At 42.6% G+C, this 575,328-nt stretch overlaps 1 protein-coding gene, 6 long non-coding RNA genes and 1 pseudogene across 11 annotated transcripts; 4 read left to right on the top strand and 4 right to left on the bottom strand.

Annotated features, from left to right (window-relative positions):
- The first annotated feature begins 20,653 nt into the window (after positions 1–20,653).
- LOC145511690 (uncharacterized) lies at positions 20,654–30,386 on the top strand. Its single transcript, XR_014058057.1, has 6 exons — positions 20,654–20,755; positions 20,953–21,165; positions 21,244–21,378; positions 22,907–23,056; positions 26,474–26,649; positions 29,536–30,386. It is a non-coding gene; the product is annotated as an uncharacterized LOC145511690 (long non-coding RNA).
- A 54,609-nt stretch (positions 30,387–84,995) lies between these two features.
- On the bottom strand, positions 84,996–92,756 carry LOC145511688 (uncharacterized). Its single transcript, XR_014058054.1, has 4 exons — positions 92,630–92,756; positions 86,873–86,981; positions 86,201–86,350; positions 84,996–85,258 (listed from the first exon to the last, which is right to left on the bottom strand). It is a non-coding gene; the product is annotated as an uncharacterized LOC145511688 (long non-coding RNA).
- An 18,565-nt stretch (positions 92,757–111,321) lies between these two features.
- On the top strand, positions 111,322–152,175 carry LOC145511689 (uncharacterized). Its single transcript, XR_014058056.1, has 4 exons — positions 111,322–111,420; positions 115,420–115,538; positions 137,059–137,156; positions 151,950–152,175. It is a non-coding gene; the product is annotated as an uncharacterized LOC145511689 (long non-coding RNA).
- LOC145509420 (high mobility group protein B1-like) lies at positions 130,436–136,232 on the bottom strand (annotated as a pseudogene).
- Positions 152,176–163,294: 11,119 nt separating the features above from the next.
- Positions 163,295–452,188, top strand: EFNA5 (ephrin A5). 5 transcript variants are annotated; one of them, XM_081505335.1, is made up of 8 exons: positions 224,803–225,120; positions 268,466–268,519; positions 275,845–275,893; positions 277,846–277,971; positions 403,189–403,481; positions 445,820–445,885; positions 446,290–446,370; positions 451,773–452,188. In XM_081505335.1, the coding sequence occupies exons 4-8, from the start codon at positions 277,952–277,954 to the stop codon at positions 451,892–451,894; spliced, it is 582 nt and encodes a 193-aa protein (XP_081361461.1). In that variant the 5' UTR covers positions 224,803–225,120; positions 268,466–268,519; positions 275,845–275,893; positions 277,846–277,951; the 3' UTR covers positions 451,895–452,188. The 5 variants fall into 5 exon arrangements, with proteins under 5 accessions (XP_081361458.1, XP_081361459.1, XP_081361461.1 ...); XM_081505336.1 differs by having other exon boundaries at positions 268,447–268,519; XM_081505334.1 differs by lacking the exon at positions 268,466–268,519.
- LOC145511691 (uncharacterized) lies at positions 196,298–199,905 on the bottom strand. Its single transcript, XR_014058058.1, has 2 exons — positions 199,847–199,905; positions 196,298–198,294 (listed from the first exon to the last, which is right to left on the bottom strand). It is a non-coding gene; the product is annotated as an uncharacterized LOC145511691 (long non-coding RNA).
- LOC145511686 (uncharacterized) lies at positions 220,005–223,733 on the bottom strand. Its single transcript, XR_014058052.1, has 2 exons — positions 223,246–223,733; positions 220,005–223,007 (listed from the first exon to the last, which is right to left on the bottom strand). It is a non-coding gene; the product is annotated as an uncharacterized LOC145511686 (long non-coding RNA).
- An 83,907-nt stretch (positions 452,189–536,095) lies between the features above and the next one.
- On the top strand, positions 536,096–538,351 carry LOC145511732 (uncharacterized). Its single transcript, XR_014058114.1, has 3 exons — positions 536,096–536,138; positions 536,329–536,375; positions 536,470–538,351. It is a non-coding gene; the product is annotated as an uncharacterized LOC145511732 (long non-coding RNA).
- Positions 538,352–575,328: the final 36,977 nt, after the last annotated feature.

The raw sequence follows: 575,328 nt of genomic DNA, 5'->3' as shown, positions 1-575,328 counted from the left end.
TTGTGGCTTGGGGCTTAGAGACCCTGTAGTATAGGAAGTGGGTCTTTCAAAGTCAAGAATCACAATCCGGAAAGACGCTCCCACCACGAGAGCCCAGAACTGAGACCAACGCATGGATCAAAGAGTCCTCACTGAGGCGACCAGCAATCTCCGAGCATTCTGTGAGCTCTCACCTCTGTGGTACTAGGCCCTGTGAATTCCTGCCTCTCAGAATTCCGAATGCCGTCTCCTCCACTTAGCAAGGCTGTGGGGTCTTTCTCCGGCCTGGGCGGGAACCGGCCTCTCTCCAGGCAGTTGACTGTAGCAACCACAGGTTCACCTTGTTGGTTTCCTTCCTCTCAGCGCTCACTGTCGTATTAGTCAGGGTTCTCCAGCAAGAAAGAAAACTAACAGAGTATGGATAAGAGGTTTATTGTAAGAAATTGGTTCATGCAATTATGGAGGCTGACAGGTCCCAAGACCTTTAGTCAACAAGCTAGAGACCCAGGAGAGCTGATGGTGTCGCTTTGGTTTAAGACCAAAGGCCTGAGAACCAGGATGGTATAGTTCTGGTCTGAAGGCTGGCAGACTTGAGACCCAGGAAGAGCCAATGTTTCAGTTTGTGTCTGAAAACAGGCAAAAAACAAACAAACCAACAGAACCAAACCAGTGTTATAGCTGGAAGGCAGTCAGTAAGGAGGAATTCCCTCGTACTCACAGTGGGGTCAGCCTTTTGGCTCTTCTCAGACCTTCAACAGATAGGATGAGGCCCACCCACACTAGGGAGTGAACTCTGCCTGGTTCAGTTTATCAAGTTAAATGTTAATCTCACCCAGAAACATCTTCACAGGCACACCCAGAATAATGGTTGGCCAAATATTTGAGCACCATGTGGCCCAGTCAAGTTGACATGTAAAATTAGCCATCAAAAGTATCCTGTGCCGCTTGTGGTCCAAGGTCTAAGAACTTTTGCTTCAAATGTTTCTTCCTTTCTCTTGCTGTTGCTGTTTGAAATGAGAGAGAAAATTTGGTTTTTCTTACTCTATCATGGCTGGAAGCGGAAGTCTGGCAGCTGGATTGTTTTTCTGAAGGTTACTGACAGATTCTCTACCTCCGACTTTGCCATTTTGCGCTCTGACCGGCAGCGAATGAGAGTTCCTCTTTTCCTGCCTCACCAACAGAGTGTTTTGTCTGCTTTTGGACTTTTGTCAGTCTCAGAGGGAAGGATCGCACCTCTGTGTCGTTTCAGTTTGCTTTTCTCTTGTGATGAGCGACACTGATAATCCTGACGTATGTTTGCCTTTGTGTTTCTTTTTCTAGAAACTGTTAGCTCATGTCATTTGTTCATTTTTCTATTTTGGGTTTGTTAGCCTCTTTTTCTTTCCTAGGAGCTCTTTATTTAGAGAAATTATCACTTTGCCTATATATGAGTTGCAATTATTTTTTCTCTTTGACGATTCTACTTTTGCATGAAGAAAGCTTTGTTGTTTTTTTTTGTAGCTGAATTTATCAATCTCTTTTTTTATGGATTCTAAATTTTTAGTCGTAGTTAAAAAGGCCTTTTCCATACCAAATTATAAAAGAATTCTTCCATGTTTCCTTCTAGTACTTGTATGGTTTCATTTTGCACATTTATATCATTAATTTTGCTGTACAGTGTAAAGTATGGATCCAATTTTCTCCTATAGCATATGATACTCAGTTGTCCCAACACCCGGCAGAAAAAGTCCATTTTTATCACATACTAAATTCTATTTGTATTTTATTCTCCTGTAATTTCTATTCTCTTCCAAGGGTCTGTCTTTTTATGCGGCAGTGTCACAGCTTTTAAATATTGAGGCTTTTCATTATGTTCTAATGTCTTCTAGAGCTGGTTTCCAGCACCCCTGCCCTCTAAAAACAGCTTGTTTAGGCACAGAAAAGAACTGTTAGTACTTCTACTGAGGTCATGTCAAATTCATAACTTAGGAAGAATTGGGATACTCATGATGAAAAGACTTTCTGATCAAGAACACTTTGGGTCCATCATTTGTGAAAGGCCCAAGGGGATTTTGATGGCTTCTGAACGCTGCCTTGCAGGCACTGCAGTGAGCTCCCCTGGGTAGGTATTAGACGTATATTTTGCTCGGAGGCTGCGTAACCCAGAAGGCCAGAGCTGGAGAAGGCCAAGTGTCTGTAGGATGCTCCAGTGGGAGTTCTACCTACATCCATGTTAATAACGTGGAACACATAAGATCTCGCAACTGCTAGATTCTTCTAAATGACACTTCCACGTGGCTCAGCAAAGCCATTTCATTGCTTCTAAATAAGACAGGCCGTCTGGAAAATTATGAAGGGATCAGCTGCTGGCAACCTCACCTTTCCCGTTTTTTCATCATTTCCCCCAATGCAGTATTTCCTCCCTCCCCCAAGGCACTCCTCCAGGCATCAATAATAGCTCCCTGTTCCTTCTTAGTTTCCTCTTATCAAAACCCATCCTTGGGAAAGAATATGCTATCAGTCATTTACACCTTACTGTGAAATTCTTTCTATCTAACAGTGGCAAGAAAGGCTGCATTTATCTAGGAGAGTTCTGAGCAGCTGGCAGCAATTGGAGGAGGCAGGCAAGGGGCCCTCCAGGTGTCACTGAAATATTAGCAGGGAGATCGGCATCTTCTAGGGCCCCGCTCTCAGGCTTAAGAGGACCCCGCCGACTCCAGGAGATGCTCCTGTCATCTTTCTCCACACACTCCGGAGAGGAATCCCGAGACAGCGCGAGTGATTTCACCGGGACCACAGACTGCAGGGAGGCGGCCCACATGGAATCCGTTTTCCTTATCTGGCAGGCCTGGCAGTGTGCATCTGGCCCAGCGCTCAGCCCTGTTCGCCGGAAAGGGTGTGATTAGCAGCAAAAATATGAAGTGCCTCTCCGTGCAACTTCTCCCGTAGCACATGCGAAGGAATCAATCTCCACCTCTGGCAGCCACACCAGGGAGCCTGTCTTTCCCCTTTTTTATTTATTGACTTGCCCTTGGCCAGCACCCTTAACGTATTTGTTTTTGTCGTTCCAAGGTTTTTTTGCTTAAAATTCAGCCAGTCCTGTTTCCTTCCTGGGATAGGGATGTTCATCATTCAGCTTCCTCCAGCTCCAGTGACCGACACCCACGCCTTCGTGTAGTAGAGCCCGCGTTATCGGGACTTAGTGACCTGGAGTCTTTTTGGTTTTGCTGTTGAATGTTTCAATGAGCACAGCCTCATCTTTGGACCCAGGCTGCCCCTGGCTCTGGTCGGAGAGTCTGAGCCCGCAGCCCCTGGGAGGATGCCTCGTGGAGGCGCAGACCTCGCTTGGGACCTGGCAGGCGAGGCTGGCCCAGCCTGGGGCTCCATCCTCCACCGCTGCTGCCTTGGAAGGGAAACGGTGCCCATCTCAAACAAGGGCATTTGAACAGTTGAAACAAAACCCGCGCTTCAGGTGTGAGGGGAGCCTTTGGAACAAATGAGAGAGGAACGTGAGCTTACCGAAGCTCCTGAACGTGTGGGAACTGCACTCCATTTCTAAACGCTTTGCCAGAGTGGCTCTGCTTTAAGAGCTGACCGCAGCACCCGGTATGAAGGGCCTCCGACCCCTCTGCCGGGCCTTCTCGTCTCTCAGCCTCAACCCTGAGACAGAGGAGACAGGAAGGAGCCCGAGGATGCTCCTCCGACCGGTGCATCCTGCCCCTTCTTCTGCTGGCTTGTCTGTCTCAGCAGCTAAGCTAGTCTCACCTCAGGACTGTTTGTTTTTAAATTAGGTTTCCATGAGGCTGCTCATCACAGATCAGGTATACAGGAGTTGTCAGCGTTTATTTTTCTGTGACAGTTTAGTCGCTCAGTCGTGTCCGACTCTAGCCTCCTCCATCCATGGGATTTCCCAGGCAAGAGTGCTGGACTGGGTTGCCATTCCCTCCTCCAGGGGATCTTCCCAACCCAGGGACCGAACCCGCGTCTCCCACATTGCAGGCTTTACCCTCTGAGCCACCAGGGAAGCCCCTGTTATCTTTCTGTAACTCTGGTTAATTTTGCATCAAGTCCTGGCTCTGCCGAAGTGGAGGAAAACCGCCCTCTGTCCATCCAGGCTCCTAGCTGCCTTGCTCTCTGGGGCCGGGACCTGAAGGCCCAGTGGGGCCGCGCGGAGGCACAGTGACCGGGGATGCTTCTGGACCTCGCCGCCTCTTCCGCCCTGGTTTCCGCTCAGCGGTCCACGCGCCGGCCGCTCCTGTGCAGCTGGACCCCGAGGCCGGCCCCTCTCCGCCTCTTGGGGCTGAGCTTCTCATGCCCCGAGCCGGGCCGAGGCCCGGAAGTCTCTGCCAGACTGTCGGTAGTCCTGCCCTGCGGCCCGGAGTCACCCACCGCAGCCCCTTCAACCCTGGGGAACGGGCTCAGCTGCCCTCCCGTTTCAGGATTTAGGAAGGGCCTCGGGTTTTCCTGCTTCCACAGCGTTCAGCCCAGGAGATGCGGACAAAGGGCCTGTTTGTCCAGGAGCTGCCAGCATCCGTATCCTCGAGGAATCCTCCCTGTATCTCTTGTCTTCTCCAGCCCAGGGAGTTTCCTCGTCTGAGGACTCGGAGGTGGACAAGACAGCATTTCCACATTTTCCCTCTCGCTTCCTCAGCGCTCAAGCTTCCGCTCACTTCCTCTCCTCAGGACACCCTGGGGCTCTGGCTCTTGGATGACAAAGGCCAGGAATGCAATTTTCATTTTGATCCTATTACAGCAGCCTCACCTTGAAGCAGGGACCCTAAAGGTGGCCCAGCTGCTTGAAAGGGTTGATTAAAATGGATTGATTAAAATTTCAAGGATCTTCTGCCACAAGGATAAAAGAGCTTAGTAAACAATAATTTCTCCGGAGAGGGTCCCTCTGATGCAGCTCTTGACGCCTGCTTGCTAAAGGTTGAAGCGTGGTACATCAGGATGGAGGCCCTGGGCAAACCAAATTGTGCCACTAGGTTTTCAAATACGGCTGCTTTGCAGGGCGCCGTCTCTGCTTTCTGAAACACTTGTGTTCTGAGGTCCCGGGGTAAACAAAGGACTGCAGACACTTCCTAGGGCCATATTACCAGGAGCCTTTCTGGCCTGGTCTGCCTTGTTCCCTTCCTGCCGGGAAAAAATTCGGAGGGCAAAATTCCTATGAAAATGGAGCCTGTGGCCCTCAGTCATATTTTTCTCTTTCTTTCCTCTACCATCTCTTCTAGTATTTCACTTTAAATTCATCCCATTTGGAAGTCAATATTTTCTTTAGTATGTGAGTAAATCTATAATAGATACCCTTTCTACATTTTTCAGTGTATTGTCAGATAATCTTCAAGTAAATAGAACTCATTTAGACTTGCTGTTTTAATTACAAGTCCGTTTTACATACGTTGGTGTCAGAAATCCCATTTTCAAAAGGAGTATTTCTTTTAATTGATTGTACCAGTTAGAAATGAAAATAGCTATTAAAAATTTTAAAGCACCTGTATTGAATCATATAGAAAGGAACTTACTTTGAAATTCCTAAAGGTAATGTGGGGGAAAAGAATCACTGTCGGGCTCAATATTCAAAGGTATTAATATAAAGGCATGAATCCATACATATGCATGAACACCTATAAATGTACAGATATACTCAAGAGTGTGATAATATGGAGATGAGAAGCGGGTGACTCATGAAGCAAAAAAGGAAAATGGTGCCTACCAGGGGAAGAAAAAGAGTAAATTGACTTATAGGCGGTACCTGCTTTGTGCCCAGGACTTCTCAAGCCTGCGATGCAGACATCGTCACCTCCATTTTACAGAGAAGGAAACCAAGGCTCAGAAGGGTTAGGAAGCTTGCCCCCAGGCGTCTTGTCTGCTTAGCAACAGAGCTCGGCTTTGAATCTAGGTCTGTGAGACTCCAAAACCTCCTCTTTTCACAGAGTGCCAATATTAATGCTTAGATACTTACCTGGTGTTTTTTATACTTGTAAAAATCCATTCCAAAGGGTTAGCTCCAAGGAGTACAATGGAAAGAGATAGCCAACTCTGTGTTCTTAAGCATACTGTATCCATTTCACACATTGAAACGAGATTGGCTACAACAGATTTTGCTGAAGGTATTGATTTGATCAGTGCAATCTTTCAAGATATGATCCAGGTCTTTAGCAAGAGCTACACTATTTTTCCAATCCATTGAGTGGTGACAGGAGTTCACTTCACACCATCACAAATTTCCCACGAGAGCTCACACAAGCTTGCAGCTTGGCCACACGTGGAAAAGTGTAATATTCTACTCACAGAGTAAAGGAATAAGTCACCATCGCAGGGCACAGTAGTCAACTACGTGTGTATTCTATGCAAAATGGAGTTGGACGGAGGGAGCGAGGGCAGGTCTTCACACAGGAGACGGATTGTGGACTCAAAAATAGCAGGCGATACCGCATTTCTCACTACAGATTTGCTTCTGACACTCAACCTAGCAGTACGTGGTCTAACAGCTTCGTTCCCTTGTCTTCCGCACGGGACTGAAATTCAGACATTCTAATTTTAAAGTCAGCTTTTCCAAGTGTCATTTTGTGGCACTTTGGGTGCCCGTAAGTAGAAAAGCTACTTAGGTCTGATTTTCTTGAAGAATCTATCTTTTGCATAAGATGCTTGATAAAATGTGCATTCTTTGTACAGCTAATGCCTTGATAACTGACTTGACATTTCTTTTTAATTCCTTCATTTACAAAATAAATAAAAATTAAGGCGACTCATGTCCAGAGACCTAACCATCTTTACAAACCTTTCCTGTTTATTTTAGCAGCAGCTCCTTTCCTTCTTTTCTAATAAATCAGTGTGTTGATTTCCAAACCTAAAAAATTAAGGGGAACATTTTTTTAAAATATTGTCATTATCTAGAAATGGAACCCAAAACTAACTAGTAAGCCAAGTAAACTGTGGCTAACCACTTGTTCATCCTCTGCCAGAAAATGGCTTCAGGATAAATTTATTTTTCCCTCTTCCCCAAGGTATATTTACTCCCCAGAGTCACAAGAAGGAATCAAATGGACCAGGAGTACTGGGAGTTCTATGTGAATATTTTATTTCTAACCTTAAATACAGTTCAGCGTCTTGGTGCAACAGCTTGTGTGACCCCAGAGGTCTCCAAAGACAGTCTCAGCCAGAATATTGAACACCGGCTCTCAAATCAGGAAGCTCTCAGTGCTGGGACCACCACTTAGAGGTAACCAGGTGATCCTTAGAACGTTCCTTGGCCCCACCGAGCCTGGTTTCCTAATTTATAGTGACTGAGATCACTAAGCCTCTGATCTCATGGGGTCAAGCGAGGTAATATTTGAAAGTAGTTTCTAGGCTCTGAAAGTTAGTACAGACTCTCTTAAAACTAGGAAACTCATATCTGAAATGGTCCACATTTACAGCAGCACAGTTTCCTTTCATTGCACTTTTCTTTGTCATCGAAGGGAATTTCAACCACACTAAGAGTTAAACTGTTGGAGAAGACTCTTGAGAGTCCCTTGGACTGCAAGGAGATCCGACCAGTCCATCCTAAAGGAGATCAGTCCTGGGTATTCATTGGAAGGACTGATGCTGAAGCTGAAACTCCAATACTTGGGTCACCTGATGCGAAGAGCTGACTCATTTGAAAAGACCCTGATGCTGGGAAAGATTGAGGGCAGGAGGAGAAGGGAACGACAGAGGATGAGATGGTTGGATGGCATCACTGAGTTTGAATGAACTCCGGGAGTTGGTGATGGACAGGGAGGCCTGGCGTGCTGCGGTTCATGGGGTCACAAAGAGTCGGACATGACTGAGCAACTGAACTGAACTGAAGAGTTAAACAAGCGTCCACACACCTAGCCATGTAACCTCTGCCACTGTCATGAATATTCTTTTTTCATAGAAAAACATGTGGTTTGATTTCCAGTCAAAAAATGAGCACTGTCCCCCCACCCTTTTTTTTAAAAAAAAGAAAGCCTACTTGTTAGTTTCGGGATTCACTTATTTTATTCTGCTCCATGCTGCCTGGAATTCAGGGCCCTTCTATGAAGGACTTTAAGGGACTCACCGCTCCATAAATTTGTTGAGAGTAGGGGACATTTTTGCATCTCTAGTGCATAGCACAGTGCTTGGCACAGAGAAGATTGAGTAAGTGTAGGTTGAACTCAGCTGTTGAACTGAATGAAACTGACATGACAGATGCATACGACAGCGTAGTAAAGCCCGAAGCTGACGGGCGTTGAATAGAAACTCGCCCATTGGAAGGAAGGGAGGCCAGCGGTGGAGGTGTGTTTGTTACTTGTGTGTGAAGGCAGAGTGCAGTTCTGCTTCCTCTGGGAGGCTGTGTATGCTTTCTTGTGTCTGTGTATATGGATAGATGATGGTAAATGAAAAGAATACAGGTCAGAATTGCCATGGCTTGCTACGCGTGCAAATCCATTTAAGCAACATTTGAGTAAAATCTGTTCTTTAAAAACAATCAAGAACCTCTTCCTTCCTCTAATTGTAAAAGATTATCTACCTTGTCTATTTTTTTCTGACTTTCCAATTTGGCTTTCCAACCAACAAGTAATTTTACTTAAAATTTTATCGTCTAACATGACTTCTAAATATATATAAAAAAGGAACAAGTTATGGATGAAGAAAAAATAAGTCTATTTATAAATATATTAATGTGTTTTATTCCACTGAAGATGCCTGCATGGTCTGAATTAGGCTGTAATGGGGCCAAACACTGAGCTGAGCGCTGGTTTCATGGGGAGAAGCCAAGTAGTCAATTTTAATTACTTGTTGCCATATCCTTAAACAATGCACCAAGCGTGGAAATGTTCAAAATATCTTTCCTTCTGTCTGATTTCACTTTAGTCAATCCAAATTTGGCATCACTGCTTTCTGAAATATTTTTGATTGTAGAGCAGTTGGTGATTTTAATAATTTAGTATAAAGGAGAGAATGAAGAGAAAGAAATTGGAATTTAAAGCACAATGGCAAAAAAGTTAATTTAAAGTGATGTTTGGTTTTTTTTAAAAAAGGTTCCCTTTGAGATGCTGTTGTGTAATTGAATGGATTAAGGGAGCTGACGGGAACTTCACGGGTGTCTCAGTGGAGGGCTCTGGGGTCAGCCCTTGGCTCTTGCGCCTCACGTTAAACAAGTTTGTCAATTTTCCGTGAGATTGATTTTTCTCACAGGTCTAAAGGCCTTGTCTTATTTCGCCTTATTTCCACAGGGGTTCTTAGCATTGCAAACTTCCATTTACCTTTTGTTTCAAATCATGAAGAGTGATTTTTCTCTCCGAGAGATGACCTAAGAAGACGCCTCTGGATCTGGAGTGCTCTGTTTAATATGGAGACCATGTTGAGTGGCGACCATTTTCCTTCATTCTTTTTTTTTTCCCTGTTGGAATGAATCACTCTTTAAGGATAACCATGTTCATCTAGTTTACCAAGAGCCATAGTTTGCATTTGATGTTTTAAACTTTCTATTTACAACAGTTTTGAAGGAGATCAGGTAGGTTGGCACTTTCAAGATAAGTAACCACGAGAAAATTCCAAATAGACCCCCCCCTCCCCACCGAGAAACACAGAGACCTTAATATTTAGGAACTGACCTACTTGACCCAGTGACTTCTGTGAGAACTCAAGCACTGCGTAAAGAAGCTAGTTCCTGGCTCTTAATATTGAGTTCCTTTGTGTTGAATATTGGATCCCTCAGAGTTCTTTTTGAAAGTCGTTGTTAGTTCCAAAAAAGAAAAATCACTTTTACTCCAATTAAAAAAAAAAAAAAGTTCCTTAAAATGACTTTTAGTCTTATGACTTCCTTTGAGTTTTTTGGAAAGCATGTAAGAAAAACACCGCATTTACATAAGCAGAATCAATTATGTTTCCTATTGCTGTCCTTACATGTGCTTGACTATTTCTTATTTAAAAGGAAACCACAGAAATATACACAGCGTGCATTTCTGTTTTCTTAAACTTTCAAATATTGTCTTCCCATACATGATCCCATTTGCTCCTCCCTCCTGTGACTTCCTGAGAATGTACAGATGGCATGAGCGTGTCCTGCCCTGAGTAAAAGATAGACAGTGAAAGTGAAGTTGCTCAGTTGTGTCCAACTCTTTGCGACGCCATAGACTGTAGCCTATAGGCTTCTCCATCCATGGGATTTTCCAGGCAAGAGTACCAGAGTGGGTTGCCATTTCCTTCTCCAGGGGATCTTCCCAACCCAGGGATCAAACCCGGGTCTCCCACATTACAGGCAGACACTTTACCCTCTGAACCACCAGAGAAGCCCCTGAGACACACCAGTAAATGCAGAGTTGAACCAGGTCCTCAGACTCCTCAGCCTCGGCCATTTCTACTGTCTCCTGCTGCTTGAAAGAGCTTGTCAAAGACCAGGGGCTTCTCAAATTGATTCCCTGGCAATTTTTCTTTCAAAAAAGGAAATGGTTTCTTCATCTTAAAAAGCTATAATCACTTTGTCACATTAATAGGGAATATCTTCTCATTTCCAGACTCTTGACAAATAGGTCCCAGTGAATAAATGAACCCTGCTCTTTCTGCTACCTGCTAATTTATTAGCTGTTTTCATATTAATATCCAGGGCCAACCTTAGGAGGAGGCAAACCAGGTGTCCAATGCCTGAAATTCTACCATTGTAACATCTATGTCTTTGCCAACCTTTGTCCCCATTGGAAGTGCAAAGGGTTTTCAAAGAATCGTGAGGCATGAATTGAAATTTTCCTTTGGGCTAGTCTCCATGGCTAGAGAGGCAAATAATAACCACATGAATTGAACTCTTATAACCATGAGGCACTATGCTCAGCACATTTCACTATCTCACTTAACTATGAAAGTGAAAATATTAGTCACTCAGTCATGTCTGACTCTTTGTGACCCCACGGACTGTAGCCCACCAGGCTCCTCTGACCATGGGATTCTCCAGGCCAGAATACTGGAGTGGGTTGCCATTTCCTTCTCCAGGGGATCTTCTGGACGCAGGGATCGAACCCAGGTCTTTCGCATTGCAGGCAGATTCCATAAAACAACCCAGTACACAGGTCCCATTATTATCCTCATTTTACAGATTAGGATATTGAGATTTAGGTCAGAAAATTTGCCCAAGGCTTGCAGCTAAGTAAAGAGAGAGGGTCAGGATTTTGCACCCAGTCAGTCTGGCTCCCAATGCTTTGCTTTTAAAGGTCATTCTCTATGAAACACGTTTGCTACCTGTGAGAAGCCCACGCCGTGGTCAGAGAGAGAGGGGTAATGAGAGCTGAGCGCATGGAAGCAGAGAAGGGGGGGTGGGCTTTGCCTGAAGCAGAGAGCACTTTGCAGAGAAGGAGACTGGGGCCCGAGGCTTGAGGACGGGTAGGAATTCCCCAGGAGGGCGAGGGGTGAGGTGGGGAGGGAGCACCAGGCAGAGGGCACAGCCAGGACAGAACAGAGGGGCATGACAACATACAATGCGCTTGGGAATTGCAAAGGATTTGGTGTAGTTGGAGCAGAGACATCTTGGAGTTGGATCACTGATAGAAAACAGGTTGAGAAGCTGCAGGTAAATGCCAGATTACAAAGGACCCAGGGTGTTCTATGCCGGATTTTTAGAAGTTTTCTTTTGGAGCAACAACAGCCCTTAAAACATGTTTAGTGAGATGACTATGATTGGATTTAGGTGGAAAAAAAGTGAAGTGTGGAGCAAGAATGCCCTTTATCACACTGTTAGAATACCTGAGAAAACACAGAAGTGACTGTGTGTTATCCATACAGTGTAACAGATTACCCCAGAACGTAGCAGTGTAAGGGCTTCCCTGGTGGCTCAGAGGGTAAAGCTTCTGCCTGCAATGCGGGAGACTGGGGTTCAATCCCTGGGTCAGGAAGATCCCCTGGAGAAGGGAATGGCAACCCACTCTGGTACTCTTGCCTGGAGCATCCCATGGAGAGAGGAGCCTGGTGGGCTACAGTCCATGGGGTCGCAAAGAGTCAGACACGACTGAGCGACTTCACCTTCCCTCTAGCCGTGTAAGACAATAAGCATTTATTATCTTACAGATTTTACGGGTCAGGAATCTAGGCACGGCTTAGCTTGGTGTCCCTGACTCAGGGCCTCTCACAAGGCTGCAGGCCTCTCAAGGTCTGACTGAAGGAGGCTCCACGTCTAAACTCCCTCAAGGTCTCCACCGTCCCGCTCCCAAGCTTCTTTATGTGGCGGCCATGGCAGGCTGCAGGTCCTTGTTGGTTCTTGGCCAAAAACTCACGTCCTTGCCCCATGGGCCTTTCCACAGGGCTTCTCACAACAGAGCAGCTTGCTTTCCCCAAAGCTCTCCACGGGCTCTGAGAGAGCGTGAACCACTGAGAGATGGAGAGGTTCAGGGGGTCAGAGAGGGTAAGCAAGACAAATGCCGGAGTCTTTGAGGAAGCGAAACTCACAATCAATATCCCAGAATTTTGGTTACATTCTGTCTGTTAGAAGCGAGTCACCAAGTTCAGCCCATTCAAGGGAGGGTATTACACAAGGCCACGAACGCCAGGGGAGCCAGTGGGAGCCAGTTTAAGTGCTGCCTACCAATGCCCGATACAAACCGACTCATGGGAAGACACCCTGATGCTGGGAAGGATTGGGGGCAGGAGGAGAAGGGGACGACAGAGGATGAGATGGTTGGATGGCATCACTGACTCGATGGACATGGGTTTGAGTGGACTCTGGGAGTTGGTGATGGACAGGGAGCCCTGGCGTGCTGCAGTCCATGGGGTCGCCAAGAGTCGGATGTGACTGAGCAACTGAACTGAACTGAACCAATGCCAACCTTTTGGAATGTTGGTTTTGAGCTTCTGTGGGGCCTTAAGGTACTGATGTCAATTGACTAGTTGAAAATACAGATTTGAAGTTGAAAGGGAAAGTTGGATAGTGTGTAAAGCAGCTTTTTACATAGCTCTTTGGCAGCTGTGTTTTAATAGGGGGAACGCCATGTTCTCGCTTACTTAGGAAACACTCATGCCTCCTCTGTACAGAAGACACCGCGCTGGGCCTTCAGCCACTGCTCTGGTAGGCTGCTCTTCCATTTCTGAGTGGGTTCCATCTTGTGGCTTTGTAGCACTTAAACCCTTTATAATGGTGTTAAAATGCAGTTACAAAACCTATCACACTCCTGTTCAGTTCAGTCGTGTCTGACTCTTTGTGACCCCATGGACTGCAGCATACCAGGCCTCCCTGTCCATCACCAACTCCCAGAGTTTGCTCAAACTCATGCCCATGGAGCCAGTAATGCCACCCAACCATTTCATCCTCTGTCGTCCCCTTCTCCTCCCGCCTTCAATGTTTCCCAGCATCAGGGTCTTTTCCAGGGTCAGTTCTTCGCATCAGATGGCCAAAGTATTGGAGCTTCAGCTTCAGCATCAGTCCTTCCAATGAATATTCAGGACTATTTCCTTTAGGATGGACTGGTTGGATCTCCTTGCAGTCCAAGGGACTCTCAAGAGTCTTCTCCAACACCACAGTTCAAAAGCATCAATTCTTGGGCACTCAGCCTTCTTTATGGTCCAACTCTATATGGAGCTGGAAATGACTCCTGGAAAAACCATATCTTTGACTAGACAGACTTTTGTTGGCAAACTAGTGTCTCTGCTTTTTAATATGCTGTCTAGTTTGGTCATAGCATTTCTTCCAAGGAGCAATCATCTTTTAATTTCATGGCTGCAGTCACCATCTGCAATGATTTTGGAGCCCAAGAAAATGAAGTCTGTCATTTTTTCCATTGTTTCCCCACCTATTTGCCATGAAGAGATGGGACCGGATGCCATGATCTTCGTTTTTCGAATGTTGAGTATTACCTAAACCCGGCCGGGGAGTGATGACCTTGGCAAGTGAAACAGCTCACACAACTAGCCCATGTGAATGACCAGACTAAGGAATGACAATATCCAGAAACAACTGAGCTAAACCACGTGCAAGCTGATCTTCAGAAGTAGCCTGGGATGCAAAACTGAATAGGACAATGAGCCTAAGGCCACCGCTGCCTTTCTTCTAGTGAACTCAGAATAAATTGTGTTGTAAGAACTATGATTTGACTGTGGCGGAGTTCATGGTCTGCAAATCCAAGTACATTACTGATAAGGGTATTTTCTGCTTGTCTCTACTCAAGGTGAATTACATACTTTTACAAAAATGAAGTGATAATTTAAGGCCATTTTCTAGATAATTCAAGCGGGTTAAATCTAATTATTCCAGACATCATTACAGTGATAACAGCCTATATAACAGAGATCTAATGCCCAAATGATGAGTCACTTCTGGTAAATAGTATTCAACATTCAAAGTAATTAGGACAGTGCCTTAAAGTTTGTTGAAATCGGATTCTCCTTGTATCCAGATAATTAAGATGAGTCGGTGATTTTCCTGAAATCTCCAGATAATTGCTGCACTCACCCTCTTGGGCACCTGTGAGGAGCTGAGTCCCTGCACGACTTCAGGCAGAGTCCCTGGTGTTTCCGAGAAGCTGTAAGTACCTCACACTTTGGTACAGAATCCAGTTCATTACTCACAAAGCAAAGAAAGTACAGCAACCCCCCCAGATAATTCAATGCCCATCCTGTCAACACTCAGTGTGATATATTAACACGTGAGAAACTACAGTGCATCACAACTTTCTGGAGAGAGGCATGACTAAAGCTATATATAGCCAAGCTTCGGGGAAAAAATATTGCTAAAACCAGGGAAATAACATCACCGTTCTACCCAGATATGACTCAGAGCCTTCCATGAGGCTAATGTATGTCTTGTTAAATTATCCTGTTTCCTCACTCAAGACTGCTGAGTTTGTGGACTGTGATGGGCCTGTAACAAAATGTGGTCCACTGGAAAAGGGCATGGCAAACCACTTCAGTATTCTTGCCTTGAGAACCCCATGAACAGTATGAAAAGTCAAAAAGATAGGACACTGAAAGAGGAACTCTCCAGGTCGGTAGGTGCCCAGTATGCAACTGGAGATCAGTGGAGAAATAACTCCAGAAAGAATGAAGAGACGAAGCCAAAGCAAAAACAACACCCAGTTGTGAACATGACTGGTGATAGAAGCAAAATCTGATGCTGTAAAGAGCAATATTGCACAGGAACCTGGAATGTTAGGTCCATGAATCAAGGCAAATTGGAAGTGGACAAACAGGAGATGGCAAGAGTGAACGTTGACATTCTAGGAATCAGCGAACTAAGATGGACTGGAATGGGTGAATTTAACTCAACTGACCATTATATCTACTACTGTGGGCAGGAATCCCTTGAAAGAAATGGAGTAGCCATCACAGTCAACAAAAGAGTCCGAAATGCAGTACTTGGATGCAATCTCAAAAACGACAGAATAATCCCTGTTCATTTCCAAGGCAAACCATTCAATATCACAGTAATCCAAGTCTATGCACTGACCAGTAACACCGAAGAAACTGAAGTTGAATGGTTCTATGAAGACTTACAAGATCTTCTAGAATTAACACCCAAAAAGGATGTCCTTTACATTATAGGGGACTGGAATGCAAAAGTAGGAAGTCAAGAAACACCTAGAGTAACAGGCAAATTTGGCCTTGGAGTACAGAATGAAGCCGGGCAAAGGCTACTAGAATTGTGCCAAGAGAATACACTGGTCATAGCAAACACCTTCTTCCAACAACACAGGGGAAGACTCGACACGTGGACATCACCAGATGGTCAACACCGAAATCAGATTGATTATATTCTTTGCAGCCAAAGATGGAGAAGCTCTATACAGTCAGCAAAAACAAGACCAGGAGCAGACTGTGACTCAGATCATGAACTCCTTATTGCCAAATTCAGACTGAAATTGAAGAAAGTAGGCAAAACCACTAGTCCATTCAGGTATGACCTAAATCAAATCCCTAACGATTATACAGTGGAAGTGAGAAATAGATTTAAGGGACTAGACTTGATAGGCAGAGTGCCTGATGAACTATGGACAGAGGTTCGTGACACTGTACAGGAGGCAGGGAGGAAGACCATCCCCAAGAGAAAGAAATGCAAAAAAGCAAAATGGCTGTCTGAGGAGGCCTTAACAAATACCTGTGAAAAGAAGGGAAGCAAAAAGCAAAGGAAAAAAGAAAAGATATACCCATCTGAATGCAGAGTTTCAGAGAGTAGCAAGGAGAGATAAAAAGCCTTCCTCAGTGATCAGTGCAAAGAAATAAAGGAAAACAACAGAATGGGAAAGACTAGAGATCTCTTCAAGAAAATTAGAGATACCAAGGGAAGATTTCATGCAAAGATGGGCTCAATAAAGGACAGAAATGGTAGGGACCTGACAGAAGCAGAAGATATTAAGAAAAGGTGGCAAGACTACACAGAAAAACTGTACAAAAAAGATCTTCATGACCCAGATAATCATGATGGTGTGTTCACTCACACTCAGCTAGAGCCAGACATCCTGGAATGTGAAGTCAAGTAGGCCTTAGGAAGCATCACTACTAACAAAGCCTGTGGAGGTGATGGAATTCCAGTTGAACTATTTCAAATCCTAAAAGATGATGCTGTGAAAGTGCTGCACTCAATGTGCCAGCAAATCTGGAAAACTCAGCAGTGGCCACAGGACTGGAAAAGGTCAGTTTTCATTCCAATCCCAAAGAAAGGCAATGCCAAAGAATGCTCAAACTACCGCACAAATGCACTCATCTCACACACTAGTAAAGTAATGCTCAAAATTCTCCAAGCCAGGCTTCAACAATACATGAACCGTGAACTTCCAGATGTTCAAGCTGGTTTTAGAAAAGGCAGAGGAACCAGAGATCAAATTGCCAATATCCACTGGATCATCAAAAAAGCAAGAGAGTTCCAGAAAAACATCTATTTCTGCTTTATTGACTATGCCAAAGCCTTTGACTGTGTGGATCACAATAAACTGTGGAAAATTCTGAAAGAGATGGGAATACCAGACCACCTGACCTGCCTCTTGAGAAACCTGTATGCAGGTTAGGAAGCAACAGTTAGAACTGGACATGGAACAACAGACTGGTTCCAAATAGGAAAAGGAGTACGTCAAGGCTGTATATTGTCACCCTGCTTATTTAACTTCTATGCAGAGTACATCATGAGAAATGCTGGGCTGGAAGAAACACAAGCCGGAATCAAGATTGCCGGGAGAAATATCAATAACCTCAGATATGCGGATGACACCACCCTTATGGCAGAAAGTGAAGAAGAACTAAAGAGCCTCTTGATGAAGGTGAAAGAGGAGAGTGAAAAAGTTGCCTTAAAACTCAACATTCAGAAAACTAAGATCATGGCATCTGGTCCCATCACTTCATGGTAAGTAGTTGGGGAAACAGTAGAAACAGTGTCAGACTTTATTTTTTTGGGCTCCAAAATCACTGCAGATGGTGATTGCAGCCATGAAATAAAAAGACACTTACTCCTTGGAAGAAAAGTATTGACCAACCTAGATAGTATATTAAAAAGCAAAGACATTTCTTTGCCAACGAAAGTCCGTCTAGTCAAGGCTATGGTTTTTCCAGTGGTCATGTATGGATGTGTGAGTTGGACGGTGAAGAAAGCTGAGCACCAAAGAATTGATGCTTTCGAACTGTGGTGTTGGAGAAGACTCTTGAGAGTCCCTTGGACTGCAAGGAGATCCATCCAGTCCATCTTAAAGGAGATCAACCCTGGGTGTTCATTGGAGGGACTGATGCTGAAGCTGAAGCTCCAATCCTTTGGCCACCTGATGCGAAGAGCTGACTCATTTGAAAAGATCCTGATGCTGGGAAGGATTGGGGGCAGGAGGAGAAGGGGACGACAGAGGATGAGATGGCTGGATGGCATCACCGACTTGATGTATATGGGTTTGGGTGGACTCCGGGAGTTGGTGATGGACAGGGAGGCCTGGTGTGCTGCGATTCACGGGGTCAAAAGAGTCGGACACGACTGAGCGATGAACTGAATGGAATGTATGTCTTGTTAAGTTGTCCTCTGTTTCCTCACTCAAGGCTGCTGAATCTGTGGCCTGTGATGGAGCTGTGTCTCTAGTGAAAGTGAAGTAACTCCGTCATGTCCGACTCTTGCGACCCCAGGGACTGCATCCCACCGGGCTCCTCCGTCCATGGATTTTCCAGGCAAGAATTCTGGAGTGAGTGGCTCCAGTAGGGCTGTGGAAGCCATGTCTATGCAGTGCTTTCCTCCATCACCCCTGTTCTTTGGCTTCATGGGACCATCCAGATATCTGGCCTTGCTTCTATCCCCTAGTCTCCTCTGTTCTTTTGTCATGTACCTCTTCGTCCAGCTTGACTTGTAACATGCCAGCGGTTGAGGTTGTTGTCACAACCAATGCTCTAGATCACTTGTGTTTCACAAAAATCCATCAGGTAGTTGAAGCTGGTATCCCACCAGCTTCCCACCGGTGTCTATTTATTTACTAGTGTATTTGGAATGAGAAGGAAATGGCAACCCACTCCACTACCCTTGCCTGGAAAATCCCACAGACAGAGGAGCCTGGCAGGCTACAGTCCATGGGGTCGCAAAGAGTCGGACACGACTGAGCGACTTCAGTTTCTTTGGAATATTTGAACCGAGAATCCAGTCTGACTTCATGGGGATCTTAATCACTACCTTATATTTTTGAAATGTGTTTCACTTTTCCAAGCCTCCAAATATTTATATAAATTTAATTTTTCATTGATACATAAAGCAAGTATTATTGAGTTTATATTCTCAATGAAGAGAAGGACTCGGAAAGTTGGGTAGCTCATCTAACTTCATACAAATGGGCCTGGGATGATATTATATTATATATTTTTTATATATATGCTATTATAGCATCCTGCTGAACTGCTTCATCACCTGTTTTCTTCCTAGCCCCTGACCCAGTCCTCAACATAACGTGGCCATGCTTCCACCTTGCTGTCTAGAGTTGCCATAATCCAGGAAACCCGGTCTATAACCTTTCAGCAGAGTGCTCTCTTTAACTCAGTGCCTGAATTGAAACTTGTGTCTTTCCCCCATATTCTGCAGCCCCGAAGCTCTTTCATGTTGTAACTCTCAAACCTTTCCCATCCACCAAACCTCAAGGCTGCAGGAGGGTTCAGGGTCAGTCCTCTCTGCTTCTTGCTGTTACCGCTTACTGTATAACTCCCTGACCTTCTTCCCCTGCAAGCCAGTTCCACTGAATTGTAACATCCAGCTGTATCACCCTGACCCCTCTCCTGCAGCTTTCACCCACTGACCTATGCGTTCCTCCAGTTTACCTTCCTTCAATTTATTTATTTTTTTTATCTAGCTTAGACTCCTTGACACATCTTTTTAAAACTACATTCTTTCAGGTACGCTCACCTCTCTAATACCTCGGTGTTTTCCCTCACAAGGACCTTCCTGATTCTCTGAGCCCATAGACGCTGTTTTTTCCTGAGTTTCCCCATCAGCTGCCATCATTACTATTATGACTATCGCCGCCACCTCTTCCAGGAGCACTACTGCTATTACAAAGCTACTGCTTGTATTATCGCCATCACTTACTGAGCGGATACCCTGCACCAGACTTGGTCTAAGTGCCTCATGTGAGTTCTCTCTTCTGGTCTCCACAATAACCTTGCAAAGTAGGTAGTTTTATTATCCCTATATTACACTTGGGATTGGGGACTTAGCAAGACTGACGGCCTGCAGCCCTTGGTATGTACCTATATGAATTTTTAATACAATGGCTCACTCAATAGCTCAATTAGTTGTCATCAATAGTGACTTCAGTATAATTCAACACATTTCTAGGAGGATCAGCTATACACCAGGTTTATTCCAAACACTGGGGTTACAATGATAAACAAAACAATTAGTAGCCCTTTCAAACTTTATGGCAACACGGTGAAGACAGCTAGTGAGACATGCAATTGCAGCCCAGCAGGCTTATATTCGGGGGGCCAGACGAGAGTACAAATAGAGGCCCACATACCATATGGCTAAATATTTAAAGCTAATAAACTGTTAAACAAAATATGTTCTATTTTCCTTCCTTGAAAAACATATTTCATAGAGACAAAACTGAAAAACATGAGTATAATTTTAGCCTTTGTATGACATAAAGTTGGCAAAATGTCAAAACTGACTGCATTAATTATTATTGCATATGTCTTGAGTGTTATGTTGATGAGCTAGAGATATTTGAATGAATAAAAAATAAGATGTACCTAATTCATAAAAATCATAATTTATTCCATAAAATGTGTTATTTGCCTTCATTTCACCAAATCACTAATTAAATGTTACAGTCAAGATTTTTCATATAATTTGTGTTCTCTTGTAAGTAATGTCTAAAGAATTAAAATATTAAGATATAATTTAATTAAAATGCATACACTTTGAATGTATTTTTATAAAAGTATAAGTGAAAGTAAAGCTTAAAAATGAAAAAGTTCAAATTATATTTCCAAATAAAATTTTCTCCAGCAGAAAGGTGAATGGTAGTTGCCAGGGGCTGGGGACAGGGAAAAGGGGACTGTCACTGTCTAGTGGGTATAGAGGTTCAGTTTTGCAAGATGAAACACTTCTAGAGATTGTCGTGCAACAAGATGCACGTAGCTAGCTCTACTGTGCTGTTTTTCAGTCGTGTCCCACTCTTTTGCGACCCCATGGACTGTAGCCCACCAGGCTCCTCTGTCCATGGAATTTCCTAGGCAAGAACACTGGAGTGGGTTGCCATGTCCTTCTCCAGAGGATCTTCCTGACCCAGGGTTCGAACCCACATCTCCTGCATTGGCCAGCAGATTGTTTACCATGGAGCCACCAGGGAAAGCCAGCACTATTATATTGTACACTTATAAGTGGGTAAGATGGTAAATTTTGTTATGTATTTTTGTTTGTTTTAAAATAAAATCTGTTTAAAATAAAATTTGTTTCTTTTAAAATATCCAAACTTTATTTAAAGTTTTAAAATTTTAAATGTACATTGTTTGAAGGCTATATTTTTATTTACCTTTTTAAATATGTCTTGTCACATATTTTTGCTAACAAACTATTCACAGCTCCATTGTTAAACGTCCGTCAGCTGTCAGTGTAAAGAAGCAGTATCATGCTGCACCCACGTGAACAGAGACTCATGGAGACAAACTCCAGGGCGGTGCCCACGAGCAGCCGTGTGTGACTGTCCTGAACGCCACCCTGGTGACCTCCAGCCGGAAAGAGGAGAGAACAAGTAAATGGGAACTTGGCGCTGCTGGGACACGGTGCCTCGTTATGTAAGAATCGATTGCATCTGAACTTTCTGAAGCGAAGAATTTGACAAGTGAATTAATTTGTCGTCTCTCTTACCTAAGAGCTTCGACTGATGAAATCCTCCTGTATTCCGAGGTGGAGTCCCACCCCTCCAGGTCCCTGCTTAGCTGCTGACCGCTGTGGCATTTGGATGTGGTTGCCGTTTGCATTGAGGATCTAGGACAAGAAAACTGAATGTGAGTTTCCCTGGGCCTCACAGGAGGTGCTCAGGAGGACCGGCGTTTGGGATCACAGGTACCAGGGGCGAGCCCTGAATTCAGGATCGCAAATGAGGAAAGGGTCCACAGAGTTGCTAACTAACTGAAACGTAGCCTCTCCTGGCTTCCCTGCCTCTGGAGCTGTTCCTGCAGCACTGTGGGCTCCACCGCCACCGTGGACCCTCTCTTTCAGGGGCCCCATGTTCTCCCCTTTGCTTTCCTCTCAACTTTCCTTGTACTTCTTCTCTAGCAAGTGCTGTAAAAACCCACTTTTCCTGAAAGGAGATGACTTAGGCAGGTTCCCTCCCAGAGGACACTCTTTGAGTTTGGTGATTCCTGGATCCCGTGCCTTTTGCCCCTGAAGATCATTTTCAATTTTCTGAATTTGGGTCACTGGGTCCTGAAATCGGGGGACATATTTGAGGAAAGGTGGATGGGATTTAACATCTCCAAAACATTCCTTATTAAAATGTGACAATTTTGATTTATTTCCCAATTCAAATATTTTAAACAACGTCAACTAATTCCATCACCTTTAACCACTTTTCCCATATTGTTGGGCTTACTTTAATTTTTAAAGTTCAGATTGATACTGTTTTTAACACCTCACAAGGAAGTTCCCTGTGTTTGGGGTCCCTTCCTGCTTAACAGTTGACCCTTCAGAGACATAAAGGAAGCCAAGAAAATGATTCGATCTTTAATTCACTCCCACATTCTGACTCATAAATTTGATAAATTATATTTGGACAAGCTCAGGTCATCATATGTCTCATGTTCTTTAAAGTTAGACTTTGTAAGACACTCTACCTTATATGCTACTGACCTTGCATGACAGCAATAGCAACATTAGTGACTATTGAAAATGCCATTTAACAACAGCAAAAAAACTAAAAATCTTTATGAAAGGTAATAAAAGTTAATTTTCACAGACACTTTTCAAAATTAAACAGTTGAGACACCTTACATTTTCCTCATAATTCTAAAAATAATTAGATCACAATGTGGATTAATTTCTTGTCACATTTAATTTCTTAGACAAAAGCTGTTTTAAAAAAAAAAATCCCTAAATGAAACCATTCAGTGTTGCCCATCCCCCTCTCTTTTCCCCTTGCATTTTTCTCTGTGAAGATAGAGATTGGGCTAGAATTAGGACTGCGGACCAAGATGGGATTTTTTTCATCTGGTAGCTCATTTTCTTAAGAGAAAAGGCCATTAAACAATCAAACTTTTGATTAAGAAAGAAATCCTCATATTGACTCCTTATGATATTCTGGGTAATAGGTTTGACTGCTCAAAAATCTTATTTTCAAGAGCCCGAAGTGGAATAAAATTATAGTATCCTGGCAGCCATGATGGGCTCTTAAACCATCGTACCCTAGTGGTCATTTAGAAAGACCCAGCTTCTGAGCCAGCTCCACCATCCCCTCCCTGGTGACTAAATGCCCTCATCCCTCTGAGCCTTGGTTTCTGCGCCTATAAATGTGAGACACTAACACCTCCTTGTCAGGTGCCGTGAGGATGAAATGAGACGATCCGTGTAAAGCACGTAGCACAGGCCAGTGTCCAGTTTATTTAAGAAAACCACCCTGAGGAGGCCAGCTTGACTTTCAGGACAGGACGAAATGTTGTCCACTTGGCATCAAATGAAGACTTCGAGGTAATGAAATGGCTTTGAAACAGAGGAGGACTCAGATTTCAGGGGACCCTCTGAACCCCGGGCTCAGGGTGGGTTACGGGACACTTGAGATTCAAGCAGGTGGTGGCGGTTTATGAGCCGCCTCCTGTATTTCCTGGGAACCGTTTGACCCTTGAACTCTCACCTTGGCCTCTCGCCTGTGTGGAGATGCTCCTCCCAACAGGGCCTGGGTCAGAGGCGAGAGTGAGGAGCCTGTGTGGGGACCTGGAGGGGCCCGATGCTGAGGGTCACTGAGGAAACCCTCAGCAGCTTGAAGTGGGCAGCGCGGGGCTGGGGAGGGTGATTGGGAGGCGGGCAGCACCTTGGAGGACGTCCAGCCTCGTCACGGACCGAAGTCGGGAGCTGTGGGTAAAGCCGGAGACCTGGGTCCCTTGAGCCTAACAGAAAGAAAGGATTTCATGCCCCCCTCACTCCTTGTCCACCACCTTCCCAGCCTCCCCTTCTCGGGCCACCGCGCCTTCCTTTTTGGCCAGCAGGCCCCACGCAGGCTGGTGCAGCCTGGCCTAGAGCCAGGTGCCAAAGTCCGGACCCCCGCTCTGCCTCTGGTCCGTGCTCACAGATCACGAATCCTTCCATTCTCCATTCTCCATTTACCCATCTGTAAGAGGGGATGAATGCCTACCACTGATTTTACAGACGGCTGCAGAAGATTCAACACAAAATTCTCAGGAAGCATTAGCTCTTTTACAACTTTGAGAAACAGTTATTTCCTGATGTACAGGGTGTGCCAGGCAGGCATGGAAGTAGGAGGCTCAGCTGGGAGGAAAGCCACCCCACTGTCCTCCAGGAGAAAGGACCGTTCAGTTCAGTTCAGTCGCTCAGTTGTGTCCTACTCTTTGCGACCCCATGGACTGCAGCATGCCAGGCCTCCCTGTCCATCACCAACTCCCGGAGTTTACTCAAACTCACGTCCATTGAGTCAGTGAACTCTCCTTACCAAAAGCAGAATTGGCCACTCGATGGTCTGCCTCCTCTGCCAGCCCTCCCCTTGTCTGGCTGTCTCACCAGGCCGGGGTGGTGGAGGCCAGGAGACACCTCCTCGCATTCCCTGTGCGCGGGAATTTAGTGGCACTCAATTAATTTCTGCCAAGTGACTTGACTCTCTCTGACCATTCCTGCATCTCTGATACTGTGTAAAGCAAAGCCCAAGTTTTCATTTTTTTAAAAAAAGGTGATTTTTAGGAAGAAAATACCTTCTGTTATATCACCTCCTTATGATAAGAGTGAAGTGAAGTCACTCAGTCGTGTCTGATTCTGTGCAACCCCATGGACTGTAGCCCACCAGGCTCCTCTGTCCATGGGATTTTCCAGGCAAGAATCCTGGAGTGGGTTGCCATTTCCTTCTCCAGGGGATCTTCCCAGCCCAAGGATTGAACCCAGTTCTCCCCTCATTGTAGGCAGACGCTTTACTGTCTGAGCCACCAAGGAAGTCCATATTATTCTTATGATGAGTGGCTTCTAAATCTTTAATTCGGTAACATATTTTCCTTATCCTAAACCCTCCCCTCATCTGAACTCTGAAGGCCTTCTTGGCACTTTGTAGAAGTCAATAATGCCCTGCCCCCAAACTCTTCCCGTCTATGTACATGTATGGGTGGAGGCGTAGAAGAGCCCCACAGATCTTCAGAACAGTTTGACTCACTTCGGAATCATTTGTGAGATTTTGTGCCAGGTCAGCCATCTGGCCCCCTGCCAGGTACCATGGGCAGTCTGGTGTCTCCCAGCCTCCGGCCCCCTTGCTTAGCTGGGTGACTGCTTGCTCCTGCGGGCACGTCCAGCCCCCAGCCCCTCGAGCCCACTTCCCCTCTAGCCCACCTCTGGATGGTTACAGTGGACGGAGCGGAGGTGTCGGGTGTGCAGGATGGAGAAGGAGGGGGCTCCCAGCGGCGGGGCCGGCGGGGCTTCTGGGGGCGCTGCTGGAGTCAGGAGGTGAGAGCCCGACAGCTGCTCGGCGGCTATTTCTGACGTCCCCACAGCCAGATGGGGCCGCGTGTCTGGCCGGCAGAAGCCAAGGGGCGGCCCGCCGAGCGGGCTCCCTATTTAGCTCCGTGACACGCACGCAGCCCACTCCGCTTGGGGACACCTGGTCACGTCTGCCTCCGCCAGACGGCGGGGGAGAACGCTGACATTTCTCAATGGGAGTGAAAAATGGCAGCGCGCTTGAGGTTTCAGCTGGAGCAATGAACTGTTTTCTCCCCTCTTCTCCTCCTTTGCTCAACCTCCGGGCCTCCCATCAGAGCAGCTGGTGTCACCCTGCCCCAGCCCTGCATGCTGTGTCCAGGCCTGATCGTCGCGCGGCCTTACAGGGAAGAACAACACAGAGACGGACTCTTCTCCCAGCCCGGCAGCAGCAAAGACTGGAGATTCTTTTCTTGTTTTTAAACTGAGGGTGAGAAAGCAAACTGGTACAGCCACTATGGAGAACAGTGTGGACATTCCTTAAAAAACTGCAAGTAGGACTGCCATGGGACCCAGCAATCCCACTGCTGGGCATATACACCAAGGAAACCAGAGTGGAAAGACTGGAGAGTTCTTCTTTTCTTTTTTTTAACTGAGGGTGGGAATGCAAACTGATACAGCCACTATGGAGAACTGCATGGAGATTCCTCAAAAAACTGGAAATAGAACTGCCTTGTGACCCAGCAATCCCACTGCTGGGCATACACCCCGAGGAAACCAGAATGGAAAGATTGGAGCTTCTTACAAGACCCGCTAAGCAGCAGGAAACAGCGCCTGCCAGTCTCTGGGAGGGGAGGGAGGTTAATAGTGTGGTGTCTTTAGGGGTCCATTTGGGGACCACTGTTATTTAATGTGTTTATTATTGATTCGGAGGAGCGAGTGGATAGTAAGTTAGTGAAGGCTGAGGAGGGCACCAAGTTATTTCGCTTAGTAAACACTGCGGAGACTTGTGGAGAATTCAGGAAGGATTTTCCTTGGAGTTAAAAGAAATTAGAAACGAATACGTCTTGTTAGATGATGTACTCCATCCCAGTGGGCCAGCATGGATTGGTTGCCAACAATACAAAATATTTCCCAGAGTTTAATTCAGCCTCAATTTTCAAATGCCTTGTGTGTTCACCTCCCCCCCCCCCCCCCCCGGAACATGGAAATTCGGTCTCTTCTCTAATGCCTGTCTCAAATTTCTTTTTTAAAAATTCTATTACACCTCACAGCTCTACCAGGGGGGTGGGTGTGCCTTGTTGGATTCTCAGCATTTCACCTCCTACTCAGCATGATAAAAGCGGACCCTTAACATTCCTCCTAGCCATTTCTGCTCCAGAGTACTTCTTTTATCTTTTCTTAAGCCATTTTGCCGTTACTCACTTTTCCTGGTCCCCAAATCTTGGAAGCTACTTCATCTCCTAATTTCTCTTTCAGGCCCGCAAAGTAGTCTGGTTCCAGGCCTGGCAGGCTGTCCTGATGGCCCCATTTCCTCCAGCTCCAGAGGAAGAAATTATGGGAATTTTATACAAATATGAAGTTATGCAAATACCCGTTTATATATCTGTCCAGTACAATGGCTTGTGGTTGAAGCTCAAAGTCCTAGAAGCCAAGTGAGTATATGGGAAATTCATTTCCAACTTGCATCTGGGTTCTCAAGCCCCAGGTATCTTTCTAGCTCTCTTTGTGTGTTGGCCCCAGTGAACCCCCAGTGAACCGGCTTACAGTTTTCAATTCCCAGAGCAGGGGTCTCTAGGCCCTAGCGAAGCTGCACGGAGCATTTCTCGTTATTTAAACATGAACATTTCTTGTTCTTGAACATGCTGAGAGAGCAGCTTTGATGAGACATGGTTCTTAAAAGTAATTTTTTAAAATTTGATACAGCAGATTGTTTGACTACATTCGGAACATGGGTAAACATGGTTTAAGGAAGGGGATGAAGTGTAATGGACAATGCCAGCCGAGACAATGAAGGAGACTCTAACGTTTTACCCCATTTTCGATCAATTGTTTCCCATTTCATAGAATCTTCCTATTTGCCCCCCTCCTGTCCTTGTGTGTAATCACTTATTGAATTGCTTGCTCCTCAGTGTAGACAAGGAAGAGACAGCGCTGGAGAAGCTGCATGGGAGAAAATCTTCCAACTATGTTATTAGTTAGAGACTTTTTATAAAGGTTTAATTCTAGCAAAACAGGCTTCTACTTGGAGGTCTCCTTGTATTGCTTGCTCTTGTCTGAGAGGAAATTTGGTCTTCCCAGCCCAGGATAAATACTTGGATCATCAGAGAATGTTAGAGCCAGAGAAATCTTAAAGGTCATTTTATTTTTTTTTTAATCTTTTAAAATCATTTATTAATTTTCATATTACAATTATTTTCCCCAAGCACAAGTTGGTACACATACGATTTGAAGAAAATCTAACCCAGATTTCAGTTTAAGAAATTATAGATGGTTTCCAATTTACGATGGTTCAATGTAACAGTTTTTTGATTTTGTGATGGTGTACATTCAATATGCATCCATTAAAGACAACATCACATTTTGAATTTTGCTTTTTTCCATGGTGTCTGAGGACAGAGGGAACAAAACTTGCCCACTGCACTGAGAAGGTATCTTGAGACTGAAGAATGAGCCAGGCAGCTCCCTGTAATCAGTGGATCCACTTATCCCCTGGTAACTTACAGAGTAGAACCAGGTGGATGGCGACCCAGAGCTGTACTTCACGTCTCCACGGGGCCATCGTGACAACTGTATAGTTAACCTAGGGTGTGGGGGAATGTGCTTGCAGACAGCAGGTGCATTCCTAGGTCAAAATTTATGGTGGAGACTCCTCTCACAGGTGCCAGGAATATACCAGTGAAGGTCTTAAAGGTCATTTTAATTAACCCTTTGGTTTCTCAGTGTTTGAATAGAGAAGCACAGGTTTAAACTCTCTGCTTGAATGGGTGAAACAAGTCCAGCAACTCATTCTTGAGTAGGGGAATCAGGAAAAAATTTGACACATGTGAATTAAAAAATGACCACCTTTTAAATACTTGCAGTAGTACAACTGTAAGCGGAACTTGCAAGCTTATTTAAAGTGTGCAGCAAGAGACCTCAGTTCATTTATGTCTCTTACCAAGTCAGTTCTGTTCTCCCTGGAAGCATACCTTCTCTCCCTCTTTTTAATTTTATTTTATATTGGAGTATAGTTGATTAACAGTGTTGTGTTCATTTCAAGTGCACAGCAAAGTGATTGCTATGCATACACATTTATCTATTCTTTTTGAATTCTTTTCCCATTTAGGTTATTACAGAATATTGAGCAGAGGTCCCTGTGCTATACAGTAGGTCCTTGTTGAGTATCTCTTTTAAATATAGTAGTGTGTACATGTCAATTCCAAACTTTCAATCTATCCCTCCTCCCCTCCCTTCCCCTCAGTAACCATAAGTTCATTCTATAAGACTGTGAGTCTATTTCTGTTTTGTAAATAAGTTCATTTGTATCATTTTTAAAATATTCCACATATAAGTAATATCATATGATATTTATCTTTCTCTGACTTACTTCACTCAGTATGATAATCTCTAGGTCCATCCATGTTGCTGCAAATGGCATTATTTCATTATTTTTAATGGCTGAGCAATATTCCCTTGTATATATGCACCACGTCTTTTTATCCGTTCATCTGTTGATGGCCATTTAGGTCGCTTCTATGTCTTGGCTATTGTAAATATTGCTGCAGCGAACATTGGGGTGCATTTGTCTTTTCAAATTATGGTTTTCTTAGGTAGATGCCTAAGAGTGGGGTTGCTGGGTCATATGGTAGTTCTATTTTTAGTTTTTTTAAGGAACTTCCATACTGTTCTCTGTTGTGACTGCACCAGTTGACATTCTCACCAACAGGCAGGAGGGTTCCCTTTCCTCCACACTCTCTCCAACATTTATTATTTGTAGACTTTTTGATGATGGCCACTTGGACTGGTGTGAGGTGATATTGCATTTTGATTTTGATTTGCGTTTCTCTAATAATTAGTAATGTTGAACGTCTTTTCAAGTGCCGTTTGGCATCTGCATGTCTTCCTTGGAGAAGTGTCTGTTTAGGTCTTCTGCTCATTTTTTGATTGAATTTGCTTTTTACAAACAGGCACTTGAGCCGTTTGTAAATTCTGAAGATTAATCCCTTATTGGTCACATTGTTTGCAAATGTTTTCTCCCATTCTGTGGGTTGTCTTTTCCTTTTGTTTCCTTCTCGATCTGAGTGTGCAGGTTTAGGAGGGGACATATGAGGAGATTTGGGGGAAGAATGGGGGACTAGCCCAGCCAGCCGGCTCAGCCTAATCAACAAGGGTAATTATGGGGTAACATGTCACAGTCAGGTCATTCTCACATCAAAAGTGGATAAAATTAAAAAGCCATTGTCCAGAGTAAATTTGGTGATGGGTTAATAGTAGGAAATGAGTCTCTTCTTATCTCCTGATGCACTTCCCTGTTTCCATCTCAATATCTGTTTCTGTAGGAAACATCCACACTGCTCCGGGCTGGACATGCCTCTCCCATCCTCCTCCAGGACCGAGGCCCTCACTCCTCCGGCTAGTGGGAGCACAGGCCGAGGTGGTGGCTGACTGCTGTCAGCTGCCTCGAGCCAGGAGCGAGCCCTGGGCTGGAGAGAGCTGCCTTGCCCCAGGCCACATCCCCAAATGATTGATCCTGAGAGCGCTCCCCAATCAACTCCCTCCATGCTGCTTCAGAGTCTGCTTCCCGGGCACCTGACCAGGGCAGACATTTAGGACGAATACTATTATCCCCACTGCAAAAGCAGAGGACTGGAGGCTCAGATCAGTCAAGCACTCATCATATTTGTTGTTTAGTTGTATATCTCTGCCAGTCCAACCAACAACCATCAGAATCACTGAAACACTTTTAAAAAATTCATATGCCAGGGTCATACCCAGCTCCATCGACTCTGGGCTGTAGTTCTCAGTGAATATGCTTTGAAAAGCTTCTCGGGTGACTCTGAGGGATGTCCTTGTTTGCGAAGACCTGGGAAGAAAGATCCAGTGTTTCTTACGCATTATTCCCAGCCCCACCTACCCCCAGCACCTAAGACAATGCCTGCCATCTGACAGCACTCCATAAATGCTAAGCTAATCAATGAATTCCCCAAAGTCACAGAGTGGCTCTTCACAACGCCCTGGGACTCGTGACCCGTTGCTTCCACCACTGGAAGGTTTTCTTTTTTGTTTTTTGTTTTTTTTTAACCACACTGTCTTAGCAATATCTTAATCATAACTCCTTTGGCAATTGTTTGTTGAACTTAAAATTCCTCTTGGCAACGGCAACAAAAATAAAACCACACAGAAAGCTGCATACTAATGGGCTCTGTTAATAATTTGACCATCAAATTATATCATACCCTCTCCACTGCCATCCCCCACTTCAGAGTCAACCATGCTGGAAAGATGATGGATACGCATATTAGTCTCTGGTTGTAATGAACACATCCATTATAACAGCAACAGTAACTGCTACGGGGATTATGTGCTTGGTGAAAACATCTCCAGCGCCTTGTAAACACCTCAACCTTCTGGAAGCCCCCCTGTGGGCTTATTTACTGCCTCTACGATGCAAGGTAGCTACTGTCTAATTATACACAACTGGCTTGGTTAATCCTGTATAATAATAATTAAAAACAATTCATATTTTTTTTCTTTTTCTCTCTTTATTAACTTTAAACTTTTAAAAGCCTCCGAGGTCCCTGTAGAATCAAAAGCTTATTAAAATATCAAGACATGCGAGCCTTTTCAAGTGCATATTATTACATTTGTTTTTGTTAACATGACAAAGCCCAAAAGAAACTCAGCAGACTTTTGTAGATCAAAACAAAGGCAGTTGTGAGAGAAACTGGAGCGCCTGTGCAATGTCACCCAGAGTCCAAAAGAAAATAGCAGGCCCCAGGAGCCTGCCTCCGCAGCGGGCCAGGTGGCCAGGGCCCATCAGGGGACAGGACCGGCAGCTGGGAGAGCATCCCTCCTCACTGCCAGGAGCCCACAGCCCGAGGGGACCATCCCGGGGGAGGCCTCCTGGGCTCCTGGGGCTTCCGGTCACCTTGACTACCTGACCCGTGCAGCCCTGGCATCAGATCCAGCCCGTAGAGGAAAGGCTGCTGCAAAATCCCAGTAAACAGGGAAGGAGGCAGCTGCTTGGCCCATGGGAAAAGGAAAAGATGGCTTGCATACATAAGCCCGCATGCACATCCTGGGGCCATCAGCGGCGAGATGAACGTGCTCCAGCCTCCCATGGGCCTGCTCTCCAGGCCACAGGCTCCCCTTCCTTGATTCTCTTCCCCTTTGGAAACTGCCCTTTGCCTTATTTCACCTCCGTGGAGGCTTGGGAGGTGGGGGGTGGGGCTAAGTCGTCGTGTGACTGATTGGTCCGCTGGCCTCCCTGGGGTGGCCTGGGGCCCCAGAGACTCTTGGCTTAGCCCAGGTAAGACCAATTACTAATTCCCGAAGCGGCCCCTTCTTATTCCCCAACAAGAAAGAAGCGCGTATGTTCTGTGGAGCACCGGAGCATCAGAGGCAGAGGGTGGGAGCTGTGGGGAAGGGCGAGATCCCCTTGCTTATCCAATCTCACTAATTAGCACTAAGTAATTTTAATTGGTCTCAAGAAGCAAAGGAGAGTGTGAATCCACACAGGCCATACATAGGCAATTGCTATTCTTACCCGAGCAGAGATGTTATCTGTCTGCGCACCTTCTGGAGTCAGGCCCTGCAGAGGGTGTTTTACAAATGGGTAACCCCCCGCTCGAGGCAGGGAATGGTGCGTAGCTCAAATCCACGTCCCCAGTACAGCGGTTACGCTTAGTACATATTTATTAAATGGATGAACTCACAATCCTCACAGTAACTTCAAGGAGGCATTAAAAGTCCCATTTAGCAGATGCAGAAAGTGAGGCTTGGCCGTTTGCCCGAGGCCCCGCTTCAGTGGCTTTCTTCCCTTGGGTCTCACCTCACCATCCTCTCTGGGTTGCTGGCCGCCCCTCCTTTACCCGTCCCTCCTCTCCTGCCTGACCTCTTCATTTCGGAGTGCCTTCTTTTCTCAATGTGCTCCATGGGAAATCTCACTGAACCCCGTGGCTTGAAATACTGACAACTCCTTCCTTTCTATTTCCAGCCCAGACATCTCTCCCACACTCCAGACTTGGATCTCCAACTGCTGTATAGCATCTCTCATCTCCATTTGGAGGTCTTTGAGATATTTCAATCTCAGTGTGTTGAAAATTAAAGTCCTGATTCTCCTCCACCAAGTTTACTTTGCGTGATGCCCTCCCCAACCCAGGGATGGCAGCTCCAACCCCTCCTGTGACTCAGGCCAGAAACAGAGGCATCTTCCCTGGCTTCTCCCCTTCTCTTGTACCCTGTCCACCTTCTGTCGTCAGCTCCTTAATGTTGACCCTCTGGTCTGAGGCTTCAGTATCTCTTCCCTGAATTATTATAACAGCTACTGCTCTCCCTGCATCTAGCTTTGCCCCGCCACTCCCCAATACTGCAGCTCGATCACGCCAGTCCTTTGCTCACAATCCTACAACACACACCATTTAATCCAGAGTAAAAAAAAAAAAAAAATTCAAAATCTTTCAAAAACCTACAGTGCCCAACATGACCTACTACCCTCCCTTAGCTGCTAGATCATTTTTAAGTTCTCCCCTGATGCCTTCAACTCTAGCCATCCTGTCCCCCACCTTTGTTCTGGCTGTTCCATCTGCCTAAAATACGCTTCATCCAGAAGTTCCCAAGGCTAACCCATACGCCTTAATTCCTTGTGCAGATCCCACTTTCTCAGCGATGCTGCCAGGACAGTGCAGCTTAGTCCTTGAGGTAAGTACGGAAGTTGGGAGTGTATAGGAATTTTTTTATAGCAGCTTGTCATTTTTGCGACGTCCACGTATGGGGTCTCTTGAGAGAATGTCGGGCAGCCCAGGAACTGTTGCTCTTGGGGGTGAGTCACGTGTGTGCCGGCTTGCTCCCTAGTTCTGCACCGTAGACCAAGCACCTGCCCACCGCACATTGGAATATCAAAAGCTGCTTCCCTGTCACGGTAAATTTGGGAAGAACTGACTGTTCTAGAGAGTACGTGAGGGTCAGGGAGACCATTCAGTGTTACGGTGGGACTTCAGGCCGGGAAAGAATGCTCTCTGTTGTCTCCAGATGACCTGACAAGGTGACTTTCAAGCACCTACAGGCTTCTCCTTCTTTCACTTTACCCAAGATTTTTTTATTCTCATTTTCCCCTGGAAGGTTGTATGTGATCCACTCAGTTAACTTGGAGAGAGAAAGGGGAGAGATAGAGAGAGCTAGGGAGACAAAGAACACAGCTGCTGAGCTTGACAGCTGCTGCCTGTTACTGAAACTGGGAATTAACCGAATTGGAGAGATTGGATGGAATTAGCAAGCTGTTGGATCTCCTGGGAGCTGCCTCCCTTTGAGCTGGTGGGGGTGGGGTTCGGGGGGAGGAGGACCGGGGTAGAAAGCTCCCTGAAGACCCCGTGGGTGAGCGCTCAGCCCGGTTCAGTCTGAGCTGCAATCAGCCCCCCGCCAGTGAACTCAGGGGGCCCGGTCTCCCCAGCTCTGCCCCCTTCTCAGACTCCGCAGCTCCCTTCCCCCACCGCGGGCGTTTTCTCCCTTGCCTTTCTATCACCTGTGGTAAAGCAGTTATCTTGATCAGGGAAGCATGAAGGGCTCTGACATTTTAATTATCGTCTGTCTCCTTGAACAACATGGATAAGAGGGGAAACAAATCCCCTCCGAGCCACCTGCTGGAGGGCTTTGCCGGGTCTCGTTTCACCCCACCCCTCGTTGCATGTAGCTAAGTAGGGTCCAGGCCAAGAGTCACAGGAAGAAAGAGGGTGAGGGGAACGCCAGGCCCTGAGGGGCCTGCGGAGCGGAGCTGAGATGGCCCGGGAGGCTGGGCGCGCTGCTGTGACGAGTGAGCACCTATAACTATAGCACTGACTAGTCCCGTTGGCTAGTCAGTCACCAAGGGTCATCAAAAGTGGAAGAGGGAGGCAGGAGAGAAGGCCAGAGGGACACAGTGCCAGGATTCAACCCCCCAGGCTGGCTTTGAAAACGGTAGAGAGAAGTCACGGGGTGGCAAGGCATACAGGCAATCTCAAGAAACCAGAAAAAGCCAGGAAAGAATTGTTTGTTTGTTGTTTGTTTTTTTCAGGATTCTTTCCCACAACTTCTAGCAGGCATGTCCTGCCAACACCTTGGTTTCAGCCCCAGGAAGCCCATGTCAAACTTCTGGACTCCATACTGTAAGCTGATAAATTTGTGTTGTTTCAAGTCGCTGGGTTTGTGGTCATATGTCACAGCAGCAATAGGAAGCTGAAACACATCTCACCCTGTCTGGTGCTTAAAGAGCTGCGTGAAGGCCAGGCTCTTATTTAATTGTCACTGGACGTTCAGCACATGCTCGCTGAGCTCCTGTTATGCATATAGCATTGTTCCAGGGCCTTGGGAAGAGTGGGAGGAGTGCAGGACTCTGTCCGCTGGGGCTTACCATTTCATTGGAGAAAATAGACACATACGTATGAAATTCATGACGCAAAGTGGATGACGAGCTACAGGAAAGAATAGGGCGTTCGCTATGGGGATACGGGTTTGAAGGGCTGGCTAGGACTTGGATATTTCACAGACTTGACATTCATATGAAAGAATTATGCATGTTTCATGATGTGCAGTTGAAAGAGTGCAGGTGGTTTGACTTTCTGCCTTTCTGACCGGCAGAGAAAGACAATGAGTAGAACTGAGACTGTTTTCTAACTCTGTTGCTTAGCTGTCAACTCTAGGATACATCACTTTATGCCCTTCATCTATAAAGTGTGGAATATACCCAGGCTTTATATGGATTAAGTAAGACATGACCTATGAAAGCACTTTGTAAACTATCAAAATACATAAAAATAAGCTTTTCCACCTCTGATCTCTTTTGTAAAAGTTGGTAGCTTATATTACTATCTTCAATAGTTAGGCATAAAAACAGATGCCAGCAACTTTGGGCTTTATCCAGGGGCTGTCAGATAAAGACTTAGGGGTGCTTTGGGGAAATTGTTACCTACAAACGAATAGCTCCTCTCCTAAACGCAAGGCATCTCTGAAAACAGCAGAACGGTAGCTTCTGGAAGAGAACTTTGGGGAAGTAAGAACTATATTCACTATCCTGTAACAAACCATAATGGAAAAGAATGTCTGTATATGTATAACTGCAACACTTTGCTGCACAGCAGAAATGAACACAACATTCTTAATCAACTATACTTCAATACCATATCCCTAAAAATGAAAGAAACCATTTCCTTAGGATCACAGGGTAAGTGATGTACGGCACAAAGCAGGAAAAGGTAAGGTTCATGATTCTGTCTAGTTGTAAGAGACCCACTTCCTGAGTTCTGGGACTTCAGGACAACATCCACTGTACATAAAAGCTCTCTGGGAGGTGCATGCATATATCCACTATTAGAAGATTAGCGTGGGTTTTGACAAGGAGGTACATAGGAATCCCCAGGGACTCAACTCCAAGACAGTGTCTGGTCTGACATTTATGTCTAGTTTTCCCTGGTCTGAGACCATCAAGCTCCACAGACCAGCAGTCATCCTCTGACCTTCCCAGGGTCCCAGTCCACCCCACAGGTCATCATCAGGAGCAAATGAGCTGGGGCTGCAGAAAAGCTTTGCAAACTGGAAAGCAGGGCCTCTCGAAGTGTGATTCCAAACCAACAGCAGCAGTGTGACCAGTTAGAAATGCAGGTCCTCTGTTTCCACCCCACAGCCCTGAGTCGGAAACCCGGGGGTGAGATCTAGCGCTCTGTGCTTCAGTAAGGCCCCAGGGCATGCTGGTGCCTGCGGGTGGTGTTAGAACCACCGCGGCCCACTTGCAGGGCCTCCCTGGTTGTTCAGACAGTAAAGACTCTGCCTCCAGTGAGGGAGACAGGTTCGATCCCTGGGTCAGGAAGATTCCCTGGAGGAGGGCATGACAGTCCACTCCAGTATCTTTGCCTGGAGAATCCCATGGACAGAGGAGCCTTGTGGACCACAGTCCATGGGATCGCAAAGAGTCAGACACAACTGAGCAATTGACACTCACTCACTGCCCGCTTACAGCGCTGCTTCTTTTCCTGTGTGTTTCCTGGGACTTCTAGCTTGGAATATGTGCCTCTTCCCTCTTAGGAGGGAAGTAATTTCCCTTCTTAGGAGAAGTAACAGTCCTGTTTTGCCTGGGACTGTCCCACTTTTACCACTGGAAGTTTCTAGTTCCTAAAAAGCCCCTTACTTCCAGGAAAATCAGGGTATTTGGTCTCCCTAGAAGTGATTTCTCTAATGCTGCCTGGAGCTCACTGTCTCCTCTCCAGCTGACTCCTCCATCCACTCTCAGCACCACAGCCCATCTTCCAATCTTCACTGAGCCTGTTCTTGCCTATGGAATAGCATCCAGCCGGCAGAAGGCAAGAAATGAGTTTAGTACGAGGCAGTACTGATTCAGTATCAACTTGAGCCAGCCAGCCATTTGTTTGCTCATTCATTTGTTTATTTTTGTCTACACCCATACAACAAACACTGGGCAAGATGTTAAGAGTACAGAGATTGAGAGCTCGGCAATTTACTTAACCAGCTGTGTCTAAGCTTTCCCCTCTGAAATTACAACTAAAAGTCCTAGCAGCCTGTTCATCGGACTGTGAGGATAAAATGAAACCGTAGATAAAAAGCGTGTACTTTGGTCTGGCACGCTCGACAAACGAGTGCTCCTTTTCACACCGTGTCTCTCCTCTCCGGCTCCTCCTGCTGGGTCACCACAGTCCAGCACTGGCTGTGTCCCTCTGCAGCCCAGAGGGCTCTTGGTGTTTATGCATCTCAGTGCCCACCCCTTGACCCTACTCTCCAGTCCTCCCTGTGGCCTCAGACACACCCTATAAACTCACCGACCCCTAAACGCTCATCCAGTTTCGATCTCTTCCTTTTGGGATCATATCCTCTGCTTTATTTGTCCTGCGAAAACCTTCACAAAGTACTTTTGATGTCAGTTGCTCCAAGAAGCCCTTCTTGATCTCCTTAAGTGATCAAGAAATATGGCCTTTAATCTATTTCATCGTCTGTCTTTTCATGTCTTTGGGGGAATATGTGATACTTATAGGACCTGGCAGAGCATAGGGCGAGAATCACACTAATCTGTCATTGTAAGGTAACATGAAAAGTGCAGTGGCAGAGAAAGGGGCAGGCCCCCGTGAGCAGAGAGGGGACCCTGGGATCGTCTTCAGAGGAGATGCTGAAGCTCCTCATCCAGGCGCTCCTGGATGAGGGCGCCTAGCGCCAGGTAGAATTTTACCAGGTGAAATGCATTGCATCATGTGTTCTGAAAAGCCAGAAAGTGAAGTGAAAGTGAACTCATTCCGTCGTGTCTGACTCTTTGCAACCCCATGGACTGTAGCCCACCAGGCTCCTCCGTCCATGGGATTTCCCAGGTAAGAGTACTGGAGTGGGTGGCCATTCTCTTCTCCAGGGGATCTTTCTGACCCAGGAATCAAGCCCAGGTCTCCTGCATTGCAAGCAGACGCTTTACCATCTGAGCCACCAGGGAAGCCAGAACCAACTCAAATGCCTACAGGTGTGAGGAAGGTAATGTGTGAGGGAGACAGGCAACGTATGAGCAGCCCTGCAGACAGAATGAGCGCTGTCTAAAAGCCTAAAGGGGGCAGGGCTCCAGCCCAGCATTTCCTGGTGGGCGTGCATGCCCAGCGATGTCAGCTTGTCTGCTTTTGCAAGAGGAGCCACAACTTCTGATTAGTTTCCCTCAAAGATGTTCTTCCCCACCCACACTTGGGCCTCCGTGGCTCCATTGCCTGCTTCCTTGGTGCTGGTTATGAGGATTGATGTGGCTCTCCACAGAGTTTCTAGAAGGATTTGCCCTGAAGTCACAAGGAATTGTAGAAATACAGCAGATTCCATCGCCAAGGGATGGCGAGTATGTCTGTTCTCCTTATTACTTGTGATAATGATAGATTTACTTCTTGCTTGTGGCAAGTGATGGGATGGTTTTAGTGATCCTGGTAGATGTACAAGGAATACACATGTTTAATTTAAATGTATGAATATTAAGATGAAGACCAGGCTAGAGGAATTCTTTTTTGAGCAACATTGTGCATTAAAAGGTAGTACTATCTTCAGGACATTCCATGCAAATGCAGAAGAATACACCTTCTTCTCAAGTGCACATGGAACATTCTCCAGGATAGACCATGTCTTGGGTCACAAATCAAACCTCAGTAAATTTAAGAAAATTGAAATTGTATCAAGCATCTTCTCCGACCACAATGCTGTGAGACTAAATATCAATTACAAGAAAAAAACTGTAAGAAACACAAACACATGGAGATTAAACAACACATTTCTAAATAACCAACAGGTTACTGAAGAAATCAAAAGGGAAATCAAAAAATTTCTAGAAACAAATGACAATGAAAACACAACAACTCAAAACCTACAGGATGCAGCAAAAGCAGTTCTCTAAGAGGGAAGTTTATAGCAACACAGTCCCACCTCAAGAAACAAGAAAAACATTGAATAGACAACCTAACTTTACACTTAAAGCAACTGGAAAAAGAAGAAGAAAAAAAACCCCAAAATTAGTAGAAGGAAAGAAATCATAAAGATCCAAGCAAAAATAAATGAAAAAGAAGTGAAAGAAACAATATTAAAGATTAATAAAACTAAAAGCTGGTTCTTTGAGAAGCTAAACAAAATTGACAAACCCTTAGCCAGACTCATTAAGAAAAAAAGAGGGAAGAATCAGATCAACAAAATTAGAAATGAAAAAGGAGAAGTTACAACAGACAATGCAGAAATACAAAGGATTATGAGACTATTATAAACAACTATATGGCAATAAAATAGATAACCTGGAAGAAATGGACAGATTCTTAGAAAATTTCAATCTTCCAAGACTGAATCAGGAAGAAATAGAAATTATGAACAACCCAATTACAAGCACTGAAACTGTAGCTCTGATCAAAAATCTCCCAAAAAACAAAAGCCAAGGACCAGATGGCTTCACAGGAGAATTCTATCAAACATTTAGAGAAGAGCTAATGCCTATCCTGCTAAAACTCTTTCAAAAAATTGCAGAGGAAGGAACACTTCCAAACTCATTCTATGAGGCCACCATCATCCTGATACCAAAACCAGACAAAGACAACACAAAAAAGGAAACTACAGGCCAATATCACTGATGAACATAGATGCAAAATCCTCAACAAAATTTTAGCAAACAGAATTCAGCAACACATCTCAAAGCTCATACACCATGATCAAGTTGGGTTTATTCCAGGGATGCAAGGATTCTTCAACATACAGAAATCAATCAATGTGATATACCATATAACAAATTGAAAGATAAAAACCATATGATCATCTCAATAGATGCAAAAAAAGCCTTTGACAAAATTCAGCACATATTTATGATTAAAACTCTTCAAATATGGGCATAGAAGGAACCTACCTCAACATAGTAAAGCCATATATGATAAGCTTATAGCAAAGATTATTTTCAATGGTGAAAAACTGAAAGCATTCCCCCTAAGATCAGGAACAAGACAAGGGTGTCCACTTTCACCACTATTATTTGACGTAGTTCTGGAAGTCCTATCTACAGCAATCAGAGAAGAAAAAGAAATAAAAGAAATCCAGATCAGAAAAGAAGAAGTAAAGGTCTCACTGTTTGCAGATGACATGATACTGTCCATAGAAAACCCTAAAGATAGTATCAGAAAATTACTAGAGCTAATCAGTGACTTTAGCAAAGTTGCAGGATACAAAATCAATACACAGAAATCACTTGCATTTCTATATGCTAACAATGAAAAATCAGAAAGAGCAATTAAGGAATCAATCTCATTCACCATTGCAACAAAAAGAATTAAGTATCTAGGAATAAACTTACCTAAGGAGACAGAAGCACTGTACACAGAAAATTATAAGACACTAATGAAATAAATCAAAGATGACATAAACAGATGGAGAGATATTCCATGTTCCTAGGTAGGAAGAATCAATATTGTGAAAATGACTGTACTATCAAATGCAACCTACAGATTTAATGCAATCCCTATCAAATTACCAATGACATTTTTCAAATAACTAGAAAAAAATTTCACAATTCATATGGAGACACAAAAGACCCTGAATAGCCAAAGCAGTCTTGAGAAAGAAGAATGGAGCTGGAGGAATCAAGCTTCCTGACTTCAGGTTATACTACAAAGCTACAGTCATCAAGACAGTATGGTACTGTCACAAAATCAGAAATATAGACCAATGGAGTAAGATAGAAAGCCCAGAAATAAACCTATGCACCTATGGGTACCTTATTTTTGACAAAGGAGGCAAGAATATACAACGGGGCAAAGACAGCCTCTTCAGTAAATGGTGCTGAGAAAACTGGACAGCTACATGTAAAAGAATGAAATTAGAACACTTTCTAACACCATACACAAAGATAAACTCAAAATGAATTAAAGACCTAAATGTGAGACCAGAAACTATAAAACTCTTAGAGGAAGACATAGGCAGAACACTCTATGACATAAATCAAAGTAAGATCCTCTATGACCCATATCCTAGAGTAACGGAAATAAAAACAAGAGTAAACAAGTGGGACCTGATTAAACTTCGAAGCTTTTGCACAGCAAAGGAAACTATAAGCAAGGTGAAAAGGCAGCCCTCAGAATGGGAGAAAATAATAGCCAATGAAACAACTGACAAAGGATTAATTTCCAAAATATACAAGTAGCTCAGACAACTCAATGCCAGAAAAACAAACAACCCAATCAAAAAGTGGGAAAAAGACCTAAACATTTCTCCAAAGAAGACATACAGATGGCTAACAAACACCTGAAAAGATGCTCAACATCATTCATTATTAGAGAAATGCAAATCAAAACTACAATGAGATATTACCTCACACTGGTCAGAATAGCCTTTATCAAAAAGTCTACAAACAATAAATGCTGAAAAGGGTGTGGAGAAAAGGGAACACTGTTGCACTGTTGGTGGGAATGTAAATTGATACAGTCACAATGGAAGATGGTGTGGAGGTTCCTTAAAAATCTAGGAATAAAACCACCATGTGATCCAGCAATCCCACTCCTAGGCATATACTCTCAGGAAACCAAAACTGAAAAAGACACACTTATCCCATTGTTCATTGCAGCACTATTTACAATAGAACATGGAAGCAACCTAGATGTCCATCAACAGATGAATGGATAAAGAAGATGTGGTACATATACACAATGGAATATTACTCAGCCATGAAAAGGAACACATTTGAGTCAGTTCTAATGAGGTGGATGAACCTAAAATCTATTATACAGAATGAAGTGAGTCAGAAAGAGAAAGATAAATACTGTATTCTAACACATATATACAGAATCTAGAAAAATGGTACTGAAGAATTTATTTACAGGACAGCAATGGAGAAAGAGACCTAGAGAATAGACTTATGGACATGGGGAGAGGGGAGGAGAGGGTGAGATGTATGGAAAGAGTAACATGGAAACTTACATTACCATTTGTAAATAGATAGTGGGAATTTGCTGTATGTCTCAAGAAACTCAAACAGGGGCTCTGTATTAGCCTAGAGGGGTGGGATGGGGAGGGAGATGGGAAGGAGGTTCAAAAGGGAGGGGATATATGTATACCTATGGCTGATTCATGTTGAGGTTTGACAGAAAACAACAAAATGCTGTAAAGCAATTATCCTTCAATAAAAAAAAAATTTTTTTAAAGGTGGTACTATTACTAACTAAAAAGAGCTATTGCTAAGATTGAATTTCTCAAAATTTCACCTTTAATCTTGCTTTGCTTCAAAAGGGAAATTTTGGGAGAATTAAAACTTACTCTAAAATGTACCTTGCATGTACAAACACACATTCACAAACTTAATCATGTGTATGAAGAAGCCATGGCTTCTGTTTGCCTGAGATTATTTTCACCCTGTTATTTTGATTGGCTTGTCTTGCTTTCCAAGGTAACAATCAACACTCTGTTTATTAAGTGATTAAAATGACTTCATAATAGAACCAGTACAATTTTCACCTTGATAGCTATGAATATTAATTAATGTAATTTTTGAAAAGTAGTATGAAAATTTTTGTTCAAAAAATAGTACAAAAGGGTATTTATCCCCATGAAAATTTTAGGCTATGTTGATTGAAATATCAGAAACCATGTAAGGTGTATAAAAATACAAGTTACTTTAAATTCTGGTCTGTTTATTGTTCTCAGCTAAATTGCTTCTCTACAGAGAATGCTACTGACAAAAAGGTGAAAATAGGCCAAGAAGCACTATGGAAATTAATAAAAATCCAGAGTGCTCTTCTTAATACAAAGTATCTTCTATGTGTCCAGGATGTTCAAAAGTGAATGAATCCAGTGTTGCATAAAATGTTCCTATGCAGTCTTTAGCTTCATGAGAATTTCTGCATAGCAAATATTTTCTGATATTTTAGTGAAATCATCACTCATGTATCGACTTTGAACTAGTTAACTCCTGAGTAAAAAAAAAAAATGCAGATTTATTTTGAAGGACAGGAAAAAAGCCAGACCAGTTCCAAGCCACAATTACTTCTCTTCAGTTCTGAAAGATTTTTCAGCTTTTTAAGAAAAGAGAATTAGCATAAAGTATTTCCTGGGCAAATCGTAAGGCTGAAAACTGAAGAAAATTGAAATAATGGCCCCCGTGTTTGGCTTCCTTCCTCCATGGCTGAAAACTCTTCCATATGTTTGCTGTCTCAGCCCTCCTCACCCTGTACTCAGTCTCTCTTTGATTTCTGGAATGGCTGGTCTTGTTTTCCTGTCTCTCTGTTTCGGCGCTATTATTTGAGAGCAGCAGGACATGCAGGGGAATCGCTCTCTGGTGCAGCAGAATCTTTCTCCTTGTTGGCACGTTGTGTCCTTGTGTCAGTGATGGGAACACTGGAATCTCAGGGGTTCCAGCTATTTACAAGGGTACAATGTGCGTTTTGTCATTCGCATTCTGAGGTCTAAATCCCTCTTCAGATTTCAAACGAGAGGAAAAAAAAAAAAAAAGAGCCAGTTCTTTGGCTGCGGGCAGCAACAAATGTGGCTCCACGCAGGAGACAGCACCAGACCCACGCAGGGCCAGAGCTCGGCAGGGCCGCTAATTACCGTTAGCAACAGTGCGTTGACCGTGGCTTCTTCGGGCTTAGAAATGTGGACATGCCATCCGGGCAAGTTGAGTACAGGGAGGGGCCCGTGCCTGAGCAGCTGGCTCCAATTAGAGTTTGTGAAGGGGCATCTGGGAGCCACATTGAATGGACTTGCCTCATCCCAAGGATGATTTAACGCTGAGACCCATTTGAACTCTTTATTTCACCCCGAATCAGGACACGCATTAGCATTTAAAGCCCTATCAGACTCACCGCGTCAACCCCTTTATGAGAGCAAAGACCACCCCTGCAACGTCGCATCCCCATAGCACTGCAGACTCAGGCGTCATTCCTCATTTGAAAACAAACTGTTTAAAGGCTGCACTCGGCCTTTCTGTGTGCTTACTCCCTGCGACTCTTCTAGTTAGCGGATTCTCTCTGCTCCGCTGCGTTCACCTCTGCTCTTAGGTTTGGAGCTCTCTTTCCTCTCTGAAACTGGGCTCTTCAGGAACGATGTTGAGTCTGCCGTTTCTACCTTAGTGAAAATGAGAGTGTGCGTCTGTGTATGTGCATGTGTATTGATGAATAGATGCATACAGAAATGCGTGGGTACATATTGTCACTCTTCCTAGGTGTTTCTGCTTATCTCTAATAATAAGTTAAGCATACAAAGGTAAACTCTAATAATAAGAAGGTCTAACATTCGAACAAGACTGGAGTGAACTTAGATGAATCATAAATACTTTGTCCATAGTTGTCTCTCCACAGCCATTCTCAGTAAGGGGCCTGACACCTTCTTCTCTTGGTAGAATAGCCTTGAGTGGCCAGTCATTACTGTGAAGGCTCTCCTGCTATTTCCGGCTCACCATTTAGAAGTTCTGTTTCTTATATCCTCCACAGGAATCTTCTCCCCTGAAATGTACAAGGTAGGTAACTTACGCTGTTCAAAAGCACAGAATAAGACTTAAACAGACCTGAAGGTCAAGGAGCTAAGATAAGATTCACGCATCTCTTCAGCTGCCTTTGTAGCATGTGGGTTGCCATGGTGATAAAGGGGGGAATTAGGAAAAGATGAGGACAAACTGTAAAACTTTTGTAAAGTCTTCCTTCTCTGAGTCTAGCCTAGACCAACATATTGCTTGATTCTCATGATGATGAAGGGTGAACGCTCCTGAATTCTACCTCTTATCACGTCTGCGTTCTCCATGCTTCCCTAAGACCTTAATAGGACCAGTGCTACCCGGGGCTGGTGTTTCTACAGCTTGCACTTTGAGCCTTATTTTTAATTGTGGAGTGAGAGACTGTTGGAATTTCAAGCCTCATCACGGGCATGGGTGATTTTGTAAGGGTCTTGGAGGAGAGTGTGTGCTTGAGGTTGTTTTGCAAAATGGGTAAGGTGGTCCTTCTGGCACTATTCTCAGGATCCATGGCACAAAGAAGGCCTTTTGAAATATTTCTCTTTGACTAAACACTCTCAGTTGAGGGCCGCACAGCTCTTATGTAGAAAGAGATAGTCAGAGCCCCCAGTCACCACGTCTTGACCATTTATTTATAGACATTCCAGGTTTACAAGGGAAACTCTAAACAAATACACATTTGTGATTGGAGAAATTTGGCCCAGAGGCCTCCCTGGAGAGCTGGGGCAGTGGGCCCAAAGCCGGTGGCTCAAGTCTGTCACCTGGAACTTCTTCCTAGTGTCGGCCCTCCGGGGCTTCCCCGTCAGAAGGTGAGAAAAGGCAGAAAAGGGTAGTCAGAAAAGCAAGAGAGCGCAGTCTTCCCCCTGAAGCCTAGGTCACATGGCCTCTGCCTCCCACTCCACTGTCCTGGGTGCTGGAAGCCCACCTGGGACCCACCACAGGAGAGACGCCGACTTCCTCACGAGCTGGAGGGGGCCTGGAGTCCTTCAGCAGACCACTGCGGGAGAGAGGACAGAGCGACTGAGGGAGGGAGACAGACGCGCCATAGAGAAACTGCGAGCAGGGGAGTCACTTAGACAAAAGAGCTTTCAACTCGTTTGTCTGCGTGAGCACCCGAGTCGGAGGGTGGCCGAGTGGGATAGTCTATGTGGTCTGGACCCACAGTGCGGTTCCTCTCCCCCGCCGAGAGCTCCCCCTGGACTAGGGCCGCTTCTTAAACCCTAATGCGGGTGTGGTCTAGGGAAATAGTGTCAACATAGGAACGAGGCCATCGGGGGCTGGGGGGAGCCAATATCTACTCACAATAGAGGACACAATATCTACTTACTTCCAGCTGACGGTTACCATGAGAAAATGTATTGCCAACTTTCTGATTTTTTTTTTTAAGTGAGGCTAACTAGGAATTCAGATTTTTATGTGCATCTCTTGTTCTTAGAATGCTAGTTCAGTTTTTACAAAAAAAAGCTTTATACCAGATATAGCCTGTGGAGGCTAAGTTACCCATCTTTGCCCGGAGGCTTAGACATTAAAACTACATTTTCCAAGATTCATCATAACGCGAGTTCTATGAAAAAGCACGTTTGGGAAATTCGAGATAGCATGAGTCACTCACGCGTGGTGAAGGCCATGCAGCAGCTCACACTGGAGGACACTCAGATATAACTAAAGAGGAGGGCGGTCTCAGAAGAACATGGCTAGAGTCTGCTGGCTGCTTCTGACCTTCCCCTGTGGTCCAGGCCACCATCATCTCTCCCTTGCGTCACTGCAGGCACCTCCTAAGCCCTCTGCCTGTGTCTATAGCTGCCTTTTATCTCAACACTGCAATCAGAGGGAGCGCTTCAAAATACGTCAGATCATGTCCCTTCTCCACTCAGAACGCCGCCGTGGTTCCATTTCACTTGAGCTCAAAGTCAAAGCCCTTACAAGGCTCTCTAAGATCCTCGGTGTCCTGGCCCTGTTCTTCTCTGACCTCATTTCCTACTGTTCCTCCTTTGCTCATTCTGCTATGAACCTCCCAGCGCTTGACTTTTACACTGACTGTCCCCACTGCCTTAAATGCCCTGCCCCCTGATATCTATGTATGCCCTTTAACGATGCAGACTTCCGTGACTCCTCCATTTAAAATTGTCACTCGCATCCAGCCCCGGCACTCCCCTTCACTCTGTGTTCCTTCTTCTTTTCATCCAGAGCACACATTCCTTCCGTGTATATTTTATTTGTCATGACAATTGTTTATGGATTATCTTCTCCCCCTGGAAGGTAAGCTCCATGAGGGCAGGAATGTTTGTTTTGATCACTGATACATTTCCTGTAGGTAGCCTTGGGCTTGCACAAAGTACAGTGGGAGGGAGCACCACTGTATCAATTTTTAATGATTATTACTACCCAAAACTGATTGTGGCCAGGCTGTTTGGCATGTGGGATCTTACTTCCCTGACCAGGAATGGACCCTGCACCCCCGCAGTGGAAGCCACCACTGGACCGCCGAGAAGGTCCCCTCACTGTTTCCTCGTTGTAACAATGAATGAGCAGGATGATGCTCGGAAACCCATCTCTGTAGAAGCCTCAGCGCCCTCACGGGTCCTCGGGTTGTGAAGAATAGCCAGCACAGCCCGAGGCTTGCTTCGAAACTGGATTGAATCTGGACTTGGGCTTGAGCCAAGTTAGGAGCCACGGAAGGCTCATAATGTGTCAGGGACCGCACGGCGTGAGGCCGAGAGGAAAGCGCAGGCTCCTCAAGTTTGGCTTTCCTGAAGATGCCCCAGGTGCTTGCAAGCCTGGAAGGGGTGGGTCTGAAGCCGCAGGTAAGGGGCAGAGCCCACCCTTGCCCTGCCTCTCTGAAATCTGCTCTGGGACATCTCCTTGGCACAAGCCTGCTCCCCACAGCCCTGACTGATGTTCCATTAAGACCTCGAGGTAGCGAGCCCGTTTCCCCCTGGAGCTCAAATGGAGCGCTGGCAGAGACACAGGCTGTCCGTCCCTGAGTGCTGGCAGCCGGTCTCCCCAACATCTGTTCCTTCCATTCCTCCTGTTACCACACGCGCGCCGGTTAATTTTTGACTCTGTTCACACGTACTTCCTGCCACACCACCCACCATCCTTGCCCTCTTCGCGGTGACCTTCCCTCCACACCCGCTCTCAAGGGAAGGACTATTCTCAAGACATGATCCCTAGCGAACCTGACAGAGCTGATGTATCAGCAGGATATTATTTCAGCCTTAGCCCCCGCCCAACACACACATGTTTTAAATGAACGCTGCACACAGCGCAAGACACCACATAGCTTACTGTCGGGATTTTTAACTCAAAAACGTGAATTGCTTACCAGGCAGGGAGGTCCTCATCTTGGCTAAAATTCCCTTCCCATCACTGACAGCCTAGTTCTACCTAGAGAAGGCCTGGGATGGATGGCCACTTGGGGACGGGCTGAAAGCCAGCCAGAGGCTCCAGAGCTCAGGAAAGAAGCTTGCAAGGAGCTGGCCTATGAGAACTATGGACAGTCCTCAATTACCCTGACAGAGGAGACCTGAGAGGCAGCTTTCAGCCTCTGAAGCTCCCGAGAGCTGGGAAAGGAAGCAGATCAAATCACTTTAGTGGCCCAGTGGGAGAAAGGTCAAGAGCTTCAAGGCTGGCCTGGGTTGGGTCCTCCAGCTGGGCTGGTCCTACATTCTCCCTGGTTTTGATCACATTTAATCCTCCCTCCAGGCCTTTACTCACTTTATGCTTCCACCTCCCAACCCAGTTCCATCCATCTTAGAAGCCAGCCGCATTCTCCCTCTTCTGTGGACCCTTCCTAGTCCAGTAAGTCCATTGTCTTATTGCCTTGATCCCTAACCCCCTTGACACACAGCTTAGCATTCCATTGCTTTGGACTATATCCTACATGTTGATTCTTTCTCCTGCTATCTTTTCAAATAATAACTCTTTACAATTCAATGCTGTTGCCATTATATTAAAGTGAGGACCTCAGAGAGGTCCAGGCTGACCAGGCCAGTGTGACGTAAAGGAATCAGGGTGTGGTTCTGATGTGGAGAATAAAGATATCCACATGGGAGGCATGTACCCCAAGGGTTTCACAAGATGATCCGCTCAAGTAAGAGAAGAAAGACAGTATTAGAGCTTCTAGTTGCACTTACTTTTCAGTTTCATCTTCTTGAGATTTCTGTTGAATATATGTAAGCTATGATACATGTATCATATTATTACAGCAGTATCAGTTCAGTTCAGTTGCTCAGTCATGTACAACTCTATGTGACCCCACGGACTGCAGCACGCCAGGCCTCCCTGTCCATCACCAACTCCTGGAGTTTACTCAAACTCATGTCCATCAAGTCGGTGATGCCATCCAACCATCTCATCCTCTGTCGTCCCCTTCTCCTCCCGCCTTCAATCTTCCCAGCATCAGGGTCTTTTCAAATGAGTCAGCTCTTTGCATCAGGTGGCCAAAGTATTGGAGTTTCAGCTTCGACATCAGTCCTTCCAATGAATATTCAGGACTGATTTCTTTGAGGATGGACTGGTTGGATCTCCTTGCAGTCCAAGGGACTCTCAGGAGTCTTCTCCAACACCACAGTTCAAAAGTATCAATTCTTCGGCACTCAGCTTTCTTTATAGTCCAACTCTCACATCCATACATGACTACTGGAAAAACCATAGCCTTGACTAGACAGATCTTTGTTGGCAAAGTAATGTCTCTGCTTTTTAATATGCTGTCTAGGTTGGTCACAACTTTCCTTCCAAGGAGTAAGCGTCTTTTAATTTCATGGCTGCAATCACCATCAGCAGTGATTTTGGAGCCCCAAAAAATAAAGTCTGACACTGTTTCCACTGTTTCCCCATCTATTTCCCATGAAGTGATGGGACCAGATGCCATGATCTTAGTTTTCTGAATGTTGAGCTTTAAGCCAACTTTTTCACTCTCCTCTTTCACTTTCATCAAGAGGCTCTTTAGTTCTTCTATTGCAGTATAGGTGCATGCAATTTATGATTAAAACACACAAATTGGAGGAGATGGGTCAAAGTTATTTTAGAAGTAGGTGTGCAATGAACAAATCTTTGAGATACTGGCATAGAACTACAAATGGAAAAATAACTATCTTGATTTGTCTACATATTTCTGAATAAAATGAAAAGAGATAATCTGATTTTAAAAGGAACTAGTCTGATGTGTTGTCTTAAAGTCTAATCCCAAACCATTGGCATTTCTTACTATGATAACTGCTGTGACTTTTGAGGAATCTTCCCTTATAAAAGTGTTTGTTTCTGAGATTTCAAAATATAGCAGTTTATTGATGTCTATGAGTTGTGGGACCAGGGACAGTGAGTATTAATCTCTGAGTATCAATGAGTTGAAACTGGATAGATTCTCTTAAGTCTTTGATTGCTAAATGCCACTTTGTGGCTGTGAAGATGGGGGTAAAAAGGAGAGAACTGAGTGACTGCCATGAGACAATTGTTGCAGATTACATATTACAAACTTAATGTAATCTGGTTATACAGTAAAGGGTTAACTAGCAGCCCTGGGTTGTTCAAACCTTCCATCTCCAAAGAAAGGATTGGCTCTTCTCTGGCTTCTGGGAAGTAATGTCTAAATCCTCAGAATATCCTGCTAGATAAGAGTGACTTTCCATAGCTGGGGCCTTCCCCAGATAACTTATGTCAATAATGGGACTGACAGTGGAAGCCTTGAGCCACCCTCCATCAGTTTGTGCTTGGTAGGAGTTGGAGCCTGAGTGGCTACGGTCAGGCACGGGGGTATGCCATGCCTGTGTTACCAACCGCCAGCAGCAGCCCTGGACACCAGGACTGAGCTGAGCTCCCAGGTTGGCAATGCTCAGCGCATATAGCTCCACAGCATCGCTGGGAGGATGAAGCGTTGTCTGTAGACTCCGACTGAGGGAGGATATTGGAAGCTTATATCTGCACTATACTCTTTTCTGATTTTAATGTTCATCTGTTCATCACAATAAACTATAACTGTAAGTAAAACAGCTTTTCTAAGTCCCGAGTCCTTTCAGTGGAGAATCACAGGGTGGTCTTGGGGAGCTCTAGGAGAAAAATGAGTGTATCCATGATGTTGGTCATACTGTCATCTGTTCTCGTTGCATAGAGGAGGAACATGAAGCTTGAAGAGGTGGAAGTGAGTTGCTCAAGGTCACACAGCTGGAAAATAACAGCCAGGCATCCACATCCAGGACTCAGTTCAGTTCGGTTCAGTCGCTCAGTCATGTCCGACTCTTTGCGACCCCATGGACTGGAGCACGCCAGGCCTCCCTGTCCATCACCAACTCCCAGAGTTTACCCAAACTCATATCTATCACGATGATGATGCCATCCAACCATCTCATCCTCTGTCATCCCCTTCTCCTCCCACCTTCAATCTTTCCCAGCATCAGCATCCAGGACTGTTTGAAAATAAAACTTGTACTTAAAGTGCAAGTCGCTCAGTCGTGTCTGACTCTTTGTGACCCCATGGACTATACAGTCCATGGAATTCTCCAGGCCAGAATACTGGAATGGGGAGCCTTTCCCTTCTCCAGCGGGTCTTCACAACCCAGGGATTGAACCCAGGTCTCCCTCATTGCAGGCGGATTGTTTACCAGCTGAGCCACAAGGGCAGCTCAAGAATACTGGACCGGGGTCTCCTGCATTGCAGGTGGATTCTTTTCCTGCAATCAAATATCAGCTCTGCCACTTACTAGCTATGAAACTTTATCCAAGTTACTTAACATTTCTCTGCCTTCAGTTGCTTCCTCTGTAAAGCAGGGATGATGAAAACAGCCTCAAAGGGCCGTTATAGTGAGGATTTAATGAGATAGCTCATGTACAGATATTTAGAAGAATGCCTGGCACATGGTAGACACTTAGCAGTTATCAGTTTATGTAACTATGATGATGAAAGTTGTACTGGAGACTGTATTTATTCTAAACTGAAGAAATAGGCCACTAGTTACACAGATGTGTATGCATGCACATGTATGTAGTGTGTGTGAACATGTATGTACATACCAGCTCTTCCCAAATCTCGTCCCTGCTGCTCCTCCACACAGCTATTGGTCCAGGTTGACCCTATCAAACCAAAGAGAAGCCTGGGGTTCTGCGCGCTTTCCCTCTCCTCTTAGATGTAGCTTCCTCTGCCGGGGGCAGCCGTCTTTGCCCTAGGCTGAAGTTGATGCTGATGGCAGGGTGGAGAGGCAGGAAGAATCTCATTTCATGGTGATGTTCTTGAGCTGCTGAATTCTTGGGTGCTGCCCTACTTTTAGATTTCTTGCTAGAAGAGGTCATACATGTCATTATCATTTGGTCACTCTGAGTTTGGGGTTTTTTAGTTTGTTCGGAACTTATAGCCAAAAGCGTCTTAACTAATACAAGCAACCCCTTTTATTTTCAACTTCTGTGTGTGTGCGTCAGTCGCTCAGTCGTGTCTGACTCCTTGAGATCCCATGGACTGTAGCACACCAGGCTCTTCAGTCCATGGGCTTCTCCAGGCAAGAATACTAGAGTGGGTTGCCATTCTCTTCTCTAGGGGATCTTCCCAAGTCAGGGATCGAACCCTGGTCTCCTGCACTTCAGGCAGATTCTTTACAGCCTGAGCCCCCAGGGAAGCCCAAGTAGTTCAACTTGAGGAAGTCTAAAGAACAGTGGGCCTCTCCTCCTTCAGTTAACTGGAATTCTTCAGATGCAAGAATAAGAAAACCGATGAAAACTTACAAGACTGCAAAAGGGTTGCGTCGGTTCACGTGCGGGAAAATTCCCGAGGCGCAGAGCGAGCACTGCGGGTCTGCTGGGGCTCCAGCTCCGGGTCTGTGTTTCCCAGCTCTGTCTTTCTGTCTGTGTCGGCTGCTTCCTCAGGCCGGCCTTGTAGGATAACTGAGTGCTGGTTCTGGCTGTTGCCCCTCTGGGTGCCGTGTCCCACCTCTTGGGACCACCCCACCAGGCGAAGCTCTACTTTTGCTTTGGTGTAATAGAGATTTCCTGATCTCAGGGAAGGGGGTCCGGGGTCTCGTTTAGACGTTGGTGTGTAACCCAGTCGTGGTTCTGAGGGGTCTGAGAGTGATGCGCATCCCCAGCGGGCAGAGGGCAGGAGGGCACGTGAGGAGACCAGTGCCCCATGCCCTGTGCTCTTCCACCCTTGCTGCTGAGTGTGGCTGCGTGAGGATGGAGCTGCTGCAGTCAGGAGGCCCAGAGATGCACGGAGACGATGTTCACGCAAAACCGTCCAGCGCAGGCCAGCCACCTTGCATCTCTGACCCTCCTCTTCTGTAACCCTAACAAACTACTTCAATGGGGGTGTTTTGCATAGTTTTTGCTGAAACCTTTCTTGACTAACCCAGCCACCACCCGGGTTACGTGCTTCCTTGTTCATATTCAAGGAGAGAGGACCTACTACAAACCCTACCCACTGAATCAGAGGCCTACAGTTCATTCTGACCGAGCCATCCGTGCACCACTGGGACCTTGGACGACCTATCCCGGGCGGCCTTAGTCCAAAATGGAAGCAATCTTGCCCAAGCCTAGAATCGTGGGTGTGATAATTTGAAGAAAATAACCACCACACACAGTGTTCACCGCACACCTCAAATCATACATGGGCACGTATCGTAAGCACGCTCAGACGTCTCTTCAGAACTTTCCGTGAGGCGTGTGTTCAGCGGACAGCCTCCAGCATCGGCAGCCGTGGGCCCCCCGGGATGTCCGTGCCGAGGTGGGGGTGTTATATTCGGGCTCTACCGTCAGGCTTGCTCTTGGCTCCACTTGGGCCACTGCTCCGCACTAAAGGCTCCCCTGACAGGTCTCCCGTCCCTCTCTCCTGTCACAGGGGTCAGACCTGCACGTTGGTCTGAAGACTCCCCTCCCCAACACAGACCTCCTCCTGCTGCTGCTTCCTCCTTCGTTTCACAGGCCTTTCCCCCAGCAGATCTCTGGCACGTCCAGCTCTTCCACTGCCTGTTTCTCACAGGCCCAAACTCACACAGGCACCTCCTGGACAGGACAGTGTTGCCCCAACCAGGAGCACCCCTCTCTCCCGAGAGTGCATCCTGGGGGCCTGTTTGCCTCTCTAGTCCTAGCCTGGTGACAGAGGGAATATTTTAGGCTTTGCAAGCTATCCAGTCTCTGTCTGAACTACTCAGCTCTGCCATAGAGCAAAGCTGCCACAGACGATATATAAACAAGTCGGCATGATCGTGTTCCAATAAGACTTTATTGACAAAAACAGGCAACATCCCAACACTGACTCCTGATACAGAAGATTGATGGGAGGTAGAGAGAAAGAAAAGAGTCAGCCAAAATAGAGAGATAATGATGGGCTGACAATAGTAGAGAAAATGAAATGAAGGAGAAACTTCATATTATGAACTTAGTACATGTTAATATCTAAAAAGTAAACTTCATAGAAAACTTCAAGGAAAAAAAAATAAGCCATAAAACCATGGCCACTTTTTCCCTCTGTGTTTATTTCCTTTCAGTAATTTTCTACTCATTATCTGGTGATTTTCAGTAACTTTCAACCACTTTCAGTGATATTGCCAAATTCTCTATAGTTACATATTATTTTTACTAAATATTATTATATCATTAGCATGTCCCCATACCATTAAAATATTTTAAAGAATTATTTCTAATGGCTCTATAACACTCTACATTGTATTTCGTAATTTCTTTCTTTATTCTTTAATTAGTTTAAGATTGACTTCAGTATCTTGACAGAAAAGGAATTTGGACATTTACCTGAAACAACCTGTTTTCATTTTTAAAAAATACATTGAAAAATTTCATGGTTTCCAATATTTGAGAAAAGTTTTACAGTTCATAGCATTTTCAGAAAGTCACAGTACATACCAGCATTTCAAAATCCTTGAGAATTCTATAGTAAAGAGGTAGAAACACCTTCCCTTATCTTAACTCAGAATTTCCCAAATATACTTGCTAATTAAATCCTTCAGTTCAGTTCAGTTGCTCAGTCGTGTCTGACTCTCTGTAACCCCACAGACTGCAGCACAGCAGGCCTCCCTGTCCATCACCAGCTCCCGGAGTTTACTCAAACTCATGTCCATTGCGTCGGTGATGCCATCCAACCATCTCATCCTCTGTCGTCCCCTTCTCCTCCCGCCTTCAGTCTTTCTCAGCATCAGGGTCTTTTCAAATGAGTCATTTCTTCGCATCATGTGGCCAGAGTATTGGAGTTTCAGCTTCAGCATTACTCCTTCCAATGCATATTCAGGACTGATTTCCTTTAGGATGGACTGGTTGGATCTCCTTGCAGTGCAATTAAATTCTGCTTCACTTTATTTTGGCTCAAGACCTACAGTATCCTGCAAGACTCAGATACTTTATGAAATACACTTTGGAAAAAGCTGCTACAGGGTTTTCCCGTCGCAAAATGAACTGGAAGGAAAGCACTGTCAGCAGAACACAGTTCCATTAAAAGTGCAAACGATGTGGTGGCTTTGATAGGTGGGCCTTACAGAATGTAGTCAGTGAACGCGGATACAACACACTGATTTTGTTCTTATTGTTTCTAAAGAAACTTTTTATTGAAATTAGGGAGGGGATTAACATATGTCAAGTAGAGATTATAGATGGTCACTGAACTGAGGCAAGAAGTGAATTTATTAATCCTGCTAGAACCACAGTCTCAAAGTAAATGAAAGAGTTAGAACTTGTCAGTTTAAGAGTTATAGATTTCTTTAGTTAGAAAAGAATGATAAATGATAAGAACTGGTAGGATAATTTCACCATGGAACATAACAGCTGAATATTATTTATATTTTATTATATATCAAGAGTATTGCAGGGTTAAAATTTCATCTCGAAATATAGATCTAAAGGCATAGTAATCTGCACCTGTGTTTCTGAAGCAGTGACGTCCTCGAATGAAACTGGCCCTCCGCTCATTTGTCAGTTCATTAATGCTCTTGCCATTTTGTGGAAACAGAGAGAGAGAACACTTTCTATTTTCCAAGGAGCTCTGCTTCTTTTTTTTCATGAATTTACTTTAGCAAGAACCAGCTGAATATTCTTTCATTAGGTACAGTGATTTCAGCAGCCATTTGTGAAGGGAAATTACTGTCATAGCTAATGACAATACTTAACATTCACCTTTCTAAACACAGTGAAGCCACAAAGCATCTTCAGAGCCATTTCAAGAGGGCAAGTTCGAGACTGTATCCTATTTAAACAACTTTTCAGACTGTCGTATTAGAAAGGCGAGTACAGTTTTATAAAGAGTATGAGTTAAATGTCATAAGTTTTATAAGCAGGACCAAAAAGCTCATATAACATCTCAATTTCTTAAACTAGTCACTATTACCATAGAAAGTTCGAAAGGAAATATAAATAGAATTTGACAATTACTTAGTTGTAACTCATATAGACGTTGTCATTGCCCTAGATTATTAGATAGGAAATGATGAATAGGAAAACCATGTGCTTATTTTACAAATAATATACATTCATATTTATAAACAGCATGTAGATACACATTTGGTTGATACCTCACCAAAAATGTCTATGCAAAAGGCTTCCTCCAGCAATGCTGCCCTACTGTGGTGTCACGGGAGTAAACACTCTCATCATCACAACTAAGTCTAGGATACTCAGCAATAGTTAAACCCACTGTTATACCCCTTCCTTCTACTCTCCTTACTAACTCATCACCTAACCTCTTGCAACACTGATATTCTGAGCCCATTCACATTTTACTAGTGGTAAGTGGGGCTCAACAACAACGTATTTGCATTTATGAGTTGAGTATCAGTTCAGTTCAGTCGCTCAGTCGTGTCTGACTCTTTGCCACCCCATGGACTGCAGCACACCAGGCCTCCCTGTCCATCACCAACTCCCGGAGTTTACCCAAACCCACGTCCATCGAGTCAGTGATGCCATCCAACCATCTAATCCTCTGTTGTCCCCTTCTCCTCCTGCCTTCAATCTTTCCCAGCATCAGGGTCTTTTCAAATGAGTTGGCTCTTCGCATCAGGTGGCCCAAGTATTGGAGCATCAGCTTCAGTATCAGCCCTTCCAATGAATATTCAGGACTGATCTCCTTTAGGATGGACTGGTTGGATCTCCTTGCTGTCCAAGGGACTGTCAAGTCTTCTCCAACACCACAGTTCAAAAGCATCAATTCTTCGGCGCTCAGCTTTCTTTATAGTCCAACTCGCACATCCATACATGACTACTGGAGTTAAGTATACAAATCTGACTTAAGATTATGTTAACCAAATATTTCTTTTCTTTGCAAAGAGCATGTAGTTCTCATTCCTTAAGCTGGCCCAAACCAGCATTTGCAAAAGTTCTCAGGGCTGTGGGAGGGAGTTTTAAGTTTATTATAGAAACAGGAATTACAGATTTTCTAAATATTATTTTAAGAAAAAATAAAGAAGCACTTGGATTGAAAAAATGTGTCATGGTCTCATTTGTCCTATTTCTCCCATTGTTGCTCCTTTACTCAAACACTGGCTGACAGTATCTGCGTGGAGCACCGGGTCCCCGTCTCCCCACTCCCCTCCTCAAAAGCACATGTAGTCAATCTCCTCCTCCTCGGGAGTGTGGTGTTCTTTCAATATCATCTACTTAGCTTTTCTGGGGCTGGTACTGCAGCCTCCTGGAATAAAGTTTACTTTTAAATGAGCTAGAAATCCATGCCTTTTGGTAATGGAACAGATTCCAAGTATATAAAATTAATGGGATATTGGGATTGGTTTTCTAAATTCAAATTACATTGGTGTAGACTCCTGGTATGACCAGAGCAGCACAGGTCAGCATTGTCTCCCCTTTGCTCTGCACAACAAAAGCAAAAGAAAATGAAGAAATTTTTGTAAATAGCATTTTCAGTGAGAAGATAGGAGACAGATATAATCAACAAATTCTAAAATACATATAAGGGGCATAAAACTCCTAGAGAAAACAGAATATCTTTATGACACCAGGGATGGGAAAATCTTCTTAGCACATAGATAGTAGTAACCATAAAAGAAGCAAATAATGAATTTTACTGCTTCAGAGTTGAAACTTCTGCTCGTTGAAAGTTACTGTTGAAGAAGTAAATAGGCACTCCACACACAAGGAGAAAATATTTGCCTTATGTATATTTGGCAAAGTGCTTGTATTCACATTATGTAAAGAATATCTGTAATTCAATAACAAAGAAAGTTCAGTAAAAGGGGACATACCCAGTATTTGCTAAATTACAGGGCCTAAGGGCACAATTCTCCAAAGACCACCCTCACTTCTGACACCAAGTTCAAGGTCAAGCAGGGGTTTTCAAAACTACCTGCAGATTCAGTAATTCTCTGCAAGTACTCACAGAACGCGCTGAAAGCTATTATATTCAGGGCTACAGTTTAGTAGAAAAAATTCAGAAAATCAGCCAGAGGAAGAGATTTCTAGGACAGAGTCTGCAAGGGTTCCAAACGTGAAGTTTCTGCTTTACCTCCCAATACTTGTGTGTAGCCGTCCACACAGGGTATTGCCAACCTGTGTGTTCAGTTCATGTCTGACTGTTTGCACCCCCATTGACTGTAGCCCACCAGGATCCTCTGTCCATGGATTTTTCCAGGCAAGAATACCAGAGGGGGTTGCCATTTCCTACTCCAGGGGATCTTCCTAACCCAGGATCAACCAGTGTCTCTTGCGTCTCCCGCATTGACAGGCAGATGCTTTACCACTGCACCACCCAAAGCCCATTGCCAGCTTAGGAAGCTCATCTAAACTTTGTGGTCCATGGTGTTTATTGGGGCCTCACTACATTGGCATGATTGATTGATTGCCCGTTAGATTAATCTCAGCCTCTAGGTCATCCTCATAGACCAGAGGGCAGACAGAATGAAAACCACAGTCACAGAAAACTAACCAAAGAGATTACATGGGCCACAGCCTTGCCCAACTCAATGACACTATGAGCCATGCCATGTGGGGCCACCCAAGACGGATGGGTCATGGTGGAGAGGTCTGACAGAATGTGGTCCACTGGAGAAGGGAATGGCAAACCACTTCAGTATTCTTGCCTTGAGAACCCCATGAACAGGATGAAAAGGCAAAAAGATAGGACACTGAAAGATGAACCCCCCAGGTCGGTAGGTTTCCAAATGCTACTGGAGAAGAGCAGAAAAATAGCTAAAGAAGGAATGAAGAGGCTGAGCCTGAGTCAAAGCGAAAACAACACCCAGTTGTGGATGTGACTGGTGAAGGAAGTAAAGTGTGATGCTATAAAGAACAGTATTGCATAGGAACCTAAAATGTTAGGTCCATGAATCAAGGTAAACTGGAAGTGGTCAAATAGGAGATGGCAAGAGTGAACATGGACATTTTAGGAATCAGTGAACTAAAATGGATGGACATGGGAGAATTTAATTCAGATGACCGTAATATTTACTACTGTGGGCAGGAATCCCTTAGAAGAAATGGAATAGCAAGAGTCCAAAATGCAGTACTGGGGTGTGATCTAAAAAATGACAAAATTGCTTTGGTTTGTTTCCAAGGCAAACCATTCAACACCACAGTAATCCAAGTCTAGGCTTCCCTGGTGGATCAGATGGTAAAGAATCTGCCTACAACGCGAAGGACCTGGGTTCAATCCCTGGATTGGTGAGATCACCTTGAGAAGGGCATGGCAATCCACTCCAGTATTCTTGCCCGGAGAATCCCCATGGACAGAGGTGCCTGGGGGGCTGCAGTCCTTGGGGCTACAAAGAGTCTCACATGACTGAGTGCCTGAGCACACACCCCAGCCACTGCTGCCGAAGAAGCTGAAGTTGAACAGGTCTATGAAGACCTATAAGACCTTCTAGAACTAACACCAAAAAAAAAAAAGAAGATGTCCTTTTCATCATAGGGGACTGGAATGCAAAAGTAGGAAGTTAAGAAGCACCTGGAGTAACAGGCAAGTTTGGCCTTGGAGTACAAAATGAAGCAGGGCAAAGGCTAACCGAGTTTTACCAAGAGAACGCACTGGTCATAGCAAACACCCTCTTCCAACAACACAAGAGAAGACTCTACACATGGACATCACCAGATGGTCAATATTGAAATCAGATTGATTATATTCTTTGCAGCCAAAGATGGAGAAGCTATAGAGAATCAGCAAAATCAAGCCCAGACGCTGACTGTAGCTCAGACCGTAAACTCCTTATTGCCAAATTCAGACTTAAATTGAAGAAAGTAGGCAAAACCACTAGACCATTCAGGTATGACCTAAATCAAATCCCTTGTGATTATACAGTGAAAGTGAGAAATAGATTCAAGGGATTAGATCTGATAGACAGAGTGCTTGAAGAACTATGGACGGTGGTTCATAACATTGTATAGGAGGCAGGGATCAAAACCATCCCCAAGAAAAAGAAATGCAAAAAGGCAAAATGGTTGTCTGAGGAAGCCCTGCAAATATTGAAAAAAGGAAAGAAATGAAAGACAAAAGAGAAAAAGAAAGATATACCCATCTGAATGTAGAGTAAGAAAGCCTTTTAAAGTGAACAATACAAAGAAATAGAGGAAAACAATAGAATGGGAAAGACGAGATCTCTTCAAGAAAATTAGAGATACCAAGAGACTATTCATGCAAAGACAGGCACAATAAAGGACAGAGATGGTATGGACTTAAGAGAAGTAGAAGATGTTAAGAAGAGGTGGCAAGAATACACAGAACTATCAAAAAAGATCTTAATGACCCAGGTGACAATGAGGGTGTAATCACTCACCTAGATCCAGACATCCTGGACTGTGCAATCAAGTGGGCCTTAGGAAGCATCACTATGAACAAAGCTAGTGGAGGTGATGGATTTCCAGCTGAAAGAAAGTGAAAGTGAAAATTGCTCAGCCATTCCGACTCTTTGCGACCACTGGACTATACAGTCCGTGTAATTATCCAGGCCAGAATACTGGAGTGGGTAGCCGTTCCCTTCTCCAGGGGACCTTCCCAACCCAGGAATTGAACCAGGGTCTTCTGCATTGCAGGCAGATTCTTTACCAGCTGAGCTACCAGGGAAGCAATTCCAGCTGAGCTACTTCAAATCCTAAAAGATGATGCTATTAAAGTACTGAACTCAATATGCCAGCAAATTTGGAAAACTCAGTGGTTGCCACAAGACTGGAAAAGGTCAGTTTTCATTCCAATCCCGAAGAAGGGCAATGCCAAAGAATGTTCAAACTATTGCAAAATTGCACTCATTTGACATGCTAGCAAAATAAAGCTCAAAATCCTTCAAGCTAGGCTTCAACAGTATGTGAATCAAGAACTTCCAGATGTACAAGCTGGATTTATACAAGGGAGAGGAACCAGAGATCAAATTGCCAATATCCCTTGGGTCATAGAAAAAGTTAGAGAATTCCAGAAAACATCTACTTCTGCTTCACTGACTATGCTAAAGCCTTTGACTATGTAAATTTTACAACTAACTGGGAAATTAAAAGATGGGAATATCAGACCTCCTTATCTATCTCCTGTGAAACCTGTATGCAGCACAAGAAGGAACAGTTGGAAGTAGACATGGAACAATTGACTGGTGCAAAATTGGAAAAAGAGTACATCAAGGCTGTATATGGTCACCTTGTTTATTTAACTTATATGCAGAATACATCTTGTGAAATTATGGGCTGGATGAAGCAAGTCCAAGCTATAATCAAGATTGTGGAGAGAAATATCAACAACCTCAGATATGTATATAATACCACCCTTATGGCAGACAGCAAAGAGGAATTAAAGAGCCTCTTGATAAAGGTGAAAGAGGAGATTGAAAAAGTTGTTTTTAAACTCAACATTCAAAAAACAAAGATCATGGCATCTGGTCCCATCACTTCATGGCAAATAGATGGGAAAACAATGGGAACAGTGAGAGACTTTTATTTTCTTGGGTTCCAAATCTCTGTGGACAGTGACTGCAGCCATGATAATTAAAACATGCTTGCTCTTGGAAGAAAGCAATGACAAACCTAGACAGTGTATTAAAAAGTAGAGACATTACTTTGCCTACAAAGGTCAGTATAGTCAAAGCTTTGGTTTTTCCAATAGTCATGTATAGATGTGAGAGCTGGACAATAAAAAATGCTGGGCACCAAAGAATTGAAGCCTTCGAACTGTGGTGTTGGAGAAGACTCTTGAGAGTCCCTTGGACTGCAAGGAGATCAAAGCAGTCAATCCTAAAGGAAACCAACCCTGAATATTCATTGGAAGGACTGATGCTGAAGCTGAAACTCCAGTACTTTGGCCAGCTGATGCAAAGAGCCAGCTCACTGGAAAAGACCCTGATGCTGGGAAAGATTGAAGGCAGGAGGAGAAGGGGACAACAGAGGATGAGATGGTTGGATGGCATCACTGATGCGATGGGCATGAGTTTGAGCAAACTCCGGGAGATGATGAAGGACTAGGATGCCTGGTGTGCTGCAGTCCATGGGGTGGCAAAGAGTCGGACACGACTGAGCGACAGAACAGCAACAACAACAAGGTAAATTGACTCCCTGTGACCTAAAGCACCTGCCCTCGATTCATATGGTTAATCTTCTGGTGGCCAGCCTCTGACCTAAATAGAGACACTCCAAGGAGATATGATATAGATTACCTTTCAGAAGACACAAGCAAAGGCTAGAACTTCTCTTTGGTAGGAGTAACTTTTTTTTTTTTTTTTTACTACAAAGGGCAAAGGAACCTCTGTAATGGAAGATATATGATTGATCAAAGTGTTCACAAAATGTACAGCATACTACAGCCTGAGAAAATGGATGAAGTTAAAATGACTTAATAAGATGAAGTATTGATGAGAATGTGGAATTCTCATGTATTTCCAGTGTAGATATAAAATTGTACAACTTTGATTGATGTATAAAGTTAAAAACACATCTATCGATGATGCAGCATTCCACTCCCAGGTATTTCCCAAAGATTAATACATTTCTCTATTAAAATACATGCACAAGAATTTTCATACCAGTTTTAGGCATAACAATCAAGACTAGGAAGAACTCAAACGTCCTCCAACAAGAGAATAGGTAGACAACTTGTGGTATAATCTTACACAGAAACCCTTTTCATCAATAAAAAAGAATGAACTACTGTTTCACCCAACAACATGAATTAAGCTAAATTTATTCAGAGTGAAAGAAGCTATGTACAAAAGAGCACATAATATGTGATTCCATTTATATGAAATCATAGGCCTGGCAAAACTATAGTGATAAAAATCAGAGTAGCGTTTGACATGCAAGATAATGAAGGTGGGAAGATGTAGTGATTGACAGGTAAGAAACTTTACTGTGTGATGAAATATCCTATAACTTGAAACGGCTGGGGGTTACAAGGTACGAGCAGTTGTCAACTCATCAATCTGAACACTTAAGATTAGTGCATTTCACTGTATATAAATTATACTTCAATTTTAAATACATTTCCTAAAGGTGAGAGGCATTCGGAAATAGACAAGCCATATATACTTCGTTTGGAATGATGGTTGGCAGCTTTGTGTAGCCTTCTGCTGGGCCAATTTTGATTTGGAGAAAAAGAGGAAGCTATAAAATTAAATAGTTGGTATGGGAAAATTCAACTCATTTAGTGATAAGAAATAAGGAATAGGCCCAGCGTCAATACAGAGATTTCATTTCTTTTTTAATGGCAGAAGATGAAAACAAAAGTTATTGACCATTATGGACTGAACTATAGCCTCCCCAGAGTTCATATGTTGAAACCCCAAGCCTCCAAGTGACTTTACTTGGAGATATGTCTTTAAAGAAGTAGTTAAGTTTAAATGAGATCATAAGGAAGGGATCCTTACCCAATAGGACTGCTGTCCTTTTAAAGGTGGAAGAGACACCAAGGGTGTATACAGAGGAGAGTCCATGTAAGAACACCATGAGAAGGTCAAGGTCATTGGCAAAGCTTGAAGGGAAGCTTTAAGAAAACTGAATCTGCCAAAACCCTGATCTTGAAATTCCAGGCTCCGAACTGTGAGAAATACATTTCTGTTGTGGAAGCCACCTAGTTTATGGTATTTTGTTATGATAGTAGCAACAAACAAACCACAGATAAATAACACTCTCACCCACAAAACATATTTCCATAGAGAAAATGAATATAGTTATAAAATATTTCTCCATTATTTTTTGAATTAAAAAATTACCTCCAGGGACATCACAATATAGAATTATGAAAATAATAGAAAGAGATGAGCCAGCAGGAGAGATGAAACATGGACCAGGAAACCCTGTACCATGAAATGGACCCAAGGAAAGAACTGGAAGAGGACAAAGTTATCACAGAAATAAAGATAGAGCTGGAAGGTTCTAAGGCAGAAAAGCCAGTGGGGGAATATGAGTTAGTAATGTGGGGGAAAGGAAATAGAAAGCTTAAGAATTAAACATATTTGGAAAGAAAAATTGTAGGCACAGACAGACACTGGCAAAGGAGATGTAATGTTCACATAATTAGAGCTCACAAAATTATGAAGTCAAAATAAGGGGAAAATATTTAATGATATAATTTAATAAAATTTTTTATCATTTAAAAAGTGTATTTAATACTACAAATTGAACAGACATACTGTGTATCAGAGAAAACTGAGACCAAAATGTGGACTTACTGTTAAAAATATATTTATCTTTAAAATTAAAGAAACTTCTGCAAAGAAACAAAGCCTTCAAATACATGAAGCAAAAAAATCACAAAAGTGAGGGGAGATATAGAAAGTTCAACCATAATTGGGGACTAAAATGCTTCATGTTAAATAAAAGAACACCTAAGCATAAGATGGACGACTTGAGGAAAATAGAAGACTTGACAATACTATATGTTAAACCATAAAATAAGACTTGAAATTTTTTTAAAAGTTTAAATCATATAAAATATGTACTTTAACCACAATGGAATTAGATTAGAAATCAACATCAAGGAAATTCTGGAAATTCCCAAATATATGGAAATAAAACAACAACCACCCCCAGCCCAAAGCAAAGTGTCAAATAAAAATTTCAGAAGCGAAATCAGAAAATACTTTGAGATGAAAAATGAATATACAGCCTATCAAAAATTATGATATTACATGAATATATAGCCTATCAAAAAAGTTAAAGTAGTGCTTAGATGGAAGTTATAAATGTGTCTATATTAAAAAGGAAAAAAAAGATCTCAAATTTATGATCTAACCTTGCATTTTAAGAAACTAGAAAATGAGGAGCAAATCAATCCCAAACTTACAAGAAGGAAGGCAGAAATAAATGAGATAAGAGAACAGGAAAACGATGGAAATAACGCAGTGGAATCAAAAGTCATCTCCTTGAAATAATTTTTTAAAAATTGACAAAACTTTAGCTAGAATGGACAAAAAAAAGGTGGGAAACCTCAAACTATTAAAATTAGAAATCAGAGAAAAGACATCCTTCACAGCCTACAGAAATACAAAGCATTGTAAGGGATACTATGAACAATTGTATACTGACAGACTAGATAAACCAGTCCAGATACTAAAAGGCACATTCTACCAGAACTGACTCAAGAAGAAATGGAAAATCTGAAAAGGACTCTAAACAAGTAAAAAAAAAAAAAAAGAATTAGTAATTAAAATTTTCCAAAAGTCCAGCAAAACGTGGCTTCACTGGTAAAACATTACCAAATGCTCAAACAAGAGTTAATATGAAATCTTTCCCCTCAAAAAAATGAAGAGGAGGGAAAACTTTCCAACTCATTCTGTGAGGCCAGAATTACCCTGATACCAAGATCAGACAAAGGCATCACAAAAAAAGATAACCACAATCAATACTCTATAAATATAGAGAAAAAATCCTCAATAAATTCATAGCAAACAAAATCCAGCAACATATATGAAGAGGATTATGTATCATGACTAAATGGAATTTATTTCAGAAGTATAATGTTGGTTTAAAATCTGAAAATCAGCAACACAATATTAATAGAGTTAAAGGACAAAAACTATGTATCATCTGAATAGATGCAGAAAAAAAATATTTGGCAAAATCTATCACAATTTCATGAAAAAATGCTACCAAAAACAGCTAGGAATGGAAGACACTTTTCTCAGCCTGAACAAGGTCACCTATGAAAAACCACATCTAACATCTTAATTGTAAAAGATGAAATGCTTTTTACCTAAAATCAAGAAGAAGACAAGGAGTTATGCTTTTGCCATTTCTGTTCAGCATTGTACAAGAGATTCTAATCAGGGCAATTGTTGTTGTTGTTCAATCACAAAGTCGTGTCCAACTCTTTGTGACACTTGAGCTGCAACACTCCCGGCTTCCCTATCCTTCACTGTCTCCTGGCGTTTGCTCAAACTCATGTCCATTGAGTCAATGATGCAATCTAACCATCTCATCCTCTGCTGTCCCCTTTTCTTCTTGCCCTCAGTCTTTCCCAGCATCAGGGTCTTTTCTAATGAGTTGACTCTTCACATCAGGTGGCCAAAATTTGGAGCTTCAGCTTCAGCACCAGTCCTTCCAATGAATACTCAGGATTGATTTCCTTTAGGATTGACTGGTTTGATCTGCTTGCAGTCCAAGGGACTCTCAAGAGTCTTCTCCAGCACCATGGCTCAAAAGCATCCTTCTTTATGGTCCAACTCTCACATCCAATCCATACATGACTACTGGAAAAATCATAGCTTTGACTATACAGACCCTTGTTGGCAAAGTGATGTCTCTGCTTTTTAATATGCTATCTAGGTTTGTCATAGCTTTTCTTCCAAGGAGCAAGCATCTTTTAAGTTCATGCTTGCAGTCACCATCCACAGTGATTTTGAAGCCCAAGAAAATAAAATCTGTCACTGATTCCACTTCTTCCCCATCGATTTGCCATGAAGTGATAGAACCGGATGCCACTATCTTTGTTTTTTGAATGATGAGTTTTAAGCCAGATTTTTCACTCTCTTCTTTCACCCTCAGAAAGAAAGAGAAATAAAAGGCATCCAGATTGGAAAATGAAAAGTAAAATGGTCTCTATTTGCAGATGATATGATCTTGTATATAGAAAATCCTAAGGAATACAAACATATACCCCCCCCACACAACACTGTTAGAACTACTAAATGACATCAGCAAAGTTGTAGGATATAAAATTCGACTGTATTTTTTACATACTAGCAATGACCAATTGAAATTACATTTAAAAAAATAAGTCTGTCTACAGTAGCACCTGAAAGAAAAAAGTAGCAGTAAATGAAACAAAAGAAGAGCAAGCTCTTTGGACACTGAAAACTGCAAAACATTGTTGAATAAAACTAAAGACCTAAATCAATGGAATGATGCCTCATGTTTATGAATCAGGAAACCTAATATAGTAGTAAAATGGCAATAAGCCCCAAATTCACCTACATATTCAATATGGTTCTTATAAACATTTCAGATGTCTTTATTGAAGAAATTGGGAAGCCAGTCCTAAAATTTATATGGAAGTGCGAGTTACCCAGAGTAGCCAACATAATTTTGAATAAGAAAACGTTTAGGACATTCACATCATAATTTCAAAATTTACTGTAGTGCCATAGTAATGAAGACAGTGTGATAACGGCATAAGGATAGGCATATAAACTCATGGAATACAACTGAGACCCAAAACACACTCTTCTCTTTACTGTCAGAATATTTTTCAGAAGGGTGTCATGAATGTTGAATGGGTAAAAGAATAATCCTTTGAACAAACAATACTGAGACAATGCAAAAGAATAAAGTTGGACTCCTTCTTTACACCGTATACAAAATTAAGTTAAAATGGGTCAGAGATCTAAATACAAGAGCTAAAACTATAAAATGTGGAACAAAGCATTGGAGTAAATCTTCATGACCTTGGGTTAGGCAGTGGATTCTCATACATGACATAGAGACAAGCAACAAAAGAAAAATATATAGATAAGTTAGATAAATTGGACTTCATTAAAATTAAAAACTTTTGTGCTTGAAAAGATACTATTAATAACGTGAAAATATAGCCACAACGTAGGAAAAGTATTTGTAAATCTTATATGTGATAAAAGACTTGAACATATAAAAGTTATCACAATTCAACAGTAAAAAGACAAATAACCTAATATTTTAAGTGGGCAAAGGATTTGAGTAGACATTTTTCCAAAGGAGATATACAAATGGCACCTTTTCATGCGTTCCACATCATTAATCATGAGAAAAATGCATATCAAAACCACAAGGATATATAAGGAAAAATAGATTGAAGTCCTAGACATGGAAGATTTTAATTCTCTTGAGTTTGCAACAGATCAAGTAGGTCAAAACCTCAAAAAAGAGATAGACCTAACAAACGTAATTAGTATAGTTGATCTGACTGATAAGCAGTTTCACTTATCAATTAAGGGACCCTGGGGCTCTGTAATTTAAAGGACTCTGAATTTTGCGAACACATAAAATTGATTAAATAATACACAGGAGCCTCCTTCTTTCTGAATCTGATGCTCAGCATTGGCACAGAGTGACTAGAATCCCTGAACTTCCATCTTTTCATTAACACCACTCAGGCCCCACAGAACGCTTTCCCGCATCTCTTGCCCTCTGTCTTTGGGACAGAAGGGAACTATGTCCAAAGGACCTGAAACTCTGGGGCTGGTGCTTCCCTCTGCATCACAGAGGGAGACTGCTGCTGAGCGTGGGGTCACTGAACGGAGGACGCTTGGGCATAAGAAAAGACGAATTAAGTCACTTCTCAAGTTCTGATCTCAGATAGCGTAAATGTTACAAATTCTGCCTAACCAAGTATCATCTCCCAAGGTGACAAGCAGTGGTGTCCTGAAAGGTGTTCTGAGCAGGCGCTCATACCAGCTCCCAAGAACCAATGGTTTAAGAGGCAGGAATTGTTGCAAGCCAGGTTTTAAGTCGCTGGCAGCCTTAAATGAAACTGGGAAACACTACTAATCGGGACCCATCCCCTGACTCCTCAAGCTGGCTCAGCAGCACAACATGGCACCACATTTCCTTTTTTTTTTTTCAAGTCATGCCCTTTTTCCCTGTTCTGGCAGTACCCACACCTTAGCATGGCATTTGCAACACTTTCATGCAGTGGCTGAGGAATCCTTTGCACTATAAAATAATATTAATTTTAAATTTGTATATATGTTGCTATCATACTGTAAATGAACACTGAACATTAAAATTGTTTATTTTTGCAAAAAATAGTACAACTTTTGAAAAGCTCATTTAAAAGTAAATTTTAGTTGTGAAAACTTACGAAAAATTTATATATTCAGTAATTGTAATTTATTCTATTTTGCTTTAAAATTGTAGTGTGTAATTTTCATGTCATAGAAGACAAATAACTTTTTGGAGAAATAGATTATACAGTTTTGTTTGATTTTGGTCATTTTTGTTTGTTTGCCCTGTGTTTGTTCTGGCGATATCCAGCTACAAAGCATCGTTCGCGCCCACTGTTCCAAGCACCGAGCCTAGACACAGCCACGTCCTGTCTGCCCCCAAGGTCACAGGTGCAGCAGGCCAGGGTGCCCCCAGCACCCGCCACTACAGCATCTGCAGGGCAGTGCGCCGTCCCTCCCACCCAAGGGCTTGAGCTTTTGATGAAAATGCATTTGAGTTTCATATATTTGGTGACTAGTACCTTTCATATTTGGGCTTCCCTGGTGGCTCAGATGGTAAAGAATCTTCCCGCCGTGTGGGAGACTCGGGTTCGATCCCTGGGTCGGGAAGATCCCCTGGAGGAGGGCCTGGCAACCCACTCCAGTACTCTTGCCTGGAGAATCCCGTGGACAGGGGAGCCTGGCAGGCTGCAGTCCATGAGGTCACAGAGTCAGACACGGCTGAGCAACTAACACACCACACACACACACACACACCTTTCATATTTAATGCTTCCAATGATTTTTGGCAGTAGAACAAAAATTTATGAAAAAAAAAGATCTTAAGCATTACAATATAATTTTATTCATGATTGCCGGGGTTGTGGGAGTGGGAAATGGAGAGCAAGTACTTAAGGGGTATGGGGTTTCCTTTTGAGGTCATGAAAGTGGGAAGTAGATTCCATAATATTGTGACTATAGTAAGTGCCGCTGATTGTTCACTTTAAAGTGGTAAAATTTTATGTGAATTTCACCTAAATAAAAATTTTAAGAGCAAATAAACATAATTTGCTAAACATAATTTCGCTAAAAGGAAGGCAAGAAAAAAACTTAGGGGATAAATATATAATAACGTATGAATTATATATGTGTTATTTTATTATTCATCCAAACATCAGCTGCCCATCAACAAAACATCCAGATATGTGCAAAAGTAACCGAATTCTGTCATCTTTTATGTTCTGGTGACTTTCAATCATATAAAAATTCTGCTTTTTTTAATGCATTGCTCAGTTTCGTTATTATGAACATATATTTATCAAGGTAGAAGAATAAACATACTGCGTGCCAGGTTTTTTATATCTTATTTATTTATCTGGCTGCAGCAGCTCTCGGTGGTGACACACGGAGTCCTCGTTGCAGCCTGCAGGCTCTTAGTCGCAGCGTCTGATCTGGTTCCCTGGCCAGCGATCGAACCTGGGCCCCCTGCCTTAGGAGTGCAGAATCTTAGCCACTGGACCATCAGCGAAGTCCCAAACGCTAGTTTAAATGTGTAACATATTATTTTTAGACGTCGTGTATAAGTTTTAAATATTCAGACATGATATATGGGCCTGTATTTGTGCTTCTGTCTCAGACTCCACCTACCAGTGGTACATCTAGGGCCATCCTATAGCACATGAGTATCAAAAGTCAGTGAAAAGGGCAACTCTGCACAGGTCTGGAAGCAGTTTATCCAGTGATGCGAGGGAGCATGTTAGATGACATGCGATACTTACAAGTGCTGTATGGGGGAAAATGATGAGATTTTCAATTGCAGATTAATTTTCTATCTGATTTCATATGTTTAATGTGCATGGTTCATTCAGTGATATTTCAGTAGATAATTTACATAGAGAATGAAATTTTAGGAATGTATTCCATCAGCAGTGTCATTCCAAAGGATGTTGCCATTCTCTTGAAAACATGTATTCTGAAATACAGAATATCTGAATATCAGTACTTAAAATAGATAATTGTTTATCCATCAGTAGAGGTTTACCTATTTACTGATCTCTTAAGTGTATCCAATAAGATACCAGTTGGAGAAAATACAAGAAAAGCAGAAAAGAGGATTTCACTTGCAAGCGTGTGTGTACCTTCTGTTAACGGGCATAGCAGGACAAAGGCTTAAATATTACATGGCTGCCACAGATGAGCTAAATGCTCACTTGGTAAGTTTTGCCTAGAGTTGTAGGTGCTATTAAGAATGATATTTTCAAATGACATTAACCAACATAACTCCCCCTCCAACTTTACCCTCAGTTTTGCCATCATGAAATACCCTTAAACACACGGCAAATATCCTCCGTTAGCACCAACTCAAAATAATTGTTATGCTCAGTCCCTAACAAAAAGTTAGCGACTGCAAACATTTTGAAAGTCAGGGACATGACCTCTATTTCTTTTGTAGCTAACTTTCAGCGCTCATGACTCTGGCTGTACTGAGGGCGAATGGCCCATTGCAGTCCTAGGAGGGTTTGATTGACAATACTGCATGATAGCCCATCCAAAAAATTAATCTGTGTTGGAAACAGTGAGATGCCCTCAAGACACTCAGTCCGTTGGTTCTTTTTCACTTTTTTCTTAGAGATAGTAAGGATTACAGTGATTCTCCTCTGTCCTTGAGAAAAGGTCCCACGCAGACATCAGAGCAGCATCTTATGTCTGTATTTTCAGCAGGTCAGCCAACTGATCTGGGAGCTTTAGTCTTCTTCACAATCATACTGAAATGTCAGTTTTGTCAAAAGATAGCATCATATCCGTGCCAAATGTCTGGGTGGTGGGGCCACGTTGGGCCATGGCAGCACTATCTATGATGAGGGGAGAGCTTAAAAGGTGATCACAGAGGTATTGTTGCTGTGTCCAAAGCATCTTCCTTTGTCAGCGCTTCAGAAACTCCTTCGTAACCATGGAGTTCGAAATAATCTTTCATGTGAAACATTTCAAAATGTCACATTACAACTGTCATCCTTCCAGTAAGGGTTGAGTTTTCGTGGAGCAAAAAGAGCAAAGAGGAGAAGTGCTTTTGAACATCAGCCCTGAGAAGGCAGGGGCCAGTCCCTCTTCATGATCTGATGGCTATTTTAGTTCTCAGAGATGCCTAGGAAGATCCAAGCTTCGGCATGAAATAACTCTGTAGTTCCCATACCCCAAAAGACGGCAAGGGCCTTGAAGGTGAGATCTCACCTCCCACTCTCGTGTCTCCTGTTTATTTCCTCTGTCCTTGTCACCCTGCAGCTACAGTCCACACTCTTTGACTTAATGATTTTCGTCATTGAACTGGGTTTTACGTGAAACCAGAGTCCTAACTCAGTCATTCTATTGCTACTTCTCCTGACTCTGAGACTTCTGAGAAAGGCAGGCTCACCTTGTCTCTTGCAAAACACAATGGAAAATAGCTTTAAGAGTAGAAATCTATACATATATATATATATAAAACCTATATATGTAATCTATATGTAAATGTGTGCGTGTGTATACATATATATGTGTGTGTGTATATGTATGTATGTATATACCATGCCTGGCGGCTCATACGGTAAAGCGTCTGCCTACAATGAGGGAGACCCGGGTTCGATCCCTGGGTCTAGATCTCCTGGAGAAGGAAATGGAAACCCACTCCAGTACTCTTGCCTGGAAAATCCCATGGACGGGGGAACCTGGTCGGCTACAGTCCATGGGGTTGCAAAGAGTCGGACACGACTGAGCGACTTCACTCACTCACGTGTGCATATATATGTGTGTGTGTGTATATATATAGCAAACAGAGTGTGTATATATATGTATATATTACTCAATTGCTCAGTCACTTTAGTCGTGTCCGACTCTCTGTGACCCAATGGACCATGGCCTGCCAGGCTCCTCAGTTCGTGGGATTCTCCAGGCAAGAATACTGGAGTTGGTTGCCAGTTCCTTCTCCAGTGATAAAGTATGAAGTGAGTGAAGTGAGTGGAGTGAAGTCGCTCAGTCGTGTCCGACTCTTTGCGACCTCATGGGCTGTAGCCTACCAGCCTCCTCCAACCATGGGATTTTCCAGGCAAGAGGACTGGAGTGGCTTGCCATTGCCTTCTCCGTATGTATGTGTGTATATATGTATATATACACACACACACACATATATATATATAGCGTATAGCAAATAGAGTGTTAAAAAGGGCAAATGACCGAAGAGTTTCGTTCACTTCCCCCCTGACTATCAGAGAACAGACCCCGAACACAATCCCTTTAGGCTGCAAGGCAGACCGTCCACTCTGCCATCAGAGCTGCGCCCTGTCTCGCAGGGAAAGATCCGGCTCTTTTACTCAGCAAGAGACAGAAGCACCCTGTGGGGGAGAGCGAGGCCAGAGAGCTGTCGCTTCCCCTCTGACTTCTGCTCGCTGCCGTCCGCTTAAAGATGTCATGGCTGACCGACCCTCAAAAATAGACGCTCTGATGGTGATGTATTGTGGCCCTTGAAGAATTTAATTGTCAGATTGACATTTATCCAAAGCTTTCGTGCATTTGAAAGATAAATGGTGCAAGCTTGGTTGAGATCAAAGAGCCCCCGTCTGTCCCCATTCACAGCACCGGCTGGCTTCAGCGGGCAAGTCATGTGTGAACGATGATGTCCTTCCACTCACAGACCCTGTAAGCACCGCCCTGGTGACAGACAATCACACATTTAAACATTAGCCTCCTCTTCGGAAAGTTCTGAAAATAATGGAGAACCCATTGAGACCATTTGTATTTGAAAGGAATGCTAAATAATTTAGAGTTCCAGTGCAGGATGCGCTGTGCTGGGCAGAAAAATGATGAAACCCCAGAACAGACCCTCTTCAGCGGTTGCCGCACTAATTACAGATCAATTACTTCCCAGTTGTTTGCAACCTTATCAAAGAATGGTAAATTTACTGAGAGCAAAGTGTGATAAGATGACTTTTCATTATTACAGTAGATTTGTTGAAACAGCTCTGACACTGAGATTAATAACAGCTCTCCCAGAGGTAATAGGATCCCTGCGCATATAGGGAAAATTTAAGAGCTGAAAATCGGATGCTAGACGCTGTCATCAAAACCCTTCCCCTCATTAATTGTTATCATGCGTGTGTTCGCAATGCCGAAGTAAGGCAGCCAGGTGACCCATTCACTGAAATTTGCCTCAAACAATGTAGCTGTTCGCTCCCAAAAAGGCAGGCTGAAAATCAAAGAAAACCAAACGCAGTTGGGTTTGCAAACAAGAGAATTTGTGTATGTGGAGAGGGGAGGGCATTGTATGTGTGTGTGGGTGTGTGTATTCCAGCTGAATTCCATTTTCATTAAGACAATCACAAAGAGACGGTCCGTCCAACGTCTCTATAAAAGGAAGCGTCCAAGTTTTTGAGGTGGATGTCCGTGGAATCACTCGGGACCTGAAACCAATAAAGATTTGGGGTGGCTGTTAGTGTCACCCTAGCAGGGTTCCTCCTGGGGGCGGAGGCCTAGGAGGAAAAACCAAGGGTTCATAGAGGCCCGGAGCTGTTCAGATTGGAATAAACAATGCGTGATGTTCTTAACACACAGCCCCGCAGCTGGGCTCTGCTTTTATTTTTTAAATTGAGAAATAGCTCATGGAGGAACTCATACTTTGGCTAATTCTAACACACTGTGCCAATCTCCCAACCTTTCAGAGGCCATCTCCACCTCTCCTGATAAGTCTGTGCAGGCACAGAAACATGTGTGGAGTTGTTCATTCAATTTGCAAGCTATCGCTATTTTAAATACATGCTCCGCTCAGGAGAACCCGTGAGGAATAAAGAGAAGTGTCCTCTTGATTCAGGGAATGAGAGTCATGTTTCAGATCCCCGAGGAGATGGACAAAGAGAAAAACTGAGAGGCAAGAGCCAGCTTTTGAGGAATGGATGGTCTTTTATATCTCATTTTAATAAATTCATGTTTCTTTTCCTGACTTTTAAAGCTTTTGAGGAATGGATGGTCTTTTATATCTCATTTTAATAAACTCATGTTTCTTTTCCTGACTTTTAAAGGAAATAAGAAGCCATAGGGTAAAGGTCAGATCTCCTTGTGAATCAAAAAACAGTTAGGAGAGGGAAGGACTCGCTGGATTAGCGAGGTAGCATCTAGCGGTAGGACACCCATCCTCACGTCCTCATGGACCGTTGCTGATGGGATCTTGACCGAATATGGTCTGCCACAAACGATGTTTAACGTAACATCTCAGGAAATGCATTGTTACACTCTGTACCATTAACCTTGTTTTGTGAACAGACTCAGATTAGTAAACTAATGCTCAAAGACAAAAGGTGATTCTGCCCAATTACTTTCAGAACCAAACTCGGAGCCTTGTTGGAGAAGCCCAGTGCCGGCCATTCTGTTCCTTTGAGGATAAGCCATAGCAAATTGGAAGACTTTTCAGATACAACCAAGCAAATTAGGAAAGAGGCCCGGGGAAAGCATGTAGTATTTAATTTGTACAAATGAAAGGAAAGATGATAACGACTAGGGAAAGCTAATGTAAACTTTGTCTACTTCAAACTTAATCCTTAAACATACAAACTTAATTCATACACATCCCTGTGGACCGGTCTTAGGAATAATTGTCAGCCAATCAGCACATCGCTTCTAGCAACCTGAGCCACACACACCAAGAAAAGATGAAAAAGTAACTCAATGTGGCGTCAGGAGTAATGTTTGTTTTCACCTGTTCACTTGTGTCTTTATCCTCACTTCAAATAAATAAAACAAAAACTATCCAAGAGGAATACAATCTCCTCTTTAACATTTTTCTCCATCTTCTAGAAGAAGGTAGCAAGAAGGCCACAACAAATATCTGCACCCTCTTCGGCTCAACAGGCTATTTGTAAGGTGATAATAGAAAAGAGAAAGCTCAGAAAAGCCTTTGAAAACCACACGACGGAATTTCAGCCTAAATTTCTCTCCTCCCCCTCCTCTCCGTTTCCGAACTCTCCTCTCACTGGCTGAATTTGATGTATTTCTCTCTTGATGCTTATTTGGACAAAGCAACATAGCGCTTTTCGGATTCCGGTAACAAATTTGTTTCCCTGCATTTTAAGAATCAGGCTAGGAAAGCTTTCGGGTGTGTCTGTGTGTCTGTGCGCTGCTGTTACATGAAAGGGAGACAAGGGGAAGGGGGCTGGCGCGGAGTATGGCTTACACATGCTGAGGATATTTGGCGTGGACTGTCTGAAGCAGATGTGTTTGATGTATTCAAACATGTGCATATTCAAAACTCACAAGAGGTGTTAGGAGAGCGGATCAGTTCCCTCCATACTTCCTGCCCAGACTGTCGGAACAAAGGCTCGCTTGATGAAATTGAAGGGCAGAGATTTATGAGGGGAGGGGGTACAAAATGAAAGGAAATTCCACTTCACGTTGCCTTCATTCCGCCCTCTGAATCGGCTTCCATGGAAATCCCTCACATCATACTGCGGTTGGATTTTAATACGGTTAATCTTTCTCACTGATTGTAGCGCCGTGTCCAGGGTTTTGTTGAGATGATGATAAACGTAAGAAAATCTCCTGCTTCGGGTTGTAAAGTGTCCTTGGAATGATGAACTTGATTCTGCGCACAGCGCTGGCAGAGTTATCCGAGGAAAGGCCTGAGCTTGTTTCCCCGCTCAGAAGCAGTGCCTTTGGACCATTATAGCACGGGATGAACCTTTCTCAGCTGCTTGTGAGAACCCGAGATCCACTTTGGGAAGAGGCTGCTTCGCTTGGGTGTTAGCTGTCATCTTCCAAAGCGTTAGGGCTAAGCCCCATTTCTAAATGTATACTTTTTTCATTATACAAGTAATATGTACTCACTTAAGAAAATGCAGAAAATTATGGAAAGAAGAGAAAAACTGATATCACCCCAGACAGTGCTACTGTTAACTTTTCAGTGATTTCCCCCCAATTCTGTATTTCCTGTACAAAGGGTTTTGTTGTTGTTTTGCTCTCTAGTTGACTGGTTTATGTAATATATAATCATGCTTGTTTAGAAGTTTGCATCTCGCCTTTCTGACAACATCTTAGCAGAAGTTTTTTCGATGTTATTGCATAGTCTTTATAATCATTGTAGTGGTTATGTAACATTTCACTGCAATCATAAACTGGTTTACTTAGCCATTCCCCTATTATTGAATATTTAACTTGTTTTCTATTTTTTGCTATTGTTTAGAATTGTTTCCTTGGAATAAATTCCTGCAAGTGGTGTTACCAAGTCAAAGAGCATGAATAGTTTAAAAGACCTCACTAATTTCAAATGTAAATAACTGGGAGAAATAGATTGATAGGTTTGTTTGATTCCATGTTTCAGTATTCAAATAATGAGCCGCTGCTTTCGGTAGGAGAACAGCAAAGGCATCCGCTGTGAGCCGTTTTGAGTGAACTGATGGCTGCCTCATGGTAAAGCTGGGACCTGGCGTCCCCGCTGTCTGCCAGTGCCCGTGATGGCACCCATACTGTGCCAAGTAGCCATCATTTTTATGGGACATCAGCTTCCAAACTGGCTTGTTGACGCTGTTAACAAACTTTTGTCATTTTTACAAAGCATGTCTCAAATTCCTCTGGTGCAAACATCTACCAGTGCTGCCCTGAAGCTTCAGTTTTGCTTATGGAAAATTGAATTTGCTTTCTTTTGCCTCTTAGGTGACAGAGTAAACTCATCCAGAGCAAATACACTAACACAAACAAAAGCAGTTGGGCTGGGTTTCAGAAAGAGAATTTGAGAATGGAGGAGAAGCTTTTAGGCCATCTTCAGTGGGTTTATTAAGAAGGATCTCTTACCATCTTGCCCTGGCTACCCCCGCAAGAAGGGGCATTCCAGCAGAAAGAGCAGGCCCATTCTGGGGCAGTGGGTACCATCCGAGCCCACAGCCCTGGTTGTCCCATTACTTTATCATGGTACCATAACCAGGAGGTCAAACTGCCACTTTCTGTCTGTGGCAAGAATGGCAGCGTCCTCAGCCCATGCCAGCTCCAAGGCCCTGCCTGTCTCCTGCCCTGGGGGTGCTTACCTTTGTGCTGTGATGTCATGTCAGCATCTGTGCCCACCAGCTGCGTCACACGGGCTTCCTGCTGGCAAAGAGGTGGGCAGGGGAAGCCGCGGCTTGCAGGTAAAGCTAAGACGACGATTGTCTTCTGCAAGGGAGCTTTTACAGAAGAAAAAAAAGGCTGCACTCTAAGGCAGCCAATCAGCAAGGTTAGTTAGTCCCGTGCGGTTATTATTATTATTATTAAACAAATTGCCAATCATAAAAATTGGGCAAATTCATATGAACATTTAGGTTTCTTATTTCTCATTAAAAAATCAAAAGGGTCGCCCGAGGCCGCCTTTCCATAAAGCCGCATTTTGAGTGGCAGTCCCCTCTGCACCCTGAGCCATTTCTCCAGTTCACCATGGTCCCCATCTTTCCCTGTTCGTTCTTCACACCTTCCCACTTGAGCCACCCAGTTTCTTCTCCTGGCCAAGTGCACAGCTGAATTTGCAACTTTAGGAGGGCGAGAGGGTGCCGGGGAAGAATCGCGGGGCGCAGTGTCCTGTTCCTTGCCTTTCTCATGGATGCCACATGAGAGTGTGGCGTCTCTCGTGCCAAACTCTCCCTCCTTTGACCAGAATAAGACTCCCCAGGGCGCTCTGCATTTACCTGTGCAAGTCCTCGGTTGCTCACCTGCACCATCACGTAAATAATTCAGTTGACATTAACAGTGGAATTAACTTCACATCATCTTCGAAGAACAACATGGGAACTTGCCATTTTTCATTGATTAACATTCTGTGGTGTGTTTCGTCCAATGCCTTAGTGTGATGCTAATTTAGAAAGACAGAGTAGCCCAGCCCCCAAAAGCTGATGTCTATGAGAAACTGCTGACCATGCTTACCTAACCCTAGGAAGTAAGACTGAGGTCTGTAATGAGGAAGCATGTTCCTCTCCGTCATCACATTTGGCAGTGTAATTTTTTTCTTCACCATATGAAGGTGTAATTTTCATTTAAATAACACATGGGAGAAGGGATTTAACCTGAACAAAAAGTCAAAGTATGATATTATATATGCAGCAGGATCCAGATTTTATAAAAATATCATTTTATGTCCATACAAAGAGTTTGAAAGGGAATGGTTGACAATGTTATTTGCGATTGTCTCTAGGTGGTGAGATACAAGTAAATTTTCCTCCTTCAACTAAATAGTTTTATTCCTTTTGAGTCAGGTATGTTTTGTAGAAGAACATTATCTGGAAACTCTTACTGTGAAATAATTGGAAGTAGCATTCTGAAATCTTTCTTTACAAAGATATCAGCTGTTAGTACATGAGACTATACTCTTTATCAGTGGAATTCAATGTTCATGGGAAATAATGAAATAAATCTATTTCTTTCTCCCTTTATTAAAGGAATCGTATACTTCCTTTCATAACTACAGCTCTGATGTGGGACCAGCCCATTTCACAGACAACACAACCTAGGAAATCCCAGGAAATAGGGACAAGAGGGGGTGACAATATATCTGGTGCCTGTTAGCCTGTGATACTTTTCAGTTAAATGGTAATTCTACCTCACTCTCTCCCTTCTGGGTTTCAGGGAAGTGGGGTGCATAAAAATGGCCAAAGGAGCGGAATGTGCATAGATCACTCATTGCTACAGAAGCCAGGCTGTGTCTCTGCTCTTTATTGCTTGTGTCATGTGACTAAACCTTCCTAACAATGTAGTGAGAAACGGGCATGCAGTTTCTCACTACATCTCAAAGTGTGGCCAGTCTTACATAGAACACTTCTAGATTTCGTTTTATGAGAAAAGATAAGCATTGCACTAACAAAGTTTTCCACTTTGAACTCTATTAATAGACAAAAGTGAAAGATGCTCACTCATGTCTGACACTTTGAGACCCCATGGATTGTAACCCATCAGGCTCCTCTCTCCATGGGATTCTCCAGGAAAGAATACTGGAGTGGGTTGCCATTCCCTTCTCCAGAGGATCTTCCAGACCCAGGGAATGAACCCATATCTCCTGTAGGAGATTCTCTACCGTCTAAGCCACCAGGGAATAGGTAGTTAATATTATTTATTGGGCTTCCCACGTGGCACAGAGGTAAAGAATACACCTACCAATGCAGGAGACACAGGAGACTTGGGTTTGATCCCCCGGTCGGAGGAAATGACAACCCACTCCAGGATTCTTGCCTGGGAAATCCCATGCACACAGAAGCCTGGTGGGCTACAGTCCACGAGGTCGCAAAGAATCGGACACGACTGAACAACTGATCATGCATGCACGCATGGTATTTTTTTTTATTAACAGGAAAACCAGATTGGAGATTTAAAAAGAAAAAAACATCAAATTTAACAATATGCATTGAAAGAATTCGGCTTGATATTAATGGCAGGGGTCTCCAAGGGGAGAGTATTCCAGAACCTTTCACTGATTTATTTATTTTACCAAGAAAAAGCACTGCATTGGATCAAAGTTAAACTAATTACCAGAATATATTTAGACATCCCTAAACAGAGGCTAGGATCTTTATAAACACCTCTTGCACTCTTGTCTGGAGATGAAACAGGACTATACCATTTAGAAGACCATGTAAATGATTCTCGCCGAATCGCCGAGCGAGTCTGAAATGACTTTACAGGCAAGTTCCTCCCTCGGGTACCAATTGCGTCCCGGTGCCCACAGCGCTCTGTTCGCAGGATCAGCCCTCTGGGTCCTCTCCCTGGCTTCATCTCTTTCTCAACCCCTACTTCAAAAAGCAGATGATAAAGGCCATTCTCCCAGGCATATTTTCTAGCTGCAACTATTAGCATTTTCTTCTCATTTTCTTTTTTTTTTCAATTAAAAAAAAATAGGTAGAGCTCTTTTCCAAATCGTTGCCTTCCTCTTGGCTTCAGATGGGGCCACCTGCAAGTCATTCTGCTCTCCGTCTCCACAGAGCGGGAGAGAGAGGCGGGCGCTGTGTTTTCTGCCCCTGCCTCCCGTTTCTTATCCTTGTGTCTCTCAAAGGACGCCCCAGAAACACGATTGTCACATTTCAAGCAAGTGAGTGGAAAGTGAGAATTAGCAATTTCCAATCTTTTTTTTTTCTTTTTTCCTCTAAGCAAGGAGCATTTGGTTTTGGCAGCTCCTCTCTGGTGGAAAAGGCATTTGGGGGCTGAGCAGTGTCTGTCTATGGCAGGGAGGCCCAGCATGACGTGGAGACAGACAGAGGTGGACCAGGGCTGGCTTGTTCTTTCCTTAATTCAATGACTATGAAAAGTAAACTTTTCCTGACACAGTTTTGCGGTTCACTGCTTTTATTCCCCTGTCCTCTCCGGGCACAGAACAACTTTTAACTTTACCTCAGTAATTAGCCCGCCTCAGACAGCTGAAATTTAAGCCCCTCTGAGAGGTGGTAAAGCATTTTTAAAGAGCTGTGACTGAAAACCATTAGCCTACATCGCATTTTTAGAAGCTTCTGAGACCTCTTCATTTTCTTTCAATATTCTTCATCTTCGAATCTGAAGAAACTGGACCTTGGGCAGCGTAATAAATACTTAATTCTCGATAGATGGCTCCTAATTTGCCCAGGCCCATCTGCACGTAATCCAGCCAGCGAAGAAAAATGAACCCCCCGATCCATTTACTGTGCCTGTTAACAGTCTAATTCCTAGAAACATTGGAGTTTCAATACTTTACCTTAAGAATCTATTGCTCTTGGGCGAAACGCCAGTCACCCTATTATAAATCCTGAAAAACAGACCAGTGATTAAGACACAAACCACGTCCTACATTCGGAACCAGCGTCTGACTTTCAACTTCTGCCGTCCCCCGCCTCCACACACACAGAGCTGAAGACTGGCTCCATGCCGTCCAGCACGCTTGCCTTACGTGAACTGGCCGAACACTGGGGCATTTCAGAATCACCAGCAAAGCCAGCTTTGGAAAGGACTTCTGAAGTGGGCAGTCCCCATGGATTTCACCATGACTCCATTCTTCTTTCTCAAAAGCTCATCTCCTGGGTCTCTTTCCCTAAGTCCGCACCCAGCACCCCAGGGCTCCCTGTCCATCCTGACCCCTGCCCCAGACCTGACTGCTTCTCCCTTCTGATTGCTGGTGAGCTCTCAGCCTCCCTGCCCCCTCTTGAAGCAAATCCAGGTTTCCTGCCACTCTCTTAATACAAACTACAAATCTAAGATGCCAACCCTAATTCACGTTCTAGGAGAGCGTCTGACAGAATCTGCTGATCTCCTCTGTCTTCAAGAGTCTCCTAGAGACAATACCCTGTCTTTACCTAAATCCTAGAAATGAGTCTAATAGTAGAGATTCCTTACCAGCCCAATCACAAGAAGAAGGTGGCTGCCAATTTCTCCCATGTAGTGGGCTGGCCCTGGTCATAAATACATGTGCGGGAAACTGAATTGAAGTGAGTAGACCTAGTATTTACCCTGACCTAAAATTATTTACTTGGAGGTCTTGTTGATGCTTCTTTTCCATCATGCTTTATAAACACAATTCTCTAAACTTATTTATGCTTTTCCTTTTTCAGCTTCAAAGCTATTCTCAACTGCACTCTCACTTCACACAGGTGTGTCATGATCAGTTGTGAAATGTCACAAGAAATTTGTTACCGGTAATAGTTTTTCTGAAGCCTGCAAAGTATTTGCTTTCTTTTTCTGAGAAGAGAGTTTTCCAGGCTATAGCAACCATCTCACAGTCTCGTTACAGCTACAATAACCCTGACAGCACCCTTGAGAGTGTGTTGTACATGTGAAAGTCATCTACCATGGATGATAAGGAAGAAGAAAAAAAGTTGACAAACCCCAAGCTACAGCATTGCATCTGGTAACTGAATATAAGGAAGACTATTGGATCATTATTCCAATGGACTTCTATTCAATTAAACCATATGCCTAGAAGAGCAAGGCAGGTAATTCACAGGCAGGAAAAAGGCACCATGGTGACCCAGACCTAGATAACAGGCCGGATCCAAAAGCATGGCAGCTCCTCTGCTCCGGCCGAATGCTGTCATGAGATAAAGCAAACCCAGTGATGCCAGGACGCCCAGCTTTTCCAAAGAAACCAGAAATGCAGATTTTAATGTGAAATCTCTCAGTTTGTGAATGTAAGCATGTAGGTAAAACATAAAACCTAGTTTATGACTTGCTAAACTTTGTATCAGGGCTTCCCTGGTGGCTCAGTGGTGAAGAATCCATCTGCCAGTGCAGGAGACCTGGGTTCGATCCCTGGGTCAGGAAGATCCCTTGGAGAGGGGAATGGCAACCCACTCCAGTGTTCTTGCCTGGAAAATCCCATGCACAGAGGAGCCTGGTGGGCTAAGATCCATAGGGTTGCAAGAGTTGGACATGATTTAGTGACTAAACAGCAACAAACTTTGTGTTAAATGATACACAAGTAACCAGGCTGGTGTACAGGCCCCAGCTTGCAATTTCTGGATTAAACAAAATATTAACTGAAGAGACTCAGTTCAGCTCAGTCGCTCAGTCGTATCCGACTCCTTGCGACCCCATGGACTGCAGCACGCCAGGCTTCCCTGTCGTTGGGTTCTATTTATAGCATCCAAAGATAAGTGAGACATAGTTCCTGATGGCAAGGGATGAATAAGGGAGAGAAGGAAGCACAGGACTTGGATACCATTAGGCTAACACGGTCACCTTCCTTGGGAAAAGCACAAAGTACCATCCAGCCAGGAAGCAGGGCCACCAGAGTTGGGAGATTTTTCAGTCTTATCCCAGTGCTGGTCCACATCCCAGGCAGCCTTTTCACAGGGGGTGTGGAAAGTCTGGACCCAAGCCCCCCCACCACAAAGAGCCAGTCTCCAACAGCCTCATCTGCACCAAGCGGTGGAGAGCAGACACAGGACTTCTTAACGGGGCCCCGAGTGCCTGTGGGGTGACTCGTGAGACACGGCCCCCCACGCACAGGTGGGTGGCATACATACACGGAGAGGGAAGGAAAGGCCTCTTTACTAGGCTGACAGTCAGCATGGCCAGCAGGTCCCAGGATGGATCTCATCCCCCAGGTGTGCCTTTGGCTGGGCTTCCCTTCAGTTCAGTTCAGTTCAGTCGCTCAGTTGTGTCTGACTCTTTGCGACCCCACGAAACCCAGCATGCCAGGCCTCTCTGTCCATCACGAACTCCCGGAGTCCACCCAAACCCATGTCCATTGAGTCAGTGATGCCATCCAACCATCTCATCCTCTGTCATCCCCTTCTCCTCCTGCCCTCAATCTTTCCCAGCATTAGGGTCTTTTCCAATGAGTCAGCTCTTCGCATCAGGTGGCCAAAGTATTGAAGTTTCAGCTTCAACATCAGTCCTTCCAATGAACACCCTGATCAAAGGACTGATCTCCTTTAGGATGGACTGGTTGGATCTCCTTGCAGTCCAAGGGACTCTCAAGAGTCTTCTCCAACAACACAGTTCAAAAGCATCAATTCTTCAGTGCTTAGTTTTCTTTATAGTCCAACTCTCACATCCATACATGACCACTGGAAAAACCAGAGCCTTGACTGGACGGACGTTGTTAACAAAGTAATGTCTTTGCTTTTTAATATGCTGTCTAGGTTGGTCAATACTTTTTTTCCAAGGAGTGAGTGTCTTTTTATTTCATGGCTGCAATCACCATCTGCAGTGATTTTGGAGCCTGAAAAAATAAAGTCTGTCACTGTTTCTACTGTTTCCCCATCTACTTACCATGAAGTGATGGGACCAGATGCCATGATCTTAGTTTTCTGAATGTTGAGTTTTAAGGCAACTTTTTCACTCTCCTCTTTCACTTTCATCAAGAGGCTCTTTAGTTCTTCTTCACTTTCTGCCATAAGGGTGGTGTCATCTGCATATCTGAGGTTATTGATATTTCTCTTGGCAATTTTGGTTCCAGCTTGTGTTTCTTCCAGCCCAGCATTTCTCATGATGTACTCTGCATATAAGTTAAATAAGCAGGGTGACAATATACAGCCTTGACGTACTCCTTTTCCTATTTGGAACCAGTCTGTTGTTCCATGTCCAGTTCTAACTGTTGCTTCCTGACCTGCATACAGGTTTCTCAAGAGGCAGGTCAGGTGGTCTGGTATTCCCATCTCTTTCAGAATTTTCCACAGTTTCTTGTGATCCACACAGTCAAAGGCTTTGGCATAGTCAATACAGCAGAAATAGATGTTTTTCTGGAACTCTCTTGCTTTTGATGTTGGCAATTTGATCTCTGGTTCCTCTTGACCAGCTTGAACATCTGGAAGTTCACGGTTCATGTATTGCTAAAGCCTGGCTTGGAGAATTTTAAGCATTACTTTACTAGCATGTGAGATGAGTGCAATTGTGTGGTAGTTTGAGCATTCTTTGGCATTGCCTTTCTTTGGGATTGGAATGAAAACTGACTTTTTCCAGTCCTGTGGCCACTGCTGAGTTTTCCAAATTTGCTGACATGTTGAGTGCAGCACTTTCACAGCAACATCTTTTAGGATTTGAAATAGCTCAACTGGAATTCCATCACCTCCACTAGCTTTGTTCGTAGTGATGCTTCCTAAGGCCCACTTGACTTCACATTCCAGGAAGTCTGGCTCTAGGTGAGTGATCACACCATCATGATTATCTGGGTTGTGAAGATCTTTTTTGTACTGTTCTTCTGTGTATTCTTGCCACCTCTTCTTAATATCTTCTGCTTCTGTTAAGTCCATACCATTTCTGTCCTTTATTGAGCCCATCTTTGCATGAAATGTTCCCTTGGTATCTCTAATTTTCTTGAAGAGATCTCTAGTCTTTCCCATTCTATTGTTTTCCTCTATTTCTTTGCATTGATCACTGAGGAAGGCTTTCTTATTTCTCCTTGCTATTCTTTGGAACTCTGCATTCAGATGGGTATATCTTTCCTTTTCTCCTTTGCTTTTCGCTTCTCTTCTTTTTACCCTTTGTAGGACCCAAAATACAGGGCATGATTACCAAGCAGCCCAGTTCTTTACCAACTTAGGAGTGTGTCTCCAGACGTGCCTTTCTGGAACCTGGTAACATGCAGACCATGTTGAAAATTATTTTCCTGCAACCTTTTTATCTGCCGTGTGGATGGAAATCAGGAGCCCTTGGGACGTGGAGCTATTTAAAAATAAATGTGGCGTATGTAACCATAGCAAGCGATTATATCAATTCTAAATGGACTTTGCCCTAAGAAAAATAAAAAAAGCTAAGCTTTGGGGTTTTATTTCATTTACCAGAACCAAGTGAATCCAGCAGGACTGAAGTGCCTGTGTTTGGCTGGGCTCCTCTGTGTGATGCTGGCTTGTTGGGCGGGTTTGAGTGGACCCAGCTGTAAAACTAAGAAGCCCCTCTGGACACAATCTCTTCCCAGATGCCAAAAATACCTCCTCTTTGAGAAGCTAGAGGAATAACTCTCCCCCAACAATAGGACATTCTTCCTTCTTGAAGGTTTTATTTTTGCAGGGGGTAGCAATGGAGCAGGAGGTTACTCTCTGCCACAGGGCAATGCCCAAAGCAGGGACCAAGTCCTAACTTAGTTAGGAGACTGGGAATTTGATCCAGCATCCCAAGGAGAAAAGTGTTCTATGTTTCTCTTTAGACACAGCACTCTTGTCCTAGCATGTGTGTGTGTGTGCACACTCACACGTGCACATTTGTCAGTGTTGTCAGCTGGGACAAGAGTCACTAAAGCTTTTTGGAGCCCGACTTTGTTTTTATGTCTGAAGGCATCTCAGTCACAAGAGTTCTTTCAAAAGCCCCAGCACTGAAATATTTCACCAAGCCATCGTATAGCAACTTCGATTGTGCTGCGGGAAGTATGTGCATGCTCTTCCTGCACACTGCTTTGCGGACTGTGGTGCGGCCATAACCTCTTATGGAAACCTTGCCCCCTGCTTTATTTTTCTCTCAGGGTGTACTCAGCACTCCTCCCAGACAACCTTGTAGAATGAATGTCTCCCCGTTTCATTTCAGCTCACCACTTAGTTTGAAATTCTTGCTTCTTGATTCAATTTGAACAACTGTGAGAGTTTGGATTGAAACAAAACGAAAAAGCATTACCTCTCTGTCTGATGTTGACTTTCAAATTGGAGAGAAGACTCCTGGGATTAAACAGACCATGTGTGGCGTCTTCTTGGAAGGAGCATGTTTTTCGCTCTCTCTTTCTTTTTAATAGAAAATTTCTGACTCAGACAAAGAGTCCAGGAGAGTCTGTTGGAAAAATCAGAACATCTCATGTGGCTATTCCAATGGAAAGTTAAAAAAAAAAAAAGAAATACAAATCATGTACAACACCTCAGTCCCTATGTGGAAACCATGAACTGACGGAGTTAGGGGTGGTAATATACCTCACTGGGGATCCAAAGTAATTAAACAGTGTTGCAAACCCAAACTCTTGAGTGTTTTAAGCCCTTGCTAGGGAAGTACAGTCCCTTCTTTGGGAAGAAAGTGAAACTAGGCATTCTGATGGCAAACAAGAAAGCTTTCCATTTGATTCTGTCCTTCTTTAGAGCATCTGCTTTATAGCGACTTCTTGCTGCCTGTCACCTTTGAGCTTATCTTCCTTATTCCAACAATAAGGAAGCAATGTTATAGCTTGTTACGTCAAAGCGGCGAGGGAAGCATGGACTTAGCCGAAGAGAGCACGTCGTTATTTTTCTTAATTATTTCAGAAATGTCATCTCCGATACCATTCAGCCTTTTGTAACTATAAGGAGAAAATTGAATAACCACCCGTTTTCCCTAGAACTGCTTTAAAAAGTTTGCAGTCAATCTTTTCGGAAGGCCAGGAAACAATCCGATGATACGGGTAAGCTTTGCAGGATGATAGGAGGGCCATTACCTGTAATCAGGAAAAAAAAAAATATATTATGGTGTATACAGGCAGACTGTTTCACATCCTTCAGTTAGTTTAGGTTAAGAAATGTTTTCTCTCAGGAAATGCCTTTAAACCAGGGCTACGTTTTATTTAATGATGTGGAAAAATCTCACAAAATATCCTTATGAGAAATGTATTTAATTTTCTCTTTTTAAGCCAGTCAGCAAGTAAAGTGGGCTGTGAATTGCTCACATGACTAACACCGCCGGGCAGAGCGTGCTGAAATATGGCTGGTCATGCACATTCGGAGGTGCTGTTAGTTGGGGGCAGTTGGTACGATTGCTTAGCACTTTCCAGAACCTGATTGACTTCAGCTGCTGAAAGTTCCTGCCAGGATGTTAACAGATGTTGGAACCCAGGGCAAGCTCCCCTTGCCTATTTCTGCCCTTAAGTAAGAAGGAATCAACAGAAGTGCAACTTGGCATCTCTAAAGGAGATCCTCACCTTCTACCAGCTTTAATGACTACCCTGAGGGAGGAGCATTTATGCCCTGCTCTGAAAGAACAGTTAGCAACCTTGGCGTCATCCGGGTGTGCAGGGCAAGGGAGCTGAAAAAGCTGGGGAAATGTGTCTGAGCCCCATGGTGCATCTTCCTTGGCTCTAACTCTGCCGACTCTCCTAACTCAGTTGAACTTGTTCAGCGTTTAATCACAAATAGGTCACACTCTGTCCTTCCCCGGGTCATTCGGATTCTCTCTCTGACCTTTGGTGGAAACGGGCTTGTTCCCCTCTGCTCTCCACACACGGTAAGGTAGTCATGACATTCTCAGAGTATGTGAGATTTAGTTATGAAAACCACTGGGCTGGCAGTGATAAAACCGTGTGCTAAAATTATCTTTCCCCCCTATATTTACAATTTGCAAACTCTAATTTTGACTCCAGGTAAAAAGTAAGCTGGAAAGATAGGCTGGTTTTTTTGATAGAGGTAAATGTGATAGAAAATTCTTGTGCAAAATGAAATGTATCTGATTCATTTCAGATTTTCTCCCTTGTTTGACCTTCAGTCTAGCTTCCAGCTCAAGGCTACTTGCTTCAGCACTATAAAGAGAAAATGTGTTTTTCAGAAGTCAGATATGCAAAGGAAGAATTGGATCGGCAGGGCTGCTTAGGCATTTTAATTCTATGAAAGGTGTCACAGGATAGTGTTTTTTGGAGGATCAACTTCTACACATTTTAAACATGTACACTGAGACTGAAGTCCATACCTGATTGGCAAATTAATAGAAAATCTATGTGCTAACAAGGGTATGAGCACAATGAAATGATAGTCTTCGACCCTGGTAAAGACATTAATTGTAATTATTTTCCCGCCAAGGTTAATTGGTGGGAGTTTTCAGTGTGCTAATTGCTCTTAAGGAGGATGTCAGCTATCAGTTAAAATGAAGGATTGTTGCCACATAGGAAGAGTTTCTGCCCTCCAGACTGGGACTGACATCAGGCCACGGGGAAACTTTGGGGTATGAGACTGGTGCAGACAGTCACTTGAAGCCAAGTGTCTGACTTTATCTTAATCTCAAAGGAGCCAGTGTCCTGAAACACAGTATATCATCTCTTTGACCCGGAGACAGATGGTATCTCATGCATAATAGAGGTTATTTTACACAGAGCTTTCAGTTTCCTGGAAATAAACTAGTCTTCCTAAGACCAAGAGCTTCCAGTAAAAAAAACCTTGTGAGAGAAATAAAGATCTACCCTAAATGATCAATTGTTTGCTCCACCCCCTCACCAGGTATCCTGTTGACCACATAATATGATAACTGATGGGTATGTGTGAGATTGCTGAGCACAGGAAATAAATATAACCTCTTTTGTAGGTAATCAACTGATGTCTTATTGCTTTTAATAGCTCCACATTACCTACAAGAAAGATTGATAGAATACTATTTTTATACTTGTGGAGACAAATATAATTGATGATCGTAAAATATACACCTCCACTATATAAGCCACTATATAAATCAGGTATAAATATATACCTCCACTATATAATCTCCATGATTTCCCCACTAACATCTTCAACACAATATTCTATGTTTTAGCTGTATAAAGTAAAAAATTAATTCATGTTTTTACTAATTTTTCTGTTTATGAATTTCATATAATGTCCCTCTTCTTCCCTTAGCTGCTGCTGCTGCTAAGTCGCTTCAGTCGTGTCCGACTCTGTGCGACCCCACAGACGGCAGCCCACCAGGCTCCGCCCCCCCCGGGATTCTCCAGGCAAGAGTACTGGAGTGGGGTGCCATTGCCTTCTCCGTCTTCCCTTAGCATCTGGGTGAAAATGTGGAGTTGCTTAGATTTCATTGAGTGTTTAAATAGCTCAAAAAAGTCTCTAATATTTTTTCTCTGTTCTAGAATGAAGTAATGTTAGACTGTTCAATTTCATACCATGTACTGGACCAACCATCTTGCATTCTCCATTGGAGTCTTAATCCAGAGTGGTCGCCTTAACTCTTATTATGCTTGGCTTTGGCTGTCCTAAATCTTTTTGAGTAGAGCTACCACAATTTAAGAAATGTTTTAATATTACTATATTATAGTTCTTTGTTTCAACCATCTTTCCTGATTATGGACGTGATACATATTCATGAGACAAAATTTAGGGCAAAAAACCCCAGAAAAATATAAATCACTTTTAGAAAGTAATGTTGGATTATTTTTCTCCCCATTCTGTTGTCCTTCCCCAGAAAGAATTTAAATTGAATATTGATTTTATTTTTTACTTCAGAATATATCACGATTATAAGGGCATATTGATTCAATTAATCTTTGGAGAAAGTGTTTTAGAATTCAAGAGGCTCAGGGTTTTTAAATTTCTTGTATCTCCTGAGGATAAGACACCTTTCTAATTTCCAGAAATAATTCCTCTGCAGTAATAGATGATGGGACCCAATTCTCAAACCTTTATTCAAGAAAAAAACTCCCAGTGGAGCCTGATGTTTAGGTAAGAACATAGCATTGAGGCTGTATTTTATGGCCTGACCAATACGTTGGCCATTCACATGTGGGTCCTCCTGGGACCCCCACAATGAATACCATCTGGCTTTGGAGAGTTGGAACACTTACATGTCTTAAGTGCTACGTAATGACTTCCTGGAAGACTAGTCTCCATCAACATTTTACTAAAAATGATTTCAGGAGAAATTTTTGTTTTACCTTAAACTTCTTTTGTTGAAATTGTTTCTCTTAGATTCTCCATTCTTTGTTAAATTTATCTTCAGCAACAGGTTTTTTATCCAGCTTCTAAACTACAATATATAGTTTTCATAAAGATTCTTGACAATCTATCTTTTGTACCATCTGTTTATCTACCCCATCCAATCAGAATTTAATGCATGCATTTAACACCTCAATGGCTATTATCCTTGCCAGGTAGATTTTTATCTTTTAGATTATATTTTACTTTAAAGACTTTCTGTTTTCTTTCTGAAGATGTCATTTCTCTGCTTCATCACGCAGGGATTGCTCTTTCTTGCCCTCATGCTTTACTTCTCAAAAGCAAAGTGACCCTCAGGACCTTCAACTCAACATGTTATACAAACTCAGGCTGATTCTAGGCTGCTGGAGAGGGGAGGTGTTGTTCTTTGGGATTTCTTCAGTTTTGATTTTGTCTGTTCTCTGTACTAAATTTATCCACAGGACTGTTGCTACTGCTACTTACCAAGCCAAGATTTGCAAAATTGTAGATTCTCACTCAGTATTGAAAGACTTCTCTTAGGTTTATTTCACAGAATGGTTCTTAACCTTTTGTATCTTATTTCTGGCCAATGTGACTAATCATAAACTCCTTGAAGGCCAGGTACTGTAGCTTATGAACACTAATATAAACATCGCCAGTGCCTGATGTATGACTGACTCAACAAGCGCTGAATGAAAGGATGGATGTGTCCCTGCGTCTCACCTAATTCAAAATGCTCACTTTTTCTCAGGATTGACTTTTATTTATATGTGAAAACATGTGCATCATCTATAGACAGTTTGAAAGATATTAAAATTGTGGAGTATCGATGGCAGTGAGCTTCCGTCTTTCACTAAAACAAGAGCAACATTTAGAATCGAGTAGTCATGGTGCTGTTGTGAGCGGATATAGAGACTGTGGAGAATTAACCTTTTGTAGTTTTCCTGAAATCCTCTGTCCGCCTAGAGCTGAAAACATCAACCTGTGTCACGGCCCTCCAGCCACTGATTCCTCTGTCCCTGAGTTCCCGCCTACCTGCACATCTCAGCTCAGACAACCGCTCAGAGGGGACACATCACCCCTCAAAGCCATTTTTCTGTCGATACCTCTGTCGGTAACAAGAATGAAAGGGAAAAGTGAAGTCACTCAGTCATGTCCGACTCTTTGCGACCCCATGGACTGTAGCCCACCAGGCTCCTCCGTCCATGGAATTTTCCAGGCAAGAGTACTGGAGTGGTTTGCCATTTCTTCTCCAGGGGATCTTCAACAACTATAACCCTTGGGATGTGCCAGACAATGTCTAAGCATTTTAGACCTATTGGCTCATTAATCTCACTGCAATACTATTCGCAGATATTATTCTTAAAGTCACTTTGCTGAGAACTGAGAGAGCTGAGGCACCCGGAAGGTGACTCATTTGTCAGGTTACCTCAGGACCTTCAGACCTAAGCAGCTTTGCTCCGAACTCCAGGCTCCTAAGTCCTCAGGCTCTTCTCCTTTCTAGAAAGTTCCTTATTATATGTCCAGCTCGAAAATCTTTTTCCTGTAACAGCTCCCCATCCACGCAAGCTTCCTCATCTTTCCATGCTTGCTTATTCTACCTTCTGGGAATACCTGGGCTGGCTTCTCGGGAGGGTAAATGATTCACTGATGTAAAACAGCTCCACAAGGCAGCCGAGACTGTGGAGAGAGGCACAGCAGTGGTTTTTCATTTTCGTGTGTCAGCAGGGTGTGTGGACAAAGGCAGCCCTGGGACTCGGGTGAGTCGGAGTTTGCTTTCTTGAAAAGGACCCAGCCTTGAAATTTTCCAAAATTTGTTCAGGTTGAAGAATAAACAGAAAGGATCTGTCTAGCAAGAAAGGGAGAAGGATGGGGAGATTGCGTGATGGAAACAGTCCTTCATTCCCAGTGTCCTTCACTCCCCCCTGACAAGCGAGGCCTGCCCAAGAAGCTGATTTGGGGGGCTGGAGGGGGGAGGGCTAGTGCGGTGCCTGTTCTTCTCCGCCTTCTCAGTGGCCCTCAAACTGTGGTCCCTGAAACGGCAGCACTGGCATCACCTGGGATCTGATTAGAAATTCAAATCACCAGGCCCACCCATGCCTATTGTATCAGAAACTCTGGAGGTGGGGCTCAGCAATCTGTTTTAACAAGCTGTCCGGTGAAAGCTAGCGGTTTATATCAGGTAGAAATACAGAAATCGTCCTTCCCTAACCCAACTCTATATTTCCAACAGGCTGATATTTGGTGAAAAAGCCAAACCGTAATCCCCAACCTGCGGTTAAAAATACATGGCCTGATAGTCCCTGAACGCTTCTTGAAGCTTCTGGCCTTCCTTTTGTCCCTCCTGCCTTTGTTTCATCTCCTTTATTTGCATGGGAAAATGCCTCTTCACCCTTCAGAGTCTTGTTTCATTGACATTTCCATTGTGAAAACTTGCCTGCCTTCTCTTCTTCTCATCCCCGAAGCCGGAACAGTTATTTGTTTTCTTCTCTGTATGAAGTTTGCTCTCAGTGCTTCTGAGACCTACAAGCATTGCTCTACGTTGTTCCTCCTTGGCCATCTCCGCTTGCTCCACTTTCTTGAAACGTGAAAGTGACGTCGCTCAGTCGTGTCTGACCCTTTGTGACCCCGTGGGCTGTAGCCGCCAGGCTCCCCTGTCCACGGGGAGTCTCCAGGCAAGGGTACTGGAGGGGCCGCCATGCCCTCCTCCAGGGGGTCTTCCCGACCCAGGGATGGAGCCCAGGTCTCCTGCATTGCCGGCGGATTCTTTACCATCCGAGCCACCAGGGAAGCACCTCAGGGCTCGTCCACTTATGTTCTGCCCCCGGACCTTCTCATCCATTGGCGCAACGTCAACTGTCATCATTTAGCTGATGATATCACAATCCACATCTCCAACCTAGACGTCTCCTCTGAGCCCTTGACCCTCATGACTAGCGCCACCCGGACACCTTTACCTCGGAGAACCATAGGGAACCTCAAAGCCAGCATGTGTGATTGGAATGAAGCGTCTTTTCTCACCCACTGCTTCCACCCCTCACTGGCTTCATCTCCGTTTCCTCCAAGACTGTCGGCCGTTCCCTCTATGAATAACGCGGGACCCCTGGGCGCCGTCTTGGACTCCTTCCGGCCCCCTCCCCCGCTAGCTGACCGTCGCCCGCTGCAGTTCTACAGACCTTACCCCGGCTTCCCTGGTGGCTCAGCTGGTAAAGAACCCGCCTGCAATGCGGGAGACCTGGGTTCGATTCCCTGGGCTGGGAAGATCACCTGGAGAAGGGAACGGCTACCCACTCCAGTATTCAGGCCTGGAGAACTCCATGGACAGTCCATGGGGTCGCAAAGAGTTGGACGTGACTGAGAGACCTTCACTTTCACTTTACCCTGTCAAACATTTCAGGTGTGCAACTGGAATAGTTTTCTCACTGGCCTCCTAGACTGAAGTTAGTTCCTCTCCTTCTGCCTGTGATTCACCCTGTACACAAGGGGTCCCCAACACCCAGGCCTCCAGCCTGTGGCCTGTTAGGGACTGGGCTGCACAGCAGGAGGTAAGGGGTGGGCGAGTGAGCCAAGCGTCATCTGTATTCACAGCCGCTCCCCACCGCTTGTATTACCACCTGAGCCCCACCTCCTGTCAGGTCAGCGGCAGAATTTTCATAGGAGAGCAAACTCTACTGTGACCTGCACACGCAAGGGGTCTCTGTTGCACACTCCTTGCGAGAATCTAATGCCTGATGATCTGAGGTGGAGCTGACGCAGTGATGCTCAGTAAATGTCATGTGCTAGCAGCATCCTCAAACCATCTCTGCCCCCATCTCAGTCCATGAAGAAATTGTCTTCCATGAAGCCAGTCCCTGGTGCCAAAAAGGCTGGGGACTGCTCCTGTACACCTCAGGCAGAGGAATGATTCTAAAGTGTAAATCTGATCATAGAAGTACCCTGCTGAAAACCTTCCTTGCTCTTCTGTTCTGCCCACTACAGGAGATGACCAGACTCACTTGTCTGGGTCTTGGCTACCTATTCAGCCTTAACTTTTTTCCTAATATTTTATTATAAAAAATGTTCAAACACCAAGAAAAGTTGAAAGAATTCTAAGGTGAACACCCACATACACACCTGGACTGTGCCGTTAGCATTTTACTGCACCTACTTTAGCTCATTAACAATCCATCTATCCATCCGTCAATATATCTATCAAGCCATCTTGTTTTTTGATGTATTTCAAAGCCAGTTCAAACATCAGTACATTTTCCCCCAGCATGCATATTGTTAACTAGAGTTCAATATTTGTTTGTGGTGGTGTTTTTATTTGAAATAAAATTTATATATAATGAAATGCACAAACCTTAAAGAAACATTTCAGAGTTTTGACACTTGTATAACCCAAACCCCTATTCAAATACAGAATATCACCCACACTCCAGAAAGTTCCCACGTATCCCTTCCCAGACAATTATTGTCCCCTCAGGCACTCACTGTTCTGACATTTTCCACCATAAATTATTTTTGCCTCTCCTAAGATTTCTGTAAGTAGAATCTTTGTCTAAGGATTCTTTCCTCAGCATTGTTTTTGAGATTTGTTCATATTGTTGTCTGTAATCAGTATGGCTTTCCCCCTTTGTATTGCGGTATTCCATTGTATAAATAGAGCAGAGTTTATTTCTACATTACCCTGTTGATGGGCTTTTTCTAGTTTTTTAGCTATTATGAATAAATCTGCTATGAACATTACTGTATAAGCCTTTTTAGACACATGTTTTTAATTTATCTTGGGTAAATACCACCAGGGGATCTTTAAGATCCCCTGGAGAAAGGAAAGGATACCCACTCCAGTGTTCTGGCCTGAAGAATTCCACGGGCTGTATAGTCCATGGGATTGCAAAGAGTCGGACACGACTGAGCGACTTTCCCTCACTCAGATACCTAGGAGCAGAGTTTCTGGCTCATAAAGTAGGTGGTACCTGCTTTAAGCTGTACTGCTTTTTCACTCCTACCAATAATGTTTTCAAGTTCTAATCACTCTACACCCCTGTCAGATTTTGAGGTCGTCAGTCTTTCTTTTAGCCTTCCTCATGGATACATGTGACTGGTATTTCATTGTAGCTTTGCTTTGCATGTCCCTGATGATTATTGTTAAGCATCTTCTTGTGGACTTATTGCCCATTCATAAATCTTCTTTTGGACAGCATCTTCAAGTCTTTTGCCCCCTTTACTTTTGAATTATTTGACTTTATATTACTGAGTTGTAAAAGTTCTTCAGATCCTGGATACCAGTCTTTTGTCAGATATATATTTTACAAACATTTTCTCCCCATCTTCAGTGTGCTTATTTATTTTCTTAGAAGTGTCTTTGATGACAGAAGAACTTTTCATTTAATGAAGTCTAATTTATAAAACAAAACTTGATGGTTAGTGTTTCTTTGTCCTATCACATAAGAAGAAACCCTTAGCCTACCCCAAATCATGAAGATAGTCTCTTATGTTTTCTTCTAAAAGTTTATGCTGTGAGCTTTCTTGTTTAGGTCTATTAAAGATGTGCATAATGTGAGGTGGAGGTCAAGGTTCACTTTTTTTTCCTTACAGATATCCAGGTTATTGGTACTTACTTTCTTTTATTTATTGTACCATTTATTGTTAAGAATTTGCTTTTCCTATTGGATTACTTTGGCCCCTTTGCCAAAAATCAGACGACCGCCCGAGGGGTATCTCCTGCTCTGTCCCATTGCTCTGTGAATCCTCACGGCACTATCACACTGCCTTGATTATCACAGCTTTCCAGAATATTGAAACCAGGTAATGTAAATCCTCCAACCTTGCTATTCCTGTTCAAGATTGCTCCAAATATTTGAAGTCCTTTTCATTTTCATATAAATATTAGGATCAGCTTATCAGTTTCAAGAACTCCCGCTCATCGCATCTTGACTTTTGATGTGCTACACGCCATCCCCACTGTCCCTGAAGACTAGGAAGAGAGAAGAAATTGCTGTTTCATAAACTCTTAGCTATATAGGGATTTGGCCAAAGGACAGAATTTTTAACAGCCTGTTTAAGGTTTGTTCTTAATTCTAGGTGAAAAAAATTCGTCTTTCCATCTGACAAAAGTCATACAACCCCATTTCAATTTTACAATGAATATTCTCCTACAAGGACAGATAAAGGATTGCACCTAAATGCTTCACAAAAATATAATTTGCCCTTAGAAGGAGAGGATTCTCACCCTTCATCATCAGACAATTGCTTCCTCTTGGGAGTCTCTTTTAACAAGGATTTACAGATAGAGAATCTGGCTGATTTCCTTCTTCATGTTCTTCCTCCTCTTCTTCATTATTTTCACCTCATCATTATCAACACTATAGCTGACAATTTACTGAGTCCTTCCTCTCCCTGACTCTATGCTAAGAACTTTATTCATATCTCACTTAAACTTCACATCAGCCCTGTTTGGTCCACCTTCACAGACGAGGAAGCTAAAACTCAGTGAAGGTGAAGGACTTTCTCCAGGACCAACGGAGAGTAAGTGATGATGCTGGGGCTCGAACTTGAGTGGTTCTTACTCCAGAGGCTGATGTTTTAGGTCATCTGCTATAAACAGATATTTTATTAAACCTGTGCAATAGTATTTCCTTTGGCCATCCTAGGATCATTTAAAACTTTTATCATTGTTATTGTTGTTTCTGTAACAAAGTATCAGGCATACCCTGAAATCATCTTCCTATACTCCTCCAACTTCTGCAATAATGCAGTGCTGAAGACATCTGGAAAACAAAGTTGGTTCAGTTGGTTTTTGCATTACATGGAGTTTTATAGCCAAAGTAATTTAACCTTCCCCTTTTCTCTTCACAGTGGTGAACTATTTTCATAGTGTCTAAGGATTCCTTTATACATCATGCATGCCTCATTCCAGTCCTAAGCTATCTTTATGTATAACTCAAAGTAAAGATTGCCATGCCCCACTGATTTCCATCATCCAAACATGTTGCCGAATTCCAATTATGATGACTCTTTCTGACTCAGCCATATAAATTCAACTGTGCAGTTTGGATTTTTAGATTTCACTATTAACATAGAGATAGTCATTAATATAATTTTGCATGGAGCTATATATAAAACACTTTGTACTGAACTCTTTGTTTTGTTCCTGAGAATCCAAGTGAAAGTGTGAAAGTGTACACACACACACACAATCTAATATAACTACATAGGTAACTTCAGCATTCTGTGCTTTTGAACTGACTCTCAGATGGGGAATTGAAACCTTACCAGGTGCCTATATTGATATACAATAACTACTGTCAAGATCAGAATGTTGATCTCTTCCCTTGATATAAACAGAGAAGAGTTAAAGGATTCACACCCGGGGAACCTTGAGAAAATTGGCTTTTTCTGAAGCTAAATGGCAGAGGAAGAAAGAAGCAATGACCCAGAGGGAAATATGCTTTGTGTATTAACCACTGGCTACAAACAAACCTTCTATCACAAGTTGATCAAATGCTGAGAAATCCATTATAGCTCAAATCAAACATGAATACATTAGTTAGTATAAATACTATTTTGAACATGTGAAATTAAATACAGGAATTTTCTTTCTTGCATCCATTCATTTTATTAAGCAGACACCATATTTGTAAGTTTGATGGCTTTGGTAGAAAGCATGGAGAAAAAAAGTTGGTGCACTCTCAATTTAATTTTATAAAGATCACATACTAATGGTGACAGGTGGAAGCACGTAGGGGTAAAGGCAAATTGGTCTTCTGTCCCAGATGTCAAAGATGTGCTGCAGACATCAGGGAAATGTCTCGTGATTGGGAAAGGTAAGGAAGCTCAGCAGGCTGGTCTTTGATACCTAGGGCTTTCATTTTTAATTAAAGAACATAACTCTGGTGAAAAGTCATCATATCATCTCTTTCATATAGGGCTTGGATGATTGCTCTGTAAAGCAGATAATGACTGGGAACATGCCTAACATCATGCCTAGAAGGGGCCACATATCTAATAAAATAATACAAATTTAGCATTTCTTGAGCAACCCTTCAGAGACTACTCACACCTCTGTGACGGAGGAGAAGCCATTATCTCCACTTTGTGGATGAGAAAACTGATTCTCAGAGCAGTTGAGTAACTTTTCCAGGGTCACGGTGCTAGGAAGTGGGTGACCCAGGAAAAGCAAAGGTCACTTCTGTGATGGCATCCACCCACAATGTCACATTCTCAGAATGTTTTTTCCTTCCTTGAGTTTAGATCGCTATTCCTAACTTACTTTTTCTGAAAGGGCTTTCTCATATACGGTGTGATAAAGAACCATTTCTCTCTGTGGATGACTTCCTCGGGATAAAACCCCTTAATAGCCTTATCTCCAGTATATTTTCTTTCAGCCAAGGCCTCACCTTGCCCCCCAGTGTGGAATGAGGTCTCTCCTCCCTTTTTTTGACATGTTATCACACCCCACAGTTTTATCAACTTTATAGTCCAGAGACTCCTCCCCCTGCCTCTGTGTAATCTCTCACAGAGATTGTGCAACAATAGCCCAAGGCGTTTGTCCTCCTCTGAGTAGGAACGTGGAACAGCTGCTCACTGTCTCTCATGTAATAGCTTCTTTAGACACTCAGAGACTAATAACTAACATTTCCTGCCCCTACCTTTTCTGAGTCAAGTAATGCACCCTCCTTCTCCTCCTGCTCCTCCTTCCTCTTCTTCGTATATAAATTACTTCCACCTAGGGCCTATTTCGAAAATTGCTGATCATTTTAGTTCCCATCCACCAGACTCTTTCAACATCTGGATGGATGCTCAGTGGGTGTCATGAAGACATTGCCAAATAGGACCGAGATTATGGCATCTGGGAAAAATTTGAAACATGTCTACGGGAATATTTTCTGTTGTGTTACAAATTATAGGCAAAATATTAAAGAAAATTATGGTTTTCCCAGTTCTCATGTGGTGTGTCTTGTCTAAACTAAAGCAAGACAAGAAAGATAGAGTAGTTTGTATTGTTTTCCTTGTGTAAGAAAGATGCAGCCATTTTGGAAAGACGTGATGCTCTCTAAATTTAGTAATTATGCACATTTGTGTATTGGAATGTATAGCATAAGGGATGCTGAAAGGCTATATAGAAGTTTAGAGGAGAAAGAAGTCACTCATTTAATAGAATTGGGCTACTTCTTCACAGAAGAAGTAGCATTTGTGAAACGTTTTAGAGAACAAGGAGCACTGCGACATAAAGAACTAGGAAGGAAGAGAAGTTCAAAGTGGAAAAACATCACAATCAAAGGCTTGAAGAAATGAACACATCTTGTTTGGAGAAGAGGGAAATAGTTCCATTTTGTGTCATCCACTTTGGTTGTTGGTGTGTCAAGAAACAGGCAACCAGGCTGGAAATGGGTGTTGGGGCTAGATTATTTAAGATATTTAAGCAAAGTTGAAGTTTCCCCTTTTTTAAAAAAGGTCATCCTGGCAGTAGAATATACAATTAATAGATTTTCAGTAGAGAGATCAGTTTGGAAGCTGATGCCAGTATGACAAGACTAATCTATATTGAGGACTTATGTGCCCAGCAGAGAGTCAAGAGTACAGAATATAACATGAAAAGTCTGTGATTCCAAGAAGAAGAAAAATGAGAAAAAGCTTGTGAATTTGATGGATAAGAGATCACTGATCAACTTTGGAAAGTTATCAGGAGAACGGAGAAGAGCGAGCTGAGATGGCTCGACAGGAGTGAAGCAAAGGAAAATGACGTGACGGCAGTTTGAGGGTCTAGGGATGCTTTCTTGTTGATTGGTTTGTAGGATATGAGACTAAACCTTTTTTTTTTTGGCTAATGAAAGGGGACTAGCGGAGAGAAACTTATTAAGGAGGCGAAAGGAATGAAAGTCCCAAAGAGGACAAGAACAGATGGCAAAGATGGAGGCATGGTCTTAGCAAGCACAAGAGGTACGTTTTCTGAGATAATAACAGGGAGAATGTAAAAGAATGAAATTATGGGAGATTTTGCAATCAAGAGGGGGGAAGTTGGAGCTCATATTGAATGACATTAATTCTTTAGTTAAATGGATGAGAAGTCATCTATGAGTAATAATGGGAATAAATGGTGCCCAGATTTTAAGGGGTAAAAAAGAGTTGGCATAAGCTCCATGGAGAAGCAATCAAGAGCAGTTAGTGAGGGGCCAACTAGGAAAATGAGTAGTTCATACACAGAATGAGTATCTGTAGGATATTCAGTGTAATGACAGCAGGACCTCTGAAAAGTTCTTCATTCGTTTTGTTGACGATTTCATCTCTCAGATGTAGAGGACTTGATCAGAAAATTAGTAATTGATTCTTATTTCTGATCAACAAGAAGGAAAAATTCTAGGAGTAATGGCATCAGTGACAATTTAATCTAAGAGTATGTAGCATAGTTGGACAGATCGTCTAGATATTAGGCCAGTGAATGTCTGGAAAGTCCCATGAGCTCAGCAATGTATGAATACAAGAAGTTAGGAGTGCCACATGTCCATGGTAAATACGAAGAGAAGCCTAAGTCAGCTTTAAAACTGACACAAGGACCCAACTAAGAATAAATTTGGGAAGACGTGACTTAGGAGCATGAGGGAAAATCACTTAAGGAAGTTGACAATATATCCATTATATATCATGCTGGGATGTGGCCAGTGTGAACTTGGATTGCATTGCTAAAAACAGCATGCAGAACAAAGGACAATCACTCAGCAGGATTGAGTTTTGGTTGCCTTGTCCAAAAAGACGTTAAATATAACTCTACTGTTGTCTTGGGTTTCTGCAGTAGACTCCAAAGGACACGAATAGCAGTGCAAGAGTGATCAGAGTCCTCCCATGTCCAACAGGGTGTGCTGGGTCACTTTCGTGGAACATGTTAACAGATCACAACTCCAGTTTGGTCAGCATGAGCTCATCACCCACCTCAAAGGAGGTTAAGGAGAGGGGCATAGACTGTTCCTGAAGCCGAGAGGGGGAGGCTTCAAGAGAACACCTTACTAGCTTGGCTCTTATTCCCTGAAGTTTGGGACACAGAGACATCCCATCTACATGTTCCTGGAAATCTAAGACAGGCAATCTCTGTGCAGGGATCCCTGAGGGATATAACAGTGAGAAGACAATGTTGGAAGGGACGTGTGCTGCCTTTAGCTGCAGAGAAAGGGTAGTTTCCGGGGGTTTATTGGTGGACTCAGCTCAACAGGAGAGCACAGATGTGCAGACACGATGTGGCCCGACACCCGGAGCAGGGAAAAGGTTGTCAGTGACCAACGAAGAAGAGGAACTGTTGTTTAGATCAGCATTGCTCCAACTGTAGCCTTCATCAGAAACACCTAGAGCACTTGTTAAAACAGACCACTGGGCCATACTCCTAGAGACTCTGATTCCTTAGGAAAGAAGGGCCCCCAGACGTGTACTTCCGACAAGCTCCCAGGTGATGATAATGTCATCAATTTGCGGACCACAGTTTGAGAAGCAGCGATTTAGAGGTCACCAGCTGAGCATCTCAGAGGAACAGGCGAAGGTGGCCCATAAGAGGAAGAATCGATGCTGAGGGTCTCTTAGGCCTAGAGGACACCAACAGGTCTAACGGGATGGCCAGGTTCTCCTGGTCTCCTCTCCCCCAGCCCAGCCTGCGGGTGCTTAGAAACAGCAGCCGGCGAGGGGAAAAGCTCTGAAACAGGCAACCACACTGTTCCCAGCTCCAGGCTTCAAAGACTGGGGCAGATCTGAGCAGGGGCGGGGGATAAGCCCTCAACTGGACATGTATTTGGAATGTGGGCTAAACTAGGGTGAGTTGGACTGGAGTTAGTGAGTTATTAGATTTTTTTGTGCCTAAACAAAGGGACTAATGATCTCTCTCATGGTGGAAAAGCTATGGGGGTCTGTTTCAAATTTTGCACGCAGACGGAAAAAGAACTGCTTGGAAAAGAATGGATACAAGAATAAAGCTGATTGAGCCCAGCTTGTTCAACCAGCCAATCACACATCTCAAGAGGAGTATTTTTCAAACTCTTGTTTAGTTCAGAGAAGCACAGCCAGGACAACAGGTCCCATGCAAGGAAACAGGGAGCTTTAGCATGGAGAGGATGGAGGAGACCCTTAAAGTACTAAAGGGCTGCCTTGTCGAGGACGGATTTCCCTTCTACGTGGTGGCAGGGGCCAGCGTTAGTTTAAGTTAGTGGAAGTGTTGGGAGAAGTCTGCTTAGACTCCACGTAAGGAAGATATACGGAGAAGGCACTGGCGACCCACTCCAGTACTCTTGCCTGGAGAATCCCATGGACGGAGGAGCCTGGTGGGCTGCAGTCCATGGGGTCACTAAGAGTCGGACATGACTGACGCGACTTAGCAGCAGCAGCAGCAGCAAGGAAGATATAATGATCAAAGCCACATTACCAACACCAAGCGATGGCCGCTTGCCCTTGAAGCGAGTTTTTCACGTGGTGCAGGGTAGGTTTTGGATGCTCCCTAAGCACAGTAGCTCGACAGCAGCATTTCACAGCAGGTGTGGTGAAAGGTAGGTTCTCCAGGCTGGGGTCATCAGGACCTGTCTGGCTCCCTGTCCTCCAGGAACTTCAGCAGGCTCCCCCAGCCCCACACTGCGGCTCACCCCTCCTCGGGGTCCTGGGCTGCTCCCGTGTCTACCTAGGGGCAGCACAGGGTTCTGGGGAGGGTACTTTGCACACTCATGGTTTTAGCTGAAACGGACATGAGTTTGAGCAAACTCCGGGAGTTGGTGATGGACAGGGAGGCCTGGAGTGCTGCAGTCCATGGGGTCACAAAGAGTCGGACAGGACTGAGCGACTGAACTGAACAGTTGAAATTTGGGAAGCGGGCTTTTGCAATCGGGCCTTTCTGCAATAAAGTTGCAAAACAGGATGCCTGCAACCCGCCTGGTACCCAAGGGGACGCCTTGTCTTGCCCGTCGTCTCCCTGCTGTCCTCAATCACACGTCTCAGCAACGGGACCGCTGGAACGACTCTCTGGGGAGCCAGAGATAGTGTGAGCCACATGGCGAGTCAAAACGCAGAAGAGCGGCCGGAAAGGTGATGGGCGTCTACAAGGACAGAGGCAGACCCAGGAGGAGGGTAATGCGACCTTGTGCCTGACTGTAAGACGCAGAAGTTTGTTTGTGAGGCCTTGTTTGTGCAATCACAGGCAAGCACGGTGATTAGTTATGCCCATCAAAACTCTGCACAGACAGAAAGGCGTTGTGTCTCTAGCCCAAACGTTGACATAATTGGGTAGTAATCTGGGATCAAGGAATTCTTAAGCCTCCACCTCAAATAGCTTCCAAATGTCCACAGGGATGCTGAAAAATATGAGTGGGGTCAGGTGACCACAGGAAAGTCGTGTGACAGCTGCAAGCCTTAGCATTTACTTCGTGAAACAATGGTTCTTAGACAACTGTCTTTCCAATTTGTTTTCAACACCGCAGCCAGAGTGTTCTTTTCAAAACACACATCTGATCGTGTCAGCAACCTGCTTAAAACCCTTGAATGGCTTCCCACTGCTCTCAGAATAAAGACCAAATCCTTAACTAGGAGCTGCACCACCAGGCCCCTCTAGGGGTTGTGCGTGGGGGTGGGGGGGTCCACCTTTGCTCGGGCTTTCTCTGGGTGTCAGCGGCTCCCTCCCCCCTGGCCCCCCAGTCCCCTGGTTAGCTTTAACTCAACCTGGTCCTTTAGATCTCAGCTCAAACAGACCTTTCTCAGGGAAGACTTTCCAGTTTCCCCCTCACCACTGCCCCCACCCCACCCAGTTCTTTGTTCTTTGCTCCTCCGAGGGCTCCATTCTTGTCTTCGAAGGCACTTATCTCAGTTTGTAATTACACATTCATCAGCATTGTTTCCTGCCCTCCCCCTCCCCCGCCAGCCTCTCAGCTCCAGGAGTGAGAAAGGTCTTTTTTGTTCACCATCTTGTCCTGAAGCCTGACATTGTGCCGCGTTCAGGGGATGCCCTCAATATCTTTTTTTTGCTGTTGTTGAATGGGTGAAGGGACGGCTGAGACTGGGCTTTCCTTCCTAAACTTTCAGTTGTCTAAAGAGTGGAAAGTGTTAACCAGCCATCAGAACAAAATTCTTAGTCATATTTCCTGTGCCTTCATGCTGTGATTTATTTTAAAATGCAGAACCCTACGAGCTCTAATCTTCCTTCACATTATATAGAAATCAGTTCATCAAAATAACCCTCTAACTCTACCTGGTATTCTCATTTATTCTCCATTTTCTCTGGAATGAATTGAAGGAGTCCTTCTTAGGATTCATCTTCTTCTGGGAGCTCATATAGAGAACATTTTACTTTAGGTTAATTCAGTTGAGATTTTATTTAAAGGCACCCTAAGTTACAGACACTGACAGGTAAATGTTTATGAGAAGATAATATATATGCACTCTGTCTGTGTGTATGTCTATCAATCCATCTAAAAATATGTGTTTTCATGACTTGAATTAGAAAAGATTGCATTTAGGCAAGGAAATCATTACAGTGTCGAAGTTTGCACCCCCAGATTCTTACCCGCTGCAGCTACATTCTGCAGGATTTGGTGGAATAAGCAGACAGTCGTGATTTCCTCGTGACTGGCTGAAGGACATGTGCTTTCCCTCCTAATGAAATCCTTCAATGGTGAGTCATAATGCCGGAGGCACTGTTCTTCTCCAAGACTCCATCTCTGCCTATTTCTGATCCAAATTCTGAAAAAGAGCACGAATCTAGATCCAGCCCTTCAGATCTCTGTGGGACTGAAATGTACATTTCCTTTCTAACTTATTGCTCTCTTTCTTGCACCTTCTGCAGTGAACTGTCAGGCACCGGGCAGGAGTGGTCGACTTTAGTGCCCATGATGACAACAGAGAATAAAGAGCCCGCTGTCACTCGCTGACTGGGCCACGGTGTGAATGACTCTTTCAGAAAGCCACAGAGATGGACATTTAATCATTTGCTGAGACACGGTAGAGCTTAAGCCAAATCATCTAGGCAAACAAATTCCTCTATGACTATCTACAAATGACAAAATGTTATAAAAATCTGTTGATTTCCTCAAACAGTATCCATCTGATACTTCTGCCCCTCAGAATACCCAAAGAAGAAACAATTCTTCCATTGATTCTGTAACACCCTCTAGTTATTGTCCAATTTCTTTTTTTTCCTCCTTATTTTTTTATTGGAGTATAGTTGCTTTACAATGCTATGCTTGTTTCTCCTGTGCTGCAAAGTAAATCAGGTATTTGTATACATACACCCCTTCTTTTTGGGGATTTCCTTCCCATTTAGGTCACCACAGAGCAATGAGTGGAGTTGCTTGTGCTGTGCAGTAGGTTCTCATTAGTTATGTGTTTTATACATAGTAGGGCACATATGTTAATCCCAATATCCCAGTCCATCCCACCCCGCTTCCCCCTTTACGGTCCATACATGTGTTCTCTGTGTCTCTATTTATGCTTTGCAAATAGGCTCAGCTGTAGCGTTTCTCTAGATCCCACATATACCTGTTACTATACGATATTTCTTTCTCTCTCTTTCTTACTTCACTCTCTGTCACAGTCTCTAGGTCCATCCATGTCTCTGCAAGTGGCACAAATTTGTTCCTTTTATGCCTGAGTATTATTCCATTGTGTATATGTACCACAGCTTCTTTATTCATGCCTCTGTTGGTGGACATTTACATTGCTTCCATGTCCTGGCTATTGTATATAGTGCTGCAGTGAACATTGGTGTGCATGTATCTTTTCAAATTATGGCTTTCTCCAGGTATATGCCAAGGTGGGGGATTGCTGGATCATATGGTAGTTCTATTTTTGGTTTTTTAAGGGTCCTCCATACTGTTCTTCATAGTGCCTGTATCAATTTACATTCCCACCAAAGATGTAAGAGGGATCCCTTTTCTTCAGACCCTCTCTAGAATTCATTGTTTGTAAATTTTTTGATGATGGCCACCATGTAGTTTTGATTTGCATTTTTCTAACAACTGCTGATGTTGAGCATTTTTTCACGTGCCTCTTAGCCATCTGTATGTCTTCTTTGGAGAAATGTATATTTAGGTCTTCTGACTACTTTTTGATTGGATTTCTTTCTTTCTTTCTTTCTTTTTTTAGCTGCATGAGCTCTTTGTATATTTTGGAGATAAATCCCTTGTCAATTGCTTTGTTTGCACATATTTCTCCCATTCTGAGGGTTACCTTTTGTTTTGTTTATGGTTTCCTTTGCTGTGCAGAAGCTTTGAAGTTTAATTAGATCCCATTTGCTTATTTTTGTTTTTATTTTCATTGCTCTGGGAGGTGGGTCAAAAAAGATCTTGCTGTGATTTATGTCAAAGAGTGTTCTGCCTGTGTTTCCCTCTAAAAGTTTTAGAGTGTCTAGCCTTACATTTGTCTTTAACCCATTTTGAGTTTATTTTTGTGTATGATGTAGGGAGTGTTCTGATTTCCTCCTATTTCTCACCATAGTCCCACAGCCAAACTTCTTAAAGAAAATGGGTCTGTAACCCCTGTGTCCTTTTTTTTCACCACCTAGTTTTTCCTGAACTCCTTGTTTATCTTCCCACTAAATAACGAAGTCTTTTCTCACAAGAATGCTAGAAACCTACTCCAATAACTTTTAAAAATTTATTTATTTTTAATTGGAGGATAATTTCCAATATCGTTTAACATTAGTTTTCTAGCTTAATCTAAAGGACGTGGCCATTCGTCCTGTCCTTCCTCAGACTTCTAGTTTTCACTGACCCTGACGAGACACCGAGCCCTCAGGGACAGAGCTCCGAAGAGAGCGTCTTCCTTTTCATGAGACAAGTTTTTCTGGATCCTAGCTGCCCGTGCCAAACCCCGGGAAGCTCCGGGCCCCGCCTTGTCTTGGCGTCCTCTCTCCTTCTCTTTCAGAGTTCTCATTCCTCTTCAGATTTTCAACTATCACCGTTTTCAAGTGAGCCCCCCATTTGCTTCCCCAGCCCCTACCCCTTTTCCGGAATTTCAACCCCTCAACTCAGTCATCTAGTTGAATATCTCACATCGCTGCCTGTCTTGGCAACACTTTCACATCATCATGTTCCCTGTCTCCCCTTCCTTATCCCTCCATGTCAATATTTTCCACTCCCTAAGACTTGAAAGCTCACAGTTGTCTTTGACTCCTCCTTCTCATATAATTTCTGTATCTAGTCAGTGATAAAAGCCTTCTCGATAGACCTCTAATGTCTGTCCTGCGTCCCGGGTCCACCGCCACCACTAAGGTCCAGGGTCTTTCACATCAGGTCTGGGTTTTGGCAGTATGCTTCTAGCTGGTTTCCCAATCGTGTGTTCCATCCTCCATCCATCCTTCACCCTGCTCTCAGAAGATTCATTTCACCACTTAAAGCGTCATTGTCTGTAAGAAAAATTCCAAATACCCAGGTGTGGCAGGAAAGCAGTGTGAAATATTAATTCCTCAGAGATGTCCTCATCTGTTTTTCCCTGCCCCATTCCATAAGGCAGCCCAGCTTTTTGGCGCTGTTCTTCCTTGGAAGAAAATTTGTATTAACTGATACCCTGCAAGGCACTTTCTTGAAACCTGAGTTTCCTGAAGACTTTGAGGTTAGCCATAGAGAGAGAGGGATTTCTTCAGATTCAGAAACAGGCTTCGAGTTCGCTGTCATAGAGAACTGACGATGTTCTTTACGGCAGTGCCTCCCACCACCCCACCCTGCCACCCAAAAGCACAACTTCACAAGCCTTGGCTTTAGGGTCTACCCAGGGGGTGAGACCATGTTCAGAGCCTTAGCAAAGATTCCTTCATGCTACTGTGTCTCAAAACAGCAGAGTCACAAGACTTCAGAGGGCCATCCTGGACTCAGTAAATGAGAACAGTCAGCATCTTCAGACTGGAATAGTTAGATCCTGTTTTGCTGAGATCCACGTAAGCTCCTAGATTCTGGTATGATCCTGGAATGCCTGTGTGCATGGGCTTGTCGTGTCCGACTCTTTGCAGCCCTATGGACTGTATCTTGTCAGGCTCTTCTGACTCTGGGATTCTATGGGGGACAGCAAAATAAGGCCTGGGTTACCCTCCTGTTTGGGGTCAGCTGGTTAGAGATCATCTGCAAGTTGCCTGATCTCATTGGCCATCCTCTGAGCAGCACTCTACTGAGATCTCCATAAAAATACATGCTCAGTTCCAGAAAACACAGCTTTTTAACTTACCAAGAGCATTCCCCATTGGATTTCTTCATGTAAAACTCCAACAGCACATCTCAGTTGGGAGAATGTTCTAGTGATACCATAGGTGAGTGCATGCCAAAGCCCAAAGATGACCTTGTCCTTTTCTTTACACTTTAGTTCAAAGATTAACTTCACCCACTTAGCGTCTCTGCGTGTAGCTTGGTAAGTACTATCATCGCACATTGACCCTGACTATTTAGCTCGTGTGTATGTGCTTTGAGTAAGTCGGAGAGGACGTGTACCTGGAATTGTGTCTTCTATACCTTTCCTAGCTCTGGCTCTCATTACACCTTTGTACGTTAGTGCTCAGTGGAAAACTTTGGAGCCAAAATGAATGGAACTGAATTCTTGACAATGACACAGCTCGGTGACTCCGCGTAGCTCTGACGCAGATGAACATCTCAGCGCCCTCTTCCTTCCAGAACTCTGTTCTCTCCACTTCTCCCTAGAAGCACAGAGAATGCTGATAGCCTCAAAGGGTTCAGAAAGCAGCAGGAGCAGAAGCCATGCAGCCAACCCTGTTTTTTTTTTTTTTTAATCCTTAGTGGGCGCTATTGATTGTTTGACCCCACATAAAATGTAGATGTTAAGGCAGTTCCCTGCAAGCTTTTTATTTGTGCCAAATAAGTGCCAAATAAGCTTTCCAAGAGTGTCCATTTAGAATCCAGGAAGTTTTATTAGATATGTATGTGTCACCATCAGAAAAATTAAATTCCAAAGAAAATCATTTATTATGTAATATGGAAAAAGAATAACTCTAAAGACAAAAGTCAACTGTATTTGAATGAATTATCCATTCATGTTGGGCTCTGTCTCCCTATTCTTCATTAAGAATTTATCGATTTCTTAGAAGGAAAACCTACTATACACTGACTCCATATCAATATTTAATGCAATAGTGCCTGGAGCACTGGATTTCTTATTGTGAAAATGGGGAAGGAAATTAAGATTCTGCCCTATTTTCTAACGGTGAGACCCTCAGATACATTACAATTTTGTTGTTCTTTACATCCTAGGAGTGATAATGATCAGGTTCTTTGTGTTCGTTGATATGGTCTTGCTAGTTTCATCTTGTCAGACTTAACTGCAGCATTTAATGTTATTGATCAGTCTGGAAAGTGCTAGGATTCCCCAAAACTCCTACAGTTACAAGGTTGGCTCTAATTGTCAAAAAATGGGACTTATTTGTCTTCTTTATTAGGTCTCTAAGATGTCCGCTGTTTCCCTACATTTTCTGAGGGCGGTCCCCTCGTCCTAATATGCACAGCATAGCAGCAAAATTCCCAACAGACTTTTGCTTTCAGTCTTAAATCTACTACCTTCAGGAAAAGCTTAATATATTCCAGACAATTGACAAGCCTCTTCTTATTTCTCTGCTGCCAGCCTATCTATCGTTCAGTGTAAGAAAGGTATGGTGATTCTACTGCTGCCTAGATATTGACTCTGATGACATCAAGTTCGTCTAACACAAAAGACAGGACATTTGTGAAACATGAACAGGAAAGAAGCAGACACTACCCAAAATGTATAGAGGTTTATAGTCCTGGCCAGGGCCTTGTATTGTTTGGGTGGTCAAGTGGGGGGCGGTGGGTGGGGACCGGTGGGATCTTGCCTTTATTGCTGTCAGTTTTCCTTCTAGGATTCCTAACAGCATAGAAGTGAGAAAGCTATTCTTATCAGGCAGTCAGACCTGAGATGTCCTTATTTAGTCTTTGAGTCTGGTTATAAATGACTCTAGAACAACTCCATGAAATAAAAGTTACCAAGATTATCCCCGGCAAGAGCATCCCCTTAAAGTGTTCCCTCAGAGCATTTTCTCCACTTCTCACCTCTGGACTCTTATTAGCAGATTTGCACAAGTGAGTGAGACTTCTCCATGGACTTGAATGCAGTTGGAACAAATAAAATTAAGTACACAGAAAAGTACCTTGGTGACAAAACCAATTAGATCATTAAGTGCCTTCAGAGAATCCATCTCCAAAAAAGCCATTCAGTCCTGAATTGTAATAGATATATTAAAGCCAAAATAGAGTTTCTTCTTCCTATAGTTTTCACCCCTGTTATTTCCTGTTGCTTAAAGACCACTGTATTTTGGATCATATGCTACTGTTGCCATCCAAATGAATCAGCACCAAGAAACGAGCTCATCATTTCAAGACAGCTCACCACAAATACACGATACCTTCACCCCTCATCTGTAGATCACTCCCTTGCCCAGATTTCTGTGGTGGCTGGGTTTGAAGTCAGTCAGCCAGCTGCAGAATGGAGAGCACTCATTAGATGTCCCTATGGAAATAGACTTCTAATGATACTCTGTTTATCCAAATAGGGTATTGCTTCCAACTGTGTAACAGTTGGATATATATATGCATAGTTGGCTATATATATATATTCCATGTATGTCTGTGAATATATGTGTAAAATAATTGATTATATAAATGTAGGTATAATGTGAGTAATCCTTGAGTTGTGAGGCTCCTGAGAAGATACTTTGGAGCTACACTGAGGGCCAAGATAGTTTTATCGGGTATAGAAAATATCTATTCATTCTTCTTCCTTCGATAGCATTCTCTTTTTTACGTTTATTTTTCCGTTGGAGTATAATTGTCCTACAATGCTGTGTCCGTTTCTGCAATAACACGGTCAGTTGTAAGTATACACATAGCACCCCCCTCTTACGCCTCCCTCCCACCCCCCACATCCCACTCCGCTCGGTCTTCTCAGAGCTGATGGTACTGTTATCTTTGACATTTTCTCAGGTTCTGTAATTTGGGTGAAACAGAGTCCAGGTCCAGCTTCAAGAGTAGGTGTGTGACCCAGGCTGGCTACTCAGATCTTTCCATCTCTTTGGGTTTGTCTTAGAGGTGGGCTCATGATCCTGTCAGAGACGCTGAGACTCACTTCCGGGACGTTGCAGTAACTGTTGGGGGAAAGCCCCGAGTTCCTGGCAGCCATCTTGATTCCAGGAGTGCGGAGACAACGTAGGAACGGAGCTAACCCTGTGGGTGGCAGAGCCAAGGGGCCGAGGGAACCAGTGCTCTCGTGTATACAAGATAGGTGAATTGATAAATGATCTCTTTTGCTTATTCTAGCTTAAATTGAAATTTTGTCATTTGAAATCAGAGTGGAACTGAATAATTCATGGGTTTACTAATCCTGTAGGTCAAGGAAACGCTGTGCACACAGTGTGTTAGCATTTCAGCAAGGAATCTGACAGCGTTTTTCACGAAAACCTTGTGTGCAATGTGCAGAAATATGGAGTAGATACAAGTGCAGTCAGGTGACTTCATCAATAATTGAAGAGTCATGTCCAAGAATGCTAATTCCATGTCAACCTGAAGGAAATTTTATGGTGGTGTGCCTCAGGGTTCTTCCCTGGCCCTGTCCTTTTTGACATGTTTATCAAAGGTTTGGATGAGCACACCGATGGCCTTCCTATCAAATTCCGCAGATGACATGATGATTGGAGCCATAGATGGTATGTTGGGTAACAGAAATCAATTTCTAAAAATCTTCATAAGCTAGAGTGACAAAATAGAATTTTAGGAACAAATGTAAAATCTTTGAATTAGATCCAAAAGCTGATTATACAAATAACTGGGTAACACTAGAAGCTAAGTGAACTGTAATTTCAAAATGAATCAGCAGTGTGATGGAGCTGCCTACATACATAAATAAAGCCATATTATGTTGCATAAATTGGTCACAATGGTGATGGAAGCAGATGTGGTTAGAATTATAGGGCATAGAAATAGAGAGCCAAAGGAACTAAACTTTCCAAATATTTCTACCTGAGGATCCAATGATCTGTCTCAATGTGGCAAGTCATGTAAGCAGAAAGAATAAAAGTCAGCAATGAGAATATTCACAGCCCTCTTTCTGCGTCTATTTGCCATTTGGATAGTCTATATTATCCTCTTTCTAAAGAGAAAAAGTTATGTTTTCTCCAGGGAAAAAAATTTAAGCCACATAATAAAGTGGGAAAGGAGGCCCTCTAACAGGAAAAGACGGAAAAGCTAGTGAACGAATATCAAGAAAGAGTATGGGGTGCTTAAAGACAGAGGGGCTCCAGAGCACTTTAAGGCGTGAGAGAACAGAGAGAAAATAAAGAAAGGGGATGTATTTTGGATTATAGTAATCACTGAAGTATAAACTTCAAATGCATCTTTACCATAATTACCCAGCCTTTGGAATAATGAGTCCCTGGCTTTATAAGTGTTATCTAAGACTTTCATATATTTCCTTTTTAGCCAGGCTCTGCCCCATCCCCTTCCCCACCCCAGCAAGATAAGAGCCTTACAGAAAAGCCTACACATTTTTCTAACCAAGAAAGTATGCCTGTGGGTTTCATAACCACAGTATGATTGGGTCAGGAAGCAGACATGGCTAATTTCTTTGAATGCTACTAATCAACATAGTACTATAGGTTTTGGCCAATGCAATCAGACAATCAATTGAAATAAGTGGGATAAAATTGGAAGGGAGAAGACAGAATTGCCCTTGTTTGTAGACTATATAATAATTTATATAAAAATACAAGAGAACTAGTAAACTATGAAAAGTAATAAAGGAATTTGAGGTCAACAATATTGAAAAATAAAATATTAAGCAAAGATAAATAAATTCTCTTATACCAGCAGTAACCAATTAGAAAATACAGTAGAAAATAGAACATCATTTATAATAACACAAAAGCTAAAAACTATCTAGGAACTGATCTAATGAACATCTTTATAGAGAAATTTTAAAATTCTATTAAAAGAGGAACAAAGACTTGAATAAATGGAAAGTCACATCATGTAAATGGATTGATATCTGTACAATTCAAAGATATAGATTTCTACAAATTGATCTATAAATTTAATACAATTTCAATAAAAATTCCAGCAGAATATTTTGGGAGAACTAGATAAAGTGCTTCTAAGAATAAAATGGAAACAATACAAGCCCATGAGCAGCTAAGACTATTTCGAAAAGGAACCAATAAAGAGCTTGACCTAAAAGATATTAAGAAATATCGTGGATATTAATTAAGTAAAACTATAATAATTGAACAAGATGTCACTGGGGAAAGAACAAATGAGAAGTAAAAAATAGAGTTGTGAAACAGACCCTGCTGGAGAACCTTTGGGATCTCAGGGCAGAAAAGGATGTTGTGAAATAGACCCTCAAAGTAAAATCCCTAAAAGAGTAAGGATGGAATTTGACTATATCAGAATAATTTAAGGTTTCTATTGAACAAAGAACACTATGCACAATATTAAAAAGTAACTCATGGACTGGAAGATCTTCACAACGTCTATAACAGGCAAACATTAACTTCCAGAATACATAAGGAATTCTCAAAAATCTTCAAGGAAAGACAGAAGCCCAACAGAAAAATGGGCAAAGGGTATGAACAGTCAATCCACTAAAAACTTAACGATGAAAAACCATTTAAAGAGATAACCAGTCTCATTGACATCAGAGAAGTGTCGATTAAGACAATCAGGAAACATGAAAGTAAAAGTGTTAGTCACTCAGTCGTGTCCAACTCTTTGCAACCCCATGGCCTATAGCCAACCAGGCTCCTCTGTCCGTGGAATTTTCTAGCAAGAATACTGGAGTGGGTAGCCATTCCCTTCTCCAGGGGATCTTCCTGACACAGGGATTGAACCCTGGTGTCCTTCACTGCAAGCAGATTCTTTACCATCTGAGCCACCAGGAAAGCCCATCAGGAAATATAACTTGATACTGTTCATATTGGCAAAGTTCAAGGCACTGTTCACCTGCTAGCAAGAATATGGGGACATACGAACTCTCTTGCAAACCACGTTGGAGCAGAATCTGGTGTGATTGTTTTGGATTGCATTTTGCTGGGATTTTGTGACATTAAGTACTTGTAAATCATGTGATTCAGGGACTCCACTCCTGGCACAATGATGTGTGAGTGGACACACAGGAGGAACAGTGTGCCATTATTTTGGGTGGTGGGAGTTGGGGGCAATGTGTATCCCTCTCTAGCAGAGAGGGGGATTCTCTAGCAGAATAGGTAAGTACGGTAGAGTACTTGCCTAAGATGGAATGATACACAGCAGTCAAAATAAATGAATTAGATCCTCATATGTTAGCACAGCCAGTCTCACAATGACATATACATACAATTCAGCCCTTAACAAGGAGTAAATTCTGCAATATGTGACAGCATGGATGACCCTTGAGGATGTTACACTAAGTGAAATAAGTCAGTCATAGAAAAACAACAGCTGCATGGTTCCAATACTATGAGGTATCTCAAATTTATAGAATCAAGGAGTAGAATGGTGGTTTCCAGGGACTGAAGGAAGAGACAAGTAGGGAGCTATTAATCAACAGGCATAACTTTTAGATAAGCAAGATGAACACGTTCTGGAGATCTGCTATACAACACACTGTACCTATAATCAACAGTAATGTATTGTACACTGAATTTGTTAAGAAGGTAGATCTCATGCAAGTATTCTTACCACATGAAATAAAATAAAAACATACTGCTAAGTGAAACAAATTTATAGCATAATAACAATTGTGTAAATGTCAAAAATGTCATGCACACTAAACACCATTTTCCCAGATACACATATACACACATGTACAGAAGGGAGACTGGAAGAATCCACATTGCAAACACAAGTATAGGGACTATGTGAGGACGGGAAATGGGACCAGGGATGGAGATGAAGGAGGAGAATAAATTAAAAGGAGGGGCTTCATATGGATCAGTGAAATGCTATGAACTGAAGAGGAGAATTAATTCTGTATAGGCAAAGACTCTGAAAAAGGTGACAATAGGCAGAGGCAGGAAAAGTGAAAAAAAGACTACTCATAGGATACCAACTTAGGATTTCCTTCTCCCTAAATCATTTAAATGAGGTTTAATTACCTAGATGTCAGGCGATAGATGCTTTGAAATGATCTGTAGAGGGAGTATCCTTTTGTTTGTAAGGTCCTAAAGTTCAAACTGTTTACAGAGAATAGAAATCATCTTAATTTATAAATTATACATTCTTTCTTTCTTTCATATGTCTATCCATTTAGGTACATCCTAAGGCATAACCATTTATATGATGCCATAGTATATAAAGCATTTTCATGTGAACTATACATGAAATATATATATTTGATCTTCACAAAAATATGTAAAAGTATTATTAAAGGTGAGTCAGGTTTATTTTTTTTGTTATTGCTGTTCTTATTGTTGGATCCCCCTTTTATAGATTGTGAAGGCTTACATTTGCCCAAGCTATATCAGTAAAAAGGATCAGAGCCAGGGACTGAATTCAGATCACATGTAAACTCTCATCATCTATCTACCGAATTAATTCTGCAGAGGTGAATGCACTCAATACACTATTTTCCTTAATAATAGAAAATATCTCTGGGAGGAAGAATTATTACAAAATGAGGAAACTGTTTGTTTTTTTTCTTTACCCCACATCAGGCAATAGCAGTTGCAGGAGCCAGGGTTCAAACTCTGCTTCTGTGTACTTTAATCAACAAAAGCCCATCACTGCAACAGCATCAGACCAACAGAAAGTGAAAGTGAAAGTGAAGTCGCTCAGTCGTGTCCGACTGTTTGCGACCCCATGGACTGTATGTAAGCTACCACACTTCTCCGTCCCATCCATGGGATTTTCCAAGCAAGAGTACTGGAGTGGGTTGCCAGACCAACAGAGGCAAAGGTTTAAATATGTAACTAGCAGCTCTGAGTCCTTCTGGGGGCCCATTGAACCTTAGAGGCTCTTGAAGTCTCTAAAACTGAGCTCCAGTTTGCAGGGAAATGCTGCAGGCGGTGGAGCCAGGCTCACTATGAGATCCGCCTCCAGGTCCATCTGATAAAGGCCACTCGGCTCTCTGCTCTGAGAGCCAGAAATCAGAGATGAGGTTTTTCCTTTATTGTGACTGACCACATTTACTGGACAAGCAGGAGTTTAGACAGAAAGTGTGTGCTCGTTCCTTTGTATTAATGCTTACCACATCCCTGCCAGGGTCAGTGAAAGCTGAAAAGGTCTTAACTCCTAAAACAGTCTTGGAAGATCTGTGATCAGACTCTGGAACTGTGGTTCTCAGCCCCAGGTGGGCATTAGAATTGCTTGAGGAGCACGGATAAACATTGATGTCTTTACCTAGTAAACCAGTTAAATCAGAATCCCTGAAAGTAGAACCCACATATCAGAACTTTGTTTAAAAATCTCTGTAGATATTGATGTAAATGTTCTAGACTTTGATACTAATGATGGTTTTACAACTTTGTAAGTAAATAAGAACCATTGACTTGTCCACTTTGAAGGGGTTGTTTTTATAGCATGTCAACTACAGTTCAATTTTAAAAAACACTACCCCAACGGCTTCCCTGATAGCTCAGTTGGTGAAGAATCCTCCTGCAATGCAGGAGACCCCGGTTCAATTCCTGGGTCAACAAGATATGCTGGAGAAGAGATAGGCTACCCATTCCAACGTTCTTGGGCTTCCCTTGTGGCTCAGCTGGTAAAGAATCCGCCCGCAATGCGGGAGACCTAGGTTCGATCCTTGGTTGGGAAGATCCCCTGGAGAAGGGAATGGCTACTCATTCCAGTATTCTGGCCTGGAGAATTCCATGGACTGTATAGTCCATGGGGTCACAAAGAGTCAGACACGACTGAGCAACTTCCACTTTCACTTTTCATCCCAAGTTACTCTAACGTACAGCCTGGACTCAGCATCACTGTGAAGCTGGACAGTGTTTCCCAATTCGAGCTGTACGTTGGAATTTACTAGGGAGCTTTAAAAAATACTGAAGCCTAGTCACAACCCCAATAGATTCTGATGTTACTGGTCTGGTTAATAACCTGGGCACCAAGAACTTTAAAACAAAACAAAACAAAACTCCCCAGGTGATTGTCATGTGCAACCTGGTTGAAACCACTGGTCTAGAACAATAGCCCTCAAACTCTGCTCCCCAGATGAGCACCAGGGAACTTGTCAGCAGGCTCTTCATTCCCATCCTAGACTTGCGGATCAAAAACTCCAGAGGTGGGTCCAGCAAACTGTTTTAACAGGTCCTCCAGGTGGCGCACTCTCCAATTTGAGAACCACGGCTCTAGCACTCAAGGAAATTACGTCCCAATCCAGTCGTCATCCTTAAATATCCCTGATGCCTAAATATTTGTGGAGGGCATGTTCCAGGGGCAGGAAACCTTTTGGTACCCAGCACCATGCTCGACAAGAACAACTGAGGGTCCAGCTGGAGAGTGAGGCACCTGGAACCAATTAAGGAGGAGGAAGCTATGCAGGATGCCGGGTTATAATGTTTCTCTTACATAAAGGGGTGTTCATTTTAGTTCTCACACCAAACCTTTGAAATTAGAATTACAAAATACTACCTATGCGATCTCTTATTTCTTTACTTCCTGTATTTTGAAACTCAAATACATTTGGTAACCTCAAATCTTTCTTTAACCTTGGCCTTTTGAGTCAGTGATTCTCTCTTTTTCTTTTTGGCTTTGATCAATACGTGATTCTTATTTCCCCCTTCTGCTGTGAACTTCTGTGGCCATTTGAGAACGTTACTGGGATGGCTTTGACATTTTAGAGAAGATGTGGCTTAGAATTTTGCTTTCTGAAAGTTTGTGATGAAAAACCTAGATTGAAATCTGTATTGAAGATACTGAGGTTTGTTTGTTTTTTTTTTTTTCTACATGCCAGCCCACAGCTGTGAAGTGGTTACTGCATCATTAATTATTGCCTCTTAAGGAAGCAGCTTTCCCCTGATGGTCAGCGTTTGTGGGGACATTTCTGAACAGCAGAGATCTAATATCAGCCAGTGAAGAAATGGCCGGATTATTTGTCCTATGTTGGGGCACTTTGATGTAACAAGGTTGCTGATAATTATTTCCCCTAACACTATTTACACCCAAACCACCTCTACAAACAGAAGACTCTGAACCTAATGTTTAGCTTAGCTTATCCAAGAGAACTATAGTATCACACTGGGGCGTCCCTGGTAGCTCAGTCGGTAAAGAATCTGACTACAGTGCAGGAGACCTGGTTCAATCCCTGGGTTGGGAAGGTCCCCTGGAGAAGGAAACAGCAACCCACTGCAGTATTCCTGGCTGGAACATCCGATGGACAGAGGAGCCTGGCGGGCTACCGTCCATGGGATCACAAGAGTCGGACACGACTCAACGACTGAACCACCACAGTATCACACAGACACTCGCACGCTCACACAGAACACGCTGACACCCACACCCTTTCAAGCTCGTTACCACAGAGATGACAGTAACATTTTGGGGCCTGACTTTGGACTGCCCTTGCATTTGCAAAGAGAGACAAGTTGCTAAATCAAGATGAAGTTCCTTGGAATAGTGAATTGGGTTTCCAAGGCCTGTGAGCATCAGAATATAGCTTTATGTACCTCTGTCTACCTCTTGTTCTCTCCCAACTGAGAGAACTTAGAGTCACTCTCCCAGACATAGGCCTCAGCTCTTGAGCCCCATCCCATTCCCAGGAGGCCTGGCGTGGTACCCGATCACCACGGTGACGCTCCGACATCTCTCAAGAGGCCTGAGCAGGTGAGTCAAAGCATGGAGTTCATTATCCCCCAGAGTCAGAAAAGAGAATAACGCATAGAAGAGTAGCTGGAAATCATGGAAAAAAGTAAAACATAGCTATTTAGGTCCATTTATAGGAATTCTTCAGAGAGTGGATGATTAAGTAAAATCAGAGAAGAATGAGGTTGGACATAAATGGAAGTAAGGTCAGTAAATTTGGTAGGGAAGGAAATACTCTCCAGGAGAGAATGACGTCTTAAAACATCAGATGGCCATTTCTATAAATATTTGGGAAGTTACTCTAATATGTAATGTGTGAAAAAAATTCTCAGTGAGTCTGTAGACACTTTCTGCCTTCGAGACCCTGGGAGGTCTATTTAATATGTTCCCCACTGGTTCTCAGGACTCCCCAAGTCTTGAGAATTGATTTCTACTCATTTTTCAAGGAGTTCATCATCCAAATATTATTGGTAACATTCTTTAAAAAGTTATAATCACACATAGCGATTAATCCATTATCTTTCATTCATAACTTACCAATAATCTCCCAAAGTAAATAATTATATCATTATATGAAACGATCTCTGAATGAAACATGAATATAGCACAGACTAGATGACAGCAAAATGTCTGCTCAGGGATGAACACTTTTTAAAAAACTGCCTAGCTCTTCATCACATTACCACCCGAAAATAATCAGAAAATATGCCCAATAGCCTATATTTGGCTCCATTCTTCTTCTAGTATGTAAATGACCTCCTCTGTAATAAAACAATCACATTGAAAACCATTTTTTCAATATATAACCAATCTAAACATGATATATTATGTATTAGAGTTAAAGTGAAATTACATATGTGTTCATATTCATGCTAACCTAAATAAGAGCTTAATAAAGTAATTATTAGCATATTTGTAGATCCTCCGCAGAAACACCAACAAGCTATTTTTAAGAGAGCTAATGAACTATTTTTCTCTATAAAATTCCAAAAATCATAAAGAATTATATAAAAATATGAAATGGAGATCTTTTATAGTATACTCTCAAGTAGTATGGGAAAAGGAGAATTTCTCTTTATTTCTGCCATGAAAAGAAGCCTTGCCTCAAGGCTCAAAAAATAAAAGATCTAAGTGGTGTCAATGATTCTAAAAGCAATTGAGTAAAATCATCTCTAGTTTTCACAGTTCCATGTGAAAGGAAATTCTAAATATGCATGAGAAAATTGGCCTAAGTCTTCTGAACCTACTTTTTTAAAAATTAGCAACCTTTACCTTTTAGAGCAGCTTTGTGTTCACAGCAAACCTGAGCATCAGATAAAGAGTTCCAACTGGGCCCTTGCCCCTGTGAATCACAACCTCTGCAGATATGGACACACATCCTGTCCGAGGGTAGAACGTTTGTTACAACTGGTAAAGCTACATCAACACGTCATTATCACCTGAAGTCCATAACTTACACTGGAATTCACTCTTGGAGTTGTATGTTTTATGGGTTTGGACAAATGTACAAGGACAAGCGTTCATTATAGAGTCACGCAGAGAAGTTTCTCTGCCCTAAAAATGGCTCGACGCTTGCCCTATTCATTCCTGCTTCCTTCCTAACCTCTATAACCACTGATCTTTTGGTCTCTTTACTTCCAGGAAAGTTTTGCCTTTTCCAGAATGTCAGTCATGTAATTGGAATCATACAGTATGTAACCTTTTCAGATTGGTTTCCTTTGCACAGTAATAGACTTTTACGTTTCCTCCATGTCTTTTTACGGCGTGATAGCCCATTTCATTTTAGTGCAGAATGATAGTTGATCGTCTGGGTGTACCACCGTTTATATATCTATTCACCTCCTGAAGGACACCATGGAGGCTTCTAGGTTTTAATAATTTTAAATAAAGCTGCTACAAATGTCCATGTGCAGGTTTTTGTGTGAATATAAGGTTTCAGTTCGTTTGGGTAAACACTAAGGAGACCAATTGCCTTCCTTCGCAAAGGAGATATTATGGTAAAATGTGTTTAGTTTTGTAAGAAACCACCAAATTGTCTTCCGAAGTTCCCGAACCATTTTGCATTCCCACCAGCAATGGATAAGAGTTCCTATTGCTTCGCACCCTTGATGTTGTCAGTGTCCCAGATTCTGCCCATTCTGATAGGCAGGTAGTACTATCTCCTTGTTTTATTTTGAATTGTTCCTGATCTTAGTCAAAAAGCTTTCAGTTTCTCACCATTAAGTATGACGTTAGCTGTAGGGGGTTTTTGTAGATATTCTTTACCAAGTTGAGGAAAGTCCCCCTCCATTCCTGATTTACCAAAAGTTTTGTCATTTGTGTTGGGTTTTGTCAAATGCTTTTTCTGCATCTACTAACATGATCATGTGACTTTCTTTAGCCTGTGTATTTGATGGATTACCTCAATTGATTTTCAAATATTGATCCTCCCTTGCATCCTGGTATAAATCCCGCTTCATCGTGGTGTATAATTTTTTTAAATACATTGTTGGATTTGATTTGCTGATGTTTTGTTGAGGATTTTTGCATCTATATGCATGGAAGATATTGATCTATAGCTTTCTTATAATGTCTTTGGCTGATTTTATCAGGCTAATGCTGGTCTCTTAGAATAGTTAGGAAGTATTTTTTCTGCTTCTATCTTTTGGAAGAAATTGTAGAGAAGTAGTGTACATTCTTTCTTAAATATCTGGTATTAGTGGAAGTCGCTCAGCCGTGCCTGACTCTTTACGACCGCATGGACTGTAGCCTGCCAAGCTCCTCTGTCCATGGAGTCTCCAGGCCAGAATACTAGAGTGGGTAGCCGTTCCCTTCTCCAGGGGATCGTCCAGACCCAGGAATTGAACCCAGGTCTCCTGCATTGCAGGGGATTCTTTATTCTCTGAGCCACCAGGGAAGCCCAAGAATACTGGAGTGGGCAGCCTAATCCATTCTGCAGTGGATCTTCCTGACCTAGGAATCAAATCAGGGTCTCTGGTATTGCAGGTGGATTCTTTACCAGCTGAACTATCAGGGAAGCCCAACTATCTGGTATAATGCAACAGTAAATTCATCCAGTTCTGATGATTTCTATTTTGGAAGGTTAATTATTGATTCAGTTTCTTTAATAGATATAGGCCAATTCAGATTGTCTATTTATCCTTATGTAGGCTTTGGCAGATTGTGTATTTCAAACAAAGGGATCATTTCATCGAGGTTATCAAGTTTGTAGGGTAGAGTTGTTCATAGTATTTCTTTATTATCCTTTTAATATGTGATCCATAGTGGTGTCCCCACTTTCATTTCTAACATCATCTGATATCAATCATGTCTTCTCTCTCTCTCCCTCTTTTTTTTTTTTAGTTAGCATAAATAGTAGAAGCTTACTAATTTTTGCTTGTCTCTTTTGAAGAACTAGCTTTTGGTTTTATTGATTTTATCTATTGATCTCCTGTTTTCAATTTCATTAACTATTGCTCTAATTTTTATTATTTGTTTTCTTCTGCTTACTTTGGATTATTTTGCTCTTTGTTTTCTAGTCCCCTCAGATTGAAGCTTAGATTATAGGTTATAAATCTTCCTAGTTTTCTAATACCTGCGTTCAATGCTATAGATTTCCTTTTTAGCACTGCTTTTGCTGCGTCCCACAAATACTGATGGGTTGCATTTTTGTTTCATTCAAAATATTTTTTAACTTATCTTGAGGCTTCTTCTTTGAACTCAATCTTATTTAGGTGTATGTTGTTTAATCTTCAAATACTTTGGGATTTTCCAGTTACCTTTTGGTTAATGATTTCTAGTTTGATTCCACCGTAGTTGAGAGAAGACAGTATATGATTCTATTCTTTTAAATGTGTTAAAGTGTGTTCTTTGGCTTCCCTAGTGGCTCAGACAGTAAAGAATCTGCCGGCAATGTGGGAGACCTGGGTTCGATCCCTGGGTTGGGAAGGTCCCCTGGAGGAGGGCATGGCAACCCGCTGCAGTGTTCTTGCCTGGAGAGTCCCATGGACAGAGGAGCCTGGGGGGCTACAGTCCATGGGGTTGCAGAGTCAGACACGACTGAGGGACAAAGCACAGCACACAAAGTGTGTTGTATGGCCCAGAATGTGTTGTGTTTTGGTGGCTGTTCCATGTGAGCTTGAGAAGAGTGTGCCAACGTTAGTTGTTGGATGCGTTAATCTACAGTTGTCAATGATGCTGTTGAGTCCAGTTTTATCCTTACTGATCTTCTGCCTGTTGGATCTATTTCTGACAAAAGTGTGTTGCAGTCTCCAACTATAATAGTGGATTCACCTATTTCTCCTTGTGGATCTTTCAGTTTTGCCTCAGGTATTTTAAAGCTTTGTTACTAGGCATATATATATTAGAACTGCTCTGTCTTCTTTGCAGTATCATTTTGCAGTGTCCCTTTTTATCCCCAATCTTGTTTGATATCTGTTCTATCTGAAATTTGAAACATACTCCCACTTTCTTTTGATCTTTCTCCATTCCTTTAGTTTTGGTATGTACATGCCTTTATATTTAAAGCAGATATTCTGAGAAATGTTTTTCACCCATCTTGACAATCTCTGTCTTTTAGTTGGTGTATTTAGACTACTGATGTTCAATTATTGATAAGGTAGATCCATAGCTACTATTTTTCTTACTGTTTCTTTTTGTTGCCTTTGTTCTTTGTTCCTATTTTTGTTTTCCAGGCTTTTCTTGCCTTTTGTGGTTTTAATTGAGCACTTTAATTCCATTTTCTCTCCATTCTTAGCATATGAGTTATACATTTTAAAAGCTTTATCCAGTGGTTACCCTAGAATTCACAATATATATTTACAACTAACCCAAATATACTTTCAAATAACACTACACTACTCCATGCATACTGTGCATGCCTTATAATAAAAAATATTCCTAATATCTCCTTGTCCATTGTCCCCTGTCCCTTGTTTTAAGCACACAGTGTCATATATGTACATAAATATAATTATGGATCACTATGGTTATATATAATTATGTATTATTATGTATATATAAGTACATTCTTGTTATTATTATTTTTAATAAACTATTATCTATTAGATCAATTAAGAATGAGAAAATTTATTTTATTTTATTTTATTTTCACTTATTTTTTCTTTATATAGATCCAGATTTCTGATCTATATAATTTTTGTTCTTTTAGAAGAAAAATTCTAAAGCTTTCAAAGAGCTTCTTTTAACATTTCTCATAATGCAGATCTACTGGCAAAAATTTTCTTTAACTTTTGTTTGTCAGAGAATGTCTTTCTTTCTTCTTCAGTTTGAAAGATAATTTAGCAGGGTATGGAATTCTGCGGTGGTGGACTTTTTTCTCTCAACCTTAAATATTTTGCTTAAATATTCTTCTTGCCTGCATGGTTTTGAGAAGTTGGATGTAATTATTATATTTGCTTCTCTATCAATTAGGCATATTCCCCCCTCTGGCTTCTTTCAAGATTCTTTCTTCACCTTTAGTTTTCTGAAGCTCCAACGTGACGTGCGTAGATGTAGGGTGTTTAGTATCTACCCTTCTTAGTACTCTCTGAATTCCTTGGATCTGTGGTTTGGTGTCGTGGTCGCATCTTCTTTCCCTTTTGCCTTTTCTTCTCCCTCTGATAATCTTGTGTATCTTGTACATTTTTTAGTTTTCCTAGAATTCTTGGATATTTTATTCCAATTCTTTCAGGGTTTTTTTTTCTCTTTGATTTTCAGTGTTAGAAGTTTCTACTGTCATATCATCAAGCTCAGAGATTCTTTCCTCAGCCACGCCTAGCCTACTAATGAGCCGATCAAAAGCATTCTTCATTTCTGTTGTAGTATTTTTAATCTCTAGCATTTAAAAATTCTTCCTTAGAATTTCCCTTTGATCACATTACCTATGTGTTCTTCCATGTCGTCTACTCTTCCCATTAAGCCCCTTAGCATATTAATCATAATTTTTACAAATCCTGTCTGATAATTCTAACATTCTCACCATATTGGACTCCGGTTCCAATGCTTGTTCAGTGTCTTCCAGTTGATTGATTTTGTCTTTTAGTATGCCTTGTCATTTTTTGTTGAATGGTGTCCAAGATGTCCTGGGAAGAGGAACTGTGGTAGTTAAGCCTTTAATCCTGCAGTGGCGAGGCAAGGGTGGGGGAGAGCATTTCATGGTTTTATGATTAGATCTTAGCCTTTGGTGAGCCTGTGTTTCTGGACTGTGTACTTCACCAGTGCACCTCTCTTTCCCTCCTTCCCTCCCTCCCTCCCTCCCTCTCTTCCTTTCTTTGATGAATCTGAATGGGTACAGGAGGCTGCAGTTAGGTATGTCACTCCCCCCAGGGAGGCTATGCTCTGAGAACAACCTAGCAGGTTAGGCTCAGGTAAAATAGTTTCTACTCGGGGAAGGCCGTATTAAGCAGAACAGAATTTTCTGGTGTATTTCAAAATGATTTTCTTTCCTCTCCCCTTGCAGCTGTTAAATTAAAAGATGCTTGCTCCTTGGAAGAAAAGCTATGACCAACCTAGACAGCATATTAAAAAGGCAGAGACATTACTTTGTCCGGCAAAGGTCCGTCTAGTCAAAGCTATGGTTTTTCCAGTGGTCGTGTGTGGATGTGAGAGTTGGACCATAAAGAAAGCTGAGCACAGAAGAATTGATGCTTTTGAAGTGTAGTGTTGGAGAAGACTCTTGAGAGTCCCTTGGACTGCAAGGAGATCCAACCAGTCCATCCTAAAGGAGATCAGTCCTGAATATTCATTGGAAGGACGACGTTGAAGCTGAAACTCCAATACTTTGGCCACCTGATGTGAAGAGCTGACTCATTTGAAAAGACCCTGATGCTGGGGAAGATTGAGGGCAGGAGGAGAAGGGGACGACAGAGGATGAGCTGGTCGGATGGTATCACCGACTTGATAGACATGAGTTTGAGTAAACTCTGGGAGTTAGTGATGGACAGGGAGGCCTGGCATACTGCAGTCCATGGGGTCACAAAGAGTCAGACATGACTGAGCTACTGAACTGAACTGGCAGAAGCTCAAGGAGAGATTTTTCTCTAATAGTCAGTATGAGGACCTGGTAGGTACAACCAATGAAAATATTGAACCTTCTATGACTGGGCCCACTTGGAGTCATTAACTCTCAGACTTGTCCACACTGAGCCTCCAACAATTCTTCAATTAGGTTTTCTTACCCTGGTGCTGGTTCTTCTGAAGTTCCGCCTTCAGCTAGTTGGGAGTCTCTGAACTTGCCTGTCTCTCTCTCCATTTTGGAGGGCAAGAGTTTGCCATTGACTTCATTTCTCTGACAGATCTAGGAAGAGTTGTTAATTTCTCAGTTTTGTTCACCTTTGTACTTGATATTAGGATGAAATGGCATCTTCTAAGCTCCTTACATTAATGAGAAACACAAATTCCCTGAACCTAGGTAAAGCTAGAATTGTCTCTAGATGATGTTAAAGACATATTCATCTTTATCAAACTCTTGTCGGTCGTTGTGGGTCTGATATGAAATATGTACTTTCAAAGCTGCCAAATTTTTTCAGTCTGTTGAATGTGATAGTTGACAGCCCAAAAGCCTAATCATTTCTTTCATTTGCAAATATGTATTTGCTTTTAAGGACGACACTACAACAAAGAAATTTTTTAATTTATCTTTTTTTTTCTTCCTATGTGATGCTCAATTGAATGCATTTCATTAACATGCAAATCATATAGCATTTCGGTGCATTTGTGCTACAATTTCATAATTTATGTAAAAATCTTAATCATAGTTTAACATACACAGAAACAAAAGTGCACAGATCATAACTGCACAAGCTGGATGAATTTTCACAGAGTAAATATATCAATTTATGTGTATTTGTATGCTCAGTTGCTTGGTCATGTCTGACTCTGTGTGACCACATGGACTGTAGCCTGCAAGGCTCCTGTCCATGGAATTTTTCAGGCAAGAATACTGGAGCAGGTTGCCATTTCCTACTCCAGGGGATCTTTCTGACCCAGGGATCGAACTCGCATCTCTTACATCTCCTGCTTTGGCATGTGGATCCTTTACCACTATGCCACCTGGGAAGCTCAAATATATCAATTTAACTAGCCCCCAAGTCAAGAAACAAAACACTAACAGAAACCCAGAAGTCCCCCTGTGTCTCCTCCAGTCATTAGCCTTTCCACCCTGCAGTGGGTCATCTTTGGCTACTTTCGTTTCCATGGATGTGAGGAATAACTGCTCACCAACTCCCGTCAACTGTTCCTCCTAATGAGCTCAAAAGTGTGCCTACTCATCTTCATCCTCACAGCCATTATGAAGTCACACAAAAATGACTACAACATCTCTTTAACTAGTCATCAACCTTCCAGACTTGCATACTGAAGCTTGTGGAATCTTGAAAAATACTGTGAAGTTGATTGTTTGCCTCACCCCCTTGCTTAAACCCTTCAGTAGTGCCTCCTTGCCATAATGATACCTTCCAAAGCTCCTCCATATAAGGCATTTCCTGATCCGGTCCCGTCTGTCTTCACTTCTCCCCCCTCCCCCTTTGTCATCTTCCCTCTATTCTAGAAAATGGAAGGATGTCTTGCTAAGGGATGTTTAAGAGTTTGGGGGCCAGGGTAGTATGTATTTTGAAAGCTTGTAACTTTCTGATACATATTTCTTCATGTCTCTCTACCCCTCTGTGTAGAAGTCACCAATCTAAGTCATAAGTTTCTTGGGAGCAAAAATTATGTCAGTCATCAGGACATCATGCTTATCACACTGCTTGGCATAATCAGCAAAATAACAAATGAATAAATGACTGCTGACTGATTGGATGAATGTATCTGCTCTAGTTGTGAAAGACAAACTACCGAGTATCTCAGAAATGTGTTTGAATAAGAGCAATTAGGCACTCAGTGAGAACCTGAGGTATTTGCCAATAAGTAGAATGAATTACTGTTAGTGCATGAATTTTTGTGATACATAGTTTGGCTGCTAAGAGTTCTAATTCGCTTCCTCTCTGACGGTTGTCTATATAAGGTTAAACACATGGATGAGCGGAAAACATGGTTTTGAAAACACTTTTTATTTTTAAGCAGTTAAATTCACTGACAGTTGCAAAATCCATGCACAGAGTTCCATGAACCCTTCACGCAGTTTTCTCCAAAGGTGACATCTGACAGAGCCGTGGCACAAGAGCAAAACCAAGAGACTGACCCGAGTATGTTAGTTCAGCAACTGCAGATTTTGTTCAGTTTCCACCAGGTTTTACACGTACTTATCTGTCTGTGAGTGTGTATTGCTCTTGCAGTTTTGTCCTGTGTATGGATTTCTGTAACTTCTACCACAATCAAGATATGGAGCTGTTCTAGCACAAAGAAACTCCCTTATGCTATCCCTTTATTAGCCACACCCACCGCCACCCATCCCTTGACAACCCCTAATCTCTTCTCCAGGCCTTATGGTTTGTCATTTCAAGGATGTTGCATAAACAGCATCATAAAGTATATAACTTTTGAGATTGACTTTTTTCACTCAGCATAACACCCTTGAGATTCGTCTGAACAGTTGCTTGCAACACTGTTTTTTAAACCATAAAATGTGAAAAAGACATAATGAAACTTATTTTATCTGAAATACATTGACTTGGATCTTTTAAAAGACATTGTGTTTATTGATCCTAGTTAGTGATTAAAATTGCACCTTAAAATTCAGGTGAGATTAGTTTTTATATTGTTGGAGAAATATTAACTAAAGTCTCAAGTATCATTTGGAAAGAAATATAAATTCAGATTGTGTCATTTTGCAATTACGCTCTGCAACTTGATACAAACTTTGCAATATAAAAATTCACAAGGTAAACCCAACTTGCCATTGCTATAGACTACCAAGGGCCAATAAGTATTTTATTGACTGTTAGGTTTGGTGGGAATATAAGTCTGGTGAGACTGATTTGGGAGCTTATTTAATTTGAAGAAAGTTTTCTTGATTTCCTTATTCCTGAGACTTTTTCGTGTCTGCCACAACCTCTTATTATCGTCACCTCTCTATGAAATGCTATTATAGTTCCCACATTCAGATTCATTTTCAATTTTATTCATATTTTTGAGCTACTGACAAATATCAGTCTTGTGACAAGTAGCATTTATGATAATATACTAACAAATTGTTTGAAAGAAAAGTGAGTGATTTGTGTCTTGGGTTTAGGAGGTTAAATTTGATTTTATTGTAATAAGATACTTTGAGACAGAGTTAGTTTGGCTGCTGTGGGCCTACTGGAGTTATTACACCATATTGAGCAAAAGCTTTTATCTACGTCTAGCCAAAAGACTTATTCATTCTGCAAAAGAAAGATTTCTATCATCCAAAGAATTGACTCCCAGTAGATTTTTGAGAGAGCCTTTATCCTGCTAATCCTCCCCTAATGTAATACAAATAATATGGAAAAGTCCTGAAAATACATCTTATCCATGACAACCACTTTCTTCTGACCTTCTTTTCCTTCTGGACTTACTACTGCTGTTTTCGACTCTGTCCACACTTAAGACAGCATGAACCCTCGATTCCTCTGACCCTTGTCCTTCTACTTACAGTCCCATAACACATGTTCCTTCATATAGATGTGCATAATTTGCCAAACAAAAACAACAGCAAAAGAGAAAAAAAGCATTTGAAAATTATTGGTCTTAGCCTTAATTTATTAAAGCTCTTAGGGCTTCCCAGGTGGCTCAGTGGAAAAGAATCCACCTGCCAAGCGGGAGACCTGGGTTCGATCCCTGGGTCGGGAAGATCCCCTGGAGAAGGAAATGGCAACACATTCCAGTGTTCTTGCCTAGGAAATCCCATGAACTGAGGAGCCTGGCGGGCAACAGTCTATGGGATCACAAAAAGTTGGACATGACTTAGTGACTAACCAGCAGCAACAGCATTACGGCTCTTACACTTTAATAAGAAAAAAGAAGAAAAACACAATCAAAACTTGGGGGGTAAAAAGGAAGTTAGAATGCCAGCAATCATATGAAGAAATGTTCAACAATATTAAAAACATTGACATTCAGGTTTAAAAAGCAGTGTTACCTTTTTTTTTTTTTTTCCTATTTGAATGTTGAGGATTTTATAAAAATGAAAATTTCTGGATTTGGCTTGAGCTCAGTGAACCAGGCACTTTTTGCTGTGTCTGGTGTAAATGTAAATTTATGTAACATTTCTCAGGGCATTTTGGCAATAAGAATTAGATTCCTTTAAAATGTACAAATATTTTATATCATCATTATGATTTGTATCACTTGTGATATTTTAAAACTGAAACAAAGTAAATGACAATACGATAATGGTAAATAAACCATGGGCCATCATATTGTGAAATATCATTAATTAAAAGTGATTATATATTTAGGAAAATGTCCACATGATTATTTTTTAATAAAAGTAGTATTTACTTAGAAGCATTCAGAATGTCAGCAAAACAGCTGCAACTTTTTTCTTTCTTTCAATTACAGAATGGTATTTAATTAACAGAAGAAAAATTATTCACATAAGCTTCATCAGAGACAACTGAGATGAAAAAACTACCATCCCCTTATGTAACTAATTCATACTGCACCCCAAGAACCTGCTCTAAATTTCCATGTACACTGTACCGGGCAAGGTTACTGGCTGTGGAAAATACCACAAGGACAGGGCTATCTCAAGACACATCTGGTGGTGTGTTAACTGTACAAAAAAAGACACTGTATAGTCTAAAAACAAATCTTAACACAGCCTTACATTTCAGTTGTTTTTTTAAAGGTGTGAGTTGATTATGGGGGGTTAAATGCTTTATAGACAAGGAAAAAAACAATTGTGCAAGAACCAACATATTTGCCGTCATCTTCTTTCTCTGTCTTTTCCCTCCCCTTGTCCTCCTCTCCCTGGCTTTTTTCAGCCCTGAGGACTCTCCTCCACCCCCCCGCGCCTTTCCTTTTTGCTGTATCAGGTTTCCCTTTAGCCCGGTTCACAGCAATATCCTTTTTGTACTTCCCCTTCAGCTTTGCAGCCTTCTTCTCACGAGGCTGCTTGTCATCTGTCAGTATCAGCATCAGTTCAGTCGCTCAGTCGTGTCTGACTCTGTGCGACCCCATGGACTGCGGCACGCCAGGCCTCCCTGTCCATCACCAGCTCCCGGAGCTTGCTCAGACTCATGTCCATTGAGTCGGTGATGCCATCCAACCATCTCATCCTCTGTCGTCCCCTTCTCCTCCTGCCCTCAATCTTTCCCAGCATCAGGGTCTTTTCCAATGAGTCAGCTCTTTGCATCAGGTGGCCAAAGGATTGGAGTTTCAGCTTTAGCATCTGCACCAGTGTTATTCCACATTTCTCCCAGTTTCTTTGCAACATCACCAATGGCTTAGGCCAGGATGTTCTCCTTTGCTTTTTGGATGATACTCAGAACAAAAGAAAAAGGCTGAAGGAGGCCTCTTGGGTGCACTGGGATCCTTGAACTTCTTTTCTCTTCCCCCTTTAGGAGGGGTATACATTTTCGTTTCTCTTTAGTAACCGGCCTGGTCTGCCTTTGCCATGTCTTTGAATTTTCCCTTCTCTTCAGCAGACATTGTCTTCCACCTCTCTGAGCACTTCTCAGAAGACTCCAGGAGGCTGACTGAAGCATCTGGATGCTTCTTGTGCTCCTGCAGCACGTTTGCACAAAGAATGCATATGATGGCATTTTGCCTCCAGGCTTCTTAGCGCGTGTTTCTTTTTCCTCTGCGAGGTACAGAGCTGCCCGGTGCCCGGGGGCCCTCTCTCGCCCCGCTGCTGGAGCTGTGGAGCTCAATGTGCTGCTGCTGCTGCTGCTGCTAAGTCGCTTCAGTTGTGCCCGACTCTGTGCGACCCCATAGATGGCAGCCCACCAGGCTCCCCCGTCCCTGGGATTCTCCAGGCAAGAATGCTGGAGTGGGTTGCCATTTCCTTCTCCAATGCAGGAAAGTGAAAAGGGAAAGTGAAGTCGCTCAGTCGTGTCCGACTCTTAGCGAGCCCATGGACTAAAGCCTTCCAGGCTCCTCTGTCCATGGGATCTTCCAGACGAGAACACTGGAGTGGGTGCCATCGCCTTCTCTGCAATGTGCTGCAGTGCGCCAAAAAGTATTATTTTGTTTACAAATAGTCCAGTCTTGTTTGTATGACAAATCTGCATTTTATAACCCCAATATATATAGGGGCCATCTTTGCTGGGCGGGGGAAAGGGGGTGCAGGGATGCTGCTTTGGAAGAGATTTTTAAATTTCTAAGTGTTCTGAGGTTTGGAAAGTCTCTGTTTTCAGGATTTTACTTCAGATAACACAAGATAATCCTACAGCATATCCTTGTAGAGGGTGACCAAGCCTGGAGAATTGGCTGGGCTGGTCCCCCATAGTAAGAGAGAAGAAACACAACAACGATTTTAAACTAAGTCTCAGTCGATAGTGATTATCTGTATGCGGAAGAGTCCTTGTTGATTTTTCTGTGTCTTCACTGTATTATTCACATTTTCTAGAATGTGCATTATTTAAGAGAAGAGAAAAGCAGAAATGATTTTGAAATGGTAACATACACCACTCTAACATGGATAGATACACAGGGTTGACTGATACTGGGATATATCAAAAGGCCAGTGTTCGACTATTCCCACCTCTCTTGGCATTTTGTTGCAGTTGGGACCATATTTGTTATTCTCCCCCTCTTAGATAGACCTATTGTTTTGAAATGTTTCCTCTCCCGAACAGATTGAAGTAAAGATTAATGAATGTGCTTCCTCAGTTGTCTTCGAAACGTTGTATTTGCCAATCACAGCTGAGAAAATGGTTGTGACCACGCCGAGTTAATATAATTTCACAAAAAATCAAAAATACTCTGTTGAAGTCACCGGGCAGCTTGTTGCAGGAAAATGTTTCCAGGCTGTCCCAAGGTCAGACTGAAATCAAGAAGGGCGGGGACCACCAGGTCCTGAGACGAGCATTTTTGCCTGGAGTAACTAAATTGTTTAAAAACCTGGTGACTTCTATTGACTATCTCCCAATATTTTATTCTGCTTTCTAGATAATTTCTTCCACTTTATTTTCTATGGAATTTTTACATTTTATCCACCCCCCACAATAAACCTATTTCTTTTTTTCTGTTTTTTGTTTTATGGTTTTAACTCCTGCTTTCTATTTCATGAATGTATGTAAATCCCTTTGACTTTCTGGAAAAAAATGATAGCTTTGTTTCATTTTTTTTTGAAAATCTTTCAGTTGTGTCTGACTCTTTGTGACCCCACTGACTATACAGTCCATGGAATTCTCCAGGGCAGAATACTGGAGTGGGTAGCCTTTCCCTTCTCCAGGGGATCTTCCCAACCCAGGGATCAAACCGAGGTCTCCTGCGTTGTAGGCGGATTCTTTACCAGCTGAGCCACCAGGGAAGCCCAAAGTTCTGTTTTAAAGGTTTCTTCACATATGATGCTAGCTGACCTTGTAAGCCTTTTAAAATTGTTCCTTGAGAATAGCGTATATTCAGTAATGTGCACGATAGTAAATATATATGATGAATTTTTATACATGGATGAACTCAAGTAACCAACAGATGGTCAAGATAATATCATAAGCATTGCAGATAAGACCCCCAGAGAGGTGATCACTATTCTGACTTTAATACTGTAGATGTATGTGTGGCCTGTACTTAAACTTCATATAAATTGAATTACGTAGTATATATGTTTTTACACCTGCCTTTCACTAAAATATTGCCTGGCAGATTTATCCATGTTGTTGCATACAGTAGTAGTTCATTCTTTTTTAAAACTTAAAAAAAATAAATGTTTGCTATTCCATCATGTAAATATACTACAATTTCTTTATCCATTTTCCCACTGATGGATATCTTGATTATTTCCAATTTGAAGCTATTCTATATAAAGTTACTGTTAATATTTTTTACATATGTTTTGGTATACATATGAACTCATTTCTCTTGAGTATACATCTAGGACTAGAATTGCTGACTTGTACAATAGTTATGTATTTAGACTTAGTAGATACTGCCAAGCAGTTTTCCCAAGTGGTTACATCAATTTGTACTCACATCAACTAGCAATATATGAGTTTAAATTGCTCATAAGTCTCACCCAAATTTAATATAGTCACTCTTCTTAATTTTAGCCATTCTGGAAGTTTACCAGTGATATCCCATTGTCATTTTAAATTATATATCCCTGATGTCTAGTGATGTTGAGTAATTTTTTTTTCTCCTATGATTATTGGACATTTGGGGGTTCCCTGGTGGCTCAGACAGTAAAGAGTCTGCCCGCAGTGCAGGAGACCCGGGTTTGATCCCTGGGTAGGGAACATCCTCTGGAGAAGGGAATGGCTACACACTCCAGTATTCTTGCCTGGAGAATTTCAGGGACAGCAGAGCCTGGTGGGCTACAGTCTGCGGGGTCACAAAGAGTCAGACATGATTGGACATGAGGATATTCTCTTTTGCGTTGCTTGTTTTCAAGTATTTCAGTTAATTTTTACGAGTTGCGTTGTCTTGTCTCTTGTTTATTTGAAGGAATGCTTTGCATATTCTCATAAGTATTTTGTCATACATCTGTAGTACAGATTTACATTGCATTTTCTGTTTGTATCTTTATCTTTCAGTTTCTTAATGTTGTGTTTTGTGAACCAAGTTCCTTAATTTTGATGAAATCTGGTATATCAGTTTGCTCTTTGATGACAGAAACTTTTGCGCCCTTTAAGAAATCTCTGCTACTTTAAGGTCATGCATATATTTTCCTGTGATTTCTTCTAAAAGCTTAATCATCTTATATTTGGGTCTATGATCCATATTTAATTAATTTTGTGTATGGGGTAAGGTAGAAGTCAAGGTTCTTTTTTAAAATATGGATATTCAGATGAAATTTTCAACAGTCTCCATTGGCCTTCTGCACACACTGGCATTCAGTGAAAAATGAGACACAGAACAAGCAAGGGAAAGGCAACCTATCGGTAAGAGAGAAAGCAGTCAATAGAAACAGACATCAAGAAAGAGGCAGTAAAATCTGATTTTAAGTGCTTTGCTTACGTGGGTAACTTGTTAGCAGGCATCACCGTGTGGGGATTTGTTGGCTCTCTGGCTTTTTTATGGGAACCCATAAGGTCAGGTATTGTGAATATTTTTCAAGGAAACTCATTTTCCACCACAAAGCCTCCTCCAGTCTTCTGATCCACTTGGATGTTTAGCATCTCCTTTCGTTTGATGTGACAGAGGGGAGCTGGTGGCCTAAGGATTTTCTCCACGATCTCTCACCCATCATTCAGGCCTCCTGCTCACTCCTTCTCCCACTGAGCTTCTGAGGGGGTTGTGTGGTGCGGTTTGCCTTGCCTGTCACTGGTATTCCCCCTCTCACAGCTGCGGAAGTGCGATTCTCCAGGTTGACATAGCGGTTTCTGTCATTTTACAGCTCTCTAACTAACCTATCACATCATCAGCATCACCTATTAAGTGGAGATAGTAATACTGCTTAACTTTATAGCATTGTTGTGAGAATTTCCTGAATTAAACTATGTGGAACTTTTATGATGATACTTAACACATAATAAATGCTCAAAAATCATTAGCTATTGTTAGCTTCCTCCATTCAAATCATTCAGTTACCACTATATTTTCTCTCATCTTCAAAAGAATCTGCAAAGCCAAGAAATGTCTCCTTGGCTACTCTCTTCTCTTACATTCTCTGTTCTTTTAAACTTCTTTCTTGTAATTTTCACAAGATTTATGGAGGTATTTGACATAACAACACATTCAATCCACATAGTTAAAAATCACCCAACTGACATTCAGAAGTTTGATTTGCTGCATAGACTCTCTTTATAATTTTTCTAGACCATGACTGTATAATCGCTGAGCTAGCTGATTCTAGCTCAAAGATTCCTAGCTCTAAGACTCTTTTCAGCTCAAAATTTCATGAACTGATGACATCAAAAATCGTGCCCACAGAAATGGTAGATTCCATCTCTTTAAAGAAAGCTCAAGTTATTTTTTTTCTGGTTTTCCCAGGGTACTCATTTTCCTACCTGATTGGATATTGGTTGGTTGATTGACAGGTGTGAACAATACTTTAGGGCAGCTCTTTGGAAAGGACATGGAAAGCTATATAAAATCCTTGATCAAATTTAAATACCCTTAAGCAACCTCCATTAACCTTGAACACCCCAAGCTGTTCCCCTAGGCTCTACAACTTACTCAAAGCTCAAACCAAATTTAGTGTTGAAATGAGCCCATCTACAAAGTAAGTATGAGTCCCCTATTGTTTGAATGGGTGAAAAAAAGTTTGAATAAAATGATTTCTAGAAACTTACTTATGGCATTAGCACCATATTGCATATCTGTATTCTTCATACTGAATAAGCTATAGTAAGCACTATATTAAAAGATTGTATCATTTTACTCATGTACAATAAATACAATATTCACAAAGTGAACTAGCATTTAGGTTTATAGTTTGTTGCCACTCTGTCAGTTGAAAAGCAGTAGGTTATTGAGTTTTTACATTGTTTTATCAATGAATGACATAAAACTTAAGGATCTTTATTAATTGTTTCCCATAAATACACTGTGGCTGTGTCATATTTTCTAACTGTATATGTGAGTACATGTGTGATGTGTGTGTGTGTGTGTGTGTGTACTTGTGTGTATCTGTGTGAGAGAGAGAGTTAGCCTATCCAGACTCAGCTGGATTTAATCATTTAAATGTAGGTTGTACCCATTTAAAATTAAATTCAAATAGTTTTAAGGTGGATTGGGGAAGTACAAAACAGAATAATGGAAAAAGGATATATGTATATATGGGGGCTTCCCTAGCTGTTAGCTATTTCAGACTGTGAAGGGATATCCCAAGAGAAGGCAAGGAGGCTCCATCACTTGAATCATTTAAAATTGGACTGGACTAAGCTCGGGAGAATATACCATGGGGAGTAATCATGCTTTGACAGAGAAAGACTGAGAGATCTTTTCCAATTCTAATTGCCATGATCCTGTGTAATTCAATTTGAAGTGGCCTTGCTATTCTAATTCACAAAGATCCTATTTTTACTAACTCTTTCTTTTTCATAATCCTGCTTCTGATATTACTACTCCTTTAAACGGAAAAAGAAACCCTCAAGCTCGGTTCCCAAGTATTCATTGAATTACACTCCTTATTTCCTTTTCTTTTTTTTCCCCCCAGACAGACTGTGTTGCAGACGCAGGCAATGCACTCAGGGCTGGGCAGACAGCGATTATCATCACCCTCTGCTTTCATCCATTAGAGCTGGGCGTTAGCAGGTAAGGGTGAGGGGCTGACAAAGAGGTTTTCAAAACTGGTCAGCATAAATGCTTCCAGGAGGCCAATTCAGGATAATCTATGGAAATATGGATCAGAAATATTGCCAGCCAAGGCTGAATACCTCTATCTGTTTCATTTAAGCCAAAGCAATAGAAGGCTTTCATGGGAGAAAAATAACAAAAGGCATAATTACATGTGGAGAATTGTCTGTTCATATCATTTGGGGGTTAATTTTGTGAAATGGTTGCCATTCTGTCTGGGTCCAGCATCTGTCTCAGTCATTTTATTTGTTTTGAGATGCTTCAGGGGTAAGATCCCTGGAGACTTGAGTCCAGGAGGCCTTCTGGTTTCCAGCAGCCAATTGTGACAAGATCAAAGGGGTCCATGGTCCCAAGAGCCCAAGTTACATTTTGGAATTTACAGGTGTACCTCATTTTACAGAGCACTTCTACGCTGGAAACACATTGGAAAGTAACTTTTAGTGAATTGAATTTTATTAACCCACTAATCCTTTCAGTTGGTAGTGGCCCCTGATCAGTTAATGATCAAAATTGAAGTGGAGCCATAAAATAAATCTTGTTAAAAGTTAAGAATGCTTTTCTGATGTAACTATCAGTGTTTTATGGCAGGTTTTTTCCCCCCATGTAATTTTTATTTGACAATTTGGGAAGTGGAGAAGTAAAACAAACAAAAAAATCATTTTGAAAGCTTGAAGTAAAATTTCCAAACACTTACAAAACAGTAATTACAATGCCTTAAAATTCAAATAGTTATACACAGATAATGCTTAAGTTATGAGTGATAAAAATTGTCCTCCTGTGCTTTATTTGGGGATAGTTCAAGCATACAGACAAATATAAAGAGTAACACAGTAAACATTCATTACCAGTACTCAGAATTTTAAGATACTAACAGTTTTCTTTATTGTTCAAAAATAAATGTAGGTACCTACACTCAGAGAATTTTTAAACCACTGTCTGGTGTTATTTCCCTCCCTTTCTCTCTGAGATAGCTTCTATCCCAAAGTAGGAATATACCCTGCCCATCCGTTGTCTGTATTTTTTATCAAGTGTATATTTCACCAATTTTTATGTACTTATTTTTGTAAGTTCTTAAAATGTTCATAATTGATATCACACATCAGTCTTGCTTCTTTCACTCAGTATTTTGTTTTTGGATTCTTTCTGTATATGTAGATCAAGGTTTAAATAAATTTAATAGGTATGGGTCGTACCATAACTATTTACTTGTTCATTTTTTTATTGATATGCATCTAGGTTGCTTCCCATATCTCACTTGTATAGACTCTGCAGAATGTCTCTTTTTATATAAATGTTCATGTTTCTTTCAAGTCTATTATGCAACTGGAGTTTCTGAGTCTAGAATACATGCATCTTCAGGAAAACTACCAGGTTGCTCTCCAAGTCCGTATTCTCACCAATAATTTATATTCTCACTATAATAATGCAGTCAAATTCATCAACCTTTTTCTTTACAAATTTTACTTGCTGAGCTTGGTTTAAGAATTTCTTCCCTCTTTGCATTATAAAAGGCATAATTTATTGTGTGTTCACATTTGTGTCTTTAATTCATTTTCTTTTTTGAAGTATGATGTAAGCTAGGGTTCTAATTATATTGTCTTCCATATAGACAGGGAAGCTACTTACAATGCCCGCTGGTTTTTAAGGTCACCTCTGCTTACACCGAGGTCTTATGTGAGATTAGGTATTTCCATTAAGTGATAGGTCTGGCTTCTTTTCCACTCGCTGCTATGTTGACCTTCCCCTAACACCACATTATTTTAGTTGATATAGTGTACACTGTAGTAATTCATGACATCTAATGAGGCAAATCTTTCCTTCATATTTCCTTCTTCAAATTTGTCTTGGTTATCCTTGGAACTTTATGCTCTTATATGAATTTTATAGTCGGTTTTTAGGAAATCTTTAATATGATAAAGTGGTAATTAAAATGTGTAATATAATCCATTCTACTTATATCAAATCACTAAATCTAATTTATTGCTCATTAGTCAATATTAAAGATCTCCTGCCATGTCTTGACACTTAACTTCTTTGAAAAATTAGCTTATCGTGTTCCCTTTCTTCTACAAATAATTACTTTCCCTCACTTTCAGTAATTTTCATGTTATTCTCATTGTCCCAACTCATGAGCCTCTTAATATTCATTCCTGCACCAAGTTAACTGATGTAATTCCCTTCCCGTCGTCCTGTTGTGACAGTATTTTGTAAACATAACTCTTTCTCTGACTTGATCCTCCTCTATGTCCCTCTCCAGTAAATTCTACAAAGAGCTTGTAGAGCACCTGTTTCCCTGCTTTAATCATGCCTCTTGTATGCCAAAGGACTTAGACTCTTATTTGACACCATCTTGAGCGACCCTCGGAGCCTATGGATCCATTTCACAGGTGAACAACTTAAGTCCCAAAGAGGCTTTGTCCTGCCCAGAGTCACTCCGTTAGTTAGCAGAGGAATTGGGACTCTAAAGGTAAAACCTAACTTAGAGCCCAGGTTCGCTGACTCCTGAACCAACAGTCTTTCTGTCATTTGCTCTCCTCCCCCCAAACCTTCAGATATTAATCCCTAAATGATATTAACACAGCATTAATTTTCTTCATATACATCTCCCAAGGGATCTTCCCTGTCTTAGTCAAAATGTGACTCGTTCTTTCCCACCACTTTGGAAACACGAACTTTCACCTTGAAACCCAGTCTCCCTGCTTTTCACTAAGGTATCTCACCTTCTTGGAAACAAGTCTCTTTTTCAGAATGTATAACTACTGCTACTACTAAGCGAAAGTGTTAGCCACTCAGTCGTGTCCGACTCTTTGTGAACCAATGAACTGCAGCCCACCAGGCTCCTCTGTCTGTGGGATTCTCCAGGCAAGAATACTGGAGTGGGTTGCCATTCCCCTTCTCCAGGGGATCTTTCTGACCCAGGAATCAAACCCAGGTCTCATACACGGCAAGCGGCTTCTTTACCGTCTGAGTCACCAGGGAAGCCCTGCTACTGCTGTTGCTATTCCTGCTGTTAATGGCAGTGATGAAACCATGACTTATTGCACTCTTACCATGAATCTAGCTCTTGAACGAGGTGACTTCTCTTTGCTTCACTCCACAGATGCAAGATTGGAAACCCAGAGAGGTGAAGCAACTTGTCTGGGCTTCTACAGTCTGGAGTGGAACCCAAGTCTCTAGGACTCCAGAGCCCATGGGTTTTGCACTTTGTTCTGTCCGTCCCAACTCTAAGTATTTGGCACTTTTCAGCACTGTTGTTGTTCAGTAGTTAAGTCATGCCTGACTCTTTCTAACCCTGTGGACTGCATGCAGCACGCCAGGCTTCCTCGTCCTTCACCATCTCCTGGAGTTTGCTCAAAGTCAATGCATGTCCATTGAGTCGGTGATGCCGTCCAACCATCTCATCCTCTGTCATCCCCTTCTCATCCTGCCCTCAATCTTTCCCAGCATCAAGGTCTTTTCCAGTAAGTTGGCTCTTCGAATCAGGTGGCCAGAGTACCGGAGCTTCAGCTTCAGTATCAGTCCTTCCAATGAATATTCAGGGTTGATTTCCTTTCGGATTGACTGGTTTAATCTCCCTGCTGTCCAAGGGACTCTCAGGAATCTCATCCAGCACTAGCTTTCTCTTACATCCAATTCCACTTACTCTTAGCTGCACTGAGTATTTTTAATGTGGTCATAAATGTAGGTTCTATCCTTTCAACCACATGTGTATCCACTGAATAAAGGATCATTTGAGACTTTCTTTAGATTGCTCTTCCTCCTCAAAGCCTCGAGTGTGAAGTTCTGCTCTGAGCCTTCCCATGACAGATGACAGTCTAATTAGCCTGGAGAATCTCTGACAACCATCCAAGAAGCTTCTGTGTTGAAAAACGTCCCACTGTTGCAGAGATTAAAACTGGGACCAATAGTCTTTATGACAGGGTGAATAGAATGCCAATGAGAAAACAGATTCACTATATTTCAACACAACAGCTTGTTTGCTGTTGCATAGATAAAGTCCAGCAAAAAGCTCTTTGATTCATCATAACTTACTGCTTTTCTAGCAAGTACTATATGTCATTAACTAGAAATAAATTTGGCCTGTCATGGAGAATGTATTATAAACAATTGTGAGTGAATTTTACTTCAAAAGTTATTTCGTGAGGGAAAAATGTAAAGGCATGTGAAATCGCTGACAAGAAGAAAATGCATAAATATAATGCAATTTGAGGTCCACTGTTCACAGCACTCAGATAGTACTTCCCAGGAGTTTGGATGACAGTGGTCAGTGGCCATGCTCAAACAAGGAAGGAAGTCCTTTCTCTTCCCTACTTCATCCTGAGCAATCATCTTCCAGCAGTAAAAAAGCAGGTAGCAGAACGATACCCAGAAGTCCTATTTAAAAGACATTTAAAGAATTTTAACGGTCTTGGGGCTTTTACTATAAAATTTACGAAACAGATTTTCAAGTTTAATAAACCTTGTTTTTAGAGCAGTTTAAAGTTTACAGGGACAGTTTGCAGAAAATAGAGTTCCCTCACACCCCCTCTGCCCACATGCCTCCACTCCATCCTATTATTAACATCTTGCATTAGTGTGACATATATGATAACACCGATGAGTCAATATCAATACACTATTGTTAACTAAACCATCCTTTTCATTGGTGTTCATTCCTTGCATTGTACATTCCACAGGTTTTGACAAATGCAGAGTGATAGGTATCCACCAGTACAGTATCATCCATATTTTAAGGTAACAAAGTATGAAAAGACTAGAGGACACCATTTTGAAACATCTAACTGTGGTGAAACAAACTGCATGAACTAAAACTCAACCAAAAACTTAGTGAACTTATTCTTTATAGTTCTTCCCAGACAGAAAAGCAATATAGTAAAAATTAAGTAGTCTTGCCTTTGAAAATTGTTAGTTATTTTGACAAACAGTGCTGTCAAAAACAGCAAATGCAAACCCCACGTTCTCTAGCTCATTCTCTTTCATGTACTGTGCTCAAGGCTTGGTGTGAATACTTCATGGTTAAAGTATGTCTTCCCTTGAGGCTCACAGAGCCATTTAATTTCTGTTCTGGCATTTGGCCTATTGTGTTTATGAGGTTCTATTGAGAAATGGAATTGATGATTTCTTCCATAACCACAAAGAAAAAAAATTGAGAGTTACTGATTTCAAACCACTATTACAACCTTTCATGTTTTTCTGGAAAAATGTTTTCTCTCCAAAATGGAAAAAAAAGAAAAAGAAAGGATTTCCTATTAAATGTCTAACTGGTTGGTATCATCCCGTTCTTCAAGATGTTGAAAATTTGGCTCACTTGGCCAGATGAAGGCTGGAGCTCCCCAGTGTAGTTTGGGACCTACCAGATATCGCAGCCTGTCCTGATAGATCTCTGTTGACTCCTGCTTGTCACGGCATTGTTGTCAAGAAGAGCGGATTTCACAGCCAGGGTTGACCCCTTTTTCCCCCGCCCCCAGAAACTTCCTTGTCAGTGTACGTTCACTGCTCTTGCCTCAAAGACCTCTCTCCCCAAGCCCCATTGAAGTGCCCAGAGGACTTAAATGAAGTCAGTGGTGATGCTTTTTCCAGTATTTTCCCCTTTGTGCGAAATGCCATTTTAAGATTTTCAGAGAATCAGAATCCAGGTTGTGATGTACAACATTTCCTCTTGAGCAATGGTTCTTAACTGGGGACAAATTTGGCAGTGTCTGGAAATACTTTTTGTTTTTTATGAACTGGGGCGGGTACTGCTGGCATCTAGTGGGTAGAGGTCACGGGTGCTGCTAAACAGACCACAGTGCACAGGACAACCCCCTATACACACGCACACACACACACGGGCACATTGAAAGATAATTGGACTCAAAATGTCAGTTGCATATACTGAGATTGAGAAACCCCCCTCTAGCATTTTACTCAGTTGAATCATTTTTGCCATCCCATGTTGAAATACTTTGCATTTCAAAGTATTGCATTTGTTGAAGTATTAAAGCATGACATCCTGATTTTTTAAAAAAAGATAATGTCCAGTAATAGTGGAAAATAATATGCTTTCCTCTCACCTTGCTCAAAAATAAATCTACAGTATTTGCAAAGTAGATAACCTTAGTTGTCACTCAAAATGTAAACTGTCATAAGGGATAAGCAATTAACTGATGTCCCTGCTAACTTTCATAGTGCTTTTATTTTCCCCTCTACCTCCCTCCTCAGTATCTTCGCTGACAAAGATATTTTAAAATGGAAGACAATTAGAGGCTTTTTGTTTATGAAAAATGAAGTGTTCAGGCACAAAAGCATGCACAGTGGACCTCTTATAGAAAGCTTAAAATCTCCTTTCGGTAAAAGATTTTCTTAAGTGGCTATCTGTCACTTACTAGGAATTTCTGTTGTTGCTACTGTCATTTTTAGGCATAAACAGCAGCATCTGTAGATTTCCAGGGTATCCTTTAGCATTTCACACCCCTTGATGTTGGGTTGCCTCAGAGGATTTTTCAATCTGGAAATCATGTTTAAAATTACGTAAAAATTTGTCTGAAAATACACTAGAAAAGCCATTGCCAACTGGCAGCCAGAAAACCAGATCCAACTCACATCGAGTCTTGTCTAAGGATGAAATTTAAATGTTTTAAAATCAGGCATTAATATTTCAAAAAAAAAAAAAAAAGTAGATTTTTCATAAGAATCCGGGTATCTCTGCTTTTCTGGAAAGCTGGAAAGGTCTAGCATTTGGAGCCGGCATTCCTTCCTGGCATCAGCGCACTGAGAAAGGACAGCCGCTAGACCCTTTGTCCAGGGCAGGGGCCCACCAGATGCTCTGGTTCCCACCCAGCTGGCTTCACCCAGTCACCCTGTGTTCTGCCCCCTGGGGTCATTTGGATCTGCACCACCTGCCCTTATGGGACAACTCAGTTCTGTAACTGTCAGTTTTGGTAGTTGGCTTATGAACCAAAAATTGATTCATCAACTAATTTAGCAACTCATATCCAAAGTAAGATGGAGAGCTGAAGCATCTTAGGAGGGTGGTAGGAAATATGATGAGACTTCCCTGTAGCTCAGACAGTGAAGAATCTGCCTGCAAGGCAGGAGACCAGGGTTCGATCCCTGGGCCAGGAAGATCCTCTGGAGAAGAAATGGCAACCCACTCCTGCTTCTTGCCTGGAGAATCCCACGGACAGAGGAGCCTGGTGGGCTACAGGCTGTGGGGTGGCAAAGAGTTGGACACGACTGAGCGACTAACACAGTCCATGCAGGGAATACAGTGAGGAAGGCAGAGAGCCTGGGATGGGACTGGATTGTGTGGGGGGGCATGAAGAGAATCACGCTGCAACATGGACACGGATTCCAGGGCTCCGTCTGCTGTGTAGTGTCTGTGCAGAAATCTCCTCGGTTTTGGAGAGAAGGCAGTAAACACGCCCATGTCATTTAGGACCATGTCAGGCTCTCCACCACTGACGTGGCCTGTGTGTCATCTCCGAGATAGCTCCTAGTCCTGGCCTGGGTTTTTGGAGAAGCATAAGAATGGGAAGCCGAATCCAGGAAGAGCTCCCGTAAGCTGAGCACCAGCCAAAGATGAGCGGGGTGGAGGGGATTATAACGTCCTGGAATCAGGGGATGAACAAAAGTGGAGGAAAAAGCAACCTGAGTACCAGAGCAAAAGCAGTGTCAGATACGGGAACCAGGACCCTGAGCTCAGGGCCTGCCTGGGAGAGATGTCAGAGCATCATATTTGGGAACCAGGACCCTGAGTTCAGGGCCTACCCAGGAGAGAGGCCAGAGCATCGGATTCGGGAACCAGGACCCTGAGCTCAGGGCCTACCCAGGAGAGAGGCCGGAGCATCAGATTCGGGAATTAGGACCCTGAGTTCAGGGCCTACCCGGGAGAGAAGCCAGAGCATCAGATTCGGGAACCAGGACCCTGAGCTCAGAGCCTACCCAGGAGAGAGGCCAGAGGATCAGATTCGGGAATTAGGACCCTGAGCTCAGGGCCTAACCAGGAGAGATGTCAGAGCATCAGATGCCGGATAAGAAAGACGCAGAGGCCAGCGCCTTCCTCTGTGGGAAGTCCGTGGTGTGGGTGAATCCTCCTTCTGTCTGTAGGAGCCCGGGGCCCACACTTGGGAGACGGCGTCCATGTCCCTCGTCTGCTGCAGGAGGTCCTCGGGGGGACGCTGTGCTCCATAGACGTTTCTTTCCAGTGACCCAAGGTCCACAAGAAAGCCAGCGCCCGTCTGGCTAACACGGGGCTTCAGGCTACTTGCCTGCCTGTTGGTGCTCAAACGGGAACCAGCAGGATCCAGTCTTTCCCCTGCAGCGTCCTCCTGGACTCTCCAAAAGTGGGGGTGGGGGGAATCTCCCAGGGGTGTGGTGGGGGGGTGAGGAGTGAGAGAGTGGGCTGTCTGGGGGCTGTTCAAGCCTTATCTGATGAAAAAGAAGGCAGGAAGGACTGGAAAGAAAGACGTCTGAGGAAGGAAGAGAGAAAAGGAATATTAAAACTGCTGCTGGAAAGAATCCCAGGAAAATACTATGCTAGGCGAGGCTGGGTTTTCCCTGTTTGATATGTGTGGAGGGACCATATAATTTATCATCCAAACTTGGAGCTCTTTTAAGAGAGAAAGAGGAGCTGTTAGTAATTTCTCCAAGATGCCAGCCCGACCCAGGACAGGCCCAGCCAGCCAAGGCATCGGGTCTCAACCGTCGGGGACGAAGGAAGGAACGGCCCTTCAGAGTCACATCGGGGCTACTGAGCGGGCTGTCGGGGCCTGCAGGCCTCGCCTGCGACCTCTGGGATCGCGATGTAGGAAGTGAAGACTCGGACTTGAGCTGGGCGAGGAGGAAAGGGAGAGGGCCTCTCATCTCTTAACCTCATGTCCGAATGACCCAGGGATTTAAAAAAAATTACAGAGGCCCAGGAATTCAGTTTTGATTATCCTGGACCGGGCCCAAACAAGATTCTGGTTGAGTCTGTTGTGCCGCTCGCCCGGAACTCTGTGGCTCCTCCTGGGTTGCCAGACAACCTACCCTGTCTGCCCTCCCGGGGACTGCGCTGTGCTGACCGTGCTGACTGTGAGACGGGGGATGACCCTGCAGCTAGGGAGTCTGTGGTAGGAGGCAGCGGCAGCTGTGGTTAAGGGACCCGTGTATTTAAACTGAGAAGGTGTGTTTCTTGCCACGAGCAGCTGACTATTAAGACGGCCAAACCAAACAAACAGGAAACCAGGAAACCAGGCCTGTCCTAGCTCTTGGCCTCATGCACACAAAGGATGAACAGTCGTGCTTGGGGCCGTACGTGATACCTTCCTCCAACCACGCAGTCAGGTTTGTTCAGTCGGTTGCCATACCTTTTCTGTTTAAGCCGTGTCTCTGGAGCATCTGCTGGTGAGGGCGCTCGAGATGGCCGCAGTGGTTGCTGTGCGTGCACAGAGGCTCAGGACAGCCTCCACTTCCCAGATGGAGCTCTGACCAGGAACCCAGAGAGAGCCGGGCAGCTCTGCGACCCCGTGGACCACACAGTCCATGGAATTCTCCAGGCCAGAATATTGGAGTGAGTAGCCATTTCTTTCTCCAGGGGATCTTCCCAATTCAGGGATCGAACCCAGGTCTCCTGCACTGCAGGCTGATTCTTTACCAGCTGAGCCACCAGGGAAGCCCAAGAATACTGGAGTGAGTAGCCTATCCCTTCTCCAGCGGATCTTTCCAACCCAGGAATTGAACCCAGGTCTCCCGCATTGCAGGCAGATTCTTCACCAGCTGAGCCACAGGGGAAGCTGTTAAAAGATAAACTGCAGCATAATAAAAAGTTCTAACAGGTTGAACAAAAATAGATCTGGAATAGGGCAGCACCAAACCGGAAACGATAGGAGCCCTGGACCACAGGAGCTCAGGAAAGACCCAGGTAAAGAAAGCCAAGAAAGGAAATTATTTGTGGTTTAAAGCCGAGTTGGCTGTTTGTGATCTTTGTCTTCTACATTCTGATTCCTAACTTGGAGGTATTTACGGGCTTAGATTTAGGTTTGCCTACTGGCCGCCAAAGCATTAGAGCCCCATCCACTCTAACAGCCTCGTTGTTTAATTAACTTAACCCAGCTGCTCTCACCAGCGTCAATGGTTGCAAAGCCAGTGGAAACACCAGTCAGATAGGCAGGAATTAATGAACGTATTTTAAATCCTCATAGCCGCCTCCCAGAAAATCACCAAGGGATTGCCTAGCCTTCAGCAAGCCTTCCTGGGGTCTTCTTGCCTCTTCTCATTCTGCCTTCATTTCTCTTCTCTGAGAACCTCGTCCCTTATCAGTAGCTCAGCATTTCAATTTCATCTCAAGTCTCAGTATCTTGCACGGCTCGCCATGGTAACTGTCTCCTTTCTCTTTCTCTCTCTCTCTCTCCCCCCTCACTCGCCCTAACTCCGCTTCCCAACTCTGACTCCTGGAAGCGTTTCCTTTTCTCTCCTCCTCCTTCTGGGATCGGTTTCTGGGGCCAGGGTTCTGTTTCCTTGAACATGTAAATCCTGCAGCTCAGCTCAGTTCTGATCAGCAGAACAAAAGGCCTGGAGGGCTAGAGCTGCGGGCTCCTTCCTCTTGGAGCCTGGAGTGGGGATGGCAAGGGGCTGGTGAAACTATGATTGCTCCAGAATGAATGTCTTTGCTCTGCATATTTGCATTGAAACGGGTTTGTATATGCATGTATACAAGCATGACTACATAGGTGGTCTGAAATACTGTGGAAGGATCCAGAAATGATTTTGCGTGAGAATGATATGTATGATCCAACCAGTCCATCCTAAAGGAAATCAGTCCTGAATATTCATTGGAAGGACTGAGGCTGAAGCTGAAACTCCAAAACTTTGGCCACATGATGCGAAGAACTGACTCATTTGAAAAGACCCTGATGTTGGGAAAGATTGAAGGCAGGAGGAGAAGGGGACGACAGAGGATGAGATGGTTGGATGGCATCACCGACTCAATGGGCATGAATTTGAGTAAACTCCGGGAGTTGGTGATGGACAGGGAGGCCTGGCGTGCTGCAGTCCATGGGATCGCAAACAGTCAGACATGACTGAGTGACTGAACTGAACTAACTGAACTGATATGTATATAGAAATATATGCTAGATGAGTGCTTCTAAATTGATATGTTACTGAGCAACTTTGCAATATATTAGTCAATGACATTTTTGACAAAGGAACTAAAACTGCCTTTCAATATCCCATTGCTGTTCATTCTCACGAGGACAAAACAGAAATCATGAAAATAAAGGTCAGATTTGGAGAGGCGTGTCCACACTCTTTGAAAGAAAATTAGAACATAGTATCTTTAAGGTCAACAATATGAAAGACAAAACGTAAAAGCTTGCAAAATTTTTTCTTGTTCTTAATTCTCATTAGACTGAGTACTCCAGGATAGAATGATTGTTTTGTCCATCACTGTAACTGTAGCACCTCGTATGGAGCCTGAAACAGCAGAGGTGATCATGAAGCAAACAGTGCTGAGGCAGGAGCTAGGGGGACCCCAGTTTGGAGGGCTGGTTTCCCCACCATGAAGACAGGGAGCCAGAGGGGAGCTGCGCCCTGCCCACATAAAGATGGAAACCACAGCTTTCTCTTTGAAGTGAAAGACCTTCCCTACTATACTTGTGCAGAAAGGCTGTCTGAGTTCAAAAGGGAGGGGGTGTTGCCTCACAGTAAGAGATGCCGGCTCACCCTGAGGCCCCTTCGCTAGAATCCATCTTGTCGAAGAGATGTGTGCGCACGCCTGGACCCTGAGATACAGCAAATGTGAACTCAGGACCAGGCAAAGCAAGACAACTGGCTAAAGGAAACCTGGAAGAAACACTCCATTAAAGTGATTCAGACCTCCACCAGGGCATGCCTCTCTGCAAGCCTGTCCGTGTGTCTACCCACACATACTCTTTTCCTTCCTGCTTCACACGTCCCTTGCTTCACTACCTTCTATCTTTGCTGGAGTTCATTTCCTCAAAGCCGGGTGGACCAGGGCCTTGCCACTGGCCCCTGGCCCCTGCGGCTCTCGTGGCTAGGATGCAACACTCCCATGCCTCAGCCCGACTTTCATCTCTGGCCGGAAACCAAAACCTTGCTTCAAGGGATGCAACACTCCCATGCCTCAGCCCGACTTTCGTCTCTGGCCGGAAACCAAAACCTTGCTTCAAGGCACCGCAGGCGGAGGCCATTGAGATCAGTACACACTGGCATTTGCTAAGTAGCTGGCATGACGCTGTAAGCACAGAATCTCAGGCTCCCAGATTTTTTTTGTTATTGGTGTTATGTGGAGGAAGGAGCGTCCCACTCCGAGACCTTGTAAGGCTTGTATCTTTCAGTTCTTGAAGATCCTTTTTATTTCCTTCCTTCCCCCTTGCCTCCCTTCCTCTCCCCAACTCTTGTCCTCCTTTCTTACTATATTTAAATATTTAGATAAGCACTGCCCAATGCAAACATAACTGTAGCCACAAATGTGAGCAACGAAATTTAAAATTCCCCCATAGCCATATATCCAAAAAAGTAAAAAGAAACATAAAATTCATTTTAATAATTTAATATTTTATACAATATAAATTATAAATATAAATGAAGTTATAAAATAGTATCATTTGACATGTGGGCAAAATGAAAAAATTGTAATGAGATATTTTGCAGACTTTTTCTTTATCCTGAGTTTTCAAAATCTGGAGTATATTTTATGTATTCAGTATGTCTCAATTTAAAACAGTCACATTGCAAGCACTCAAGAGTCACGTCTGGCTATTGGCTATTGCGTGGATGACACAGTTGTAGACCATCTGAGTTAGAGTTCGAAATTGCTAACCATTTTATGAATAATCTATCCTTTCTTTACTTATTGACACATCCAAAATGACTCATTACTTATACACTGATATCTTGTAAGTATGCCCGGCACTCAATACACATTGGTAGCATGAGTGGATGATGGAATGACATTGCGATTTATTTTTGATGGATAAGATGTTAAAGAGCTTCAAGGAGGGGGAGGATTTAACATGAATGATACCTGCAGTATTGAACATGTGTTGAATCCCTGACAGGAGACCAGATACTTGATAAACATTATCTCCTGTACTGCTCACAGCATATTTTATGAGATTGACGTGATTACACTCTCTTGTACACAGCAATTGAAGCTTAGCAGCGTTTAGTAAGTTGCTCAAGGTTAGCATCAGAGTAAATTGCTGAACAAGATTTGAAGCTATGTTTGTCTGACTCCAGACAGAACCCTTCCCCACACCACACTGCCTTTGTAAGATAAGACCATCAGGTTAAAGAAATAGCCGAGAGAGGATGTACTCATTCTATCATGTCAGGAGAAAAACTACTATTGCTTACTATAGTTGCTGAAATGTTCTTTCTTATTTTAATAGAAAGAATAACTTAGTAGAGAGGAGCAAATATTCTTTCATTTTCACAAGTTTTACAATGAATTTCCAGAACATTTATTGGAAAGGTGTTTAGGAGCTTATTTTATATTCATTTAAAAAGAGAGAATATGACATATTCTATGGTTTTAAACATAGCAACTAAATAGTTTCACCAGGATAGCAGGCAAACCAAGAAGTCACCATTATTACAGTCCTTTTCTGAACCTCCTCTAATTACCAAAAAAATGTCCTCTTTAGATTGAGGTTAAAATTAGGATGCTAAATTAGATAAGTCTTTTCCTTACCTTTTCTGTAGGGTTGGCTGCCTGTTGAAAGCAGAAAATAATGCATTTTGTGCATATGTAATTATACAGATAATTGCCTCTATCATTTAAAAATATCATTTGCCAAAATGGTGTCTATGATTAATTATGTACATTTATCACTGAGTCGACTGGGGTACATTATAAAACCCTTTCCCTAAGCTCATGCATCTTTCCTCTCTTCTTATTTTTTTCAAGGTAGGTTGTTTAGTAATTCAAATTTTTTTGTGATTCCTTCAGCTATAATTCATGTACACAGGAGCCAGCAACTAATTTGCCCTCTGGCTGCAGAGGAATTGCTTTTTGACTTGGGACATCAAGGAACAAGGGTGATGATATCTAAGATCTCCCCTCTTGTATCATATCGCTTCTGAAACGGATATCCTGGGGTTGGGATCAGTATTTCCAGTACCACTTCTTCAGCCCCAAACTGTACATTGTTGGGCTTCCATGTCAAATCCTACCAAGGCAAGAAAAAATATAGCTAAAAATATAAAAATATATAATTATTCTGAAATCCTGACCTGTAGAACTTACCTAGTGTGAATATAAGGTAATTAATGACAGTAGCAGCTCACCGAGAACAGACTGTCTTTGATGTAAGTCCTCCTGAGGGCCTCCCAGCTTCTCTGTTCCGCTCTGGATTCCGGGAACATCCAGACACCTTGTCCTCTGACACCTGAGCCGAAATCCCCCCAGAGGCCAGAAATCGCCCTCCTCAGTCCCCGCATTACCTTCTACTTGGTCTGTATCACTCTTCAGTGTACCAGGTGCTGTGCTCAGTCGCTTCAGTCATGTCTGACTCTTCGTGACCCCATGGACTGTAGCCCCCCAGGCTCCTCTGTCCATGGACCCCCAGGCAAGAACACTGGAGTGGGGTGCCATTCCCTCCTGCAGGGGATCAGCCTTTGTGAGGCTCTGAACTGTCCCTCCCTCTCACCCCCGCTGCCTTTTTGCAACCCTGAGATCTGGCTCCTCCTGGAAAGCACAGGGGAAAACACAGCATAAAGTACCAGGGCAGTATTTTCCTTCCCTCACTGAGTGTATGTTCGTAGAAGACCTGCTGTGTGCAACGCTAAACTCTGGAGAGGGGTGAAGAGTGAGAAACCGAGAAAGGACCACACAAACACAGCGTCTCAATCAGAGGACAGGCAGTATGAAGACAGACCCGGTATCTGGGGTGAGTGGGCGGAGTCCTGCTCTGTTTTGTGGAGTCAGAAGAGGCTTCCCCTAGAAACCGGCATCAGAGCTGAGCCTTGAAGGATGAGGTCAGTCCAACAGGTGAGACTCTAAATGTTTCAGGGAGAGGGGCTGCATAAGCGAAGACCCAGAGACAGAGTGACGCAGGGCTTCTCTGAGGACAGAAGAGACAGTCAGTGTGGCTGGAGTTAGTGCGTTGGGGGGGATTCTGTAAGGTAAGGTCAAAGAGGAAGGCAAGACTCAGTCCATGCGGGGCTTGGTGGCCATGTTGAGAATTTTATCTTTGTTGCTTTTGAACTGTGGTGTTGGAGAAGACTCTTGAGAGTCCCTTGGACTGCAAGGAGATCCAACCAGTCCATCCTAAAGGAGATCAGTCCTGAATATTCATTGGAAGGACTGAGGCTGAAGCTGAAACTCTGATACTTTGGCCACCTGGTGTGAAGAACCGACTCACTGGAAAAGACCCTGATGCTGGGAAAGATTGAAGGTGAGAGGAGAAGGGGATGACAGAGGATGAGATGGTTGGATGGCATCACCGACTCGATGGGCATGAGTTTGAGTAAACTCCAGGAGTTGGTGATGGACAGGGAGGCCTGGTGTGCTGCGGTCCATGGGGTCACAGAGAGTTGAACAAGACTGAGCGACTGAACGAAACTGAACTGACGGGAATGCGTGGACTGGTGGAATGTGATGCTTCCCTCTGGAATAGATCACCCAGCTGCAGAATGGAGTGAATACTGGATGGAGGTAAGCATGTACGGCTGAGATTGGTTAGGAGGCAACCTGATGGAGAAGTTGAGAACCAGCTTTTTACTTCCCTTGACAGAATGGTGCATCCCTTGCCTTATCAAATTTGTCAGTGAGAAGTTCTCCTTTGGGAGATGATGGGGGTCTTTACCCCAATCCACAAAAGGAGATAAGCTGTGACTATGAACGTGTTTGTTAAAGATCCTGTCAGTAAAGGAAGAGAAGAGGGCTAGAGAAAAACACCTGTATTTCAGGGGTGGACGTCCATTGCACACACACTCTGTGCCTGCCACCAGGCTGTGAATCACTGTCAAGCAGGCAGAAGAAAGTGGTAAGAGGAAAGAAGAGGGACTCTGGAATGTGGAGAAATAAACATCAAAGTGGACAGCCTCGAGAAGGAAGGCTGGCCACCGGTTCAGAGTCTGCAGTGGGGGAAAGTGAGATGGATGCTGAGGAGGACCACTCTGAGTCCGTGGATTCGCCCCAGCCAGGGCGGCGCACGCTAGACCCTCGGGCCAAGAACCAGACTTGGAGGCATGGCCCGGGAGAGGCGCGGACAGAACCTCCTCCACCGGGAGAGCGTTTACCTCACAGGAATCTAAGGCTCGCGATGTAAAATTCCACTTTGTATCTCTTTAAACTCCACTTTGTATCCACTTCCTTGAAACAGATCTATTCCATCTAGGAAAGAGAGCTGTTTATTGTGAGTCCCGCCACGGCTGTCGGCCAAGAGCGGAGACGTCCTCATTTGAGTTTGACCCTTCTGGGCTCACGGCAGCTGCTGTCCTGCGCCAGCCCCTCCTGCTGAAAGATGGAGGTGCCCTGATGTTAAATCAATGTGGTGAGTGATGCGGAGGTTTGAGACGAAGCTAAACATAGCTTCCTTTGATTTTTCACCTTTTTCTTTTTTTTCTGGCTGGACACCACTTTAGAAGAAGAATCACCTCTGGATAAAGCACCTCTTCAGGTTTCCCAGTCTAACCAAATGACATTGTCCTAAGAGGATCAGAAGGGCCTGAAAGTTGATTGTGTTCATTGAGGGTTCCATGTAAAGTTTTTATTGAAGGAGAAAAAGACTCCCTGTGAAAAGCTGTAAAGCAGCAAAAGCAAACACTTGCGGTAGAGATATTCACAAAACCGTGGCGCCAATTACAGACTTAGCAGTAAGTAACTCAGTAAGGGAAATCAAAGTTGTGAAAGAATAACCTTTATTTGAGCTGAATGATCGCCACAATTTTATTTCTGATAATTTAAGAAGTGGATGTATCTGTTGTCTACTGCTGTGTAACAAACCACCCCAAAATTTAGTGGCTCAGAACGAGGACCATTGATTGAGAACAGGATTTTGGAGGGTGGGCAGTTCAGGCTGGGCTCAGCTGTGAAGCTCTTCTAGTCTCCGATGAAAATTTTTAATACCTGTTGGCCACTGCCAGTCAGCTGATTGGCACTGCATCTGGGGATCGCCAGGGCCAATGGGGTGAATGAGCGACCTGTCCCCCATCAACCAGAAGGCTAGCTTCACCTGGTCCAGATGGCCATCGGGCAGGGTTCCTAGAGGGGAAACTTGAGTGCCTCTTGAGATGTGTCTCAGAATTGGCACAACAGCCTTTCAGCCAAAGGATGTCCCAGGTCACCTCAGATTCAAGGGGTGAAAAAATGAGTCTTTATTGATGCGAGGAGTTATCTGCAAAGTTAAACTGTGAGGGAGACAGAATTTGGGACATTTTGCTATCTATCACAGATTCTGCATCATCTTTATCCTGTCTGAGTCACATATTGGAAGATAAAATGTGTAATATTTGAACAATACTTTTGGAAAAGGAAATGTCTTTATTTTTAGCTTTGATGGCAGTTTCCAACTAGGAGCTCCCTCACAGCAACCGGTTAGGATGAGATTGTATTGACAGGATATTTTAAACTTCTTTCTTGTTTCTGTAACCATAAACAAAATCCTCATGTTTTCCACAGTTGTTGGTCTAGGTGTGTGTGACGTAACCGGTCACAGACAAAGCAGGATTTCTTAATGGCAAGGAACACTACCTAGCTGCTGGCCTGGAAATCCTTTATAAAGAGTTCAGAATTGCCATTGGGAAAAGGGCATTTACTTGACAAATGGTGCTATTTCCATTTTTGTCTGCCCGATTTTAAATTTCCTCTTACTAAAATGGCAAATTCAGGCCTCAGAATGAATTGAACAAATGAAATACATAACTGGGAGACACACACTTCACCACTTCACTCTGTAATATGTAGACATCTTATGGATGCAAGGACATTTCATGGAAAGGGAGTTTTTAAATTACTTTGTATGCGTATAGAGAAAATAAAACTTTTTGATGTCTTGGCTCAACTGAATAGGATCTCACTTAATAGCCCATGTAGTACTTTAAGATGATTTATTATTATGCTAATATTGTAATGTAATATTTATTAAGCATTAGAAGTGTGCAGGATACTAGCTAGCCCACATAAAAGATCCTGATGGATTTCAAGGAAAAGGGTTAAGAAAGGCATTCTCCTAATCCATAAGGAAGGAGAGTAATTCAGAATCTAGCAGAACCAATAAATCCTATTTAATTAGCATTCATCATACGCCCCCCCCACACACACACACACAAGGTAGGCTAATGGAAATGGAGAGTGATAATCTCTGGTTAAAAGGTAGTCATTTTAACGGCACATTTTCCTCCCAGACTTGAGTTTAGAAAGAGTCAGTTCAGTAAAATATTTCTCATTTTAAAAGTTTTGGCCAATATTCTTCTGCATTATTATCTGATGTTCTAAAATCACAAGTTACAGTGGTTTCTATAGAGACCAGCTTTATAACTATTATTCCAAACTACAAAATGAAATGCCTTTAAAAAATTATACTCTAACTGTAACTTTACGACATCACAGTAAAATTTACAATGTTGGCATAAGATTTTTGGAAGTCTCAACTAGAGTTATAAATCTGCAGTAAGACGACAATTTTCCTAAAAAAATAAATAATATACTTTAAAAGACCATCTCTACCATGGCCAAGAAAAATGAAAAAAAAAATTTGAGACAGTTATGTAAATGAGTACTGAAAAAAAAAATCCACACTCCAAAATATCCCCTAACTGAGCCTTTTTATGTAAGAAAAAAAAAAAATGCTCATAGTTGAGGAAAGAGTTTCTTACTTTGCCACAATTCTATTTTGCTTAGCCAGTTTAGATCTGAGGAGAAAAAGTAAAGCCAGTGTCAAAAGGGGGCTTAGAAACAGCATTTCCTATTTCATGAAATCATGCCCACTGATTGAAAAATAAGTTCTGTCTCTTCCTATCCATATACATGCTCATAAACATGCTACACGTGTATAAATGTATATGTACATAATGGCATCAATTAAATTTTTTTAAAAAGATGTTCTTGCCTTTGGGGAGTCTCTAAACAAGTAAAAAAAAATGCAAAAGCACACAACTTACATGCTTTTTGGGTGACATTAGATGTAGCTAGTGGAGAAAAGTATCCTAATTATTAGTTTGCATACATTTGAGAAAAAAGCACAGGTTAACTTTATTTCTGAAAAAGCCACATATGTTCTTTTTATTTAAATAAGGGTATGCTGTAGGTATCTATGTTGCCATTGTCATAGAACAGATATATTATACATTTATTTACTTATTTAGTAAGTAATATGCATTCATGGTAATCTGAATTCTTTTAAGCAAGGAGTATAATGCTATTTAATCACTCACAAAGACCATTTTAAGATAGTTCACTTATGTCAGTTGATTGATTAGAGTTTCAGAACGCAGATAGATTTTATTTGGTGATTTTTATTTAAATATTTGAAGAGGGGAACTACAGAGCAATGAAAGTACATACATGTTCAAATAGTAAAGGACAACACAAATATTTCTTATGGGAATAATATCACCTACCAATTTCAGCTTTATAGTTGAATATTGGCCACATAGTTACATGGTATATATATACCGAAGACTGCTGCTGCTGCTGCTAAGTCGCTTCAGTCGTGTCCGACTCTATGTGACCCCATAGATGGCAGCCCACCAGGCTCCACCGTCCCTGGGATTCTCCAGGCAAGAACACTGGAGTGGGTTGCCATTTCCTTCTCCAGTTCATGAAAGGGAAAAGTGAAAGTGAAGTCGCTCAGTCGTGTCCGACTCTTAGCGACCCCATGGACTGCAGCCCACCAGGCTCCTCCATCCATGGGATTTTCCAGGCAAGAGTACTGGAGTGGGGTGCCATTACTGAAGACTAGGTAGTGAAAAATGATGTGGAAATTGGTTGAATCAACCAGTTCTTGTTTGCTTCTTTCAAAATTATATGTAAGCAATACACATTTGTAATACACAGAAACGTAATGTATATTTACATATGTGCCTAATCACTTGGTTTGGCTTTTTATCACAATGACTGCTCAAAGCTCGATATGTTTAAAAAGTTTGCTATGCAGGTCTTAAACTAAGTTTCAAAATGAACAACGCAACACATAGTCAATACATAAGAAATTCTACAAATGTCTCTTTAAGAGTAGTTCAGTAACTTGTAAAATTGCTTCTACTTATCCACAGGCTTCAAGAGAAGGGATCCTAGAAAATTCAAGATGGAAGTTGAAGGTCACAAGTTGAAGGTAGAGGCTTGGTACCTTATTTAGTAGAGGCTGTTCCTCTTCCCTGTTTTAGACTACACCCAGGAAAGGCGACTCCATCAGAAATAGAAAAGGAGCATTTCCTAAGGTCTGCAAAGAAAGCAAAGCTAGTGAAGAGTTCTTTCTAAAGATTCTGAGAAAGCTGTTAGAAAAGGAGGTAAAGAAGGGAGAAGACTTCATGAAAAAACTGCAAACAGTCTGCGCACAGCATAGCAGGGTGACAGGTTGGTGATGGAACCTGTGTTTCTTTGGAACGAATTCTGAAGTTCTAGGAAGACAGCAGGGTTAGCATAAATCACATTATGTGAGTCACCTGCTAGAAAGTTTTTTGTCTAGTTACTACTTTCTTCATCTTTGCTCTTGAGTTTATTTCCTTTACTATTTCTTCGGGGTATTAGTTCTAATTTAACTGCTATCTTCGACAAGAGTTGCTCAGTCTGTGAACCGTGGGGCTTGATTCACCAGCTTGTTTCATTTATTTGTCCGGACATTTGACTCGGTAGATTTCCACTTCTATCTGGCGGCAGCGAATACAGAAAGGAAGTCCAAACTAGTCTAAAAATGAAGACTAATCCGTATTTCAAAATAAGCTTTGCCCTGCAGTCACATCTAGGAGATGGTATTCTGTTTTGTGCCATGTGACAGTTATTTTTAAAGTATCACTTCATTTTGATAGTATCCTGAAATTCAGTTCTTGGAAGTATCAATGTTCTTGCCTTGATGGTTAGCTAGGACATTTCTTCTAAGTATGGAGCTTTTTTTTCTTGCCTGAAATGTTGAAATAGTTAAGGTAAAAATAAATTACCTAGATCAGTGATGCTCAATTTTCTATGTTGATTAAAATTCCCTGGGGAGCTTTTTAAAAATTATAGAAACCAAATCCCCACCCCCAACCAACTAAAACAGGGAGTGGAGGCTTGACGTGGATCTTTAAAAAAAAACCACAAAACTCCCAAGGTAATTCTAATTTGTAGCCAAGGTCAGAACACCCATCTAGATACTTCCTGGCCAAACAATAATAAATCAATGAATAAAGAGATTAATCCCTATTTGTATTTTAATTTGACGAATTGCTTCAGTGTCATTTGTTTTCAAAACACCAGTGCGCTTGTTTACCTGTAGCTTTAAATCCAAATATACTTAGAATATAGATAAACTTCCACAGTCCATTCTGAACCAACGTTTCAGGCGTCAGCTCCCTACAACCCTGTTTCAATCTTGTAGAACTCAGAGCATTCAAACATTCTTTGCACTTTTATTCTGTATGTTTTAGTTTCTTGCTGTTTTCTCTGACACACCAGCACCTTCTTCTATACTTGGCAAAAGGTGACTTATCTTGTAAACACCAACTTTTGGAGTCATTGCCTCTGTGACACTGAGCTAATCATAATTATTTTATGTAATGCTGATTTGTATAAATTCAAATCACTTGAATATTTTCCCGAGGAGACAAAGCCACATTATCTAATGATAAGTATACTTCACAATATCTCTCTTCAAACTTCATCTATGTATGTATCCATCATATTACTACTTACTTAGTTCAATATCAGTAATTACTTAGGTATATAATCCCAGAAGGAGGCATTTAAGTTTATGAATTATTTCCCATAGACATTTGAATTGTGTTCTGAACAGTTGCAAATTCCGATGGCTTTTGTTCCTACTCCTTGAATCATTTTAAGGAAAACCATAATGTAGGATTTCTTTTTCTGCTTAAAATAGGACTATACAGACTTAAACAAATTGGAAATATTTAAAATATCAGGACATCCATATTCTTTTGATATGTTGATTTTTCATATTTGCTTACAGTGTGTGTTTCAAATAGGAAATAAGTGGATAGAATTCCCTTTTCTTTACTCCTTTTGGCTTTACTGCCACAGGAAGCCAGCTTGCTAACTCCTGATACCTGATATTTCCCTGACTAAAAAGTCTCTCTGATGAGATTCAGCATTTTCCCCAAGATAGGAGTCGTGAATTCTCATCTTCCTAAAGATACATATGTCCCTTAAAAGGGTCCAGAATATTTCGTGCAAAACTGCCTCAGTCATAGGAACACCTATTAGAGCTCTTATCTGAAAGACTGTGGGTAAAATGCATCCTTCTTGCAACAGAAAAAAAAAGAAATAAGCTCATTGTAAAATAGGCCAAGAACTTGAACATCAGCAGAACTGGTGGGGGGGGGGAGGTTGAGTAGTAGAAGTGGGGAGATAACGTTTCAAATGAAAATTCGATCAAAAAAATTTAAAGCTTATCCTTTAGTTCCCTAGCTTAAGTTTTCTGACTTCTCACTGCTGGAATTCTGTGAAACATACAGATGGTCGAAAAGAATTTCTGTTGATGGTTTTGGATACACATATCTTAATGTGGGAAGGCGCTTGGTTTGTTAGGGTGGTCTGCAGCGCAATCTACAATTACAGGTTGCATTTCGTGTCTAGTCACAAGGGGACGAGTTACTTTTCCAGGACAATTTCAGGGCCTCTCTAGATGGGAAAAAATTCTGTAACTGAGAAACGACTCAGCTTTCAGGCAAGAGCCGGGGGCATCCGGGTAACCCCGTGTAGAGGGGGACTGTCCCTTCCCTCTCCAGCCTGTATGCTTGGTGGCCCCGGCGTCTCGGTCCCCCTCAGCCCGGCCGGGCCGCGGGCAGTAGCCCCACTGGGTGCAGATCGCAGGCCCGCCACCGGAGGGCGCGGGGACGCTTCCAAAGAGCTCGGAAGCGCCTGCAAATCCAGGGCGCGGGGACCGGAGCGCGCCGCAGGAAAGACGCGATTTTTCCCTTCCTTGGGCTCTTATGCACCAGGGAGAGCCGGCAGGTTCGGGAGCAGAACCAAGCCGCTTTCTTTCCTGGGATCAGCCCTTCCCACTAAGGCAGCGAATCCCCCGGAGCGTCAGAGAGACGGGACCCCAGCGGCCCCCCGGCCCCGCGAGGCCGAGTCTCCAGGGGCCGCAGCGCCGCGCGCCCCGCGCGCCTCCCCGGCGCTGCCCGCGTCCTGGGGCTGGAGGCCCGGGGGACGGCCGCGCATCGCTGGCGGCCGGGGTGGGGGCGGTGGGGGGCTCGAGGCGCTGCAGCCTTACTCGGGGAGCCTGGGGACGCAAGACGCGCTGCGATAATAAGAGAACTCCTTCCCTGCCCTCCATTTCTCTTCCTGCACCGGGTTCGTACAAAGCCTTTCTCCTCTGGGCAGTGGGCACTGAACCTACCTCGGAGCTGAACTAGGAAGGGTGTTTCGGGTGGGGGGGTGCTCCCTTGCCCCATTCAATGTCCTCCCCGCCGAGCGTTCGCACTGAATTGTAATCACTGATTTTCTCGACTTAAAAAAAGAGAAGTGTTTTCAAAGCATCACTTTCAAGAAAAGTCGCCCTTGCTGCCCACGAACCTTGAAATCTCTGGTAGGCAGAGGGGAATTCAAAGGCACCTGAGAGATGCTCGGGTCGCCAGATAAGCCCGGCAGCGCGCGTGGTGAAGACCCGGGCGGAGATTTACGAGAACACGTGGTCACTGTGGTCCCCCAGCCCTTCGGCTGCTGGGACTTTGTTATTATCACTCGAGGGGCTCGGAGACCGATTTCGGCTTTCCGGCTGCAGGGTGGGAAAACCCGTTCCTTTGTCATGGAAGAACCCCCTCGTCTCAGGTAAAGAGACGTCAGGACCATTCCGCAGCCCAGACGGGGGAAAAAAAAATGTCAGCATCCAAAGGGTTACGGGCGGCACAGCTGGGTTCGCGCGGAGGAGAGGGCGCCCGCGCACTCCTAGTAATTCAATTAGTCAGGTTTCTAGAAGGTGGGGCCCGGGATGGGGAGGGAGGGGGGGGGTAGGAGGCGTGGGGAAGGGAGATTAGGAAAACGCCTCTTTTCTCGTGGAGCAGACCAATCGGGTTGGATAGAGAGGGGAAAAAAAAAAAACCAAAACCCGATCTGTACGCAAACAGCAGGCCGGGGCCAGACTGGCTGCTCCAGCCGCTCCCCACCCCTTCCCAAGTAAACTGCAAGGGGTGGGGGGGTGGGGGCGAAGAAAAAAAAATCAGCCCACATGACCCGGGCGGCGGCGGCGCAGGCTGCAGGCGCCTCCCCCTGTCGGGCTGGGCTCCGCGCCGCACGCCCGCCCCGCGCCCCGGCCCCCGCGCCCCCGTCCACGTCCACGCGCGCGGCCCCGAGCTCCCGCGCGGCGGCGGCGGCGGCGGCGGCTGTCGGCTTTACACGCAGGTCATTAACGAGGGGGCGTGCCCGAGGAGATTTTTTTTTTCCCATAAAGCATTTTCGCTCTCTTTCCCCCCCACCGCCCGTCTTTTGCAAAACTGACTTTTGCCCCTTCCCGCTCCTCGCCAGTCTCTGCAATCCCTCCCGGGCTGTCCGTGCCGCCGCTGCCGCTGCCGCACTCAAGTTTCTTTTCCCGCCTGGCGAAGGTCTGGGATTCTCTGGGTGGTTCTCACACCCTCGCTGCTGCTGCGCCCGAGGAGGGAAAGAGGAGCCGCTGCTGGAGGAACTGGAAGGTTTTTCTGATGTAGTCATCGGGGAGGTGCCACGCGCTCGTGCGCTCTCTCTTTTCTTTCTTTTTTTTTTTTCCCCCTCCTCCTTTGGCGTTTCCAACTGATTGATGCATCTCTACAAGTTGCAGGGCTTGGGGTGGAACCAGTCGGAGTCGCAGGGACACTTCTGAGAGCTCCCCCCAGCGCTCTCGGCCCCGCAGCTGGGGGCTCGGTCTGGCTCCCGGAAGGCGATCGGAGACTTGACGTCGGCCGTTCGGGAGTTGGAGAGGTTCATCTGCGAGGGGTCGTTTGCCCTCCCGCCCCCGAGCCCCACCGCTGGGTTGGCATCGCCCCGCGGGTCTCGGCATCCCAGCTCCGCCCGGCTGGCTGGTGCGTAACCTCTGCTCTCCGCGCGCCCTGGTGCACCCGCTCCCGGCCGAGGAAGGCACGCGCGAGGGGTCCCTGGGACTCAGCCCGCGGCCGGGTGTCGCCTCCCGCCGCCGCCGCAGACGGACTCCGCCGGAGGGGGGTGGGGGACCCTCCCGAAGACGCGGGGAGCCAAACTTTTCTTGGAGGTTTGCGAGGCAAGACGGCTCCTCCAGAGCTCCGCGGCCGCTCCCCCAGCTCCAGGACGCCGGCGGCGCTGGCCGCTCCGTGACTCCAGATCCCCGCCCTTGGCGTACCGCCCCGCGCCCGCCGCGCCTGGGACTCCTCCGAGATTTCCAGGGCTCACCCGGCTCCGAAGCACCGAGGAGGCGGGGGAAACGGGGGGTCCTACGACTCCCCGGGACCGCAGGCGCAAAGCCCCCCGTCCCGCCCCCGCGCCATCCGCACCGAGCTCCCCTTCTGCAGTTGCCGCCCCCCGTCCCCCCAAAGGCCGCCAAAGTAACTTGGAGCGAAGCGGGGCGCGGTGCCCAGGGCCCCGGGCGGCGGCGGAGCCGTGCGCAGCCCGCGCCGCCGCCGCTGAGCCGGGCCCGGCGGGCCGGTGTATGTCTCCCCGCGGCCGCGGCGCGCCCCTCGCGGTGACTGCGCAGCGTGCCGCCGCCCGGCCGGGCGCGCACCGCCCTCTGCCCGGGTGACCGGCCCGCCGCCGCCGCCCGAGACCCAGCTTGGCACCCCTTCCTCCGCCCCCGCCGCCACCGCACACACACACGCAAGCTTCTCTCCATCTTGCGATTCCCTTTTTCCTCCCGATTCCTCCAGCGGGGCTGCGAGTTTGCCTTGATCACCACCCCCTACTCCGCCGCCTGCTTTTCTTCTCGCTCGCCTCCCCCCGCTCTCAGCTCGGCGCGCGCCTCTCTGCTCTCGCCCCTCTGCATTTCTATTTATTCGTATTTATTTGGCCCCCGCTCGCTCGCTCTCCCCCCCGCCCTCCCTGCGTCCGGATCCCTGCTCTCTCCCCGGAGTGGCGCGTCGGGGGCTCCGCCGCTGGCCAGGCGTGATGCTGCACGTGGAGATGTTGACGCTGCTGTTTCTCGTGCTGTGGATGTGTGTGTTCAGCCAGGACCCGGGCTCCAAGGCCGTCGCCGACCGCTACGCCGTCTACTGGAACAGCAGCAACCCCAGGTAGGGCGGCGGGGGGTAGGGGGGGTGGATCGGAGAACCGGGGCTCCCCGGGCCTCGGGGCCCTGCGGACGGAGCGGTGGCGCCTGCCGGGGACCCGCGCGCCCTGGCCGGCCGCGGCGCGCGCGCTGAGTCTGCGTGGGCTCGGGCGCGGATCGCTTGGCAGGCGCTCGCGGGAAACGCGCCTCTCGTGGGCCCCCTCTTTGTTGGGGTGCGGCGGGGGAGCCTGGGTGCCCCCTGGGCGTCCCCGGGGCTGCCCGGACCCGCGGCTTCTGCGCAGCGCCGGGGAAACGCTCGGAAAAGGCGGGAGCTTGGGAGTCGAGACTTCGCTCTTGCACCCGGGCCGACTGGCCGGCGTCCGGATCCAGGCGCGCGGGGCTTGGGCGCGGAGAGCCTCGGGCGCAGCGCCGCCAGGAGCTCCCTCGTGAAGCCTGGCTGCGCAAAGATTGCGGGGGAGAACCCGCCAGAGATTCCCAAAGTGTGTGTGTGTGTGTGTGTGAATTTTTCCTTCCCTTTTCCCCCGATGCGCTCGGAAGGCGCACTGGCTGGGGGCAGGAAGGGGGCCTGGGAGGCGGAAGCTGGAGGTTTTTATTTTCCTCTTTTAACTGCGAGGAGAGCAGGCGGCCCCCCAGTCCGTCTGGTCTTGGCGCTCTTGGCGGTAGGGAGGACGCTCCCCCCTCCTCCGCCTCCCGGTGGGCGCAGGGGGCCAGAAAGTTTGATGGAAGGCCGGGTCACCGCAGCCTTGCGGAAGCTGCCCGAGTTGTCCGCACCCGCAGGTGGGAGCCCTGGGTCCGGAGGCTGGCGGCGCCGCCGGAGGCACGCGCGCGGTCACCTGGAGCCGGTTCTCGGGCGCTGCCCGAGCCCGCCGGGTACGCGGGCAAGCCGGAGACGCGCGCCCCGGGCCGCCCGAGCGGTCGCGCCGGCCCGCGGTCGCGCCGGCCCCCGGCCGCTCGCGGACGGTCCTGGCTCACAGCTCCGGGAAGTGGGGCGCGGGGGGACTTGTCCGTAGGGCCGGGAGGCCCCCTCCGGGTCCAGGGCAGGTCGCAGCTCTCCTTTCGCCCGGGCAGCGGTCGGCCCAGCTGGGCCCACTTTGCTCTGCGTCTCCGGGACCGAGGTCAGCTTCCAGCGGTGGGCGGTGGTCTCCGCGCCCGCCTTGGAGCAGGGAAACAGCCTTGATTATACCTACAACCCCAGCTTTTTTTTTCCCGCTCCCCTGGGTTGGAGTGGAAGTTGGGAGGCCAAGGAAAGAGTTGGCGGTCGCCGCGCGCGTGGGGAGAGGCGCTGGCTGGCGCCTTAGTTTTTCCTCGCTCCTCCGGCCTTTGTTACTTTGGCACCGGAGGGCTTTCCCCGCCTGGAGGAAGGTCCTTTTCGCTGCAGACAGGGAGATCTCCCAACTAGCGGTCCACAGGCTGCCAAACGGGGAGAGAGCCCCCACCCCCACCCCACCCCACCCCACCCCTGCTGTCCCAGGAAAGACAGTCACACCCAGGTAGCCCCAGACCTGATTGCAGCGCCTGGCCCAAGTGGAGACATCCCTCACAGTTTGGCTTAAAAAAAAAACATCTCTTGGAGGTGGGTGATGGGATGGGAAACTCATTTCTTCTCTGACATGCCACTTACCACTATTAGGAAAAAGAGAGAAGCCATCCTGCCAGAGGAGATGCCTTTTATTAAAGCTGACAAGAGAAATAGGGCGAGCTTTCCAGTTGTGATGGTGTTAAAAGCAAGTCTCATTATGTTGGTTGGTTTTATTCCCCTTTGGGCTTTATTAGACAGCATATTCGAAAGAGAGGAATTTATATTTTAAACTTTAGTGCCTTATTAAATAAAACAGCAGTGAAATTGGTTCGTTGAATTTGGGACATTTTGCTCTTGCTTGTCTTCTCTTTTCCCCAAACCAAACTTCACAGTGTAATCTTTTTTTCTTATGGTATTCATTTATTTGGATACGTGGACGTTCCAGTCGTCCTGGGTTAAAACAGAAAGCAATCAGCAACGTCCCCAGTCTACCCCTCCTTCTTAACCTGTCAAGCTAGTCTGAGTTAGTTTGAGGACATTTTATCTTAGGTTATCTCTGTTTTATGCTTTTGATACTGTTGTTTAGTTTGAGATTAGCACATTGATTTTTGTCACAGGTCATGTTTTTTAATAGATCTGCCCTGCCTGCGGAAAACTCTCTTGTTCAGGATGCCATGATGTCTTTGAAGCTGCCCAAAGTTAATCTGTAGAATTTTTAAATACCAAGAGTATTCTCCAGTCAGTGTTCTAATTTGAAGCTTGTGGAAATACTGTTTATTTGATCATTATCAATTTGATAATGTTTAAAAGGAAGAATGATGTACCCCCACCCAAGAGATTCAACTGTAACTTTAGTATTCTTAGGGATTTGTGACCGTGTTTGTCTATATGTGTTGCCGCAGTAAAACTTACTTTAAAAAGTAATATTTAAAAGCTAGGTACCGGTAGGCAGATTTATCTTAGAAATGTTGGTGCTTTTTTGATGAATGAAGAAAAGTCAGCTTGGATGTAATTTAAAAGTAGCCAAATGCAAAATAAGTAATTTAGAAATAAACAGCTTATCACAAAAGATAGTGAAAAAATAGTTTAGAAAATTTGAACAAGTCTACCAATTTAAAATTTTTAATGTTTTGCATTGTCTTTTTATCTATTGTTCTTATGTAAAGTAAGCTAGCCATGCCTTTTGATTGTACATGAATCCCATCTTTTAAGATTTTGCTAAATTAATAATATTATCAGAAGACTTCAGTCTTGTGGAAAAAAAGTAGAGAACTTTAATTGCAACTTAAACAGACTTAAGAGATTTTTCTCCTGGGAGAAAAGTTCAGTGGGCACATTAAGATGATAACAAGTGGATATTATGGCAAAATGAAGTCAATGAAGTATTTTAGCTTATACCTACGTACTTCAGTTTGAAATTAAGTTTAGAATGAAATTAAAATTAAGTATTATATCTTGATCACAAGGTTTAAATATCTTATTTGTAACTTGTGCAGTCATAGGAGTTTATGTGCTGTGTTGGGTTTCATTATTGAGAACTTTGATAACAGAAGTAGATCCATAGATTTAAGTTCACAGAGGAAAAAAAAATGGACAATTTATTTGCTGTTGGATAGTTTTGCTCTTAGAATCTGTCTTCCCAGGTATTCAATTCTGGGAAATAGAGGTTCACTTTTTAAATGCTAATAACTTTTTAATTTCCAGTGTTTATTGGGTGGTGGGCAACACTGATTTTATGTGTAGACATGCTACAAATCTCTAAAATAGCAACTGAGACCTATCAATCTGTATAGAAATATATGGTAAGATTTTTGTAAGTGCATATTTTAAACATTTGAAAGGTTGTATGAGTTTCACCTAAATAGTGAGAGTGATATTAAGATCCATTTAATGTTATGCTCTATTCTGAACTGGCCTGTTACTGAGTTTGAGTAATTAAGAACCAAGTCAAGGAGAATATAGCTATTTGTCCTTAATTTAATAATGTAAAATGCTTTTAAGTAACTTTTAAAAAGATTTTCAATAATAGAACTTTCTTTACATTCTCCCTTAGTAGCTATGCTAATAACGGTAGAGATGGCTCAGTATTAAGAATATGCCTCTTAATCTGAAACATGATATAAACAGTTTGATGCTTTCAAAGAAAATACTCAAACTGTGTCTACTGAAAAATTCTTGGATTCATTTGATCATTTATCAAAATGATGCTGGGACAATTAAATCTATCTCCTACTGGTTTGCATTAATGGATGGAATGGTAAAATAATACAATGTGAAATATAACCATACTTCAAAAGTACTGATTCTCTTCTCTTAGTTCTTTGCTTCTGTTAAAGTTTGAGAATCACCAATTTAAAATGTTATTCTCTTATGGGAAAAGATATCTCTGTAGTTCATCTGGGATTTTCTAAATTTCAGCCTAATAGTATGTTTTCTTTGGACTTGTAAATTAAACATTTCATGTTAGAGTAGCAGGTAATTGACACCATTTAGTTTTGCTAACATGTAATCTTGAGTTGTGAAAGTGATACGAATTCTAGATCAACACTCCAGAATCTTTCAGGCAGTATCGATCAGATGTACGTGACTAAGCTGAGAGATGTAGTAACATTTTCCCCTAATCATAGCCCTTGCATATTATTTTCTCCTTCAGAATTCCCTTGTTTCATTTTAAAAAGTCTGAGCTGACAGTATCATATATATATACCATTATACCAGTACTGTGCCTTTTTCACTGACAAATATCAGTATGGTCTAAATCTAAGAATCTGTTTTGAGGAAATATGGAAAATTGATCTTGGTTTTGAAAGAGCCTATCACCAACCTTGATAACTTTAGTTTTAGAATTTTAAATCTTTTAAATAGTGTTTCATATATTAGAAACAAAAGTTCTTCAAGTAAAAGACATCACTTAAGAGTCTTTTAACTTGATTAACTCTGAACCTCAGTGTAATATTTTATTAGATACGGTGGGGTAACTTTGTTATTTTGGTGTTTATATCAGAGTTTTATAACCATCTGCTTTAAAACTAAAGCCCTGTGTGATGGAAATTTATATCCTGCATTTTCACCCTTATCCATTTGTAGGAAACGTGAAGTGACTTTTCCCCCTCCTACCCTTTCTTTATCTAGAATTTTGTCGAAGAAAAGTATGCTGCTTATTTTGGCCAGTGTTCCAGAGAATTTTGAAAGCAAAATAAGCCATTGGGCTGTTAGGTTCCACTGATTTTATGCATTATGTTCTGTGTTCATAGTAAGCCATCAGAAACAGTCAACTGTCTTTTCCTTAAGAGACTGGAACATCAGTGCTGTTTGAGGCACACTTGATGTACAGTCTAGTTTGGCGTTTCCAGTGCGAGACGGAGGTCAATAAACTCTCCATGATGAAAAGCATCAGAGAGCCTTCAGTAAGTCATTACTCCCTGTTAGTTGATTTCAGCGGTGTTAGCTAAGCCATTGGCTCACCAAACCAGCATCTCGTGTGTTCTGGCTGATAATCAAGAGTTGTAGAGGCCTCCCCATTAGAAGGCTGAGGATCACGTTTGGAGGGAACATTTAGTTATCTGGGGGCAAATTAACCTTGTGAATTTCTTGCCATTTACTCTTGTGAGACGCCTTCTGCCCGCTGGCCTGATTTCCTGTGGGACGGGACAGATAAAGATGAGGGCCCCCTTTCCCTCCCCTTTTGCTATGAACCAAGCAAGCTACCAGCTTCATGCTGGGCCAGAAAATGAATGGATACAATTAGTCCTTCAGGAGTCCTGGCCTTTGCAAGCTTACAAGTATACGCCCAAAGAGTGTACCTTTGAGAAAGAGAAAACATTAAAATGGAAAATGAACAAAACATAGGAAGATGTTAAGAGAATTTCATGTGAGCATTTGGTTCAGTGTTTAATGTTTTTTTTTTTTGTCCAAAATAAATAATTTGATTAATAATTTTTTTAAAAAGATGCACCTTAGCCCTCTTCATTTTGTTTGTGTGTGTTGGTTTTGAATAACTTCAGGCAGTAATGAGAACTTAAAAAGCTGTGATAAAATTATTTTAGATAATGAATCCGTCTTATGTTCACTGAGGCCATATAATCCATTTTCTTTTCAGAAACAGTATGCAAACTGTTAAAATGGCAGCTCTGATTAGAATGTCCGTGCTGAAAAGGAAACGTGTGTGTCATCAGTCCAGTGAGGAAGGCCTGGCCTCCTACCAGAGTGTGCCCAGTCACGACTAGTCCTCCAAACCGAGAAAAAATTGCCTTCTGATCATTTGTGACAGATAACACCTTCATATTCAGGGGTAAAACCTCAAAGAGGAGTATGAGAAATGAGATATTAATATTCACTTTAGTAATCTGTCTTACGATGATGGTCCTTAGACAGCTAAACATCAATAAGTTGCTGTCTCTTTTAAGGGCCTGATTTATATTATTAAATTTATGTTTTAGTCTGCTTCTCAGCCTGTATCCTGAGCTGTTTGGTAGAAAAGTTTCCTGTGATTAATTTGAACTTCCAGTGTTTCTGAATGGAATATTACTCACTACCAGGAGATCGGTTTCCCCTGAAATTTGCCTGCATTCATGTTTTCAGAGTCGTCAGTTACAAACAAGGCAGCACAATGACATAGAAGCACTCAGTTTACAATTAAGAAGTAACGCTGCAGGGTTTTCTGTATTACAACTATTATGCCTAGTTTTCAGCATAAATAAAAAAGTTCCTTATATTTTACTGTTCTTGATAATCTATACTCCTGACTGTACTCGGAGAGATTTATTTCAGTGAACTACTGACATCTTTATACTATTTCCTACTCTGAAATCCATGTACCTACACGGATCTAAAATCTAAACTTGATTTTGAAGTTTTTGAATATAGTATTCAAACAGGGAGTCACAGATTTCACTAAAACCATTATTTTGTTTATTTTTTAAAATTTGTTTATTTTAATTGGGGGCTAATTACTTTACAGTATTGCAGTGGTATTGCCATACATGGACATGAATCTGCCACGGGTGGACATGTGTTCCCCATCCTGAACCCCCTCCCACCTCCCTCCCCATCCCATCCCTCTGGGCCATCCCAGTGCACCAGCCCTGAGCACCCTGTCTCATGCATCGAACCTAGACTGGTGATTCATTTCACATATGATAATATACATAAAACCATTATTTTAAAACAGTGAAAACTTCTGCTTGAGTTAGCCAGTTGCTGAGAGACCGTAGTCTACCGCAGTGAAGGTTAGCTCAGCTTCCATTCGGGTAGAATTCTATCATTTTCAATAAGGAAAAATAAACCTTTCTCATCTTGAGAAACATCCTTCATGCAATTGACAGTTGACAGGTTGAAGAAAATGTTACTGTCAGGTCTTATTTTCCCCTCAAGTGAGAAATAAAAATAGTTTTGAGTGATTTTTTTGAAAAAAAAAATCTATTTAAAATTATTTCAAAATGGAGGGGAAATGTTTTCAGCTTTTACATATATGTCATAGAATTAATCTGCCATTTGCTTCAGGGAAGGTCATCAAAGTGCAGTTCCCGGAGAGGTTATCTCACAGCTTAGTTCCCAGGGTATTAACTTTAAAAAGCCAAGTTCAGCTGATTTGTTTGTGACAGGGTATCACCGGGCATTTTCTGATGAGTTCTGTAAAAGATGTAAGATACCGATATTATTCCTGTTACTACTTGTCAAGTGACCTGGTTCTCAGAACTGGTGATGGCGGTTCTGGTGCGAAGGACTGGTGGGAATTTGGGTTTTGTCGTAGCTGTGTATGTGCGTTGGACCATCAGGTTATTAGCACTCTAAGATCAGACCTTTTTAAAAAAGATGGCTTTGCTATTAATACTTTTCAGTCACTGCCCAGCCTACTCCGTAAGTTTCCGTGTGGAAGTGCTTGAATATATGCCTGGAGATGAGAAAAAACATATACCGAAGTTCTTGTTTCTCGATTTAAAAAAGCTAGGTTTTTGGCTTTCAGTTAAATCAGCGTTTCTTTTCTTTCTCCCAGAAGCAGCCATCTTGTTTTAAGACCGATTTTATTTCTTTCATGAAAATGGTCCGGAAATGAATATGGACGACAGGAAAGGGCTAAACCACTCTATAGTCCTCTTGAGCAGGGCTCTCCATTGAAAGCTCCGTCTTATCTGTGAGCTCACTAAAAATGCTATCTTCTAGTATTTAGTTGTCAAAAATGGATATTTTAACTTGGTAATGGTATATTTTAAACCCAGGCATATTATATTTTCATGTTAAGTATTGGGCTGTACCATGTTTACATATGTATTTTTCTCTTGAAACTTATAATTTCTTGGTCATATATTAATATCTCCCATTATCACCCCCCTCAAATCCTGATGTCCTTTTTCTTACTGTACTAAGTAGTCTTTTAAATTTGTTGGTTGATATATTTTTTTTTTCTCCAAATTGCTCAGCGGTCCTAAGAATCTTTCTCTAGTAAGTGGTACTAATAAAAATGTAGGTACCTCCAAAAAGAAGCATTTGGGGTGCTTTAAGAAGCATTATACGAAACCAGAGCTTTTCTGCTCCCTGCAATATAGGCTTTCACAGTCTCATTACTAAACCGTTCCTGTGGGTTCTTAAAGACAATTATTTTGGAAGTAAATTCATATTTGTTATTAAAAATAATGTGAGTACACTAATTGAGACTGTTGTATTTTCCACCATGTTTTAAATTTCTGGATACATTTGGAGGAACATGTGGCCTAGTAAACTTTACCAAAAATTTATACTACGCTTCTTGCTACTGCATCTGTTTGATGATGTCTGGGAACATTATTCCCATGCACTGCAGTAAAAACAGAAATTCTTAAGAATAATTTCAAAGTAACCTGCTTCAGTCAATCTGATTAAACTGGGCACAGATTGAATACTACTGATGTCACAGATTGTTTTAGTTCATTAGAAGTAGGATTTTTGGTGGTTGCAGAGGAAGTGTGAAGGCAATACAGAAAATACATGTTTTGGGATAAGACATACATCTCATGGACTTCTTATTAAAGTCCAGGTATGAGCTAACAGCTTTTGTTACCAAAACCTTTTCCTCCACTGTCCATCATCTGTTGTTCTTTGGCTGATGGAGAAGGCTAAAATAACTAAGTTGTTCAAAGTGACCTTTGTTTTAAATGAACTAGTAAACTACTTTTGTTTTTTCTTCCTGCCTCTAAGGTGTCAGAATGTCCATTCTGGTTTTATTAGTGATTTATTTATGTATGTAGAAACTGTAATTAACAATTAGCTCTTGCCTCTGAACTATGAAAGCACATGTTATAAAAGTAAATGGAAGTATCCTCTCCTATTAAAACCGCCATTTTGTGGTTTTGAGGCAGTCATGGCTTATTTTGTTGGATAATTGTAGTGCTGATCATTGTCTAGAGTTTGATGGTGGTGAGCACGATATGAAGTTTTCTGGTACCCAGGTGCCAGCGGAATATATGGCTTTGTCACATTCCCCCAACTTTAATCATAGATAGGGGACTTGGCCTTTTGGTGAGGTTTTCTTTAATGGTATTTCATTTTATGGAGTCAAATGGGATTAGGGAGGAAAGGAAAAATAATTCTAGATGTGGGAAAGTTATCTTTTGTGCTCAACAATTAGGTTAAACAAAGTGGGGGCAAATGAGCCTGGTTCCCCTGCTGCTGTTTCGGGGCAGGAAAATAGAGACAGCTGTTGGCATGTGGACGCTGTGACCTCTGACCCACACAGCGCGACCACTGCCCTGGCGCACAAGCGTCCCCAGCCAGCATCCCACCGCCGCAGCAGCCCTCTTTTGAAGTGACTGACACTTGTGATGGAGAACCTGAAAGTGATTCTGTAGCTATTTGCAGCTCTCCAAAACCTCGGCCTTTTCGCTTCAGTTCTAACTTCCTCGCCTTACCTCTTGTGAGCCCTGTTTCTTTGTTGGGCGTAGAGAGCGCTTCTGTGACTTCCAGAAGGGGCCTGTGTCCCCGCAGCCAACCATCCGTCTTTCCCTCCCAATAAATGTATTCATCGGGCTGGGATAACGGAGGAGGCTCAGGTGTACGGCACCAAGCGTTTGTCTGCTTTATTTAGCTAATATGTTTCTTATTGTCTTTCTCTGAGACAGGCGAAAGCAGTGATTTTGTTGCAGGCCTTTTCTTGTAGCCTCTGCTCTGCAGTCTCGCCCATAACCCCTGGGTTCAGACAGACCATTAATGTTGCAGGTACTGTGGCATTCAGAGTTTGCTTCATATATTTGTTTACTGTTACTGCTTCAGTAAACTTTTATGCCTGTTTCAGGAGTTTCCTGGCAGGGACTCCATTTATTAAAATGTACTGACCCAGCACTAAGAGGGGTACAGTTCAAATAGTGGGGCTCCTGACAGGGCTTGTGTCAAACCAGAGGAAATAATAGGGGAATGAAAGCTGCCAAAATGTGTCTCCCAATTACTAATGAATCAGGCGAGAAAGGACCTCAGTGACGGAGCTGGTATCTGCCATGACAGCAACGAAAGGGATGCCTGAATTTAAGCACTGTGTAAAGCAGATTGAAGTAAGCCTCAGGGGACACAGCACCCAGATAGATAATATCACAAGTGTTAATTTTTTACGTCCATGTGAAAACCAAAATTGAAACTGAATCATTGTACTTCTTCACTGGTAGTATCAAGACAGGAAGCTATTCTTTATGTATTTTGCTTATTAATAAGCAATGTCTTTATTCTTATAAATATTTTAGTATGGATATAATAGTATTCTTGGTTTTAGTATTGATGTAGCATTGTATACATACTTTATCCTTGATAGAGACTCGGGGGGAAATTAAAAATTTCTTTTTTTATCATATGCCTGTTATCAATATTTTAAGCATTACTGTAATTGAAGAACAAAATTCTCCCCTCCCCTGGAAATATATGTGTTTACTGTCTCAGAGTTTCTAGTCTCCTCTACCGGTGTTCCCACTATGGTTGCTGGAACCATAATTAAATGCCTGTTATTAGTGTATTTTTTTCCATAGCATTTACAACCTAAAAAGAAAAGGGTCTTGTATGGAACTATAGCTGTCAGGGGAACAATGAAACTAATTACACACTCTGCTATCACCATTGTCAACTATACTCCAGGGAAAACAGCAGCATGCTAGAGTATGTGTGTGTATGGACACAGGATATCCCATATGAGTATATACACATGGGGCCAAACATACCTGATGGCTTAACCTAAAACTCTGGGATCCCTGAGGCAAAAAAAGAAAAGAAAAGTATAAAGACAGTCTAATTCAGTTAATTAAATAGAAACAAAGCCATTCTTTATTGGGAAGAGGGCTCCCGCTTTAGTATTTGTTCTTTAAATCTGACCTAGGAGAGTCAGCAATACTTATTGCTCTGAATATCTCCTTATTTTGAGTATCATTTTGGAATGGTCCTGTTATCCATACATCTGTGCCAATTATTTACCATGTAACTATCTCTTTCACACATTGTTATTTCTTAGCTCTAGAGTTTGGTGTTGGTGTCTGGTTGGTTGAGGGCTGATCGCTTTGTTTATTACGTATATCTCTCTGTTTCTGTATTTCTCATTTGATGGCTTTGCCATTTCACTCTTCAGTAGGTGGATTTGGGAAAGAAACTTTTTAAAAAAATGATGCTTCTGAGATGTAGAGGAGCTCTGATGTGAGATTTGGTAAGAAGAGACTTTGAGGCTATTGAATAACTTGAGGTTTGGAATCAGTTTTGAATTTCAATCATCCATGCCATTCCTGTTCTGTGGTACCACGTAGAATCAGGACTTGGCCCTAAATAATATTTTCCATTACTACTTTGATTTCTTGGGTGAGTTCTCCTTACTGTATTTAAAACCAGAGCCAGATGGGTAAATTCAGGAATTATATGTTGATTTAAACTGTTTTCCGAAGTTTTCACATTAAAGGAATATTATAAAGATCAATATCTAATGGTAGTAATATATTTCTGTATTGAATATCTAAAGGTTACAATTAGTAAAACATTGAGTGATGCCTGCAGATGGTGGGAGGCACGCAGTGGATTCAGAGGTGGATAAGATGGCATCTGTGCCCTTAAGGAACTTGCAATTTTGTGTACATTTAAGAATTGTATACCCATGATCACAGTGCAGAGTGGGAGATACTGTGGTCTTCACATCTGTAATCTTCACCTGTGGATTTATTCAGCAAGTACTTATTGAGTGCCCACTGTGGGCTGGGTGTAGCTCTTGGTGCTGGAGATAGTGCAGGAAACAATATCGAAACAGCATCCGTGCCATCCTGAAGCAGTCAGTTTCCAATTTCTAGATCACTGCTTTTCACACTCTGATGGGCACACAAGTCCTCTGAGAATTTTCTTGAAATACAGAATTTAATTCTGTAGATCTGGGGTGGGGCCTGTCTGCATCTGTCTGCATCTGAGCTCTCTGGTACTGATGCTGCTGACCCAGGAACCACAGTTTGAGCAGCCAGCTTCTGGATAAATCAGCAGGGAGAGAGATTACTTCTGGTTCCTCATCAAAGGCTCCTGGTTGTTCTTGCCCTGAACTTTCTGTGTGGTTCTACAATTTCTCAAGTGGCTTAGTATTTGCATGACTGCAAGTTACTTGTCTTAAGACCTGGTGGTAGTCTCTATTTCTTGCAACTTTACCTCCATATCTCAGACAAACAAAATAGATTTTTACATTGAGGTTTATGCATCATTAAAATGCACCGCTAACAAAAGTAACCGGCCAGGGATTTTGATGTAAGTCTTGCTCTCTATAGACAAATCTACTGGAGTGAAAAAATTGTCTTGGTCCAAAAAGTTTAAGGAGGATCCTGTCATAAATGTCTCAATATATTTGCAGACCCTCCCCAGAGATATTTTCTGTGGCAGTGCCAGAAGTACACCTCAGAAACAGATATTTAAGACTTCCCAAGTGAAATCCATATGGTTAAAAGAACCGCAAATGTTCATTTTACATTCAGCCCAGAAGACGACTAACAACTTTTGTGCTTCCTCTGACAGGGTTTCTTGTGGGTGACATTATGGAGATTTGGGGAAAATACCTCTCTGCTCTAAAATGCCATAATTTTAGTGTCTTTAGTGGAAAATCTTTGTTTCTATAGAGTCTCAGTGGTATAAATATGCTTGTATTTTTTTCACAGCCTGTATATCATTTGCTTTTGCAAAACAATTGTGTGCTGCTTGTTTTCACAAATAAAGGGTGAAACTAATTAAATTCAGATTACTCTGCCTGCTTATTTATTGTCACTCCCTCTCTGGGTGTATAAATACAATAGTCCCACTCTCCTAAGTGAACGTGAAAGTCTTTGAAAGCATAAGTAGACTTACTTAACTGATATACCTCTATGCAACAATTATTAAAAGAAAGATGAAATTGTTTGTCTTCATATCAGCTATATTTGTATGAAAATAAGCCAAAAGAAGGGAAGGATGGTGAGCACTCTTAATTCAAGCATACTCTCGTTTTTTAATAAAAATTTTGCTGATGCCTTTTTATAGTTAATTAGCAAGCAGAAGGGAATCTTTTCATTTTCAAATCCTTGGCAAAAATGGACTTAATTATTTTGTAACTTTTGTAAGAATTATGGATATTATTAAGAATAGTAAATCAAGATGTGTCTCTTTTGCTTGGCTTTTTGTAGATTAATGTTTATGCTCATTAGGGTGTAAATAAGCATCTGAGACAATGACTTTGAGGTGATACCCACTTAAGTGTTCCCAGTCTTATGATTCTCACAGATAAAGACATTTGAGAATCTTCTGTGACTTTGTGTGAACTTAAGGGTGTCCTAAAAGAGACGTATGCTTGGAAGATTATTAAATTTAGAAATAGGATATCTTCATTGATTAATGAAGTCATTTGCATATCTCTAAAGGAGTGGCTTTGTTCAAAATGGGAGTTGACACACCTAAGGTCTGTGGTCATCGCCATGTTTAGATAAAGCAGAAGATGCTCAATAATCCTCATTATGGTTTTGCCCCTCCGTTTTTTTAAAAAGGGAAAATAAATACATTGAATAGCGTTTACTTAACTCATGGCTGTTAATGGTGCTTTGTCCTCATTCACCAAACAGTTTTTATTTAACTCCAGACTATTAACAGTGACTTCTCAGATTAATAGGTTGTAACCAAGTTCTTTGACACATTGATGTTTGTAAATTTACAGACTGCCTTGATGGTATAAGTAAGAGCATTGAATTGATGTACCTTTTTGTTTTGAGTTTTATAATAGCAGCTGTTATGTATAAAACTTCAAGTGGGTTTACGTGTTGACTAGGCAAGGCTCAGAGAGGAAGATGTTAAAAATCCTATAACCGATTAGATTTTTAATTGTCTTTGTTAACATTTTTGTTACATTTCAGATCTAGTTAAATTTCAGCCCTGGGTCTAAATACGCTATTCCTTTCAGAGTGGTGAATTTGAACCTCAGTTTTTTCACCCAAACAAATAAATGGGTGTGAGAAAATTGTCTCCCCCAGATCTGTGAAAATTTGAAGGAAAATACAGTAGGGCTTTAAAAAAGGTTATAAAAATTCAAATGGAGTTTGAGGGGGTAACCTCCATTTGCACTGATGCAACTCTGTAACTCCATATGTTCTTCTAAGTTGCATAGAAATATATTCTTACAAATAATTTATTGTCAAATCATCATGGAAGATTAGACCTTTTAAAAAATCAAGTCGTCTTATTTTGTAATACATATCGTCCCTGCTAGCTATGAGGTATGTATTTACATCAGATTTTCTCTTAAAGGAATTCACATTTTAGGCTTATCTTGTAATTTCTCTGAGAGTAATAAAGTGTGAAGAGTGACCCTTGAGAGGCCGGTTGGCTGGGGCCTCCTTGCAGAAGGGAATTTCGGATCTCCTGGGTAAAGTTGGTGTTCCCAGCTTATCTCTGCTGCATTGTTTCTCCTTTGACTTCTGAAACCCTAATATTCTGCTTTGGACCTCACAGGTGTAATGAGGTATCTCCATCTCAAAGGAGAATTTAATGAATACCGACACCCTTTTGGAGAATGCTTGTATTTCCAATGAGGAGCTTGTTGAAACAAATCAATTCCTGTCTGGGGCTGTTCCTTACGGGCAGCGTGGCTGTCTCTGGGATCCTTGGATTCTTCTGCCTGCTACTGCCAGAAGAGCAGGGTTGAGCCTCTTGACGCCTCTGTGCTTAAAAATCTCCTGTTATTGACTGCTTTTAAACTTAGTGCATGCTAATTATACAGGCATTGATGTTAGGAGCATAAATAGATCATAACAACATCTAGCTAGAAAAGGAAACAGAATTTGTCAAGGCACACATATTGTGATGCGCTGAAACCTGACTTTCTTTAACGCATTACTGCCAAAGGGCCACTTTGCTCTAGAGTTGTCTGGTGGTGACTCAAAGCAGGTTTTACTTCATATGTTTATAGTTAGGAGAATAGCAAGTGTTCCTGGTACTTGTTTTAGAGTAGCAATCATGTATGATTATTTTATGACAGTTTTCTCCTGATGATATAAACCTCACTTAAGCTCCTCCCCCACAATGTAATTCATAAGGGAAATTGTCAATGATCCTTATGTGCTGTAACTCAGAGATTTCATGACAACCAAGGGCAGCGCTTGGCCAGTAGCAATAAAATAGTGACGTTAATATTAGCAATAGCATAATTATTTCAGAGAGCCCTGATGACTCTGCATAACTGATTTCCCTTCAAAGTTCAGTGTTTCAATATTTGGAACTGCTATGCTCACCAGAATATCAGTCTGATTTTTGTTGCGTTTGTATTGTGTCGTACAGAAGTGGGTTTCTTTGGTCCTGCTAAATTGGAAGTTAAGATTTGTCAAGAGAATGAGCTTGCTATGAGTTTATTTCAAGTTTTAAAATTTGTAATCTTAGATTACCTGGATTCAGTGTCTGATGAATGATTAATGGTTCCAATCTCTCCCACGGTCCAGGCGTCCTTTCTTGGTGATGGAGTAGTCAGGAAGTTTAAATTTTGATGACTTACTTATTGACATTCTGTATTATTAAGAAAAATAATTCCTTACAACTCATATATCAGTTTAAACATATCAGCTAGAGGCTTCATTTCAGCTAGGCTGACTCAGTATTTTCTTTCCATGAGAGCATGTTGATTGATCAAATTGAGTGTATAGCAATCCAGTAATTCCTTAAGATGTTGAAATGATTGGATTGAGTTGCATTTTAATTATTTAGCTTTTATTAATATGGTAAGTAATGTAGTAAAGATTAGAGCTGAACATATTTCAGTGCATCTGATGAATTTAAATAAACATGATGGAACAAGCCTATCCTGATATACCTAACCTTTTACCTCATATATTTTGAGGAGAAGTATTTTGAATTCTCTTCATTCTCTTTGTGAAATGCCAAATTATGTCAATGTATTTTACATGTTTAAAATAGAGACAATGGTGAACTGCCTTTTATTACTAGGGTGTCGTTAACTTGAATTTTAACGTTTGGACAGTTGCAAATTATCTTCAATTTCTCTCCTGTTGAACTTTTCAGATCATCCAACTGTCCTTATAGAAATATTATAAAATGTGAGTGGCATGTATAGTTACATCTTTAAGCACAAACAATGAAGTCTACCTATTGATTTGGATGGGATGATGAGCATCATAATTGGCTACAGCCAACAACTATGAGTTTCTTGCCTTAGATATCTAACTGAACTCTCTAGTAATTTTTTATGGCTGTGATCATTTTAGTAAAAACTTCCCAACTGTAACTTCAGGTTAGTTTTATGACAGTTGACTCCTTGAAAAAAAAACAAACCAACTGGGCAAATATAAAAATATTTACAGCTAGTTCATTTTATTTCTTAATAAAGAGAGTATCTCTGTATTTACACCAACAGAAGGCTACATAAACTTATGGAAAGACTCCACTGACCCCAACATAGGATTAGAACCACCTCCCTCCCCATCCCACCTGCCATCCCTTAGTATGGGACTGTCACTAGCAGGAAGAGAGTGTTTGTGAGTTTTTTTTCCTCTCTTCAAAGCCAAAGATTTGCCTTCTGAACACTGCCAAGCCAGCAGATGCGCATAGTAGTCTTCACCATAGCGACTCTGAACTCTGGGTGTTTGGCAACCAGAGTTTCCCTTTAGGACACACTTGAATTGGTGGTATACCTGACATCCGGTTCAGGAGCCAGCCAAGGAGTTTGGACAAACCTCCCCTAGGGCCCTGGCATTGTCCTTGCGGGCAGAGAAGGCAAACATTGGCAAGCTCAGGGTGGCTGATCCCATCAGGGCCCTTCTGGCAAGATGTGCAAGGGGTCACATTAAGTGGATTGGCACCATGGCCCAAGGTGGAGTGTGAAGACTACAGTCACCCGTGTCGGAAGACGATTGGTTCTCCTTGTTACAAACTGCTAATTCGGATCAAAAGTCTAACCTGTTGGGTTGAACGGCCTCCCTTACTTTCTCTGAGAAAGTGGTTTGGACAGTAATCTATTTAATCTAGCTCGACACCCCTCTTCCCTCTTGTTAAAATAAAATCTAGAAACCTCGAGGACTCCCCACTGTTGAGTTCTGCTTGGAAGGAGCTTCAAACCAGTGGCTGCACACTGCGGTCAATATTGAGCAGCTCTGGGGCTGGCCGGGGCCGCTCCAAGCCGCCTGTTGTCCTGCTTGGGCAGCACCCAGAGCCGGTTCCAGGCTGCGTGTGACCGGAGGAGAGAAGGGCCGCGGGGGGAACCACCAGGCCCAGAGCTGGGCTGGGTCAGGTGCCCATATAGGGGAGAGGCAGGCGGCCTCCGCGGCCAGCAGGAGCTGATGCCGGCTCCAGAGAGCTGGGGAGACCCGCAGAGGAGCTGGAAGGTCGTGGAGCTCGGGGTCTTGGTGGTCCCGTCCTTCGGGCCAGTGATACTGTGTTCTCAAGGGCACCGGAAATGTAGCCTTTTGGTGGAGAGGAGAGAGAGATGAGGGGAAACCTGGACTCCAGGCTTATCCTCCTCCCTCTCTGATATCTGTTTCGATGCGTCTGTCAGCCTCTGCAGCTTCAGCTGGCATGTCAGATTACACACTCTCCTGGGTCTCCTAAGTGCTTCAGCTTCCCCTAGGTATTGGATGGGCGAGGGACAACCATATGCCATCTGAAGTGCCAGTTCTGAAGTTCTGAAGAGGCGATGTCCTTATTATATGAAACAGTTCAACTTTTTTTTTTTGAAAGAAAATTAAATTGTTGAAATGTGGAACAGATTCTGTTTAAAAAGTGGAGTATTTTGAGTGAAAACTGACTATTTTTTTTTTTTTTTTTTTTTACCATTCAATTCAAGAACCCAAACAAACAGCTGGCTGACTTATGTTTTAGTAGAAACCATCCTGGTACATTTACTAACTGGAGAAGTAAACATCCTTAATATGAAATTCTCATGCGTCCTGATTGCTAAGGGATATTTAATAAAGACACAGTGAAACCAATAGCACGTTTGGACTGTCGTTCACTTTGACTGATACTGTAAACTTCCCTACATTTTAAACACCTGTCCTTCTGTGACGTTTGATGTGAACACGCCAGGGCTAAAGACCGCATGCAAGCAAATACCAGCACAATTAGAAAATTCATTAATTGTCAAGGCAGTGATCAAAATGTTCTGCTTCACTCAGGCTAATAACAAACAAATAATGTCAGAATAAAGCGTGGGATGCTATGAACAGAGAGAAAGTGCCCCTGTTCAGGGCATCAGGAACTGCCTCCTGGAAGAGGGATAAAATAGTGTGGGCCTTGAACGATAGGATCCTCACAGAGATGGAGACAAGCAGGAGAAGACTATTCCAGGGAGTCACAATAAGACAAGTAAAGACTTGCCAGCCTTAGCTTTGTAGGTGGGTTTGGGGGCCATACACATCTTGCCAGAAAGTAGTTAATTCTGAGTCAATGAGATGGGGGGCAAGATTGGAAGCTTGGGCTGCAGTGGATTAGCCACATTGCGGGGTGTCACCTAGAGGCTTCTCATATCCAGGGGAGGGTCATTATGAGGGATTATTCTTTATAATGGGTGAATTAGCAGAGTCCTCATATGTATTATCATTGTTCTGCACCACTGTGTATCTCAGCTGCTGTTTAATTGCTTTGCAAATATAACCGGATACTGGAAAATTTTGAAGGTCTGGAATTAGGCCTGGTTCATAAGTGGTTAGGTGGTGGGAAGGTAAAAACCAGGGCAGTTTTAGTACTTCCAGATGGCACCGGATGGTGCTCTATCACATATAAATCATTTCTCTGATTTCTAAATTGAGCCGTTGTTTTCAAACTTATTTTTTAGCCCCCCTCCAAGAAAAAAACATTTGCAAAGATCATTAGCAGAAAACTAATATGTAAAAAAGAAAAAAAAAAGCAGATGCTATCTTTCATACATCAGGCTGCATTTAGGAGAGAGTGGCATCTAGGGTGCCCCCTCTTCTGATCCCGAGAGGCTATGCAGAGACCCTGGGCTGGCTGTATGTGTCCCTTTTCAAAACCCCAAGTACAGCCTGGGCGATTACTTAGAGGAGTGTAGGATGATTCACCTCTGCCTTTACAGGCACGGAAGGGGTCCTATAGCTCCCATTTATCAAGCACTTACTGTATACCAAGCACTGTGCCTTACGGAGTCCGCAATCATTATCAAATATTTAGTCTGGACAGCACCTTTTAAGAAGAAGACATTATAATGATCCCGTTTTACAGATGAGAAAACTGAGCTTTATATACTTTGACCTTGGCCAGTTAAGTGGCCCTTAACTGCTTATTAGCTGGGCTGTGTGGTGTGACACTCCGTCTAACAGAACTCAGTGAAGTATCGGAAGGTGACCTTGAGACAGAATATTCCAGGAGGCGAAGGGGATAAGAACATAGAGACTGTATGCTGATATGAAAGGGGGTTAAAATCGTATAGCTGAGTTCCCCCTTGGTGAGCGTTTAATGGACTGAGAGGTTGCAAACTGCAACTGGTTACCTACAGCAGATAATTAGTACCCCTGGAGGTTAAATGTTTCACGGACTCATTCTTTGGAGCTAATTGTGAGGCTGTGTGTGTATATATATACACACACAAAACACGTGTTGTATACAAAGAATACTGGGACTAGTAGGGAATTCACATGCCAGCTAACTGTTCTCCTGTGCATTTGGGTAAGCTTGACTCCTGAGGTCTGGCCAAATATAATAATATTTTTAAAAGAATTTCAGGAACATTTGTAGAACTCCTAGAATAAAAGCTTGAGTTTAACAGTCGTATCATTGGGAAAAGTTCACCTACATTTCATCTAAATTCCTGTACTTTCAGTCAGTTTTGGTTTATATAATAACAATGAGTTCACTTAAAATTAAAAAAAGAATACAGCTTCTGCCTCCTTCACAGTCAATACGTTCTGATCGAGAAGTGTTTTTGAAGGTATCGGGAACAGCGTATGAATGCTTGAATTGACTCTAAGTTCCTCTGTGTCCCAAGTCCCACTCCACACTCCCATCTCTCTCCCCTTTTCTTGCTTCCTTTCATCAGCGGAGTTTTTTGTCCGATAGCTTAACAGCCAGTAAATTATTCCTGATTAGTTTCAAAGACAAAAGTCCCCTGATAGGATGTGGGTGGCTCAGGTTCCCTGCTACTCTCTTGAGAGACAACAGGGGAAGGAAGAAGGAGTTTTCACACCTTATCCATTGTGGACATCTGGTTTGCAGGCTAACCCAGGTCTGTTAGCTGAAATATATATATATATATATATGTTCCTGGAAACATGTGGTGATTCATCGCCCATGCAGAACGCTTTGTGCCTCTGCAGTGGAAGTTCTTACCCCTTCTTCTGTAGTGTATATGAATGATATTGATATGTGGATAATCCTGAGTTTGTGTATACTATCTGCATCTTTGTTTGTGTTCTGTTCCCTGGATGATAAGACTCTTGAGGTCAGGGATTGTGATTGATGTGCAGAAACACTATATACAAGAATGGTTAAAAATCTGAGGCACTTCCTGGGTATAATTCTCAGCTTCTCAACTTACCAGGTGCTGTGGGCCTTGACAAGTTGCTTAACCTTTCCCTGCTTCACCTACCTCAGCTGTAAATGAGAATAATAAATCTATTTATCTGATAAGACTTATCGTGATGATTAAATGACATGTTACATTAGAACGATGCCTGGCACAGAGTATGTGATTGGTAAACGCTAGCTACTAATAAATACTTTTGTGTGAATTTCTGTATTTTCATTATTATGTACCAAAAAAAAAAAAAATCTTACAATGGTACAGAGATGTGTTAAGGAGACAGCACTGACTGTCTTTGGAGTTAGGGTGATCTGGGTTCAAATGCTGCTTCTTTAACTTTCAGTTTCATGTGTGTAAAGTAGAGAGTATGTATAATTTGTGGTGATTAAGAGAGAAAGTAAATGCATGTAAAATATCTGCTGCAAGATAGCCCCTCTATAAAACCTGGTTATTATTTTTATTAATTTAGAGAATTACTCACTTGAGGATTAACCTATGAGATGAATGGTCTGCCCACAGTTCCTGTCTTCATTTCATTTTCTTGCCTGCCTATTGCCAAATGTTTTGGTAACCTAACTGAACTCATGTGTTAATTGTGTGGAAATTCCCCTTTCTGATTTTGTCAGTTTGAAAGATAAATTGTTTGAAAAAAGAAGTAAGGCCTGGAATAGAAGTAAGGCCTGGAATCAGGTGATGTGGATGTCACTGTGATTTTCTCCCAACCACATGTTTGACCTTAAGCAAATCGCCAAATGCCCCAGGACTCTGTTTTGCATCTTGACACCAAGATGATTGAACGACGAGTTGATCTCCTATGCTAGAGCGTCTGACTCAGAAGATCCGAACAAGTTAGGGCTTTGACACTACTTGACTGTTTGACCTTGGGCAAGTCACTTAACCTTGGGCAAGTCCAGCTTCCTCATCTGTGAAATGAGAGGGTTGTTGTCCTCTGGGAGGTTGTTGTCAACTTCATGAACCTTTCCGTCTCTTTAACTTACTTGGTTAAAACATATACTGTACTTCCCCACCTCATTTTACCTTGTCAGTGCAGAGAAACTAACACATGTTTTGCCACAACATGTCTCAACTTTTGAAGAAAACACAGATTTTTTTTTTTAACTTTCAAACTTTTAAATTTTTTTTTCTGTGTTGCTTCTAAACATGATTTGAAGGATTTATCTGGAAAACTATCCTGAAATTATAGTTAATTGGTAAGAAAGATAACGTACAATTTCAGAGCTTTGGGTACATGTTTTATACCGAAACAAGCCAAGCCACCCTCACCCAAGTTAATGAATCCAATCCTGAGATTTGACACAGGGAGACTGTGGCAGAAATGTATCAGATTAAATTCTGAATTTAGTTTGGTTCTAAAAAATAAGAGTTTTTAAGAAGTGTTTCAAAAGAAAAAAAAAGTGCCTGGAATTAAAAAATATATATATTCTTCAGTTCACATCTGTAAGATCTAAATCCCAAGTTGATTTACTGAACTGTTTGCTTTTCTTCTGCTACCCATTGGAGGAAATATGAAGGAGAAGAGGGGAGACTTTAGAAAATTGGGCAAATGTGTAAATATTGGAACAGAGCATATGATTGTCTATTTAAATTTGTATCATAAGTTATATAAATACGACTCTACAGTTTTTTTTGACTCCATAGTCTTCTGAGCTGTTTTTTGCTATATCACATCTAATTTTGCATACTTATTTTTACATTATTAGTAAAATATAAATAATGTCATGGTAGACTTTATAAAATGAAAAGAATATCTCAAACATTACTTTAGTAATCAGTGAAAACTGAAGTGGATAAGACATCCTGGATCTTTAAAATAAATTCCAAGATGCCAGTTCACTGTACAAGGAAGAATGATTCAGCCGGAAAATCAGCTACAATTTTAAGTAAGTTATGCATTTGCATCAAGATGATGGTAAATGTATAGATAGGTAAATCAACTATAAGGAGTAATTATGACCTAACTCACCCGTTTTATGCCTCCCTTGTATTAGACAGATCTGCTTGCCGAGGAGACATCATCTCATTTATTGGGTGGGCCAGATAAAGCTTCAGGGTCTATTTTCTTAGTAGTGTCTAGTCAAATCATTCCTCATCGGTTCCTTGGGTGGATTGGACTGGCTTCACCCCACTTCCTGTGGCAGGGGGGGTTTTCAGGGGACCGGTCACAATCACGGAGCACGAAGTCGTCCTCTTACAGGTCAGGCCTTGTTCTTTCAAGGAGGTTGATTGTGAGCAACAGTCGTTACCCACAGTGGGTGTGTATTTGCCAGTGTGTTTCTGCATTTAGTGATTTGTTGGACATGAACTTAATATTTTTCATTTCCTTGCTATCTAATAAAAGTAGTCTGACTAAATTTAAAAATCCAAGTTTAACGTTTAGAATCCGGTTTTTTTTTTCCCCCTTAGCTTGTAATTTTGTAACCTTTCATTGTTGGTTATCAGAATGAGTATTAAAATAAGTTTATTTGGCTGATTTTCATTTGTAGTTAACAATATAGTTATGTTGTTTAAAAGACCTTCTTAATATAATAACTTATTATAATAACAATGCTGATTATGAAACTATGATTTTAAATTATGAGTTTTACAAATATTGAGTAATTATTAATCTCTTATAGACACCTGTATCCACGATGAAATTGTGAGAGACTGAATAAAGTGTAGATATAGTAGCTGTATATTTAGACTGAATGGTTTGAGTGTCTGGCTCAAGTTTGAGTGTCTGGTTTAAGTTTCTAGAATCGCATAAGATAGAAATACATTGATACTAGGTAATATGCACAACAAACGATTTTATTTAAATCCACACATAAACTTCATTTTATCTGCAAATTATTCCATCGATTGTGTCATTTGCCTTTGGTTTTATATTGTTATCAAAGTGACATCATGACATAGATGCTAGTTTTTAAAAAAAGTCACGAATTTGTATTATAGGGCTTATGTATCATTTATATGGTATTTTACTTAAACCAGCTCATTAGCAATCTACCATGCCTTGATAATAATATTCAAAATTCCGGATTCCATAGTAAAATTATTTTGTTTGAAGGAACTTGGGGAACTGATCTTGAATGTGTATACTTTACACACAGAAAAAATCCTACATGATAAAGATTTTTCAATAAGATTTTTTTCCCATTTCTGTGGAATCAAGCCTATTCCGTCTTGAGAACTGCATTCAGTGACAGCACCGCTGGTAGAAACAGTGTCCCCAAACCCACCCCCACACTCCCGTGAAAATACTCTATTTTTTCAGAAGCAGTCTTTTTAACCTTCTCCTAGTTTTCACAGCTGCGTCTTTCAAAAATGACACACACAAAAGGAGTAAACGTAACTATTCCTGTCTCCTCGTTTACGGGGAGACCCAGGAACCCAGGTGGATTTGTGACAGCAAGAACTGCACCTCCACATTTAACTGGCGCCTCCCCCCCTTACCTTCCGTGTCCCTCAGTAGTACCTGGCTAACCTCACTGAAGACATTAATTACACCAGATCCACTGTAATCGCCTTGGCGTCAGAGTCACATCTTGTTTAATCTTTGTGTTTACTGTAGTTGGCGTAATGCTTGGCACATAGTAGGTGCTTTGTGGAATGTTTAAAATGTGAAAATGATAATGCCATTAAGCATATAGCACCTGCTTAGATTCCGCTCATCTTTCATTTCATGGAGAAGGAGCCGCACGTTAACAGGTATTGAACTTGGTAATTATCAGTCACAGCTACCCCATGATTACTCTTCACAGTGGGAATGTAAACAGATCCTTACTCATTGTTTTTCTCAGCCACATTGTTTGGCCTCAGCCTCTTAGGTATTTGAAGAGATGGATTGATGATAGCAAAGCAGGTGACAGGCTTCGGGCCACAGGGAACGTGTGGGCAAGTGAGTTTGCCATTCTTTATGTAACTGAATCTTCCATGTTTACCTGGGGAAAACAGTGCAGCTAGATGGCTCATTTGGTTATGACTTAGGATGGACATTTAACAGTGCTTTTTTGGCTCTTTTTTTTTTTTTTTAACAATCTTCAAATCAAAAACTGCATCTTAGAAATGCCAAACATTTTAAATATTTGCTCTCTGTACAGACTTGATGACTTTAAGTCTATGCAATGTCCGCAAGGTATGAGTAAAGTAAAAATAACATTCCCTGTCCTCAGATCCTTTTGAAGTAAAAGTCAGACAAAAACACTTATTTGCTCTGGTATTTTAGGGTAAATTTAATGATAGAACTAGGCTAACTGTAAAACTTGATCCAATATACTGTGGGCAGATTGTTTACGATGGCACTGAAAACAGTGTGATACACACACATGTTTGATAGAAATAAATTTGGTCATGATGTTTAACATATGAATACTGTGTGCCTGTTAGGGGGACTAAAATATCATGAATGGTAGTATAAATTTAATTTAGTCATCTCTGGATGAAGTACAGGTGAACAATTTGGTGTTTATGTAAGTTAAAAGTAGCTGAGAAAATGCTTCAACTTCTATAAAGCAAGATTTGCTCATTTTTCTGTTCCCTTGTTTGAAGCTTGTCACTTAATTGACATTTTATAGTTTTTTTTTTTTTTTCTGGATGAATTTAACTCACACTGGAACAGTTGAAAACATTTGCAAGTCATGACGTTATATAATCTGACTTTTTTTCATCTTTAAATCACAGTTTAAAAAAAATTGTTGAGGAAATTCATTTTTAACTCTTGAGCATCTACTGTGTGTTAGGTACTGTCTAGGTAATTAAGGTATTTTTGGATAACAAAGTTAGCAGTTACTCATGAATAAATAAATGAACTTATCTGCTTATTTTGCTTTATAGCAAAAAGTACAAGTTTGTGTTTACATAAGAAATTTGTTTAGATAACATTGCTTTTTCCCTTTAATGAACCTTCCTCCAGAGGCCATGTTTTCTTCATTAATTTGTATTTATAATTTTTGAAATGAAGCAAAATATTCTCATACTTTCTTCCTAAATGTTTCTTTTTGTCTCTTTTTATTTAAAAGTAAGCACTAACCTTTTTGGGAAGGTTACTAGGAGCTAACAAGTAGCAATATAATGTTTGATGAATCTGAGCCAAGGTGACTATTTCTCTCTAATGGAGGATGACAACGACGGATTTAAGAAGTCATCCCCTTTTTGTCTCGGGCACAAAAACCTTCCGCCTGCATCTTTCAGCTTGTATCACCACTTCTAAAGGATCCATGGGCAAACTGCTGAATTTTTATTAATCAGCTTAACTTAATGAGATGAAAAGACCTTTTCAAAAGAATGAGGAAGGCAGAGACAGATACTGAGAACCACTCCAATTCTCTAACATGAAAAAACCATTTTCCTTCCCGATTTTTTAGGGATGGCAAATTCAGCCCTGTTTCCAGGTAATCCATCTGGCTCTTCTTTCTAATTTTCACACATTTAGGGACTTTCTCTAGCCGTGGGCTGCCTTTATTATTGTTTTTTAAAGAAAGTAGGCAGCTATAAAGAAGAGTTAACTGAGAGTTGAGTGGGGGGAAATACCTTTGGGAAAGGAGGCAGGAAAGCTTAAGCTGATAAAACACGACTCTTTTTGATGGGGGCTCTGTTTGGATAACTTGGCCTTGTCTAAATTCTTCTCTCTCCCCGTCCTTCCTGCTCACCCCTTTCCCTTTCTCCCCCTCCACGTCTTGTCAAGCCTCCTTCATAAATGGTAGCAGCTGGAGACCTTTTAGTGGCATTCAGGGATTACTTCCCTTCGGGGTTTTAATAAGCCCTGATGCTTGAAACACAGTCAAGACGCTTCTGGAGACAATCGCCATTCAGGCTGGGGACCATGGAACCTTTCAGGGCCCAGATGGCTGGATCCAGGTGGGCCCCCGGGGTCCATGGGGCACAGCAGGTCCACATAGCAGGGAGTCCCCAGGAAGGACAGACTCGGAAGCAGTCAGGAGAGGGATGGGTTTCGGTGCAGTCAAGAGGGGCTGCTTCCCATGGTTTCTCAGCCTGCTTGACTGCACACTCCCTTGAATTGTTGGATTTAACTCCCTGACCAGCCAGAGCTGCCACCACTCAAGTCCCGTGGTCCTACGCTTCTCGGCCCCCATGTGGGGACACCCCCCCCATAGTGGGGACCCTGGGGCAAGATGCTGGCCTCATCCGGTAGATCTGCGGAGGTGGTGTTTAAAGGCTGAGCCTCCTGGAGGACAGGAGGGTCTGAGTGGCTCAGTGATGGAGAGACGAGTCTTGCTGCCACTCAGCTGTAAAGGCCACCTGCGAGCTTTTCTATGTCACCTAGTCCGTGATTTATCCTAGTCTGTGGCTTTTAAAATTTAGTTCTTAAGGTGACTCAGGAAGCCTTTATAAAGATGGTCCCGTGTGGGTTCTTCGGGTTCATGTAATGTTGTTGTCTGATTTTGTTTTTGTAGGTGGGAAAATTGGGAGGCAAGAGAACAGTCTAGATGTCGCACAGAGCCTGGGTCTGACTTTTCCTCTGTGATTTCTGAGATTTTTCGCCCCTTTTCCCTCTCCTGTGGAATTCTGTGTTTAAAGTGATCCCCAGAAGAACTTCTAGAAAATCCCAGTGTGCCAAGGAAAACCATAGCCAACCTCTGTATCCGCTTTTTCTTCCCTGGCTTTGCACACATCTGCTTTCTCTCTCCGTCAGGTCGTGACGTCATGTCACTCAGGAAGGCAAAAGCACGTGCCTTAGGGATGTGTGATGTTATCACTGCCCAACTATGCAACCTTCTTTACAAGCCCCAGCGGAGGGGAACTTCCTGTCCTGGAGTGTTGGGAATCAGTCCACTCTGAGCATTCTCTGGCCTTTTAACACAGTGGGTAGACTTTTTCATTAGGTCGATTTCTGGATGCAGGAAGTAAGGTTGGTGATGATTTTACGAAAGCATTAAGTGATAGTGAGAGAAGCTGCCTCCAAACATGCCGTCTGGTTGGGCCAGGTCCACTCTGTCTTGTCTCTGCTTAACCCACTTCATGGCTTTTAGATAGTGCCCTTCTCTGACACTTTCAACTGGGGAAGTGAGTGTGTGGGCACTTTGAGGCTCGTCTTTGGGGATTGAGGCTGGGCTCGGTGTGGAGCTGGAATATTAGGAAACAGCTGTTCTTTGCCTGGGTGGACAGTCATTGATTTTTAAATACTCGGGCCTCCTGATGGCTTAAAAACCCATTTGTGCCTCTTTAGATTAAGGTTAATTTTTGTGGTAGTGAGTGCAGATGCAATGAACAGATGCTGCACACTTGCTTTGGCTTTTATACATACTCTATACTTTAAAATGAAATTTAATTAAAAATTAAATGCATCATTAGGTCATAAAAGGAAAATTAAAAAAAAAAAAATCCCTGATTAGAATGTACTGCCTCAAATAAAACCGTGGTCCCAGTAAGCCCGGGGAGTTGATTTATTAATAAAGTTCTTAGATAAAAGTGAACTGTCCACTAATGATCCCCCCTCCCCCATAGTTTATGGTCTACTCTGTTCCTGTATAATGATTTCATGAACCCATTCTAATCATAATCTAACAGTTATCGGGATTGGAAGACGATGTTTATTCATTTTCTCCAACATAACGAAAATCACAGTTTTCAAATTATGTGTGTGAGCTTTAGCTTGTGTCCACTTATATTTTATTTATTTGGATGTGGATAGGAATGTATACCAGGCTGCTAAAACTCAAATTCAGAAATGCAAGAGAAGTGACCGTGTGCCCAGCAGGACACTCCCCGTCCCACCCTAGACCAGCCTCTCCCGGCGAAGAAGAAGCCCCAAGGTTGTCCGGGAGGTTTGCGATTGACCTTGCATGTGCCAGCATCCTCATTTGTCTTTCAAAGTATCTGTAGAGTGGTTACCTCTGTGGTTAGGAAATCATTTGTAGCTCAGAGTTGTAATGCTGTGAGACAGTCCGCTCACCTGCAGATAATGTTTCATTAGTCTCTCTCCAGTTGACAGGGCTGGCTGCTTCCCCGTGTTCCTCTGGTGGAGCTGAGTGATCGCTCTGTTTTCTGCGTTCTTGTTACAGGTCACTTTCAGTCCGGAGTCTCCCCTCAGGCCTTATTAAAGTAACAACCAGGTAAACAAACAACCTATACTTCCAAGGCAGGAAGAGCGACGGTGGGACTCGATACCGCCGACTCAAACTGGTTTTCTTACCATGGATTTGCTTTCATTAGGGAAGTCCAGAAACAGTAGAGAAACATGTACCCAGTTCTATAGTTCACAGTGGGCTATTTCCATTTGAGCTTTTCTCATATGCTTGGCTGTTTATTAACTGATTGCATCTAGCCCTTTTCCCCCTTAATATTACATAATAAATACTTTCTCATATTGCTGGAATCAGCTGGTGTAATACAAAAAAATTATCCTTGTCAATGACTGCGTACATTTTCATCACGACGATTAGCCATTACTTACTTAGCCAATACTTTTCCATCTTATTAACTACCCTCTGCCTCCAGAGTTTCTGTTACCAGTCTGTTTGGAAAAAGCTGGGTTAAAGAAATGACATTACGTCTGAGCCTTTTGGTGCCTTTGACACATAAATAATCCCTGAGAAGCCACAGTGGAGCCTAAGCCCACGATGGAGCATCTATGCACGAATCCCAAACTTGCTGTTTGGAAATACCGAATTATTATTCCTTATTGTTAGACATATAATGTTTTTCAATATAGTTTTCCATAATACAAATGACACGTAGATAACTTTTTTTTTTTCTTAAAGCTTTCCTTATATTTTGGAGTTTTCTCCAGAGTAGATAGTAGGATTATTGGGTCAAACGGTATTAACATTGTATCATGCATGCTAAGTCACTTCAGTTACGTCTGACTCTATGTGACCCTGTGGACTGTAGTCCACCATGCCTCTTCTGTCCATGAGATTCTCCAGGCAAGAAATCTGATGTGGGGTGCCATGCTCGCCTCCAGGGCATCTTCCTGACCCAGGGATCGAACCTGTGTCTCTTAACGTCTCCTGCACTGGCGGGCTGATTCTTTACCGTTAGTGCCACCTGGGAAGCCCTAACATTGTATTAATTGTTGCTAATATTGTCAGATTGCTTTATAGTTTCATTACACTTTTGGCAGACGTGGCTACTTTTTTTTTTTAAAAGGAGTTCATTCAACTACCAAGAAAGAGCTGTCGTTTTAATATATATTTCTTTGATAATAAGTGAGACGAGATGCTTGTTTATTTGTTCACTGTTTTATAAAGGAACTAATCATTGATAAAGCTTGCCCTTATTAACCTGTGCCTTTAGAATAAAAGTACTACTCCTGGCTACTGCTGTGCTGAATCCAGCAGTGCGCTGAGCGCTTACTGAGTTCATAGTCTGTCCACAGCTTTAATATGAGAAAATGCTTACACACCTCTTACTGTGTACCCATTTCTTTTCAAGCAGTGCGTATATGTTAAGCCATGTAATTGGTATAATGATTCTATGACGTAGCTTTTTGTTGCCATCTTCGTCTTGCAGATGAGGAAACTAAGACAGAGATTAAATACAGTGATGTAAGTTACAATTACTAACAGTGTAGCAAGATTATAAAGCCAGGCCTTCAGTTCCAGACGCTGCTCTGAACTCTGACTGTGCTACCTCAGCTACCACTATTATTATGAAAGTACACGTTGTATTCTTAAGCTTACCAAATGAATATAGCTGTGTCACTAACCTGCGGGTCCCCTGCTGTTTCCAGAGTAGTGATATTCTAGAAAGTGTGAATTATATCTCATATTTAAAAATCTCAATTTACACATGCTCTTTTTCCTGCATGTGAAGACAGAGGATGGAGAAAAGTCAGAGAATGTTAAATGTACAAAATAATGTAGTGTTTTAAAAGAAATACCTTCGTAACTGAGGGCTGATGTTTTACTACCTGCAATGCAGACTCTATGCTTCTGCAGTAGTCTACAACTTAGCTTATTTGAGTATCTTTGGTAATATGTGCTGTATAGATTGGACAGTAGGCATCCTTTAAGGCTGTTTTTTAATTAAATATATTTAATGTATAACTGGTGTTATACATTATACAAAATGTATAGCTGATATATTTAAAGTAGATAACCAACGTGCACCTACTGTGCAGCACGGGGTACTCTGCTCAGTACTCTATAATAACCTAAATGAGAAAATAATTTGAAAATGAATAGATACATATAATATGTATAAATGAATCACGTTGCTGTACACTTGAAATTAACACAACATTGTTAATCAACTGTACTCCAATATAAAATAAAAAGCAAAAAGCAAAAGTAATTGAAATGCAAAAATTACCTTAAAAAGTAAGCCATTAGCTTAGTTAGTTTTCTCTTCAGAAGATTTTACATTGTTTTGTGTGTATATATCTATATATGTATAGATATATACAGCATTAAATTTTTCTCTTATTTTGAGGGTTTTTGTTAAAAATAACTTGTTTTTTGTATTTTAAATTCAATAACTCATAGTTGAAAGCAAGAAAAAAAAAAGTGGCGAGGGGGAGACTTTGCAACTCTCTGTGACTATTTGGTCTTGAGCCTTTCTAATAATACGCTTTCTCCCTCTGAAGCATTATTCATCTCCTGTTAGCATTCTGCCATGAATTGAGAGTTAGGTTTGTGATTTTCTTGACAGATGCTGGAAGCAGGATGGAGTCACAGGACTTCTCTTGTCATTCTAAATATTATAGATTGAAAGGACTTATTTTAACCAAAAATCTTTGGGGGGCAGTGGATTAAGAACTGGAGAGGACATGGCAATAGCTTTGTGTTTTTCCAGACTGTTGATTCCCCTTAAGATTCTGGGATGATTTTATTTTTCAGTTATGGTTTTACAAAAAGAAAGTGACCAATGCTAAGCTTATTTACTCTTGTTGGCTTTGTAGAAGAAATTTAAGCCTTTCACATAAAAATTTAGAGATAGAATCTTTGCTTAGTTCAGCATTTGGATATTTGTAGTGGTCATTACTGGCCTAAGTAAAATAAAATAAACAAAAAGCAGGCAAATTTTGGAAAGATTTATAGTAGGATGTTCTTATAAAACCAGGAAGTTTAAAATATGGTTGATTTAAACCAGAAATGCTTGCTTGGTTCTCAAGTATTTATAAAATGCGAAATGCTTTCCATGCTCGTTTCTGATGGCTTGCAGATTACCGCCCCTATCAGTGTCATCACACCCACTCCTCTGTCAGAACCTTGTGACCTTCACAGCTGGCTGTTACGGGACTGTGTTTGCCCATGTTTCACTCTTTCCCTTTCAGACAGTCTTCATTGAGTTTCCGGAGGAGGCAATGGCACCCCACTCCAGTACTCTTGCCTGGAAAATCCCATGGACGGAGGAGCCTGGGGGGCTGCAGTCCATGGGGTCGCGAAGAGTCGGACACGACTGGGCGACTTCACTTTCAATTTTCACTTTCATGCACTGCAGAAGGAAATGGCAACCCACTCCAGTGTTCTTGCCTGGAGAATCCCAGGGATGGGGGAGCCTGGTGGGCTGCCGTCTATGGGGTCGCACAGAGTCGGACACGACTGAAGCGACTTAGCAGCAGCAGCATTGAGTTTCGCTTCTAAATTTTCTAATAGAACTGTTGCTATGCAAGATACATGGCTAATGCCATCCATATTTGAGAACATAATCTTATCTTCTTGAGAAAAAAATTGGATATGATATTCCAAATTATTTTAGCTCTAACAAATCACATGGTTTGACATAGCAACTGTTCTGGAAATAATTTCTTAGAGTAAACTGATAAATCCTTTATTTCATATTTTCCACTTCATTAATAGTTAGAGAGTGTCCTGAAGAAACTTACATGTCACTTGGTTAGAACGTGTCGTGACTTTCTGAAGTTTCTCACAGTTTTTGAGTTATTAATCTATAAAAGTTGAGATAAGGCATTTCCTTGTATTGAATTTGAACATGCTTTGTGCTTTGGCTCCATGAAATATTAAATTGTGTTTGCCGTCTTCTCAGCCAAGCGGGGCAGGAAAACTTGTACATACGTGGGTGAGGAAAGGATTGAGGTCATGGCGTTTTGGTTCAAGGATTTGTGTTCTTTCTTTTTTCTCATTTAAGAGTAACGTTTGACTGGAATGTGTCTTGAGAGATTCATATGAGTCACAAATATATATACAAAACATACATATTCACATAAACACACAGATATGTTTTCATGTAGTTTCATTACTAGCATGTAGACTACTTTTGTCCGAAACTATGATTTTACAATCAGAGTTGCAGTATGCAGTGTATCTAATCTGGTAGGTTAAATGACATTTTTAAACAAACAAGTTTTAAGTCATAAGAATAAGAAAGAAGGGAATGGTGTTTAAAGCACTGATGCCTTTATTGACATTTTTAACCAGGGTCCCTTAGTTTAATTGTTCCCAAGACATTTCCTGTGCTCACAGTCCAGGCAGGCTAGCACTGCCTTGTGGAATGTTGGCTGTCTCAGGAAACCTTCCATCCTAAGGATGAGTGCTTTTACTAACCTGGACTTCACTGTCGGTGTGTCTAAAAGGATCTGAAGGCATATAGCTCCATTTCTTAATGAGGAGTTTGGTCTTAACTGTAGTGAACCCTCTCACTGTGAGGCTGTCTGTTACCTAAGGCTCAAAATCTATCATAATTACCATTTCTCTTAAACGCCCATCGTTAAACAGCGCACACAATCTTGCCTTAAAAGGAGAGCTTCGTGGAGATCGCCTCTCGAGTCCGGGTCAGCACAAAATGAAATCCCTGGGGTTAAGGAAAAAAGAAGCACTCACACACTGAAAAGTGGCGAAAAAGCGACAGATTCAAATACTGCCAGCTGAAAGGCTGTCCATGGGATGCCTGGTGGTGCAGCTGAAGAGGTGGCTAGCTCGGTGCCCTGCAGAACTCATGGGGACATTTCTTTCCCTGATGGTGGGTTGACACCCATGACATAAGAAAGAACTTGTTTTGCCTCGACGAGAACATCAACCCAGCTTTGGGCTAAAAATGATAAGGAGTTGGCTTAGAGCAAAAAAATAAAATAAAAGCAGTCATACAGTAAAATAAAAACTGTGCATCATGATTTATTGACTTTGGCCATATCAATTTGCTAAATCATATGGATGCGATTTAAAAAGAATGTTATTTCAAGAAGCTCTGTTCCCCCCTTTAATTTGACATGACTAAACCTGAAGCCTTCTGGAAACCACAGTTCAAAATGGTTTTTTCTCCAAGAGTTTTCGTCAATTTGCATTTAGAAATGTAATATTAGCTCTCATGTAGACTAAGGATTAATTTTGGAATAGTTCTAGATAATGAGCACCTCATTCCAAATATGAAGCCATGTATCATTTGACAGAAATTAACTGCTCTTGTCCTGAATTTCATGTATTTTAAGGTCAGCGTTTGATTTATAAACATCCCTACTGGTACCTAGTTTTATTCTTTCCTGTTCTGACTCTGGCGTAGAACTCTGGGATTATTCTTCCTCTTCCGAGCATTAGAAATGTGGCACTATATTTTAGGAGTTATCTCCATGACGGAGATGAATAGGCTCGAGGTGGCTATCGGAACTTTTTCAGTTGGAAATCTTTTAGTTTGGCTGTACACCTTTAAAGACTCAGTTTAAAATTCAGTTTGCCTGTGTGGGTGAGGAGTAGCATCATCCTGGCATTCAGACGCTGTCAGTGTTGCTGAGTTTTGAACTTCCCAGGGCATTGGAAGGAGAGTACTTGTGTTTTTTTTGCAGGTTTTGGACATAAAGTTCCTTCCCAATTTGTGAATTTCCAAATCACGATTTAAAACATAGCATACTAATAAAGAGTTTCTGAATCTCAGTTGACAGAGGAGGTAGTTTAAAAGAGAGGTAGACCAGCAGTCTGTACACCCGTGGCTCCCCTGCCGGCTCCCAGTTTATACTTTATCATCAAGTGAAGGTATAAGCCTCTGAGAGAGGCTCCAAGTTTGAATTTCTTTTCACTGAAGTTTGAGCAACTTTACATGGAAACAGGGTATCTTTTCTCTGAAGACCGTTCTATATGTAGTCGTTGACCTTTTTCTGGAAGGTATAAGATGCTAACAGCCTCTGCAATGTTGTTCCCTGCACGTCCTTGGCTGCATCCAGGGCCATCAGTAAGCCTCAGGTGTTGGCATATCTGTGGCTTCTGCCCTTCTTGAATCAGTTTCTGCAAGGGTGCTTTATTTTTTGCCAGCAGTTCATTTCCTTCCGGTCTTCGCTCCCAGCGGACAGTGAGCGGGCAGGTTCCCTGGCCAGCGTGCGGCGGTTTTGCCCCAAACCAGTCCTTGTGGTGCAGTCTGCAACGTGGATCCCCGTCGCCCGGCCTCCTATCAGTGGTAAAAGGAACACGGCGCATAGGTGTTTGAATTATTCATCGTCATAATCGGCCTTTCTGTTACACTGCCTCGCCGGGCCCCTGTTATTCTAGTGCATAATTGATGGTGCTCACCAGTGGAAAGGTTAGAAAAGCAGAAGTAATGCGCCACGGCAGCGCTGGGAGGCTGGCCAGTTCCGGGGCTCCCGTGGCTGCTGGTCCCCGGAAATGTGTCCCTTCTTGCTTTTTCCCAGGCGAAAAGGGACAGGGAAAGTGGAAAATGCGCATTAGATTTTTGCAGCCTGGTAGCGCGTTTGAGCCTGGCTCTTGAGTAGAGCTGGCTGGCTGGTTTGCATGTAATTCGTCCGAAAAACATGTTTTTTTCTAGGACGAGTTCACTGCAGAAACGGACTCCGAGTTTGGCTTGATTGGGATTCACCTTAACAAATTACTCACAGATAATGAAAGTAGGAAGAAATTTTTAAAAAGCAGACTGAATGTGAAAAAATAAATTCAGTTTAGACTGTTGAAGGATTTCCCCCTTCTTGTTATACCTCTGTCTGCAGTTATTGGAAAGTAAGGAATGGAAAAAAAAAAATTCCACATTGTGTAGAAAAAGTGCGCTTGTAAGGAGAATGAGTTTAGTGCGGATTCAGTGCCTATGAAGGCCACATAAAATGCTGAACTTCGAAGTGAATTCTAGAATGTAATCTTGGCCAAATTATTTTGAAAGGGCAATGTTTAAACTTAGTTTAAATAAATATTTTGAGGCCCGTGAATAGGATGATATTTTCAAAGAATATCATTAAGAACCATGTTGGAGCTCTCTTATGGCGTATTAAAAGGTTGAATAGATACAGTATTATTTTCACCCAAGGAGAGTGTTTGAGAGACATCCTCCCAACTTTCTGCTCTAGAGTTGCAGACCAGAGGGGAAAGGATGGGAGAAAGCAATGTTCTCTGGATAACATTTGGTGAGATTTTATGTGTATTTGAAGAGGAAGGTTGTGGAGCATCTAGTTAGTTGTAATAGCATAACTCATACATCTTGGTTCATTCTGAGAGTGTAACTCGTACAACTCGACTAGGGTTATAAAGGTATAAAGACGAGCAAAGGAGGCAGGGGAGGCTGCCGGAGAAGAGGGTGGATAGGAAGGCAGAGAACTGTGCTTAGACAGAGGAGACAGTAGACAGTTGGCGGGATGGGGCATTGCAGGTGCAGAGAAGAGAGCAGAAAGGACCGGGACCTGTGAGTCGTCTTCCCTGCTGGGCCTCTGCTTTTCCCCGCTGGCATGTTCCCCGGTAGTTAACGTTTGGGGTAGTCTGGGAAAGCACCAAGACTTTTGTGGAAGGGCACAGCTCACCACTGCCTGATCTAGGTTAGAGGAGAGAGAGAAAGAAAGGAACCTGGGGAAGAGAGGAGTGGAAAGGCAGAAAGACGAGGAGAGAAGGCGGGAGTCCAACGAGAAGGGTGAGCGCGAGACCAGACGCTTGGGAAGAGAGAAAGGAACGGACAGGAGCCAGGAGCCGAGAAGTAAGGAGAGAGGATCGAGGAGGAGGATGACCTGGGGAGCGGCCGCCGCCTGCCTCCCCCGCCCGCTCTCCCGTGGGTCCGCCAGGCCCTGGGAGCGGTGCCAGCCTCCCAGAGGGCCCAGCGCAGGGCCTTCCCTGCAAGCGGCTGCGTCCTCGCCTCCCGTAGAAACGGGCACCCATCCCGCGCTGGGGGAGGAAACCGTAAGCGGAGTGGCACCTAAGAAAGTTTGAACAGATGCCAAACCTCCACATACTGTGTGTTACTTGGGGAAATTCGACCCCAGAACTCCAAGCTTTTCTGACAGCTTTAGGTTTCCTTTTTTACTTTTCCCTAAGGGAAAATTAATGCTGTGTGTTGAATCTTTTTACATTGATGATGGGTGAAATATTTCGTGTGGTGGTTAAAATATCTCTGATACATTAGAGATGATTTAACAGAATGTAAATAAATTTTATCTTCCATTTTCATTAGGAAAATATACATCTCTGCATCTCCAAATTATACTTCATTTGCATTAAAAAGTAGGTATAAAGTAAACATGGGCTGGCAATTATTTCACATCCATCAGTGTTCTATAGGAAGAACTGTTCTTGTGTTTCCACATAACCTAGCAAATTTTTTTGGTGTCCAGGAAAGCTGTGTTTGCTCTGTAAATGTTTACAGTTATACTCTCTTAGTTTCACCATGGCCATATATACATGTGTGTGTATACATATATATATACACACACACACATATGTATGTCTGTATATATACTGTATATATAAGTATAGAGCTTCTATATTTAAATGTAGGCTTATATTTTTCTCCTTGGCCTATTGTTTTAGGTGTCAATTCTTCAGAATTATTTACTGATCATTTATTAATTGTTTAAAATAACTGAGTTGAATTTGCTCGATATTGCTATTTTTGGTTGAGTGTAGACTGACACTTAAGATTTTATTTTTATTAAAATAATAGTTATTCATGCACATAGTAATTTTCAAACAGTACAAAAGCAGTTCAAAGTTACCGAAGGAAAACATCTCCTTTCCTCCCTTTTTCCTTTTCACTAGAGCCAAGTATATGAGACTTTAAGAAAATAATTTATGATACCTGAAAACCACATTTGAGATAATATGCTAGCAGTTTTATATTTATTTTATGTATATGCAGAAAATAAAGTAACTGTGTGTAAATGTCTTGGCCATCCTTACTCTCTCATGACTTGCTCACATAGTTCATTTTTAGTACTGTAATATTAATCAGCATTGATGTCATTATCTTTCCCAGACCTCAGAAACACTACCTTCCTGTGTCCTAAATAAGGACTTCTCTTTTCAAAGACCTCAAAAGACTAAGGGACAGATTGAATAGGACTCACATCCATTTTATTTCAGCTTCATATTTCATCCTTGAGTTACACTGTAATTTCATTTTCAGTTGCCATTACTCATTGTCAATGTAATGTTTAGTATTTATCAAGGGTTCTCTGGGTACAGTATGGTGTGGCATTTTCAATAATGTATAGATTAGCTGCTTTTCCAAGCCATGAATAGCTGGTAGTCTAAGTAGGAAACAAAAAGAAACACTTTCAATATTATATATACCTAGTAACAGATTTTCATTATGAGTGATTTTGGAAAAGTGGACGAGGAGGTGGTGATACTCAATTTATACAAAGTATTCTGGTTACTTTGTGCTTTGAGTTTCATTTTATATACATTTTTGAGACTGTCTAACATGAACCTTCTCAAGTGCTACAATGTGAACAACTTAATAAACCTGTTGCTTTATTTTAAAAATTAAAGTCCTCTTGGTGCTGAAAATACACAGCATTTGATTCATATAAGACTTATTAAGAGGCATCATGACACACTGACTTCTTTTGGATTTTAGAGCATAACCTCTGTAACTAATTATCTGCTACTTAGTGGCTATATAGTCATAGGCAAATTCTCTAACTCCTTGGTTCATCATTGTTTCCTGTTTGTAAATTAGGGATGATAATAGTACCTACCGCACAGTGTAATTTTATGGATGACATTGAGTTCATATACATCAAGTGCTTGGTTCCATGTATGGCACATCATAAGAAATTAATAAACATTAACTTTTATTATTTGAGTGATAGATTACTCTGGATCTAGCCTAGTTAATCCTGATGCTCTAATTTATCCTCATTGAGTGATGATATATATTTTGAAATTAAGTATTGTATAGCTCTGATGGTGAAAATAAATGTATTTTATAATTGACAGCGAGCAGTGCTAATGAATAGGACTTATTCTTCTCTAGTAAAAAAAAATAAATGTTTGCAGCTTATGTAAACATCATTTTGGTAATTGGAATTGAAATTCATCATAATATAAAATACATGATTCAATAAATGAAACATTATACCTAAATATATATAAATTTATTTACAGTTGAAAATTACTGCCTTATAACACAGAAACAATGGCTTAATGCTCTTAATGCTAATACATTCTTATCTTAAGTAGCATGTTCGGTTATTTTTGGTGTGGATTGTAAGACCAGGCACTATTTAATAAAGCCTTGGCTTGCATTCTTGTGAGGAGGAAGGTAGCTGTGGTATAGGCATTTGCATGCTAAACACTCCTTTGGTGGCAATTCCTCAGGTGGTAAAGTGGCTAATAACATATATTCTTATATCTATGTGGAGAAAATGAATGTTTCATCCCCATTTGTTGAGAGACAGTGAGATGAGAGCTCAAATCAGTTCATTCAGGGACTGTAATATCCCTCTCTAGTAATATTTTTGTGTTGATTTTAGCAAAGTTAACAAACAGAAATAAATGGAAATAAATCACTTAAGTGTTATTAAGACTGAAAAGGGAGAGGGGATGCCCATCATTTCTCCACTAGATAAAAGCAACGGTTAATGAAGTAACAGGAATCATCGTAGCAGATTTGATGATGCTGTGTAAAATCTAATATTAGCCACAAAGAAAGGCGTCTCGTCACTGTTTACAAATAAGGCAGCTTTGGGCTGGGGCTGCTGGGGAAATGGTCTGGAGATGAGGCTGGGGTTTACAAATCCTTCTGTCCTTCATAAAGAACAGGGCTCAGGGCTCTGGGATTGTCAAGGAAATGTTGTTAAGAACTATTTTTCTCTTAAGTTAAAAAAATCACAACCAAATCCAAATCCCAGGACACTGAAAGTAATGCTAAAACAGTCTGAGTGTCACAGATGTGTTCTTTGAGGCACCAGAGCCGTGGTTTCCAGGGCTAAGCATATAATGGGGCCTGTGGTCCAGTTGTGCATGGAATAGACGTCTCATTAGCAAATTTATACCAGATATACTGTGTATTCTTCTGTTTTCTAGAATAATGACTTGTGAATTTCAGTTTAGTGGTTCTGCTTTTAGAAAAGCTATTAAGCATTGTTTATACACAGTAACACATTTTCACTGGACTAGGGCTTCTGTTTCATTCCAGGACCTGTGTGTGGCCCGTGCCTATTAGTTAAATAACATTGCTAATCAATTCATAAGATCTTACTTCAGTAACGAGAGATCATCCATCATGGTAGACCCAAAACAGGTTTGTGATGCTTGAATTTACCAGTGGTTTAAGCTAGCAAACAAATTGGCTTTCCCTATGTCTGTAAACTATAGTATTGAGATATTCATTGAGCGTATACTTAAACTCTATACTGTAATTTAAGAAAACCAACTTAACTGTGTACAACCGAATTGTACATTTCATTAGAATTTGAAAATCATGGTAACAAGACAGGGATTCCTGAGTTATAATCAATAAAACTAATTTAATTTAGGGGTAGCTGAGGAGAAAGACAAAAAGCAAGAACTGTAGTTTGAATTATGGAAAGTGTCACATTTAATTTCACAATTGGTTCTGGTGTGTTTGGGGATTTAGAATAATTTTATACTTTAACATTCAATCTTTATTTTACAGTGAATAAGCTAATTTTAGATGACTGCTCAACCTGGGTCTGCTTGTTATTATGGAATATTAGCTTTGGAGTAATCTGGTAATTCTTACTTAACACCAATTAATAATGAATTAGAATTATAGTTTTGGATGTGAACACAGTACTTCACATTATCACATGTTATGTAGTTTATATAAATTGGCATTAGTCACAGGAAAAGAACCAAGACTTGGGGCCTGATGATAATTTTTCACTTGTCTCGGTTCTGCTTCCTACCTGTATGTTGTAAGAAATTGGCTAATCGTGAATTTAATAATCGTGCTAACTTATTGGTGGTTGCTAAATACAGAAATGTATCCGAGCGAGTTTCAAAACACTTCAGCTGTCAAATTAGAATATATGTCATCTAAGCTACCTGAAGTCAAAACAACCAACTAAATTCACTAGATGGAGTCAAACAATTGATTATTTGGGGGAGAGGGGAGAGAGAATGTCCTTGCTTATTTGTTAGCTCTGAGTAGAATTTTAAAAATTAATTGCTGCAGCCTAAGTTTAGAAGTCATTTTGATGAGAGTTTTTCTTCTCTCAATTGGTAAATCTCTCGGCCATATTTAGAAGTTTGCATTTGGGTCAATCTTGTCCATTTAGATAGAAGGACAGAAAGTTTATGGAAACATTAAAATTAATCTGATAAAAATCAATGAAATTACTTTTGAGCTGTTTGTCTGGACTGTATTAAGTAGTTAGCAAACGAATGTTTATGTTAAAATATAATCTCCATGAAAGCTGTATTTTTTTCCCCCTAAAATAATGTTGCTCCTGAGAGGAAGTTTTAAAGGTAGGCAGCAAATCCCTCACTGATTTTGTTGAGACTATCATAAATGTTGTTCTGTACGCATAAGAATGAAGTGAGTTAGCTAAGGTTACTTGTGACTTTGGTGGGTCATTTTCAAAATGACTACTCTTTCGGGGTAAAGTGAATCCCATGACCTTATTTTCATATGGGAAAACTACTTCTGCTGCAGAAATTCACCACCATCAAGTTGCTAAAGTTTATGGAGCGGGTATTTTCAGTCAACAAAGTTAGCAGAAGTGATATGTGGAATTTGGCAAAGAAATAAAGATACTTGTGCTGGGACTTTGGGACCACAGGTCTAGAAGGAGAAGAAGAAAGCAGTCTTTTAAACTAAACTTAAACTAAATAAGTGACCTACTTTGAGTGGTAAAAATTATGCTATCAGCAAAAGCGTTATGTTATACTCAATGCACTGGTAGTTAAAGCTCTGGAGTTTTATCAAGTCTGCAGTCATAGGACACGGTGACGGGATGAACACCGTGAATGGGGCCTGATGTCTCCGGGAGGGTTGTTTTAGGGAAAACATGGGAAGGGTCTTTCTTATGCAGGTGGGAATCCTAAACTTTGACCATGGCTTTGGTTATAATTTGGTCTATGCCCACCGTCAAGTTAAAATTCCCTTTTGTGATAGCAATAATTGTTGTCCTGATTTTGCCTATTTAGGAAGAAGGCCTTGACAAAATTAGGATAGCTGTTTGTGGTAGTCTAAAATCCAGTTACACAGGATAAAGGCTTGTTTCAGACCTTTTTCCTCAGATACTTCTGGAGCAAAAGAAACACCATTTTAAAGACATGATTGGGATAAAGTAGAGGACTCTTTCACTTGCATGTTGGGAATAAAAAAATCTACCTTTTTTATTTTCCTTTTACTGATGCTCTTTGAGATTTGGGAAGGAGGTAAGTTGGAAACAATACCTCTCTGTTCAAAGAAATGAATTTTTAATATCCTGAAACTTTACCAGAAACTTCTTCCTTGTCATTTTGGGGTGGCTGGAAAAAGAATTAGCACATTCTTAGGATCATAAAAGATTTCTCTGCCTTTGAAATTTATGGCATTGGCAAAGAAGTGAACTACTTTTTTGTGTAAATGACTGTCACCCCCTCCCTTTAACAAATATTTTTGCAAGTAATAAGGAGAATTACAAACGATAAATTACTATAGTGGTGGCTGTTCACTAGCCTGCCCACCGATTCATGCTGTACAGTCCTTCGTGGAAAGTTATGTTTAATGTCATGTAATGAGTCCTCTGAACTGGTGTGCTCTGAGACACTTTGATGGGCTGTTAAATTTACAAATGTTCTCTGGCTATAAATTATCATTAAACATTAGGAGAGAAAGGGAAGAGTTTTTCTATGCATTTCACATGATTTATTAAAACTTGTAAACCAGGAAGCTGAAAAGAGGTGAAGATTTGGTGCTTCTGTTTATGTTTTAGGATTTAATCTAATCAGTTCAGTTCAGTCGCTCAGTTGTGTCTGACTCTTCGCGACCATGAATCGCAGCACACCAGGCCTCCCTGTCCATCACCAACTCCTGGAGTTTATCCAAACCCATGCCCATCGAGTCAGTGATGCCATCCAGCCATCTCATCCTCTGTTGTCCCCTTCTCCTCCTGCCCTCAATCCTTCCCAGCATTAGGATCTTTTCCGATGAGTCAACTCTTCGCATGAGGTGGCCAAAGTATTGGAGTTTCAGTTTCAACATCAGTCCTTACAATGAACACTCAGGGCTGATCTCCTTTAGGATGGACTGGTTGGATCTTCTTACAGTCCAAGGGACTCCCAAGAGTCTTCTCCAACACCACAGTTCAAAAGCATCAATTCTGTGGCACTCAGCTTTTCTTCACCATCCAACTCTCACATCCATACATGACTACTGGAAAAACCATAGCCTTGACTAGATGGACCTTTGTTGGCAAAGTAATGTCTCTGCTTTTAAATATGCTATCTAGGTTGGTCATAACTTTCCTTCCAAAGAGTAAGCGTCTTTCAGTTTCATGGCTGCAGTCACCATCTGCAGTGATTTTGGAGCCCCAAAAAATAAGGTCAGCCACTGTTTCCACTGTTTCCCCATCTATTTGCCATGAAGTGATGGGACCGCATGCCATGATCTTAGTTTTCTGAATGTTGAGCTTTAAGCCAACTTTTTCACTCTCCACTTTCACTTTCATCAAGAGGCTCTTTATTTCTTCTTCACTTTCTGCCATAAGGGTGGTGTCATCTGCATATCTGAGGTTATTGATATTTCTCCCGGCAATCTTGATTCCAGCTTGTGTTTCTTCCAGCCCAGCGTTTCTCATGATGTACTCTGCATAGAAGTTAAATAAGCAGGGTGACAATATACAGCCTTGACATACTCCTTTTCCTATTTGGAACCAGTCTGTTGTTCCATGTCCAGTTCTAACTGTTGCTTCCTGACCTGCATCCAGGTTTCTCAAGAGGCAGGTCAGGTGGTCTGGTATTCCCATCTCCTTCAGAAGTTTCCACAGTTTATTGTGATTCACACAGTCAAAGGCTTTGGGGGTAGTCAAAGCAGAAATAGATGTTTTTCCGGAACTCTCTTCCTTATTTGATAATCCAGCAGATGTTGGCAATTTGATCTCTGGTTCCTCTGCCTTTTCTAAAACCAGCTTGAGCATCTGGAAGTTCATGGTTCATGTATTGCTGAAGCCTGGCTTGGAGAATTTTGAGCATTACTTTACTAGTGTGTGAGATGAGTGCAATTGTGTGGTAGTTTGAGCATTCTTTGGCATTGCCTTTCTTTGGAATTGGAATGAAAACTGATCTTTTCCAGTCCTGTGGCCACTGCTGAGTTTTCCAAATTTGCTGGCATATTGAGTGCAACACTTTCACAGCATCATCTTTCAGGATTTGAAATAGCTCAACTGGGATTCCATCACCTCCACTAGCTTTGTTCATAGTCATGCTTCCTAAGGCCCACTTGACTTCACATTCCAGGATGTCTGGCTCTAGGTGAGTGATCACACCATCGTGATTATCTGGGTCATGAAGATCTTTTTTGTACAGTTCTTCTGTGTATTCTTGCCACCTCTTCATAATATCTTCTGCTTCTGTTAGGTCCCTATCATTTCTGTCCTTTATTGAGCCCATCTTTGCATGAAATGTTCCCTTGGTATCTCTAATTTTCTTGAAGAGGTCTCTAGTCTTTGCCAGTCTGTTGTTTTCCTCTGTTTCTTTGCATTGATCGCTGAGGAAGGCTTTCTTATCTCTCCCTGCTATTCTTTGGAACTCTGCATTCAAATGGGAATATCTTTCCTTTTCTCCTTTGCTTTTCACTTCTCTTCTTTTCACAGCTATTTGTAAGGCCTCCTCAGACAACCATTTTGCTTTTTTGCATTTCTTTTCCATTGGGATGGTCTAATCCCTGTCTCCTGTACAATGTCACGAACCTCCATCCATAGTTCATCAGGCACTCTATCAGATCTAGTCCCTTAAATCTATTTGTCACCTCCACTGTATAATCATAAGGGATTTGATTTAGATCATACCTGAATGGTCTAGTGGTTTTCCCTACTGTCTTCAATTTAAGTCTGAATTTGGCAACAAGGAGCTCATGATCTGAGCCACAGTCTGCTCCTGGTCTTGTTTTTGCTGACTGTATAGAGCTTCTCCATCTTTGGCTGCAAAGAATATAATCAATCTGATTTTGGTGTTGACCATCTGGTCGTGTCCATGTGTAGAGTCTTCTCTTGTGTTGTTGGAAGAGGGTGTTTGCTATGACCAGTGCGTTCTCTTGGCAAAACCCTATTAGCCTTTGCCTGGCTTCATTCTGTACTCCAAGGCCAAATTTGCCTGTTACTCCAGGTGTTTCCTGACTTCCTACTTTTGCATTCCAGTCTCCTATAATGAAAAGTACATCTTTTTTGGGTGTTAGTTCTAAAAGGTTTTGTAGGTCTTCATAGAACTGTTCAACTTCCACTTCTTCATCGTTACTGTTCGGGGCATAGACTTGGATTACCGTGATATTGAATGGTTTGCCTTGGAAACGAACAGAGATCATTCTGTCGTTTTTGAGATTGCATCCAATTACTGCATTTTGGACTGTTTTGTTGACCATGATGGCTACTCCATTTCTTCTAAGGGATTCCAGCCCACAGTAGTAGATATAATGGTCATCTGAGTTAAATTCACCCATTCCAGTCCATCTTAGTTCACTGATTCCTAGAATGTCCATGTTCACTCTTGCCATCTCCTGTTTGACCACTTCCAATTTGCCTTGATTCATTTGATTTAATCAGAAGTTGCTACATTTCTGGATCTAGAGCAGAGAGAAGTTTAACTGGAAACAAATGTAAACCTTTGTTGAGTACATCTACATAGTGGCTAAAGGCAAGTGACTTCCCATTAGGTCCACTGTTGAAAAACTCCTAGGGCTGGAGAAGCTAGGTTCACTCCTGGTTATTCAGAGGTGGTGGATCCTGAGTATCAGCATTATTCTATTCCTACTCCTTCCTGGCCACAATCTCAGTGCTCATGAGCACCTTCACTGGTACCCCTAGATGAGCACTGGTACCCCTAGATGAGCACCTTCACTGGTACCCCTAGATGAGCACTGGTACCCCTAGATGAGCACCTTCACTGGTACCCCTAGATGAGCACTGGTACCCCTAGATGAGCACTGGTACCCCTAGATGAGCACCTTCACTGGTACCCCTAGATGAAGTGGAAGCTCGTAAAACTCACCTGGAGAGAGGCAGTGCCTTGTGGTGGTTAGAAGAGTGGCCCTGGACTTAGTCGGTTCTGGGCTTGTGTACTAACCTATGGGACTCTTATGTCAGTTACTCAAACTCAATACACCTCAGTGTCCAGGAAATAAACATGAAATGATGCTATTAACCTCACAATGTTGTTATGGGGCTTAAGCTATAAAATGTATATGAAATGATTTCCAAGAAAACTACATGACGACATAATGGAATACTCAAAAAGTGGTAGCTGTTGTTATTGTTTTATGTTAGTTATGCTATTTAAAAAAAATTATGTATAGTTGATTTGTGATATTAGTTTCAGGTGTACAACATAGTGATTTAATATTTTTTATAGATTATACTCCGTTTAAAGTTATAATAAACTAATGACTGTGTTTCCCTGGGATGTATACTATATCCTTGTAGCTGAGTTATTTTATACATAGTAGTTTGTATTCTTAATTTACTTATACCATTTTCACAGAAGTCTTGATGGACTATGATACCGCATAATGTAAAGAGACAATGTGGTTAAATCACTGGTTTGTAAACTCTTGCTTCACATGTTTAATCACCTGGGGAGCTTTTAATACCCCTACCCAAATACCATGTGTTGGTCTCAACTCAGTTAATTAAAATCAAGATATTTGAGGGCGAGGTATGGATATTAAAAAAAAAAAAAAGGGAAGGAAGAAAAACAAAACAAAATAAAAACCCACAAAATTACCGAAGTGATTCTGTGCAGCCAATGGGTGAAGCTAAGTTGTTAAGAACCCTGGCCATTGCTTAGAATGTGGCCTGTGTCCTCATGGTTCACAGTAGTTGCTAAAGCTTCAGCCATCAGATTTACTTCCTAGGTACCAGGCCAAAAGAAGAATGAGGAGGAGCATGTTAGCCTCCTCTAAGGAGTCCTGTACGTACACTTATGCTGTGTCACAAGTGTCATCACTTAATTACCTACAATGTAAAATGAAGTGTCTTTTTTTCTTTTTCCAGAAAGTCATGCATTCAGGTAAAAATTGAGAGATACAGGGATTGGTGAGAAGTTTTGGAAACTGAGTCTCAAAGGATATCAAGTACAGGAGGAGGGTATTATCTCCTATCTAAATACCTCTAATCTCCAGCACCAAACTCGCTTCAATCTAAAAATAGCTCATCTAAAACCAAATTCACATTAACTTGTTCTTCCTTCTCTGTTAATACCAACCCGAATCTACCCAAATTGCATCTGTGACCTCCTGCTCTTGCTTCTTCCTCATTTAATAATGATGGTGATGATTTTTAGCTTGCTGCTGCTGCTAAGTCGCTTCAGTCGTGTCCGACTCTGTGCGACCCCGTAGACAGCAGCCCACCAGGCTCCGCCGTCCCTGGGATTCTCCAGGCAAGAATACTGGAGTGGGTTGCCATTTCCTTCTCCAGTGCACGAAAGGGAAAAGTGAAAGTGAAGTCGCTCAGTCATGTCCGACTCTTAGCGACTCCCTGGACTGCAGCCCACCAGGCTCCTCCATCCGTGGGATTTTCCAGGCAAGAGTACTGGAGTGGGGTGCCATTGCCTTCTCCAATTTTTAGCTTAGTCCTCATTTAATTCTCGTAACAAACCAATGAACTAGGTGTTAGTCCAATTTGACAGATGAGAAAACAGAGGGAAAAAGCGAGTCCCTCACTGCCAGGCAGCTCAGAGATGTGCATCCGGGACATGTCTGGTCCTGCCAACTCCAAAACACTTGCCTAGACCTTTATGCTCTTTGGCTTCAGGCATATAACCTGTTATCCAATTCTGTTGACTGGACCTGCACCAGGCCACATGTAGTTGGATTCTCTTGGTTGAGAAGATTAAAACAGGAAGTTGTGGCACTGCTGTTTCTCTTGATCTTGAACATGGCACTCATCCCTCATGTGATGAGTGGTCTCCTCCTGGTAATGAGTGGCCCACCCTGCTTCCTGGGCCACAGACCCTGGTCAGGGGCCCAGAGGCTGGAAGCAGAAGCTGGCTGAGCCCTGAACCTCATCTCCCGACCTGGGACCCTCTTGGTAGCTTCTTGCTGTCTGTCCTTACTCCGCCCCCAATCCATTTGCTGCTAGATTTTTCTGCTGAGGGTATCTTCTGCGAGGCCTATCTGGCTAACTTGTCTGGTTACCTTTCAAAACCACGAATGTGATCATATCTTTTTGTTTCTGTTTTGGGTTTCTTTTTTGTTATGGTTTTTCCCGTGTGTTTTATTGAGATACCATTGGCATACAACATTGTATCAGTTTCGGGTGTATAACATAATGATTAGATTTTATATATATTGCAAAATGATCCCTAAAGTAAGTCTAGTTAACATTTTGTCACCATACATAATTACACATTTTTTTCCTTGTGATAAGAACTTTTAAAATTTACTCTCTTAGCAACTTTCAAATATACAATACGGTACTGCTGACTGCAATCATCATGTTGTACCTTACACCCCCTGGACTTTCTTATCTTATTACTGGAAGCTTATTCCTTTTGATCACCTTCACCCATTTTGCTTACTTTTTGCCTCTGGCAAACACTAAGTCTCATGAGCTCATTTTTCTTTTTTTTTTCCCTTTCGATCCCACGTATAAGTGAGATTATATGGTACTTGTCTTCCTCTGTCTGATTTATTTCACTTAGCCTCATGCCCTCAAGGTCCATTCATGTTCTTGCAAATGGCAAGATTTCCTTCTTTTTTATGACTCTCTAATATCCCATTGTAGAGAGAGAGATAGACAGATAGATAGACAAGTAGATACACATATATACATAAACATTCCATGTTGTCTGTTTTCATTCATCCATAGATAGACACATAGGCAGTTTCCTTATCTTGGCTGTCGTTAATACTGCTGCTGTGAGTATGGAGGACCACACCTTTCTTTTGCCTAAAAACCTTTGATTGGTCCACACTTCCCCGAGGATGTCTCTTTATCTTCTGGGCCCCCTTTCTCATATTAATCTTTACCACTGCCCTCCCATCATGCACTGTTTTCTAGTTGTACCGAATTACCTTCCCTTCAAGCTCCATTGTAGTTCAGCTGGTAAAGAATCCGCCTGCAATGCGGGAGACCTGGGTTTGATCCCTGCATTGGGAAGATCCCCTGGAGAAGGGAAAGGCTGCCCATTCCAGTATGGAGAATCCCATGGACTGTATAGACCATGGGGTTGCAAGGAGTCGGACACAACTGAGTGACTTTCACTTTCACACTTTGACTTTCCAGTTCCACGCTTCCTTGCCTCTTTGCACAGGTCTGGTGAGCCACATCTGAAACGTTCTTACCCCTCTTTTCTGCCTCGCTTGTTCATGTTCACTCTTCAGTTCTCAGGCCACATTAATTATTCTTGCTTCTATGTACCCAGAGTTTTGCACACAAAACTATTAGTGTACTAATTATTTTACATTGTCATTATTTGCCTTTCTCTTTCCTTCTTCCCTCTCTTCTTCCCTTTCTTTTTTTTTTTTTTTTGCTTGTATATGTTATTAGCGGGAATTTTCCTCCTGAACTCTGTTTCCTTCCATTAAGTATGGTAGTGGGTACATAGTTCATGCTTCATACATACTTACTGAAGAATACGTATCCTAAAATGACTAATTCTTGGAATATGATGAAATAAAAGCCTTTTGCGGCAGTATCTTAAAGTACATTATGTAACATTTGCCCAATATAGTGAAAAAAGTACATTTGACTCTGCTCCTTGGAAAAAGAAAATATCACAAAGCCATGCTAAACATACAGGACCCATATTAAGTCAGACTATGTATTTTTTAAGCATTTCCTTTAATTGACTAATACATCTAATTTGGGAGACAGTATATATAGATTTAGGCAATAAAGCAACGATTTTAAACTTTCAACATGCATGCATTTCACATATAAATGCATGATCAGTTTAAAAGAAGTAACTCAGAGTATTTGGTAATTTACGGCACAAATATTGACAGATTGTTGCTGAATTGGTGGCGAAAGTAAATGAAATGTGGCCAGCGCATTTAGAAGTTGCCCGAATATGGGGATCTTGTTTTTGTTTTTTAGAAAATGAGAGATGCCAAGTGTTAACAAAGATTGTGTCAATATTCTTTATTGTTGCAGATTTGTGCAACTTCATTTATAAATGAAAATCAGATGAGGGTTGACAGGGCTGGAGTTGTTGGATTACATGGAGGGAACGTGTCTGAATAAGGCAGCCTGCACCTCCTAGCCGAGATGCTCAGTGGGGTTTGCGACTGTCAGAGTGCTGTGCTCCCGCAGACGTCTACACCAGTAGTGCCCTCGGGCTGATTTCTTTCGGAGATCTATGTACAAATGGGGAATTGGAGAAGTCAGAATTCTGTAGCCAGAGGTAGAAAAATAGGTCTTGGCTCTGGGTAGTGCCTTTTGGAGAACTGATTAAGCTGTTCCTTCTTTGTGTAGAATATGATTGCATGTGTGTATCTGGGGTGTAGATGGTGGTGATGAAAAATAGAGGAAATTCCAGCTCACAGAGAAATCAGAAAGGAGCCTGATGTAGATTAGAATTTTCCAACTTGCCCGTTATGTTTTTTTTTGGAATTTGCCAAGGCAAAGGCATGGCAAGGTAAGATGATATGCAAGTTCCAGTAGAGGCATGTCATGTAATATATTCAGCTAAGTCTTGGTGTCTCAACATTTTTGCTTGCTGCCGTTGACTCATTAAACATTTGACACACACTCATGCATGCACCCAGTTGGTGCGAGACTTGGTGGGACAATGAAGAGAAAAGAAGTTGAGCATTTCCCTTGAGGACCGGCTAGGATGGTTTTCATAAGCAGAAATGCTGAAAGATACTTTAATCACTTTCATCTTAGTGGCCATAAGTTATATGTTTCGTTAATTAGGCAGTCAGGCATTTTATAACGTCTTTGTCAGAGACTGAAGTGGCTTGTCAGGCATTTCCTCTTGTCGTCTGTAGTCGTTTTCTCCGAAACAGCAGACCAAAGTGTGTTTTTCCTTCTTCCTCCTAACGTGGACTCTGAAACTTTGGTGTGCTGAATCTGTCAGGAAGACTCTGACTATCCTGTCATCGCCAAACCTGACATTTCTGAAGATCATGCCAAATGCATTTTCTGACACATTTCAGTTGATTCAAGCTGAGAGGTACTTCTTATCTTTTGATTTGTCAGTCGGCTGGCCTGAGGAATATGGCTACAGTGCCTGGGAATCATATGACATGCGGAAGCTGAATCACTGTTTTCAAGTGCTGTCAATTAGTGTTTGGAAATGGACGGGGAAAAAAAAAACCTCCGTGAGAATGTCACAAGTTCATATAATGAATTTTGTTGAAAATGAATTTCACGCTCACACACTTCCATACCGACAGAGAGTTACTGAAATGCATCAAGATTTTATCAACGAATTAGCACCGAAAACTTCACAGTTTTCGTCTGTGGCCTTGCCTGTTCAAAAGAGGCAGAGGAGTATTGCTGGAAGGACTAATTTAGGAAATCTTTGAGTTTCCTAATATAACAATATATTATTCACAAAAGGACACTGTGCCCGGAATGGGCTTGGCAATGGCCAGAGCTCAGTAAATCCCTGTGTGGTGACTGAATGGAGGATTGTAGATGGTGTGCTAGGGATACACTTGTGCGTCCTCAAATGCACGCATCTTAATCTAAATATTTAACATATTCTCTTATTTTAAGTGGGTATCTTTCTCTTTGGGAAAAAAAAATTAAGCTGTAACTTGTTTCACTTCTGTTTGAATTTCTCTGCAGTGCACATTCCTGCCTTAAAATCTCACTGTTCTTCTGTAGAAGGTAGGGAAGAAGAATGGTACTTACTTTAATGGTGGTGCTGCTGGTTTAGTTGCTCCATCATGTCCAACTCTCTGTGACCCCATGGACTGTAGCCTGCCAGGCTCTTCTGTCCATGGGGTTTCCCAGGCAAGAACACTGGAGTAGGGTGCTGTTTCCTCCTCCAGGGGATCTTCCCGACTCAGAGATCGAAGGTGCGTCTCCTGCACTGCAGGTGGATTCTTTACCAGCTGAGCTACCAGCGGTTTTCAGTTCTTCTATGCTTTTGAACAAATGCAGACTCTTTGGGACAAACTTACCTTTCAGTATGAGACTTTTTGTTTCTTTCTGTTTACTTCTTTTGCCTACGGTTATTGTAAGATCTAAAAGTGAAAGTGAACGTTGCTCAGTCGTGTCCGACTCTTTGCGACCCCATGGACAGTCCATGGAACTCTCCAGGCCAGAATACTGGAGTGGGTAGCCTTTCCCTTCTCCAGAGGATCTTCCCAACCCAGGGATTGAACCCTGGTCTCCTGCACTGCAGGTGGATTCTTTACCATCTGAGCCACCAGGGAAGCCCAAGAACACTGGAGTGGGTAGCCTATCCCTTCTCCAGCGGATCTTCCCAAGCCAGGAATCGAACCAGGGTCTCCTGCATTGCAGGTGAATTCTTTACCAGCTGAGCTACCAGGGCAGCCCTGTAAGATCTAAAGTTGCAGACAGTAGCTGGGGAGGTTGTGAGTATAGTGTGGCGGTGATGTTGCTGGAGGTGACTCAGCCTGCTTCTCAGATTAGGCGGTAAACTCCCTAGAGCAAAAACCTATTTTAGTGATTTTAACCTGTCCCAGTTTCTGGTACAGTATCAGCATCTGGTTAGTAGTAGATGAATGTGTCTTGAATGGAACCTGAGCTGCTCCAGCTCCATTTTCTCATATATTTGCAGATTGTGTGTAGGTGTGTGCATGTGAGAGACAGATGGTCACTTTCCTACGGATTCAAATGTAATGGTAAGGTAGGGTAGGAGGCAGCCACATCAGCTCAGTCAGGGTTACTTTTCCCTGGGTTAAAGCTGGAAAGATGAAAAGCCTTTCAATTTGGCTCGTGAAAGTACAGTAATTCAGGTCAGAGTTTCATGTACAAGACCACTGATGTGCCCACTGTCCTTGGATGTGAAGACAGGGAGAGGGGTAAAAATTGATCCCCTAATTGTCTCCTGAAAGAGAATGAAAGTGTGACATCTGACTATTCTCAAATGTAGTCAAAAGTACCCAAAGTCATCCAAATGAATAATTGGATTTTTTTAAAAAAATCTAAAGTGTGCTTGTTGAATAAAAAGCATTGGCTCCTTTAAGTTTCTTAGTGGCACTTTCTAAAGACCATGACTTGAGATGAATATAGTGGATCTTGATGGCAAGGAGCTCGTATTGGTGCAAATAACTGCTCCACATGTTAAGGTATTTCTTCATTGGTGCAATACTTTCTATTAGCAACTGAAACAAGGCTTGTTCTTCCTTTTTTTTTTTTTAAATTAACATATAGAAACAGAGGAGCTTTTTGACTTTTTTAAATTTTTTTAAGAGCATGCTTGTGGACATATATATCCCCCACACTGCATCAGCTCTCAGTTACCCACATGTGATTTGTTCAGCCTTGGGAGTTATCTGCAGAAATCTGTCAAATCCCAGGCTGCTCTCTGCTCTCCTCATTTGTATGAATTATGTCAGTGTCATGAGTGTGTGCTGCGGTGGAACAGCCTACTCCAAGCATAGCTGGGGAGGCACATCAACCCATCCACTCTGTATTATATTCTAAGCAAAATATTCATCATTTCTGTCAATCTCTGCCCATTTGAAATCATTATCCCCACTATTAAAGTTGTTGACTATGAGTTATATGCGCTCTGATTAAAGACAAAGCACCACATAATATAAAATCTTATAATTCACTTTAATTCTCCAAACTTTCTCAGTGAAATTAAATCCTTTTGACTTAATCAAAGGTTCGACATGGGACGACTTGATTGAACTTGGGTTATTGGTTTCAATATCATGCTTATTAAATCTAAACATAGTTTCTCTGATTACCTCTTTAACCCCTTAGTTAAATAAAATATTAGATTCGGAAGTGATACGTAATTTGAAGACCAATTTTAAAAGTGATTTTCTTTTGTTTCGGAAATTAACCATCCTTGGGTTTTCGCCATGCTCTCTCTCTGTTCTACATAAATAAGATACAAGCGTGTCTAGTTTCTGACCCGTTCAGTGTGTGGCTCTTGGCATAACTGGGAAAAAGAAAAGACGGAAGAGACACCCTGATCTGTGCTGGTTGTATCTCCAAGTGATTGAGGTTTCGGATCATGGAGTAGAAAAGTCATTAGTCAGATTTTAAGAGAAGCCAGATTTTAGGGTGCTAAAAATTTTTTTCTTTTTTTTTTTGGTCTGCTCTCTAGAAACCAGAGAGGAAAGGATGCGTGATAGGGCGCTGTACTTGTGCATTTCGGCAGAGATCTAATCTTTTTGAATTCATTGCTTGTGAGTTATTATTTCTAATCACACACTTGATTGACTCCAGCTAAATGACTGTCTGACTGCAAAGGCAGGGGTGTTAAATCCAAGACCGTAAGTGCGCATTTTAGCTGAAAATAGGGATCATCACGGAATGCCTTCTCAATCAGTAGTGCCTGACACCTCCCCCCCCCCCGCCAATGTATTTTTAAATAGAAATCCTCTTGCATCCTCATGTACGAACAGAGCATGATTGAGCTCCAAGAGAGAAGATTGAAGCCCTGGAGGGGATATCAAAATGATAAAAACTGAGGCTCCAATGGCACCACAATGAGTGTAGTTAATATGCCACTTTAGCCTGACAAGTCAGTCAGGTGCCCCTTAAGATTTGAGATCACTTTGTCATTTTAAAGATTTCTTTTTTAAAGTGGAAGAAAGAGAGGTTAGTGGCAATATGTTTTAGAAAGCAGGACTTGGCCAGTTTTCTCTATGCATTTTGCATGAAAATCTAGTAAATACTTTTTTTTTTTGAATGGTCGACATAGGTATTTTCTAACATCAAAACGTTGTGACTCCTGAATAATTTGTTTTCATTCAAAGTAGAACAAGATAAAGTGAAATCCTGTGTAGAAAAAGAAAACAGCAATAAAATCTGAGCTGTCTCTCCACATAGAGCTTTTGTTTGTATCACTCATTTTAAAAAGTTAAAGAGTTGTTTAAACATTTAAATATACTGTTCATAATGTTATAACTTCTGGATAAGACTTGTTGATCATACCCCTGGGCTTTTTACCTTTCCTGATTTAATGTCATACAAATATTCAACAGGTTTTTTGCTATTGGATTTTTGAGAGAGAATATTTGTCCAATTGGAACCTCACAGGAAATTCAGTGTATCTGCCTGGCTCTCCTGAAAGCTGAAATAACCACTGGTCTTTACTGGAGAAAAGACCCTTATCTAGAATCAGCTGCAGATGCTCGAAGATCGTATGTGTGTTGCCTTCAAAATAAGGCAGAATTATAAATGGACACATGATAAATGTTCTGTGCACCTTACTGCCTGGGAGGAAGCCAGTGAAAGCTAAGAGTTTTCATGTATGACTAGCTTATTTATTTTTACAAGTACATTTCAGTGGCAATTTAAAAATAATTACAGATTTTACATTAGATAATAATTTGTATATGATTTAAGAGTCTTTAAAACATCGCCTGATTTTATGAAACCACTTGAAATTTGAATACTGTCAACACCAAGTGAATATGCTAACTATTCAGTGTTTCATAGCTTAAAAATACAGTTTTATTTCATTTCACCAGAGCAAAGTTTCCTTCTGGAAGTCCCACCCCATTCTACATCATGCCTAGGGAGGAGACTGAAGTTGCCATGAACCAGTTCCAGCAGGAAGCATTATCTGTGTAATTAGTGCCACCACGATACTGTGGGGGTCGTGGATTATGTGTGTAAACTATTCAGGGTGTGAGAGTTGGGTGTTAATCTTTTTATGAAGGTCATAGGATGGTGTCTAGGAACAGGTGCTGGGGCGACTATGCGTTCTCTAAGGATCAAAAGGTTAGATAAACTGCTCTTAGGATTTATCCAGGGTAATGATTTTCATGTCAGTTTAATTACCCTTATGTTTTACAAGACTGTCAATCAGGATGCCTAGGAATCTTAAGGAACTGGAGGCCCTGAAAGTTTTTGAGGTCTTTTCTGATTGGGTTTATTTGATAATCATGCTTTTCACGATGACCTTAGTTGAAATGAAGAGTTGTTAGAACGACGAGGCCTACTTTAGTGTCAGAAGAAGATTTAATCAGGAGTCTATCATCCAGTGAGAAAAATGCCTTTCATTCTCTTTTCATTTATTTGAAATTACTTAGTGATTCAGGAATCTCTTATTGGGGTCATTACTTTGATTTTCAACTTAGCAATGTAACTCTCGAAATACTTTATGTAAATGATTTCCTTCAAGGTACACTGTGTTTAAAAAGCTATCAATCAGTTGAAAATTGTTTTTAATTTATTTCACTGTAGAAGTGCGATCTGTCAGGAAGAAATAGAGAACAGAAGTTCATACAGCAAGGGTCATACTCTGCCATCCAATCACCAATTTATAGCGGATTTTCAGTGCTTTCTTTCTTTTTAGGAAACTTGAACCATCTTGAAGATTATGTTTATTTTAATTTTGTGGTAGTAATTACACTGGTCACATTATAGTTAATAACTTGAATGTCATTTCTTCATCCCCAAAGGCATGAAAATAAAAAGAAACTTACATGATATTAAAAAAGATACCCTCAGCAATTTTTCCAGGCCTGTTACTTTTATAAAACACTTGATATTTTATTTTTATTAGTGTAAGACACTTAGAAATGAGTAACTAGCAAATAAACTTAGTGATATAATTCAAGTTTATATTGCTGAGTTAATGAAAGAAACAAAATCACAGACTTTCCCAAGGTTTACCTTCATCTTTCTTATTTTTTTTATTGCAAAAGAAAATGGTTAAAGTTATAGGGTTTCAAGTCTTTTAGGAAATTATCTTTAGTTGTTTGTGTTACTTTATAACTGTTTCTAGATGAGGAAGCAAATTCTGTGGCTTTTGCCAAAGCAGTGAGTCTTTCAGAAATTTTATTTGGAAACAATTTGTTTTATTCCCTGTTTTGCTACTGGGTTTGTATATCTAGAAGGTTATTTCCTTTAACTTTCATTCATCTAAGAGGATTCTGGGATCTTAGTGCAGATTTTACAGTCTGGTAAACACAAGATGTATTCTCAGAGTGGCTCTCTTTGGCTCTCGGCAGTTCATTAAGTAGGCTTCCCCCGTATTAATAAAGTGGCTGACGGGAATATCACGACTGAGGCCTTTATGTTGGAGAGCTGCTCACAGCTTTGTTCCAGATCGTCACTGTGTGTTGCCGTGAGCCCTTCTCCTTGCATCTATATCCTGATTAAACAAAGAGCGCGCTCTCCTTGCTAACTGTTAGTACTAATTCCATGTGGACCTCAACGGTTACCAGTTAGGTTTGGGGGCCAATCAAGGTAAATATTTTGAATGAGCTTTTATTTTTTAAAACAGTATTTCAAATTCTATTTTGAAAAGACAGTGTTCACTTTCTGGGCCGATTTTTCGCTTGCTTGGGCTATTGATGATTCTGTGTTCTAAAACACGCAGGCTTTCCTGGCTGTAAGAGTCCAGAGTGTCATAGTTAAGATGGCCTTATTAGGCATTCCTCAATGATTCATGTATTTTCCTGATTCTGTACAATTTCATTATGTTGTTATAACTCATTATACATATCATGGAAGTTATGATTAATCAAGTTTCATGTTTATTAGTGCAATTTACTTACTCAGAACTATAGGAAATGAATAAGAGAAACATAGTTCTAGTCTAGGAACCTGAAATAATTTTCACGTAGGTGTTTATATATAACATATGCCATAGCAAAAACTAACTTGAGGTTCTCTACTGAATGATGATATTTGATATGTGTAAATTTTACGTTAAAATTCTGTGTTAATTTCTGAGAAGAATGGGAACATCTGAAGGATATCCATCTGTTAATCATCCCCAACCCCTCACTTCCTGTCCTCTGCTAAGGTCAGGTTGGAATGTTGTCAGAATTGTTGCATCACTGGGTTTGGAAGCAGTTACCCATTCAGTTTCTTTAAATGAATTCTGGCAGAGAAAATGATTTGAAATAACTGCTCCTTGCCCATTCATTCATTCCTTGGTTGCTACTACAGTGCTTTTTGTTACTAATTTAGGTCAAGGATGTGGGTTTAGGCTGCATTAAACTAACTGGTTTAATTCCTTTCCAAGGCTAAAAAATGCCCGTCTTGCTCACTCACCAATATTTACCTTCGGAACTGATGCAAACTCAGTGTGACTACAGCAGCCCAAACCCATATTCTCTCTGTAAAGAGAGAGCAAGCTCATGCTGTGTCTTTCCTATTCATATATCTGCAGTTAGAACCCAGAATTCTTACAGAAAAAAAAAACTAAGAGAAAAATTAAATCTTCTGGACACACATGCCTATCAGTGAAACAGAATAAAGGAAATACAGTGTACTTGCTTACGAAATTTGAACGCTCAGCCCCCTTTTGCTGCACTCAGGGCCAAGCTTAAGTCAAGACGTGAGCAAATCGTTTTATGTCGTCTTCTGTGAAATGATTACAACCTTAGATTTTTGCAGGTAGCGTGTGATTTTACATAGCAACAAAAGCATCCACTGACTCAGTATTTGCTTCATCGTGGGTTAAGAGATCTAGTAACGCTGCATTTGTACTTCCGGGTTGAGTATAAGACTGCTTCAAGCATTGTCTTCCGCGCTGGGATTTTTGCAGCCTTCTCCTTAAACGATGGTGGCTCCGGCTCAGCTCCCGCGTCACTATGGTTGCCTGGGGACTCTGGCCTCGTGTGCGTGGCGGAGTGATAGAGCTGTGTTGCTAGGCAGAGCTCTGCCAGGCAGCTCATGCTGGGCTTCGTATCTGTCATCGCCCACTTTCATGTTTCTGTGAGGATGCAGATGAGTTGAGACAGAATATCATCGGGAATAGGCGCAGAGCTAAGTGCCCAGGTCTCCTGATTCTCCATTGAGTCATCATGAGTGTCTCTGAACAGCGCCAGTGGTGTTCTTGGCACGCGAGGCTCAGCGGGAACAACACTGAAATAGCAAAGATCGAAACCTGCGTCGCTGGAATATTCTGGGCTTGCTCTCTGACCTTTTTGGTCTCCCGCCTTTGAATCTGCGCCTAAAGCCTCGGTGCCTCTACGGGAAGATCAGGGCCGCCCCAAAGAGTGCCAGGCGGAGGGCAGGAGACACATGAATAAAAGAAGCAGTTGGTGACACATTTATTTTCCAGCATTCCTGAAATTTATATCGGAAACATGGGACTTTGACATCACATGCATTAAAAAAAAATCAAAAGACAATTCTCGTTTGTCAAGAGCAAAATTTAAGAAAGGATTTAAAAAAAGATGCTTTTGTGACGATTCAGTGATAATATGACAGTTCTATAAATGGAGGGTTGGCCCTAAACATGTGCCTCATAAAGACAAAGACAAAGTGTGGGGCTTCGTAGCTAACACAAATAACTGGTCATCTGCTCCTTCCCATGAAGTGTTTGGCTGCCTGTATCTGTAAACTAACACGATCCTGCCACCGAACGTGTTTATTAGGCTTTTCAAAATGTCTGCCGGGCTTTGGAAGCTCAGAACGGGAGGCGGTCGGTCTGCTTCAGCATTTCTCTGTAAATGCTCCTCTCGTGATATGCCTGAAAACCTTCAGTATTATGATAATGCTAATAAAAATGGAAAACTCCGAGTTCTTTATAGATGCATAAAGAAGTGTGATTTCTCTGTGACCTGAATAACTCTTGCAGTTGCGGCTCCAGCCCTTTGAAAGAAGGCGGCTCTACCATGCTGCTTTGCGTGCCTTTGAACGTCTTGCTATCCGCCTGTTTCAAGGATGCAAAGAATGGAAGAGACTCTAACTCGGGGTTCGACTCTGAAGGACAGGCGGCATCCCTTCCCCCCCCGGCCCCCCACCACCTTGCGATTCCACCCCCCACCCCCCCCCCAGTCTGTTGAACAGTGCTATCTAGGCTGGCTTCTTCAATGAGAGCTGATCTTGTTGATGAATAAAATTAAAACAATAATACTTTTTTTTTTTTTCACTTATGCAGACGCTCCCACCTTTTGGGTTTCCTCCCTTTGAGAATCGTTAAATTGGATTTGTTATCGCGACCTTTCAAGAGGCACGGCTCCAGCGTCCTGTGTGAATCGCCGGCCGGCAGGGCCCCGGGTGGCTGGAGGGACGCTGGGTGGAAGGCAGTCTTTGGAGGCGCGTGGCTCCGGGAAGCAGGGCGATTCGGGGGGAGCTGCTTCCAGCAGGGGCCCGTTCTCTCTGCGGAGCACTCTTGGGGGCGCCGTGGACAGGAGGTGAGGCGTCCACACTCACGCAGCCGGGGGCCCTGGCCGGCTGCGGTGATGTTGCGTCCCCCGCTTGGCGTGGCTCAGCATCTGGGGCGCTTGCCGCATTGTAAACCCTCTGTCGGCTTAGGAATTGTTCTCTCTCATTTCGACGTGGATCCACTACTGCTTCCACTCATGTTAATAACCAGGGCAGAGAGAGCAAAGGAGGCCAGGGAAGACGGGAGGCGGGCAGGCTGGCTGGCATGGCAGACAGTTAGTTTTAATGACCACTTTTATGGGTAATTTTCGTGATGACGGATTTCGCCTGTTGATCACAGGAATGCAAATTATCGACAGTAAATGTGCATTGTTTTCCCTCCTTTGCGGGATACCGAAGGCTGGCGTTAAAAAAGGACCCCGCCGTGGGAACAGTGGCACCCAGGCACCCTTTGTTAGACATTTAGAGGGGACACCCTTTTAATTAGACTGCTCTCCTTCCAGATGCCCGCTTACTTAAAACAGCCACTGGGTTATTTGACTTTTTTTTTTTTCTTTTGTGAGTTATCGTAGCTGCATACAGGTGGGCACTGAACGCATGCCGTCCGTGTGTCAGAGGGGGCCTGTCACACCCAGGACTCCCTGTGCGAGGAAGCCGGGAGGCTTTGGGTGCCCAGTTAGCCAGTGTCTGGCCGGATAGAAGGCACCGAGCAGGGTTCATTAAGAAGCCTAGAGCTTTCCAGGTTCCAGTTAAGTTAGCTGTTGGCTGGATGCGTGGACCCTGACAGACTGAAGTCTTGGCTGAGCTTCTGCAATCAGCCGCGCCTGGCGCGGGGGGCCCGCAGGCCTGCAGACAAAGCGGTGCTGTGGCCGTGGCGGGCCCCGCTGCCCTCAGAGGACGTGAGGGGCCCGTGGGAGCGTGGCCGGGTCCCCCCAGCAGCGGGGGGACGCCCCGGGGGAGGTTGGCGGCGCCTCCTTTCCCATCCCTCCGGCCTGGCCGGGCCCGGAGACCCCGTGTCTTGTCCAGGGAGCCCCCTCTCCGGACCCCCCCTACTCATGGCCGTCGGGCACAGAGGCAGGAGGGGGACAAGGAGGAGGCTTTGCAGAGGGCACGTTCGGCTGGCACAGCCAGGCCGGAAGACCGTCCTGCGCGGCGTAACCTGAACGCAGGTCTGCAGCGGGCGGAGGGGAGCCTGGGCCTGAGCGGTGTCTTCCTGCCGTGCACGCAGCCTGACGCTGACATCGCGGAGGAGGCCGCGGGCTGCGGGCTGGGGGTCCGCCTTGGTTTTGTTGCGTCATTGACTCGATGGAGTCCCCTAATCACAGCTGCTCAAGAGGGTCGCAGAGGGAGTCCCAGACCCGGGGGCGGGGTGCCCAGCCGTCTGAGGACTGGGCCGAGTGGTAGGTCTTCTGAGCCGCAGACAAGACACCTGGAGGCCGGCATGAGACGCTTCGCTTCTGAAGCCTTTGCTTCAGAAGTTCTCCGTCACAACTGCAAGCCCTGCCTCAGAATTAACCGCTGCGGCGCTGAGGTGCACGCTGCCAGCCCTCTTGAGGCAAGAACTGGGTCCGTGTTCCCGTTGGCTTCGCTGAACGCCATTTTCCTCTTACGGTGCTGAATTAAAAAAAAACCAAAAACTCAGGGAAATTTGTGAGCAGGTGGGTAGTAGATGGCTTGGACTTGCAGGCTCTGACAGCTTATCTGCATCTCGGTGTGAAGGTGGCGGCTTTGGGAGACCGTGATGGGGGAGTTGTTAGGGAGACGGGGCGTCCAGGGATGAGTGGGCTTGTCCGCTCTAAGTCTGTTCTTAGATAAGGGCCATTGGTGCTAAGCCTGGTGAGGCCCCTTTTTGACAGGGAAGGTTCATTTATATTTTACTTTCTGCCCTCCTGTGCCCCTGCCCTGGCCCTTCTCCTCCCCCGCACAAACTTTGTTGAGAGGTGAAGAAAAAGAAGGCAAACTTTTGAATTTTCAGCTGAAAAGATGCAAGTTCAGCTACCAGGTATCACAGTCTCCGTCATGATGAGTATTGGTTTTAATTCCCACAACAGATTATTTTTTATTATTTTGTAATATAGGTTAGTAAAACCTGAAATCCACGGTGGGGAAAAATCATTAGTTTTAAAAGTTTGTATATTAAATGACCAGAAAGTGAAATAGACAGTTTTGTCTTAAAGCAGTTTTTTTAAGATATCGATTAGCTGGGCTCCAACTCGACTGCAAATGTTTGGAGACGGAGAAGAAATGAGTGCAGTGGTGTCCCCAGAAGAGGGCGGGTCAGCCGCTCACTGTTTTAAAGTGTGTGCCAGTGTGCGTCCCTCCTGGGGGTCAGAGGAGATCACAAGCCTCCTCCGTTTCTCCTCCTAATGTGTTGAAATATGGTGTTAGTCCTAGCAGTCTAGTTCAGAAACGTTTTTATTCGAACTTGTGGACTATCTCTTTTAGGACATAAACTTTCGTATTGGCTTTTCACTGCTGTAGGAAGTTTTTAACATTTCGGACACAGCTTTAAAAGTCAAGGCTAATGACAGGATAACTATATTTATAGTTTTGTTTAAAACTGGCATCTGTTTTTAATGTGGTTACAGTCTATTGGCTCTCCTAACCTTTATGCAAGATTAGAAAAGGAAAGCAATTATCAATTTACTAAGGATATGAGAATACAGATCTATGAAAGAAGGGTAAGAAGTGCTTAAACAAGAAAAACTGGCACTGGAAACAAAGTTGGGGACTTTCTCTAGCGTCAGCAACCCCCAGAAGATACCTTTTCCTATTCATTGATCTGTGAAGTGGATATTTGAAGAATATTAGTGTACTGGGCTTGAGGAGAGGTGAAGCGGTGGAAAGTAATCTTTATAAAGTGCCTCCTCTTGCTGTGCTGGGCCACGACTTGCCAGCCCTCTGAGCAAGGGATTATCATCTTGATTTTAAGGAAGGGGAGAACTAAAGTTTTGAAGATATTATGTAACTGGCCAAACTCATAGCCAGTATGTGGTTCAGGTAAAAATTCTGCCACATCACGTTACTGGCCACGTGTGCACGTGTTACACATGCACGTGTGTGTCTCCGAATGGGATGGAGCAGCAGGGCTGAAGTATCCAGAGCAATTAAAAAGAAAACAGGAAGATGGATAGAGGGATGGATGAGAGGGAGGGAGGAATAAAAGTTTTCCTTTGTGAATCAAAGGGATTAATTTTCTCATTCACCACCCAGTGGGAAGATCAAAGCGATTTTAAGTGTTAAGACCAACACTGTTCTAGTCTGTTCTTCTGACTGCGTTAAAGCTCAGGTGTAAGCCAGTCCTGGGAGCCAGAAAGAGTCCATTTCGATGGATGTTCATTATGACACAAGTGGTAATTCTAGAGCTCGGAAAAGTAAAAGGATTTATTTTTAAGTAAAATGTGACTTCATTGCTTTAAGTTGTTGCAGCAGCTATTTTTGGACACGCGGCAGCACTGGGTTTGCTGCAGTGGAGGGGCTGGAGCGTTGGGTAGAGGCCTGGCTGGCTCTGTGTGGACCTGAAGCTTGCGGCCTGTGTCGTTCACTGTTCATAAGCGTAGCCTCCCGCTCGTGTCTCTGTGTCTGATCGCCTTCCCACCTTGAAGCGACCTGAGTGATATTATATAGGATACAGGAGTTTTATTAAAATAGGAGCGATATGCTTTCCCCTGGAAAACCATTTCATTCAGTGCCAAGAGAAACAGAAATCCTTCCCTTCCCCCCACTTCCTCTTGGTTTCCCATATTGGCCAAACACGGAGGAAAGAAAGCCCCTTATTGAGGACAATATTGAAGGGAAGGGAGGTCAGGGCAGGCAGGGGAAAGGGAGGTGCTTGGAGGAACAATACATTCTCTGTGTTATTTTAAATAGTATGTGACATTACTTCTCAGTTGAAGCTGAAAGTCAGAGCCTCCTGAAATATGTATGGATCAACAGAACCACTTTTGCACCCAAGAAAGGAGGAAGGTGCTGGCAGTGAGCCATGCTGAAATCCTGGGTTGAGAGTTTGAAGGTGGAATTGGGGGAGAGGAGGGCAGAGGTCAGATTAGCAACAGGAAGTACCATTTGCAGACTGGTAGGTCAGTCTTAAATCTCCAGTTAGCTCCGATTTATTGTTCCTGTAGGGTGTCTCTTCCTTATCGTGACTGCTATCTTCCACCAGTGCAGTTTTCTACTATATGGCTGTATTTAGTTAGAAGAAGATTAAAAAAAAAAAAAAAAAAAGATCAACTAAAGGTTTCCCAGAGTTTGCCTCCTTCTCCTGGCAGGTAACTTGGGTCTCAGACATGCTGAGTTATGGTCTCCGGCCCCATGTACAGTCAAGAGCGCCTGTTCTCCCCAAAGGGTCATATGCATGCTTTCCTGCCTAATACCCATAAGAGGCTTTAGGGGGGAAGGAGAATATAAACACAGAAACCACATCCTAACAGCTGCCTCCAGTTAGCCCTGTTCCCCACCAGCTTTTAAATCTTAGAGCGGCACCTAATTTGTCCCACATGGCTTTCCTCCCAGTGGAAATGCTGTCCCTCTGCCCCGTGGCTCTCTTTGAGCAAAAGCAAGCAGTCATGAAGAATTAACTAGTTCTGCTAGTTTAGATCACTATCATTAGGTCGCTGGTTGGCAGGTGCCTGTGACCAAGAAGGAGACACCCATTTGTAGATGGTGAGAGATTTAGAACAAAGTCTGAACCCATTTCGGGGCCAGTGGGCCAATCAAAATACCTCTCAACGAAGCATTCCATGAAATTAGTTGACCAAATAAAGGAGCTTGTGAACCAGTGAGTGGACTACTGTGATTTGAATAGATACGTGGCTTTGACCTCGGATGACCAATCGGAATCATCTAGGGTGTTTAAAAAATTCACAGGCATGCCCAACTCCTTCCCCTGATACTCTTCCTCAATTTTAATAAGCCTGGCAGTGAGGCGTGTGGACTTAAACAGATCTGTGTTCTGGCGGATTGCAACTTGCACTAATTGTATTCATTTTTAAAAATTTCTAGATTATTTCTTTCTTGTGTGTTTCATTCATGTCTCTATTCCCTCCTCCATGTTTTTTGGTTTTTTTCTCCTTAATAGAGTAAGGCTGAGGACAGATGCTTCTAGGGCAGGAAGAATACTGAATTAAGTGACTTCCTTCACGGAAACTAGCGTTGTGTTTCTCCTTTCCAGCTCCTGTGTATTTCATATTGCTGCTGAGATAGCATGGCATGAAAGCCACACAGCCGACGTCTTTGTCTGGTGACTTTTAAAAAGGGAAATCGGTCCAGTTTGAAAAAAAAAGAAAATTAAGATTAGTGTTAGTGACAGGGAACAGCGGTTCTCTCAGAGATACTGAGCTCTCCAATAATGTCTTATTCAAGATTTATTGGTCATCTGAATTTTATTGCATATATGCAGAATACTGCTGGTTCGTGTCCTCTACACTGTGAGAAATATGCGTGCTTCACCTTGAAAAAGGAGTACCTGAATTAGTCCTTATAAAATCACCTTGTCCTGGTGATTCTGCTAAAGAACTGATAGTCTTTTTGTAAAGTAAGGAATAAACCTATCACCGTTTGCTTTATAAGGTCATTGTCTCCCGCAAAGTAGATTAGCTCACTTTGTTCCATGAGCAGGAACCATCGCTCTGGAAAACTGTACATACCAAGTAAATTTCTGCTATCACTTTTGGCTTGCTCTTGTAACAGAGATTTCATGCCTACCAGTTTTCACTTGCTAATATAAGTCACAGCTCCTCACGGGGAGAGTGGCAGGACCCAGGGATGGTGTCTGTAGTGTGTTTCGGGCTGTTACAGGTTCTCCGCTTAACAAACGCAGATTCCGAAGCGTGGGACGCCTGCACAGAAACACGACAGATTTGGTGATTGAATATTTTGGAGGTTGTTGGGGGCCAGTGGTTAGGAAGTGAGTCACAGCAGTCATTGAAGTGGAATTGAAGTGGAATTTATGGAAGAAAGTGACTGAAATGGCACCTTTCCCATCGGTTCATACGTTGCATGCAGAATGGGCCCGTCCTTCTCCCAAGATACGGCCTGCGAATCTGTGTTACGTGTAAATCCTCCTGTAACAGAGACAGTGATTTAGCCTGTCACTTAGAAAAGCCTGTGAATTTATGTGAACGGAAGGGATAAACATTGCCATGATATTTGTTGGAAGAATCCTAATTAACTCTGTGTATTCTTTTCTTTCTAAGCTAAAAATGGAATAGGGTGAGTTGTCGGGGGGGGGGGGGGGAGTTCGGTTCCACTAAAAGGAATAATGTTCCACGTTGATACATCTTCAACTACAACCTTCCTCTACTAGCTAATCCGTCTAGGGTGTTCAGAAAGGAGGAGTTCGGCCTAAATCTGCTTAATCCTTTAAACAATGAAACAGTTATAACTGCTCTCACTGCAAATGGTTCTCAAATGTCACAGTCATTACCAGCCGGGGCCGGTAGAGGATGGTGAGTTTTCTCAATGAACCAGGACCCTCATTAAGAACACCAGTTATTGAACTCTTTGGTAATACTGGAATGCGCTCCGGAGCCTTTGAGGTCTTGTAGGTTTAGCCTGACTTTTTATGATATTTCCCAGATGGCCGGTTCTCCCGCCTCTTGCCAGTGTCTAGGGCTCTTGATCCCAAAGCCCACAGCCTTTGGTTACTGTGCGCCTCTAATTAGTATTTTTCTTTTCTTTTTTGCTCCCTGTTCATAGTTTCTCTTCTCCTCTGCCACTTTTAAACCACCGAGAACTTGCTTGACTTCCAGAATCCCAGATTGGTTTTTCTTTCCTTCCTCCCTTCATAACCTAGGAGCGGTGTGGGGATTTCAGGGTGAGTCCAGATAAGCATTTCCGTGTAATTAACTCAGGTTATTACTCCTGTCTCCAGCCTGTGGGACGTGAGGTGGGCCCCGGAGGGTCTGACCCCCTACCTTCCTGTCACATAAAGCACATGGGCTTTGTCCTTGTTCTGTTCATTTTGCTTGAAAGCTCCTTTGTTTTGTTCCTGATGTTCTATGTTTGCTGATGAAATTTTCACCCCCAAACAAGCAATTCCACTTTCCCTTCTAAAAGCAATTAACAGGCTCTGATTTCTGTCTTTACCCAATAGTCTCTTTGCCTTTTTTTTTTTCCTTCTTGGAATGGTTATTTGTTGGGACTACACACCCACATACATTAACAGGCCTGTTTAGATGTACTGAAGCCCCAGACCCTGCCCCCTAGCCCCTTCACAGTATTAGGATTTACAGACAGTTTATAAAAGGCTGGATGTTCAAGAGTCAAGGGACGAGTGTCTGCCGAGTTTCCCAATTTAACTCCTGTGTTAAATGGAGACTTTGAAATGGCTACTCATCCTGAACGTGTCTTTACTTTGAATTCTATTAATAAAGCGCACGATTCCCCAGTGGTCATAAATTCCCATTCCTTCTTTGCTTCTGGTGAGCTCTCACGTCTCTTTCCCAAGATCAACTGGAGTGTTGGATTCAGAGTAATGCTCATTGTAAGTATTCAGTAAATTAAGGAAAATTTAAATACATGCATAAAGGCTAGAAAGGGAAAAATAATTAGTTTCTGGAAAGCTGTGAATTACCTCCATCCAGAAACATAGCTTTTTGAGAAAACATCTGATGTGTTTAATGAGTATTTTGGCACGCAGAGTTTGTTGTCTCGATGAGTCGTCAGCATGCAGTCACATTCTCAGGGCTCCAGGTTACCCCCACATCAGTAAAGGTATTAGTCAAAAGTAAAAGGAGAAACTGTGAAAACATGCGTTAAAGAACTTAGAGCACCTGGCAGTGTCTAGTGACTACGACAGGCTCAATCCACACTCTCGCCCTTAGGAAATGTTCTTGACGTCAGTGTCCCTCAGTCCTGTCTGTGTGTACAAGGTATGAACTCTTTAAAGAGGAGATCGTTGCCGTATCCTCTTAATCAGCTGAGAAGTTTTTCCTGTCACTCTGCAGCCTCCTGAGATTGAATTACACAGACTTCTTAACCTTGTTTACATTTGTACCCTTGACCTGTTTAGGTTGATTTTTCAGAATGGCGTTCACTTACAGTCCTGAGAAGATGGTGGAGCCCAGCGCATGGTGAGCAGAGACTGGTGGTGAATTACCTGGTGCATCTCTCAGCGTATGCTTTGAGGTTTACATTCTGTTCCTTTGAGATTGCCCCATTGTTGGTCTTGTCAGTGGACCTAAGAGCTGAGATAGAGGTAGGACTGTATTATGAGTTTCTTTGCTTGCCAACAGGGCCAAAAGATTGTGGACAAAGCTTCCCTCCCCTGGAATATAAGACTAGTGGTGCTTATTTCTAGAAATAATGCATTGTGAATGCGCTTCCCATGAAACACTCTAAACTCCTCTTTAGAAGTCACTTTTAGATTCAGCATGAACCACTGGTGGGTTAATGAGTTCTCTAAGTTCGTCACGTACTCCATGAAGACTGCTTGCTTTAGTGCCTCATATCCAGGGTTTGAGGGTAATAAGAGCTTGAACGTCACATTTTTCAGCTCTCACTCGTGTAGACAAAGGGATTCTATTCTTTCTAAGTCTTCTGGGTCTCCCCCTATCTGGATTGCTGCCATTTCTCTCCTCTTGACTGTCTGCAGCTCTGTGAGTGGTAGGGTCCTAATTTAAGGTGGAATACCAGGTGTAAGCATACTTCAGGTTTGGGTGTTAAGAGGGAGACACTTTGAGTACAAGAGCTGACTACCTTCAGCTGATGGTTGGCCTTTGGGCTCCAGCAGGGTAGGAGGTTGCAGTCTTCGTCAGAGGCCGACAGTCCCTCTCCCTGGCTTCTGACACCCCGTCACCTGTTGATTATCCTCCAAATGTAATTTACATTCATTTCCCTTAACTGCCCGCTCTTCCAGTTGCCCACATTTCCGCTCTCTGCCACTGTTCTGTCTGTTCCCACAGCCCTGGGGGATCCCCTGCAATTCGTGTCTCGTCAGCTTGGCCTTCAGTTCCCTTCTGTCACCTTTGGTGCAGGCTCACTTCTCTTGGGAAGCAAAAGAAGCCCTGACTGACAGACACTGAAGGCTCCGGCTCATCACCCAGGCGGGTCATGAGGAGCATCAGCCTCCAGCCTCTTCTGCCGTTCTGGGTGGTGTTGTCGTCATCACTGGCTGATGACTTCGTATTTCCTTTTGCAAGTCTGGAATGTACTCAGGCGACTGGGGAGAGTCCTCAGGGGAAGCTGCTTCCTTGGGCTCTAGCAGACACTCAGGATTTTCCAGGCGTGTTTCTAGAGGCTGTTGCTACTGCGTGGCTGGAAGGCCCGCCCTAGGAGATGCGCTTTGAAAATGCAAGCTCTTGCTGGAATCGTTACAGCGAGCTCCCTCCAGGAAGATTTTCCTGGAAACATACACTGGCGATCACTCTTCTTTCCTCAGCAAATCTCCAGGCTTTTGTCACGTGCTCTATAGGTAGCTGCTTTGCATTCAATATTTGATGATAAGTCCTTCTAGGCTGCAGTGATACTTAGGACTGTAGCCTGCCAGGCTCCTCTGTCCATAGAATTCTCCAGGTGAGAATACTGCAGTGGGTAGCCATTCCTATCTCCAGGGTCTTTTTTGGACCCAGAGATCAAACAACCAGGTCTCCTGCATTGCAGGCAGATTCTTTACCATCTGAGCCACCAGGGAAGTCCTTATAATTACTGTATTATTAAAAATTCTCTATCAGTTTCTGTTGTCTGTAGAACTTTTACTTGATTTTACGTTTTACATTTTGAGTTAACGCATTCATGAGGTTAAAAATCAACCCAATATTAAAAGAAATATATTGTTTGCCTTCCACCCTTGCCTCTCTCCCCCTGGTCCCCACTATCCTCTGTAGAGAGAACCCCTTTTATTAGAGTTTCAAATGTTCCATTTTTGTACAAATACAAGCACATCCAAATATATATTTTTATAATCCCTTCTTTCTTACTCAAAGCATATTATACTCAGAGCTTATTATATCCTCTGTTCTGTACCTTGCTTTTTTAAACTGGAGATTTAAATATGAAAATTCCATATCAGTACACCGAAAGCTTGCTTATTATTCTTTACAGCTTCATCTTATCGTGTGGATGTGTTATAATTTATTTAGGCGGTCCCTAGTGGTGGACCCTTGGGTTGTTGGCAGTAATTTTCTATATAAGCAAAGCTGTTATATATAACCTTGTGCACACATTTCAGATATGTACCTACAGAACTTTATCCTGTTTCCTTGCTGATTTCCTTGTAGACCTTATAAGCCACTGTAAAACTTGAGTAAGCATGATTTTTTTAATCTGCTTTAATACATCTACAATACTTACTAAATAGGAAGACAATGTCTTGAACTTCAGGATGCCCCCAATCCAGAGTTCTGGTGTTTCATTTGAACCTAATTGATGCCTAATTCTTTGGGCATCTTTAAGTCAGTGAATTGAGCTAAAAGATAGTGCATATAAGTATTCTACATTCATATGAGTTAAAGAGTTAAACTTTGTGGTATTTTGCCATGCAATGAAATATTAAAATTTTAATTAGATTATTGGCTACTTTAGAGAAAAGGAATGAAAAGTGTTATATTACAGTTTAAGAACTGAGAATTTAAATGTAACTGGATGAGCAACAAATGAGTGTTATAATAGACTGGTCAGGGAGGGTTCATAACTCTGATTCTGAATTCTAACTTTTATAGACCTTTTATATGTTGCTCTCTAAGTATTCATGGGTTCAGAAGTTGCTTTGTGGGCGCATTTGTAATTCGTAGCCTCCCAAAGGAAAGGCTGTAAACTTCTCAAGTGAATAATTCTGTTTTATTCTCCGGTTTTTCATTTTCCTTGCATTCCTCATCATATAAAGAGTCTGTGGCCCATTACGAATGTTGCTATTTCTATATTTAAGCATAACTAGTTTTCCCAGAATGTAATTTCCTCTATTCATGGATAAATTCAGTTTACTGCTTACCATCTGTCCTTTTGGAGTATTTAGTATCCCACTCAGTTTGGTGTCAGAGCCAGTCACTATGGATAAGATGTTAAAAATAAGGCAGAGACCAGGGCAAGACTCGGGTAAGGGAAGTTACTCACCTCCTCTGAGCTAAGTAATTTACAGAGGAATCTCATCTGTAAAATGTGAGTGAGTAAAAGCCCTGTGTCTTCCCTCTGTGTTACCGCGAGATGCACAGTGGCGAGGCCTGGGAAACGCCAACAAGGGGTTTGCGAGAAGCTCCTTCGGTAGCAGAGATGGTAGATGTTCTATGTTATCTCCTACACGTATTACTTTATGAGTTTCTTTTGTCTTTGAAGACCCTCAAAGGTTATTAGAAATGGTTTAAAAAAATGGTTCAAATGATCTTTAAAGATTTTCTTATTCAAAAATAGGAGAATGACTCTGGAAATCGTTCGAGATCTACATTACCGTCCTGTGATCGTTTGTTCTCTCTAGTTTGTTGAATGCTTCTCTCTCTTTTTTTCCTGGCAGTTCATTAGGCATTCTGTTGGGGGATGCACTTCTATCAGCACATTATCAGCAGCTGAAGGATTCTCAGTTTTCTGCTCACTCAGTGCTTGTAAAAATTGAATATATACCGCTTCCCCTTTATCATGTTGAAAATCTCCAGTTCATGGTCTGTTGAAATTCATCTTGTTATATTCAGAATGCATCTCCTGGAGGCAGCAACAATGCACAAGACTTGAGGACACTTAATTCTCAGTGTTTTTGTTTCAGTTCCTTTTCTACACTTTTTACTTGGAGATATTTTGTTTTAATCTACCCTTCCCCTCTTCTCTAGCCAAGTTTTTTGTTTGTGAAAAGTCATATTTTTCCAAGCTATATTCTGTGTGATACAATATGGCTGGGTTTCAAGATGTTCCTCAGCTCTTGCATCCAGCTACTAATTCAGCGCTCTGAAAAAAAAAAAACTAAATGATGTTTGTGGTGATGGGTCAGTGCCAGTGGAAGGAAATAATTTTGCAGAAGATGAATCCGTTTCCAAGTAATGTTGGCTGGGTTGAAGCTTACATTGGAATTTGTTAGGTTGTCTGATAGAAAACCAAATTTGACCAAGACAAGGCTGTGTGTGTATGCTGTCTTTGTCTCCTCCTGTATACCTATGCTCTGTGTATGTATATATATTATACAGGGTATGATTTCACTTTGATAGTTAATGTTAGGCTTTAAAAGGATTAAAATAGTAGCATTCATTCCCCTTAGTATATAAACTTTTTTGGTGGGTGTTTAAAAAATATATTAAATCAAATTTTATAATAATGAGCTATCTTCTAAAATGGTTTTTTAAAAATCTCTCTGGCTGTTTAACTGTATTTCATTTAATCACTGCACCAGTTTAAGAAGTGTTATCAATCTTAATTTACAGGTGACAAAATAATCTCAGAGAAGTTAAATAACTTACTCAAGGCCGTTGAATTCATCAGTGGCAGAGCTAGATTTTGGGTCTTGGAGTCTTGCTGTCACTGATCCAGTTTTTGATTGATTTGTCTTAGTGAAGTGCCAGGGAGATGTCCCTTTAAGACTTACTCTGTGCTGGTTTTCTCAATATATAAAATCTCAGTGGTGACAAAAATAGAGTCCTTAGTATTTTCTGTTGTCCACTCCGGACAGGGGCGGGTGGTGTGGTGTGGATATAACCTGCTACTTACATATATCCTACTGCTGGCACTTAGAGAAATTTCAGTTTTACAAGTTGAATAACTTTCTGAACGCTTTGAGGCCAGAGATTGGGCTCTCTTCCACATGATCAAAATTATTATTGATAAGTTAACAAAAAAAAGGAAAGACATCCGTTATCACTTTCTACTAGAAAAATCATGTTTTCTTCTAACAAAATAGTTTTTAAGTATTAATAAAATTGTAGCTTTACTTCTTACCCTTGAATTTTATTTCTCAATCTCGATTTGACAAGCAGAAGTAGAAAGCAGGAAATATTTTTGCCTAGACAACTTAAGAAAAATAAATATTTGGAGTCTTGTGATGATCACCTGCCAGCAATGTAAGTCTTTTAGCTTGTTTCCACCTGGAAATATATAAATGCCCTTTCCCCCACTTTTACTTTTTAAGGTTGATGTACCATTTTCTCTTGGTAGGTAATGTTTATGGGGTATATTGTATCCTCATTTTAGAGATTAGGGAATTGAGGATTGGAAGGCATAATTATCTTGCACATGATACATACACAGCTAGCAGTGGCAAAGCTGGGACTCGCATTTCGGTCTGTCTCGTCTAGAATCTTATGCTTTTGATCCTGGTGCTGTAGTGTCCACGCTGAGGGGCGTGGTGTGCCTTGTGGGCCTGTGGGGGCTAGGGTGCTCAGAAGTGAGCCCTTCTCTGAATAAGTGTTATGGTTTTGGAGAGAGTGGAGTTCATAGTAAAGTAATTTTATTTTCCCTGTGCGTCTTCCCCAGAATGAGTTACTGCTTCTTTTTCTGTACAGGGTATTTATTGAATGATGGCTTTAAAAGAGTACATGGCGATACACAACAGCTGATCTTTGTGTTAATGGTATAGTTAAGCTTTTTATGATAGAGTGAGGTGATTTTGATTATTAGGGTTTGGCCCAGGCTTTGATCAGACATATCCATTTCATAATGAACCCCCAGTTGTATAGTGAGTTCTGCCTTTTATTACATTATACAGAGAAATTCCTTTGTAAAGAATGACTGACTTTTCTTCCTCTTAGGAAGATTAATAGTTTTTCACTATTAATGAGGTTCCATCTGCTCATCCGGCCTTCCACTCTAAAGGTTATACTTATTACCATATTCACAAACCAATCCAACTACGTAATCAAAGTTAAAAAAATTTTTTTTTTTTTTAAACCAAAGGTTCAATCTTGGTTTTTATAATGTACTTCTTTGGCTACTAAAGTGGGGACGGGTAACTCCACTTCCTTCTTTTTCCATGTTTTCTTGGATTCCGCTTCGTTTCTTCTTGTCATCCATCCACCCACCACAGATCACACAAATTAAACTATATGATACGAGATACAGTACTGAAAGCAAGGGCGCACCCATGCAGCCGCCGTTCCGGCCTGAGTCTCCTTTGGTATCCAGGTCACGAAAATGAGCCAGGGAAATCCCCCAGCGCCGTCTGCATGTGGGAATCCGATTCGTGGCCCATTCCTTTGTGTTCTCCTCCTGGCAGGCGGGGCGCTTCGGCATCCTCGGCAGAGAGCCCAGGGGTCCCGCTGCCCGCGGCCTCCAACAGGGCCCGTCCGGGGGGCGTCGGGCGAGGGGGACGGGGAGAGAGCAGGCCCTGACTGCGTAGCTAAAAATATGAATAAACGAAGTTCCATACCACAAATGGAGTAAAATTTGATGATAGGGGATTACTGGAACATTTTATTAACTGGGGTTTTGCTGTAAAAAAAATTAGCTCTTGAAAAAAGTTGAATCTCTGAGCTTCTGTGGAAGGGTTTGGCCCGGGGATGGTGGTGATCACGGCCGCTGGGTACGGTTACCCAAACCCTGCGCCGTCACCCCTGCAGTCACCGAGCTCATTTTTTCCCTTCTGCTCCTCTGCCCCTCTCCCCTCCTGCCCCCACCCACCTTCCTGTTTCCCTTGCCTTTCTGGGTCCCCTGCCTTTTCAGGCCCACCCCTCATTATCAGCCTGGGGTAGCGTTGCTGACTCATCCAGTCTCATGGTTTAGAAGGTAAGGACAAATGAGTGTCAGTACGCATAATTTTTAACAACCCACCTGACCTTCCAACTTGGTCTTTGATAAAAAGATCCACACAATCTTTGACACTATCACAAATGCTGTCATTTTCAGCACAGGTGAAGCACGGTGTAGCAACAAGGCAAGTATACCCAAGCTTCCAGTATGATTTGAAACAAGACGCCCTTTTTCCACTCAAGTTTAATTTTTCCAAGGGCCAGTAATGAAAAGCAGCGAGAGCACAAGCGCATACCTTGTTCTGCCTTACCCTTTTTTACTAAAACAAATAACTTTTTGTTTTTTTAAAGAAACAAGGGCTCTCTACTAGGCAAAATATAATTTTAGTTTAGTAGCTTTACTTAAAAAAAAAAATAACACTGGATTATAAATAAGGATATTCAGGTGGAAAGAGGGTGATGGCTGGGTCAGGAGAGGGATTAGCCCTGCACTGTCCTGGGAGCCCTAGGGTAAGTTTGTAATGACTTGATGAGGAGGGGGTCCTTTTACAGCAGCAGCCTGCCTTTTACTCAGCATTGTCTTTCTGGTTCTGTTTCTTGTTTTTCTATTTACGTCTCCTAGATCTGTGGTTCTCAACACTGGCTGCACGTTTAGAATCCCCTTGGGGCTGGGGAGGGCATGCTGGGACCCCACCGTTGGAGAGTCCGATGTGATTGGCATCAGGTGAGGCTGGATTGGTGGTGGGTTTACTGTCTCTCCAGGGGATTCTTTAATGCGCAGCCGAAACAGGAGCGCCTGGGCCTCGAAGGTTGACCAGCTGTCTGACTAAGTGGGCACGCCTTAGAACTGCGGAGTAAGACGGGTTTTGAGTCAGAAGCCGAGCAGTTTCCCCACTGAAATCTCAGCCTTCTCGACCACTTGTAATCGGGCAGACTGGCTGGAAATCCCTGCTTCCAGAGGGAACAGATGTGTTCTCCTGATGCACAGCCACCGAACGGCTCAACGCTTAAGTCCGGTTCTCCGCTAGGAAGAGGCGCCGCCTTCCAGAACAGTCTGGCGGGTGGATGACTGACAGCGGGGAGTGCCGGGTAGTTACATCTGATGAATCTCTTGCCCCAGTCAGGGCCCCTCAGCTGCTCTCAGAGCTCTTTCAAACCCAGTGTACATCTTGGACAGCAAGGAATTTGCACAGAGACTGCTAATAAGGGGCGTGAACAGAGGTCACATGCTACAGCTTGGTCTGGGAGTCAGTCTCTCACTTCCCTTGTACTAGTTTTCACTGCTGGTTTCGTGAACGTTAAATTTGACAGACTTTGCTTCATTGATGCTTTTTCTGAGTGGCTACTCAGAAAAATGAGTCAGAGAAGCTCGGTTTATTCCCGTCTGCACTGTGGCTTACAGGCTGAACTCATTCACAGAAAAAACTGCAGTGGGCTCCTGGGCTTGTTTTGGTGGAGGCATTAGAAAGCGTGATGGTTTCATCACAGCCAGAGATGTCACTTCACCTCCCGAGCTGTAGACTGCTTCTCAGCGCCCACGGCTTGCCTGTGCTGATGCGTCTGCATTGAAAAGGCGCTGTCTCCTCTCTGAGGTCCTTCCCTTCTACAGGGGTTCTTCTCTACAGCTTTTTGGTAGGAGTATTCTGAGTGGGAGTCCCCTGACCTCCGAGGAGTTTAGAGTTTAAAGCCATCTAAAAGAAGTCATATCGTTGGGTTGCCTCATTTCCTGTAATCAAGGCCCATTTTAAATAATTCTTTGTGTGTGGTCAGATTTTCAAGTTAAAAAAAAATGTGAGAATTCACAAAGTGTTTAAAATCTGTGTTACAAATAACCATGCCGTATTTGGCTTAGCTTTGTTCAATAACAAGGGCTGGGTTTACATTCATTGATTGACTTCTTGGTCAGATTTGTGTACTGAATGTGTACTGTGACTTGGTGAAGATTGAATGTTTGTATAATTGAAGGTCTCTCTACATGAATTATTTTTTAAATGTTAGAAGCCAGCATTTACTATGTCTATGACATTAACAGTAGTAAAAGTAACTACTTTGAGAAATAGGCTGGAATATATGTCAGGCTTGTCTGTCTACTCTAATTTGTTTGTTAAGTTTGATCCTTCATTGATGCGTTCAGGAGATCTTTACAGGTGTTAAGCTCCTTGAGCTGTACCAGGTGTCTCAAAACTCAATTGCCAATAAAGGCCAAGAGGGTTACACAAGTGAAGGTTACCAAGGAAGATGGTGTGTTGGGGAAAGAAGCGTTGACTGTGGTCATCTGGAGAGCGCAGGCTGTACTTCACAGGGCAATTGCTGTTCAGCTCTGTGGCTGGACATGAATATTAATATGACAGTGTTGCCAGATGTTAACATATTTTTATGACAAACTAATAATCTCGATTTTTAGGTCAATTCAACACCGACTTTAAGTCTTGTTAAAAAAAAAAAAATTCTGTGCGGGCCAAGTAAAGCTTGTGTGCAGGCTGAGAATTTTTGTGACCTCTGATGTTTTGTGGCTCTGTTCCTTGCTCCCTACCCAGCCCTGAATGTGTGGAAACTACTTGAGTGGGGTAGCTTCCTTTTAAATATATTCTCAGCACTGAGAATTGCATGTTAAGTAATTAAAAATCATTGAAACAGCAGATGGTAATAAAATATGTACAATGATAGATTCATTTCACACATATACTCCCCTCTTGACCCACCCACACAACTGTTAAAATTTTTACATGAAGAACCAAACTGGTTACAAGCGTCTATGATTATTGGTGTGAAAAATGCTCATAAATTTGGGCACATAAACTATCTGAGTGACTGTCTAAATGAGTTCTGGTTACATTATTTCTCAGCACAATTTCTGAAAGCAGTTGTGGTTGCAGTGAGCTTGGTCCTGGCATATGGCTCTGGAGCACATGAGAATCTTGCCTTATGCGTGATGCATGCCATTTACTTTTAAGATAAATTCATGCTGGTGACTAGAGATCCCAGATCACTGACATTTGACACAGAGCTATAAATTCTACTCCCTCTGGATGGAACTCGTTTGGAAGTATTTCAAGAATGTTATTCTTCCTAGGGTTGTGGTTTGGAGGGTAGAGGTTAGAATATAGGAAGGAACTAGCACCGTAAGAGAGATGAGTTATGCCTGTTTCTTTAGCAATTTTTGTGGAACTCAAGACTGTCTTCCTTAGTTATTTACATTCATCCTCTTAATCGCTTTGGTAGATGGCATTCTTGGTGTACAGGTGAGGAAACCACCAAAGTAAAGAAGCCTGGTTTGTCTATCCAAGATGACTGTCTCCAGTAAGGGCCAAAGTTAGCCCTCATTAATGCATTTCTGGGCCACGTCTTCCCCCGCTGGACCATGAGGTGTGTAACCGCCTGTGTGCAGAGGCACACGGGGAGCCAGGGCGTGGAAGATGAGTAGCTGTGTTCTCCAGTTCTGTATGAACGCGGTCATATATTTACATAGACAAGGTAATATAGCAATCCGTTGTCAAGAGAAGGCAGGAGCATGAAGGAATTCTTTTCCTTGCAAGGTTTATAGGTGGGGGGGGGAGTGGAATTTAGGAAATCGGAAGTGTAAGCAAAGAGAGAACAACCCAAGTCATTTAAGTTGACTTAACAAGGGGGAACACTCAAGCAAACAGATGCTTTAGTGCCTAAGATGATTGCTTCCACAGAAACCCCTCTCCTCTTTGGGGATCAACATCAGTAACCAAGGGAGAAAGTAAACAAAAAGTGTTAAAACATGATGTCTTCTGGACTTTAAAAAAAAAAAAGGGTGATAAAATAACGAAGCGGCAAGTTACCTCCTTTCCAATTCTCATTTGGGAGATAAACTTCTTTGCAGAGGAAACCTCATCGAGTTGAGCTTCATTCCATAGTTTTTAAATATTTACTATGGAAAAGAGTCCTCATTCTCTTTGCTGATATGTGTGTATGTGTGTGTGTGTTTGTGTGTGTGTCTATGTTTATAATTAGTTTTCGTTCTTTGGGACCTCCTTAACTCAATTGGATATCAGCAGAGCCCTTGATTATATCTTTCCCCTCCTTCCTTGTTTTAGGTATTCCAGTCACTTTGCAATCTGAATAAAAGGAGATCTGGGAATTAAACTCCAAGGACTGATTCTGGTCCTTTAAGCAGTTTGGGGCTTAGTCTATGAGAAAGTTAAATCTGTTGCTTATATTTAGTCTGTGGCTCTCTGTAGACTTAATTCATTCGTCCTGCTCCTCCTTGTCAAGCATAATTCAGTTGGCTTAACGTGCCTAAATCCATGACCATCTGCATAATTTCTCTTTGAGTTTATTCTCTTTGCCCCAAATTTGCAGCCTCTTGAAGTGGCCAGTCTGCGGGCCGTCCCCAGGCTAAGTTTCACTCTCACGATGCCACACACCTGTGGGGGCTTGGGGAAGACTGTCAACAGTGCTGGAATGTTGGAAACCTTTTTTTGAGCAAGCTGAGGACCTCTGGTATCTTTCATAGGAGCTGGAGTGGTGTGCACACTCTTCCCTATGCACTGCAGCCAGAGCACCTGCTCAGTGAGAGGAATCAGCTAAATTGCTAGACGTAATTGATGTTTGTGCAAAACATAGAACATTTGTTTTTCTCTCCTTGTGGTTAATGCTCAGCTTGATCATTTAAATGAGGCTTTTCCCCCTCTCTCTCCCCGTCCCTCTCTACATTCTATTGAGCACATTTCTTCTCCTCTTAGCCTTTGTCTCCTGGGCACTAACAGTTGCTAAATGTTTCTTATGGAGATAATATATCTAGGAAAAATTTTCATTCAGGTTTGTAATGCTAGCTTGCCCCTTTCTACAACACAAGCAATGAAATGCAGATACGATACAGTTATCATCCCCAAGTTGAGTCACTTTAAACTGTATGCACGTCATATATAGTTTTTAATAATCTCTCGGATATAGAGCATAAACTGGCCTATGAACAAGGATGGTCTGATGAAGCTCGCTTTCCTGTAAACATGGCTTGGGTGGAATCAGCCAATTTCAAGGCAGATTAGTGGCAGTGCAGAGATAAATAGGCAATGAACATCACTTGAAGAAAAGGGAAATCTCAGCACATCCTCTTCCAGGGAGTGAGGATACAGTGGGGGTGACCGGAACAGGCCCCCCAGTTCTGTGTTCTGACCGTGCAGCCACGTGCCAAGAGGCCTAGTGGCTGCTGCTGTTTGTTGTTTTCTAATAAAAATAAAATCTGGTTGTTTTGAAGACTCATTCCGACCACGTAAGCAGCAAGTAGAATTTCAGTAGTCTTCCCAAACTGGGATTTGGCTTGTCTAACTTCTTGCCAACTCATATTTTTAAAGGAGTTTTTGCGCGAGCCAAGGAAGGTCATTGCAAGGCTGTAGTTTCATCCTTGCACGTGGCAAGTCACGTGGCCCTCCCGGTTTGTCTGGCTTCCATCACTTTTTCTCTTGTGCAGGTTGGTTTGCAGCCCGATGCGGAGCATCCTGGTGCCTGCGATTGCTAATTTAGTGCACAGAGGGTGTGCAGGTCTCTTAGCATCTCCTGCTGCCTGGATTGTTTTCCTGCTCTTTAAAGAGTGGCTATTGCAGAGGAGAGGAGCTGTCGTCGTATCTTAAAATTGAAGGTGACAAAGACAGAGAAGTGATGACATTGTCTTAGTGGCACAGAGCATAATCACAGTTACACATACAGTTTCATGTGTAAATGCCTGATTTTCATACCTCTAAAAACCTGACATATTATTTCTGCCACTTTTCCTCCCCATCCTTTTTTCCCCAGCATACAAGTAGGTCAAGAAGTCTTCGGAGAGTCCTGAAATAACTTGCAGGTTTCTTTGGAGGCCAAGAGGCTTCCACTTTTACTACTTCCCTAATTTTCCATCAAAAGAAGGAGGAGACAGGGACAGGCAGAGAAGAAAAATGCCTGATTTGGTTAAGCCTGTTAATTAAGCATTTTTCTGTTTCATACATATTACTTATTTAAGTGGCTCTTGACTGCCATTAGGATTTACTTAGAATTCTAACCATATAGCCCCTGTTTTCCTTTGCCATCTACATTTTGCTAAGACACAGGTAAAAATAAATGAAATCTCTAAGAGATTTGGTGTGTCCATTCTGTCTGCATTGACATACAGGTCTGGGGAGATTCCATAAGAAAGACTCTGTCCGGTTCCTCTAGATCCATGTAAGATGACACCTAGACATACCTGAAAAGCATTTCTTTTCTCCAAAAATAGAGACTCTGTGGTGTTCTTTGCTAATGCATTGATATACTTAAATGCTAAAAAACTTCTGGAGACCAAGTTGTCTCTAGTTTTTAACCTGAATTCTTTCCTTAAAATAACTAATTTTTGAAGGAGTGCTCCTGGTTTCCTTTCTGAACTGAGGCTTTGCTTTATAGAGGAGGCTGTTCCTTTAAGATGGGTGGTGGTGGTGGTGGTTTAGTTGCTAAGTCATGTCTGACTCTTGCGACCCCATGGACAAGTAGCCTGCCAGGCTCCTCTGTCCATGGGATTCTCCAGGCAAGAATACTGGAGTGGGCTGCCATTCCCTTCTCCAGGGGATCTTCCCAACCCAGGAATCGAACCCAGGACTCCTGCCTTGCGGGCAGATTCTTTATCAACTGAGCTACCAGGGAAGCCCTTTAAGATGGGTGCATTTCTATAAATACTAGGCCATTGGAGCAATTTCCCCATTGACTTGTATCATAAAATTGAAAACCACATTTAAACCACTCCCTGCACTTAAAATGTATATGTTAATGGATAATAATTATTTTGGGGAGAGAGGTAGTAAAAAATAGTCATCAAGTAAAAATACCCCAGGGATGACGAAAATTCAGCAGCACCAAGGTACCTCCTCATGAGTCTAGATGCGTGGGTGGAGCGGCGCGCCCTACACTTGTATGTTCTGTTCGTGGTCCTAAGTCCTTCCTCGACCTCCTCCTTTTAGCTGTTCTTTCTCAAGGTGGATTTATGAGGTCTGCTCTTTCAGTTGTCTACTCAATAACCCTAATTATGGTGCAGATGTGTTCGTTTATTGTCTTTCCTTTCAGTCCATATAGGAAAGGCTAGCTTACTTTTCCTGATTTCTAGGTATGAACTGCCTTTAAAAACCATGACTGTGAGCAATTGTTTTCGTAATTGCAGATCCTTATGTAGTGAGTTTTATCTAGGTAGGCTCGATTCTTAATTGAGCATGATAAAAACAAAAATGCATAAATTTGAGCAATCCTGTTAGTCAATGAAAGAATCCAAAAACAAAGGAAAATGTTGTAAACATAATATTTTTCAGTTCAGTGGTATGAGAAGTCACATTTGAAAAACTACACCCACTCGAGCATTAGTTTAATGGGGATTTTGGTGTCAGCTTGATTTTTCTCTTTGAGTGATCTGCTCTGCATAGTCGTCTTCATTGCAGCAGTTTTACTTACCGTGCGATCCAAAGCAGTAAACATACCAGTGAACTAAACTGTCCCCAAAATGTAATTTCATTTTACACCATATAATATCTTCCACTAATTTATCACCATCCAGATGTTCTTATGTAACTTGACTTCTAACCACAGTTCTGAAACACTTAGGGATAATTTCTGCTATGGCACTGTCTCAACTTCTTGCATGGAAAGAGAATTATCTTTTCCATATTTGAGGATTTAATTTTAAAGGATTGACTAACTCAATAAAATCTTCTCCCTACTTTTTTTTGTACTTTGTTACTTCACTTGTCTTGGGTAGTAGATGCAATATCTGATCTGGTGTCCCATTGTTTGATTCATCCCAAGTTCATTATAAAAATTCTGTTTCTTTATTTGCAATTTTAAGGTACAAAAGGATGCTATTCACAGATTTTCCTATCTATACATATGGCCTAATGTTCTTTAGAATTTAGCAGAACCCTAACTTGGTGACTGAATTGCCATCCTCTCTTTTGGACTCATTTATCTGCCCAGATCCCACCCCTGCTTTCTTCCTTGCTTTGAAGTCTTTATAGCTAGAAATGACAAGAATGGAGGTACCCCATTTTGCCCACTATGTGGTGTGATAAGAATGAACTAGTGACTTGGGTGCCGGTGAGAGGGTCCTCGGATTTTCAATTTCACAGACATTAACTTAGAATTGCCATTCAGTAGTTCTTATTATAAATGAGAAGCAGGGGGAAAAAAATGAATCCACTGCCTATTGCCATGGATACTGCATGAAAGAAAAGAAAGAAAGAAGAAAGTGAAGTCGCTCATTGTCCGACTTTTTGCGACCCCATGGACCATGGCCTGCCAGGCTTCTCCATACATGGGATCTCCCAGGCAAGAGTACTGGAGTGGGTTGCCATTTCCTTCTCCAGGGGATCTTCCTGACCCAGGAGTCGAACCCGGGTCTCCCGAATTGCAAGCAGACTCTTTATCATCTGAGCCACCAGGGAATCCATATTTCATATTGCATGAAACTGTTCTTCAAATCATACCCTGTCCAATTCATTGGTCTGTTTTGTCCACATCCACTGGAGGATGACTTTTCCCCCTGACCAGGGGATCCTCTCCCTTCCAATGGGCCTTTCTCCTGCAGTAGAATAACCAGAAGATGTCCCACTATGACGACTGCTCTTAGCACCGCTTCTGCTCCTGCCTCAGGATAACTGAGCACCCGCAGGGCGTTAGAGCCCTTCTTATGCTGTTCATGTGACCCTCATAGTATCCTACAGCAACTCAGTCCATTCATTTATTCTATGATGATGTTTTGAGTCCTTACTACATATGAGGAACTTCACACAAGATACCATAGCAAGAGCAGCTATGAAAATGGAGAGCAAGTTGCTCATCAGCAATAACTATTAGTAAATGCTGTCAACTGGGAAGGAAAACAAATCAGACATTAACTGCTCCCACTGACTGTCTTAATGGTTGAGTTTTGTACTAAGAGACTGACAGTATTCATAAAGTGATGAAAGACTCAAATATCTGATGTAAAAATGTTCAGTTACCACATTTAAAGGTTACTAAAGCTTAAATAATAAATGTAGGCAATATATCAGTCTAGGGGAAGACCCTGCAACCAGCCACCTGGACTATGCCTTGACCGTGCTTCTTTTTCTAAAAGGATTGAATTCTGGGCAGCTGGTGTTGCTGGATGGATACCGACGAAGAAGTGAAATGTCGGTGAGCCCAACTCCTTGGTGTTTAGAGGCTATTAGCTTAGGTGAATCTGGTGACTCCTGAATTCTGGTCACCTTGAAAGTTCAAGGTTGTTTCAGGGGATAACTCAAGGCATTTTGTTGGCTTACTGCCCACTCCACTGGTCTCTAAAGAACAGAGTTCTGTTTTGTAGACCTTCCTAAGGGGGTTCTGATTGGTTCTGTGGGGAACATCCTGGTATTCCCAGAGCAGCCTGGGTCTCCTTTTTATTCCCCTGGAGCTAATTGGAACCTTGGGGAGTGTTTGCGCGTGGCCTTTCTCTAGGGATGAGCAGTGCCCATGGGCACCGAGGGGACCCACAATGGATCCTCTTCTGGGACTGTGACTAGGAGCAGGGTCTTCATCTCTGCTCTGAGGCATAGGTGCAGCGTACAGGTCACCAGATAACCTACCAGTGTTTGACCTGCATCTGTCATATCTGGTTTGCTGTGGGTGTCTTCCAGAGTTGGTGGTTAAAGGGATGAAAATACTCAATTTATCAAATAAAAGGCATCCTCCATTGTAACTGGATAAGAGCTGTCTTCTTCTGAATAAAGTACTCATTGGAAACAGCGCATCAGCCTATCTATATTCTAAGATACAGACGGGCTTTCCAGGGCAGTGCTGACATCCTGTTATACGGACCCTTTCCCCTCTTGTGCCCACTCTGCCTTTGCTCTCCAGCCACAGCATGACCCATGCTGGCCTTCAGAGTGTGCGTGCTCAGCTGCCCGGTCGTGTCTGACTCTTTACAACCCCATGGACTGTAGCCCACCAGGCTCCTCTGTCCATAGGGATTCTCTAGGCAAGAATACTGAAGTGGGTTGCCATTTCCTCCTCCAGGGGATCTTCCCAACCCAGGGATTGAACCCGTGTCTCCTGAATTGCGGGTGGATTCTTTACCGCTGAGCCACCATTCCCTCCAAGAGCAGGTGCTTAAGGGGTGACTCTGATCCTACAGAGGGCCCTCTTTGTTCTTATCAAGCAACAAGCTCTTCCAGCGACACTCTCATTCATTGGAAAGGCGTCTGAAGAAGCAAGTACACATTTCGTGAGTGAGCAAATTCAGTTCAGTTCAGTTGCTCGGTCACGTCCGACTCTTTGCAACCCCATGGACTGCAGCATGCCAGGCCTCCCTGTCCATCACTGACTCCTGGAGTTTACCCAAACTCATGTCCATGGAGTCAGTGATGCCATCCAATCATCTCATCCCTTGTCGTCCCCTTCTCCTCCTGCCCTCAATCTTTCCCAGCATCAGGGTCTTTTCCAATGAGTCAACTCTTTGCATCAGGTGGCCAAAGTATTGGAGTTTCAGCTTCAACATCAGTCCTTCCAGTGAACACCCAGGGCTGATCTCCTTTGGGATGGACTGGTTGGATCTCCTTGCAGTCCCAGGGACTCTCAAGAGTGAGGAAATTATACACCTGATATTCTCATTGTCCAAGCCAATGGCTGGTCCATGGTACTGCATAATTAATATTTTTACAGCCAAATTATTATTGTGCCAGTAAACCCTGATATTTTTATATTTTCCTTTTTTAGGTACTTCAGTCTGAACCAGAATTTTTAGCCAAACAAATGATCCCTACTTCATTTTTAGTTGTTCTAAATGTGACCAATTTATTTGGACCTTCTCTTAGGCTGCTATGGTTTAGGGGGAGGGGGAGGGTCACTCTTAGGACAAAGGCTGCTAATTCATATTAAGCTACCTTCTCACGTTTTCCTCAGGGAATACTTGGTTATGAAGAACTTTGGATCTTTGCTTACCTCAATTTGATAGGATTAAGATTCTTCATCCTGGGTCTCTATTACTAGTTCATATATATATATAAATGTTATACACGTGACCATGTTTTTGAGCTTTAGAAGCTGTCCCGCCGTTTCCCTATAGGAGGGAATTAACGTTTCTGATCCGGGAGACTTAGGGCTCCTGTTGTTATAACCTTTCGAGCCATAAGGGAATCATACCAACTAGATTATAGTTATTTACAGCTGTTTCCTTGAAAAGCTAATCTTCTATTCATCTGCTGTTTGAGATGGAATGTGGAATTTATTGACATCGATCTGGCCGGAGAGTAGGAGAGGAACGGAAGGAGAGAATGAGCACATTTGTTTTTACTTTTACTTTTCTGTACAAGATCTTCATAAATTCTTTAGAAATTATGCTTGGTTTCATTCTAAGTCATTATTTTGGATGGGATGAGAATTTAAAAAAGTATTTAAAAGTGATCTCCAAGGAATATCATCTGGACAATAATGATGTTCCCAAATATTATACTCTGAGAAGTATATTCTTTAGAAGGGCCTATTCTGTCTCTAAGCACTTACTAAGTCATTTATTATTTGTGATACTGTTTATATATGCTGAAGTGAACCAGACATAATCTCAGTCTCAAATGAACTTCATTTTCTTATGTGGATATGTTGAAGGATTTATAATACAAGTAGTTTTAAAATGTCTATTCAGTCTACCAACATTTATTGAATAACTGTTATATGCCAGGCTGGGTACCAGGTAAGTGCGTTAGCATATCAAAAGCATGTAATTAAATAGCGGTAACAGACTTGTAAATAATATTGAATCATTGTATTAAAGCAACTGTTTTGTACAGGTCTTCAATCTATCTTTTACGCACTCATCTTCCACTTGTTAATTTAAACCGTCTACTTAGAATGAGACTTGGGCACAGGGGTTTGTCCAGGTACATGCAGAGAGCAGTTCTTTTTCTCCTTTTCTTTGACGAGATAGGGTTTGAGGTGCTTTCTGTCTCTGATTCTATTTTGTTTGCATTGACCTCAGCTGAGGTGATCTGAGGAGTACCCACAACAGGTCGCTAACGCACCCTCTCTAAAGATTGCGTAGAAGATGTTTTGGCTGCCTAACGTGGTACAGGAGTCTTGGTTCTCATGAGGCCGTGGGACATGTTTGTCTCTTAAGACATAAAAGGATCTGTTTTCCCTGCACTGGAGACCTCAACTCTACTTTCTGTTCCCATTTACACACGAAGGCAGGCAGCTGCACAAGTGGAACCTGAGTCTAAATCACAGGGTGTTGTAACATATGAAACTTGAATGTGGCAACTGTTATTGTCTGCAGTAGGCACTGTCTGGGGAAATTCAATCTCAGCCTTGGACCTGGCTGTGGAGGCTCCAGCAGCCCCGGGTCACCAGTGCAGATGCCTCTGAAACTGATTTTAAACACTTTTCATCGGAGCTGAAGTATAATTCTGGCCTGCAGCTTAATCAGATATTTGATGTGCTCTCCCCTAGTGGAATTTTCTACCATTTCTGGCTGTTACCGTCCCTAGAGACACAGTGGGTCTCTTTGCTGTTTGTTATTCTGTCTTATGTCTCAGGAGTAAAGGACCATAATAATGAATAATCTCTCAGGATCCCATCACAGGGGGAATGAAACTTTAGCAAGTGGGGAACGAGGTAGACGAAATTGTTTCTAAAGCCTCTTTCAGGACTGTGGATGAAGCAGTTTACCCTGGATTAGTGTGTTCCAAGGTGAAAAATAGTATGTTACTGGAAACGATTAATGGAATTTTGGCCGAGGAGCATGCTGTGGGGAGAAGCGAGTTGGATCTGAGTTCCACGGGCGGGAGGGTGGCTAATGTTGTCCACAGCCTGCATTGCTCAACTTTAACTAGATCTTGCTACATTTGCTGTTAGGTTTTGTACACACACACATCTTAAAAACTTCTCATTCCAAGTCATTTTCCAGTTTCACCTCAAAGCACAAATTTACAGTAAAAATTATTCTCAATATACTGGCTCAGTGCTGAGATCAGGAAATTCCCTAAGCTCATTTCTTTTTAAACATGCTGACTTTAGGATCAGAGATTCCTAGTGTTTGAAGGACAACAAATTGACCAAAACAGCCAAGCTCTGTATGGACACAGCTAATGGAGTGGTGCAACACAGTGTGTGCGCGGGCTTGCTTTTGGTGGTGGTTTCTTCTCTGTCTTCCTCTCATTTCTTGGTTTTTATTTTTTCCTGTGAAGTACTGTGGGAATTGTCTATCTTTTTGCTTTGCAGTTGTTCACCCCAATTTATCATCATTTCAGATAATCCTGAAGAGAGGAAGATCCCTGCAAGGGGAAAATAAATAGAGAAGAAAATGAGTTTATTATGGTATAGACTCTGTTCTCATGCAGATGTCCTTGATTTTTAAATTCAGATGCAGAATTTGGCATATTATCAGAATTGTCTCTAAATGGAGTATTCCTCACATTGTTCCTGAGGTCTTGTCAGAGGTTTAACTTTTACAATTAAGTGTCTTCAATTGCAATGGCAGTCGGGAGCTGAAAAGAGCTCTTTAAATTGTAATTTGTATAGCTATATAGACTTGTCAAGTGCCTTCAGAAGTGTGAGTCTGTGGTCCTCTGATGTACTTTCAGAGGGACTGAATCATTGTTAAAGTTCTCATCGAAAGCATACAAAGTCAGCCTTGGAAGTCCAGGAAATGCTATGGGTGACTGTAAACTGTTAAGAGATTTATGGATAGAGACTTGTATTATAAATATTCTGAGTTGTGGTTGATTAAACATCCTACCTCTTTGTCATATAATCAAAATATTGTAAACAACCACGGAGAGTTGGATTGATTAATAGTGAAATGGCCAAATGACATGGGTCAGAAGTGCAGCTCATGGTGTAAAGGTGGGGCCCGTGAAAGTTCTGCTGGAAGTAAATCAAGGCGTGCAGCCTCCTTAGTGGATGGAAGCATTTTAAGTGAACAGTTAGCTCATCCTGCTTTTCCCTGAGCTGAAATTACCAGGTCACACTGCTGATCCTGGTAGTAAGAGGCAAAAAGAGAACTATGGTACTATTAACTGTGGCTTTACAATTTTTTTTCTATTTTGCATAGATTGATTTTATTGAAGGATGGCCTCTTTTTTTCTTTTAAAGACCGAATCATACACCTCCAGAATTCTTGGAACTTCTTGTCTGTTGCATAGATCTACAGAGGAACGTGGTTGCATAAAGGAAAGGCTTCAGCTGCAAACCTGTGTTGGAATTTGGGTTTAGCCATTAGCTGTTTAACCTTGGGGAATAATAATGATTAAACAAATAGCCACTGTTTATTACTTATTCTGTGCCTGGCTCTTTGCGTACATCTTAACCAGCTCTCTTAGCCCTGGAGAGAGCTGTACCTTGTTCAGTATCACATAGCTGGTTAATGGAGAAACCAGAATTCCCACTGAGATGTGATTGTCATGTAGATTCCTGATCTCTTTTCTGTATCAAGATTCCTTAAGTTCTGTGCCCTATAATATCTACATATATAAGACGGAGACATATTAATACTCCTAGAGATGCTGGGAAGACTAGAGAGGTTATGTTGAGTTCGTGATGTCTGGGAGGCCAACAGAAATCCAGGAGGTTTTGATCAGAGCCACAGTGATTTGCATAACTCCCGGCATTTTTGTCTTCATCGAATCTTTCCTCCTTAAGAATATTATTGAAAGTTCTATCCTAACACTGTGCTGGTATAAAAGCAGATATAATTAAGAGTGGGTTTTATTACTGTTTTCTTTTACTATAATAAATGTGAACACTGTGTAGGCCCTAGGCACTGGGTGTACAGTGCCCAGTTATAGAAGTTGACCTGTGTCATCACAGGCTGACCATCAGCTTCAGAGCACTGCTGTTTTCCTTTTGTGAATCACATTCCTGTTATGGCCTGTTGCTGAAATAACAAATTCTGCTCAGCAGGCATGTATGGGTGTGAGGGTGTATTTTGGGGGAGAACAGAAATCTGTCATCATTGGTATTAGCTGGACAGATATTCTCAACAATGGGTACTCACAGAGGATAACTCTTGACTGATTAGTCTGGTTTACACTGTTTATCATTTTTTCTGGTATTTGACATATCTTACAACTTTAAAGCACTCATCTTCATATTGAAAGCTATTTATAGTAAGGCCTGGAAGAGTTTCTTACTGTTGTTTTCTCTGTGGATCAGAACTGGCGGCTGGTTTGGGCCCCATGTGGTCCCCCCACCCCGGTCCTCTCTGGGTTGGAAGCTGATTTTCGGGACAGCTTCTCCTTGCCTCATACCCCTCAAATCCACAACCGACTACAATCGGCATTTCTCAACTTTCAGAATGAAACTCATGGGTTACTTCAGACTTCATGGATTTGGGCCCACGTCACACGCCTAACCAGTTTGATTGACTCATTACTGGTTTAATGGCTTGGTGCTGGGCTGGCTTAGATCACAAACTTCTCCAGGAAAGCCCTACTTGCATCGTCTCAACACCTCAGCATTTAATAAATTCTTATTGACTGAATAATAAACTGGCTGCAAAGAACCAGCGGGTTATGTCAGAGGTGCCAACATGATTGTGTTTAGACCCCAATCCATTAAAAACTCAGCCATTTTGCTGAGGCCAATACGCCCTCTCGGAAGTTTTAAAATTTGAGAGAAACCTTGTATAATCTGATCAGGACCCAGGCGATGTTCTTTGATCAGTTAAAGGACAAAATACCAAGTGTCAGGCATAACCCAAGATTCCAGGAAGCCGTCCACGGCGATGTCTGAACCCCAGTGTTCCAGAAAGGTTTTATCCCTCCTGTGGATGGCAGACAATATGCTTGCTGATGCAGCCGGTGATATAATTAAACTTTTGACCACATGCATGACTTTAAGCAAGAAAGTGGCTAAAGCTCTGTGTCTAACGTGATTGAAGGGTGGAATCCGATGCTGAGGCTCCCTCAACTAATCTCTCCTTTCAGAGTTCACTAGAAGCAGCCCTTCTGGGGGTCTGGAGTTTACAATAAGACCCTTTTATACTTAAAATGTCAGCAAAATACTAAGACTAGCTCTTCCCCATACACGAAGGGGTAAGCTGGTCCATTCTTTCCTCCTGACATTTGGTCTAATTCCATCTCTGATAAGTGGGTGTTGGAGGTAATCCTGCTGGAGTGGGGCACCCTAAAATCTCTCCGTTCTGGGGTGCCCTTTGGGTCTCACCCTTATCTCTAAACCTTCCCTGGGTTTTCTGTATCTGACAAGGGCAGGTAGCTCATCTTCTTTTGGCCTGTAGTAATATCCAATATTAAGATTTCATAGGAACCACGAAATGTTCATAGACCCAACAGCCCAGCAGAAAAAAACTAGCTTCATCTGGAAATGGCAGATTTCCCATTTTCCCAGGCTCCTTTCTCAAGCAAGGTTGGAGTTTTCCATTCACAATCGACCTGTTTCAGAGTGGCCAGGTGGCCAGAGGGTCTCTGCAGACTCCCCCAGGGCCTGAGAAAATCTGTATTGGCATTTCTGTTAGTCATTTTGCAGGTGAAAGGTATTCTGATTTACATTTCACAGTCCAATCTGCTGCCAGCCAAGAGTGAAAACAGGGGTGCAATTAGCCAATAGTTCTTTTTGAACTGGATGCTTACTATTCAGGTGAAATTCTCTGCAGCTTACATAGGCAGGCAGGTTGAAACAGATTTCTATGTCTTGCATGGGAGATAACCCTGGAATGTTAACCTGCGGGGTGAGGGGACTTTGTGTGGGCAAGGATTTGACTATCAGCTTGTGGATTAGAGAAAGGGTTTCATCACATTTTAGCATGGTACAGTCTAAACAGTTCTCATGAGATTCTAAAGGAAGGAGGTTGAAGATGTCTATAACTACATAACAGTAAAGCAAGCTTCTCTGATCATGTTCCCTCATCTTCATGAACTGTCTTCAGTTCAGTTGAGGCTAACAGCTTTATGAGAGCCTTTATAAAAAACCATTGTGGTGTTTTCCTCTCACCTGAGTCTACTCCAACTTGCTAGGTAAACAGAGTAAGTGATAAAGTCATATATCCCCCTTTATTTTCAGGGGTAAATGTGTGATTGGTTGTCTTAGATGAGACTGATTCAGATATTTTCCCAAACAAAATGTCAGCATAGTTCCTGAAGATGCATGTTTAATGTAATTCTTTTGTATTTGGCATGATTCAAAATTGATTTTATGAATAAGGCTGCAGATCAACCTTTCTGTAACAGGCTGGAAAAATGATCACTTGAAAACATAGTCCCTCCTAATAGCATTCTTTGTGGCAATCAGAGATAATCTGCTTGTGTGCAGTCAAGTTATTAGCTCATTTCCTTAAGCCGTTTCCTAAACTTGTTATCTGATTGCTGGGATGGCCCCAGTTATTGGATTGGGGGATAGTTCTTTTGCTGGATGTAACTTTTCTCAGTACAGACGATTATGATACTGACCATGGAAACGGACATTGTTAGAACACCGTGTAAGGATAGAGGACCAGAAAACATCCACTGAAAAAGCAACTTGTGTTGTACCAGGCCAGTGCCTTTGGAGAGCAGTTCTGGGCCATCAGCATTTTGAGCAGATATCCTTGGGTGAGTGTTTAGAACAACTTTTTTTTTTTTAACTTTGCCTAGTATTTCCTCTTTAATGAAACTGGCAGTTTGCAGAAGAGAATTTAAATAAAGCCTGCCTTTCTTTTTGTTTTTATTGTCTTCGAGATTTCCATGAAAACTTATTTCTGGGGAATGCTAAGTATATTTGGTATGAGCAGATGCTGGTGTTCTTCTGAAATAAATGATTTTGGAAACTGATGAAAGTAGGTCATGCTAACCAGGTGGAATCCTAAATCCTGTATTTTTTTTCTGTTGATCTCTTCTTTCCTATTAAGCTTTTCATTCTTTGGTCTAGTTTTCCTAGTGAGCTATAAAGTCCTTGAGGGTAGGGACTGTATGCTGTACAATTTATTTTCATTGTGCATAGTATGCCTACCACATTTTTTTTTAGAGTAGTCAGGATCTCAGAGATCATGACAAACTTGCTTTAAAAATCATCCAGACAAAATTGATTGTATTTTTACCAATTTGTAAAAACATTAATAGAGATATTTAAAATTTCATTAAAAACTCCAACATTATATGAACCATCAGGCATAAAAAGAAGTCTTCCTGTGTTTAAAAGAGTCCTAGAGAAAAGTTTTTCCCTTCAAAAAAAAAAAAAAAATAGTATGCATCCAGGTGACCACCAAACAAGCCAGACCTTTTGGGAGGTGTCCAGTTAGCTTTCTGAATTGTAAGTGCAGCTGAATGGCCTTAAAAATTTTACTATGGTCAATCTGTTTAAAATATACTTTTCCCGATCATTCAAAGAATACTTCCTGTCCATTGAGGGAAGAATTTCTTACAGATTAAGGACTGTTCTTTTTTTTTTTTTAACCTCTAGGATCTTTTTGATTAACCACTTGTTATATTTATACCTCCAGAAAAAGACCAAATAAAAAATTCCATTTTTACTCTTTTTTACATTTGAAGAATTGATGTGAAAGAACGTTGTGTGTTGTCAGGAAATGATTTTTCACGTTAGCATTAGCCAAGCAGAGCCAGTGCCCACTGCTGTGGCTTTTTACCATATTAGTCAGGGATGTCCTTCAACGTCTTTGGTGATGATGGGCATAAATCACATCAAGAACAGTGGTATGTAGTGAATTTAGCACAACTGCATTTTTTAATATGTAAGTAGGCTTAGGTTTTTATCTCCCTTATCTTAAGCCCCGTCAAGATCAAACTCAAGCAAGCATTCACATCCACAATTGAATCTCACCAGCCTTTTTCTTTAAGTTAACATTAGTTCAAACTCTCCCCACTGCTTCTGTCAATAGATCTTTTAAAGGCAGGCATTAGAGTTAAGTTTGCCTTAGTCTTTTTTTTTTTTCCCCCTTCCACAGCTTCAAGCCCAAGGGCTTCTTTTAATAGGCATTAGTTAAGGCCCAGAATTGAGTAGACATTTGTGAAGGAGACTTGAAGTTTGGAACAGAATTGGCCTTTATAGTTTTTCCATGGGGGGAAAAAAATCTTCTTATGAGAATAAAGGCTGCCTACTAATCTGCTACCATCTGGAGAATGGAGAAGCCAGAGGTTGTTGGCACCAGGTCACATCCCTTATGTAAACTGTCAAATTCTTTTCATATTAATGGCATATTGAGCTTAATCTAAAGGGGTTTGGTATCAGTCAGAGCTTATTTATTGATTTTTTTTTTTCCCCTGCAAGGGAGAGGCCTTCGTGTTGTTGCAATATGAGAGCAAGACATTGTCTAAAAAAAAAAAAAGAGGTTTTGGTTCCTGAAGGACTTTTCCTCATACTTCCATGTTGCTTACCATCTAACCATATGTAAAAATCCTCAGTTCTTCCAAGCAACTCTTTTCCACCTGATCTATTGAAGAACAGTTGCCTGTGTCTTAAACTCAATAAGAAGGGCAGCCGATAGCTCTCATGCTTATGCCACCCTTGAAATAAAGCAACAGTGAGCCTGAGATTCTGGTTTCTTATGGACTGTTTTGTGCGCATGTGCATGTGACTATAAACAGAGATGTGCATTTTTGTGCTTTAGGATATAATAGAACAGCTAAACTTCACCTCAAGTCTTATGTGGCGCCTGCTATTGGAGTGGCGAAGAATAAAACCCCTTCCTTTTTGATTATGAAAACCTTTAGCCTCCTGTGGACACAGGGCCAAACAGATTGTGAATGTCTTGACAACTGTATTCAAAGCAGAAGGTTATTCCCCAAACTGATACCAATTGATTTTGCTCATTCTAAAATTGTTCTGCTTTCCTCTCTTATAAATAAAAATAGACCCACACACTCAATTTCAGACCTTTTGATAGGTAAAGGTTGAACTCTCTAAACCACAGCATGGAAGCCCAAATAATCACGTTATTCCCAGGGATAGACGTGTGTAGTACAAGCTAAAAGAAGTGGTGAATAAAAGCCACTGTTGTATCATGGATTGGCCACGTAGGATCTTTCGGCAAAAAGAAGGGCCTAACATTCAATAAATGTTCATTGAACGAATAAATAAAAGAATACCTTCAAACCCTCCTTTCACCTGGAGAGTCTTTTGCTTGCTGAAGAAACGAAATCTAAAAATTTCAGCAGAGATGATTAAATAAAGAACAAGCACAGCGATTTCCAGCTTTTAGAAATTCTTCTTACATTCTCAGATGAGAGCATTTGTCCTTGGGGCCTGTATCCCATTGGCACTTCTTACCCCCTGATTTCATATGTAAACCAGAAAATGAACACCAGACCAGATGACCCAAAGGCGATGAAGCACGTTTGCTTTGCCCTTTGTATTTCTCTGCTCACGCCTAGATGCCTTGCCTTCTCTCTCCACCGTGTTTGAAGTGGAGAGCTGGGAACAGACACGAGATTGAGGTCCCAGGGAGAAGCCAAGTTCAGCCTGAACTGCTGAACTCCCTGGGACTCAGGGCAGATGAGGCGAGCTGAAGGTAACACGCATGTGACATTTGTGCCAGTAGGGGAGAGACCCGCCCGGCCTTCACAGACAGGTTTCTCTTTGAGCGGATGGAGCCTAGCTGAACATCTTGGCAGTTTTCCTTAAGTAAGCGTTCCATACTTACTTAAGTAAGTTGATGACGGTGGGGGTGTGCTTTTGACACGCAAGCCCGCGTTACATAGGATTTTCTGCCAAAGACACTGAATGCTGCGATGCTGAAGGGAATCATCCGAACGGACACTGGGCTGATATTACAAAACATCAGGGTGGTTTTGTAAGAGCCCAACAGGGAAAGAAATGCAACAAACAAAACAAAACTAGGTGAAAAGGATTTGAAAACTGGAAGAAGGGCCTGACTGTATCTGTGTAGAGAGCGGCATGTACAGAGAAACAGGGGCATGTAGAAACTGATTTTAGTTGTGTGTTTCCTTGGCACTAAGTTCTGCTCTTAATGTTTGTGTCTTAATCCAGTGCTGCAGTGTTCTGTGCCCGAGATTATAATTACCATTAAGAATGTCATCAAAAACTCCGGCCTTTAAAAGGGCAGTCAGGGTTTCCTCCAAGGATCAAGCCCTGCATGTGTGAGTGACTGAAGGATGGTTCTATAGCGAGACCTCCTTTTGTGTCCCTCTGTCTCCTCTCCGATTTTTCTCAACTTCTCACAGGCAGACCAGCCATCAGGGTGGGATCCATCCTTTTCCGCCAGCTTGGAGTGTATCTGGCCGCAGCGAGCCGTGGCTGGACGGAGAGACGGCGGCGCTGGGCGGTGGCCGCGCTGCGAGAGGGCCTCGGAGCGGCTCTGGGCGCGCGTCGCTCCGGGGCCCGCGGGCTGCGCGGGGCCGGACCGAGAGGCGCAGTTCGGCGCCGCGGCCCGCAGGGGGCGCCCTTGCCAGTAGGAGCCGGTCTCCCGGGCCCGCGCCGCTCCGAGCCGGCTCCCGTCTGCCCGTGGCCGTCCGTCTCGGCTCCGGCGCCGACCCCTCTGAGGGCCTGGCTCACACCTGCACGGCCGTGCCGTCCCCACGGCCGTCCTCAGTTTCCTTCTGCCGGGGACAGTCGGCTCTGCTTTGCCAGAGCCGCCGCCCGGCCCCCTCTCCCTTAGAGACGGCAGGCTGGTTTCCTCGCCTGCCGCCGGCGCCTCAGGTCGGGTCGGAGGGCACCGTCTCCGCCGGGAGGAGGACCGTGTGCGCCCCCCGAGCGCTCCGCTGTTTCACGCGGCCCGGCCGTAAAGCAGCGTCTGCGGCAAAGGGGAAACCTGTGTCGCAACGCGGGCCCAGCCTTGTTTTCTCTCCCCGGGGCGACCGCCCTTCGGTGCCGGCCGCTGGGCGCGCGGCGGGACGGCGGGGAGACTGAGGCACGAAAACGCCGCGGGCTGGTGCGGCCCAGGCTTCGGCCTGCTAGCCGGAGGATGCTGTCTGCGTCCCAGGGAGGCCCTCAGGCCGGGGTTTAGCTCACGGGCCCACGCCCGTCTGACCCGCACTGTGTTCTTTAAGGGAAGGAAGACAAAGAGGACCACCCTGCGCTCTTCGGCAGCGGCTTCAGCGCCGTCGGGCGGAGGGGGTGGCGTGAGGAAGCGTTTTGTCTCGAGACTTGGATTCAGCATGCTTGTCGGATGGGCCGTGCTGGGTCATGCCTTCCCCCGGACAGCGAGCCACCTGCCTGGGCAGAGTTGGCGGGCGCACCGGGGCTCGGGCCCGCAACTCGCTGCTTCACGACTCAGAGCCTGGCCCTGAACGCCTCCGCTGCTGGGTTTCTGCGCCCTCCGCCCCACGTGGATCACGTGGGCCACGTCGGATCACACGGGACACGTCGGGTCACGTGGGTCTCGTCGGACCACGTGCTGAGAGCAGACGTCCCCCAGCAGGTGCTGCCGCGTGGGGTGTCCTTTGTGGGGTGTCCGCCGAATCCCCCCCCAGCTCCCCAAACACTGCCGCCCGGTGCTCCCAGTTCTCGGGTCTGTTCTCAGGCAGCTGCAGCTGCCGTCTCCTATATTGAAGAAAGGGCAGGGGGGCGGAGGGCCTGTGCAACAGGTACCTGCCCCCCAGGGAGGAACGTGAAATCACCGAACTCACACCTTCGTTGACTTGCAGAAGTCTGAGTTCACTAAGTCTATAGTCAGGTTTATTGTTTAGGAGATGCTAGTTAGTTAACAGCCTCCGTTTTCATTGTTTTCAAGCCCCTTGTAAAGAAACTCAGTGGCTTTTCAGCTGTGTAAGGACACAGAATCAAAGCTCTCTGCTGTCTGTTGAGTCTTACTTTCTTCACATAAATGGACCTGTTTAAGCAAGGCATGTGCAAAATAGAGTTCTGAAATTAAAAAGGCTTTTGGAGAAGCAGACGTTTATTATTTGCCCTCTCTTCCTACTATTAACAAAATTGTTTCATTTTTGTCCCCCCCCTGCCCCCGTCAATCCCCTTTGCTTTTTGAAAGTCATCTTTAGACGCTGTCTTTCCCAGAGCCTCATTGTCCATGAATTATATTGTGAATCCATTTGGACACCGACCAGGAACTTGCTGTAATTGCTCACATGCAAGTAAAAGCTTTCTCTGTGTATTAATTAGTTGATACAAGGGATTAAGATGGTTACGCGAAAGGCATTGCTGCTTCCCTCTGAATAGTTAGACCAAGGTGGGTGCCAAGGCTTCATTTGATCCCATTTGCTCAGCATGTTCCCCTGATAAAGGCACAGACTTCGAACAGCGAGGTTTCCTGAGGCCGCAGAATGTGGGGAACCATTTGGATTCACTGTTTCTGTTGATGTGAAATGTGGGATATTAATCAAGGCTAATTACACGCACTGGGTTTGGAACAAACTGCAGGCCAGCTCGGGGCATGGTTCTCTACGTAATTACCGACTTTAAGGTACCAGGGTAATTACTAGAAATTAAAAGCCCTTCCTTTATGGGTCTTGCCTCTCCAAATGTGGAAACAGTTTCTTTCACCATTATGAGGTAGCCCTCTGCTCAGTTTGGCGTTGGACAGACACAGCTCGCTTTTACGGAGGCCTTGATTATGCTATGTCAAGTTCCTGGGGTTAGGGCCAGAATCCAGATCATTCTGTCCTAGTTTTCTTCTGTCAGAGGTCTTTCTGATGTTTGAATTCGAACTTAGTATGTATTATAAGAATTATCAGATGCTTGGCCTAGGGAGAGGAATTGAATGGTTCACTATTCTTTTCTAGGAGACCATTTTCTCTGGTACTGTTTTTTGTTTCCTAAAGGTAATCTGCAAGGCTCTGTTAGTAAATTTAGTACTGTCCTTTTCTCTTGGAAAAAGAGGAGTGTGTCAAGTGTAGCTGTCACTTTTGTGGATGTGGCTAGCGTGTTGATGGCCCTTCCCGGCGGGCTGGAGCACCTCCCATCGTGAGATACGAGGGTTCACCTTCAGTAGGAAAGCCCCCAAAGCCAGATTCTTGTGCCCTGGGACTCTATCAGCTTGGGCACAGGCATGTGGCCTGAACTCACCAGTCTAATGTCTCTGCCCTCAACTTGGAATCCAGAGGGACGGACACAGAGAACCATGGATCCTTTAGAGCAGTGGCCCTCAACCTTTTTGGCACCAGAGGCGAGTTGTTTGGTGGAAGATAATTTTTTTTCCATGGATGGATGGTGGTGGGCAGGGGCTGATGGTTTCGGGAGGATTCAAGTGCCTTACATTTATTGTGCACTCTATTTCCTTTATTATTACATCAGCTCCACCTCAGATCATCAGGATTAGATCTTGGAGGCTGGAGACTCCTGCCCCAGAGCTTTCCATTGGTAGCGGTCTCCAGTGTCTGCTGTTTGGGGGTCGTGTGGCCGGGGAGTCTTGAGTCCAGCAGCCCAGGGGAGAGTGACCAGGTGTGACCAGGGCTGGTAGCTCCAGGGACTGTGTTCTTAAGTTTGAGTCCATTTCCTTGTAATCTTGCAGGAGATTTTTGTGACACGCTTGATTCTCTTTAGGAAACACCATTTCTGCTTAAGTTCTCCAGAGCTGGCTTCTGTTCTGACTAGTATGAGCAGCATCCTGTGTCTTTATGCCCATCTTGGAGTTGGTATGCTAAGTATAGATGTAATTATATGTGTACATAGACTCATACACATACAAGTATATACACATACATATTTTAATTTTATGTATATGCATACATACACACACATCTATGCTGCTTACTTTGTGTGTATATCTGCACGTGTTTACTTACAAGCTCAGGAAAAAGATTCGGTCTCTAACTGAAAAGCATCAGGGTAGGAGAAATTAGTGATTTTTATAAAAAGTTGTATTTTGGGTTGTTCTGACGGTGTCCTTTCTAAGGTCTTTCAGAACCAGTTCCCATCATAGATATGCTGCTGAATCTGGAAGCTGAGATGGATTTGTAAAAAATATGGAGGGCTTGAAATAATTCTGTAGAGCTGAGGGTTTTTTATTTTACACATGAGATATACTCTATTACCAAGTTTATAAAGACCTAGTTTTTCGAATAGTTGGCTTCACCACAGAGCTCAAATAGCTAACCGAGTCTTGAGCTTTCTTAGTGTTGGCGCTTCTGATTCTGTCAGGTGCCGCACGTGCGTGAGCCCGGCGTCCAGGAGGACCTCGCTCGGGGCTTCGGCGCGCTCTGGTCCCGGGTCTGAGGACGCGCGATGGATGCAGGGTGGTTGCATGCCTAAGTGGAGGTGGTTAGGGACCACAGCTGTTGGGTGCTTGGTGGTTCCCACTTTGCTTGTTCTGTCACCATAGTGCTGCTGGGGGGGCATTATTTAACCATTTCTTCCTGTTACCCACCTGCTTCAGCATGTCCCTTGGGCGCGCCCTTGCGGGCTCCCCCAGCCCTCCTGTCCCTCAGCTGTCTTCACCGGCTCTCCATGGTCCTTCTCGCCTGTGATGTTTGTCTTTCTTCTTTCCTCTGGTCTCCCCTTTCACCGCCCCTCGCCCTTGAGAAGGTGAATGTATATGTTGACATCCACAGGTATATGTGTGTCCAGGCAGAGCGGTGTATGGATGTTAGTATAGAACTTGAATGTAAATATTAGAGACACACTCTGCACTCCAGGCCACAGGTTGCTGCACCCGGGACTCACAGCTCAGTGCCCAGTGCCACACACCTTAGTCTCCTAGGGCAGCCTAGAGATGCCACGTAGACCTCAGCCTAGGTTTTCCCTTTCCGTGTTTTCAGAAAACTTGGTTGTTGGTGTTTGAAAATCGCTGGTCCGCGTAGCCTCCTGAGATGAGAGAAGGCTGTTGCCGCTGTGGGGGAACGCCTGCCCTTTGTCCTACCTTGGGATCCTGTGTGTCCTTTCAGGCACCCCAGCCCAGGGCAGGTGCTGGGAGAGAGCTTCAGGTAATTCCGGTTACCTGACATGGGATTCTCTTCCCTTTCCAGGGCAGACAGATGACTGGTCCAGGTCCCAGGGCCTGAGTATATCACACACACATGCACATGTCCTTGTACTTCTAGCGGGAGGGTAAGCCCAAGGTCATGAGAGTAAATCAGCAAAAGTGGAAACCAGGGTGGTTTTTTTTTTTTTTTTTTTTTACTATTATTCCCTGCAGGTTCCATCACATAGTCTTGAAGAACTCATACATTTTTTTCTCCCCTGCATTTTGAAGATTTATTTCATCTTTGGCAATACAGAAAGGAAGTGGAATTTGGTCTGTGGGGACTTTTTTTGTACAGAATATCAGTGACATCATGGCATGACCAGAGTCCTGCTTCTTATTAAAGGAGACAGGGAAGATTGTGCTACACATACGACAACTCTTTCTTACTCCGTTGACTTCAGATAATTCATATCTAGCTTTAAATTCTTTCAACAGTTTGTAAAAGTTCAAGTAGTCATTCAATAGAATTTTGTGGATTTTTTGAAGTAAATATTAACTTACCAATTCAAATGGAAACTTAAAAAGGGAAATTGTAGTATGAAGGTTAGTAAGAAGGTTATTGAGGACAGAAAATTTTGGGCCATCATTATTTAAGGATTAGCAAAGATAATTAAGGGGCTCATAAAGGAGTGCATTTAGGAACATATTTGGAGGTATTCATTGTGTAGTAAAAACATGGAATTTGATCAATATTCTTTTCCTAAAAAGTATTCACACTGTTCTAAACATAACTGGAAAAGACCCAAAGCTTAAAACTCAAAACGATATTGCAGGCAATGTTTATCGTCTTCTGCTTCCCCTACGGTTGATAAAAGTTGACTGATGGGATTTGAAAGGAAGCCAGGAGTCTTTTTTTTTGTATGTGTGTGATGTCTGTAAAGCTGCAGTGATTTCAGGCGCTCCCTCTTGTAAAGATCTACGTATGCGTGACAAGGAATGCAGCATTTAGGAATTTGCTTACGTGTTTCAAAATGTCATTAACAAAAGCATTGGAGATGATGGCTGTGTTTTGTGTTTTTTTTAAGCTGGACTGTTGTGTGGTGCAGTTTTCCAAGCTGCTTTTAGCAAGCTGGAAACCATCTCCACCGACACAGCCTTTCCTCTACGTTTGAACTTTCCTGGCAGAAATGGCTTGTCGATAGAGTCCAAGCTAGTTCATTCCTTTTGTGTGTAGAGAATTAGACACATGAATACCACAAATTAATCAAATGTAAGTCCAGAATAGAAGGCTCTCACCCACTAACATGACTGTGAAAGCCGCTTTGAAAGAGAGGGAAGGGACCCATCAAATATACATGAAAAATAGTGAGTTTATGAAGGCCTGGGAATTGTTGGGCTTGACCGAACCTGCATGCCACCACTTAGGGGGCCAGGAGGAGAGGGTGGGAGTGGAAGGACCACCAGCTCTCGAGGTGGGGTTTTCTTTTTTTAAATGATCTTCTTCCATTGAGAGAAGCTTCTGGGAATATCAATGAGCCCCCTGCAGAGGCAGGGTCAGAGGTCAAAGTGCAGGGCCAGCTGCCAGCCTTCCTGAGGAACAATAGCAAAGCCTTTCTGTACATATGACAAAAGGATATTCCCAAACGGTGTTTTCAGACACTGAATGAAACAGCAGTTAAATGAAAATTATGCAGCCTCATGTAAAATTAACCTTTTCCCCTCCCTCTTCTTGCTTAGAGTTGAACGTTGATTGATTCTGCTCTTACTTCTTTTTGATGTCATCCCCTTATTTTGCGATATGCAGAACTTTAATCATTTAGCCACTAAATTATAAGAAAATCTATCCCCCCTTTCACACTTAGGAAAGAATGTGATAGAGGAAAAGTTCCCTTGAGGTTTTCTGTGTTGACTATACCTAGTATTATTCAGCATCCATAAGTTGAAAAAAATGTTTCTAAATGGATACAAATTATATATTAGATGCAGCAAGTTTTCTTATAAAATGATGAAACATAGTATAGCCATTGGGTAATGTGATTGAGTTAAATTCATACATGCAGGTATCATTTTCCAGAAAAACATTAAAAATTAAAAGTTGAATTCCTGTGAAAATATTAATAAGAATTACCCCAGTATTGATTCTGAGTGGCTCCAAATCTGGATTTGATATAAACGTAATTTATGTAAATATAAACAGATGAAATATGAGAAGTCCAAATATTAATATAAAAACAAAATGAAAACTTGGCATTTAAGTCACATAACATAGCAATGCGTACTCCTTTCCTGACTCTATCTTGATAAAATTGAAAGTTACCCATAAAAATACTACTTTTTGGTCTTTCGGTTCATATTTTTTGTTCCCAGTGTGGTTTCAGTTTCATATTGTGTTTATTTTTCTTCATTCTCTTCGTCCTCACCCTGAAACCACAGAAGGTTTTCAGTGGAATGGAGAGTATTGTATCACACTTCCTGGTTGGTGCCAATTAGTTCCAGTGTGGACTTTCTCTGCGGCTTTCTGTTGGAATGGTAGCATATTGTTAGTCTTCACGTTTGCCAGAACAGTTCCAGTGTTCCATCTTCTAGCACCGAATCCCTGGAAAGGTCACGTACCATTTAACTACCGGCCAAGCACACACGCTGAGGGCTGTGTGGTTTCTTGGGAAGAAGACTAAGAGTAGGAGATTTGGAGCTTTTCATCTTCCGTCCTTATGACCAACTTTATGGCACCCCGCCAGCTGAAAGCTTCCTGAATCAGTGAGTGACAGTAAATTAACGCTAGACTTTTATTATCACGTATCCTTAGCACATTAATCACCCTAAACCTGAAAAAGAACCCTGGAGAAAACCAGAAGGGGACTAAGGATCACGGGGAAAGGCCCCACGTGCCGGGGTCATTGCTTATTGGAACTTTTAGGAGGCTTACGTTGGATTGTTGCCTGGTGAAAGGTATCCGATCAGAAAACTAATCAAAGCACGTGAGAGGATCCAGCTGTGATTGTAACCATCTTGTCTTCCATAGTGTGACATTTGACAAACATTCGCTGGGTTGCTGCAGTATGAGTTCAGTGCTTTTGGGATAACAACGCAGTTGATGTCCTAATAATGGGAATGGGGCAAGTAGATCATCACTCATTAATAGCAGAACTGATGTAACTAAAACCATCAAGTATATAGCACATGGTATTAGGTTTTGTTGTTGTTGTTTTTTTTTAAAGGGAAAGAAGTCCTTTGTGATGGGGGAGATCAACAAGAATTTGTGAGCAGAGGTTGGTAGAGTCTTTGAAATGCAGAACTGAGGAGGGGGAGGTTAGGAGCCAAGACAGAGACTAGAAGGTCTGCCTTTAAGAGTAATTTGTCAGGCCACTTTGCCTGGAGCATCTTCCAGAAAATAATTTATACAGGCCTCTTGGGTAAATTGGGCTTCCCTTGTGGCTCAGCGGGTAAAGAATTTGCCTGCAGTGCGGGAGACCTGGGTTCAATTCCTGGGTTGGGAAGATCCCCTGGAGAAGGGAAAGGCTACCCACTCCAGTATTCTGGCCTGGAGAATTCCATGGACTTTATAGCCCATGGGGTCGCGAAGAGTCGGACACGACTGACCGACTTTCACTTTTTCACATACTTGGGTAAATAGACCCAGCTGCTCAAGGCTAGGAAGAAGCATATCCTGCAAAGTATCTCTCTCCTACCCAGAATGGGCCTCCCAATCCCTTACCCCCCGACCCTCTCTCCTCTGGAGCACTGTGGTTGGGAGACCCGGACTGGGGCATGGTGGACATCCACAGCAGCCCATCGAGGAGGTCCTCCAACAGCAACCTGAGCCATCATTTGTGTCAGGAATGTCGTTGGGAGCCCTGAAGACCTGCGAGCAGTTTTGTGATGTTTCAAGAATGGTGCTTTAGGGAAGAGCCGTCTTGTCGGGAGAGATCGGATGTAACAAGATCAGTTCGGAGGCTGCCGCAGTAGTGCAAGGAGGAGGGTGTGGGTTTGGATACAAGTAGACTGCGGGCAAGGAGAAGAGGGCAGGTGTCCCGTGACTTGGAGGAGAAGGCATCTGGCCACAGGAGGGAAGCAGAGGGAGCAGATGGTGACGTCCATCTTCTAAGGCTGGACAGGGGAGGGAGGTGTTTGGAAAAAATCAGACTTGACTTCAGATAGGGAGCTGGGGGTGAGGTGTTATTGTGGAACTATTCAAAAATAGAAAATAAGAGTGATCCATCTTTAAAAGATTTTATCATCGAAGAGGATGAACTGTTCATGAAGCTCCATTTTCCCAAAGAAGGTGGAACCTGTTTTTTTCACAGAGTTGGGTTCATCTTTAAGAAAACATTTGCACCCATCTCATGACATCATTGGACGGTTGTAGAGCCAGAGGGCGATTAGTTTCACATCCCACTGACTTTCATGTCGGTTTGTGAATCCACTGAAAATGAGGCCTTTCCCCTCACATTTTACAACACAAACAGTCAGCCCAGTAATTTAATGCTGGTTCTTCCAATATAAATATTCCACTATGAGTATAATTTCCCATTATTACCGCAAGAAATTTATCTAGATGCTAAGAATAATTCGGCTTTATAAGGTCATATACCAGTATATTCTTTCCAAACTAAAACATAAAAAATGAAGCTCTTTTTTAAAATTTCTTACACTAGATGTAAAATTTCTTGATAGACGAGTCAGTCTTCCGCACAGCGTGTACTCAACAAAGGCTGTTACCGCGGTCAGGTGAGTCTACTATGGATTTGGAAATGTTAATAGTTTTATATATATATACATATTCATGCTCATTTACTTCCTACAGAATCCATTCATTACTTTAAGTCTCATTCCAGTGTTTTATAAGCCATCGGGCAGGGTAGAATATACTAATTATGCATGCATGCTAAGTCACTCAGTCGTGTCCGACTCTTTGTGACCCTGTGGGCTGTAGCCCACCAGGCTCCTCTGTCCATGGGATTCTCCAGGCAAGAATACTGGAGTGGGTTGCCATTTCCTTCTCTGATACCAATTTTACTATATTCCAGTTTTTATTTCAAGCCAAACTCTAATACGGATATGCGTGTGTGTGTGAGAGAGAGAGAAAGAAACAGGGACGGGGAAAGAAGAGATGAGAGAGACACACAGGGTGGGAGGAAGGAGAGTGATAAATGAAAATCTAAAAAGGCAGGCTTCATTTCACTGGTAGTCATTTGGTAAATTATCCATAATTTATTAGAGCTTGTAAACATTGTGACGAAATTTTTTGCCCTGTCAGTAATGAATTGCTACATCATTAATTTTGCCAAGGGATCAAGACACGACATTGCTGAGCTCTAAGAGAACTCCTCGCCGAGTAGAGGGGGCTCTGAAGCTCCCGTTCGGTTAAGGAAATTCCGCAGCGAGTCCACACAGCTGTCTCCTGACGTGGGGAAACCTTCTCTCACCAGAGGCCAGGCCACAGCTGCCGCGGGGAGCGGGACACACCCACCTGGGCGGGAGGGAGGCTTCTTGGGCCACGCAGCCTTGGTCCTCGGGTTGAGTTCTGCCACCATGCGGGCCCTCAGGTCACAGACGCCTTCATCCTGGAGAGAGGATTGGCGGAGGGCTTAGACTATATATATCTTCACTCACTTCCAAGTATAGTTTGAAGCCACAGATGAAAGAGATACGTCTTTTTAAACCAAGTCAATTGAAATAAAGATTATAAAAGAGGGCAGAAATTTTGGTGAGAATACTTTAGGGGGAATTTAGTAGAAGATTCCAGGATATCTATGTAAGCGTTAAATTTGGCTTTCAGTGTCTTTGTGGCTGCGAGAAAAGAGAGGCCTGATTGTTTGTATAGTTGTCGTTTTCTCATGCCCAAAAGATGTTTGTCATGTGTGTCATGGTCCCACTTATATTAATGGGACCAAGCAGGACAGCAGAGTTTCCACTGAGTTTTGTAAATTGCCTTTTATGGCTATTTCTTATGAATGACCCTCTGAAGATCACGTTCATGCCTTTGAATAGTAACTCAGAGAAGGCATTTCAGCAGGAAAGGTAAGGCAGGTTGCAAATTTCTAGGATGCACTGGTGGCCCAGGTGTGCTGAGTCTGGTTATCTGGCCTGAAAACGTGGTCTGGGGAACCCCAAGGCATGAACAGGAATTGTATCCCTGATAGCGCATGTCTGTCTAATGCTTTACCTGTACGTCACAGGAGTAGTTAATTGACAGCTAAATGCTCATTGGCGTTTAAAGCAGCTATTCCCTGTTGGTTGAAAAAAAGAGTTCAGTCTTTAGAAACCTGATATAGCGGTAGCTCTCCCAGACAGAACTGAAACCCCACCAGGACCCCTAGAGCCTGACCTGCAGGGACACTCGAATTTTATTTTACTTTTTAATTAATTAATTTATTTTAATTGGAGGATAATTACTTTACAGTATTTTGATGGTTTTTGCCATACATCAGCATGAATCAGCCACAGGTGCACAAGGGTGTGGAGAAAAGGGAGCCCTCTTACACTGTTGGTGGGAATGAAAAGCAGTACAGCCGCTATGGAGAACAGTGTGGAGATTCCTTAAAAACCTGGAAATAGAACTGCCATATGACCCAGCAATCCCACTGCTGGGCATACACACCGAGGAAACCAGAATCAAAAGAGACATGTGTATCCCAATGTTCACTGATGCGCTGTTTACAATAGCTAGGACATGGAAGCAACCTAGATGTCCATTGGCAGAAGAATGGATAAGGAAGTTGTGGTACATATACACAGTGGAATATTACCCAGCCATAAAAAAGAACACATTTGAGTCAGTTCTGATGAGGTGGATGAAACTGGGGCCTATTATACAGAGTGAAGTAGTCAGAAAGAGAAACACCAATGCAGTATATTAGCGTATATATATGGAATTTAGAAAGACAGTAACGATGATCCTATATGCAGGGCAGCAAAAGGGACACAGATGTAAAGAACAGACTTTTGCACTATGTGCAGGGATGCTTTTAGCACCTCACCTTTAGGATTCTGACCTCAGGGTGCCTCACACCAGACCCTGTCTAAGCAAAAGGCGCTATAGTGGATGAGGCCTGTCCTTGCCATGTTACATGGAGATAGTTGGGACTGGGGCAAAGAGACCAGCCCAGTTCTAGGCCAACCCCCCCACTGGCAGGAGAAGTCTGATGTTAAAGAGCATTAAGCCCAACACCCGTGTCACCCATCTAGGTAGCAGCGTATGTCTAACTAGAATGTGTAAAAATCAATAGCTCAACTTACATTTGCAGCCAAGAGGTGAGCCCCCTTCAAAACAGCAGGTGAAGATGGCTCAGGTAGCTGAGTGGAAGGAGGGACAGGTGGGTACTGTTAAAAGAGTGAATGTTCGATCAGGGTGCTTTCCTGTATTTGTTTTACATAAAGAGCCAAGTTGACCTTCTCTTTATGGGAGGTTCCTGGACTCCCTTTTCACACGTGGAGGGGCTTGGTTTCCTAAACCAAGAAGCGGTTCTCAGAGACCATCTGGGCGTCCTACAGTTCACTTCCATGTGTGACACTACCCAGAGAATCTGATGGAAGCCCCAGACTCCACAGGGAAAGGGCTTCCTTCCACAAGACTGACGCCGGTCCCCCTCCCACCGGCCGCCAGTTATAAGCCTGGGTTGTTGCCTGGACTTCTGACCGCCTGGCTATAAATCAGAGGTCCTTTTGACCCCTTGCTTGGGTTTGATTAGTTTGTTGGAGCAGGTCACAGAACTCAGAGCAACATTTCACTTACCAGATCACTGCTTTGTGATAAGAAGGTGTAGCTCAGGAACAGCCAGATGGGAACGATGCCCAAGGCAGGTACGGGAAGAGGGTGCAGTGCTTCCACGCTTCTCCAAGCGTGCCGTCCTCCGGATCTCCATTGTCACCCCCAGAGGCTCTCTGAGCCCCATCTCTCAGGGCTTTATGGACACTTCATTGCACAGGCTTCTGGTGACGGGGCTCAATCTTCAGCCCCTCCCCTGAAGTCAGCGGGTGGGACTGAGAGCTCCTGCCTTGTAATCACAGGTTGCCTACACTGGCAGCCAGTCCCCGTCCTCAGGGTGGGCCTGTGTGCCAAGATGCTTCAGTCATGCCCGACTCTTTGCCACCCCATGGACTGTAGCCCACCAGGCTCCCCTGTCCATGGGGATTCTCCCCACGGCAAGAACACTGGAGTGGGTTGCCATTTCCTCCTCCAGGGGATCTTCCTGACCCAGGGACCAAACCCAGGTCTCTTACGTCTCCTGCACTGGCAGGTGGGTTCTTTACCACTGGTGCCACCAGGAAGCCCATCCTCAGGAGTGTTCAAAAACTAGCTCGTTCACATAACAAGAGACATCTTTTATCATTCTGGACACCCAGTAAAATCCATGGGTTTGGAGAGGTATGAGCTGGACACCATGGATAAGACCAAATATATATATAAGAAATATACTTTGGACATCTGAATGACCAAATGCATATTTTTCTTACAAATACAGTATTGTACTGCATATTACCTAAAGAGAAGAAGAAATTCCACCAGTTAACTACTTACCTTGTTTAAGGAGTCAGATAACCACTTCTTTTCCCTGTTCCTCTCCACTTTACGTTATTTGAAAAGCTTTGTTTTTAATAACATAGCCCATGACTATATTTTAAGCAGAAATTGAAAATCTTCATATACTGGCTGATAAGCGTTATGTAAAATTTGACGTTGAAAGTAATTCATTCTGTAGGTTTTTAATGTAAAAGTCATCTTTTAAAAATAAACTTTCAGCCTAACATGCTTGCATCTTCAGTATTGGAGCGTTTGAGAAAATAGAGTATGTAGTTTTATATAACTACTCTAATACTCTTAGAATACCAACATGTTTTTACAGTAACAAGTTTGAGATAGGATCCGATGTGAATATATTATCCTCAGAGCAAGTCTGTTTCTTTAGTCGATTTCAGAATACATACTAAGCAAAGCAATATATATGCACAGTTCTTGTTTCAAAGTATATTCGTGTTCTCAGATTTGGGGGCAAAAAGTATGCAGAAAGAAGTATTTTTTTAAAAGCAAATAAACTCCCTACAGGGTAATTGCTCTTCTAGAGACGTCAATATATATTTCACTATTTATCTTTGCGATGTGATATGATTCTATTTTCTTTCAGTCATTTCACTTCCAGCACCAGGATGGCTGCAGGAGGACTCCTCCCAGAGATGTAATGAGTGACCTTTAAACAGCTCTGTTTGAGACCGTATTTTCCTTTAGAGAGAATATAAATATTCTTTGGGTTGTGCATATTTCTTAATACTCTCTGTGTAGCAAAGTGAACTTAAGCATGTGTAATTGTGTCTCTGTTAAATTTAAAGTTACCATCCTGTCATGACTTATAACTGTGGGGGAGACAAATTGAGGGGTTCTTTGGGGAGTGCTCAATACAAATGTCATTATTGCCGAGAAGAGTTCACGCATTCGGTCATATTCTTCCGCCATAAACATGGACCTACCACTGCACTGTGTGTCAAGAGGGTTGCAAGCAAACGAGACATCCTCAAGAATGTATATGTATATATTTTTTCTTTTCAGTGTAATAGCCATAGGGGAGAGAATTAAATGAAGGCTTAAGAAGAAGAGTCACAGTGAATGTCAGAAAATAAATGGCCAGAGAGCAGAAGCCCCTGGGAAGAAGGGCTTTGCGGGAGGTGGGCCTGAGCGCGGCTGCGAAGATGATGAGTGCCTGAGAGCCTCTGGGAGGGGGCAGAGCTGCTCCGGGAGACGGGCTTCCAGCCCCGCTGTGCCCGATTCACTCTCCCAGTGATTTACTAACCCTCTTTCTGTGCCAGTTCCTTCAAACGTCAGATTATGTCTAACATCTCTTCTTGCCACTCTGTCATTTTAGGGCCCACCTGGCTGTAGAATTCTCTTCCTGTCTACTTCCAGTTTTTTTTTGCTTAAACATTGAAGTAAAAAAAGAAAAAAAAACAAACCCTCACATACACTCATTTCCTTTTGTTCCCTTTTGTTTGATTCCGCCCAGATTCTTCAGCTCCATAAATATTTCTCATTTAAATAGTGATTACATCAAGGAAAAGCTATACATTTAAACAAATATGGCTTTCATGCTTGCGTAATAACTGAGTCTAAATCGGCTAATTCTCGTTAATGAAGGGACAAGGAAATAAGCAAAGACATAACTAGGTCAGAGCCTTGGACTATTGTGACTTAACCTTCCTTTGCCCTTATCTGCTAAAGCTTTGGATGGAATATGGACAAAGAGCAATTTAAATCTCTTTCCATTCCTGTTCTTTCCCTTAGAGCAGCTTCACATCTGAATCTCTAATAAAGATGCGGATAATAAAATAGCAGGGAAAGTACAATGGGAATTATATTGACTCTCATAGAAGTGTTGCAGGAGAAATAGATTCTCTTCTCTCAACTCTGTAATAATATAATCATGGTATGATTTCTACTTCGCTAGACTTAGGGCTATTTGGAAATCTTTAATGAATATAATCAGGTAGTAAGCATTTAAAAGTTACTCTTTTCTGAAAGCCAGGAAATTATATGCTCAGTCAGTGGAAAATTCAAAGAAAAAGGAAAAAGAAAAAAAGCAAGCTACATTTTTTTTTTAAACAACATAATACATGTGTCATGATGGAGTCAAGGTGGAAAATGAGACCTGAGTTATAGCTTTTTCTTCGGATCCTGCAGTATAAACTTGGGCGAGTCATTTAATATCTTTGGGGATCCGACTTTTGTGCTGTTGCAAAATAATAATTGCAAGCATTTATATTTACCACACACCAGGCGCTGTTCTAAACTTTTCACATTTGATCGCTTAATCCTTTGACTAACACTGCAGAGTGGGTGCTGTCATCAGATTGCAATTTAATTCTTGCTTTGTCTCACCTAACTTTCCAATTAAGTTACTTGAACCCAAGTCTCTTGGATTATGAATCTCTGCTTGTGAACCACTGTGCTGGACTGCCTTGTTATTTACATCATTTTTATAAGAGGCCAAATATTTCAGTTACTCAGAAAGTGAACATATTTCTAAACATATACAACAGTACCCAAACTGAATATAAAAACCCCTTTGTCTTTAAAGGAACTCTGAGAAAGGTCATGTATTATTTTACTTAATTAGCAAACTATTTCTTATCAGTAATCCAAAGAGGCTTTTTAAAAAGTTCCCATTGTATAGAGGAGAACCCTAGTGCATCCAGAGGAATCATGGGAGAGCGGAGGGGAACCCCACCACTCACCTGGACTTCATTTATTCCTGTGTATGTCAGTTGACAAATACCATCATTTAGAAATGAGGAAGCAAAACTAACCTCGACCACAGAGCTCCTGGCATCACAGAGGCTGAACTCCTGTCAGCTCTCAGCACCAGCTGCCTAATTCCTGAGGTAGCGCTTGGTCCACATTCATGATCAGATGCCTTCCACCTGAACCTTGATCCTTCCCTCTCTCACCCCTTCTTATCTGACATATATTTTCTGGGTACCCACCACATGCAGAGGGCTTCCCAGGCGGCGCTAGTGGTAAAGAACCCACCTGCCAATGCGGGAGACCAGGGTTCGATCCCTGGGTTGGGAAGATCCCTTGGAGGAGGGCATGGCAACCCACTCCAGTGTTCTTGCCTGGAGAATCCCCATGGACAGGGGAGCCTGGCGGGCTGCAGTCCATGGGGTCACAAAGAGTAGGGCACGACTGAGCACACACCACATACAGACACTGTGCTAGAGACTAGGGCCAAAGTGTGACGGGTAACAGACAGGCTACTGCCCTGATGTAACTTACAATTCGCTGAGCAGCTGGGCATTAAAGAAATAATCATCCAAAGGGACATAAAATTCCAGATATGCTGAGAGTAATAAAGGAGACATGTAGGCAGCTGCAGGAGGGGGATTTGGGACAGGAGCCTTGGGGTTTGGGCTCAAGCAGTTCATTTAATTTCTTCCAAAGTGTTCCAACCTTGATATGAACAGTCTCCCACATAGTAGATACTTTAGGACAGATGAACGTGCTGAAGGGATCTGAATAAGATCAACATTTTGATCAAAAATGTCTTTCTGTGGCTTTTCTTTAGTGCAATGTGAAGTGGAGGACGAATTGGCTTCATGAGGACCTTGGTTCAGGTAACTTCTTGCCGCAGACCAGTGGGATTTGAGACATTGATTTAAGAAAACTATTGTGGGCCAGGGAACAGTGTTCCAGGCTGAAGGATAGAAAATGGGAATTTTACTTGCCCTCTGTCACCAAACAGCTTGGGTTATTCTTTTTGGTAAAATCTAACAGCACTCTTGTGATGATTAAGAAAGAAGGTGTACGTGTGATAGTTCACACAATTGCCTGCACATAGGACTTACCGACTGAACTCAGTTCTCCTTGTTACCAGTGGGTTTGGCAGGGACCGAGGTGGGTTAGACACTGTGAAGAGTGTGGACCGTCCTGATGGAAACCTGACGTTTAGCCACAAAAAGGGCAGTTTATGATATACCTGAGGCAAAGGGGGACTATTGGGTTGACTTACCAAAAATAGGTGGTAAGTGACATAGGGGTTCAGGAGGGGATATTCTAGAGGGGCTTCAAGGTACTGGGGAAGGGAGAGCATAGGTGTGTCCAGCAGCATAGACTAGGTTGTCCAGCTTCCTGGAAGGCCCGGTTCTCACAGGCGAGGATCGACCCGTGAGCTGAATAGTGACCGGTCAGAGGGGCCAGCCGTTTCACCCGGTGCCCCAAAGGGAGCTGTCCTCCTCCTCAGCCTCCTGGAGGGAAGATGAGAAAGTTCTAGAATGCTATTTTTACTCGACATCCTCAGAATGGAGCTTCGCACTAGTCAGTATCCTGTAAAGAAATTCTTTTCCATCATGTTTAGCTTGAGATTGAATGACCAGCTGTAGTAAAATCGGATGGGCCGGGTTCCTCCCATTATGGAAGAATGTGTGTCTCTTACATCTAACTTGAAGCTCTTAGCCATTCTTGGCATTCCTGTCTTCTGTCTCAGGTTAATTAAACTCATGTTGTGGTCAGCATTTACTTTTTGTGGCAGAATCTTAAGCATTCAGTTTCAGACACTAGATAAGGCATAAAGGGGTGGAAATTCAAATCAATGACTCTAAGTCTCAATTGTAGAATAAAACAATGCTGAATCTAAATATGTCAAAAAAGCCTTCCCCCTTCTATATGCAAAATAAACATAACAACAGACACCAATGCAAGAAGAAAACCTTGAACCTGGGTAGCTGCACAAATAGGATTAGAAAGCTGCACGCTGACTGACCAAACAGATTAATGGGCAATGTGTCTCTGGCTAGCTTGAGTTTCTGAAGGTGCTCCAGAGCAGGAGAAGAAAGCTGCCTGTCCGGTAACCTGATCTGAGAATCCCAGCCATCTGTGAACTGGTGTGTGGGCTCATAAGCCAAGAGTTTCGCCAAGGCTCGACATGTTCTAAGCTGCATTTTACCGTCTACATCTGACCCTGCAGGGGGCTTGAGACCCAGGATCCTGAGCCGAGCGGGAGGTGGGGAAGCCAGGCAGGACACAGGATCCAGAGGGTGACCCAGCCCCAGCTCCAGACTGAGCCGGGTGTCTCCCAGTTGTTCAGAAATAAGGCAGCTGCTCACACACAGCTGCTCGGCAGACAGCATGGCGACCCCAAGGCCTCCCGGCTGCCAGGAGCTGCTGTTGTGGAATCTGGTAGCGAGTGTGCCTCTAAAAGGTGTGCAGAGCGTGTGTGGATCTGGGCCCTGACACACGGCAGCCCACTGATCCTGCTCACCAGACAGAGCCTTCTGAGGCTCAGCGTTCCCGTTTGCAGAGTGTGCCTAGTTCATAAAGTTGTTGGCATTAAAATGCCTCTCCCAGTAGTTGACACATGATAATCGGTGGGTAGAATCGAAGGATTAAACCGAGGACTCTTTTGCTCATCACTGACATTTTTTTCTTTGCCTATCAAGTTCGTTGCTTACCACCACCCTTTTTTAGGAAATGATTATAATTGTTTCCCTCTCTTTCACTTCATGTTTCTCTGAGGATAAATAGAGAAAGCTCACAATTACTTACCATTAGTATGTTTTTGTTTTATTAGGATCTTACATGTATTATGCAAATATTCATTGTTCCCATGTCAGTGACGTAGAGAAATCGGTACTGCTTCCTTTATTTTGGGTACAAGATTCAACTGGGACATCAAAATGGGAGGATTCTTAAGAAGGTACTCAAAGCTTTAATTATTTTTCTTTCTAGTACAAATGAGGTGCGTGCTTTTAATATACATCTGTTTATATTCTAGAGTAATTAATTTCTCCCTTTTGTAATTTGTTAGCCTTGAAATATTTTATAGGAGAAAAAAATAAAATGCCTCGGTAAATGAACTGTTACTGTCAGTACAATTTCAATAACAGCACTAGCAAATTATAGGGTGATCAGCCAGCTTTCTGGACTTCAATTGCAGCTTGCCTTTTCTTTGAAATAACTCTTTATTATGCCTACAGAATTTATCATGAAATATTCTACTTTTAAAGGAATTAGTTCTGAGCTCTTTAAAGTATTAATTTCCTTTCCTAAATTACCATAAAAAGACATTTTTACACCCCAGATAAAAAAGTAATCACAAAACAACTGCAAAGATAGAAAATGATGTGAGGAAGACCCTACTAGGTGTAGTTTCTTTTTTTTTTTTAATTAAAAAAAAAGTATTTAAATACTTTTTCACTGATTTTATAAAGAATTAATCCCACAGAATGATTTAACGTATGTATCATTTGGGGGGAAAAAACCTTTCCATAATCAATAGTCTTCATTTAGTAGAGGAAATATCATAAAGGAAATCAACTTCTTATCTCTATTCATCTATTTAGTGAAATCTATAGAATTCCCATTGGATGTTGAAGATGATGCATTAATGTCAGTGGCAATGGCCACAAAGTATAGTATCCCGCCAGATAATTGCTCTGTCTCTGGGAGAAGGCAGTCTGTGTTTAGGCCGACAGGAGGTTCTGTTCACGGTCAAGGTCTCCCCTGAAAGTTAAAGTGACTGTCCCTCAGAGAGGCGTGGAATGGAGGTGGCTTCTCCCCTTCAGGGATACACATCTCACGGGTGGGGTACCTCCCCTGGGGTCACTGTGGCCTTGCCCTGTGAGTGGATGACTCTCGCCAGGTTTTCTGAGCAGGGGCTTGGCCAGTGTGGACAAGACAGCTCCTGGATCCTACCTTTCCCCTCCCTATGTCACAGACTCTTCTTTCTAAGGTGGTAGCAGGGCTTCCAGTGACGGCAGAGAGGTCACTTAGTGCTACCCCGGTCCTTGGGGCCCCCGCCAGCTCACAACTGAATAGGGTCCCTGGGGAAGCCCAGCAAATACCTGAATTTCCAGGGGATTTGGTTGAATTGGATCCGTGGCAATTTTTTTCCTTTCTTCATCACTCTTTATTGGTATGTTTATGTTGCCTCATGGTCAGAATTTCTTCTCTGGAGGGAAATTTATATGTAAAACCTAACTCTTTAGAAGGGAGATATAATAATAAAATAACCTTGACATATTTTATAGCAAAAAAAAAAAATGCCTCAGTAAATGAACTTTTATTGTCTGTACCACTTCAAAAATAGTGCTAACAAATTATAGAGTGATCAGCCTTGTTTGTCTCTTGGCAGTTTACAAAGTGTCCTCACACACATAGTCTCAAACCGATAGAGGTAAATTACTATCGTCCCTTTGTTGCAGAAAGTGTTGTTCAAAGTGGCAGAGTCAGGGACTGGACCCAGAAATCCGTTTCCATGACATGGGCAGGCTTTTCCACTTCATCTGTTGACAGCTGTCTGAAATGTGTGGTGCGCATGGACAACATTAAAATGTACTCTTTTCTAGATTTGTAAAAATCTGTACCCCCTTGGTTTTTGTAAAATAGAGAGCTGCATGCATATAGATAGAGTTCTGTGATGAGGTGATGCCCATTTGTGTAAATGGTTGTTAGAACGATGTAATTTGAGTTATTGACCTTTTCGATAATGCGTTGCTCTAAGTAGACATTGATATTGTTTCATTGATGGAACACTGAGGTTCACACAGACTTTGGAGCCAGCAGTCACAGCCGTAATCACAGTCGATCACATCCCCGCTTCCTTCTCTCTCGTGAGCTACTTAACCTTTCTCTGCCTCAGTTTCCTCACCTGTAAAATGGAGATGATAATAGTACCTTCCTCGTGGGTTGCTTGAGGATCAAACAATTGCATACATGCCTAGAACCCTGTCTAGCTCATAATCAGCCTGCAGTTAGTATCAGCAGTTATTAGCATTGTCTCAGTATCGTTACTGTTGTAATCATTTCCCCTTACTTCTGTTTTTGTCATGACCGTAAAATGTAGTATGTGGTGGGCTCTTAGACATCCTTTCTCTTTTCCCAGCAGAAGTTACCAGAGACCAGGAGCATACTGGGCTTGTCCTGCAGTGTTTTGGCCACAGTGAGTGGCCAGGATTGCATACTTCTGCCAGAGTCAGAGATTTTGAGGTTTTTTAAAGTCATTTTTTATAGTATATGTATTTGGAAATTTTGAAAAAAGTTTGGATGACGATAGAAAAAAAAAGAAGATAAAAGAGATTGCCATAAAATATACTCTTAGCTGAGTGCATTCATTGGTTATGGGAAAGAGTAATGGGGATTCTTGTAGCTTTGTAAAGTCTAGCAGGCTCTTTTTTTTTAAAGCTTAACATATTTTGCTTATAGTTCCTTCTCAGAGTTAAAAGAATTATCATATCTTAGGGGAAATTTTAAAATAAATGTTCAGAGACATCACTTCTTCTGATGGCATGGGAGCAAGATGGAATGAATCGATACTGCAGAGAGGCAATGTCCTCCCTGCCTCTTTGATAATCTCGTTTGGTGAGCGTCCTCTTCGGTGGAGAGGAGCGTGGAGATTTGTAGGGAGTTGCTGGAGCAGGTCAGGAGGAGCCTGTCTCTGGACCCCCCCAACCGAGAGTCAAGGCACGTAGGTCTGCCCTAGTCTCTGCAGCTGCTTTAAAGGAGATACCCGCCTCCGCGCTTCGGTTTTCTTGGTACTGCGGAAGATTGTAGTGAGAATCAAATGGGTTACACGTGCAGCTTATTTGAAAATTACAAAGCATCTGAGAGTCAGAAGCGTGTAATGGTTCTGAACAGGAGCTGGCAAACTACACGTTAGGGATTGTCTGTAGCAGAGGCCATGTGGTCCATAAAGCCTGAAATATTTACTCTCTGGCCCTTCCTAAGAAAGCTGGTGGAGCTCTGGTTTGGACTGTGGACTCTAATGCCACTAGCCTGAGCTTGAACCCAGATTTGCCTCCTGTGGAGCGCTTGGGCTGGTGAATTAACGTCTTTATAGTCTCCTTATCTGTAAAATGAAGAAGATGACAGCACCAATGCCATGTATTGCCCAAGACAGCAAAAATGAGTTAATACACATAATTATACATGTAAGAAGCTCTTAGCCTACCCGCTGGCACTTACTAAGTTCTATATAAGATTTACATGATTAAAGCACCTTGCTTATGTAGGGTACCACTGGATTAAAGGACAGTTTTTTTTCTTTTAAGGATTCTTATTGTGTAACATTTGATATTTATGTACTGCTTTTAAAAATTGCTTAATTGACAGTTATGGAAACTAAGTTTCATAGTATCTAGCGGGACTATTGCCTAGAATATTGCAGTGTTTTACCTGGAACAGGAGAACACTGGCCTTATAATTAAGGTACATCATGTACATTTTATTATTTAATCCTCATACCAGTATTGCATGGTATGTGTTTTTCTTCCTATCTGAGAAATGGGGGGAGAAATTAAAGCTCAGAAAGATGAGCCAATTTGCCTAAAATCGGAAGTACATAGTCATTCTCTTCTGCAGCACTACCAAAGGGGTATAAACTCCAGTCTTCTGTGCTTCAGTCCACTCACTGCCTCTCATCCATAGACACGTGAGGAAATTGACAGATGAGTGGTAACGTAGCATCAGTACCATCTCATCCGACCATATTAAAAGAAATATTCTAGATCGAGTTGTTATAATATTTCTGTTAAATAGGTATTTAGCATCTCTGAGAATAGTACTGAGCAGATGTACTGCTTACGCGTGAGGACCAGCAGTTGTGTGACCCATTAGAAGTCAGAGTGCATCTGAAAGCATCTTTGCATTTAGTGGAACCATGTGAGAGCACTCGGCCTGTGAAGAGAGCCGTTTGAGAGTGTTCTCTGCTAACGTCTGTTCTGCTCTAAAACCCGGCAACAAGCGGCCCCCTGTCTGAGCGCAGATTCCCACCCTGAGTGTGTGCGTAAGAGGCCCAAGTCTGAAGCTGCAAGGTAGACACTACAAGGGCTGACTCCGGCTTCCCGAGAGCGGGAGGGAGCAGCCTGGGCCGTCTGCGGCCGACAGAGGCGCTGTTTCTGCCTGAGTCAGGTGCCCCCGGGGCGGTGAGACTCTGGAGAGGGTAGACCGGCTCGGAGAGGGAGGCCGCCTGGTCCTCGGGACGGGAGAGAGGGGCACTGGGTGGCGGCACCCAGGCCTGAGCCACTGCAGGGTTCTGCGGGCCCCCCACCTCGTACCGTCATCGGAGACCTGTCCGGTTTCAGACGGCGTCTGCAAAGGTTCAGGCTAGCACGAGATGCCGGGAGATGCGGTGCTCCCTGCGCTTGAGCACGGAATGTGATCATCCCGGGGCCCAGCTGTTCACAGAGGCCTCAGTCTACTCTTAGGGACCAGATACTCATCTCTCACTTTCCATCTGCCTGAGGAGACTGGAAAGCTGCCACTTATTAGCTCTGTAGCAAATTATGAGCATCTATTTTCTCACCTATAAATGAAGATACTTCTTGCCCTGCTTGTTTTAAAGACCTTGTTGAGGATCAAATGAAATGACGGCTGTCCGACTCAATGGACATGGGTTTGGGTAAACTCCGGGAGCTGGTGATGGACAGGGAGGCCTGGCGTGCCGCGGCCCGTGGGATCGCAAACAGTCGGACACGACTGAGTGACTGAACTGAACTGATATTTAAGTAAATGGATTATGGCATATATTTTTGCCACGACTAATGAGTAGGCGGATTGAGATTGGTGAGGTACCTGTATATTTGAAAGCCTCAGTACTTTTGACCACTTGTTAATTGTTAATCAAAAAGAAAACATTCCTGAAACCATCATGTAAACCAATTAGAGTTTGGGCTTAATTTATTTTAACTCTAAAATGTATCAGGATCATTAGTTTAGGAAACAAGGTTCTTGGCAAACTTTGAATTTTTTACTCCCCTTGAGTTTTACGGAAAAGAAATATCCAGTGTGAAAGGTGTATATGTACAAGTGTATGTATGTGCTTTCCTGCTCAGTGTGTGAATCATGTCATTTTGCTTAATTCAGACACTGAAGAGCTTGGAGATCTTTATCTTGTCTGGATAAAATTTAGATTTTTTTGGCTAGAGATCTCTGCCAAATTCCCCTTTTCGTTGTTGAACTTGGTGGAGTCCTAGTCTTGACACTCAAATTCACTAAAGCCAAGTCTTTTGAAAGACTGCTTCCTCCAGGCAGCAATCCAACAGGTGGTCTCACATTTTGTACATCTGGTCCTAAACAAGGGGCTGATTGAACAGATACCCAGCACTGGTCTCTGGACTTCTGCTAGACATTTCTCCTGCTCACATCTCATATCAGCTGTGCGTCTCAGCACTGGGTTATTTATGTGATGGTGTCTTGTAGTCCATTTTGTAACAGGAATCAAAGCAAGCATTTCTCAGCTTTCAAGCTTTGTCTGTTGATTGTTTCAAAAACTTATACTCCCTACAAAAAATGGTCTGAAGCTGTGTCTGCAACATTCCTCTGTGCTGTTGCCCTTATAAAAATAGCAGTCATCTCATGTTAAGTGTGAGGCAGAATTGTAGGGAGCACTATTTTGATCATTAAGGGTAGTGTTGTGTGTGTGGGAAAAGAGATTGTTTCAGAAGTCCTTTGTTTCATCAAGTTTATGTTGGTTCTAAACTTCAAAGAATTAGGAGAGAATAAATAGCCAGTTTACTCTGCTCTGCCCCAACCAAAATAATGATTCACAGTCTGAGGTTTAACTTTGAGTCTGATTTCAGCTGTGCTAGCTTTATTTCCTCGGGGTGGGTTAGCTTGCGCCTTAGTTTCTCATATTCCTCAAAGTTCAGCCCACTTGATTTTTGTGGCTTTTAGCTCCGACAACCATCACAGAATTTTACAGAGACCTTTTTAGGAACTTGGAGCCAACTACATAAAGCATGAGCCATTTTCTCTGAAATGGAATGTTATTTCAGGGTATGATTTTTGTTTGTTCAAAACATGGTGATTCCATCTAAGTGCTTATTTTAAACTATTTTACCAAAGTTATATCACCATGAAATTTCTTGCAGGGGAGGGAATAGAAAACAATTACACAGTTGCCTGTTGTAATCATTCACAATTAGTATATAGCATCAAAAAGAAAAATAGTGGGCTTTTTTAATGGCTAAAAATCACAGGAGACTTCATATGAATACATAATCCACTTAATGTCTTTTTTAATGTTCTGCAGCCAACTCAACCAAAAATGTCCTGCCAAGGGTAAACGCTAATTCTATATTTATTTGCACAGCATGCCTTGGTTTCATGAGTTAGGCTTATGTTTCTTTGAACAACATCAGTATCTTGCCCTAACTTTGCAAAGTGTAAGCTGAAAACTCTTGCCCCAGAGAGCTTTGTCTTTAGAAGGCTTGGTGAAGCATTCACACCTGTGTCGAAGTTCCAGAAGTTTCTGCCATGGGGAGGAATCAGGGTTGTTACAGAAGAACAGCAGACCCATCCTGCTCCTCCTCTAGAAAGTCGGATCTCTCTGGAAGATGGAGCGTGGATTTCCAGCGCTGGTACCTCTGGGAAAACGCCTGGCTTAAATGACCTTCCTTTCGGGGCCTGGAGGAAGCTGGATCTTCTTCTCTGCTTTTTCTATTGCATTTCAGCTTTCAGCCAGGCCAGTGTGGTATAGTATATCCATGATCTATATGTACACTAGGAGAATGGAGCCACAGTAAGTAATACAAAAAGCTGTTTCTTCTGCGGCTTGATTAAAACCGTCCGCTTGTCGTTGCTTGGTTGTCAGCTTAAGCGTGTCTCTGTGACTTCTTCTCTGCAGCTCACTTCCATCCATCATCGCAGAGAGTGCAGAAGGAGGCATATATGCAGTGCCCTGTGCTTGCTTAGGCCTTAGCAAATATCAATTCATCATCAACTCAGCTTTAAAAGAGACCATTCACTGGCCTGTTAGAACATGACAATTTACCCAGTGTTCCCCTGGTGCTAAAGGAGTCACATGACCGGATCTGAAAACAAAAAGACTCCCACAATATGTTCTTGGAGTTATTAATAAAAATGACTGCTGATTGACAGGAAAGGGATATAGCAGATTTAAGAAGCATGGCCACAGTGTTTTGTTAAAAAAAAAAAATTCATTCCTACATTAGGGGGATGTGTGTGTGTGTGTCTGTGTGTGTGTGTGTGTTATGCACCAGAAAAATCTCCAGCCCAGAGAAGGCATTGATGAGCTGTTTTCTGTCTTCACTAGCTTCCTATTTCATCTCTGTGCCATTGAGCCCTTGTAATCCTGCGATGAATAAATGTAATCAAAGCAATTGGCTGCCTGAGATCTTTTTTAATGCACTGCTTCGGACGCAGTACATATGCCGTGCAAATAAATACAAAATTAGTGTTCCTGTTGGAAGCGTTTGGTGAGAATGAGTGATTTGTCTTGCTTATGAAAGGTGCATACATTTCCACTCATAGCTGTTAATCAGCAGGTGTCTTTCTGCTTCTGGATTCAGAGATGGAATCCATCATCTGTCAGGACAGAAGCAGACGTGCTAGGAGGACCAGATCGACCCGTGAGGCCGGGCCGAGCAGCAGCACCATGCTAAAGGGCGGCCCCGAAAAACCGCGTTATCTTTCGGGCCTGCTGTCTACTAGCCCTTCCTGATGCTGTGGAACAAGAGGGTGGCTGTCTTTTCTACTTTGTTCACTTCTGCACACAGCCACTTTGGGATAGCTTAATAGAAATGGAAAACAACCTCAATATGTCTGTATAGTAAAATCTACGGAAAATCCATTTTTCCAGAGGTCCACTCCCTCCTTCCTCATCACTAACACGTTATTTGATGTTGAGTTTCAATGGAAAACAAAACACTGTTGTCAGGATGGTGGAAGCATTGCTTGCTCTGCTACTGACAAAATTTTCTGGTAGTTCCCCAAAGTCATTTCCACAGGGACAGCATTAGGAGGCGAAAGATACTGTTTTACTTGGAGAAAACGAATGGCTTTCCAGAAGCTGGGCTTCCTTTCAGGCTGTGCAAGAGGCTTGTTGGGGCTGAGATGATTGCAGAGCCATAAAAGGCCCTTCTGGCCAGCAGAACGCCTTGGCGCTTGTGTGCTGTTGAGAATTACTGTTGGCAGCCCGTGAAGGGAAGGGTTGAGCACACGCTGCTGAGGACCTGCGTGTGGGTTTCCAACCACAGTGTCTTAACCCGGGCCTGAAGTAATTAACCATCTCTGGGCCACAGAGTCCTCGAAGGGCGCCTGAGGGGAAAAAGGCATCCTCTTCCTTAATGAATTAACGGATGCCAGTGTGAAGCTGAGCTGGCCGCCTTCAGGAAGCAGGGTCAGGACTGAATCACTAAAACCCAGGTGGGACTGACTTTCTTTACTGCACCTCTGTGGCCTCTGAAAAACAGTTTCATACTGAATGTATCCAACATAGAGAGTGAAGTTGCTCAGTTGTGTCCGATGCTTTACAATCCCATGGACTGTAGCCTACCAGGCTCCTCTGTCCATGGAATTTTCCAGACAAGAGTATTGGAGTGGGTTACCATTTCCTTTTCCAGGGGATCTTCCCGACCCAGGGATCGAACCCAGGTCTCCCTCATTGCAGGCAGACGCTTCACCTTCTGAGCCACCAGGGAAGCCCATCCAACATAGAAGACATCACAGATACTGAATGTGTTTAAATCATGGCCCATCGCCCCCATATATGCTATATGCCCCCATATAGCATCAATATGCTTTTTGATGCTATATACTAATTGGCACCTGATTTAAGCCAATAATCCTGAACCCACACTAAGGCCTTCAGCCAAGCCCTGATACTGTGACAGGCAGGTGATGTGTGTAAGAGATGTGGCTTTGATGAATTGAGGAAAGTAAAAGTTTCAAAGTGTGACTTCTGTTTCCTCAGTTCGCTGAGACCTGGGCAGGGCTTTAGCAGGTAGAGAAGAACATGTGTTTTCACCTGTCATTCACCTTTTAGAAGTTGTCTGTTACGCTTGTCATCGGTGATTTTTTTTTTTTATGAGTCACATGGCTTCACAGACAGTTTCAAGGATGGGGAGGGGAGAGGTGGACCAAAATAACTAAAATGATTTGCAGACCTGTGCTATGAGGTCAGGTGGTCTTTCAGGGTTTGTTTGTTTATCATGTACCTGATAAAGCTCTTCCTCATTGTATATTTACTTAAATTAAAATCTGCTGGGGATTATGCTAAGCAGCGCTTCCCCAACGGCTCAGTGGGGAAAGAATCTGCCTACAGTGCAGAAGACACAAGCAACATGGGTTCAATCCCTGGGTCAGGAAGATCCCCTGGAGAAGGAAATGGCAGCCCACTCCAGTATTCCTGACGGGGAATCCCATGGATGGAAGAGCCTGGCGGGCTACAGTCCTCAGGGTCGCAGACAGTCGGACACGACTGAACAACTGAGGCAGCTACTCCTTAGGCTAACCATGGGCATCAAGAGGTGAACTCTGTTCTCAGGGAACTCAGGAGAGTGGCAAGTACATTAATAATCACAGTCCTCAGTGGTGGGTGCTCTAACTGAAGAATGTTCCTAAAGCATTGGGTGGGGAGTGGTTTATTCCGTGGGCCCAGCCCCTGAACTGCTCTTACCCCTTCAGATTCTTGAAGTAGGCCCTGAAGATAATGTTTAGCACTTAGAAGGATTCCTTCTTTGCTTTTTTCAAGTGCTTTTGTGTAATTGAAAGTTCAGAGTTTCATATTCATTCACAGAACACAACCTCTCTCGCAGACCAGGTCGTGCCTGGTTTGTGAGCACGTCCCCAGAAGAATACCTCCCTCTCTGCCTGGTTCTCAGGTGCCCGGGGACACAGCTGTCCGATGGCCTGTGCAGGGCCCTCCGAGAGGTGTTCAAAGCAGTTGGGGGGTGAAACGCCGATGCTGTGTCTCCACCATGAGCTGTCAGAGGAGCGGTCTGATTGAACCCCCCCGAGAGCGCTCTAGGAGGGAGATCCTTACTGCCCATTTTCTCTGTTCCCTAAATGATCTTAATTGCTCAGGTAAAGAGGCATCCATTCCAAATCTCCCTCCCACCAGGGGTGATTCCCACGGTAACAAGGTTTAGAGTACCCCAAATGCCAGGACCCCCACAGATATAATACGCTTCCCTCTCAAATACCTGCACTGCCCTGAACTACAGTCTCTTGGACTGTTTGCTGGTTTCCTGCCCGCTTCTGGGGTTTGGGAGCCGGACCTGACTCTCTACCTTTTGGGTGTTGCTTTGAGTTTCAGAATCTCTGGAAGCAACGGAGCGCTTAAGTGGGAGGCGTTTTTAATCCCATTTTAAAAACCTATTGCATGTTAACATATGTAAGTGATAGTCTTACCAAGGATAATATTTAAGATATTAAAGTTATAGTTGTCGTTTACACTGTGGCCTAATGGCTTTTGGAAAGTTGGAAATCAGAAGAAACCAATTTTAATTGTATTTTGGTGTATTCACCGCTTTGTTACCCTCTGTGCAATCCACGTTCATCATGTCTTTTAGTCTCCTGTATTCCCAAAGGAGATCCTCAGAAAATTTTGTACACTCTCTCTACTTAAAGTGTATTTAATCATAAGCAAATGTGAAACATCTGAATTAAAGGGAACACCAAGAGGAAAACATTTGAATTGCTTGCCCTTGCCAAGACACTCTTTGTCTAAATTTCTGGATGAGGAAAATAACTTCCCCCTCATTTCCATCAAGCCATGAGCAAGTTAGGGGTAGATGAGCGCTGTCATATTTGAGAAAGGAAATGATTGACAGTGTCACTTAAATTCAGATGTTTCCTTAAAAGAAATATAAAAAGGCCTTTGAAGACGTTGCTTTGAAAAAAATTATTTTTGTTTGGTTTTAACCTAGAGTCTTCAGCTTCTCTTCCCTTGTCCTTTGTTCCTGCAGGCTGATGGGTGAGTTTGGCTCCAGAGAGCAGGCTCCAGGGATGGGCCCCCACACTGTCCGCTCTGCCAGGAAGGGCTTGGAGCAGACCCGGGGAGTCTCTTGCACTTGGGAGCACAGGCTCTTGGTGCTGCCAGACTGTGTGGAACCAGCCTGGAAGGGGTGCGAACAGGCCTGGTATTGAGGTGAATTTGCTTAGTCGTGTCCGACTCTTGGTGACCCTGTAGCCCACTAGGGTCCCCTGTCCATGGGATTCTTCAGGCAAGAACACTGGAGTGGGTTGCCATGCCCGCCTCCAGGGGATCTTCCCAACCCAGGGATTGAACCCAGGTCTCCCACATTGCCGGCAGATTCTTTACCGTCTGAGCCACTAGGGAAGGCCTGGCATTAGGCCACTGCTTTTGTTTTCCCTTACGATAGTCCATCTGCTCGCTGAGCCTTTGAGCCTGGAAATCAGGATAGCACGGACCGTAGCTCCCTATTAGGTGGTGAGACAAGCCTGTTGAGTTCCTCTTAGGTGGTTAAAAACAGCTTCCAGCAACTCAACTAGTAGTTACTACAAGCGAGAGGAAAAGCACGCTCAATCCCCGGACGTTGTGAAAGCAGCTGATAGACGTCTCTCCAAACACCAACTGGACTTTCTGGATACGTGTTGTAAAATGCCAAGAGGTCTGAGTCAGGCCTGCTGATAAGCGGGTGTGTGCTTTCTCCTCCTTCCGGGGTGCACATTAGTCATGTGTCCCCACAGAGAAGGCATGACCCTGTGTATCTCCCACCCCCGCCCTCCCCTGCTCTTGTACCCCGGTAGCATCACGCACCAACAGTAAGGCAAAGTGGGCCGCTTGTGAGCGGTCGGCAATGCAAGCTGCAGACTCTGCCTGCTGGGCTTGAAGATCAAAATCATCATTTTTATCATCCCAGTTCAGACCCTGAATAACTATCCTCTCTTCACCATCTCTTACTAATTTGATACCGTTGGTACTTGTCCTTTCTGTGGGAAATTCTCCCTCTGCCCGTAGGACTAGAGAAAACGGGGCTCTTATTGGGGTTTTGGAGGAGGAAATGGCAACCCACTCCAGTGTCCTTGCCTGGAGAATCCCATGGTTGGAGGAGCCTGGTGGGCTACAGGCCAGGGGGTCACAAGAGTCAGACACGACTGAGCGACTTCCCTTCACTTCATCAGGGTTACCCTTATGTCCTCTCTGGCAGTTTCCTTTCTGTACAGTTTTGGGGGCAAGGGCTTCTCATTTCTCGTTCTTCAAGACTTGAACTTTTGGTAAGCTGTCTTAGGATATCAAAAGCTTTAAATTAGATGAAATTTGAAAAGACATGCTGTGAGAATTTTTTTTTTCCCCCCAGAAAGTGTGGCCCCTGGTGTGTGTTCAACTCTTTGAGCATATGGGAAATAGAAGCATTGGGTATAATCAGATTTTAACAGTATTTTTTTTTAAATTAATCTTTCATGAAGAATTTTCAGTGTTTTTTTTTTAGTGTATCCCTTGCTTGGAGACATGTGAGTTTGAAAGATGGTCACTCTATAACATCAGATGTCTAAAAAGGTAAAACTATAGTGTATCTACAAACATTTACAGTTTTCAGATACACTATAAAAATAATTTAAGTATCTGAGGTTACCAGTAGAACAGAGAGAATAATTAAAATGTTGATCAGCCTGTTTCTACAGGCCAGCCATGAAAATTCCCCAAATGGAATCAAGTTTTCCAAAGATAGCTTTTCATTTGTCCCTATCCTCTTATCAAGTACAAAATCTATAAAGTTGGCTTCTGGCAACTTAGAACATTCATTTCTTTTTTCCTTCTTATAGTTTGGGCTTAAAGCTGAGGTTTGCCTGCTTTAATCTGGGTATGTGTGTGTAGACAAATGGTGAGACATTACCATCTGGCCTTCCTGTTTAATCTATAACTAATAAAAGTTTCAGGTCAATATCATGTTGCGTTAGAGAAAATTGACCATATCTGCTCTAATCTAATTTTTTATTCCTTCATAAATAATTCATGGAGTAGCTTTTGGGTAATTTTTTACTGCTGTTTTTGGAGTTGTAGACTTTGTGTTTTTCTGATTATAATATTTATCATTTGTAACATTTGTAAAATTCTAATGAATTAAAAGTAAAAGGAGAATCCATAGATAATTGTCGGTAGTGTTTTGGCACGTTAGCTTTCAGCCTTTTTCCCTGTATATGTATGAAAGCATTGATTTGTTGTTTCTTCTTTCTAGGTAGTTGTAATCATACTGTGAGTATAATTCTGCAGCCTAATTTTTCTCAGTTAATAGTATAATTATTTATACATATCATTAAAATCTTTATAATGTTATTTTCTTGATTAAAGCTTTTAAACAGAAATCTTTATCCATATTTTGATGATTTCCTTAGGGTAGCTTCCTAGAATTAGACTTTCTTGGTCAAAATCTATGAACATTTGAAGATTCTGAATGTATATTAATTGCCTAATTTCTCTTAATAAAGCTCTTACAAATTTATAGTTCTAAAGCATCTGAAAATATTGGGTAATCTTTTTATGAGCTTTCATAATTTATAGCAGAAGTGACTAACTTTCCCCATCTTTAACTACCTCACCAATGGATATTCTCATGCATGTTATACATTTGCATTATTCCTTGAATCTGCTCCGATTCTTTGCAATGATGTTTTCACGAAGTTAGGACAAAAAAGTTGAAGAGAATCAACATTTTTCAGTGACATCTTTTTCATTTTAATAAGACATTTTTCCTTTTTTAAATATGTGGAAGTATAAAAAGCATTTTAAAAATAGTAGCAAACTGTTTGCTAAACAGGTTCTGTCATGCATTCGCGATCTGGCTTTAGATCATGTGTTAGAATATGACTTAATGCTTCTTTGGTCTTGACTGTGTATCCTAGTTACGGGCACAATTGTGTGTGTTTGCCAGGCATAAGGAGTGGCATGCCCTTTGTGTTTTTCTTATCTGCTTCTTGACTCTTCTTCCCTCCCCCACTCACCCCCAGGATGGAGCCTCGCCTCCCCTGAGTCCATCTGCCCGGTCATCTGTCTAAGGAGTTAGCATTCCCTCACTCCCCTCAGAATCGCCCAGAAGAGAGAGTCATGATGAGCGTTTCTGCGTGAAAGGCAGACTGATCACCTGAGCCGTCCCCGTGTGTCGTCCCAGGCCAGAATTCATCGGTGAAGGTGTGCGTTCGGAAGCCACCTCCAAAAGCCTGTCCTGACCTCTGGCTCTGGAACTAATGCTTCTTTTAGTGACACCCACTGCTCTCCTTTTCCTTTTAAGCAGAGTTTGCCTCCAATGGTATGCAGAGTGGTTTAAACTTTTTAAGAGCTTTCAAAGTCAAGCGAGGCCCCCTCCCCACCCCGCTGAAAGCTCACTTCCCTTCCACGCACAGTCCCCATAGCTCCGGTGGTTGTGGATGAAGCGCATTACCTGCAATCAGGCCTCGGTTAGTCTTTTCCACTGCTGTGCCCCCTGTTCAGAGGAGCAGCGGAATCCCTCGTGGATTCAGAGCTGGGAGTAGCCCCTAGCATTCCACTCCTCTTGCAAACTGCAGCTCCTCTTAGCACCGTAGATTCAGTTAGCACATGGGGCCTTAACCAGCCCAGGCACAGAAAGCAGGATCACCTCCCTGAGAAACGGGGTCAGGGCTACAGCTCCCAAGGACGTGTGGGTGCTCCAGGACTTCTCTGGGCGTGAATGGGATTCTCAAGTCTACCTTGTCGTTAGTATACTCACGTCCATTCTGTGTATGATACCTTGAAAGCTGGCAATGTAGTGATAGGGGCTTCTGTTCCCCTGTGTGCAGTGGTTAATTTTATAAGCCGGAAACTGTATCAAAGCAAGGCTGCCTTCACCAAAGAGAAAAAGCTGAGTGCCTCAAAGGATCCAGAGCACGAAGAGGTGCGCCTTCTCCCCAGACTCCTTCACCGAGACCACTGAAGCCGAGTCGGGACGCTGTGGATGCAATTATGAAACTAGGAACATAACAGGGATTAACTATGTCATTGCTTACTTGAACCTTCTATTCCTGCTATGGGACTCTTGGTGAAATGTGTATCTCCAGAGCCTTACAGAGCAGACCCTACACAGTCTGTCGGATGAGTTTATTGAATGCATTTTTCACTCCTCCTGTCCCTGTTACCTTTGCTTGTGCCCTACTGGCCGGGACCACCATCCCAGCAACCAGCTCATCGAAATCTCACTTTTCCTCTGTACGTTCATTACGCTTGCCATGCAGACCCCGCGTATGTTTCCTAGTCGTGTGATATTTCATTAGAGCACCCACATGTTTTGTCTGTGCTCAGTGAGATCATAAACTATTGCAAAGTAGAGGCAGCCCATGGTACTTCTCAGAGTGGCAAGCCTAGGGCTTTGCCCATAGTCGAGCCTCAATCAGTACCTTGATGATCGATTTAATGTTTTCCTTAAGAAAATGGATATGAGTGGATAAGTTTGAGAGCGGAATCCAAGTTTTCCTCTATATTGAGTTAACTTGGCTATAGTGAGTGAAATATTCTTGGTCCCAAATTATATATGAAATGAAAACTGGTGATGCATACTTTGTGGGTTTACTTTTAGCCTGAACTTTCCAAATTGACTATAGTGAGACAGCTCATCCATAGGGCTTCTGCGTCCCCTCTTCCTGTTTATCCAGCTTTACCCATCCTTTTAAGACTCAACTCATGTCAATGTATGGCAAAAACCACTACAATATTGTAAAGTAATTAGCCTCCAACTAAAATAAATAAATTAATAATAAAAAAAAGACTCAACCCAGGGTCCAAGCTGTAAAAAGCCTCGCCCACTTTTCTAATCTCAATCCGCTCCCTCTTTGCAACCCTGTAGGCCAGCTGACTTTCCTCTATCATTTACTCAGTGTTTGCAAACACTACAGTGTATTATATGCTAATCATTTGTGTGTATCTGGCTTCCTCCCCTAACTAGATTGTAGCCTCCTTTGAGGTCTTAGGACCATAGTTTAATCTCTTTGCATACAACACAGTAATTAACACGATGTTTGTCCCTGGATTTAGGGGAAAGCACTTAGAAACTTGGGTCTGCATGGCTGTTACCTAATAACTGTATGAGCTGAGCAAATCACACTACCTCTCTGAATGTGTGTTTCATCATTGGTCAAATGATCATGATCTCTCACTGAATTATCATGAATATTGTGTAAGAGTATGTGTGGAGAGGTGTTACAATTAAAATTACCAACGTACTAATGAAAAATAGTACTGTTAACTAAAAAAAAATTTTTTTTTAAATTTCACTGAGTTTAAGTTCCTTGAGGGAACTCTATATTCTCTGTATCTCCAAGTTGAGAATCATACCTGGCTCAGAGTCAGTGCTGGAAAAAAAAAAAAAATTGATATATTACTACACTGATTGGAAGGCTTTTGAGCATCTATTTTACATATTTTAATATATTATATATATTTTTAATAAGAAATATTTTCTGACTTGAGAATTTGGACATGTTGTCTATCTTCATTTCAAGGTTGGTGTGGTGACCATCCATTAAAAATAATAGATTACAAGCAGTGTCCTAAGTGTGCCTGGAATAGATTTTTAAAATATTGATTAATTTTTATTAACAACATACTTGGCCACAAGCAACATAAAGATGCAGTTGAATGGCCTGTGGTAGGAAATGAAGGAAAGAATTTGATAAAGAAGTTATAATTCTTTGCCAGTAATCTTCTACGCTGGTTACGTATTCGAATCTCCTGAGTTGCCCCCCGTAATTCAGGTGCTGGGGCTTTGCCCCCACTAATTCAGGATCCCTTTTGTTGTGTAGGGAGTCCATCCATCATTGCTACAGGTGAGTGGTACGACAGGAAGTAGGTTCCTGAAGGCTTCCGCACGTCATCCTTTAGGGCCTTATTTAACCAGCTGTTTCTCTGCAGTGGAATGTTGCAGGGAATGAACAGGGAGGGGCAGTTCCATGGCATCTCCTGAGTCTTCCCAGGAGTTCCGCGAATACCTCCTGCGTGTGACGTACGCCATGCTAAGTGTGCTGACTTGCTCAAGCAGGGGTCCCTGCCGCGGAAGAGGGCTTGGCTGGTGGGAAAAGAATTGTAGAAGATGCTCTGGGGTCAAAGGAGAAGACGGGGCGCCGTGTGCCCTGAAAGGGCTGGGAAAGACTCAAGAGGAAGAGGTAGGAACTTCCCAGACAGACAAGTTTAGACTAGTCTCTGAGTAAGGACTGCCGGCTATTTGCAAAACGAGGAATATTAGCGTTTCCTCCAGACCTTGCGTGCAGTGGTTGTTCCAGCAGCGTTAACTGCGAGAATAATAATGATGACTAAAATTAATTGCCATCTCTTTAGTCCAAAAGAGCCTCAAGATAACAACTGTCACCAAGTAAGAAAATAGACCAGACACTACTTTCTTTGCATATGACTTTTCCAAATCTGGAAATTTCTTTTTATTGCTGGTAAAAAAAAAATTTTTTGTGTTACTTTGAGAGAACCCTGATTATCTTGAACTGAAGAATGCCTAGTCTCTGTTCTCTGTAAAATATTCTTATGTAATGAAGATTGGTATTACGCTTTTCGAAGTTTCTATTTTATTTTCTAGTCTTTATTCTCGGCTCTATTTATTCTGTATTTTACCTCATCATAGTCTTAGGAAGAGTGCAGTCAGATCCATAGAACAATTACATTGAAGTTTTTCACTATTATTTATCTGATGCTACTGGTAAATTGCTTTCTTTGTAAGCTGTACACTATGTTGTTTTTTATGTGGGGCCATTAGGCTTCCAGTCTTTTTTCCTCTCTACAGATAATCGTTGTTCACCTGGTACATGTGATATTTGTTTCTCTTTCTAAGTCTGAAGTCCTCTATCTACCTGCCCACCCACCACTGTTGAATGCTACTCTGCTATTTCCCTCCTCTTTTGGACAATATGGGTTATTATCCTCTATTTACACCCCAGGTATGCTGCTGCTGCTAAGTCGCTTCAGTCGTGTCCGACTCTGTGCGACCCCATAGACGGCAGCCCACCAGGCTCCGCCGTCCCTGGGACTCTCCAGGCAAGAACACTGGAGTGGGTTGCCATTTCCTTCTCCAGTGCCTGAAAGTGAAAAGTGAAAGTGAAATCGCTCAGTCGTGTCCGACTCTTAGCAACCCCATGGACTGCAGCCTACGAGGCTCCTCCGTCCATGGGATTTTCCAGGCAAGAGTACTGGAGTGGGGTGCCATTGCCTTCTCCGCCCCAGGTATGAGACAGAGCTAAATGAAATAGCTCCTAATATTGCCCTCTTCTTATCAGAAAAGTGTACATGTTGGAGAGTATATCATGTTGTTTTTTTTTCACAAAAAGTATAGAAAGGCATTTTTACAAAGAAAATGGAATATTTTCTTTAGTGACAAGCTTCCATTACACTGTATTTTTCATGAAAAGAAAATTCACGCTGTATAGAATCAGGCTTCCTTTGAAGGTATGCCACTCCCCTTTCTATTAAGTTTGTTTTCTTTTAGAACATCATGTGGTTGATAAATTTCTTGGTATCCTGTTTAGCTGTCAGATTTTGATAAGGGTTCTGGGGATCTCGTGTATATTGCTCATTTCACCCCAAATCAGTGCTGTTTCCTTATCTGTGGTCCACCAGAAGGAACTTGGGGTTAAGGCTTGGCTCTTCCACCTGGTGTTTTGGCTCTGGTGCTGCAAATGTACCACGAAGCAGACGTAATGTGGGTACGGACAGCCAGAGCCACTAGTAGAATCTTGTCTGCTAAAAAGCAGAAAAGACACTGAAATGTGAAAGAAAGAAAATTGTGCTGAGTACACTTAGGACAGCCTGCTTGAATTTATCAATGAAACCACCATCGGTATTAAGTATTAAAAAAATGACCTAGGTTCACAGTCTTTATGTCTTTGCGTCAACACTAGATGTAAAAGTAATTAGTAGCTCGTGCACTTTGCAGGAGTTGCTTGCTTGAAGCCCATGTGTTTACATGAAAACACTCACCCACAAACACAAAAGGAAAGAGGCCTCCAGTCCTGTTTCTTTCATAAGGGAGATAACATCAGGCCTCTTTTAGTTTGTATACCCTCAAACTCTCTGGTGAAAGTCAAGATCTTGGTGTATTTTCTGCTCCCGGGTCTAATTGGTTTGATCTGCTGTTATCATAACAATCTTATCTCTGCAGACAGCGGCATGGATAATATTTGGAGATCAGAATGCAAGCCCAGACATACAGTGTCAGCTCGCAATTAAATGTCATTTGATAGTTCTGTGTGTGGCTCAGGTGTTGGGGAGCTCCCCTCTGGTTGACAGCCTTTATAGCATCATAAAATGGTTCTCAGGGGAGATCCGGACATGGAAAGCTTTCTGAATCGAAATGGCCAGAAAAGCCAGGGTAGAGAGCGGTTCAGGCTCTCATGGCAGTTGCAGTCATTGACTGTTGCCTAATGACTGTGCCGTTCAGCTCTGAGAGATGTTTAATTATTTTCTGTTATTGCATTTTGGGGAGAGGATAAAGAAGCCATCTAGCTCCGTGACATGGATGCTGATGTATATTTTGGGGGAGTCCATTAAATGGATCAGGGTTGGTTTCCACATGCCCAATTTAATCCCTCATATGAGAACTCCATAAAACCTGCTCTTTCTAGGAGAATTCTTGGTGGATGTTTAACTGCAGAGATCTAATTAGATGCAGAGCATGTCTTTCCCCTAAATGATTAACTGGCAAGATTAGGTAGACCTTCCTTTGTTTTGTTGGGATTTGGGCTTTCTTCCTGTAATATTCCTTTTTATCTTTTAAAATGAGTTTCTGAAAGCAGAAATGGAGGCAAAGCAAGCACTTGACACTGCTAAGGTTTGAAGAGTATTATAGTTATTCTTCTGGGCTTTTCCGGGAGTGGATTACCTCTTTAACTTCCTCTGGCCTGTGTGGGGGAGATAGGGAGAAGCCCAGTTCAGGCTTCTCTGTAGGCGCAGCCGCTAAAGTGTTCTGCTCATTATATGTTTTAATTGCTCAGCTGTGCCTGGAATGTAGATTAACTTTCCAACACCTGAAAAAAAAAAGCTTCCCCTTCATACGGAGACCAGGGAAGATGAGAGACAATAGGGTGACAAATGAGATTGCTGAGTGGAGCCCTGATCAATAGAGAGTGCTGTCCATTTGGGTAATGGACATCCTTGTCATCTCAGCTGTTAAAGAATTCAGAAGAGATGAGTCCCCAAAGGTCTGCAAAGTATAAGGCATCCAATACAGGAAACATTACCACCTCCCTTCCCCAACCCCAATAAATAAAAGGTGCATCTCAGGAGCTCACTCTTTGGCCAGCAGTAAGCCGTCGTGCATGGAATTTATTGTACTCTCTTTTCAAAAATCTGTGCACGCAGCAGAAAGACAACCTGGAGGCTGGGGGTGGGTTTGTGGGTGGGTGGATGGGGGACACGGTCTTTGTCTGCTCAGACGTTAATGGTGGCGTGAACACCTTAGGTCATCTTGTGTGCAGAGCCAGGAGACAAAGCTTCCGATGGAAGATTAGGAGGTTGTTAAAACTGCTCTTTAAAAGTGGTCTGCCTTCCACCTGGTAGTTTCCAGCCCGCAAGTCTGGCAACCAGGAGGCTTGATGAATCGCTCTTGCAGGACGGCCATACGGCAGGTGGATGGGGAGGAGGTCCCCGCAGCGCCCAGGCGTCCTCGGACGAGCGGAAGGCCCATGGATCCGCACATCCAGTCCCGACAGCGGGTGGTCCAGGGGAGGGGGTGAGCGTTCCGCCCGGCGGGCAGGTGTGGGTCGTTCGCTTTCTGAGCCTGATGCTTAACTACGGATGAGGCCAGGGCTCCCCGGCAAGGCTGACCTGGCCTCTCAGATGTCCCCCGGTCCCTCCTGCAGCCACGCCCCTTTTGTGGGGGCTCTCCCCTCCTCACTGTCGCTCCATCTCTTCACCTCGGCCTCTCCCAGATAAGAAATAATTCCTCCTGCCCATCTCCCACCATCCATCTTCCGTAGGGCCTATAAAACACAGCTGTTCCCACTTTTCCATTAACCTCTATGTCCTGAAACTTGGAGCCATCTGGACTTTCTCTTCCTCCTCTGCCAAGCCTGTTCAAGAGGCCTTCAATTATGTAGAAAAGGCTGGCATCACCCCCATTGACCTGGCCACCGAACTTTACCTTTTATTTCTCTCCTGTTTACTGCTGGAGTTGATCATTTGTAGAACTCCAGTAATTCACAACTGTCAGCATCTCTATTATATTTGCAGCCAGCAGCAGACATGGTAACCTGAAGGGATATCTACTAAATCAAGGTTTCTGTAGCATGAGCAGGGTAAATGAATTCCTGCACATTACATTAGCATTGTTATAATGTCTTTATTAAAAAGGAAAGGAGGAGATGCCTATTTAGAACAAGTATAGCAGATCCAAAGGCTGATAGATGCTTGGAGTTGGAGAGAAAGCACATTCGTGATGCTAAGCTCTGGCTCTGGCCCATCTGGAATCGCCGGCGTCCCCCAAGTGGGTCAGCAGTTGACCTCTGCTTGGCCATGATCGCACCATCAGTCAAGGGGTGATCCCTACGGCTTCACCCCCTCCTGTTCCCTAGAGTAGTACAGAGAAAGATCTATTCTGCCCGACAACCCTTCAGGTATTGGAGGGCAGCTATCATGTTTCCTGAGACCATCTCTCTTCCAGCCTAAACATCTCCAGTTTTTTTTCTCTTTTTTTCCCAGCCATTCCTCATTTGTCATGCTTTCTGCACACCCACCAGCCTGTGTGCCCCCTTCATTTGTCAGGAGAATTTCATGAGAGGACACCCCAAGCGTCGCAATAGTCTATTGTCTATATACCATGTAAGTCAAAGGTTACATCTCTTGATCTGGACACTAGGTTTTAATTAAAGGCTAGGATTACTTAGGTTTGAAGGACAGCCCTGTCTCACTGGTTCACAGTGAGCTTGCAGTTAACCAAGATCCCTCACTAATTAGCATGAACTTCAGTTAGAGATTTGCCTTCCTTTTGGATCTCTGTAGCTGACTTTTCTGAACCTGAGTAGAGGGGCTTTAAAAAAATATCTTTATTAAAGGGCGTCTTGTCAAATTGTAGATCTTTTTGCAGTTTTAATTCATTGGCAAATTTGATTTTAAAAATTCTCTTTATAAAGTGATACACCTATATTAATAAAGTATATAAATATGGCAAAAGGGAATAATAACCCAGCTGGATTCCTCTTGACAGAAGAGGCAAAGCACAGCCCCTGGAAAGCGCCACCAGCGCTAGCGGCCTTATTTCAGGGTGTCCTGTCGGCCAGGCCCAGTGTGGGACAGGAAGCCCTTTATCGCTCATCACTACACCAGACCTACGAGGTGGATATTGTTTCCCCTTTTACAGATGTGGGACGAAGATTGGGACACATTAAGGGATTTCCTTACGGCCAAGAAGATAGTGAGTGGCACAACCAGGATTTCAGCCCAGATTTCTCCCACTGTCTTTGCACTCTAACTGGGATGTCTACGTTGAACTGTGTATGTGAGTTTGGCTTCTAAGATAAGTTCCCAAATGCCCCGATACTGTACATTAGTCAGTTAATTCAGTCGCTCAGTCTTGTCCGACTCTTTGTGACCCCATGAACTGCAGCACGCCAGGCCTCCCTGTCCTTCACCAACTCCCAGAGTTTACCCAAACTCATTTCCATTGAGTCGGTGATGCCATCCAACCATCTCATCCTCTGTCGTCCCCTTCTCATCCTGCCCTCAATCTTTCCCAGCATCAGGGTCTTTTCCAATAAGTCAGCTCTTTACTTAGCCCATTACATATACTTTACATAGCCCATTAGAAACCACAGCAAGTCACTGGAGTAGAGACCAAGCATAAAACGTTCCTATGGTGGAGATAACTTACTCCACACTTTGTCTGTGTTAGTCATTCAGACTTCTACGAAGGCTTGGCTCTCTTACCTTTCATACCTGTGGTAGAAGGACACGTCTCATCCCTCTTGAAAGCTGGTGTGACTTTGTGACTAGCCTTGGTCAACCAGATGTGAGTGGAGACGATCCATGCCAATTCTAGGCAGCAGCAGCATGTGCTTCGCCCAAGTCGCAGTTCTGTTTTCCATCTCTGCATAACCATGAACATGCAGACTGTCAGCCTGGTCTCTGAGTGACTCCTATGAGCTGAGCCCCCTTACTGACCTACAGTGGGCCCGTGGTACAAGCAAAGAATAAATCCTTATTGTTTTTGGCTACTGAAATTTAGGAGCTGGAAGTTACTGCTTCATAATCCAACTTGTCCTGACTGTTACAAATAGATTGCCAAAGCTGGAACATGATTGAGGTGCTTGCAATGAATCCTAACCCTGTTTAAAGTTGAAAGGTAGAAAATTTGCATTTACCTGAGAAGATTTCTTGATATGAAAACATAAAAGGCAAACTCTATGTGTAGGTAATATCCAAAACCTCCCCCCCTCCACCCCCATGTTGCCAATGCACAGTGGAATCAGCGTTTGTTTGTAAGAAATTATCTTAGCCTGGGCTTTCTAGGAGGCAGAGCACGAATCTGTAACTGATGTGCTAACACTTTGCTGGGGGAGAGGGCTGGTTGACCATGCAATTCCAGAGCAACAGGAATGTGTGGGAGAAATGAATCAGGCCGGAAAGGTGGGAGAGCAGTACAAGGGGATGTGTCACTGGGTGGGCCACAGCTTCAGCACAAAGCAGAAGCGGTCACTCGGTCCTTGGAGTGGCACTGGAACAAGTGTATTTCACAACCACTCTGAAAGTGAAAGTCACTCAGTCGTGTCCGACTCTCTGTGACCCCATGGACTATATAGTCCATGGAATTTTCCAGGCCAGAATACTGGAGTGGGTAGCCTGTCCTTTCTCCAGCACAGGGATCAAACCCGGGTCTCCCACATTGCAGGCAGATTCTTGACTGAGTCACAAGGGAAGCCCAAGAATCCTGGAGTGGGTAGCCTATCCCTTCTCCAGTGGATCTTCCCAACCTAGGAATCGAACCGGGGTCTCCTATATTGCAGGCAGATTCTTTACCAACTGAGCTGTCAGCGAAGCCCCACGACCACTCTGCCTTGGACCAATCCATCACAGACAGGAAAGGCAAGCAGTTCACCGCCTGGCTCTTTGCCTTTTCCTGTCTCTCACTGGTCTGGATCCGATGCATTTCCAGTCCCGCTGCCTGAGCCCTCCCAGGTGGCATCAGGGAAGCCAGAGCCTTGGAGGGTACCGTCTGGACAGGATACCACGTAGCTAGCTTTTCTGGCCAGGGGATTTTCTTGGGCTGTGGTGCACTTGGTGGCAGTCTGAGGGTGTCTGGTCTGGTGCATGCATCGAGCCTAATACCACCATGAACAAACTTTGAGTCTGGGGCCTTCACCACTCAAGACTTGCATTTCCTCAGCCTGTGAACAGAGTACAGTGGATTAGATGATTTGAAACATTCTGTTAACTCTTTTGTAATGTTTAAGCCTAGTTTTTTTTTCCAATTGTGCCAACTATTTGTCTACCAGTATCAGAATAATTCATCAGCTAATTGAATTTAACAGAGCAACTTGAACCTGAACAATCTTAAAAGAAAACACACAAATTTTACCCTAGATGGTGTTTCTTAAGCATGCATTTTTTAAATAGTAACCCATGGTAAGAAATTTGTTTTCTGAATGTTTGAGAAAACACATGTACAGAAATACACACAAAATGAAAGCAACAATTTTACAGAAGAATCCTTCCCTTACTACAGATAAGTAACTGTGGTATGTTCTGTTCAGTTAACAAAAAGCTACTACTACGCATTAATGGGTCGTGATCCAGTTTGAAAACCCTAGAACATATCTCATCCATTTTCCTATCTATCATATTACGTATGACAAAGTAACTCTTATACTTAAATCTATGTATATGATAAAACTAAACTATTAGATTTAATTTGCAGCACATTTGACCAAAATGGTATCACCGAGAGAGGTACTACACATTTAATTTCCAAATGGCTTTTATTGTTGTATTTAGAAAGAACCTTCCAGCTGTGAGAAGATGGAGAGAGAAAATTAATGAACTATTTAATATAACCGAGAATAGAAGTGTATGAAAGTTAGCTGGAGGGTTTCCTGTGACTTCATTCTCATATCACATACATAAAATTGCCACAGCTTAACCCAGTGGTCAAGCAAGTTTCATCATTCCATTTTTATTAAACTTGGAATTTTACTTTTTTTTTTTAACATTATGGAGTTTTCAATGTACTTCGGATATGCTCTGAGTAAATTAAATTGCTGTCGATTGTGATGACAAAGAAAGTTTCCCAGTCATGAATAAGGTGCTTAGTAAAAGGCATTGTTACTTTGCTCAAAGTCAGTCATGTCCCAGAGGAAGGGCCGGAGGCCCTGCTTCTGCCTCAGTCTCGGTCCTGAGCCCTCGCCATCGGCGGTCGCAGCTCCCTGTGACGTCAGCGGGATGGCTGCTGCTGCTTCCGGTGCCCGACGGTAAGGTGCTGAGGGGCTTTCTCTGGCGTCACCAGCCCTCTGTCAGTTTAGAGATCGATCTCTGTGTTAGAGGTGCCGACTCTTTATTTCCTGTGGTCCACCTATCCTCCAGGCTTTGTTTCCTGAAAACCATTTTATGTCTCAGTTCTTGAAATAACGTCTGTGGAGAACACTCTGGACAACATCTACTTCTTGGGGAGAAAGCGGTGGGTTTTCCATGGTCTGAGGGCGTCGGGTGCAGGAATGGAACCTGGTTGCCTGACATGGTCACTGTTCATTATTATTAGACCTTCTTTGTATCCTTTCACATTTTTCACATCTGTTGCATGAGGTTATTCTGAACCTTTCCTGCCTGCCATGTAAGATGGCTGTGCATGTATTTGACAATAGGTAAATTAATTTTACTGATATAATCATGTTAGGGTTGTTACTTTCTCTCATCCCATTCTCCCAAGGTACACACACACTCACACATTCACACACACACTCACTCACACATTCACTCACACACACACATTCACACACTCACATTCACACACACACACTCACACATTCATACACACTCACACACACACATTTACACATTCACACACACACACACACACACCCATGCACCCCAATCTAAAAGGATTTTAAATTGTCATTGTAAATGAAAGTTTATTTGAATAACCAATTTGCAAACAAAACAAAAACATGAGACTTTTAGGTTTTCCGGTTCTTAGGCAAAGTGTAAAGCCTTATTTTTAGTCAGAAACTCAGAAAATTTAAAAAGCCCAAATAACTTAATTTTTACTAGCACTAAAATATTTTCTCCTGATTTACACAAGAGAAAATAAATTAGAAATCTGATATTTTATAATTAATACAGTTGGCTATTCTATATCAGAAATGTAACTACATGATGGTACCTATACTCATTATATTAAAAGACCAGCATAAGCAGAGCCTCTTTCTTTTCACTTTAAACCATCTTTTCATAACTTGCAGCTTTTCTAATGGCTTGATGGTCTTTTTCTGGCACTCTCAGCTATTATTGTATCACTACATTTGAACAAACTAGAATTTCACATTGTAATTAAGAGTTTATCCTCACACTCCTCTTTTTTTTTTTTTTTTTAACCATAACACATTATTTAGAAATTTGCTTCCCTGATCTCCTTGGGATGACTTGCTACTCCACTGATTTAGTTGTTAGCATAAAATATGCACTTTAACATTCAGAAATAAATTCTGTTCTATTTTTCTCTCCACACTTTTCACTTGGGAAACTATTAAATCAGAGAATCTATTTATAATCCATAACTGAATATAAAAGCACATATGAGGATGATTTCTAGAAAGGTGGAACTCATATAGCTTTTGCGTGTGGAATACGACAGTGTAACCATGGCAGAGGGTATCCGTGATCAGATGCAGTCAAGTTGGGACTGTTTGCTTTCTCCTGGCACAGAGAGCAGAAATCCCATGCAAAACCCAGTCTTGGTTTTGGGAAGAATGTTTCCATGTAAACCTTATGTTGGAATCAATTGCTGCAGAGAAAATGCAACTCTGGCTATAGACCCATGGAGCTGGAACCAGAATCAGTCTTCTTTTCTGAGGTTTTGAGTCTTACGGTTGAAATCTACTGTTATTACAAAAAGCAGTGTTCTCTTTCTGAAATCTACAATCTGGATTCTACGGTTATTCTAGAATGATATGATGTGTTTGTCCTTTTAACTTTCTGGATAAGCTGATAAATTTCTGTTTTCTGTGATTCTATACTTATGGTTATTCGCAAAATGGTAATCATGTCTTCTTTTGACTGACTTTTTGGAGCAGTGTTTGATCCTTCTGCTTGTCTTCATAAACATCTTATATGGAGCAATCTAAATTTAATTGCTAACTAAAAGCTTGGAAAGACAATTTAGAGATTTTAGGAAAATGAGAGTACTTACTATTGTCTCAAATCTGAGTGAGGTGCTCATTGTTCAAAAAATCCTTGAAATTGAAATATCCACATTAACATATGAATTAGGGAAAAGAGATAAGAAAGCAACAAGCCTTGAGACTATACCATAAACGCTACATTTATGTCCCCTATGGTGTGTGCAGACCACATATCCACCGCGTGTTCAGAACTGTGCTCTTCTCCTGTATGTTACCTCTTTAATCTCCAATTACATTCATCTCAAACCCTCACAAGTTGTAGTATAGTTAATCTTCATTTCCATGTAAGAAATGGAGACTCAGGTTAACTTTTCTGTTTGAGGTTCTCCAGGCAATGCTCAATATGAGAGAAAATCCATTTCAGGTGTCTCCAGCTGTGAAGCTCATGTTCTTTTCCTTTATGCTGTACTATTGCTCTAAGATTCAGTTCAGTTCAGTTACTCAGTCATGTCCAACTCTTTGTGACCCCATGGACTGCAGCACGCCAGGCCTCCCTGTCCATCACCAACTCCTGGAGCTTGCTCAAACTCATGTCCACTGAGTTGGTGATGCCATCCAACCATCTCATCCTCTGTCTTCCCATTCTCCTCCCACCTTCAGTCTTTCCCAGGATCAGGGTTTTTTCCACTGGGTCAGTTCTTCGCATCAGGTGGCCAAAGCATTGGAATTTCAGCTTCAGCGTCAGTTCTTCCAATGAATATTCAGGACTGATTCCCTTTAGGATGGACTGGTTGGATCTCCTTGCAGTCCAAGGGACTCTCAAGAGTCTCTCCAACACCATAGTCCAAAAGCATCAATTCTTTGGCACTCAGCTTTCTTTGTAGTCCAACTTTCATATCCATACATGACTACTAGAAAAACCATAGCTTTCACTAGAGAGATCTTTGTTGGCAAAGTAATGTCTCTGCTTTTCAACATGCTGTCTAGGTTGGTCATAGCTTTTCTTCCAAGGAGCAAGCATCTTTTAATTTCATGGCTGCAGTTACCATCTGCAGTGATTTTGGAGCCCCCCAAAATAAAGTCAGCCACTGTTTCTACTGTTTCCCCATCTATTTGGCATGAAGTGATGGGACCAGATGCCATGATATTAGTTTTCTGAATGTTGAGCTTTAAGCCCACTTTTAAGCTCTCATCTTACAGTTTCATGAAGAGGCCCTTTAGTTCCTCTTCACTTTCTGCCATAAGGGTGGTGTCATCTGCATATCTGAGGTTATTGATATTTCTCCCAGCAATCTTGATTCCAGCTTGTGCTTCTTCCAGCCCAGCATTTCACTTAATGTACTCTGCATATAAGTTAAATAAGCAGGATGACAATACACAGCCTTGACGTACTCCTTTTCCTATTTGGAACCAGTCTGTTGTTCCATGTCCAGTTCTAACTGTTGCTTCCTGACCTGCATACAGATTTCTCAAGAGGAAAGTCAGGTGGTCTCGTATTCCCATCTATTTAAGAATTTTCCAGTTTATTGTGATCCACACAGTCAAAGGCTTTGGCATAGTCAATAAAGCAGAAGTAGATGTTTTTCTGGAACTCTCTAGCTTTTTCGATGATTCAATAAATGTTGGCAATTTGATCTCTGGTTCCTCCGCCTTTTCTAAATCCAGCTTGAACATCTGGACGTTCACAGTTCTTGTACTGTTGAAGCCTGGCTTGGAGAATTTTCAGCATTACTTTACAGCGTGTGAGATGAGTGCAATTGTGTGGTAGTTTGAGCATTCTTTGGCATTGCTTTTCTTTGGGATTGGAATGAGAACTGACCTTTTCCAGTCCTGTGGCCACTGCTGAATTTTCCAGATTTGCTGATATATTGAGTGCAGTACTTTCATAGCATCATCTTTTAGGATTTGAAACAGCTCGACTGGAATTCCATCACTTCCACTAGCTTTGTTCATAGTGATGCTTCCTAAGGCCCACTTGACTTCGCATTCCAGGATGTCTGGCTCTAGGTGAGTGATCACACCATCGTGATTATTTGGGATGTGAAGATCTTTTTTGTACAGTTCTTCTGTGTACTCCTGCCACCTCTTCTTACTATCTTCTGCTTCTGTTAGGTCCATACCATTTCTGTCCTTTATCGAGCCCATCTTTGCATGAAATGTTCCCTTGGTGTCTCTAATTTTCTTGAACAGATCTCTAGTCTTTACCATTCTGTTGTTTTCCTCTATTTCTTTGCAGTGATTTCGGAGGAAGGCTTTCTTATCTCTCCTTGCTATTCTTTGGAACTCTGCATTCAAATGGGAATATCTTTCCTTTTCTCCTCTATCTTTTGCTTCTCTTCTTTTCTCAGCTATTTGTAAGGCCTCATCAGACAACCACTTTGCCTTTTTGCATTTCTTTTTCTTGGGGAAGGTCTTTATCCCTGCCTCCTGTACAGTGTCACAAACCTCCCTCCATAGTTCTTCAGGCACTCTGTCTGTCAGATCTAATCCCTTGAATCTATTTGTCGCTTCCAATGTATAATTGTAAGGGATTTGATAGGTCATACCTGAATGGTCTAGTGATTTTTCCCTACTTTCTTCAATTTCAGTCTGAATTTGGCAATGAGGAGTTCATGATCTGAGCCACAGTCCGCTCCCAGTCTTATTTTTGCTGACTGTGTAGCTCTCAGATTAATAAAGTAATTCAGAAGTGCTCTTTGTGTATCACACCTATGTGCCTCATCTGCATTAAGTATGAATGTAAAAACCATGAGCTGACATGCTGGTATTTTTTATAAATTCATTTACAATTGAAATTGCTAGGTTGACTGTTAGGAATATGGAGAAACTGTCCAAACAATTATGAAAGGTGTAAAGTCCACCTTTATAGGCAAAGAGAGACGGGTAGAGAGAAAACCGTGTGTCCCTTTTCCACCTCCAGGTTCTCTTCTGGTTCACCTGAGGCCTGAAAGGATGCCAAGTAAAACTACCTTGTTGTCGTTTAGTCTCTAAGTCAAGTCTCACTCTTTGTGACCCCTTTGAGTCCCTATGAGACCCTGCCAGTCTCCTCTGTCCATGGGATTTCCCAGGCAAGAATACTGGAGTGGTTTGCCATTTCCTTCTCCAGGGGATCTTCCTGACTCAGGAATCGAACTTGTGTTTGCTGTATCTCTGGCATTGGCAGGCAGATTCTTTACTGCTGAGCCACCTGGGAAGCCCTTAAAGCTACCTCTCTTTGCATTTAATTACAAGGTCCAACTATACCTAATGTATAAAAACCCAGTTGTACGTTTAGTGTGTTAGTTGCTCAGTCGTGTCCGACTCTTTGTGACCCCATGGACTGTAGCCCACCAGGCTCTTCTGTCCATGGGATTCTCAGGCAAGAACACTGGAGTGGGTTGCCGTGCCCTCCTCCAAGTTGTACTTTTAGTAAAGGAAATAATTTCAGAGTTTCCTGTCTTCAGTGTATGGTCACTGTCATCAGGGGTGCACTTAGGTAAGCTTAGAGTAAAGGGAATAGTAGTTGATGTGTGGTGAGTAGTAGATGGCGTGTAGACAGGATCCAGCGTGCTTTGTTTTTCACCTACCTTAAGCTGTCACTGTGTTTTTAGTGTTCTCAGACACGAGCCTGTTTTGAAGCCCTTTGTGCTCCGCCGTGACTCCTTTAACCTCTGTTCTGGGCCTTTTTTCTGTGTCCCAGCAAGCAACAGTGTTACGCCATTATTTAATCCCTTCTTGCCTGTTGAGTCATTGTTCCTACTGGGACAGCTGGTGCCAAGTATGGCCTTTATGTTCCCTCCACTGAATTTTGTGCTCACACTGCTGGTTTGCCAGGAACACAGGTGAGTAACCTCAAGTTGATGAGTCATTCGTGGTAATTTTAAGTTTGAGTGTGCATGGTTCAGTGACTTTATCTACAGTAGAGACTGGCTGGGCAGAAAGAGGTTAAATAGTATTATTTTGCTTGATTCATTACATGAATTATGAAACAGAAGAACCCAATAGATTGACTTGCGAGATCCAAACTACTGGTGTTAAAAAAAAATCCTTTTAATTGCTATCTTGCACGGCCTTAAAGATAATTCAGAAACTAACCTGTTACCTTAAATTGCTACACAATTTAATTATTCTCTATTAGAAGAATGGAAGGAATTGGAAGAAAGGAGATATATATACTCTTGTTAATTGCAAATGGCAATCCACAGTCCTCTTCTGCCACCCGACGTTCTTTCCTACCAACCAAGTGTGAAAATACCCCATATCGCTCATCTGCATAAGGAGAAGGAAACTCATTTGTTGTTATGAAGGGATTGATTTCAATAAAGAAATAAAGTGCAGGGATGTCAGATAAGTGCACTTTTAAACCTTCTGAGCATCATGGCAAGCTTGGAGACCTTGGGTACCAAAGACGATCCCTGTATTCTCTGTTAATGACAGAGCCTCTTGGTCAGACTGATGTACCTAGAACCGTAACTGTCTTTTTGGCACTTTGTTGCTTCTTTAGCAGACAGGAAACACAAACTCATGGCTGATCCTTTTGCTCCTTGCCACCTGCTGACTCCCTTGGGGACCAGAGCTTTTGAGTGATGTAGCCTTTTGGGTATTGCCGCAAAGGCTGGGCACATTGTGAGAGGTAGGCCTGCTGCAGAGCAGTGGGCCTGCCCTGTACACCTCTTTAATTATTTTGTATTTAAACAAAATGGAAGAGAAATTTAATGTCTTCCTTTTATTTCTACAAATGAAGCACACATTTCCAGTTTTCATAGCTGATTGATAGCATGGTCATTTCCCAACTCTAAGTAATGCTAAGATAGCTGTCCTTCTGGAGGGGTCTGGCATATATCAAATATTAAAAGAACAAAGGTAAGAACAAACCAAAAAGAGGGCCATATTTTACAGGCTTTGTAAAGACTTGCCATTATATTGATTTTCTTTTAAACAGTAGTAATGGAACTTACTAACATTAACTTGGTAAATTTATCTCTTTTCTTCATTTGTCTTGTGGATTCTGGATCAGTGGAAATTAAATGGTCTTTAAATGGGGTGAGTCTTATGCAGGTTTTGGGAATAGCCTTCTGTTTGTTAGCAAGCCAGGGTCCCTGCTTCATTCTGAGTGGGGGAAACAGGCGACCCTCAAATAAATGAATAAGCAAGAGAACTAGAGATCATGATTGTGAATGAAAATGAATGAAAACCACCGATGTGATAGAGAAGAGGTGGAGGAAAGCTGCTAATGTGGCTTGGGTGGTTCCTGGAGATGATGGCTCTGAGGCGGTGATACTTCAGCTGAGACCAGAAGAACAAGAGAGAGGCAGGGGACCCAGATTTAGTGACTTCAGGGCCACAAAGTCCTGGGAGATCTGTGCATGTTTCAGAGGGGTCTTCATATCCCCTTGTGTTCAGTGGTGGACTATGAAGTGTACACATGTGTCTAGGACATATACATACCTTTCTTTTTCAAACAAATATTGTTGTTCAGCCGCTCAGTCATATCTGACTCCGTGCGACCCCGTGGACTGCGGCATGCCAGGCTTCCCTGTCTTTCACTGTCTCTCGGAGTTTTGCTCAAACTCATGTCCATTGAGTCGATGATTCATCCAACCATCTCATCTTCTGTCGTCCCCTTCTCCTCCCACCTTCAATCCTTCCCAGCATCAGGGTTTTTGCCAATGAGTCAATTCTTCGCATCAGGTGGCCAAACTAATGAAGTTTCAGCTTCAACATCAGTCCTTCCAATGAATATTCAGGACTGATCTCCTTTAGGATGGACTGGTTGGATCTCCTTGCAGTCCAAGGGACTCTCCAGAATCTTCTCCAACACCACAGTTCAAAGGCATCAATTCTTCAGTGCTCAGCTTTCCTTATAGACCAACTCTCACATACATACATGACTACTGGAAAAAACATAGCTTTGACTAGATGGACCTTTGTCGGCAAAGTAATGTCCCTTCTTTTTAACACGTTGTCTAGGTTTGTCATTGCTCTTCTTCCAAGAAGCAAATGTCTTTTAATTTCCTGCCTACAGTCACTGTCTGCAGTGATTTTGGAGCCCAAGACAATAAAGTCTGTCACTGTTTGCACTTTTTTCCCTGTCACTTGCTATGAAGTGATGGGACTGGATGCCTTGATCTTAGTTTTTTGAATGTTGAATTTTAAGTCAGCTTTTTCAGTCTCCTCTTTCATCTTCATCAAGAGGCTTTTTAGTTCCTCTTCACTTTCTGCCATTAGGATGGTATCATCTGCATATCTGAGGTTGTTGATATTTCTCCCAGAAATCTTGATTCCAGCTTGTGATTCATCTAGCCTGGCATTTTGCATGATGTACTCTGCATAGAAGCTAAATAAACAAAGTGACAATATGCAGCCTTGATGTACTCCTTTCCCAATTTTGAACAGATATTAGTAAAATATAAATTCATATAAAAATATTGTTTCCCTTCAGTATTTCTTGTCACTTTGCATTTTTTAGAGTTCAAATAAAAGAAATACAGCTACTTTAATGTAAGTGTTTTCATTCTTGAAAAGACTGGGATCCATAGCTATATAATGATTATTGATAATTGCATTTCTGCTGCATGAACTCTTCTGTCAGAATAAGAGAGCAAAACTATAGGTCTCATGATAAACTGCCATGCATTCATTTTCCACTTAGATTGAAACCATATTACGTTTATCTGATAATTAATATTTATGGACTAAATGTAAGAAGGTGGAAGCTTGGGAAACAGACAAAAAGGGTGTTTCATTCAATATGATTAATTTAAATATTATGTATGACTAAATGACCAGGAAGTGCATAATTATGAACTACCCAGAACTATCACTGTAAAGATTACATATTAAAAAAAAACAGCAAAAACAGCTTGATCTGTAGTCATTACTATTGATTCACTTTGCTTTAAGCAGACCTGTATGGTACCTACCAGACGGAAAAATGATCTCACACATTCCTGAAAACTTGCTGATTCTAGTTTGAAGGCTAGGTCTTCTTATACTCTACCTGTTTAGAGGAAAATTTTAAGATGGCAGAATTACTCAGTTCTATGTAACAAACATTGAGTTTTTTAAAAAAAAAAAAAACACAAAAAAACCCCTCAGTAGAAGTTTTGATCTGCTTACCAGGTAAAAGACAGAAGAGTCGATTTGAACACAGGTAACAACAGATGTGTGGCTCCCCAGGGGGCACAGCGGTCAGGAGTCCGCCTGCCAGTGCAGGAGACGCAAGAGACGCGGGTTCTGTCCCTGCGTCAGGGGGATCCCTGGAGAAGGAAACGGCACGCCACTCGAGGATTCTTGCCTGGAAAGTCCCATGGATGGAGGAGCCTGGCGGGCCTCATTGGATTGCAAGGAGTTGGATATGACTGAGCACCAGCCCCCGCCCCAGCACGCGCACACACACACACACACACACACACACACACACACACACACACACACACACACACACACACACACACACACACACACACACACACACACACACACACACACACACACACTAAATGCTCGGTATTTTATACCTATCATCTTGAGTACCGCACAAGGGGTCATACAACTGAAACCATAAAGCTTACGATGTATACATGCTTTTTTATCTGTGTTCACGTTTGAAGTATTTCAGTTTCATACCTGAGACAATGTGGGGGTTTTGATTTGGGTTTTTTATTTTTTACTTGTTTCTTGGTTTGGGTGTTTCTTTTTTTAGTAATCGTTGCCTTGGATTCTCCATGAAGACGGCTTCCTTGTTTGGAGGAGGAAGCCCTTGCCCTTTTCTCACCCTCCTTGATGTGTTGCGTTTATGAAGCTTTCAGTAATGAGCCAGATGCGGTGTGCAAACAGATTTCCCCAGCAAGGAGAGCGGGGCACGCCTGAGCACAGTGCTGAGAGCCGCGTTTGTTGTGCCGGACCGACACCCGGACTGACACAGTGATCCAGGGGGTGTCAGGCCCTCCTGCCTGTGAAGAACTCCGGCCTTCACTTGTGTCTTTGGTGTTTATTTCGGTTGTCCTGGTGACACTCTGCCCCTGAAAGCCCTGCGATGGTTCTGTGGACCTTGTGGCGAGTGAACGGAGGGTCCCCCGCCCCCAAGAAGGGAAACCAAGTCATGAGTGACAAGTTGGGAGAGGAGAGGGAAGTGAGTCGCCTGCTTTGTCGCTGCTGTGCACGCGCCGTCCCGCCTCACACGGCCAGGGCAGTGCTCACGGTTCGAAAGGGCGCGGACGCTGCTGTTCAAAGGCGAGTCTCCGTTTTGACGGTTGCAGATGAAAATGCTGTAACAACCCTCTTTTTTTAAAAAAATGACTTTATTTTTCAAGCGAAAATATTCAAAGACGTTGACTTCAGCCATGTTGCATTTCTTTTTTTAACCTGAGTTGTCTTTAAATACCCGCTCTGTGGTTTACTTACGGTGTTTGGTTAGATGTCTGATTTTATAGTTTTTTTTTCCTGCCATGTGTGTTTTTTAAGGCGAGCGTGTCTTTCCTTATCCCAAAGAACATTCATTTTTTACTCTGGAAGACCAAACACTCTTTTAAAGACCTCCATATATTTTTCCCTTAGAGCTTTGACACTATACGTGTCTGTTTATTGTTTCAATATTACATGACACTCTGAACAGGGCTTTCTACAGGATGAACTGGATTAAGTGAGAAGAAGTTTTCCAAAAGGATTAAGCTAGGAAAACCCTAGTGTGACCTTGTCAAGACAAGATTATTTTTATTCCTGTGCCTCAAAGAATGGCTCGCATTTTCAGGTGAAGGAGTCATGAAAAGGTGAATTTCCAATTTGGTAAAATTCTCCATTTCAGCATATATGCTCCCGTAATTTTAATTGATATTCTGTGGAGCAGAATCAGCAGTTGGACCATGGTTCTGCCCACCAGGCTTTAACTTTTAGAATGAGAGGTTTTTGATGGTTAGTAATTTGTGTGGGCAGCAGCTGATAGGTGGTATCATTAATAAGTGGAAGTCTAGCACAGTGACAGGAAAACCCAAGTTCTTACAGCAACTGTCTTTGTGTACTGCAAAGAGTGACATCTTCCTTGGCCGAAGTCCTGTTCATTAAGCTAATTTAATAACATATCATGGAAATAAATTTATTGTCTGTAGCCCCATATCCCAAACAGCATTACATCAAGTGAAACAGGCTGGATGTTCTTGGGTCACAGGGATCTTCAAGTATAAGAACTTTGGAAGTCATAAATATGGTTCCTCTCAATGACTGGAAATATACAAAATAGTTTTCACTGAGTTTCTAGGAGTTCAAGTATGACAGGGAGATGGAGTGAAGTTGGCTTCGTGACTTCAGGCTGTGTTCTTTTGCCTTTCAGACATGCCTCATGGAAAGAACACTGCCATACATTACAGAAACCAGTGTGACTTTTGCAGAATAACTAGAGCTTCAGCAGCTCAAGAGGATGCTTTTGGGCTCTGGGCTTGCTGAAGTGTGCCTATTGGGAGTGGCTACAGGGCGCCTTGCCTTTGGCAAAGGAAGTTGCTCGCCCTGGGGATTTTTAGTCCTCTTTCTTGGGCATGATGTACCTTGGCTCCCCAGTGGGCACTAATTGACTGGGAATGTCATTTGCAATCCTTGAATATCCCTCCACCAGTACCCCCCCCCCCACCGCTTTGCCTGTTCCATTGTCCTCCATAGTAGCTGCCCTTCTATTAAGCCTGGTCAGAACTCGCCTCTCAAGAGATGTGTGTGCATTATCAACCCTCCTACCAACACCAAAATCCTGTCAATCACAGTGACCTCTGGGGCCCTCTAGCAAGCCTGGTAAACAAGGGACCCATGTCTGTGATAGCTTTTATTCACTTTTTTTTTTTTTTGGAGTGAGGCTTTCTAATTACCCAGCTATGTATGCAAACACTGAAGAAGCATTAGGCGCATCAAGTGGGGCTCTGCTTTTATTAGGAACCTCTTTTATTTTCCAAACAGAATATGTCAAACATATTCTTTCCTTTTTAGGCAGTTAACCTTTCATCTCTCCTGTAGCAGAAATTCCAGTCTCTGGGGCGTGGTAATTTTGTATTTGAAATATTCTAAAGCAGAAGGAAAATGCTGTTTACAGTGCCTTCATTAAAAAGCTGTTAGTCGTGTTTTGGGGCTTCGTGTATAGCTGGGACCCCTGCTGGGTACACTTCTTTGCACGAGCAAAACACAGTATGTTTGAAAGACACGCCAATAAACTCCACCCGTTTCTACACTGACCCTAACAATTGGATAGACAAAGTACTTTTATAGTGTTCTTACTTGCTAGAGTAGAATAAAACTATGAATTCAGGAGATCCTTAGGAATGTGTCTCTACGTGACCTCCAACTTCTTACTTTTCTTCTTATGTAGCTCACTTCATTTTATCCCCCCCCAACATTATCACATAGATTTTAATAATAGGGCCACTCATACTGCGACTTATAGAAAATGATTCGGACGGAATGCAAATGCAGTTTTGATTCACATGTAAGGCATGCTCTCCAGCTTTTCTTATATCTTGCCTTTTGCAGAAAACTGGAGTATTCATCCTGCAAACAGGGAGACGCTAAAGGAATAACGATTATAGCAAACCCTTAGGAAGAGTCAGACCCTTTAAAAATTTCTCACATAGTGAATGTTGTATTTACAGCAACCCTATGAGGTAGGTACCGTCACTCCTTCCGTTTGTGGATGAGGGAAGCCGAAGCTCAGGGAGAGCCTGAGAGTGACTTGCTGTGAAATCACAGAGCCAGTGGGGCGGTCTCCCCCACTGGACCCAGGCAGCCTGACCTGGAGTTAGTTAATGCTTTCGCCTGCGTGTGCTCGCCACCCTGGTAAACCTCTCATGGCTCATCCTAAACGCACAGGAGCAGGGAAGAGCACAGAAGCCACCATTTGCATGATGAACACTGAAAATGCATCATTTTCTTCTAATCCTCCCCCACCATCGTGACATAAACTTTTACAGATACTGGACTTTTTTCCCCCTCTCTCACTCTTTCCTTGTTTCAGCTTTATTGTGATGTGATTTGCATACCATAAAATTCAAGGGGTTTAAATGTGAATTTTAGTATATTTCGAGTCATCCAGTCTCATCGCCACAATCTAATTCTATGATATGTCCATCATCCTAGTGAGGAGTCTTCTGTCTATTAACAGTCACTCCCTTTTCCCACCACAACCCCAGGCAACCTCTTGTCTACTTTCTGTCTCTAGACGTTGCCCTTTGTGGACATTTTATACTTGTGGATCCATGTAACGTGCGTTCTTTTACACTGACTTCTTTCACTGAGCGTTGATGATTTTGAGGTTCTGGATGCTGGACTTCCATGCAACATTTTTTCAGTATTTGTAGGCCTCTTTCAAACGTCTTTTGAACCTGCCCCCACGAGAGTGAAGGAGCGTTTTCCTGACCCGGTGCTGTGGTCTGCGGGTGTCACACCGTGTCCAGGTGGCCCCGCCGGAGGAAACGTTCGCCATCGAGGACAAACATCGTCATCATCATGACCTTCCCAGATGATTAACAGAGGCTGTACATGTGGACTTCGTTGCTATTTCAAGCATCTGTTTCTCAGCTAAAGATGTCCTGGGTCAGATAGGCAGTTTGAGAGGAACGAAAGCTGTCAATACTATGAAAGAAAGAAATTAAGCTGGTTATTTATGTTGAAAGTTAAAACAGTTTCTTAATGAACAGATTAGCTGACCAACAGGTTTTGAGAAGGGCATAATGTGGACACAGGCTGAATTATTCTCTTCCTAGAGGGTTTTCTATTTGACTTTTGAGAGTTTTGCTTTAAAAAAACAAAGCTACAGTATTCAGGGATGTTGTTGTTCAATTGCTCAGTCGTGTCCGAATCTTTGAGACCCCATGGACCACAGCACACCAGGCCTCCCTGTCCATCACCAACTCCCAGAGTTTACTCAAACTCATGTCCATCGAGTCAGTGATACCATCCAACCATCTCATCCTCTGTCATCCCCTTCTCCTCCCACCTTCCATCTTTCCCAGCATCAGGGTCTTTTCTAATGAGTCGACTCTTCGCATCAGGACTGCGGGTCATTTGAATTGTAAGGTTTAAGTGACACGACGTAAGGGGTAATCAACAAATGGATGACAGAACACGCTGTATGGTGAAACCAGCTTTGTTCCAAACAACTCTGCCGTGATTTTCAGTGGCCCGGACCTGGCTTCTCCTGTGTGCAGTATGTCTCATAGAGAGATACCTTTGGGGCGTGAGCATGAGTGGGGCGAGGTTATGAGATTAAGAAGTGCCCGAGGTTCTGTATTATAATCCGTTGATTTGTTCTGTGGCGTCCAGGCCTGGCGGCGATCAAACAGAGCACTCTGAGAGCCACGGCCTGTGCCTTGCTCTCACGTGGGAAGTGGAATCACGGTTTATGTCGTGGGTCATTTGGGGAGATGCCCTCGTTAAGGAATAGTAAGCTTCCATTTAGAAAGATGCTTACTCCTTGGAAGAAAAGCTAGACAGCATGTTAAAAAGCAGAGACATTACTTTGCCAACAAAGGTCCGTCTAGTCAAGGCTATGGTTTTTCCAGTGGTCATGTATGGATGTGAGAGTTGGTCTATAAAGAAAGCTGAGCACTGAAGAATTGATGCTTTTGAACTGTGGTGTTGGAGAAGACTCTTGAGAGTCCCTTGGACTGCAAGGAGATCCGACCAGTCCATCCTAAAGGAGATCAGTCCTGGGTGTTCATTGGAAGGACTGATGTTGAAGCTGAAACTCCAATACTTTGATCACCTGATGTGAAGACCTGACTCACATGAAAAGACCCTGATGCTGGGAAGGATTGGGGGCAGGAGGAGAAGGGGATGAGAGAGGATGAGATGGTTGGATGGCATCACCGACTCGATGGACATGAGTCTGAGTAATCTCTGGGAGTTGGTGATGGACAGGGAAGCCTGGCGTGCTGTGGTTCATGGGGTCGCAAAGAGTCGGACACGACTGAGTGACTGAACTGAACTGATTCAGAAAGAACTACTTACTGAACATCTGTTGTGAGCCAGGCCCCGTCCTCAGTGGTGGGGGGATGCCTGGGGAGCTAGTTTGAGTGCCACAGAGCAGGGCGAGCAGGAGAGTGAGTGTGTGGAAGCTGTCAGGGTCAGGACGGCCCCTCTGAGGAGCTGAAATGCGAGGAGACAAGGAGACGCCTAGGGAGTGTGGGAGGAACCCAGCCAGCCTGGTTCCTGGGGAAGAGGGTGGCAGGCCCCAGGGTCGGGGAGGGGGTTCCCATTTGGCTGGAGGGGAACGCTCTGGAACCAGGGGAGAAGTAGAAGATTTTCCGAGGAGGAAAGAGGGCCTGGGAAGACCACTGGAGGGCCTTGGGCTCTTCCTGGGAGTCAGGCAGGAATCCACGGGAGGGTTCTCCCCCTCTGAAGGATATTGGGTTTGGGCTTTGTTTCGCTCAACAGTAAAAATGTTGGCACGTTCCTGTTTTTAGGGTTACCACTGGCCGCTGCATCGACAGTTCCCTTCTTGTGGAAAAATAAACCCGCCCTTTTTGTGTCTGCTGCTTTGGGTCTCTCTTCAGGTTGTAGAGAAGTCTGGATTAAAAACAAGCCTCTCACAAGTGACTCCCATTCCAGGTGGGCTGGTGTGAAGGGGGAAGTGACTTTATACGAAACAGTCACCTCTTCTTTCTCTCCACATTCTTGGAGGGGCAGAAAAGCACCGCAAATGCTTTCCTTCCGATTGTGTATTTGGAACTTTCTTTAAGATGGATCTCTGTTGAATTCCCCGGGTGAATACTCCAATCTGTATTTAGTCTCAAATTCTGAGCAAAGAGGAAAACCTCCCCCTGATGGGGGAGCCGGTGCTCACTGCTGTTTGCTTTAGTTCGGAGAGATCAGGAGTGTGCAAGACCTGGTTCCCCAGGAGGGGAGGTTGATCAGGTTTTATGAAGCAGCAAGACATACAGCGAGATTTGGGGACAAGGGTGTTGTTTAGCGTGACAGACACAGCAAAAAGAAAAAAAAGGTATGCTTTATTTTGTTGTTTTTGTTAAGGCCATGTGGGGTTGGTTATTTGTCCCCCGCAGTCCTGGCTGTCTTTTGTGTTCAGCACAGATGTTCAGGAAACACATTCCAGCGCCAGCGCCAGCACCTGTGGACACTGACCCAGGCCTGCCTTGCAAAATCCTCCTCTCCTACTGTAGCTCACAGATCCACTTACATGTGACACACACGCCCTCTCCCCTCTGCCCGTCCACCCAGAGCGATCTGCCCAGCATTTCTGTCCCGCCATCTGACTTTTTGGACTTAACGGAAAAACAGTATGGAGCCCAGCCTCATCTCAGGGGTGAATCTGTTTTTCACCGACAGGTACCGCTGCATCTCTGTTCAGAAGCATCTTATAAATCCATGAGTGCAGTTTTGCAGGCTTTGCAAGAAGCTGGCGCCCCACAGTACCTTTCATGTAGAATAAATAAATGAACAGTTGCTTTCCGTGGGGTGTCTGTGTCCTGTTTTTAGAATACCATGTTTTCATCCAGGGCCATTCAGGTAGTTCATTTTAAAACTCAAACATCTGCCCAGCAGACGATTTCTGACATCTGGCTCCCACTTGCCAGGCAAGAGACGCTCTGGCAAATTTATCCATCTTTACAATGGGACAGTATCTTGTTTCTGGAATGCTCTGTAGGGGATTGGGTTAGCAAGTGATAAGAAAGCATCCTGAAAATAAAACTCACAGCCCAACGTGCTCCTCATATTTTATTATTCATCAGGTTCCTAGTACGTGTTTCCGTGTGAATCTCAAGAAGCGTTTTGCTTTCGTCAAGGTTAACACTCTCTCTTCCTGGCTCAGGATGGTGCTGAGGCTGCCTCTCTGGAAAAGTCCTCCCTTTTCTGTCCAGTCTAAAATTTCTGACTCCGTTTGGGCTTCCTCTAGCAGCTGGCCCTCACGGTGGAGGCGCTGGTACTGCAGACTCGGGGGACCAAGGCAGGGGTGGGTAGGGGGCACACGTCCCTCAGGACGGGTGGGTGCCTCCAGCCTGGCTCCAGCCCTCGCTTGGGGTCCTGGTTGGGCTCCAGGCTGCAACGCGCCCACAAACACCCCCTTAGCCAGGGGTCAGAGCCCCTCAAAAGGAGAGCCATAATGAGACTCACTTGGCAACTTCTTCACCCAAGGGCACAGACTTAAATTCACGGGTGGTGGTGTTTTCCACAGCAATCTTAGGTCTTTAGAGAGCTTCACAATTATTTTTATTACCTTTTCTTGGAAAGCAACCCATGTGGAGGTCGTTCAGAGCGAACAACCTGAGGCGCCAACGAGGTTAGGTGATTACCCAGGAAAGCGTGGTTGGCAAGGTTACCGGTGAATTCCGAACAGCGTGGCTGGCGCCCCGGCCTCCGCACCCGGAGTCAGGGCCCCGTGTATACTTCGGGGGACACACCACGGCCTTCGGGCGGCTCTGGTGAGACTTGCACCTCCGCGCTCTCCTCATGGCGGTCACCACTGACAAGGAGGGCCGCGGCCTCAGCGTCTTAGCCTGGGGAGCCGGCTCCGCTTTGCGCCCTCGGGGGTCTGCCGTACGGGCCTCCGAAGAGCCTCGAGCTCCTGGAGAAGACGGAAAGCAGGCCAGGGGGTTGACTTCAGAGTATGTGAGGGAGAAACCGGCCTCTTCCCCGCTCAGCTTGCAGATCAGTTGCTTCTCCCTTGACTGTTGAAGCAGTTTACACCCTACGGAGGAGCCCGTTGGGTTCTTTAACCACCGAGCGTGGCCTGACTGACAGCCCCTGTCTCAACTACAACAGAGACGGAGTGAGCGCTTATACAGACTCAGTGGGGTGGGACTTCCCTGTTGAATGCCGCTTTCTGTCTTTTCAGCCAGATGCCATTTACATCTGCCCACCATTTGAAATCCCCTTTGACTTTCTATTTATTACAAAAGGAAGTAAAACAAGTGTTGCCGCAGCCATAGATAGCATCATGGCAGTTCCCTTCCTTCCCCTGAAATGCACCTTTTGGGTGTTTTGTGCTCAAGATCTTAAGGAAAGTAGGTCTTTTCAAATGAAAATTTTGTAAGGCCTCCTCCCCCTATGATGTAAGCTAGTGAAAATTTAGGAGAATGAATTGTGAGTGGTTGGGGCTATAATTGCTTCTTTGCTCTTTGAACAAACCACATCTGCACATAACATGTTCATAAACCGCAGTACTAGTCAGTTTTTTTTGTTTTTTTTTTTAAGATAAAAGTAAATGTGTTTGCATTGATGGACAATAACTGTATTGGTGAGTTTTTTAAATGGACAGTTTTTATTTAAATAGAAAGTTGTGGTCAGGATGGATTTAGAGCTGTGCTGTCAAATTACTTAAGGTAATTTACAGATTTAAATTTAAAGGCATATTGTACTTTTTTTGTCTGAGGTTGGCATATAGCATTGGCAGACATCCTGAGACATTGCATATAGTGTTTTATGAATGGATGGGCATTGGAAATCACTGCGGCAAAATACAACATAATCCAAAGCAAATGTATTTTGCAAGGTGGAAATACCATCTACTTTTAAAAAAGAAGTGTTCAAAATATCCTTGATTTCAACATCATCTTTTTAAACAGTGTGGGAAGATTAAGTCCAGGCATGCAATTATGTTGAACTAATTATGTAATCATTGTGATGACCACCTAGCCCATATGGTTGAATTTACCATTTAGTTTGGTATCTCAGAATATTCTAAATCAAGAAGAGGTTTGTGATCCTGACAAATTCCTGAGTGGATGGTTCGTTGGCATCCTAGTCTTTCTATGTAATTTTGGAGACCCTGATGGCAACTTTTTTTTTGACATCATGTTAGAACTTGCATTCCAGGAGGCTTTTAAGAAAAGATTGGGCAGTTCTACTGGTTTTCAGCACCTTTTCAAAATATACATGTAGTTTTGAAATCATGATGTCTCAGTGACTCATTTTTCTCAACCCTGACTCAATCTTTACAGTTTATTTATTCATCCATTTATTCAAGAAAACTTATTAAGCACTTACTTGTCATTAACATTTAATAATTTCTGACAGCTACCATTTAAAATGTTCACGTTCAGTGAAATGGTGATCATGTAGCATATTGTTAATACCTAATGGCCTCACCATTCCCATTAATTATTCAGTTATTAACCATTTATATTTTGAGTGCCTATTACATATCACTGAATACATACATATTTACTGAGCATCTACTGTGTGTCAAGAGCTCTTCTGGTTTCTAGGGATTATAGCAATGTATATAACAGGCGACAATTTCTGCCCTGGTGAAGACACAGTCTAGTGTTCCTCAAACATATGAAAATCATTTGAAAACCATTGTGACAAATATGATTTTGTTTTTAATGAATGTGAGAAGTTGGCATCGTGTTTATTCTTTCGTGTTGGTTCTTTTAGATGACAAGAACTAGTCGTTGTATCAAACAATCTGAAAGGGCTATCTGAAGACATCTCGTCTAATGTTTTAAAGGAATATAAGAAAATTTCAGGCAATATTGCAATAAAGGCTAAAATGTCATGCTCGTCAACACTATTCTGTGACACAGATTCTGATCAACTGCAGAGCAAAGCCATCCTATAAGTAAATTTATAGAATAGTACTTTGTCCAAATACAATTTTAAAAATTGAGTTTTGCTTCTAGATAATTTAGACTACGCTACCTGAGATATCCATTTAATTGAGGTATCAGAATAATATGGCATACAATACAGAAACACTGAAAAAATTAACATGTGAATGATTAAATGAAATGTTTTAAGTAGTAGAAAATCCCAACTCCTTAATGATACTGGATGTGAGAAAACAAATTATTGAAATTAAATATTGAAACACCTTAAAGTGAAATTAACTTCTAAAACTTTTTTCAACATGAAAACTGGAATTATTCTGTGTTGTTCATACTTGTATCACTAGCTTTTTGTTTTCTATTTTCTGTTGAAAATAATGTTGGTTCTGGTTTGATTTATTCACGTTTACTTTTGAGGGGAACCTACTTAATTGTTATTACTGTATCTTAGTGACCAAAGATGATTAGAAAATGGCAAAATTGATCTTGATATCTGAACTCTTACCAGTGTGATAACATAAAGCCATTCTGAAAGTCTGTCTACAGTTCGTGTCTTTAAGATTGGCATACTATAGGTGAAGCCCACATTTCTATTTAAAAGGCATATTATGATGTTGAAGGAACTGTGCAGCTTGAGACACAAATGGAAATAGTGTCTGTTTATACAGTTAAAACTTCAGCTGAGTAAATTTAAAGACCTGACTGGCTTTCTTCAGCGATTTATAAATTGGGAGGCATCCCATCTAGCAAATAGGAAGAGGCTCTGAGGTGCTGTGGAAGATTTTTACAGGGACAAACTGGGGAGGGACAAGGGAAGGGTGGGTTGTTGCAGGCAAGGCTACCAGTGTTCCCTCAGGGGCCAAAAGGGGCCTACTAGGTGGATGACCTCACTCGTGCTGACTAGGAAATTCCAGACTGACTCCGTAAGGTTGCATTCCTGGGGGAAGCTGAAACTGTGATTAGGTGAGGTATTAAGTCTTGGTTTGGTGGGGTGCACTCTTGTGGTGTAAGTAATTCCATTTGGGGCGTGTGTCTCTTTTGATTTAATACCTAACCCTTCTGTGATGATATCTGTTGTGTGTGTGTGTGTGTGTTCATGCGTGCTCAGTTGCTCGGTCGTGTCCAACTCTTTGCGACCCCATGGACTGTAGCCCACCAGGCTCCTTTGTCCAGTGAATTTTCCAGGCAAGAATACTGGAGTGGGTTGCCATTTCCTATTCCTGTGTGTGTGTGTGTACTACTTAATTATCAAGAGAGCTGCTTCTGTAATCTGGTGACCTCATGCATGAGGACCTAGGATGTTTCCATCATAACTATAGTCACTGATGGTGGATGCTTTCCTAACATAAAGACTGGCATGCTGCCGGTTCTAAAAAGCCATTCATGTGCATTTCACTTGATTCATGGTTCCACAGAGAGCAAACAGAAAGATAAACTACAAGTTTAGTTCAGTGGGAGGAGATCTGATTTGCCCAAAGGCATTGTGTTGTGAAGTTCCAAAGATGATGAGAGAGATTCCTTTCCCGTGGGTAACTCCCCGAATTTTTTCTTGTGAGATAACATAATGCCTTTGAAGACTAGTCTTTTTTTTTTTTCTCTCTCTCCCTTAAGATCCTTATCTCTCTAATGGTTAGTCTTCTTCCCTGGACTTCTGGGCAGGCCAGACCCCACAACTGGCTAATCTTGCTCTTTCTCTAGAGCAACATCGTCCAGTAGAAATACAATGTGAATTACATATGTGATTTTAAGTTTTCTAATAGCGACTTCTTTTAAAGTACAAAAAAAGGAGAGGTGAAATTATTTTTATGTTTAAGTCAGCATATCCAAAATTATTTCACCACTTAACCAATATAAAATAATAATAAGATGTTTTACATTTTTTGTACGGTCTTCAAAATCTGGTGTGTGTTTTATACTTATGACACATCATAGAGACTGTGGCCATCTAGAGAGTAGGGTTTGGCGTCTTTCCTTATTTATATCTGAACCTTCCTCCACACTCACGTTGCCTGCCTAGGTCGTTTCTTATATAGTCTGCTGAATGAATGAATGCATGTCCCATTTTCATTAGCCCTGTTGTTTTAATCTTTTAAAGTTCACACCAATATCATTATTGAAGAGTTAGAAATTGTTTTGCACCAAAATATATTAGAAATTATATTTATAGTATACTCCTGTTTATATCTATAAAAGACAGCAGGGCGAAGCAGAGTTTGGAGACTAGATTTGTATTCCATCCATATAATACCAGCAACCTTCTGTGTGACCTGGGGCTGCCTGCTTGACTTCTCTGGTCCTCTCAATTTAATCATCTGTAAAATGCTGTGGAATTAAATTTCTTCTACTGTTCTTTCCTGTTCTCTGATTGTATAATTTGTTGAAGAAATGTATTTTTCTTTTGACAGTTTGTATTATAGAAGAAGAATAGTTTTCCTTTGCTGACCTTTGCAAACAAATCTGTTATCATTTTTATGAATTTCTTCTTTATTCCATATTCTGTTTGAGATTCTTATCGCTAAAGATGATGGTGTCATTTCTGTATCCTTAGCACATAGGATAAAAAGGCAGCAATGGGTGTTAAATGAATTTTTACTTACATTAAAAAAAAACTACTGGTTACCAGCACAACATTGTAAATCAACTATACCCCAATAAAAAATAAACCCAAAACAAACAAAAAACTACTGGTTATAGTAGTTTGCTTGGTGGAGAAAGGTGGGAGTTTTCAGCAAGCAGTGAATGTAACAGCTGCCTTTTTTTCTACTGAAGAAATTCTGAAGAGATTGCACCCTTTAAAATTGGATTTTTCATATTTTTTATTCTCGTTCGCTTTTCTCTTTCCTACGGCCCAAACTGGTTTTTTCCTATCTTGCTCGTCTGGTCCTGTTACTCCCAAGCTCAAAACCCCCGGGTGCTGCCAAAGAACACATCTGAGGCTTTTAGCTTGGCATTAAGGGGACTGGCCACTCATCCCGGGTGTCGGCCTGCCTTCCTCCCTTTTCCCCGCATTTCGGCCCCCCTGAACCTGCCCTTTCTGTGTACAGGTGGGTCTGCCCGACCCTCTCGACGTGCCCCAGGCAATCCTTTCTCTGCGCCATTCCCCCATCTCCTCTGCCCCCCAGGCTGTCTCTCCTCTCCCCCAATTATCAGGTATCAATTATATAATTATCAATTACCACTCCCGTTCTTTAAGGCTGAACAGGGTCCGGTTTCCAGCCCTGTCTTCACCCCAATCCATAACTTAGCAACCTGTGCCACAGTAACCTTTATTCTTGTTCATCATCTTCATGGACCGCCTTTAACAAGTGCAGGCATTTATACCAGTGGATTTGGGACTGTTTCTCCTACTAAGCTGCAGTGTTCTAAAGACAGGATCACCTTTTAATCACTGCCCCCATTGGACGCTGGATTCTAGGTCAGGCCCCACACACGAAATGGTCCAATATGAGGCAAGTAGGTACAATTATAGATCTGATAAGTGCAACCATTGGAATATGTGCAAGGCACCTTGATAGACAGAGTGGGGAGTGGACGTCTGTTTATGAGGGAAGTCTGCAGAGGGCTCTCAGACAGTGAGTCGTTGTAGCCCTGGGAAACTGCGCTGTTAAGTGCAAAGGCCACGGAGCTGAGGGTGTCCCCTGGGCCTCCTTTGTGGTCCTTCTTCAGAGTGGCATGGCCTAGTGACTGGGTGTGCAGACTGGGAGCGGAAGACCTGGGTTCAAATCTGGGCTCTGCCTCTTACTAGCTTTATCAGTTTGGAAAGTTATTCAGTCATTCTGTCTTACAGTTTTCTCAAATGGAATATGGGGATGATAATGTGGGGAAAGGTAGAGCAAGAGAGGAAGAGAGACAGGAAGGGGGGGATTACATGAGTTAAAGAATTTAGAGTAGAAAATGCTTAATTAGTTATGTTTATATCTCTTACTATTGATTCTCAGGGTACCACATATAGAATGTGTTCCATCAACATTTACTGAATGATTGAACGTTGCCACCAATCAATCAGTTATGTATTCATGCCTATTCTATTATAGAAGGCTACATTTTCTAATGATCTTTCTCAGTGATTTGCCACTTGTCTGAGGGGGTGGGAGGGGGTGGGTGAGTGCTGATGCTTTGCACTGGGTTCATTTTGGCTCACTCCGGGAAATTTTCCAATTCTAAGATCGATGACCTGAAACGCTTGTCTGCTGTGATTTCCAGCTGCCTAAATTTCTGGTACAGCATGCCATAGGCAGTGTTTGCGGATTTGTTGCATGGAGGGTCAGAACATGGTACGCCTTGCAGTTCCACATCCTTTGTGTGGGATGGGTTTCTTCTCTAGTGAAATGTATATGAAATCGATAACATGCGGACGCCATGAAGCTCTCCTGAGTCACTGTAACCTATTTGATATTATCGAAAATTGCCTTTTATATAATGAACAATATTTTTTTCTCATAGCTATACAATGTCTGCTGCTTCACAAAGTATAAACTATGAATATTTCCTTAGTATGTAACCGGTCCCTCATGTTAAAATTCATAGCATTTTTGCCTTACACTGAGATTATAGCCAAGTCTTTATTGAGTGCTTTCTTTTTATAGGACTTGGCCTTTTTTTTTTTATTAATGTCAGTAGTTTTTCAGAACAAATTGAATTTAAAAAATACAGATAATAAGGGCTACTTTTTAAATATATATAGTAACTTATTGAAGCAATAATTGAATAACTGTGATATTATAGAGACATACTTTTACTAATAATTAGGTTTTTCCTTTATGTAGCTATATTTTTGAAGCATTTTAAAATAAAATAGCAAGAATTTTTCCTTGCAATTAAAATTCAGAATCTACTAATATAGTAATGAAAATCATTATAGTTGTATTTCCACAAATGTGTGCCAGACATGGTGTCTAAGTAGGCTTCATCGGCACTTTTCCTGGGCTCTCACCAAACACCTTGGCGATAGGTAGGGAGCCCATCCTACTGATTTTACAGATGGGTAAGCTAAATCACGGAGCAGTTAAATGGTTTGCCCAGGGTTATGTAGTAATTAGTGTCTGTATCTGTGCTCTTTTTATTAGACTACACTGCTCAAAATGTTTGTTCCTATAAGCCTACAAATTGTGTGTACTTCTGTAACTCATATTTTTACTTTATTCAGTATAGTTGATTTCTGTATTTCATCTTCTATTTCTATGTAAGAAAATAAGAAAGGACAGCAGGTAAAGTTACCTATAGAGAGGGTACATATTTTATAATAAGATGGGTCTAGCATCTAGTTCTTTTTCATAACATGTTTCAAAAAAAGTGTCCTCCTTGAGAGTAGGAACACATTTAGTCAGATTCACTAATGGCATACATTCAACAAAAAACTTCCTTTCACTTCAAACTGGCCACCTTTGAAAGCAGTTATGTTAAAAGATACTTCACCTCTTATTAGTCTGTAATGTGAACCTGAAGAATGAAGCTCTCATTTAGATAATGTAAAAAAAAAACCCAAAAAACCCCTCTCTCCCCAAATACCTTAATCCTGCCAGGAGAAACACCTTTCCTTTGGGATTGCTTTCCTGCATGGCAGAAGAGTTCGTTACAACAAAACTGCCTGAAGGAACCGGAAGACTTTTCAGACACTTCTCATGTAACTCATGTTTGAAAATGTTAGCCTGACTGATACACGAAAATAAAATTTTCCATAATGTGTTTTTACCATGAAGAATGAGGAGAACTGTCTGATTATTCATTTAAAGGTAGTTTCATGCATGCTGTCACTGAGATTTTTAGTTTCTTTTTTAATGGGTAAACAAATTTCACTGGTGCTAAATATCATTTAATGATGAGGGTAATTTAAGGTGACTGCTGATAGTTTGGGTTAAAAATGGCCTTACCTTTTAAGACCTTATCTCTTTAGAACTTAGTGGCTTTACATATTTTGCCTCATTTACTTTTACGGCATCCTTATACAGTGATTTACATGGATGGCCCCGTTCTTCCCAGTAGGTAGTGAAACCCAGGCATAGGGTAAATGATGTACTCTTAATTTTATGCTGCCTTCCCCCCACCCTCACCCCCCGCCCCACCCCAGGCAATTTCTAAGGCTTTAGGTTGCCATTATTCTAAGCAATGCATGATTCAAAATAGTGAGGATTTCTGGGGAGAGACTCAAGAGCACCCGGCTTCAGAAAATCAACATTATTCAGAGCCCTTAATGTCCCTTACCCCCTAAAGGCAAGAATGGTTAAAACTGGTGGCAGTTTACAGTCATCCTCAAATGAAGGCGTTGTAACGGGGCAAAAACATATTCAACATGCCAGGTAGTATTCTGCTGACTGGCTATCTGATCAAGGCAGATGTCTTCATTAGCTGGTGATGATGGTACCCATTCTGGAAACCTCGACAGTGCGGGCGCACCCTCCCGCACGGTAGACAGGATTATTGGAAATAGCTGCCCGGGTGGGTGGTGAGAGTGAAGTCCACGGCAGAGACTTCGTCCCACGCCGGCTCTCTCCCCGCGGCAGTGTGATCCGTTTTGAGCTCTTCCATTTTTTCGTTTCCATTATCCACCACCCGAGTTCTCGATTCAATTTCAGACTCGGGCAAACGCCTGTAATTCTATTTGTCCTGGGTAAATGCAGCAAGCTGCTGGTGATTACGCCTTAGCCGGAGACCATCTGTTGGCCGGCGCGCCTCTCCAGGAGTGGTTCCTGCAGGCGATGAATGGGAAGCGGGCTGGGGGCTGCTCTTGGCTAGCAGGGTCCCGGGTGGTCCTTCCCCTCTCCGTCTGCGCGCCGCTCTCTGTATTGATGGAGTCATTCCAACCCGAGGCCATGAGAAGTGCCCTCCCTGGGGCCGCTGATGGAGTGCTGGTACTGGCGTTGGACGTAAAGAGATTTGGAGGTCCGAGCCTGATACACTGTCAGTGTGCCCATCTTCTCCACGCGCCCCGAGCGTGTGTGCTCGGGTGTGCGGACCAACCCCGCATGCATGCTTTTCAGCAGCTCCAGGCCTTCGCTGTCCAAAGCCCACCCAGACGCGACATAGGGGTGCAGCTGTCCTCTGCGACAGACCACGGCAGCCTCCTGGGGTCAGGCGTGCGCCCCGTCCCCTAAAATCATTGCGGGTTAGTTTGCATCAGACGGGGACTGTGTGCTGGATGCATCTGGAAGGTGGAGAAACAGTTCTGATGCCCACAGCGCTCTGATGAGGGTCCTTTCTGAACGATGATGGTACCCGTAGCTCATCGCTAGGCTGAGATTGGCTTCGATAGGAAGAGCCCAGGATCATCTTAGAAACCCATCAGATGGGCGATTCCTCCTTGAGCTCGGGTTCTAAGGCTTGGGGTGGGGAGCGGTGGGAGTGTAGAATTGTATCCCAGCTGCAGGGCTTAGTCTTTACAACAAGAAACAGTTCAAATTGGATGAAAAACAAACCTCACAGGATTCTACGTCTGCTCTTTTGTTCACCTAGTTGTCACCTCTCATTTGGGTGCTGTGTTCTTTTCTTAATTTTGATGCCGTGAATTAAAGTGGGGTCGGTTTCCTGCATCCCTGTCTTTCACATACACACTCAGCATTCTTTAATTTTGGTTATGAAGATCATCTCAGGTTCGGTGAAATGTAGCAGAAATGTAGTCTATGGTATCTATCTTAAATTTTCAGTTAATAATGGCTGTATTAAAATGTTATTACAGTTAAAAAAATTTAAATAGTGAATGACTGTGCTCAATAAAGTACTGAACTATTTTTTTAAAGAATTAAAGTCAACAGTCTTGAAGGAGAAAAAATAGTTTCTGGGAGTTTCTTTGCTAATCAGGGCAATTTGATTCATTGCTGCTGAACTGATGAATGTGAGGCTGATTTAATAAGCTATAATATTTGCAGTTACATGTCATCTCTAATAAAACAGGATATAATGTATTTAAAACTACTGCAGATCATCATCAAACCACATAGCAATTGTTATACAAATTGAATAAGAGGCTTAATTTACAGATAAAGGCTATGTTTGCTGATTATATAGTTGGTAGAATGAGGAAAGTGAGAAATATCCTGAATGAGCAAAGGAATATTTTTAAAATGATATTTAAAAATCATATAATTGATTCACTTTCTGTGACTGAGGCTTAACCCAAACGAGTAAATGGTTCAAACAAAGGTCTGTGGTCTTTAGGAGATGACACTTGATGGAAGCGCCTAAAGAAGCCTTGCAGAGATTGTCCTCATGCTAATTTATATCATGTGTACAATACTTGCTTACCTAGCTCCGTGCATACCCTAAAACAGGAGGCTTAAAACTAAGACCACACCAGGTATGAATAAAGAGTAAGAGTTCGAAACAAAAGCGCCTCCAACGTGAATTCTCCCCACTGGTTCACAGGTTTCTTCCCGCAGGCTCCAGGATGAATGATCCTGGCCGAAACATTCCCAGGAAACACTTAAAAAAAAAAAAAAACAGCTCTTTCTGAGAAGAAACAGAGTCAGGGTGATTTAAGAGCAAGGCAAACATCCCTTAAAGACCTTCGTCATAATATAGCTCGTGTTTGCACACATGCTCAGCGGCCTGCAGCGTCTCAGGTCCCAGTCATGGCAGAGCAGGGTAATCTCCAAGGGACTCAATCCAATGACACAAAGAGGGAAATAAGTAAGACTAACAGTATGCCTTCAGAATAGACCTGCAAAACAGAAAGAAGGAAGATAGCCCCATCTGATGAGGACGGTGCAGGGTGGACATCAGGCCAGGCTAATGCAGAACCTTGTCTCTTCTCATCTAGAGGTAATTGAATTCAGCTCAGTAAATAGTGAGGCCCTGAGGAAGAGACAAGTATATGATGGGGCTCTGCTTTGTACCAAGCTTACCGGGGACTAGGCTTCTGCTGGTCAAATCAGTAGAGAATGAGAAAGACTTTGCAGTAAATGTTATGGTGAGAAGACTATGTGGTTTAGACGCTAAGTCGTGTCCAACTCTTGCAACCCCATGGACTGTAGCCTGTCAGGCTCCTCTGTCCATGGGATTCTCCAGGCAAGAGTACTGGAGTGGGTTGCCATTTCCTTCTCCAGGGGATCTTCCTGACCCAGGGATCAAACCCAGGTCTCCTCACTGTAGGCAGATTCTTTACCAACTGAGCTATGAGGGAAGCCCCATGAAAAGCTGCAAATACATTCCTTAGGGGATATATATTTATATGTATTATATATATACACACACACACATACATACACACATTCTAGAGAAGCGATGGAAGATAAGTCTTCATGCCCTATGGAATACACTTACTAACGATAAATTTGCACTAGTTTTGCCTTCTTGTAGATTATAAGCCAAACCTTGCAAACAGATTACTATTGGGGAATCCATTTATAGAGGGAAATTATATTGTAGTGTTCCCCCTGGATGGGGAGAACTTGGTGAGAGGCTACCTGTCAGTGACTTTTTGGGGGAATTAGAGAGAGTGGGAGGGAGAAAAGCCACAGCTGAAAGCTCCACTAAGCATATCATCAACCTCAAATCATAATTGCCTTGTGTTGTGGCTGCCCTTCCTGCAGGAAGGATGGTCTGGGCTGAACTTGACCCGTGCACCATGAAACTGGGACCCTGACCCATGGGCTTTCTCTTGCTGCCCCCCCTTCAGATATTCCAGTTGGTGGTGCCAGCGTTACAGTCTCCATGGGCCTATTTACCTTGGCAATTTGCACCTGATGCATTTATATTGGTCATTTTATTTTTTTGTCTCCCTGGAACCCTGGGATCTCATTTATTCACTAGCGCTATAAACGTGCTGGAGTGAATATCCCTCCTTAAAGTAAGGAGGGGAAGAACTGTTTAGAGAAAACAGCAACCATGCTAACTGCCACTCTAATTAAAACCGCAAAAGAAGCCTTGTTCTCATTTAGAGGTGGCTAACGTCTGTGTCTCTGTGTACATATAGGGCCAGTGTGAGTCCCTCTGTGGGCATGGCTGCTAACTTTATTATTTTTATTTTTTTAAATCCAGTGTCAGTGTGTTTTCATTTGACAACAAAACAATAACAGCCCTAGGATGGAAGCAAGAATTCTTTGGACGCAGCTTGCAAAAACCATGCTTGGTTGTGTGTGTAGGAAAAATTACTTTGAATAACAAAAGCACAAACAAGAACTGATAGAATAATAAGCAATTAAGGTGGATTAACAACAGTTGCTGAATTCCAGCTGTTGGCTGCAGATGCAGCCTGGCTCCCTAATTCAAACTGGTTGAAACCCGCTGCTGTTCCGGGACCCAGAGGGAGGGAAGTGTGTCCGGGAGAATGCCCACATCAGGCGTGGCTTTCTTGTTGTCAGTTGTGGGGGATTTAAATCTAGTATCTAGGGCATGTTTTAATTTCTCCTGATCTCTTCTGTTACTTAATTTTCTTTCCCTTGTTATTTTGACAGCTCCCCGCATATTTTTCGTGTCCTTTTTGACTTAGAATGACTAACCAAAAATCTGCGTGCTTGCTGGTGGGTGATGGCACGCTGAAAACCAAGAGAAGGGAGTAAAATATATGTTGGGTCCCAGAAGCCAAGCAGCACTCAGAGGAAGAGAAGTCACACATCCCTTTTGGCTGCTATAAGTAATTAGCTGGTGGTTTCTTGTGCCAGCAGCTAGGCCACACCGAGAGCTCCTGCAGGAGGACAACCCCATAGAACACAACCCCCTGAGGAAGTGTGTGAACCGGTAATTTACAGGGTGATTGCCAGATGCAGTCAGCGCACTCGGCCTTAACACTGTGCATTCCGCTGCCATCAGACCTCCACCCTTGGAAAGCCCCCCTGTGGGTGATCAGGAATCCTCCCTCTCACCCCCATGGCCAGGGATCCCCTCGCAGAAGGGGATCCTGTGCTCTGTTTAAGACTCTGCTGTCACTGTCTCAGAATTCTCAGTCTTCTCTTTGAACCTGTGTTTTCTAAGTAGACTTGCATGCGCATCAGCAGAAATGGTACATAAGACGTGGGTTTGCCTGTCGGGGCACAGTTTGCAGAAAGTGTCCACAAGGTCCCATGAGCCCACACTGTGAATTGTGGGGCTTCAGGGAGTCCAGGTTGATACAACGTCAGCATAGTAGGGCAGCTACCCCTTTCCATAGAGTGGTGGTGGAATATGCATGTATCGAGAAGTAAGATTTTAAAAGTTGAGTTAGTTTCAGTTGAATTAGCCTTGCGGAAGTGTCTCCCCTCTCCTGGTAAGAACCAAATCCATATGCATGAACTGCAATGTCCAAGTGGTATTGTTTGGTGATTCCACACACAAATTAAATGCCATTCTGTTTGCGTTGAAAGCTATCATTGAACCACATCAAGATAAATGGTAAAACTCATGCTAATGATTAAATACTGCAGTTTCTCTCCATGTAGAACAACATAAAACAGTAAATAAAGGACATCATGAGAAACTGGGAGAGACCATGGGAGAAAGGAAAAAGCTCTATATTTTAGTGCCCTTAATGGCACTCTGTTTCCTGCTTTTTGAACAAGAGGCCCTGCATTTCATAGCATGTCCTAGAAATCATGGAGTGGGCCCTACTCAGCGGTCTATAGTCTCAGATGAAGTGGGTCTGACTGAAGAGGATGCTGAGGTCAGATGCTCCCCAGGTAGCCTGTGAGAGGTAGACACAAAGCAGATACATGCCTGTGCCCCTGTTAGAGCCTTTCTGAGGCAAAGGTTTTCATTGAACCAGATCCCAGCACACTTCAAAGTCTCTACCTCTTCAGAGGAAAACTGTGGCAGATTTTATGGCTAGGCAACCTATATGTTCAAGACTGTGATCTTCTCCAATGATGTGTGAGGGTCCTTTTACCTTCTAGACATGGTTAGCAAAAAGAATTCTGTACCAGCGTAGCCATATTATAAAATACTCCCCACCTGCCCAGCCTCTGCTTCTTTACTCTTTCCCGCCTTTTCATTTTTCAGCAGAATGTGTTCTTGTTCCTACAAATGAGTTAGGAGATACAGGTGTGTTGATCTATTTGCCCTCACGAACATCAACTGTTCTGATAAACGTGTGCCTGCTACCGCAGACAGGATTTGGCTAACACTTGGCTCATGATATATGGAAACCCACGTACCACTCTCACCCAAGCTGACTTGCCAGCCGATTTCTAGGTCCGAACTGTTACTCCGTGGAGCAGTCTCAGGGAGCTGGTTATAAAGCCAGAGATCTCTCCTTGCAGCCAGGGGGAGAGCAGGTCAGGGGAAGGCAGGCAGTGAGCCACCCTGAGGGGCCCGGGGGACCTCGCTTCCCAGAAGTTAGCAGAAAGCCAAGGACGACTGGCTCCTAGGAGCCATCCCCGCCAAGCGTCCTCTTGATTCTGTCCCCAAACCACCTTATCTCAGCAGGAGAGATTATGGCCCAGGGTGAGAAGGGAAAGCCAAAAGCCCTACTCCCGTCTGGATTTTGTCCTAGGTTTGCTGACCCAGATTTCTTTCCCAGCAGATTCCTGCCTAGAAATCGGTCAGGCACGTAAGCAAGTTGCAGTTGTCCTTTAAGCATGTACATTTGGTCGCTTAGCAAGCCCCAGACGCACTGTCTAGGTTGTCTTCTTGAGCAGGAGTTGGCAGCATTTCCCCAGGAGAGAGTCATGTTTGTTTATTCCGTGACAGATCTCTCCTCCTTGGGGGCTGGAGTGTGGGAGGAACCCCACATGGGAGGAGGTCGTCACGAGGACTTCACGTCCCCGGGCCCCACTTAGACCAAACGATCATCCCGTGTTGAGATGTAAGCGGCTTAGTAACTCACCGGGACGTCACCCCAGAAACTTGATGGCAACCAGAGCCCCTCGTCTGGTCTGTGGCGGAGAGCTGCAGACAGGAGTCTTCCTGTTGCCTTGTTAAAATTAATATAGAGGGGATTGTGGGGAAGCTGGCGGAAAGGAGAGACCAAAAGCGTGGACAGGCCGTCGGGAGGGTGACTTCTTGGTCTCCTGGGAGGCTGGCACTGGGCTCGCCCAAGGCTTTCCTCCTGCCTTTGACTGCAGAGACCACCTGTGCCCTGACACAGGATGAGACCCTGATGCTGGGAAAGTTTGAGGGCAGAAGGAGAAGGGGATGACAGAAGATGAGATGGCTGGATGGCATTACCGACTTGATGGACATGGGTTTGGGTGGACTCAGGGAGTTGGTGATGGACAGGGAGGACTGGTGTGCTGTGGTTCATGGGGTCGCAGAGAGTCGGACACGACTGAGCGACTGGACTAAACTGACTGTGCCCTGACGCCTGTCCCAGAACTGACTTCCACCCACCCTGAACCCGGTGGCCAGTCAACGCCAGGCAGGAGCCATTTTATACCGAAGGCCACGGGTATCAGATGAGCCTGGCTTCCAGGGATGTTTGGAAATGTTGCTTTTACTTATTTATTTATTCATTTTTCTCTTTGAGGGAGAGGAAGGGTCAGGAAGTTTCAGATTTCTTGAGAGCCTGTATCAGTCATCCCTGCTCACATTCCTCTCCAGGATCTGATCCCGGACTTCGCACATTACCGGGGTTGTTTACTAAGAATGCATCATATTGATAGATCAGGAATCCATGGATGCGTGCGGAGTCTGTGACGTAATCAAAATGACAAGTGTCTGTCCCTCCGTTTTCCTCTTCTATGAGATGAGGGTGACAATTATATGAACTGAATAATAAATGAGCTAATTCATGTAAAGTGCTGAGAAGCGTGCCTACGTCCAATAAATACTGTCGATACTATGCAGAAGGTAGAGTGCACCAGCTATGGCCAAGGGAGTCACAAAATAGAACTGATAGCTCATCGTCAAGTACGTGCAGGTAGATTAAAGTTAATCTCTTTGCACATGAAGATCCTTTACAAGTACAAAATATTTTCCCGCCACTTTGCAGTTTGCAAATATAAATAAGAACAGTGTAAATGTACGACTTTGACTTTTCAGAGTCTCTTTATTTACTTGTTTTTTTCTCTTTTTGGAAAAGGAGTTTGGGGCTGGGAAACCATTCGACTCAGGCAGCTCCCTTTTGAGGCCTGCAAAGCTGGCTGGTGGTAATGGGAGGACTCTTGGTGGGGCCTGGCTGAACAGAGACAAGGTGTAGGAACCACTCTGCAAATTACCTTACCTTCAGCTTCTGAGTCCTTTAATTTTTCTTATCAGTAATTCACTTTAGATAACAACTCTGGAGATAAAATAGGCCTTAGGAGGCGGCTACAGGGAGCAAGTACAAAGGTTTTATTGGTCTTTTATCTCCTGCTTACTAAAAGGTGTTTGCTTGTAAAAGATAAAGACAAAACTATTGTGTCTCCTCCAGAAAGTGAACAAATAAAATAATTATTGCAGAGGGGCATTAGTAACGAATAGGATATACTTACTTTTCCTAGCTGGTGGCTTCAAATCTCGACTTCATTATTTTTTAGCACTTTTCGGTTCTCCATTTGAAAATCAAACACAAGAGTAGGCCTTAAAGCTAATTTTCCTCCCCAGGTGAAATTGAGGCACCAAACTTAGCCTCGGCATAATTTTCTTCTACAAGGACAGTCAACAGATAGCTTCTTTCTCTAATGGGATTCCAGTGTGTGAGGATGAATGATGTGGGTCATGTTGAAGAGAATCAGATGCTCCCCATAAGTAAAGAAAATAACATGGATTTGCTGGAAGTGCTGAATATTTGTCAATAATATGTTAGCGGGAAAAATAACATGGTTTGCTTTTAAAAACACGTTATCTACTTTTAAAAATCTCAAACTTTATAATATTGAAGTAGGTAATGATCTTTCTGGCTGAATAGTAATCATAATAAAAGGATGCCATATGATTCTTAATAGTGTCTGCCTAAGTGCAGTGTTTTAGATATAAAGTCTTTGAAGCATTTTCATAAAATTGGTTGTGAATATTGGCTTACTTCTTACTAAGTCTTTTTAAGTTTTGTTAACTTTATAAGAATGGTTGCTTCCCTTTAAGCATAGTTAAGGAAAATTTGAATTTTTTTTTTTTGGCTTTTATTTTCTTCCAAAATTAAGTGTTTTTTTTTTAAAGTTTGAGTGTGGAACCCATGCGCGTGGTACAAAAAATTCAAAAGCTAGCAAAGATTTGTGGTTGTTGTTTAGTTGCTAAGTTGCGTCCAACTCTTTTGTGACCCCACGGACTAGCCCACCAGGCTCCTCTGTCCATGGGATTTCCCAGGCAAGACTACTGGAGTGGGTTGCCATTTCCTTCTTCAGGGGATCTTCCTGACCCAGGGATCGAACCCGGGTCTCGTGCATTGGAGGGCAGGTTCTTTACCTCTGAGCCCCGCGGGAAGCCCTGGGAAAGGCTTATGCAGTGAGACATGTCTCTTCCCACTTCTGCGCTCAGTTGTCCAGTTCCCCCATCAAGCGGAACACATTCGTTCCCAGTTTTGTGGGTGCACAAAGAAACCCATAAAAAATGCAGACTTCCCTCATTACAGTCCCCAAGGCGGGGAGGAAAAATATGTAGCGGAAGCCTCTTGTATCGCCAGAGAGAAAATGTTACAATTGAGAGTCCCGCTGCTTGGAGCACATCTCATCTCATAATTTTTAACATGCCCAGAGGAAGAGCCTTGTCCTCTAAACACTAGCTGGAGGCAGGTTTTCTGGGCCGTGGAAACCCCAGCACGTGTCCTGTTCCTGATGGTGACAAAGCCGGGGGGGCCCCGAACATTTTAGAACTGCATTCTGATGATAGCAGTTGTGCTCCCTAATTCATAAATCATGTCAAGATGTGGCTTGAATGAGAATACATGTAAAATGTGTTCTTAAGTCTGAAGCGGGCATGAAGCCCAGTTTGCTGTCTTGGAGGTGGGTTTTAAAGACCATAAGTGAAAGGGTTAATGACATGCCACCCTGTTTCTGAATGTCTGATGAGTAGCGTCTCTGAAAGGCACTCGCATACTCTGGGGATGGCTGAGATGATGTCAAGGTGGAGGTTGTTTACCCGGGATTAATTCTAAGTTTCTTGTCCCTGGTGTGCAGTGGCCCCACACGTAAAGGTGAATTGGAGCATCTCCTGGAATGTGTCGCCCATGTATGTGGCCTTCTATGCCCGCATCAGATGCTCTCCTCTGGGTAGTGACAGACACAAGTCAGCAGTTAGTGGCCCCCCCGGAACGTCCTTGTCTAGATGCACTTTGGAGCATAGGCGGGGGCTGGCCCCTCAAGTGAGATGACGTTTGTTCCTCCTCACGGTATCTCAGTGCAGCCGGTGAGGCAGCGAGAACTACCTGACTTCCTCTCAAATGACTGATTTGCTGATTGGTTTGTTTTTTTTTTTTGGCAAGTGTAAAGCAATTCCTAGAGAAAGAATAATCACTTAATTCAAAGTATGAAGAAAGTGAAAGTGAAAAGTGAAAGTCACTGAGTCATGTCCGACTCTTTGCGACCCTATAGACAGTAGCCCACCAGGCTCCTCTGTCCATGGGATTCTCCAGGCAAGAGTACTGGAGTGGGTTGCCATTTCCTTCTCCAGGGGGTCTCCCTGATCCAGGGGTCAAACCCAGGTCCCCTGCACTGCAGGCAGACTCTTTACTGACTGAGCCCCCAGGGAGGCCTAAAGTACGAGGGGGTGGGTTAGATGTGAATATACTGGGAACACATGGGCCTCGCCGTGGGAGGGAGCTTTTCCTCCACTTGTAACAGATAAATGATGTGAAAAACTGCTCAAGTCCGCGCGTAGGAATGAAACATTGATGTTGTAGGGTTGTAGGTGTGAGTCAGGTCAACCAAGAAATGTCAGAAGCTTCAGGGTCAGTAAAGTAACATTCGAGATACCTTCTTAGTTTACCCTGGCATGATGCTTTCTCAGGTATTCTTTATTTTTTCACTATTCTTTTAAAGTTAACCCAAGGCAAATTTAAATCTGAACTTTTCTTTAAATTTCGTTTAGCTCAATACAAGAGTTTGCTATAGATTAAATGACCTATTAAACGTGTTAGTAGCAGTGGGAATGTTTAAGTTATTGAGAACATGTATACCTTGAGTTCTGTTTCAAATACATGTTCTGTCTTGGAAGATTTAAGGCCGAGTTCCTTGGGTTTGAGAATTGGGTTATCTCTTAAGAGAGACATTCTGTTTTCACTCTTAATGTTTCTTTAAGGATGTAATTTCATTAGATCATTCTGTGTCTGTGTGTGTGAGAGAGAGAAGGGAGAGAGAGAAAGAGAGAGAGAGAGGAGAGGTCTTCTTAAGAAGAAGAAGCTCAAAATAAAGCCAGGTATGGCTTCTGGATGGAGTTCTGCTTTTGACGTGGAATTCAGAAAATAATTAGATGCCTGTAGGGCTGCACGTTGACAGCTCTAGCTTTCAAAACAGTGCTTCAACAAGAAGAGGCCCCTGCAAGCCCTTCCTGATAGTGAATGACCGGGGATATTTGGAGACCAAACACAGCAGGAGAAACAGGCGCATCGTTCCTCTACCTCAGGCATCCTCTTTGCCTCTGGGGAGTCAGTAAAAAAGGTCAGCGTGACGCACACAATAAATCCAAGTAGACTTTTGGAGAGAACTCTGCCTTGCCTAATGTGAATGATTTGTAAATATTGAATGAATGTATGAACAAATAAGTGAATGACTTAGTGAATCAATAAAAGTTTAACCACGTCCCAAGATGGGCATCACGTTGGCATATACAACAGTTAGTGCATCTTGCTGCTTCTTGTAGCATCAGTGTATTTCCTCTTGTTTCTCCCTTTGCCATTCTAGAAGCCACGTCTTCAGCACCGAACTTATCTCCCCCAAGGGAAAAACAAACCTTCCTCCCAAGGTTTGTATTTTAAATATACCACCATTTTTGTAGGACCCTGGGCTCAAAACACTAATTTACCTTAAAGACCCTGAAACCTGGAGATTGGACTGTTCGACTCTTGGATATCTACTTCCATATTTCCAGAGGCATACCCCCCCCACACCAATTCATTTCCCATCCAGTGCTATATACATTGCAAGAGCTGGCTAACTCGGATCTCCAACCTTGCAGCATAGGGAGTAACTTTTCTAGAACTAAATTCAGCAAATATTTGTTGGCACCTGTTACACAAACAGTGTGCTTGTTGCTATAGGGGATACAAATATGATTAAGATCCAGCTCCTGTTTTCAGGGAGCTTTACAGTCAAAGGGCAAATGAGAGTGGTAAAAACACAGCTGTCATTCAAGGCACAAGGTGCTGTGAGGCTGAACCAAGTTCTCATCATTTCCCTGCTCAAGAAGTTAGAATGACTCCATGTCACCTTTTGGATCACATGACAGATTCCCAGTCTGCATCATTTGATACCCATCCTAGCTGCTTACATTTATGTTTTGCTAGAAATGGCAACCCACTCCTGTATTCTTGCCTAGAGAATCCCACAGAGGAGCCTGGCGGGCTACAGTCCATGGGGTCGCACAGAGTCGGACACGACTGAGAGACCTCACTTTTCGCTTTCAGGGTTCTCTCCATGACTTCTGTCTAACACTGTCCTAAATACATCCAGCCACACATTCCTTCCTTCCTTTGCTTATTTGCTATTTCTGCAAATATCACTGCTTGTCAAATACCGTGCTCTGGACTTTGGGGGAAACAAAAATGAACCAGTCCCTGCCTTGAGCGACTCACTGTCTAGTGGGAAGAGAAAGAACAGGAAGACAAGGCTCCTAAGGAGGAGTGTGTTAGAACACGTGAAGTACTGAGGAAGGACACGGGACATGCAGGCGTCACAGAGGAAGGGAATCTTCTCAGCAGTCGATGTGCTCACCAGGAGGACGGAAGGGAGAGCCTCCCAGGCCAGAAGCAGAGAAGCAGTTCCTGGGGGCAGAGCTGAGCGTGGCTTGATCAGGATGCTGGCAGCAGAAACACAGCACGGGACCGAGCAGGCAAAAAGAACAGCAGCCAGCTCTGTGAGCCGGGTGATCAGGGGCTTTGCCTCCTAGGCCAGGGAGTTTGTTCTCGGGCTTCTGTGCTAGGAAGATCCACCTGGAGCTCCAAAGGCGGATGCAAACAGATGTGGATGTTCGAGTGAGAGATGCTGGCGGCAGACAGGCCAGAGGGTCAGAATAGGCCCAAGCCTCGGGGAAAAAAGTCAACAAGGAGATGCTGACATCATTTTCAGAGTTGCCTCCCCTTGGTCTTCTCTGCCTTGGTATACATATAACTTTTATGACAGGCTAGTTGGCGCTGCAGTAATGAATAGCCCCGGGATCTCGGGAACATAACAAAGTTTTATTTCTTGCTGCAGGTAACTATTCTCCAGGCAGTGACTCAGTATAGCCTCCGTGAGGCTGCTTTCATGCCGTGGCTTTGTCATTTCAGCACAAGCTTCTACGGAAGGGAGCACAGAGGGTCTTACTTCAACCCCCGAGCAACTCAACATCCTTCTGCTAATAGCTGTTTAACTCCGAGATGGTGGGAAGGGGTATAATACTGTCCATTCTCCAAAGGAGGAGAAAGTGGACCTGTGTGAACCCTGGAAACCCCTACCACGCCATAATCTGTTGTCACTCTTTTTTTCTGTTTCCTCAGGATTTCTGTATATTACCTGACACACTCTTTACTATTTCATTACGCATTTCATTAGAATTATCATCTTATTACTTCAGGGGCCTTGCTTCTTGAACTGCCTGAAACTGGCACGTCCCCAAGGATGGGTTTGTGTTTTCTGCACCCTCTCACTTTTATATCCCCTCCCACAGCCTGACACCGCAGGACAAGCCAGTAAGCGAAGTGGGTTCCTAGGAAAACACGTTGGGCTGAACTGGTTAGGTTTGGCTTTTTTTCCTGTTTGGACCTAGACTGTTCTTTCACAGTCAGGAATCATCTGATTTGTTTTTCTTTTTGTTGGGGATTTCGCAGCCATCAGATGATTGGAATTTGATTGGAACCAAAACGAATCAATGGAGGTTAACCCTGTTTTCCTGTAAAGCCTTTAATATCACTTTGCCGGTGTAGACCCTCATTCCTTGTCCTGGCCTAGCAAAAATTGCACATTTACCCTGAACGTGACTTTGCCTTGGCACGTTTAAAAGGTGAGTCGGAAAGTTTAAGGGCATCTAAATATGCCGTCCTCTCCTCAGCATCCAGTTGGCGAGGTTCAATAGAAAATCAATCAATTGCCATCCCCAGTGGAAAATAAGCACACAAGATCTCGCTTGACAAAGGAATATACTGCAAAATGAATTCATCACTGGGGAAGCTGAGGTCGAGACCCGTGGAGCGCTTTATCTGAAGCAGTGTTCGCTTACCCACACTGCACATTTCATCCTTTCTTGGTCGATCTCTTTGACTTTTTCTTCCCTCCCAAGCCTGACTTTTAAAATAAGTGAGAGTCGGTGAAGCAAACCCCAGTTCCGATTAGTTCCCCATGGAATAAAGACAGAATAAGCGAATACGTGTAGCTTTTGAACATAATCCATAGGAAGTAGGTATGGCTGTAATTATTTTTGACCCAGCACAAAAAACTAACAGATCAATTCACTCTTTTTCAAGGACCAATTCTACCACAAACATTTTCTGCCCTGAAAAAAAAAAAAAGAGAGAGAGATTCATTCAGTAGTAACAGGGCGAGCTGTTTATCTGTCATCCGACAAACCTGAAACACTGACTTTCTAGTCCACACCTCACGGGGTTACTTTCCAGCTTCTGCTGCTGCCTGAGAATTTGCTGCTCTGAAGCCGGTGTGGAGTCCTGCTTTCTTTCTTTCTTTTTTTTTTTTTAACACCGAATTTGCATTTTAACGTTTCTCAGTCTTCATAGCTTAAGAGGGAACTTTCTTTTCTCTCCTCACGGCTACCCCGGGACCACTGCAGGTGGAAGCTGGGCTCACTCTGGGGCCGGTCGTGTAGGCGGAGTTGGGAGGCAGCAAAGGAAAAAAGACCAGGATTAGGATCTCAGATCCCGCCCTTAGAGGTTTATTTCCTATTGCTCCTTTGGTTGCGTCATCATTCTGCTTCTGTCGAAATTCCCTTGTTGCCTTTCTCTCCCATCTTCCGTCCTCTTTACGCCTGGGTTCTCCCGGGCACGTTTATTGTGCAGGTAGATGTCCTCCCTCCATGCACACCTCACGGCAGGTGCTTGCAGACTCTGCTGTCTCAGAATGTGATGCAAATGCCCAGGAATCACGACTGTCACAACAGCAGCAACTCCGGGTCCTGCCTCACTGCCCTGGGCGCTAGACAGGCTCTCTACAATCCTTCACCATCCATCTTATTTCATTAAGTTGCCCAAGATCTTCCAGCAGCAAAGGGGAAGGGCCAGGTTTCCTAGGGATCTCACTCTCGGTGACGCCCTTAGAGTAAAATCGTACATAGTTCGTGTCACAGACTCCTGTGTCTTAAACCCAGAAGAACTCCCAGGAGACTATCTGGTACCACCGCTGCTTTCAGATCCTGGCTCCAGCTGCAGTGGACTCCATGCACAGCGTCTGTGACACCGGGTCCATGTCCACCTTCTGTGTTAGCTCCGAATCAGATCCTCCGGGGGATGTGGAGGCTGTGTGGCGAGAGAGGCATTTCTCCCGTGTGACCATCGCTGGAACCTGGCAACCTCATTTGCCGGCTCCATCAGGGGTGGAAGCAGCAGTTGGGAGAACCGGGCACCTCCTGGCACTCTGGGCACCTCCTCCATAACTCTCCGAAGAGTGGGAACCATTCACCTTGGCAGGGAAGCAGAGAGTGCTTCTGAGCTCAGCTTGATAGAGGTGCTAAAGGTGTTTGGCGCTCGCAAAGGCGCAGCTGTGTTACCTGCTTTGCACTAATTAGGAGTTACCATGAATCTGCTTGACAATTAAGGACAGAGTGAACTTTAAGGCAGATGGGCACCAAGGGACGGTAAACAGTTCCCAGGCAAGCAGGATGAAAATTTGCACCGAGTACCGTGTTTTGCCAAGACTATAAAATTTCTTTAATAATGTGGATTCGAACGTATAAATAAGTCTGAAGTATGTTTCCTGCCACTTGGAAGGCGTTTGTCTCTCTCAGGGAATAAGGCAGCTTGAAAGCCTCAGTAGTGCAAGCAGTTATGTGTGTGCTCCACACCCCAGCCAGATGCTTCAACACCAGCCTTAACCAGTCCTGGCATGTCAGCTGCCTGGTTTTGGACTAATACACCACAGATGGATGAAGTAGCAAGCTGCAATAGGAAGGCACAAAAATGTCCTGCTTCTCTTAAAAAATAATACTTGATGACTCATATTTTACAGATGGAACTTTGCCAGCTTAAAATTTTGACTCTCCGTGGCTTATTTTCCTCCACCTCATTTGTGCATCCGTGTTTCTATTTCCATCCACTTGGCTCATGGGGTCGCTAGGTCATTTTGTTGTTGTCGTTTACTCAGATAAGTCGTGTCTGATTCTTTGCGACCCCGCGGGCTGCAACGCACCAGGCTTCCCTGTTCTTCACTATCTCCTGGAGTTTGCTCCAAAAAAGGGTCATGAGGGCCCTTAAATCGTGTTCTCTTGGAGGGCTGTGAAGTTGACCAAGGGGCTTCCCAGTGGCTCAGTGGTAAAGAACCCACCTACCAGTGCAGGAGATGCGGGTTTGATCCCTGGGGCAGGAAGATCTCCTGGAGGAGGAAATGGCAACCCACTCCAGTATTCTTGCCTGGTGGCTCAGACAGTAAAGCGTCTGCCGACACTGTAGGAGACCTGGGTTTAATCCCTGGGTCAGGAAGGTCCCCTGGACAAGGGAATGCCAACCCACTCCAGTATTCTTGCCTGGTGGATCAGACAGTAAAGTGTCTGCCTACACTGTAGGAGACCCGGGTTTAATCCCTGGGTCAGGAAGGTCCCCTGGACAAGGGAATGCCAACCCACTCCAGTATTCTTGCCTGGTGGATCAGACAGTAAAGTGTCTGCCTATACTGTAGGAGACCCGGGTTTAATCCCTGGGTCAGGAAGATCTCCTGGAGAAGGGAATGGCAACCCACTCCAGGATTCTTGCCTGGAAAATCCCATGGACAGAGGAGCCTGGTGGGCAACAGTCCATAGTGTCACAAAGACTTGGACACGATGAAAGTAACTTAGCACGCACATTCTTTAAGAACCTGATGGTAAGTTTCAGGCAAGGCAAGGTGGCCTTGTCGTCAGCCAGAATCTAAGAAAGAGACAGCAGCCTAGATGTGACTTCCAGCCAGGACTCAGGTAGATGTGCAGAGTTTTGGGGGAGAAAACCTGGCTGCCATGAGGTGTAGCTGCAAACTGTAAATATAATTAAGCCAGGTGGATTCCATGACAACAAAGAGGATTAGGGCCTGGGTGGATCTGGTAGACCATTGAGACCTCTGTGAATAGATGTCAATTTATTTATACCCCTTCTCCCCCGAGGGGAGACACCGCCCCCACACCACCATAGCTTGATGTCTAAATGAAGTAATCTCTAGAAAGAAAAGAGAGATTATATTTGTTAAACTGTAGGAAAAAAAAAATCAGAAGATAATATGGCTTTGTTCTCAGTATTACATAAAGAAGATTAAAGACGAGGAACAAGCTGCTTAAACACTGTAAACTAATTAGTTCTACGAATTGTTTTCCCGAGGTTCATGAGATATGAAACACTGGCACCAGTGCGTGAAATACACTCTGCCTCAGCGCTCTTTTCAATTTATTTTTCTGTTAGTGTCATATGTATATAAAAAAAGAGCAGCCAGAAGGAAAGGGGTTAGAGAGGGAGACCAAAGCCTGGCAGATGACGGAGGCTGACGTTTTGCCATCTCCAGTCTGGGGCGGGCGGGTGCCCCTCCGATGCCCTGTGTAACACCAGCGTCGTTTCGTGCCATCTCAGGCCGTGCTGCGCACATGACGTCCCGACGAGGCCCCGAGGAATCCTGCAGCGCCCAGTGTTCTGGGGCTCCCGGCGCAGCCAGGCCAGGCTCAGAGGCTGCATCCCTGTCTCCCAGAGGAGGGTCTCCCCTCGGAGCAGGTGGGGGGGCCTGCCCCCCTCCACGTCTCGTGGCCTGGTTCCACCAAACCAGCTTGCTTTCTCTGTTCTAAAATCGCATCGTTTCTAGGAGGAGGACCCAGCCAAGGCTACGATTTTATTCCCTGCACAACAGATAACTGTATTTACTTAATTAGAGCTAGAAGAGCGAACTTTTTTTTTTTTAATGCAGCACACTTTCTGGTTCAGAAATCTGTCTCAGAGATGTGTTACTAGGACCGGCGACGGACCCTGTGGTCACCCTGACTCTCCGTCATCTTTTTTCTGCTTCTCTTCTTGCGTGTGCTGTACAAAAGCAGGAGACATTCTTGCTTCCTACTTTAGACTTCCTTCCCCAGGTCTCCTGCTCAGAACAGATCACTACCGTCTCTGCATTCGTAGAGAAAGGGAAAGTGAAAAGTGAAAGTGAAGTCGCTCAGGCGTGTCCAACTTGCCCTTTCTTTCTCCAGGGGATCTTCCTGACCCAGGGATCAAACTCTGGTCTCCCGCATGGCAGGCAGAGGCTTTACCACCAGGGAAGCCCTTAGCATTCTTAGAGAACTAGGGATCAAAGTGTGCATGAGAATCCCATCCTCTTTCTTTCTAGTTTCCCAGCAGACTTCTTACAGGCACCCTTGCTCCTGTCCCCCACCCCTGGCCCAGCCCCGGGGAGAGTGCTGTGTCAGCATCACCTGCTGACCTCCTTCTTCTCTTCAGATCCGTGGATCTCGGTCGTGCCCACTGACCCCATCCCCGAGCACGGTGGCCCCGCCTCCTTTCTGGAAGCCCCCCGAATCCGGGGCAACCTTGGGGTTCCCTCACTTCCCAGTCCTTCCTTCCGGCTCTCACCTCGGCAGGAGACGCTCAGTGCGTGTTGACTGCTGCACGTCTCTGATGTCTGTTTTGTTCATTGCTGTATCTCCAGATTCTAGAACAGGGCCTGCCGCATGGTAGGAGCTCAATAAATACATGCTGGATGCATTAAACACAAGATTCTCCCTAGGATGTCTGTCAGCTCCTCAAAGCCCGGAAGTCAGAGCCACACCTCCTTCTCTTGTCTGCCAAGCCTGTGCTGCACTGCGCTTCCTCGCTCAGTCGTGTCCCACTCTTTGCAACCCCATGGGCTGCAGCCCACCAGGCTCCTGTGTCTGTGGGGATTCTCCAGGCAAGAACACTGGAGTGAGTAGCCTTTCCCTTCTCCAGGGGATCTTCCCAACCCAGGCATCGAACCCAGGTCTCCCGCATTGCAGGCGGGTTCTTTACCATCTGAGCCACCAGGGAAGCCCAAGAATACTGGAGTGGGTAGCCTGTCCCTTCTCCAGGGGAACTTCCAGACCCAGGAATTGAACCGGGGTCTCCTGCATTGCAGGCGGATTCTCTACCAAATGAGCTATCAGGGAAGCCCCTGCCAAGCCTACTTCTCCTTATTTGTTCACCATTTAAGGGCTAGCTCTCCTCCTTCCCTGGATTCAGATTTCAGTCGTTATCAAGTCCTCCTCTCTGCTCAGCAGAGCTGAGCAGTTGCCCACCCTGTGGGGTCAGCTTCTCCACCGTCTCTCAGTCCTCCCGCTCATCTCCACTCCCCTTACCAGGCCCTTGTGCAGGCCGGCTCCAGTGCTCCCAGGGCAACTTACAGGACGCTGGGACCTGCCTGCCGCGAGGTTCACCGCCCAACCCCTCTCCACTGGCAGGATGGTTTTGCCCATCACACTGCTGAACATACTGGAAAACATAAGATCGTTCCTTGTAACAGAGTCAAGATGATTCAGGATAAGCAGCACCCAAACCTCCTTTCCGTGGGGCATGTTTGTCTCACTTCACTCCGCACCGTTTCTGTGCCCTCCCACTCAAGCCCAGCCTCCCCACGTCTCAGCAGCTTCTGTTGTTGCTGAGTCACTAAACCGTGTCTCACTCTGTGTGACCCCATGGACGGCAGCCCACCAGGCTCCTCTGCCCATGGGGTTTCCCAGGCAGGGATACTGAAGGGGGCTGCCATTTCCTCCTCTAAAGGGTCTTCCTGCCCCAGGGACTGAACTTTGTATTGGCAGGCGGGCTCTTTGCCACTGGGCCACCAAGGAGGGCGCAGCTTGGTTCTGTTTCAATTGTGGCTTCTTCCGAGAAGGCCCCGAGAACCCCTCTTTTAAGGTTGTTTGCCTTTTATGCACTTACCAAATGGAACTAGGTGTTCGAATAACAGGTTTATTGAACACCAGCTCAGTTCAGTCACTCAGTCGTGTCCAACTCTTTGTGACCCCGTGGACTGCAGCACGCCAGGCCTCCCTGTCCATCACCAACTCCTAGAGTTTGCTCAAACTCATGTCCATGGAGTCGATGATGCCATCCATCCATCTCATCCTCTGTCGTCCCCTGCTCCTCCTACCCTCAGTCTTTCCAGCATCAGGGTCTTTTCCAATGAGTCAGTTCTTCACATCCACATCAGGTGGCCAAAGTACTGGAGCTTCAGCTTCAACATCAGTCCTTCCAATGAACACCCAGGACTGATCTCCTTGCAGTCCAAGGAACTCTCAAGAGTCTTCTCCAACACCACACTTCAAAAGCATCAATTCTTCGGTGCTCAGCTTTCTTTATAGTCCAACTCTCACATCCATACATGACCACTGGAAAAACCATAGCCTTGACTAGATGGACCTTTGTTGACAAAGTAATGTCTGCTTTTTAATATGCTGTCTAGGTTGGTCATAGCTTTTCTTCCAAGGAGTAAGCGTCTTTTAATTTCATGGCTGTGGTCACCATCTGCAGTGATTCTGGAGCGCCCCGCCCAAAAAAAGTCTGTCACTATTTCCATTATTTCCCCATCTATTTGCCATGAAATAATGGGACCGGATGCCATGATCTTAGTTTTCTGAATGTTGAGTTTAAGCCAACTTTTTCACTCTCCTCTTTCACTTTCATCAAGAGGCCCTTTAGTTCTTCACTTTCTGCCATGAGGGTGGTGTCATCTGCATATCTGAGGTTATTGATATTTCTCCCAGGAATCTTGATCCCAGCTTGTGTTTCTTCCAGCCCAGCATTTCTCATGATGTACTCTGCATATAAGTTAAATAAGCAGGGTGACAATATACAGGCTTGACGTACTCCTTTTCCTATTTGGAACCAGTCTGCTGTTATTGAACACTGCCACCTCCCAATAGAAAGCATTAGTGGGTGGTCTATGTCATTGGCCTTGATATCCATTTAGTACCTAGGACAGTGCTTAACTTGTAGCCTGGAGTGTTACATTAAAAAAAAAAAAAAGAATTCTAGCCTTTATTATGCTCTACCACGTATTATAGTTGATGTTGGATACTTGGCATTTCTTGGTTCCTGACACTAATCTCCTGTGAAGCAGAGACCATCTTTGCTGTGTCTTTGGATCCTTTCATAAGTCAAGAAGGGCAAGAAGTAGGTATAAACAGAATGTGGTTGAATTTAATTTTAAATAAAGAGAGTGAATGTTGACTGGATAAAAATGCAGACAGTACTACAATATGTTGATTTATGGAAAAAAAATTCTTCAATTTGAGCATTAGTGTATATTTCATTAAGTAATCATAGCAAAAGTAGTAATATGTTGGCTTTTCCAATCTCCACAAAGCCTGTGTATATGAAGCATGTCTGCAGGGCACTTTGGACATAGAGATATGTATTATTCTGTGTGTTTTCTAATGACTTTTTAAACATTGATACATGCAGGCACTTGGAGGCTTTAGATATCACCTTGTAAGAATTAAATCAGTACTGTTCAACTGAATTTTGGTATTTTACCTTTTTTTTTTTTTAAATAAAAGAGGTATTTTCAGAATGTATTATACTCTGGAAACCCTATTTTTACTTGTTCTCAAAATCCACTGATAAGCTCTGTATTTTTTTTTCTTTTAATTGCTTTCAGATAGCATAGCAAATTAAGCATGAAGGCTCTGGAGTCAGAAGCTCAGAGACTCGGTTTTCTTATCCGTAAGATGGGGCGAGTCATGATTCTCCTTCATGAGAGCATGGTGAAGATTGGAGATAGTACCTTTAAACTCTTAGAGTACTTGGCAGACGCTCACTCAGTCCACGGTTAGGTGATAGCATTCTGTTAGTGTAACTGTGACTTGTGTAGGGAGGGGGCTGTGTGTTTGTTGGGGGAAATGGGAAGAGGTCTCGGGGCCTCCCTGGTGCTTTCTAGCTCGTGAGCAGCAGTGGCCGTGAGTGACTCCTCAGAAGACTGTGTCTCCTGCAACCTTAAAACCCTGGGCACCACTAAATCACTTTTTTTGTCCTGGAAAAGGGTGGTTATAATTTAGCTTTTTAAAAAAAATATGTTTTCATTTATTGAGGTCAGTGCATTTGTGTCGAACAATTGAAACCTGACAAGAAAAATCAAGGGTAGCCTGGGCACTGCTCAATTATTACTCCGATCAGATTTTAATTAGCCCCAGATGTAGAAGGAAGTGCTATTTTTATTATCCATTACCGTGCACTTGCTTACATACTTACCCTGGGGTTAGAGATGTTTTATTAATTATTTTTGTTGGCAACCAGGGCAATAGTTTTGACTTCTGAATTGAAAGTTGCCAACCTGTTTAAACAGCAACAGCCATCATAAAAAATGAGCCGTGCTATTTACTAAACAGGAACAAATCTCTTCATTAATTCATTGTTCACATGAGGTCAGCCTCCATTTTTGTTCACACTATCCCAGACCCCATCACTAACAATTTTTTTTCTTTAATCCAAATTAAAGTTACGTTTTGAATTTGAGGTCAGTTTTTTTCAGCTTTTCTGAGATATAACTGACTAATAAAATCGTAAGATATTTGAAGTGTGCCATGTGATGAGTTCATTTGAGGCCTTTTAATGGATATGAATTGTCAGCATGTATTTGCATCTCTTGTGTATAGTATACCTTCCTGACTGAAAGGTTAGCTTTGCTTAGTTGTATGTTTGGGGGCAGCGTGAGAGAAGTGTAACAAGTTCCATAAATAAAATGAGGGTTTCGTTTTAGAAAGCAGACTAATGAAGTCTGAGCAAATCTAGTGACAACAGTATATGAGAGTATGAGAAGAATTCAGTCCTTTCACAAAAATAAATACGCAGGGACGTCCACTGGGTCCAGAAGTAAACCCAGGTGAACCAGTCCTATTTACTGAGACCAATGGGCTCCAGTTGGTGTGTTGATTCCTTCGCCCCTGCCACTTTTCGGCACTTTTTTACATGCTGTCTAGAAGTTTGCAACTTTCATGCTGTATATTTTTTCCTGTCTGACTTTTATGACTTCCCCCATAAAATGTATTGGTTGTCTGAGTCTCACAAATCCTAAACTACTTAATGGCTGTGGCTGCATGCATTAAGCTGTTCTGTGTGTTTGTGTGTTTTTTTTTCTCAGACATCTGTGTAGATAGCTTCTGAAATTTACAAAACCTTTGTAACTAATCCCATAGGTTGACCTGAACCGGGGCAGTGTTTGTTGCTGCTAATTACACAGAGCAAACCTGTGGGAAATAGGCCCTTTGTTAATGATGAATTTAAGCCAGCAACTAAATATTCCTGAATAATGCTGGGAGTGTTTCTCGCCGAGGTGTTTATGCCTGTGGATCCCCTCCCTGCCTCAGTTTCTCCGTAGATGTCTGGCCACTTGCTTGATGTGCTTGTTAATCGGTGCATGAGGAAGAGAAAGGAGTCTCTTTGGCATCACGTGTAAACAAACATCTGGGTGATAAGGTACAGGTGGATTATTAGGTAGGACATAATGAGTAGTATTTCTATCATGGCGTTATATATCCTTTAGTGGGTTTTTTTTCAGGCTTTTCCCTTCCTCTGGCTTGAAAACGTGCTCCTATATTGCAGTAGTTATCCCTAAAAATGGCCAGAAATCCCATACTACCCATGAGTTATGCTACCTCTAAATATCAGCCTCTGATTGATAGCTTGTTAAAGTGAGTTTCTGAACCAAGGGGAGCTCTCTTGAGAGTAGGTATTTGATTTAGGGGGTATTGATTTGCATAATTGAGCAAATAAAGTACTATATAATTAAAGATCTACAGACATTTACTCTTACCTAACTTAAAAAAAAATCATATATTGCAGCCTGGATTAGCCACGTAAGAACCATTCTATAAAAATGAACCAGTACAGCTGGAATTTAGTCAAGAGAACCCAATAGAGAACCTTTCACCTGGTGGCTTAGTTACTTTTTATCAGGTCCCCTGAAAGTATGTAGGATGTACATCAGCAAAAGACACCTGAAAAACCAAGAAATGTAAAAAACATAATTTCCAGCAGTTCTTTACAGATGCAGTATAGAAAACTTTTGTTCTAGAGTAGCAGTTACTTCACATAAAGAAAGTCCTTTTCCAGCTTGCCTTTTCTGCCTTTTCATAGGCAATTTTAGGTCTAGATTTAGGTCTGTAAACAGACCAGAAAGGAATGGGTTTCCCCACGTTACTCTCTTGATTTCTTTTTTACTTTGAAAGATTGCAGATTATTCAATCTGTTTTAGGAGAAGAAGCCCTAAGATAGGTACAGTATATACAGATGACTCTGTTTTAGTTCTCTTACTATTCTGTCTGATATCTCCTTTACATATGTTGACCTATCCATTAAATTTCTCCTCAGATTCTCAGCCAGTAACCTCCCCCTTTGAAACTGCATGGTGCATTGCTTCCGTTTTCGTTTTGGCCAGCAGGAAGCTCAGCTAGGTTTGGTGTTCATTTGCCACACGGCATCTCCTGTTCACTGGCCCATGCTCACTAGCAGTGCTTACTCATATCAGTACGAGCTCAGTAAATATATACTCAATCAGCAGATGTATGGCTTGAAGTGTTTACGTTAAAGTGGACTTCCCATTCTCTCTATACTTGGCTTTTTTTGTTTGTTTTTAAGCTATCTAAGATCTAAGTGGTTTCATTAGTTCTGATAGTTACTTGTGAACCCCATTAAATTATTTCATGAAGGAGTCAGGGTATGATAATAAATATGAAAGGAATGTGCCTTTTTGTGGATGATAACACGGTTTGGTTGTTACTCTGTGTGTGTGGTTCTGTCTCTCAGAGAGAGAGAAAATACAGATTTTAAAGGCAGCTAAATGGACTGAGAATAAAGTATTTCTTTAAGGAGTTAGAAAATCCTGACACATAAAAATCTGGTTATTGGAGTTGGTGGAGGGGTAGTGAAGTATTTCTCCCCAAATTCTGCTCAGATATTCTCATTGAACTGGTCATTTTCATTGACTTTACAGTTAATTGAACCAGAGGGGGAAACAGCGGGAATAGAAGGGTCTGTTTTGAAGCTCCAAACAAGTCAGTTGGTGGCTTTGTTTATCAGTACAACAGCAGCAGACCCCTGCTTCACGAGGGAGACATGAAAATATAAACTTGGAAAGGTTTACATATTTCTGTTCGAAGTATTATGTACTCTGTTTTGCTCTCAAGAGTGTAGTTCTTTTAAAACTCTCAAGCTGCCCTGATAACTTCCATCTCCTGTTTTACCGATTTGCAAAGTATACCATTTCATACGGGTGCCATGCTGTGAAAAACATGAACACACTTTGGAATTCACTCTCGTAAAATATTTCGACGTTAGACATTTGAAAAGGATCTGAAAAGTGTTGATATCAATTAACAACATCCCATTGCCCCAGAAACAATTCAGCCTGGGTATTTTGAGACACTGGAGCAGTTTAATCTTTGGGACAACAATCCAAGGGGCTTTCTCACTTTGGGGTGGTACAGGTGGGATGACTTCATGAGGAATGTGTATCCAAGGTTGGGGATAGCCTAGAAAAATCTACCTTCTGATGTAGGAGTCCTGGGCAAGGTTACAGTGCTGACAGAGTCCTTGAGCAGCCCTCAAACTTGCACTGACTTTTCAGGCTCGGTTCCCCTTTTAGGCAATGCAGCAGGTTAAAATAACTTCTGAGGCGCTTTGAAAGTACTGTACTACTGAATGTCTTCAAATCCCTTGACAGTTTTCTCCCAGAAGCCTCACCAAATGCTTTGACGTGGACAGGAGTGGCATTTGGTTTCTCTTGAGTTCCTTGGAAAGTTTGCATAAACCACCCTCCTTCACCCAAACCCTTGCAGTTAGCTGTGCTGAATTTTCACAGGGGCCTCACTGAGCATGACAAGCCACCTGCCGTTTCACACTCAGCTACCTGAGGTCAGTGATACTGATAGCCAGGTAGGTGGGAAGTGTGTGAAATGGTGAGCCACCTCACAGGAGTGGGGTGGGGGTGCAGCGGTACCCATTTGGAAAGAGAGTGTGTGTTCGTTCACAATGCCAAATTAATTATTAACACTCAGTACTGTATACCTTACAGGGAGGGGGGAAAAAGAGATTGTTCACTGTGCCACTGTGACACCTTTGTTCAACAGGGAACGTGTTACAAATGCCATGGTAGTAACTTGAGGCTATGTCCTTGAACAGCTTGTTAGTAGTCATGTCCCAGTCAAGTAAACATCTCAACCCAGAAGTTTCTCTAGGAAGGGACAGTCCTAGTGTCGAGGCAGGACGTAACCTCAAATTGCACGGTTGCTGTCTTAACAGTGGGGCAGAATTCTTCTAACAGAGAGTGATTCTGGTGGAAATGTAAGCGCATTGAATGGCTGCAGCCTGGCCAGTTGTGAGTTCCCACAGTTTGTCGTTTCACTTATAATGGCCTTGGAGAGTCACGCGTCCCGTCTACATTGTCTTTGATTTCCGGGCTTCTCCCTGCTCCCTCCCGCTGGCAGGTCAGCCAGCATCAATCCTACACCAGCTGCTGGTTCTCCCTCTGTCTCTAGAATGAGTGACTCTCGGTCACTCTTGGTGGCCTGGTATCAGTAGTTTTCATCCCCAAACAGAGGTAACAGATGGAAATGGTATTCCTTTATTAGCCAGTATTTGACACCGTCAGGCCTCGCATCTCATGACAAAGTTGTGGACCTACAGATAGGCTCTCCGGCCTCTTAAAGCCATCCCCGGGCAGTTTGGGTGGAGGATGGCAATTGAGCCATTCCTCATTGCCGTCTCAAAGAGGCGTGGTTGCCTGTTAACCCCTCCTTATATCGTGTTGGTCATGCTTGGAGAAAACTCAACGAGGGTTTCTGATCCTCTGGGAAATTTTTACATTCAAAATTGGAATTCAGACTGTCTGAAATCCTTGAAAACTCTATTCTGGCTGTTCTGTGCTGATGAACATTTTGTAAAGTAGAAGACAATCAGTAAAATATTATTGATTGCATGGCAAACTCGGAGAAGTGACAGAGACAGAGGTTCTTTGGCAGGGAATGAGGACTTTTCATGGCTTCTGCAACCAGGCAGACACCTCCGCGAGAAAATCAGGCTGATGTACAAACTCGGTGAGTAAGGACCTTGTGGAAAGGAATGGCTGCTCACTCGTTCTAGCAGAATATTTCTCCGGAAGAAGAATATGGAACCAATGAGGCCAGATCTTCGATTTTTCACTAGAAGGCAGAAATCTGTACTTGATATGAATGTAATCCATATCTGGATTTCTAACCATTGGTTCAGATCAGTCTGAAACACTGGATTGGCCAACACTTACGCATATGGCGCTGAAATACCACCTTACAGTCTGGCTTCTGTGATGTTTATTTCTAAATCATGAAAGTGGCGCATTACATATGTTAAAGTCCAAGGAAAATGTACTCATTAATAAATTAGAACACTGAGTCAAAACATGTTTGGGAGCTGGAAGAGTGTCTTGTGGTATGATTGCCACCCTACATCAAATTATAGTTGGCTAAACTGTATCTCAAATGGTGAAGAATCTTCCTGCAGTAAAGGAGACCAGGGTTCAATCCCTGGGTCAGGAAGATCCTCTGGAGAAGGGAATAGCAATCCACTCCAGTATTCCTGCCTGGAGAATTCCATGGACAGAGGAGCCTGGTGGGCTACAGTCCATGGGGTCACAAAGAGATGGACACGACTGAGTCACTAACATTACTACTCCTAAGCTAATTGTGTTTTCACATTCATGGAGCTTTGAGAATTGGGTCTATTTGTTGTTGTTCAGTTGCTCAGTCGTGTATGACTCTGCAACCCCATGGACTGCAGCATACCAGGCTTCCCTGTCCTTCTCTATCTCCCAGAGTTTGCTCAAACCTCATGGCCATTGAGTCGGTGATGCCATCCAACCATCTCATCCTCTGTTGCCCCCTTCTCCTTTTGCCTTCAATCTTTCCCAGCATCAGGGTCTTTTCCAGTGAGTCAGCTCTTCACATCAGGTGGCCAAAGTATTGTCGCTTCAGCACCAATCCTTCCAATGAATATTCAGAGTTGATTTCCTTTAGGATTGACTGGTTTGATCTCCTCACAGTCCAAGGGACTCTTGAGGGTCTTCTCCAACACCACAGTTCAAAAGCATCAGTTCTTTGGCACTCATCCTTCTTTGTGGTCCAACTCTCACATCCATACATGACTCCTGGAAAAACTATAACTTTGACTGTATGGACCTTTGTTGGCACAGTGATCTCTCTGCTTTTCAATATGCTGTCTAGGTTTGTCATAACTTCCCTTCCAAGGAGCAAGCATCTTTTAATTTCATGGCTGCAGTTACTGTCCCCAGCAATTTTGGAGCCCAAGAAAATAAAGTCTCGCACTGTTTCCATTTTTTTCGCATCTATTTGGCACGAAGTGATGGGATCAGATGCCATGAATCCGGGTTTTTGAATGTTGAGTCTTAAGCCAGCTTTTTCACTGTCCTCTTTCACCTTCATCAAGAGCCTCTTTAGTTCCCCATGCCTTTCTGCCATTGGGTCTATCGTAGCCACACTTCTTGACCTGGTGCACAGTTTTAACAGCCTCTCCAGTGAGCTGTAGCCTATGTTAACACAAGACAGTATCCCTAGTAGAAATTTAGAGAAAGCAGACTGTTTGTCATTGGTGAAGACACAGCTCTTCTCAGCGTACGTATGCAAAGCACAGTCAGGGGAGCCCGTGACAAGCTGGCTGCTCTCATTTTGGGGAATTTAAGAAGGATAAAAGCAAAGATGAGTAAAATAAAGACTTGCAAGACTCAAACTGCACTGACTGCAGCAGAGCCAGATGGTGAAACACAAGGCTTGGAATGCAGAGCTGGGGAATGAGCTGGCTTCCTCGAGCCAAGACTTGACTCCTATGGAGGGAAAGTTCCAGAAGCAGAGTTTCAAAGTGTGGGCCGTACAAAGGCTACCACTTCAGACACAGTGTATCTCTGAGCAGATCTCCAGTCAAAACCGTATCTTGGAAGAGGGCAGGGCTGTTTGAGATGAACAGCGGGCAGGGTCCCTGGAGTGAGTGGAAGCAATCCCCAGGAAGGCATGACACAGGTGAGTGAAGAGTTCAAGCAGGTGCTGTGGGGGTGGGGTGGGGGACCCACATTTATCATGTTGAGACTCCCCTGGAGCTAAGAATATCAAAGGTTTATTCGAATATCCTCCAGCCTTTTCATCAGCTCGACATTTGCCTCCCTGGTCCTCCCAGCTTTATTTCAGGGGAGAGTGTGCTCAGATGACAGCGGCTCCAATTACTGATTGCTATCTGTTTGTCATCCTAGCCCCTTTACCTCCCACATGAGTTGTACCTTTTTTTGGTGCAAAATAAACTGCCTGGGCTGGCCTGGGGTGCATCCTGTGCCACAGATGCCTCTAATTAACTTGATGGAGAGAGGTTCCTGGGGTCCTGTTGCACAGTCTGACAAGTCCCCCTGGCCTGGGAGGTACCGTGCTATCGCCTGATGCCTGCTTCTGGCTGATGTCCTTTGAGCAATGCTTGTTAAGGAGTCAAGTCTTCCAGTGCTCATGCTTTTAATATGAAAGCTGTGGAGTGATGGTTGCTCATGAGCAAATGGTACCGTGTATTCTTTAGGGTCTGAGGAAAAAAAAAAATCTCAAGGGACCTTGACTAACTTCTTCTAGGGTGTTAACCTGCAAAATGTTACAATTTTCCTCACTACTAGTACTACCAACATCATTATTTGTCGTGGGTAAAAGAAATCTGGTCTCAGCTCAATGCAAGCATAGACCCTTACATGACTCTGTTGTGCAATAAGTGATAAAACAAGTGTTGGGAAGGACTGGTTTGACTAGTTCTGAGATCTGCAAGCTATCCAGGTACTGTAGATGAAACCAGCCTCAAGCACTGTGAGGATTAGAGTTGTTTCTTTATTCCCTCAACATCTACATTTGTTCTCACTCTATCCTGGTGTCATAAATTATTCAGGTGCATTTATATTTCGTATGTGTGGCTTTGAGCATGCGTGTTCTACGAAGACCTATAGCTTTTTCTACAGTTTCCAGGATTTTGTGTATCAGTTCAGACTTAGGGCTATTTATTCTGACTTTCTGCAAGAATGTCTTACAACAGTTATTTCTGAAATATTCTGACACAGACATCGCTTACTAAATGTTGAAATGATAGAGACATCTTCAACTATGTATAGGAACGACTGCATATGTAATATTAATGACTTCATTATTCCCAAGTTGTGAAGGGAGATCATGAATTCTTTGATTTTTTTTTTAATTGGCAGATAATTGCTTTACAATGTTGTGTTGGTTTCTGCCATACAATTGTGTGAGTCAGCCAAAAGGATATGCATGTCGCCTCCCACCCACCACCCCCCTAGGTCCTTGGTTACCATTTACACCTGAACTGATCATCAAATGCATCCCTTTGGCATATTTTGGTATAAGGTGTACTGTTGGGTATTACTATTATTGAAGTGAACTTGAGTCTGTTCCCCCAACGTGCAGTAAAGCCAATCTGTATTGACACCAGGTTGTGGTGACGGAAAATACAGCGTTTTATTGCAGGGCACCAAGCAAGGAGACCAGGCAACCAGTATTTAAAAGATGGGCTTCCCAGGTGGTGCTACTGGTAAAGAGCCAATGCAGGAGATGTAAAAGATGGGGGTTTGATCCCTGGGTTGGGAAGATCCCCTGGAGGAGGGCATGTCAACCCACTGCAGTACTCTTGCCTGGAGAATCCCATGGACAGAGGAGCCTGGCGGGCTACAGTCCATGGGGTCACAGAGTCAGACAGGACTGAGCGACTTAGCACCCATTTAAAAGGCCCGAACTCCCCAGCGACTTTCAGGCAGGAGTCTTTAAAGGCAACATTACGGGTCTGGGTGGCAGGGTGAGTGATCAGCTCCTGAAATGAACATTTTTCTGATTGGTTGGTGGTGAGGTAACAGGGTGATGTTTCAGGAATCTCAGTCCTCAGCCTTCTGGTTCTAACCAGTCTGGGGTCTACATGCTTGCGGTCAGCATATAACGGGAGGTGGTGGTGTGGGAGCGTCTTAGTTTCTCAAACAACTCAGAGATAATGTGTCAGATTGTTACGTGTGTCCCCTCAGCAGGAACTAGGACCCTACGATTCTGTTGTCCTAATCATTAACAGGATCCTAATCCTGCTCTTTAGAACTCAGGGAAGGCCAAACAAGGAGCAGGGGGCATTGAGGGGCTTGTCCCCACGAGGGCCCCGTGGGTCCGGCTTGGGTTCAGTGCCCACTTTTCTTTGATACTCGTCAGTCCCAAGAGGACCGGGGCAGGACAAGAAAGGGAATAAAGTTTTGGGTAGAGAAGTTAATCATACACTCGGCAGAGGACCTTGATTTTAGGGGGGCTGGCTTTTATCACCACAGTTCACGGTTTAGCATCGCTAAGAACGTGGCCTTGCCTTCTCCCTCACCTGCCAGTGGACTCATGTGTCCATCAGAGTAGTTTAGTATCAGACATCCAAGCTGCATTACTAAACTGGAGGACGGATGTGTCTATCCTCACCTGACCAGCATGACTTTGCAGACCACGTACTCCAAAGTGAAGGATAAAGGGAAGATGGTGACGTGGTCCTTATCAAGGCCAGAGAATATAGAATGCAGTTAGGACCATGTACCAGATTTAGAAAAGATCATCTCTGTAAACAGATGCTTCCCGTGTGTTCTCAGTCCTGTTGGATTTCACAAAAGGAAGAGTTATGTGGGCTGGTGAAGATGGTGAGAGCTTTATAGAGGAGCTCAACCACTGCAAAAACGCAGGAGAGGGGTGAGGGAATTGGAGGCAAAGGGAGAATGGCCGGGGCCCAAGTGGGGGCTCGGCTGGCAGGTGAGAAGGCCGGGTTGGCAGAGGGTCCTGCGACTTGAGCTGGAAAGGTTCCATGGTGCCAAAGCAGGGTGGGCGTGAAGGGACAAGCGTGGGTCAGAGTTGCACTTATAGACCAGGGAAGCTTCCGGGTTCTTCACGGGGGACGGCCTGATAAACTGGGCAAGGAGGATGGAGAGGAATGAATCAGCGAGAGGTGATGATGCTAACCCACACAGGTGACGGTAAGAGTCGCCCATGATAGCTCTTAGCAGGACTGTGGCGAAAGAAATCATCAGAATTTAACAGAGGAGCTTGCGTGGAAGAAGAGAGACCAAAAAGAAAAGAGTTTTCTCCTGATTTCACTCCATCATTCTTGTGCCCATGTCTATCAGCAAGAAGGGAATAGAGGACTGAAATTTCAAGATGCTCAGGTTATTCATGGCTAGTAATGTGACGCTTTGATGAATGAAAGGGGAGAAAGATTTATGGATTATTGAAGGGCTGCTAACTTCGAAGGTTGACGGGGAATTTAGAGACACATTTTAAACTGCCATGTATGCAGCATTAGGAGAAAGCATTGGCCATTGATTGACTCTATCAGCTTCTCTGTTTAGTCCTCCAATTTTAATCAAATAAGACCGAGACAGGCATTAATGGTTGATCTGCTATTACACCACTCTCCCTGGTCAAGTCTCCATGCTGACATGCATATGGTGATTGGAGATTAGTCATTTCCAGGGATGTAGTTCATCATCCTTAGAAACCATCCCATGATGACTGGGTATCATTTGCTTTTGGTCCAGCTTGCAGGCTTACGGGAGCATCTCTGGCTCTTCAGATAAGGCTTGTTCAGGACTGGATGGCAGCCCCAGCAGCTGCAAGTTACTGCTCCAGGGCCCCCGCTGGGGCCATTTTTCAGGAGCAAAAGCAGACGGCCAGAGAGCGCCTGTGTTGGCACCGGCCGGGTTACCCTTCCAGGGGCAGGAAAGGAGGCTTCTCCAGCTGTAGGTGTGCTTCAGAGTTTTTGAGCCCCTCCTAATGAATTGGAGACTGAGAATCTCATTCTTCTGGAACTATCACTTGAGAATCAGAGTAATTATTTCCTATTGCCCTTTGTGGAATATAGTTATAATTGCATTACTGTTAACGGTGTTCGCATTAACACTTAATTGTTAATGTCCTCCTAAATTTGGAGGAAATCATCACCCCTTCATATTTCATTGCCAGAAAAGAGTTGTTAAACTCAACGAGGACCATCGGAAGCTTCCAGGTGGAGAACAGAGAAAAGAGGCTGGGATGTAGGGGCAGAGTCTGTGGGATGAGGGCCCTTTCTGGGGGGGTGTGTGTGTTCATTTCCTTTCAAGGTATTGGAGGGCTTTGAGCTGAAGCCACAATGTGCAGACAGACGATCACTGGAAAGGAACAGGGATTCCTGCGAGGCGTGGAAATGGCTCTGGGGCTCATCATAGGAAAAGGGCAGAAACTTTCGTTCAGAGCTGACATCCTGTTTGAATGTTGAAAGACACATTAACAAGAAAAGAAAGACGCCAGTGTGGCAAGGTCAGCCAGACGGCGGTGGGCTGCAGGCCTTGACTTTCAGATGATTGCAGACTTCTTCCTTTACCATACACTGAACTGCCTGTTGTTCACCACCAAGCGACTCCTTGGCTTCGCTCCGCAACAGGAAACAAATATTTTCAGTAGTCTTTATTCAGGCTTGCAAAAGAGAAAAAAAGAGAGAGAGGAAATACCAGAAGTTTATCAACCTTTGAATCTGTTAGGGGGAATATTGTTTGGGGCATAGATCCTCAAATGCCCCAAACAGCCTGCACCAAAACTGTTCATTTCAACGTCGGGGGGGGGGGGCGTCTCTGTGACACCCATCCTAAGAACTTTCTTCAGGGCCAGAAAGAGGAGTGACAGACTCCATGGATGTCCCACGTGGGCATTCATTCACACAGGACCCGACTCTTGATATAACGTTATATTGCTGCTGTCAGGCAGTTTTTAGTCATGATTGAACAAGGGTTCCCACATTTTCATTTTGCACTGGTCCCTGCAAATGACATGTTGGTGCTACTAAGCACTCCCTGGTGGTTGGGGCTGACTGCGGTTTAAATTTCACCAAGTGTGCTAGAAGCCAGGTTCTCCTCAACCACCCATGAGTAATTCAATTCTGCACCCTTTATCGACACGCAAACTGGTTTGACAACATTGCAGGCTTGTTCCTTTGAAAGAAAACGTCATTAAGTTAAGCAGCTGTATTTCCTTGATGTTTACAGGATGCCAAATAACCTGTTTGACCTAATTTTCTTTTTTGTTTTTACTTTTCAAGTGGATGTTTCTACATTCAATGTAGGCTGTGGATTCGTGCTGAAATTTGACGTAATTAATGAGCTTAGTTTCATAAATTTATTGTCTATTTCAACCACAAAAGTTGTTAAAGCTGGTGGGCTATCAAAACTGGTGAGGTTTTAATACCCACATACCCTGGGGCACATTCCTGAATTTCTAAGGGTGTGATTGTTTAGACTTGGAAGCTTTCAAAGGCGCCTTCTAAGGAAGGTCGCTTGGCACTGGGTCAGTGCAGAATGGACTTTAATGGTTCCTACTGGCAGGGTTTGGTTTCTTATCAAATTTTGTACTGACAAGTGAGGAACTGCTTCATTCATTGTATTTCGCTCTGTGACTCATTAGCTTTATTTCTCATAAACACACTTCCCTCCCAACTACAATCTAAAAAGTTCCGTCATTAAAAGCAATTTTGTTTTTCCTGCCTAAGGGAGACTATTTTCAACAAAATATGTGCATTTTGACAATGTGAGTCTTGCCCATTTAAAGCTGTAAGTATAATTTCCTTTTTATTGGGTGATAAAACTTTCTTTCTGACAAAACAGAGGACAGCCAAGATCTCTTCCCTTTTTGAAAAAAATTGTGATTCGGCATTTCTTTGCACGTTTTAAAGCCCATTTTACATAACTCTGCTTTTATAAAGGAAAGTTATATGGCTTTGTGTGTTATCAGTTCTACAAGGATGTCAATGGTGTTGAGGATCAAATGAAGCATAAATAGGTCATGAAAAGACAACACAATGCTGTGTTGCATTGGAAAATCGAGATTTAAAGTCCTCATTCCTCTAATATAACATGATTCTGAATTGACTGTAAAAAAAAAACGACAAAACCCCCGAAGCTCGGTTTTGATGTCAGCATGTATATATACATACTTTTGTTACCTTCCCTGATTATTTGTGATCTGCCGTGCAAAGGAATGGACCTTGGCCGGGGCTCATGACTCTCTTTCCCAGGAAAGTCATCATGGCGGGCCCTGCCTCCGCGTCTGTCGCCCTCAGTGCTCTGAGCCGGCCTCCCTGCTGGAGCTCACTCTGATTTCACTTCCGGGTCAGTAAAGCCAAAGGGTGAAGCTGCCTTACGGATGGGCTAGGAGACAGGGTTGCTACAAGTTTGATCACCTAAGTGCCACTTTCAAAATGTTTGCTATGTTCATGTGTCACCTGTGTCAGAGTTCAGTAAATAGATTTTTTAAAAGATTGTAATATTTTTCATGAAAGTATTTTTATCCTTTTCGTATTTTTATTTTTTATCCTTTCATTTACCTTGATCCTTTTCGTATTTTTATTGATATCCCTAATAATTTTTCATGGAAAATTCATCAGTTCAATTCAGTTCAGTCACTCAGTCGTATCTGACTCTTTGCGACCCCATGGACTGCAGCCCACCAGTCCTCCCTGTCCATCACCAACTCCCGGAGTTTACTCAAATTCATGTTCTCCATTGAGTTGGTGATGCCGTCCAACCATCTCATCCTCTGTCGTCCCCTTCTCCTCCTGCCTTCAGTCTTTCCCAGGATCAGGATCTTTTCAAATGAGTCAGCTCTTCGCATCTGGTGGCCAAAGTAATGGAGTTTCAGCTTCAGCATCAGTCCTTCCAATGAATATTCAGGACTGATTACCTTTAGGATAGACTGGTTGGATCTCTTTGCAGTCCAAGGGACTCTCAAGAGTCTTCTCCAACACCACAGTTCAAAAGCATCAATTCTTCAGCGCTCAGCCTTCTTTATAGTCCAACTCTCACATCCATACATGACTACTGTAAAAACCATAGCTTTGACTGCTGCTGCTGCTGCTAAATCGCTTCAGTCGTGTCCGACTCTGTGTGACCCCATAGACGGCAGCCCACCAGGCTCCCCCGTCCCTGGGATTCTCCAGGCAAGAACACTGGAGTGGGTTGCCATTTCCTTCTCCAATGTATGAAAGTGAAAAGGGAAAGTGAAGTCGCTCAGTCATTTCTGACTCTTAGCAACTCCATGGTCTGCAGCCTACCAGGCTCCTCCGTCCGTGGGATTTTCCAGGCAAGAGTACTGGAGTGGGGTGCCATGGACCTTTGTTGGCAAAGTAATGTCTCTGCTTTTTAATATGCTGTCTAGGTTGGTCACAACTTTTCTTCCAAGGAAACTTCATATCCTTCTACTAAATATCCATTTGTCCTGAATAATGACTTGCCACAAGTAAGCAACAAGGCTGTGTTCTTGAAACCTGCTATTAAAAGTAGAGATTAGCTGGTGTTAGGGAGGTGGTAGACTTGCGAGGGTCACACTGAGATTTTCCCCTTGACTCCTTGAAAGAAGGTTCATAAAGGACTAGTTTTCTCATCCTGTGATTCATTGTTAATGCGATCCCTGCATGTCACCTGTGGGTCTTAGGATACCGCTAGGGGTCTGGATCACTGGCTCTGAAAAGACTGCCTTCGGTGATGAGATCAGAGAGACTCTAACCGGGCCCCTTGCTTGTCCCATTGTCTCCGATTCCACCACCGTTAACAACTGTTCCTTTAGATTTGCCTTTTGATTTTGTTCAGTAATTACCTATTTAAATGTAAATTACTCTGTAACCTCTTGGTTGTCTTCTAAAGATTGGTTTTCCTCATTGAGACGAAGGTTCTGCTGAAGAGGGACACATAGGCTAGAGATGCTGGCTGTGAAATATGAGAGACGAACTCAGACCAACAGACGCTCTTTGCAGTGAACTTGGGGGGGAGGTTCCTCTTAGGCGTTTCCGTCTCCCCTGTTCCCCAGACTCTGGCTGGTCACACTGTCTGCAGACAGGGCTCCGATGCCTCCACCTCTGCCTTCCCTGATGGCCCACCCAGATGGTGGAGGCTCTGTGCGTCTTGCTTACAGAGCTCCCCATGCTGACTTACCCCGCTAGACTTACTAGACCAGCGTGAGCTCGTCTCTGCTCCTCTAGTCGACACCGGGTGGGCACTGTATCAACCGGAGATCTGCCTTCAGTGACTGAGAGAAGGTAGGAGAAGCGAGTATCCCAGGCAAGTTTTTCTAGGCTGATTTCCGCACACAGCACAGCATTCCATTCACCCAGGTTTGGCCCCGTGTCATCAGCCATGCTTCCGTGCGTCCGGGTCATTAAACCAGGCAGACACTAAGGTGTGGGAGAAGGGAAGGGAGCTGGGGACGCAGAAACCGTTTCGGGTGTTTCAGCTCTGGTACCAACTCCGCCTGAGTCATCTTTCTCCAAGCCTAGCTGACTGGCTGGAGTACGCGGACAGGGAGGATAAAGTATTACCTCTGCAAAGCGTAGCAGTGACTCAGCATTTAATACCTGCACCTTCGACACAGACTCTGGCTTAACACAATTTATGAGCCGCCCACTGTCTCTAAATCCACCGTGGGGCTTTGGGATCATGGCAAAGCACAAACAGTGCAAGGACAGACTGTTTTAACAAAAGGATGCAGGTCTGAAAAGGCGTCGTCTTTGGGACCATGGCACCATGAAGCTTGCTTGGGGGTCAGAAACACCTTGGATCAAATCCCAGCCCTGCACTTAGAAAGCGGGGTGACCTGAAGTGAACGGGTCGGCCTCCTAGCGCCCCAAGATGCTCTCACGTGAGCTGGCGATGATGAGACCACGAGCCTTCTTGCTGGATGTGCGGGGGCAGGCAGGGAGGTGTGGAGCAAGCGATGCCAGGAGTCGTGGAGACGCTTCGTTCCATGTTGCCTTGGTTTCCAGTGAGGATCGCAGGCCCCTTCTTGCTTCGACTGTGCATATCTCCGGGAATGCAAACCCCTGTATATTTTGGGTTTTTTTTTCCCAGTGTACTAAGACATGACAATATATTTAACGTGAGAGAACATTTCTGCAAGCAAACTGAAATTAGAGTCAGAGGGAAGAGTGTTACCCTTAGTGTTCATTACATGTCTTCTGATGCTCTGATGGGTGTGCTTGGGAATAAAGCCCCTGGTACTTAGCTAGCGACCTATTTACTTGATTTTCAGTTGTGCTGGACTCGAGTTCTCACACGCTGACTGCACTGACATTCATGAACATCGCTGTCACACTGGCTCACACTCTATTAGGCAAAGCCACGCATCACGGGGTGTCCTTGGAGGAAGGCAATAGACCCTTAACGCTCTGCCCCGTAAGAGCAGCCTCGTTTTTAGGAGTTACCTGGCCGTGTAAGCTTCCCTCGTGGCCCAGAAGGTAAAGCGCCTACCTGCAAGGTGGGAGACCTGGGTTCAATCCCTGGGTCGGGAAGATCCCCTGGAGAAGGAAATGGCAACCCAGTCCAACTCTTGCCTGGAGAATCCCAAGGACGGAGGAGCCTGGTGAGGGTACAGTCCTTGGGGTTGCAAAGAGTCCGACACAGCTGAGCGACTTCTCTTTCACCGGCCGCGTTACTTCCTCTAGTGGCCCACATAACCCGTGACAGAAGATCTAGGAAACAGAGACGCGCGTTGGGCTGTCATCTTAGCTAAGCGTCGAGCAGAGGCTCACGTATTGAGGTTCCCTCTCTTCAGGTACAGAAGAAAAGATGGCCTTGGGAGGGACTTGGAAAGAAGTGAAGGTGAAGTCTGGGATAAGCCATAATTTGAAAATAAAGAGCTTTTCTGTCGCTGCTGGTAATCATTGGCCTCAGGAAAAGCAGTGGTAAAGAAACTTCCCTTGAATTGTGTCTCTTTAAAAAAAAAAATCTCACAGAGAATGGAAAGTTTGGGTCACAGGTGTAAACCCTTAGGCCCTGCTTCCTCAGCGAGCTCAGTGCTGGTCTCAAGGACAAAAAAGAGAAAGAGGGAAAAAAAAAAAAAAGAAGTTTTGCATTAAAAACAGACTTACCTCTCCAGGCGGAGGGACGGCTGTGAACAGAGTCTCTGGCAGGACCTGGCGTCATGAGGGAGAGTTGCAAACAGTAGCGGTGGACCTGAGCTGTTTATTTCCTCTCTCCTCTGTCCTGGCGTGATGAATTTCGCTCCTGGCTTTGCTTTTGCTTCCGAATTCTTTCTGTGTGATAAGTGAAGGTTCGCTACTTGGGGACTGGTAGTTAATTTGAGCCCATGGGCAACTCCTCTCTTGCCTGGGATTCTATTTGTAACGTTTTGCTCTGTGGGTTTAACTAAACTGTCAGGATGGTGCAGGGCTGAGTTATTAGAGTTCCTGGTAGAAAGCTCAGGCAGAAATGAAACCGTTCACCACCCCCGAGAAAGGACTTGTGGCAGGAAAGGGGACGCCTGGGCCTGGACTCTTCCGTGATGCTTTGTTTCTCTGGAAAATGATGTGCGGAGCTTCTGCCCCTGTCCCCTGAGGACAGACAGACGGTAGACTTGGAAGCAGCGTGCATCCTCAGTGGTGTCCACCTCTTTGTGACCCCGGTAGACTGTAACCCGCCAGGCTCCTCTGTCCCTGGGGTTCTCCAGGCAAGAATACTGGAGTGGGTTGCCCTTTGCTTCTCCAGGGGATCTTCCCGACTCAGGGATCGAATCTGCGTCTCCTGCATTGGCGGGCGGATTCTTTACCATGGAACCACCTGGGGAGCGCTTGGAAGCAGCATCACCACCATATTTTGCCCTCTGACCTTTGCTAGAGCACAGCCTTGCTCAAGTCTATCCTGGGCAGGGGAGACTCAGATATCATCATCTTATCAGAAGGCTTCCTGGTCCCTGAGTTGTGACAAGGGTGGTGAAGGCTTAGGGACAGGCTGAGACACGTAGCCCTGGAGGGCAGTAGAGTGGACCTAACTTCCTCTTGGCTCTACAGACTGCTGATGCGCTGGCCCCGAGGCTGGACAAAAGCCAGCCAGCCTCCACCGTTGGGCGTTAGGGCAAGTTTGGTGCCTAACTTATTTCCCTACCTGCTATTTCAGCCTCATAAAGTAACTGTTGGCCCCTTTCTGTACTCATTGCCTCTGGTCAGTGATTGAGTATTCAGTTCAGTTCATTTCAGTTGCTCAGTCATGTCTGACTCTTTGCGACCCCATGGACCACAGCACGCCAGGCCTCCCTGCCCATCACCAACTCCCGGAGTCCACCCAAGCCCATGACCATTGAGTCAGTGATGACATCCAACCATCTCATCCTCTGTCATCCCCTTCTCCTCCTGCCCTCAATCTTTCCCAGCATCGGGGTCTTTTCCAATGAGTCAGTTCTTCACATCAGGTGGCTAAAGTATTGGAGTTTCAGCTTCAGCATCAGTCCTTGCAATGAATATTCAGGACTGATCTCCTTTAGGATGGACTGGTTGGATCTCCCTGCAGTCCAAGGGACTCTCAAGAGTCTTCTGCAACACCACAGTTCAAAAGCATCAATTCTTCGGCGCTCAGCTTTCTTCACAGTCCAACTCTCACATCCATACATGACCACTGGAAAAACCATAGCCTTGACTAGATGGACCTTTGTTGGCAAAGTCATGTCTCTGCTTTTTACAGAGATTGAGTATCACGACTCTCTAAAAACTCTTCTAAGTTTTGAAAGTGTTTTCTTAATGCTTCAACCACTTCTCTTACTGCTATCACACAGAGTAAACTTTAGTCTAGCGTGAGGGGGCTGACAGTGATGTTCCCACACTCAGGTGCGTAGATACAGCGGGGGAGGTGTGACTTGACACCCTTGACGTCCACGTTAGTGACTTCAGATCTTCCCCACCAGGAAGCAGTGTGGGTGGATGTTAGGGAAGGAAGGGATGTGGAAGCATATGAATGAATACTGGAAAGCTCAAGCCTAAAAAAATTTTACTGGGTTACAAGAAAATTCTTATAACTAGAGCATCCCCAAATTACTTCAAGCAATAGATTTATTTATTTATTTATTGTATCCTGAGTTTATCACTTTATTGATTATCAGTGTTCTTCTAAGCCCCCCTAACGGATTTTAATTTTTTGTTTTCTAAAATGTTTAGGTCAGTTGTTTTTGCTAAATATCACAGTGTCTGTCACTGAATCTCAGTACTTTATAAATTGTATACACACCCACACACACATGTGTATGTATGTTACAGATGTTTTTTGGAGAAATCTTGGAAGTTAGTCCTGAAAGAAGCTAGGCATAGTAGCTTAGCTTTTTCATTCCAGTATTATTTTTCTGATTTCAAAAGAAATACATTATCATTGAAGAAGATTAGAAATACATATTTTTACAGTGCACTGATAATAATATGCTTTTTTCATAATACTACTGTTCAGAGTATTGACTTTATATGTAGTTTAAGACAGACATTTGCCTGTGTGAGTGTTTTAACACGATGAAGATTATTTTATGTATTATAATCTGCCTTTTCATTTAGTGATGTTATATTTATTTTACTAGAGAAATGGCCAAACTAAACTTTCTTCAAGCCTTTGGCAAATAATTGTGGTTATATTTTGGAACAAAATAAAAAGAGTGCCACCTTAGGATTAAAGAATGTAGAGCTTTAAAAAAGAAAACCAAAAAAGGCATGCAGAACTAGAGCCCCTTCCCCCATCTCTTTTCCGTACCATCTCTTCACGGAGAAGGACACTGGACTCACGGTCCCTGGAGTCGGTGGGCCCCAGACTCTGCCATCACGCCAGCCGGGTTTTCTCTCCAGGACAAGTCTTTGCGTGCTATATTTCTGTCATCACATGAATGAGCTTCAGGTTCATGGACCTTTTGAATCCTATGAATCCTGGCACCAAAAAAAGGCACGAACCATCCACCCTAGGGATTTGGGAGAACAAAGAGGAAGAGGGGACCCAACCTAGCAGAGCCAGGCTGCAGAGTTGCTTCCCGGGGGGTGGCGATGCTTCTCAGCGTGGGGGCGGTCCTCCTGGGTGCCTGCCCCTTGCAGCGCGGGAGGCAGCCTTGGGCTTTGCCGGGTGGCCTCGTCTGTCTTAGTTTCTGATTATCACAAAGATAAGTGGGGATGGTTTCTGCTGAACAAATGGCGTAAATTCTGGGACTCAAGAATGTATTAACTGTGTGGGAAGCTTTAGGTCTATGCTCACAGCCTGGCCTTGTGGCCATCTACAATGTGCTTTCTGCGTTGTGTTTATTGTGGGGTCATTTGCTGTTTGAAAGGGTGATGTCCATTTTTCAATACAGCATTTGTCCCATTTGTTTGCTTGATTTTTGAATGGAAAGAATTCAACCTGGAAGCTGTTGATATCGACCAAAAATGAGGCTTCCCTGGTGTCTCAGCAGTAAAGAATCTGCCTGCAATGTAGGAGGCCAGATCCCTGGATCCAGAATATCCCCTGGAGGAGGGCATGGCAACCCATTCCAATATTCTTGCCTGGAGAATCCCCATGGACAGAGGAGCCTGGCGGGCTGTGGTCCATGGGGTTGCACAGAATTAGACACGACTGAAGCGGCTGCTGCTGCTGCTGCTAAGTCACTTCAGTCGTGTCCGACTCTGTGAGATCCCATAGACGGCAGCCCACCAGGCTCCCTCGTCCCTGGGATTCTCCAGGCAAGAACACTGGAGTGGGTTGCCATTTCCTTCTCCAATGCATGAAAGGGAAAAGTGAAAGTGAAGTCGCTCAGTCGTGTCCGACTCTTCACGACCCCATGGACTGCAGCCTACCAGGCTCCTCTGTCCATGGGATTCTCCAGGCAAGAGTACTGGAGTGGGGTGCCATTGCCTCCTCCACTGTCCTCCTGACCTCTTCTGAATTCTCTCCTCACTCTTTGCCATGAAGATGACAACTGCGTGTGTGTTAGGGCCATGAGTTTCGGTGTGTGAACGTGTGTGTCTTGGCATTTTCAGGATCTCGCCAGAGATCCCAGGGCCTAACAGCACACCCCACAGAAAGAACATTCTAAAGAGTTGCAGGAAATGATTGATCAAGAGGTTGGTCTGCGTGGGGCACATTGGAGTTTAGTTAATGTGTAGCCTGGAGCAGGAAATGCCCAGCTGCGGTCATGGCCCTTTGAAAACGTGTATAAGTACTTGGTGAGAACTTCAGAACTCAGTTAAGCTGTCTTTGATTCCAAAGATATCCCCAGGGCCAGTGAATACATTACAGATGCCTAAAAAAAAATTTTTTTTTACTTAGTGCCTATGTTAAATAATTGATTTTTTATGAACCAACATGACTACATAGGTTGATCAAATTATTGCTGGATTTGCTTAATTTTCCCCACTTTTTTTAAAAATGATGCCTCTTTATAGAAGCAATTACAGGCTCCTTTGTTATCTGCATATAAAATTAAACACTTTTGACCTATGGAAGCAATGCTGCATCTCTGTACGCTGTTTGTTTGGTTGAGTGATGTTTCACCTTTCCCTCCGTGCTCTCTTGCCTAGATCGCAACCTGTGGAAAGGGTCTTTTTCTCTGTATTTAATATCTGGCACATAAGGCCTCTCTTTAGGGGTGTATCTACTGGATTCACAAAGACGCTATTTGAGGCTTGAACTCAGTGACTTACTAAGTGGTACCTTTATACCCTGAAAGAGTTCCATGGAATAGCTTTCCTTCGACTCCTAGCCAAGTTCGATTTCTGCATCTGTGTCCTTTGTCCTTGCTTCATCAGAAAATTGCGTAGGACCACATGTTGTAATTATGGGTGTTTTAACCTGTGCTTTGACTTGCAATCTCTCTTCTCAGAAAATCTTAACTTTCCTTGTTCTTTTACTTTTTTTTTTTTTTTTTAATTTCAAGGTCTCCCAGAACCCGGGAATTGGAAGAAATCTTGAGTGTCATGTAGTCTGATTGCTACCTCTTTGATTTAAACGGACAGGTGGTCAGAATTTGAAACTTCTGTACTCAGAAAACACAAAGAAATAATGGGGCAAGTTTCAGAAACAGTGGCTGCTGGGCGGAGGGGCTCCCGTTCCCTTTGGGTCTGACACCTGCACCCACCGTATTTGCGTGACGGGTGGAACTAGTGTAGGGTGCCCTTTTGTTTTTCCTCACAGAATATCTTAGGATATTTCTGAAGAAGGAGTCGATGAGAAGCTCACTTTTTCTTGTTTTAATGACTTAGCTACATTCCACTTACCAGTTGTAGACACCCTAGGAAGACACAGCTTTCCTTAGGGAATTCAAAATTGATTAGCATCCCTGATGAGCCTTCAAGCTTTATGGTAATATTAGTATCATTCCTCCTCCTCTTCCTCTTCTTCCTCATTTGTTTTTGGTAAAGAGAGAGGAACTTGGTCAGCTCTATGCCAGTGCCAGCTTTTTCCACATTTTAAATTACAAAGGCTGAGTTTGCTCAAATTTGTTTCTTTTGCCAAAAAATGTTAAAAAAAAAAAAAAAAAAGCTGATACCTTCTCTTAAGAAGGGGACTTTACCCAGTCAAATTTTCGATAAATCAGTTACACTGATGTGCTTGCTGTGTGACAGACTGCAACCGAACCTCATTATTCATACATGTCCGTGTGATGTTACTGAATCCGTTTGTGCTGTATCCATTTTGCACCCATGGGTGGTTCCTGGTCCCTTACGAGCAGAAATAGTCAGCAGGCAGTAATAGAAGACATGGAACACAAACGGATGGGGCCCGTAATCCCTCCTCCAAGGTGCTGGGTCCATTTTTAAAATTCACTTTTAGGTCTTTTTTTGTTAACAAAAATTCTTTTCTCATCAATATGAACATGGCATCAGTAAAATAAAAAGGCAGATGCTTTCCAAGCATTTACAGATCATCCTGCTTTTATTCCGATCAAGGGTGTTCATCAATTGTCCCCTCTGAGGGACACACACAGAGCTGGCCTTTCCTGCCTGTGGTTCCGTCCTGGGTGTAGGAGTCGTGTGTGTGGCACCGTAGTCTTTCCTGATTCCAAAAACGGCAAGAAACCAGAAGAACCAAAACTGCGCTCCAAACTGTTCCCTTTGCAGTGGGGAACAGTTCCTAAGGACAAGGGACCGCGTGGCAGAAAACAGAGCAGAGGGATGACTATGATGCGACCGTGGACCACCTGCAGGCGCCTGGCCCAGGCGGGTTCTGGTTTCTGCTGGCAGCTGCAGAGTTGTGGCTGTTAAAGCAGCAGCCCCCACGAACATCGTGCAGGGCCCTTCGTCACTGAGATGCTGAGATGAGATGTGGTGTGAACCCGTGGGTGGAAACCCACCCATCACCCTCAAAGCGCAGAACTTGCTTCTGCCTGAGCCACTGCGTGACCACTCCATGCCGACCAGGCCACTTATGCATTCGTGATGTTCCCAAGGAAGAAAACATCAGCCTTACAGGGTCTTCAGTGCTTCTGTACTCACAGAACTCCAGGAGATGGCTTCTGTCACCTTGTCCTGGAACTCAGGAATTCATTCTCCTCCGAGCTCTGCCATTAACACGCTTGGTTATCTTTCCAAGTGAGTCCGCCCCTCTGGGTGTCGCTAACTCAGCTGTAAAACACGGGCACAGGATGACTGATCCCCAAGGTCCTCTCAGCGCTGACCCTCCATTTGTCTGTAGCTCTGGACTTGTATTGTTCCTTGGGGAGTTTCATTTTTTGTGTGTCCTGGACATTAAGAAAAAAGTTGATATTTGAGGTTCTTTAAAAAAAAAAAAAAAAACAGTGTTAATTTAAAAAGTAAATTTAAAGGGAAGGGAAAAAAAAAAAGGTTCCTTAGGTCATAAAACAAAAGATTATCTGATAAGCATTTATAAAAAAGTATATTTCGATGTCAAGGTAAAAATTAAGACTGAACCCTAAAGAGCCTTTGTAAAGAATCAAACTTAAAAACAAAGATCTAAACTAAATCTATTAAAATATCAGTAATATGCTGAAATTTCAAAAAAAACCCCAAAACTTTGCAATTATCTTTTCCCCTGATGTTCCATGACTGATAAAAGTCTCTGAGTTTCTGTTGCGTGGATCAGAGACGTAATAAAAATAATACTTCCTAAAAAGCTCACTCTCCCATACAGAAACTTGAAATGTTTTAAATGGGTTGTGAGGCAGAGGGGAGTTTGAAGCTTAGTTTCTCACATGATTGCAGCAAATAATTCATGATGCTGACCTACACTGAGATTTTCCAGCACTCTGTTTCTGCATCACAGAATTACTGTAACAAAGCATTTCTTTATGACCCTGGTTTACTGTCTCAGTTCTTCCAAAAAGGCTCAAGCAGCCCATGTCCCGTGCATCCTGCTCTGTCCTCTGCACCCTCTCTTTCCCTCCTGCTGTCTGTCCTACCTGGATGGCCTCGCTGCCTTGACATAGTTCAGTCCAGTCACTCAGTCGTGTCCAACTCTTTGTGACACCACTGGAAAAGACCCTGATGCTGGGAAAGAGTGAAGGCGGGAGGAGAAGGGGACCACAGAGGATGAGGTGGTTGGATGGCATCACCAACTCGATCGACAGGAGTTTGAGCAAGCTCCAGAATTGGTGATGGACAGGGAGGCCTGGCGTGCTGCAGTCCGTGGGGTCACCTTGAGATAACTCCTGTTCACATTCTGACTCTAGGAAGCCTTTTATCTCCAAGAGTATGTTCAGAATCCCATCTCAGAATATAATTGCAAATGTATGCGTCTGTTCCTGTCTAGGCTGAATTCTGTGAGCAGGAATTGTATCTTATTTATCCTAGTACCCATGTCCGACCTGTCATTTAGGTAGGGCTCACTGAAGGCTTTTGAATGACAGACTGAAGAAGGCATATCACATGCAATCATTCAAACAGTTATAATTATAGTTAAAATGTAAAGGCGTGAGGGAAAACAAATATATCAAAGGTAATGTCTTACTCTGATTGAGCCCTAAGCTGCCTGGCAGCCAAGTCCAACAATAAATATAATTTGACCAAAATAAAGTAGAAAGCAACGTGGTGTAGAAAGAGCAGGATAGGATTTGGAGGGAACGAGAAGGGGATTTGAATCTTGGCTTCATTATTCACTAGTGACCTTGGGCAAGTTCTAGGGCCTTTCTTCATCTCATTTATTTCATCTGCAAACTGGAAAGAACACCTACTTTATAGAGTTATCCTAAAGAATAAATGAATTAATGTGTGTGAATTGCATATAGTTCCTGTTCAAGACAGGTAATTCAGAGGGTTACTATGGGTTGTTTTTTGTTTTAATTGGTAGATTTTACTTTTTAAAACAGTTAATTGCTATTTTTCCTTCCTTTAGCTAGATAACTTGTTAAATTATATAGAGACGTGAGTTTGATCCCTGGGTTGGGAAGATCCCCTGGAGAAGGAAATAGCAACCCACTCTAGTATTCTTGCCTGGAAAATTCCATGGACAGAGGAGCCTGGTGGGCTGCAGTCCTTGGGGTTGCAAAGAGTTGGACACTGAGCAGGCACACACACAGTGAACATATAATTGACAGGGTCAGAGACCAGGTGAAGTGCCTTTATCTTTAAAGACTACCTGGCCATTTTCTAGCTATTTTCTGGCTATGGTGTGCAGTATTAAGTGGCAAGTGAACTTTCTTTGGGCGAAGATAACTTGAGATTTAACAAGTCAGTGATGAAGTTAAAGCAGGAAAAATCATGTAAGATACGTTTCTTTCAGTAGCGTTTGGAATTTCGGATGCACGCTGTTGGATGGCTTCACCGACTCAGCGCATGTGGGTCTGAGCAAACCCTGGAGATGGGGGAGGACAGGGAAGCCTGGCGGGCTGCAGTCCATGGGGTCGCAGGGAGTTGGACATGACTGAGTGACTGAAAACAAGTAACACTTCGTTTAAAAAAGAAAAAAGCAGGAATTTTCAAGCAGAGTTGAGTGGGTCACTGGTAGCTTGACTGACGGCTCTGTGGACCCAGCTGACACCTGGGCAAAGGGGAGTCAATGCATAGCGTCCGACCTGCCAAAAAGGGGTGCCCAGCTGGAAAGCAGAGTGAGCGTGAAGGGAAGCAGTGCCCAAGGGCTGAGGCCCTGAGCACAGAGTCAGAATGGACATCAGGGTCGTGCAGGTTCTGGGGAAGCTCTCTGCCTGTGTGAACAGCATTTGTCCTTAAAGGAATTGGACTTTAAAAGCCCAAAGAAAGTTCCTGCGGGGCCGTCTTGGACAACAGCTGGGGGCTCACTTGGACAGGAGATAGAAGTGCTGATGGGTCAGCCCCCGTCCCAAGCCATAGCCGGGCGGGATTGATTTGATGGGACGAGCGTAGTCTGTTCAACCAACACAGACAAATACCCCGACCACTGGCCTGGTGGCAGCAGCAGCCAGTTGGTTTCAGGTCATCTCTTCCTAAAACAGACTGGTCTTCAGCTCCCTAGAGGCTTAACCGGAGCTGAAAAGGTTTTGCTTCTGTTTGCTGGGCTGTGGCATGTGCCACGTGTCACACCTTTGCCTGGATGGAAGGCGCTGTAACCCACTGCCTCACGGGTTCCAGCAGGCCTGCCTTGGTAGGTAACAATGGCCAACAGCTGTCTTCCCCAGGAGCTGACTCACACTGCCTCGACGCTACCTAAACAGTCATTACTGACTTTTGTCTTCCTTCAATGCTTTAGCAAGTTTTAGCCTGTTAGAAAAGAGAGATGTAGGAAATGGCCTAGAGCCCTGGGATAAAAATATATGCCACACCCTAGCTAGCTTAGGTTAAATTAACTTTGGGTAGATCTATATGGACATCTTTTAGGAGCTGAACTATACCCTCACCACCCCCCGCACCCCGCACCCTTAACTAGCCTGCTGCATGTGGAATATGGACCTGTAGCCTTCCACCGGGTTCCTAATTCTTTCTAAATTAAGAATTCTAAGTTAAAGGGACAGTTAATAGCCCTAACTTGTCCTGTATCTGTTGAAGCTAAAACTGTGTTAATCAAGTGATAGCGAGGAATGGAGCATTTCCAGTCCGTGAATGGTGTTTCTCTGCAGGAAGTGCTCAAATTCAGAAGTTTGGTTGCACCCAATCAGGGCAACTGTGCATTACAGTTGTTCTGAACATATGCTAATGCTAACCGGACCAAAGTATTGGTTTTACAGATCATTACGATGCTTGTGAAAAAGAATAATTAATGCTGAGTTAAATGGAGAGAATTATCCATTAGCAGATATTGCAGCAATGAGCTTTAACCGCAAAAAAAAAAAAAAAAGAAAGACGGTTTTGGGTGATGTCTTATATTACATGCCTATATGTTGTCCTAGGGAGATGGAATCAAGATAAGATTAGAGGCAGAGTGAGAAACTTTCTATCCTAATCTGATACAGTATTTTAAATAATTTATTTGATAAAAGCAGGGCCCACTTGTGATATATATAGTATGTCAGGTCTTCCCTCAGTTAAAGCTTTACAAGGAAAATGCTGGTCAGATTTGAAGACCGCATATTCACAGGTTTCCAGTGTGGCTGGCCAGTAATTCCTTATCCCACAAAGAATTTTAAAAATGTGCCAGCTTGAAGGAGGTCAGAGGCTAAAGCAGGGAGGTGTTTAACGCGCCTTTTTTTTCTATCTCACTAATAGACTGTTGACATGGGTCTTTTGTGAATTCCCAGGCTAACTGAATGTATTAATGATCTGAGTGAGGGGAGGAACACAGCCTGCTTGGATTTCAGCGTATCAGGTTTTGTTTAATTTCAGTCACTCGTTTGTTGATGGCGAGTATTTCACTCGGATGAAATGCCTCCTCCCAGCGAGCTCTGAGATCCTTGGGTCCGTGTGTATAAATCATCTCGCCTGCCACGACACCCCAGCCAGCAAAGCTTGTCGACGCTGACAGGGACCAGCTGTGTAAGGCCGTGAAGAGACATTAGGTTTTGACATCAGCTGACTGACAGTTACATTTGGAGGCACACCGGTGGAGGGCCTGAGATTTTGTCTAGTCCATCAGGTAGATGGAAATCACATTTAATGTTATGACATGCCTTTAACCACTTAACTGAAGGTAAACCCTCCTTGGTACATGGAATTGAGCTCAAAATAACCTAGGTTTAGCTTTTTAGGTCTAAATACCTCTTTCTCTCTCTTTCTCACCTTCTCTGATTTTGTAGCCATGGCAGGAATAAAGTTTAAGAAGTGAAAGTTATATTACAAACCAGTAAGAGAACAATTTTTTCCTGAAATGTTTTCTGCCTTATTCCATCCCTACCCTTCTATAAATATACTAAACATGATACATTTATGAGCAAATAAAAGCTTAATAAACATTTTACATTCTCATGCTAACAAAATGCCCTTAAATTTATCATGGCTACTGAAAATGTGAGTATTTGCATGTTACAAAATTTCCCTAAATTTTCACTTTCAACAGCTTAACTTCTGGAATTTTTCTGTTTCTAAATCTTGAGGTTTAAAAATCACTAACCAAAGCATATTAGTTGAAGCAGGTTACCATTCTAAGTAAAAGATTCTCTGCATGAAGCTGATGGACAACCGAAGTCATTTTAATCTAAAATTGAAAGAGGCAGATCACAAAGTAGGCCTTCAGGTGATGAATTGAACTGATTTTAACGTAGCATTTGGAAAGATTATATGTTTATTCTGAATCTTTATTTAAAAAATTAAGCTATATTTTTATTTATTTTCATGAATATTTAGGTAAAAATAAGTAGAAACAGTTAAAAAAACAGTCATTTATCTTAAAACAATTTCTCTTTGAGTTTAGCATAAATGATTTTAAAATAATTTATAAAAAGACTTCAATTTTCAGTCTTCAAAATTTCGGTGACAAATATGAATACATTTTTACTTTTAGAAAGCCTGAGTATCAGCATTTGCTTTAGTTTGTATAAAAGCAACTGCGGAGTGACAGAAGGAAAATGTTCACCCTAATGATGAAGGGAATTATTGGCTTTGTTCATGTTGGAATCCTTTTAATGTTTGAAGAGTGGGTTAATGGTGATCTGCATTCATACAGCTGTGCATCCATCACACACACAGGCACACACGCACGTACACACACACACACACACACACATACACACTGGCATTTTTGCCTACAGGCTGCTGAGAGCTGATTATTCTTCTAATCAAAATTGTCACAATCAGGGGAGACAATTAGTCAGGTTAGGGCTCTGCTGATTTTGCATGTGGCCCTTCACATCAGATGGCCTTGAGCACTCTTGAATCATATCAACCCATGTTTCAATAATACCTCCTTTGCTCCACCTGCTGCTGTCAGGATCTGCTGTTCATCTCTGGAATTACTTGAGTTTGTGAGTTGTTTATTTAAATTGAGACCACAAGGTACGGAAATTTTCTAAAGCGGAAGCTTGGCAACCTCTATGGCTGGTGCCATTTGAAAATTACCCGGTCAATAGCTCTAAAAATCATGAAATCGATTACCTATAAATAGGTTTCTATTTGTTTCTGTATTTATTATGCACTTATGAAATTCAGTTTATAGAGTTCAGTTCCTGTGTAAAATGCATACAACATATACTGCTTAAGACAGTACCACATATAATATGCCTAGTATATTTTAAGCTTTACTTAAATCTGACATAAAACCCATTTGACAACAATACATTCCCATAGTTTTCAAATGAAATGAATTTTGTTCTGAATATTAGCTTAATTATTATAACAAGCTGGTGATTGGCTGATTTTCCAGCTACTAAAAGTATTCTAATCAAAAAAGCAAGGCTTTTTATCAACTCTTTTAATATCTTATATGTCTAAATGGGTGTCACATCTTTCTAGTTGAATGTTCTGCGAGTTTTAGAATTCAGTCTAGAATGTAACTCAGTTTTAGGGTTTTGTAGTCAAAATACATATAGTTTATTTTAATATCTAGTGTAACTTGTATATTACCATTTAAAAGTAAGGTATCTTTAGAATGATGCCAGAAGGATAAAGAGAGATCTACTTAAAAGAGTATGGGGCTTGTTATTCTTATATAAGGATGCAACATTCATAGAAACTTTTTTAAAAAGGAGAAAAGAAAAACCAGATAAGCATTCCTTTTTTGTTTCTTAGAGACTTTAGGGGTTTTACTGAAATACTAATTTTATGTTTTTGAGTTAGGTCTTTGTGTGTGCTTATTGGTGTACTCCTAAGTTTTCTCGTGTGTATGCACTATAATTCTTATATTTAGCTAATGACTCTTAGCAGGGAAGATCAATTTGAAAATGATTCTCTAAGAGTTTAATATATAAGAAATAATGATTTGTTTTATATAAAGAAGTTTTGCTTTCATAGTTCTGATCATTTGATGAAAATAGATTTGAGTTTTTCCAAGCAAATGTCATAAGTCGACATTTCTTAAATGGGCTTGGGTAATTTATATAATTTCTCTATGCATTTATTTATTCACTCACTCAAGCTTATATTCATATATTCATCAATTCATTCATCAAAATCTATTCTCTCTTTATATAAATAAATTTACATATATAAACATATATTGAGAATATTTATTCTCCACCTCCCTAAACAGTGAGCTAGTTGATAATCTCCAAGTATTGAATATATTTTAAAGGTTTTTTTCCCTTTCTATTTTGCAAAATTTAGGAATATTTGTTGGATCTGTTTGTTCATGAGAATCGTATTTTTATCTTAATTTTTGCAGTTTATAGCTTGAACAGTCTTACATTATTTTTTTGCTTTTACACATATGCATAGATAGCTAATACAAAGCAATGTAGCTGATTTATCTAGTTGCTCTATGGGCAATTAAACCAGGAGTATTATCGCAGCAGGAATAAGTGGGCAAATTACACATGTGAAGTAAATGGGTCTTTGAAGCTTGAGCACATAGGTATTACTGTAGAAGAGGCTATGTTAAGATCCCTAAAGGGATCAATGGAGGTTTATTGATGAATACCAGAAAATAGAGAAGTGGTGTCATAAACTTTTAACAGTCTAGTAAACTATATTTAAGGTTTTCTATATTTAAGGTTTGCCATCTTGGTGAGATCTACAGCTTTTATGCAGTGGAGGAGGGTCGTCCTCGGATACATTGAGAAGAAAGCTCTCTGACTTCCCAAGGGATTAACCCCAAGGGATCAAAGCCAAGGCCAGGCAGCTCTCGATTTCCTGCGGTTGTCTCAAGAAAATGAAAAGCCTCCAGAAGCATTACCTTTGTTCTCTTAAGAAACGTGACAAATGATAAAGCATTGTGACTTTTTAAATCTTGCTTATGAGTTGCGACATAGAAGCAGAACTTTCGTATCCTCATGGGTTTGAGTGGTCTCCGGTTGACCTCAAGTATACTATATAATTTTAGAATTCTAAACACCCCCAGTGTCTCACAAAACAGAGTGCAGTTCATGTGAAATAATGAGTACTTTGTTGGGGGATTTAGTAGATGAACCACATCCATCCAGTGCCCTGGTTTTCACCCTTTGCCCTCTAATTGCTTGGTGTTTCATGCTTTTATCAATTATGAGCAAATTTTAAGGAGCAAAAGTAGAAAAAAAAACATTTGAGTTGCTAAGGAATAGTTCCAGGCAGTAGGCTCTCATGAATGTTATATATGAATTATAGCTTTGAAAATACTTAAAGACATCAAGAGGAGAAAATATTTAGTCAGCAAAACTAGTTTAGCAGAGAGAGAACGGCAGAAGGCATTCCACACTCCAAGGCCTGCGACTTAATTTAAAGCAAGTCACAATCAGGCTGATAGCGCCAGCTTTCCAGGAAGTGAAGATTTTGCTGACCAGAGAAGCCAAGAACTTTGTCTCTGGAATCCTGAACCCAAACATACAGAGGCCCCAGGGTGTTCAAAAAGCCATTCTGCTTCAATGAATCAAAACGACCAGAACGCGTTTGTCTTTGGCACAGCCCACTCTCTCTCTTACAACCCCCCTCCTTCCTCTTAACGCTAAAGTTGAGGCATATAAAATATTTCAAGGCTCTCTGTCATAGTTAACCCAAATTTATCGCCAAAAATAACAGATCATTTGAAAGGACATGATTTGCCTCCCCTTTGGGACCTGCGGGTCTATCTACCACGCATAACATCGCAACATTTATGTCAGCATATCCTTCATCAGAGATCCAGAAGGGAAAGTTGGAGAAATAAAAGAAATGACCTCCATCTGTTTAACATGTTGTCAACAGTTTTGGAGACAGACAAAAATCTTAAATTACCTCTGCACTTAAGGTACCTAATTACCTTCCAGAAGACTTTGGATGAGAAGAAGTTTTATATGTCCAGCGAGGGTAATACAGATGTGGGGTTTTTTCCCCCCATCGTTTTTTAGGCTGAGAGAACAGGTGTAAAACAGTTCTGATTACGTGCACGTTATGTATTTATATCCCCTATAACTGGGATGTTGGAACTGAGAGAGCTCCCCAAGGGCTTTAGATGTTAAGAGACCCCATGAAACAATTCAGCAGATGCTTGAGGGGGCCGTTTCTGAATGATGACCTCACTGATTCTTCTCATCATCAATGCTCGCCATTTCCTGTTGTGCAGTTTCAGCCCTCCGTAGGGTCGAGAGCAGGGGTAGGGGGAGTTTGATGATGTGATAAACTGTGACTACAGCTTTTCTTGTAGCTTTTCATCAGGGATGACATTCCTACCAGTTGCCACCGCCTAAATAGTCCTTAGTTTTGTCGTTGTCCATGGGAAAAGGTGGAATCCTTTTCGTGATTGTAGCTGTATTTTGCCCTTCCAACCTTGTGTACCAGGCACTAGACACCTAGTCATCACGACCCCCTGTGTCCCAGGGCATCGGACACTAGGCCACCTTGAGGGTCTGGTTACAGCTGCTGCTCACTGCACTGAAATGGATGGAATGAATGGAAACCCAGGAATGGAATTTGGCAAAATCTTAGTGTTCCTTTATGGTGCCTTACCATTTAGTTTCTGAGATGACTCAGTCAGATGGTTCTGCATGATCTCTATGCTAAACTGAAACAGCGTTATAGAACATTTAGGTCATCTAATTTTTCTTTTTTTTTAAAGGTGAGATACAGAGAGGTTAAATGACTTGCCCAATTCACACTATATTTAAGACAGAGGCAGTATTTAAATTTAGGTCTTTTTCTCCTATGACGTATATCACATTTCATCGAAGAGATTTATTTGTATGACTCTCTCACGCACTAGATTGTCAGTTTCTTTAGGGCAGCACTCTGTCTTGGTTCATTTTGTTTGCCCGCAGGAGCAATACCTGAGCCACGTATACTTGAGTGAATGAATGAGTGAATGAACAAAGTCATAAACATGTGAAAAGTTCATCAAATTAAGAAAGGATAGTAAGTCAGTCTGGGCTTCCTGGGTGGCTCAGTCGGCAAAGAATCGCCTGCAATCTGGGAGACCTGGGTTCGATCCCTGGGTTGGAAAGTGACCCTGGAGGAGGGCATGGCAACCCACTCCAGTATTCTTGCCTGGAGAATCCCCAGAGGCAGAGGAGCCTGGCGGCTACAGTCCATGGGGTCGCAAAGAGTCGGACACAACTGAGTGACTAAGTCCAACACAGCATAGTAGGTCAGTCTAGTACCATATTGTTCAAGTAAACTGTAATTTTAAAGTTTAAGTTAAAATAGGCCTTCTTGAAGAGAATGCGCTTCATTCTAATGGAATGTGATGACAGGCTATAGAGCTGACCTCAGCAGGCTTGGGAAGTCTCTAGTGTTTCTCTACTACCTGGCCCTGCACGTCTGTCTTTCTGTCCACTGTCCCTTTCCTGAGGCCTTTTCCCCCAGCCCCGCAGACCACTTGTTCTCTCTCAGAGGTTACCCACTGTATCCCAGAGTCTTTCAGGGGTCTTTGCTAGGGGACAGGTATTAATGAGCCCGAGAAATGAAAATGCGTTAATACACTAGCGGGCAAGTATGATTTCTCTCCTAGGCGAAATAACACTCACCCAGTTAAGAACTGAAATTCCCTCTTGGGAAGTTATTTTTGTTTAAAGGTTGCTTTTGTGTCCCGGAAATCACACCGCATAGGGTAACGGCCCTTCCTTCCTCCGTGTATTTTTATTTTTTATCTTTTTTTAAATTTATTTTTTATTGCAGGACAGTTTCTTTACAACGCTGTGTTGGTTTCTGCCGTACAACAGCGTGAACCAGCCTCTCCCTCTGGAACCTCCCCCTGCCCCCGACCCCCTCCCATGTATTTTTATATCCAGCACACTTCCACAAGGCTGAGTTGCCTTGTGTATGCACAGTTACTCCAGAGAGTCAGCACCTCTCCTCCCCCATTTATAAACTTCTTTTTGAAACCACTTGTCCTTCTTTCGCAAGCAAAAATCTATTATAATTACACTCTGCCCGCTCGAGAGATATTACGATGACTGTCAAAATTTCTACTTCCAAAGATCCTTGAGGTTCTCGTGATATCTTTCAAAGCAGTACAACTCTTTGGCGCTGGAAAAATACCTTTTTTAGTTATGTAAATAATGGAATTGTACATGGTCCTCTTACCTGTTACTATTTGCCAAGCACCATCTAAGTACTTCACAGTCAGTCCGGATTTGCTCATTTCATTCATTCCTTTGATCCTCACAGACGTCCTAGGGGTGCAGTTGTTATTCTTATTCCAGTGTTGCGGAGGAGGAAACCGAGGCAGAAGAGGGTCGAGTAACCTGCCGAGGGTGGAGAGTCAGCAGTGGTAGAGCCCAGATTCGAAGCTCAACAGATGGCTTTCTGTCCCTTCCCCGTGAGCTCTTCCCTATGCTGTCTGCCACGGACGATGAGAGGGTCGTCCCTGCTCAGTTATCGGGTGGATGTCCGCAGAGTCTGTGAAATGAAGGGGAAAGTTGGACTCTCTTTCATCAGCTCTGATTTCCTTGATAACCACCAGACCATCAGCAAACGTTACAAACCATATGTGCTGAAAAAGCCAGGTGCCACAAGGAGGACTGGAAATGCAATTTTCTTTCCACTCTGATTTCCACTTTTTATTAGCGATGCCTCCCAAGTGGCTCAGCGGACGCCTGTTCATGTCCCTGGACATCTTGTACGATCTGCGGGCAGCCCTGAGTGGCTGAGCTCCACGCTTGCCAGGGGTCCCTCTGCCCCTGTCGACACCTCTGCCTGAGCAGCTCTAGAAGGCCCGGTGAGCTGACGAGCCTCCCCACCCACGGGCTCAACAACTCGGGATTTCTCCACTGTCAACTTCGTGCTGCCAGAGAGCGGATTTCTCCCCGGGGCTTTTACATTTCCCCGCTGCCTTTTCGGTCACAGGTGAATTAGTAAAGTGGACACAAGGAGAAAGTGTTTTAAACCTTTCAGTAAAGCACGTGTGTTCTCGGTACAGAGTGGACTAGAATACTCTTTGGGGCTTGAAAACCATGTCTCAAAATGGCAATTTTCTATTCTTTTGTCCTGTGATCGACAGCTTTGGCATCACTTCATATTTAAATAAAAGGCTTCCCGGGTGGCACAGTGGTAAAGAACCTGCCCACCAATGCAGGAGACTCGGGTTTGATCCCTGGGTTGGGAAGATCCTCTGGAGGAGGGAATGGCAACCCACTCCAGTGTTTCTGCCTGGAGAATCCCATGGACAGAGGAGCCTGGCAGTCTGCAGTCTATGGGGTCTCAGAGAGTTGGACACGACTGAGTGACTAATACACACACACACACACACACACACACACACACACACACACACACACACACACACACTTAAATACGATATTTTATCATTAGTCCCGAGACTAAAATTAGTTTACTTAAATTTATAAACAGAAAGCATTCAGACTAATAAATATTGAAAAATATGTGATGAGATAAACAGATTTTTTTTCCCTCCAGAATGAAGCACTAAACAGAAGCGTTATTTCAGACTGGGAGCAGATAAATAGCAAACTATGTCTGAAAATTATTCTCCTAGGGTCTAGCCCTTTTACTAATTTTTACAGTAAAGGTTATTTTACTTCCATGTTTGACTTTTACACAAATGGATTTGGAAAAGAAGAGCCATTCCTGCCCTGTGTATAGCAGCTGTGCTTACTGGTTTTATAATCTGTAATCCTAAATTGCGCTTCTATTTTAATTTCAGCATTCCTAAAGCACAGGATTCTTATCAGATGTTCAGACATGACTATTTCAAATTGAAAAGAGAAATTCAACCATTAAGTCTTCTCATCTTCTCTGAGATTTTCTTTCTGATGTGATGAAGTGAAATACTTCCTCATGTCGCCCGTAATTTCCACTTATACCACCATCTTGCCTATGCAAACTTTTAAATAGGCTGTAGATGCGAGAGCATCTAAAATCTGTAGTACACATTTCGTCTGGCTTGGCATTATTGTTAAATCAGCGAGGATCCTAATGGAGTGCAGGGGATAAGAAAACAAGAATCCAATCAATAGAAGCAAAAGGCAAATGAACTTGCATACATTAGCACTTTTAATAGGAAAAGATAAACGCGCATTCCCTTTCATCTTTCAAGCAATACACATTATTGAAAGAGGCCTAACAGACACCACCCTGAGTGTTGAAACAATCTTTTTTCGGGGTCCAAAAACTAGAACATGCCAGTAAACTGAGCATTGAAGTGACTGTTCCGGACCGCTGAAATCAGATGGATGTTTCAGATCCAGTGTGTGGAACTCAGCATGTTGTGTCCACGAGGCTGACACCGTCCTGTGTTGTGCGCAGAAATGCTGGCCCTCGACAAAGATCTCCAGAGGAGGGCTTGTTTCAAGACCAGAGTCTGTCTCAGAGGAACGAGTCTCTGATCCCGACATCCGGCTCTTTTCATTAGCTCTGGTTTACACCACGTCCACTCCGGAAACGCCAGGAAGGATCTGTCAGATGCAGAGTGTCCGGGGGTCTGGGACCTGGGTGGTCACGGATCGTCTACCACCATAGCACCATACGGTTATCCCACTCAGTCTCCCGAGCTCGGCTCAGGGGATTCCGAGGGGATGAGAGAAGCGTGTGCTGTTCCCCGTTATACCAATTGCACTCTGCCTTGGGGGGAGTAATGGCAGCTCTGGCAGGAATGTCAGGGGTAGCAAGGCTCTGGCACCATAGCTTCACGTCTTAATGTGATTAGCAGCGCCCAAGAAGGTTCTCGACCACTTCTGCCTCTGCTCTTCACCTCTTTGTTTATCGCCTCTGTCGGTGGGAAAGGAACTGGGTATCAAAAAAGGCTGACAATAACCTTCAGGGCCTTTGCTAAAAGGCAGTCTCAGCCGTGGATTCGCCATCTCACTTGGGCAGCCTTCAGTCCAGCCCAGCAACCTGATCGCTGTGTTGCTGGGTGATTTAATGCAGGCCAATAAGAAATACCCTGGTGCTTTCTTGATGGCATTTCTCCAAAGAGCTCAATTATAGTCAGGGAGAAATCTGCACCCCAGGGAAAATTTCAGTATCCTCTTTCATGATATTAGGGAATACTCGGGTTTGAAGTAGGTGCTTTTTAAGATAAGGTATGTGTGAAATCCACACCGCTGTCGTTGTTTTTATTATTGCTTTACAGCACCTGGAGAACTTTTGCTCTTGGGGAAATCTAGAAATTCTCTCTTAGGGGAAATACCATTTGTATTGTTGGAAGAGAAAGAAGAATTAACTCGTCAGTGTTGTTTTGCTCTCAATCCAGACAGCCAGAAAGAGGGTTTGGTTTTTTTTTTTATGTCTGCTAAGTATCAGCATTTCATATCTTTTTCTTTGCATATTTTAAAAGAGGTCTTTCCTTAGCCCTCTTCCATTATTGTTGTTAACTGTAATCAGTACTTTATGGTTATATTATATAGCTTTGTTTCATTAGGGCAATGAAAATGGTATTGAACAATAGCAATATAATGCAGGGAAACAGTTTGTAATTCAGCTGGAAATTGCTAATGCAGTAGACAGTCGATAATACAATCAGCTCGACTTTCCTAGGAAAACACAAGCGAAATTTCCCCTATTTTTCTCTCAAATCTTCTTGTCGGGCGGGAGTGAGGGAAATGCTCTGAACAGCATTAGAAAGCTGGTTGCCCCTGAATAGAGAATTTCTGTATGCCCTGGGTTTTGAATGACATCCACAGGTCCTAGGAAGAGCTCCTATGTGAGACTCAAATTCTCCCTGGAGACTTGTTTTCTGAGCTACTAGATAATTAACAGTCCTGAAAGGAAACAGCTGGATGCGACGGTGCTCAAAGTTCCTCCCTCTTGTGTGTGTCTCTCTGTCTTGATGCAGAAGTAGGGTTCTTGTGAAATTATTATCAAATATCACGTCCCAAGGGAAGACTAGGGGCTCTCTCTTTACAAGACTATGTTATCCATGCTTTGCACACTGAAGAATTCATAATTGATGTAGGTTAAGACTGGTAAACGTGAGTCATGTCTAGGACGGCAGAGGCAAGCAGGTTGGGTGTTTTTAAGGAGTGATGCGTTAGGATTTTATTGCTCTCCACTATAGTAACTTCCTTGTGGTTGTTCTTGAGTCAACACCAACTGTGTAGAAAGTTTTATGAGAGGAGTGCACACGAATTCTTGGCTGCAACTATAATGCTGAGAATTCCATCATATTTTACTTCAGTGAGTGCTTGGAGAGGCTGGGTTGCAAGTTACCATTAGGAAAAAATAGGAGTGATACGTCTAATTTTGAGTCGCCCTATACATTTTCCTAGTCATTAGAACCAATACAATCTCCCCACATGCGATACGAATTTTTAAATGTCCTAATGGTCCAACAGAGAAGAGCAGTATTTCATATTTCCAGAGACTTCCACACATCTCTGCCATCTTTGGAGATATTAATTATATCATGAAGCCACCACCCCGAATTTAAAAATAAGCGAAACTAAATGTCATATTCTGCTGGGCGTCTGTGAGTTGCTTCCTTCAGTTTTCATGGGCAGAAACTTGTGTTTAAACAAAACAAAAGCAGAAGCCAACCCCCCCACAGTTCCAACTTTTCAGCTCATTTCCTCCTGTGGGTTAGAATGTCTGGTCTCCTCTTAGGACTCACAACCTTGTTGAGGTACGTGTATGCTCCAGACCGTGTCCCAGGCATGTGGCAGACACAGCAGGAGCTCACATCATGGCCCACAGGAGCCAAAGGACAGGCGTTTCTGCTGCCCGGGCCCATCTCCCTTCCTCCCTGCCCGCGTGCATGCCCAGCGCAGGGCGGCCTCTATAGCACAAACAGTGGGTGTCCTCTGCGCTAGCCCCATATCCTGTGCTTCCAGGCTGCCCACTTGGCCAGTGCGTGACCTGCTACCCTCTCTAGTGACATTCACACAACCATAGTTGCCAGCACTTTCAGTGACCAAGACTCAGGCTTTGCAGTTAACGGCTGGGCATCCCTGGGTGGGTTTTGGCTGTGATGACTCTTTTCTCAGCTCCAGGGTGCCTGACACAGAGAATCTGAGAGGGCACTAAAGTGAATTCCCTGTTTGGTCACCCTTTTACTTCCCAGAGGTGGGGTGAAAGGTGTATTTTACATTTGTCTCTTAAAAATATTTTATGTTTAGTATGGAGAAAAATCTACGTTCCCTTTAGAACACCAAACACCTTGTGATTTTAAATAATCATCACACACAGAGTGGGTACTCAGATGTTGAATTAAAACATCAGTGAAATTGCCCTGTTTTGTAAATAAACAGTGCGATATGGTCCCATTTGTCTCTACCCTGGATACAGACTTTGTGCTCCGTTCCAGGCTCATGTCGTTGCTCCTGTAGGTCTCATTCATAGCTTTGTTATTTTTTGACCCAGCTCACCAGAATTGAGTTGATGACTCAGTCGTAGTTCACATTCTCTCTCTGTTGAACTTGAACAGGAACACGGTGTTAACGTGCTCGTGGAAGAGACTTTGAGGTCTGGGCTTGTCCTGTCGAGTGCTGAAGAAAGCCAGTCGTGGCCCGTCCTCTCAAAGCCCTTGGTGCTGAGTTGTCACCCAGCATGGCAGACCCGTTATCACGCTCTTATTTCATCATCTCTGTGTCTTGGCATTAACCATCCCTCTGAAATCTCACAATCACCACAAGTGGCTCGTTCAGAGCTTGTAGCAGGACCAAAGATTCTGAAAGTTCAAGAGGAGGGTCATGTGCATTTGCTTTGAACTACAGCTCTTTTCCAAGGTAGACACTTTGAAAGTGGAGCTTGCTAAAACGGAGGGGAAAAACACGAGTCTATTCTCCGTCACTGAGATAGACAGGCATTTAAGTAGGCAGGGATATTATGGCCCTTGAGAATCCCCTAAAGTGCTTAGATTTATTTCTGAGAAATAAATGGTGAATTGTTTATTTCTTTCTCCCCCTTATGTTTCCTTGGGATAGAGCAATTAGTTTCTTATTTTTTATGATTGCATTATTCTTGCATATATCTTTCTGTGGTCCAGGCTATAAAAGTAAATAGAGGATCCAGCTGTATGAATGAATATGCTTTTAATGAGTGTGTGGAGGAAATAATAATACTAAGTAGTATAAAGCCATTTTTATGTGATGAACCAAAGTACCTCCTTTCCCCAGCTCCCCAGTCCTGAGCCACAGGCCACCAGTAAATGCCCGCATAAAATGACAGCTTCATGTGTTCTGGTGTTAACAAAGGTATCTCACAGTGTGTTTGGTCCCCACAATGCACTTAATATGATTTTTTTTGAAAGGCGGTGGCATATTCTGCTTTAATTTCCAGGGTCGAGGAAGGGTAAAATGGAGTATGTGACTTTTCTCTAACACCCTTCATTCTATCTTTGGGTGAAAGCCTTGCTGAAACAGTGAGATAACACAGTTGCCGGGTGATAATACAGTCATTTTCATGGTGCCATGAGTTAATTTCAGAGGTGAAACTCTCCTTACGTGGGAATATAATGTGGCGTCTCCCCTCAGGCCAGCCACTTGCTCAGAACAGCAGGTGGATGTCGAGGGTCCCGTGTGCAGCACAGGGTGGGCGGCCAGCAAGCCTTCCCTCCACTCTCTGGCCGCCCTTATTCCCTCTCTTCCTGGCCACTGTCCTCTTGTTGTTATTCGGTAATTCTCCATGTCTCTGGAGTCCCTGGCAGTGATGTAATTTGATAGCACCCAGCCCCAAGTCTACCACTAATTAACTTTCAAACGGCCTGTGTTAGTCTCCTCAGGCTTCCATGACAAAATACCACAGACTTGTTGGCTTAAAGAATAGAAGTTTACTTTCTCATCATTCTAGAGGATAGAAGTCCTGGATGAAGGTCTAGCAGAGTCAGTTCCTGGTAAGAGCGCTCTTCCTGGCCTGCAGAGGCACAAGAAAGGAGTGTGGAGATGGGTGAGGGGGGACACTAACCCTGTTGGATTAGGGCCCCACCCCTGTGACCTCATTTAACCTTCATTACCTCCATGTTTGTCTACGGACATAATCACAGGGTGGCCGAGGCTTCAACGTGTAAACTGGAGGGTGACCCAAGCATTCGATCCATAATACTGCGCAAATAAAAGAAGGAAAAAAAAAAAAATAAGAGAACCACATCATGACATGAGAATCTGTAGTCAGCTGACACTCCGTGCCTCCTCCACCCAGCAGTGGCCCATGTGAACCATTGTGGTGATAGTCACAGGGGAAGGTTGAGAAGTCCCAGGGAATAGCCAAGAACCAGTTTGCCTTCCCTCCTCCCAGGAGAGGAGGGATGGGAGGGGAGATTTCTAACACCCAGGAGTGCCCAAGGACAAGGGATTGGTTCTAGTGATTTTCTACAAAGATTTGAGCTATGCTTTGGCAGCTTTGAGGTGATGAGAAAGTTGCTTTCCTTTCATGACCCTGGCCTGGGGAACAGAGGCTGGGTGTCCTGACCGCAGAGGCACATTCTGGTCCCTGTGACTCCTGTGAACTGGGGAAGACCCTGGGCATACCCCAGCCTGGTCCAGGCCTGACCTGAGCAGAAGGGAGCCTCGGAACCAAGAGATTCTCAGGATTGCCAGCTTGTGGTTGCTGGGACACGGCTCAGAGCCGCACAGGGGTTGGCAGCGGCTGAAAGGGAACCTTGGGTGTTCCTGCCAATGTGATAGGCGCTCGTAGGATTTTGTGAAGGCGTCTGATGAACCCTCTCAAATACAGGCACCCAATACTGCTCAGCTGTGTAATTGCAATGGAAATGGGCCAATGAGAGGCGGCAGTTTGTGCTTAACCTTTGGGGAGTCCTGTTCCAGGAGACTGTGTGTGGGGGGAAGAAAGAAGCATTACAAATAATAAGCTTCTCCGCCTGATTTGTAATGAATTAGTAATAAATGGCCTCATGCTCCCTCAAAGTCTGACGATCGCAGAGCAGCTCCAGCTAAGAGCACGGGACCACATCTTATTTTGATCAGCTGTAGCATAGCAAAGACGTGTAATTATCATAATCTAACAATTAGCCTGGCATCACTTTCCAGTGTTTAATTACCCCGATAAATGGTAATTGAATAGAGGACTTAATGACGAGAGAAACTTTCATTCTGCCTTAGGTGCTTAAGTTGTCTGCCCGGCTAGGCGTGATTTTCTAGCGTTGCTTGAACAACAGGCCTGATTATCATTTTCCTTTCTGCCTTCAGCCTTTATTTTGTTTCCTGATCTTGACCTTTGTTTGTCATGTTATTTAGCTCTTATCAACATTTGATACTGGGGCCCAGAACGCAGAGGGAGGTTATTGGGCACTTTACAAAGTTTTGTCAGCTTTTAAGCGTCGCTTCTAGTGTCCATCAGCTACGATTTCCTGTCTGGGACGTCCCTCAGGTCACCACTATGTACAGACACCGTGATGAATGTTGGGGATTCAGAGATGAGTAAACTCCAGCATCAAGGAGCTCTCTATGTAAAGAATGGAAGTCCCCGTAAAAACAACTAGAGGGACAGTAGTTCTGGTGATCTGCTGTCGGGGTTCAGTCGGTTCAGTCACTCAGTCGTGTCCGACTCTCTGCGACCCCGTGGACTGCAGCCCGCCGGGCCTCCCTGTCCATCGCCGACTCCCGGGGTTCACTCAGACTCGTGTCCGTTGAGTCCGTGATGCTCTCACCGCTATCCCGGTGTCGTTTTGTTTTGCTTTTTCCTTCATCTGTTCGCTCACCTTGCGTGAATTCAGCATCTTCTATGACTACTCCCCACCTGGTCTCTAACCGCTCCAGGTCACTTCTGTCTTGTGCCTGGCTCCAGATTTGTATCCAACTGCTCACAAGGTCCCAACCATGCCAAGTGACAATAGCTACTTTCTCATGTGCCAATTTGCATAGAAACAGCAACAATTTCTGCTTTGCATCCTAAAGATTTGTATAAAACACTAGTTATCACTATTGTGCCCTAGCATTGCAAGATTCTTGCTTACCTGGTCCAATGAAGATCAAACATAGAAAGAAGCCATAGAACCTTTATTCTCTTTCTTCCAGCTTGTATATGTTCATTTAATAATAAACTAATAGAGATTAGCTCCATGCAATGTAGATCTTGGACACCCCACCCCAGTTTTTTGAAAGTAAGGCCATATTTCAGAGTTAGATGGTAATGATTCCAATAGGTTATCATCAAGCTATAATACAAATATTTATTTTTCTGCTTACATAGCAGTAGGTAAGGAATAGTATAAATATTTCTTTCGCTGCTTGTACAGCCATAGGTAAGGACTATGAAATCATTATTTGAGCTGATTAGTAGGAAGGACGTTAACTGTGGCTCTTTGGTTATTATTCTTAATTTTGAAACTAGGAAGGATCTGAAATTGGGCTGGGTAACTCCATCCTCGTAGGATACCTAAAGAGCCGTGAGAGCCGTTTGGCAGGCGGCTTATTGGTTTGACTGACTCTCCTTGCCCACCCACCCCCATATGCCCTGAACAGAGTCTGTTTGTTGGGTCCTTGTTCTCCCAGGACGGTGGCTGGACAACCTGATAACGGACTTCCTGCATCTGTTTTTGGATCTGGGTGTGTGTGTGGCAGCTGCTTCGTTCCGTGTGCTGGACACCTTGTGGACTCTGGATAACTTTGGACATGAAGGGCGGCTTGGTCAGGAAGCTCCTGACCAGGAGGACTCGAGAAGGAGCCGGTTTTTCGTGGTGGAAGTGACCTCCATGAGGTCATACACCGATTGCCAGACGATGATTCTTTATTTTATTTTAATCCCTTTTAGAAAACCATTTGCAGTGGTCTGTGATGTGTCAGGTCTGTGGAACTCTGCCTGCTTAATTCTTTGGCTGATTTAGCCTGTTGACGTCTACACATTCTTACTTCAAGCCCGAGGCCTCTTTGGGGGCTTAGAAGCAATTAGACTGTCACCCGAAGCTCCGGGTCCCTTCCTGAAAGAAAGTCTTGTTTAGGCTCTGCCAATTTAATGCTTTGTTTCCTTTGGAGCTCCTCAGTCAGGCTAATAAAACAAACTCCAAACAAGTTAAAACACTGGAGGACGGAACATTTGTGGGCCTTGTATTTGAAACAGGTACTCCATCTGGGAGATACCAATTTTAAAGTCATTCAGCCCGAAGTGACTTGCACTGGGAAACCAACAAGGACAAGGTATTTGAGATTTCGGTCCGTCTGTGTGAGATGAGTCATTAGCGTTAACTGAGTGATTTTGAAATGACTCACTTTTAAAGCACACACACAGAGAAGAAAAGGGACAGGTTAGTATACTAAACCACTAACAAATTCTAAATATCTGGCCAAGTAAATTACATCTTATTCTTATCACCAACAGCTACTGAACTGAAAAGCTCTCACGCTGCAGAATTTGTGATTACTGAAACATTTATTTCTTTTCTTCCAGCTTGCGTGTGTAAGAACTTCACTGGAATTTTCATTAATGGATAAGCAGAGCTAGAAGTTGGCTCTGGGTGTCAGAATCATATGCTTCCTTGAATGAGAGTGTGTGCTGTAGGCCACAGCCTTTCAACTGCAAAAAATATGTAGAAGACATATCTGAAATTCATCCTTGAGTAGGTCTTCTTTTAACTTGTAAATCTTCAGTTTCGTGAGGATTTTCGTCATTCTCGGTATGTTCTAGAGCCTGAAAGAGCAGGATTAGGCTGCCTGAAATGATGGATTTCGGTCATCGTGTACTGTACCTCATTCAGCCTTAACAACTGGCCTGATATCGGTACAACTGTTTATGACTCTGATATCTCAGAACTAAAAATGAAGGTCAGTGACCAATACATTTGAAAGACTGGCATGTTTCAGCCTGTGTGAGAGAGGGAACATTTAAAATCAGCAAAGCAAATTTCTTTAGCTCCCAGAGATGCGAACATGATTTATCCACCCCAAGTCTGATTTGCTGTTTATGTTTCTCACTTTAACCTCTGCGGGAAAACAAAAAAAGAACGTCTTCAGCTTTAGGATCCGAGAGCCATAAGGCTGGCATTCTGTGCTGAAAGGAGTAACAGAAGGAGACAGGAAGAGACATGTTATGCAACAGAGAACGTATCCTGCCCATCTCCCAAAACATATTTATAAACCAAACCCCATGTCTGTTGCTGAGCCCATTAGGCCCTTCAGGACAGATGAGAAATTCTTCTGGTTAAAAAGAGACATCTTATTCTCAAATTAAATCTCTAATAGAATTGAAAGGCTGTGCTGTCAAGACATAGTCACTCTAGATTTAGTTTAAAATTTGGGAGGAACCCTGAGCTGATAAATTTGCCTAATCTTTGACCATAAATCATATCCTTCTTTTACATTTCAATTTCAGAATGTAATATATTAAGTTGCCCTGTAATTAAAGAAGTGACACTGTAGTTCGGTTCAAATAGGAATATTAAAACAATCACCATCTTGACAGATTAAAATACATTTAAAATGTAATAATCAACTATCCAGCTCATGAAAAATAACATTTTCATCACTGAGTCCTTTAGAACATTCCATGAGAGGGGGATGAAAGCGCCTCACAGCTTCCTAACCTCTAACAGCCACCCTGTCTCGTTTCAGTAACGCTGTTTCTCTATTTATGGAGTGAAGAAACTTCACGTAGGAACTACTTGATAAAATACCTTGGTACATATTTCCCTGGGAGCAGGCTCTCTGCCGCGCCAGCAACGTATGCTAAAGGCCAATTTAGAACATTTTAAATGTGCCCCATACCCTTTCTTTTCCAGCTACTAAAAATGAAGTGCGTTTGGGCTTTAGCAAAAGAGGATGGCATGAGAGGAGGAACACTGCAGGGGCAAGTGGCTAAAGATGACCTCGGAGGACGGTGATGCTGGCGCTCCTCTGCAGCCTGAACCCAGGGCACTCCCCGTGTGTCCAGCGTCCGCCCCACGAGTGAGCGCAGATGGTGCTAGAGGAGGAAGTAAGGGCAAGGATGTGCAAAACCACCCGCTGAGAAAGGAAGTTAGGTGATGGCTCCTTGGCCGAGCCAAGAGGATCCAAGGTCAGAGTAAGCTGAGAACGTCCACTCGAGGTCATGGACTGGAGTGGGCAGGTAGCAGGTGTCCCCCGCGGAGTGACCCACGTTAGAAAATAAATTATTTAGTTGGGAGCATAGCCCTACAGATCAGGTTAACTGTGGTCATCAAACAGTGTTTCGGACCTTTTCTCAGCAGACACCTGGTGGTACATTGTTGATAACTAAGAGAAAAGACAGCCTGTCGACTCTTAACTTCACCTCTGTGGTCCCGATTTCATTTGAATTCCAAGACTCAAGCCGCGATTCCCTTTCTCCAGACAGGTTAAATAAGGAGATAGATATTTTCAGTAGTTTAAATGTATCACGAAAACTGTATTTAACTGTGAAATGCCATAAGGTGAACACTGAAGAAAAAATAAGACAAAGGCGCTTGTCTGCATAGAGACTTTGTAGCTCGAAGCCCACCTTTCGTTGTTATTTTTGCTGTCAGTAGCCCCAAAACTTTTTTTTTTATCCAACCCTCCAGGGAGCCTCTAGGTCATCAAAACAATCATGAAGTGGATAATTCATTTTAGTAGGTGCATTGATTACAAAGAATTAGTTGCCACGCTGAATTTTATTCTTCTTCTTTAACTAAAATGATGCTTTCACAATATATATGACAGTCTCAACCAGTCTACTGACAAATTTTGACAAATGTATACAGTGTGTTCTTGTCCTAACAAAATATCCATACTGTTGTATATTACATGGAACACTGACCTGGGTGGCCACGCAACCCAGTGGAGAACAGGGGCCATAACTCTATGCCCGTGAGATGCCTCCCGGCACCTGTGACTTGGGTCTTCAGAACAGAGCCAGGGCAGTAATCATTTCACTCAAAGACATCACTTTTCTAAGGGTGGCAAACATGCATGCTTTCACACTGTAAACCACTGTGATAATTTAGTAGGGGTTGTATTGTGATTATTGCTGGCCTGTTGTATGCAGTCAGAAATTCTTTACAATTCATAACATGCAATGGTTTCAGAGAGGTAAAGAACCACAAGTCCAAGGGATGGAATTAAAGACTAGCAGTTAGAGAGGAGACATTTATAAGAAAATGTCCCAGAAACTTACAAATGTGTTCAAGCGGTGGCAGGCTTCCCATGAAATTTGTAAATATTGACGTGTGGAATCATTCTTCCTAGAGGTGAATCTGCTCATTTAACATGAACTAAAGCTCCTGAAAGGAGTTTCCTGATGGAAGAAAGTTCTCTTTATGTGAATGGCTATGGAGCCTAACAGCACTTCATACCTGTGACAGACTGCAGGGATGTGCATGAGTCAGGAGCTAACCTTCTGATCTGGGACTTCTGCAGACACTGATGCACCCTTCAGCTTTCCCTGCAGGAGTCTGGGATCAACCTAGTGAGAGAGAGAGCAGGGCTTGGCCCCTTCCAGCAGCCTCTCCTAGAAGATTAGTGTAAACAGGGTGAGGGGAATTACAGCCAGTAATTCAGGCCACTGTGGTTAGGACACAAGTGTACCTGCTTCAGAGCTCATCAGGCTAGGGGTGAAATTCTAACTATGCTACTTGTTTCCTGTGGGGGTTAAAATTGAATAAAGAAGAATGAGTGCTGAAGATGGATGCTTTTGAACTGTGGTGTTGGAGAAGACTCTTGAGAGTCCCTTGGACTGCAAGGAGATCCAACCAGTCCATCCTAAAGGAGATCAGTCCTGGGTATTCATTGGAAGGACTGATGCTGAAGCTGAAACTCCAATACTTTGGCCACCTGATGCGAAGAGCTGACTCATTTGAAAAGACCCTGATGCTGGGAAAGATTGAGGGCAGGAAGAGAAGGGGATGAGAGAGGATGAGATGGTTGGATGGCATCACCGACTCGATGGACATGGTTTTGAATAAATTCTGGGAGTTGGTGATGGACAGGGAGGCCTGGCGTGCTGCAGTCCATGGGGTCACAAAGAGTTGGACACGACTGAGTGACTGAACAGCAAAGTGGACAACAGCTTCTCTGAATGTCATTTTCTCGTTGGTGTAATGAAACTAACTGTAACTACCCAGTAAGGGTTTCATGTGACAACATGTGTAAAGCCATAATATAGCAGATTCTGGACATGACAAATATTTGTTGTATCAGTGAATGAAGGAGAGAACTGAAACCCTGTGAAGAGCGAGGCTCATTCCTCTGGCAACATTCAGAGAAGACTTGAGAACTTGACTTTAGCAATCAAATCTCAGTTCTGAGGTCAGACTGCTTGGGTTTGAATTCTGCCTCTGCCCTTTTTGTTCCTGTAACATTAGGCATGTTGCTTGACTTCTTAATCTCAGTTTTCTCATCTCTAATTCAGTGTACTAATCGTGTCTATTCTGTGCGATTGTGATGGAGATTAAATTGAGACAGTGAATGTCGTATAATAACCACTCGGTAACATTAGCCATACGTGTGTGCTTGTTCACAGCAAGGCCAGAAGAGAATGAGTCAGTGCTACTTCGTAGTTGAAGAGCATAATTTGGGAACGTATTAGACTAACTCTAAACCTTTCTTTCTTTTGTACTTAGCTACATTATACAGATGCCTTTTATGACTTCCAGTTTGTCATTATTTTTATGTTCACAATGTCCATTCTTTGAAATTTACATTAGTAAACTAATTTATGCAAATTGAATATTTCAAACAGAAGTGTAGGTTGATTCTATGGTAAATCATAATCATTTCTTTGTCATATGCATAGAAGGATATCCGTACTAATTGCTGAGATAATCTCATATTTAAAAACCAGCTCCAGGGACTTCCCTGATGGTCCAGTGGTTAAGACTCCACACTTCCAACAATGGGGTGCAGATTTGATTCCTTGTGGGGGAACTAAGATCCCATATGCTATGTGGTCATAAAACTAAAATACTTAAATTTCAAAAAAAAAAAAAAAAAAAACCGGGGAAAAAAAGAAACATCTTGAAAAAAATAGATAAGAAAAAAATAAAATTGGCTCCAGAGTGATTCACTTAACACCCTACACAAAGTAAATTGTCTCCAGAAAAGGATAACTGGTCAACCTAGTGTAATGTGGGTATTCAGCCTCATGGTTTGTTTATCAAAATTATAGCAGAATTAACAAGGATAAAAGTTAGAAAAGGGTAGCTAAATGTGAGGCACAAAACACCCTGACAATTCGTAGAATAAAGCCATCACAGAATGGGCGTGGGCCGCGGCAGTGTGTTTCATTTTCACCTTTAAGCCGGGCCGAGGGCTGGTAGAAGCTAAGAGAAGTGACACTTCTTAGGGGAAGGAAACACTCCCCCCTTGAATGTCTTTAAAATCTATAATAATAATATAATAATATAAAGTGCATCTGGGCATTGCCTTCTGCTGCAGTTCTTGTCTGGCTCTGAGCCAGAACTGTCAGCCCGCTCTGAGTGCCGATGATTCACGTTGCAGCACCCTTTTATCTGAACGTTGCAGTGTCTTTTCTTTGTACTTTGGCAGTGATGTTACCTTGATGTTCAAAAATCTTTTAAAAGCAGCACAGGCTTTCCTTGCATCTTGACAAATCGTTGTCTGCCAGTAATGAAGAAAAAGTAAACCTGGTTTCGTGATCACTGTAAATATAAAGAAATAAATACTTCCGAGGGTTTTTTAGTTTTTACAAATGGTTACGTACTTTGAGACCCCCTTACGGAGAAGTGATCTGGCCACCTTCCCTTACTTCTCTTGCGCACATTAGCCTGCTGCTTTTCGAAAGCATTGAGCAAGTGGAGTTTCTGAAGATCATCTGATATTTGAGGACAGAATTTGGGATTTTTACATGATATCCTTTCTTCTGGGATTTTGAAAAGGGAAACCTGAGGATTATTTTTATTTCTGCCTTATGCGCTAACTGCCACTGTTTAAAAAGTAATACTTTGTCATCTACCCATTTTAATATATCCTCTTGATAGTAAAGATGCCTTTTAGTCACATGTGCTTTTCATACATTTCCTCATCTGAGGCCTGAAGCAGCCGTGTGAGGTCAGCAAGGTGGATTCTCATTATTATTCTACTTAATGCGTGAGGAAACTGAGGCTCAGGATGGCTTATGACTCTCCTGTTCAGTCAGCAGCAGTCCTTAAATCCTGTTCTACTCACTCAAAATAAGTAGCTCTCCCACTTTTAGCAACGGTATGTTTCAGAAGGGAATCTCGACTTTGTCGATGAATATTTAGCATCCAGAGCAAAGGTACCAGCGTTCACAACAACCTGTCAGAGACCCTCGATATGTTTCGGTGCTACATTTTAAGGAGCACACTGGCAAACTGGAAGACATGAAGAGGGTCAAAATGCTAGAATGATGAGGAGTCTGGAAACTCAATCAGAAATAAACAAAGGAATCAGGATTTTCAAGTCTGGAGAAAGGGTACAGAGACACAGCTGACGTCTCCGAATGGTTTATGGGCTACCTGGTGGAAGAGGAATTAGATTTGCTCTTTGCCGTTTCAGGCAGCAGAAGTAGGATCACTGGATGGAAATCACACAGAGGTAGATTTATGCTCAATATAAGGAGAAACTTGCTAACATCTAGCGATGTCCAAAAATGGAAGAGACTAGGTCGCCATCACCGGGAAGTGTTCTCCCTGAGACTGACGTGAAGATTATATGACTTTATAGGCACTGCATTTCAGCAGTAATGTTTTATCATGACCCTCCTAGGGGCTCAGAGAAGAATTTCCTCACCAGCTAAACACAAAGGGGTTTTGCGGCCTTTTCCACCCTGATTTTAGAAAGTTGTGTACATAACAATTCCTGTTTCACACACCACTGGGTCCTGGGAAAAACTGTTCAGTTGATGGGGAAAGGCACATCAGTAAAACAAATAAGCAAAACTTTCCTAAGATAAGAATTGAAGCAGACACTGTGGTGTGTGCAGTGATGTGTGTGTGTGCAATAGTGTGTGTGTGTGCAATGGTGTGTGTGTGTGCAGTGATGTGTGTGTGTGCAATGGTGTGTGTGTGTGTGCATACCTTTTAACTCTTGCAGGATGGGGTGGCTGTGGTTTTGACTTGTCCCTTTCCCTGCTTCTCGGTCCAGCCCTAGAATACAGCCTATGAAACTGAAAGAAGTAAGGGGAAAAGTCATTTGACTTAGGTGGCTTCAATTTAATAGGGAAAGGGGCAGGGCATCAAAACAGAGTGGCTAAAACAAGTCTGTGACACAGCAGGTTTTCTAAGAGACGCACCTAACTAGGATCCAGAGTCTCCATTCTGGGTCTAGTTCGGTGGCTCATTGCTTCATCATTATGCCTTTGGGTTTAATTTGCCTCTGAAGTGGAAGTGTTCTAGGAATTTAATTTTCAACTTTTAAACTTTATGATTCTAATTCTCTCGATTTTATCACTCTAATATTCTACATTTTGCATAGGAAATGAAGAAGGCTCTCAATTATAACAAATACCATTTATTCTTTAAATTACTTATTTAAAAACATCTATTAAATGAAACACTGCTTTAGAAATATGAAGTTTGCTTCAATATATATAAGATTTTAACAGTGAAAGGAAAACAGTCCATCAGTACCTTTAATACTTAAAGTGAAAGTGAGGTGCTCCATTGGCAAGGTATTTGGAAACAAATGCAGTACAATTCCTCTGGAGAGTGGCTTGCTGTTACTTAAGATTTGGAACAGCAACATGTCAAACCATGCCTCAAATCATCAGCTCAGTTCAGTTTAGTCGCTCTGTCATGTCCGATTCTTTGCGACCCCATGGACTGCAGCACACCAGGCCTCCCTGTCCATCACCAACTCCTGGAGTTTACTCCAACTCATGTCTATCGAGTTGGTGATGCTATCCAACCATCTCATCCTCTGTCGTCCCCTTCTCCTCCTGCCCTTAATCTTTCCCAGCATTAAGGTCTTTTCAAATGAGTCAGCTCTTCGCATCAGGTGTCCAAAGTACTGGAGTCTCAACTTCAACATCAGTCCTTCCAGTGAACACCCAGGACTGATCTCCTTTAGGATGGACTGGTTGGATCTCCTTGCGGTCCAAGGGACTCTCAAGAGTCTTCTCCAACACCATGGTTCAGAAGCATCAATTCTTCCTCAAATCATACAGCTCCAAATACACACTTGCTATAATAAATCTTTTTAGCCTGAGCATGATTAAAGCCTTCAACCGCAGATTCCAAGCAGGAAGCCTTTCCTCTGTGAATAACCGCACCGCTCTCTCCTTCCCACAGGTTCCAGAGGGGTGACTACCACATCGACGTCTGCATCAACGACTACCTGGATGTCTTCTGTCCTCACTACGAGGACTCTGTCCCGGAAGAGAAGACGGAGCGTTACGTCCTCTACATGGTGAACTTTGACGGCTACAGTGCCTGTGACCACACTTCCAAAGGGTTCAAGAGGTGGGAGTGTAACCGGCCTCACTCTCCAAATGGACCGCTCAAGTTCTCTGAAAAGTTCCAGCTCTTCACACCCTTTTCTCTAGGATTCGAATTCAGACCAGGCCGGGAATATTTCTACATCTGTGAGTACACAGCGATTTTTTTCTGTTAGGGGGCAGCTACAAGAGGCCAGACTAATTTTTTTTTTTAGCCATGTTTCAGAGAATTTCAGAGAGCTGGGCTCTGCCTTCCGGATGTCTCCTTGTAAATGCATACACCAGGATCCCTTGATACATTAGCTGGAAATTGGGAGCACAAATTAGATTAAAGACACAGCGCCTCTCCCTGTGTGAAACTTGCATGTCAGCCTGTTCAGCAACCACTGCTGACTTGTGTTTCTTTTAAACGAAAATTGCTAGGACTTCCCCAAAGCTCAGGAAAAGAAAAAGAGATTCCTGAAAGAAAAATTAAAGGAAATAATTAAATTTACATAGCTTGAAGTCATTGGATTTCTTATTCAGGTGTCAGCAATATCCTTTCAATCATCCACATGTTCAGGGAGGAAGCCAAAACTCCTGCACATGTCGGCACGCTGACGATAAATACTCTCTTTGCACCAAGGAGAAAAGACAATTATTAAGAGCAGCTGTGTCTTTAAACGGGAAAGAGCGTGAAGAAGTATCTAGAGAGGGTTCCCAGGGAGATGGTATAAGTGAGTTTCCCACCTGTGAGCGTTAAGAGACTCTGTCCTGAGAGAGCTCTCAAACTTTCCCAGCAGACCTCTGTATCAATCACATGGCCATGGCCTTGTGTTGTCCGCCATCCCACATACCATCACGTCTTCAGGCTACACACTGGTCATATTAACACTTCTCAAGCTTCACTGTGCACAGGTCACCTCGGAATCTTGCTATCAGGCAGATTCTGATTCAGGGGGTCTTTGGTGGGACCCGTGATGTGGTGTTTGGAAAGCTTCCGGTGATACTGATGCTGGTCTATGGACCATACTTGAGTTAGCAGGGTTGTAGGAATACCTAAGTCAGGCATCTTGTTGTATGCCTGGACTCGCCTTTAACTAGTATCAGATATTTAGTGAAAGTCGCTCAGTCGTGTCCGACACTTTGAGACCCCCATGGACTATACAGTCCATGGAATTCTTCGGGCCAGAATACTGGAGTGGGTAGCTGTTCCCTTCTCCAGGGGATCTTCCCAACCTAGGGATCAAACCCAGGTCTCCCACATTGCAGGCAGATCAGATATTTAAGCTATCTGGCCTTTCCCAAGTGTTCTGTCGGCTGAAGATAATAAATGTTTAGGGTACTTTGGTCTAAAGGACGTGTGCTGGCCAGCTTTATCATGGCTCAGAAATTTGGTGGGGGGGTGTAAAGTGAAAAGACACTCTCTGTCCGCAAAGAGCGACCATCTAATAGGGAGCAGACATGTGGGCAGGCAGTGAAACTGGCAATGGACAGCTGCTGAAGGCCGATGAGAGCAGGGAGCCGTGGGAACCGAGGGAGGCTGGACCTCGCCTGCTTGGAATGATCAGGAAGTGCTGAGCCAGGCAGGGCCTCCCCGTGTGCTGAGCGGCTCGTCACTGCAGACGAGATAAAGAACAAAACGTTCCTGGTTTTCTGACTCACTGCTTCAACCCCAGGGTCCTCCCCCACAACCAGTGCCTCACCCACACGGTTTAAGTCTGCAAGGATTTCTAGCTCTTCTTCTCCAGAAAACAGAGTTTTCTAATAAGCCGGATTTCCCCATCACAAGGGCACTCTCACTTTTATTGGAATTGAATTTAAAAAGGAAATTGAACAGTACCAGTTTTATTATTTCAGTACATATTTCAGTCATTAGTCATGAGAAAACATGTAAAAGTCTCGATCATTATCTCACACTCAATCCATAAAATAAGAAAAGGAATATTGAGTCCCACAGATGGAGGAAACGCTAGCATACAGTGAATCCACACGTTCTCAGGCCGCGGGCTCTTGCCTCTTGCTGATTTTTTACTTTGTGAAAGAATCTCATTCAGCAAATGAGAAAAAGGAAAAAGGAAGACTTCAGTTGTGGGACAGCAACTCATTAATCGCTCAACTCTAAAATATCATGCTAATGCAAAAGGGACCTACTGCCAGTTTCAAAATTTTCATACGGTTTCTTAGATTAGCCAACAACCGCAAAAGCAAAAAGCAAAAATGAATAGAGAACGCTAAGATGGGAGACATACTCAACAGCTAAATGGCTGATTGCATGATTATTAGAAATTACAGAATCCACTGAGGTTCATAAGCAAGATGTTATTATTCAAATACACCCATGGTGCTTATGACTGGTTTTTCCTCATTTGTGGTTAAATTCAATATTTCACTAAAAATCATTACGTGTCTTCTATAACATTCATTTAACAGAGTCATTTAACTGTCAAGGGCTCCTGTCAAAGTAATTGTTCAAAATGCTTCAAAATATCAAGAGCTTTTTTGCTGTTCAGCTGAGTTTAACCTGAATTACTTTTTTTAATGAAAGGTAAAATAGCACAAAATTAGCAGCAAAAAAGATGTTCATTTACAAGAGGTGCAGTGGCCTGGTCGTCGGTTACATCGAATTTTCAACCAGGTTTTAAAACCAGAAGTGCTTCCTTCCCTGTCTTTTTAGTAGGAAAGGGTTTCCTCTCTTCCTTTCACTGGTGAGAGTGGATGTCTTGCAAATGTTTCATATACTGTGGTCATAATTAAACTAAAGGATTCTTAGGGGAGGATTGGCCCTTGGTTGAATTTTCCTCTCTCCTAATATGCGTGGAAGGAACACGATGATTGGGAAACGGCTCTTTTCACACTTATTACCTTACAAGGGGCTCTAACTGCTGATCTCAGGAGCCAGTCTGACTGCCCACTTGTCATTTTTATAAAATGTCCTTACTAGGCTGGGGGCATATTTCAGCTCCTCAAGGCCTTACAATCCCTTCCAAGTTTTCCAGAAGAAAAATGCAAGCTATACAGTGTTTTGGCAGTCCTGCTACGGGGTGCTGGAGGAAGGTTCAAGCTCAGTGGTAACTGCAGAGGCTGGAGATTCAGATCAAGTTTGGACTGGGGCGGGGGCAGGGGGAGAGGAATATTTCATAACAGGAAATCCACCGCACGACTTCGATTCAGGACACAAATTGGAGTGTTCTTATCAAGTTCTGCTTTATTTCCTTCTTAATTTCTCTAAGTTATACAAAATTAAGAAAATACTGTAGTTGGAAATATCTCACGAAGTTTCCTGTTTACATTAAAAATAAAAATACCCTTCGTGAGTCTAGATCCTTTATTTGTCCCAAGAATGAGTGCACCACATCTTCCTTTCCATGGGAATGGGCAGTCTATACTAAGTTGTTGGAATCGCAGATAATTGGTCAGGTAGACCAAGCCTGTCTTCTCAACTGGACAAATACTGTTTTTAATCTACAGGTGGTATTTTGGTAAGAGTTTGGCACACTAGAATAGAGAAGGTCAGTGTTTTTTCTATCAGTTTATCTATAGATTTGCAGAACCGCCCGTCAATGGACGACAGCAATAGTCTTTTATATAGACTTCCTAAGGAAAAGAGTTATTTTAGAAACTTCAAAAACACTCCCTTTAGAAATGAATCTCATAAGCATTAACCATGAGGATGTGTTTGAAAGACGTTTTGTGTGGTTATTTTTAAATCAGACCAGGCAAAGGGGAGTAAATAAGGGCGCTGTAGGTTATTTTCATAAGTCAGTAGAACCGCTGATTTTATCCTCTTGGATAAAGTGAGGAAAACTGAGTACTGAATCTTTGTCTTGACCTAACTAGGTATATGATCTTGGGTAAATCATCTAATCTCTCTGGATTTTTCATTCCACATCTGTAAAATAATGAGGCTGTGATACATGATTTAAACTTCTTCAGTTCAGTCTAGTCGTCAGTCGTGTCTGACTCTGTGCGACCCCATGGACTGCAGCATGCCAGGCCTCCCTCTCCATCACCAGCTCCCGGAGTTTTCCCAAACTCATGTCCATTGAGTCCGTGATGCCATCCAACCATCTCATCCTCTGCTGTCCCCTTCTCCTCCCACCTTCAATCTTTCCCAGCATCAGGATCTTTTCCAATGAGTCAGTTCTTTGCATCAGGTGGCCAAAGTATTGGAGTTTCAGCTTCAGCATCAGTCCTTCCAATGAACACCCAGGACTGATTTTCTTTAGGATGGACTGGTTGGATCTCCTTGCAGTCCAAGGGACTCTCAAGAGTCTTCTCCAACACCACAGTTCAAAAGCATCATTTCTTGGTGCTCAGCTTTCTTTATAGTTCAACTCTCACATCCACACATGACCACTGGAAAAACCATAGCTTTGACTAGACGGACCTTTGTCGGCAAAGTAATGTCTTTGCTTTTTAATATGCTGTATAGGTTGGTCATAACTTTCTTTCCAAGGAGCAAGCATCTTTTAATTTCATGGCTGCAGTCACCATCTGCAGTGATTTTGGAGCCCTAAAAAATAAAGTTTGACACTGTTTCCACTGTTTCCCCATCTATTTGCCATGAAGTGATGGGACTGGATGCCATGATCTTAGTTTTCTTAATGTTGAGTTTTAAGCCAGCTTTTTCACTCTCCTTTTTCACTTTCATCAAGAGGCTTGAAAACTTCTTTGGAGCGTTAATATATCACAGGGTCTGCACACTAGGGTGGAGTTAACATTGATAAAATGGCTTAGTGCAAAACCTTACTTAGTAGGTGTTCAGTAAATGCCAGTGAAAAGGATATTTTTCGGGGAAAACAAGAGTGTACCCGCATACGAGAATCACTGAACTAGTTCCGCCTCAGCCCCCGATGCGAGCCGCAGTGGGGTGTGGTCTGGACTAGTGAGGCAGGCTCCTGTCTGTTCACACACACACAGACACACACACACACACACACACCCGCCACATCACTGCACTGTTACACACACACACCCATCACATCACTGCACTGTTACACACACACACACACACACCCCACATCACTGCACTGTTACACACACACACCCGTCACATCACTGCACTGTTACACACACACACACACACACCCCACATCACTGCACTGTTACATACACACACACACCCCACATCACTGCACTGTTACACACACACACCATATCACTGCACTGTTAGGCGCTCCAGTGACTTCCTGCCTGACCAAGACAAAATCCAAAGTCTCTAACCTGGCGGACGAGGCCCTCCGAGGCAAGTCCTCTCCCCGATGTGGGGTCTGGGACTTCTGCTACCGGCTCTGCCTACTGTCTCTGTCCCGGCCGCCCTGGCCCCGGCTCCTCAGCCCTGTGCAGCGCCCCTGACATCAGGGTCCTGGGCCCTCATCCTCTCCCGTCGGAGGGCCTCCTTAGCCCGGGCAGCCACGCCCCTGGCTCTCACTTACTTTGTTGCTGTTTAGTTGCTCAGTCGTGTCTGACTCTCTGTAACCCCACGGGCTGTAGCCCTCCAGGCTCCCCTGTCCATGGGAGTCTCCAGGCAAGGATACTGGAGGGGCTGCCATGCCCTCCTCCAGGGGATCTTCCCAACCCAGGGATCGAACCTGTGCCTCCTGCATTGGCAGAGGATTCTTTACCACTGAGCCACAGGGAAGCCCCTCACTTGCTTTAGGTTGGGTCAAAAGAGGTGTCCGAGCGGCTATTCTGCCTTCTCCGTGTAAAGATACTATCTGTATCCTTCTCTCCGCCCTTACTCGGCTTTCTTTGCTCTCAAGTACTTGCCGCAGTATGTGTTTATGGTTGTTTGTTCGTGGCTGTTTCCGCTCTGTGTCGTCTAGTATATGGCTTGGTATGTAGGAGATGATCAGTAAACAAGGCTCGCTGGTGTTCACATAGCCCTTCTCCGTCCCAGGCACTGCTGCAGACACTTTAAAGTTCTCAGGACAGCACTGGGAGGTCCTGTTCTTATTTGCTGTTTTACCCGTGAAGAAACTGAGGCACAGAAAAGTTACATACTTGGAAAGAAGTTCATACTAATGAGAAGTAGCTGACCTGAGAAGAAATTAAGTGCATAAACCACTAACGAAGTGAAGAGATAAAAGCCCTGGGTCTTAATATGCTTAAGGTTTTAAAGAGAAAAATATACTTTATTTTGTATTTTTAATACATTAGAAATGATTAGCACTAGTGTTTAGAGAATCTTCGTGTATAAATTCTACTGGAACCCCAAATCGGGAAGTACAAGATACATTTTAAACACATTTCTACATTTTCAGCTCTCCAGAGCACACTCTTCCATTTCCAAATGATATTTCAGCTGTATCTTCCCAGGTGGTTGACCTTTTTAATACAATAACTTCAGAAGCCAGAAAAGTTGTACTTTCAGAGAAATTCTTCTTAAATCCACTGAACGTTGAGCATCCAGACTGAATCGTGATTGCACACTTGGTTCAGGAAATGAGTGGTTTGTAAGGAGCGACCTGGTGGTGTTGGTTCAGTCACTCAGTCATGTCCAACTCTTGCAACCCCTGGACTGTAGCCCACCAGGCTCCTCCGTCCATGGGATTTCCCAGGTAAGAATACTGGAGTGGGTAGACTTTCCTTGTCCAGGAGATCTTCCCAACCCAGGAATCAAACCCGGGTCTCTTGCGTTGGAGGCAGATTCTTTACCCACTGAGCTACGAGGGAAGTCAATGAGAGACCTACAATAAGGAAAATAGATATCACTTTTTTTAAATGATACTAAAATGGCAGAGAATGCTAGCATTTGCCACATCTAAGGTATAGCTGATCTCCTTCAAAAGAAGATACATGCAGGAAAAACAGTGTATAGTCAAAGCACTCAGATGGAAACCAGAAGTTTCTGAGACATTATTAGGCAATGCTCTTCATAAGCTTATTGGCAAGTAAACTTGAATACACATGATGCTTTAGTTTTACTCCTTTATAATTGATACGGTGATAGAAATATGGAGCTGGAAAATCTCATCAATGAAAAGAACTTTCATGGAGCTGAAGCCGTCTGCTCTGGTCTTTTTGGTATACATATATATATATATATTTTTTTTAATTAGAAAGAAAATCATGAGGACAGTTTATGTTATTATGAGCATCATTCTTAAATCCATACTTGAATGCATGTGGTTAACTGCTAGTTCTCTGCTTTATGTTCTTTAATTAAAAGTTTATAGTCTTAAGCTGTGAAGTAATTTTAATATGTACTATACAGTTTTTTAAAACTGACCAGAAAAATAAAAAGAAACCGAAATTCTGAAGAGATATCTTATTGAGATGATCAAGATCAGATTCAGAAATCATTTGATTGTACAAGATAGTTACAGACTGTCCTTTATGAGGTGTAACAATATTCAGTCAATGCAGAGAATACTAACATAGAGAAAGTGCTTCACTTCCTAACTGGAAATGTTCCAAAAGCTTATTTACAGGTGAGCTGTTTGGAACTTAGAGTGCCGTTTCTTCCACAAGTGTTTCTAAAATCAGGCAAGCTCTCCATAACGTGGCAAATCTGTTGAACCATAATATTGATTTAAACTTGTATATTTTAAGTCAAAAATAGTAGAAAGCAGCACATAGAAATGTTGATTATTGTTTAACGAATAAATACTGCAACAGTAAACCAAATAGAACAAAAAAGCAATTAAATTTTGTCTTAGATGCTATTGTTTGAGAAAAGGAGATAAATTAGAAGCATTAGGTTTTGCTACACCCACTCCAGCAGTTCCCTGGTTTCTTAATAAGTTGTTTTGTTCATATGCTGGGGATTCTATCAAAGGAGGGGGGGATATATTACATCAAAGGAGAGGGTGGATCATGGCTTAAAAAAAAGAAATAGCACAGACTCTGGTGAATGTACCCTTGGGCTCAAATCCCTCTTCTACATTCTTAATTGCTATGTAACTTTGGGTAACTTAACTTCACCAAGCCTCACTTTCCTCCTCTGTAAAATGGGTATATAATAATAGTTTATTATCGGAGTCAATCTTACTCCGATTCAATTAAAACAAATTTTTTTAAAGACCAGTTGACTACCAAAAAGATGACTTTAATCAACATCCAACAAATTTTTCACCTTTGAAAAGTTACAGCAAGTTGAATAGCCCTCTTTGACATTTTAGTTTAATAAAAGAAAACCTCACAAATGCCTTGTAAAAATTCACATTTTAAGTCCATGCACTATACTGTGAAGGAATACTATGCCAGGATTACATATGCCTAAGGAAGTCTTCATCCCTCTTTAGATGTCTGGTTTTTCAGCAGCTTACTTTAGTAATCTACATTAAGAATTATTTTGGTCTTGACAGTTCACATGAATCTGCCTTTTCTTCAAGTTGTTCTTATTGAAATGGAAGAGTGTCAGAATGGCACATTTATCAAAGCAGGAGGTAATCTTTTCATCTTTTATAGTCTTTTACTCTTGCATGGGGGGTGACCCATAAGTACGATGTACTTTCTTAAAATGAGCAACTCAGTATTTGCTTTAGTGTCAGTGTGTGCCCGTGTGCATTTTTGCTTTTATTATTGAAACATGTTTTTGATTACTGGTCTTATTTTAGCACTAAAGGTTCTAGCACATACTTCAGCTGAGATTCAAGGGGCTTATAACAGAAATTTCCAGGACTGTGGTCAAATACTAATTCATCTCCTGAATTCTTTTAATTTTGTAGACTCGGATCATGGCGTTCATGAGGCATATTTATTTTAACAGGGAAGGAAGTTAAGGGTAGTGTTAGGAAATTGACAGATTTTAATATTTTCTAAAGCGGAAAATAATGAATACAGCACAGACATCAAATAGTAATTGCTCAGATATAGGTACAGAGTATATCTTAGTTGCTAAAATTTAGGGTTTTTTCTTAGGTTTTAAAAAATTTTTAACGTACAGATGAAACAGTTTTCCCCCACTTAGACACTAGAAGTTTGTCTGAGATTATATCAGATTTCTGTCTGAAGATAGTCATTACATTCCCTTTGTATCCTTCCAGAGGTCTTCAGTGAACCTGCAAGAATGCACCTTTTTATTTAAGGAATGAGTTTAGAGAATTGTGTCTGTTTCAAGTTGTCCCTAGCCATCTTTTAGGAAAGCTTGAATGGCTTTCAAGGGCTCTTAAATGAAGGTTAAATAAAGAACATAAAAGAGGATATTTAGGGACTTCAGGATATTCTTCTGATTTAATTATAAGTTTCTCTTATGAAAATGGTAGTTTGTTGCCAGGTTAACCTTCTGAACAAGCAAGAATGCTAGGTGTCCACTCACGGGTGGCTGGAGCGTGGAGGCGTCCCCTGGCTTGTTTCACCTGGTCTGAGTGCAATCCAGGGTGCAGGAGGCAATTAACAGCAACAAAGGATATTTAACAACACTTTATTATTTTTAAAATTCTTGGCAGTGTCGTTTGATCAAGTGGGGAGAATTTAAAAAAGAAACGCATGCCCTATTAAATGACTGAAGGATGAGATCCTGTTAAAGAGAATCAGCGAGATTGGTGCTGGGCTGGTGAAAAAGGAAAACGGGGGCAGACATCACTGCTTAATAGATTTTGACTTTGGGACCGTTCTTAAAGTTCGCAGAGGGAGCCTTAAAAGCTCTTGAATAATTGGGGCTTGATGGCAATTCACGGGATCTGCCATAAGAAGCAGGAGACTCATAAGAATTCTTCTCATTGCTTGAATTTTTCAAAGACTGTGACACTCAGATAAGAAGTTCAAAAACAAAATAATCTGTGTTCCTTTTAAGGAGCTAGGGTGGGGGTGGGGGGATGTGTGGAGTTCTGACCTCCTAAAGGGGAGGAAGAAATTATGTCACCTTTTGCTTCCTTTTCTCCACTGAGACTAAATGCTGATGTGGAAATGGAGGAAAGGATTATTCTTTCTAATCCCTAAATGTCAGAAGTGGCCACCTCTCTGAGAAATAACGCACCTGATTAATTGTGCAATTTCACAGGGAAGCGCTAATTCTCAGCCTTATAAACATGTAATGTACTAATTTGGTTTCCGAGTGAACTGAAAACAGTTTAATGAGCCGCTGTACCATGTGTGTGTGCAGTGTTACACAGAGCAGACGCCAGGAGAAATGGAAATAACACGCCAGTGACATTGGAATAACAGTGTTTACACCCCATTGACTTTGGGTTGTCAGCATGCTATTCTCTGTGTTTCCCTTAGTAACTTATTAAGGCAGCTGAACTCCAGTGTGCTGATGTCTAAGTGTCATTTGTTGTAAATTACACAAGCATGCACACACCAAACGCACAGTCAATCTTCAGAAAAAAAAAATAGCATTTCCTCCTGTAGACGACCAAAATATTCTCCGTGAGGCATGCACACAGACTGAAAGGGGGCTCTGCACACGGGGCGTGCTGGAAGGACAGCGCTTCGGCCTTCCGTTCAGAAGAAATACTATTTCTACAGGTTTTCCCACTCGTCTGTCCGTGCTCTATTTTAACAGAATGGTCGTGTAACTCTTGGTTTGAAAGTTGTCAGACAGCCGCACAGCAGGCTTATATTATCTACAGAGTTCTTTATGAGGAAATATAAATCACCACAAATGAGACTTTTCACAGCCAGAGATATGTAGAAATTTGTGTCAGTGCTTTGCTGGCTCGCTAAAAAATATCTCTAGGCTCCAAAGCTCTCTCGGAACTCATCCCCCGCTCTCTACCCTTTTGGGAAGCAGTTCTCAAAACTTGAGATTTATGGTCCAGAGAGCTGATGGTGGCTATAAAGTTTTCTATTTTCTCTTTTCTTTAATATTAATGCCGAGAACGAGGCATTATCATTCATTATTTTAGTTCATGAGTATCCTGTGGGCTTGAAATATGGTTTCTGAGGATATGGCTTACCTCTGTTTAATGGGGGAGATATGTGGACTTTGGCAACAGGCTCCTTTTCCATCAGATATTTTTAGGCAGGTTGTAGAAAGTCCGTGTTGGGAACAGAACTTGAGTATATGGGCTGTATCCAGGTTTAGTTTTAAAATGTAAAGCTTTACAAAATATTAATTCATTTGGAGCCCCCAAAGTGAAATATCATGAATTGGAGAATAGCCAGCCAGTCTATTATTGTTAGGAATTGGAATTTCAGTATCTTTTCATTGTACTATTTTCAGAGACATGCCATATTTTCAGCTAGTATTTATCTACATTAAGGTTAGGTAAGTTTTAGTTTATAGTTAGCACTCCCTTTTACACCCAGATCTTTAAAAACAGTATTTCTGAGTCATTAAGAAAGGATATATGTAATGTTTCTAGTTTAAATCTGCCCAGATTATAGTAGCTCCAATATCTGCTTTCTAAGGGAAATTCTTTTTTTTCCCCACACTTTTTAGCACATTTTTTTCCGACAGTTTTCTCCCTGAATATGTGATCACAGGCTCTATGATCCGAGTTGATGACGCTTCCTTGTATGTCTTGCTAATCTGTTTCAGTGAGTCCTCAATCTTCAATTCAGACCATCTTGCTTTATAGTAGGCCTTATTTAAGGGCTTCCCTTGTAGCTCCATTGGTAAAGAATCAGCCTGCATTACAGAAGACCGGGGTTCAATCCCAGGGTTGAGGAGACCCCCTGGAGAAGGGCATGGCAACCCACTCCGGTATTCTTGCCTGGAGAATCCCATGGACAGAGGAGCCTGGCGGGCTACAGTCCATGGGGTCTCAAGAGTCAGACACGGCTTATCTACTTAGACTTATATTTAAGGAACAAATCTAAACGAGGAGTGTAAAATAGAGGACAAACATATAACTAGGTGTTTTCTTTTTTAACTTTAAATAGATTGCTGAAAGGTCTTGCTATATACACCAGGAGTAGTTTAGTTTAGTCAATTTTGAGACCATGTAATGAATATTGTAATGATTTAAATAAAGTTTAGAGGCTTTTTTTCATTAAAAAAAGAGAAGATTGTGTCAAGAGGAAGATGCATGTGAAATGCTGATTTGACGGGCGAGGTGGAATTCAGGTCTCAGGGCTGAGATACTACCCAACTTTAGTGACCCACCTGCATGGGAGGTGGGTCGGGGCATAAGAAAGCAGCCTTTTGCTAAAGACTTAAATGGACGTTGACTGATAACTGCTCCCCTAACATTTGTGATAATCATGGTGATAGTGAATTAACACTTATTGCGAGTTTACTATGTGCCAGGCACGGTATCCAACACTATACTTGTCTTAACTCACTGAATTCTCATCTATAAAGTGGGTACTATTATTATCCCCATTTGACAGATGAGGAAATGGAGGCCGAGAGTGGTTAAGTAAATTGCCTGAGATCATGTAGTCAGGAGTGAAGTCAGGATTCAAACCCATGCAGTTTGACTCTGTGTCTAAGCTCGTTACTCACTTACATCATCAGAAATGCTTTCAAAGAAATGAAAAGGAGGCAGGTTTGAAGCACCCTTGGCAAGTCATCATATACATTCCATCTGCACCCTGGCACTCAAGGCAGACTCAGCCCTAAAAATGGCTAATGTCATGCACAGAGTGATGTTTCCTGAAAACCCATCCTTGAGTCACATACTAGGAGGTTTATGGGTTTTTAAAACAAGCTAGAGCGTTACTGAATATGATGATATAATAAAATGTCACTCAGTCGCCCTTCTTCCACTGGAATGAAGACACTGAATGATTCGCAAGACTATTGAAAGCCTACGTCTCTTTGCTACCCTGAGTCGTTTTTTCAGAGAATGAAATTTGATTAACAGAATCAATACACAGTGTTGGCGCTGGTGGATGTGATACAGAGCGTCATGACCGACTGTCTCAATCGGGCAGCTTGTCAGCTGCTGGGGGGTACCAACTGTTGCCTTCCCTTGTCCTTAAGCTGCACAGCGGCTGCAATGACTGTTTCCATTTTGTTAGTTGTGTCTGCTGTTGCTATCATTGTTATTTAACATGCACTAGCCTTTCGCAGACTTAGTTATTACACGTTTCTGCAAATTCAGGAAAAAGGAGTAGAGATTCTACGAGAAGAAGGGCCACTTGGAGAACTTGCAGCACGTGAAATCTTTAGCATGAGGTTCGGGAATTGCAGCAGGTGTGTGCCGCCCCCAGACTTTACACGGAAGGTGCCTGGCTCTGATTCTTTGTGGTGGTTGTCAGAGCTGGGGAGGCAACCCGCCGTCCTCTGGAGAACAAGCTTCTCGCAGCCCATGGGATTTCCTCTCTGACCTGCCTCCCTCTCCTAATGAGGAAATCAGGACAGCAAAGACTCTGGGATCAGTGACAAGACGGGTCTGACTGGAATGGAAGATACTTGGAAAATAAAACTGGATAGGCTGAGCCAGATTATGGAGGGCCATTATGTCTGGTCTGAAGAATTTGGAACTTACCTAGCAGGCAACGTTTCTTTTCAGAATCTGTGCATTTTCCCTGGTTCTGAAGGGAAAACTCACTTGGGCCTTATCATCTAACCACACTGAAATAATCAGGCGTAGATGCAGGCTGGTTATCCAGCATCAGCTAGCAGGCAGTGCACACTCATCCATCCCACACGTTTGCATGTGCGGTCTCATCCGTATCTTATCCCCCTCTGTGTTAGGCGCTAGCATTATCCTCATTTTACAGATGAGGAAACCAAAGACCACAGGTCACATAACTGGACTGGAATCGCACCGTCCTGTGCGGTGACAGCCAAAGCTGAGCGTCCCAACTCCAGCGTTCATGCTCGTAGCTCTTTCCCATGAGTGGCAAGTAACGTTTGGAAGCTTATTCCATAAACAGTACCAGTGCTTATGAAAAAACTATTCTCATCTCTGTTGTTTCTGAATGGTCTCCAGCTTGTTTGCTAGAGCTGCAGGGCTTTAGGGATTTTTTTTTTTCTCTTTACATAGGCTTTAAAAAATTTTTTTTATTTTTATTTTTTAAAAAATTAAAAAAATTTGCTTTTAAAAAACACCCGAGCTGTGCTGCGTTTCTGTTGCTGCTCGGGCCTTTCCCGCGAGTTGCTGAGCGCGGGGGCCGCTCTCCAGCCGTGGTGCATGGCTTCTCATTGGAGTGGCTTCTCCCGTTGCCGAGCAGGGGCTCCGGGATGCGTGGGTTCTGGTCGTTGTGGCGCGTGGGCTCAGTAGTTGCCGCTTGTGGGCTCTAAATCCGGGTTAATAGTTGTGGCACACGGGCTTCATTGCCCCACAACTTGGGGGGCCCCTCCAAACCGGGGATCGAACCCGTGTCTCCTTTTATCGGCAGGCAGATTCTTTACCCACTGAGCCCCCGGGGAAACCCTGCATAAGCTTTCATGAGGTTTTTGTTTAGCGAAATCGGTTTTTGTTTAGCGAAATCGCTAAATCAATAACATTTTCTGGATTACTAATTTTATCAAATAGCTGAACTTCTGGCCTTTTGATATTTTGTGTTAGTTTATTAGTAAAGTCCACTTTTAGAAGATTGTAGCTGTTTCCTAAAATATTTACATTAAAAATGCTATACAAATCCATTTGTCAAACGTTTTGTTGAGCCACCAGTACTTGTACGTCATTAAATTTGTAGAACATCTACAGAGGCTACAGAAGGACATATTTCAGTGTTATGTGTTATTTTCTCATTAGTCCACCCTTCCAACTCACCGAGCTGTGTTTACCCATCAGGCAGATGTAACAGACACCACAGACAGTGCTCGTAATCTCTGTCTTCCCGGAGCTCACAGTCCAACGTGAGAAAAGTATATCCATGAACATAATACCAAAAAAAATAAAAAATCACGAGATTGACACTATCCATAAAAAAAAGAGAGAGAGAGAGAGAAGCCTTCATTAAAAGGAAGACAGTAAAGATGTGAAGCACAGTTTTGACAAGGTGGAATTCAGGTCTCATGGTTTAAGATACTATCCTAACTTGAGTCACCCACCAGCGTGAGGGGTACAAATGCAGACTCTTGGAACCCACCTCCAGAAAGTCTGACTCATTGAAGTTTATTAGGTTGCAGTAGGGGATTTCCTTTGCAATATGTGCTCCAGAAATTTCCCCTGAAGGTGGTATTTGTGTCACACCTAGAGGACACAGGCTTAAAGTGAGAGGAATTCAGTCTGAATTTGAGACCTAGAAGTGGGTATTGGAGGATTTGAGTGAAGGAAACAGCAGCATCAGCGTTGAGAAAAGGCAGTCTTTGTTATATGAATGTTTGTTTAAACCAGGGAACTCAGAGAAAGACCACGCTAGTCCTGGTCTAAGATAAAGACTAAGATAAACTGAGATTCTGGGAGTAAGCTCACTCACTGGGGTCAAAACAAATTTTTCCTCTTGTCTACAAAGCAAACTGTCTCATTTGCTTCATCCATAAACAAGATACAATTTCAATCAGGCTGATGCAAACAAGAACAAGGTAACCCTTAGGGGTTTTTTGTATTTCTTACACAATTATAAAATTTTTGTTATAAAATGAGTTCCTTTTGCAATGTGGTAAGCTTTGTAAAGTGAGGATAAGAATTACAAAATCATATAAAAATAGAGAGGAAACAGGCATGACACCCAGTGATAAGAAATATTCGTTTTGGAACAACAGTTTAGAAGAAAAATGTGTGCCTGGGGAGGAACGAAAGGATAGTGAGCAGTTTTGTAATTTTCTGTTTATATAACATGAGGTTTTCGGAAGGTGCATTGAAGAGTGGGTGCCTGTTGTCGGTGACCTTTCCTGCTTGTCAATTCATGTTTTCTTCTCCCTGATGTTCAGTTAGAGTCTGATGAAAAAGGAGTATATCTAAATGGAGTCATGATTTGGTTTTGAGGAAAGGTCAACAGTGCTTATATTTAATACTATTTACTATGTATATATTGAGTTAGCAATTTTTTGTTTTAACTTTTTGGCTGCAGTGTGCAGCATGTGGGGTCTTAATTCTCCAACCAGAGATGGAACTTGTGTCCACTGCACTGGAAGCGCAGAGTCTTAACCACTGGGCCGCCAGGGAAGTCCCAGCAATCATTTTTTAACCATATAATATATTCTGATTCTTAGAAAATAGACCATTATTTAATAGGCTCCTTTAAAAAATATTATTAAGTGTTTGAAAAATAGATGAAAATGAGAACATCTGGGTCTTGAGCCCACCGCTTCTTAGATGTGTTAATTTGGGCAGGAGGCTTCAAAGCCTTGCCCTCAAATTTTCTATAGACAAATGCGTTAAAGTGCTAGTTTAATAAATGGTATTCTTAATATTGATATTTGAAAGGCAATTAGTTACTTTCTGAGTTTCTGTCAAAATTAATGGTAGCTACCCTGACAAGTTTTTATGGGTACTTTAAATTATACATTTACATGTGTCAAAAATAGTTCCTCTCATCAACTAGTTTGAAATACACTGGTGATCAGAAATAGCTGACTCTCATTTACTCACAAGGGCATTTTTCTCACACACTTTGCAGAATCAAATATGACGAAAATGTATTAAATCAGTTGACTGGGGTTCATTTAGACTGTTCTACAGGGGTGAAGAGGCAGAAATACCAGTCTGTCACTTAGAGAACCATTCTTTGGGTCATGTCCAAGTCTGCAGTGGTCAGTTGAATTCGTTCAAAGTATTTTCCAGGGCTAACTAGAAAACTGCGTTACCATTAGCAGCTTTTATGCACCTGTTCCCCCTGCCCCCGCCCTAGAGTCTCATACCTGAGAAATATGGAGAAATGTTCTTTTACTAAATTGAAAAACTCAGCTGTGGTCTAAATGAAATGGGATAAATTATCTTTTTCACAATTATCCATTAAAGGAAGAATTAGGATTAATATTAATCACAGATGTTTCATCAAGTTTTATTATCAACCAGATTGACTGCCAAAGTGCTTTCTGGAAGACATTCTCCCTCCTTCCCCCACCTGCTACTGAGAACAAACTGTTATTATGGGTCCTTAGATAAAGATTAATGGTTCTGGCAATTTATTTGAGGAAATCTGTATTTACTGTACGTTCCACTTCAGTCCAAGGCGTCTCTGAAAAGCATGGCTTGTCATCTCCTTGATAAAATTGTACAATGAAGACACAAGATAGTATAATCCGTTCCACCATCAGAGACAGATCAGTGCATCCAGGGTTTGTATCACCGGACCCATATTTTTTTAAATTCTGGCAAGCCTTGTTTATAGATAAGCAAAATGCCTAATCTAATCTTGGTATACGAGCAGCCATATTTTTACCCATCACATTTCATTGTTATGTCCACTTTCTTTCTGGAATAATTCATCTTCACTGCGTGACTCTTATAATAATTGCAAATATTTGATAATGTCCTTCATCCATTTGCAACGTACCCCATAGATGAGTAATTCATTAAGGTTTTCCACTTGTAAAGATTTTTTATCAATTCTACCTAACTTAAAAAAAAACTCTCTACTAAAGAGGTTATTTCAACTGAAGACCTCAGGATGGACAGAAACCAAGGCAATGCTGGGTATCTAGAACTTGGAAAGAAGTACATAATTAGAATTATCTTATCAAGACCCAGCCATTAGATTTTCTCAACTCTAACATTTCTCCATTCCTTGAGTCACTCAACTCAGGATGCACAATTTCTGAGAGAAGGGAATTTGATGGGCATATATGCTTTTTTTAATGAATTTTTTTTTAATTGAAGGATAATTGCTTTACAGAACTGTGTTGGTTTCTGCCAAACATCAACATGAATCAGCCATGGGTATACATATGTCCCCTGCCTTATGCTTTTCCTTTGGAAAGAATGAAAAGCACTTTGCCTGGAACCCCACCAAGACTTCACGGAACGAGGAAAGAGGAGTTCTTCAAAGCTTTTGTTGTTGTGCTTTGGTTTTTAGCATAAGGAAGACAGGCAGTGATGCTGAGGAGGTGGAAACCACCACTGGCCAAAACCAGGGCGTGTTTCATTGATGAACAGTAGTGGGGAACATGTGAAGTTGTTCAAAAGGAAGAGGAAAATCTATGTAGTAAACCCTTCAAGGGCAATAGGGGCCGAGCATCAAGTTAACATTTGTATGTCTAGTTTGTTGTACAGTGATATTTTATCTTTGTCGAGTACTTTTGCAGGCTTTACTGTGTTCCCAGCAAATTAAAAAATGTGACTCATATTTTTCAGTTAGGATTTCTCTCACGTTTAATTGCTTTTCTTTCTTTTAATGGAGATAATATGAGGAAGCAAAGACTAGACCAAAAAAAAAAAGGAAAATACCCTATTGACGTTCAGCTTTATTTCACTGATATCAACAGAATACAAGAAATGCAGTGGAATCAATTAAGTCCCATTTCTGCCACTGCCCAACTCTAGTCAGATTGAGTCAGATAACTGAGTCTGTGTCTTCAAATGTAAAATAAGGGGGTTGGGCTAGATTGAGGATCTCATGGTGGTTGCAAGGAACAGGAAAATGATTAGAATGTTACAATTTCTGAGAACCAAGCTTAAGTTTTGGAGATTCTGAATTAAATAAAGTTAATTTTTTTTTTTTTTCCCTGCAAGACTTCTTGGGGCCTTAAATGAATTGTAACTCTCCAAAGAGAGTGATACAATATATATTGTTCACCAAACTTACTAGATTTAGGAACTTTTTTTCATTGGAGCATCTTGAGGGACCTGGCTTGCATGGGAAAAAGCTAGATTATTTATCAAATCCCCTTCAACTTTAAGATATACTAAGTATATACTTTTCCTGGTTTTTTCTGGTGGCTCAGATGGTAAAGAATCTGCCTGCAATGTGGGAGACGTGTGTTCAGTTCCTAGATTGGGAGGGTCCCCTGGAGGAGGGCAGTGCAACCCACTCCGGTATTCTTGCCTGGAGAATCTCCATGGAGACAGGAGCCTGATGGGCTACAGTCCATGGGGTCACAAAGAGTGGGACACGACTGAGTGACTGAAGACATACATAGATACTCCTCCTGGTTGTGAACAATGTGAAATTTCGATGATGTTTATCATCCAGCCCTCTCTGCAGACTTGCTGTGTAGTTGAATCTACATCCTTGCATCTCATCCTCTCTGGAGATGAGCGACTATAGGCTAGTTATTTCTTCCTTCAAGGATTCACGTGTTTGTAGTATACTTTGCCCCTTAAATTCCTCTGGCTGTTCCTATGAGAGCTGCTTTAAGTTTTACAAATAACTTTTGCCACTTTTCTGGAGTCTTATTTTACACGTACATCTAAAACATGAAAGCAGCCCCGTGATTAGATCTGACAAGCAGACTTGCTTGATGCATGTTCACCGTGTCGTCCACTGTGTGGGTTGCCTTCCCTGAGATATACCTGGGCCTGCAGTCTGCCATTGCTTCTGTCCTGTGTTGTTCTAACTGAGCCTCATCCCACTTTGATGGGCCAGGTCACTGGTTGTCCCTGAGGACGAGTTACCTTACGCAAACAGCTCTGCTTGTAAACCCCTTCTCAATCCATCTCACATCCCCTGATGAAGCGATGAAGTCAAACCTCATGAAGGACTGGGCAGAGGGCTAGAGGGAGCGGGGAGGCACTCCCTAACATGCCTTCAGAGCTGGTCCTGAACACCGATAATCCTAATTTTACAAGGGAAAACTGGCCAGTTTCACAGTCTCCCGTCCAAGGTAATAGGCTCTTTATCTGTCTCTGGAAGGTCTTTTCACCTGACAGCCTTCACCGCCCGCTGCCCACGTGGCCCCTCTAGGCAGTGTCCTTGCCTCCCACTCATGAGTCCTTCTGCTCGCCACAAAACCACGTGCAAAGTGTCCCTGGAGCTTTGAATCATGAGGGTCTGCTTGCTCACTGAGCCAAGAGAGCCTTGGAAGTTGTTCTGGGATGTAGCCGTATGGGGACCCCCTACAGCAGCGATCCGAAAACAAAGGTGAAGTGTGGTCCCCACCTGCATGCATTCAGTCCTGGGTGGGCTTGGAATAGGTATTCAGTGAAGCCTTTCAAAACACTAAGATCATGGCATCCGGTCCCATCACTTCATGGCAAATAGATGGGGAAACAGTGGAAACAGTGGCTGACTTTATTTTTGGGGGCTCCAAAATCACTGCAGATGGTGACTGCAGCCATGAAATTAAAAGATGCTTACTCCTTGGAAGAAAAGTTATGACCAATCTAGACAGCATATTAAAAAGCAGAGACATTACTTTACCAACAAAGGTCCATCTCGTCAAGGCTATGGTTTTTCCAGTGGTCACGTATGGATGTGAGAGTTGGACTGTAAAGAAAGCTGAGCGCCGAAGAATTGATGCTTTTGAAGTGTAGTGTTGGAGAAGACTCTTGAGAGTCCCTTGGACTGCAAGGAGATCCAACCAGTCGATCCTGAAGGAGATCAGTCCTGGGTGTTCATTGAAGGACTGATGTTGAAGCTGAAACTCCAATACTTTGGCCACCTGATGTGGAGAACCGACATTGGAAAAGACCCTGATGCTGGGAAAGATTGGGGGCAGGAGGAGAAGGGGATGACAGAGGATGAGATGGTTGGATGGCATCACCAGCTCGATGGACATGGGTTTGGGTGGACTCCGGGAGTTGGTGATGGACAGGGAGGCCTGGCATGCTGTGGCCCATGGGGCTGTGAAGAGTCAGACACGACTGAGCGACTGAACTGAACTGAAAGCTTTTCGATGTCTTGTGTCTGGTACACCCCTCCGACTGGCAGTAGGACTGAAAGGCCCTCGCTTAACCTGCCCCCTCGCAGGCTTTTAACGTCTTTCTGCCCGAGTTTGATTAGGTCCTTTGGTTCAAAGCTGCTGGAACCACTCCATCCCATACGGAGCCTCCAACCCCCATCATCAAATCCTTGCTTCTTCCTTCAGAAACTTGGTGATAGTTTCAAATTTTGTGTCATTCTCTGGAGAAGGAAATGGCAGCCCACTCTAGTATTCTTGCCTGGAGGATCCCATGGACCGAGCCTGACGGGCTACAGTCCATAGGGCCGCACAGAGCCAGACACGACTGAAGCGACTTAGCACACACACTGTAAAATGTAACGGCCTGAGGGCAGCGACTGTGTGTCTCCTTTTTGGTGTAAACATAGTGGCACAGTGAACAGAGGCAGTCATACATAAAGGATAAAACTACCTCTGTGAGAGCTTAGGGTTTTCAGACACAATGCACTGCGGCTTTGACAGCGAGGATTCCTGCTTTCTGGAATGGCTGATTGGTTCAGATTTAAAGAATCTAAGACAGACCCTGCAACGTAGTTTTTTAAAATTCTCCTTTCTATTCTAAGAGGAAGTTTAACTGAAATGGGGTAGAAAGAAATAATTAATGTTGACTTTATCGCCTTGAGGAAAATCTGAACAGGTCTGTATCATTTTACACAAGCATGGCATGTGAAAATTAGGATGTTACGAAAGATAAATTGCAGAGAGTGATCATTCCATTTACAGAAATGCAGTTCTCTTCAGTAGCCGTCGAGCAGTTTTTCAAGGATTTGATTTCTAAAAATCCAGTTTACATATACTTTTCAGGATCAAATGGGTTGCAAGGAGCAAAAGCAGTTGAAGATTTTGAAAAGATAGCTATAGGGGATGGGACAAACATTTCTTTGAGAGTGGGCTGGTCACAGTCGAGACCCAATCTTATAAGAGAATCGAGGTCCAATCTTATAAGCATCTTCCTTGGTGAGATGGTGGCGGAGGACAGTGTGCCTGCCCATGTGGCTCTCACCTTGGCTGAAGCCGTGCGTGTTCATCCAGTTTTACACTGTGCAGAGAATAAGGGCTGGTAGCTACTTAGGAGAAATAACCGTTCTATAACTTCGTTAGTTTTTCAAATTAGTATCAGAGACAGCTCCCACTTTTCACCACTGTGCTTTCTGGAAACAGATCCATAAAGCAGAGTTGTAAAGCGCCTCCCATTTTCCTCCAGGACTAATGTCTTAATTGAGACCGTGTCTCTGACCGTGTATTTGAGAAAAAATAAATCATAACTCTGAGCGCCCCTGTGTCAGAGGCAAAGATGCCGTAGCCATAACCTTCCGCCGTTATTTAAAGTAGTAAAAATTATACTCTTTTCTATGAAGGAGACATAAACGTATTATACACATTGATTTTACATGCACTCTAAAGAATACGGTCAGCAAATAAAAAGTTCAGCTAGATGATTTCATGAAATTTTAGCAGAACGAGCTATACTATAAATTCATTAAATATTTAATCCCCGATAATTTGGTTCTTTGTATTTAAGGGGAGTTTGTGGATGATTCCTTTACCCTAATTATATCCTGGGTGGTTTGAGTGAACGGGTTTTTTTTATGCTTTCGATCAACGTCCCAGGGGCAGGTCAGTCTGTTCAATACCCTTCTCCAAAGTATGGTGGACTTTGGCCTTCTTGAAACTCTGAAGCTCAGCTTCTTCAACTTGTAAAGTGAGGAGACGGAAGCAGATGGTCCCTAAGGTTCATGACCTTGAGCTGAGTGACTCCCTGATTTCGGCCTGCAGGTTAATGAAAGGAGGCAAAGGGGCCCATTGTTTAGCTGTGATGATGATGGAGATAAGCTCCAACCCCAGGTCCCATCACCCCCTAATGCATTTTCAGGGCACTCAGGGCGTGTCCGCTCAGCGCCCCTCCAAGCAAAGGAAAGGCTCCCAACCAAAACCTGACCTCCTTGTACTTGATACTCGGCTGGTATTTTGTTACCATCTGCCTTCACCCTTGTCAGGAATGCCTTGAAAATAACCATCAGGTTATTAGTAGAAACTTTTTCAAAGGTACTTTAAGATCATTTTGCTTTATACAAATATGTTTTAGTGTATCTTAATTGAATGTGGGGAAAAAAATCCACTCTACCTTGAAAAAATAAGCCACTTATTCACATTTATAGCAGGCTTAAGGACCCACTTCCATTGCAGGAAACCCACATGCTTACTCTGTTACTGGCTTTTCTATTTTACCTTTTCTACTCTGCGCTTGTGATTGTGTGGGCCTTTATAGTATTTCCTTGGGGGGACTTTGTCTTTCACTCATTTATCCTTTCTTTCCTCCCTTCATTCAACACGTATTTACTGAGTGCACTGACCAGATTCATTTTAGACTCTGTGAATACAGTAGAGGAAAAAAACAGGCAAAAGTCCTGCTTTAACAGAGCCTACACTCTAAGGTAGGGTGCCAGGGGGTGGAGAGGGGAATAAACAAGCAAATATGTATGCAGTATGTCATGTAGTTGGTAAGTGTTACAATGAAAATATAAAACAGTAAGAAGGACAGACAATATAAAGGTAGGGAAAATCACTATTTTATATATTTTAATATATAATATATTTATATATTATAATATATAAATATTTTATAATATATAATATACATATGTTAAAATATATATAAGGTAATCTATTCAGCGATCAATATAATTTTATATTATGTAATTATGTATCTCTATAATTATATAGAGGTGATAAATAGAAAATGAATGTTCAGAAAAGGCCTTTCTAGTGGTTAATACTATTAAATAGTATTAGGAACCATGTTCCTAATAATATTAGGAACCTTGCTGCTTGTGAGGCAGGAAGCCATGTATCTGTCTGGCCAAAGGGCTCTCTGGGCAGAGGGAACAGAAAAACCCAAAGGGCCAGGGTTGCCTGTCTATGTCCACGGTGTTGGGACAGGGTGTGTGTGTGTGTGTGTGTGTGTGTGTGTGTGTGTGTGTGTGTGTGTGTGTGTGTGTGTGTGTGTGTGTGTGTGTGTGTGTGTGTGTGTGTGTGTGTGTGTGTGTGTGTGTGCGCGCGCGCACGCGCTCTGTACATGTGTGCCTGTGTGTGTGATGGATTAGAGGGCGGGGTCACAGTGCTGAGGATCCAGGAGTGTGTGTGTGTGTGTGTGTGTGTGTGTGTGTGTGTGTGTGCGTGCATGCGCTCTGTACATGTGTGCCTGTGTGTGTGATGGATTAGAGGGCAGGGTCACAGTGCTGAGGATCCAGGAGCTAAGGATCCAGGAGCCGTTGCAGGGTTTTGAGCGGAGCAGTTACATGATGTGACGTAGGTTCTGCCAGATCACTCTGGACTCCTGTGCGTTTCTCCAGACTGCAGCAGGATCTTTTCTTTCTCTGGCTGGCTGGGATCCTTTGGATGTAGTCCATTACCAGGAAGAATTTTTGGAAAATAGATGGTGCAGAAAAAACAAAAAATGTTACATGTGTTGTTGAATAGGACATTCATGGATCAAATACCTACACTGCAAGTGAAAAAGAAAAAAATAAAAGAGTCACCCTCTCGCTGAGTCACCATTGGTGCGCTTTATTAATGAAGCCATATCCTTCCTGAACTTAAGGCAGAAATGAGTGAATCTACAGCATCTGCTGTTTTTCTGGCATCAGGAAAGGCCAGTGACTATCTGCATGTGTACAGGCATTTGGGCTCAGCAGCACCCCCAGACAGAACCCTCTCAGTTGGGTTTTGGATAAAAGGAAGGTTCTGCTTTGCATGTTCAATTTGGTTCTGGTGCCACCGCACTGTCAGCTAATCTACTTCTCCTCTGGGCCAAGGCCCAGGCCCCAGAGGGTTGGGAGCAGGCAGTGGGCGTCCAAGTCCCAGGGGGTGCCATGGGTCAGAGACAGCCAGGCCAGGCTGAAGAACTCTCTCCTCTCGCAGGCTGTGTGTACTAAGGACGCCGCCAACTTTCTGTTTCCTTTTGGAACATCGGTTTACTATGGTTTGTTTCACATTTCCTCCTGCAGTGGTGCATATTGGTACTTAGGAGCACCTCAGTTGCAGTAACATAATATTAAAAAGGCTTTTTCGTGACATGCACCCGATTAGGAAATACGCAACACATAGGGCATGTCTCTGCAGCAAAGCTCTCACTTGGTTTTCTTACTGAAATGCACTGCAGATGCCTAAGATGACATGGTCACGTTTCACCAGGTTTTAACCCGCTGCTGTTCAGTCACTCAGTTGTGTCTGACTTTGTGACCGCGTGGATGGCAGCACGCCAGGCTTCCTTGTCCTTCACTATCTCCTGGAGTTTTCAAACCCATGTCCATTGAGTCGGTGATGCCATCCAATCATCTCATCCTCTGTCGTCCCCTTCTTCTCCTGCCCTCAATCTTTCCCAGCATCGGGGTCTTTTCCAACGCATTGGCTCTTCGCATCAGGTGGCCAAAGTACTGGAGCTTCAGCATCGGTCCTTCCAATGAATATTCAGTGTTGATTTCCTTTAGGGTTGACTGGTTTGACCTCCCTGCAGTCCAAGTTTTAACCTACCCCCAGACTCTTTTGGAAGGACTTTTGAAAACTTATGGGAAATTATGAAATGAATATTTGAAGGTGTGATTTGTACTGTAAACTGAGGTTGTATAGTTTTGGCATCAGAAAGACTTGGATTTGAATATCCATCTGCTGTACACTAGCTTTGTATATCATCAGCTGACGGCTTATCCCTCTAAGCCTCAGTTTCCTCCTCTCTAAAGTGAGGACAATAGTACCTGCCTTGCACAACTGTTCTAGAAATTAAATTTAATACACCTGGCACAGTGCCTGGTATATAGAAATAGTAGACAAATGGTAGCTATTATAATAATATTACTATGTATCCTGAAATGAAGTTCCCTCCCACCAAGTTCCATATCAATTAAGAAACGATTTTATGTTTCCAAGTTGTATTTGGTCAAGTTAAATAGAGAAAAAAAAAACATTATGGGAAAATAATATTCTAGAATAATTGGTACCAAAAGAATCCTAAAATAAAAATACAGGTCTTGTTATTAATCCCTGAAAATGATCATTTGTAACCGTCGTGGGACAGATTTATTGAATACAGCATTCATTTAGAAATACTAAACTAAGGAGAACTTGGCCATTAGCTGTGATAATGGTCTATCATTTCGAGGTTGAACAGTGTATACTTATTTGGCCTCATTTCAAAATAATAAATTATTTCAAACTCATTTCATTTCTTGAAAATGTCCCTGTGATTTAGGTCATTCTTTGGATTATATGAGTAGTATTCCTACAATCTGTCATCCACAATAAACCATATGATTCTGGGCTATTTTAAGATTGGAAAACTTCTTTTTTTTTTTTTCCAGAAATTGCATAAAGGGGTTAAAAAGGCTTCTCAAGCCTCTGATTTATCTCTTTATGCCTACGTTTGATTGTTATTCCATATTAAGGTTTATTTTCCTTTTAAAATAGCTCTGCACAAAGAGAATATACTGCTAAATACTACTGCAAGGAAATGTTTACAGATGCAAATGACTTCTATTTAAGGAGCTCGTGATTAAAACTTGAAAGAATGTGGCACTAGAAAGCATGTGAATAACCTTTGAAAAATCTCACAATGGAACTGAATATGGGATATTTATAATCCAGGATTACAGCATAAGGGTGTGTGTGAATATGCATGTTCAGGATGCTGCAAAGGACGTCACACTGAAATTTGTTAACTCTAATTTTAGTTTAACTTAGACAAATTAACCATTTTATTGTTGGGCGACTGTAATGTGTAATCTACCAGAGGAAACTCACATTCCACGTGCCTGTGACAGGTGAGCTGGACAGTTCCCACCATTCCGTGTTTGTGATAAAGACAAGATATCTTTCTGATAATCTTTCTGATGCCTTCTTCACTGGGCCTTCTCCGAGATGCTCTGAGGCTGGAGGTACATGTCAGCTTTTCAGTTTTTTACTGTTCACAGAGCAGGCTGCTAATAAAGTCAGGAATAAAAGCCGTGATCATCTTCAGTCATTCTTGGTTTTCTTTTTTCCCCAATCTATTGGTACCCAGATGATTTCTTGGTGTAAAGAGCAACCTTGTAGGGTCATCTGAGGAATCAGGCCAGGTTGTGCGTGGCGTTCTGGTGGAAAGCATGTCTTTTGCCTCCCGGGTGGGGTCTGCGTCAACTCCTGCCCAGCGTGGTGGGTTCCAGCGAGAGGCCTGGCTCTGGCCCGACTGAACAGAGGCCTAATGAACATGTCAGGCGCGTCTCGAGTTTTCCAAGCTCTGGCACAGCTGTGGCACTTTCCGCCACCCCGCTGCGAGGCACAGCACGCTGGCCATTTGTTGGCAAGTTCATATTTCACACTGCGGGGAACTGAAATGATTGAACAGACAGAAGAAGAGTTTTATTTGCAGTAGCCTACGTCTCCCCAGACTCTGATTTGGCATAAAGCATCTGCTTCATGATCTGCTTCAAGGCCAGTTCCTCTCCTCCAACAAAGGTTACGACTTCAGGCAAGCTGTGCTTCCGCTGGCAGGAGGAAATTTGCCTGGAGACTTGATTTAGTCAGAATCAAAGCCTTCTGCCCCAGAATTTCCTTTTTTTCAATTATCTCCGAAGAGGCGGCCCGACTGTAAACGCATCGGTATAATAAATGCAATGAAACAAGGCAGACCCTCCTCCCCCCCCCCCCGTTGCCGTCATGCGGAGGGAGGGGCGTCTCCCGTTGGGCACCCATGCCCGCCCGAGAGCCCATGCGGCTCGCCCAGCTCTCTGCAACAGTGCTCTGTAAGGATGGCCCTTGCATGTGCCTGGGCCCATCAGTGTGATAGCAAGGGTGCTGGTTTCACCTGCGGCGTTTCCGGCTCTCCAGTTGTAACAGCAAACTGGCATGATGCTGAACGTAATTATCACTATTTTTCATGGGGAAGATGCACCATATAGCCTTTGTCTTGTGATATGGTCCTAATTACTAACTGTATTTACTGGCGTGATTCTGTTGCGCCTAGTCATATTTTTTGGTTCAAGACAAGCCTCGCTAGCCTTACAGACATACGTACAAAATTAAATCCCAGCATTTTATTATGCCAGAGCAATTAGATGCCATCCTCATAATGAGAAACATGACATCTTCATCGCTCTCCTCTCTGTTTTCATGTGGTTTTAATGCAGACATTTACCAGAATTGAATACAGTCAATTCACACACACACACACAAACACACACACACAAACACACACACGCGTGCCCCTAAATTGAATATCTGCATATCTCCAAGGGGTCCTGTGGGTGAACCCATGTATTCATCTTCTGTAGTTCTTAGGCCACTTTGGTTTAAGAGTAAGAACTGTTGCTTTTATGAAGTGCCTTTTTCTATAAAGTCAAAACCTCACAGCAGTGCACAGAAAGCTGATGGTATAAAGGAGCTAAGTAGAGTCTTTTAATAGAGAGAGCTGGGTTGTAAGTGTTTTTGTTCCTAGGGAGCAGATAGATTTGGCTCCATCTGTTCCATATTCATAACAAAGGCGCGCACTTACAGGAGGGCCAACTTCCCCAGGGCCGCCTGGGAATGATCCTTTCACCGGAATGAAAGCATCGGGACCGGTGGCTTGGCCCCGAGAAAGGCAGCTGGCGGGATGGCCCTTCAGAACCCCGGATTCCTTGTAAGAAGTCAGGTTGACATAAATTTTCCCAATATAGAGGTTGCACAAAAACTGCTTTCTCCTCTTCCTGCAGCACGGTGTAGTTAGGAAGTTCAAAATGTGTAAGCTTTACCTCCCCTTCCTGTAACCACACAAGACTGATAATTAAGTAGGATGGGGCGGGGAGCAGTTTGCACTTGAAGCATCGGAAAGGTATCTCGGAGAGAGGCTGGTCTTCAAACTTTTTTGTTATTGTTGTTCAGCCGCTCAGTCGTGTCCGGCTCTTTGGGACCCCATGGACTGCAGCGCGCCTGGCTTCCCTGTCCTTCATCATCTCCTGGAGCTTTTAAGTGTCAAACTTTAAAGTTGTTTCTATTCAGACTTCTTAATCTTTTTTAAAACTGGGGTTAATGAATAGAAATATGAGTTATACCAAATAAGGAAAACCCCCTGTTGAGTTTTGTAATTAGCAAAACTTCAAAGGCAATTTCAACTGAGACCTCCCAGATTAAAATGATAAGTTGACCCAAGAATATGTACTTTTTTCTTTCACTAAGCAGAAGAAAAATAAAATGAAAATTTTTGCCCCAAATGCCATGCTATATACAAACAAATTCCTGTTTATATGACATATGAAATCAGTATCAAAAGGTAAGTGATTCCTAGTATTACTGTCATAGCTAGTGGATAGAATGCTTGTGTTTATATGTTAGCGTCACAAATTTCTTAAGAAATAGGAACATATTTGAAAGTATGGTAACCCCTTTCTCCATTCTATGGGCTTCTCAAATACTAGAAGCTAAAAATACCTCATTGATTTATTTAATATGCTTCATATTAAAGTCATAATTGTAACATATCAACCTTTTCTTATCCATCTTGGTATCATCTGTGCATTAGCTGCTTGATAACTGGCAGATCAAATAGTAAACAAATATCTCAAAAAGTTCACTGCAGCAATAATGTGGTCAAAGTTTTCATCTAGCTATGAGATTTCTCTGCATTTTAGCAAGAGAATATATAAAAGTAATATTCAGAGAATGAAAAACATAGACCATCGGTTGGTGAAGATTTTAGATTTCAACAGCTTGGTCCCTTTGGTTATTTTCTGTAATATATGGACCTGAATATTTCTGGCTTATCCACGAGCTGGATGCTCCTTTTATAGGTCTGAGTATAATTGGCAGTTGGAGATTTGTTTGTTTCCAGGTTTATTGTCTCCATCCCAATTAAACTGTAAGCTCCAGAAGCAGGAACCATTTTTTAATACACCACAGAGCTCCCAAAATCTGACACAGCGCTTGGTACAAAGCAGGCAAACAAAAATGTTTTTGAAGAAATAAATGTATGAATGAAATAAAAACTGAATACGCCAAAAACATTCAGGATAGTTTTTTTTTTGTCTTAGGAAGGATTATTTAAAGAGTTAGTTTGGATTTAAATTTTAATAGTTGACTTATTAAAGTAACAAAATAAAAAAATAATTCTTTAAAATTTCAAATTTTGCCTCTTCAAATTAGTCTATACATGTTACTCTTCTGTATATGAGTAAATTTAAATATTTGGCTCCATTTACAAATTAAACTCCTTTAACCATTAAAGATTTGATATATTTTCTTCCCTTCTTAAGTACTTAAACTGATCATAAAACATTCCCAAGTACTTAAGTAACTCTTATCATCATCATAATTTAAACTTAAAAATATGATGAGGTTTTCGTTCTCTTAAATGGTTTAAAAGTGTGTATGAACCTAAAATTTCACTTAATCACAAGTCTAAATCAATTGTTCCATTATATTTTACTTTGGAGTTACATGTCTGACCTGTTATTCTAAATGGCCAAAGTTTTCCTACGATTTATAGGTTATTAAAGTTCCACATTCTCAAATGCTTTTTTAACACAAAAGTTACTAGCTCCTTGGTCTTGATGCCTGGAGAAGGAAATGGCAACCCACACCAGTATTGTTGCCTGGAGAATTCCAAGGACAGATGCTACAGTCCATGGGGTCGCAAAGAGTCGTACATGACTGAACAACTAACACACTGGTCTTGATGCGTTTAAAAATGTCTCTAGTTTTTAAACTCAGCTATAACTAAGTTCAATTCAGTCGCTCTGTCGCGTCCGACTCTTTGCGACCCCATGAACCGCAGCACGCCAGGCCTCCCTGTCCATCACCAACTCCCAGTTTACCCGAAGTCATGTCCATCGAGTCGGTGATGCCATCCAACCATCTCAGCCTCTGTCGTCCCCTTCTTCAGTCTTTCCCAGCATCAGGGTGTTTTCCAATGAGTCAGTTCTTCACATCAGGTGTAAATTCGCATGCAACTGTAACTAAAGTATCCCCTTAACACAACTCTGGGATTACGTTCTCATTAAACCTACGAGGTATCTTAACTTGCCAGGCTTCTTAATGTCTAGAGAGTTTTAGCCAGATGGCCTCATTCTCACCTTTTATCAAAAGCTCCTCAAACATGACTTTCCTGTCCTTAGTGAAAGCAGCCTATGGTCACCTGGATTCTAGCACCACTTGCCTTTATCTTCCTGGTACTGGAGGGGCCTGCCACCCCTACACAGGCTGGATATGTGATGAGATTGTGTGTGTTTTTGGCTTTAACAATGCCCACGTTCCCTCCATTTACTTCTTATCTCTTAGACCACATACTCAAAAACATGAAAATAATACACACTTGAATTTCACGTGCCTCTTTGGGTTTTGGCTATCAGGTCACAATTTCCAACATCATTCCGTAGGAAGGAGCCAGTAGAGAGGGCTGAGGCACCTTCCAGGAAAAAGGATTTTAAAACATTATTATTATTTTTTTTTTCCTTAACCACTCTTCATTTTCCCTTTTTATTCTACTGAGTTTGTTTGTATTTGGTCAACAAACCACTTTGCAACTATCCAGATTTTTGATACCTGTAGACTAATTCTTCCCATCCTTATTGAGCATGTTATGAGCAAAGCAGCGAAACCCCCCAGAACTGAAAGCCCAGCAGGGCCCCTGCCCACAGGAACTCATAACTCTGACAGCAGAGTTGCACTGAAACAGCCCAGCTTAGGGAAAACACAGAATCTGGGGTGTGTGCTACCAAGGGGATAGAAACGGATCAGTGTAAGGACCCAGAAGAAGGATTCTGTGTTAGGAAAATGGAGACCTGTCTCACATGGCCAGAGGATGCGGAGATGTTTACGAGGCATAGGGAAGGTCACCTGAGAAAATGGAGGCGGCGTGGTTCTGGGAGGAAAGATTATTGGGCCTAGGCTGTTAACGTGCATTGTTGTTCAGTCGCTAAGTCGTGTCCGACTCTTTGTGACCCCACAGACTGCAGCACGCCAGGCCTCTATCCTTCACTGTTTCCCGGAGTTTCCCTGTCCATCGAGTCAGTGGTGCCATCCAACCATCCCGTCCTCTGCCACTCCCTTCTCCTCCTGCCCTCAACCTATAATGTGAATTAAAGGAGGAAAAGGCATTCGGAGAGATGAAGAAGGAAATCGCGGTTGGGGCAGATTATGAAAGACCCTGGCTGCTGTTCTGTGGGGTGGTGCTGTGTGTGCAGCCATGAACTGGACTGGAGATGGTCAGAGGCAGAGATGGTCTGAGGGCACGAGAATGCGATCCCTGGCGTCAGCTGTGGTTTTATTCACCATGTCAACACTAATTCTTCATCAAGGAAAGTGTTTCTGGTGTGAAACAAAATGTCCAGCCCTGGTGCCTAAGCAACTCCCTTTTGGCAGAAGGCAGCTTTCCACAGAAAGAACATTCCTCCATTCAGGCCTCTGTTGAATCAGGGGCCTGCTGACCCATCAAATGCTCCTCCTGCCCAGAAGCACAATTTACTACCAGGCAGGGCAGACGACGGGGAAACAGGACCTACTCACTGAGAACAACCACCAAAGAAACGATGGGTTTCATGTCAGTTCAGTCGCTCAGTCACGTCCAACTCTTTGCGACCCCATGGACTGTAGCACGCCAGGCCTCCCTGTCCATCATCAGCTCCCGGGGTTTACTCAAACTCATGTCCATCGAGTCAGTGATGCCATCCAACCATCTCATCCTCTGTCATTCCCTTCTCCTCCCACCTTCAATCTTTCCCAGCATCAGGGTCTTTTCCAATAAGCTTGTGTGAACAGATATTTACCCAAATATGAGGCAAAAGACTGTAAAGACGGGAGTAGGAGCCGCTGACAACAGCGCAGAATCCCTGATGGCTATGGGTGTGCTGCAGTGTCTGTGCCCCTCTGGACTGGCTTTATTGACGTTTCGGGCCATCCCTGCAGCATAGTTAGTCTGAGCAGCTGCAGAGGCAGTCTCCATGGCAGCCAGGTTGCCTCTTGGTGGGATTTATGTCCTCATCTTTGGCAGTATCCCTCTAATACGATGGCATGCTCACAGTCTTAAAACGAGTTGAAAAAAAAAAAACACCTCACAGAGTCTGTGCGTGCTTTTTCACAAGGAACAGGGTCTTCCGATGCCTTTTGCAATTCTCCATAAACTCACACCCCAGCCTCAGGGCACATCCTCACATAAACCGCCTCGCACTCCACCCTCGCCTTCTACACACACCAAACTGCGGTAGTAGTAGCAGGCTTTGTCATGCCTCAGCCTAACCTTGTGTGTGTGTGTGTGAGTTGCTCAGTCATATCTGACTCTTTGTGACCCCAAGGACCATAGCCCACCAGGCTCCTCCATCCATGGGATTTTCCAGGCAAGAACACTGGAATGGGGTGCCATTTCCTTCTCCACAAAACTATGGTAGAATCCAGTTTTTCTAATTTAGGCTAGAGATAAAGGGTCAGGCTTGCCCTCTGGTTCCCCTTATGCCTCATAAGTAACTTTTTATCACCGCTGTCCAGAGCTGACCCCTTCCGCCTCCTGCAGATTTGCACTTGGAGCCAGAGACTGCTTGCTTTAGGGACATGGCCATGCAGAGGGCGCGGTGTGGACCTCGCTGACCGAACCATCTGTGGAATAGTACAGTGATACTCTAGCACTATAGGATCTGTCACCTGAGTTTCCAGGCGTGATACAGAAGTTCCCAGCCCCTCTAAAGCTGGTCATCCCTCCGCTGTTTTCCAGAGCGGGAGGCTCACAGGGAAATCCAGGCCTGTGTGGGTTGACCAGCTGACCGCCAGGCACAGAAGAAGTCAGAATGAGTGAACCAGGAGGAAGCTCAGACCATCCTCATACGCACACTCAGGCCACTCACCCGGGCCCTTTCCAAGCCCTCCACCAAGCACGATAAGGACGAAGGTCATTAGGAAAGGTTCAGAGAAATACTAACTTGTTTCTAGGGGCTTCTCTGAACTGTATTAGCTTGATGATTTATTAGTAATTTGCTGTCGTGCTCCATTAGTGCTATATGAGAATGACATGTTTTCTGTTATTACTGTACAAATGAATAACGGGATTTGCGGCCTTCACTGGTTACCGGTTAACAGTCACCCAATGGCACATCGCACAGGTGACTGAGGAGCCTGTGTCAAAGTAATAACAAAAATGTGGTTCCTTCCTGGGATCCTAGGAATTCCGCACTTGCCTGGCTTCTCGTTTTTGTGGTTATTACTTTTATTATGTGGCTTCTAGCTGAGGAAGAGCTTTTTGTATTTTGTAAGTGAATCATTTTGCCTGTCTCCTTTTGCCAGATTATACCTATTTGGTAGAGGGGGGGTGAAATTCAACAAAATCACTGCAAATGAGAGATACAGAACGACCTGACCTTAAGGGCCTGGGACTGTCATTTCAATAGTAAGGCCTCGGGCAAGCCCAGGTCTCAGCAAATAGTTACAACACTAGTTTATACTAGGAAACATTTTTTTTTCCCTAACTGTTTAAAGATGTTCAGTGGATTTTTAAAAAATAGTAAAATATCCAATTAGGAACTGAAACTACATTTCCTTGTGTTTAAGGGTTTGTTAACAATCCAAATGATAGCTAAGTGTTATCTTGCCTTGTGTGCCTCTGTGGGCTAGAATTCGCCAGTCACATCACAGAAGAAGATCAAGTCTGAAGGTTCAGAATCTGAGATTTAAGCTGACTTCAATTTTTCCTAAAAAGAATTAGAAACGCTTCTTACAGAGGGTATTTTAAAAGCATTCTCTGAAATCCAGGTTGTTTTTTGGTCTTGCTTTCACAGATATCCAAATACATGGGACTGGCCTCCCTCAATAAGCAGCAGAAACAAGTTTGTTGTCCCTGAGCTTGAACAAGCAAGGAAAAGTTGGCCCACCCTTGAAACAAATGTGTACAAAAACATGATAATGCCTTATTTGTTTATTCCTAGAAGTCAGTGGAAAGAACTGGTCCTCAGACATTTATTTGAGATTGCCGAGGAAAAGTCATTGATCTCCTGAAGCTTAGCTGGTGGAATTTAAATAATACTTAAGTTAGCATTTGCAGTGAAGCTTTGCCTAAGGGGGTAGAGAGATGGGTGAGGGAGTGGTAGGTGTGAGGCTGGGTACCTCTGCTCGTCTTTGTCTGAGGCGGCACAGCTGGAACTTATTTTACTTCTCTCACCCTGAACTCTGCTCTATTTATTTATGTTTTTTGTCCCTGTTACAGTTCCCTGGTGTTGAAACCAAGATTTAGCTTACAGAGTATGCTCTGCCCTTATTTTATTGTTGGAAATACCCCTCTTCCTTATATATATATATATATATTTTAAGAAACATCCCCAGAGCCATATCAACGTATCTAATATTTACATGATATTTTAACTTTCTCCACCTTTCCTTAGTAACGCTGTTCCCAAGTTTTACATCTGGGGCTTTGACCTTTAACCTGCCAGTGACTTAAATTTTGAGACTCTGAGGGCTGCTGGAGAGGAACCGGTGGGCGGAGGAGTCAACGGCTGAGGTTGCTCTTCGGCTGCAACCTTGATAAACCCGAGCCGAGAGCAGGGTTTGAAGTCGTGTGACTCTTAAATCTCGAGAGGCATAGGCTGGTGAGATGTATCGCCTCACAGCTGGTGATTTTGTTTCTAAGATGAGAATTAGGTGTCGTGCTGTTTTTAAAAAAAGGTAGCTACCCAGCTGCAAGTTGTTGCTAGGGTCTTCTTTCCAGAGGTCTAACTTTTAAGACTTTTTCTGGGGATCTGGTAACCATTTTCCAAGAAGTTCATATGGCTTTGGTTAATCTCTATCCTATTCCCACAACTTCTGTTCCCCACCCTCTACCACATACACAAAATGGATTTCACTGACTTCTAAAAGACATTTTCAATAGTACCATTTATTTAAATGGCCTTTACTTTTTCAGCATTTATTGTGAAAAGAATATCAGTGCTTAATTCTGCCGTCACCTGTCTAATTTACATATATCTGTGTTGTATGTTAGACCACAGGAAAAGCTATGAAGGAAAAACAGCCTATGCTAACAACTAATAGCCTATTATTTCTTTTCACGTGCACAAATTAAGAACTCCTTCCTGTGGCAAACAGGATGATGGAAAACTTCATTTTTAATGCCCCTACTCCCAATACTCATTTCTTTAGGAAAAAAAGCAGCTGATTATTTTTAAAAATAAAATTTCCTGAAGTACCTAGATTGACACGGGACCCTGAAAGCAGGAATTTGGCTTTGGGAATTAAGATGTGAAGATGAGTAAGGTTAGGCCCGGGGCTTCCCTGATGGCTGAGATGGTAAAGAATCTGCCTGCAATGCTGGAGACCTGGGTTCGATCCCTGGGTTGGGAAGATCCCCTGGAGAAGGAAATGGCAACCCACTCCAGTGTTCTTGCCTAGAGAATCCCATGGACAGAGGAGCCTGGGGGACTACGGTCCATGGGGTCACAAAGAGGTGACAAGACTGAACAACTCACACTCACACACAAGGTTAGGCTGAGGCAAGATAAAGCGAACTAATGAGAACAGTATTGGGCCTGAAAGTGTGAAGAAAGAATGAGCATCTCAGCTCTCTCCTGCTAAACTTTCATCAGTTCTTCACGAAGATGAACGTTTGTTACCTCGATTGCTTTGAGTTGCTTAAACTCTGATAATGTTTATGTTTAATCTGAGAGCCTGTGTAATTGACAGTTTTCTGACATGAAGAGAAATGTGAACTTATTAGTGTACGTCCTTTGGCTTCCGGTGTTTTCAAGCTCCCCTTTATGTTGTATTTCTCGTGCTGGAAGGAAGGCATTCTGTGAGTTAAGCGGACATCCTGCAATACCAAAGCTCCTTCAGCTCCACCCGGCGATTTGGAGCTCACGTGAGGCACCCTGCTAATTATGGAGACAGCACAGGGATGGCTGCATTAGCAAAAACAAACTCAGCGGCGCGGGGAGGAAAATGAAAAACAGTTTTCTAAACGCTGGCGTGAAAACAAATAGATATGTCTTGTAGCGTTTGCTCAACAGCAATTTATAATGACCTCTCTTCAAGGGCCTGTTTTAAGTGGACTGGTAACAGAAGCTTGAAAAGTAAGGGGTGCGGTGGTTCGGACGTGGCGGCAGCATCGGGGGGCTGCTGTGTGGGAGCCCGGAGCCCAGTGCCCCCGCTGCCCGAGTCCGCAGGCCTCCAGCGGGCATGGAAGCCGCAGGGGTGTCTGCACACAACCCTATGTCCATTAGCTCGGGAGTAACCCATCACCGCCAAGCTTGTGGCTAAGACAGCATCTATTGTTCTTTAGAGTTTCTGGGGGTCGGGAGTCCAGGGGCAGCTGAGCGGGGTCCCCTGGGTCTGGCTCTCTCCCGAGGCGATGGCCCCTGGAAGGCTCGGCTGAGGATTCGGTGTTTAGCTCACTCACGCGACTGGCAGCTGGCTTTGTTCCTCGCCACTTGTAGCACTGGGGTGTCAGTCCCTTGCACGCTCCTGGCTGGAAGTCTCCCTCTGCTCCGAGCCGTGGGGGCCTTTCCAGTGAGGATCTCGCAGCATGGCACCTCGCGTCAGGAGAGGGCAGGAGTCCTGAGGAGGAGGGCGCAGCCTCTGATGGTGGAACCGCAGGAGCGGCATCCGTCGCTCTTGCTGTGTTCAGCTCCTTAGATGCGCGGAACCCGGTCCAGCCTACTCTCGTGGGGAGGGGACACAGAGCGGGCATGCCAGGCGGTGGGCCCTGGAGCCGGGGCAGAAGTGGCCTGCCCCAAGAATGATGCCACCTCCAACCGGTGGGCCCACAGTGAACTGTGACATGAACTTTTCAAATATTTGCAGTTCTAGAGTCAGCCTTCAGAAGTACTGATGTGGAGGCACCGAACTGGTCCCCTTTAGGTATCAAGCTGGTTGCTAAGTGCTGAGCCACGCTCACCTGAGCCCCAGGAGAGCAAGCTCACAGGTTTTCAGGAATGGCTGAAGTTCGGGGCCCTGTCTGGGGTCACGGGACAGAGTGAAGATGCTGCTGCTGCTGCTGCTAAGTCGCTTCAGTCGTGTCCGACTCTGTGCGACCCCATAGACCGCAGTCCACCAGGCTCCACCGTCCCTGGAATTCTCCGGGCCAGAATACTGGAGTGGGTAGCCTTTCCCTTCTCCAGGGGATCTTCCCAACCCAGGGGTCGAACCCGGGTCTCCTGCATTGCAGGCGGATTCTTTACCAGCTGAGCCACCAGGGGAGCCTGCAGAACTGGAAGGCCCCTAGATTCTTCATTATGTGGTGTGAGGCTGTGATTGGTGCTTTGCAGATCATTGAGGTGATTGATTTATAAAGTTTCTGTCTGACCAAGGAATGGGTGGTTGTGTTTGTTTTAATGGTCCCAATACCCCTACTCCCAGCCCGACTCCAAATGTACAATTTCAGTAGTAAACTGAATAAAGGGATATGAATTTGGGTTATGTGACAAATGTTTGAGATGTGAGATGAATTTCTCATTTTGATCTGACAAATTTTATTTTTAAAATCTGTATCCTTTTTTTTAATTGAAGCATAGTTGATATTACAGTGTTGTGTTAGTTTCTGGTGTATAGCAAAGTGATCCAGTTTTATATATAAATATATACATATATGTTCACTTATTTATAAATGATATATATTATTTATTTATTTATATATATAAATGTTCACTTAATTTTCTAAGGAAAGCAACATAAGAATTTACATATAAATTTTAACTAAAATAGGGTTGATTATAAAGTGATTTCTCTAGAATCACAGAAATTAACTCTACCTACCTCCTGACTATATATATATATGTTATATATATATATATATTTCATTCTTTGCCATTTGTGATTTTACAAGATATTGACTGTAGTTCCCTATGCTACACACTAGGACCTTGTTGTTCATCTATTTTATATATAGTAGGTTGTATCTGCTGATCCCGAACTCCTAGTTTACCCCCCCTTCCTTTTTCCTATGGTAACCATAAGTGTGTCTTCTATGTCCATGAGTCTATTTCTATTTTGTAAGTAAGTTCATTTGCATAGTTTAGATTCCACATGTAGTATCATGTGGTATTTATCTTTCTGACTTACTTCACTTAGTATAATAATCTCTAGGTCCATCCATGTTCCTGCAAATGGCAGTATTTCATTCTTTTTTATGGCTGAGTAATATTCCACTGTGTGTACATACATCTTCTTTATTCTTCCATCTGTCTGTGGACATTTAGGTTGTGGTCATGTCTTGGCTATTGCAAATAGTGCTGCTGTGAACACTGGGTGCATGTATGCGTTCAAATTACAGTTTCCTCCCAATATGCCCAGGAGTGGGATTGCTGGATGATATGGTAATCATTTTTTAAGGAACCTCCATACTCCACCTGCAATGCAGGAGACCTGGGTTCAATGCTTGGGTTGGGAAGATCTCCTGGAGAAGGGAATGGCTACCCACTCCAGTATTCTTGCCTGGAGAATCCCATGGACAGAGGAGCCTGGCGGGCTACAGTCCATGGGTCACAAAGAGTTGGACACGACTTAGTGACTAAGCAGACACATACTGTTTTGCATAGTGGCTGTGCCAATTTACATTCCCAACAAGAAGCTGGGAGGGTTCCCTTTCCTCCACACCCTCCCCAGCATAGGAAATCCAAATATCATTATAGGAAGAGTTCAGGTCTGGGTTTTCTTTACCTGTTGCCGGTTAATACCTCTTTCTGGTTGCTAAAACTCTAATTGGGAACTTATGGATGAAGTGTTTTCATTTTTTCCTCCCAGTTGCTGTGGCTGGCCTCTGGAGGACCTGTCAGGCCTGGGTAAACTTCTCTCTGGCAAACTCTCCCGTCACACCTTCACACGCCCAGATGAAACTCCTGCTCGGTCACCACACAGAGTCCCCCCTGGTCTCCAGGAGGGCAGCGCTAGGCCGTGTGTCCTCTCCGTGTCCCCAGCTGAGATAAGCACAGCGCAAGGATAGAATCGGCCCGTCTTACACGCCTTTGTGTCCATAGGACCTAGCAGGGCAACTGGTACACAGTAGGGATTCTGAAAGCATCTGAGTGGATGGATGGAGTGGAAAGGTAAAGCTGCAGTAATATATAATAAATGGTTGTAAGTACTTTCAGTTTTCAAATGCTCACTATTAATTTTCCAAGGAAAGCACCATTAAGAATTTACATATAAATTTTAACCAAAATAGGGTTGATTATAAAGTGATTTCTCTAGAATCACAGAAGTTAACTCTACCTACCTCCTCACAAAGGCTGGGCACATTTTAAATTTTTACTTATATCTGTCTTCAATCTTGCTCATCATTGATCCCTAGAGAATTTTCCTTATAAATTTACTTGTATGACTATTACATTTTTAAATTTCTGTGTCTTCTTGTGTTTTTAGTGCTGAAGTCTCTGCTTTTTTGTGACCACTAAAGTACTCTTACATTACTTTATATCTTCAAATATTACTAATAATTAACAATCACTATTTGTAAGCAGTATAAAGGCACCCTCTATTTGTCAGCCAAGAGGTGTGGGAGTTTCTTAACCTGGAACATGACGTGGAATAAAGCCACAGTCCCACAGTTTTTAAACCTTGAATAAAAGATTGAGTTATGCTGGTATACGGGAAAGGGTTTCATGCATTCTGGTGTTTTTTTGTTTTGCAATGTGGTAGCTAAGGAACCCGAGTAATCCTGACTTCTCAAGGCACACCCTCTCAGGCTGGCACGAAGGGTTAAGAGGTTATTTCATAGGTTCAGGTCAGAGGCTGTGGAGGGAACTGACCTAGCTCACGCTGTGTGCTCACAGGATGTGCTTCTGGTCTTGGTTCGTCAGTCCAAGGGTTAGAGTGTGATAGTCAAACCGCACCGTATGGTGTCTGTCATGTGATCATCGTCACAGAGCTTGTCTGGTGATAGAGAAGAGATAAGGAAGTAATGGGGAAGTCTGGTGGGGAAGAGCCGTCTTTATTTTAGATAAATAAGTGCATTTTATGCTCTTAATCCACAGAACAATGGAGCTCATGCAGCAGCTAGGGCTAACTGCTCCTCTTTGCGAACTGGTGAGAGAATTCTCCAGTTCTGGCCTGGACAGCTTATCATCTGTTGGTGTTATTCCAGTGTGCCCCAGTGATTTTTATGTCTGGGCCAATAGGATTTCTCATATATACACACACACACATATATATATATATATCTGAAAAACCTGTACCGACTCTAAGAAGTTCCCCCACTAAAACAGACATTTAATCTTGCCTTGAGCTTGTTGTATCTTACAGTGTCGTCAGTAGAATCGGCTATTGCATGTGGCAAAATCAAGTATGTGAGGCTTGTAGTAAGTTCACCCCAGCGCAGAAACCAATAGAATAGCAGCGTAAATATCCATGTGTCAATGTTTCACACCACCCCTCATGAATAAGATATGAACCATCTCAAGAACCCGTAGTTTTTCTAATGAATTGGAATCACCTGAGTGCACTGCATTTGTGACATGCACACTTGCAGTCGGAGGTCCACAGGAAGGACACTATTTCCTGCATCAAACCACAGAGTGCAAATATTATACCCCAAATAACACACTAGTTACTGTAAATGTCAGTAGAGGGAGTTTTTCCTACTTTGATTTAATGAACGCCTACGGCAAAGCCAGCTGTTAGCACTTCTTAGCTGCTTGTCGGAGTGGACGGGAAGACGGGGAGGGCTGAAAACGTCTCTCCTGTATCTACTTTGGTCTAAGAATTAAAGAGAGTTTTCAACAGGTATTAAAGAGCGACACCAGGGTCCCTTCCAGCTTGATGTCCTTTGGGTGGTGACTTGCTCGGTTTTCCTCCAGGGTGTGGGCCTGGGGTTACACAAGGAGATGGCTGGAAAATTAGTCTTGAATTTTTGCCGCTTGAATCCTCTCACCTACAAAACCAGCGTATTAATTTTCTGGGCTCCTCATGTGAGGGACAGTAAGAACAGAGGGGTGAGAGCTGAGGGTATTACCAAACTAACTGAGCCATGTGCGTACTGATTGATAGCATCTGCTTTTTCTGAACAAAGAGAACACTTGAAGCAGACACACAGGGAGGGAAGTATGCAGCACCCATTTTTGTAACTGCTGTCATTTCTAGGATGCATTTGTAAACATATGTGACTGTTAAGGGTCTTACTGCCTTGGAAATCCCTTTGACATTATGCTGGGTGCACTGAGGGGAGATAATCTTTCAAACAGAAGGAAAGTTTACAGTCTGATTATCTTGAAAAGGAGAAGAAAGTTTCTTCCTCAAATGATTTATAACTTGAAACATGTTGTCATGTTTTGGTAAGCCCACTTTATTAATTCCATCCTTGTCTGTGGCGAGTCTTTAAAAAATAAATGTACCACTGCAATTCAGTGCTTTCTCAATAGCATATTGTACTTATAACGGCCTGATAGAAGTTGCTGGGCTCGGTTTAGTCATATAGAATGTGGAGCCAAGTTCGGAGTAAAACCTCAAATTGAATTACCTGCGAAACACTGACAGACAGGCTTTCAGGACAGACAAAGCTTTGCTTTCCCCGGCAGAACTGGGTCATGTTTAAGTTGGCCTTGTAACTGTCGCTTATTGGTTCTTACCAGCACTTTCACCCTGGGCTCCGGGGGGCGTGTGGGCCCTCTTTCCTGCAGTGGAGGAAAGGGTAGCCCGGGGACTCAAGCTTTATCTTTTTATTTTAGAAAAAACTGATTGCAGAGCAAGATAAAAGGAAGAGCCTTTGACATAAGAATCCAAAGTATTTTTCTGCAGATTACCAGTGTTCTTGCGTGATCCTTCATCCCATGGAAAAGAAAAGATAGGCATAGGAAAGCAGCCCTTTTCTCTAGCCGTCAATGTCCATCTGAGAAGTATTTCTGTTTCATCTTCTGGGAAGAATTAAGAGTACGTTCCTGTTGTTCAGGAAAGAATTTACTGTAGACACGTTGCATTTGAAAATGAAGAGTAATCTGCTGGTGTTCTCTTTCTCCCTTGCTCTCTCTTTTTGTCTCTTCCACAGCCTCTGCAATCCCAGATAACGGAAGGCGGTCCTGTCTAAAGCTCAAAGTCTTTGTGCGGCCAACAAGTAAGTTCCCTCGAATGAGCGTCTTTGCGGGTGGCTTCACTGCGCATGCTCGACTGTGTGGTCTGGTTCACGGCGGTAGAACCGTTTTTACTGTAAATCCCGTGTGGTATCTGTTTTGTATATCAACCTCCATGTTTCAGTTTCCATCATATTTTTTCTCATCGTTTTTTTTTCATGATGCTTTTAAGTACACAGCAGTTGCTAACTTGTTGTTTCTTAGACTGTTGTACGTGCACAGCAAATGGGAACAATTCTGGCATTTGGATACATGCCACTGATTGTAAACCAATCTCTCCGTAAATAAGAGGAAAAATTAGAAAGAAAGAAAAAAAAAAGAAAAAGAAACGGGAGTTAAAGGGTGTCTTCACTAACATATTTGGCTGTTATCTCTATTTTTGTTATAGATAGCTGTATGAAAACTATAGGTGTTCATGATCGTGTTTTCGATGTTAACGACAAAGTAGAAAATTCATTAGAACCAGCAGGTTAGTATGCTTAGAGAATTTCTTTTAACAAGTGCATCTCTCTCTCTGGTACCTCCGTACTTTTTTTCCTTCCTTCTCTCTGCACGTTTGCATGTTGTAGTTGCCCTGCTTTTGCTCATTGCTAGCGATGCTAATGTTACTTATTTCTACCTCATTCCTCCAGTATCTCTGTGTAATTAATGCATGTTAGACAAATTACGACTTTGCTTTTCTCGACGTGGGTTGGATATATTGCAGCATCCTAGTGTAGAAGCCCCATCAGAATGCTAGAGTCTCACTTCTTTTTACCACATCCTCTGAGCATGCTGGTGAATCACTGTGACTATTAATGGACCTGTTTTCGTATAATTCAAAGAAAATTTCTACTGTATGCGCTTATAAAAATTTCATATTAGATCCCTATCTTTGGATAAAAGTAATCAGACTGTTGCACAAAATAGCAACTAATTCAGCCTCTTTAGTTTTCTCTAGAAATTCACAGGCATCATTGAACTGCTCTGAAGGACTTCATTTTATTTCGAATATTATCTGTGCTGTTGTCAATAGAAGTAGGCCTGGAGAAGGATAATCATGTTGCCTCCTAACACCACAAATTCACTCACCCGCTGCTGCCACGAATGTATCCACAGTAGTCTGTCGTGCCAAATGTGATCCTTGATTACCGAGGCAAGACAAGTATTAAGGATAAATAAATTTTTCTACTACTTTTGTCTTCCACACACCCAAACTTTCCCGTCACTGTGGAGAAAAATAAAACCCACTAAAGGAATCACCGAAGCATTTGCACTGCAGCCTACTGTGGATAGTGTAAATCTGTAAGCTCTCCGTTTATTTGGGTCTGAATTCAGCCCGGCTCTTTAATGCAGTTAGATTGTGAGGTGGGGGTGGGGAGCCTTCTGTCCTGTCTTCACTGAGGAGTGCGCCTCACAGCCCCGTACACCCTCCCTCCTACCTGTGGTTGCCTTTCCTCAGCCAGCTTGCTCGAGATCCTCACTTGTGTCCCTACCCATCTCCTGGGACTGCCTAAAAGCTTAAGTGAAAGTCTCTCAGTCACGTCCGACTCTTTGCGACCCCGTGGACTCTACAGTCCATGGGATTCTCCAGGCCAGAATACTGGAGTGGGCAGCCTTTCCCTTCTCCAGGGGATCTTCCCAACCCAGGGATTGAACCCAGGTCTCCTGCATTGAAGGCGGATTTTTTACCAGCTGAGCCACCAGGGAAGCCCAAGAATACTGGAGGCTATCCCTTCTCCAGAGGATCTTCCTGACCCAGGAATCCAACCAGGGTCTCCTGCATCGCAGGCAGATTCTTTGCCAACTGAGCTACCAGGGAAGCCCTCAAAGCTTAAGGACAAAATTATTTCCTCTTCCCAGAAAGGTGTAAGCCCCCTCTTACGTAAACAGACTATTTTCCCCACCTGTTTGCAGTGGGGCTCGCCTTTCTGATGGGCTTGGACATGAAACAAGTTGTGACATCCGCTTTACCCTTTGAGTACTGTTGCTGGGACACACGGTCGGTGGGCCTTAGGGAAACGTACCCTGAGTAGACATGGTGCCTCCAGACACACAAGAGCTTCCACGTTGTAACTGACAGGAAGAGCCAGGCTTTCTCTCCAGGCATTCCTGTTTCTCGAAGGCAGGCCTCTCGTGCAAAGGAGAGGCGTGTACAATAAGCTCTCAGAGGCCTTAGTGGCTCCCCAGGGATCCGTTAGCTGCCTTAGAAAAGTTGCAAGGAATGAGTGCTGACAGGGAGACATTTTAATTGTGTCCTGGAAATCTGGAAGCATTCCTGTGGCTTTTCAAGGTACCAGACTCCTCCCAGGAGGGAGGACATGGGCCGTGGTAGGACCTGTGAGTGAGCGGAGGTCTCTTTTTAAGGACCCCGGAGTCAACACTCTCCCTTTGGTGACTGAGCTGGTTATACCCAGATCCAGGTGTTAGATATTTCTCAACTCCCATTCCTACGTTGTATACACGTAGGACTCTCTTACCATTGCTTGACAGAGATGTCCATGCAGAGAACTTGATCGTTGTGGCTTTGTTCGTAAGTCGCGTGGAAGCTGACCACTGGTGTTGGGCCTGTTACAGACATAACTTACCCTGAATTGTTTTTTTGATGCACGCTGTTACAGACTGTAGGCAGAGCTTTCCAGTAATCTTTTTTCCAGGTAAATCCCATTGCCCATTGAGAAAGCAAGAGACTATTTAGAAATATAACAGATTGCGTGTTTTTTCTTTTTTATTGGTAATAAAGAGGCACACGGAGGACCATTTTGACATTAGGAAAATTACCTTTGAATTCAGCTAATGATAAAAGTGCAGGATCCTAAGATGCATTCATATGTGAACATAATTCACAGTCTTTGGGGAACAGGCTGTGTTTTCATTGGGCATTTAAATCCATAACAGCCCCCAAATCTATGCACTCATAACTGATACAAGTTTGCAAAACTTGGACAGACTGTGGTCAGACCCTGTGTGTTAGGGATGGACGTGCAGGTGTACATGTAAGAAAAGGTCCTTGAGGCAGTGAGGACTGCATTTAAGGGTGTTCTGGTGAGCATCTTCACTAAAACAGTAAGACAAGGTTGAGCTATGAGCCATGGCTGTATGAATATAATAACAGCCTTGTTACTTCCCCATGTTCCTCAGGAAGTTCAGGCTTGCAGCTGCCCCACTGTGTTGGATGGTTGAGTGTAGACCAGACTTTATGAAGCCAGCAAGGCTGAAAGGATTCCGCTGCATGTTCTCAGCAATGCATACTAATTCACCTGTCTTCGGAATGTGTTCCTCTTTTTGTTTGCTTGCACACTCTGCCTGCCAGTTTCCTGTCATCAGGGATACAGGATGATCTCAGGGCAGAAATACGCCACAGAACATGCTCCAAAACATCGCCAGTGTTCTCTCGGTGAACCACTGACACCCTCGTGGCGTGGAGTCCTGTAGCCAGGAGGCGAGACTGGATTCGGCTTCCGAAGAGAGGTGTTCTCTCCCTCCAAGCCACGCTCACTGTTACCAGCTTCAGAAATTCTCTCATGTTTAGGTGTAATTTCTATTGGGTTAGATTTTGCTTGTGAATTCCTCTTTAGAATTCTGAAATTTGCTCAGACTCACCCAAATGACAGCCTGGTTTTCATCTTGCTTCCTGGAGGCCACGGGATCTCCCAACACCGAGGCCCTGTTTAATCACAGGTTGCTCGTAGAATCCCAAGCCAGACTAGTGTGTTCTGGTGAGAAGAGATGATGAACCCTGATGCCCTAAGGGGACTGATTTTTTTTTTTTTCCTTTGAGGCCAAGACGGTACTTACTGGTTGGCTGCTTAGAAAAAGACTAGGCTCGAAAGGCACATTTGGCCGCGTGGCTCCTCTCATGTGGGAAACCAAAGGTTTCCTCTCAAAGGTCCGCAGGGTTCATTCCCATCTGTGCCGTAGGGGCCTAGGGCACGGCCAGCCCTCGCTGCGCACCCTGACCCCGTGGGCACGGTGGGCCCCCTTCAAGTTCACTGAGCGTTACTGGGCACCTTTACTGGGTACCTGTTACTTGGGTACCTTTCATCACTACACTACCCAACTTTTCAAGGAAGAGGATTGGTTAATAGGTTAGTGAAAATAAGACAGAGAGGAACCCAATGGCTGATGTAATTTCAGGTGTATCAATACGAGTGGTATTTCAGAATGAACCCTTAGAGTCCTCAGGGTTTATGGTTCTTTCACAGTCCTCCATTATTCCGAATAACAATGGATTGGTACTCTCACGACAGTGATCTGGATTTTCTTTTCAGGGTTATTAAAGGGCATTTACATCTACCTCCTAACCCCAGATTTAATTCATTTGCGAGGCTAAGAGCAGGGCAGAGAGTCCACAAGTCTTTGACTACATCATGCGGGGGCTTTATCTTCTCCTCTGCATCCATTTAACTCCCCATTCTTGCTTCCTAACCTTTCCTAGTCTCCTCAGCTACTAGGTATTCCACACAGGTTTGCTCAGGTCCAGGAGAGGAGAGCAAATTTGACACAAGGATGCAGCCTTTTCTACCCGTGGGGACAGGCTAACATGATAAGAGCAGAAGCCTCAGTGCTGAGAAGACACGTTTCTGAGTTGATAGAAGGAGAGAAAGCAATGAACAGAAACAGCCCACGAGTGCCCAGCTCAAGGAGAAGCCAGCCTGAGCCTAAAAGGTGGTTGCTTTAGGACAAATAACAAGGGAGCGTGCTCCACCTGGTAAAGAAGAGGCATGTGATGTGATGTGAAAACAGAGATGCATTTAAGAGAGTGAATCCATTAAGGGGTTGGAGCTGGGGTTTAGGGATGATCCTTTGAGGTCTGCAGAGTTGGGAACAACCAGGACAGTCTCACTTGCTACCCTTCCCTCTGACTGACCACTGAGTGAACCCACCCTGCCAATCCCTAAGCTCGGACAAGAAGCCCAGCGGATGCTAAAATGAAGTCTGCCAGAGAACCCCGCTGGTGGCCCCAGTGCAGTTCAGGGATCACCGGGTCTAAAAGCAGGAGTGCGGCTAGGTGGAAGGAAGGAGGCGGGCAACACAAGAGCGAGAGCCTAGGGAGGTCCACCTTTGGATGCTAATTGCTGTAGCGTTCCTGTCTCGAAGTTAAGCCTGTTCATCATGCCACTCCGGAACACTTGATGGCTACATAAAAGAGGCTTACCTCACTTAATCCATTTTATTTAGGTGAAAATTTGCATCCACGTTCATGATTTATGTGCCCAGCTTCAGCCTGATAAAAATAGTCAAGTTCCAGTCATTTAATCCTGAAGATACAGGGGCTGTAATAGAAAGAGCACTATAATTGATTCCTAATGGCAGGCAAGCCAGTGGGCACCGATTTATTTAGGCTCAGCGAGCATCACGTATCGTTGAGTTAAAATGCTCCTTTATCATTTAATTCTTCATCTTTGAAAATGCATCTAGACGTCCAGCAACCAGACATTCAACACTAATCCTATGAAACCGCTAAAAAGAGGGAAAGGGGCACCCTGTTCCGGTTAACCACTAATATGCCAGTATTAACTGCGTCCCGCCACGCCTGCCCCCACCCTGGTAATTGCTTCTCCCTGGCTTCTTGGGTTTAGAAGGCCCGCTCATATGTCAGGTTTGCGCATGGCGTGTTTGACTGCCCGCGCACCAGAGTAGCTCACGGGACAGAGGTTACCGCGCGTGCACTGTTCATGTTGCCGAGAAAGTCCAATTTTCTCTGCCTCTCCTTTTGTTTGCTGTAAATAATGAGTGATTATGCAGACATGAAAGTCAATGGTGGCACAAGGTTCATTATCCTACTTTGCAGAGGGTGGCGAGGTCTGCGAACAGCAGGCTGCTGCTGCAAGAGAGAGAGTTATTAAGGATGTGAAATCTCACCAGAACGTGTGCTTTCTGTTTGAACAGATGACACCGTCCATGAGTCAGCCGAGCCATCCCGCGGCGAGAACGCGGCCCAAACACCAAGGATACCCAGCCGCCTGTTGGCGATCCTGCTGTTCCTCCTGGCGATGCTTTTGACATTATAGCACAATCTCCTCCCGCTACCTGTCACCGAGAACATCAGGGTCTTGGAACGCCAGAGATCCACCTAACTGCTCATCCTAAGAAGGGACTTGTTATTGGTTTTTTCTTGGCAGATGTCAGATTTTGTTCTGTTTTGTTTTCTTTCTTTCAGCCTGAATTCTAAGCAACAACTTGGGGCTTGGGGGGTGGGTGGTGGTGGTGGTGTGCTCAAGTAGTTCCTGCCTCCCTCACCCCCACCCCGGCCCCAGCCCCTGCCCTCTCTCACCCCCTTCCAAATTAAACGGACTCCAGATGAACATGCCAGATTGTCGGAGGGACCCCAGTGGGCGTCCGCTCCTGTGCGTCCTCCTGCGAGAGCTCCCCTCCGCCGGCCGGCTGACGCGGTGCGTGGACCCGAAGGACGGCGGCAGTGGCCACCGGGGCTGGGGAGGCCCGGGGGGTGTTGCCCTGGCCCACGACGTTCACGCCTTCTCATTCGGGACTGTACGACGCAGGGCACCATGGCAGCGTGTCGAGTCCGGAGGGGAGGTGTTAAGGACAGATATCAGATTACACCGTTTCCTCTAGGAGCGCATACATGCACAGGCTTCTCAAAGGTTGAGACACTGGTTTCTTTTTTTTTTTTTTTTTCCTTTACAGATGACTGTCTTAAACCATCCTTGGCAGCAAAACTTGTGCTCCTTAAAAGAAGCCTTTGGTCTAGGAGGCGGGTCAGGGGCCAGAATGCTAGCACAGAGCCAGCGTGAAAGCAGAAAACTAAGTTGGGTGGGAGACATGTACGTGTGATGAGTGCCTCTAATTTTTTTGGTGACTGGGCAATGCACACCAGATGATTTTGTTTTTTTTTCCTTTGAATACAGATCACCATGGTGCTACAACTTTTTTTTTTTTTTTTTTTAAAGAACCTGAAAGAGGCATTTTTACGAATAAAGTGACCTTCCCCGAGGCTGAGAAGCCAGGGTCGATGAGTGTATTACCGAATAGCTTTGGATACTCTTCCGGGGGAGCATGTGTACCAAGGAAAGGATGTCAGGGGCCAGAGGAGATGGAATTTGGCTTTGCTGGAGCACCAGTGTGGTGTGGCCTTTCCCCGAATCCCACCGCAGTGCCCACACTCAGCTCCGCACTCCACGACTCCAGGGGCTCCCACACACACCCCTGCTCCCGGGAGAGTCAGTCTGTACCAATTGGGAGGCTAAAGGGAAATTTGGAATAAAGATTCCAAACTGTGGAAAGAGAAAATGCAAAAGTTGATTTTATATCCTTTCCCTTTCTGACACAGCCTGAAGCCTAGGGGGAACGTGTGTTTATCTGTGGGAGATAAACAGGATGGAGTCCCAAAGACTTTAACAAAATATTTTTTTAAAAATCCACTAGAATAGAAAATACATTATTTAGATATACTTTATGCTGAGAGTGAGTATATATGCTTGTCCTATTTAAACTTGTGAGAAAAAAAAAGTGGTATCCCTTGATACATTTAGAAATACGGGGGGTTATCTTGTTTCATTGTGGGGGTGGGGCGAGAGGATAGTAAATCGGCCAACGGGGTGTTACCAGGAAATGCAAGCCTTGGGGGTTTCTACTGCAGAGGGTGTCATGAACTTTGAACTCCAAAAGCCAAGACAGGGAAAAGTGTCAGACCAATGGAAAAGAAATCAAGCTTTTTTTTTTTTTTGCTATGGCAGGACACGTCAATAGAAACCACGCCTTTCAAAACAAAACCAATAAAATGCAAGGATCGTGTAAGATGTGAAAAATCAGAAGCGTTCCAGCACAATAAGAATTTTTTTTTTAATTTTTTGTTTTTAATGTACATGTTAAAAAAAAAAGAGGGGTCATATTATGGACAGACTTTATGAATGGAAATTTGCTAAAGAACTGTGAGTAGTTCTCAATTAGAGAAATATGTGAATGAAAGGCAGCTGTAAAGGTACGGCACCCTGGAGAGTTGTACACACATTGGAATGTAATCTGGGCTCACCTGATCCATTTGGAGCGGATGTTAAGGCTCCGTCTGCTCACACGTGGAACCATGTGAGTGCGGTTGCCAGCCTCGCAGATGCAATTAGTCCTGTTCCCCCAGACACCAGGAACGTCTCTGGAGTGGCAGTCTTATCACAGAAGGCAGCCACCATTTCACTGAAACAAAAGTTCACAGCATTGGATTATTATTATTATTTTGCATTAACTATTTATATACTCAGAACTCTCAGTAATACTCAGTAATATTTCTTTTCTTATTAATAGTTACAGGCTTGTTGGTCTGGTGGGATTTGGGTAAGAGGGGAAAAAAAAGATACCTTCTAAAATGGATCAATAATCAGAACCAAAATTATACTGCATGTTCTATAACCGCAAGGAAATCAAACGATCCTGTAATGATTCCAGTTTAGTCATAACTACATTAGCAGTGCTAATTTCATTTTAGAAATGGTGACTTCTGTGGTTTTTCTAGCATTTGTCTCTAACAAATGATGAAATAATTACTCATGGCCCTCTCTGCCATTGTCTTTCATTTTTCACAGTGAAATTAGACCCCTTTACTTCACCATTGTGCCACAACAAATTAAATGTAAAAGGAAAAAAAAAAAAGCAAGACTATCCACACCAGTAGAAAATGTGCTTCTCTACCTATAAGTGACGTAATTGTAGGTAAGGCTTGCCACGGAGTTTTCAGGATGATTGGTATCAGACAGTTTTCATTTTGTCCAAAAAGTGCTGGTGGCCTTTTGTGATGGTGTTACAACCCTCAGGGGGCTTAGGAGGATGTGGAAGCAACTTTGTAGCAGCTTTTAATTTCAAAACCAATTCAGAATCTGAAGGGCAGCGTTCGCTGCCTCTCAGCCCCAGTTAGTCAAACCCCAGCGACATTTGCCCCTGGTTGCCAAGGGCTTTGCAGCGTGAAGCAGGGAAATAAGGATCTGTCTGTTTAGTGGATACCGTGTATCCTTTAATAGACCAGGTAACAGTCCGTGTTAGTTTAGACTATTGTTTTGTACTGTACTTTCTTGGGTGGCAGAAGAAAGAAAAGTTAAACGTTAAAAAAGAAAAAAAAAAAACTGCGTTCTTTAAATTCTGTATTATTAGCAACCTCTGTTGTATATAGTGTTTGATAATAAAGTATTAATTTGATTCTTATGTCTTTTGTAAGTGAGAACAATAGTCTTTCAGGATACAAAACATGCATTGAGGCTTTGAAACATCCAATGTATACGTGGCTAAGAAGAGTCACAAGCAGCTGAGACGCTGCTCCATACAGGACTCACGCGTGGTCACCGCCCTCCCAACCTTAAGACTCCACCATCTTGGGACCTGGAACAACATGACTTTTTCTGATCGACCTTTTGTCCTCAGTGTTTTCAAGGTCTGATGCTGGAGCCCTGTGGTGTTTGCCGCCCACCCCAGCATGTTGGTCTGAAAAGGTTTAGGGAATTCGGTCTCGGTTCTGTGTTTTGCTTTGGTTTCCTCTTTGGGGGGGGGGATTCCTGGATGACTGTTTTCCTTTTTCTCCAGGAAGAAGCTTGTCGCTATCAGGTGCAGCTGAAGCAGGGGAAAGATTGCAAACCCGCTCCCTTGAGAAGGTTAGCTGGGGGCTCTTCCTCTCCGCATCACCGGGAAAGGCAGAGCCACACTGAACCTAGGGGTTTTCAGGGACTTTGTTTTTCTCTGGTGCCTTAGCGACGGCAGCAGCCATTTTTATTAGTTTACCCAAAATTTAAAAACAAAAAGCGGTTTAAACTTCTTCCCTCCATTCATTGCTCCCAGAGCTGTGATCGCTGGTTTTTTTTTTTCTTTGGGAAACCACCTCCACGAAAACCCTCGTTTGCCGACAACCCCCTTTTATTTCTTATGTTTATTTTATTTTATATTTTTCGTCTCTCGCCTTCCTCCCACATTTTGCTTTCCCGCAGAACCGTGAATAGGCAGGTCCGTCTCTGGTTTGGCATCACTGAGTTTTTCCCATGCTTCTGCCCCAGAGCTGCTCGGATGTGAGACAAATCTCCCTACAATGGGCTTGCCCCCATTGTCTGTACAGTGTAATAGATGCTGGCATGTTGGAGGTTACCCATGAGTCAAAATCCGCTTTCCATGCTTTACTCTTGACACCCCATTGAAGCCACTCATTGTGTGTGCGTCTGGGTGTGAAATCCAGCCCCGTGTGGTCCTGTGCTTGTACTGCCCGCTTTGCAGCTCCTTTGCACTTACTCATCCAGTGCTGTTTTGAAATGCTGACATTATATAAACGTAAAAGAAAATGTAAAAAAAAAAAGAAAAAAAAAACAATACCAAACACACACAGACAAACCCATGAGATCTGTATTTGTATATACACGTGTCCGTACAAGTATACCGAAATAAAAATGAAAGGTTTTCATCATTTTAATTGGAGCCCTCCTTCTATTTCTTTGTTCCTTGAATGACGCCTTTATTTCAGGGGCTACTTGCACTCTGCTGAATGTTTTTCAAAATCCTTGTGGATAGAAAAGATAATACGACATGCACAAGAGAAGGCCTGAGGAGGTCAGAGAATGCAGGGTTCAAAATGGCCAAGGATCTAGGCACATTCCAGCTATTCTGATGAGAAAACGGTGAGGTTTCAGCCTTGCCTCAGTATCTGAGCCTTACAATAGGCACTGTGACAAGCCCTGCCTCCTAAAACAGCGCTCAATGCAAAGCTCGATACAAACTGTGGTCTTTTACTTTGCACCTGTTTTTTTTCACCTCATCAAGAAAAAGACAAAAATAATCATTTTATGCAAATACCTGATACTTCCCAAAGAGAGCATGGCAATAGTAATAATAATAATAATAATCACCTCTGTATAATCCTAAGCCATAATTCTCACTACCAAGGAAAAGTAATTTACTACCACATGACCTTGGGCAAGTCACACAACATATCTTTGTTTCCTTATCAGTAAATAGTAGATTTGCAGAAATGATCTGCTTAATTTTTAAAATATGGCCCTTGCTGGACACTGCCAAGCCCATTCTGCCTCAGATTGATAATGAGTTTTTTGTCTTTGACGATGACATTGCTATAAGCACAATTTGAGAATTTCAGCTGTAGAGGGGAGAAAGCATCAAATGTCTGACATAATAGACAACCTAATGCATTTCAAGACTTGGCTTTAATTATACCATGTTAACATTAAACTCATTGAAAGCTTTTTATTATACTTAATTATTTGACAGGGCACTAAACACTAATTATAACTTACAGTAACCTTTTTTGCTAATGAAGAATGACAGCATTATAGAATGAGGAACAACTCATTTAAAATAAAAAAAGATGTACTGGACTACCTATGTGATATTTTCAAACCAGAACAGCATTACGTGGTCATTATCATCATCGCCATCATCATCAAAAGCATTGAAGTGATCATGACATTGTGCTCAGCGCTGTGCAGAATGACATTAATGTTTACAACCTGTACTTGTAAAGTTTACAGCATAAGGCAGACATTATGTGTCAATGTAACATAGTAATGATTTATAGAGAAAATAAAAAAAGTCAAGCATTTTTATTCTGCCTAAATGAGAGGGGAGATAGATTATTTTTATAAAATAAAAGTGAGAGGAGAAACAATAAGACTAGGAAGCTTAAAGGAAATTATCTATACATATAGTCAAAATGGGGTTAAGAGCTTTTTACAAAAGTAGAAAAGCCTTGATGAGTTACACCACATGGTGGGCTTAACAAAGACATGCAATGTGCAAGGAGTAAACTATCACAGGTGACTCTGGAGAGGAGAAAACCTACGTATCACTGACACAAACCATGAGGAGGCTGGTCCAGAGAAATCACCATGGTGCCCTAAGGAAATAGAGAAAGTGATGAAGACAATTTCAGGTTCTGCTTTAGAGAATAATCATAGATGTGTTCCAGGAGCCAAGACTGTATCTACATTGAATTGTGAGATGCTCAGGAGTTCAGCCAAGATGATGCCTATGTTTTCTCAGATTAGGCCAAAGGGATAAAGTGTATAGAACATCCAAAAGTGGGATCTAAGCTCCTTTGAAAGTGCCTGTGAATCCCTGATTAAAGAGGCCAGTTCCTGATAGGCAGTGCTGCACACTAACAGGGAAGCAGGCAGGATCAGAGACAGGACATGAGCAGTGTGGCGAGAAACACACTTTGTTAGAGAAGCATGCGGGACGCTCGAGTCACCTGAGCGCTCACACAAAAAGGATCAAAGGAGACAATGTGGCGGGTAAGGCACACACGTGTATTTGAATCTTGTATCCCAGGGACGATGATCGGAATCTTTCATCTCTTGTTACAGGGACGTGTATAACCTAGGTGCCGTAAAGGGAGACTGAGATAATTTGATGAACTGCTCACTCACCATTTTAACAGTTTCTTAGGAACTGTTGGCGAAACGGTTTCTTAGAGATTATTTGCAAAGCTTCGTTTCATATTCTGCTGATAACATAAGCATACTTCAGAAAAGTGCTGGCAGAAATGCTGTGAAAAGCATGATGATTTTTGTACAGTCCCTCTGGAAAACAAGCGCTTCTGAAAATGATTATAAATAACTAATCAGGCCGGTATTCTCCACCAGTTTTTAGTTTGATGCATTCTGCTATATCAGTCAAGTCGTTCAGTAGTTAAATACATATGTGTGCCTATTTTAAAGATGAGTTGTAAGTGCTGATGGACCCTGTTACCAGTAAATGTGCAATAATTGTGTGTCCTTTTTAAGTATGGATGATGAATGAATGTATTTTTTTTAAAGGCAAGAAACTGCATTGCCCAAGGAATTGGTCAAGGGCGCCATGGTGGGTTCATCTGCTTTGGGGGAGGTGATTAGCCAAACCACTCTTAAAAAAAAATAGTACCTAAGTAAGAACTGAGCTTGGTGTGCAAATGCTGCTTCTAGGCAAGTTCCCTCTTCTCCTTTCCCTTTTCCAAACAGAAAGCAGCTTCTAAGCCCTTTCTACACAATTTCTGGAACAGCAGAAGAAAGGGGACTAAAAGGCTTCACGTACATCCCAACATAACGACCCTTCCGACATTTCCCATCAGAGACCACCATACTGTCTTCCGAAGAACCTCAGCACACGCTCAGATTAAAACATGAATCCACTGATTTTCATTACAGAAAGTCACCCCTAGTTCCGTTCTAAGTGTCCTGTGAGTTCTGCCATCTTACTCCCAGCAACTGCATTGGTTAGAGTTCACCCTGAAGGAAGGTCAAATAAAAAGAACTTTCAGTTCCTCTTCCTGCCGGCTGCTTTTTGACTCAGTTTAATTCCTAAATGTGGGGGTTTCTGTAATAAAAAGAAACCGTTTTAGTAACACGACCCCTACCACAACACCCTGGGACGAGGATGCCGGCGTCAGAGCCGAAGTGTGGACGTGGCAGGACCTGACAACTTGGGGTAAAAGCACTGCCTCCCTGATGCTGTCAGTCAGGGTTAATTCAGAAAAATTCAATCTAGTGGGTGGCTCTCTGAGTCAATAGTGTGCTGTGAAATATCCTGGATTTTTAGTCACGATTATTCAAGCAAGAACTTCACGTCACTTGGTAACACATGGATGCCTGTCAATTTTGACAAGAACACAAAGAGAAGGACTCCCCCCAACCCCGGAAAAAAAAAAAAAAACTATCAAAGAGATTACAGCGGTAACACAGAACAAAATATTTTTGCATGCTGTTTTGTTCACAAGTGGCAGGGGCTCCCTTGGTCTCATCTGAGATGCAGGTAGCCAAAGTCATTTTCTTTCATCACAGCCATGGAACAAGTCACTAAAATAACAGAAGGGACGTGTTCCTTCCTACACACTTCTTAGAAAGTGCATTTTTATCAACATCCTAGTATCCTCTCCTTTTTTGTGTTCAGAGCTTATTCTGTCGGGCCAAACACCACCACCACCCCTGATTTGTGTAGCAGTGAGCGTGGGACACACAACGCCTCTGAAATCTGTGCTCTGCTTCCCCAGATCTGGACACATTTTCTGCAGTAGACAGAACAAGAAGATCTGTGTCTCTTGTTATTCTTTCCCAGAGACGGTGTGCCAGCCAGCAAGCTGACTCCATTTATTTCTCCTGCGGGGAATCGGTGTGTTCCTGCTCCTGGAAGATGCAGGTACTTAAAATAGTAATAGGCTTGGTGGTTTATTGAGAGTATTTCATCCCAAGATCTTACAGGCATGAAGAATAAAACATAAACTAATGGCTCTTTCCAACAAGCTTGGGGAGAATTAACAGCCATCCTTCTTCCCTGGAGACGCGAGGAGAAAGCGACTTAGGGCTGGTAGCCCAGGGAAAGAACTGGAGTCAAGCTGATCTGAAATTTGGACAGAGGCCCCCAGTCTGTTACTCTTCATTCCTAGGAACGTGATTAAGAGCTCCGGCTGAATGAAAACAAATGACATGTTTATCCCGTCTTGGAGAAGTTTCGAGCGCAGTACAGTTGCGAGAGGGGCATGAGGCACCTTCCCCAAACCCTCTTGTCCATGAGTCAGCTGTTTTATTAGAAACGCGGACTTTGCAAACAACACATTAATGCCATGATTTCTCAAGATAGCCCCAGTTTCTGTGCCTATCCAAACCTATCTAAAAATTAGGAAGAATTTAAGAGGGGAATAATGTGCATCGTCTCTTCTTCCATTAAATTTCCCCTGCCCTGTAGACGCACGCTCACGCTTGTAGCCTTCTTTTTTTTTTTTTCCTAATTTTATGTTCACAGCACTTTTTTTCTGGACATCATCCACTCTGAGCAGTGTAAGGACACAGAGGGTCACTTGAGATATATTTAAACTTCAGTCTGATAACATCTGAGGCCAGAGGGCAAACATGTAATGGTTAAAAGAAATCCTGCCAGGGGACAGCCAGCCAGGCCCCCGGGTGTTCACAGATCTGCCCGCGGTGTAGATAATTCCCCGAGCCCAGCTGTAAATGGCAAAGGCCCTGCCCTGGCAGGGAGAATCACTCGGCACTGGGAATCCGTGGTGTCTTTCTCAGCTCAGCTGACTCTCCCACCCACAGAGCTTCACAAGTTCTGGAGCCAACCTGATGTCCGTGTCCAGGCCCATAACCTACCTGATCGGTCTAGCTGGCTAAGAATGAGGATGTGGACCATGAGGACTAGAGGATTTGGGTCTGTCTCCGAAGGGTTAGCTGGCCAGGGCACAGGGATCCGCAGAGATGGCAAAAACTCACATTGGTCTGGGACTTCCTTAAACGCTCCCTCAGGGTTCACCTTACCGTGGATTTCACTGGTGCGGATTACCAACCCTCAACTCACTCCTGCTTCACAGTTGAAGTCACGCTGAATCAGAGGGCCCTGCATCCCGTGCGGGTCCTGCCCTTCCCCGGTCCCTGTCAGTATTCAACAAAGCAAGTTAATCTCCCTGGTAAGTGACAGCTCTGCCCCTTGTAACTGGCACGGAATCAATTTTTTAACTTGATTTGAGAAGTGAGAAGAATTCTGTACCAGCTTGTAGCTTCATTAGCAAGCTGAATCAGTTTCAGCTGGAATCTGTTTGGCTGTCCTCATCTCTTAGTTCTGCTTTTTTTTTTTCTTTTCTTCCTTTTATCATCGATCCTGTGCACAGATTTATCAGCTACTCTGTCTACTGAGGACACCAGGCTCCTTTGCTAAGTTGTTCATAACAGGCATGCGTATCCCACTGCTCTGGCCCAAACTTCGACAGCTCCGTCGAGAGAAGGAGGGGGAAGTGGTATATTTCCACAGAAACTGCCCCCAACTCCCCAGAATGTCATGGGGAAGCACAAGAGACAGCAGAAAAGGAGTCGGCAGGAAGCTGAGTTATTGTGTGCAGTGGGGGGCGGCCTTTCAGGAGCAGCCCCCTTCCTGCACCACCCCTCTGCCCCCAAGTACCAGGAAATGTTTCTCATTCAAGCAATATGGAGCGATTCAAGAACCTACCTCAAAGGAACAGACATTCATTGTTTAGGTGGGCGATTTGCAAAAGGGAAGATGGAGTTTCCACTCACCACAATTATTTCTTCTGCTTCTAATCCCATTCTCTGTCCTGATCAAGTTGATGGATATATAGGCAGGGGCAACTGGATGATAATTACATGATGGAAGGCCACACTCAGACAGGAAGAAGCCTTTGTCCAGCAAAACCCTGGTCCTGGATGTCTGTGCTGCCCGATGTGGTCCCAGAATCTTGGGGCTGTTGTCATTTGGAGACCCTCCCACGGTGAAATCTGCAGGAGGAGCTGGAGCACAGCACTCCTGCCGTCTTGGCAAGGGGGTCTCCCACCCTGACTCCCACCCCAGCACCTGCCCACGGCCGTGCAGAGCCTGCCGTGCGGTGGGCGTTCACGTGAAGATCTCACGCTTCCCTCTAAAGAAATAGGCCCAGACTTCCTTGGGACCAGAATACAGATTTATACTCCTCAGAACAATTTGCTCCTGTGGAAGCTGGTGGGTTTATTCTGGTCTCCCCAGAAACCATGAAAAGTGACTCCAGGGAAGCAGAGAGGATAGCTGGAATCCCAGCAACTGTCTCATCTTAAAATGAGGTTTAGCCTTGTTACGGACGGCATGTTTGTGTCCCTCCAAGAGTCATGTTGACACCCTCGTCCCCAAGGAGATGATGTTTGGAAGTAGGTCCTCTGTTGGGGGCGGTGATTAGGTCATGAGGGTGGAGTCCTCATGATGAGAAAGGGCTGACAGAGGATGAGATGGCTGGATGGCATCACCGGCTCAATGGACATGACTTGGGGTAAACTCCCGGAGTTGGTGATGGACAGGGAGGCCTGGCGTGCTGCAGTCCATGGGGTCGCAGAGAGTCAGACACTACTGAGCGACTGAACTGACTGACCTGAAGAAGAGACAGAAGTGAGCTGGCTTCTCTCTGCTCTCCACCGAAGGAGAACACAGCAAGGCAGCCGTCTGCACACCAGAGGCCCTCACCGGAACGTGGCCGTGCGGCACCTCCATCTCCGATTCTCAGCCTCCAGCTGCGAGAAATAGGTTTCTATTGTTCAAGTGACCCAGCCGATAGTACTTGTCACAGCAGCCCAAGCCGACTAAGACAGACTTCACATCCCAGCATACTATAAGATGGTAGGCTCCTCCACAATGGCTTGATTTTTATAAATGAAGAAAAAACCCTCTACTGGAAAGGACAGAAAGTAAGATAACCCACGCCTTAGAATGCAGAATTGCCTTAGAATGCAGAATTGCCCACTGCGGGCAAATAAGTGATACTGAATCTCAGGCAGACCGCAGCTTATTGCACTTCACCTAAAACGAGCCCCAGGAAAGAAGACTTAATCACTTAATCACTTAGCTACACTTCATGGAACACCTCCTATACGTCAGAACCTGTGCTAAGCACTGTGTGTGTTTTTTAAGAGGCGTCCAAGTGGCTTCACCCAGGAGCTTGTCATATCCACAGTCTCTCCTACAGAAAAGAAAGGAGGCAGTCCTCACACCTTTGCGTCCGTGGTCCCAGCTGATCGGACCGCGAGGGGACTCCTGACTCAGAGGCAGCCAATTCAAAGGCTAGTCGGTGTCCTATATCTGTCCTGGCAAGGAAAAACATCTCTGTCCTTACTTGCTACTTAGTAATTACCCAGGACAATTAGCACAGCCCTCTTGAGAGGGAATATAAATAGAATGAGTCAGGATAGAAGGGGATAAACAAAAAACGGAGTAGGTCTACAGAAAACGTTTTGGCCACAGTTCTTCAGCAGAGCCCTAGCTTTTACCTTGTTCAGTTCCATAGAACTGCTTCCTTAAACCCAGGACCTCTTCTGAGTTCCAGTCCCTGTAATGCCTGGTCATTAACTGGCTTCTATTTTGAAATTTCTGTGAGATTCTGACTCTATTATTGGCATAGGCATCCTTAAAATAAGCCCTCATTATTTGAGCTAGCCTGAGTGAATCACAGTTCCTTGCAAGCAAAACAGTCTATTAAACAAATATGATAGGATAAGAGGGCTATGAAGAAAGTGCAGTGGGAGCACAGAGGGAGTAATTAACACTGCTAGAATTTTCAAAACCCGGTTTTGAATATCAATGTTAGAGCACTGAGGAAATTTGCTGTATTTCAAAGGTCACTGTATATAAACTGACACAACAAATTATATAAAATGACACACTTGATTTTCTTGAAGAGTCAGATTTTTTCTTTTTTTTTTTTTTGATGGGGCCAAATAGGAAAAAAAAAAAAATAGTGAAAAGAGCCTCTTCTGTCTGCTGATAACCCGTATCAGTTAGCACAGGAAGGAGTTACAAGAATCCAACAGTCACGTCTCTAATCAGAGAGTATTTGAGATGGGCCAACAAAGGAGACGGAGGCCCAGCACCACCACACATGAGCTCAGTGACCAGTAGCAGGAAAAAGGACCCACTCTGAGTCCACAGGCGCAGACCAAGGAGAACCTTCTCTAACTGGCCCTCTGTTTGGGAACCGCGAGCACTCTCCTGTGAACACATGATATTTCCTTCCCAAACGAAATGCACAGGAACAGCCAGGCTAATACTTGGATTGGTGGTCCTTGTTTTTACTGGATAAAAGCTCCTTGGGGAAAGGAGAAAGTCTGAGCAGTCTCAGTGGTGACCAGTATATTTTCCTGCACCCGTTAGCCATTAGGCAGGGCAGGAATCTCATGATCAAACATAAATGCTGTCAGAATGGCATGGAGGAATCTTCGGCTGGTGCAGGCAGGGGCCACGAAACATACTGGTATAAATATTTTCTCTCTACAAGCTCATACCGCTTAAAAATTCCTTTTCAGTGGGGAAAAAGTATCCTTAAGCTGAAAGGGCAAGAAAGCAAGATCTCGAGGCCTGACTCTGTGGTACAGAAGATGCCCCCACTGGTTTAAATCTGTGTGCTCCGAATGGCAGTGCTGGCAGCGGGGAGCACGTTATTCCAGTTCTGCTTGGCTGTGCCAAAGTGTGCCGGGTTCTCTTCGACCCCTGTGCAAAGCTCTCCGTGCTGATGGAGAGTGTGCAGTTTAGACAAACTGGGTTAGAAGAGAGAGATGGATATAATTCTTTCTCAGACGCTAAAAACGGGATGGCTGTCTACTATAATAAGACCAGGAAAGGAACCACGCTTATCTCAATGCCAACCTGACGTCAGTAATTATACAGAACATGAGAAGAGCGGTCCCCGTTAACCAAAGCAGGGGCTTTATCTGGCCTTTGTAGGCTCCTGGGTAAATCCATTACCACTGCAGCCTCATGAGCCCCTCTCTTGTAGTTCAGTGTTTACTCTTATCTTCTGCTCAACACAAAAGCACAATCAAGACAAAGCTGAGGAATGCACGGCTCTTCACTGCAAGGGATGGTCTCCTCTGCTTATCTCTTTTAATTATTATTTATACTTTACCTTTGTTTTCAGGTGAAAATCAAATAACAGAGAGGAGGAAAGCCACCCTGCATTTCCTGAGCTCTGGTCTCATTAGCCAGATTTCCTTAAAACTCTTGGTACTTCAGAGAAGTTTTGCCAAGTGGTTAAATGAAATGCACACAGTTGCAAAGTGTGATGAATATTTATGATGGTTTAATGATGGGGATTTTTTTTTTGCATCCATGAATAATAAAGATTCTAACAAGAACAGATAATGAGATGGGGACAAAACAGTGAAGTGGTTAATACAAGAACTGCTCTTGGAGGGACCCCACTGAGAACAGCAGGAGCTGAGGGCCTCTCCTCCTCTCTTACCAGAACCAGTGCAAAGCTGGGGCACTTGGAGGTGGGGGGAGTGGTTAGCCCGTTTCCCCCACTCTTTTAATAGATATCTTCAGCTAAAAAAGGCGTTTTATCCCTTCTTTGTGCCTAAGCTCGCAGTCTCCTCTGGAGGTAACGGCAGCCCAGAGTTGCAGATACTGTCGTTTTCAAGAGACCTTCCACTTCTAACAGCGTGTGTATTGCGGGCTTTGGTTGCCAGCAGAGTTTGCTGGTTGGCCTCTTCTGAGCCAGTTATGAGTTAAAAAGCACTTGGTGAAGGCTTAAGTTGTGAGGCCCCCTCTCTGGAAGCTGCGGACTCTCTCACAGGCCACAAACATCAATTTGGGGAGGGCCTTCAGCAGAAGCTTTCAGCAGGTAAACCTTTCTGTTCTTACCCCCACCAGTAATTCGGGTATAAAAGGCAAAGAGCTCCCTATGTGACCCTACCACGCTCTGGCATGCTCTCTGCCCCAGTTCCTGGTCTCTTGCAGCCTGACCTGGCAGTGATGCAAAGGACGGCCTCTGACATAATGGGGAATTCGGTCAAGGAGCTCTGGGCTAGCTGCCACCTCTGGCTTAGGTGATTAACTCACATGAAGCAAACATTCCCCATCTCCCAAAGTCATTCATACAGGAAATATTTATTGAGCACTTACTACATGCCACAGAAGGTTCTAAGGATGTGTGAGACATCAAGGAAAGAAGAAGAGCAACAATGGCCTTGTTTCAAGAATCTTACAAACTGGTGGATGGACAAGAATATAAAAATAAGCAAACCAAGTAAATGGTGGATCCTTGACAGAGTGACCCAGGCAACAAGGAAATAGGGCTTCCATTTCATCTTGGTAATAGTCTTGTTTGTATCACTGATATAAGATTTACAGAAAAAAATTGCATGAAAATCAAATGATATTTTTCAAGCTCTTACGAAGTGTGTGTCTTTAATACATGATGAATGCCTTCCTTAAATGACCATGTCCTGCTTTATCTCCTTTGGGAATCTGAATTTCCATATGTTAAGTTTGGTATACACAGACATAAGGGTGCACTCTTCATAAACTACCCTTGGGATTGGAAAACAAATAACAAACAATAATGCTGCCTAATATTTGGTTAACCCTTGTGTTGGGAAATGCACAACCATGCTCGTGAATCTACTGATACAAATTTATGGGAAAACAATTCTCATCTGGAAAGTCATTTAAAGAGTAAATGAGGTGCAGAGAAAGAATGTCTGATAGGCCCGCATGATCCCTTCGCTCCTTCTCCATCTCTGTATGCCTCACCAGTATCTCATACAGTCCGACGTCCCTGCCTGCCAATTTTATTAAAGCCTGCTGGGTGGGAATTTCCTCTCTCTGCTTCACTAGCTACCAAGAAAACCCCATCAACGTGATTTTTCACACATTTTCTCTTCCTGTATCCTGCATCTCGGTGAAATTTCATCTCCCTGACTCACCGTTAAGTGTTTCTCATCTGAAATCACACTCACTCGTCATCTCAAATAAAGTGCAAAAAGAAGAAACCACAAAAGGAGAAATTACAGACCAAAGCCCTTCTCTCTCCAATTACTCAGACATTAAGCAAAAGCTACATGGGAATTGCTCAGCCAGCCAAGGCTGGGCACTAACATCTACGGAATAGAAGATTAGTCTCGGCACACAGCACACCACATTCCACAGCCCTGCTCCCTTAATGGAGCACATACATATGTCTAGGCATTAAAGTCGGAGGAACTGGTGATAGGTGTTGCATACAGCAAAAAGTAACTGGAAACTGGATTTGTACAGGATAGACCCTCGATGGCCTCTCCAGGGAATTAGAAACAGCCCTAGAGGAGGGAAAGCTAAAAGGGAAGGAGGAAGAAGAAAGGATGAGGAAGAAAGCCTAATAGAAAGGACACTAAGTATCCCTAACAGAAAAGAGACTATGTATTAGGCTAATATTCCTGTTAGTGGCCTAATAGAAAAGAGACTAAGAAAAGTCTCTGCCTTTGCCACCTGACTGGCAGGAAAAAAATCAAAGGTCTTTTAGAAGAAATAAGTAGGCTTTTATTTTATTTTTTTATCATAGAAAACAAAAGCCTTAATCATTCTGAAGACTGAAATCTATGTGGATACATTATAATTTCAATGGACCTAATTCCAAGGCCCAGGAGTCCCAATGATTCCTTTATACACCAATGTACAATAACAGCTGACAGTACAAAAAAATGATTCTAACATCACAACAATGTTAAGACAAAAAGCAGGACCTCAGGTCTGACTTTTGCTTTTGATTAGCGTGTGATGGTCACATTCGGTCAGTGGGAAATCCAGCATAACACCTAGTTGGACATGAGTCCTCCTATCAAGGATGTGAAGCTTTAAACTGTAGATAAAGCATCCACGACAGAGACTGTAGAAAAACGACCATCTGAAATAGCTCATGTGGGTATCAAGGGTCAGAGGCCAGTGAAAGGAAGGCTTTCTGCTTTTTTGCTCCATTTATCTGTTTACAAGGGATGAGTGGGGAGGGACATGCGGGATGAGAGAGAAAAAAAAAAAGAGTCGAAAACCTAAGGCAACAATGATCTGATCCAGTGCTAGCTGTGTCAGCTATTTCCATTTAACAGGTATTTAATTAATTAGGGTAATTAATTCTTAATGATTGCTTTTCATGCCATTGAATATTAGGTCGTGGAGAAAACATACATGGTCCAAAAACCTATGTGGAAAAAACTTACAGTTTTAAAATTAAAGTTAATCAGTCAAATAAAACAGTCCTAAGTGGCACCATAATGACTGCCTAATTTCAATCTAATTGTGGTTCCCTTGAGTCCAACCATGTATTTTAACATCTCAAAAGATGTGCCAAGTCTAAAATAAAGATACATCACGGGGACTGGTTCAAGGCGGCAGAGTAGAAGGACATGCACTCATCTCCTCCTGTGAGAACACCAAAATCACAACTAGCTGTTGAACAACCATCAACAGGAGGATGCTGGAACCCACCCAGAAAAAGACATCCCACGTCCAAAGACAAAGGAGAAGCCTCAACAAAACAGCAGTGGGGGGCGATCAGTATAAAATCGAATCCTGTATCTGTTGGGTGGGCAACTCACAAACAGGGGAACAATACTACTAAAGAAGTTCTCTCACTGTTCTGAAAGTTCCGAGACCCACGTCAGGCTTCCCAGCCTAGGGACCTGGCAAAGGAACTCGGAATCCCCAGGGAATCTGACTTTGAAGGCCACCGGGATTTGATTACGTGACTTCCACAGGATTGAGGGAAACAGAGACTCCAGTCTTGCAGGGTACAAAGGAAATACTGTGTGCACCAGGACCCAAGGGAAAGGAGCAGGGACCGCACAGGAGACTGACTCAGACCTGCCTGCCAGGGCTGGAGGGTCTCCGGTGGGGGTGTGGGCCAGCAGTTCTCTACACAGGGACGGGGCACTGGCAGCAGCAGTCCTTGGATGTGACCCTTGACGTGAGCCCTCTTGGAGGTTGCCACTAGCCCTACCCCGTAGAGCCTGTAGACTCCAGGACTGGGTCACCTCAAACAGCTAACAGGGAGGGAGCGCAGCCCCACCCATCCGCAGACAATCGGAGCAAAGTTTAACTGACCATTGTCCTCACTGCCAATCCCTTCCACGAAAGCCTCTTAGCCTCATCCTCCAGAGGGCAGACAGAATAAGCAAGAAAAACTACAATACCACCGCTGGCAGAATAAAAACCACATCACAGAAAGTTAATCAAGATGAAAAGGAAGAGAATTATGTCCCTGATGAAGGGACAAGATAAACCCCCGGAAAAACAACTAAATGAAGCGGAGATAGGCAACCTTCCAGAAAAAGAATTCAGAATAATGATAGTGAAGATGATCCAAGATCTCGGAAAAAGAATGGAGAAAGTGGAAGAAGAAGAACTACAAGAACGAACATAGATAAACAACACACTAGAAGGAATAATTAGTAGAATAACTGAGGCAGAAGAACAGATAAGTGACCTAAGACAGAATGGTAGAAATCACTGCTGTAAAACAGAATATAGAGAAAAGAATGAAAAAAAAAAAAAATGAAGACAGCCTAAGAGACATAAGGGACATTAAATGCACCAACATTCATATTTATGGGGGTACTTAGACGGAGAAGAGAAAGAGAAAGGATCTGAGAAAATATTTGAAGAGAAAATAGCTGAAAACTTGCCTAACCTGGAAAAAGAAATAGTCAACTAATTCCAGGAAGCGCAGAGAGTCCCAGGCAGGGTAAACCCTAGGAGGAATACACCCAGACAGGTTATCAGCAGATTTTTCAACAGAAACTCTGCAAGCTAGAAGGGAATGGCACTATATATTTAAAGTGATGAAAGGGAAGAACCTTCAATCAAGAATACTTGACCCAGCAAGACACTCAATCAGATCTGATGGAGAAATCAAAAGTTTTACAGGCAAGCAAAAGTTAAGAGAATTCAGCACCACCAAACAAGGTTTACAACAAATGCTAAAGGAACTTCTCTAGGCAGGAAACACAAGAGAAGGAAAAGACCTACACAAAATAAACCCAAAACAATTAAGAAAATGGTAGGGATTCCCTGGGGGCTCAGACAGTAAAGAATCTGTCTGCAATGCAGGACACCTGGGTTTGATCCCTGGATCAGAAAGATTCCCTGGAGAAGGGAATGGGTAACCACTTCAGTATTCTTGCCTGGACAATCCCATGAACAGTGGAGCCAAGAGGGCTATAGTCTATGGTGTCGCAAAGAGTCAGACAGGACTGAGCAACAGTTAAGAAAATGGTAATAGGATCATGTATATTGATAATTACCTTAAATGTAAATGGATTAAAAGTACCAAATGGCTGGGTGGATGAAAACATGAAAGCATTTCCATTAACCACATCTTTCTACTTAACCTCCCAAATTGTATGTAATTATTTTATATTGTTAAGTTAATCATGTCTCCATTATGGCTTTGCAATTGTAATTATCTTTTATTTTTTGTCTCGCTATTGATTGTGAAAACTGATAACCATCTTTTACTACTGTGATTATGTAACAATTATTCATTTTAATACCATTGTATCATGATTAGTCAACAGAAAAGAAAATAATTCTACATTACTGAAACCTCCATTTAATAGAAAAAATGTAATCACTTTTTAAAATCCAGATGCACATTAGAATTATCTTAGAAGTTTTGTAAAATACAAATGTTCAGGTATTATTTTTTCTCAAAAGTTCCAGGTGTGGTTTTAATGAGTCATGTTTAAAAGCGACTGGACTATATAATGAGCTTTTACTTTTACCTAGTTTGTCTCACCTTTTCTATTTCATAGTCAGTGCTCTCATTTCAGTTTATGTTTTCCATTTTTTTCATCTCTTTTTCTGTTGTTAGTCTTTCTCAAGGCTTTATCAAGTGCAGTTGAAAAGCTTTTGTGTGTGTGTATATATATATATAGTATGTAAAATAGAATATATATATTCTAGGAAACATGAATTTTTGCTTAGCTAAAAAATTTATGACATTTTGCTTCCATGTGTTTGACCAAGTATGAATAGAACACTAGATTTCTAATTTATATTCACCAAAAACTTTGATAAAGTTCCACTTATTCTGGCATCTATTATTACTGTGAAAAGTCTAGAAAGATTATTTTAGTGATTTAAAAAAAAATCTGATTGAGGCTTGAATCCAATTCTAAAAATATAAATAATCCAATTCTAAAAATATAAAGAAATGTTATGCTGTAAAAAAAAACAGGAAATTAATATGTGATATGTGATACAGTATTATTAACTAAAGTATACATTTTGTTCAAATTTCACAAAATTTTACACTAGTGTCCATTATTTGTTTTCATACCTTATTCAACAGTATATTTTGTTGCATTGAGCAGCTTCAGCTGCATACAACAAATTCTGATAAATTCTTTTTTCATTTTTATTTCTGTTACAAATATTTTCTAATTATCCTTATTATGGCTTCTTAGATACACCCATCATTTAAAAGTAGACATTTAGTTTCTAAATTCATGGGGTTTTTAAAAATATCTTTGATATTAATTTCTCATTTTGATATTAATTTCTCATTTAAATGCCCTACATGCAATCACTGTTTTTTTGGTCTTTTAACTTTATCGAGACTTACAATGGCTAAGTCAAAGATCTCTTTTGGTAAATATCACACTGCATTTGAAAATATGTGGGTTATTTTCAAGTATCTTTTGACATTGATTTGAGCATAATTCCACAGTGATAAGAGAATAGTCTCTGTATGATTTCAATGCCTTTAGATGATTAAATTTTTGCACCTTGTTTAACATCCCTGGATACGTTCCAGTGTCTCCTGGTTTATAGTCTATGGGAACTTGAATAGAATCTGTATCCTGTTGTTGTATGAAAATTACATAAATGCTTCATTATGTTGAATTGGTTCACAGTGTTTTTCAAGTCTACTATGTCCCTGGTGGCTTAGATGGTGAAGAATCTGCCTGCAATGAGGGAGACCGGGTTCGATCCCTGGGTCAGAAAGATCCCCTGGAGAAGGGAAAGAATCCACTCCAGTATGTTTGGCTGGAGAACTCCACAGACAGAGGAGCCTGGAGGGCTATAGTCTGTGGGTCACAGAGTCGGACATGACTAAGTGAGTAACACACACTCACATATCTCCTGCTACTTTTCTGTCTATTCATCCTATTAATTTCTGAATGTTAATACTGACACCCCAGATAAAAATCTTAATTTATCTACTTAAAGTGTAATATATAGGGGAAATATATGTAACTTTGTTCTGTATTTTCCAAGTCTCCTGTAAACATGTTATCATACTTTCATAATTTAAAAAAGAAAAAATAACATAAAAGTACATGATGGAATCTACAGAAACCACATGGGAGAGGTTTAGAGTGAGAAACAAGCCCAGTGACAGACTTAGTTGTGTCTAAACTTGCTGTCTTACCAAAGATGAGTGAGATGCTGATTCTGTTAGATTCTTGTCACAATTTAATAGGTCACTAGTTTCAGAATCAGAGAAACATGAGTTTGAATCTCGTTTAGGCCATTTACTTACAGGAAAAAAAAATTTCCCCATCTTTCCACCCATAAATGACTGGTAAGGACACCTCCCTTCCGTTCAGTTCAGTTCAGTCGCTCAGTCGTGTCCGACTCTGCGACCCCATGAATCGCAGCACGCCAGGCCTCCCTGTCCATCACCAACTCCCGGAGTCCACCCGAACCCATGTCCATCGAGTCGGTGATGCCATCCAGCCATCTCATCCTCTGTTGTCCCCTTCTCCTCTTGCCCCCAATCCTTCCCAGCATCAGGGTCTTTTCCAATGAGTCAACTCTTCGCATCAGGTGGCCAAAGTATTGGAGTTTCAGCTCCAACATCAGTCCTTCCAATGAACACCCAGGACTGATCTTCTCTAGGATGGACTGGTTGGATCTCCTTACACTTCCCTTAGATGCAGTTATTAAAAGGGTTACATAAGAGATTATATGTCAAATAACAACCACAGTGATTGGCTCATGCTAAATGTTTAATAATAACTGTCACCAACAAGAGCATTTAAAACAGTATCTAGGAAATATGTGAACATAGTAAAAACCTCCTTCCGCTGTGCTTTCAGTGCTTATCTTCTGCTTTCTGTTCCCTTTCTTTTTCCTTAACCTGAGATGCCAATGTGTAGCTTTCCCAATTTCTGCCCTGATCTCTATTGCTTGTCATAGTCCCTAAGAATGGAAGAAATGATGAAAATGTTCTTGTCTGACAGAATTAGGAAGGTTCTGCAGATGGTACACCTGAGATGACAGCTGTATAAAAAGAAACCCATCAGGCTGTGTCCTGCCAAATGAGAATCCCTTGCTTATGAACAGTCCTCTGGAGCCCATACATGTACTCCCAATGTTGCTACCCTTGTTTAAAAATTTTTCGCAATATTTCCATTCTGTAAATATTTTAAAAATATTTCAGTGTTCTCAGTGATGATACATTCATGTGCTTTGAAAGTGCATTTAATTTTGAGAAATAGCCAGAAGTTCTTGAAAGCAAAACTGATAAGTACAGAAGGTGATCTATCTGTGTAGTTCTGTTTTTAAGCAAAATGAGATTTAACTCGTAAATCATTGATGCAATGTTCTTGCATGGATTTTAAGTATTTCTGAGGGGAAAGTCCAAAGATATCTTGAATAAACTCAAGATATTTCTGGAATCAGTATGTGTTTCTGAATTTATTCCTTTGAAGGACGACTATTTTTGCCACATACCTCCCTTTGTGTTTGCTTAAAATACACAGTCACAGTCAGTCATCACTATGTAGATCCAGAGATAGTGATATTTCTTACATGTGTAATATATCATGTAATTAAAAATGTGCAAAAAATTTAGCAATTATAAATATTTACTATGGAGTAGATCAGATTTCTTATTTTTCAGTTCAAGATGTGCATTTTATATGCTATGTGAAAGTACCTGTGGCCTAATGGAAAAATCTTGGTCTAGACTAGGCAATAATACTTGTAAGGCAAGTGAAGGTTGGTTGATAACATTCAAGACAGCAAACTTCTTGGGCATCTTATTTACTAGTATTTTTTGGTAGTAAAATAAAAATCTCCTATAACCATGGTCATCCCAGTGTGTATAGGATAGTATACTTTATGAATCAAGAAAAAAAAATGTCTAAGGTTCTAGGTCAAGATGGCAAACCAGACACATGGATACACTGAATCTGCAGTTACATACAGAACAATTTCCTACAAAAAAAAAAAAAAAATTCCCAAACTAGCTGAGTGACACCAATACACCAAGCAAATGAGAGAAAACCCACGATGGAGTAGGCAGGAGAGACTGAGAGACGATCTTGCAATAAACCCCACTCCCAGCTAAGTGATCCCACATCAAGAGGGAATTCAAAACCCTGAGCTTCTCCCTGAGCAGCACAGGCTTTGAAGCTCACACCAAGCACACCAACTTTTAAAACCAATACCTGAAAGACAATCCTCCAAGACATCTAGCTTTGGAAGCCAGTGGAGCTTGTGTCCACGAAACCCGCAATGCTATCACAAACTGAGAAGCAGTTATTAAACAGCTCACATGTGGACTTCCCCCTACCCAGGACCTACCTAAAAGGCACCCAGATATTCTGTGAAAGGGACTTATTTGCTTATCTTAAAGTATAGCGCTGAGGGGCGGGCATCTAATTTAACACACATCTACGGATCTACTGCGCTATTCTCTGAAGACAAGAGTCCATCTTTGCATTCTCTCTCAGCTCATTCCAGCTTATCAGTGCCTGTGAGAAAGCAGCTTGTATCTTCATCGATTTTTGCTTCTGCTTCCCAGAGGACACTCTAGATTGCCTGGTTCTGGTGGCCAGCAAGGCTTACCCTTATGAGTCCCATAGAACTGTAACAAACAGAATTTTTACCAGCTCATCCCCTAGATCATAGCAGGGAGGCAACAGACTGTGTCACCCCATCTTTTAGTGAAAGAAGCCTATTAGTTTTCCTTCACAGTGGAAGCCTGAGGGGCACACATCTAATTAAACACACATCCAAGGGCTGACTGCAATTTTCTCCAGAGCCCTTGGAGGGTGAGTGCTATCTTCACACTACCCTTCCATCACTCTCCTGAGCATCAGTAACTCCCAGAGGGAATCCTGTACCTGCACCCAGGTTTTAAGTGCGGTACCTTTTTTTTTTGGTTGCCATGGAGGGGTGTCTTTGATCACCTGGCTGAGGTGGTCAGTGGAGCTTGTGTTCATAAGTTCAATGGGATAGTGGCAAAGAAATAAACAAATCTCATCTGGTAATCACCCCATGGCTAAGCACAGAAGGAGCAAATAGAAAAACTCATCTCCATAATTCCTCCATAAGAGGTACATTTACAGGCTTTAAAAGTTACTGCCTGTGAGTCTGGTTTCCAACCAGCCTGAATCTAGGTGTTGACTGAGATCCTTCCCTTTGGGACACTGACGGATCTTAGCAAAGCCTTAGCTACAGGGAGTCACTAAAAGAACTTGACCAGACACTCACAAAGGTTGGAGAGACAACCAAGAGACAAGGCAGGTCCTTTGGGATGCGGAGAACTGGCTCTTTTATTTAACACATAGAACCACAACTGAGACACCAGTAAAATTAAGAAAAAGAGGAATGTGTTCCAAAAAGAACAAGATAACACCTCAGTGAAAGATGTTAGTGAAATGGACATAAAGGATTTACCTGATAAAAGTTCAAACTAATACTCATAAAAACACTTACTGTGCTCAGAAGAACAGATGAGCAGAGAAAATTTCACCAAAGCCATATAAAATATAAGAAAGTACCAAAATAGAAGTCACTGTGCTGAGGAATACAATAATTGAACTGAAAAGCCCAACAGAGGGGTTCAACAGCAAACAAGGTGAAGCAGAAAAAGGGAAAAGTGAACTCAAAGACACAGTAGTGAAACTCAGAGCTTCAGAAAGAAAACAGAGTAAATAAGACTGAAGATAGGCTAAGGGAATTACGGGTAGCAAGCAATCAACATTTACATTTTAAGAGTAAAGAAAGAGAACAGAGAGAGAGAAAGGGGAGGGAAATTAAGTGAAGAAACTAGAGCTAAAAATGTTCATTGTGAAAAACGACACCTAGATTCAAGAAGCCTAGAGAACCCAGACAAGAGAAATCCAAAGAGACCTACATTTTGGCACACTGCAATTAAAGTGCCGACAGTTACACACAGGGAAAGAACCCTAGACGCAGCAAGAGAAAAACAAGGTGCAAGAGAACCTCCAATCAGCAGATTTTTGAGCAGAAACTTTTCAGGCCAGAAGGGGCTGATGATACATTCAAAGTACAGAAAGAAAAACAAAAACAAAAACTGCCAAACAAGAATATGCTACCTGGCAAAATTATTCTTCAGAATTGAAGATGAGATAGAGTTTTCCAGATAAGCAAAGGGAGTTCATCACCATTAAACTAGCCTTACAAGAAAAAATGGACTTCTCTGGCTGAAAAGGGGGCACTAATTAGTAGTAGGAAAACATATTACAGTTTTACTGGTAAAGATAGGTAAATAGTAAAGCTCAGAATAATCTCATGTTGAAAAGTTGATAAGATACTCACTTGTAAAGCTAGTATTAATAGCTATAAGTACAGTAATTTGTTAAGGAATACACAAGAAAAAATGTAAATTTTGACATCAAAAGCATGGAACATGAGGGGCGCTAAAAATGAAGAGCTTTTAGAATATGAGCAAACTTAACATATTATCAGCTTAAAAAGACTTATAACTATAAGTCAGACCTCCCTGGTGGTGCAGTGGTTAAGAATTCCTCTGCCATTGCAGGGGGCATGGGTTTGATTGCTGGTCTGGGAAGAGTCTACATGCTGCAACCACCCCATGCACCGCAACTACCGAGCCTGTGCACTGCAACTACCGAGCCCGTGCACCGCAACTACCGAGCCCGTGCCCCTAGAAGCACCTTCTTTGCTCCACAAGAAGAGAAGCCACATCAATGAGAAGCCTGAGCATGGCAGCAAAGAATGGCCCTTACTCAGCACAACTGCAGGAAGCCCGCAAGTGCCGAGAGGACCCAGAGAAGCCATAAAGAAATAGATAGATAAACAAATAGATATATAACCCTCATTAGGCACTAAAGACAAAGAGAACAGAAAATCAGCATCCCATTACAGAAAATTATTAAATCACAAAGGAAGAGAGCAAGAGAAGGAGGAACAGAGGAGCTTCCAATCAGCCAGAAAATACACAACGTGGCAGTAAGTCCATTTATATCTAATAATTTAGATATAAATGGTCTAATTTGATCTCAAAGACAAAGTGGCTGAATGGATTAAAAACAATAAGATCCAATTATATGCTGCTTGTAAGATACACACTTCAGGCTCCTGTTCTGCTTAAGGTTTCTCTAATCGGAGACAAGACGGTGGAGCAGGACTTGAATTCACCTCCTCTCACGACAAAACAAAAATCACAACTAACTGCTGAACAACCATTGATTTAAAGAAACAAACACCAGAATCTACCCCCAAATATATCTTACATTCAAAGACAAAGCCACAATGAGATGCCAGGAGGAACTCAATCACATATTCCATGCCCACCAGGTGGGCCACCCAGAAAATGGACAATAATTATACAGCAGAGGTTGCCCCACAGGGGTGAAAGTGGAGTTCTATATTAGGAACCCCAGCATGAAGAGTCTGGTATAGGAAGCATTTAGCTTTGAAGGCTGGTGAGGTTTGATTGCAGGAATTGTACAGGACTGGGGAAACAGAAATTCCACTCTTCAAGGGAGCACACACTGTCTCATGCACACCAGAATCCAGGGGAAGAAGTAACACCCTCACAGGAGCCTGGGCCAGACCTGCCTGCTGGTACTGGAGGGTCTGCTGTGCAGGCAGGGGCTGCTGCTGTTCACTGCAGGGACAGAGATACTGATGGCAGATGTTCTGAGGATTGCTTGTTGGCATAAACCCACCTGGAGGCCAATGTTTTCTCTGTAAGATCTGGCCCAATCCAACAGCCTGTAGGCTCCAGTGCTGACACACTTCAGGCCAAACAGCAAAGAAAGTGGGAACACAGACCCAGTCGTGAGCAATCGGCCTGCCTGTACTCATTCTGAGTACACAGCCACCTCTAAATGGGCCCCTTGACACAGTCCTGCCCACCAGAGGGATAAGACCCAGTTTCATCACCAGTGGTCAGGAACCAGTCCCTCCCACGAGGAAGCTTGCAAAAGCCCATTAGACCAGACTTACCTACCAGGGGGCAGACAGCAGAAGAAAGAACTACAACGCTGCAGCCTAAAGGAACAGAAACTACACTCAGAGAAATCTAGACAGAACGAGATGGCGGAGAAGCACTGGGGAGATGAAGGAACAAGATAAACCCCCAGACAAACAATTAAGTGAAGTGGAGACAGGCAATGCATCAAAAAATAAATCAGAGTAATGACAGTAAAAATAACCCAAGATCTCAGAAAAAGAATGGAGGAACAGGTCAAGTAGAAATAAGAAATATTTAGCCAAGAGCTAGATGATCTAAAGACCGAACAGAGATGAACAATATAAAAACTGAAATGAAAAATACGCTAGAAAGAATCAATAGCAAAATAAAGGGGCACAAGAACACAGAAGTGAGTTGGAAGACAGAAAAATAGAACTCATTCTATGGAACAGAATAAAGGAAAGAGAATGAAACAAAAGAGGACAGTGTAAGAGACGTCTGGGACAACATTAAATGCATCAATATTAACGTTATAGCAGAGAAGGCAGTGGCACCCACTCCAGTCCTCTTGCCTGGAAAATCCCATGGATGGAGGAGCCTGGTGGGCTACAGTCCGTGGGGTCAGGAAGAGTCAGACACAACTGAGCGACTTCACTTTCACTTTTCACTTGCATGCACTGGAGAAGGAAATGGGAACCCACTCCAGTGTTCTTGCCTGGAGAATCCCGGGGATGGCGGAGCCTGGTGGGCTGCCGTCTATGGGGTCGCACAGAGTCGGACACGACTGAAGCGACTTAGCAGCAGTAACGTTATGGGGGTCTAAGAAGGAGAAGATAGAAAAGATCTGAGAAAATATTTGAAACGAAAATAGCCAAAAACTTTCTTAAGGTAGAAAAAGAAACAGTCACCCAAATCCAGGGAGGACAAAGTCCTAGGCACTATAAACCCAATGAGGAATACACTGAGATACAAGGTAGTTAAAGTGACAAAACTTAAAGACAAACCAGCAACCTTCAGAAGAGGAGAGCATAAATGCAGGGTATTGGAAACACACTTCAAATTAGTACAGCAGCAACAGAAAACAATCTGTTTGTATATCGAGAGCAATATCAGAATCTCATGGTAATTGCAAACCAAATATCTACAATAGATATACAAATAGAAATAGGAATGCAAGCACAATACTAAAGTTAGTCATCAAATCACAAGAGAACAAAAGAGGAGGAGAAGAAGAAAGACCCTATAAAAACAAATTCAAAAGAATTTTTAAAAAATGGCAATAAGAATATACATATCAATAAAGAATGTTCAAACTACAATACAATTTCACTCATTTCACATGCTAGCAAGGTAATGCTCAAAATCCTTCAAGCTAGGCTTCTACAGTAGGTGAACTGAGAACTTCCAGATATATAATCTGGATTTAGAAAAGGCAGAGGAACCAGAGATCAAATTGCCAACATCTGTTGATCATAGAAAAAGCTAGGGAATTCCAGAAAAACATCTACTTTTGCTTTATTGACTATGCTAAAGCCTCAGACTGTATGGATCACAACAAACTTTGGAAAATTTTTAAAGAGATGGAAATACAAGACTACCTGACCTGCCTTCTGAGAAATCACTGCTGATGGTGACTGAAGCCATGAAGTTAAATAGCTCCTTGGAAAAAAGGCTATGAGAAGACTAAACAGCTTATTAAAAAGCAGAGACATCACTTTGCCAACAAAGTTGTGTAGTCAAAGCTATGGTTTTTCCAGTAGTCATGTATGGATGTGACAGCTGGACAATAAAAAGGCAAAGCTCCAAAGAATTGATGTTTTTGAACTGTGGTGTTGGAGAAGACTCTTGAGAGTCCCTTGGACTGCAAGGAGATCCAACCAGTCCATCCTAAAGGAAATCAGTCCTGGGTGTTCATTGGAAGGACTGATGCTGAAGCTGAAACTCCAATACTTTGGCCATCTGATGTGAAGAGCTGACTCATTGGAAAAGACCCTGATGCTGGGCAAGATTGAAGGCGGGAGGAGAAGGGGATGACAGAGGATGAGATTGTTGGATGGCATCACCAACTCCATGGATATGAGTTTGAGTAAACTCTGGGAGATAATGAAGGACAGGGAATCCTGGTGTACTGCAGTCCATGGGGTCACAAAAAGTGAACACTTAGTGACTAATACCACTTAGTGACTTAACAACAAAACTACCATAAACATTAACAGATTAAATATTCCAACCAAAAGACACAGACTGACTGAATGGATTAAAAAAAACAACAACAAGACCCATATACATGGTCTCTACAAGAGACCCACTTTAGATGTAGGCATACACACGGACTGAAAGTAAGGGGATCATAAAAGGTATTCCACGCAGATGGAAAATCAAAAGAAAGCTGGAATGGTAATGCTTATATCAGACAAGATTTTAAAATAACTGTTACAACAAGAGACAAAGAAGGACACTACATAATGATCAAGGGGACAATCTAAGAAGAAGATATAATAATTGTAAGTATATATGCACCCTACATAGAAGCACCTCAATATATAAGGAACATATAAAAGCCATAAAAAAGAAACATACAGTAACACAGTATGTGTTGCCTGGAGAATCCCATGGACAGAGGAGCCTGGTGGGCTACAGTCCACAGGGTTGCAAAGAGTTGGACATGAAAGTGACTTAGCACACACCTACACTGTTGGTGGGAATGTAAATTGGTATAGCTACTAAAGAGAACAGTCTGGAGGTTCTTGTAAAAAGTAAAAATAGAACTACCATGAAAAAGTGAAAGAGTAGTGTCCGACTCTTTGCAGCCCTATGGGCTCCTCTGTCCATGGAATTCTCTAGGCAAGAATCCTGGAGTGGGTAGCCATTCCTTTTTCCAGGGTGTCTTCCCAACCTAGGGATTGAATCTGGGTCTCCAGTACTGCAGGCAGATTCTTTACCATCTGAGCCACCAGGGAAGCCTGGTACAGCCACCAAAGAGAACAGTCTTGAAGTTCCTTAAAAAGCTAAAAATAGAGCTACCATATAATCCAGCAATACCACTCCTGGGCATTTATTCAGAGGAAAACTCCTGAAAGGATACATTCACCCTGATATTCATTGCACCCTTGTTTACAATAGCCAAAACATGGATTCAGTTTCAGTTCAGTTGCTCAGTCGTGTCTCATTCTTTGTGACCCAATGAACCGCAGCAGCCAGGCCTCCCTGTCCATCACTAACTCCCGGAGTTTACTCAAACTCATGTCCATAGAGTCAGTGATGTCATCCAACCATCTCATCCTCTGTCGTCCCCTTCTCCTCCTGCCCTCAATCTTTCCCAGCATCAGGGTCTTTTCCAATGAGTCAGCTCTTCGCATCAGGTGGCCAAAGTATTGAAGTTTCAGCTTCAGCATCAGTCCTTCCATTGAACACCCAGGACTGATTTCCTTTAGGATGGACTGGTTGGATCTCCTTGCAGTCCAAGGGACTCTCAAGAGTCTTCTCCAACACCATAGTTCAAAAGCATCAATTCTTTGGTGCTCAGCTTTCTTTATAGTCCAACTCTCACATCCATACATGACCACTGAAAAAACCATAGCCTTGACTAGATGGACCTTTGTTGGGAAAGTAATGTCTCTGCTTTTTATATGCTATCTAGGTTGGTCATAACTTTCCTTCCAAGGAGTAAGCATCTTTTAATTTTACGGCTGCCGTCACCATCTGCAGTGATTTTGGAGCTCAGAAAAATAAAGTCAGCCACTGTTTCCACTGTTTCTTCATCTATTTGCCATGAAGTGATGGGACCAGATGCCATGATCACAACCTAAATATCCATTGACAACTGAATGGATAAGGAAGATGTGGTGTACAGAGAGAGAGAGACACATACACACTTCAGATATAAGGACAGACACAGACTGTAAATAAAGGGATAAAAAGAAATAGTCCATGCATATGAAAATTAAAGAATATCAGCATAGCAATATTTATATCAGACAAAACAGACTTTAAGACAAAGGTTGTAGTTAAAGGCATATCTGTATATATAGTGGAATATTACTGAGTCATTAAGAAAAAGGAAAGAATGCCATCTGCAGCAACTTGGATGGATTTGGTAATTATCAAACTAAGAGAAAGACAAATATCATATGATATCACTTATGTGAAGAATCTAAAGAAAATGATACATATAAACTTATTTACAAAGCAGAAAAGACTCATAGACTTTGAAAACAAACTTCTGGTTACAAAATGGGAAAAGTAGAGGGAATGATAAATTGGTAGCTTGAGACTGACATACACACTACTATATTTAAAATATGTAACTAATCAGGGCCTACTGTATAACAAAGTGAACTCTACTTAATATTCTATAATAACAAATATGGGAAAAACTTGAAAATAATAGAAATATTATTAATGGAATCACTTTGTTGTACCCCTGAAATTAACACAATTTGTAATTGAAAATATTCCAATATAAAAAAAAGAGCTTTTTGAAAAAAGGAATTTTTTTAAATTAAAAAAAAAGAAAATTTGAGTAGCAATACTTAGATAATATAGACTTGAAGAGAAAGACTATAATTAGAGACAAAGTCGTTACATAATGACAGAGGGTTCAGTTCAATAAAAGGATATAATGTGTAAATAATTATGTACTCAACATAGAAGCACTTCAATACATAAGGCAAATATTAACAGACTTATGGGAGAAATATATCAAGGAATAGATCATTCAGAGAGAAAATCAATAGGAAAAATAGGCTTTATATGATGTGTTAGGCTAGATAGAATTAAAATATTAAAGAACATTCCATACTAAAATAACATAATACATATTCTATCAAGAGCACATGGAACATTATTTAGCATATATCATATTTTAGGTCCTAAAACATCTCTTAATAAAATTAAGGATGAAATCATGGTATGAAACTAGAAATCATTTTCAAGAAGAAAAATAGAAAAATCACAAATGTGTGGACGTTAAAAAACATATTACTGAACAACCAATGGGTCAAATAAATCAAAAGAGAAATAAAAAAATACCCTGAGACAAATGAAAATGGAAATTCTACATACCAAAACTTACAGGGTGCTGCCAAAGCAATTCTAAGACAGAAGTTGATAGGCATAAATGCCTACATCAAGAGAAAAAACAAAAGATTTCAAGTAAACAGCTTAACTTAAACTTTGAGGGACTATATTAAGAATTAATGAAGTTTCAGTTTATGGTAAAAAAAAAATAAAAGAAAATAAAGATAAAATAGGAAAAAATGAAATAGAGTCTAAAAGGACAAAAAAACCCCATTAAACTAAGAGAAGGATTTTTGAAAACTGATAGAAAATTAAATATTTAGCTACCCTCACCAAAAACAAAAAAGAGAGATCCAAATAAATAAGAACAGAAAAGAATGAGGGGACATTGCAACTGATATCACAGAAATACGAACGATATTGAGACTATTGCAAGACTTTTGCAAAACTATTGCAAAAGATCTTGAAAAATTGCATAGCAAAAAAAATCAGACAACCTAGCTCAGACGGTAAAGAATCTGCCTGCAATGTGGGAGACCTGGGTTTGATCCCTGGGTTGGGAAGATCCCCTGGAGGAGGGCATGGCAACCCACTCCAGTATTCTTGCCTGGAGAATCCCCATGGACAGAGGAGCCTGGCGGGCTACAGTTCATGGGGTTGGGAAGAGTCGGACACGACTGAGCAACTAAGCACAAGACTGAATCATGAAGAAAGAAAACATCTGAATAGACCAATTACTAATAAGGAGACTAGATAGGTAATCAAAGATGCATTAACTGGACTCTCCTGGTGGTACAGTGGACAGGAGTCTGTCAGTCAACGCAGGAGACATGGGTTTGATCCCTGGGCTGGGAAGACACCACGTGCTGCGGATCCACTAAGCCCGTGGGCCACAACCTGAGCCCGTGCTCCAGAGCCCATGAGCCACTCTAAGACCACATGCCGCAATGCTGAAGCCCGTGCGCCTAGAGCCTGTGGTCAGCCAGAGGAGCCACTGCAATGAGAAGCCCCCGCATTACAACAGGGAGGGGCCCCCACTCTCTGCAACAAGAGAAAGCCCGTGTGCAGCAATGAAGACGCGACACAACCAAAAATAAAGTAAATAAATAAATTATATCGAGAAATTCAAGTCCCACCAAAGCAAAGTCTGATACCAGACAACTTCACTGGTAAATTCTACTAAATGTTCTGAGAAGAATTAACACTAATCCTTCTCAAACTCTTCAAAAAAATATAAGAAGGAACACGTCCAATCTCCTTTTACAAGGCCACCAGTACTCTGACACTAAAACCAAACAACACTGACTCAAAGAAAACAAATGAGACTGATGAACTAGATGCAAAAATTCTCAACAAAATATGGACAAACTAAATTCAATAAATTAAAAGTATCAACACCATGATTAAGTGGGCTTTATTTCTGGGATGCAAGGATGGTTCAACATCTTCAAACAAATCAACACATATTAATAAAATGAAGTGTAAAAATTATGTTATCATCTCAACAGATGCAGAAAATATACTTGACAAAATTCAACACTGATTCATAACAAAAAGCTTATAACAAGATTATATACATACATATATACACACACACATATATATACACATGTGTATATATGCATACTTACATAGACGACACAAGAGATGCAGGATCAACCCCAGGGTCAGGAAGTTCCCCTGGAGAATGAAATGGCAACCTTTTCCAGTATTCTTGCCTAGAGTATTCCATGGACAGAGGAGCCTGGTGGGCTATAGTCCATGGGGTCAGAGTCAGACATGACTGAGTGTGCAGACACACACACACGTATATCTATATCTATACATATAGATATATATGTATATATCTTGTTGAAAGTTTTTATAAATAGATATATAGATATATATATAGATGGATTCTTCCTCAACCTAATAAAGGCCATATATGAAAATCCCACAGTTAATGTCATACTCAATGGTGAAAAGTTGAAAGTTTTTCTTCTAAGATCAGGAATATGACAATGATGCCAACTTTTGCCACTTTTATTCAACACGGTATTGGGAGTCTCATCAGAGCAATTAGTTAGAAAATGAAATAAAAATCATCTAAACTGAAAAGAAGTAAAACTGCCACTATTTTCAGATGACATATCATACATAGGAAACCTTCAAGATTCCACAAATACTAGAATAAATGAATCTAAAAAGTTGAAGGATACAAAAATCAGTATTCAAAGATCTATAGTGCATTTCCATACACTAATAAGGAATGATATCTCAAAACTGATCATTTATGCTGATGATTTATGTACAGCATGTGGAACAAATTTCAATCTTTGCATGTGTTCAATTAACCATCACATCCCACCAGGCAATTAAAAATATACAAGAATATCTAATTTTGGAAAGATGTCTATTTAGATCTTCTGCCTACTTTTTGATTGGGTTGTTTGCTTTTTTGATATTGAGCTCCATGAGCTGTTTGTATATTTTAGAGATTAATCCTCTGTTGGTTGCATCATTTGCAAATATTTTTCCCATTATTTGGTTTGTCTTTTCATTTTGTTAATCATTTCCTTTGCTGTGCTAAAGCTTTTAAAGTTATTCAGGTCCTGTTTGGATATTTTTGCTTTTATTTTCATTACTCTGGGAGGTGAAACCATAAAGGTAATGCTGGGATTTATATCAAAGAGTGTTCTGCCTATGTCTTTCTCTATGAGTTTTATAGTATCTGGTCTTATATTCAGGTCTATATAATCCATTTTAAGTTTATTTTGTGTATTTGTATTAGACAATGTCTAATGTTGTTCTTTTACATGCAGCTGTCCTATTTTCCCAGCATCACTTATTGAAAAGAATGTCTTTTCTCCATTGTATATTCTTGCCTGCTTTGTCATAGATTAATTGATCACAGGTGCATGGGAATATTTCTGGGCTTTCTGTCCCATTCCATTGATATGTAATCCTGTTTGGGGGGCCAGTACCATACTGTTTTGATGACTGTATCCCTGTAGTGTAGTCTGAGGTCAGGGAGTCTGATTCCTGCAATTTTCCTCTATCAAGATTGTTTGGCTATACAGAGTCTTTGTGGCTCCATACAATTTTTTTTTTTCTTTTAGCTCTATGAAACATACACTTGTTCATTTGATAAGTACTGCATTGAATCTGTAGATTGTCTTGGGTAGCATAGTCACTTGACATTATTGATTCTGCCACTCCAAGAACATTGTGTATTTTTCCATCTGTTCGTGTCATTTTTGATTTCTTTCAACAGCATCTTACAGTTTTTGGAGTACAGGTGTTCTGCCTCCTTAGGTAGGTTTATTACAGGTGTTTTATTCTTTTCGATGTGATGGTAAATGACATTGTTTCTTTAATTTCTCTTTCTGATCTTTCATTTTAAGAGTATAGAAATGCAAGAGAATTTATTGATGAGCGCTAGTAGTTTTCTGGTCGTATCTTTAGGATTTTCTATGTATAGTATCATGTCATCTGCCATCTGCAAAAAGTGACAGGTTTACTTCTTCTTTTCCAATTTGGATTGCCTTTACTTCTTTTTCTTCTCTGATTGCTGTTGCTAGGATTTTCAAAACTATGCTTAAGTTTTTGAAGCGGTAAGAATGACATCCTTGTCTTGTTCCTGATCTTAGAGGAAATTCTTTTAGCTTTTCACTGTTAAGTATGATGTTAGATGTCAGTCTGTCATATATGGCCTTTATTATGTTGAGGTATGTTCCCTGTGTGCCTACTTTCTAGAGAGGTTTTTATCATAAATGGGTGTTGAATTATGTCAAGAGCTTTTTCTGCATCTACTGAGATGATCATATGATTTATTGTTTTTCCTTCAATTTGTTGATGTGGTGTATCAAATTGATTGATTTGTAGTTACTGAAAAATCTTTGTATCCCTGGAATAAATACCACTTTATCATGGTGCATGATTCTTTTAATATATTGCTAGATTTAGATAGCTAGTGATTTATTGAGGATTTTTATGTCTATGTTCATCAATGATAGTTCAGTTCAGTCACTCAGTCACTTCTGACTCTTTGCAACCCCATGGACTACAGCACTCCAGGCTTCCCTATCCATCATCAACTCCTGGAGCTTGCTCAAACTCATATCCATCACATCAGCGATGCCATCCAACTATCTTGTCCTCTGTCATCCCCTTCTTCTCCTGCCTTCAATCTTTCCCAGCATCAGGGTCTTTTCCAATGAATCATCTCTTCTCATCAGGTGGCCAAAGTATGGGAACTTCAGCTTCAACATCAGTCCTTCCAATGAACACCCAGGACTGATCTCCTTTAAGATGGACTGGTTGGATCTCCTTGCAGTCCAAGGGACTCTCAAGAGTCTTCTCCAACACTACAGTTCAAAAGCATCAATTCTTCGGCACTCAGCTTCTTTATGGTCCAACTTTCACATCCATACATAACTATTGGAAAAACCACAGCTTTGACAAGATGGACCTTTCTAGGCAAAGTAATGTCTCTGTTTTTTAATATGTTGTCTAGTTGGTCATAGCTTTTCTTCCAAGGAACAAGTGTCTTGTAATTTTATGGCTGCAGTCACTATCTGCAGTGATTTTGTAGCCCCCAAAAATAAAGTCAGCCACTGTTTCCACTGTTTTCCCATCTATTTCCCATGCAGTGATGGGACCAGATTCCATAATCTTTGTTTTTTGAATGTTGAGTTTTAAGCCAGCTTTTTCACTCTTGTCTTTCACTTTCATCAAGAGGCTCTTTAGTTCCTCTTTGCTTTCTGCCATAAGGGTGGTTCCTCTTTGCTTTCTGCCATAAGGCACTTATCATTGATGATTTTTTCTTTTTGATGATATTTTCTTTATTGCGGTATCTTTGTTTTTTGAATGAGGGTAAAGGTGACCTTTTAGAATGACTTTGGGCATATTTTTTCCTCTTCAATTTTTTGGAACAATTTCAGAAGAATAGGCGTTAACTCCTCTTTAAACATTTGATAGAATTCACCGGGGAAGCATCTGGTCCTTGACTTTTGTTGAGAATTTTTAAATCAGTTTAAATGTCAGTGCTTGTGGTTAGTTTGTTTGTATTTTCTATTTCTTCCTGATTTATGCTTACAAGATAGTATTTTTCTAAGAATTCATCTATTTCTTCTAGAATGTCCATTTTATTGGCATATAGTTTCTTGTAGTAGCCTCTTTTGATTGTTTTATATTTCTGTGGTGTCAGTTATAATGTCTCTTTTTTTAACTGCTAATTTTATTGATATGAGTCCTCTCCTTTTTTCCTGCATTTTAAAAATTATTTACTTATTTATTTGGTGCTCTAGGTTCATCGTGGCATGTTGGATCTTTTTTTCAGTTGTGACATGTATGATTTAGTTCCCCGACCAAGGATGGAATGAGTTCCCCTGCATTGGGAGCATTGAGTCTTAGCTGCTGGATCATCAGCATATTCCCTGTCTCCTTTTTTTCCCCTTGATTAGTCTAGCTAAAGGTTTATCATACAGATGGCCAAAAAGCACATGAAAAGATGTTCAACACTGCTAATTAACAGAGAAATGCAAATCAAAACCACAATGTGGTATTACCTTACACCAGTCAGAACGGTTAGCATCAAAATACCTACAGGACTTCCTTGGTGGTGCAGTGGATAAGAACCCACCTGCCAATGCTGAGGACATGGGTTCGATCCCTGGCCTGGGAAGATTCCGTGTTTCATGGAGCAACTAATTCCATGTGCCACAACCTCTGAGCCTGCACACTGTAGACATGCAAGCCACAACTACCAAGCTCGTGTGCTGCAACTACTGAAACCTACACACACTAGCACCCGAAAGCCACAACTACAGAAGCCCATGTGCCTAGCGCCTGTGCTCCACAACAAGATAACCCATTGTACTGAGAAGCCTGTGCACTGCAATGGGGAGGAGCTCCTGCTCACTGCAACTAAAGAAAGCCCATGCAAAGACCCGGCACAGCCAAAAATAAACAAATAAGTAAATACACATAGATAAAAATATAAAAAATCTACAAACAGTAAATGCAGGAGAGGGAGTATAGAAAAAGGAACCATCCTATACTATTTGGGGGAAAGTAAATTGGTACCGCCCTATGGAGAACCGTATGGAGGTCCCTTAAAAAAACTAAAAGTAGGGTTACCATACTCAAGCAATCCCACATCTGAGCATAAACCCAGAGAAAACCATACTTTGAAAAGATACACACACTCCAATGTTCATTGTGGTACTGTTTACAACAACCATGACATGGAAGCAATCTAAATGTCCATCAACAAATGAATGGATAAAAAAGGCGTGGTGTATATATATATATCTATACAAACATACACACATACATACAACAGAGTACTACTCAGCTGTAAAAAGGAATGAAATAATTTCAAGTGCAGCAACATGAATGGACCCAGAGATGATCTTAGTAAGTGAAGTAGGTCAGAAAAAGACAAATGTCATATGATATCACTTCTATACAGAATCTAAAATATGTTAGAAATGAACCTATTTACAAAACAGAAATAGACTCGCAGACTCAGAAAACAGACTTACATTACCAAAGAGAACGATGGTGGTAAGGGATAAATTAGCAGGCTGGGATTAAAATATATGCATTACTATTTATAAAAGGGATAATCAGGAAGGGACTAACGTATAACACAGGAACATCTACTCGATACTCTGCAATAATTTGTACTGAAAAAGGATCTGAAATAGAGTAGATATGCATATAACTAAATCACTTTGCTATATAACTGAAACTAATGCAGCAGTTTTAATCAACTATACTGTGATATAATTTTTTTTTTTTTAAAGAACACCCGACTTTGTCTAAAAGTCTCCAATGAGCCTCTGTTCTCTCCCTGTCTCCGCAGCACCTAAGCAGTGTTCAAGCCACTTCTATTTACCAATCTCTTGCTCACGTTCTCTCTCTCATCTTCATAACACTTCACAAATAAAGAAAATGAGCTGCAGAGAATTTAGGTCCTTTGCCCTAAGATTCCTATTTCCTAAGGAGCGGACCAAGGACTTGACACCAGTCTCGTGTGAATAGAAGTCCAGCACTCACCAAGAAGCCCCAGTGACTCAAACTGGATGCAGTAAAAGCCATCAACGGAGCTCTGTCAAGATCTTAACTGAACAGGGGCAGAGGCTACAGGATTGTCTAACCAGTCCAAGAGTTTCATGGCTGTGATGACACACTTTGTGGATTCCCATGCGTCCCCTGTTCCTTCAGGTAGCTTTAACCATGATCTTTCCGGCAGCCCTGACTCTGGCTTCCTTCAGCTTTCCCATTTGACTCCTCATTAACCCCACTCTGTTAGGGTAAACAGGGACAGGCGAAAGAGAGAAACTAAAAAGGTATTACCTTAGCTGTTTATCCCTAAATGACATATAATTCACACCAACACACTAAAATATTAAGACACTTTTCTTGACAACTTCCTTTAAACAAGAAGAAGAATTCCTTCTGTCTCTTTCACTTAAGCAAACTATAATTTTCTTCTGTGTGTGGGTTTGTCTACTAGGCACAGAATTTGATATTATTTAGAAAAGTACTTGCTTTCTTCATTTACTTTCGTGTGAAATTCGACTGACAATTTAAGCGGGGACTCTTTTTTAAACTCTGAAAGTGGGTATTTAATTTGGGCATTTTGCCAGTTTGTTTGTTGTTATCCATGATAATCTAGTCCCATTACTGTGAAAAATTAAGGTTGCCTAATCATGAAAGACTAATGAGCAATAAATATGCTCACTTGGTTATTCTCAATATAGATGAGAATAAGAAATGAACTACTCTCTTGACTATGGGACCATGGTTCTTTCCTTACATTAACTACAACTTAGGTCCTTTACAAAAGTGAGGACTGGGCCTGGATATAACTGAAGCAGGTAGCTAACTCTCAGGGAGTTTGCATTTTAAGAGGTTCAACAGAAACTTCTAGTCATCTATCCAATAATTATTCTTTTTTCTTAATATCAAACCCACTGATTTTACTTTGGGCAAAGATATTTCCAGGCAAAAGTTATGGTCAAGAAGATGTCAGCCAAAGTTATTTGGAGAACTTCTGAGGAAATACCATAAAAGGGGACCGTCAGACCAACACATCCTCCCCTCTCCTCTTTCCTGCCTGGATGTGGACATCATTACAGCACCCACCTTAGACAACAAGGTGAACCTGAGGGTGAAAACTATGCTTGCAGAGTAAAAAGGCAGAAAGTGTAAGGAACTGCATCCCTGACAACCATGGAGTACCCACACTCCTGAACTGCCTGTCACTGGACTTTACCTGAGAGAAGCCCACTTATTATATATTTAAGTCATTGTTATTTCTGGTCTCCATTGCTAGCAGTCAGATATAGTTCCTAATAGGTCTATGGAGTAAAATACTCACCACTGTCTAAGTTTAGAAGGCAAGGGGTCTTGTTAGTCTTAAGCTTTGATCTCTGTAGAAATGCAAAGTCCCCTGGAAGAGGTCCCCTCATTGAATTTATGGTCACTTCTGCCCAGCAGGTTTTTTCAAAGACAGAGAAAGCAGCGATAGAAGGCTTTAGGGCGAACAAAAAAAGGTGTTTGCCGTTGTCATGGAGGGCATACGAGAAAAGCAATTACACAAATCAAGGTAATAAATCACTTCATTTCGGTCTAAATGGACGAGCGATCAAGAGACTTTGCACTGAGATTTTTGGAAGATTCCAAAACAACGAAAAAATAAGTGAACCATATCGGTAGGGCGACTTGTACTAAACCAAAAGAAAAACCGGCGCAGTTCTGTTCATCTGCTTCTCCCCTGAATTTTATAGCCGCATTCCCCACCCAGAGATGGAGTATAACTAGGCAAGGAGGGTCCACCAGGGGCACTTCCCCATCACCAGACATCCAGGCCCCGCCTTGCTCCCCCCGTAAAAATGTACTGTGTTATTCTCAGATCGATCTGCTCCTGCTGATATCAAGAGTCAGGGATTTTTACAGAAATATTTGAATAATGTTCGCTCTTCTTTCTCTTTGAAGTCCCAGTCATTATAATTCAGCTATTTCTTGGCTCATAAACTTGGCAAGGCTTTTGGGACCAAAAAAAAAAAATCATCTCATTGGCAGAGAGGTTTCTCATATGCTGACAGTTTAGCTTATATGAAATCGCTGAGTAATAGGAAGGATAAAACAAGGATTTTCAGGGAACAGGAAGCAGAATGCTCTCCACAAACGAATTCCAGACACTGATTTTTGCTTATCTGAAAAGATGAAGGGACTTTCCTTTGAAGCAGCATTCACTGACCTCTTGCTAAAACTGTTTATTCTGTGTGATTTCTCCACTGTATGGAGAGTGGTTTTGTCTCCTTCCCCAAACCTTCCTTAAGTGCTGTTTCAGACGTAATTGGGTACTGTCACGTTGGAGCAGCCTTGTCTAACCCCTTCTGCTAAGGAACACAGCTGGAGGCCGAGGACCACTTAGGATGCCTCACACTTAAGGAGCCCTTCATTTCAAAACAAATCTCTTAAAAATATTCCTTGGAGCAAGTTTTTGTAGACAGTTCTATCTGACATCTCATAAAAACTCAGGAGAGGAAGCTTGTGCGTCTCTGAAGAGAGCCCATCTCCATCTCTGTATCTAAAGCACATGGAAAATACTAATTAGCTAAGTCCTTGGGTACACAATGCAGGAGACATCTGCCCTTGTTTTCTCCATGTTAAATCCCTTTTCCATGCTAAAAGAAAATTGCAGAGTAAAAATGGTTCAAATTAAAAACATACTCTTCCATACAATATCCTGTCCTGCTTAACAGCACCATAATTCTACTGTACTGTAAACAATTAGATAGGGATATTGTAAAATTAGCCCCAATTTGCATAATAATGCTTTACTGTTATAATTTAGTGACTGCATTTGCACAAATTTAATAAGAATTCAGCTTGCATTTTTTTGTTTTAATGTATTTTATACAAATAACATCAAATTTATAGATTACTAGGTTCCCCAAAGCAAGTCAGATGAGGACATTGCATTTTTGCGAGTTTAATATTTCACATGATAATTCTAGCCCTCTTAAATTAAAGATCACTCCTTTCCTGATGTTTTTCCTTAAGCAGGGGTAAAAATACAAAGTTTTCAAGATTCCTAATGATCTGGAATGATTAAAAAAATACCCATTATATACTCAGTGACATCTAAAAGAGCTTAAAATATTTTAAATATATTTTCCCGAATTTTACTATCAAGGAACTATTCAATTTAATGCTAGAATCTAATTTTAAAGATATTTTAAAGTTTGAAATCAATTGCATTTAAACCTTGGGCTGGCAAATTACATTAAAAAATGTTTTTATTATACTTATTGTCACAGATGTTAATTTAATGGCTCTAACCATTATTGTCTTTTGGATTTCAGTATAATTCCACCTGATAGAAATTGAATTGCCACATAAGCTCTGCTCTTATCTGAGGCTTTGTGTTCCCAGGGCCACTGGGTCAATGATGAAATCATTGCAATTCCTGAATCAATGCCTTCCTTGAGGAAAATTTCAATGTGGCTAACATAGGGCATCCTTTTTCACAAATGAGAACTGCAGTAGGTTTCTCATAAAAAAAATCTGAAGGATTATTAGTATACAGACGTTAGTGACCTAGTTTGTCAAGATAGTTAACTATTAAAAAAACTTTCTTGATAGACAGGTTGTTAAACATTTTAATGAGTTGTCAAAAAGAGATGCAAAAAGGTATACTCTTGATGTTTTAGAAATCCTTCATGCTATTCAGAGCTGCTCCATACAGTTGCACAGGTTACCTGTGCAGGTTACTGCCTAAGGGAGGGACAAAGTGAGTGCTGAAAATCCAGCCTACACTCCATCTGCTATGCTGGGTGCTCTGAAGTAGGGCTATGTAAGCCCCAAAGAAGAAGCACCTTCTCTGGTTCGTGCAAGGATGCTCTATGAGTTCATGGCAGCGCTAATCTGACTCTCCATGTTGCATAAATGTAGACTGGCTAATGAAAGACTTATTTTCTAGGGCCTCTCCTTCCCCCAATTTCACAATTTTAAATAAAGCCCCAACGGGATAGAAACTGGAATTGCTTAACTCAGAATTCTAATCCCACAATGACTGTAACAAAGAGCAATCCCCAAAGTAACATCCAAATCAGTCCAGGTTGAATGTGTATTTATGTCTTCCCACAGCTTCACTGAAACTTGTGATTATATCTGTATAAGACAAATGATATCAACATTTACTTAATGAATTAGATCATTTGGACATTGAATCACAATACTCAGGTGAAAATCCCATCCTATATTCCACTTCTATCTTCTTCTAAGTGACCTATATTTCTGTTATTTTATCTAAACTCTTATATAAATACTTCAGCTATTCACTTTGGTTTTCCAAATAATCAACCTATCTTTCAGTCTTGCCACCTCTGAGGTGGTTCATAACATTGACCAAACTGCTTGTTCATTCACACAGTTGTCTAGAAGAGTTATTGATAAGAAAAAAACAGTTTGGTTCTGAGACATTTTGTAGTTTATAAAAATCTATGCAACTACTTGCTATGTGAATAGCTTTGTCATATATTCTGGTCTATTTAAAGACATATAACATATTTAAATGACCAGACAACACACATTACAAAAAGGAAATAATGTACATTTTTAATTAGGAGAGAAAAAAAGGATAAGGTAATAAAAAAATGCATGTATGATTCGGAACATAAATTTTTATATATGTGTCTTGCACATAGCTATTTCATTAGTGGGCTTTTCTATTTGAATTAATCCCCCTTCTCTAACATGTTTTTTTGTGTAATCTGGTTTGTAGTTTGTGAAACTTTTCCTTGAAGATTACTTTATATTAGCCTCTCTAGGTCTCCATACAAAAATCAGAGTGCAACTAAGTCATACTGTACAGAAAGAACAAAAATAATATGAATTTAGGTGTATGTATTATAAACACAATCTTTTATGTAAAAGAATATGACTGATGTCCTTCAGTTAAGCCTAGAATGCCAGTTGAATTCCTATTCTGAACTCTGATGAGTATTGATCAGGAACTACCCTTAAAAGCCAAGGGCGGTGGAAAGAGAGGGGCTGGAAAGTTTGGAAGAGCCATTTTAGTACCGTCACCACTTAGAATCACTCATCTTCACTGGTAGTAAGGGGGCGGGTCCCAAACCTTTGGGACCAATAAACAGAGGCTTCCCCCATCACTGGAAGGCCATTACTGGTAGTAAGGGGGTGGATCCCAAACCTTTGGGACCAATAAACAGAGGCTTCCCCCGTCACTGGGAGGCCCTTCTGCACACTCCTGACTCAACACCATTTCTATTCCTTTGTCACTTAAATGGGACCTGACTGTGAATAGCTTTTGAGAACAGCCAACAAACATCATAGCATAATTACTCAACCTATTTAATTATATACTCAGTAGAGTAATAGGTACAAAATTAGGCAAACATTGTGCTAGCTGGTGTGACTACAAAGATTCAGTAACAGTCATTTACAAACTTAACCCAGTGGAGGACTATTGATTACCTCAAATTTTAGAACTGCAATTTTGAAAAAAAAGAAAAATGTCTTGATTTCTGGATATTTTTGTTAGGCGTTTCTTCCATCTTCCTGGAGACAAAAAGTTCCAGCTTAAGAGAGCAATGTAGATGAATCCTAAACTCACCACCTCCCATGGATACACGGAATCTACAGCAACATAGGAGGCTTCCTTGCTGGCTCAGGGGTAAGAATCTGCCTGCAACGCAGGAGCTGCAGGAGATGCAGGTTGAATCCCTGGGTCAGGAAGATCCCCTGGAAGAGGGCATGGCAACCCACTCCAGTATTCTGGTCTGGAGATTCCCAGGGACAGAGGGGCCTGGAGAGCTACAGTCCATGGGGTCACAGACTCAGACACGACTGAAGTGACTTAGCGTGCATGCACACACAGCAACATATACAACAAATCTCTCCTCTGAAGAAATAAACTACCGAGCAATTCCTACACCTCCAATGAAGAATAACCCCACATCAAAACAAATACATCTTCCATAAAGCCCATCCGCAGCACGGTGACCCAAAATTGGAAGGGCACTCACAAATCCCAGCTTCTAAGGAGTGAAGGGTTTGAAACACTTATCTGGAGCCCCAGCTTTTAAGACCTGCATCTGTGAGATGGTCACCAAAATACCTAGCTTTGAAAGCCGATGGGGCTTGCGTCCATGAGACCTTCCTGGCTACAGCAAACCAAGGAAAAGTTCCTACAGAGCTAGCTAGTGTGGCCTCGTTGTGGCTAATACCCCAGGGCTGACTGAAATGAATCAAGTCTTTTTATGAAAGAGACCTATTTGCTTATTGTAAAAGGTTCAGCTTCAGGTCAGGTGTCTAATCAGCACACAGGGCCCTCCTGAAATACTGTCTAAAGCCCGCAGAGGCCAGCAGGTGCTGCCCTTTAATCTCTCTCTATTCTGTTCCAGATTACCAATATCTGCCAGAAAGAAGACTGTGCACATGTCTAGCACCAGCTTTTGTGGATACCACTTAGGAGATTCCCCCTGATTGCCTGCCTCTGTTGGCCAGTGGGACTTAGTTTTGCAGATTCAATAGACTTGTAGCAAACAGAAAAAATAGTTCTTAATTGGCTATCCCCCAAATTCCTGTCCTAAGGCACAGTGCAGAGGCAGCAGACTTAAATGTGCCCAATTGTGAAACCAACACAACATTGTAAAGCAATTATCTTCCAACTAAAAATTAAACAAAAACGTCAAAAGAAAGAAAAGGAAAATGTTCAATATATTAAAATAATCTTTAATAGGTTAAAAAAACAGAAGGGAAAATACAAGAAAACTACAGATCAATATCCCTAATATAGAGGCAAAAATTCTCAAAATATTATCAAGTAAACTTCAGCAGCACATTGAAAGGCTCATACATACAATCAACTGGGATTTATCTTTGGGATGCAAGCATGGTTTGACATATGAATATAAATAAATATGATAAATGAGATTAATAGAATGAAAGATAAAAATCACATGATCATCTTAATAGATGCAGAAGCAGTATTTGCCCAAAACAATATCTTTTTATGACAAAAAAACTCTCAACAAATTGTATATATGGGATATATCTTAACAAAATGAAGGTCATATGTGACAAGCTGGCTGCTAACATCACACTCAATGGTGAAAGATTGAAAGCTTTTCCTTCAGCATCAGGGACGAGAGTTCCTATTCTTCTCTCTCCAATTCAACATAGTACTAAAAATCTCAGCTATAGCAGTCAGATAAGAGAAATGAACAAACATCCATATTGGAAAGGAAGAGGTAAAATTTTCTTCAGTCTTCATTTGTAGATGACATGGTATTACATTCGGAGGAGGGCATGGCAACCCACTCCAGTATTCTTGCCTGGAGAATCCTATGGGCAGAGGAGCCTGGTGGGCTACAGTCCGTAGGGTGGCAAAGAGTTGGCCATAACTGAGGTGACTTATTATGGTATTATATGGAGAAAAATTTAAAGACAATCAGAAACCTGTTAGAACTGACCAATGAATTTAGTAAAGTTACAGGATATTAAAAAAAAGTAAAGAAATCAGTTGCATTTTTATATACTAGCAATGAAATATCAAAAACAAAATAAAGAAAATAATAACATTTACAATGACAACAAAATCAGTAAAATTGTTAGGAATAAATTTAATCAAGATGAAAGATTTGTACACTGAAAACTCTAAGGCTCTGATGAAAGAAACTATAGACATGAACAAAAGATATCCCATGTTCATGAAGCAGAGTATGAATATTGTTAGAATGCCCATGTTACTCAAAACTATCTATAGATTCAAGGCAATCACTATCAAAATTCCAATGACATTTTTCACACACACACAAATCCCTAAAATTTGTATGGAACCACAAAAGACCCTGAATAGCTAAAGCAATCCTGGAACAGAAAGAAAAAAGCATCTCACTACCCAATTTCAAATGATGTTACAAACCTATTGTAATTAAAATAGTATTATACAGGCATAAAAATAGACATGTATGTCAATGGAAAGGAATCAAGAGTCCAGAAATAGTTCCACATCTACAGTCAACTAATTCTTGACAAGAAAACCAAGAATGCTCAATGGGGAAAGGGTAGTCTCTTCAATAAACAGTGCTGGGAAAAGTGTGTGACTGCAGGCAGAAAAATGAAACTGGACTATTTTATACCACTCATAAAAATTAACTTGAAATGGATTACAGATTTAAATGTAAGGCCTGAAACTGTAACACTTTTAGAATAAAAGACCTCTTTGATACAGTTCTTGGCAATGAGATTTTACATATGAAGCACAAGGAACAAAGGTGAAAATAAATAAGTGTGATGACATTAAACTAAAAAGTTTCTCCACAGCAGAAAAAACAATCAGCAAGATGAAACTGCAACTTAAAGAATGGGAGAAAATATTTGCAAACTATATATCAAATAAGGGGTGAATATCCAAAATATATAAGGAACTTACACAACTCAATAAAACGACAAAATCTGATTTTTAAAATGGGCAAAGGGATTGAATAGGCATTTTTCCAAAGACATAAAAATGCTCAATAGACAGATGAAAAGGTGCTCAATACTACTAACCATCAGGGAAATGTAAATCAAAACCATGATGAGAAATTACCTAACACCTGCTAGAATGATTGTCATCGAAAAGACAAGAGATAAAAGTTAGCTGGGAGGATATGGAGAAAAAGGAACCCTTGCGCACCATTAGTGGGTATCTAAACTAGTACTCTGGAGCACAGTGTGAAGATTTGTCAAAAAATTAAGAATAGAACTACCATACGATCAAGCAATTCCACTTCTGGAATACATCCACAGGAAACGAAGACATGGTGTCAAAGAGGTATCTACATCTCCCTATTTATTGCAGCTTTAGTCATGATAGGCAAGATACGGAAGCAACCTGAGTGTCAATCGATAGATGAATGGATAAAGAAGATATGATATAGATAGAATATTATTCAGCTATGAGAAGGAATGAAATTCTGCCGTTTGGAACAACAAAGCATAAGTCAGAGAGAAAAGTACAAATGCTGTATGATATCACTTACATGTGAAATCTCAAAAAGCCAAACTCAGGGAAACAGAGTAGAATGTTGGTAACTATGGGCTGAGGTTTGGGGAAAATGGGGAGAGGTTCAAAGGGTTTGTTGTGGTTATTGAGTTGCGAAGTCATGTCCAACTGTTTTGCTTTCCCATCAGTTCAGTTCAGTTCAGTTCAGCTGCTCACTCTTATCTGACTCTTTGCGACCCCAAGAACCGCAGCACACCAGGCCTCCCTGTCCATCACCAACTCCCGGAATATACCCAAATCCATGTCCATTGAGTCGATGATGCCATCCAACCATCTCATCCTCTGTCATCCCCTTCTCCTCCTGCCCTCAATCCTTCCCAGCATCAGGGTCTTTTCCAGTGAGTCAACTCTTTGCATGAGGTGGCCAAAGTATTGGAGTTTCAGTTTAAAAATCAGTCCTTCCAATGAACACCCAGGACTGATCTCCTTTAGGATGGACTGGTTGGATCTCCGTGCAGTCCAAGGGACTCTCAAGAGTCTGCTCCAACACCACACTTCAAAAGCATCAATTCTTTGGCGCTCAGCTTTCTTTGCGGTCCAGCTCTCACATCCATACGTGACCACTGGAAAAACCATAGCCTTGACTAGACGGACCTTGGTTGGCAAAGTAATGTCTCTGCTTTTAAATATGCTATCTAGGTTGGTCATAACTTTCCTTCCAAGGAGTAAGCGTCTTTTAATTTCATGGCTGCAGTCACCATCTGCAGTGATTTTGGAGCCCAGAAAAATAAAATCAGTCACTGTTTCCACTGTTTCTCCATCTATCTGCCATGAAGTGATGGGACCGGATGCCATGATCTTAGTTTTCTGAATGTTGAGCTTTAAGCCATCTTTTTCACTCTCCACTTTCACTTTCATCCAGAGGCTCTTTAGTTCTTCTTCACTTTATGTCATAAGGGTGGTGTCATCTGCATATCTGAGGTTATTGATATTTCTCCTGGCAATCTTGACTCCAGCTTGTGATTCCTCCAGCCCAGTGTTTCTCATGATGTACTCTGTATATAAGTTAAATAAGCAGGGCAACAATATACAGCCTTGATGTACTCCTTTTACTATTTGGAACCAGTCTGTTGTTCCACATCCAGTTCTAACTGTTGCTTCCTGACCTGCACACAGGTTTCTCAAGAGGCAGGTCAGGTGGTCTGGTATTCCCATCTCTTTCAGGATTTTCCACAGTTTATTGTGATCCACACAGTCAAAGGCTTTGGCATAGTCAATAAAGCAGAAATAGATGTTTTTCTGGAACTCTCTTGCTTTTTTGATGAGCCAGCAGATGTTGGCAATTTGATCTCTGGTTCCTCTGCCTTTCCTAAAACCAGCTTGAACATCTGGAAGTTCACAGTTCATGTATTGTTGAAGCCTGGCTTGGAGAATGTTGAGCATTACTTTACTAGCATGTGAGATGAGTGCAATTGTGCGGTAGTTTGAGCATTCTTTGGCATTGCCTTTCTTTGGGATTGGAATGAAAACTGACCTTTTCCAGTCCTGTGGCCACTGCCTAGTTTTCCATATTTGCTGGCATATCGAGTGCAGCACTTTTACAGCATCATCTTTCAGGATTTGAAATAGCTCAACTGGGATTCCATCACCTCCACTAGCTTTGTTCATAGTGATGCTGCCTAAGGCCCACTTGACTTCACATTCCAAGATGTCTGGCTCTAGGTGAGTGATCACATCATCGTGATTATCTGGGTCATGAAGAACTTTTTTGTACAATTCTTCTGTGTATTCTCGCCACCTCTGCTTAATATCTTCTGCTTCTGTTAGGTCCCTACCATTTCTTTCCTCTATTGAGCCCATCTTTGCATGAAATGTTCCCTTGGTATCTCTAATTTTCTTGAAGAGATCTCTAGTCTTTCCCATCCTATTGTTTTCCTCTATTTCTTTGCATTGATCGCTGAGAAAGGCTTTCTTATCTCTCCTTGCTATTCTTTGGAACTCTGCATTCAAATGGGTATATCTTTCCTTTTCTCCTTTGCTTTTCGCTTTCTGTCTTTTCACAGCTATTTGTAAGGCCTCCTCAGACAGACACTTTGGTTTTTTGCATTTCTTTTTCTTGGGGATGGTCTTGATTCCTGTCTCCTGTACCGTGTCACGAACCTCCATCCATTGCTCATCAGGCACTCTGTCTATCAGATGTAGTCCTTTAAATCTATTTCTCACTTCCACTGTATAATCATAAGGGATTTGATTTAGGTCATACCTGAACGGTCTAGTGGTTTTCCCTACTTTCTTCAATTTCAGTCTGAATTTGGCAATAAGGACTTCATGATCTGAGCCACAGTCAGCTCCCAGTCCTGTTTTTGCTGACTGTATAGAGCTTCTCCATCTTTGGCTGCAAAGAATATAATCAATCTGATCTTGGTGTTGACCATATGGTGATGTCCACATGCAGTCTTGTGTTGTTGGAAGAGGGTGTTTGGTATGACCAGTGCATTCTCTTGACAAAACTCTATTAGCCTTTGCCCTGCTTCATTCTGTACTCCAAGGCCAAACTTGCCTGTTATTCCAGGTGTTTCTTGACTTCCTACTTTTGCATTCCAGTCGCCTATAATGAAAAGGACATCTTTTTTGGGTGTTAGTTCTAGAAGGTCTTGTAGGTCTTCATAGAACTGTCCAACTTCAGCTTCTTCAGCATTACTGGTTGGGGCATAGACTTGAATTACTGTGATATTGAATGGTTTGCCTTGGAAACGAACAGAGATCATTCTGTCATTTTTGAGATTGCATCCAAGTACTGCATTTCGGACTCTTTTGTTGACTATAATGGCTACTCCATTTCTTCTAAGGGATTCCTGCCCACACTAGTAGACATAATCGTCATCTGAGTTAAATTCACCCATTCCAGTCCATCTTAGTTCACTGATTCCTAGAATGTCGATGTTCACTCTTGTCATCTCCTGTTTGACCACTTCCAATTTGCCCTGATTCATGGACCTAACATTTCAGTTTCATATGCAATATTGCTCTTTACAGCATCGAATCTTGCTTCTATCACCAGTCCCATTCACAACTGGGTGCTGTTTTTGCTTTGGCTCCATCCCTTCATTCTTCCTGGAGTTATTTCTCCACTGATCTCCAGTAGCATATTGGGCACCTACCGACCTGGGGAGTTCATCTTTCAGTGTCCTATCTTTTTGCCTCTTCATACTGTTCATGGGGTTCTCAAGGCAAGAATACTGAAGTGGTTTACCATTCCCTTCTCCAGTGGACCACAGACTGTTTCCTTTCAGGGGCAGAAACTTCTAATTGTAAGATGAATAAGTTCTGAAAATTTAATGCCATATTGTAGTTATAGATAACAATACTGCACTACATACTAAATACTTGAAAGTCACTAAGAAAATAGATCTTAAATGTTCTCACCAAAAAAGAAATGGTAATTATATGATATGATGGTGGTATTAGCTAACATTTTGGTGGTAATCATGTTGCAGTATATAAATGTATCAAATCAATAAGTTGTATACCTTAGAGTTACACAATATTATCTATCAATTATATTTCAACAACCTGGAAAAAATAAAGGGAAGAATATGCAAAAAACAAACAAACAAACAAAACCCTCATGGTATTGACATTATCTTGACTTTTATTGTCCTCCATGTACCACATTTTTATAAAATATGTATTTGTTTACCATGTCTCTACCTATCAGATATCAGTTATTGCTTACATACTTTGAAGCTATACTCTCAGTTGCATATTAATGATTACATTTTCTTGTTTTACTTTTATTTTCAAATATATATAATCTTCCTCTTTGATGATAGTTCTCACTTTAACCTCTACTATTTTTCTGATATGAAAATTTCTAGTTGATAATTTTCCAGAGATATTCGCTATGATTGAGAGAAATAAATTTTTCTGCATCTTACTGTATATGTGTGTTTAAAATGAGTATCTTTTATACAACATAGCTAGCTTTTTAAAAAAATATATATAATCTGAGAATCATAGCTTTCTGATTGTTAAGCTTTACTTGTATTGTTTACTGAGTTTTACTATAAACTATTTTTATTACTGTCTTTGTGTCCACTTATTTTATTTTCTACCTACTGCAATTTATTTTATGTTTCTCATTTCCCTGATTTCAATTATACATTTCTTATAGATTGATTATATACATTCTATATTTACTATTTTGATGGTCATTATGAATTTAATAGGATTCTTCCAACTAACGTTTTGTTTTCAAAATTGACTGTATCCTGGGCAATGCTCTAAGCAGTGGCAAATAAAACAGGTTAAAATTTTGTAAACAAAAGAAAAACCTCATGGTTACTGCAAATCAAAAATTTACAAAAATACTCAGACTAAAAAAGGAATCCAGACAGAAAAATATAGTCATCAGATCACAAGTGAAAGTGACGTCGTTCAGTCATGTCCGACTCTTTGTGACTCCGTGGACTGTAGCCCACCAGGCTCCTCCGTCCATGGAATTCTCTGGGCCAGAATCCTGGAGTGGGTAGCCTTTCCCTTCTCCAGGGTATCTTCCCAACCCAGGGATCAAGCCTGGGTCTCCCACATTGCAGGCAGACGCTTTACCATCTGAGCCACCAGGGAAGTTCAGATCACAAGAGAAGAAAACATAAGAGGAAGGGAAGAAAAAAAGACTTACAAAAATAATTGCAAAACAATGACCCAAATGGCAATGTACCTATCGAAAATGATCTTAAATATAAATGGATTAAATACTCCAACCAAAACACATACACTGACTAAATGGATACAAGCAAGATCCATATATGTGCTGTCTACAAGAAACCCACTTCAGATCTAGGGACACATACTGACTGAAAGGGGGAGATTGGTATGGAAAAAGGTATTCCATGCAAATAGAAACCAAAAGAAAGTTGGAGTAGCAACACTTATATCAGACAAAATAAACTTTAAAATAAATTCTGTTACAAGAGACTAAAAAGGATACTATGTAATGATCAAAAGATCAGTTCAAGTAGAAGATAAAGCTACTGTAAATATATATGACCCCAGCAGAGGAGCACCTCAATATATAAGGCAAATGTTAACAGACATAAAAGAAGAAAATGACAGTAACACAGAAACAGTGGAGGAAGGTAACACTTCATATTCATCAGTCGACAGGTCATTCAGAAAGAAAATCAAGAAGGAAATACAGGTCTTAAATGACACATTAAATCAGACGAATTTAATTGATGCTTATAGAATATTTCATCTGAAAACAGCAGAATACACATTCTTCTCAAGTGCACATGGAACATACTCCAGGACAGATCACATTCTAGGCCACAAACAAAACCCTGGTAAACTTAAGAAAATTAAAAATTACGTCAAGTGTATTTTCTGATCACATGGCTATGAGATTAGAAATCACCTACAAGGAAAAAAAACCACACACACACAAACACAAGGAGGCTAAAGAATATGTTACTAACAGCCAATGGACCACCGAAGAAATCAGAGAGGAAAAAAAACAACCGAGAGACACATGAAAAGAAAGCACGATGATCCAAACCTGTGGAGCAATCAAAAGCAGTTACAAGAGAGAAGTTGACAGCAATACAATCACCCAGGAAACAAGAAAAATCTCTAATAAACAACCTAACCTTACACCTAGAGCAACTAGATAAAGAAGAACAAACCCAAAGTTACCTGAAGATAAGAAATCATAAAGATCAGAGCAGAAGTTAACGAAATAGAGACAAAGAAAACAATAGAAAAGGTTAATGAAAACAAAAGCTGATTCCTTGAAAAAATAAACAAAATTGATAAACCTTCAGCCAGACTCATCAAGGAAAAAAGGGAGAGGGCTCAAACCAATACAATTAAAAATGAAAAAAAAGTTGAAACTAACACCAGGGAAATACAAGACTACTATAGGCAACAATTTGCCAATAAAATGGACAACCTAGAAGAAATGGACAAATTCTTAGAAAGGTACAATCTTCTAAGAGTGAACCAGCAAGAAATAAAAAATGTGAACAAACCAGTCATGAGGACTGAAATTGAAACTGATTTTAAAACTCCCAACAAAAATGCCCAGGACCAAATGGTTTCATGAGTGAATTCCATCAAATGTTTAGAAAAGAGTTAACACCTACTCCTCTGAAAAGCTTCCAAAAATTTGCAGAGGAAGGAATATCCACAAGCTCATTCTCTGAGGCCATCATCACCCTGACGCTAGAACCAGACAAAGATACTACACAAAAAAGAAAAGAACAGGCCCATAATACTGGTGAACACAGATGCATAAACCCTCAAAAGAAACAGACATTTAAAAAAATCCCATTTATCATTTCAAAAATGATAAAATACTAAAATACGTAGCAATAAATCTACCTATGGAAGTAAAGTACTTGTACTCAGAAAACTAAGATACTGATGAAAGAGATTAAAGATGACATCTTGGACTGGAAGAATAAATATTGTCAAAATGACTACCCTACCCAAAGAAGTCTACAGTTTCCATGCAATTCCTATCAAATTACCGATGACATTTTTCACAGAATTAGAACAAGAACTTTCACAATTTTATGGAAACACAAAGACCCTAAATAGCTAAAGTAATCGTGAGAAAGAAAAACAAATCTGGAGGAATTAGGTTCCCTGATTTCAGACTGTACTACAAATCTACATTAATTTAAACGGTATGGTACTGACACAAAAACAGAGATGTAGGTCAGTTGAACAGGAGAGAGAAATCCAGAGATAAACCCCCACATCTATGGTCATCTAATATATATGACAAAGGAGGTGGGAATATACAACAGAAGAAGGACAGCCTCTTTAGTAGGCGGTGCTGGGAAAACTGGAACAGCTGCACGTGAAAAAATGAAAGGAGAACACTCTCTAACACTATGTGCAAAAGGAAAACAAAATAGGTTAAAGACCTAAATGTAAGGCCAGATGCCATAAAACACTTAGAGGAAAACATAGGTAGAACACTTTCTGACATAAATTGAAGGAAGAAGTTTTTTGGTCTACCTCCTGGAGTAATGAAAATAAAAGTGAAAATAAACAAATGGGATCCTAATTAAACTTCAATGTTTTTGCACAGCAAAGGAAACCACAAAGAAAATGAAGACACAACCCCCAGAATGGGAGAAAATATTTACAAATGATGCAGCCGATAAGGGACTAATCTCCACAATATACAAACAAATCATGTGGATCAATAACAAAAATACAAACAATTCGAACAAGAAATGGGCAGAAGATCTAAATGGACATTTCTCCAAAGAAGACAAAGAGATGGCCAAAAAGAGCATGAAAATGCTCAGCATAACTCTTCAGTTCAGTTCAGTCGCTCAGTCGCGTCCAACTCTTTGCGACCCCATGGACTGCAGCACGCCAGGCCTCCCTATCCATCACCAACTCCCAGAGTTTACTCAAACTCATGTCCATTGACCCCACTCCAGTACTCTTGCCTGGAAAATCCCATGGACGGAGGAGCCTGGTAGGCTGCAGTCCATGGGGTTGCTAAGAGTCGGACACGACTGAGCGACTTCACTTTCACTTTTCACTTTCATGCATTGGAGAAGGCAATGGCAACCCACCCCAGTGTTCTTGCCTGGAGAATCCCAGGGACGGGGGAGCCTGGTGGGCTGCCATCTATGGGGTCGCACAGAGTCGGACACGACTGAAGCGACTTAGCAGCAGCAGCAGCATGTCCATTGAGTCAGTGATGCCATCCAACCATCTCATCCTCTGTCGTCCCCTTCTCCTCCTGCCTTCAATCTTTCTCAGCATCAGGGTCTTTTCAAATGAGTCAGCTCTTCACATGAGGTGGCCAAAGTATTGGAGTTTCAGCTTCAACATCAGTCCTTCCAGTGAACACCCAAGACTGATTTCCTTTAGGATGGACTGGTTGGATCTCCTTGCAGTCCAAGGGACTCTCAAGAGTCTTCTCCAACACCACACTTCAAAAGCATCAATTCTTTGGCGCTCAGCTTTCTTTATAGTACAATTCTTGCATCCATACATGACTACTGGAAAAACCATAGCCTTGACTAGATGCACCTTTGTTAGCAAAGTAATGTCTCTGCTTTTTAATATGCTGTCTAGGTCGGTCATAACTTTCCTTCCAAGGAGTAAGTGTCTTTTAATTTCATGGCTGCAGTCACCATCTGCAGTGATTTTGGAGCCCCCAAAACTAAAGTTTGCCACTGTTTTCACTGTTTCTCCATCTATTTGCCATGAAGCGATGGGACCACATGCCATGATCTTAGTTTTCTGAATGTTGAGCTTTAAGCCAACTTTTTCACTCTCCTCTTTCACTTTCATCCAGAGGCTCTTTAGTTCTTTTTCACTTTCTGCCATAACATAACTGTTAGAGAAATGCAAATCAGAACTACAATGAAGTATCACCTCACAGAGTTAAGGATGGCCAGCATCAAAAAAATCTATAGAGCTTCCCTGGTGGCTCAGTGGTAAAGAATTCTCCTGGCAATGCAGGAGACATAGGTCTCGTCCCTGATCTTGGAAGGTCCCACATGCTGCAACTATGCCCACGTGCCATAACTATTGAGCCTGTTTTCCAGAACCCAGGAACTACAACTACTGAGCCCATGTGCTGCAACCAGTAGCCAGCATGCCCTGGCACCTGCGCTCTACAGCAAGAGAAGCCACGGCAGTGAGTGCCTGCTCGCCACGGCTAGAGCGAAGCCCACGCAGCAACAAAGACCCAGAGCAGCCAAAAAAAAGTTTTTTTTTTCTTTTTAAATTTACAAACGATAAATGCTCGAGACAGTGTGGAGAAAAGAGAATCCTCTTATATTGTTGGTGGGAATATAAATTGCTACTTCCACTATGGAGAATAGTATGGAGGCTCCTTAAAAAGGTAAAAATAGAGCTATTATGCATGCTAAGTCCCTTCAGTCGTGTCCAACTCTTTGTGATCCTATGGGCTGTAGACCGCCAGGCTCCTCTGTCCATGGGATTCTCCAGGAAAGAATACTGGAGTGGGTTGCCATGCCCTCCTCCAGGGGATCTTCCCGAATCAGGAATTGAACCTGCATCTCTTGTGTCTCCTGCATTGGCAGGGGAGATTTTTTACCACTAAGCACCACCTGGAAGGCCCCAGAACTATCATATGATACAACAATCCCACTGCTGGGCATATCTCTGCAGGGCTACTCACAATAGCCAGGACAGGGAAGCAACTGAAATGTTCATGGACAGAGGAATGGATAAAGATGATTTGTTACACAAGATTTTTTTTTAAACTATGATAATTTAAGGAACCTCTGACACAAGATCAAACATACTAACATGTGCATTATAGAGGCCTGAGAAGAAGACAGAGAGAAAGGGGCACAAAATCTATTTGAAGAAATAATAACTGAGAACGTCCCTAACCTGATGAAGGAAACCGACACCCAAGTCCAGGAAGCATAGAGACCCAAAGAAGATGAACCCAAAGAGACTCACACCAAGATACACTATTTTTAACTTTCACCATTTTAATTGTAAAGCAGGAATTTTAAAAACAGCAAGGGAAAAACACAATTATATATAAGGAAACTCCCATAAAGCTATTAGCTGATTTTTCAGCAGAAATCTTACAGGCAGAAGGGATTGACACAATATATTCACAGTATTGAAAGGGAAAAATCATACAATAAAGAGCATTCTACCCTACAAGGTTATCATCTAGAATTGCAGGAGAGATAAAGAGCTTCCTGATAAGCAAAAGCTAAAGGAATTCAACACCACTAATCTGGTCTTAAAAGAAATGGTAAGAGGCTTCTTTAAATGGAAAAGAAAAGGCCAGAAAACAACAGAAAATTAAGAAAAGGAAAAAAATATCATTGGCAAACGTATACAGGCATGCATCATTTTATTGTACTTGACTTTATTAAGCTTTGGAAGGTTTGTGGCAACCGTGCATTGAACAAGTTCACTGGCACCATTTTCCCAACAGCATTTGCTCGTTTTATGTTTCTGGGCCACCCTTTGGTAGTTCTGACAGTATTTCAAGCATTTTCATTACGATCATGTCTGTTATGGTGATCTATGATCAGTCATCTTTGATGGTACCATTCTAATTGCTTTGGGGCTCCTTGACGTGCACCCACAGAAGACAGGGAACCTGCACTGATAAATGCTGTGTCTGTTCTGACTGCTCCACCAGCCACCCATCCGCTCATCTCTCTCCCTCCCACCTCAGGCCTCCCTGTTCCCTGAGACTCAACCGTATTGAAATCAGGCCAATTAATAACCCTACAATGGCTTCTAAGAGTTCAGTCGAAAACAAGGGCTGCACAGGCATCACACTTCAAATAAAAAATTAGAAATGATTAAGCTTGGCAAGGAAAGCATGTCAAAAGTCAAGAGAGGATGAAGCTGGGCATCTTGCTCCAGTTAAAGCTGTGAATGCAACGGAAAAGTTCTTGAAAGAAATTTAAAATGCTATTCCACTGAACACATGCATGATAAGAAAGTGAAACAGCCTTACTGCTGATATGGAGAAAGTGTTAGTGGTCTGACAGAATATCACACCAGTTACAACATTCCCTTAAGCCAAAGCCTAACTTGGAGCAAGGGCCTAGCTCTCTTTAATTTAATGATGGACAAGAGAGGTGAGGATGCTGCAGAAGTCTTAAGCTAGAAAAGATGGATTCACTAGATGAACAAAAGAAACCATCTCCATAACACCAAAGTGCAAAGGGAAGAAGCAAGTGTTGATTTAGAGGCTGAAGCAAGTACTCCAGAAGATCTAGCTAAGATCATTAATAAAAGTGGCTAGAGTAAATAACAGGTTTTCAATGGAGAGAAACACAAACTTCTATTGGAAGAGGGTGCCATCTAGGACTTTCATTGCTAGAGAGAAGTCAATGCATGGCTTTCAAGCTTCAAAGGACTGCCTTGTTAAGGGCTAATGCAGCTGTTGACTTTAAGTTGTAGCCCATGTTCATTTTAACATTCCATAAACTCCAGAGCAGAGCCCCTTATGCTAAACCTACTTTGCTGGTGCTGTATAAATGAAACAACAAAGCCTGGATGATAGCACAGCTGTTTACAATATGGTTTACAGGATATTTTTGCCCCACTGTTGAGCCATACTGTCTAGAAAAAAAGGTTTCTTTCAAAACACTACAACACTACTTCTCACTGACAATGCACCTGGTCACCCAGAGTTCTGTTGGGGATGTATAATGAAATTTGCGTTTTCATGCCTGTTAACATAACATCTATTTTGTAACATGTGCATTAAGGAGTAAGTAATTTCAACTTTCAAGAATTAAGAAATATATTTCACAATACTACAGCTGCCATAAATAGTGATTCCTTTGATGGATCAGGGCAAAGTCGATCGAAAACGTTCTCAAAAGGATTCACTATTTTCAATGTCAGTAAGAACATTCAGGATTCATGAAGAAAGGTCAAAATCTCAACATTAACAGAAATCTGAAAGAAGTTTATTCCAACCCTTATGGATAGTTCAAGGGGTTCAAGATTTACAGGACAGGAAATCCCTACAGATGTGGTAGAAATAGAAAGAAAATTAGAATTAGGACAGAAGCCTGAAAATGTGATTGAACTACTGCAATCTCATGATAAAGCTGGAATGGATAAGGAGCTGTTTCTTGTAGATGAGCAAAGAAAGTGGTTTCTTGAGATGAAATCTACTGCATGTGAAGATGCTGTGAAGATTGTAAAAATGACAAGGATTTAGAACGTTACATAATTTTACATGAACTAAGTTGATAAAGCAACAGCCAGGCCTGAGAGGATTGACTTCAATTTTGAAATAAGTTCCAGCATGGGTAGAATGCTGTCCAATGGTACCACACACCGCAGGGAAACTGTTTATGAAAGGAAGGGTCAGTTGATGCGGCAAATTTTATTACTGTCTTAAGAAATTGCTACAACCACCCCAACCTCAGGAACTACCACCTGATCAGTGAGCAGCCATCAATATTGAGGTAATACGCTCCCCATGAACAAAAAGATGTGACTTACAGAAGGTTCAGATAATTGTTAATTTTCTTGTTAGAAATAAAGTATTTTTAAATTTTCACAGCATCATCTTTTAGGATTTGAAATAGCTCAACTGGAATTTCATCACCTCCACTAGCTTTCTTCATACTGATGTTTCCTAAGGCCCACTTGACTTCACATTCCAGGATGTCTGGCTCTAGGTGAGTGATCACACCATTGTGATTATCTGGGTCGTGAAGATATTTTTTGTACAGTTCTTCTGTGTATTCTCGCCACCTCTTCTTAATATCTTCTGCCTCTGTTAGGTCCATACCATTTTTGTTCTTTATTGTGCTCATCTTTGCATGAAATGTTCCCTTGATATCTCTAATTTTCTTTAAGAGATCTCTAGTCTTTCCCATTCTGTTGTTTTCCTTTATATATATAAATAACTATAGTTGACCCTTGAACAAGATGGGTTTGAAATGCGTGGGTCCAATTATATATGAGTTTCTTTTACTAAATACATATTACAGCACTACAAAATCCATAGCAGGTTCAATCTGTGAATGTGAAAGTCACGCACATGGAGGAGATTAAAATAAGGACAATAACAAGAGACAAAATAGGGCATTACATAATGATAAAGGGATCACTCGAACAAGAGCATGTAACATTTACAATTATTTATACAGCCAACATAAGACTACCTACACACATACAGTGGGTATTTACAGACTTAAAGGGAGATATTGACAACACCATTGTGACAGCAGTAAGGAACTTTAACCCCACAATTACCTCAGTGACTACATCATCCAGACAGTAAACGAGTAAGGAAACATTGGCTTTATCTGACACATTAGTTCAGATGGACTTAATAGATATGTATACAGAACACTGCAAACTAAAACAGCAGAATGCACATTCTTTTCAAGCGCACATGGAACACATTCCAGTACAGATCATGTGTTAGGCTACAAAAATAGGCTCAAAAACTTTAAGAGGACTGAAATCATATCAGGCATCCATTCTGACCATGACATTATGAAATGAGAAATCGATTACAGGAAAACTGGAAAAAACAAACAAAACCATTTGAAGGTAAACAACATGCTACTGAACAACCTATGAGTCCACAAAGAGAAAAAAAAATTTAAAAATGATGCAATAAGACAAAACGAAAATGGAAACAAATTGTTCCAAAATGCTATGAGATGGAGCCAAAGTAGTAGCAGGGAAGTTTATAGCAATAAAGGCCTACCTCAGGGAACAAGAAAAACATAAAATAATCTAACAGCTAGAGGGACTAGAAAAAGCAGAACATACAAAGACCCAAGTCAGTAGAATGGAAACAACAACGATCAGAGTGGAAATAAATGAAATAGAGACGAAAAGAAACAACAGGGATGGTCAACTAAAAGTAAGGGCTGGTTCTTGGAAGAGATGAAGTTGGTAAGCCTTTAGCCAGACTCGTCAACAAAAGATAAGACAGAGGGTCCAAATAAATAAAATCAGAAGTGAAAGCGGAAAAAGCTAAAACACCATAGAATAAAAAGAATCACAAGAGATTATTATGAACATTTATATGCCACAAATTGAACCACCTAAAAGAAATGCACAAATTTCTAGAGACATACTATTTTCAAGACTGAATCAGAAAGAAATAGGGAATCTGAATAGATCAATCACCAGTAATGAAACTGAATTAGCAATAAAGAAAAAGCTACCGATAAACAAAAGTCCAGACCAGATGGCTTCACAGGTGAATTCTACCAAACATTCAAGAACAGTTATTAATTCTTTTTGAAACTATTGCAAAAATTGAAGAGTAAAGAATGTCCGCAAACTAATTTTATGAGGAAAATATAGCCCTGATACCAAAACAAATTAAAGAGATTACAGAAAAACAGCCAATATTCCTGATGAACAAAGACGCAAAAATGCTCTACAAATATTAGCAAACCAAATCCAATAGTACATTAAAATAATCATACATCATGGACAAGTGAGATTTATTCTAAGGATGCAGGGATGGTTTAATATCCACAAATTAACCAATACGATACACCATGTTAACAAAATAAAGCATAACATTATACAATTATCTCAGTAGATGCAGAAAAAGCGTTTGATAAAATTCAACATCCTTTTGTGATAAAAGCTTTCCACAAAATGAGGATAGAGGGGATATACCTCAACATAATGAGGGCCACAGTCAACCTTATACACAATGAAAAGCTGAAAGCTTTTCCTCGATGATCAGGAAAAAGACAAGAATACTCACATTGATCACTTTCATTCAATGTAGTACCAGATATCCTAGGCACAGCAATTAGACAAGAGATTAAAGACATCCAAATTGGAAAGACTGTCACTATTTGCAAATGACATGATATTCTATATAGAAAACCTTAAAGACGCCACACTAAAAGCTACTAGACCTGAAAAATGAATTCAGTAATGTTGCAGGATAAAAAAAAATATGAAAATCTGTTGCATTTCTATATGCTAATAATGAACTTTGAAAGAGAAATGAAAGAAAACAATCCCGTTTACAGTTGTATCAAAAATAACAAAATATTTCAGGGGAAGTTTGACAAGAAGGCGAAAACTCCACCCAGAAAACTGACACTGGTGAAAGAGAATGACGACACAAATGGAAGCGAACGCATGCAGTGCTCATGGACTGAGGGTTAAAAAGATGTAAACGTCCTTTTACTACATAAATGTTATGTCAACAGCCATATGATCTCACTCATATGTGGAAAGTTAAAAACAAACAATACAAAATAAATGAGCAAATCAAACCAAACAAAAGCACGTAGATGCAGAGAACAACATAGTGGTTATCGGGAGGGAAAGGGTTTCGGGGGAGGTGAAGCTTATAAAGGGCTTCAACTGCATGGTCACAGATGGGAACCAGATTTTCGGTGGTGGGCATACAGAAGGGTACACAGAAATAGAAATATCCTGTACAAATGAAATCTAATCTAATGTTAGAAACCAATGTTACCTCAATGAAAAAATAAATGTCCAATCACACACACACACAAAAAACCAATCACAAAAAAAAACCAATCACAAAAAAAAAAAAACCAATCACACACACAAAAAAATGAATAAATGTCATGGAAATGTGACATATAGCATGTTGACTACAGTTAATAATACTGTCTTGTATTTTTGAAAGTTGCTAAGAGAGTGTATCATAAAAGCTCTCATTATAAGAAAATTAAAATTGTAAACTCTATATAGGGTGATGGATGTTACCTAGCCTTATTGTGGTAAGTATTTTGCAATATATACAAAGAAAGAATCGTTATGGTATAAACCTGAAACTAACATATCAATTATAAAAATAAAATTAAAGAAAAAATCTCATATACCATTACATAAAAAAAGAATAAAATATCTAAGAATAAATTTAACCATGAAGGTGAAAGACCTGTGTATAGTAAAAATTGTGACACTGATGAAAGAAATTGAAGAAAACACAAATAAACAGAAAGATTATTTTTTGTGACAAGAATATTGTTGCAATGTCCATGCTACCTCCAAAAAAGTACAGATTCGATTCAATCACTGTCAAAATTCCAATGGCATTTTTCACAGAACTTGACTAATCCGTAAATTTTATAGAACTACAAAAGAGCCTCAATAGCCAAAGCAATCCTGAGAAAAAAGCTGGAAGCATCACAAATTCTGATTTCAAACACTATTACAAAGCTGTAGTAATCAAAATAGTATGATGTTGTAAAACGGACACATGCATCAGTGGATCAAGAGAGCTCAGAAATTAACACAGCTATACATGGACAATTAATTTATGGACAGAGTAGCTCAGGGTATATAAAAGGGAAAGGACAGTCTCTTCAATAAAAACAAAAATAAATAAGTGGACTACATTAAACTAAAATTCTGCATAGCAAAGGACACCGTCAGTAAAATGGAAAGGAACCTACCAAGTAGGAGAAAATGTTTCCAAATCCTTTATCTGATAAGGGATTAATATCCAAATTATATGAAGAACTTGTGCAACTTGTAACAAAAAATTAAACAATTCAATTAAAAAATGGGAAGAGGACCTGAGTAGGTATTTTTCCTACAGATAGCCAACAGATACATAAAAAGTTGCTCAACATCATCTGATATGAAGGAAACGCAAATCAAAACCTATAATGAAATATAACTTTGTACCTGTTAGAATGAAAGTGAAAGTTGCTCAGTAGTGTCCAACTCTTTGTGACCCGATGCACCATACAGTCCATGGAATTCTCCAGGCCAGAATACTGGAGTGGGTAGCCATTCCCTTCTCCAGGGGATCTTCTCAACCCAGGGATTGAATCCAGGTCTCCCACATTGCAGGCAGATTCTTTACCAGCTGAGCTAGGAGGGAAGCCCACCTGTTAGAACGGCTATTATCAAAATGAAAAGAAACAATAGTGTTGGTGAAGATGTGGGAAAAAATGCAACACTGTGCACTGTCGATATGAGTGTAAACCGTGCAGCCACGATGGAAATGCATATGGAAGTTTCTCAAAAAAGACAAAATAGGACTGCCACATGATCCAGGAACTACAGTTCTGGGTGCTTAGCTAAAGAAAATGAAAACACTCATTCAAAAAGACACTGCAATCCCATGTTCCTTGCAACATTATTTACAATAGCCAAGACATGGAAGTCAACTAAATGTCCGATGGACGAATGGATACAGCAGACGTGGTATAGCAGCAAGGAATGGCCAAGAAAGTGGAGTAGGAAGACCCTGAGCTCACCTCCTCCCGCAGGGCACACCAAAATTACAACCATTTACAGAACAACTACTGACGATAAAGACTGGTCTACTAACGGTAAAGATCTTCTACAACTGAAGACATAACGAAGAAATCAAAATGAAATGGTAGCAGAGTAGGAAGGGCAGAAAGGCAATACAGGAGAGATCCATACCTCCAGGAGGACCACCAGCCAAAGGGAGAATAGTTACAATCGCAGCATTAGCATTTGTCCCCGAGGAGTGAAGGGTCGAAGCCCCGTATCAGACTTTCCAGTGCTGGAGTTCCTGCAGCAGGAAGAAGAGCCCAGAATGTTTGGCTTTGAAGGACAGGAGGGCTTTCTCTCAGGAGACCCAGACAGTCTGTGATGGGCTCTGTTCTAGCAGGATGCATACAAAGTCTCGCCTACTCCGTGAGTCAAGGCAGAAACAGTAATTTGAAAGGAGCCTGGGTCAGATCCACCTGCTGATCTCAGAGATTCTCCCAAAGAAGCGGGGGGCAAGTGGTGCTCATCCTGGGGACACAGACCCTGGAAGCAGCATTTTTTTTGGAGTTCATTCTACAATGAGGCCGCTAGGACTGGCGAGTGTCATTTTGGAATCCTCCCTCTAGCTTCTCACCCGCAGGACCTGGTCCTGTCCACCACCACCACCAGATTGTCAGGAGCAGTTCTGGGATGGCTCAGGGCAAGAAGCTAGCTGAGCAAGGACACAGCCTCACTCAACAGCAGCACCCAGGACCTGGACCTGCCTACCAGTGGGTCATCACCAGCTCTGGGATCCCCCCACGGCCTTGCAGTCAGAGACTCTGGGACCCAACTTTGCCCTCCACTGCAGCACACCAGGCCTCCCTGTCCATCACCAACTCCTGGAGTTTACTCAAACTCACGTCCATTGAGTCGGTGATGCCATCCAACCATTTCATCCTCTGTCATCCCCTTCTCCTCCCGCCTTCACTCTTTCCCAGCATCAGGGAAATGAGTTGGTTCTTTGCATCAGGTGGCCAAAGTATTGGAGCTTCAGCATCAGTCCTTCCAAGGAACACCCAGGGCTGATCTCCTTTAGGATGGACTGGTTGGATCTCCTTGCAGTCCAAGGGACTCTCAAGAGTCTTCTCCAACACCATAGTTCAAAAGCATCAATTCTTTGGCACTCAGCTTTCTTTATGGTCCAACTCTCACATCCATACATGACCACTGGTAAAACCGTAGCTTTGACTAGACGGACCTTGGTTGGCAAAGTAACGCTTACAATTAAATGGCTATGACACAGATAAAGAAACCAGGACACGTGATGAGCATGAATCTAGGGACAGAATTTAAGTCTCACTTACTCAGTCAACGTTGAGAACCAACGCTCCTGTGTGAGGCTTTGTGTCAGTAGGTGCTGGGACACAAACGTTACCCCGTCCTCACCTTGAAGAAGCTGACGTCTGTTGGCTGCACTCAGAATTCACCCGGGGAGTCATCAAACGACCCCGGGTGCCAACCCTTGAGATTCTGATTTGATTGGGCCTGGGTACAGCTTGGGCATTAGGATTTTAGAAGCTCCCACGTGTTTCAATCTGTGATACTGTGCAGGCTTCAGTCTGGTCTAAAGGATCTTAAATTTTCGTGTGTCAGAGTCACCTAAGGGATTTTTTTCAGGCATGCTGGTTCCCAGATGGGTGGGTGGGATTATGATTCACAGCATCTCGGGCGAAGCACAGGAATCTGGGTAGTTAGTAAGCGCTCCAAGAGAACCATGTGCAGCACGCTTGGACCTCACTTTGAGAAACATCTCCAGTCTTAAATGGGTAATGGCAAGAGTGAAAAAAGATTTCAGAACAGAGCCCAAAGGCTGTTCGTTAACTGAAGAAAAGTATGAGGAAATATTAAGATTATTTATTCTGATGACAGGGCCAAAAAAAGACTTTTTTAAGAAAAAAGGCTAGAGATTGTTCCCCCTGGAGGGGAAATGTTGTGGGTGGTGACCAGCTGTTCTTTATCTCCTCCAGGACAGATGACAAGCAAACGCCTTTAAACTGTAGCACGTGTGCTTTAGCTTATACGCAAGAAAGGAATTCCTGGCAGTAAGCGTTGTTAAGCACTGATTTAGGTTATTAAGGAAGGCTGTGAAATTTTTTTTCTCTGGAGGTTTTCAAAACCAGTATAGATTCTCATCTGTCTGGGCTGACGAAGGTATGATCTTGCTCAAAGGCAGAGGGAACAGACTGGATGACTTTTTAAGTTCTTGAAAGGCTATGGCATGGATCTGTACGAACAGCGACAGTTAAATGTGAGTGTGGAGGGACTTCCAGAGGGGTAGGCCCTCTTCCCAGCAAGACATTTTAACTGATGAAAATTTTATTTTATATATATACATACATATATATATATATATAAAAGTAAGTGTTAGTCACTCAGTCATGTCCAACTCTTTGTGACCCCAAGGACTGCAGCCCACCAGGCTCCTCTATCCATGAGATTTTCCAGGCAAGGATATTAGAGTGGGTTGCCATTTCCTTGGAGAAGGCAATGGCACCCCACTCCAGTACTGTTGCCTGGAAAATCCCATGGACGGAGGAGCCTGGTAGGCTGCAGTCCATGGGATCGCTAAGAGTCGGACACGACTGAAGCGACTTAGCAGCAGCAGCAGCCATTTCCTTCTCCAGGGGATCTTCCTGACCCAGGGATCGAACCTGGGTCTCCTGTACTACAGGTAGATTCTTTACCGACCAAGCTACAAGAGAAGCCCATATATATATACTTATATAGATAGATAGTTAAAGCTCTGGAAACTGTCCTAAGGGCACACAGCAAATTGAGGAACATTCATTCAAGAAAATTGACTCAACCAGTAGGAACGGTCAGACTTGCTGCCATTTCAGTCCCGGCCCCTCCTCCTCCCCGTTAGCTCGATGTTTAGGAAAGATTTTTCTGGGAGTTCTACTCTGGGTGATGCAGCCCAGAAGACTAGGAGGTGTGGGCGTGGCAGGGGCCTCCCCCCTCCCCCAGCCCCAGTCTAGGGCTCTGTTTTCGCTCCGCAGGGCCCAGGCTTCACGGTGCTCATCAATTCCCTCCCCCACTCACGGTGCAGAAACTGTTTAGGGCGTGTGTGGCTGAAAGGGCGGAGGTTTCCCCGTCCCCATCAGTCCCTCAGAGAGCGAAGACTACCCCAGGGGTGGCAGTCTGGGAACACTGGGGCCGAGAAGGAAACGGCCACCCACTCCAGTACTCTTGGGCTTCCCTGGTGGCTCAGACGGTGAAGAATCCTCCTGCAATGTGGGAGACCTGGGTTTGATCCCTGGGTGGGGAAGATCCCCTGGAGGAGGACATGGCAACCCACTCCAGTGTTCTTGCCTGGAGAATCCCTTGGACAGAGGAGCCTGTGGGGGGGCTACAGCCCACGGGGTTGCACAGGGTCGGACATGACTGAGCGACTAAATACAGCAACAACAACTGCCGACACCCCACAAGTGTGGGTACGCCGCCCTTGGGGAGGGGAGGGCCAGCTGAGAAGACGAGGGGCTCCTCTCCTCGACCCCAGCACCCACTTGTAGAGAAGGGGTTCACTCTGGAGAGGCAGACCCCTGTCCCTGCTCCCAGCTCCTGTAAAGCAGGCTCCAGGCTCTGCTCAGGGAGAGAGGAAAGTTGTAAACAACTCTTTTGGAAGGGACTGACTCTAGTTGGAGCAGAGCTTGGAGAATTCCAGGCCTAAGGGTGTTTTTTTTTTTTTTTTTTTAAAAAAACCAAACAATGGAGATCTTGGTGGAGAGCAATTAAGAGGGTTTGGTAGCTGCACAGTACTGGTAGCGACAAGTGAAACCGCAGCCCAGCCAGGAGTTGAACAGAGAACCATACAAAGAGGCAGCCAAGAATAACCTGCCTGGAGCCACAGTCTACTCTGTGTGTGGAAATGGCTGTGCCCATGGACTAGCTTGGAGGAGGGCATGGCAACCCGCTCCAGTACTCTTGCCTGGAGAATCCCATGGACAGAGGAGCCTGGTGGGCTACAGTCCATGGGGTCACAAGAGTCGGACACGACTGAGCAACTAAACCACCACCACCACTACCATGGGCTAGGTACCCACTCAGAAGGACTCCGGGATACCATGGACTAGGTACCCACTCAGAAGGACTCCAGGAGCTGGGCTGCTTTTCAAAGCATCATCATTTCCGAAGCTGCACACAGATCTCTTGACACAGGGTAGAGCCTTACTGGCGCAAGAGGTTTAAGCATAACCTCTGACCCAATGCCGGCTCAACAATTAATTGCTCTGGCTGAGGGGCAACTCCTAGGAAGCCAGGCTTCAAGATCAAGCTACGTGCATCCCTAACTGGAAGACTGTGTGTGGCCCCCAGCGCTACCCTCTCAGGACCTACTAGTTCCTGGTTGATTGTGGGGCAAAAATATAAACCCTCTGAACTGTGATAGCAGTCTCCAAGTCACACAGACACTCAGTGGTAAAAAGCAAAGTCTAACTGACCGTGGAGGCTTAAAACAACCTTCGATACATAAGTAGATTTGGTGACAACCTCTGGGAAGGCAGGGTAAAAGATAAAAACAAGGGAAAAGTAATCTTAGCAGTGACATCAGAGACTGTATATGACAGGGGAAATAGATTTCACAGAGCCTGTCCAACCAGGGCACTGAAAAAATAAACAAATGAAGCGAACAACAATCCTTCAAGGGATATCAGTACCCACAACTGCTACAATATAGTATCAAAAATATCCAGTTCTCAATTAAAAGTTACATATTCAAAAACAGGAAACTGTGACCCATACACAGAAAAAAAAAAAATGGCAGGTAATAGCAGCTGCCTTTGAGGGGCCAAGATATTGGACTTAGCAGACACAGACTTCAAAGCATGCATTAAAAGTATGTTCAAAGAACTGAAGGAAATCATGTCTAAAAACTTTAGGGAAAGTGTAGTGGCAGTGTCTTATCCAATAGAAAATATCAATGAAAAGACTGAAAGTTTAAAGAGAATCAAATGAAAATTCTGAAGTGGAGAAAAACTATAACCAAAATGAAAAATTCACTAGGAAGGACTCAAAAGTAGATTTGAAATGACAGAAGAAAGAATCCATAAACTTGAAGTTAGATCAATAGTGAGTACATTATCTAAAGAATAGAAAAAAAGAACAAAAAAACCCAGTCTCGTAGAAATGTAAGACATCATTAACATGCTAACATATGTATAAAGGCAATATCTAAGTGAAGAGGAGACAGAAATGGGAAGAAAATGCATTTGTTGAGCTTTCTGGTCATGTAGTATTTTTCATCAAATTTGGAAGTTTTCAGCCATTATTTTTTTCAGACTCCAAGTAGGATAACACAGAGAGATCCATACCTAGATACATCGTAATCACAGTGTCAAAAGCCAAAGATAAAGAGAAAATCTTGAAAGCAGCAGGAGAAAAATGAATCACCACGTACAAGAGAACTCCAAGAAGATTAATAACTAACCTCTCAGCAGACACAATGGAGGCCGGGAGGCAGTGGGAAAGCCTACTCAAAACGTGAGTGTGTAATGGGAGGCCGGATTCTGCGGACATTATTCCCCGAGGACTTCTCATCGTACCCTTGTCTTTTTCTGTCTATCCTGTATGAGTTCCTCATTATTCCCCCACACTATCTCCTGATGGTTTCTGAATCCTTGTGTGGGAAGTATTTCATTATTTCACTTAGTACAAATTTATCACAGTTTGCAAAGATAGTCCTGGAGCTACCACCTCCTCTAGCATTGAGCATGCATCTTTGATTCTCATTTCAGGTTGTAAGGACAGAGGTCTTTGTCATCTGCTGCTGTTTGTGCTACATCTATTCCTTCTTGTGATGATACACCTGATATTCTTTTGGGGAACCATACCTCCTTCCTTCTCAGTCCATATGGTTTATGTGAGGTTGATCTAAATTCCTGGCTTTGTGGAGGGCATGTAACAAATATCTGCTTAATCAGAGATATCCTCTGACCATACTAAACCCTAACAGTTCAGGGCTAGGCACATACCCAAATCATGCTAATGAAACTCAATTTGGAGACTCCGGTCAGAGCAGCTGGGCAGAAAGAGATGCCATTTCATTTGTGTTACTCAGCTGGTAGGATGGAAGCCTGGGGCTGTCATGGGCCACCAAGAGGAGGAGGCCTCCTGGAGATCAGGCTGACATGTAGAAAGGTAGAACTGAGAGGCTGGGAGAGAGAAACCTTGTCCTCAAGGCAGTATATTGAGCCATAATGAATCCAGTTGTGACGGAAGCCAACTTTGATCTCTGATTATATGAACAATATAATTGCATATCAAGTTTGAGTTGGGTTTCTAGGGGTCAAAATCAAAACAGTCATGAATAATTATACGCTCTTCTATACTTTTCACATACCTGTGAATATGTTAATTTTATAACTGAAAAACAAAAATAAAACCAACTCTATACAAGAGGCAAAAATAGATACCCAGAGACACAAAATTAGCTTAGGATGATCAGCTATTTTCTCTTTTTGTGAATTTGTTTTAAAACTGCAATAACCTTAATAATGAATTCAAGAGACTGATGCCAATTCGATCTTCTAATTGCTCGTGTGTTGGACGATGCCCAGCAAGCGATGTTGATCGCAGTGTGAACACACCCATCGCTAGTGAGCCTATGTCTTGTAAGCCACCCGGGCCTAGAGAGGGTGCGGAGGCTTCAAGCTGAGGGCAGAGTGGGCAGAGGTGACTAGCCCGAGAGCCCTGAACGTTAACTCAGTGCCTTGTTGAGCTATGTAGGACATACGGAAAGATCCAAGGAGGCCACATTTAAAAATAGCATCAGGAAATTAGTACACTGCAGTCTGCCCTGAGGAGCAGACATGACCTGACTTGATGAAGCTTCACATGCAAAATGGATTTTATTTTTAGGGCATTCTATCTGGGATAACAATGGCTCTGCTGATAGGAAGGTGGTGGGTATAGTTTGTCTTAGTGGCTGGCACTTAGGCTTGAAAAGAACAAAATAGCATATTTAAACTGTCAAGTCCTAATTGTTTCATTAGATGGTGGTAGTCTTTGACAAAAGGAGCTGGCTAACTGCTGAAAGCAAGAATGATGAGCCGTAATTCCGGCAGGGCACTGGGGCGCTGCACTAGTTACCTCTCCTCCTTTGTTCTTCCCAGTTCATCTCTGTTACAAGGGAAAGTCTCATTTTCTAATGTAATGACTGCTATTAAAATCAGTTAAATGCCTTTCACGAGCTCGGTGGTATATCTTCTACATATTTTTAGATGTGAATGAACCACAGAGGCAAGTTCCACCATTTGCATGCGTCTGTGGGGCCTCCTGCATTTGGTTTAATGTCAATTATAGTAATGACAGATATTTATTTAGGACATTGAAGCCAGCAGGTTCCTAAGATGACTTACACATTTCATAGAGGACCTGTCTTGTTTACCACTGACTTGCAGCCAGCTCACCTCTGATGCTTGAACCCACGTCACCACCGCGTGGAAAATGGAGACCCTGGTCTCTGACAGGAAGGAAGGAACACGCTTTTGGTAGGCAGAAGGCAAGAACTCAGCTTCATATTTTGATGGGGCATGATAGAGAAAGCCCCAGGCTAGGCATTTATGGTAAATACAGCAGTTTCCACATATTAATTTTATAAAGCATTTCTGCTCTTCCCTCTAACGCTGCACATCTGTGAGGTATCAGGGGAGACACTGAGGAGGGGTGGGGGGTTCTGATTTATTTCTTGCTGCTCGGTGGAATAAAGACCCACAGCATGTTTTCCATTTACACACATTTAAGAATTTAGAGGCTGCTTAGAGTGAGAGAGTGGTTATATTTCACCAAGAGACATCATAAAAGCTTTCTCCAGTCTGAAACACACACAAAAATCAGATCCCAGAGATAGCTATTTTTTCTCAGGTACAAGGAACCAAAGGTGATTAATGCCCTTTTCAAGGGCCAGAGTCTCCTTCCCGGGACATCCAGGGAGAGCTCACAGAGCAATCCTCCCAGCTGCGGGGGCCTCTGTTCTCGGCGGGGAAGGGGGGGACCCCTCTGCTGGTGGGCTGTGTGTGTGGACCTGTGCTGGGAGAAGGCCCCTCTAAGTTCAGAGAGCTGATTTATCTTTGATTCGGGTTTTTAAATCCACCTTGTTTCAAACCGTCTATCTTTTTCCAAGGTCAAGCTTTCCTTTTAGCCAAGCTTCACATTACACACTGTATATAAATTTCAGCCAAGTTGTTTTCCAGATTCGAGAGTCGGAAATGTTGAAGCCCAAGTTTGTCATCACCTGGGCTGAGCTGCAGCAAGCTTGTCCCGGTCGGATGGTGGTTCCGGGCCGGATGGGCTCTCGGCTCTGCTGGTGCTCGTCCAGCGTTGCAGAGTGATGGTTTTGTCGGAGAGACAGCGGGCCTTTAAACTGCCCCTCCTGGACTTAGGTAGGTGTAGACTGGTGAAGGGTCGCAGTGGTTGGAAAACTCCATTAAGCAAGAAGAAACTGCCAGGAAATTGTGGAAAGTGTACTGAGGAGGAAAGAGACTCCCCGAGCTCAAAACTCAAGTGGAAGGGCGACGCTTACAGCCTTTCTACCTCTCCCGGGGAGGAGGGGCCACACGACATTCCAGAACCAGGAATGCTCTCCAGGAAGAAACTGCACGTCAGCCGCAGCGTGCCTTCACGGCTTAAAGAAGGAGCAGGCAGAGGCTACCTGAGCAGAGCTAAGTACCAAGGCGTGGTACAGAGTTCCCCAGCACAGTCTCTGTTGCTTGCAGTGTGAACAGGCCTTTCAGCGTGTGCTGACCTGGGGCTTCCCCTACTCTCCTGACTCACTGCCATCTCCATGGGCATCGCTGCCACGCGGCAGGTTCCTCGGAGGTGTGAAACGTTCAGAAGCTGGAAACAGGTGGTCCCTTGCCAGTGGGGACCATTGAGGAGAGGGAAATGCACTTTCATTTTTCAAACGTTAATTTGGTCTAACCCATGGAAAAATGTTTCGCTGGGCTAATTAGGCAATCTGGTTTTCTAGGTCATAAGATGAACAAACAAAACCTCTCTCAAGGATCACCACCTCTCCCGACCCCCATTTCTTTAACTTTCCAACAATAAATAAGTAGATATGGGGTAAGGGAAGGGGTTTATTTAAAAATTACAAAATGTTTCTGGTTCTGAAAAAAAAATCTACAAATTGAATATTTGCATATATGTCCCAATTTTTTTTTTCTTTCCCAAATGCAAACAGATAGCCTGGAAACCTGGGAAAAATACTTACTGACCTAGTTTTAAATATGAAGCAAATAGCCTCACCTATGGTGAAATCAAAATATAAGGCAATAAATTTCTGTAGGTCTACACAGAACTAGACTATTGATCAAAATTGTCATTTCTGGGCTGATAGGTACACTGAATTTCTTAGGTCTGTTTTTTTCACTCTGAAAAATTAGTATTTACATTGTTTTCATGGATTGTTACATTACACTCATGAATCAATCAAATGTTAAATAAATGCTCTGGATACCAGGCCTCTCTATGTTTAAGGTGTTATCATCAAAACATCAACAGTAATTTACACATCCTTAAAACTGCCAAATTGGAATCATAGACATAAACTGAATCAGGAATCGGCCTTCATGAACCCTTTCAACAGGCTTCATGAGACTCTCTGAGAATATGCATGGGATTATCCTGATAGAATGATGTGGCTGGGTATGAATATAGGAGCATTTGGCTTAACTGAGGAGACTCAGGTCTAGTGAGATTGAGCAGGTAGCTAATTACAGATGGAGCTAGAAGTCAGGTATCCATTTGCAGCTGGAGTTCCTTCAAAGGACATTGAGGAGTGCCAGTTTATAAAAGGTAATTAACACTTATCTTAGAGATTCTACTGTTATTTCTGTGAACTTTAAAAATAATCATTTAGCGTTTTTTAGGGAAAAGAGTACTCAAGCTTTACTAAGGGTGTTGTGCTAACTTTTGAATGCTATCTTTTATAAGCACTCAGACACAAAGCCTAAATTTATACCCCAAGTGGGAGTAGAACAGTATGAGAAGGAAATTCCACTGAGAACCCCTCTGCATCTGCCTCAGCCCTAATCCTCCCTGAGAAATGTGACACTAGAAGGTCTCTAAGGTACCCTTCAACCCAGAGGCCTAAGATCCCACGTGGAGAAATGTGATTTGCCAAAAGGCTTTACTCATGTTTCACGTATATAACCTTCTCCCCCTCCCAATCCTTGCCCTTCATCCACTAAATCTAATCTTGCCTTTAACCACCCAGGGCATCCATCTCTGAACCTTTTGAGTATTTAATGAAGGCACAAATAACTTGGTCAGGACTGAAAAATATAGTTTAAAATGATTGTCTGTACATTGTGTTTGTACACATCCTAGATCTAAAAAATAAGGCCGTTGTATAGTTGCTTTAGCAAAACTGCTAAGACTCAGATAAAGGGAATAAGAAAAACAAAAAACATTGAAAATTTCTTATGCTTCAATACACTTACATGGAATAATAGTGTATATAAAATATTAATGCTTCAGAATTACATTAAGTCAGCATATCGTAGCATGCCTGACTTCATAGAAAAATAAAATCTGGCATATCTAATGTCTGATACTGATTAAAAACTCCATAAGTACTGGGAGGTAGGGAAATGTAGACAATATGATTCACTCGGCTATGATCTATTAAAGTTGAATAATTTTTGATGTAGACAAAATGGTAGTAAGAATTACAGAATAATAGGATTAGCTCATGACAAAAGGAAAAAAAACACATTTTATTATTGCACTATTGTTCCTGGGACAGTGGGTGGGAGGGGGAGATTGAATACTAATGAATAAGCTGCATAAAGAGAATGTAAGTGATATTATGATTTTTCACCCTATTGACTCACAGATCTCTCTTAAAAAATCTATCACTTCCCCAGTATCACGTCCCTTCCTGTGCCAGACATCAACAATGAGACATCTTGCTGTTACCTCAGCTGTAACATCTTTCAAATGGAACTTCTTTTGCTCTTGAGCACTGTTTTCTAACTCCACATGTCTCTAATAAAGCTCTCCTCTAGGTTATCCAAGCTTGAAGTAACTCCTGACTTATCCCTGTTTTATCAAGGAAACTTGGGGATTTTTTTCAAGAATCAACTCAATTCTCTACTCATCTTTTTGTGATGTTATTGCTATCCAGGCTAATCTAGTAAATAACCGATCAAGAGACTTCTTTCATTGTTCATCTTTCCTCTGGACTTTGTGAATTTATTAGGGTTCAGTGCAAGACTTGTTTTTCTCCATGGAATTTTGCTGAATTTTACCAAACTTATGCCCTTGCCCTTCTCTTTCTCCTCCAAACCTGAACAATAAGTTAATTTATACTACTCCTCCCACTAAATTATTTTCTGCTTCAAGATGTTTGATGTTGTTTGCACATAGTATAACCTTCCCACCGAAATACAAGCTCCTAGGGTGCAGAGATTGCCTCTCACAGTCATTCTAAATTTCCTACAGAACATGGCCAGTACTGTGGAAGTAAAAGATATGCTAAAACAGTATGTGTTAGTTGATTTCCTATTTACTGAGAGCTATAAAAAACATCATTTATATTCTCATAAAAATGATCTTCATGTCTAGTTTCAGAAAATTAAGGGTGAGTTACATATCTAATATATATATATATATATATACATATACATATATATATATGTTTGAAATTTGGCTATTTTTTTCCATGTCCCTCTTTGCTGCAAGCTAAAGGCGACACTTCATGAGACAAGTGTGTGGAACTAAGGAAAGTTTGTTGAAACAACAGGAATTTCTCAATTCTATGATATCTGAGAATACTCAGAAGGTTATACAAATACAATTTTGTTTTTATCATGAAGTATATGGCATTTTGGCCGCTTCAAGTATAGATATTATTGAGGTCACATCACACTTCATACTGAGAGGCCTAAAAGCGATATATGTCAACAAGATTTCTGATAGTCACACAAACTTGGAAAATATAGTGAAAATGCAAATGTTTTCAAATTCTCTCATGTCCTGTGCTTTATTGAGGTTATCTCCTATAACTGATTCTGTACATTAACACAAATAGCTTCATCAGCATTTAGAAACTCAGCTCAGTGCTAAAGATATCATCCAAAAAGAGAAGATGAGCAATGATGCGTCAGATTCACAATAAATCTACGTGAGACTTTGAATTTTAGGCAATAGCTGTATTTATTTTTATTGTATTTTTTATGAGGAGCCTTTCAAAAAGCTTATGTTCCATGATCTGATGTTTATGGTCAGTTCAGTCTTTCTCTGAAGACGAGCCACACTCATAAAATAGGCCATGACTCATCCCCACGCTGATGACTACATGATGCTCACTTGTAGGGCTCACATCTTTACAGCCTTATGGACACACCTCTTCTTGACAAGCCTGAGGTGCCTGGGCTCAGTAGAGACGTGAGTGTGTGACACCACAGGTTCAGGAGTGAGCATGCTCTTCCATTATCCAGGCTGACCTCAGTGTCTCTGGCTGTATAAACTAGTCTGTCTGCAGTGAATGTTAATCACGTCGGCTTTAAACATGAGAGTCTCTTAAAAGAGAAGCTTCCCACTCCTCAACAATAACAAACAATTTAACATTGTGTTTAGCAACTTGTCAGCTACTTCGTCTCTGTCAAAGGCATCTCTTTGGTGATTATATCTCAGTCATGGCCAGACCAGTTTGCAGTATGAATTATATAGAAGTGCTGTGCTGTGCTCAGTCGCTTCAGTCGTGTCTGACTCTTTGTGACCCCGTGGACTGTAGCCCGCCAGGCTTCTCTGTCCATGGGATTCTCCAGGCAGGAATACTGGGTGGGGGGGGGGGGTTGCCATGTCTTCCTCCAGCAGATCTTCCCGACCGACCAATCGAACCCATATCTCTGGCATCTCCTGCATTGAGGGAGGTTCTTTACCCACTGAGCCACCTACAGAAGTGAGGTGTCCATAAAACAATTTAATAGCATTTCTTAATGTGAAGGAAAAATAAAAACTGAGAGAGGGATGAGAGAGACAGAGAGAGAGAGGGATAGAAAAAGAGAAAAAGAAAAAATAAATAAAAGGAGGTTATAGGTAACACTCCTTAGGCACTACCGGGAGCTTCTGCAAGCTTCATATAGATCGACTCATGCAATCCTTGTAACAACCATAAGATGGCTATTGTTATTATTTACATTTTTTTTCTGGTTAGGAAATTAAGTCACAATGAGTAAGTGTAGATTCAGGACTTGAATTGAGCAGTCTGACACCAGAGCAGAGTCTTTAAACCTCTACGGCATATTTCTTCTCTATATAAAAATTGTTGGTTGTTATTTTGAAAATAGTTGTAACACAAAATAAACTTGGATTTGAATTTTCTATCTGTTTAGTTCCCTGGTGGCTCAGACGGTAAAGAATCCACCTGTAAGGCAGGAGTCTGGGTTCGATTCCTGGGTTCGGAAGATCCCTTAGAGGAGGGCATGGCAGCCCACTCCAGTATTCTTCCCTGGAGAATCCCCATGGACAGAGGAGCCTGGCGGGTTGCAGTCCATGGGGCTGCAAAGAGTCAAGCACAACTGAATGACTAAACACAGCACAGCACAGGCACAGATTCATAAGATACGTACGCAATTTACTGAACACTGAAATAGTTCACCAATCATTTGATTGTGAGCCCATGAAATGAAGCTATTTGTTCACCTGGTGGTAGGGGAATGAACTGACAAGTCGTTTTCACACAATGGGGAGACAATAAGTGTCATTTGAAATCTCATAATGGTTAAGAAATGCATCCACTGTTTGGGTTCAACTGGCTTCTTTTCCTCAAGTCTTATTCTTGATCAGTTTCCTAATTTTATTTTAGAGTTTCATGCAGATGGGCCCAGCCTTTGTAAATGTCAAAGCATTAGCCAGCAAATATTAGTTAATGAAACATTCACTTCCCTCCCTGATGTACATGTCGAGAGAGTAGACTCTTGTGGGTACTCTACTGAGGGTTGATCAGTAGAATTAGTCATTCAGCCAAAAGCAAAGGGTAAACTGTGAATATGAAGTGTGCCATGCTTTGTCTACAGACCACTGGAAAAATGATTTAGTTTTGATAGTCAATATCTGTTCGTGTGAGGTTGAGCTGTGTGCTGTGCCTAGTCACTCAGTTGTGTCCGACTCTGCGACCCCATGGACTGTAGCCCACCGGGCTTCTCGCTCCATGGGATTCTCCAGGCAAGAATAATGCAGTGGGTTGCCATTTCCTTCTCCAGGGGATCTTCCTGACTCAGGGATTGAATCCAGGTCTCCTGTATTGCAGGCAGATGCTTAACCATCTAAGCCACTAGGGAAGCCCCCAGAAGTTTCAATAGTCCACATCTGTTCATGTGAGCTTAACAGAGCAAAATTAGAAGATGAGATTTTATTGTCTTGTACAAAATTATTTTCAGGCATCACTAGTTAAGTATTATGTCAACTGTGATGAAAATTTGCTGTTTTGCTGCTGGGCATCCAGGTTACATGTTGGTAGAACCTCCCCTCTCTCAACCTTGGCCCATTCCCGATTGTAGGGGTAGAGCATGAGCCCAGAGTCCAGAGGCGATTAACATATCACATTCCCTTAACACTTGTGACTAATTCAAGAGTGTTCTAATCAGTCCATTAGGACACTTGGGAAGTACTTGAATTTAGGAGGATGTAGCCATGGGAGCTTCTGGCAGTCTGTTTGAAGCCATGAGAATGGAGCCAACGTTGAGGATATCAAATTAGAAACAATGAGAAAAAAATCCAACAACAAAAAATGACAGATAAAACCATCTAAGTTCTGGATCATTCCTCGCTTGAATCCAGAATATCTTGTCTTATTGGATTGTGAGAGCCAGCAGAGTTTATCTCTGTGCTTAAGCAAATTTGAAATGGAGCTTCAATGATTTGCAATGGAAAGAATCCTAAATACAAAAGTTAAAAGAAGTGAAAAAAGTAACAAAGCAAAATACTTCTTAAAACATATTTAACTTCCTCATTGTGATATTAAGATGTTAAAGTTAAGTGGGACAATTCTAAACCATCTTCCTCAGCAATTTTTGTTGTTGGCATTGTCATTTTTTAACAGATACTGTTTGGGTCTAGCAAAATCCCCCCTTTTAAGTTGCCGCCCATATAGCTGACGGTACCTGTGGAGGTGGCGATCCTAGAAGGCCATGCAGGTTCCGTGTGATGCTGAGCTCCTGCCACCTCTTTGGGACCTGAAAAAGGTTGGGTCCATCTAGAGGTTAAACTGAGTCAAATGTTTTATCTCATTTGAGTCTTTACACTACAAGACCGGATTATAACCAGGGAATGATGAGCACTTGAATTGCAGGTAGGGTTGAGTCTGGAGGTAATTTTCAGCTTTGTACAAATTGACTAGTAAGCAGAAAGCAAATTTGAGAAAAGGAACAGGGGGCTTCAGTTGACAAGCAGAAAAAAAAAGGGAAGAGAGAGATGAGAAGACATGGGGTTCTACAATAGATGACAGAATCATCGAAGCCATTTCTGACTTCCCAGTTTCACCCCTTCTGTAACTCAACTGAGTGTCTGGATTGTTCATTTACTCACTCATTCACTTGCTTATATCACTTAACAAATAACAAGTAACACTGAGTCTCTTCTTCTGGGGCTCTGTGTTGCACTATCTAGGTTCTGCAGATACAGCGATAAACTACACAGGTAAAGCTCCTGCCTTTGTCAGGGGGCTTATAATTTGGAAAAAACCTGAAAGAAAGAGAAATGGACAGGGTTGGGGAGGAGGGAGGGAAGGAGGAGGGGAAGAAGTAAAGAAAGAAAGAAAGAAAACCTGCCTGTACAGAAAGAGAGAGAATCGGAAGTGCTTTGAAGAAAAATGTAGAAGTGTCAAAAGACAGAGAGTGGTCCAGAAATGCATGTAAGGGTGACAGTATTTTTATGAGTTGACCAAGGTTTGAAGCTCTAAGGTGACAACTGACAATTGAAGGCAGTGAGAAAGTAGGCTACTCCGATAGCTGGAAAAGAAGGGTTCCATGGAGAGAGCAGAAAATGGCAAGATAGGAACAAGGGCGGTCCTGGGGAACAGCAAGAAGGTCAGTGGCTGGGCCCTGTAAGCTAGAAGGAGGCTGGGAGAACTTGAGATCAGAGAGGTGGGGCAGTGGGAGAATCTGTAGGGCCTTGCAGGCCATGCTAAGGCCATTTTGAACAGGTGAGTTGGAATTGCTTGTGTTTTCCTATAGTAATAGTTCAATCAGTTCAGTTCAGTTCACTCACTCAGCCGTGTCCAACTCTTTGTGACCCCATGGACTGCAGCACGCCAGGCCTCCCTGTCCATCACCAACTCCCGGAGTTTACCCAAACTCATGTCCATCAAGTTGATGATGCCATCCAACCATCTCATCCTCTGTTGTCCCCTTCTCCCCCTGCCTTCAATCTTTCCCAACATCAGGGTCTTTTCCAATGAGTCAGTTCTTCACATCAGGTGGCCAAAGTATTGGAGCTTCAGCTTCAGCATCAGTCCTTCCAATGAATATTCAGAACCGATTTCCTTTAGGATGGACTGGTTGGATCTCCTTGCAGTCCAAGGGACTCTCAAGAGTCTTCTCCAACACCACAGTTCAAAAGCATCAATTCTTCTGCGCTCAGCTTTCTTTATAGTCCAACCCTCACATCCATACATGACCACTGGAAAAACCATAGCCTTGACTAGATGGACCTTATAGTTCAATAACTGTGACTATTTACTTAGAGCTAGCTTGAGTAGGTTTCTGTTTCTTGAAAACAAACCCCTGATTAGAATAGTTATAAAATATTTTTCATAAAAATCAGTTTTTCTAATTCAATATCATGTAAAACTTTTACATATAAAAGTGATGAGAACAGTGCTATTGCTGAAAATTATTTTAAAAGCTCACATTTGTAACATTTGCTACTCTAAAACCAAATTAATGAGAAAAATGACAGTTTCAGTGAACACAAAAATGTGAACTCTAGGTCATGGCTGATAAATGCAGTCTCAATCTTCAATTTTATTTTTGTATTTTGTACTTTTGTATTTTGTAATGCTTACACAATATTGAAAAAAATTCTGATTCACACCAGTAAACAGGTGCAAATGATAAGCAATTTTAATAGCTCACCTTGAAATCTCAGGATTTTCTTCAAATAAACTGACCTAGAAAATTCAGCAGTTTAATTTCCTTTAAATATTTGGATTCTTATCAATATCTAACATATTCGCATTCTTTACAGTGAACGTAAAAGGGGGGCAATAAACTTACCCAAGAAAAGAAAATGTTAAAACTTCTCACATCAGGTACGACAAATGTTACACTTCTTTGTTACTGCAGAGCTGGCTGTTACATGCCGCTAGAATATATACTCAGTGAATCTGGCTGAGTGTGGGCTGACATAGGTACTTCCTGGAATCATTTTCTGGAAAGAGCAACTTTGCTGAAAGGCCAGGTCAGAGCTATAACCTACTTTATCAATAATTCAATTTCAAGAAGTTCAAATGTATGCTCAGAGATCATTATGAGGTCTGTACAAACAACCTACATGCATATATTACCATCCAATGGGTTAAAATTTGGTGTAAAACACTACTTACGCTATTTGCCTTACTATATTTTTTAAATAGGTTTTAAATTATCTGAAAAATTAAGTATTTAAATCATAATTTTGCAAGATGTAAACTTTCTCTGATGAATCCCAAATACTTGAACAATTCTTTAAAAATGATGAATCAACTTAACCCTCCAGTATCACAGATTATGAAATTAAAGCCCAGTAAGGGAACAGGGAAAGCGAGAGGTCTAGGATAAGAACACAGGTCTGCTTGGCTCATGACTTGTGACTTTGCAAAGTGTTTTTTTCTTAGCAGCAAATTAAGTATATCAAGATTTTTGACCTTTCAGGATTATTTTGCAGATTTTCTAACATATTGTAGTTTATGAAACATACTATAAAATCTTTACATTTATGTCTTTAGTGTCTGTAAAAGGACATTAAAATCCAGAATGAACTAGTTACTAGAGGTAGCTGATGTTAAAATATCTGTGTAGTAGGGAAAAAGCCGAAACCCCCAAATCTCTTTAATAATTATAAAAGAGGTGATTGGACACTTGTTTCTGAAGAGAGCCATGCTAGTCTGTCTCACCTGCTAGTATGTCATCTCCATGGAGTAAGGGCTCTTTCTGCCTTGTTTACTTTTGAATCACCAGCTTCTAGAACAGTATGTGGCACATGGTAGATATTCAATAAGTTTCTGCCATTTTTTTTGGCAATAAAGCCAGAGAAAGTAGCTCAGGACTTAATTCCTAATGGCCTTAGCTTACGTGGAATTCATAAATAAAGGCCAGCTTTATTGGAAGTTGGGGGTCAAAGTTCTTACAGTATTATCTTTTGATGTGTAGATTCACATCTTAAAGTCATTTCCTATCCAATTTTAAACAGTTGAGAGACCATTCTTACATCTAACATCTCTTAAAGTTTTTCAAGTTTTTTAATTTGGATGTGATGAAACTGCATTGTGAATGGCCGATCCTGATTTTTATAATGCCTCCATTTCACTTGAGAGTGTTATTCTGAAACCTCAACTATTGATATTAATGACTTGCTTCCTAAACACGGAGGGGCAAGCAGACTCTGATTTGTCCCAGCTGACGGAGGCTGTCATGGATGTGTAGGTGTATTAATGCTGGCCCATTAATGGATGCCATGGATAACCTGAGCTTCTTTTATTTAATGACTGATCTATTAATTAGTTTCTTTGCATTACTTGGAATCTGGGTGTGTGTGTGTTGTAAAAACTAAAGACAGGAAAAATTATAGAATCAACACTCTATTTGTATGCTAATTATATCCAGATGCTATTCCAAGTTTTCATCCTGTTCAAAACCTGTCTCTCCTGTCTCTCTCTGCTCCCTCCCTCTTTTAAAATAAGAACCTGTCTCTTAAGCCTGCCTTTGTTTGGCATTATGGATATCACTGATTTAGTGGGCAATTTTCTTTGCCCCTGAGATTAGCTTTTGTCTTTCTTCCTTATTCCTGGGCTGCCACTCCTTGTCCTAACAATGGTCCTTTATGCCTTTGTGCCAACGCCTTGCTGTTGTGCTCATGTATTGGATGATTGCCAAGGGTGAAACTGAAGACTTTATGGAAGTGCTGACGCCAGGAAAGCTCCATGGAAGAACGTAATAAGAATATGATCTTACATTTCTAGGAGCTGTTCAGTTTCATAATGACACTGATAAGTCTTTCCCTCAATTGCTGCCTTTAATGAAATGGCCACTGCTTCTCCCAGTGTGATCCCATCGGAACTGTGGGAAGGCTTTGGGAAGAATGATGGACAACACTGAAGTATTGATGCTTTTGTGGAAAAGAGACCACAGTTTGTGGGTTGAATTGTGTCCCCCCGCAAAAGATGTGTTGAAGTCCTAACCCCGAGTACCCAGGAATGTGACCCTAATATGTAAACAGGGGTCTCTGAAGATGTAATTAAGGTAAAAGGAAGTCATGCTCGATGACGGTGGGTCCTAATCCAGTGACTAGTGTCCTTAGGAGAGAGAGAGACATACAGGGAGAGCATCACATGATGACAGAGGACTGGAGAGATCTGTTTACAAGCCAAGGAATGCCAAGGATTTCTGGCAACCCCAAAAGATGAGAGGAAGGCATGACATGGATTCCCCCCTAGAACCTCAGAGAGAGCACGACCCTACTGACCTCTTGATTTTGGACTTCTGGCCTCCAGAACTGTGAGAGAATAAATTTCTGTCGTTTTAAGCCTCCCAGGTTGTGGCTACGGCAGCTTGCAGAGATGACTATATTTAAGAACATAAGATATGGATGACCCGGAGAAAATGAATTTTAACTATTTTAATCATTATATCCTGATCTCTTTCCCAAAGAAAGAAACTTTTGAATGAGTTTCACAAAGCATGCTTTCCGCTTTCTTCCTCTGTTATGTGGCAACAGGAACAAAACGATCCTCCCGGCAGCCCCCCAACTCGCGGAGCTACTTGGTACCTCCCGGCGGCCATTTTAGGAGCTGTCTTCTAAGTTCTGACCACCCTCTCCCTTGGCCATGGACGTCCAAGGTCAGCGTTGCCTGCTCAGGGTGTGTCCTGTGACTTCTTCCTCCTCCTCGCCTTATTAAACCGTCTGGCCGAGTGTCACATTTTCTCAGAACTTGAGCTCTGCCAGGAAGCATGTTATCTGGTCTGCCAAGTCAATACTGGGTCACTATATAAGTGACCGTTGCCGAGTCAGGATGTAATGTCTCACAAGCAATGTGTTTGTGTTAACAGGGTTCGTCTTCAGGTGTGATTTTGGCAGAAAACATAAGGCAAGAAGGGTGAGTTTCGTGATGGGAAGGGTGTGGGTGATAGGAAGGGCAGATATCCTGGGGGCACACACACCTGTCATATCCTTTGGGTTTTATCACACAGCCAACCGCCTACTCGCCGGGCTTTGACCGCTCCTGTGGGAGTTCAAGTACCGTCCCGAGGGCAGGCTACAGGAAGAGCTCCCAGGAGCCTAAATAGAGCACACGCAGATAATTGCCACCGGAACAGTAAGATCTCCAAGTCTGTCCACACTCCGGTGCTGTTTTCATTTTACTTTCTTCATCATTTTTTTAACCACAAAAATCCTCCTCTGTGAGGCGCTTCCCTCTACCACCAAATGATGTGAGTTACGGCACCGATCCATGTAAGCTGACACGCAGGCTCCTGCTGCTATTACAGTCTACGCTTCTTTGATTAATCAAACACCCAAACAGTTAGCAAGTCTTGGTAGTAAACAGTTTTGGGGTGCGTATGTATACTCACACACATCTATACATATACTATAATACTTACGTGCTATTAAATAAATCATGTGCCTGTAATTTGATACTTTGAATTTCTGACTGACAGGAATGAGCAATTAAGATTTTTTTTCTGCCGTTGTATAGACACAGCCTAATTCGAAGGATAGATGCCCAAAGCTAATTGCATATCTATTGTGACCTAGCCTTACACAACTTTGCATTTCTCACTTCTGTTTTCTGGGGTCCAGGTGATTGACTATCTGTCTTCTCTCATTGAGCACCCACTCAGGAAACAGCTCCATGAGTGTAGCGCCTCAGCAATAAGATTTAAATAATGACAACTCCTACCGATTTTCTGCCAGGGTAAATAGCTGTAAGTACTTTCTGAAATAATAACGCTGGACTAAGTGATCATCCTCAGTTAATCAGTGCGAAAACATCCTAGAACTTACTCAGGTCTAAAAATCCAGAAGGTATCAATCTTGAAAGGAAGGTTTTTTTTCAGGTAAAATGCTAATTTCCTTCTATTTTTGTCATTGCCGACAGCAGTCCTAGGGCTACCACAAACAAGCCACTGTTTACTGACAGATGAAACTGGAGTCTTCTGTAAGGGAGGAAATGTGTTACAGCACAGACTCTGGAGTCGGAATGTTTGAGTTCAAACTGCAGCTCCACTATGACAGGCACTGTGTCCTTTGGCAAATGACTGAACTTCTTTTTCCTTGATGTCTTTATTTGTAAAATGAAGATAGTAACAGTACTTATCGCATATGGTCGTTGTGATGGTTAAATGAGTTAATACATATGAAGCTCTTAGCAGAGTGTCTGGCACATAGTGAGTGAAAAGTGAAAGTGTTAGTAACTCAGTCATGTCTGGCTCTGTGACCCCATGGACTGTAGCCCGCCAGGCTCCTCTGTCCATGGAATTCTCCAGGCCAGAATACTGGAGTAGCTAGCCATTTCCTTCTCCAAAGGATCTTCGCAACCCAGGGATAGAGCCCGGGTCTCTTGCATTGCAGGCAGATTCTTTACCATTGTGCCACCAGGGAAACTTAAGTACTCAATAAATGGTAGCTGTTTTTTATTATTATTAATATTTTGAGTATTTCATGATTTAAAAGGTTCTAGCCCTCAGATTCCTAGGTGAAGCTGGAACCAGGAGCTGAAAAACTTTGGTCAAGTGCATTCTTGCTGCTGAAAATGAAGGCTGCTTCCAGCAAAGGAAGATTTATGATACGGCATCTTGAGGTCACAGAAAATTGTGGCAGAGACCAAAATGGGCTAAAGCTGAGTGGTGGATGAGGACTATGCAGCTGCATCAAAGGACTTGTTTCTCTTCAATCAGTAATGGCCTGAGTGATCTCCAGTTGCTTCTTAGTCCTGGCTTACATCTGATATACATATAGCACTATCAAGATCCCTGCTTTAGGCAAGATCTTGTCATTCTGTAGGAAACGACTGGCTTAGAAACGGGATAAAGTTCAAGTCTTTGCTAATATATCGTTTTGTTGTTGTTTAGTCACTAAGTTGTGTCTGACCCTTTGTGACTCCATGGATTGCCGCAGGCCAGGTTTCTCTGTCTTTCACCATCTCCCAGAATTTGCTCAGACTCATGTCCATTGAGTCAGTGATGCCATCCAACCATCTCATCCTCTGTCGTCCCCTTCTCCTCCTGCCCTCAATCTTTCCCAGCATCAGGGTCTTTTTCCAATGAGTTGGCACATAGCATCAGATGGCCAGAGTACTGCAGCTTCAGCATCAGTCCTTCCAATGAATACTCAGGTTTGTTTCCTTAAGGATGGACTGGATTGATCTCCTTGATGTCCAACGGACTCTCAAGAGTCTTCTTCAGAACCACAATATAAAAGCATCGATTTTTCTGTGCCCAGTCTTCTTCATGATCCAACTCTCACATCTGTACATGACTACTGGAAAAACCATAGCTTTGACTATATGTACCTTTGTTGGCAAAGTGATGTCAGTCATCAAACAAAAGGATTATCCAAAAAGTGATGTTTATTACTGAGCTGGAGACTGACCCAGCATCAGGAGAGAAGATGAACCAGCAAAGAGGAAATAAGGTCAGAGTGCAGTGAGGCTGAATCTGGAGGCCTGATGTGCAGAAATGAGATTACTATGGAATTGCATCTTGTTGTTGTTATTCAGTTGCCAAGTCATGTCCAACTCTTCAAGACCCCAAGGACTGCAGCACACCAGGCTTCCGTGTCCCTCATCATCTCCTGGAGTTTGCCCAAGTTCAGGTCCATTGAATCAGTGATGCCATCCAACCATCTCATCCTCTGTTGCCCTCTTCTCCTGCTTTTAATCTTTCCTAGCATCAGGAATTGCTTCTTACCAGGGCATTAAATGATTCAAAAGCTCACATTTGATTTTCATAAAAATCATAGAAAATTATCCTAAAAAATCCCTTTTACTTCATGAATGATTTTTACCTCTACTTCATGAATGATTCATAGATGGTTTTGTACATACAACCCTACATAGTGTATGTCTAATATATGAAAAATAGTACGAATGCAATATTGCATTTTATAGAATTTTATAATATTTCAAACTGTATCTTGAGCATGGATACTTGAATTCATTTAAGTTAAATGCACCTATTATGTGATTCTTAAAACTGTTGTTGGGCCCTGGGCTGATTCCTATTCTCTACGCTATGTGTTCTACCGTGTTTTCTTAGCCTGCATATTTTTTCATGCACCTTGACACCTAAAGGCTAATGTATTTATTCAGAAGAAAAGTAGTTGGTAAAAGGTAGTTTAACATGTGGATACTTTGTTCTCCAAGGTTTTAAATATTATAGGCAATTGGAGATCAGTTGTGACAAAGGTGCCTCTAGGAAAGCAAAAACAGAAATTCATGTATCTATGTCTGTTTCTAGGAGGGATTGGCAGGGTTTCTACATTTTAGTAGATCAGCAGGAAGAAACCACATGTGCCATCACTTTAAGATAAATCACCAAATAACGAGCATTTCTGCTCAATTCTTCTTGGTCATTTACTTCCCAGTGAAAACAGAAATCATATATATATATATACAGGTACAGCCTTAAATATTGAATGAGAAACCCAATGCTTGTGGTATGACAGAGAGGATGTCAGGGGACCCCTTACCCCCAAAGCTGGTCTATAATACAAAATTTTATTGTGAGATTAATTTTCTTTGTTTCAAGGTTAGTCCTGTTTTGGAGCAGAAACATGTTAGACTTGACAGTCGCTGGGCTATAGCCAAGCAACATAAACCTTCATTTCTTCTTTCCAGGTAATGTGTACCTGGCATTTCCAACTTCCCTTGTTCCTGCCCTCAGAAGACTTGTTGTCTACGTTAGGTCTGGGCTAAAGGAATGTCCGTGGAAGGGATGTCTAGCATTTCTAGCTCTGGACTTAAAATCCCCTGCTTAATTTTCCAACATCTCTTTCCTACCTTGGTTTTTGAGAAGGTTATATTGGAGATGCCGCCATTTGAAAATGGAAGCAGCCTCATTTATAGGAAAGTCTCCTAGGAGAGCTTTATACTCACATCAGACAATGTACAAACGACAAATATACCTTTACATTGTTAAGCCTTTGGGATTTTTGAGGTTGCTTGTTATAGTAGCTAAGGTTATTTATCCAAATAGAGATGGTTATATCAGAAGTGAAGCACTTCCATTAAATACATGTAGTATTAGCATTGACTTAACTGTTTAGAGGTAAGTAGTGAGAAAAGAGATATCGAAGTGTGTGAAGACGGCTGTCCGTGTGATGAGGTGGCAAAATATTTAGTACAGCCGCCACCTGCAGTAAATCAGAGGTCAGAACAAGTCCCTGCTTAGTCTGCAGCTTTGGGGGTAATGGCTGAAATGAATCAGACCCTTAGGATGGGCCAGCAATTACAGGCTGTATTTTCTAAGGTATTACACAAAAAAAGGTGGGCTCAGGAAAGAATTGGCTGGTTTACAAACATAAATGAGAGGGACTAGATGGAATCCAGAAATGTTTGGGTGAAAAAGCTGTTTCTAAATCCTCAATAGGAAAAGTGAGGTTTAAAAAATTGTTGAATCAAGTAACTCAGGGCAAAGGTCAGATAAAGGATGTGTGTTTCCTTAGCTGATTATCAACTAATTCCTACTTGTGATTTACTGATAAGGAAGATTACCTCATCCTTCAGGTTGCAGATAGCCTCAAGTTAGCATCATTAAACTGGAGGAGACAGGCTTGAGAGTGAGAAAGCAAAGTAGCAAAGCTAATTTACAAATTGTATCTTAGAATGTTGGGAGTGTTTCCTGCTCAAGGCAAATGTGTTGGAAACCTATTAAATTGTTGAGGGAATTGTATTGCCAAAGAAACAGTGAATCCAGACTAGAAAATTCTTTGACTAAATTTTAAGTAACTCTCAGGCCCTTTAGCAAATGCTATCATTTCACTATTATTATTTCCTCAGCCTGTTTCGAGACACAGCTGACATATTGCAGGCCTGTATCTCTGCCCTGGGGGACTCTGTCACCTGCAGGACTGCTTGGAATTTGCGCCCCAGGAGTGACCTTACATCGAGGAGAGACTGGAGTTTCTATATCCCTCTTGGAAACTGCACTCCACATAGCCTTTCAGAGCGTCCCCAGAGGTTTTGAGCTCCAGCTTCTCTACTAAAATCTCTCTAGTGGTAACCTACTCATGAAATTTAAAGACACTTACTCCTTGGAAGGAAAGTTATGACCAACCTAGACAGCATATTAAAAAGCAGAGACATTATTTTGTCAACAAAGGTCCGTCTAGTCAAGACTATGGTTTTTCCAGTGGTCATGTATGGATGTGAGACTTGGACTGTAAAGAAAGCTAAGCACAGAAGAATTGATGCTTTTAAACTGTGGTGTTGGAGAAGGCTCTTGAGAGTCCCTTGGACTGCAAGGAGATCCAACCAGTCCATCCTAGAAGAGATCAGTCCTGGGTGTTCTTTGGAAGGACTGATGTTGAAGCTGAAACTCCAATACTTTGGCCACCTTATGAGAAGAGCTGATTCATTTGAAAAGAACCTGATGCTGGGAAAGACTGAAGGTGAGAGAAGGGGACAACAGAGGACAGAGATGGTTGGATAGCATCACTGACTCAATGGACATGAGTTTGGGTAGGCTCCGAGAGTTGGTGATGGACAGGGAGACCTGGCATGCTGCATACCGTGGGGTCACAAAGAGTCAGATATGACGGAGCGACTGAACTAAACTGAACTGAACCTACTGATGAACGCTCCCTTTACTGACTTGCCTTCCTTCCATGTCTTACTCTCCGCTACTCACAGTGCCTTTTGAGATCACCTCCCAGTGCAAGAACTTGCACCAAAATCCTTGCTCAAGGGTCTTATTTTTAGGCAATGCCCATTAGGACAGGTCTCAACCTTCCATGAACAGCAGGCAGGGCTTCAGATGCTCTACAGCCTCCAAAGAGGCCATCCTCTGAAACACGTCTATCAGATGTCAGCAAAGAGGACAAAGGGAAAGAACAGGCTGCCCAGAAGATGGACAAAGGGGTAATGGAGAGGAGTTTCAGAGGAGTTTCTCCCAGTGAACAGAATCAAAGCCTAGTTAAGGAACTGTGCCATCAGTCTAGCAGAACTACGAGACTACTCTCTAATTCTCATTCTTGTTTCTAAATAGAAATCTTTCTTGCAGTTATCCTGCCTCTCTTCCTAGGAATGTGCAAATGAAGATAACTTTGTGCAAATGATAATTTGTCGTTTTGGTTCATATGTGGTAGCAACTAGATTAGTTATACCCAGCTTTGGTAAGAGGACTATGCTTTGCCCGGAGAAACAGGATTTTGCCCTAGATGGCTTGACCAGAAGATACTGCGGGAGAAGTATTGAAATAGATACTTGATGACCAGAAAGGAAGGGGATTTGTGTAACAGACTGATTAGATGTTCATCAATCCTGTTTTATTCTCCTGAGCACAAAAGAAAAATACATTCTTTCAAAGTTAGTTAGGGCCCAAGGCATATGGGCGAATATGATGCCCACAACTTTCAGCCCTAGTCATAAAGTTTCCTGTATCACTGTCCATGCACTGTCTTAACTCTTACCTTGGTAAAAATGTAGCCCATCTGTGGGAGATGGTGGTATAATAAAGATGGAAGGCACTTTCATCCCTGAGCCACTTCTGGGAGAAGACGTGCCGAGAGACTGTGATGTGAGCCACAAATAAACCTGTATTTTGTTAAGCCACTGAGATGTTGGGATTGTTTGTTACAGCAGCCAGCGCAACTCATGGAGACTCATAGAGACATACATATTAGTGTATTTATTCTTCTCATGTTCTTTGACACACGTAGAACGTGCTTTGATGATGGAGAAGGAAGCGAGGTGATGATGGGATCAGTGAATATTTAGCAAGAGAGGCAGTGCTTCAGAAAGAAACCAGAAGATGCCAAAAGCAGTTCATACATTTTGGCCTGGAAATTACTCTTGGTTCTCCACTGGATACTATAGCACCGCGGAGGGTGTTTGACTGTGTGTGTGTGTACATTCCATATCCATACACGTGAGGAGGACAGAGGTCAGGCCATCCATAGGTAGCCTCTTCCCTACGTCTTGCAGTGACTCCTTCAGCTTCTTTGTCCACTACCAACCTGTTCTTGTTTCACATTCAATATTGTGCCCTGTATAATATCCATAGTCCTAAGGACATTGCCAGAGTGGCTCTGACAAATCAGGGTGGCTGGGGAAGCTCTGCCAGGAAGGGAAGAATTCACAGATCGGGAACGCTCACTCTGAGTTAAGGGCTGCTCTCAATCCCAGCTGGCTATCAGCTAATTCCTGCAAAAAGATGCCTCTTTTTCCAGAAGCATTTACATGTCAATTGGAACTTCCAGAAGATTTCTATGATTTTTTTTAAATTAAAAATCATTTTTAATAGGTGATTTATGGTAATACTGGAGAAGGAAATGGCAACCCATTCCAGTACTCTTGCCTGAGAAATCCCGTGGACAGAGGAGTCTGGCGGGCTATAGTCCATGGGGTCACAAGAGTCGGTCACGACTTAGTGACTAAGCCACCACCACCACATAGTAATACATTGACATGGTTCAAAATAAAAACAATACACCACACAAAACGCTTGTGTCCATTGTGTATTACCTACTCTACCTTCTACAACTAAACACTTTAACTAGGCTTTTATATAAAATCAATCTTTAATGACAAAATTTCAGGTGCCAATAGCTGATGGGCAAATATTTTAAGACAGGGAACATGCTCCTCAAATTATACAGTTTCACAGTGCTTTGGCCATCTATTCCGACTATTGCAAAATGGTCCTGAAATTGAGAATAAACACTGAGTAATTGTTCCCATTGACCCTGTGCCCTACCAACCAAAGACAAACCATTTGATTTCCATACCTTCAGATTAAAATAGCTTAATTTAAGCACTTGGTTGCTGAAATAAGCACCTAAATGTTCAGTTCAGTTTAGTCACACAGTTGTGTCTGACTCTTTGAGACCCCATGGACTGCAGCACGCCAGGCCTCCCTGTCCATCACCAACTCCCGGAGTTTACCCAAACCCATGTCCATTGAGTCGGTGATGCCATCCATCCATCTCATTAACTCAGAGCAAATTTTAATTCTGAGCAAATTTAGTCTTTGTAATAAAGATTTATATAGGTATCTTATCCCTTCTCCGCAGACGTATTTCCTATCTTTCCATGGGTATTCAAGTACAAACATGCTACAGCGATCATATAGGTGCCAGTATCAGCCCTGCTGTGTTCCACCAGGGCAAATATAATAAGCTATACCAGACTCAGAAGATGTTTTCCTATAGATTTTTCCTATTACTTTTCTCTATGGCAACAGCCCCAGAAATGTTACCTCCCCCCTTTTATTTAGAAAAACTAATTTTATTTGAATATAAAACCCTGAATAAACTTAGTCTTAAAGACTTTTTGATATTATCTTTTCTTTGAATTTCATTTCTTGTGACAGTTGTACCCAAAATTATAAGTAGTAAAAAATGAAAATGCAGTTCTGGATGTTAAATACTAACCATGTGTTTGGGATGGTTGGAGGGGAGGTAGGGATCTCAGGGCTTTTGGATCTATACAACAACAGATGTAAAGATCAAAAAGGGAAAATCAGGAGTACGAATGCGGGGAAAATACTTTGAAGTATAAGTGTTTTTTACCAGAGGAAACCAATTTTCCCCATTTACTCACGTAACACTGGAATGAATAAACCCGCGGTGTTCATGAGCTGATGGCTGAGACGCTGGTAAACAGGCTGACAGATGGGAGAGGGGGCTGTTAGTCTGCTGTCTTCTCATTTTCTTTTATTACATAAGGAGATTAACAACAACAACAACAACAACAAATAAGAACAGAAACAAGGTTTGGGAAGTACTTGGGGCTACTTAGAATTCGGACAAACGGGCACTTTGAATAACTCATGCGTCTCTGTCAGCGTAAGATCAATTAGCCGACACCGCTGACTCTCTGTGCTTCTTCATGTCTTAAGTATATTAGGGAAGTAGATTTATGAGACGCTATCCTTTTGGTCTGAATTTTAAAATTTAAATTTGTTTATGGTTCAGCATTTATAACTACTGTCCAAAATTTCAGTCAGCTTTTATTGCCCGTATTTAACGAGCAATAATTACCATTTGGGGATCTTCAAAGCTTGCCTGACTAACAAAGTCTAAGAAGTCTTAGGGCAAGAGTCTCATGTGGTTTTTAGAGCCCTTTGCTTTTCGTTTTCCTATTTTTTTAAGAGGTTTGGGGATCATCTGTTTCCTCTGGCTTCTTTGGAACGACTGTGGACAACTTTGCTTCTTCCTTTGGAGTATGTGTTCTGGTGATCTCAATGAACAACATGTTGGACTCTGTGAATTTGTTTCCATATGGAACAAGTTAGCAGCTATTTAATTTCTAAAAATGTTTATGAAGTCCACAGCCCATTGTTATTTTTAGAGAGGCTTGTTCAGATCTTTGCCAGACGGTTATTTCAGGACTCCAGAGATTCCTTATGAAACTCCTCCAGAAAGCACACCACCTTAAAACAATACTGAGTTATTGTAAAGATTAAAATGAAAGTATTGATTCCTTGTCTTATTCACATTAACCTTCTTCACGTAGCAGTTAGTCTGTACTCCTTCACGTTGGAATTAGCCACAGGACAAGCAGGTATTTTTAAATTAGAAGATTTGCCTATAGGCTTATTTGGTTTTACAATCAGTGAGTGACCTGTATTCATATTTAACCAGAAACACCTATGATAGCTTAAGGAGTCATGTAAACACTTACACAAACTTTCTGAGAAAACTGATTTTAATTCTTCTGTTTCTAGGATGTAAAGTGAGCCTTGAAGACAATATTTCACTTACGCTTATTTCCAAGCTTCTGATATCACGGTCCTTAGGTGGGTTTAATTTCTCTTCCTGGCCCATTAGCTCAGAGTTGCCCATTTGTTCGAGGATTTGCAACTTTTTAGTATTCAGCCTTCATTACTCCTTCTGAAAGCTTCTTATGGTTGAATGTTGAGCACTTACAAAAGCTGATAGGTATTTAAATGTGAAAATGAATTCTTATAATTAGATTTACTCTTTTTAATCAAGGATGCAAAATACTGTTTCTTGTTCTCAATGAAATTTAGAGGATGAAGTTGAGAAAATGCAAAAGTAAATGCATCTGTTTCTACCTATTTGAAAATCTGAATCTCTCTTGAATTGTTCTTATTTGATAATGTTCTTCTCATTATGTGGTTACTTAGTTGTATCTGTAAGGAAATACTCGAATTATAAAAGTGCCAATTTGGTGGCATTAGAGAAACATAATGTGGGTGACGCTTATCTCTGGGTGGCAACTGAAGGTAAAACAATTGTGGAAAAAGGAAATGCCATGAGAAAGGAAGTGAGAAAGGAGAATGATTCATGGAAGGAAGTGTAATTTGGCTTTTGATAAGTTTGGAGTTGTAGAAACCATAATAATTTTTCACACACATTACCTGTTGTGGAAGACATAATAGGCAAAATAGTAAAATGAAAGCTCTTTTATTCTTTTTAAAGTTGGTAGAGATTCAATGGAGATTTTTTTCTTAAAATATTAATTTTAAAATAAAATGAATTTGTCAGTCTCAGGAACCAGTCTCTCTAGATGAAAAATAATTTTGTTTTGATTTATGCATTTAATATTTCACACTGAAAATGTAAAACTACAGCAGTTATTTTATAGTGACTGAGATCAGGAAATATGGAGGTAATTCATTATATTTATTATTTTCCTTATAAAACTATAAATCAATGTTATTGAAAATTAAATGTATGGTCTTTTGTGGGGGCATTTCTGAGGTATAACACTACTTTCCATAAGGCTTTCTAGGATCTGACAGTAACTTGAATTATTCATAAAAGCCTTGGATTTTCCTTCAACCTAATCAAATTAATAAAACAATTTCAATTCTAAAAGCTATTAATGCTTTGTGGAAGAGAGCAAAAAGCATGAGTTTATTTTCAGCTTCTTTTTGAATCTTATATACTTCTGGGGATTACCAAGTCCAAAAGCGTAGATGGTAAGTCAGAATACTGACTGCTATTTCATTGCTACTTTGCTAGCGTAACACCGTTGTGTGATAATTTTTGTTCTTCCATTGTCACTGTACTCCCAAGGAAGACTATACCTAGTAGTTCCCTGAAGGGTCTTTAGAAATCCCTTTCTAAGAAAATAAAGAAATAAAGAAAAATTATAGAGAAGCATTCTAGCTTTCAGGATTAGTTACCATCCTTAATATCCAAAATGCTTTGAAGTCTTTTGTAAAAAGGAATCATAACATGTGATGAGACAAATAAAAGTGAGCAGCTATTTAAAACAAATGTAGACAGGAACAGGGCTGCTGTATCACTGGGCCCAGTAAAGGAATGAATATTTACTTAATCATTGAACTGAAATGATTTGAAACTTTTGGTATCCAAGGCAAGAGGAAAGTAAGTTGACTATATAACCTTCCTTCTCTAATCTCAAAGAAAGCATATGTATTAGTCTGCGGAGAAAAACTTATTTCAGAATGTGAATTCAAGAAGAATTTTTTATGTGTATCTTTGTACAAGGGACTTTTAATAATAAGGTAAACAATGTCTTCAACTCCAGCCTCATCTTATAGAAATATTGTTCAAGATGACCCTTCTTGAATCAGTGTTCTTTGAAGGTTGAGGATATAATATTAAACCATTACGCAGTCAAGGCATTCCTCAGGGGGCTCAGATAATAAAGGATAAGTATTCCACTTGTGGAAGAGCTGGCTTAATATAGGACAGAATCCAGAAGAAGGAAGTACCTTCAAATCTCCTGCGAGATCTGTCTCAAATTTCAGATGCTTTAAGCAGGCCTATAGTAAGTCCTGGATCACAGGCAATTTCAGGATACAGTTCTGAACCAGAAACTCATAGGTAGGAGTGAGGTACAACTGTTCTATTATGAAAGCCCAACCTGCATTTCACCCACTCAAAAAGCATTGTGAACCTCAGCACAGTCATGGGCAACTGCAGAGTTTGAAGACAGGGCCATTGTCTCCCAAATCTTCCTATTTGCCCAGCTATTGTAAGTATAGAGCACGATGGATTTGAATTAGCCAGAAAAATGTTTATCCTATGTGCGGAAGGTCCAGTTTCTAAGCAGAACTATATTTTGATAACCCTGCCAGGAAGAGTAATCTGCAAAATACACACAACATACCTAAACCTGTGGAATGGTATTATTCGAAAATGTCTTTTTAAATGTTAGAGGATGCTTACCAGATGTTACCAATTTTGATGAAAATGAGACTGAGTGACCCCCTTTAGATTTTTACAAACTGATGAGTCCACTGCTTAAGGCCTTTGTTTGTTTTATTGTCAGAGAAAATTCAACTGTTTGGCCAACGTAAAGAAGGACGTTTGGCATCTTGCTTATGCTATAGCAAGAGGGAATGCAGTTTATTCATGGAATGGCTCGACGATACCATGTATTTGAAAAAAGTACAAGCAGTGAGGCTAGAATGCAGCACTCTTAGAGACCAATTCAAAACTAGACAAGTGCTTGCTAAAATGCCCCTGCGTCCACTCATATACTCATAGTCTGATGGTCATATCAAGTTTGGGCTTTCGTCCCACAGACTGAAGAAAGATGGCTGAGCTAAGAGGAGGCAGGGTTAATACACTGGAAGTTGAATAATGGTGCTAGAAATCAGTTTGTGGCTTAGAGTTTAAAGGACACGTCCAACAGATCAAGCAGTTGAAATTAGGAACACCAAGAGTATCCATTTGTAAAAGTCCTCTTATGAAGGGCTTTGATCTGTAATTTTCCTAAGATAAGAATGTGGTAAGAATGGATTGGAAATAATTTGGGGGACGAATGGAATCTTTTAAAATCACTGAAGTGATTTAACTAGTACTTTGTCTTGAAAACTGTTATTGTCTTCCATCAACTACCTAAAATATGGAGACAGTCATGTGAATTTAAATGGAGATTTATGCTTCCATCAATTCTCTCAAAAGTCAAACGATAAAAAACCATTTCTCCATATCTTCATTGTTTTCCCTATGCTCAAAATTTAAATCTTCTCACTGAAATCTTACATGCTTTATAAAAATGTACTGCTTATTTTTTGTATATATATAACACATCTTATATATTTGCTATATATTTATAAATTCTGACAAGTTTTTGATAGTGGAAGAGGAGCGTGTTAGTTTCTTAGGGGTGCCATAATAAAATCTCACAGATGCGTGTCTTTAAACCACAGAGACTTATTCTTTCCATATTTCTGGAGGCTACAGTCTGAAATCAAAGTGTTGGCAGGGCCATGTTCTTTACACGTATGTAGCAGAATATCCTTCCTTGCCTCTTCCAGCTTCTTAGAGCCCCAGGCCTTCCTTGGCTTGTGGCAGCCAGCCTCCAACCTCTGCCTTGGTTGTCACAGGGTCATTTTCCTTCAGTGAATCTCTCCTTCACTTCTTATACAGACACCGGTTATGTTAGATTAAGGACCGACCCCACATAAGTATGATCTCCCCTCGTCCTAATTAATCACACAACTGCATGCAGGTAAAGTCACATTTGAGGTATGGCTGGTTCAGTTCAGTCGTTCAGTCACGTCTGACTCTTTGCGACCCCATGAACTGTAGCACACCAGGCCTCCCTGTCCATCACCAACTCCTGGAGTCCACCTAAACTCATGTCCATTGAGTTGGTGATGCCATCCAACCATATCATCCTCTGTTGTCCCCTTCTCCTGCCCTCAATCTTTCCCAGCATCAGGGTCTTTTCAAATGAGTCAGCTCTTAGCATCAGGTGGCCAGAGTATTAGAGTTTCAGTTTCAACATCAGTCCTTCCAATGAACACCCAGGACTGATCTCCTTTAGGCTGGACTGGTTGGATCTCCTTGCAGTCCAAGGGACTCTAAAGAGTCTTCTCCAACACCACAGTTCAAAAGCATCAATTCTTCTGCACTCAGCTTTCTTTATAGTCCAACTCTCACATCCATACATAACTACTGGAAAAACCATAGCTTTGACTAGATGGACTTTGTTGGGAAAGTAATGTCTCTGCTTTTTAATATGCTGTATAGGTTGTTCATAACTTTCCTTCTAAGCAGTAAGCATATTTTAATTTCATGGCTGCAATCACCATCTGCAGTGATTTTGGAGCCCCAAAAAATAAAGTCGGCCTCTGTTTCCACAGTTTCCCCATCTATTTGCCATGAAGTGATGGGACCAGATGCCCTGATCTTAGTTTTCTGAATGCTGGGTTTTAAGCCAACTTTTCACTCTCCTCTTTCACTTTCATCAAGAGGCTCTTTAGTTCTTCTTTGCTTTCTGCCATAAGGGTGGTGTCATCTGCATATCTGAGGTTATTGATATTTCTCACAGCAATCTTGATTCCAGCTTGTGCTTCATCCAGTCCAGCATTTCTCATGATGTACTCTGCCTGTAAGTTAAATAAGCAGAGTGACAAGGTACAGGCTTGAAGTTCTCCTTTCCCGATTTGAAACCAGTCTGTTATTCCACGTCCGGCTGAGCTGCGCAGGAGCGTCGAGCAACAGAGAGGAGATACCCCACGTCTAAGGTAAGGAGCAGCAGCTGCACTTTTCTGGAGCAGCCGTGAAGAGATGCCCCACATCCAAGGTAAGAGAAACCCAAGTAAGACAGTAGGTGCTGAGAGAGGGCATCAGAGGGCAGACAGACTGAAACCACAATCACAGACAACTAGCCAGTCAGATCACACGGACCACAGCCTTGTCTAACTCAGTGAAACTAAGCCAGGCTGTGTGGGGCCACCCAAGACGGACGGGTCATGGTGGAGAGGTCTGACAGAATGTGGTCCACTGGAGAAGGGAGTGGCAAACCACTTCAGTATTCCTGCCTTGAGAACCCCATGAACACTATGAAAAGGGAAAAAGATGGCTGGTTAGGACTTCCATATATCTTTCGGGAGGGCATAATTTAACTCAAAACAAGGGCATATTTTGCTTTGTTTCTTTGGGGAAGACATATCAATCCTTCTAGAATTAAGAATCTGTAAAGGCATACCTTTGTTTTCCCAGGTAAAAACAGAAAACGCAGGGATTACTTCTTGACTTCCTATGATGTGCAAAGGAAAGGTGGAAGTTACTTGGAGACTTGGTGAGATATACTTTCTATCTTGATTTCTTCACTGTGCTATAATTGCTTCATATTCTTATTCATCGAATTCTGGAGGCAGACTTAGGAATAATGATGCTGAAAGTCAAAGTATGTTTAAGGAAGAAGGAAATAATTTCAGGGGAGCTATGTATTAATTTGAAGAGTGAAAATAAAATAAAATTATAATCTTAATTTATCATTAATGTGGATGTCTCTTAGATAGCCCAGAGGGTACCCTTTATACTGTTAAGTTACAGAGGATGATTTTAACCAGTTATTTTCATCCAAGTTTCAAATATTTATCTCTATAGAAAAGAGCCAATGGGAAACTACATGCTGATCCAAATTTTCTTTGCATTGGAAGGAGCTGTGAATTCACCATTCATTAGTTTAACGACCTTGAGTAAATAAACCCATTAATCTTTGAAATTTTTTCTGCATTTGTAAAACAAGAATAAAAGGAACTTAACCATTAATTTAACAGGGCATTTTAATATAAAAGTCATTTATATACTATATAGTTATACACACAAATTTAAGAATTTATTTCTGGACAGTGTCTCCCAGTAGCCTTCAAGAGGCACTGCGGCACAGCACTCATGAGCAGTGGTTCTGAATAAGACTGATTTGGATTGAATCTCAGCTCCATCATCCACAGAGGTGTGATCTTGATCTCTGTGCCTCTGTTTATTATCTGTAATGTAAGGATAACACCATTCGATTTCTAGGTTGTTAAGAGGATTATATAAGTTAATAAATTCGAAGCAACTAGGATAACGCCTGGTACATGGCAAAAACCCAATAAATGTAAACTGAGGAGGATCATTACCATCAACTCTGGCATCCAGGTCTCCCTAGTGAATGCTTAGAACATACACTTTTAGAAGACAATGAAATTGGTTCCAGAGACACAGGCTGTTAGTCCGCCCAGCTGAAACCAGCTTACGCGAGGGGGCATGACTGAAGCCGGTGCCCAGATAGCATCAGAGGTTTCTCTCCAGCCCCTGCCTCTGCCGCTCCTCTGCTCCGTTTTCTCAGTTCTAGCAGTGGCCCAAACACTACCCTGATTTCAGAGTTTTCGTCATTTTAGAGTAAATCCAGTAGAAAACAAGCAAGTTGTATAAAGCACTTCCCACAACAAAGCTGAATTTCACTGATTTAGTAGTTTTGGTCACACCCTATCCTTGAACTAACCCCTATGGCCGGGACGGATGGCTGTCTTAAAGTGGTTTAGAGACTGAGACTGAAGGAAGGGCAGAGGCTAAAATGAAATTTAGGGCTGGTGAGGAGGGGAGGCTGGATGTTGGCAAAGCAAGTATCAAATACCGATCAACAGCCAATGCATCTTGGACAATTGCCAAAAATACCCTTGACATGATTAATGTGTTGAACAAATTACAAGAAAATTGCATAGTATGGAAGCACAGATTTTATTCTGGGCAAGTACTAGGAGATGGTGCGCTTTGAGTTATTATACCTCTGTTAATTTCAGGCATCCAGGCTAGTGAGTTCCTTATGTTTGTTTGGATGAGGTAATGATTGAGGATATGACCCATCTTTATTTTTTTGCATTGCAAAATATGGATTCAAGTTAGTGACAGAATTGAAAGGCTAATTTAGATGAACCTCTATGAATGCTTCTTGTCTAAAAAGCAACTAATGTCTTTTAATTGTTCTTTTCATTTAAGTATGGTAGATTGAAATGTTTAAAATCAATTTTTCAAGTGATTTAGACATTAAAATTGGCTTTGATCTTTCAACATGCTTTCATTCTTAAATTTGTGTTATACTGCTAATGTAATAGGAAACAGAATAAAAACCGGGCTTGACAGCTAAAAAGGAATAATTATGATTTAAATGAAAACAAAAACTGTAGACATGTATTTTTGTGACTACGATTTTATAGAAACTCACTCTCATGACTATGGACTTAATAAACTATCATTTTAAAAAGAGACCACAATGGCATTTACATAAAATATCATGAGTAAAAAGAAAGAGCATATAGTGCCAAATTTTCCACACTATTCCAGAAAAAAAGGCATTTTATTATATTATTATTCTTTATAGAGAAAAAATAGCCTTAATGTAAAAGTATTAGCTAGCCAGAAAAATGTTACAAAAATCTTAAAATCTGGCTAATGTAAATGGTTTTCCCAGTTCTTCCCCGCCAAAGAAAAATACCAGCAACATACTGCAAGCAAAAAAGTCTTTGAAGAAATCATAGCACTGGACATTGCACTGATGTATGGTGCACTTCCAGCAAAAATTAGGTCCCAAAACACCATGAGAATTATCTATTAATAAAACAATTTACTTTGTATCTCATGGATCTGAATGTTTCATTATACTTTGAAATGTTTATTTATACAAATTATAACCACCTAAAGACACTTGAAAAGCCATCTGGTTTAAGGATTACAAAGATGGAGCCATGTCTTTCACTTGTATCAGAAATTTTGTAGCTGATTATTTCAAATTGGGGTGTGGGTATTTATAAAAACTCTTTGAGAGAAAGAAATGTGCTTCTGACAAGCTGTCCAGGTAGATGCTGTGTTGCTTGGCATTCGAGAATAATAGCTGTGAGTGTGTCTGCTACAATGCCTTTATTACCAAAGTGTTGGCTAACAAGCCAGCGTTAGCTGGCAAACTCTCCGCTATTGTACTCTGACCCGGTGTCTGCATGAGGACAATAGTCTGGTTCAAGGCTGACCAGACTGAGGTGGGTGGTGTTTTCCTAACAGGGCTGGTTCGAAACACAGCTAGCTATTCCAGCAAAAATATACTATGGGAATCAGTCTGTTCTCTCACAGCGAGGGGAATTCCCAGCCAATACATTTGATTGTTCTTGTGTAAACAGCCCAAGTATTTGAAGCAAAGACTTGACCTAACTTTATGAGAAACCAGCTCCTGCCTGTTTCTGCTGGACACGCCCAGCTCGGAATGCTTGTTGTTAAATCACCCAGGCACTGGGAGAGGGTGCAATGTAGACAGCTATATCAGTGTGGCCATTATGAGTTGTTAAAATACCAAATGATGTCTGTCTGAACTAGTTGGTAAATAGCCACTGTCTTGAGTCACCTTCCTTACCCACAGCCCTCTGCCATCTTCCCTCAGACCCTGGACCCCTGAGACCTCTCCAGGATTTAGCAACTCAGGTGCAGTTCCTGTCAGAGCAGAGGCCCTCTGTCCCAGGGCTAAAAGCAGCATCTGCCTTGATTGGCCAGTGCCCATATGTTTCTGGTTTTTGAGTCTGTTGAGCATCACCCTGACAAACAGCTAGTGAAATACTACTTCAGTGTTATCAGTCGAAGACCAAAACCCCCCAGATCTCAGGACAACAGCCGTGATCCAAACAAAGGAGAGGGATCACTGCATGGAACCAGGGGGCCTTCAGCTCCCTACGTCTCCTTAAGGACAGTCCTGGTATTCAATGTGATGTCGTCTGTCCTTCCTCATGCTTCCTGCCTCCACTTTTGGAACTGGTTCTGTTTATAATTCTTCTTGGGGCTTATAGCAATTGCTCCAAAGTTCCACGGTAGAGCATTTCTGCTAATGAGCATATGCCGGAAAAGTGTGGGTAGGATGATAACAACCCACCCACCTTTAAGCTTATTTTAGAAGATGCAAACATTAGAAAATGAAAATTAATTAATGAGCAAGCGAAGACAAATGCCAAATAGCATGTATCAGAGACTTCTATATTTCCTTTTTTACCCTTTTCCTTTCCTTTTAAAAACCTAAATTATATTATATCCCTATGGGTTTAAAACCCTCCAGGGGCTTCTCAAAACTCTCGACCCTTATGGCCTGCAGGGTGCTCTGTGGTCTGGCTGTGGCCCCTCTCCGGCCTGACCTCGCCCGCTTCCTGCCCTTCCTCACCCTGTGTCCCGCACAGCCCTGCCCAGGACCTGCTCAGCCGACTCCTGTTGCAGAGTCTCTCCCTAGTCTAGTTGCTTCCCCCATTGCCGCTCTTCCGTGTGATCCCATCCATCACTGAGTTCTAATCTCCTTAGAGAACCATTTCCTGACTGCTTTTTATGATATCACTCTCCTTTGGTTTATCCCCACCTCTAATCACTATCTAGATAATTTGAATAAAATAGTCTGACTCCCTCCTCCAGAATGTGAGTTATTGTGAGGGCAGGGACTTTTTCTGTCTTGTTCACCATCACAGGCCGGTACCTAAAAGAATGAGAAACAGTGCCGCAGAGAAGAAGCAACATAAAGCAGTCGTTAATACGCGGGCTCTGGAGCTAGAAAACTTGTGTTAGAAACTCAATCCTACCTCCAAATTGCCGTGTGACTTTACGAGGCAACGGCACCCATGTTGTAGGGTTCTTGTGAAAAATTAAGTGAGCTAATACATTAAAAATTCATTTAGAACAAAATCTGGCACATGATGAGCACTATATACTTATTTGACATTTAAAATTGTTTTTCATTAGAATATAAGCTCCACAAGGGCAGGATGTTATTGTTTTGGTTGCTGACCAATCTTCAGCGCCTAGAATATGTGGCTTGTTGGCACTCAAAAACTAATATTAAGAACATTTTGTCAAAAGTAGCCTTTTTTAAAACTATATTACTGTTAGCTGTAGGATCAGAGAGTAAATTTTTCTAGTTTCCTATATCATGCCCCTCGCCTCCCCATATTATAAAGAACATCACACTCTGGTTAAATATCTGGTTTAGTTACGCCTGGAATTTCCCAGTTCTGGACAGTATGGTCTATGTAAATTGCTTCAACTTGTTAATTGCTAATACTCTGTCTTTCTAAGCCTGATTGGACCTTAGAAATTCTTCTCAAACCAGAACTGCAGGATAATGATGCAAGGTAAAGCCCATTTACTACCCTAAGGTCCAGGGAATGCATTGGTTCTAGGGCTGATATACATGGAGTTGGTTGCTGTTCTACAGTCATCTGAAAAACTTACCTGTCCTTGCATCCTACTGGTCATTCAGAAGTGAGAGGGAGAGAAGGAATACTATTTCTGATTTCTTCCCGTGACACCATGGGGCTTTGTTTCATCTTTTAGATGGTGGTAGTTTATGCTCAGATCACAGATAACAGGACTATGGGAAATTATGAAATCTCACTTCTTTAATTAAATGTTCCCCACCTGACTAACAGCAGCAGAAGAGGTGGAAACCTGAATTCACTCTGCACTCCTTAGGTGTTAACACTGCCTCAACATGAAAATTAAGTATTACCGTTTTCTCTCACTTTTTAAAAAATAAAATAGAAAAAAGTTGTATATATGGACAATTTGAGATACCAATAAGGTTGTCAGAAACATTCATAGGAGAAAGCTACTATTATTCAAAAAAATCTTAATTTTCTTCACAATTTAGTGGGATTTTATCTGTATTGCTGAAGTTGCATTCACATTTATTTTTTCCTTTCTGACTCAGGTATTATCTAAATTGGTTGGTTGGAGCGTGGCATTGATGAGCTCACAGTCAGGGGTTCAGTTCCCTTCCCTCTGTCAGAGTCAGTCAGGGAAACACAGAGAAGGCCATCCTGAAATCTCTGCTCCTGCTGCAATTCCTGTGCCACATGCTCAGGTGTTTATAAGGCAGGGGCTTCATTCTTGCTTTCAGTATTTATTAAACAGTATTACTGTTATTCCCTCAACTCAAGACATTACTGGTGATAAGATGCATCATCACTTTAGTATTAGGAGTAAAAGAAACTTTATTGCATTAAGTAAAACCATGGATTACAATGTATAGAGACGTAAAATGTGAGCAAATATATTTGTCTGGAAATTCAAAAAATATGGTTTGGAGTATAGCTCTTTATCATTACAAGGAAATAACACAGAAGTATATATTTTGTACTTTTGATGGAGACATCTTTAATTTAATACATATTTTATTATATCTAAAGCTCACTGTTTATATGAGATTAAACTCCTTGCCCCCTATACTGAGATAGTATTCATTCATTTATATATTTATATTATTTTAAATATATAATATATTGTATTTATATGTGATACATTTTATAAACATATAGTTACATATAAATATAGTTGTCCCTTGAACAACATGGGTTTGAACTGCATGGGTCCAATTATATGTATTTTTTTCCCCACTAAATATCTACTATGGTACTTCATGATCAACGGTTGATTGGAAACAGGAATATGGAGGAACTGAAGGTAACAGAGGGCTGTATAATTGGATTTTTGACTATCTGGAGGGTTGGCACTACTAACCCCCTGCATTTTTCAATATATATATTATATATTCATGCATATAAATAAATGCATACATATAAATACCCATACATATATTTATATTATTATTATTCATATAGATATCCCATTTTCATGTATCAGTAAGGGAGAAACAGTAAATATAAAATTAAAATATATGATAGTGATAAGACTACAAAACAGAAACAAGGACATCTGCCGAGTACCTACTAAGACAAGCAATCTACTTTCGAGTTGGCCTGGGAAACCTCTGAGAAGCTGAGCTAAGACCCTGATGAAGATCTGTCTTGAGAGGAAGCCACAGGGCAGCATGTCCCAGGCAGAGGGGACAGAGTGAGGGTCGCAAGGCAGAAAGGAAACTGTCATATCTGAAAACAGCCACAATAACCCTGGAAGCCAAGGAGTCTGGAGCTAGAGAGGGAGGTGCTAACATGACGTGGGCTCAGGAGGGTAGGGAAGAGAGAGATGGCAGAGGGGCTTGTAGGCTCCGGCGAGGAGGTTTTATTTTATTCTATAATCAATGGGGAGTAATTGGGGAGCGGAACAGAATCACAATCTATTTTGCTTTGCACTAAAGAAATGTTTTTTGGATAGTTCTGCATGTCCCGAAGGGGGCAAGAATGGAGGTGGAAAGCCCGGTTTGGGGGATACTACAGGACAGAGGGAGAGTGGAGATGGTGGGACAGGTTCAGGACACGTTATGGGGACAGAGGTGACACAACCTGCTGATGGACTGTTGTCTGAGTGGGGAAAAGAAGAGTCAAACAGAATTTTGACTTGAGCAACAAGGTGGGTGGCGCTGCTACTTTCTGAGATTGGAGAAGAATGGCTTTTTTGGAGGAGGGGAGGAGAAGTCATGACTTCTACTTTGATCAGCCTGTGACACATTTTGAGGATAATTTTGAGGAACACCTATGATACGTTTCAGTAGAAATTGCAATAGGTCTAGTAATCACATAAAACAAACTGGTAACGTGAGGATTTTAATGTTTTATGTTGGCCATTGACAACGTGAGATATTTAAAATGAAGAAACCAAACTTACTGAGACAAAACATTATCTAACAAGTTAATTCTGGAAAACCACCATTCTGATTTCTGAATTTTTGTCTTTAATAACAGTTCGATAAGGAATTGTTTGTTGATAGGGCACTAGATGGTAAGATACATTTGAAAGATACATTTTAAGAAATGTTTATAACATGAAAATGCTAGCTGCTCAGTCATTTCCTACTCTTTGTGATCCCATGGACTTTGAGTCCACCAGGCTCTTCTGTCCATGGAATTTTCCAGGCAAGAGTACTGGAGTGGGTAGCCGTTTCCTTCTTCAGGGGATCTTCCTGACCCAGGGATCGAACCCACGTCTCCCACGCTGCAGGAAGATTGCTCACCGTCTGAGCCAAGCCGTAGGAAACACTGTGTGTGTGTGCAGCTTAGTCATTCAATCATGTCCAACTCTTCGTGACTCCATGGACTGTAGCCAGATAGGCTCCTCTGTCCACGGGATTTTATAGGCGAGAATACTGGTGTGAGTTGCCACTCCCTTTTCCAGGGGATCTTCCTGACCCAGGGAGCGACCCGAAACTCTTATGTCTTCTGCATTGGCAGGTGGATTCATCACCACTAGCGCCACCTGGGAAGCCCCCAGGAAATATTATATAAACTCATCACTATTATTCCCTCAACTCTAAGATAAAACTGATGATAAGATGTGCAATCATTTTAATATCAGGAGTAGAAGAAGCTTTATTGCATTAAATAAACCCATGTAATCAAAGGTTTATTTCTGTAATAATGGCATTTGAGCTACTACCTATAGGCCAATGGGTATTCCAAGCACTAAGTCCAAGATAGCTAAAGACTGAGAGATCAAAACTGAACAGATTGTTTTCTGGTAAATATTTGCAAGACTGCAGGGTGCACAATAAGTTCTTTCTAAAATATGTTATGATCCAGACAGAAAATACCACATTCCTTGGAGTTCTTACAGGTGTATTATATTTTGTTAATATATAAATAACTTTAGACTGACTTAGGAATAAAGAACCACAAGGCTCAGTAACATGGTCTTGTTTACAATACCAAAAATATGAGGTAGTCAAACTTAAGCAAGTGAGGATACCAGAGCTTTTATTTATATAGTGCAATAAGTGTACAGAGGCTTTCTAATAGATCAATAGTGCCAAAACCAAAGATACAAGAAGCCAATTGTTATAATTTGGGTTCTGTGGGGAGCCAACTGCAATGGAGATTTGTGTGCAGTTGGTCTATTGGGAGTGGTCTTGGGAAAGACACTTCTAATGGGAAGAGGGATACAGGACTGTGCAGAGAGAGGCTGAATGCCAACGCAGCTGCAACAGAGCCCTCAGCCACACTCACACGGAGGTCCTGGGTGGGGTGACTCTTTTGAGATGTCTTGGACTGGGTTGAGGGGCCCAAGCTTTTGTAACTGCCTATTGACCAGTGACTGGATGTGAAGCAGCTTCCCGCGGTTGAGGGTAATCTCCGAGGAGGGACTCATCTGTGGGCTGTCAGGGACTTCCCTGGCGGTCCACTGGTGAAGACTCCACTGCAGAGGGCGTGGGTTCAAACCCTGGTCGGGGAACTAAAATCCTGCATGCTGTGTGGGAACAAGCAGTGAATACTATACCCAGTAGTGTGTCTCAGTCCTGACGGGGGTGCTAGAGCACAGCCTGTGTGCTACTCAGATCCACCTGCCTCGTATTCCCACCTGAGAATGACTGCCTCAGGATTCCAAGATGGACTATAGCCCCCCACCAGAGCCTGTAGTCTCAGGCCTGCAACTGATATCATCTCCTTCCTCTACCACTGCTCCTGGATTCCTCAGCTTCAGCCTGCACTGTTTGTCTAGGTGGTTTACCTAGACCTTGACTTTGACTCACACTGTATCTCTGAAAGGTCACCCTGCCCTTCTCAGGTCATCAGCTGGTGTACTCGACCATTGATTTTCAAATGAATGACTCCTTGGGGAAAGCATTTCCTGACCTGCTAGTCACTTGGCTCAAGGAGCCCAAAGTGACTAAGAAGTAGTTTAAAATATGGTAAGACTCTTTCTCTCTCCCTCTCATGAAAGCATTCTGCTTTAATCAATGACAGGCAAGAAGAATTGTTGCCATCAACAGAGACCAACACTGAATTCCTGGAATGGCACTATCTCTTGAGGAGATGAAACACTCTTTGGTGACAAGTCTGTTACATTGGACTTCTTTTCTTCTATTCTGGAGTCAACTCTATTTTACTACCTGTTGCAGGATGGAAGAGGTCCAATGTCATTGATTGCCACCATATGGTATTTTAATTCTCCAAGGGATGATAACATAGCTGGGGCTCAGCTTCAGTCTTTGTTGCTGGCGGATAGTCCATTCAGGAGCAGAGCAATTAGATAACCCATAGTGAGTGGGAAGTCTATGCTGCTGGGACCATCATATCCTCCATTCCTGCCGATAAGGCGACTCTGCTCATCAGGTATTGTTTCAGCATGGGGGTGGCTGATGATGCAGACTGTATAATGTCCCCTGGCCAAGTCATCTTATCACTGTGTTGACCAGGGCCTCTTCTGCGGTGCCTGATCTCTGGTGGGTATTAACACAGGCTGTCCACACACCTCTTTGCCTCATGGTCCCTGATCTTTCAACCGTCCTCCTTCCAGGCTCCTGACCAGCTATCATTTGCCACTTTGGGGTAATTTACTTGCCCCAGGCCACTTTGCTTTCCACACAAAGTAGATGACCAGTAGCATCACCTGAAACTCCAGTGGGAGACTCTCCTCACTGATGTCTTTTAGGTCTATCTTGAAAGTGCAATGGTGGTTTAGTTGCTAAGTCGTGTCTGACTCTTGCGACCCCACGGGCTGTAGCCCGCCAGGCTCCTCTCCCCATGGGATTCTCCAGGCAAGAATACTGGAGTGGTTGCCATTTCCCTCTCCAGGGGATCTTCCTGATCCAGGAATCAAACCCAGGTCTCCTGCATTGCAGGCAGATTTACCAACTGAACTACAAGGGAAGCCCATTGAAAGTGTAATGGCAGACCATTTTTGGTTTGCAACTGCATCCTAAGTGAAACCATCCATGACCTCTTCCTCCAGCAGCTGTTCATAAAGGGACATCCCACTCCCACACAGTCATAGGTGTGAGATGAGAAGGAGATACTGGTGGAATGGTGACAGATGACCTCCGAGGAGGTATGGAAAGTAGGGTTGGGCAGAGAGAGATGTTAAACTGACTCAGTAGCAGGAGAGACTTCAGCAGGAGCTGGAAAGCTAGTATGGCTTTTTAGATCCATATTGAATGGAACAGGAGACAAACACGCCTCCCTTGTTGTTAAAGTCTATTAACTGTTGAAGACTCAGCTGAAGCAACAATTCTGATGTCGAGATTCTTGTCTATGTTCCTACAGCTAACGCAATAGCCTTTCTACATGTATGGTTCTCTATCTGCTCTCCCGCCTTTTTGTCTTTTAAACCTCGTGCACCTGCTTGAGAGTCACAACTGTGTGCTATGTTTTTTTCAGTCTCAGCTAGCAAAATGCCTGGCACGGAGGCTCCGTCCAGTTGCAACACCCCTTTTGCTACTGTCCTCTCGCCCTGAGGTTTCCCTCTACAATTCAAAGCCACCACTGATGCCCAGGTGTAGGCGACCTTGTTTTCTGGTTTGAGGACGTATGCTGGTTTGGAGTTTGGGAAGGTAGTAGTTCTTGCAAGTCAGCTCAGATGAGCTTGGAGAGTCCCAGGCACGGTGAGGGGTCCTTCTGCAGTGGATTCAGGGAGATGCGCCGGCGGCCCTTGAACGGCGGTCCTCACTCCGCGGCATCGCAATGAATATCCCGTGCGGGTCTTCACCCCAGCCTTTCGGCTGTGCGCCTGCAATCCTGAGAGGTGGCTTGCGGTTTCCCACGAGCCCCTGGCACTGGCCAACGCCGCTCTCCGCAGTGCGCCGTGACCTCTCTTTTCTGAAGCCTCTAGGCCGGTCCTGCCTCAACCTTTTCTAGCACCCGTTCTATTTTTATGGCCGGAACTTGATTATTTGCTTCCCTCAGGCCCGCTCTTTTGATTCTCTGGAGACTGTTCTACAAATCAAAAACAAATACCCAAAACTGACTTCTCCTCAAGGCTATGTGCTTGCCTCTGGCTGACTGGGGGGAAAGTCACCAAGTTCAGAAGAAAAACACAAATATTCCCAAAAATTATCTTGCCGCATGCCAATCTCATTATAAATAAATACTGGTGAAATGAATGAGCAGTGGATGTGCGGTGAGGTGACAGGAAGTGGAAAAGGAATATCAGGGTTTTGGCCGGGGAAGTATTTTTCAACTCTAGACTTTCTTTTGGGTTTTACTTGGTGGTCCGTATGCCACTGGTTGATAATCTCTGTTTGTGAAAACCTCTCGGCTAGAAACTGAGTAACCTGGAAGATTCTGTGAAAGACCGCAGTGAAGCTCTGAGCCCCTCAAGGAGATCCTCGCATGTCACGACGCGGTCTTAGGGCTCTTCAGGTCTCTCGGGAAAACTGGGTGCTTTATTTCCCTTCCCTGGGACACATCACCAGCTTTCAGAGGACCTCCTCCATACTTGAAAGGTTTGGTCTGCTCTCCGACCCCATCCTCCTCCCGTCCTTACCCCCTTCCCTTCCTTCTGTAATACAGAGATTCATTTCCAAGACTTCAAAGTGACTGCCTGTCAGGATGTCATGATACCTCTTAATCTGGGGTCCTCGGTGTCCCAGGGTGTCTCTGGGGGAACCAAGGGGAAAAAATCAGCTCTCCAGCCACGTTTATCCCATTTGTAGATGGCGGAAAACCCATGGTCATTCCCAAACCTTCACTAATGGTTTTCAGTGGGTGACAGTGGAAGTTTTCAAAGGAGTTTTCAACATGGCACTGGAGGAAAGAGGGTGAAAGGGAGAATATAAAACTAGCTTTACTCTTTGATGAAGTCTTCCCCCTGGGACAGGGTGGGCTTTTCATTCTGTTGCTCAAGAAGGGCACTTGCATGCTGATGGTTGCCTAGCTTTGTTCCCGCAGTGAATTTCTTTCATTCTCTTTAAAGATGTTAGGATCAGATGTAGAGTGACCCCCCTCACCTCCTCTCCCCTTCCCTTCCTGTACTGCCCAGAAGCCTGGTTTTTCAAAACAAGCTCAGGTATTTCACCAAGTGATGCATCCCTAGTGGGGAAAAGTCACAGCTTTATTGATTAAAATCTGGGTATAACATCCATAATCGGAGCTTTCCTGTAACTTGGTGCCAAGCTGCCTCACCATGTTCTCTAGGGACTATATATCAAATGCTATTTTTCATGCTCCTGTTTGCTGATAAGGGTTTGATAAAACCACTAGTTTGACCTGATATTAGGTTTCCAGAGATGAAAGCGCCGGTATAGACTGCCAAATGTCCTCAAATACATGACAATCATACTAATATTTTAAAAGAAATGTAGGACTCCGGGTGTGTGTGTGTGTGTGTGTGGATATCTTTAGGTTGGTGTGTGTGTTTTCACCCCCTACCTTCAACATGTGTCTCTATTCATTGCAAACAATTTTCAATCAATAATTAAAAGTGGTAAACAGGTCTACAGGGGAAAAAAAATCCTTCAGTTCGAGCTTAATATATTGCCTCTCCCAGTCCCTCCCTGACACAGCACGTTACTGACGGAGTCTGTGCCAGTAAGTAGGGAAGGATGGGGTTGATTAAAAAGTAAAACCACACAAAAATCTGACATCCTGTTGTGAGTTTAAAAATAAAGCAAAATGACTATTAGCAACGCGTGTTGATTTCTGTCAAGCTATCTTTATCTGTGGGGTAAGGACAGAGAAAGAACGCAGGGCTTCTTGTCAGAGTACCTTTGGGCTTTATGGGGATTCGCGACTTTTTTTTTTTTACCCTCAAACTTCTGTCTTTTTTGTTTTCTTAGGATATTTCTCCTCCTGTGGAGACTCAGGAGACACCTATTAGTCAGTCTGGAGCCTCCAGGTATCTGAGTTGCTGCAGGAGGAGAAACACGATGTCTCCTTTTGTGGAGATTTGTTGCATGTTTACCAAGGTGAAAGGATTAGTGCCCGGGAGATCATTTGCTTTCATAAGCTTTAAACTAGGGCGGCGAAAGTTTCATGCCTTGATTCTCTTCCAACAGCTCTCTCTCTCAGCAAGGCAGAGGGGAGCAAGCTGAGACCTACAGATTGCCAGCAGACTTTTCCAACAAAATTGCCCTGTCTCAATCAGTTAAACTGGGTGGGAAGGAGAGCTTCTGCCAGCTTTCTCCCATCTCTTCCACCATGTGGAGAGACACCCGAAGCATTCCAGAGGGCTTGATAATCAAGATGAAATACTCCAGATTGCTAAGTCTCCATAATACCCAAACCCCAGACCATATGTACGGATAATTCACGTACTCCCTAACCTTTGCGTTTTACATGTAACCTCCCTGTCAAACACTGCCTTTCTGGTGCTTCATATAGGATAATAAAAAATTAAGAAGAAAACTGAAGCGAGGCACTCTTTCCATTTAGTGTGAAAAAAATAGCAGTGGGTAGAGAAACTAAAAGTTTTGCTCTCCAGCAATTTATAGCAGGTACTTTCCCATATGACTGACATGTAAAAGATAATGATTTAAAATGTTGGTTTTAAAATGGAATATAATAGAAACTAGACTGACAGCTGCAAAACAAACCATAACCCCAAAGCTAGACTGAAACAAATTCAAAACCAGGTAAAATGCAAGGAAGCCCCTGTTCCTAAATTACTTGAGAAGTAAGATAGGAAAATAAAAACAAAAATAAACTGATTTCTACTCTTCATATTAACCTTCTTTTTCCCACCCCTCCCCCTGGAAGTTAGGGTGTGGCAGGAGTGACTTTGCCCTTTTGTTAATTTATTTATGAGGTAATGGACATCACTCTCTTTTACAAGGCAGTGATCTAATTCCCAGATAAACTGATTAAATGACAGTCTCCATTTTGAGCACTGGAAACAAGGAAACTACGAAAAACTAAAAGAAGTTTTCACTGTGAATTCACAGATGTCCCCTCTTTATTTTCTTATACAAGCGCAGGACTGTTATCTTCAGAATAACCAACATCAGAAACTCTAAACCTTAAACTGAGATCCCATTGATAATTCTACCTTTGGACAATTTAAAAATCTGTGAATTATCTACCACCCCACTCATCTGCAAAGAATGACTTTACCTTGCATTTCATCTCTAGGGGAAATATGTAAGGTCTTTTTCAAATCTTTGCTACAAAACCTACAAAGCCACTCAATACTGCCCAGCCCTCATTTCTTTCCCTCTGTGTAGAATAATTTTTTTAGCCTGTAAGCCGTGTCTGACTCTTGCGACCCCATGGACTGTAAGCCGCAGGCTCCTCTCTCCGTGGGATTCTTCAGGCAAGCACACTGGAGTGGTTTCCATTCCCTTTTCCACGGGATCTTCCAGACCCAGGGAGCCAACCCGCCTCTCTCAGGTCTCCTGCAGTGGCAGGCGGACTCTTTACTACTGACCCACCAGGGTAGGGAGCCTGTTATTTCCAAAGCGTCCCTTGTCTTCGCTGTAGGTTCTTTTTCCTCTGCTTCTTGGCTACTGTTCTCTTTTTATTCCTTATCTTAAATCTTTCACCTTGTCCGGGATCCTTTCGTCAGCGTTTACATGTTGCTATCTCAAAACACAAGCAAACAAACATTAAAAATATTTGTTTCTCTCGACTGTACTCACTCCCCTCGCTTTTCTCCCTCCTTTCTTAGTTAACTCTTCTCTAGAAAGTTGTTCCTTCCCAGTGACCTCACGTCAGATCTGCGTTTCAGCAACGGTCAGCTTATTGGTAGACACCTGTATCTCTGGGGGCTTCCCTGCTGGCTCAGTGGTAAAAAAGAAAACATCTGCCTGCAATGCAGGAGACCCGGGTTTGATCCCTGGGTCAGGAAGATTCCCTGGAGAAAGAAAATGGCTTCCAACTCCAGTATTCTTGCCTGGGAAATCCCATGGACAGAGGAGCCTGGAGGGTTACAGTCCATGGGGTTGCAAAGAGTCAAGCACAACTTAGCGACTAAACCAAACCATGTAGGCTCTGATCCTTAGAGACAAATAAGGCTTCTTGGCTCCTCTTTATAACCTTCCTTCCAGGTGGTGAGTTACACTGAATGCAAGTCTTAGTTTGAAATCTGCTCCTTATACAGATATTTATTAGAAAGTAGGTACAAAATCCATAGAACCAGTTCTCATAAAATCAACTAAGTCCTTAATTGCTGTCCTTTGGCAAAGATTTACCCTAAAGCAGACACTGAGATTAACTGCAGAACTTCTAGCTGGATTAGGCATTAAAGCTCCATACATATCGGGGTGGGGGCAAAGGAGGAAATTGAGTTATAGATCCAGGCTCTAGTTAAAAGATATTAGGCTATTTATTAGGTTGGCTGGATTCTTTCATTTCTTTGTGGTGGGGATGGCAGAACCCATATAATCTCTTTTGTTCCCCAAATATCATGAACACTACTCATCAACACACAAAAATTTATTTCTAACTCCATTATGCTAATTAACTATCTAGGATAGATAATGATAATACCTGAAATGCTTGCCTAGATGCCTCTGTAATCTAGATTCTTGGCTAAATTCTCCAAGTGCTCACTAACCTTGCATTCAGTTCATTTCAGTCACTCAGTCGTGTCCAACTCTGCAACCCCATGGACTGCAGCACGCCAGGCCTCCCTGTCCATCATCAAGTCCCAGAGTTTACCTAAACCCATGTCCATTGAGTCGGTGATGCCATCCAACCATCTGATCCTCTGTCGTCCCCTTCTCCCGACTTCAATCTTTCCCAGCATCAGGGTCTTTTCCAATGAGTCAGCTCTTCGCATGAGGTGGTCAAAATATTGGAGTTTCAGCTTCAACATCAGTCCTTCCAATGAACACTCAGGACTGATCTCCTTTAGGATGGACTGGTTGGATTTTCTTCTCCAACACCACAGTTCAGAAGCATTAATTTTTTGGTACTCAGCTTTCTTTATAGTCCAACTCTCACATCCATACATGACTACTGGAAAAACCATAGCCTTGACTAGACGGACGTTTGTCAGACCCCCAACCTCGCACTGGGGTCTAATTAAAGCTAACTGACACACATAAATCACACTACTTATTCTGAAAAACTAAAGTATATTAGTACCTAGTTGTCCAAAGGGCATCTTTCTCCCTATTTCTGTTTATTCACTACTCACAGCTCAACGTACTCTTGGCTGGCTTCTGTCTCCATATCCAATGAACTGGTTCTGAGGTCATTACAAACCTTCATGTCAAAAAGTCCAGTGGACATATTTTATTCTTCATGGCATTTAACTTTTGGTTACATTTAGCACCGTTGATCACTTCCATTTTCTAAATACCACACTACAGGTTTTCTTCCTGCTCCTAAGGCAAGTCCTGACCTCCTTGGCTGGCCCCGCAGGCAAAGAAGAGAAAGAGAACTAGCAGAATGGACCATTCCTCTTGGATGACTTCCCTGGATTACCTCATATTTTAGTATCTATTGCTCCCATCAGAAGATGATAAAACACAGGACCAAGCTCTTGTGTGTTCCAAATACCAAGATCAACGGGATGCCAAGGAACCAAGAAAGGGGTCTGAGCAGGACTGGCCACGAAGGCAGGAAGCAAGTCATCAGAGCAGAGAGCAAGAAGCATGTTTCAGGACCAGGGAGGCAGACAACCCTATCGCATGCTACTGAGAACCCGATGAAGAGGAAGTCAAAGCGTGGCCACAGAACTGACACCGTGGAGCTTGTTGGCAGTGGCTGTGACGACGATATCAGTGAGTGGTGGGTGCAGAAGACAAATGGCTGGCTAAATGAATGGGAGCTAAGGATGTGAAGACTTCTGAAAAATTTTCCTGTGGATTGGAGCAAAGTAGCGGAGTGACAGTTGGAAGGACTGGAAGTGACTATAGGACCAAAGAAGATTAAGGAACCAAACAACAACAGCAACGCATAAACAAGATTGGAGCAAGCTCGTAGGCTGATGAGAAAGAGCCAATACAGGAGAAGCAGCTGGTGGTGGAGTAAAAAGAGCACTGAATCCTAGGTAGGATGAAGGGTTGGATTTTATACTAGGAGAGGGATTGGTCCCCGACAGCAACAGGGCCGTCCTTCCAATGTAATAGAAGTGAAGAGAGAAAATGGTTAACTTTGCAATTTTAGAGCTGAGATGAGTAAGGATCTAGAAATTTTTTAAATGATTGGGAGCTTCAAAGAGTTAGAAGGAAGAAATAGTCCTTTATAAAAATTGTGTGTAGATACCTTGTCGGAATGCTGTAAGTGGTTGCTGCGAGGGAAAGACTTTCTGTACGTTATACAAAAGTATAATAAAGAATATTGGGGTGTGTGTGTGTGTGTGAATGTGGTGTGAGATGCCTGTAGATTTTGTACTTTGACTTAACTTAGTTAAGATATGCACGTTGTCATTATTTTAAAAATTTTGCTATGTGATTTGAAAGGCACCTATTTCAATGGAAGATACTAACAAAAAAGATGATAGTAATAAATAACTTGATTCAATGAAGTCACTTTCTTAACTGCGAAGCCAAATGATAAAAATGGTGATATGTTGACTGACCTTGTCCTGTTCACATAAGAACCACCCTGGCGATTCAGCGTTGCAAGGTTCTATCAGGAGAGTGTGACTTGCTCTGCCTGTGAGAAATTCAGCTCAAAGGATGAAGTACAGTGTTTTGCAAGTTTGTAAACACAGTAGTTTTTCTACAAAATTCACCGCTGTCGTCACACAGAAGCTTCTTGAAGAAAGGCTGTTTGACGAGAGATTAAAAATACCAAGTGTCATTGGACACATCCACGCTTAAATAGTTGTAGGTATCATCCTGCTCTCAAATTTTGGATTCTTCATTTTCCTTTAAATAGAAACAATTATCTCATTGAATTTTCCAAAACATGGCATTTCCACTACCATTGGCGAGAAGTGGAGCCAGTGTTTAGACTGTCATGCATGAACTTCTGTGTGTGTCTTTTTCTCAAAGGTAACTCAATATTCATGTTCCTACCACTTTTCCTTAGAAAAAAGAAGTCTCCCCGTCACAATCACAGGCTTAGAGCAAACAAAGTGTAGGGGAGAATCACAGAGCTTTGCAAACATTATGGAAGAACCATGCCAAGTGCATGCATAAGATATGGGGAAACTCTGGGTTAAGTGTTCTTAAAAGGATGTCTAAAGAGTGTTTTTGAAAATAAGGCTTTATAAGGGCTTTTAAAAATTTGTTTTTAAAGGAAGTATTAGCTTGTTTGGTTGTACAGATAATCTTCCTTTCCTAAATCAGTGCCTTGCCTCCATGGCCCAGTGGACTGAAACAAAAGGTGAGAAGTTCTTCTCATCCATCTTAATGGGGTGTTAATGACTGTGGAGGCTGACTGTGACCATTTAAATGTGAGCGCTATTAATCACCTAGAAAAAACACAAACATCCAGCTGGAGCCACTGAAATGTAATTGCAAGGGACAGTTGGGTCCAGTTGTGTTTTTGAATGAGGACTTGTATTTAAAAAAATGAGCTGCCCACCCTCCCAAGCAAGTTTGGCAGATTTAAAGCTAAGCCAAATAGGCAATAGCCTTCTAACCTTCTATTGAAATTTAAAGAGCTGGTTTCTCCCCTGAACTTACCCACTTAGCCATTCTTTATCCAATGAATAACTTTTATCAGTGGTGCAAATTTGTACCAGGCAGTCACTTGCCAAATTATATTTTCTTAAGAGAACTTTTCACGTACCCTTTGATTTGGATATGTTTTTTAAATGCCTCAAGGGTAATTAATTACTAATTAATTAAAACAATTTTCTATTTCTACAACTTTCTTGCTCTGACTCTTCTTGTAATGAACTTGTCTGTCTGAAGCTACTGTTTTTCTTTCTTTCTTGAAGGGAAATCATGGCTTTCTCATTGACAAAGTTGACAATATTCGCAGAAATTAAAAATCTGGGGAAGAACGTCTTATTGTTGGTGTTTTGCAGAGTGGGCTAATGGGAAAAGAATGGAAGCATGGACATGTACCACTCTATGGAAAATCAGAGGCTCCTTTCTTTTAATCTTACCGTATCTATTAATGCGTCAAACTAACAGAAGTACAAGCTGTACAGTTTCTACCAAGGAACGTGCAGTTTAGTGTATGTTCCTGGCCACCCATTCACACATTGCCTGAAGTCTGAGATTAGTCATCAGGAGATGCTTTATTTATTCTTGTGCTTCTATAGATAGCACTAGGACTATGTCAAAGTGCACCATTTGGCTTCAGAATATGGGGACATGGAGGCAAGGAGGCCCTATTTGGTCCAATGTGCTTTGCCTGTGACATTATACTTGTCCAGCAATAACTATCTCTGGGAATGACGACCTGGCCTGGCCTGAGCTGACCCTGCTTCATGTACAAGATGCAAGTTTTAGAGCGTGTTTATCTCAACTGTCAGACATGTTGGTTTTAATTTTTTGACAGGAGCAGCCAAGCCACTTTTGGTTTCTCCACTTTTTAAATTTGCACCTTGCTTGTTGCCTGGGGCAGAAGGTACTTGGATTGTTAACAAAGAAAACAAAATACTCCAGTTGCCTCTAAAGTTAAATAAGATACTTATCTGTGGGTCAGGCCTTTCTCTCCTCCCTTTCCCGATAGAGAGAGGCAGAAAAGCTGTGGTAAATTTAATAAGGCTAACATTCTAGGTTTGGAAAAGGTCAAGTGACCACAAATGCCTGATAAAGTGTTTGCTTTTTTTCCATATAATATTTGAATTTTAAAATATGATATTTAAAGCAATTATTCTTCAGAAATCCACTAACTTCAAATGAGTAGGTCCTAAAGGGCTAAAAATACTCAGTGTTCTGCAAGAATTGTCACTGGTGCTATCATTGAGACTTCAGGGAGGATCTGAAACTTAAGACACTGAGGCTATTACCATTCCCTTCCCCAGACTGCATGTGGGTGGGGAGAAAAGGCCATTTGAGCCCTTACCAAATAATATCAACATACACATCAAACACAGGCTAGGCACTGTTGCTTGTCTTCTCCAATTCTCGACTATGAAACTCAGGGGTGAATCTTTGGAAAAATCATAAATGCTACCCTCATCATCTTCCTATTGTGGGTTATCAGTTAGACTTGGTTGAGTCATTCCAAACTGAAATGTTTGGAAAATTCAACATTATTCTACTATTTCTAAGTTGATTTTTAAAACTTCTGAAATTCCTTCTCCTAAAACTACCTGTGTATAAAGACAGTTATATAGAAGGGAGGTGGAGAAAACTGACTGATTTAGTGTTTCCACCAGAAGCCCTGGATTCAAATATTCCTTGGCTTTGATTCTGGCTCTGCAATGGCCTCACTGTGTGGTCTTGGCAAGATATTATGTTTTTGTCTCAGTTTCCCTACCTGTAAAAAATGATTAATTACACTAGCTTACTCAGTACCTTGTAGCCTTGAACACCAAATGAATGGTTGCAAAGTACTGAAAACTACAGGAGATGGTAGACATTCCAGGGTTACAGTCTTATTCTCTTACAAGGTGTGATAAAGTAAAAGTGAGGTTTCATTAGTTCATATAAGCAAATTGAAATTCCTAGATGAAAGGGGCTGGAGAAATTCAAAGTGATTTTATGATAATTAATAATAGGTGTTGTACGTCTCTCTTTCACCTTCCTCATCTAATCAGCATACATTCCTTGGTTTAAGGGGAGTGTTCTTTCTCCAAATAACTTTTATCTACAGTGTTGAGACATTCCTTAACATGCTTTATGGATATGGAGTTTTGAACGACTAGAAAGAACTCCCTTTTTCATAAACTCTATTTTTTTTTTTTTTGCAAGAAGAAGAGGCTAGTTGGCTCTGGTTCCTAGGCCCATGAATATCTATTTATGAGACTCCTTCACAGATTGTGAGACCAAAACCTCCTTGCTTGCAGGTCTATGTTCATTCCACAGACATTCTTAAGCAAGTTTCACTGTCTACATGGAGAGAAGGCAATGGCAACCCACTCCAGTATTCCAGAAGTATCCTTGGAGAATTCCAAGGACAGAGGGGCCTGGCGGGCTACAGTCCACGGGGTCGCCAAGGGTCAGACACGACTGAGCGACTAACTTTCCCTTTCACTTTCACATGGAGAGATTCCACTTTTACTTATATATTATTTTATTTAGATATGTATTTATAAATATACATGCCTGTATAAATATATATGTACAGTCTCAGATTATATCTCTAATTTTAACACAAAAGCTCTGTTAAGTCAGAATAATAAGTGGAGGGCATATATACTTAACTTTAAAATACTTAATTTGCAAGGGTTGAGAAGGGAGAGCAGCCATCTCAAGTGAAAGGAACTTGGCATGTCTCTGACAAGAGTGAGACTCACCTGGCTGAGGGGACGGGACGGTGTGGAGCCAGCTCTGGCGTTAGCCAGAGTGGTCGGAGCGAGAACTGGCAAAGCTGGCAAAGCAAAACACTTGGCTCCAAGCACCCTCGTTCTGGGTCTTTCACCCTGCCTAGTCAGAACCATACTGGATAAGTGTAAAGTTTGTTTGTACAAAAGAGTCAACAGTGACTTACCAAAGGAATATCTGGTAGGAAGTTTACTGACTCTTATTCAAGACATCAATAAAGATAGTTTTTTTTTTTAATCACACTGAACTATGCTGGAATTACGGGGAGTAGACTGTGGTCCCTGGGGTCACAAAGAGTCCGGCACGACTGAGCGACTTTCACTTTCACTTTCATCTAACAAACTGGTAAGGGATACCGTGACCGTTTAGATGACTAGAATTAAGTAATGAGAGAAGAAGTTTCCCAAAGCAGTAGATGATTTAACGTCAAACAAGAGCGGCAGATGGTGAGTGCCGTGGGCCTGAGGTCCTTTGAATGAGTCCACGGGAAGCAGATGTCACTGAGGGTTCGGACGGCTGCAAAGTCTTGCAGGCAGATGTAATAGCTGAGCTCACTCTTGGTTTGGGCTTAGGGACTGATGCGGAGTGAGAATTTTTTTTAAAAAAAAAAGCTTTCTAAACTTTCACTGAGAAGGTGAATGAATTCTGGAGGTCTCCTGTATATCACGGTGCCTACAATTAATAATACTACATCGTATACCTGAAATCTGCTAAGAAAGTAGAGCTTAAAAAGGAGTCAGTCTTAAGTGTTTTCACTTCTTCCACACCCGGTAAGCTTGTGAGGTGGTGGGTATATTAATTAATTTGACTGTGGTAATCATTCTACCATGTATATGTATGTCAAATCATCAAGTTTTACCCCTTAAAAATATGCAATTTTATTTGGCAATTATATCTCAGTAAAGCTGGGAGAAAAAGGAATTCAAACGGGAGGATTGTGGGGAGAGTTCTAAGGAGGGATGACCACCACGTGTTCATGAAAAATGAGTTAAACCTGTGATGAGAGCAGAGGACCTGCAACTCTTTATTAAAAACTCACTGCAATTTGTAGACTATCCATGGAACTATATCGTTTCTAAGTACTATGTAGTTTTCCACTATACGCTCAAGATTAAAAACCTACAATGTGAGCTGGAACAATAGTCTTCTGAGAAACTGAAGCTGGGTGGCTGGTACTTAGTGGGGAGAGGTAGTTTGGGGGACTCCTATTAGCCAAAGCTAATGATATGTAAGAGTTGGGACTTAAATAGGCTGAAGCTAAATACAATCCTCTTCTCCGATAGATCTTCAAGCAATTGTAAGTATAAGCAGATGAGCAAGGCAAAGTCCAGGTGGGTGATGCAAGAACTTTAAGGAGTCCTTAAGATTGCTGTGACAAAAATCACACCATAGACTGGCTCCTACATTTTTAAACATACAGAACCTCTCCTCAACATCCCTGCTGAATGAAGGGGTGCTGGGGAAATAGCTGGTAACTGGAATCTAGGACCAGAATAAAGGAGGACGTGTCAGTGACTAACCTCATTTGACTGTTGTGAGATGATTTCCATAAACTGAAGTTTTGCAACCTAATTAATGAGTATTAAAAGCTACTGGCAAAGAAAAATGTTGCCTTTTGTTTTGGTTTGTTTCACAGTTCCATGTAAAGGTGGCTGCCATTCAGTGAACAGATGCCTGTTACATTGCAGGTTCCGCATATGTGCTCTCAGATACTATCTCCAATCCTCCCCCGAATCTCCAAGGCCAGGGCTGTGATTCCCCTCTTACATAGGAAAAGTAGCAAACAGCCTCAGAGAGGTTTAGCAACCAGGATTCCAAACTAGGTGTAGCTCTGGTCTGTACTTTTTCCACTATGCTACTCTGATTCTTCTCTGTTTAAACATTAACTTAAAAACATATTATTACTCTACTAAAATCTCAAAGTAATTTACCCAGAGTCCCCTGACTCCGATTTGTGTTTTGGGGTTGGGTTTTCTTTTTTAATTTAATTACACGTGTGTAAGTCTGGAGACATTTTCACAAGAGAGGCTCAATGCACGCACAGCCTGCACACTATTCCTGCAGTCTAAAGCTGTGCTTTGGGGGAAGGTGCAGGGCCAGGCACCCGGAGTCCCGTGGCCCTTCTGAGTTAAGGACTGATATCTGCACCGGGGCTGCCAGAACCCATGTGTCCCTGCAGACGTCAGTCCTTAACGCAGAAGCT

This window comes from Giraffa tippelskirchi, chromosome 6, assembly GCF_054371585.1.
Source record: "Giraffa tippelskirchi isolate mGirTip1 chromosome 6, T2T-mGirTip1v1.2.pri, whole genome shotgun sequence".
Classification (NCBI taxonomy): domain Eukaryota; kingdom Metazoa; phylum Chordata; class Mammalia; order Artiodactyla; family Giraffidae; genus Giraffa; species Giraffa tippelskirchi.
Note: the sequence above shows the minus strand (reverse complement) of the source record. Positions and strands in the feature narration are given on the sequence as shown.

Coding starts and splice junctions, on each gene's coding strand:
- EFNA5 (XM_081505332.1), top strand. CDS start 163,393: ATGCTGCACGTGGAGATGTTGACGCTGCTGTTTCTCGTGCTGTGGATG. Junction 163,518..403,188: donor TGGAACAGCAGCAACCCCAG/GTAGGGCGGCGG, acceptor TCCTTCCCACAG/GTTCCAGAGGGGTGACTACC. Junction 446,371..451,772: donor AAATTCATTAGAACCAGCAG/GTTAGTATGCTT, acceptor CTGTTTGAACAG/ATGACACCGTCCATGAGTCA.